General features: G+C 43.9%; 1 protein-coding gene across 15 annotated transcripts; it reads left to right on the forward strand.

Annotated features, from left to right (window-relative positions):
- The first annotated feature begins 5,851 nt into the window (after window positions 1-5,851).
- Window positions 5,852-482,580, forward strand: SLC8A3 (solute carrier family 8 member A3). 15 transcript variants are annotated; one of them, XM_029598768.1, is made up of 8 exons: window positions 5,852-6,022; window positions 85,148-86,975; window positions 345,509-345,615; window positions 419,219-419,236; window positions 441,387-441,511; window positions 446,376-446,475; window positions 468,481-468,756; window positions 480,795-482,580. In XM_029598768.1, the coding sequence occupies exons 2-8, from the start codon at window positions 85,210-85,212 to the stop codon at window positions 481,169-481,171; spliced, it is 2,769 nt and encodes a 922-aa protein (XP_029454628.1). In that variant the 5' UTR covers window positions 5,852-6,022; window positions 85,148-85,209; the 3' UTR covers window positions 481,172-482,580. The 15 variants fall into 15 exon arrangements, with proteins under 15 accessions (XP_029454628.1, XP_029454630.1, XP_029454629.1 ...); XM_029598770.1 differs by having other exon boundaries at window positions 468,484-468,756; XM_029598769.1 differs by lacking the exon at window positions 345,509-345,615 and adding an exon at window positions 379,523-379,626.
- The last annotated feature ends 5,007 nt before the right edge of the window (window positions 482,581-487,587 follow it).

A 487,587-nucleotide genomic window follows, 5' to 3' on the forward strand; every position in this document is an offset into this window, starting at 1 on the left:
TGCTGCACATTCACCTAGCAGACATTTCCCATACCTCTGCCAGTATTTTAGCAGCAATTCAAGAAATGCTGGAGGGCTGGCAGCTGGATGAGAGAGCCAGAAGTCTTAATGCAGGAATCACTGACAATGGCTCTAATATGGAAAAAGGAAGTATCTGACGTTGGATATCAGGGTGTACGATACTTCGCTCACACCCTGCACCTAGCAGTGAAGGAGGCCCTGGGGCTGGGGCCCAGGGATCTAGAACATGCGTACCTGCATGTTCTAGAGAAGTTCTAGAGAAGCTTACTAGAGAAGTATAGAAAAATAGCTGGACACTTCCACCGAAGCGTGAAGGCAGGTGTCCTTCTCCATGAGAAGCAGGAGGCATTAGAGATGCCTCACAAACGTCTCATTATAAATGTGGGTACCCGCTGGAATTAATCTACACGGTACTGCAGAGGCTACTGGAGCAGCAGACGCCCCTGCATGATCTGTCTCAGGAAATGGAGATAAGCATGCAGGCTCCCCTAGGACATCATGACTGTCAGTCATGAGACAGTTTGTGAAAATCCTGAAGCCCTTTAAGGATGCCACAGAGGAGCTGAGTGCTACAAGAGCCACCTTGGGAAATGTCATCCCAATAGTAAACATCCTGTTAGAAAAGCTGGAGGGCTTTCAACAGGAAGAGGGAATGAGAGGTGAGGTGTTGCGCTGTTTGGTGTCCTTGGAAAAGCAGGTGACAAAGAGACTAGGATCTCTGACCAAAACCCCCACATACATGCTCGCTACATTATGTGATCCATGTGTGAAAGGGAGATTTGCACTGGAGATGAACAATCTGACACATATGAAGAGCATGCTGACAGAGGAGGTCTGTCAGCTAGAGCACCACAGGTTGAGGCAGAGGAGGGATTGTAGCACAGGAGTAAACACCCTCACTGGCCAGGTCAGACAGCAGTGCAAGTCAGAGCAGCACCCCGTCATCACCACCTAGCACACCCTCCACAGGAAAGCAGAAACAATCCTCATTTCTGTCTAGGAGATCGCTAAAGCAGCTGGGAAGAAAAATTCACATCCAATACCACCAAAGGAGACGGCAGCTCAAACCTCAGTAACTCTCTCTCTCACTGAGACCATCGAGGGCATGGCGACGGATGTGCTGGCATATTGGTTTCACAAGTCTAACATCTGGCCAGACCTAGCGAGAGCGGCTCAGTGCTATCTCTCTTGTCCACCGAGTGTCCCTAGTGAAAGAGTGTTTTCCATGACAGGAGAATCACAAACCCTCATTTCTCCAGGCTGTCACCACACTTGATGGAGAAGCTAGTGTTCCTTAAAATTAATCTGCCTTTGCTTGGCTATCCAGATTTGCCATGCAAGTGGCAAGATGAATGAATGGAACGTGAAGGTCCTCTATCTGCTCTGCCTTTCTGCATGCCATGCCTCAATTACAGCAATGGGGTCTATATGCAGCATCCAGTAATATCCAGTGACTGTGATTGGCTAACTGTAACTGCCTGCTCTGTCCACAACACCATTATTTGGACCACACTTTACCAACCACATTGATGCTGCTGTCCAGGCCCAAGAAACCAGATTGAGGACTGGAAAGGTTTGCAATGCTGAGTCCTGTTGTGTCCCCAACACTGCCAGATGAGTCACACTACATCTACACTGATGCTCCTGGCCAGGCCTGAGTTTAAAGATTGAGGGCTGGAAGAGATGCTATGCTGTGTCCCCAACACTGCTAGATGAGTCACACTACAACCATCACACTGCTGCTGCCTCCATGGTCTGAAAAGCCAATCCAAGGGCCACAACACCAAAAGGATGAGTCCTGTTGTATCCCCAACACCGCCAGATGAGTCACACTACAACATCTACATTGATGCTCCTGGCCAGGCCTGAGTTTAAAGATTGAGGGCTGGAAGAGATGCTAGGCTGTGTCCCCCACACTGCCAGTGGGGCCTAACTTCCACAGCCACCCTGCTACCAGTTTATGTGTATGATAGTATTCTAAATACCTAAAAAAATATACATTCATATTCCTCCTTGTCATAGAGTAACTATCAGAAATGCTCTACAACCAAGGATCAGTACATTCAACAGAAGAAATAAAGGAAACAAACATCAAAACTGTTAAAGTGCCAACGAAGGACTGCTTTCCAGAAGACCTGCTAGCAACCAGCATCAGAGGTCTCAACCCAAAGAGAAGGTGGCTGGTCAGGCAGAAGAGCGCATGTCTAACCTACTTGCTCCCCCCTGCTTGGGGGCATCTCCAAATCAGCCAGCTCGGCCATGATAGACGGAATATTTTAAAACGTGCACGCATAATTGAAATTAATCAGTTTACCAATTAGTCCGCAAATCCTTCTACAGTTCATTGAGACCCTTCTAGTTCTTTAGCCTGAACTCCCTCCAGTTCACCCAGACCTTCCTCCTAGCCAAACTACACAATAAATCTAATATCAATTGTGCAAGATAATTGGCAAGTGTAAAATTATCTGAGCAAGTTGCCAAATGTTATGTGTGTGTCTTTTAAAATAGCAACTTATATCCATAACTGTTGGATCCTGCCCCAGAATGCCCTTAGACTGCCTCTTTTTTATGCACACACATATGTGCACATGAACATAAAGTATGCACGTAATTACGGTTTTTATAAAATAGCGATTAGATGAGCGCAGGCTCCTTAAGCATGCATATGCTAATTGATATGCATGTAACTCTTAGAAAATTACCTCCTTACTCTCTTACTGTCAGGCTTATCTTACCTTGCATTGAGATGGCCAGAAGTCTTATCTGAGCCAGTGTTGGTGGCAGTGGCATGCAAGAAGGGGAAGAGCCTAATGGGAGGATACATTTTAAATCTAGACCTTGTCCCCATCTTTCATCTGAATTATTATCACCTTTTCTCTTTTCTGACCTTCCCCAAAACCTCTGGCATTTTACACGTAGCATCCTTCTAAAGCTGGTCTTAGATCTAGCTACAGATATTAGGAAGAAAGACATTGAGAGGTACATGTTGAGAGTTAGACTGCTAAATTGGCAGTTTTGAAACCTTACTAGCATACCTGGGAACTTTTGACTTCCAATCACCCTGAGATTACCATGGATTAGCGGGGGGGGAGGACGGCAACTACACAGTGGACCGGATGCTCACAAATTTGTTCTCATAAACACTCTTACATGTTCACACTTACTTTCACTGCTCATTCTCACATGTCCATTTACACCTTTACTTCTGCCATTCTCCCACCAACACACCACACTCACTCACTCACGTCTCTCCCTCTTCCATACACACATGCCCACTCACTTTCTCATCCATGCTCACCTGCACTCAGCTCTCTCCTACTCACCTACATACACTCTCAGATCTCTTCTTCCTACACAAATACTCACTCCCTCTCACACTCATGCTCATTCATTCTCTCTCCCCCCACCCCCTTTCAAAACATACTAGCAACAGCAGACTCTAACTTGGGCTCCTGGAGCAGCAGCAGCCTCTTCCTTCTCCTCCTGTGCTGTGGAAATGGATGCTGCCTGTTTCTTACTCCTCGTTTGATGCACGGGCAGGAAATCACAATGTCGATTGGCCAAGGCAAACAGGATGGGGCGGGCAAGTGGCTGGATACAGGAAACAGGCTGTGCAGGAGCAGGTGGTGTCACGAGGAAGCAAAGTTAAGAGTTAAAAAGGTCCGAAGATGGTAGAAATCACTGTCGAGTTCCTCCTTTTTCAGCCATGCAAGACCAATGATGTTCCTTTCTTCGTTCCGGGTCCAAGCAGATTGGTTTTGCTGCAGCACCCGGAGATTTCCGGTATTGGCCCGGAGACCCGGTAATTCTTTTAGAATTCCGAAGTCTCCGGGCCAAATCTGGAGAGTTCCCATTTATGCTTACTAGGGCTGAATGCCTAGATTTAGAGGCCTAAAAATTGGCTGGCTACTCGGGAGGAGTTAGGGTAGGGAAAAAAAAGGTCAGGAGTTTAGCAGTGATTTTCAGCACTAGGCACCTAACCAAAGCATCACATTATAAGCAGTGAATAGCAGGCCTAAGTTTTAGGACCCTAAATTTAAGTGAATTTTCAGCCGAAGGTTTAACTGAAAATGAGCACCTATCTTATGGCACCTAATTTAGATGGCTAAATTTAGAAGCTTTTTTTTTTTTAATATCGGCCTCATGGAGTTCTGACATGGAATCCCGCAGAAAGGACATTAGGTAAATGGAAGCAGGTAGGTATCCAATGGGATGACTTACCGTAAGGATTTCAGCATGCTGAAATACCAAGCCACTTAACTGTAAGGATCTGAGTAGTTATGCAGAGGATGCCCTAGTGTGAGCAGAGATTATTCATTCTGCTGGACTACATTCATTCCTGAGAAGGGACTTTCTCTGCATTTATATACCATGTGCCTGATAATGCCTGAGAGGGTCTGACTGCTCTCTCAGAAACTGCCCCAAGATAGGTGAACTATGAGTATGTATGTTACTGGGAGTGTTCTGCTACAAGGAAGCAGACCATTTGCTGCCTAAGGTCCATCCAGTTATGATTGACAGAGAGATTGCTGGAAGGCTGCAAAAGAAAACACATTGTTTTAGTGTACTGATAGAAGGGGGTCAGTAGATGGCGATAAAGGACTAATGCTTGAAAAGGGGAAAAAATGTTTTGGGTTGGGGGTTCTTGTTAAGAGAGTGCTGCAGGGGTCCTAGATGTCTTTATTTTCCTCTTTGGCAGTGCTGGAAATTTAGTGGTCATACAGAGGAATGGTGATTCCTCTTTCTCTCTCTCCTCTAAAAGTTGTCCAGTAAGGCAGTCTCTGGGATGTATTGCAGCTGTTTGTCTGGTGGATGGGTGGTTGAGTCAAACTGTTAATTTGCTTAGTTATGTTATGACTTTGTATGATTTTTGTCAGTTGTGTATTGCTTGCTTTTGTTATATTTACCTTGATTTGAATATCACTTTGGGCACTCCACTGGGTGGCATATAAATATTTTAAAATAAATAAATACCACTGCTAATGATTATTATTGGGATTTATTGTCTGCCTTTATGAATAGGAAGTTCACCCAAAGCGAAATACAACGGCTTAAAAAGAATTTAAACAGGCAGACATTCCTCAGATAATAAATAATAAATACATTTTGAGAGAAGCTATAGATTTGGGAAGCAAGGCAGAAGACTTGGGGGACCTACTCTGTGATGATAGATCCATGTCTGCCTGCAGAGGGAAAAGAAATGAGGTAATAGCAGATGCACAGGGAGTGGAGGAAATCATCCCGATTTCCAAGAGGCTGGAGTGGAATTGGTTTATTTTCTGTAGAGTTTCCACAGCAAGGCTGCCCAGTTTAGGAAGAAACAGAGTCACCTAGATCCTGCCTTGCAAGAAATCTGCTACTTTTCATCCTAGCATTGTAGTGGCCATTACTGGAGGGACTCTTTCCTCCCCAGGAAAAGAACAAGAGTCCTCCAGATCCTGGACCTTTCAGAGATGATTTTACAGCTCCACTATTTTATTTTGCTCTGTAATGTAATTTTAAAGAAACTGTCCTACTGGTACACGCTGTGCAGTCTGACCATTTAATAACTAAAATCCCGTTGATGTATTAGACGGGGGTTGAAGGTTGTTTACTAATTTAATATATAATTTTGGCATGTTACCCATCACCTCTGAAGACCATTTCAAAACCAGACCGTCCATCTTCTCCAGTCGTATTACCCAGTCAGCCGCTGGTGAGGAGGCGGGGGCTGCACACACACACGAGACAATTAAGGTTGGGTAAGTTATCATCACTGCCTCCCCACCCTCTGGTGTCCAAATGTACTTCCCCACTCGCCCTGACAGCTGCGAAACGGAGCGGAGGAGAATTTTGAGCAAGCAAGGCAAGCCGGAGTGACATGCAAAGGACTCCTCCCCCACCTTTCAAGGCAGAGATTAACCGGGAGATGCAATGAGCTGTCTGTAAGAGCCAGGAGGATCTGGGGGGAACAGCACCGGCAAGGAAAAAAAAAAAAAGTCGAGAGAGACATCAGAAAAGGGTAAGTGAAGGGTCAGGGCAAATAAGAGAATGTAGAGCTTCTGCTTCAATGTGCATTATTATTATTATTATTTTTAAACAATAATCCTAATGTATTGCATTTTGCTTGGGGATTGGGGGAGTGCTGGGGACTGCAGCAGGTTGCAGAAGGCGATCAGGAAGCCGGTGCTGTGTAAGCGTGGAGATAAGAGGGCACCGAAGGAAGCTGGGGAGCGTGTGCTTGGCTTGCCAATTGCAATGGACGAGGTGCGCTGGATAAAGAGAGGGGGGGATTTCCTTCCTACATCGCGGCTGCGGTTTGCACCCGGCTTCTTCGTCTGTGGGGGGGGGGGTTTCACCATAATGTCAGGGCGATCCCTTGCGCCCCCGGGCAAAGACGCACGGCGTTTTCCATTAGCTGCAGAAGCAGGCGACGGAAAAAAGGTAGCGTTTGACATAAACCCAGAAACGGTCCCCTGAGTCATGGTGAAAGTGCCGAGCGGTTTCCCAACGTAAGGCGAGAAGAGAAACCGGGGCTCTGCTTTTAGGGAAATATTTTTAAGACCCGCCTCGCTTCCCCCCCCCCCTCCCCCCTCCCCCCGAAAAAAAAAATCTTAGTACTACAGAGCTGGAGGGGGTTGTGCACATAAAACGGAATATATTGGTTCTATGCAGTGCTATAAATTTCTTTAAAAAAAAAAAACCAAAACCCAGATCCTATAATAATGAAAAAAAGGGGAAAAAACAAGTTGTCTTTTTTTTTGGGAAACTGGCAGGATGTGGAATTTACAATCCCTTGGGATGGTCCAGCTCCGAGCCCTTCTCCCAGCAGATGCAAAAAAAAACAAAAAACCGCGAGGGCAGTTCTTTCTGCTCCTAATGAAGGAAGCCCGGGAAGCCTTTGGTTTCTAGGTCGGTGCCTGATTAATCTCTGACAGCTGCTGTGCTCCATCCACTTGTGCTAGCTGAGATCTTGTTTACCTCGCTTTTCAAATATAGCTTTCTGCGCCCTGCTCTTCCCTAAATAGGGCAGGGACGGCTCCTCTGGAACAGGTGGAGTAAGGTGTAGGGGGATCCTGCCCTGTCCCCCGCGTTTGCTTTTCCCAGTGGCAAAGGGAACCCCCAGAAGTTCCCCCTTGCCCAGCCTTCCTCGTAGCTGCAGTGCCGGGGACGTTAGGAGGGACGCAGCGTCTCCGGAAATCCCTTCCTGCTGTAAACCTTTGTGGAAGTCCCGTAGGCGCAGGTAGCCTGAAAAACTGAGAAGCCCTGCCCCCCACCACCAGCTTTACCTTTGCAAAACACTTTTCTGGACAATCAGATGATGTCCAGACAGCAGCACAAATACGTCTTCTTCTCCTTTCCCAGCCAGGGTGGAAGATGGTCGGGCAGCTCACATGTAAACATCGGTGGATTCCCGCCGGTACAAACCAAATCTGCCCAGGCTCTGGTTATCAAAAGAAAATGTATTCTAACGATTCCGTTTCACAACAGCAATTTGGGGTTTAGGATTGTGCTCGGAAATTACGGTATTGCTGCCCAGCCACTTCAGTTTTATGATCCTGCAACATCTCTCTCTGCGACTCTTTATTTCTGCTTTGGGAAAGGGAATTTCTGCACTAGCGGCTGAAGAAGTGATGCTCCTTAAAAGCTGCTAAACCAGTCTGGGTCCAGGAGTCAGAACAGTAGCCCAGCACTATTCCCCTTTCCCACCCATCTTTCAGTCTTCTGGACCAACGGTTAGAGTGACTGTGGGCTGTGGACTGTGTGCAGTTCATGTACTAGGGATGGTGGTCATCTTTAGGGACTACAGAAGCAGATCCCACATGCTGGGGTTAGTTTTGTTAATGTTTTTCTATTTTAGTGATCATTTTTGAAAACAATGAGTTGCCTTATGCATATAGGTGTTTAGCTAGAGAGGGTGCCCTCCCTGGATAAAATCTGTCCCCCTCAGAGCTGCTGAAAGAACATGTGGGATTTCACAATGCACATACCATTAGCCAGCTTAAAAAGAGATGTTCCTGAGGAGAGGGACGCTGTTTATATTGGGGGAGTAAATAGTGCACATACATTTGAATTTCAAATGTCCATGTGCTGTTTTACACCTGACTGGCCATCTGCAGAAATAGCAGGCACTTTGTGTGCATAGTAGAGCACTATTTATCCAAAGATCCATTCACCAGAAGGTGTGTGCCTTCATTAAATCCAAAAGTAGAGCTATTCTTGATCGCTTTCAACCAGAAACAACATAAAGAAGTTTATAAAAGTGATGGGGACATTTTTAGATGAAAGAATACATTGTTATAAACAGTTCCCTTGGGTTTATATTCTTTCTTTGGGCTAAAAAGAGTCACAGTGCTGCCTCGTTCGACAGTGAAATATATACTGGCATGCTCTGGGGTCAAATAGTTGTAGTTACTGGGCCCTGGAAAAAAACTTCAATTATCTGAAAATGGTTTTGCTTCAGAAAAAATCCATACACTGGAATGGCCTTGGTCCTGACCATTCTGGATAAGTGCTGCTCTATTTTGTACCAGATATTAAAAGATATAACTAACTCTAGCCTTACAGAGATTTCAACAGAGTTCAAAGATGTTTCTAGAAAGATTGCATCTGATGAAGTGGGTTCTTGTATTCCAAAGCTTATACCTCAATATATCCTTTAGTCTGTCTATAAGGTGCCACCTGCTCCTGTGTCATTGTTTCAACTACAAGTGAACATAGCTACCCTCTCTGGAAGTTTTATAAAAAGACTGCAAGGTAACATTTGTTAGTTGGAAAGCAGAAGTGTATGATGTCTGGCCCCATGACGCTTTATAAGTACAGGAATATAACTCCAGGATATGCCAGCAAGAATTTCCGCACACGTCCCCAGTGCTGAAATTGCTCGGCCTGTGGCCTTGCGCCTGGCAGTGCAGCTGGGGCGTGTGCTGAAACCCTGTAATGCAAGCTCCGCCAAGAGTTCTTACTTACTTATTCAGCAGGAGTGCTCAGCCCTTCCAGACATCCACATTATGACCAAATATTATCTCAGTAACAGCCTCTGATCATTTTGCAGAAAACGACAGCTTGCTGTTGAGAAGGTTTAAGGTGTGTGTTTTACTGGCGTGTGCCTTCATTAAATCTGAAAGTGCGGCTATTCTTGATCGCTTTCAACCAGAAACAACATAAAGAAGTTTATGAAAGTGATGGGAAGCATGTTTAGATGAAAGAATACATTGTTATAAACAGTTCCCTTGGGTTTATATTCTTTCTTTGGGCTACAAAGAGTCACGGTGCTACCTCGTTCGACAATGAAGTATACTGGCATGCTCTGGGGGTCAAATTGTATATCTTATTACAGATTTCTGACTGTGATGACTGAACAAGTTATCAAGAAGGTAGGTGGATCTAAGTGGGGTGATAAAAAAATGAAGGAGCTAAGACTAATAATAATTTGAATTTATATTTATTATGTTTAATCCAACCAAAGACCCAATGTCCTTTGCAGTAGAATATATTAAAAAAAAAAAAATCAAACAAAAAAAAAACCCAGATGTGCAGCTTACTTATAGGTTGAATGCTTTGATAGCACTTTCTGGTCTGTCTGAAAGTTTTTAAAAAATGAGAGGGAAAAGGGGGCAGTGTAATTATTGTTATTACTCAGTTGGAACTGGGTAAACTGAAATGCTGAGAAAGAAAAAGATTTGGCTAAGGCTGTAGCAGAGAATACTAGTATAGGCCGGAAATGTGAGCTTGCATCCTAGGACATCCACTGACGTGCCTTTCGGCTCTCTGGAGCATGCACCTTTGCGCTGAATAAAGGTTTTGGGTGGGTCGGGTTTACATCTATGACAGCATGTGGAGACTGAGCAGCTTCCAATTAGAGAAAGCCAGGGAGGATGGATGAAGTTTGCTAAGCGATGGAGATAAAAATTGCCCAGCAATAAATATCACACTTATTACAAACATTAATTTTAAAAAAACCAATTAGACTAAAGATGGAGATTTGTAAATATTATTCTGTAGCTAGCAATCTGAAAGAATGCCACAGGCATGCTGTGGATAGTTTATTGTTTATTCTGCTCCTGCTACAGCATCTTAATTCCAGTTCGTATGATGTTTACATTTGATTTCTGGTTATTAAAAAGAATAAGCATTGCTATCCTTTGGATGCTGTCGTGTGCAGCCAGGGATAGTGACTGTATCTGTGCTACATTCTCTTGCCATTTATTTGGGCATGTAACTGAGCTGCAGTAACTCTCCGATTAGTACCTATGCAAAATACTGGGTTTTATCGTTTAAAAAGCCAGCATAGATGATATTTCTGGCAGCTAATGATCAGCAATTCATTACAAAACAAGCAACAGCAATTTCAGAGGTCAATATTGCTGTCAGGTACAATTCAAAATATTTTCCATGAATGTGAAATATCTATTGTAAAGGAAATCAGAGCTCTGCGAGGACTTGTGGGCCACATGGGATGTGGCAGGCTTACAATCGCACATATCCATGCTTCTCATACTGGCAACAAAGTAGAAAAGAATCAAATCATCTTTTCATAAATCTTAGGCAAAGCCACTGTTTGTAAAGAGATATTATATATATATATATATATATCTCCAAGCGGATTATGGCACAGGTTGCACCTGTAAATACGGCAGTTCGCAGATTTCCACGGTGATCACCCACTGCAGTTCTCACAGGTCCAGATCTGTGGTCCCTCAGCAAATGACAGCATCCACAAGACTGTCTCAGCGACCCAGTGCTTGGCATTAGGCCAATGAGGCTTGGGAGCATAGAGGAGCTGGCACTATCATCCCACACGGGAATGATTGCTCCAGACATTGATTTCCATGATGAACAGCTATTGCCAGGTAGAAGAACATATTTATACCAGCTCCTAGATTGCCTATAATCAGTGGCCCATCTTCTTTGGCTCAGTCATGACTGGACTGAGGTCAGAATGAAAGGAGGGAAATACCAGATGCCATTAGTGAAGCCTGGTAATGCCGCTCGCGGGTTCTCTTGTCTGAAAAGTGGTACGTGCAGCTGTATTGGATTCCAATGGCATTCATTTCTCTAAAACAAGAGGATGCTACTGGAGAATGAAAATAATGATTTTAAAATTGGCATCCTTAACTTAAGTACACAGAAAAACAAAGATTTTTCTGCTTCTTATTGCTATTTTAATAATAAATTGACATAGGAATTGCAGAATCATTAAAGTAAGGAGGCTTCTTCTGGTTAATTCAGTGATAATGAGATCTTGAGCTGCCTGGCCTTTCCTCAGCATTTATTATTAGCCCAGGACACTGTTATTTGGAAACCATAAACACCCAGGAGTAACATATGTCCTTGAGTATGTTGTGGTTAAGAAATGCTGGATCTTGGAAGGCTTGTGTTAATGTAGTTAATTAGTTTACAAGGGGAGTTAGCCAGAAAAACGCATTATTACTTTAATTGACAGGGAAAACAGTTGATATCTTGTAACTTTTGATGGCATTTAGTTGGTATCACTGATGATCTTTTCACTGACAAACATACTGAACTATAACAAGATGGAAGAATATAACACATATTAAGAAGCATAATGTAAAATACATTGAACCATACTATATTTTTTTCCTGCTTTGCATGCAACTGCAGCAGTGCACCATGTGGTTTTACAAGCCATTGCTTTTCATACCTTTAAACAAGAAGAACAGAATTTAGTTCAGTAGTTTTGCAAGGCACATGTTCTTAAACCTTATTAACATGATCCCTTATTCAGATGAGTTGTTATTAAAATTGAAACAGAAGTGTAGAAAAGGACCTAAAATTGACAATCAATACAGAGGTCAGTGTGCATAAATGTAAGATAAAGGATGGTAGGATTACGGATTTGTGACAGAGTGGAAGAAAGGAGACGTGAGGCATTTTTTTTCTTATATTTTCCTGTCATGGCACTTAAATTATTTCAGTACAGGATACAATCTCCTGTCAGTCTCACAGCCTGCTTCATGAGTGTACTTCTGCTCCCAGTTCTCCAACCTCTTTCATCATTATTCTCCTGGGGGTAATGTCTCCAAATGGGTGAGGTTTGCACATACCATGACACGAATGAGCGTCACTTCTAAGCCAGGACAAGCTGGATATGATCTCAATCTCTCAAGTTTACTGTTTGTGCTCAATACTTGCAGTTTGTCAAAGAGAGCCTCCTTCTGGAGTTAATAGGATGTAATATCCAGGGCCGGCGCTAGCATTTTTGCTGCCCTGAGTGAACAATTACTGTGCTGCCCCCTCATCTTTTTTTTTTTTTTAACACAGAATACCCACCTCAATTAAACATGCAGAACACAGACTCACTCTCACCAAATTCAGAATAAAGAGACTATAAACTATAAACAGAAACTGAACCAGAAACCGCAAACAACAAGCCAGACTCTGTATGCAATGCAACAATGAAGAAACAGAAACATCACCAATCCTCATAAATCATTAGAGATGATTTTGTTTTCCTGCGGTTCGGGCCAATTTTATTTCGTCTGCCCCCGAAATGAAGCCCAAAATCTGCCCCAACCCTTCACATTTAATGAATTCCAACGGGGGGTTGTTAAAAAAACAAACAAACCCCAAACCCACCCCAACTTCAAATTTAATTAATTGCAAACCACCACCCTCCCAACCCCCTAAGACTTGCCCACCCCTCCAAGACATACCGAAAGTCCCTGGTGGTCCAGCGGGGTCCCGGGAGCGATCTCCCCCTCTCAGGCTGCCACTAACCAAAATGGCGCCGATGGCCCTTTGCCCTTACCATGTGACAGGGGCTATCGGTGCCATTGGTCGGCCCCTGTCACATGGTAGGAGTAATGGATGGCCTGCGCCATTTTTTAAGATAGTGCCAGCCGTCCATTGCTCCTACCATGTGACAGAGGCCGGCCAATGGCATCGATAGCCTCTATCAGGTGTGCACCACCAGGTGTGCCACGGTTTGCACACCCAATGGCTTCGGGCCTGGTAATATCTATAGGCAAATTAACAATGTGCACCTGGAAGTTCTTTTTAATCAGGCCAGTGGCTCCTAATATAGTTGGTATTATTTCTGTATCTTTCTGCCACAATTTCTGTTTGCATCTTTTCATACTTAAGAATCTTCTCTCTTTCCATACATTATACAGAATAGTTGCTTGGCACTGACAGTTCTATCCGCAACGCTGTTTTTGTGTTTTTCTCCTTTACCACTATGACTTGTTTTCTTGCAGTGGTGATCACAACTTCTTCATTTTCTGCAATTCTGTCAGGATCATGATCCCAGTGCTCTTCTGGTACAGGGATGTCATTACACAATTTCCAGTATATGTATCATGCCATCTCATTGTGGCATAGACTGACCTGACTGATAGTTAATTTCATTGTTTTCAATTGTGTAGTTCAAGGAGGTTTTTTGGTCCGTATTTTATCTTTATTGTTATGTAATGTGTGTTCTATTATAATTGTAAATATTTTGCTTAGTTATTGTTTTAATTTTCTTTCTAAATTATTATATATCACCTAGAGCTCCAGAGAAGTGATTAACAAATTAAAATAAATAAATATATGTATATAGGCTTGCCAACATCAGCATATAAGATATGTAACTGATTTCAGTTCTGTTTTGCAGCAATTGCTTTTATCTGTTTTCCCATTTTTTTCTATCTTGGCTGTGAACCATCTTGTCCACAGCCACTGTCCTATGCTGCAATTATCAATCTCTCATCTTTAGGTTTGAGTTTACATCTCCTTATCCGTTCCTATATCAGGTTTTGATCCACACAATTACCGAAGTAACTCCTTGTATTTCTTGCTGCATTTGTGCTTTTGCCAATTGCTTTTTTTCCTTGTTTGCTGGCCCAGCTATTTAGAGAGTTTTTCTCTTGCATATTCTGTACCTTCTTTCTCTACGTGTGCTGATGGATTCTCGTTCATTCCTTCTGTTCATGGAACACTTTTCCAAGTTTAATGATGGAGACCGATTTCATACTTCAGAACTTTTTGAGTATTTGGGTCTGTTGATGCTATTAAGTGTGCCTGGGGGCCTATGATGGCATCTCTCTCTATATAATCTATTTCTGTAAGACCCATCCTGCCTTCAGCTCTGAGGTTATACAATCTTGGCGTACACTGGTTCTTATAGATTACCAGGTGGGCATGAAGACTTTTTCTTGTTCTTACATCCAATTTTGCAAGATCTTTATGAGACCAGTCTGCAATCAGAAATCTGTATGAGAGTGTGGGATTGCAAGCTAATTAGTGGCTTGTATTTTATTCTATTCTGTGAAAGCACTTTTCAATATCAGTTTCACAACTTCCTGTAGTCCTAGATATTTATATACACCTTCCTGCTCAAGTTCCTTTATATGCAATCTTCAGTCAGAGAAATGTTTTCAGTTTTGCTTCTTTTTCCTCTAAGGAAGGTCACCTTAGCACATTTGTCCAGGTCAAATGTCATCCTGATGTCGTCTGAGAAGCTCTTCACTACTTGGAATGATTATGCTAAATGACCATCACAGGAGCTGTAAAGCTTTATGCCATCTACAGTGAGTAGGTGAGATGTTCTTTGTGGATCATTAGTATTGCTAGGATTAAGACTAAATCCATAGCCCAAGGAATTAATAAGATTATTCAGTGGATTTATTGTGAGACAAAACAATAGTGGTGATGGAGAATCTCCCCAAAATATTCCCCATTGGATTTTGATATTAGGAACAGGGCTGGCTTTTAGGGTGTAAGAATACAAGAACATAAGAAATTGCCATGCTGGGTCAGACCAAGGGTCCATCAAGCCCAGCATCCTGTTTCCAACAGAGGCCAAACCAGGCCACAAGAACCTGGCAATTACCCAAACACCAAGAAGATCCCATGCTACTGATGCAATTAATAGCAGTGTCTATTCCCTAAGTAAACTTGATTAATAGCAGTTAATGGATTTCTCCTCCAAGAACTTATCCAAACCTTTTTTGAACCCAGCTACACTAACTGCACTAACCATATTGTCTGGCAACAAATTCCAGAGCTTAATTGTTCGACCTGTGTGGCTTCATGGGTTGCCATGCTCAAGGGGGGGCCGCTGTCCTCTCCCTTCTGCATCCTTCCATATGTTGTCTACAAGCAGGAGACTCAGGAACATTATCCAGGAGGAAGGAGGCTTCTGTCTGTGGTAGTAGGTGAAGGATCATCCTGCAGGGAGGAGGAGGAGCAGGAAGGGAGGCAAGAAAAAGAAGGGGAACACTGCTGGGCAGGAAAGGGGAGGGGAGAGAGAAGTGGATGCTGGGCACAAGGGACTGGGGGAAAGAGAGCAGGGCAGAGGGGATACTGGTGCTGGGCAGAGAGTGATGGAACTGTGTGTGTGTGTGTGTGTGTGTGTGTGATACTGTGCAAGAGCCACTGCCACTGCTGAAGAAGGGAGTGCTGTGCCACAGCTGCCACCAAAAGAGTTGGGGGGGAAGTGTGCCAATGTCTATTTTCACACAGGGCTCCAGTTTGCCTAGAGTCAATCCTGGTTAGGAACGTCAAATTGTCTTTCAGAATTCAGATGCTGTGTACTCCGCCACATTTTCATGGGCAAAGCCCAAGAAGCTCAGATTTATTTATGACTACACATCAAACAAGGTCCTAGAAAATATCACAGCACATGGTTCCATTGTGCAGGGGCTACATATTGAACATATGACAATAAACATTCAAACCCATTTGTATGTCTTCTATAGGAAGAAATTTGTCAAATTTATTTTATTTCCTCTCAAGGAAATTCATGAGAACCAGGCCATTTTGTCTTCTCTTCTTTCATTCTAATATTCTAATTTTCTTTCATTCCAATATGAAGAAAGTGTCAGCATAGAGATTCCAAATGGTACCATTTGGGCAACCTTTCTCGTTGCTTTTAAAGAGACAGCACTGTTTTCTCTGCAGCCTGCATTCCAACATTGGTTTGGGATGTCCATCTGAATAAAAGGGGATACTGCTGTGATGTTGGTCTTGTTCCTGCCTTTCGTCATGGTACTTTTTCAATCAGGTAATGAACAGCAGCATCTGGTGCCAGCAGTTTGTTAGCGTGCAGGGCCAAAGCATTAGAGCTAATTAAATGAAGCAAGTATGTTTTCCCCCTCATTTGAAACAGCTGAAATACCTCATATGCTCATTTCTCACAATTAATAACAGTCTTTATAAAAGCGAAGGGAAGTTGTGCTTTCCTTTTCGCTTAGCTAAGATAGGTACACCTCAGTGGCTAGAAGAGTGCATCTACTCTTATGCACATTACTGAAGATTTGGAGGAGCTGATTTAGAGAGAATGCCTGGGTAGATAGATTCAGGCTGACTATATCTCATATCTTCCAGCTATGTGGTAAGTTACATGGCCGCCTGCTTCCTAACTTGTCTGTAGAGGTGAAAGTGATGATAGCTCTGCATTATCTGGCTACTAGTTTTTTCCTAAAGGTGACAAGGGACATGGCTGGCATCAGTCAGTCCTGTATTAAACAGCAGAGGAAGGAATTGCAAATGGGATTCTACAAGATAACATCTGGGATGCGGTAATCCAAACGAGTTCTATTTCATGGGGGGTGAAAGACTAATGTGCACGGACAAGGATCGGGATCTTGGGGTGATATTATCTGGAGATCTGAATATAGCAAAGCAGTTTGACAAGGCGATAGCTAAAGCCAGAAGAATTCTGGGTACATAAAGAGAGGAATAACCAGTAAGGAAAAGGAGGTTACGATGCCCTTGTACAGGTCCTTGGTGAGGCCTCACCTTGAGTACTGTGTTCAGTTCTGGAGCTCTTATCTCAAAAGGGATAGAGGCAGGACAGAGGCAGTCCACAGAAGGATGACCAAAATGGTCTAGGGTCTGTATCAGAAGACTTATGAGGAGAGGCTGCAGGATCTGAATATATATATTCTGGAAGAGAGGAAGTGCAGGATGAGATATGATACAGACCTTCAGATATCTGAAAGGTTTTAATGGTGCACAAAGGTCAAACCTTTTCCATTGAAAAGAAATTAGTAGAACTAGGGGTCACGTAATGAAACACCAGGGAGGATGACTCAGAACTAACGTCAGGAAATATTTCTTCACAGAGAGGGTGGTGGATGCCTGGAATGGCCTTCCAGAGGAGATGGTGAAGTTGAAACAGTGAAAGAATTCAAAGGGGCATGGGATAAACATTGTGGATCCCTAAAGGTTAGAGGATGGAAATGAAGAAAAGAGCTCATGAGGGTAACTGCTGGTGTGGCAATTACTGCACTTAACCAGTAAGCCTTCATACTGTTGATGCAATTCCAACATTGCTCTCTGCTTCAACAACAAGAGGGAAAAGGGGAAAAGGGAATTGAATTTAGACTGCAACCAATGAGGGCCTTAACTTTTTACGGTCTAGTTAACAGATGTGCAGACCTAAGGGAAAAACACAGGCCTGCTTCCACGGCCAGGTCCATAAGCAAAGCATAAGAACATAAGAAATTGCCATGCTGGGTCAGACTAAGGGTCCATTAAGCCCAGCATCCTGTTTCCAACAGAGGCCAAACCAGGCCACAAAAACCTGGCAATTACCCAAACACCGATCCCATGCTACTGATGCAATTAATAGCAGTGGCTATTCCCTAAGTAAACTTGATTAATAGCAGTTAATGGACTTCTCCTCCAAGAACTTATCCAAACCTTTTTTGAACCCAGCTATACTAACTGCACTAACCACATCCTCTGGCAACAAATTCCAGAGCTTAATTGTGCATTGAGTAAAAAAGAATTTTCTACGATTAGTCTTAAATGTGCTACTTGCTAACTTCATGGAATGCCCCCTAGTCCTTCTATTATTCAAAAGTGTAAATAACTGAGTCACATTTACTCGTTAAAGACCTCTCATGATTCTATAGACCTCTATCATATCCCCCCTCAGTCGTCTCTTCTCCAAGTTGAACAGCCCTAACCTCTTCAGCCTTTCCTCATAGGGGAGCTGTTCCATCCCCTTTATCATTTTGGTTGCCTTTCTCTGTACCTTCTCCCTCACAACTATATCTTTTTTTGAGATGCGGCAACCAGAATTGTACACAATATTGTGATGGCTCACCGTCCGTGAGGCCTCAAGCGCCGCTCTTCTGTCTCCAGTCCTGAGTCGCCACCAGTTGCCCCGGTCCCTGGAGTTCGCTGTGTTCAAGTAACTCCCTGAGTCCGTGCCTCTGCTGGCCCTGGTTTTGCTGGGCTTCTGAGTTCACTTCAGGCAGGGTTGGGGGTAAGCAGTTACCCCAATCCCCAAAGACAACACAGAGAGAGGAATAGTTCCTTCAAAGCAGTTTAATAAGTAACAACTGGCTGCATTACATGGGGTTTGTCCCCTCCCCCTCCAGCCCTCTGGTTCCCTCACAAGCAGTGCTAGTTCAGAGCCATCATTTACCTCCTCTGCTCAGCACTATTACCAGCCCCCAACACCACAGGCCCTTTTAGAGTAAAGATTATACTTCCCCCTCCACCTGAATTACTCCGTATCCATGCATGAACTGGAGGACTCCTCTATCCCTGAACCTACCTCCATCTCCTCCTCCTCTGACTCCGAAGAGCTGGCTTTTTGTGGCCAGTTCCACCAAGGGGGCACGCCCTCTTCCTCCACCTCCATGGACTCATCGGTGTCTGCCTCATTAACCTCTATGCCTGCCACCTGTTCGCCTTCAGGCTTTCCTTCCCTGTCTGGTGGTGTTTCAGGGAAGCTGGGATTCGTAGTTCTTCTCTTCCCCTGCGCCCCCTGCTGTCTGGCCCCTCCTCCCCCTCGTCTTTCTCCCTAGCCTCTGCGCAGGGAGTGTACCTCTTTGGTCAGCTGCGTCACATCTTTGTGATTTTGTTCAGGCCTTTCTTCTGTGTTCCCTGCGGGATGCAGGGCACAGTTATTTGACTATTTCGGTGGGAGAGTGGGCTGGTGCCCCTCTCCCGGGCATTTTTCTGTACGGTCTGAAATAGGCCCCTGCTGTCTGGCCCCTCCTCCCCCTCGTCTTTCTCCCTAGCCTCTGCGCAGGGAGTGTACCTCTTTGGTCAGCTGCGTCACATCTTTGTGATTTTGTTCAGGCCTTTCTTCTGTGTTCCCTGCGGGATGCAGGGCACAGTTATTTGACTATTTCGGTGGGAGAGTGGGCTGGTGCCCCTCTCCCGGGCATTTTTCTGTACGGTCTGAAATAGGCCCCTGCTGTCTGGCTCTGGTACTCTTGTTGCACTTATGGTAGCTTGTCAGCTCCTGCCTGCGGCCGGACTGCGCTACATCACACTATTCAAGGTGCTGTCTCATCATGAAGCAATATAGAGGCATTATGACATTTTCCGTTTTATTAACCATTCCCTTCCTAATAATTCCTAACACACATCAAGCGGCACTGTCTGAATTTTAAAGAAGGCTCATCACCCAATAAAAATGTTGCTAGTAGTAAATTTTTATGGGTTATCATAAGGCTTGGGGATAATTGCACAGAGCAGCAGTCGCTACCCCTAACAGAAACATGGGTTAACCTTCATGGCACAGCAGATACTACCATAAGAAGCTTGCTGGGCAGGCTAGATGGATCATTTGGTCCTTTTCTGCCATCATTTCTATGTTACTATGTTACATGACTGTGGTTATCAATTACACTCAATTATCCCAATTATCATATGGGTTTGATTCCTCCAAGGGTTCAGGAAGTTACATACTAAAACTTAAGCATTCTCACAGTCTGAAAACTCAGAGGTCCTGTGACAGTCGCTTGCTGGTGTCAAATGTGGGAACCAAGTTTCCTAAGCCTTACCATGATGTCCATATATTAAGGCAGAGACCCCTCTATTATGTACTCAGGATCCTGGAGATGGAGTTCTACTGATTAACTGCTAGAACCGCTGAACATTTCAATGGTGCTAGAAATGTCTTTATAGCATCTAGAATTTTCTGAGGTGCCATTTTCTTTCTCTATTTGTAGGTCATAATGGTTACCTCATGCTGACCTGGCTGATAACTCCCTTCTTAGACACGCGCCTGAAACATATTTATATTATGTTTGTGTATTCATATTAGATTGCATTAAATAAAAAATCCCAATGCGATTAACATATATACTTTGGGGTAGATTTTAGAAAAGTACGCCCGTGCATACTTTTGTTCACCCACCAGACGCAAACAAAAGTACGCCGGATTTTATAAGATACGCGCGGTTACGCACGTATCTTATAAAATCCGGGGTCGGTGCGCGCAAGAGGGCGCACATTTGTGCACCTTGCGCGCGCCGAGCCCTGCGCGCGCTGCCCGTTACCTCTGAGGCCGCTCCGAAATCGGAGCGGCCTCGGAGGTAACTTTCCTTTGGCCTCCCCCCACCTTCCCCTCCCTTCCCCTATCTAATCCACCCTCCCAGCCCTATATACACCCCCCTACCTTTATCGCGAAAGTTACGCCTGCCCCAGGCAGACGTAACTTGCACGTGCTGGTTGGTCACCGCCGTGTGATTTCCTGGCCCGGGAGCGATTTCGGAGGCCTCAGCCATGCCCCTGAAACGCCCCCGGGCTGGAACCATGCCCCCCAGAACGCCCCGAATGTCGCGCCGCCCCCCAACAGCCCCCAATACGCCCCCCCCTAGCAAAGCCCTGGGACTTACGCGCGTCCCAGGACTTGCGTGCGCCGCCGAGCCTATGCAAAATAGGCTCGGCATGCGCAGGGGGGGTTTTAAAGGGTTACGCGCATAACTTATGCGCGTAACCCTTTTAAAATCTACCCCTTAAGATATATATATATATATATATATATATATATATATATATATACACACACACACACACACAAAACAAACTTTAATATTTAAAAGTATGAGTTCCAATTATGTGTTTTTACAAGATTATTCTGGGAGACATAATAGTTGGGTGATCCTGATTGTTGAATTTAATTATCAAAATTTTGGGGAAGGGGAGCTTGAGGCCCTGAAAATTAATTGAGGAGGGTGCAGAGGGCTGAAGATTCACCCAGGGCACCTACAACCATGGCACCGGACCTGTCCCTTCCTGCATGAATTCAACAACAGCTTCCACTCCACCAAAGCCTTCGCAGTGCACTCCTCTGTGTTGCTGAAATGTTGCTTGCTGGACCCTTCTGGAGGCTTCCTACCACTTGCTCCTGCCAAAGTCACCAGACTCATCACTGTGTGCTGCACACTGCACAACATTTGTGTCTGTCTTCTTTTACTAGAGGAGGTAACCATGGAGGCAGAAAGATGGTAATGGGGAAGACAAAGCTGATGATCATGAAGGGTCTGATCCAAGAGCAGCATCTCAGGGAGCTGAATAAATGTTTCAGAGGATATTTAACTAAGGCAGAGTTGTGACTGGAGTGTGGGCAAGCATTTATGGCTTGTTGCTCTTAATTTGTATTTATTTCACTCCTTCAGCATCCTCAGTGTGTTTCCTCAATTCCAGATATTTGCTTGCATTATTGGAGCAGTCTTGTGAATAGTGAGCCTCATGTATATCATAATGAAAGAGATAATGCTTTCCACACCTCGGAGAGTACTTTGCATAAAACCCCTCATCATATATACCGGAGCATCCTGTTCACTACTATTTAGGCTCCCAAGGATCCTTTTTCCAGATTCAGAATAGCACATAATATATTGTCCAACATTCCTGCGTAGCTGTTCACCACAACCTCATTTTCAACATTTTAGTAGGTGAATTGAAAGTGGGGCGAGAGACTAATGTGCACGGACCGGCAAGAGAGCTTGGGGTGGTGATAGTTTTGGAATTTCTGAAAGCAGAAAAGCAATTTGACAAGGTGGCAGCTAAGGCCAGAAGGATGCTGGGCTGCATCAAAAGAGGCATAATCAGCAGGAAAAAAAAGGAGGTGATATTGCCCCTGTACATTGGTGAGGCCTCATCTGGAGTACTGTGTTCAGTTCCGGAGACTGTATCCTAAAAAGCTAGAGACGGGATCGAAGCAGTCAAAAGAAAGGCAACCGAAATGGTGTGCGGCCTGCATCAAAAGCCATATGAGATGAGACTGAAGGAACTAAATATACATACCCTCATACCCGGGAGGAGAGAAGGGATGAGGGGCTGATATGATACAGACATTTAAATACTTGAAGTGTATAAATGATGCATGGGAATTGAGCCTTTTTCAATGGAAGGAAAGCTATAGAACTGTGGGTCATAATATGAAGCTCCAAGAGGGTAGACTCAGGAATAACGCCAGGAAACATTTATTCACGGAAAGGGTGATGGATGCATGGAATGCCCTCCCGGTAGAGGTGGTTAAGACAAGAACTGCAATGGAATTCAAAACGGCTTGGGATAAACACAAAGGACCCCTGGTAGCTAAAGGATGGAAATGAAGATAAGGGGGTAACCTTCATTGGTGTAACCTGCACTGAGAGGCAGTTACTACATTAACAGAATAAAAATAAATAAAAGAATACATAAATAAAACTTGCTGGGCAGACTGGATGGAGCACGTGGATCTATATCTGCCATCATTTACTATGTTACTAGGACCCCAGTGCTCTGAGCAAGCCTTATTCCTGGGGAGTCAAGGGAATTGCACAGAAAAATGAAAAGTAATAACATACCAGTACAATTTGTAATTGACAAGGGATAAACCTCTCTGCTTGTTAGGTATGCGTTTTAGGGGGTGGTTAGGGATGCAGGATGATTGAAGCGTATGGGAAGGATCATTGGAGGTTACATTTTATGATGGTCTTATGCTGTATATTGGTTGTACGTTTTGTCCATGCAAATCACTTTGGTTCGGCTATTTGACATACAAAGGTGGTTTTAAATGATTAAATTTAAATTTTACGGGAGGTACAGCTGAGTTCTGAAGCGGAATGGTTCAGACACCCCTAAAGCTGCAAGAGGAATCTTGTCATTTAACTATAACTGTCTCTTCCACAACCTTAGAGATCACGGTGAAAAGAGCGTCTATTTATTTTGGCATTTCAGTTCTGGAAACTCTGTAGCACTTGTGCCTCACTCACAACTTCACAGCTGCATAAGAATGATGGATGAATCTGTTATGATTAGGGTTGTAATTTTGTCTTGGCAGATTTTGAGGGAAATTAGGGATTGGTCATGGCAGAAGTGTTAAAATCTCTGGAGAGCCTGGTAAAGGCCTGAAAAGTTCTGGATTTTTGTCTTTATGGCAAAACTACTTTTATTTCACATTATTGCATTTGTAATGGAGGAACCTTAAAATCATATGAATAAGGAAAGATTTGAAAAAGAGCAAGACCAGGTAAAATAATACGGTTGGCATGACTGGAAGGAGGATCCCAGAAAGTGATACTTGTTCTTCAAATCAAACAACTGGTGAGTCCTACCAGTATAAATATTTTAATTTAAAAATGTTAAAAGTTCAGAAAAAAAATCTGCTGATTTTGTACAGAATATTAAAGAAAATGTCATAGAATTGATATTTTTTTTGTTTCCTTGACAGCTGTTCACATATAGACCTATTTATTACTTACAAAATAAATAAGAAATCAGAGCTGATTAGGATCTTGGATCGTTTAGTAAATAAACAATTTATAAGCTTTTAACCTCCAGAAATAGATTTCAAAGCCAGCATATGATATGATAAAAAAATGAGTTTCATATTAGTCCTGAGAGGCCAAGTTCATTGCAGAAACATAAATCACTCCTCACTGAGAAAATCATCAGTTTTGCTTAACATTCCCAGGATGAGAGTGAAACCGAATGAACTCTCCATCTGTCAGTGGCATCCTTTCAGATCATTGATAGAAAATGCTACTATTGGTGTCTAATTATACCAGACCTCCAGATAAAGGAGAGGGCAGATTCAGTTCCCATTGCTAGTGATCCTTTGTCTCCATGAGGTTTAGCATTCATTTAAAAGTCAGATTAATCATAGTTGGATTGTTTGCATTTTCTTGTGGGAAAAAAATGGAATTGAGATTTTTCAATTCGGCCCTTTGATTGGCAGCATGCCAAACTATGCCTTAGTGCTTAAAGGTATTGCTGTTAAAGGCACATCTTCAGTGCTGAACCCCAAATCTAGGGCAGCAGAATTAGGAATGCAAGGGCATAGTTATTAAAGGTTATGAGAGAAACTGGTTGGATCATCAGACTTCTTCATTAGAAGGCCACATGGTCACCAAGTATGAGAGGAATTTCTATCACTAATCCCTTGGCCTATATTTAACTGGCAAGCCTTTTTAGTGATAATTCCTATGTTCCTTTTTTCTATATGTCATTAAGGCTTACAGTAGTTACAATGCAGGCAGTTAAAATGAGTGCCTAATTCTTACATGTTTGCAGATTTCCATTAAAAGCTGCATATTTTTAGCCTTTTCTCCTGTATATTGTAGAGGAAGTGAGCTACTTGAATATAGCTCCTGTTTCTAGTATGGAGGAGTAGTCTCATGGTTACAGCAGTAGGCTAAGAACCAGGGAAGACCAGGCTGACATCCCGTTTTACCCACTGATGCGTCTTGTGACATTGGGCAAGTCACTTCATCCTCCATTGTCTCAGAAAACAAAGTTATATTGTGAGCCCTCTGGGGCAGGGAAATACCTACTGTACTGAAATATAACTCCCCATGAAGGGGTAGGAAAGGTAAGTAATCAAATTCAGTTAGAGATGGGCATAATTAAAAACTAAATTCCAAACTTCTCTTTAATCTAGGGTTTTTTGGAGACTCACAATCTAGAAGAGTCAATTCACTGGAATTTCGATCTATGATTTCAAGCTTGAACTGGATCCTTGTTCTAGGAATGACTTTTCTAATATATTAATTTTTTTCATTGGGTATATCCTCAGATTTCTGTAAGGCTTTTGCCATTCTTCCTCACAGGAGGTTCATTAAGAAGCTGGATAGACTAGGAGTAGATCCTTATATGGTAAACATGGTTAAGAACTGGTTGAGTGAGAGGCAATAAATGTTAGTTGTAAACAAAGTTCATTACTGGGAAAAGGAGGGGGTAGGGGGTGGTGATCAGTGAAGTGGCACAGGCACCAGTACTGAGGCTAGGTCTGGTCAATATTATCATAAGTGATATGCAAAAGAGCAGAAAGGAAAGCATATCATTTTGCAGCTGATCTAGATCTATCTTCTTCAATAGATCTAGATCTATCTATCTTCAATAGATCTAGATCAGGGGTCTGTAACCCTTCAAAACAGATTTTTTTCTTTGTCTAAAACATTAAACATCATAACACTGTCATTATTCGGGACATTCATGTAAATTGCCTCTCTTCTTTCTCTCTCTCTCCCCCATCTCCAGCAGTCATTCTTTCTCACTCAATTCGTCTCCCATCCCCAGCAGTCATTCTTTCTCTCTCAATCCCTTTCCCATCCCCAGCAGTCACTCTCTTTTTCTCTCTCTTCCATCCCAAGCAGTCACTCTACATCTTTCTCCCCTCATCAAAAGCAAACCTCTCTCTCTCTCTCTCTTTCTCCCTCCTCCTTATCCCCACCAATCTTACTCTCCCTCTATTTCCCCCACCCTACCCTGCCCTCATCACTCATTCATAGTTATCTAAAAGACTCGAGACAAGGGCCCATGGTGCCCAGACCCATATGGTCTCCCACCAAGATTTTGATAGTTAAATTCAATCATCTCTATCAGCTACCTTGAGAATAAGCCTGTAAAAATACAGCACACTAGTAGTACTGAGATCCTGCTGGTCTTACAGGGACAATTTAAAAAATTGCACCAACCGCACAGAAAGAGCCAAGGGGATATGCTGCATTGGTTGATTCTTACACTGTCAGCGATGTGCTGCCAGTTTCTTATTAAGGGGCTCTCACCAGCTCTGTTCCACTTAGTGAAACACTTCCTGCTTTCACAAAATTATTTAACCTCCACCACCTCTCTCCATATAACAGAAAATAAATTGTATATCAAACATACAATAATCTGACACAGAAAATCACATTCCAACCATGAGATTCTTGGCAGATTCTGAGAATTGTTTTGTTGGATCAACATACAAATTATCTAAAAATATTGTATATGAGCTTTTGAAACCACAAAAGCCCCTTCTTCAGATATCACATCAGAGACATTCACATCTGAAGAAAGGACCTATGTGGTCTGATAGATCATATATAACATTTTTGGATAATACTTACATTGATCCAATAAAATTCATCACAGCATTCAGAGAATTCAGTTTACTCCATGGGCCATACATCTACTAGATCACTATGTTACATGCTCCAATCATTACATTTTGTTATTTGGGTGGGGTTACTTTTGCATTGGTCTTGGTCTCTTAATCCTGATTTCTTCATGCCTCTCTTGTCCTAAGGCACTTCTTACCATTTTACTTTTTTTTTCTTTTTCTTATCTTCATCACTTCCTCCCTTCCCTTGCCATCTACCTTTCACTTTCATCTAATTTTGCTTTATTTCTCCCTTCTCTGCCTCTAAATCTCTCCCTTACATCACAGTCATTTCACTCTCTTTATCCTCTTACACCTGGACTTTATCCCTCCTCCCTCACTTGTCTTCATCCTTCATTTCTCACCCTCCAGTTCTCCCTGTCTCAACACTTCACTTACCCAGTTCTACCCTCCATTGCTCCTCTCTCCTCCTTGGGTTGTTCCCCCATCAATTTCCTGTTATCTGGCTCCCTTCTTCCCCAACAGTCAGCCCTACCTCTCTCTCATCACTCTACATCATCCTACATAGATTTTCTCAACTGTAGAATATGGAGGCAATGAATACGCATCAGGCAGCTTTCATGGCAGGCAGAAGAAGGGCTGAGCACACCTCAGAGCCCTCTTATTGTACATTCATACAAAAGCAGATGATGTGTCATTACATGATTGGCTACTTTCCCCATAGCAACAGACGAGTCATTACACCATTGGCTTGGTTCAGGGGGTGTATACGGATCATTTCATTGGCTGCTGAAATCTATACCTCCTGACTTTGTCCTGCCTCTGACTAGGGAACACCCAGCCCCTCCCCCAGGAATTCAGGGCCAAGCACAAGCCAGAGAAATACATGATAGTCAGGTATCCTTTCCTAGGCAGAGAGGCTTAAGCACAAGTGATGCTTTTATTCAGGCAAAGGTCAGGGAGAAGGGAAGTTAGTGTTTAAACCCTGATGAAATGGCTTGCTGGCAAAGCTTATAATTCCCACACTCAACCCTGTGAACCATTTCTTTCTACTTACCTCCTCTCACATTCTCCATCCCCTCTGTTTGTCTCCCTCATTCCATCATGTCCACTCCAAATTATTTATTTATAAAATTTATAACCTGCTGGTATACAAATCTCAGCGGGGTACAAAACACATACATAATTATAATAACAAACTACAAATAAAACAACAGCAATTCAATCATTAAAATAACATTTAAAATAGAATAACAACCTACCATAAACACTATCAGACAGTACCCCCCCCCCCCCAAACCTGGTACCAAACACAATCTTGATTCTCCTCTGGAGCCTCCATCTAAAAAAAAGTGCTAAAATGCTAACATTTTGCCTAGGCCGCACATTCCATAGGGTTAATCCAGCCACTGCAAAAATATGCTCTCGCAATTCCCTAAAGTTGATCTGCTTAATTCAAAGTATTTCTAAAAGAGGTTTAGCAACTGAGGTACTAGATCATGTAAATATCTAAACACTAAAACCAATATTTTAAATCTAATCCTAGGAAACCAATGTAAATTGGCAAGCTCAGGTGATATGTGATCCCAATGAGAACAGCCTGAAAATGACGGGCTGCTGAAGTTTGGATATATTGCAATGATTTTAATGCTGACTTAGGCAAGCCGAAGAATACAGCATTCCAATAATCTAATGTGGGCAATATCAATTGCCTGTGTCGCCAATCAAAAATCCAAAAAGTTGAAATAAGGTTTTAAAGCTCGTAACTGTCATAGTTTGAAGAAAATCATACTTTGTATATGGGGTCACAGTGATAGAGAAGAATAAAAAAATCACTCCCCGATCTCTCACTTGGTGCTTAATGGGAATAGTGACATCACCGCAGGTCCAGCAAAACAAAACATCCCTTACCCCCTGAAGTGAGAGCAAAAATTCCTCTATTTTATCAATATTTAATTGTAGATTATTTGCTGATAATCACTGATTTTCAGTATTGATGAGAAACATCAGTCGACAGTTTGTTCAACACAGTGTCAAATGACGAGTCAATAGGAAAACATATTTGAATGTCATCTGCAAATAGCTTGAATGAAGTATCTAGCTGAACCATGATCTCACAAAGGTGTCTCAAATAGATATTAAAAAGCAAAGGTGATAATGCAGACCCCTGTGGAATGCCCATTGAGAGTTTGTTTATATATGACCCGATATCTCCAATCATCACCTTATATGTTTGATTCGATAAAAATGACCGAAACCAAGAGAGCACTGCAGCTGAAATTTCCTCAACCTTCTATTATGTGCTCTCATTTTTCTCCCCATCACCCTCTCTCTCTTATTCACTCACATCACCCATGGTCCCCTTGCATAGACTCCTCTCCACACTAGCATCTTCTCTGGTTTTCTATCATCCAAAAGGGGTGATGCTGTAAGGCTCTCATATACCAATCTTACATCACCCATCTTCCCCTTTCTTTCAGACCCTTTCCCCTCCCAATCACTATCTCACTCTCTCTCACCAAACCTTGCCCGCCCTTTGCACTTATCAATTCTCTGGCTTTCTTCCCCCACCATCACCACATCTAGCTTTCTGTCACCATCTCCCATTTCACCGCCTGTGGTTCTGTCACCCTCCCTCTGCTTTAATTAACTTAGACTCTCTTCGCACACACTCTCCATTATTACCTCTGCCCCATCCCATCAATACCTCTGACTTTCTTTCACACAGACCTTCTCTCTCCGACTCTTGCATTTCCTCCCCCAAGTATTAGTTCTCCCACACACATCCCCTCCTCCCACCTGGTTTTCATGGACCCCCGCCATAGCCTGACTCTCCCTAATCACCTACATCATCCCACATTTACACTGCTGATTTCAGGGAGATGTGGGGAGGAAATTACATTCACCTCACCTTCTCCTGCTTCCCCCTGCATTTAGCCCTCCTCATATTCCCCAATAGTCAACCTCCTCTTCACCTCACCTCCCCAACATTCATGCCTTTTGGGCCATCGCTCCTCACCTTCTCCATCATTAAACCTCTCTCACACCACCACCACCCTAAGTATTCAACCCTTTCCCCCAGATTTCATCTCCTGTCATCCCCCTTTTGTATCACAAGCATTTACCCTCTCTTCACTTCACCCCCTTTCAGCATTTTCCTCCTCTTCTTTGGAATCAATCACTTCAGCTACCTGATTGCGCTCTAGGATTCCTCCTTTCTCCTCGCCCAACTAAGTCCAGAGCTCTGTGATCAAAGACGGTGGCTTTGTGCGCGTCTGGCCTAGCCCCTCCCTTTCTGTTGAGACAAGGGGGCAGAGTAGGAAAAGGTGAGACTAGAAGGGATACAGGAAAACAAAAACAATTGCTCTGCTCCCTTGTCTAGCCCCTCCCTTCCTGTTTCTCCCCATGTGCTGACTGCAGTGGGTGCTGCAGCCTCATCCCTCCCCTCCTGTGGGGACAGCAGGGAAAAGGGTTGAGTATGGAGCAGAGAAGAAAACAATTGCTCTGCTCTCCTTTCCAGCCCCTCCTTTCCTGTTCCCTGCAGGCTTCGGGGGAGAGGCTGGAGCAGTAAAACAATTGAAATTTAGGGTATGAGCCTTGTGTACCTATGGCTAGCGATGCCCCTGATCCTGATCCCCAGTAGTCACTGTCTCCCTCTCTACCCCCATCCTTCACTTTCTCTTTCTCAGAGACCAGCATGGGTTGCAGCCTCCTTCTCTCCTTTCCAAATCTAGATGCATCGCCTCCTCAGAACCACAGTTGCTGAAGAGGAAAGAATGATAATGTGGACCAAAGACACTTTCTCTTTCCATTTCTTCCACACAGGTGACGCTGTAGGGGAAAAAAATAGTATCAGTGTCATCCACTAGCCCATGACACCCTCACACCACCTCCTTTTATGGAAGGCAGGGGCTGATGACACCACCTACTTCTGCATGGGCTGATGGCACTGATGCTACTTTTTTCCTTTTCAGTGCCACCAGCACTGAGAAGGAGGCATTATCTTCAGCCCAGATTGCCTTTTATTTCTCTTCACTGCTGGCAACTATGGCAGAGGCACACTGAGGTGTGAAAAAAATTGCATGAAGCACAGAAGTCTCAGATTACAGACCCCTGGGCTAGATACTCCAGGGAGACTGGACAAAGTGAATAATGATCTAAAGATAAGAATTTTAATTAAAAGAAAATACTAAGTCAACCAGATGAGGTATAAAAAAAAAAAGGGGGCATGGTGCACAATGAGAGATGAAATTCAGATAAACATTCAGTAGGAGAAGGATCTGTGGTAATAATGATTTCAAGAGGACTAAACAGTGTAGCAAGGTAGTAGGGAGAGCGAGCAACATGCTAGGGTTCATAGTGAGAGGTGTAACTAGCAGAGAAAATAAGATTGTAATATCTCTGCACAAATAATTGTACTTTGTCTAATGCTGAAGGCCAAACCTAAAAAAGGATAAAACAGAGGAATGTCAATCCACAGGAGGTCTACCAAAATGATGCAGTCTGTGTCACAACCCCTAAATAAGAACACCACAGGGGAGAGGATGGTGAAGGGGTGGGCTATGAAAGGCATTCAGATTCATAGAAGATATAAATAATGTAAAAATGTTAAACATTTCTCAGTGGGAAGGAAGTTCTAGATCGAGGGAGTCATCATATGAAATGGGGGGAGGAATAGACTGAGGAGCAATATAAAAAAAAAAAATTTCTTCACAGAAATGGGGACATGGAGGGGTGGGAAGGCGATGTTGTTTTACTCATCCTAGTGAAAACGACAGAGGCAGAAACAGTACCAGAATTCAAGAAAGCATAGGATGAGACCAGAGGATCATTAGTTGTGTGGAAGAGAGGTTATGTAGTTCTGCAGTACTGCAGTAGGAATGGAGAATGGGCCTATGAGATAGGCCTTACACTTATCTATCATCATATTTTATGTTTCCGTGCTATAACTGGAAAACACTTTTATTTGTGGACTCATATTGAAATTCATATTAAATTGCTGCCATCTACAGGAAGGTGAAGATGGATTTAATTTATATATTTCATTTTGCTTTTGAAATGAAAGAAAAACAATCAAAATGTTCATTTTTTTGTTTTGTGCCACATTTTTTAACACAGCACCTGACCACGGTGGCCCTCCCTTTCCTTCAGATTCTCCCTCAAGTTGCCTCTAGCCCCAAGGGCAAGAATGAACCCCAGTTGCTCCTGCCTCGCTAGTGCAGATTCTCATAATGGAATCGACGGACCTTGCAATTTTGGCATACAACAAAATGGTACCAGCTGACAAGAAGGCAGTGCCATTTTTGTGGCATGCCAAAATTTGGGTTGGCTAATGCCATTATGAAAAACTGCACTGGCGGGGCAGGAACAATTAAGCATTGCTCTTACTCTCAATGGTGGGAGGGGGGGGGGGGGGGGGGGAACACTCCAGAATTGCAGTAAGTTCAGATGGAGTCCTAGAGAGCCCACAGAGGTAGAAGTAAGCCAAGAGTGGTATTTTTAAACCATGCAGATGGGTTTTACAAAAGCATGTACCAAAACTAAAACAAAATGAAAAAAACCTCATCCACCAATGAAATTTAAGGAAACAAAATGAAAAAAATACTCATGCACACACCCCTATTATATGTATTATATTTATTGTATGAGTTTATCTTCTTTGTTGAGTGTTCTGGTTTTTTTAAATTATTGTTTAGTGTTCTTGTCAGTTTGTCTTGTTTTGCTCTGCATGTTATTTTGTATTGTTTATTTTTAATTATTGTACAATGCTTATTAAGTGCTGATGAAAAAGTCTGTCACATTTTCTCCCAGAGATCGCAGGTAAAGCCAAAGTGGAGTTCAGAAAATCAAAAGCAGATATGCTGATCCAAAGAAATTGATGATTTCTTTGAAATCTGCTTCAGATTTTCTGGAGCTCTGCTATAGATTTTGTTATAAATATATTTCTTGCCTTAAAAGAGGTTTGTCAAATCAGTCTGAGAAACTTGTAGATTTTTCACCAGTTTGTTGAATCAGGTAGTGACCCTCTTCTAAAAAGATTATCTATACCCCTAGGCACTATACATGCCTGAGTTACAGTGTGTCCTTGGAATGGATTTTGGATGTATTTGATGCAGGTACCCAGGTAAAATGCTACAGGGGCCTTGCAAGTTTTTTTTCAACAGCCATGAAGCATTTCAGAGCTTATAAGAATAAAAAGTACCGGGAGGAAAATTACAGAAGGTAGTTAAAAGGCAGAAATCTATTAACATAAAGGTACTTATTAGGCTCAGGCTGTTCTAAGTGATTCAGCTTAACCTCCTCTTTACATGTCACTCTTTTATAAGAGATAAATATGATACTGTTTCATCATGATTAACACAAAAAGTTGTTTTTTTTTTGTTTCTTGTGAACTACAATAAATGTGAATATAGCACAAGTCATATCATAATGACTCTGTATGGATCCATGATGCAACCACATCTTGAGTACTGTATGCAGTTCTAGTCACCTCATCTCAAAAAATATATAGCAGAATTAGAAAAGGTACAGGGAAGGCAACAAAAATGCTAAAGAGGATTGAACGACTCCCATATGAACTACTCTATTATTTATCACTTCTATAAGAACATAAGAACATAAGAAATTGCCATGCTGGGTCAGACCAAGGGTCCATCAAGCCCAGCATCCTGTTTCCAACAGTGGCCAATCCAGGCTGCAAGTACCTGGCAAGTACCCAAATATAGTGCTTCTTGATGTATGCAATGCTGTATAAATAATTGAAAGAAACAGTCCCTTCTCAGGACAGTTCACTATCTGATCAAGGCAAACATAATTGGCAAAAACAACTTTGAGAAGTCCTTTTATTAAGAAAATAGTTATAATTAATGAGGCTGTAAGCAGGATAATCAGATTTAAAAGCATCCTCAAAAAGATGAGTTTTTAGACTGGATTTAAATAAGGCAAGAGTGGGAGTATGCCACACACCCAGCTCAGAAAGTCCATTCTAAGCATATGGTGCAAAGCATACAGATGGAAAGCACTAGGTCGGGAATTAGCGGTAGGGGAGTCAGGGATAGATAGGAGTGGCTTGCCTGATGAGTAGAGTGCACGAGGAGGGGTGTATGGAGGGATAAGAGAGGAGAGGAAGTGAGAAGCTGCAGAGTAAAGGCTCTTGGCGAGTAGGAGGAACTTGAACTAGGGAGCCAATGTAGTGACGAGAAAAAAAGTTGTATGGGTGTTGCAACTTTCGCAAAAGGTAAGTCAGGCAGCTGAATTTTAAATAGATTGTAGTGGAGAGAGTTGGTTCGCTGGGAGACCTGTGAGGTGCAGGTTGCAGTAGTCTAAGTGGGAGGTTAAGAGAGAATAGATAAGGGTTCTGGTAGTGTGTTCAGAAAGGAAGAGACGGATTTTAGTGACAAAATGACACATCCTATCAGTGCTTTGCATATATGTAGAGAGGGAGAGAAAGGCATCGAAGATTACCCCAAGGTTATGGGATTTGGGGACTGGGAGGTTTACAATGTTATCCATAGAAACAGAGAAAGGAGGAAGAGGGAAAGTGGGCTTGGGGGAAAAAATAAGGAGTTTTGTCTTGGTCATGCTGAGTGGATTACCTTTATTTCAAACTCTTGTACACTCACTATAGTTCACCTACCTTCTTATTTAGCACTGATGGAGAAAATATTGTTGGCCTATAATTATTGTGAGGTGCAGCACAAATGATATTTGGGAACTTGCCAGGTTCTTATGGCCTGGATTGGCTACTGTTGGAGACAGGATGCTGGGCTTGATGGATCCTTGGTCTGACCCAGTATGGCATGTTCTTATGTTCTTAAAGTGTAGATGAGATAATCAGGCAACCATGTCAGACAAGCAGGCTGAGATTTGGGATTGGATTCCTGAAGAAAATGCTGGAGTAGATAAATCTGGGAATCATCAGCATAAAGATGGTATTGAAAACCATGAGAGGAGATCAAAGCACCAAGGGAATTAGTATGGAGAAAAGAGGGCCCAGCACAGAAACCGGAAGCACACCAATTGATAGTGTACCCAGCCTTGCCTTTACCACTACTAATATCCTAGTTTCCAGCTGTTGGGGTTTTTGCATTTTTGGGATCCACCCCCTATTTTTGATCATCCCTTTTTTGGGATGGGTCGCAGGGCTATAAATTGTCCCTTGAGCATGTGTTCAGGGTCTTTCTTCTGCTACAGAGGATTGATCAAGAGTTCTTTCTGCTCCCTGGTGGATTGATCAAGAGGCGTTGGAGAGGAGTGAGTTTTTAAAAGGAGTTTGAAGGAGTTTTTGGTTTTTAGGAAGATTTTTTTTTTAAATTTTATTTATATTGAAGTTTCAAAGCAAAATTACATTGAAAACAATGTTTACAGAAAAATATAGAAATAACATCACCCTTCTTAATCACATTTCTAGGAAATATTTAGGAAGATTTTTGGTTTGAAAGAATTTGTTGCTATTGGAACCCTGTGGTCCAGCTCATGACAGACAGGCAAACCCTTGTTCCTGAAAGGGCTGGCTTACTGGTTTTCAGCTTTGCTCTCAGTTAACAGCAAAGGGTGAGGATCTCTGAGGATATGTTTTGTGAAAAGGTTTTGGAAATATCTATTTTTGAACAAAGGGATTTTCCATGCTATCTTTATGTGGATACTGGCTATTGAAGAGAGCTACCATACCCTTCAGGGGGAAGGGATTTTGGAAGAGGACACTGATTTAGTTAAAACAAGGAAAATAGCAAGGGTCGCACCATGGACAAAGAAACCACAGCTGTTGTTGTTATCATGATTTTCATTTTATTGTTCATGATTGTTGCCATATTATCCTGGATCATTCCCTTTAAGATAAAGTAAACATTTTTTTTAGTTGAGCACCACAATTGAACTCTGCTTTATTTACTGGTGTGTTTGTTCTTTGAGAAGACCAGCATTGTGAGTATACACTGACCTGTACAAGAAAATGGGGTGTGAGTTTAATGTCAGAGACTGAGTTTTGAACTGCGAAACCAGGAACCCAGGAGGATGAACCTCCCTCCCGCCAGATGAAGGCCAGCATTCCCAGAGGCTTGTGTGAACAATGTTTGAGAGAAGAAGCCCGGGAAGTTGAAGTACAACCCTGTGAACCTTGTGACCCCTTTGTTCGATACATCCAGTGAAAGAAAGGTTACAGTAGTGGGAAGGCAAAAGAAAAGGATCTGTCAGGGGACACACTAAAAATGCAATGGAAGAGATAAGAAGAGAGCCATTACAGGACAGAGTATCAAGGAGTAGGTGGTGATCAACAGTGTCAAAAGTGAGCCTATATACACCTAAATGAAAAGTAAAGGATAACAGAAGTTAAACAGACTATGGTTTCCCTCCTGAGAATCCACTGGTACCAGGGATAATTCTGTGGAAGAGTGGACAGCTTTGGCGGAAATAAATGATCCACATGGTTTGCCAGGTGAGGCTGTGACTGCTCCATTCTCAGACTTTCTTCATGGATCACTAGCTCCTTGCTGCATTTTCAAGGCCAGCAGAAGTGTAGCTAATAGAGTAGTTAGCTGTGATTATTTTAGGCATGCCCCTGGGGAAATTGGCCCTTTAAGTTATTTTCCATCTCTGCTAATTTAGCACATTAGGTCAAAAATGATTATGGATTATTTCAAATTTGGTGAAATAAATATCTACCTTTTAGTTGAGGTAGAATTCTAAAATAAATGCTTAGAACTTTAGCAAAAGACTTGGAGCAGTGAAGAGACACATATAGTAACAACATGGATTAATTGCAGATGTGTCATTGACAAGACAGCTTTAGGATAGCTCAGATTATCATGACCAGAAACTTATGCATCATGGGAACGATAACTTCCTGTTAGCTTAATTTAATGAATTATGTTACACAATACTGTGCAACAGTAAAATGCCAATTAATCTGTGTTGCTACTGTGTGTCACTGAAACAACATAGTAAATGACCGCAGATAAAGACCAATCCTGCGGGAGTATTGAGAGTAAAAGGTGGTTTTGCTGGTGGCTGAAGAAGTATTACGTTGCTGGGAAACTTTGTGACTTAAAGCTTGAGGTATATAGATTGTGGGATAAATTGATATTCTGTGATTTGAAAGAGTAAACTAGATGAATTCTTAGTATATGTTAGATTAAATAGAGAAAGCTAGGTAAATTCTTAAAGGTGAGTTTTAAAACCCGACGCATGCCAAAACTGGGAGATAACGAATATGTTGGGTTGACACACGCCTAGCGGATTTTAAATGCTGTCCAGATATGCCCATATCTCCCGCTGCGCGCACAAACATTTTTTTCCAAAAAAGAGGCAGTATGTGGGTGTGATCTGGGCAGGTCTTCGGCAATCCTGGATTTCACATTGAAATCAGTGCCTAAATACTTATTGAGCACAAGCACACGCCGAGGTCCCCTGCCGTGTAACATTACTTCTGCTATGGATGGCGTGTAAGCAATAAAATTAAAAAATCTAGGCATGTCAGTAGGGTTTTAAGTGTTGGAGGCTAACAGGAGGGAAGAGAGGCTATTAAACCTCAGGGTTTGGAAGTCCTATCCCTTAACTGGGTGAACTGGGAACGAACTGGAAAATGGCCAATGGTGTTGGTGTGGGTGGCTTTTAAAATTCCACACTTACAAGGTAGAAGCATCATTTGAACCCATGCATGTGCATCCATGTAAAATTACGTGCACATGTGCATGTACTCAGCCTATTTTATAACATGCACACATATACGCGCATATGTTATAAAATAACTGCATCCCTGGGCACAAGCTGGCAAAAGCGTGTACATGTGAGCCAGTGCGCCTGTTTAAAAGTTACTGTCATAGTGTCTTCCTTTCACTCCCATCCACCTCACCTCCCACTGACTCCAAGAACATTCTTTCATTTATAGACCGTTAACCCAATTAAGAGGACAGGAGGAATATTTTTCAAAAAAATTAATCAGGGAGTTAGATAAAAAGGAGAGTAACCCAGCCCATAATAATAGATTAACTGTTGTCCCCTTGAAGGTCATTACCAAACTAACATTAAATACACCAAATAAATTTCTAGGACTTACATTAGATTAGGCATCCCTACTCCCTTAGCAACCTTACAGGCTGAGTCAGTAAAGTCCACGGGAGAGCGGACGAACGCCCGCTCTCCCGGCGCACGCACCGGACCTTCGCAGGTGCGCGGGATTCTGTATTTAAATTAGGTGATGTGGTAAAAACGGGGAAAAGGAGGCGCTAGGGACACTAGCGCGTCCCCAGCGCCTCCTTTTTGACAGGAGCAGCGGCTGTCAGCGGGTTTGACAGCTGACGCTTAATTTTGCCGGTGTCGGTTCTCGAGCCTGCTGACAGCCACAGGCTCGGAAACCGGACGCCGGCAAAATTGAGCGTCCGGTTTTCAGCCCGACAGCCGCAGGCCAAATTCAAATTTTTATTTTTTTTTTACTTTTTTTACTCTTCGGGACCTCTGACTTAATAGAAATGGTGCCGGCGCTACCTTTGCCCTGTCATATGACAGGGCAAAGGTAGCGCCGGCGCCATTTCTATTAACGCAGCCGTGGCCCGAGAGTGGAAGATCACACTGGGACCCCCCCCACTGGACCCCAGGTAATTTAAAACATTTGGGGGGGGGGGGTTCGTGAGGGTGGGGCATTTATTTTAAAGGGTCGGGGTGGGTTTTAGGGTTGTTTTAGTGTGCCGGTTTTCCCGCCCTCTCCCGATTTACGATTTAAACGATTTTAAAAAAAACAAAACCGCGACAATCAGATTCCCTCCCCCCCCTAGCCAAAATCGATCGTTAAGACGATCGATCACACGATTCACATCCCTAGTAGCTAGGACCTGCTCTCCAAATGCTGCATTATCCTCTTGCAACAAGGGCCAGATTTTCAAAGGGTTACACGCGTAAATCCTCATAGGCCCGGCGACACTCGCAAGCCCCAGGACGCGCGTATCTCCCGGGACTTTGTGAAAGGGGCGGGGCGAGGGCAGGGCGGGACCGAGGCCTCCGGCACAGCGGCCCTGCTGAGGGATCGTGCGCCAGCACTCGGCCGGCGTGTGCAACCTACACCTGCCCAGAGGCAGGAGCAACTTATTAAACAAAGGTGAGGGGGGGTTTTAGATAGGGCTGGGGGGTGGGTTAGGTAGGGGAAGGGAGGGGAAGGTCGGGGGGCGGAGGGAACGGGGAAAGCCATAGGGGTTCCCCTAGGGCTCGGCTCGTACCTCTTAAAATCTGGCCCCAAGTGTCCTTGATGATTGTTTTTATGAATGTTTTAACTGTAATTGCTGTTAGACCACAATCAATCTGATGTACTTAATATCACCTTCAGTGAGGAAAACTTTTCTCCATACTAGCCTCGCATGAAGAACATGGCGTTTCTTCACCGTGCAAATAAGCTAAGTTCATATTATTGAAAGTTGGAAATTGCGCTTGAAAGTTGGAAATTTCTAAAATATGTGTTTCAATAATTTGTGAAATTTGCATAATATCCTCACTAACACTATTTGGTGCATTGGACTCACTAAGCAAACTAAAATACTCATTAATGACCTATGATTATAACATCTGGCACATCAATCATATGCTATTTAGCATTATAATTCATGCCTGTATATGAGGTCTGGTATATGAGAGCAAAAAAATGTTTTCCTCAATGAAGGTGATATTAATTACATCAGATTGATTGTGGTTTAACAGCAATCTCGGCTTTGATTAATCTGGCTGCTACCACATACTTAATTCTTTGAGAGTCTTCACGGAGTGTGTTTTAACTGTAATCCATGATTAATATATTTTCTGGAATTGCGTAATATAAGAAGCAGAAATAAATAAATAATTTCCAAGGGTTTGTGCCCAAGAGGGAAGGGTTAGGATGGTCATCATTGCTGATGATTCAATCATTAGAAATGCAGATAGCTGGGTGACTGGTGGATGTGAGCAGAACCAGATTTAAGATTTTGCTACCCATAAAGGTGAATTTTAAGGCCTGAGCACGTGTACGCAAATTTGCCGGCTCACGCACATGGACGCAGTGATTTTATAACATATGCGCGTATGTGCGTGCATGTTATAAAATTGACTATGTGCAAGTAGCAAGTACATGTGCACACAATTTTACATTGATGCGTGCATCTATGTGCAAATGCCACCTCGAATGCATAAGTGGGGGGGGGGAGGGGATTTTATGCATGCTGCCGCAATTACCTGTTTCCCCAGTTTGTTCCCAGTTCACCCTAGTAAAGAAGAGGACTTCTTAAACCCCCTAGCTAACTTGCCTCCCTTTTACCCTATTAGCCTCGACCCTTAAAACCCCTTTGATTAGCCTAGGTTTTTTTGTTTCATGACATATGCTGTCCATAGCAGTTACTGACGTGCTGGTTTTATTCATATTTCCTGAAACACCCCGTTCCACCCATACCCCACCCTTGGCCATCCCAGACCACTGGGCTGATACACACATGGATCTCCTGGCTTTGGCGCATGTAGGGCTTTTAAAATTCACCTGATAGGTAGGGTACCATGGCCTAAAGCAAAGACAGGCTCTTCTTTGGTCTGCATATTTGGCACCTTAAAAAACTGGTGTCCTAGGCAGTTGCCTATGTTGCCTATGCCTGGATGCGAGGATCACTTGGGAACTTGCATGCTTGGTGCAAAGGTGGCAGGCCTCACCTATCACCTAGATTGGATTTTAGATAGTGCTTGGGAGAAAGCGGCTTTCATGGTACATGTGATTACCAAAAATAGAGGAAAGTGCGGGAGGGAGGTTCAGGAACCCAAATTTAGGCTTTTTGGTAGAAAGTTGATATCCAGAACTTTCAGGGTAGCATCCTCAAAAATGTTCCCTGTTTCACTTACTGGATCCCAGAGGCAGTCAGAGCTCTAATATGTGAAACAATAGTGCGGGGAAGAGGGCTTTAGATTTGTTAAGAATTTATTTTGTAAACTGCAATGATCTATTTTTGGAATCTGGCGATATATAAGAAACCAAATACTGAATCTAAAAACTGAATCAGAACTGAATCTAAAAAAACACGTATCAGCAAAGGTCAAAGAAGGCTTTAACAAATTAATGATACTGAAATGCCTAAAACCACTGCTAAATCATTCTGACTTCCGAACCATTCTACAATGCTTGATCTTCTCAAGCTTCGACTATTGTAACTCTGATGTTAGGTCTACTCAAATCTACCATGCAACCTCTCCAAATCCTTCAAAATGCAGCAGCTAGAGTTCTATCTGGAAAAAAGAAAACAGACCACACCATACCTGTCTTAAAATCACTTCATTGGCTTCCCATAAACAAACGGATAGAATTCAAAACACTATCCATACTCTACAAAACCATACACGGGAATGAAGTCAAATGAATCAACGATGATATACACACACAAATATCATGGCGCAACAGAATATCTACAAATAAGGCATTATTAGAAAGTCCCACAAATGCAGAAGCCAAACGTACTACAGTATGCGAAAGAGCATTCTCAATAGCAGGGCCGACCCTCTGGAATACACTCCCTGAAAATCTAAGACTACAAAGTAACATCAAAATGTTCAAAAAACTCCTCAACAAACCTACAAAGAAGGCATCGGATAAGCTAAACAAACTGATACCACACATCACAACTTAATCACTATCCTGTTAAATAAGCCTATCCAACATTACATATAGTTAACCAATGTTCGTTAAATCTCATGTAAACTGCTTCTAATTCTTAATACTTCTCTAAATAGTTTATAATTCTCTATTACTTCTTCCAAACTTTATAATCCCACAATGCATCTGACATGTATACTATTGTTTTTACTCACAATTTATATCCTATTTACATTCAATCACAAATTGTATCTTATTTACGTTCGTTTCATTGTACCTGTTTACTGTTCCATGTACTGTTGTTTTCTCTTGTAAACCGTTGTGAAGGCCAGCTCCAAACAACGGTATATAAAAACACTAAAATAAAAATAAAACAAATAAATAAACTGGGAAACATTCTGGGGAAACGGGAACCTGTTCCGAAAGGATGGGATCCACCTTAACCAGAGTGGAACCAGGCTGCTGGCACTAATGTTTAAAAAGGATATAAAGGAGCTTTTTAACATTTTATTTTATTTATAAATTTCAATGATTTACAAGTATCACAGCTTGCAAACAGAAACATAAGAGCCACATACATCCAAAAGAAGAAGAAACAATATGAATCAAAACGTAAATAAACTTAAAGGCTCTCATATAACATTATCAATAATAAACTATGGGGGCAGAAAAAGGAGAAGAGAAGGAAAAATGGAATACGGTGAAATAGGCTTAACCTGATAAATCTGCATACTATTTAAAACCTTTGCAAAACCCATGGACATCAAGCTGGCTGCAGCTGAATTCTAGCATCTATAAAGGCTCTCAACTGTTCAGGTGAGAAGAAGATATAAACAACATTATCTTTCTTTATAATACATTTGCAGGAATATTTTAATAAAAAGGAAACACCCAAAGATAAAGCCACTTGTCGCATAGAAAGATACCCTCTTCTCTCCTGAGTAACTTTTGAAACATCTGGAAACATGGGTGATTCCCAATAGTCGCTCAGCAGCACATGGCTTGGAGGGTGGTATTTTTGACAGATACTAACAAAACAGCAAAGTTAGTGCACCCTGTCAGAGAGGTTCCAAAAGTAGCCCAGGTGTCTCAAAATAAAGAGTAGATTGATTTAAACAATTCCAAATTATCCCTGTCAACTGCAATGAAGGTTTCTGTATACAAATCTAAAACATATCTTGAAATGTCTGTATGTAAATGTCAAAAGTCTAAAAAATAAAATGGGAGAGTTAGAATGCATTAGGGATGTGAATCGTTTTTCAACGATTAAAATTATTGTCCGATAATTTTAAAATCGTCTTAAATCGTTAAAGAACACGATACAATAGGAATTCTAACGATTTATCGTTAAAAAATCGTTAATCGGGTTAGTGCACACTAATGGGATTTAGTGCGCACTAACCGAAAATGATACAAATTGACACTTTTCAGGTCAGTTAGGAATGAATATGTATTCCTATTGGCTGGCTGCCCTCTTATTTATTGATGTTACCAAGGTTCCCACTGAGGTGATGGTTAAGGGGATGGGAAATGGAAACGGTTGGTAGCTTGACAAAAAAGTAATGTGATCAGTCAATGTGACTAGAACTTGTGCCTATCCCTGATACCGGGAGTGTTGTGATCTTCCTGCACGCAGTTCCCTAACCCTGATACCGGGAGTGTTGTGATCTTCCTGCACGCAGTGCCCTAACCCTGATACCAGGGGTGTTGTGATCTTCCCGCACGCAGTGCCCTAACCCTGATACCGGGAGTGTTGTGATCTTCCTGCACACAGTGCCCTAATCCTGATACCGGGGGTGTTGTGATCTTCCTGCACTGAGCACTGCATGCGGGAAGATCACAACACTCCCGGTATCAGGGTTAGGGCACTGCATGCAGGAAGATCACAACACTCCCGGTATCAGGGTTAGGGCACTGCGTGCAGGAAGATCACAACACTCCCAGTATCAGGGTTAGGGCACTGCGTGCGGGAAGATCACAACACTCCCGGTATCAGGGATAGAGCACTGCGTGCAGGAAGATCACAACACTCTCGGTATCAGGGATAGGGCACTGCGTGCAGGAAGATCACAACACTCCCGGTATCAGGGATAGGGCACTGTGTACAGGAAGATCACAACACCCCTGGTATCAGGGTTAGGGCACTGCATGCAGGAAGAACACAACACTCCCAGTATCAGGGATATGGCACTGATTGCAGGAAGATCACAACACCCCTGGTATCAGGGATAGGGCACTGTTTGCAGGAAGATCACAACACCCCTGGTATCAGGGTTAGGGCACTGTGTGCAGGAAGATCACAACACTCCCAGTATCAGGGATATGGCACTGAGTGCAGAAAGATCATAACACTCCCGGTATCAGGGTTAGAGCACTGTGTGCAGGAAGATCACAACACTCCTGGTATTAGGGATAGGGCACTACATGCAGGAAGATCACAACACCCCTGGTATCAGGGATAGGGCACTGTGTGCAGGAAGATCACAACACTCCTGGTATCAGGGATAGGGCACAAGTTCTAGTCACATTGACTGATCATATTACTTTTTTTGTCAAGCTACCAACTGTTTCCATTTCCCATCCCCCATATATTGTCAGTGGGAACCTTGGTAACATGAATAAATAAGAGGGCAGCCAATAGGAATACATATTCATTCCTAAACTGACCTTAACTGACCTGAAAAGTGTCAAATTGTATCATTTTCTGTTAGTGCGCGCTAACTTCCTGTTAGAGAGCACTAACTCCCGTTAGTGCGCACTAATCGGAAAAACCGTTTTTTTAACTAAAAAATCGTGCCAAACACGATTTTCTTATCCTGCCAGACGATTTTGATCGTTAAGACGATCGGGCACACGATTCACATCCCTAGAATGCATAGAACTGAATGAAGAGGTAGACATAATTGGCATCTCAGAGACCTGGTGAAGGAGTATGTCCAATGGGACAGTGTGATACTAAGGTACAAATTACTGTATATTGCAATAATAAGATGGATCAATTTAGTGGGAGGTTGCTATACGTTAGGGATGGCATAGAATCAAACGGGATAAAGATCCTGCAGGAGACTAAATACACTCTGGAATCTGTATGGATAGCAATTCCATGTGTCATGGGGAAGAGTAAAGAGGTGGGCATATATTACCATCTGCCTGGCCAGAATGAACAGATGGACAATGAAATGCTAACAGAAATTAGGGAAGCTAACACATTTGACAGCACAGTAATAACGGGAGATTTAAATTACCCCAATATTGACTGGGCAAATGTCAAATCAGGATATGCTAGGGAGGTAAAGTTTCTGGATGAAATAAATGACTGCTTCATGGAGCAGCTAGTCCAGGAACCGATGAGAGAGGGAGTTATTTTATACTTAATTCGTAGTGGAATGCAGGATTTGGTGCAAGAGGTAATGGTAGTGGCAACAGTGACCATAACACAATCAAATTTGACTTAATAACTAGAGGGAGGACATTAAGAAATAACGACTGCTCTAATATTTAACTTTTCATAGGGAGATTTTGATAAAATGAGGAAAATAGAAAAATATTATCAGCTGCAGCTGCAAAGGTTAAGAGTTTACATCAGACATAGACATTGTTTAGAAATACCATCTTGGAAACCCAGACCAGATATATTCCAAGCATTAAAAAAGGCGGAAGGAAGGTCAAATGATTGCCAGCATGGTTAAAAGGTAAGATGAAACAGGATATTATAGCTAAAATAACTTCTTTCAAAAAATGGAAAAAGGATGCAAATGAACAAAATAGAAAAATGCATAAGCACTGGTAAGTTAAATACATACCATTGGTACAGCAAGCAAAAAGAGAATTTGAAAAGAAATTTGCAACATAGGCAAAGACTCATAATAAAAACGTTGTCAAATATCCGAAGCAAGAAGCCTTTCGGGAGTCACTCCTACCATTAGATGATCAAGGGGTAAAAAGGGCATTTAAGGAAGAAAAGGCCATAGTGGAAAGACTAAATGAATTCTTTGTTTCATTGTTTATGGAGGAAGATGCTGAAGAGATACCCATGCCAGAAATGCATTTAATGGTGTTTCAGAGGAACTGGAAAAAAACCATGGTGAACTGGGAAGATGTAATAGAGCAAACTGACAAATGAAAGAGTAACAAATCACTTGGGCCAGATGGTATACACCCCAGAGTCTGAAAGAACTAAAAAATGAAATTGCAGACCTACTACTAGTAATTTGTAATCTATCATTAAAATTGTCTTTTGTACCTGAAGATTGGAATGTGGCCAATGTAACAGCAATCTTTAAAAAAGTCTCCAGGATGATCTGGAAAATTATAGACTAGTGAACCTTACACCAGTGCCAGGAAAAATCAAAGAAACTATTCTAAAGTACAAAATTACAGGACATATAAATAGACATGATTTAATGGAACGCTGCAAACATGGATTTGCCCAAGGAAAGTCCTGCCTCTCTAATCTGCTACATTTTTTGAAGGGATTAATAAACATGCAGTGAGCTGGTGGATACAGTATATTTGGATTTTCAGAAGACGTTTGGAAAAGTCCCTCATGAGAGACTCCTGAGAAAATTAAAAAGTCATGGAATAGGAGGCAATGTCCTATTGTGAATTGTGAACTGGTTAAAAGTCATAAAATATGACTATATGATCAGTTTCCTTAGAGAATGAAGATAAATAGTGGAATGCCCCAGGCATCAATACTGGAACTTGTGCTTTCTAATATGTTTATAAATGATCTGTAAAAGGGAACAAGTGAGGTGATCAGATCTGCAGACTACAAGAAATTATTCCAAGATGTTAAATCACAAACGAGAAATTGCAGGAGGACTTTATGACACTGAACATCCAAATGGCAAATTAAATTTAATGTGGACAAATGCAGTGATGCACATAGGGAAAAGTAATCCAAACTGTAGTTACACAATGTTAGAGGTTTCAAACCAGGAATTGCATCCTCCCCCCCCCAAGGAAAAAAATCTAGTTGAAATTATCGGTTTAGGGGTAGATTTTAAAAGAAGCGCGATCAGCCTACTTTTGCTTGCGCATCAGACTCAAGCAAAAGTACGCTGGATTTTAGTAGATACGCGCGGAGCCGCGCGTATCCACTAAAATCCTGGATCGGCGCGCGCAAGGCTATCGATTTTGTATAGCCTGCGCGCGCCGAGCCGCGCTGCCTCCCCCCGTTCCCTCCAAGGCCGCTCCGAAATCGGAGCGGCCTCGGAGGGACGGGTACGGAGGGTACGGCGGGTACGGAGGGCGCGGCCACGCCCCCGGGCCGTAGCCACGCCCCGTACCCGCCCCCAAAACGCTGCCGACACGCCCCCGGAACGCCGCGACGACCGGGCCCGCCCCCCCGACACGCCCCCCTCCGAGAACCCCGGGACTTACGCGAGTCCCGGGGCTCTGCGCGCGCCGGGAGGCCTATGTAAAATAGGCTTCCCGGCGCGCAGGGCCCTGCTCGCGTAAATCCGCCCGGTTTTGGGCGGATTTACGCGAGCAGGGCTCTGAAAATCCGCCCCTTAGTGTGTGGTGGCAGTCGAAATAGCAAAAAGAATATTAGCAAAGAATGGAGAATAAAATGGAGAATATCATAATACTTCTGTATCACTCCATGGTGTGACCAAATCTAGAATACTGTGTGCAATTCTGATTGCCATAACTCAAAAAAGATATAGAAGAATTGGGAAAGGTTCAGAGAAGGGTGACCAAAATGATAAAGGGAATGGAATGGTTCACCTATGAGAAAAGGCTAAAGAAGTTAAAGCTTTTCAGCCTTAACCTCTTTAGCCCATCCATCCATCTCCACCCCATCCATCCACCTCCTCACAGACCTAGAATGACATCCTAGAAACATGTGACAGAACAAGAAAGGCGTTATATGGATTTCTCGATCAGTGTAGACTCTGGTTTCAACTACACCAGGGGTGGGAAATCTATGGCCCATAAGCCAAACCCAGCCTGATGACAGATTTTTTTTCTGGCCCTCCTCCTCTTCAACTTGCCCCATTATCTCCGCCTTGCAACAATGTCATCAACAATCGCCTGGCATCGTGGGCCTTTGTTGATGATATTGATCTGCATGTTGGCGGCCAGCGGAGATGTCTGGAGCAGAGTGACCAGCGGGGCAGGAAGAGGAGCAGCATTGCAGCCCTGCCGGAATCAGCTGTGTGCGCTGCCGGTGGATCCCATCTCACAGGCAGCCAAAAAACAAAGAGGCCTGTATGACCAGTGGTGGACTCCATCCAGGGAGCTAAAGAAATGAAGTCGGAATTCAGCCCCTCTTGTTGCCTGGGCAGGTCTCGTGGTATTAAAAACTCATGAGGGTAGCACTTTCTCCATGCTGATCTCATGATGAATGAGATCAGCATGGAGGAAGCGCCACACTCACACATTTTTAGTACCGCAGGGCCTGCAGAGAAGGAGGAGCAGCAGACCAGGCTTCTGCAAGGACAGATCATCTCCTCCCCGACAGGCATGTGGTAGTGGTTGAAAGTGACAGCAGATGTGTGTGAGGGAGCCAGTGAGATTGAGTGCCTGAGTGTGTGCATGTCATGTAGCCACTGAGAGTGGTGCATGTGTGTGTGTGTATGTGAGTGGTTGAGAGTACATTGTGTATATGGGTGAGAGAGAGCATGTGTATTTGTATGTGGGTGAGAGAAAAAGAGCACATGTGTGTGCAACAATCCCCCCCCTCCCCCCCACATACACACACCTTTACTCTCTACCTGCTAATCCATGACAATCTCAGGGCTTCTGGAAATCAAAAGTTCCCAGATATGGACAGCGGGGAATTTTTAAAAATCCTTACTAGTTTTAATTATTGGATATTATTTGATGTTTCTGTTTTGAAATATTTTATGGATGTTTAGAACATTTTTATATGAATTTTTGATCATTTGATATTATTCTATTTGTTAATTGTGATGAATTACTCTTTTTATTGGCATGGTTACTCTGACTATAGGGTATACTTGCCACTGTAACCCCCCCCCCCCCCCCCCCCCAATGCTCACAGAGTTCTAGGGGGGGTTCCCTCCACCAGCCTTCATCTACAATAAGCACCGGTAATGTGGCCCTATTTAAAAAACATTTGCCCACCCCTAAACTACACCCATATGCTAATCATATAATCTCTCTTAAAGTGGCATTAATTATTAGCCTACTTTCAAAAGAGGCTTGGCCTGGGCTGCTCCACTGCTAGAGCAAGCGAGTTTGATTTTTGACCATGTGTACCAATTTATTGCTGCCTTTTCTCAGGCCTTTGGGGAACCAGACTGGGTCCATTTATCAGAGAATAGTCTTGCATTTCTGCCAAGGTCAATAGGCAGTGACAGAGTACACTGTGAAGTTTCATGGCTGGTCTAGTGATCTGAACTTGGAACAAGCCAGCACTTTAGGCTCAGTACAGAGGGAGTCGTGTAAGCCACATAAAGGATGAGCTGGCACCATTGGATCCTCCAGAAAGCCTAGAGCTCTGATCACTCTTTTTGTCTAAATTGACAAAAGCTTGACAGAATGGAACCAGGAGAAAAAGCAATAAAGCTTAGGTCCAGAGAGAACTGCATCCCCTCCAGTAAACAATGACACTTGGAAGAGCCCATGATTATTGATAGCATGTGGTGTTGGCTGTCAGTAGAAGAAAAGGAGAGATGCCATTGAATCTCTGCCTCTATTGTGGGCTCACAAGGCACTAACAAGTCAGCTGCTTCAATAGGCCAGAAACTAGTTAGAGCTCTCATGGAGAAAATAGGCAGTCCCTACTCCAGTAGAAGAGTTCAAGTACTATTAAGCCCTCTCAGATCAAACATGTTACTTGGAACTCAAAACTTCCAAATAGCAATTCCAATCTGGTTATCCTAAAAGGGGAAGGAACTACAGGCTCTTGCCATGATCAATTCAGGAGCCTCAGTATCTTTCATGGGTCTCAAATTTTGCTCAACAACACAAGGTTCCATTACATGAGAAGGGGATGAGCAGGACAGTGGAGACTATTAATTGCTCACCCTTTTCCTGAGGTCCAGTGACTAAAGATACTGAACTATTGCTAATGACCAACAATTCGCAAACATCAGGAGGTGCAACGTTTTGATCAGAGACAGGATACTGGGATTAATGGACCTTCAGTTTCACCCAGTATGTCATTTCTTATTTTCATATATTCTATTCTCAGAGAATCCAGCAGAATATGATCAACAGATATTTCAGATTCTAGATTGCCTGTGAAGACACAAGGCATTCAAAGCTACATATAAATGCGAGTTTTATAAAAAGTCCCTGGGCTAATATTCCATCTTAGGATCCCATGGACCATACGTCAAACAATGGTTAAAATGGTAAAATCCTCTCCTGATGTTCATACACTTTGAAAATCCAGAATTCCGAGATTATTTCCTACGCCCTGTGAGTTGTTTAATAGTCACATCCAGTGTTAAATTATCTGGCATACAGAACTAATAATCACACTGGAAACCATTGGTGGTTTACAACTTAACTTTTACTGATTAAAGATGGAAATTTGATGAAATTATTAAGTTACAGGGTCTTGGTATTTACAATCCATTTTACGGCTTCAGATCATGTAATAAATCTGTGACTTTATACTTCCAATTATTACATGTTGTTACTGATGTCATTTTATGTTTATTATTCTTGATACATTCCAATGAAGGGGTAGTTTGGGGGCTTTCTCCCAGGATTTGGTGAATACATAATCCTTTCCCGATTTAAGAATACTTAAGTAACGTCTCATTTTGTCATACCTTAGTCCAGTCATTCTCCTTACTTCTTTTATGGTGCCGGGATGGCAGAGCCGTAGCCAGCCTATGGCCGATGACCTCTCCCCCTATGGCCATCCACCAGGGGCGCCGTCGCATGAGAAACATCGGCCTCCTCCTTCTCCCTGCACCGGCAATGCTTCCACCTCCTCCTCCCTTTCTCCACCTCGGCAGTCAAGATCAGCATTGCTCGTGGGGCTGCCGAAAGTCCTGGTCTCCTCCTCCCTGCCCCACACCAGCAATGAGGAGCAGAGCGGCCCACGGGACCATGGAAAGTATTGGCCTCCCTCTCGTTCTCCCAGCTCTAGGAGTGAAGAACCGCGTGGGCCATACATCCTCAAGAAACATCAGCCCAGCAATGAAGAACGGTGCAGCCTATGAGATTGTAAGACGCATTGTCCTCTCCCTGCCCCATGGGTGAGGAGCAGTGCAGGCCACAGGGTAAAAGAAGCATCGACTTCCTTCTCTACGTGCTCCAGCCTCCCTTCCCATAATCAGAAGTAGGAACAGCAAACCTGGAAGCTAGAAAAAGAGGAAGTCTGTTGGGCCCTAAGGGATAAAGGAGGAGGCTACAGCTGTTATTCCAGAAGGGATGCATGTGTGTGTGTGTGTGTGTGTGTGTGTGTATGATTGCACACGTGAGAGAGTACATATGAGCATGTGTGATTGTGCATGTGAAAGAGAGCATTGTGTATGATTAAGCATATGAAAGAGAGTGTGTGTATGTGTGTGTGAGCATGTGAGAGTGTATGAGCATCTGTGTATGATTGAGCATGTGAAAGTGTATGAGGGTGTGTGTGTGAGCATGTGAGAGTGAGCATATGAACATATGTGTATGACTGAGCATGTGATAGAGTGCAAATGAGCATGTGTGTGTATGATCATGTGAGAGTAAGCATGAGTATGCATGTGTATGAACATGTGAGAGAGAGCATGTGAGCATGTGTGTGTATGAACATGTGAGGGAGAGCATATGAGCATGTGTATGATTGAGCATGTGAGTGAAGGCGAATGAGCGCATGTGTGTGTGGATGGGGGGGGGGAGGGGTTTGATCACATACACAACCCTGCCTCCCTTCTCCCTACTAATCCACAACCATCTCAGGGCATCTGGAAATCAACATTTCCCAGGTATGGACAGCAGGAGATTTTTAAAAATCTTTGTTAGTTTTAATTATTGGGTGTTTGATGTATCAGCTGATTTGAAATATTTACTTGTCATTTGGAAAGGTTTCATATGAGCTTTTTTGGATTTTTTTTAGTTTTATGTTTATTAGTTTCATCAATTCAAACAAGACAATACCTTACTTCAGAAAACCAAATGACTTACCAAAAAAAAAAGCAAATATGAAACATTTTACCGAGCAATTAATCATTTTCACAAAATAAAATCAAAAGGCAGGGGGGGCGTAATTATGAGAGAAGTACAGTAATCAAATATACAAAGAAAGAGGTTTAACGTGAAAACGGTTAACTAATATCTTCAATTGGAGTAGACCTGGTTTCACCAGGAGAAGAGAGCAATATACTCCAGGAATTAATAAAGGATTTAAGCCTGGGAAGAGGAAAGAGGTGAGGAGTGACTGGGTAAGAAGGCAGGAAAAGGAAGAAAGTGGGGAGTGCATAGGAAAGAGTGACAAGAGAGGAGGAAAGAACAGGGGAAGGAGAGGGCGAGAAGAGCCTCTAGAGGAAGGGAGAGGGGGTAAGCTAAAGTTAGGAGGAAAGAGGGTGAGAAGGGGAAAAAGCTGAGCTAATAACTCACTGAGGGGTGAGAAGAGGGCGAAAAATCTCTATAGAGCAAGGGATGGGGAAGAACTGAAGTAGTGTGAGAAGACGGGGGAATATCTAGAGGAAGGGAGGGAAGACCCTCTGCAGGGAGAGAAGGGAGGGAAAGTGGGGGAAATGGGAGAAAGAGCCAAGATAGTGAGGGAAAAGAGAGGAAGAGCTGAGGAAGTGAAGCTGGCCCAGTGGCCTCCATCCCATCAGCAGCCAAAGTGGAGTAGAAGCCACCTTGCAATCCTGACTTGATGGAGGGAAGTGAAGAGGCAGGACCAGGGCTAATGGGGGAGCAAGTGGAAGAAAAGAAGGTGAGGCCCATGTATATTAGAGCGCATGTATGTGTGTATGAGACAGAAGGAGCATGTGAGAGAGGTAGTTTGTGTGTGGGAGTGAGTGTGAGCGAGAGAGAGCATGTGTCAGTGTGTGTGAGCATATGTGAGAGGGAGCACATATGTATGTGTGTGCATATGCATGTGTGGGAGAGAGGGACTGTGTACATTTGAGAGAGAAAGCATGAGTGTGTGAGCATGAATATATATGAGAGAAAGTAAGAATGTTTGAATATATGAAAGAGAGGAGAAAGTTTGTATATCCTCCCTCACCCACTAATCCACAACAATCTCAGGATGACTGGAAATTGAAATTTCCCAGTTATGGAGAATCCTCATTAGTTTTAATTATTTGGTATTATTTGCTGTGACTGCTGTTTTAAAAAATTTACTGGTGTTTGGGCAATTAAAAAATCAATTTATATGAGTTTTTAATTATTGGATTTTTATTCTTCTGCTGTCTTGAAATATCTATTTTCATTGTTAATTTGATTTTACTGTTATGATTGATGTTTTCTAGTTCTTGATTTTATTGTTTGTTTTATGATGAATGGTGATGTTTCTGTTTTTCAATTGTTGCACTGTATTCAGAGTCTGGCTTGTTGAAATTTCCAGTGCAGTTTTTGTCTGCACATTTATATTTATTTTTTATGGTCTCATTTTTTTAAATTCTGTATTTGGTGATGGTCTGTCTGTGTTCTGCATATGTGATCAAGCTGAGGTATTCTGCTAGCATGTAGTTTCTGTATAGGGATCTATAGCAGTCTGGCTTGTTCGGTTTCCCTAATAGGAAGTATATTGATATTTTAGTACTTGGTGTAATATTTGCAGAATTACTTTTTCATAAGTAAGATTGTTATTGTTTGAGTGCTGGCAGTTAGTGCTGATTCAGTAGGGGAGGTTTACTATATTATATTTGTTCACTCATGGCTTTCTGAGGGTCAACCACAATATATTAAAGTGTAGCGCCAAGATACATGTGGATCCTTAAACTTCAAAATATAAATCAATCAATATGACAGGTGCCAAGTGACATCAGTCTTTAATGAGTAGATGTATGTAGATGAAACACATTAGGTTTCCCATGTGGATGAGTAGAGAGAAGCTGAGACAATTTTCACTAGCCCATGCACCCTCACAGCCCTCTCTTCTTCTCATGGCTGGTCCCAAGCTTGACTATGATCTGCACTAGTCCAGACCATGGGAATGGATATCCCTGGATTTCATCATGGAGCTACCCTATCTCAAGGAAACTTCATGATTCTGTTTGCAGTGGACTCATTTTCAAAGATGTCTCACTTCATTTCAGCAGAGGGCCTCCCATCAGTACAGGAAATTGTAAAGATGTTAATAAGAGAGGTACTTAAATTCCATGGTTTACCATCACACATTATCTCTGATTGAAGTATCCAACTTTACAGCACAAGTTTGGGGAGAGATAATCAGCCTACTAGACATCCAAGTCCACTTCTCAGTGTCTCATCCACAATCTGATGGACAAACCAAACAAATAAATCAAACCCTGGAGCAGTATTTAGCTGTTTTGTAACTATCACCAGAATGACTGGGTCCAGTTGCTCCCAACTGTGGAATTCATATATAATAATGCCGAACACTCATCAAAAACTTCACCCTTCTTTGCCAAAGGTGGATTTCATCCTTCATTCCACTCAGGAAGGACAGTTTAAGGTTCCAGCTGCGGCAGAATGGACCAAGAATTTGCAAGAGGTGTATGCTCAAATCCAACAAACCTTGGAAATGGTCAGCCAAAGAATGTCAAAGAGATATGCAGATAGACAGCAATGAAAAATCCCCTTGCTCAAATTCACTGTGGGCGATAAAGTATGAGTCTCAACAAGTCACATATGGAGAAGAAGGTCCGCTACCAAGCTTGAAAAGAGAGATTCATGGGGTCTTTCATTATCCAGAAGCAGATAAATCCAATGACTTTTAGCGTACAAATGTCAGCAAGCCTCTGGATTCACCCAGTTTTTCACATGGCTCTGTTAAAGCCTTACAGGGAGAGCCCATTTCCAGGACAATGGATACTTCCCCCGCAGCCAGTAATGGTGAAGGGCAACAAGATTTTCTTGTCAGGTAAATTCTAGATTCAAGGTACATCCAAGGACAACTACATTATCTAGTAGATTGGAAAGGCTATGTATCACCCCTATGGGGTGGCCACTAGATGTCACTAGGTCGCTGTAGAAAACTTTAATATCATGAGCCATCCATCCTCTCCTCAGTCCCTCCCACCTGGAGGGCTGTGGTTGGATGCCTCATTCCTATTTAGCCCAGCCATTTTAGAACTCTCTGGGATCAGTTTGTGAAAGCATTGGAAGGGTAAAGCTGTCTACGTTTTACACTCTGGTGAGGCCTCACAGCTTCACCCAGATGGCGTTCCAATTAGAAGTGACAACTCGTTGTGCACTTCCTGCCAGAGCGTCCTTCAACTACTAATTTACAGAAGAGAGAGATTTTTGCACCTGATACCCTTTTGGGGCAAAAGGGCTCTCACCAGAGGACTAAAGACCTGTGAGCCCACTCTAAACCAGTTGGGCAAGCACCATGGGAGCTCTATCCAGTGGTCTGAATAAAAGAAACCTACCTACAAAGGAAAATCACTCATGTCGCATAGTCAGATGTAATTTCAACATTTTGGACAGATGGACTTTAATTTATATATTATCAAATCAGCAACACACCATCATCTGAGCCATAAGTGACAGCTTCCCCCCATAAAAAGAATCCCTTCAGGATTAAGAGTTGAGCATGGGATGGAAATTGCTAGCTGGAGCAGCCCCAAAGGGAATAAATCATTTTGTGTGTCCTTGTGACTTAAACCAACCCCACAAGGGTTACAGCTATAATCCAGAAGACCATAGTTGGCAGCCAATTTGGAACACGCATGCCAATAGCTTATTTAGATGCTTCCACCAAGAACAGCCAGATAAACCAGGCCTTGAGGCCACAGGAGAGACCAGTAGGAGAGGAGGGTATACTGTCAGGATTGATGGATCTATAACTAGCAGCCTTAGAGGGAAGGGGCCAGGAAGCTGCAAAAGAACCACAAAGTCAGAGAAAAGTCAGGGGAATATTTATCCTTCAATTGCTAGGTAGTTAGATATGTCCCCGGAAGGTTCCATAGTTCAGCACAGGGTGTGCCTTGATTTGTGATATTATATAAGAAGAGCAACAGACGCACACCTTTGCTGGTACAATAGACTTATGGGATATGTCCATTGGAACCTCCTCCCATCTGGTCTTGTTCTTGTGCTGTGTCCTTCTCTACATCCTGCTCTGCAATCCTGCTCTAGTGTTCCTACTCCATGCCTCTTTCCTGGGATCCTAATCCTGAGCTTGCTCCACCGTTACAGCTAATTGCAAACATACTTTCTAAGCTAGGTCCAGTTTTACCAGTTTTGGCTCAACATTATGAGTAAACTACATAAGAACACAAGAAATGCCATACTGTGTCAGACCAAAGATCCATCAAATCCAGTAGTCTGTCTCCAACAGTGGCCAATCCAAGTCACAAGTACCCTGTAGGATCCCAAAGAATAGGTCCAATCCTTTTTGCTCATAATTGGGGAAAAGCAGTGGTTTTCCCAACTCTACATGAATAATAGTGGTTTATGTGCCTTCCCTTCAGGATCTAGTCAAAAAGCCTTTTTAAACAAAGCTACATTAACTGCTTTCTCTACATCTTATGACAACAAACTCCACAGTTTAATTGTACGCTAAATGAAAAAAGTACTTTCTCCAATTTGTTTTAAAAACACTATCTGTTATCTTCATTGAGTGTCCCCTAGTGCTAGTACTATTGGAAAGGATAAATAAATGTTCCCTATTTATCTATTCCCCTTACTCGTTATTTTATAGACCTCTATCATATCTCTTCTCAGCCATCTCTTCTCCAAACTGGAAAGCCCTAACCTCTTCAGCCTTTTCTCATATGGAACTGTTCCTTCCTCTTTATCATTTTGGTCACCCTTCCCTGTACTTTTTCCAGTTCTGCTATATCTTTTTTGACATGAGGTGACCAGAGCCACACACAGTACTTAAGGTACAGTCACATCATAGATCGATACAGAGGTATTATGATATCTTCAGTTTTATTTTCCATTCCTTTCCTAATAATGCTTAACATTCTATTTGCTTTTTTGACCACCATAGCACACTGAGTCAAGAATTTCAAAGTCTAGTGTACAACATCTCCAAGATACTTTTTCTAGTTGTGACACCTATTACGGAACCCAGCATCGCATACTAGGGATGTGTGTTCATTTGAAATAGGAAATATCAAGGACATTTCCTCTTTTGTTTCATTTTGTTTTCAAAATGCAGCAAAAGGAAAACCATTATAAAAATATGCACCTACTTTTGGTCAGCTGAAAATCCACTTAGGCGATTCAACTATTCTATCTGCAAAAACCCTGTTTTTACCCATGTAACTCCCAACTAAGACTTTGAAAATATACCTCTTTATATTGGGGTTTTGAATCAAGCACTGTTTCCTAATCTGTGATAAATAATGTTCTAGGTTTTTAAGTAGAATGATGAAGAAGAGGGGATTACAGGAAGAAATACTGTCAGCAGGTGTTGAGAAGCCAGGAGGGGCAGCTGTGATTTTCATACCTGAGAATTCTCCAGATTTGACCTGGAGACTCTAGAATTCTAACGTAATTGCCTGGTCACTAACAGGGGCGGCTTAAGGCAATCTGCTGCCTAAGGCGAGGGATGAAATGGTGCCACCCCCACCCCCATGGCATGGTACAGGTGAAATCACAGAGGGCCAGGGCAGGGGGAAGGCAATGAAGGGTGAAGTGACTTGCCCAAGGTCATAAGGAATGGCAATCCCTGGCTTCCCTTGTTTGCAGCCCGCTGCTCTAACCACTCAGTTTTTGGGCCTGTTATTCTTTTGTTCTCAGACTTTGGCATGTGCACTAGGGGGTGCGGGGAAATGTTTAATGGGACGGGCAGCCTTTGGCCGCCCCACCTCCTGGGTCTATAAATAAGTCTCCTCCATTCCCTATTGCCTGCCTCCCACCCTTCTCCAGGATCTGCCCCCTGGGAGTGTGAGAAGTGGTGAATGGTAGAAGTTTGTATGTGTGTGACACACTCTCTCTTAGGACTGATACAAGGGCATTAGATGTCCTAGACAAACCTTACAGCCTTTCATTCCCCTTCCCTCCATTCCCCACACAATTAAAAAAAACCATATGTATTCTTTTCCATTTTAAAATTTATTAACTTCCCCAACCTAAAAAGGTAGATTGCATATGGAAAATAGCCATTCAAAGTACAATCTTCTGAAGTAAAAATATCACTTACAACAACATATATATTATATAGGCATACACTGCAAAAAAAACACACTTTCAATAATAATAGTTTAATAGACTTAATAAACTACCTTTCTCATAGTAATCAAGGTGGTTTACTGGATCCCATATGATATTAGGCCTATGGTAAAGTGCATTGGGTGTGAACTTCGCCTACAGAAAGCCAGGAATAAACTGAATTCCAATTCCAATATAGTAAGCCTTCCATATCATAACTGCCAGCACTCAACCTATGAAAAAAAAAATACTGCAAATATTACACCAGGCCCTAAACACCAATACACCTCCTATTAGGAAAACAGATTACAGCCAGGTTGTTGTAAATCCCTACACAGAAACTACATGCTAGCAGAATACCTAACCTCAGTCACACAGTCTTCCTGAGATTGTAGTACATTGGAGGAGGGTGCACAAACTTTAACCTCTCTCACACATGTATATTCAAGTTCTCTTACACATGCACACACATGTGTGCAGGCACTCTCTCTCATAGACACATACATACACATATACACACACAAAAACCCTCTCATATAAACACATATACACATATATACATACACACACACACACAAACACCCTTCTCATATATACACATACATACACACACTCTCTCATATGCACATACATACGCACACACATCCCACCACCTCTCGTACACACACCATCCCACCACCTTCTCATACACACACACATACCACCCACTCATACACATACACACCGCACATTTTACGCTCAGAAATTAACTGAGAGTTTATTAATTTCTGCCAGCACCGGGAAAGTGTACAGAAAAGCAGAAAAAACTGCTTTTCTGTACACCCTCCGACTTAATATCATAGCAATATTAAGTCGGAGGCCCCAAAAATAAAAAAAACATTAAAAATCGTAAAACAAAAAAAAATCAGCCCGCGGCTCGCGGGTTGGAAGATGGACGCTCAATTTTGCCAGCATCCGTTTTCCGAACCCACTGTCAGCGGGTTCGACAACCAACGCCAGTAAAATTAAGTGTTGACTGTCAAACTTACTGACAGCCGCCGCTTCTGCCAATAAGGAGGCGTTAGGGACGCGCCAGTGTCCCTAGTGCCTCCTTATTACTGCAGGCCCTCATTTGAATTATAAATCGCGCGCCTAGGAGAGTGGCCTGGGCGCGCGTCGGGAGAGCGGGCGCTCGCCTCGGAGAGCTGGCTCTCCCGCGCATTTTATTGTATCGGCCCGATTAGGCCTAAATTTGAACCTGAAGCAACGGAGGGTAAAGTGACTTGCCCAAAGTCACAAAGAAGGACAGTGGGATATGGAAGCGCCTGCATTTTCACTAGGACTTCTGTTTATTACCCTACTTGCAGTCTGCCCGACAGACCCAGCTGCTATTTTAATTCCATCATCACAGCCTAATCTAAATAGCTACCATTATTGGTATGACTATTGCCTGAATATCTAGCTTTCTATGTCCCCTGTTCAGCCTGCCAGATAGAGCCAGCTAAGTGAACTCCCATGTTTCTGCTAGGACTTCTAGTTATTACTATACTTGCAGCCTGCAAGACTAATCCAGTTGCTAGTTAATTCTTTCCTCGTAGGCTACTAGACAGATATAGGCCATCACTACAGTATAGCTTTTAATTTTTCTGTATATAGCCCCAGGACCTAATATATCTAAAACAGTGATATGACATAACATTTCCTCTCACTTATCTTGAACAGTTAAAACCTCTGAAAAGTCTATGGTCTTTTGCTTGGTACCTAAGGCCTTTCCATAAATTCTTGAACTCCCTTTGTACTACACTGATTCTGTTTCTAGCCAGGACTATGACATCAGAATTCCTTCTTTCTTCTCCTATAATGCTAAGAATCTGGTGTTTACTTCTCCTAGCTGAGGATCCCAGCAGGCATTTGAACTTTTAGTTTCCCTCCAAATGTGTCCCCAAGTTAATGTCTTTGATAACAGAATCCCCCGGCAGAAGGAATTTTCTGTCTCGGATCCTTTGCCAGTGCCTCTCTTCTACTCTCTTTCCACTACAGATGCTTTTTCTGGAGTATCATCTGTTTCTAAGGTCGTGAAGGCAATTTGTATGGGTATAATTTTTTTTTTATTTGGGGGGGAGGAGGGACAGACAACCTGTTTAATTCTTTACAGCTAGAAATGAGATTTAAAAAATGCATCAACATTTCAGTGAAATAACTAATTGCAATACATTCTGATACATTCTCATTGCCTACAGATACAGTCATATAATCTGTGACAATCTGTATTTTTTGGAGCATCTTGAAACTCATTGATAACAAAGTTGTGAAACCATTGAAATTCATCATCCTTAGAAGTTGTGTAATTAATCAGTTCTACAGCTAAGTGCTCCTGAGTGCTCTGTGGAGGGTGAAGAAGAGCCCAAGATCTTGGCAAACCATGATTAATACTATACAGAATTAATGGTGTCCAGTCAATAATTAAGGCTGTAATTGTTGTCATGTTCACGTTCTGGGGATAGATTGAGCCATGCAACCTTTTGCCTTCTGGTTAATATGACTAGCACCCTTAATGACAATTACAATCCTTTTGATGTGAGACTGTCAGTTATTAAAGGGGGAAATAATCAAGCTGCCTGAATCGCTGCAAGGCTTGCTGGTGCTTTTTACTCATGAGCTATGAGTCAATTGTCCAAGTGAAACCAGGACTGGTGCAAGGGTACACTACGCCCCATAAGCAACCTTCAGCCTTGGGCCCCTCCCCCATTCACTTTCAAGTCAATAAGCCATTTCCCCTCCAAAGGTTTTGATAATTAAACTCATCAAGGTGACTCCACCACCACTTCTCCAAGAACAAGATTGACTGAAACGCTGCCTGACTAACTCTAGCCATGCTGTAGGGCTGGTCTAACATTAGCCAGATACACCTATCCGGCTAATTTAAAGATATCTAGGTATATTCAGTGGCACTGCTGTGCCGCTGAATATCCCATCTAACTGACCTCTAGATTCTCTCTCTCTCTCTCCCAAGCCCAGAAACAATTTATTGCAAGAAATGCATTATGGGCATATCTCACAGCCTAACGCCAGGAAAAAAGGTGTAGTTATTTCTGGCATTAAAACCATGCGATAGTGGCCCTCATTTAACTAGGCGCCGTACATTACAATTCTTTTCGCATGCGTTGTGTTAATGTGTTATCGCATGTGTTAACACCATAATGCATTTTGATGAATGATCCAGTGAATTAGCTGTTCAGCGGCTGAATATGGTCCTGTGACAGGACCTTAGAATATGGTCTAAGACAGGAGAAGGTTGGATAACAGACCAGGCTGGAGTCTGTTCTGCTTTTCAACAGTTTAATTACAAACAGTTCAGCAAGACAGAATCAAAATGGCTGCTTACCTCAGCAGACTGACAATGCAAGAACAGTTTTCCCAAAAGAGCACAGCACTCCATTACAGCTTCCTTCTTCTCCCTGGGGCCTCTCTAACTCTCTCAGGGCCTCACCTTTGTATCCCTTACCTCATGGAAACGTCCCCACCCGAGGATCCCTTTCCTGTCTGTCTTAAGGTGGACCGGGCCAGATAGGTGGAGCCGGTCCGTTAAGGCAGTCTGAGGCTCTCTGTCATATACTCTATCACAGGTCCCTAAAGTAATTAAAGTGCTAATGTTTCTTTCGTTTTGTGTGGCTTTCAAGACCTGTTGTATTATTTGTTCTGCAACTGTGCTTTGCTGCTGCTGCCATTCCCCACCAGAAGTTTGCATCCTAGGCAATGGTTTAGTCTGCCTAATGTTTGCATCTGTCCTGAATGAAAGTATACTTTCATTTTGAAAATTGTGAAAGGGACAAAGGGACAAAGCATTTTTGGCCTGCTTTTTCTATGTAAACCACATATGTACCTTTAGCTGCACAAAAAGAGTGGATGATTTTCCCACCTCCCTTTTTCCCTAGTAAATCAGTGTTTACCAGGGTAATTGGCTTATGAAAATTACCCTTCTCATTTATATATAATACCCAGCAGATGTTTATCCCTTGATGTTACTGGATTTTGTACTCTCAGAATTGTAGCACTGGTGCTGTAGAAATAGGCCAAAAAGAAAATTAGTTAAAAGAAAACCAGTAACAGATTACAGAAGGGAGAGCACAGTGGACTGCACACCACAAGAAATAAAATAAGTCTTTATATGTTTCACATCAGCTTATTGAGCAAGACAGAGTTAGTCGGAATATAACGATGACCTGTTCCAAATGCAGATGAATAATCTGTAGTTAAGGGACTTAGGTTCACTGCAGGAGCTACTCAGTGATTTCTCTTTTAAGAACAAGAGCAGTCAATAATTTATTACAGAGGCAAAGCGACAAAAAAACTCAACAATAGTTCAACCGAAAAACCTGGAAGAGATTTTCCAGCCAAAATGTTTGTTCCTTTCTTAGATTTCCTTGTGGATGAAAATGTTGAATTAATCAGGGCTGACTCAAGGCCTATACAAAGTCGTTATTTTGTTAAGGTGGTACTTGGGAGGTGTCGCTTTGCTGGTAGTGATGATATTACCGTCTGCTATGACAGGCTTGGGACATACGTGATGGTTTGGGAGAGGTGTCTGTGCTGGCAGCAGTATCACTCACTGTTTCAAACCTGGCACAGACATAAGTTTGACAGATTAACATTTAAATTATTAAGTCATCTTGAGCACAACATGGACTTAATTATACCTGGATGTGAACTTGATTGCGTAGTTATTTTTGGCATTTGCAAAGTCTCTTCCTGCACAAAAAAAAAGAGACAGTCTCCACACGGGAAGGGATTTCCAACATGTCTTGGCTTCTTGCCTGGGAGTGCTGTTAGTGCCTGGGAGGCACATCTTTTCTGTGATTAGCATGAGAAGAACTAAAGTCGGCACTCACAGCATCCAAAACTGAATGAAAATAAGAGTTCCATTTGAATGTGGTGTGTCTCAGGGTCTGGTTCTTTCAAGGATATGATGGGGTAAATTTTCAGTAAGGCGCCTGAATACAAAGGTATTCCTATACTTGAAAGTTAAGAACATAAGAACATAAGAAAATGCCATACTGGGTCAGACCAAGGGTCCATCAAGCCCAGCATCCTGTTTCCAACAGTGGCCAATCCAGGCCATAAAAACCTGGCAATTACCCAAACACTAAGAAGATCCCATGCTACTGATGCAATTAATAGAGGTGGCTATTTTCTAAGTCAACTTAATTAATAGCAGGTAATGGACTTCTCCTCCAAGAACTTATCCAATCCTTTTTTAAACTCAGCTACACTAACTGCACTAACCACATCCTCTGGCAACAAATTCCAGAATTTAATTGTGAGTTGAGTAAAAAAGAACTTTCTCCGATTAGTTTTAAATGTGCCCCATGCTAACTTCATGGAGTGCCCCCTAGTCTTTCTACTATCCGAAAGAGTAAATAACCGATTCACATCTACCCGTTCTAGACCTCTCATAATTTTAAACACCTCTATCATATCCCCCTTCAGCTGTCTCTTCTCCAAGCTGAAAAGTCCTAACCTCTTTAGTCTTTCCTCATAGGGGAGCTGTTCCATTCCCCTTATCATTTTGGTAGCCCTTCTTTGTACCTTCTCCATCGCAATTATATCTTTTTTGAGATGAGGCGACCAGAATTGTACACAGTATTCAAGGTGCGGTCTCACCATGGAGCGATACAGAGGCATTATGACATTTTCCTTTTTATTCACCATTCCCTTTCTAATAATTCCCAACATTCTGTTTGCTTTTTTGACTGCCACAGCACACTGAACCGACTATTTCAATGTGTTATCCACTATGACGCCTAGATCTCTTTCTTGGGTTGTAGCACCTAATATGGAACCCAACATTGTGTAATTATAGCATGGGTTATTTTTCCCTATATGCATCACCTTGCACTTATCCACATTAAATTTCATCTGCCATTTGGATGCCCAATTTTCCAGTTTCACATGGTCTTCCTGCAATTTATCACAATCTGCTTGTGATTTAACTCACTCATCGTATTTCTTTCCAGATCATTTATAAATATATTGAAAAGTAAGGGTCCCAATACAGATTCCTGAGGCACTCCACTGTCCACTCCCTTCCACTGAGAAAATTGTCCATTTAATCCTACTCTCTGTTTCCTGTCTTTTAGCCAGTTTGTAATCCACGAAAGGACATCGCCACCTATCCCATGACTTTTTACTTTTCACACAGAACAAGGCGATTTTACCGAGGCGAAGTATCCACACATAGCCAGGGGTTACTAAAGTGGTATGTTCTGGTCACCCTGCTCTCAGTTTTTATTTGGTAGGGCCTGGGTGATCAGAGCGTACTATTTTGTTGAGGCAGTAGATGGTGTGTCTGAGCTAATGGCAGAGGAAGTGAAAGCAGCTGAAGAGAAACCAGGATTTGGCTATATAAGTGTTGCCTCAGAAGTTATTGAAAGAAATTCTTCAGTTTAATGTCCTCAAAATGTTGCCGATTATGCTACCTGCAGCAGCTCCTTAGGTGAGCTTCTGCCAGCTCCTAGGGAGGAATATGTTGATATTGGCAGATTTCTTGCTCCATTGGGAGTACCAGCAACCAGGAGTGAGTATTATGGAATTTATCATGGCTAATATGGTAAATGAGACTGTCTGAATTGCTGCATGGGAAGATTGGATGGTAAAGGACTTTCCCTTTCCTGCAGATTACCCCCTTCACTTGCAGAATACAGGCCACACCGCTGCTCTGAGTGCTATCACAGGCAGGATCATAGCAATAATTAATATTAGCTCCGCAAGCCTTGCCGGAAGAAGAAGAGCATGATCCCCAGAAGCACGTGGAAGACAGCGCAGCCCGGGTCAGCAGCTGTGCTTACAGCCTAGCTCTGCGAGCCTGCCTGCAGGGAGGACCTCTGAAGGTGGTATGAGAGCTGACAGGGGTGGGGGATTAGAGAGAGAGAGAGGTAGAGGGGGAGGGAGAGAGAGAGAGAAAAAGAACTCTACAAAGGCGAGCACTGTAAGAGGGGCATTTTCAATTCAGGGTGGGTTGGGAGGTAGTTGGTGTTACATTGGTCTGCCTAGAGCGCTATAGACCCTTGCTAAGTGAGAAAAATGTGAAGGCTCTTTTGTTTTCTGTATTTTTATTTAAATGAAAATACTGGATTGCACTGCTTGTACTGGGAGACTAAATCATCAGAGGAACCATTTTCGGACCACGTTTTGATAGTGACAAAACAGTTAAATGCCTTCCAGGATTCTCAGCTAGTAAAAATGCAAACCAGATAGTCCAAGTCATTGAAGAAGAAAGTAGGAACTTTGATATCAGTGTTATCATCCATCTGGGATCCAATGACCTCAATAGAAATAGTATCTAATCCATGAAGTACAAAAAGATTTCTAAAATCTAGGAAAGATAAGACACACAGCAAAGACTATTGCCTTTTTGGAAGTATTACCTGTTCATGGAAAGGGAAATGAAAAGCTATGCCATATAGATAATTTAAATTCCTGGCTCAAAACTTGATGTATAGAAAGTGGTTTTGGATACATTGAAGGCTGGGGTAATGTATGGAGCAGTAAAAGGCTATATGGTAAGGATGGTGTACATTTGTTTGTAGCAAAAAGGAGGATGCTAAGTGAGAAATTCAGATCATATATTAGCAAACATTTAAACTAAAGAATAGGGATGGCAGGAGTTGGCCAATTAAATTGACATATCACCCCCAAGCAATACAGGAAGTGGGAGGAGAAAATAACAAAATCAATCAGCTCAAAAAAAGCAGAAAAAGTGTGTAGGAAGAGCAACAAATCAAGGGAGAAAAACTGGAAAGCTATGACTACAAATGCTTGTAGTTTGGGCAGTAAAATCCCAGTCCTGCAGGCCCTAAAAGTGAATGCTGACTTGGACATTGTTGCTGTTACAGAGACATGGTTCATACATTCTTATGATTGGGATACGGCCATACCGGGCTATAACTTGTTAAGGAAGGACAGAGAGGACAGAAAAGGGAGAGGAGTAGCTCTTTATGTCAAAAACAGCATCCAGTCAACTGAACTGCAAAGAATGAGAGGTAGAGAAGAAGCCTTATGGGCTGTCCTAAAAAAAAGAGGATGGTGCATCCATTTTTACTGGAGTGGTTTACAGGCCTCTGACTCAAACGGAAGAACAAGACAGAGACCTGGTCGACGTCATCCAAAAGGTGGGAAAGAAGGGAGAAGTGTTGATTGTTGGAGATTTTAATCTGCTGGATATAGACTGGAGAATCCCTTCTGTGGAATCTACTAGAAGTAGAGAAATAGTGGATGCTCTGCAAGGGGCTCTGTTCAAACAAATAGTAATGGAATCCACGAGAGAGGGAGCTATACTCGATCTAGTGCTCACTAACGGGGATAATGTCTCTATTGTCCAGGTGGGTGCCCACCTCAGCACCAGTGATCATCAAATGGTATGGTTTGATATAATAAATAGGATACAGAGAAGTCACACGAAGACCTGAGTTTTGAATTTAAAAAATATGGTCTTTGTCGAAATGGGGATGTACGTGGAGGTAGAACTAGAAGACTAGGAGAAAATGAGTGAGGTGGAACAATAGTGGGCCAAACTAAAAGGAGCAATTACAAAGGCAACAAATCTATATGTTAGAAGAGTAAACAAAAGTAAGAGAAATAAGTAACTGATCTGGTTCTCAAAGGAGGTGGCTGATGAAATAAAAGCAAAAAGAACAGTGTTCAAGAAATATAAAGGATCCAAAAAAGAGAAACACAGGGAAGAATATCTGGTGAAACTGAGGGAGAGGAAGAAAGAATTCAAGAAAGCAAAAAAATCAAGTGGAAGAAAGGATTGCCAAAGAGTTAAAGCGAGGTGACAAAACATTTTTCAGATATATCAGAGAAAGGAGAAAGTTCCAAAGTGGTATAGTGAAATTGAAAGGTGACAAAGATCAATGTGTGGAGAGAGACGAAGAAATGGTTGAAATATTAAACAAATACTTTAGTTCAGTGTTCACTTAGGAAAACCCTAGAGAAGGATTGTCGCTATTTAACAAGACTGTGGATGGGGGTGGAGTAGACGAAACTCCGTTAATAAAAAATAATTTACGGGAAGACCTAGGAAAACTGAAAGAGGACAAGGCCATGGGGCCGGATGAGGTACATCCCAGGATACTGAGGGAGCTCAGAGGTATGCTGGCAGGTCCGCTAAAGGACCTATTCAATAGATCCCTGGAAATGGGAGTGGTGCTGCAAGATTAGAGACAAATCTGATTGATTATTTTGATTGGGTGACTAGAGAATTGGATCAGGGAAGAGCTCTCAATGTGATTTACTTGTATTTTAGTAAAGCTTTTGATACGGTCTCATGAACAAAATGAGAAGCTTGGGCATGGGTGCCAAGGTAGTAGCATGGATTGCAAACTGGTTGACTGACAGGAGACAGCGTGTAATGGTAAATGGAACCTACTCTGAAGAAAGAACAGTGTTAAGTGAAGTGTGACATGGATCGGTTTTGGGACCAATTCTGTTCAATATCGTTGTGAACAACCTGGCGGAAGGGATAGAAGGTAGAGTTTGTCTATTTGCGGATGATACTAGGATCTGCACAGAGTGGACACATCTGAAGGAGTAGAGAGAATGAAAAGTGATTTAAGAAAACTTGAAGAGTGACCAAAGATTTGGCATCTGGGATTCAATGCCAAGAAGTGCAGATTCATTCATCTGGCGTGCGGCAGTCCAAAAGAGCATTAAGTGATCGGCAGTGAAAGACTAATGTGCACAGACTGGGAGAGGGATCGTGATGTGATAGTGTCTGATGATCTGAAGATGGCAAAGCAATGTGACAAGGTGATAGCTAAAGCCAGAAGAATGCTGGACTGCATAGAGAGAGGAATAACCAGTAAGAAAAAAGAGATGATAATGCCCTTGTAAAGGTCCTTGGTGAGGCCTTACCTGGAGTACTGCGTTCAATACTGGTGCCCATATCTCAAAAAGGATAAAGTCAGGATAGAAGCGGGCCAAAGAAGAGCGACCAAAATGTCAGTATTGGAAGACTTATGAGGAGAGGCTGAAGGATCTGAATATGTACACCCTGGAAGAAAGGAGGTGCAGGGGAGATATGATATAGACCTTCAAATACCTGAAAGGTTTAAATGATGCACAATCATCAAACCTTTTCAATTAGAAAGAAATCAATAGAACTAGAGATCATGAAATGAAACTCCAGGGAGGAAAACTCAGACCCAATGTCAGGAAATATTTCTTCATGCAGAGGGTGGTGAATGCCTGGCATGCCCTTCCAGAAGAGATGGTGAAGATGAAAATAGTCAAGGAATTCAAAGGGGCATGGTATAAACACCATGGATCCCTAAAGTCTAGATGTTGGAAATAAAGGAAAGAGTGCATGGGGGTAACTGGAGGTAACTTGCTGGTGTGGCAGTTGCTACCCTTAACAATTAAGACTTGACATTGTTAATGCAACTCCATCATTGCTGTCTGCCTCAATAGCAGTGAGAAAAAGGGAATTGGAATCAGACAGCAAACAACAAGGGCCCCAACTTTTATGGTTTGGGGAACAAATAAAAATAAACATGGGGGTAACTAGCTGATGTGGTGCTTACTACCCTTAGGGGTAGATTTTCAAAGCAGCGTGCGGGCGTACATGTGCGCTACCCGGCATGCACACATGTATGCCTGATTTTATAACTTGCATGTGCCGACGCGCGCAAGTTATAAAATCAGGGGTCAGCGTGCACAAGGGGGTGCACAATTGTGCACCATGCATACGCCGAGCCACGCTACTTTCCCCCGTTCCCCTTAATCTAACCTTCCTACCCCTTCCCCACTCCTTACTCTAACCCCCCCTCCCAAACCTTTGTCAAACCTTTTGTGCCTGCCTGGAGGCAGGCTCAGGTTGCACATGCCGGCAGTCTGCCGGCACGTGATCCTCCAACACAGCAGCAATGGCCGCTGTGTCGGAGGCCTCTGGCCATGCCACACCCCGCCCATGCCCTGCGCCTTTAGTAAAGCCCTAAGAATTAGACGCGACCCGGGGCTTTACGCGCGTTGCCAGGCCTTTATAAAATAGGCCCGGCATGTGTAACCCCCCTACTTGCATAAATCCTCTGAAAATCCGGCCCTTAATCACTAAGGGGGTCATTTATCAAAATGCTATACGGTGTTTTTGCATGCGTTAAGGGCTTATTGCATGCGAAAATGCCTTTAACGAGTGCGAGTATGGTGTGATGCAAATCTGAAAAACAGGAGGAATTAGAGAGTGTCAACCATTTTGAGAGAGAAAGAGAGAGCGAGAGCGAGAGAGAGAGCGCAAGCCTAGCTGTAATACCCGCACCCTTAGATAGATATTTATGTCTCTATGGGAGGCCCACCTAGTAACTCGAGGTGAGGTTTAGGTATTAGTGTAGGGGTTAGGGGCCACTTTGAAATTCAAAGTGAGACATACGAATAGAACAGTGCTCTCTTGTGAAGATTTGATGACCCTCGGAGTGAGGAAACTCACTCAAAGATGATATTTGTGCAATGTTCTCTCAACCTAGCTTGATGGCCTCATCAAGCTAGGTTGAGAGAACATTGCACAAATATCATCTTTGAGTGAGTTTCCTCACTCCGAGGGTCATCAAATCTTCACAAGAGAGCACTGTTCTGTTCATACGTCTCACTTTGACTGTCAAAGTGGTCCCTAACCCCTACACTAATACCTAAACCTCACCTCGAGTTTCTAGGTCGGCCTCCCATAGATTTATAAATACCTATCTAGGGGGCACACATTATGGCTAGGCTCTTGTTCTCTCTTTCTGTAAACATGGTCCCCCCAGCGGTTGTATGTAGGAAATACCACATTCTGGCACTTATCTCAAAGTGCAAAAAAGTTTTGTGGTAACTGAGGTATTAGCAAAAATTGCAATAAACTGCCTATTACCATAAAACATTTCTATCACAGGTGATATTTATTGCACTTTGATAAATCCAGGCCTAAGTCTGATACTTTTGATACAACTCCAACATTGCTCTCTGCTTTCATGGCATTGGTTAAGGGAAATTGGATTCAAACAGCATCCGAGGGCCCCTGAATTTTATGGTCTGGTAAACTGATAAGCATGGGTGTAGCCTGCACGGTGGAGCAGATAATGGCATAAGCTTGCTGGGTAGACTGGGTGGATCATTTGGTCCTTTTCTGCTGTCATTTCTATGTTTCCATGTTTAAATGCAGAATGATATTTTGCAAAAAATATTGTGTTATTTTGACAAATAAATATGCAGAATTTAGCAGATTTTAAGAAAATGTGTGTGCAGAATTTTTAATTTTTTGGTGAAGAATTTTCATTTTTTTTGCACAGAATTCCCCTAGGAGTAATAACTGTATAAACTCATGCTGTTTGGTTCGGATAACTTTTCAGTTATCTGTCTAAATGGCTTTTCAATATCTACCCCAAATAGTTTAGGGTCCGATTATTAAATCCTCCTATTCTGTGTCTATGGGAAAAATGCTTAGTACATAGGGCCCTTAATATGGTATATACAATATATTACAAACCTTAGGTTTTTAAGTTTAGGATGCATTACATTCTTTAAGTAATTTTGTAGTGCCTGGATGGTTTTCTTATTAGCAAACAGTAAAGGACATACTGCTAGCATTCAGAAATTCTATGTGGCCCTACTATTCTGCTATTCCAGAAGAATAAGCAATAGCTACTGCTCCTCCTGCCAAATGAAGTGGCTTTTGAAAGCTCATTCAATTAGTTTGAAGAATAATCAATATAATTATCCATTACCAAATATAATTGACTGACAAAGCCCCAGAGTGCTGTAAGGAAAGCACAACACTCTTAGTGGCTACAAGGTTACATAGCTGTAGATAGATATATGAGGTAAGCCACTGCAGGGAGATGAAGTATGTTTCTAATAATGAGAGAGATATGTGAGAGTTTGATTGCTAACTTAAGAGCCCGATGGAGTATATTTTCAAATCTGCTTAACAATGGAGATTAGTGACTAGATTGGCGCTGAACAACTAAGTTGCTCAAATTTTGGGCTGTCCTGGGAATGGGATTGTCAAGGGGAAAAAATGAGGCTACTAGTGCTGATTTTGGTTGACTAACCCTAGGTAGAGGGATAGTTGACTTGAATCTAATTGACTAACTCTGCTCCCAGAGCCGGTGATCCTGTCACCCGATTTCATAACAAAGAACCTCTTTTTTTCTTGCTCCCTCCCCCCATGCACACATACATTTCGCCCTGATCCCTTTTCCCACTCACGCAACCAAAAAAAATCCAAGTTGTTCCCAGAAATTGCCCTCATCCCCAGTTCTACCCAACTGATCTCTTATAGAAAGTTGTCCCCAAAACATCACCCTGATTCACTCCTACTTCCCTGATCTACAAAACAAAAATTATCCCTGGACACTTCAAACTCCCTTCCCCATTGCCTGATCTCATAAATAAAGTTGCCCCAGACATTGCCTTGTTTTCTCCTTCCCATTCTCCTCTTCTAAAAGAAAGTAGTCCCCTGACAGCTCCCATCCTTCATTTAACCCCCTAGAACAGTGTTTCCCAACCCATTTCTGGAGGCACACCTAACCAATCTGGTTTTCAGGGTAGCCACAATGCATACATATGAAATACATTTGTATACACTGGGTCTTTAATGTATGCAAATCTATCTCAAAATTAGATCGGTGTCAAGAAGTACTTTAATTATAAACGGTAAAAACCAATGCCCGACTGGTGCCGAGTTTCGCCCATACAACATGGGCTGCTTCAGGGGCTATGTATGTAAAATTACAACGCATGGGGCCATCATCATCTTAAAAGGCCACCTGTGGCCCAAAATATGCCCCACCCACCACCACTGTGTAAAATACAACCATTGCCTGTCAAGGCAACCCAACAGGAAAAAAAAATATAAACAAATAGAATAAAAAGTCACGTAGCTATGTCCCAACCCCCTTCTCAAAATCCACCCTTGTCGAGAAAAGTAATCCCCCCTGGTCCAAACCCCCCATCTATCCAAACCCTCCCTCCCCCATGGTAGAAGACATTCCCACCCCATCACCCCATCCTAAACCAATCTCCAGACTCTCACCCCCTGGTAGTCTAGTGGGGCCTGGAGCACCCCCTAGGCTCCATGTCAGTTCCCACCATCTTTTAAAATGATACCAACTGGTCTTTGCCCTTATCATGGGGGGGGGTTTAGATACTTTCCAGGGCTAGGGGTTTTGAACTGGGGGGAGTTGGAATGGGGTGTGTGTGTGATTTTCTTTTAAAAGGAAGGGGTTTGGAAAAAGGATGGGGTGACTCCAAGTGACTTTTTATTTCTTTTTTTTTTAGTTTTGCCCCTGCTGGGCTGTCTCTGGACCCACAGGAAAAATCTTTTCCGCATGGGAGTGAGTTACTTTAGGACTGCTGGCCCTTTAAATTTCATGCATGGAGCACTGGAATGTGCAGGGCCAGATTTAAGATTCTGACACTCACAGGCAGGACTGGGGTGAGGTCGGTGTCCCCCCAGGAGCTCGGGCAGCAGGGATTTCACCACCAAAGACTGCAAAGCAGGGGAGGGCTGTTTGGCCAGAGTGCCTCGGTGGCGCATCTTTGAAGTGGCAGTAGCACATGGCTCTAAAGTAAGTGGGAGAAGGATCCACTTGGCCTGGGTGTTTGGTGCCTTCAAAATTTGGCACCCTAGGCAGTTGCCTATGTTATCTATTCCTAAATACAGGTCTGGGGATAAGTGTTAACTTCCCAATGCTCCTGCTGAAAAGTTAGCAACAGTTCCCGAAATTCAATTAACTTTTTCGCAAAAAAGGAGGTTTGTGTTATTTTTGCCAAGCCACGTTATTTGATTTGCATGAAATTTTGTATGGATGAGGTGCTTTGCGTGTATTTTAAAATTTTATGCATGCAAAACAACTCATTTCAATATAGGGTGGGGTTTTGGCCAAAATATCGTCTGAAAAATAGTGTTTTTCACACAAAAAAAATGCTATTTTCTGCATGTTAAAACCTTATCCATGGCTTAGTAAATATAACCCCAAATCTGGAAATAATATGTTAACAAGACTTTAAACTATCAAGTAGGAAAGTATGTCTTTGGGAACACTTGCCAACAGAAATATATAGAAGGGCATGCTGAGAGCTAGTGCTCTATGCTGGTGATCACTCCATTCCAGAAATGCCCCTTCCTTCCCCATATCTTACAGGATATGGCAGAAGGGGGAGAGGGGAAATGTATAACCCACTCCAGCTTTCCTAAGCCCAGCATCTGCTGAACGTAGAACATAGCTAGCCATCCTACAATCCCTCTCCTTCTCTTACAAAACTTATTTTTATACGAGGCATCATTTAACTTGCTAAACATTTCCAGTCAGTCCTTTGCACATTTTTTCCTGCTTTGTTCATTTATTTTCTAAGTTGATTCTAGGCCACTTTTTTCAAAAGAAACATTTGAATACTGCCAAGAGATGGCACCGAGAAGGGGGAATTCAATTTTACCATGTAATTTCAGTGCAATTGTTTATTGCTATCAGTGCCTCTGTATTAGGGATGTGCCTCTAATTTCTTTAAACAAGCATGATTTTAGAAATATAAAATAACTGTAATATGAACTTTATGTGCATTAGTAGGGGGGAGGAGGTGGAAGTATATGAAGTGGTGTTCGGGGGGGGGGGGGGGTATGTATGTATGATTGGGATGTGTGCATCTGGGTGTGGGTGGATGAGAAGGGAGTCAGTCTGTAACTGCTTCCCATAGAAAGCAATGGGGATTTTGTTGGAGGCATGGTTCTGCAAAAATACTGACCCGATCTTTCTTTTTTTTTTTTTTAATGTCATCCAAGATATTCACATTTCCTTACTTTAAGCCACATTTGGAGAATTTCTCTATCCATTTTTGGAGAATTGTAATGCTTACAGACAGACATGCATTGATCCCTTCTACATAATTCTTTTCAACATTCCACAGTTGGCAAGCACGTTGCACATTGTTCAGTGTGCATGTGTAAAATAAACAATCTTTGTGATGTTACACTGTTATTGTCCAGCATAATTTATGCCACACATTTTTTTGTTGTGATTTCTCTATATGTGTGTGTTGTTCACTCTGCCCTCCATAATTTAAAAAAAAAAAAAAAAAAAAAGAGTTTTTAAACATGAAATTTATTTCCAGTATCCAAAGTAACACTATAAAAATTTGCAAAAGTTGGGTATGGTGGCTCAGGACAGTGCTGTGTGCACTGCAGCAAAGAAGTCCTAGATTTGATTCCCAGACCTGGCTATTGCTCTCTGGGTCAGTTGGGGATGCTGTGGAGGTAGAAGCAATCTCAGCCATCACTTAATGGTGTCACCAATTGGCCAAACTCAGGTCGCATGAGCAATCAGGTTCCTATGGGAGCTGTAGTCTGTGGAACCAACCAAGTATTGTCATTGTAATAGCTGGACTGATCTGGGAGAGCGTTATAAAATAAAGAAAAAATTCCAGGTAGTTGTGCATGAACTGTTAAGGCATAGCCAACTGCTCTGGAAGACCAAGGGGTAGATTTTCAAAAAACGCGAATAGGCGTACTTTTGCTGGCGCATCAGGCGCCAGCAAAAGTACGCTGGATTTTAGTAGATACGCGCGGAGCCGCGCGTATCCACTAAAATCCTGGATCGGCGCGCGCAAGGCTATGAATTCTGTATAGCCGGCGCGCGCCGAGCCGCGCAGCCTACCCCCATTCCCTCCAAGGCCGCTCCGAAATCGGAGCGGCCTTGGAGGGAATCCTCTAACGCCCTCCCCTCACCTTCCCCTCCCTTCCTCTACCTAACCCACCCGCCCGGCCCTATCTACACCCCCCCCCCCTTACCTTTCTCCGGGGATTTACGCCTCCCGGAGGGAGAAGTAAATCCCCGCGCGCCAGCGGGCCGCTAGCGCGCCGGGACGCGATCTGGGGGCGGGTCCGGAGGGCGCGGCCACACCCCTGGGCCGCCCCGGGCCGTAGCCACGCCCCCGGGCCCGCCCCCGGAACGCTCCCGACACGCCCCGAAAACGCCGCGCGGTTCGGGCCCGCCCCCGACACGCCCCCCGACACGCCCCCGACACGCCCCCCGAAAACCCTGGGACTTACGCGAGTCTCGGGGCTCTGCGTGCGCCGGTAGGCCTATGTAAAATAGGCTTACCGGCGCGCAGGACCCTGCTCACCTAAATCCGCCCGGTTTTGGGCGGATTTAGGCGAGCAGGGCTCTTAAAATCCGCCCCCAAGGGAACAGGAGAAAAACTGCTGGGTCAACTCCCTCCCCCCAATAAATCTACAACAACCTTGCAAAAATAACCCTACAGAAAAATAATGTATTCTGATTGTGTTACCAATATCTTACTAGCCTTGTTTGATTTTAACCTTTATGCTGCTTAAAGTCAAATTGGTTACTGTGCCAGTTCATTTGTAAATGGAGAAATAAGGTCAACAAATAAATTGTAGGTGACACCTTTTTATTGCATGACCTTAATATATTTATGGCTAGCTTCCAGGTTACTGAGCGAGACTCCATAAGCCTAGCAAGGCCAGAATAAAGAGATTTGTACTTTTATTGTGTATTGTGGTGCATTCCATGTTTTTATGTTTTGATTTTGCTTGTGAAGTGGATGCACTGGGCTTGTTTCTTAGATTGAAGCAAGCTGGATATTTCAGTTAACTCTCCAAAGACTGTGCTACATTCTCATTTCTCATTGTTTAGAGAGATACATTTTTGTTAATTCTTTTTCATTTTCTCCAGTCCTTTTTTTTTTATCTTTGATTGCACAGATGGTCAACTCTGGTCCTCGAGAGCCACAAACAGGTCAGATTTCAGGATATCCACAATGAAAATACATGAGATATATTTGAATACAATGGAAGTAGTGCATGCAAATCTATCTCATGCATATTTCGACTCCCTGGTTGACCACTAGATGGCCCTAGATCCGTGTGATAGGAATTTTACAGCTAGAAGATGATGCCATCCTTTCAGCATCCCCCTCAGAGGCTGTCTGAGATGGGCGCAACTTTTTCCTATAAGTGGGGGCTAGGAGGAGGTAAGGTGTAGTTTTTTGGTTTGGTTCTTGAAGAGGAAATAACTCTATTAGTTTCTTTTGCCTAAGTGAGGCCCAAATCCATCACTAGGTAGAATTTTGATTAAGGGAAATCCTTGCTAGGCACTGCCTGCCAGTGTAGGGCTACCCTGAGGTTAAAGAGAGACATTGGTTGAGGGGTTTGACTAAGTTGAAGATTTTTGGCTGGAGGTGAGACCTCTAGCCTTTTGGAGATGGCTATCTCCTGGATCCAGAGGCTGGGCAACTGAAGATCTGTATGCAATTGTATAAGGAGAAAGGGGCTACAGTGATAGTTCTCACTCCAGAAGAGATTTTTAGCTGTTTGCGGATTTTGGCCATTTTTTGTTATTGAAGAGGTTTTTGCCACCCCTCCTCAGTAGGGGCTGGGGCATTGGCAGTTCAGTCCTGAAGTGGGATAACAGACCTTCCTTTCTGAGAGGTCATAGTCAGTGAGAAGAAGGAGGAAGATACTGAAGACTCACAGAGGGATCTCCACACCAATAGGGACCAGTACACAGGGTGGGGACAGGGCATCAGGTAAGATCTGTCTGTGATATACAGGGACCCCCTTGCAGAGTGGGGATATCCCAAAGACCGGGCCTTTCCCTCACTCAGAGAAGTAGCTAAGGAACCTGAGAGCTGGAACTTACACAGAAAAAAGAGGACAACTAGCTGTAACTGCAGTTTTGATGACTGGACATTTATTTAACATTTTAAATAAAATCAGTAAAATATTCTTTGCATGCCCAGTCCCGTGTCCATCTCATCTGTCCCAAGTCCACATCACCTAATCAGAAAACAGACACTCGGTTGAGAGACTCACACTAAGCATACCTTCTCCCCACAGAAAGGATTCACTCTTGGGGTTAAAACAAACAGGAAGGGACAAGCATGCCCCTCCTGTTTGCGTGCCCTTGAAAACAATGCCACTTCCAAGAAAAGGTTACATATTCATTGTGGACATTCTGAAAACCTGGCCTGTTGGTGGCTCTTGATGCAGAAGAGACATTCAATATTGACTACTGATCAAAATCATCTCTTTAAGATAAAATGTTATGCCCTCTAATAGTATCTTATGCAAATTTAAGTCTACTATGCACATCAAAAGAAAGTCTACTAGGACAAATAAAAGAGTACCTGTAAAGGGTATGTAAACAAATATATTAAGACTTTTAAACAGAAGCTTAGTCCTTTAGTTCCCCAGCCAAGCTATAAATCTGTCTGTATCAAATGTTCATAAATAATAAAATGATCACAGATCATCAACTTGTTAGGATCAGATATTTGAATTGGATTGCTCAGAAGATACTACTTTTATATGTATACATGTTTTGGAGCTCTAAAATCCTTCAGTTACTGCCATTTCCTGCAGACTATTTGACCCATATTTTACTGCAAGGACTTAACAGAGACTTGGGGGCAGATTTTTAAAAAGTACGCGAGCGCATACTTTTGTTCGCGCACCCGGCGCAAACAAGAATACGCCGGATTTTAATAGATACGGGCGTATCTTTTAAAATCCGGGGTCAGCGCACGCAAGGCTGCGCAAAATCCGCAGCCTGCGCACGCTGAGCCGTGCAGCCTGCCTCCGTTCCCTCCGAGGCCGCTCCGAAATCGGAGCGGCCTCGGAGGGAACTTTCCGGCGCCCCCCACCTTTCCTTTCCTTCCCCTAACTAACCCACCCCCCAGCCCTAACTAATTCCCCCCCACACCTTTATTGCTGCCGGCGCGCCATGTTCCGGTCCAGGGGCTGGTCCGGAGGCTGCGGCCATGCCCCCGGAACGCCCCTGGATCGGAACCACAGCCGCGGCCCCGCCCCTGGAACGCCCCCGATGACGTGCCGGCCGCGACATGCCCCGACACGCCCCGACACACCCCAACACGCCCCCCAGGAAAGCCCCGGGACTTTTGCGCATCCTGGGGCTTTGCGCGCGCCAGCAGCCTATACAACATAGGCTCGGCGCGCGCAGGAGGAGCTTGGGGCAGGTTTTTGGGGGGTACGCACGTATCTTATGTGCGTACCCTTTTGAAAATCTGCCCCTTGGTGTTAGGAATTATGGACTCTTGGACAGAGGTGGGATTGTTGTTACCTGAAGGGTTGGGCCCACAGGTCCCCACTGTCGGGAGGCGAGGCTGGCCAGGAACAGAGGCAAGCTGGGACTTCGCCGGAACCTCTTTATGGCTGGTCCCGGAGAGAGCAGGTGACTGGATGCAGAGAGAGTCAGAGAGGTTAGGTACAGTCCAAGACAGGAGCACTCTCAAAGGGGGAAGGAGAGGGAATCTCCAGGGAGGCAAGACCACTGTAGCTCCAAAGACTATAGTGCAGGGCCCTGTGGGAATGGCCTCGAGATGAGGAGGCGCAGGTGCGGAGGCTTGAACGGCGGTATGCTGAATAAGGGCTAGAGCGGGGAACCTGCTGTAGCAGGTGCCAGTAGGGTAGCAACGTAGGATTCCAAATGGAGTAGCGCTGAGCCTCCTCCCTGAGGAGCGGGAGGCTTCGAGAGAGAGTCCAGGTGAACTAGCGCTGAGCCTGGCCCCGAGGAGCGGGAAGCACCGAGAGAGAGTCCAGGTGAAGTAGCGCTGAGCCTGGCCCGGAGGAGCGGGAAGCACTGAGAGAGAGTCCAGGTGAAGTAGCGCTGAGCCTGGCCCCGAGGAGCGGGAAGCGCTGAGAGAGAGTCTAGGTGAAGTAGCGCTGAGCCTGGCCCCGAGGAGCGGGAAGCGCTGAGAGAAATTCCAGGTGAAGTAGCGCTGAGCCTGGTCCCAAGGAGCGGAATGCGCTGAGACAGAGTCCACAGAGAACTGAAGCGCAGGAACAACAGGTCCGGTGAGAAGGAACAGGTCCGGTGAGAAGGAACCAGGAACCAGGGAGCTTGTTGCCAAGTCGGTTAGTGGTGGCTGGAGGTGTAGCTTAAATATCTCGGGCCTGTGATGTCATCAGCCGGGGACCGGCCTGAAGTTCCTGCCATTGGCCCTTTAAAGGGAGGACAGCTGGCGCGCGCGTGCACCTAGGGAGGGCCAGGGTCGAAACGCTGGGCGGCGGCATGTCAGCCGCCACATGGAGCAGGGGGAGCCAGGAGGAACTCGGCAGCAGTGGCTGGCAAACACCACGAGAGTACCGGGGGTAGTGAACCATGCATGACAAGAGGTGAGTTGAGGCAGCCGCGTCCAGCAGCCATAACACTTGGGTTTCTTAACTCATGACCAGACATAATTCTGCTGTCACCTTCTTATATCTCTTCAAACACATCAGCCCCCACTCTCACGTTCCCTTCACATCAACATTGTAATGTAATCTATGATTCACTTGCTTGTTTAAGCAACATCTTTTGCTTTGACCTGCTCATTTTGTTTTGACCTGATGAAGGCACTGTTAGCTCCTGAAAGCTACTCAAGAAATGCATTGTTCGTCCAATACTGCAAAAATATATTACTTTATATGTTTTGTTTATTGACCTTTATTTCTTTGCATTAATGTGGACTAATACAGCAACCACCCCATGCATGTAAGATAAAGCTTTTGCATTTCATTGGGCATGACTAAAAATATATATTTCTAGTGTAATTATTCTGATTCTGAAAGAGAACAAAGTGACAGCAATGGAGACCAAAGTTTTCCATCTACTATTCACTGAACAGGTACAGCAGGAAATGTAACACTACCCTGCCAATGTGCTCCAATCCTGCTCTGGAAGGACCATGTCTATGTGTCAGAGTAAAATTCAGTCTCCATGTCTGTTCAGTTCATGGCCAACAGTTGGGCCATTTGGTGTCAAACTTTAGTGGTCCACTAGAAACTGAACATGGCAGCCGCCCACTTAGATCACTAAATCATTTCCAGAGACCATTGACTTTGCTCACTATTGGCCTAAGTCATGTAAAGATTAATAGACTCTATAACCACATGCCAGTTCCATGAGCCTTCCAGTTAAGAATATAAGAACATAAGATTTTCCATACTGGCTCAGATCAAAGGTCCATCAAGCCCAGTATCCTGTTTCCAACAGTGGCCAATCAAAGTCACAAGTACCTAGCAGGATCCCAGAAGATTGATAGATTCCATGCTCATTATCCCAGGGATAAGCAGTGGATTTTCCCAGGTCCACCTTAATAATGATTTATGGACATTTCTTCCAAGAACTTGCCTGAACATTTTTTAAACCCAGCTAAGTTAACTGCCTTAACCCCATTCTCCAGCAATGAATTCCAAAGTTTAATTAGATATTGAGTATTAAAAAAAAATGTTTTTCTATTTGTCTTAAATTTATTACCTAGAAACTTCATTGTATGTCCCCTAATCTTTGAGGTTTTTGAAAGTGTAAACAACTGATTTGTGTTTACCCATTATTCTATAGACCTGAAGGAGTATTGAGAGGAAAAGAAGATTTTAGTGATAGCTGAAGAGGATCTGTAAGTGTTGCTTGCTGGGTAATATTGGGACTTAAAAGTTTGGAGAGAGGTGAAATTGTAGGGTAAATTAATTTTTAGTGTGTGTGCCTTGATTAAAAAGTAGGAAAGATAAGTAATTTAGGGGCAGATTTTAAAACATATGCGCGGGTGTATATTTGTGCGCGCAACCCAGTGCGCACAAATGTACGCACAATTTTATAACATGCGCGCGTAGCTGCACGCATGTTATAAAATCCGTGGTTGGCGCGCACAAGGGGGTACACATTAGTGCAAATTGTGCGCGCTGAGCCCTCAGGGAGCTCCGCTGGCTTTCCCCATTCCCTCCAAGGCCGCTCTGAAATCCGAGCAGCCTCAGAGAGAACTTTCCTCCCCCCCACTTTCCCCTCCCTGTCCCGCCCCCCAGCCCTAAAGAACCCCCCCATACCTTTATTTTGGAAATTAAGCCTGCCGGCCAACTGCTGGCATGCAATCCCCCTGTGCCGGAGTCCTCAGCTACGCCCCTGGACCGCCCCCAGACCTCCACGCCATGCCCCCGGACCATCTGCCCCGCCCCCGTCCCACCCCCTGTCCGCCCATTCAGAAAAGCCCCGGGACATACGTGCGTCCCAGGGCTTTATGCACACCGCCGGGCTTTTTGAAAATAGGCCTGGCGCGATTAACCCCCCCTATGCGTGTAAATCTTTGAAAATCTGCCCCTTAGTTTGTGTGTGAGCACCTTGATTTAAAAAAGGCTAGGAAAGGCAAGTAATTTCTTTTAGTTTGTGTGTGTGTCTTGATTGTTCTAAAGGTTAAGAATGCCAGGTAATTTATTTTAGTTTGGTTGTGTTCCTTGATTTTAAAAAAAGGCCAGAAAAGGCAGGTAATTGCTTTACCTATCTTTCTTTCCTTCCTACCCACCCCAAGCTCATTGGGGTGTACATGTTCCTTGTTTAAAAAAAAAAAAAAAAAGGATAGGAAAGGCAGGTTATTGCTTTTAGTATCTTTCTTTCCCTCTCATTGACCCCAAGCATATTCTTTGATTTATAGACTCTTATCCCATATAAGAGGACAAGAGATATTTTCACTTCAAAAATCAACAGGGGATATATTTAAAACAAGGGAGTGACCTAGCCCTTATCAATTAGATTAATTGTTCCTTTGCAGGTCATTGCCAAATTAATATTAAATACACCACATAAATTTAAAGAACTCTGACTTACAAACCCCTACTCCCATAATAACCTAAATTAACTAAGAACTTAACAATATTAAGATGTAGACAGCAGTCCAACAGTGAAATAGAGTCTTTCCAGTGTTTTGCACTGAGTGCCACATATATGATTATCTACCAGATGTTGAGACGTTGTATGTGTGCGCCCGATGCAAAGAGCTCCTGTTTGTCAGAGAACAAGTCTGATCTCTGGAGGCTAGCATGGTAGACCTGGAGAGGCTGAAACATTCAGAGAAGTATATAGAGGAGACCTTCAGAGAAACAGTAGCCAAGTCTCAACTCCAGTCCGGCAGCCCCTGTGCTGCTTTGGAGGAACAAGGTCACCTGGTCAGAGAGCATCAGCCTGGTGCATCAGGAAATGATCCTATAGCAAGGACCAGCTGTCCAGGTGATGCATTGTCCTCTTGCACCGAGAATGAGTTTCCAAGGGCTAGTGCCTAGGAGGGAAGGTTTAGGGTGGCTGTCACAGTTGGTGATTCAGTTATTAGGAAAGTAGATAGTTGGATGGCTGATGGACATGAAGGTTGCTTGGTAAATTGCCTGCCTGGTGCAAAAGGCAGTGAACCTCATGCGTCATCTCGATGTGATTTTAGACAGTGCTGAGGTGGAGCCGGCTGTCGTAGTACATGTGGGTACCAATGACACAGGAAGGTGTGGGAAGTCGGTTCTGGAAACCAAATTTAAGTTCTTGAGTAGAAAGTTGAAATCCAGAACCTCCAGGATAGCATTCTCTGAAATTCTCCCTATTCCATGCACAGGACCTCAGAGGCAGGCAGATCAAAGTCTCAATGCATGGATGAGATGATGGTGCAAGGAAGAGGGCTTTAGTTTTGTTAGGAACTGGGCAACATTTTGGGGAAGGGGGAGCCTATTCCGAAAAGATGGGCTACAAATTAACGAGGGTGGAACCAGGCTGCTGGCGCTAAACTTTAAAAAGGAGATAGAGCAGCTTTTAAACTAGAACATGGGGGAAAGCCGACAGTCGCTCAGCAGTGCATGTTTCAGAGGGAGGTATCTTTATAGATACTATAATAAAAAAGGAGTTAGGGCATCTTGATAGAGAAGTTCCAATAAAAGCAAAAGGCCTAATTTTAAATCACCGGTGTGCGTAAAAATTGCGAGGTATGCGCATGGCCCAGCCATGCGTGTGTCACAGGGATTTCAGAACACCCGTGGCCATGCACGTATCTTGCAATATGCGCAGAAGAGCCAGCTTTGAAAAAAGAGGCGGGCTGGGGGCGGGGTCTGGATGGGGTGGGGGCCATTAGGCGTTGTCCTGGTGAAGCGTGCTCTGGCAGCTGGCAGTCCGGCCGGCGCACACAACTTACTGTTGCTCAGGAGAGCAGGTAAGTTGAAAAATTTTAAAAATTAGGTTAGTTGGGGGGAGTTTAGGGCTTAGGGCAGAGAGGGAAAAAGGGAGGAAGGTTTGCTAGGGGGATTAGGAAGTTTCCTCCCAGTCTGCTCCTTTAATGGAGAGGACTGGGAAGGAACTGGGGAAAGGCCTAGTCATATCAGCGCATGTTTCTTAAAATATTTCCCTCCTTGAGCGTGCGAGTCAGCACCTGCCCGCCCATGCACACGCCAAAAAAAAATAGGGGGCGCATGTGCACGCGGGTATCAGATTTTATATCATGTGCACAGCGATGCATGCATGTTATAAAATCTGCGTGTCCATGTGCATGCACTGGGAACCGCATGCACATGGGCGCCCATGCGCAGCTTTTAAAATTTATCTGAAAAGTAGCCCATATGTCTATAAGTAAAAACCACCTGAGTTAAGAGTCCAAATTACCCTTGTCAACTCATAAACAGATTGTTAATTCAAATAAAAAAATGTACCTTGAAATGTCTATATGCACGAAGTCTAAAAAGTATGATGGAAGAATTAGAATGTATGGCACTGAATGAATCTATAGACTTAATTGGCATCTCAGAGACTTGGTGGAAGGAGGACAACCAATGGGACAGTACTATAGCAAGGTACAAATTACATTGCAATGATGGGAATGGATAAACCTGATGGGAGGGTGGCACTTTATGTTAGGGATGGCTTAGATGGTAGATGTAGAGACCAATAGAATAAAGATCTTGCAGGAGACTTAGGGGTAGATTTTAATAAAGTATGCCCGTGCGAACAAGAGTACACTGGATTTTAATAGATACAAGCGTAGCCGCGTGTATCCTTTAAAATCTGGGGTCGGTGCGCACAAGGCTGTGCAAAATCAGCAGCCTGCACGCACCGAGCCGCGCAGCCTGCCTCCGTTCCCTCCGAAGCCGCTCCGAAATCAGAGCAGCCACGAAGGGAACTTTCCTTCCACCCCCCCGCACCTTCACCTCCCTTCCCCAACTAACCCACCCCCCCAGCCCTATCTAACCCCGCCTACCTTTGTTTCAAGAGTTACGCTTGCCCAAGGTAGGCATAACTCGCATGTGCTGGCTGCGAGATTCCCCGGCCCGGGAGCAGTTTCGGATGCCTCGGCCACGCCCCCGGAATGCCCCCGGGGTGGAACCATGCTCGTGGCACCGCCCCCAGATGATGCACTGTCACGACACCCCCCCCCCCAGGAAAGCCCCAGGACTTACGCGCATCCCGGGGCTTGTGCGTGCCGCTGAGCCTATTCAACATAGGTTCGGCGCGCAGGGGGAACTTGGAGCAGGTTTTCAGGGGGTATGCGCATATCTTATGCGCGTACCCCTTTGAAAATCTGCCCCTTAATGCACAGTAGAATCTTTATGAGTGAAATTCCATGTGTAATGGGAAGAGTGTAGTAGTAGGGGTACAATGACATCCATCTGGCTAAAATGAACAGACGGATAATGAAATGCTAACAGAAATTAGGGAAGCTAGCATATTTGGTAGCACAGTAATAATGGGAAATAAATTACCCCAATATTGACTGGATAAATGTAATACCAGTACATGCTAGGGAGGTACATTTTTCTAGATGAAATAAATGACTGCTTCATGGAGCAGTTGGTCCAGAAACTATTGAGAGGGGGAGCCATTTTTAGAGATGTGAATCGGAACCAGAATTGGATCCGATTTCAGTTCCGATTCACATCTCTATAGATGTGAATCGGAACCAGAATCGGATCCGATTTCAGTTCCGATTCACATCTCTATAGATGTGAATCGGAACCAGAATCGGATCCGATTTCAGTTCCGATTCACATCTCTAGCCATTTTAGACTTAATTCTTAGAGTAATGACGGATTTGGTACAAGAGGTAATGATGGTGGGACTGCTCAGCAATAGTGATCATAACAAGATCACATTTGACTTACTGACTGGAGGCAGGGCATTAATTAAATGTATAGCTCTAGCATTAAGCTTTCAAAAGAGAGACTTTGATAAAATGAAGAAAATAGAAAAAAACAGAAAGATGCAGCTACAAAGGTTAATACTGGACATCAGGCATGGTCATTGTTTAAAAATACTATCTTAGAAGCCCAGTACAGATGTATTTCATGCATTAAAAAAATAGAAGGAAGGCCAAATGACTGCTAGCATGATTAAAAGGTGAAGCAAAAGTTCTGATCTGAGAGAGAGGGGTGAAAGATTTATTTATTTATTTATTTTTTAAATTTATTGTTTTTATATACCGACATTCGATCTCAATTGAGATATCACACCGGTTTACATTCAGGTACTGTAGGTATTTCTCTATCCCCAGAGGGCTTACAATCTAAGTTTTTGTACCTGATGGATAGCAGGATTAGAAATTGGTGGGGTAGCACTTTGTCACCCCCAAAATTTGTCAGTCTAGACACAAACCTAATGGACCTGTGTATAAATCCAGAACAAATGTCAGTTACAGGTATTCTGGAATGTGATTTTAACTGGTTTTCTTGTTGCAATTTTAGGCCCGTGGCCAAAAAAGGAGCAAGGGTGCAAAAGTGTTCAGCGTGGTCAAATCTGTGGCGTGCGATACCGCACTGCCATAGCGTCAGTAGAAAAGATGTAGGTATTCCAGTGCTACTGCCGGCGATAATGTGCGAAACATTATCACCTACAGCGCTACCGGGCCCTCATTTTACTAAATCCCGCCCAAACTCCTCCCCTTTCCCTCATTTACATTTTAACATTACGATGCGGTAGTTATCGTGTGGGTTAGGGTGTAATCGCGTGCAATAATGCCCTAACGCCCGCAATAATGGCCCATCACGATTTGAAAAATGACCCCCTTAGAGAATTCAGGTGGCAGTACTAGCTGGAGCACCTGGCATAACTGTTGGCTCAACTTCTTTCTTTTGTGGTCTTATGCCACCTTTTCTTTTTGTCTTGATATTTTTAACTTTTTATGTTTTAATACTTTCTGAGAATTAACTGTGTGGTCCTTTTCTGTAGCCATGCTTCCATCTTCATATGCCAAGTATCAAGCTTGTAGGTTGAATATGTCTCTGTTTGTTAAGTATTTGCCTCTCCCCATTTGTAGCATTCACAGCTTGAATATAATGTTACAAGTATGGTGCTAAATATCTTTAACAGACCTTTTTGTGATGAGTAAATTTATAGGAGTCAGACTGACTAATTTACGTTAATATTGTATACTAGAAATGGGACCATGCTACACCTTGAAACCTTTTATATCTTATTTTCCTCGTATAATGATTTCTTTTCATCTCTGTTCTATTTTAGATTCCTGCCTTTGCTAAGAAGACCATTACCATTACAGTGGGAGTTTACAGTAAATATTGTGTATGGCGTGGTTAAGGTTGCAGCCTCTGACTTCGGCCTTCCTCCACTTTGGACTGGTTACATTTTTTTTGTTTCTGCAAGGTTTGCATGTAAATGCTGGGGTAACTGGAGACCCTCCCAGTACAGTACAAAATAATTCATGCTCAGGATCTTCTGACTGCAAAGAGGGGGTTATTTTGCCAATATGGTATCCAGAGAATCCATCTCTGGGGGACAAAATTGCCAGAGTTATTGTCTACTTTGTGGCAATGATTTATATGTTCCTTGGAGTGTCCATCATAGCGGATCGTTTTATGGCATCCATAGAAGTCATCACTTCACAGGAGAAAGAGATCACAATAAAAAAAACCAATGGAGAGACCACCACAACTACTATTCGGGTCTGGAACGAAACTGTCTCCAATCTGACTCTCATGGCACTTGGTTCTTCTGCTCCTGAAATTCTTTTGTCATTAATTGAAGTGTGTGGCCATGGATTCACAGCTGGAGAGTTAGGACCTTCAACCATTGTTGGTAGTGCAGCTTTCAATATGTTTATTATTATAGCAATTTGTGTCTATGTGATTCCAGATGGGGAAACCAGGAGGATCAAACATCTAAGAGTGTTCTTTGTCACAGCTGCATGGAGCATCTTTGCTTATATCTGGTTGTACATGATTCTGGCCGTCTTCTCTCCAGGAATAGTTCAGGTTTGGGAAGGTTTACTCACTCTCTTTTTCTTCCCTATCTGCGTTTTCCTGGCATGGGTGGCAGACAGACGACTGCTTTTCTATAGGTACATGCACAAGAAGTACCGCACTGACAAGCATAGAGGAATTATGATTGAGACAGAGGGAGAGCATCCTAAGGGGATTGAAATGGATGGCAAAATGATGAATTCTCATTTTCTGGATGGCAGTTTGATAAATATGGAAGGAAAAGAGGTAGATGAGTCTCGCAGAGAAATGATCAGAATCCTCAAAGATCTGAAACAGAAACATCCAGAAAAGGACTTGGACCAGCTAGTAGAGATGGCAAACTACTATGCTTTGTCTCACCAACAAAAAAGTAGAGCCTTTTACCGCATCCAGGCAACCAGAATGATGACTGGTGCAGGCAACATTCTAAAGAAGCATGCAGCAGAGCAAGCTAAGAAGAGCTCCAGCATGAATGAGGTACGAACAGATGAACCTGAGGAGTTTATGTCTAAAATTTATTTTGACCCATGCTCCTACCAGTGTCTTGAGAATTGTGGAGCTGTTATGCTGACTGTAGTGCGGAAAGGTGGTGACATATCTAAGACACTTTATGTGGACTACAAAACAGAAGATGGCTCAGCCAATGCCGGAGCTGATTATGAGTTTACAGAGGGAACAGTGGTCTTCAAATCAGGGGAAACACAAAAGGAGCTCTCAGTTGGGATTATTGATGATGATATCTTTGAGGAGGATGAGCATTTCTTTGTACGACTTAATAATGTACGAATAGCTGAGTCCCATGAGCCCTTAGATCTTAACAATCTACATTACCCTAAAGCTGTTTTGGCCTCTCCTTCCATTGCTACAGTGACCATATTGGATGACGACCATGCAGGCATCTTTACATTTGAATGTGATGTTATTCATGCCAGTGAAAGCATTGGTGTGATGGAGGTGAAGGTTCTAAGGACATCAGGGGCTCGAGGTACAGTCATAATCCCCTTTAGGACAGTTGAAGGGACAGCAAAGGGAGGTGGAGAAGATTTTGAAGATGCTTATGGGGAGCTGGAGTTCAAGAATGATGAAACTGTGTAAGTAAAAATTATTTTTTTTAAATTGTATGATATAGTATTCACCAAGTCTAGCTCCATCTCAGGTGAAAAGTAATATTAAGAAAATAACTATTTTTTCTAAATCTCCTTCATCTTCTATACTTTACCTTTTTTTCATTCCAAATCCCTAAAGCAGCACTCACACATCTAAAATGCTTAATCCATTATCCCTTTATAAAACTCAATGAATATAGGTTCTGGAAGAAGTACAGCACATAGGATCATGTTTTGAAAATGTATTAGGAACCATGTGTTTTTTTGCTTTTATATACTTTGTTTACAGTTTTTGATGATGGAAGTAATTGGATTTTTATTAACTAAATAATACTGTTATCTATGCATTGAGTCCTAAGTGCATGGCTGCTTACAGGTAATCCAAGATGTACCACTTTGGTAGCTCTTTGTCCCATTGTGAACATTTATCTCAAAATATGGATTCTGTGTAATAAAACGATAGTGCAACATCATACAATCACCTTGAATAAGAAAGTCATCATTTTACATATTGAATCAGTAAGAATTCCTGTAACTGCCCATTAGCTGTAATATACTTACAAAGGCCTAGCAATGATTCTTAGTTACAGCATTTCTTTGGGGGGAGCTGGAGATATGCAGTGACATTTGTTCTGTGATCTGAACCTTAATGTTGCCTTCTCTGAGCTCACTACTCCTTAACAAATTGTCTTTCTATAACCTCCTGCCCCCAGCTTCCCACTGCCCAAAGTTCCTGTTCATGATTTAATCCATGACAGGAAATTAAAATGTTCTCCAAAGCAAAAATAAAGCTCTGGAGCACAGTGTTTTCATATAAAATGACACATTTATGCCACCATCAAACCTGATGGCTATCTGTTATTTTATCAATCCAAAAATGCTTTATAAAATTATTTACTAGAAATCTGTGGGTGTAGGGTAGGTTATAAAGAGCAAAAACATGTCTAATTGATTTAAGTAGTTGACTTTAACACACAGCAGAAATGAAAAATAATTCTTAGCAAAGTAAGAATCAAGGTGTAAGCTCAAAACTCTGTGAATCTGTAAAATAAGTCAAATCTCAACCGGCAAGAGGAAGAAGTATACAAAAAAAAAAGTATGTATAAATAAGAACATAAAACATGCCTTACTAGGTCAGACTACTAGGTCAGACTATCGAGCCCAGCTTCCTGTCTCGATGGTGGCCAATCTGGATCATGTGGAAGAAGTAACCAACAGATCCAAATGGGGAGATCTACTTTCCGTACTTCACTCCCATCTCCAGGCAGTAATATTCGGTGGTGATCCCCAAGCCTAGATGATGAATAGTTGTTAATGGACCTATTCTCCAAAAACATGTCCAAACCATTTTTAATCCTAAACAACTGGGATTTGGACTACATCTTCCAACAACACATTCCATATCATGATTGTGCATTGACTGGAAAAAAAACCCACTTTCTTAAATTTCTTTTAAATCTGCTGCCAGTTAGCTCTATAGAATGTCCCCTAGTCCAAATATTATTTGAAAGGGTAAATAACTGTTACTTATTTACTTGTCCCCATAGCTAATGATTTTATAAACTTCTCTCATATCTCCTCTCAGTCACTGCTTCTCTTGGCTCAAGAACCCTAACCTTCGAAGAGGGACATTCCTTAACTTGCCCTTTTTTGTATTTTTCTTGTTCTGCTATATCTCTTTTGAGAGGGGTTGATCAGAACAATACTGAAGATGTGGATCTCCACCATGGCATTATGAAAGTCTCGGTTTACTTCTCTAATCCTTTCTAATTCCTAATGTTCTATTTGCTACTGCCCACTGCTCCAGCTCAGAGGACTCCAAGGTTCTTTTCATGACTAGTGACTCCTAATGTGGAATCCAACATTGTGGTTATGTAATTAGGATTATTTTTCTCTATGTACATCATTTTGCATTTATCCATATTAAATTTCATCTGCCATTTAGACATCCAGTTCCCCAGCCTCATTTGCAGTTCTGCAATGTACTCCTCTTTTGATTACTTTGTGACATCTGCAAATCTGATCACCTCACTCTTCTTTATTCCCTTTTCCAAACATTAATACATATATTAAACACTGACCTCAGTATAGATCCCTGGGACTCTCCACTATTTACCTCTCCATTGCAAAAACTGACCATTTATTCCTATTCCTTTAACTAGTTAACAGTCTACAACAGGTTACTATCTCCTATCCTACGACTTTTTAATTTTCTAATGAGATACTTTATCAAATACTTTTAAAAATCCACATACACAATGTAAACAAGCTCACCCTTATCTACATACATATTTACATCTGCAAAGAATTCCAATAGATTTGTAAGACCCAGTTTCCCTTTATTAACTGAATTTTGGCTTTTGCACATTAAGCCATGTTAATCCATATTTCTGTTCTTAATCATTTCCACTATTTTACCCAGTACCAGCATCAGACTTAATGGATAAGTAGTTTCAAGGATTACCTCTGTAGCATTTTTTGAAAGTTGGTGTTACGTTAGCTTCCTTCCAGGCCTCAGTTATAGAATGATAGGTTACAGATTGCCAGTAGAAGCTTTGTAATTTCATATTTGAGTTCCTTTAGAACCCAGGGGTGAATACCATTTGATCCCAGCGATTTCTTACTGTTTAGTTTGTCAATTTACTTTAGCACTTCTTCCAGATTTACATTGATTTGTGTCAGTTCCTGTGAGTCTTCACATATGAAGAATGGTTCCAGTGTGGGTATATCTCTAATATCATTGTCATGAAGATTTAAGCAAAGAATTCATTTCATTTTTCTGTGAAGACCTAGGGGTAGATTTTTAAAGTTATGCGCGGGCATAGATTTGTTCGCGCAACCTGGAGCGGCCTTGGAGGGAACTTTTTTTCCGGCCCCTCCCCCACCTTCCCCTCACTTTCCCTACCTAACCCACCCCCCAGCCCTAACTAAATCCCCCCACCTTTATTCAGAAAGTTATGCTTGCCCGAGGCAGGCGTAACTTGCGCATGCTGGCAGGCTGCTGGTGTGCCATTCCCCGGCCCGGGGGCTGGTTTGGAGGCCTTGGCCATGCCCCCTGAATGCCCCTGGCCCGGCATCACGCCCCTGGCCCTGCCCCCGGAATGCCACGAATGACTGGGGTAAGGCAAGGAAGGAAATGTAAGCATTTTTTAGCAGGGAGGGAGGGGAGAGGCCTGGGCTGGCAGCAATCATCTTGGGAAAGTATTAAAGTTGCCAAGTAGAGGAACAGCTGAGGGGGTGGGGGGCAGATACATATGGTGGTTGGGGGGTGGCCTTGGGTGGGGAGGCCCGCAACTTAGTTTTTTTTTCCTAAGATGCACTACGTACCCAAATATCTCTGAAGATATCTGGGTAAGTAGCGAGTTATCCGGCCACATGAGGCCGGATCAGTTTAGACTTGTTTTGAAGCAGGTCTAAAATTATCCGCTTAATCTATCTGGATATACCTCATATTTGTCTAGGTTAGCTGAATAACTCAAACCCCCCCCCCCCCAAAACACCCTCAAAACTCCCATTTTTTAACTGTCTAATTATAGCCGGATAACTACTTATCTGGCTATAATTTAGATGGACAATTGGCTGAATATGCCACATTTGCCATTTAGACGGATAACTTTTGAGTTATCCATCTAAATGGCTTTTAAGTATGGACCTCTAAATGCATTCCTTTTATTCATATTCACAGCTTGTTCATTTTTAGCAGTTGATTCAAATAATTTGGAATCATTCATATTTATCTGCTTTGTATTTATATCTACCTGATCTCCTTCAGCTACTTCCACATCCTCTCTATCAGGTACTCTATTTTTCATGCTTTAGCAATATCTTTTGGAGATACCTCGTTCCAAACCATGGGCTCCTCAGTGACTGTTAGCTTTCCTCCAGAGTCTAGCTTAAAAACTGCTCTATCTTCTTTTTAATTATTAGCACCGCAGCTGGGTTCCATTTTTGTTAAGGTGAGCTCACTCCACTGGTACGGCCTGCCTTTCCCCTTTCTAAGAAAGTTCCCTAACTTCTAATAAATCGAAAGTTGTCCTCCCCGTACCAGCCTCTCAAGTTGTTGGCTTGATAACTCACCTTGACTTTGATGTGTTTGGGATTTTAAATGAAGACTCCAGTAAGGTTGCTCATTTCCTGTGAAACAGTGAACGAGATACATTGATGGGGCAGTGAAGGTGCCAACATGGAGACCAGGATAGCACCTGGAGTGACAGACTTCTAAAATGCAATCTCTACAATATATGCTAAGTAAAATGTGTGTTGCAATGGTACTTGCCTACACTAATAGACTACCCAAGCAAATCTACTCAATATTTGCTACATCAAATTTTTAAATGGTTCAGTATGGAGAGAATTTTCAAAAGGATTTGTATGCGTAAAAGTATCATTATATCATAGCAATTTCCAAAACCCATTTATGTGCGTAAAACCTTTTGAAAATTCATTGAAATTGCAAAGGTTTTATGCACATAAATCCTTTTGAAAATTATCACCTATATTTTGTGGAAGAACAAAGAAAATAGTAATACTGTAATACTGTAATACTGTAAACCGGCACGATGTGAAAACGGTTGCCGGTATATAAAACAAAATAAATAAATAAATAAATATATGGACACTTGGTTTGGAGATGGGCAAATGTCTCACGTAAGGGATTGTATCTTCAGCTCTTTCTTTCAAGGAAAATTGGAAGGGCAGAAAAGGTCCCATTCCTTAAGTCAAGTAGAACATGCTGAAATCTTACTGTTTGCACTTTGCAAAGTTTTGGACAGTATTACTATTTTCTTTGTTCTTCCAGTACATCTTGTTCAAATTTTAATGGGCTAAAGGAAATCTATAACTATAGGTATTAGAACACAAAGACAGCAAAAAAGAACAATTCTGACTAGGTCAAAACTGTCCCAGTTTTGAGGTACCTGATGCTGAATGGTCACTGTAGCATGCCCTTTCAGTTTTATACCTTGAAACGCATTATCTCCTTGGATAAAATGCTCCCCTCGTCCCCAGATATAACATTGACTCCTTGCCATTTCTAAACAAACTAGTGGAAAATTTTGTATTCCATGCTTTTGCAATATTTCACCAGTTATAGTTTATACTGTGTATTATGCATGTGTGAAAGACTTGGAGTGTGTGTGCTGCACATCTTACAAGCTTATGTGTCTATTTGGGGGACATATGATGGCAACTATTTTTCTTGATTCTGTGGTCAGTGTCACTGAAACTGAAAGACCAAGTCCCCTCTCTCTTGCATCTTTTAAATGTTGCATCACTCAGAGAAGGAAAAGGTAGATATTGCTCTTTCAGTATGTTTCAGAACTCATTAGATACAATTTGTCATATTGAAACCTGGGAAACAAGATACAGGATGAGATGGGTATACAACATATCACTCAATATAGCCCATCTCCCACTGTATGCACAAGATATTTTTATTATATTCTTGCACTTGAATTTGCGTTCTAGATTTTAAGTATTATTGACATTTTTTGATGTTAGCACAATGGAGCTATAAATGAATGGGGAAAGAAAAAACTATTAAAAGGCCTGTGGGGATGAAGAATTAATAAGGTTATGATTGTTTTTTTAAATGACTTTTTTTTCAGATCATGTTGCTTGGATAAAGCAGTGCTTTATTTCTGGTGTGGCAACAGTAGTATTGGGATAACAAACAGCTTGCTATAGTAGAGTCTAAGCATGCTGTGCTCTTAGCAGTATGACATTTAGGATGCAGATCTTTTTCTATAGTATGTGACTGTGTTCTTTGTTGCTCAGCTTTCAACATACTGCATGGTTTTGGAGACACAGTTTCAGTCTTCCTTTGGAAGGTAGGGACACACAGTATGGGATCAAATCATGGAGATTTCATTAGAATTCTTTTTAGTTTTTCAATCATACAGTTTCTTCTTACTCCTGCAAGACTGAAGTACCTGATGTGAGCATTTACTGGGAAACTGTACTGTGTTTCTCCCATTATTTTTGTCTGTGGAATAATGCTTAGTACCTTTGTCTCACTGTTTTGTTATGTTTTAGGTTATCTGTGGGTTCTGAGTTTTGATTAATTAGAACCTGGCTGTTATTCCTTTGTGTCAGCATTCAAGCCTTTCGAGATGAGTAATATACAGAGTCCATAGTCCAGTAGTCAGAGAGATAGAGCAAGATCAAGATTCATAAAACTTTTGAGACCTGATTACAACACTTCCACCTGAAACGGAGAAACAACAGAGCAGGAACCAAACTGAAAACTGTTGGTTTCCTAAATTACTTTCCCTTTGGTCACTTTGAACTGCTGAAAGCAGTAAAAGTATAAATTGTAGATCTTTTATTTAAGATTACCACTTAACCATATTCTGTGCAGTTGAATGAAAATTGAGATAGTATTGTATAGGCTGTTGCTCACCAGTCTGATCAAATGTAGATTACACACTATAAGAAAGGTTACGGTCTGACAGCCTTCGAGGCTAACTGGTTCTAGTTTTGTCCCATTGCATCTTATCATCTTGCCTTTCATAGAAAAATTGGAACTATGCATCCATCTTTGTTTTGAAACACTGCCCCAGCCAACAAAGTTCTTTTGACATTCTTCTACAGATGTTATGACCCTCGTGTTAATTCTGTAAGATGGAAAAATATGTTGGTGATAATGACTGTCTTTACAGTTTCTACAGTTGCCAGAATTGTGTTAGATGTGGTACTAATGAAACTGAGAAGCTTTCGGAGGATTAATAGATTTTTAAATCAATCAGTGTAAAGGAGTAGGAGGCCTTAGATTTTCGGCTTTATGCACACCCACATAACAAGAACCTCTTATGGGCTGAGTTGAAGATCCTGTGTTCAAGAAGGGGCTTATGGAGGTGATGCTAACCTTCACATTTAGGAATGGTTGCAGCTGCAGTTTATTCATTCAGCAGATTTAGGGAAAGAGTGAAGCTGAAAAACCTCATGTATAAAATGTGCTGAACGTCAGAGTGTATGAGGTTGTTTTAAAATGCCAGGCTTTGGGAAAGATTCCAGAGAAGTAGCGTTTTATAGATGAGGGATCCAGGGTACAGCAATTGTGGACTCGCACACTCTATAATATTATTCTGACAACAGTGTTGGAGCACAAATAATGATACTAATTAAGAAGAGATTTTCTTTTAAAGGTCAATATTGTCAGCTCATAAGTTTAGAGTTACCTTGATTTAATTTTAAACCCATTCAGTTTCATTTTAAAGTAAATACCAACTGCTTTCCACAGTTAGTCAGTGCCAACTGTTGTTTTTGGAACAGTAAGGTCAGTCCTATAAATTCCAAACAGCTTCAGCATTCCGGATATAACTGAACTTATGTAAAAGTCTTTCAGCTGCTTTTATTGGGTCTCTGGCAATGATCCTTGGAAGGAAACATTGCTGATGACCTTCACAACATTGCTTCCACTCTTGAGATTCTCTGTTGTCCATACTAACATGCACGACAGAAGACTTAAATCTCTTAGCGTACTAAAGATGAACTGTTCTAGTAAGCATCTGTAAACATAAAGCAACATGAGTACATACATTCATCATTATTTACAGCATGTAAGGTTAGCTAGAGAGGCCTAAAAAGACAAAGTAGATTAGGCCGAATGCCTTAGTCCTCCTCTAGATTTAGAGCAGGCAGGGGAGTGTCCCTTTCCAATAAATGCTTGTGAGGAACTGCAGAGTCTCCTAAGGAGGTGTGCAAGGAGCAAATGTGTGCAGTAAAATCAGGATGGATATGAAGGGTAGGAAAGCATGCAGAGAATACAAGGGACTGGAGGGCTGCCAAAGGGAATGTGATGGTGTATGCCCCTCTATCGTTGGTTTGTAATTTCTGATCAGGCATCTAATTCTTGTTTCCATAACCCCTCTTCCACCCTTGGCATAAAGGGGCACATTTGGGTGCTGCAGGGTCTCAACTAACTTGATGCAGGCTCTGGGATTCTTCCGTGGGGAAAAGCAAAATCTGTGAGACCCCCCAGGGTTAGGGCACAGACACAACTCAGTAAAAATAAACAAATGAATAAATAAATGATCACTGTCTACACTGAGCTGTGTTCCAGAAATAAAGTAATTTACAATTGTAAAAGATGCAAATGAATTAATTAGTAAATGGTACATCTATATCTAGTGTAATCCATAAAGAAAAGAAAAAGGCAGTTATCCATCTAAATGGCATAACTGACTATATTTGGCCTTTATTCAGCTAAATTCCAGCCAGGTAACTAGTGTTACTCATGGGAGCGCTGGAAGCGTAAACTGAGTGCAGTTTACACTTCTAGCGCTGTTTATCAGATGCAGCGCTGGAGCTGCCTGGAGCAGGTACGTGTGACCCTCCCTCCTGGCAGGGAAGGATTTGTAGAGAAGAAAAGTAAAAAGAACCCAAACAATTACAGTCCTATAGGCAATAATCGCAAAAAACAGCAAAAGGACACTGTATTTTCACTTCCAATGCTGTGACTCTGTATATTATCCAAAGAAATGTTCTTATATATGATGAAACCGCATCAGCAAGCCTGACAACGGCAATGCGTGTTTGCAAAGCCGTCCGGTCTGATCGCCATTTGCGGTGTGTTTTTTATGATGGCGTAATGCTTTGCAAATGAATTCATAAAGCAATTCAAATTATAAATCGTCCGTCTCTTCCCGTGGTAAATCAATATTAGACCCGAATCAATATTAGACCCGACAGCGGCCGGTGCTTCGCGACCCGTCAGTCGCTTCTTCAGGAGTCTAAATTGTTATAACATATACTCAATATCTAAATTGTTATAACATATACTCAATATCTCACCAAAAAATATAAAAACCAGTACTTAACTTTGATGTCATCAGTGTAACCAAGAATTTGTGTCATGGGGGGAGAGGGTAGGATGGGATGGGGGTCCAGGGGGGTGAGATGGGCATTTGGGGAGGAAGCAAATAAATACTTTGAGACTGGGAGGCCTCAAAATCGGGCACAATAGACATTTAAAAACAGCTGAACAGGAAAAGGGTGCAAGGAGTGGGGGGGGGGGGGGGGGGGGTGTCACAGACAAACCATAAATGTATTTCAGGAACGCAAGGCCAGCAATTCTAATTTATGAGAGGATGGGTGCTGCGAGCCCTTTGATTTTTTTTTGTGTGTTTTTCTGTTTTTGGAGCTGATACATCGCTACTTACCGGGATATCTTTTAAAGATATCTGGATAAGTATTAAGTTATCTGGCTACATGTATCCGGCTAACTTTAAAATCTAACTGGCTTTCTTCAAACATAGCCGGTTAGGTTTTAAAGTTAGCCGGATACATGTAAACCAGAAATTCAACCAAAAGGGTAAGCAGTGAATACTGAATTAGACGAAAGGTGTCAGCAAGCCAGTCAGCATGTCCACAAAAATGCTGACACCTTTCGTCTAATTCAGTATTCACTGCGGATCATTTTGGAGAATATTTTTAAATCATACTTCTCGGATCTTGGACAGAATCCTAATGTAACATAGGGATGGAATACCTGCTCTCGACTTGTAGTCCACATCCCCCCCCCCCCCCCCAAATAAATACTAGAGATATGAATCGGAACCGGAATTGGTTCGGATTCCGGTTCCGATTCACATGCAGGTGTTTTTTCATCGGGCCTGATCGCGGTTTTGTTTATTGGCTGCACACGAGCCGATAAACAAAAAACCCACCCCGACCCTTGAAAACTAATCCCTTTGCTTCCCCCACCCTCCCGACCCCCCCCAAAACATTTTACAGGTACCTGGTGGTCCAGTGGGGGTCCCGGGAGCGATCCGGGACCCCCACTGGACCACCAGGACCCCCACTGGACCACCAGGTACCTGTAAAATGTTTTTGGGGGGGGGTCGGGAGGGTGGGGGAAGCAAAGGGATTAGTTTTTAAGGGTCGGGGGGGAGGGTTAGGGGTTATTTTTATGTGCCGTTTTTCCTGCCCTCCCCCAAAACGATAAGAGAACCCCCACGAACGATATCGTGGGGTTTTCCTATCGTTTTGGGGGAGCCCCCGATTTCTGATGATTTTGAAAATATCGACGATATTTTCAAAATCGTCCGAAGCCCGATTCACATCCCTAATAAATACTCAACACATTCACCAAAGCATACCAACTCACCCAGTGAACAAAAAACGCCAACCCCCTCCTGCCTAACCTTAAGAAAACTGAAACTCAACACAAGTATATACTAGAACAAAGATCTGAAATCTAAAAAAACTGATCAACAAATAACTTGTATATGATGTCTCTATGTTAACAATTCATTTGAACATTTTTGAAAACCTTGTTAACCTCCTTAACCTTGTAAACCATCGTATTTTTGTAAACCGTTATGATGGCGAAACTGAATGACAGTATATAAAACTCGATAAACAAATAAATAAATAAATAGATAAATAAATTAAACTGGGATTTAAATTGGTCGCAGGCAATTAACTCACAAACTAACCCGAGCCCTTACAATTTGAAATTATTAAACAGCCCCAACTTGCCCCTCCTCCTTTTCCTCCCTCCTTTTCTCCACCACCTTACCCCCCCAGTGGTGAAGGAAAAAAACCTTCCCCTCTCCCCTCCCCCTTCCCCGCCAACTCCGCCTTGAACCAGCGAGAGTAAGCGCAAACCGGGAACTTCAGCCCAGAGGTTCTCCGGTCCTCCCATGTAGCAGCCGCACCCCCCCCCCCCCAACTACACAAGGCTCACACCTCCACCACCATCTCCCCACCGCATTCCAAAGACCCCCTGGGCTCGGGTTTTCCGCCTCAACTGCGACAGTTAACAGCACATACAAACGAAGCCCCCTGACCCCAACATCATGAAACAAAGGGTGGGCGGGCGGGACAACAAGTTAGGCTCCTTCCCTCTCCGCGTCTAAAGATTCTGGCCGTTTGTGACGTTCACGTCGTGTATGAACTCCAATCAGGTTCACAGGTTTTGAATGCTGCTAAGTGCAGCCGAAGGTCTTCCCTATTGGTGCGCCTGTTCCCGCCAGACCTCGCAATCCCCCTCCCCCTCGGGCAACTATGTCTGACTGGCTCGCGCCGATTCCCCCCATGTTACAGTCTTACATTTTGGACAGTCACGCAAAAACTGACTTTTTACTGAACATGCCAGATTTTGGTGCACCAGTGCGTGTGGACAGGCCTCCAAGCCTCCATTGCTTGAATGTGCAGGAATCCTGCAGCGTCCTTTCGAAAGCAGAGCTGCATGTGCTGAGTGCTCCTTACTCCTCCTGAGCTCAGCATGCACTTTTTTTTCTGCTCAGCAGATCTTGGAAACTGCTCACAGAAAAAGAAACTGCTGTCTCATCCCCAATACAAGTGATTTGTCTTCTCATTTCAAGGTCTTTCCCTAGTCTTTTCTGTCTGAGAAACCTCGGGCCTCCTTCAGTGAGGGGAATGTTTACAAAATATTTTTTTCAGAGTAAGGAGAGAATGTTGGCATTAACCACACACACAGGCACTCATCCCTCCTTCCATGTACAGTAGTGAAAGAAGATATTTCTTTGGTTACATTTTTACTGTGTGGCTGTAGCACCTTTTTTATATCAGCTGTAACCTAATGCCTGTTCAGGAACTGCAGCAGAGCCAGAGAATTTTAATCCCCAAAGCTGTATGACAGGATGAAGCTGGAAGGCAGGGAACATGCTGTGAGCTTAAAGTGCCCTGAAATAAACAGAATCCTAGACCAGGAATCAGTGTTGTACTATCTAGGACAGTAACTGTTGCAAACCAAAACTCAACTATATTCTTTAAGTTGAGTTTATTTGAATTTATAAAACTACCTTATCTTGCAAGCCCAAGGTGGTATACAATGTAAACATCAGAAATAATAAACAAAAATGACAAAACAAGAACTAGCATCCAACTACAAAATTGTCAAAATGGAAAGATGACAACCCAGCAAAATTACAATTACAGGGCAGGGAGGGAGGAGGTTTTTTGGACCTATCTATGATTAAATCTGAAGGACTCTTAGGGTGGATGCCCAGCTGAGTTTAAATAACTGCACCGAGGTCCTTTCCTCCTTTATATGACATATTGCACACACCTGTGGGACAAATTTTTTTTATGTAATTGTGGTTTCACATTAGCTCCTGTCTCATTTTATTTTTTGGTTAACCCAGCAAAATTAAACATTCACAACATTGTATACAGTACAAAATAAATCCACAGGTAATTAATTAGCAAAAAGTGCCCAGCTTTGCTTGGGTAGACTGGTCTATAAGAGCCTGTATGTGTGTGTGTGTGCCTGTGGGCATGTGTGTGTGTGTCTGTGTGTGTGTGTGTGTGGGGGGGGGGTGCCCCTGCCTGTCTGTGTGGGAAGAGTGTGTCTGTGTGTGTTTGGGGGCCCCTGTGTTTATGTGTGTGTGTGTATGCGTGTAGCTGCATGTGCCTGTATGTGTGTGTGTCTCTGCCTGTATGTAACTGTGTGTGTGTGTGCCTGTGTGTGTGTGTGGGTATATCTGCCTGTGTGTTTGTGTGGCTCTGCCTGCCTATGTGTGTGCCTGCCAGTATCTGCCTGTGTGTATGTGCCAGTGTGTGCATGGGAGCCTGTGTAGACCCTCTAGGGTAGATTTTATAATCCGGGCGTGTATGTGCGGGTGGGGCACACAAGGGGGGGGGGGGGGAGGACTTCTGCAATCTCCACAAGGCGACACATTCCAGCCTTCCCCAGTTCCCTCCCAGTCTGCTGCAATTAAGGAGTGGACTGGGAGGGAACTGTGCTACCCCCCTACCTAACCTCCTTTCCCCTTCCCCCTAAACTCTACCTTTTTCTTTTTTTTCTTTGTTCTTTGTTCTTTGTTGCATAACTTACTTCGGCTCCCAAGGCCCAGCCACGCACGTAAAGCCCAGATTTTACGTGCTCAGGACGTTTAAAATCCGGGCTTATGTGTATAGGAGCTTGCCTGTATGTATATGTATGTGTGTGTGCCTGCGATCCTGTGTGTGTATGTGCCTCTGTGTATGTGTGTGTTTGTTTGTGTAACAGGGCTGTGCAGACAGAGCATATTGTCCTTGCACATTGCACCTTTCACTGTTCAGGGAGCTGCCAGATAGACACGGCAGTGTGACTAATTGACCAACTAACACAAGCCTTATAGATATATATATATAGATAACATATTTGAAAGATCCTTAAAAAAAGGAATCAAATATAATGGCACGGTATTTGAGTCTAGGGCTGGAAGGATGAAAAGAAAAATATAGATTTTTGCTCTTTCCTAAATTTTAATTATCTGGAAACAAAATGCATTCTAGTAGCAAGTTATTCCACCGATAAGGCGCAATGTGAAAAAAATGCCTTTTTATTTCCTTAATACCACTTGTAAACAGATATTGGATCATGCGAGTAAGTGTTTCTACTTCTTCCTCCTCCCCAGAAGGCTAGTCCTACTGGGTGAGTTTCATTTTATGCGGCAAACCAGGAAGATAACTGATTATTAAGTTGTATGTGACCTTCCGTTCTTTGCAGTAAATATGTATGATTTCCAAGGTATTGTAGCATAGTCGTAGTTGGACAATGACTTGAGCTGTCATGCTAATGGAACTGGATAAAGAAACATAACACAATGAAGCACTTACAGTTCAGTTAATTAATTTGTTATACTGTTTTTTTTTTCAGACACAGTCAAAACAGTTTACAGCATACTGATGCCTGCTAGAAAAAAATAAGCTTTTTAAAAGACCTTCTTACCCTCTACATACACTATGCCTCTTTTTCCCTAACACACTGAACAACAAGGTTAAGGAAGATTATGCTTGGGACACATATGGAGGGGAGTGCTAAGAAAAGTGTTGATGGGTTGCATAAAAGTCATGGGGGTGGGGAGAAGGGAGTTAATATTGTTTTGAATGTGGGAGTTTATATACATATTTACTCAAAGTAGTAGAAAACCAGAGAGGATGAATTTAAATAGGGCAAACTGGATAAGCCAATTGGCTTTTACGGGGGCAAATTTAATACAGCTGTGCACCTTGTATCTAATTTTCAAAGGGAGACCTACATAGGTGTTTCCCTTTAAAAATTGCCTGTGATTACCAAGTATCTTGGATCTTACACTAGCTTTTGCTGCAGGCAAATATTTGTTGGATTCAAATCTATGCACACTGTTTCCCTACCCCTTCCTCTCCCCGCCCCCAGGAATGCCCCCCATGATTCAGCTAAACTCTGTATGCTGTGGAAACCAGCGTATACTTTTGGCTGGGCAGAAGAGAGCTATGTACAGACAGGCTGAAAATTGCACTTGATCTGCCTTCATTTACCAAGCTACTATGTTAGCACGGGGGGGGTGTGTCACCATGCAGTTTGTTTTTAATTAATTTGTTACTTTTGTTTATAAGTTATTAGAGTGCAACACATGAAGACATGGCCCCTTTAGAGCTTTCATCCATCTCAGCGAACTCCTGTGATTGTTTGGTTTTCTGTTCATTGTTCCAATATCTTCTCTTTTTAATTTGAACTAATGAAATTATAAAGAACCTGCACAACAGTGAGCAGAACGCTATCTTCACTCTCTGTAGTTATTATCACTGACAATGGCAGCCCTAGGCAGTTGTTGAATATATGCAGATTGTGCTTCCATTGCCAGATGGAATAGTATCCCTTTAATGATAGACGTAACCATGCAATTAAATTAGGTGCTCACCTTACTGTAGTTGACTGGCAGCCTAAGACTGTATATTGTCATTGTTCCAAATTTTTAATCAGAAATGTTCCTTGCCTTCTCTCAAACTTCAATTGTACTTTGTTAAAGTTTGGCATGAATCTAAAAAAACAAATTATCTATCTATCTATTTATTTATTTATTTAAAATGGATTTGTTGCCCGCACCCACCAAAGTTTGGGGTGGGTTACAATTAAAACATTCAAAATAAAATAATCACAATAAGACAAACAGAACAAAACAAAGAAAAACAAGCTGTCATTCAGGGATGGATGTAAAGAGCCTAGATGTTTTAAGGAGGCTAGACTAAGGGACTAGGAAGAGAAAAAATTATGGCTTGTTAAGATCTTTATATGCTTGATTAAATAAATTATGTTTCAAGGCTTTTTAAAAATCTCTTGAACCAGATATGGATCTTATGTAGAATGGTATAACGTTCCATATTATGGAGCCAGCAATGGAAAAGGCATGCTCGCAGGTCATTGAGAGGCTGGTTTGTTTAGGCAAGGTTACTTTGAGCAGGAATTTATTTTGTGTTCTAAGTTTTTGTGAGGGAACACAGAAATGAAGGATTGCATGCACCCAGGGGCTGTTAACATGGTGTATTAGGTTGTGATTTGTGAATAGTATTTTATATATTATCCTCCATTGTACAGGCAACCAGTGGAGGGAGTGCAAAGCACCGGTGATATGATCATGTAATCTAATATTTGTAAATAGTCAGGCAGCTGAGTTTTGTACAAGTTGGAGGGATCTGATTGTAGACTGTGGGAGACCGACATACAGAGAATTGCAATAATCGATGCTGGTAAGAATCGGGGATTGAAAGACGGTTCTAAAGTCATCATGTTCAAGTAGTAAAGGCTTAATGTGCTTGAGGAGACTGAGCTTATAGTATGATGTCTGTAGTGTTGTATAAATTGACCAGCATTTTGCTGACAAGACTTCATCAGGGCATCATTATACCAAAAATTCCAGCAGTATCTCTTTTGGAATAATGATGCTCTGATAAAGCCTTGTCATCAAAACGCTGGCCAACATCGGCAATTTATATAAATCCTGTAGATCAGCATGGGCATTGTCATGAGTTGGCAAGTTTTATATATAGAAAAATTATCAAAAACATTTTTTGAATTTTTGAATAAAAGGTGGATGGAGGTTTTTTGACCAATGATTGTACCAAGTTCCTAAGTTTTTTTTTTTACTAGGCTTGCTTTCACTCTGAGGTTTTTTCCTCCCTTTTTTTCAATAATTGCTAGATCCAGCAAAGATAATCACAGTGGTTAATCTTTTTAATGTTAGAGTGAAAGTACTTTGTGGGCTTGTGATTTTTGATCACTTTCACTGGCTTGTTGTGTTTGGAGTTTATTTGCATAAAGCTGCCATGAAAGACCGAGAGTAGCAAGAAGTTTGCAAAGAGGTGCAAGATTAATGTTGAACAGAAAGGCTGAGAGTGCTGAACCTTGAGGAATGCCCGTAGTGATTAAGAACCATGTAGAGGTTGTAGTGTGGAGACAGATTTGTTGTGAACAGTTCTGTAAGTAAGATTTCCTTAACATGTTACAGGGACTATCCAATGGCAATGATAGGGACAAAGGGTTACCATTGCCATTGGGTAGTCCCTGTCCCTGGTGCCATTTTGTAAAATGGCAGCTCCCAGATCTGGGAGTAGTGGGGTTGCTCCTGGCCTCCCACTAGACCACCAGAGTGATTTTAGGTAAGTCTGGGGGGTCATGAGGATGGGGTAGGGTGGGTGATGGGGAGGTCTGGTAGTTGGGGGGGGGGGGCTATTGTGTCAATAAAAGGGAGGGATTGGAGGCTGGACATTTGAGCAGGTTTTTTCCCCCAAATATCATGTTTTAGGAGGAACTTCGGCCACCTCACAGGGTTGGTGAGAAGTAGGACTGGAGGTTCCCAGAGATCCCTGACGTCTTTCACTGTTGTTTTCCTTTTTTTCCCTTCTTTTAGGTATCAGGAAATAGTACATGCTATTTTCAGATAGTGCACTCTATCTAGTCTAAATGCTGCACAGACTCTAAATAATGCACACGCACTATTTTCCAAAACTGAAAACAATATTTTCCCAAATGTTATGTCTCTGGGTGAACTTCGGCCACCTCTAGGGGTGATGGGAGGGCAGGACAGGAAGTCTTAAGAGACCCCCAGGTTATGAGGTTTGTTGGGGGAACCTGTGTGCACTATTTGGAAATAGTATGCACAAAAAAGATAGAAAGTAAAACACAACATTTTGAGGTTTTTTTCCAAGATATGAAACAATGTAGACAAAGCTGTTGACAATATCTATGTCATTTCAATCAAAATCACATATAGGTCAAATATTCAAAGCTGGCAATTTAAGTAACTTAGCCGGATATGCGGTAACTTATCTGACTAAGTTACGATGTATATCAGCGGGACAGCAAAGCCGCTGAATATACGTGTAATGTGCGCACTTCGCCGGATAAGTCTACCTGGCTAAGCTTAGACCTGCTGTATGGCACGTCTAAAGTTAGATGTACACTTATACGCCTAACTCCAAATATTCATAGTTGTACGCCTAACTTGCGCCGTCCCGATCTTCCCAATGTCCGCCCACTTTTTTGTGCATACATTTAGCCGTATAAGAGACTCGTATGGCTTAGGACGCTAAGTAAGGGTGCATATTCAGCAGCCCTTACTTAGCCGGCTAAGCGCGGCTAAATAGCACTGAACGCGTTTTGAATATTGACCTCGTACTGTAAGTTTATGTTTATTCATTTTCTTCATTTATTGTATCTTATTACATTTGTAAAACAATAGCGATGTACGATAAAAAATAAACATGATGAGACTGAGTTTTCAAAAGAGATGGGCCCTTCAGCTATCAGGGAAGGGGCAATAGATGAAGGCCTGAAGTGAATAAATGAATATATAAGTGCTGCAGCTGTCACAGCTCCCTACACTTATGTATTACAGAGCGGGAGGAGGTTGGAGGCTGCACTTCTCCTCTCCTGAATTTCATAGCCTTTTGAGGGTCCTTCCTGGGGGTTGGGGTTCTGCGGTGTGGATTTGGGGGGGGGGGGGGGTAGAAGGAGAATTACTGGGCCACTATCACTCATTTTAATTGGGATTGGGGGGGGGGGGAGGAGCGTTGTGGGCCCACTATAATTTTTGGGAGGGGGGTGGGGGAGCGCCTACTACTACCATTTTTTTATTGATTGGGGAGGTAGGAGGGTGGATTCAGCTGCAGCTTTCTTGCTTGGTTTTGTCGCACATTCAGTAAAGCCGGTGTGTGGCAAAGTTACCTGGATGACTTTAGCCAAGTATATTCAGCGGAAGGCTTGTTGGGATGAATATTTGCATAAAGTTAGCTGGCTAACTGTGCCTGAGTTACTTTGCCACTCCCCAGCTTACTGACTACGGACCTGCAAAATCATGCGGCCTCTTCCAGTCCCCTGACCTAAACAGCCTCCAGGAATTGACTCTTTTTATTGCAGCCAAAAATACAAGCGATATGAAAAACTTAGCATAGCTTTAGCCACTCTGAGGGGGGGGTCAATCTTCAGCCAGGCCAATCTACCCAGGTGAATATCTGCATGAAAGCTCTCCTCTAGGGGGTCATTTTGTAACATCTCTCATTAGTTAGTTGGCAAATATTGCACATAAGTTATCCCAACAAAACTGCATGCTTACATTACAATCACACCCGCTATTTGGTGCGCAAATTTGTGCTGAGAAAATGTATGCACTTTCTAACATCAAAAAGTATGCACGGAAGTGCCAACCGCACCTTGACTCCATCTCCTGGTCTTCCTCTCCCCCTGTGTGCACGTGCATATAGTGTGCATGTGCATACTTTTACGTGCTTCTCTGTTATGCAGATTTCTAAAGGGTCATTTCCGTAGGTAAAGCACTGCCTTACTCGTAGAAGTCCCTTTGAAAATTACCCTCCTTATGCCTTTGGCAACATCAGTTGTCAGGCAAACATTAAACAGGGTTACCAGATAGCGCCACGTCATCCACAGTGCACTCACAGTCCTTGTTTTGCTCTGTTGCATCTATGGACTTGGGGTCCTGTTTTTATCAGGGCCATTTGTCTCTATCTGCTATGTTAGAAAAATTGTAACTCCAAGGCCATAGATAGATAGTGGGTTTAGGTTGTGCCTCATGAACTGGTTATTTGTTCCATGAATTCTATTTCTTTTGTTCAGGGTCTATCCGGTCTCTTCTGTCATTGTGTGATTGTGCTCTGCTGAAAGTTTTCCTCCATCTCCTCCCTTAGATTAGGCCATAGCTCCTGGTCTCTGCATTTTTAAGAATCTGGTAATTCTTGAGTATGAAAGCATTTTGGGGGAAAATAGAGGGGAGGTCACATTTCCAAATCCAACAGAAAGGGGAAGTATGTTTCATTTGATTGGTTGATGGTGTCAGATTTGACATGAGAAGGAAATGTTACTCGTGACTTTGTATTTAAGCCACACAATGCCATTATCTGTTAAAGTATAATATTAGGACAAATTATTGACTAATAACCATATACTTTTGAAATCCATTTGTCTAAAAGTTCCATGAGCAACAGCCTTCCTATCAATGTGACGATCTGCCCACTGCGTACCCTGCTGGTGACTCTCTTTACCTTCCTCTGTTCCAACATGGCATCTGGCAGCATGCTCCATTCTGTGAACCTGACTTATGTCAAGTCAGTTGCTTCTACCCTTATAGGCCCAGCAGCCGGGACTTCCTGTGGCACCCACTGATGACATCAGCACCTCCCAAGTGTACAAGGAAGCTCTGGATAATAGACCAATGACTCAGTAAGAGGTCCTATCGTGGATTCCTCTGCTAAAATGTTTTCATTGCATCGGATCCTCCCTCCTATTCCTGCTTATCTGCCTGCCTGTTTTCCGTGATCCTGTTTCTCTGCCTGTCTATCTGCTGTCTTCCTGCCTTTATTCCAGTCCTTGCCTCCTGTCTGCCTTGCTCTGTTTTTCCATTCCCTTTCGACTGATGTCTGGTCACTGGCATGGCCTGGCCCTTTGACTTTGCTTCACTCCCTGCCTGCCCTGACTTCAGCCTGTTTCCTTGTCTCAGCCTGAACTCTGCCTGCCCTAACCTCAGTGTGTCGATTAATCTCTGCCTAGTTTCTGCCCATCCTGGCCATAGCCTGTATCACATCAGCCGCCGCCTGTCGGGGCCTAGACCGTGCTTACATAAACCAGGCAGCATCAATCCGACAGCGTCCAAGGGCTCATATTCCTGAAGCGTGACAATCTATTTATTCAACAAATAGAGGTCCCCTTGATTTCCAAGAATTTGAGGTATGCAGGGATTTTTCAGGAAATGGTTATTTTGAATACCTATATGGGATGGTAGATTGAACAACATATGATTGGCAATTCAGTTCTAGGCTATAATTGTCAATTATCCCAAGCTGGGAGTATAGAGCAAGCTATGAACACAAACATCAATAAACTCGACAAGATCTGTGACTCATTCTGAGCTTCAAGTAATTGTATTGTTATGTTTAGTGAAATGAAAGTATTATTCACTTTCTAAAGTAAGTTGTGAGAGCTTAAATTTTTGATTGAATAACTGTTTGTGGCCAACTTTCCTTGCACCTCGTCCTTTGCCCTCTCTTAGTAGCCTGCAGGCCTGGAAAGCCAAGCATATGCTTTGTATTTTCTTTATATGTAGTATCTCATTCACTGCAAACTGAGCCAAGGCCACCATACTTTTTTTTCCTGAGGTTCTTATGAGGAACTTTGCATTAAATAGTGCCTAGTAGCTCAGTTGTATAATCACTACCTCAAAATCCTAGGTTTGCTGGTTGGAATCCCTAGGAAGACATTGCTTTAAGACCACCTAAACACTAAATCATTGTAAACAGTTTCTTTTCCAGTGAGTTAATTCAACCCACACTGCCCTTATGTAGACAGGATTCTGCAGAAGGACAGAAAATGCTATTTTTTTTTTTTTACTTCTAGCAAAGTATTTCTGGGACTGAGTCTACAGATAACCACAGCTAGAAGCATTGACTATGCCTATTTAAATCAGACTGCAATGTTTTCTTTTCCGTACACCAAAATGGCACTTCTTTGGTTTGGAAAGGAGACTGGCTTCTTCATTATAACAGAATTAAAGCTGAAAAGTAACTGTGTAATCTCCTTGAACCACTGTGACATAGGCCAAACCAACCAAGTCTGATTCAAATACTTTATCTTTAAGCAACAAGAGAAGAGATGCCAAGAAATTGGAGGAAAAAAAAAACAACAACCCAGAGGTGGCACATAGATTTCTTTCATGGTTTCAGAAACCTTTTAGATATATTTGCTATTCACGTTACATAGGATGTGATTTGAGGTTTTCTGACGTGGAAGACTGGTATTAACAAAACAGTCTTCCATGTCAGAAGTTCCAGTTGCAAGAGAGGACAGTTGTGACTAAAAGGAAGGAAAGCAGCCAGTCTAATGGCCCTGTGGCCCTGTACTGTGTACTCTGCATGGACAAGCAGGAAAGGTGGGCTATCCTCACGCTCCTGCTATCTTGCAGGCCGATACAGTACAGTGCGCTCCGGCGGAGCGCACTGTTAACCCGCGATTGGACGCGCATTTTCGACACGCTAGCGTTACCCCTTATTCAGTAAGGGGTCGAAAATGAGCGTCCAACCCCCCTGAACCTAATAGTGCCCAAAATATGCAAATGCATGTTGATGGCCCTATTAGGTATTCCCGCACGATTCAGAAAGGAAAATGTGCAGCCAAGCCGCACATTTTACTTTCAGAAATTAGCGCCTACCCAAAGGTAGGCGCTAATTTCTCCGGGCACCGGGAAAGTGCACAGAAAAGCAGTAAAAACTGCTTTTCTGTGCACCCTCCGACTTAATATCATGGCGATATTAAGTCAGAGGTCCTGAAAGTTACAAAAAGTTAAAAAAAAATTTTGAAGTCGGCCGCAGCTCGTGGGTTGAAAACCAGACGCTCAATTTTGCCGGCGTCCGGTTTCCAAACCCGTGGCTGTCAGTGGGTTTGAGAATCGACGCTGGCAAAATTGAGCGTTGGCTGTCAAACCCGCTGACAGCCGCCACTCCTGTCCAAAAAGAGGCGCTAGGGACACACTAGTGTCCCTAGCGCCTCTTTTTACCTCTTTTTACTGCCGACCCTAATTTGAATACTGAATCACACGCACAGGAGAGTGGCCTGTGCACGCGCCAGGAGAGCAGGCGTTCGCCCACTCTCCCGTGGACTTTACTGTATCGGCCCGTTGGATAGCTAATGCTGTGCTGTGCCACTGAAAGTGCACTCAATCTTGGGGGCTAACCAAGCTCAAATACTCCTCTAATTGCAGCATCTAAAGGTCACAGCAGTTGTTTTTAATAATGAGGGAGATGTGAAAGACAAATGCAAATTATCAGAGACAATTTATAGTAAGCTGCTAATGAGAGCAAGTCAAGGCCAGGTGAATGACGTCCCGGAATGAAGGGGTAGGGAGGGATTAGGTAGGATGCATGTGGATTTCAAAGTAAGCCCAACACTTGGCACCTGATTTTGGATTTTGCCCCTAGGAACGGAAGGTTGCTATTTATAGAGCTGGTGAGTGATTATCTGGGTAAAGATATGCATGAACCTTTACCTGGATACTCAGAGGGACTTACCTGGATAAGTCTGCTGCTGAATATTCCTGGTTAAAGTTATGCCTATAACTTAACCTGGATAACTTTAGGAAAGGTTATTTTCTGCCCAGAAAGTGCTCAGTTTCTGTGCTTACTAAATATAGTCTAGCCCTTCCTCTGGAACATGTTCAGCAGCAACTCTTTTTGCTTGGATGTTTTGTGAACACAAGCTCAATGAACTATGCAGACAAAATGTATCCACTCGGCAGGGGGGAGGTGTTCAAATCTCATTTTTAGCATGGCTAACTCCAAAAGTTAGTTGGACAAAGCCTGTGAGAATCAACTTCTCAATGGAAGAAAACCCTTAATATATTGGGCCCAACATAATTCCAGCTGGAAAATTACATTATGAGGATCTCTTCCTCGCCCTGATTTATCCCCTCTTCAGATCGATGTAGTTTCAGAAGCTTATGTACTAAAAGATCTCTGGATTAACAAGATTTTATATAAAAGCCATTAACTCAACTGGGAGGATACTATATCAATATGGTAGAGCATATTTTTCTAAACAGCAAACAATATATACCAAATATTTTGTGATTTCAGCTGTTAAATCATTTCAGAACACACTGAGGCCTATATTCAAAGCTAGTTTAGTGCTAGATCGCTGGATAACTAGTGGCCACTGATTATCTGGTAATGTTCAATGGCCGCTTGATAGCTGGATAAGTCACTTAACTGGCAATCTGAATAGTCAGATAAGTTATGTGCGGGCAGTGGATGGATCAGGGTAATGTTACTTAGCCAGACAATTTATCTGGCTAAGTGACAATATTCAGCTTTAGACGGATAATTTATCTGGAAAGCTAGACCTGCTCAACAGCAGGTCTAAACTTAGGCAGATAAGACTTATCCACCTAAATAGCATTTATTACAGCATAGCCATGCTGCTGAATATCCCAACTGAGGGGGTCATTTTCTATAGCTTTCGCACGCGATAGCTAGATTGGGGCGGAGTCGGGACGGAGTCAGCACCGGAAGGGGAGAAGTCGGGGTGGCACCGGGGCGGACGCGGCGAAGACATCGCTGACAGCGAAAAGGTAAAGCCCCTTTTCGCCGCCAGTAACACGCCCAATAGCACCATCTTTCACGGTGCCGGCTTTCGCAGGCCCGCCCCCCTGCCCCGGTACCGCGCGATTCACTAAGGCCTGCGATTTTAGAAAATCCAGGCCTAAGTTAGCCAGATATGTCAATCCTGCTAACTTAGAAATCTATCTAAATTTGGAATTACTACCTCACTATAAACTGTAAAATGACCTTAAAACAAATAGAGTACCAGGGCTGAGATGAGGGCAGCCTCCCCCCATGGATTGGAATCACTGGGACTCACAAGCTTATTTTATCCACTATAACTTATAAGAAACAGAGGAAAAATAATTACCAAGATGGGCACAGGTCAGGAAACATAGTCCAAGAACTCACAGCAGACAGAAACTGGTGCAGAGTGCCTGAAACTTTGGAGGCAGATAGCACCACAGAGCAAACCACAGATAATGAACCAGCAGGGAGCACCACCAGAGGCATGGAAGAAACACCCTGGCCCATCTGGCTTGGCTCCTGCTACTCAGGATAGGGATGCATCTGCACATGTAGTACCTGACACACAGGCCGATACAGTACAGTGTGCTCCAGAGCGCACTGTTAACCTGCCCTTGGATGCGTGTTTTCCCTTACCCCTTATTCAGTAAGGGGAGGAAAACGCACATCCTACCCACGGCACCTAATAGCGCCCTCAACATGCAAATGCATGTTGATGGCCCTATTAGGTATTCCCGCGCGATACAGAAAGTAAAATGTGCAGCCAAGCTACACATTTTACTTTAAGAAATTAGTGCCTACCCAAAGGGAGGTGCTAGTTTCTGCCGGCACCGGGAAAGTGCACAGAAAAGCAGTAAAAACTGCTTTTCGGTGCACCCTCTGACTTAATATCATGGCAATATTAAGTCGGAGGTCCCAAAGAGTAAAAAAAGTTAAAAAAAAAAAAAAGCAAAAAAAATTTTTAAATGGGCCAGCGGCTGTCGTACCGAAAACTGGACGCTCAATTTTGCCGGCGTCCGGTTTCCGAGCCCATGGCTTTCAGCGGGCTCAAGAACCGACGCCAGCAAAATTGAGCGTCGGCTGTCAAACCCGCTGACAGCCGCCGCTCCAGGCTAAAAGGAGGTGCTATGGTCGCGCTAGTGTCCCTAGCGCCTCCTTTTGCCTGTTTCTACCGCAACACCTAATTTAAATACTGAATCGCGTGCACACGCTCGGAGAGCGGGCATTCGTCCGCTCTCCCGCGGACTTTACTGAATTGGCCTGACAGCTAGTAGTGAGCTGGCTGAAATGCAGACCCCAGCAGAGGAATAGTCCCTCCTTGTTATTATTTTGGATATTTCATTGTGAACCTCTGTGATTCTCATAGATTAAATTTGCATCAGCTGACACCTCCCTGCCCCCATGAAGTCTTGCCTTATATCAACTTGTAAGATCCATGTGAACATTTTTACAACCAATATGCAATCCCTCCTACATTATGGGACGAATCTTCAAAGCACTTACACGTGCAAAATTAGCATATACGCACGTAAGTAGCTTGTATTTATTTCATTTATTTAAAATTTCTTACATACCACATTCTCTGATTAATTGAAGTGGTTTACAAGAAAGCATATATAAGATTTGTTGTCACATAATTGCTATTTTCTAAACATTGAAAGTACATGTGGACTTTACTTTTTGTGTGCACATATACACGTGAAAAAAAGGCGTGGTTTAGGGAGCATCTGGGGTGGGGTGAACAGTTATGTGCATAAGTTGCTATTTTATAAGACATACACATAAGATTTATGCAAGTACTCAGGAAATGTTACTCCTGCTAATTATCTTTCATAATTGACATTAGACTTGCTTATTGTGCACTATTGATTAGGTGGGAGGTCTGGCTGAACAGGGGGGAATTCAGGCTGAAGAACCAGGAGGGTCTCAATGACCTGGAGAAGCACTGGACAAACTGGTGAAGGAATCAGAAAACTAGTAATTTCAATTATGCACGCATATTATAAAATATACTGACTTTCACGCATAAATTGGGTTGTATGCGAGCAAGTCCTACTTTTTTTGCTTGTAAAATATACATGCATATATTTTAAAAATTGGAAGGAAAAGTGCATATATTGAATGCACTGAAATATTTGCTTACAATGCATTGCATGTATTAGCGTGTAAGCACATGTATGCGCATATTTTGTAGATACACATATGCGTATTTTATAATACGCGAGCATATGATGCAAATGGGTTACAAAATACTTTCAAAGATCTCCATGTGGCCATATACATGTGTATATGGGGCTGCGTGCAGTTCTTTGAAACTTATTCTCCCTGCCTTTTTAAGCCTTCTCCTCAAATTTTAAAACCAATCCATAGCCTTTAATAAAACTAAAAGCATCACATTTAGGGAGTCATTTTCACACACATATATCTGTGCATACCACACTGTTTTGTTTACAGAAATGGGTATTATGAAATTGCTCAACTGAGGAGCGGGTAAACCTGTGCACACAAGTCATATTTGCACGGAAGTGTACCTGAATTGTGCAGAGGCGTTCCCAGGGGCAGGGTTGGGGCAGATTTTTCACTTACACACATAGGGATACATTTTAAAAGCTACGCATGGGCGTCCATGTGCGTGCACTACTCGGCGTGCGCACATGGACGCCCAATTTTATAACATGCGTGCGCAGGTACGTGCATGATACACCATGTGAATCCCCTGAGTCTCTGTTTTGTTTTCTGAAAGAGAATCGATATAACCTTGAAGGTCTTCAGAATTCTCAAATGTTTTGGCCTCATCATTCACAGTGACTGTAAGCCTTGCCAGACAGAACAATCCAAACCTTGCTTTCTTCTTTCTTAGATGCTCTGGCATTGCAGAAAATGGCTTTCTTTTCTGTTTTTGACTTTATGTAGATCTGCAGCAATCAACATATTTTTCCTTCCCCGGTCCCAATACAAATGCCCAAACTTTGGCTTTTAATCAGGATTTCCAATTGAGGCTATCTCAAGACACAAATTACCATTGGTCTTGGGTATCGTTTGAGGCTAATGTTATGGGAAGGTACCCTATGCACTCTTTCAGTCTCAAAGTCCTTCATGAATTGAATTTCTAGTAACTTTGGCTGAAATGTCTCTGTAAATTTCACTAGATCAACACCTTCAGTTCCCTCTGGAATCCCCCAAACTCTCGAATTGTTCCTGTATCACCTATTATTTGCATCCCTTTTTGGTTCATGATTTTAACTTTGTCCTGTAGCAACATCTCAGGATTTTAAAGTAAGAAGGTCCTTTCCTCCAATTCATCCACTATTTTTTTTTTTAAAGAGAATTGTGTCTTAGAAGAAGATACTTTTGAGTCTCTTTTATGAGGGTATATTATGCAAACAGCAAACTTCTTTGATTCCAAGCGCAGCAGTTTGGGGCCTATTTACTAAAGTGCATTAATAATATGCGAAGTCCATATAAAAAAGCATTTAACTGGATAACTCAGATGTTTCCCGGCTAAATGAAGATTTAGGAATTTATCTGCCTGTATTTTAGCCAGTTAATAAGTTAGCCAACTAGAATTTAGCCATCTATTATGACAGGGGCTCCCGTATCACATTTAACATTTTCCCAGGAGATGTTCTTATTTTATCACAGCGGACTACTTTCTCGGTCGCCCACAATAAAATATTAACATCAGATTTCCTATTAATGACCTTCTTTGCATTCATTTGCATTATTCCTGCTTGCAAATTGCGTTCAAAGCAGGTCATTGTAATACAGGAAGGAACCTGGGTGGGGCTATGCATAATATACACTATACATTGCATGATTTATGGTGTTTAATGTGCGCTAGAGCACTAGTGCAGCTTGATGCATCATCCTCAGGGTCATTCATCAAAATGCATTATGGCATTAACGCACATGATAATGTGTTAATGCATGCGTACGAACTGCACAGTACACCTCAGTGAAGATTTGACATCATTTGGAGTGAGGAAAGTCTCACAAAGATAAGATTTCTACTATGTTATCTCGGCCTAGCTTGATGGAGCCCTGTTATAGAGTCCATCAAACTAGGCCAAGAGAACACTGTACAAATATCATCTTTGTGAGACTTTCCTCACTCCAAATGACATCAAATCTTCACCAAGGTGTACTGTGCAGTTCGTAAGTCTCACTCTGCATGTCAAACTGGCCCCTAAACCCTAAACCACCACCTCACCTCAAGCTATTAGCTGGCCCTCCTATAGAGATATAAATCATTGACTATTATGAGGCTCTTATAAATAGTCTCTCTTTCTCTCTCGTATAGTTGTGGTGTGGTAATTCTAAAAATTGCCCTAAATACACACCTTTCTCTTACCATATCCAATATTATAGCATTTTGATGAATCTAGGGGCCAGTTAGCTGGCTAAGTGTTACGTATGACGAATCATGATGAGGACAACAGTTCTGGTTTAATATATGTGAGAAACCTATTGAAGAGATGGGTGTTGTGAAAATCTATGGATTGATATGGTAAAACAGTTTTCAAGTCAATGGTTTGACGTATCGAATCGGAGGTTGTAAAATTACGATGCGGTGTTCTAGCAAAAGAAATTGAAGAATTAACATTGAAGAAATGCAATTGAGATAAGAGTTTTGGGTTAGTCCCTGAGGAAGCTCTTGTGTAAGGTTGAAACGAAGATATCTTTGTCGGACTAGATATATATCTTGAAACCCAAATGAAAGAAGTATATATTAAAAGATCCGTGAAGAAGGAACATTAAGTCAGCAAGTGGATATAAGAAATTTTTTAATATATATAAAAAATTGTTTAAAGCCACTACATATATAAAAAATTGTTAGAAGTCACTACGTTTACATGTATTTGTTATATGTGATTTTAAATATATGAATGAGGAATGTGTGAGTAGTGTATGGGTTAGTTAGATTTTAAATTGTCTAGATAGATGTTTGTATACATTTGCTTGAATAAAAACATTGTATTTATATCAGCGATAATGTCTCTGAGTGTGTTGTAGTTTAATAGACGGAGAACAGCTTTTCTGATTAATTCCCTTTGTATATAATACTAAGTCTGGTTGGGTCAAGGAGCTGTTCTTAAGTTAACCGGATAAAGTTAGCTGTCTAAGTTTATGCCAGCTTGCTATATTTAATAGTATGGCTGCATTATTGAATATACCTCCAAAGTTAGCTGGATAAGCTTGACTGAATATGGACCTACTGCATTACCATGCCAACGTTAACGTAGTATTTACTAAAGGGCATTAAGCCCTTAGTAAAAACCTTATTAAGCGATTATCAAGGCCAGTGATGTGCAGATAGCCATCAGCGGGAACATACCTGCAATCCTACCAGTAACACATCAGCATTACCCAGCATGGTAATGCTAGCCACTTCCTCCACCTTCCTTAAAGGTCCAATGGCAGTCCAAAGTAACCCCCCACCTCCATATGAGCCCCAAACCTCCTCCATAGCAGACACCCCCATATGACCATCCAAATTTCTGCTCTCTGGAGCATCCCACTCCTCTGCATGACTATCAGACTCACCCCCCAGAGCAGCCTCTACCACATGACTGTAAAAGTCTTCCTCACCTGGACCAACCCTATGTGCTGAAGCGCTGACAGGTGGCACCATTTGGCTGTCTACAGCCAGGCCAGAAGGAGGGCTTATTTATTTATTTATTTATTTATTCGTTCATCCATTCATTCAAGAGCTTATATTCCACTACCTCTAGTCAATCGAATGTTCAGTGCAGAATTCTGACAGCATATAAAAAATAAAGCAAAACAATCAACATGACCTTCAATCAAATACTGCCCTGAACAAGACCTTTTTTTTAGCTTTTTTCCTAAAATCCTTCACATCAATTTCAGTTCTAAGTTGATCAGGAAAGAAATTCCACATTGTAGTTGAGTCATACGAGAAAGCTCTGGCCCTAGTTTTCTGCAAATGGTAAGAACTGTTCGCTGGAACTCTTAAAAGGGCCATATGAGCTGATTGCATGGCACGACCTGGTCTGTACCACTCCAACTTTTTTTGTATTGCACACTTCTCACCTGATTACAAAGGTTTGTGCACTATGGTGAAAGCCTTAAACTTAGATTTAAATGTCACTGGCGACCAGTGCAGCTCCCTCATGCAGGCTGCATATGATCACTCCTACCTAACCCCAAAAGGATACATGCCGCGGCACATTGAACAAGCGGTAATACATATGTAACTCCTCCTTAAAGTGCCAATCGGGTACGGAGGGGGACATATTTGTAAGTTCTTTGGGACAGGAACCCTGCCTAGCTTTTACTTCTCTTCCCATCCCAAGGTGTAGATCCTTCAGACTAGGGGTAGAAAGAAGTCCTCTCTGGTCCCGGTATGGGGTGACTAGTGAGCTGCATTGGAACTCCCTCATTCTGCTGCGTGCTGGTTGTTTTGTGCCAAACAAATCACACTTAGACCACATAGGCAGTGTCCAAAATAATGCTTTACTGATACAACTTCGTTGAATGGCACAATTAAATATGGTAAATCACACACCACAGTCTCTGTCGTTCCTCTCTTAATTACAGATCTTTTCTCCTCTATCGGTACATTAGTTTTTATTAGGCCAGGAATCCATCCACACTTCTAGACTTCATGGTATGGAGGTTCCCCACGGGTTAAGGGCCCCTTTGGAAGCGGGGAAAAAACCCTCCCAGATGACACAAAAAATTGTGTTGGCGCAGAGAGTAATATTCTCTATCCCTCAGGGCTCTTTTTGGATTCTGTGTGGGTGTCTTCTCCTGTACTTGGATTTTTTTTTTTAATTTTTTACTTATGCATTTATATAAATTAACAAGAATCAACTTGTGATAGAATATCCCACAATACAGATTTGGTAATATTCAGTTATACAAACAAATATTCATAACACTCCTCTGCTTATAGAGAAAATATAAGAAAAACGGAGAGCTTCAAAATAGAGCGCGTTTAACAAAGTAAAATATCAGAAATATCAGGTACACCTGAAAGTTACCATCTGCTATTTTTCAACTTACACCATTAACAGCACGCCTATGTGGGGCTAGCATGGGAACCTAAGAACACTATCAACTGACTAGGTTCAAAAAAGACATATCTTTCCCCCTGATATGTTAGACAACATTTGCATGGAAATTGCAACTTAAAAGATATTCCTTTCTGTACTGCCTCTCCTCTTAATTCCAAAAAGGATTTTCTTCTTAATTGAGTCTGTTTTATTAAATCTTGGTAGCACCACACCTTTTGACCAAAAATAGGTATTTGGCTATTTCTAACGTAGTGCTTGAAAATATTATTTTTGTCCATAAGAAATGTGAACATAACAAGCAAAGGTCTACGATAAGATACCACCAAGTCCTGGGATGAGTTCAAAAGAGTGGTTAAATCAGGGGGGATATCTTGATCTTCAACATTTTCTTCTCTGTCTTCAGTAGAATATAGATAATATGCCTTTGAAAACATCGGCTTAATCTCTTCTGGAATTTTTAATATCTGAGAGACATACAACCTAAATAGATCAATTGGAGAAGTATTTTTCAGAACGGGAAAATTTATAAATCTTAGGTTGTGAGCTCTCAGTGCATTTTCAATTTTTTCAACCCTGTTGACTTCCATATCTTTCTGCATAATTACAGTGTTAGATTTCTCCACTTCAGTCACTCTTTCTTCCATTCTTTCAATTTTATTTTTCTGTGTCGTTAGTTCCATTGCATTATCCTTGACTTGTTGTTTAACTTCTTTAATTTCATTAGTTAATCCCACAATCGCTTTTTCTAGGGATTGGAGAGCTTTCCATATTATGTTTAACGATATTTCAGGTTCAACAAGTGTTTTAACTGATATGCAGGAACCTGACTCCCTTCTTTGCCCCGGTCTGCTGCTTCTCCGGCGCCATTTCCAGGACCAAGAGATTTAACCCCTGCAACAAAGTCTAGCCCCAAAACCTTCCTCCGCTCCTCCGGGCATTGCCTTGTCTTTGTGCTCTTGTATGTCAAGTCCTTCCGCCACTCGAGCTTGCTCCAAAGCTCCTGCCTTTCCCCAGCTTTCCACCGGCAAACTTTCCTCGCTCTGCAGCTCCCCTCCTCATCATGTCCTGGAGGCATCAGCCTTTCCGGTGATCCGGGGGTTAACGATAGTTCGGTCGGGGATACCTGCTCCCGCTCCAGAGTATGTTCCCCAGCAACCTTCTCACCCAGTGAAAGCGGAGATACGGCAGCAAAGAAGCTTCCAATTGTTGGTTGCGATAATTCCAGGGGGGTAGAGGTAATCTCTCCAGCCCTTACCTGGGCTTTACACTTTGTAAGAGGCATTTGAGGAAAATTTAAGAAGAAATGTTTGGGAGCTCCTTATGTTGCGACCAGTCAGGCGGCCATCCCTGTACTTGGATTATAATTACAGTTAGTAGATTTTTTTTCTTCTGGCAGGATCCCCTGTAGGAGGGATCCTAGATGGATTTGAAGATCCACCAGTGGGTAGGAAGAGGAGCAGAGAATACTTCCTTCTAGATGTTGGAAAAGCAAAATCTTTTTTCCCTATCTCAGATAATCAGGAATTCTTGTGTAGCGGATCACCACCTCAGTAGGACAGGTCTTCCCTAAACTCTGGCAAGTAAATTTTCAAAGGCCCGTGTGCACAAAAACCGGGGTTTACACGCGTGACCGGGCCTTGCGCATTTTTTAACAGGCCCGGACATGTGCATAAACCCTGGTAAGCACACAAGTGCCGGGCTTCTCCAAAAGGGCTGGCCGGGGGGTGGGGTCTGGGCAGGGGCGGACAGGGACAGCGCCATTTGACGTTGGCAGCCGGCCAGTGCGCACAGATTACTTCTGTTCCAGAGGAGCAATAAGTACTGAAATAGAGAATTTAGGGTTAGTTAGGTTAGGTTTAGGGGTCGGGAGGAGAGGGGAAGAGGGAGGAAGGTTAGGTAGGGGGATAGGGAAGTCCATGTGCATGTGCCGGAAACCACATGCACATGGACAGCCATGCGCTGCTTTTAAAATCAACCCCTGGGTGTCTTCAGCACAGGGTTCCCCATTCCCTGGCTTTGGAAGAGCCCAGGCCTCCAGCAGGGCTCCTCTCAAATAAGGCTCAACATCCCCAAAATAGTCCCAAGGCAACCCTTCTGAACCTCGTGTGACGAGGTTCAGAAGGGTTGCCCTATGACCTATCCTAGAGTGGTCTCAGGGTGTGACTGAGGCTCCAGGAAGGCCTATAATTCAGAGGAAAAATAATACCTCTCTCTATAACTTCCAAATAACACTCTCCCCAGAGCCTATTGCAGAGCTCCGCTATAAAACCTCAGGACCAAGGGTATCCATTACAGTTCCACCAGTGGGAGGGCTGTCTATGAATGGGTACTCCCCTAATTATTTCCCTAACTGTTGCTAGACCTATTAGTAACCCAAAAAGTGGTCTGGGTTACACTTACAGTAATTTATTGGATAAGCTCACGTAGAGGGAGCTACAGTAGTCCAGCTGACCCAACACCAACGCCTGAAGGGCAGTTCTCAACATGTCTAGTGGCAGAATATATTTGAGAGGTTTTAATAATTATAACTTGTAAAATGACATTTGAGCCACACAACACACAAGCGCATGTAGTATTAACTCTGAGTCCAAAAGGACTCCCAGACTCCTTATCTCTGTCAAAATGGGCAACACTAAATGCTCCACCATTATTGGAGGAACATCTGAAATCAAAGCTGGAGAGCCCATCCACAACAATTTAGTTTTGAAAGGTTTAATGCCAGCCCATTCTTTGCTAACCAATGTTTAATCCTTGAAATATATGACTGGAAAAACGAAGATAGGAAATTGGCCATTACCATCACCAGGGAATATAGATCTGCATATCGTCTGCAAAAATAAAATAAAACAACCTCATTTCCCTTAAAAAATCACTCAACAGAAAAAGATAAAGATATAAAAGAGCAAAAGACAATGCAGATCCCTGTGGCACACCTGAGGTAATATCATATCACTTGGAACAAGACTCCCCAATTTGAACACATTGTTGTCGTCCAAGTAAAAAAAAGCCAAACCGTTGTATTACTTTCCCTGAAAGTCCAGCACCCTTCAAATGGGACAATAAGATGACATGATTTACATCAAAGGCACTGGAGACATCAAGCTGTATCAGAATACCAGCCCTGCCCCGATCCAAATGACAAAACAGGGTGTCCAGTAATGACACCAGAAGTAACTCAGTGTTACATCCCTTATGAAAACCAAACTGATTTTCGTCAAGGATATCACAGTCATTCATATGTTCATCCAACTGCAAGCAAACACCCTTCTCAATGATTTTCACCAATGTGGGCAAATTAGAAACCGGATGATAATTGCAAAGGTCACTGGTAGGTTTGCTTTCATCTTTTTTATTGGTCTGTTGCTTTTTCCAGTATCTTGGACATGCAACCCTCAGATAGAGACAGATTTACAATAGATCTAATGATCTCATAGTTAGAATTTTTTAAACTGATGATCCCAAATGGACAAGGGACCAAGGATAAAGTGGTTGTTTTCAAATTTGATATAATGCATGTGATTGCCTCAAAGATAAAGATCTAAACTCACTCCATTTGTCCACAAGATCTAAATCAGACTGATTCATTTCAACTGAAACTATCCCAGCCACCTGCCTCTGGATAGATTCAACTTTACTTTCAAACAATTTTGCCAGAGTCTCACATTCCAGAAAATTATCATTCATGACTGGTGGTTTAGTCAACTTCTAAATTAGGGAAAATAGCTACAAAGGTTGATTTATTGCTTTCACTAATGTGTTTGAATAGTAATTTCTTTTAGCAATGCAGCACGCATCTTGATATTCCCTTAATAAACTTCTATAGGACTGTCTTAATGATTCACCCCTCTGTTTTTGCCATCTCCTTTCTACGGTACCCAAGGCTCTTCTCTGCATGAACAAGGCAATAGTGAACCGAGGCATTGATTTAATCTGCTGTTGAATTCTCTTTTCAGAAACTAGAGCAACATTATTGTAGATAGCTGTTAGACTATTGTGTAATAATTGTACCAAATTCTCAACAGTGGTCACCTTCTACTCTTGATTTTGAACCTTTACTAACCAACTTTCAGCAAAATCATCTATATTAACCAGTGGCCACACTAACCTCATTACACAAAATCCAAATTTCTGTTTCTTTTGAGAGTGTAGGTAATTAGAAAGTAATCTGACTACAATACATCATCTATTTGCAGGTTAGAAATCTCCTGTGAATCTCTCTGTGAACACATCAACAGATTCAAAATATGGCCTGCTTTATGTGTTGGAACAGGGATTAACTGTACATAATCCATAACAGACATGGCAGTGTCAATAACCAACTACATGAAACCTCATCCATATTGTTAGCTACGTGGACCCTTGGGCCGACCGGAACCGATGGATGGAATGCTGTGAGGGTTTTACAGCAGTGGTCCCGACCGGGAGGCGGCAGAGGCAGGCTTGAGGATGGCCGGAGAAAGAACCACAGAAGACCCTATGCGACCAAGGGCTCAGAGGGAAGATGAAGAGAGACGAGACTGGCCTGGTGGTAGAAGGTCTTCGCCCTGGAAGCCGGTACTCCCCGGAGAGGAGCTCGTAAGAGTCCGGCCGCTGGGACTTAGGAGATTCACCCTGGAAGCCGGTGTCCCCCCAGGAGGAGCCCGTAGGGACCCGGCCGCTGGGACTTAGGCGGGTCTTCGGAGACGGGGTCTTGACGGAGTCCTAGGTGGAGAACCAGAGGGTCGTCGCTCACCAGGCCAATGTTGTGCAGCAGGGAATCTCCGCTAGCCGATCCAGGGTCAGGAACCAGAGAATCACCGAAAGCCAAATCTGAGTCAGAAGCCAGAGAATCACCGAAAGCCAGTCCGAGTCAGGAGCCAGAGAATCACCGAAAGCCAATCCGAGTCAGGAGCAAGGGAGGTCAGGAAACGAAGCAGGAACACCGCAACTGGAAGCAGGGACACCCTGGGAACCTCGTTGCAAGGCAGGGAAACCTGGGACTGCAGGGCTTACATAGCCCTGCAGCGTCTGACGTCATCCGAGGGAGGAGCAGGGCTTTCCCGCGCTGGCCTCTTTAAATTTAGTGCTGAGACGCACGCGCGTGCGTCTAAGGGGGCGGGGCCAGCCACGGCAGGACGCCGAGTGCTCCGTCGGAGCAGGAGCGCGGCGTTAGAGGCCCCAGCAGGCCTAGGCGAGGCGGGCATGGGCCGGAACCGCGTCGGTGATAAGTGGCGATCCCGGGGCCGACCCGGGATCGCAACACATATGGGCATTAAACTCACCCAACACCATACACTTCTCATATTTAATGGATATAGTTGTTATTGCTTCTCCTAAAACTTGAAATTCTTGCATTTGGAAGTCTGACAGGCAGTAGTCATTACTAATGTACCAATTATTAACTCTAATCAACCAAGCTTTTACCATTGGGGGAAAAGCAAAGTCTATTTTTTTAATGCAAAAAACGTGTTTATAAATAAGAACCACATAGCCCTTCTCTTATGACCACATTCTTGCTGAAAATATGCAAAACCAACTGGGCAAAGTACCTTTAAAAGTACAGTCATGTGCATAATGCCACGATTCTGTAATAAAAAATATGCTAGGTCAAGCTATCACATTTTAAATATAATCCTCTTTTTGCCTTATAGACCTGGAGTTAATATATTCCACCCAAATAAAACTTTCCTCAAACTTAGCTGAAACAAAGGAGGTCCTACTTTCTACAGAGAGAGAGATCAAAATCCTCTGTCTATTAGGACATTGGCTTCCAACCGGATGACCTACAAAGCGACCCCTCTCAAAAATAACAGGTATTGCCTCGCCTATGATACTCAAGCTCATATAAAAAAACTAAAATATACACCCTTTTTCCTGCCAGTGAAAAGGATGGGCTCTCTAGAATCATAAGCATTGATCCTGGCGAGAGAGGGATCCAGGGGAGGACCAGGTAATAATTTTGCAGATTGTGTGTCGGGGGGGGGGGGGGGGGGGGGGGGGAGGTCTGGGCAAGGAGGGAGGAAGGATGTTGAGGATTCTTTTTTGCAGATCGGGTGGGGGCTATGAGTGGGGGGCAGGGACAGATTTGATCTTCCTTCACTTATAGGCACTGATTCTGTGTTGGCACCATGCCACCCCTACCTCCAGCTCAAGTGACAATCCTCACAATGAAGTAAGTGCAGTAACTAAGCCTATACTCACAGACCCTGCTCCTGCACAGAAGCCCAGAGGGGGCAGGGACCCATGAACACAGTCCCCACATTGACTTTACTGTGAGGATCATTGCTGGAGCTGGGATCTGAGGTGAAGGGGAAGAGGCAGTGGCAGCAGTGGGTGGGGCAGCATTGTGGGATGGCGGGATGGTGAGGGACAGGAAATTTGCCATGCCCCCAAATCTTGCCTCCTTAGGCACAGACCTAACAGGTCCATGTATATGGCCTATGGGGAGTAGTGTTTGAGAAGGCCAAGGGTCATTTGTATGAAACAAATCAATTGGATGGAAGAGGAAGCAAGGGGACCAACGTGGATGCACACATGTATATGCAAATATTTTGAAAATGTAATCTATTTTCATAGTTGCCTCCCCTGACCTCTTGTGGTAATCCAAAAGCACTGTATGTGATGGGGGGTGAAGAGCTGTGGTGCATGGAGCAAGAGAGGGACTTTGGGTGATAGTGTCTAGCAATATGAAGACGGCAAAGCAATGTGACAAGGTGATAGCTAAATCCAGAAGAATGCTGGGCTGCATAGAGAGAGAGGAATAACCAATAAGAAAAAGGAGGTGATAATCCCCTTGTACGGGTCCTTAGTGAGGCCTCAACTGGAGTATTGAGTTCAGTTCTGGAGACTGTATCTCAAAAAGGATAGAGACAAGATAGAGGTGGTCCAGAGAAGGGTGACAAAAATGGTGGGGGTCTCCATCAAATGACATCTGAGGAGAGGTTGAAGAACCTAAATATGTATACCCTGGAGGAGAGGAGGTTCAGGGGAGAAATGATACAGACCTTTAGAAACCTGAAAGGTTTTAATGATGCACATTCGACAAACCTTCTCCGTTGGAAAGAAATTAGTAGAACTAGGGGTCGTGAAATGAAACTCCAGAGAGGAAGACTCGGAACCATTGTCAGGAAATACTTCTTCACAGAGAGGGTGGTGGATGCCTGGAATGTCCTTCTAGAGGAGGTGGTGAAGACAAAAACGGTGAAAGATTTCAAAGGGGCATAGGATAAAGACTGTGGATCCTTAAAGACTAGAGGATGGAAATGAGGAAAAGAGTCATGGGGGTAACTTGCTGGTGTGGCGGTTACTACCCTTAACCAACAAGCCTTCATAGTGTTGATGCAACTCATTATTGCTCTCTGCTTTAACATAAATTTTATGATCTTGGAAAATAAATATGCATGGGGTAACTTGCTGCTATGACTGTTACTACCCTTAACCAATGAGCCTTATACTTGTGAGGTAACTCCAACACTGCTCTCTGCTTCAACGGCAAGAGATAACAGGGAGTTGGACTCAGACAGCAACCAACAAGGGCCCTGACTTTAATGGTTTGGGAAACTAAGTATGGGAGTAATGTGTATGGCACGGCAGTTGCCACCCCCTGATGATACCTTTATGGGGGAGACCTGTATGGCATGGCTGGTGCTACCATAAGCTTTCTGGGCAGCCTGGATGGACCACTTGGTCCTTTTCTGCCGTCATTTCTGTTTTTTGTTGCCCCTGGAATGCCTTCCTTTTTAACGTGGCTAAATATAGAACTAGATTAAAATATTTTCATGAGTTGCAGGAACCATGAACATGCTGGAGGAATACTGAGGCTCTGAATATAGTCTCTGCAGATTCTGTCTAATTGATGACTAAAATGCTTTAAAGATTAAGTTGTGCAGTAGAGTGTAAAAAGAAGGAAAATGTAGAGTGTCGGCTTCTGAAAACTTTCAGGTATCTGGGAGAATCCGTGAATTGCTATGACTAGCCAAGAAAGACTCATGACAGCTCAGCCTTTCAGGATTTATGAGCTTGGACCTCATTGCATGCCAGCACATTGTATTATCTACATGGCCTTCTTGTAGCACTAACCCGTGGGATCTTGTTGAGCTTCACATTGTGTTTATATCTCTGAAACCAGGTTTTTCTGTATCATTGTTGACATCTGGACTCATACTGTTGAAATTTATTCTGAATGAGAAAACAACTCTCTCAAATTTTGTTGTCCCTATTGTCCTACATCCTAATACAATATTGTTAATTGTAGTTAATTTTCATTTTTTTCTTGCCTAACTGAGCACATGCTTTCTAAAAGACCTGTCCCCTTTCTTGTCAAGCCATGGTAACATCCTAAAAAAATAAAATACCTAGCACAGTACTTTAATGTATGAATTTTTTGAGCCCTGCAAGCTTCCTCGTAGAACTTGGGCCTTCCCTTCCCACACAGAACATTATGTTACTTTTGCCTCCTGTTATGTGAACTCGCGGTGCACCTGGCTGGGCTTTTCTCATTGCTGCTAAGAGTTCAGTATGAGAGTTCTGTTACCAGCAAGTGGCTTGGAATAGACAAGCTTGCAGTGGCTGATACTTCCACTGGAAGGCAGGTTAATCTTCCAAACTCGGTTTTACGGCAGACTTTGAATAATAGTCAACTACTTTCCATTCTGTGTAATTCAGAGAATATTTTAGAGGGAACCTTTGTGTTGAGATGTCCTTTATAGATAAAGGGGCCCATGCACTAAAACAGGGGTAGGCAACTCAGGTCCTGGAGTGCCACAGACAGGTCTACTTTCCACAATGAATATGCATGCATGAGCTTTATTTGCTCGCACTGCCCTTATTTTATGCAAATATATGTCATGCATATTCATTGTGGATGCCCTGAAAACCAGACCTGTTTGTGGCACTCCAAGACTAGAGTTGCTTACCCCTGCCCATGGACTAGCAAGCTATGCAACAAGAGGATAACTTTCAGAACTGCTCGTGTACGCCCATTTCTGCATGTATATGGACGCACGCAAAGTTGCTACTGTATTTTATATCCTGCGTGGAAATTATATGCGCAGGTTATAAAATATGAGTACATATATATGCACAAATGCTCGTGCATGTATAAACCATGAGCTATGCAAGTTTGGATTTATGGATATGTAGCACTCTTCAGATTTTTCCGGCTAAGAGCATCTGCTGCTACTTAGCCCTGTAAATTTAGAATATAGCTGGATAAGTGCCGCTATTTATCTGGTTAAGTTCAAATTTGCCCATCTGAGTCACGGCAAAAGCACTACTTAGCCAGATAAGTTGAAATTTAACCGGATAAGCGTATGCAATTGATATACCTGTGCAATTTTAAAAAGAAATTGTGAGTAGATTCTACTTGTGTTATTTAGATACATTTAAGCCCCATAAGTCGGCTTTTACACACGTAAATCAGGGGATTTTATAATATGGGCATGGCAATTAAATTACCAGTTTTACCAATTTGTCTACCAGTTCACCCACTCGATCTGCAGCTCTTGAAGATCTGCCTGGCTCTTCAGCCTGAAGTCCCCCCATGTCACCCAGACATCCCACCCAGTCATTTTTTCACTTTTAAGATGTTTATGATCACATGCACCAGATACTGAGCAGGAATAAATATCCACAAGTAAAAGCCTTACATGCGTCACCTTGGCAAGCTGTAAAATAGCAACTTATTTGCATACATTTTGGCGCCCCCCCCTCCTAGAACGCCACTGCTTGCAGCCCTTGATTTACGCGTGTATATTGTGGATTTTAAAACAGCATGCATTTGCATATATGCTAATTTATGTGTACAAGTGCTAATTTTTACATGTGCAAAGTTTCAAAATTCACCTTTAAGTCTCTAGCATGCATGCTACAGGTGTCCCCAAGGACATTACATTAGTGTGTAAATAAAGGAACATCATATGCAAATTAGACTGTAACATGTGCATCCTAAGGCTTAAAATTTACCATGTGCCTCAAACCAGGTGAGCACTGGGGCCACTCTCCCAAAGTAGACTGGGGGCAGGATAACCTACAGGGCCAGAATTGGGCCAAGGACATCCCCATACAATAACTGACTGTCCACTCCAGAAGTGTGCTCCATCATAAAAATAGTTTACTGAAGTTTGTTCCAAACAGAATATTATGAAACAGCATGAGAAAAAACAGATACAAAAGCAATCACCGGTATTTTCTAGTATTTTCTTCCTCACAGCAAAAACTTCCATTTATACAATCTCTTCTAGTATTAGTAAAAATGTTGACAGCTCAAGGGCAGATTCTCCATTCTGCAGGCTAAAAACATCGCAAGCCCTACACTGAGTTCCTTACAGGTCCAGCTCCTCTCCTGGTTGTCCCCAGGCAGTCACATTATTCCACTTCCTGTACTCAGAGGTCCAGAACATCTCTAGGAAGGCTCTCACTCCCTTGGTCAGGGAATTGAAGTAATCCGAGTCTGTGATAAGTCTTGGCCAGGCACATTTGGTTTCTTGCTCCCACTATTTATTTATTTTTATTCTGCTTTTCACAGTGGATTACATTCAGGTACAGTATGTATTTCCCTATCCCCAGAGGGCTTACAATCTAAGGGGGTCATTTATCAAAATGCGATAGACCCTTACCGCATGCGAAAACGTGTTTAACGCATGCGATCGCACCATATTGTATGGTGCGATGCAAATTCAGAAAATAGGAGGAGGTAGCCTGTCTGTGAAGAGCTATCACACAGCTGTTTAAATTGTGTTAGCTGCTGTGATGTCTCCTGTAAGGCCTATTTCAATAGCCCTGGAGAGAGAGAGAGAGAGAGAGAGAGAGAGAGAGAGAGAGAGAGAGAGAGAGAGAGAGAGAGAGAGAGAGAGAGAGAGAGAGAGAGAGAGGCCATAATGTCATGGCCCATAGGTAGGTATTTGAATCCCTATGGTAGGCCCACCTAGTAACTCGAGGTGGGGATTAGGTAAGCGTGTAGGGGGTTAGGGGCCACTTTGACATTGTATATGACACCTACAAGCAGAACCGTGGTCTCATGAAGATTTGATGGCCTTCGGAGTGAGGAAACTCACTCCAAGATGAGATTTGGGCAATGTTCTCTCAACCTAGTTTGATGTAGTCCATCAAGCTAGGTTGAGAGAACCCATGGCCCATAGGTAGGTATTTGTATCCCTATGGTAGGCCCACCTAGTAACTCGAGGTGGGGATTAGGTAAGCGTGTAGGGGGTTAGGGGTCACTTTGACATTGTACATGACACCTATGAACAGAACCGTGGTCTCATGAAGATTTGATGGCCTTCGGAGTGAGGAAACTCACTCCAAGATGAGATTTGGGCAAGGTTCTCTCAACCTAGCTTGATGGACTACATCAAGCTAGGTTGAGTTTCCTCACTCCGAAGGCCATCAAATCTTCATGAGACCACGGTTCTGTTCGTAGGTGTCATGTACAATGTCAAAGTGACCCCTAACCCCCTACACGCTTACCTAATCCCCACCTCGAGTTACTAGGTGGGCCTACCATAGGGATACAAATACCTACCTATGGGCCATGACATTATGGCCAGTCTCTCTCTCTCTCTCTCTCTCTCTCATATGTGTCTGGGACCATTAACAATGGTCCCCCAGTGGTTGAATGCAGGAAATACAACAGGTCAGCACTTATCGCAGAATCTGAAAAGGGTATCACAATTTGCACTAACTTAGCTCTTCACACAGGTAATTAGCACAAATTGTGATAAATGCTATATTAGCATAAAACACACACCCCTTTTGCTATCGCATGCGGTACTTACCACATTTTGATAAATCCAGGCCTAAGTTTGTACCTGAGGCAATGGAGGGTAAAGGGACTTGCCCAAGGTGACAAGGAGCAATAGCAAGGCTTGAATGCTGGTCTCCTGGTTCATAGCCCACTGCTCTAACCACTAGGCTACTCCTCCACCCCACACTCCTATCACACTTAAAAGATCTTTTCTTCTGTGCCAATTGTCCAATTACCGACTGCTCAGTCCCTCTCAGGCCTCCTGAGACACTCTGAGAGTATCTCTGCCTGAGCTCCTGCTTCTCCCAGCCTGTAACTCCTGAAAAGGGTCACCGCTACAGCCTCCTTCTTTCCCTGTGACTCTGGAGAAGCCTCAGCCCAAGTCTGAACCAGGGTTATTGAACCATCCCCGTAAAGCAGACCCATAGAGGCTGTACCAAACTGTCAGTCAAAGAGTTGTTTGTAACACCCTCTGCCCTGCTGTTGAACCTCGCTCACTAGAACCTTCTCAATATCATAGCAGCACATCACTCTCAGGATTTCCTTTAGGAGGAAACCACCACTTTTTTTTACCAGGCATCCTTTGAAAATTACATTTTAAACACTCTCTTTGGCACAGCTTACATTGGGGGGGTTACTGATGAGGAGATGAGGCTGTTAGAGCAGGAGATGTTGTAGGAGGTTTGGAGGACGGGGGGGAAGACAGAGGAGTGAAAGGGCACGATCAGATCGACGCCAGTATTCGAAATGGCATCGATGAGCCCAGAGCTAGGCAGGTGCACCGGACCCCCACTGCACAATAATGCTTTCAATTAGAGGTATGGGGGGGGGGGGGGGGGGGGGGTTGAGAAGCTGCAGAGGCACTTTTTTTCGATTAAGGGGAGAAGTTGGGAAATGGAGCAAGTCACCATGACATGGTTTGCCTTTTTTTTTTTTTTTTTTTAACTTTTAGAGGGACCAGAGCTGTCCTGGAAGGTTACGTGGGTTGCCTTTGACCGCAGGAGCAATTTGGCTAATTTGGGGGGGGGGGGGGGAGTGATTTTGAGGACTTGGGCCCTTTAAGCAATGGCAGCGGTCCTGCTGCAACAGTTTGTCAGGGAGGGGCTCAATATTGTGGCGTGTCCCCCTGCGATATTTGGCCCCTCATGCAATAAATTTGTGCAGCTTAGTAAATCTCCCGCTTAGCTTGTAAGTGTGATATTCAGCGCTAACTGGCAACATTTACCTGCACAAGGCTAACAGCACAAATAGCTGGCCTACGTCTGCCTGCTCACATTTAGAGTGGGTAGATTGAGCTGGATATACAGCTGCAAATTAGCCTTGTACATGTAGCTGAATATCCAGCTTAAAATAATTGGGAGAACTCTGGGCACTGCTGGACCACCAGAGATTTTAAGTAAGTGGTTGGAGGAGAGACAGGAAATGGAGGTCCAAGTGATTTGTTTTTTTGGACACAAAAGATTGGGCTTTGTGTCCGGGTGGGACCCGCACTGGCCAGGACCCACACTGGGACACATTTATTTTTATGTTAGGATACTTTTGCCTCTTCAGGGTGCAGTAGGTGGGGTGTAAAATAGGGTCGCACTAGATCCCAAGGGGTTTGAGCACTCCGGCCAGGGGCAGGGTCTGGGGGCTGCTAGGCCCCTTTAAAACATGGCAGCCGCAGCTGCCTCGGTATTTTTCCCGGTGGTATTTTATCACCGGGAAAAATACTGTGGGATTCACTAACCTGTGGGACTGAGCACTGCAGGATAGTAAATCCTGTGGTATTTTTCCAGGCAGGTAGAATATCAGGGCTTAGTAAATTTCCCCCAAAGGCTGCAGCACTATGCCTCATTGCAGCATGAGTTTAAACTTTGATAAGTAAGGAGCGTTCTTGCTAAACTCTATTGCCTTTGCTTATATTTAGTCTGTTATGTATTTATAGTGAACCTCTCTGTCTTGTTAAAATTCTGTCTCTCCTGGTACTCACACTTATTATGAATGAACAGTTCATTAATTAGATTTAAAAAAAAATATTAACTATCACTTGTAGCCCTAATAAGAATATTTAAAAAATAAGCTGCATAGATCTTTGTATGTTCATTGATAGTAAAAACAACTGTATAATGCCACGCACAATACAAAGTACTAAATCAAAGAGTAAGACCTTAACACCAAGGTATAACAAAGAACCAAGTGACTATCTGAAAAGTACTGCAGTTTTCTGACAGCTTTCATTTTTATTTGACACTCCACTTTTTCTCATTTTGTGAGAAAGTAAAATCTAATAATACCTCTTGCTTTAGGGCATCAATGGCTTCCTTTGGAATCCTGCTATTAGCAGCATGCGTAAAAGCACTGACATTGAAAACGGGTCTCGCATGGACAACGCTGATTTCCATCTCTTGATGCACTGTACAACACAAAAGAGGTCTGAGTCTAGAGGAACTGTCGGGAGGATGCTGCTTCAGCCTACTGTTAGCTGACAGGGAATGCCCTGATCTGAGCAACCAGTAGACAGTGGGTAGGAGCTAATAATGCTCCAGCCCTTATTCGGTAGCATCATCAAGCATTTCAGAAAAGGCCTGAGCCAGGCACAAGTCAAGCAATCAAAGAGTTTCCTTGTTTCTTCACAAACACATTTTTCTTTCCTGCTCAGAATCATGATGGTCAGATCATCCAGTCTAAGGCTGGAGAGGAGGTTCTGGTGGATAGCTATTTGGGAGACTCAGCCAAATGTTTTAAGCTCCATCCCCTGCTCTGAGCTGTGGAATGCATTATCAGCCTTATAAGAATATAAGAAATATCATGCTGGGTCAGACCAAGGTCCATCGAGCCCAGCAACCTGTCTCCAACAGGCTCACAAGTACCCGGAAGATCCTGAAAAGTAAATCTATTTCTTGTTACTCATTCTCAGGAATAGCTATGACTTTTCCAAGTCTACCTGGCTATTAATTGTTTATGGACTTTTCCTCCAGGAATTTGTCCAAAATCTCTTTTAAACCCCGCTATGCTGGCTGCCTTGACCACATCTTCCAGCATCAAATTCCATAGCTTTCTACAATTTGTTTTAAATCTGCTGGCTGTGAGTTGAAGTGCCACTTAAGAACATAAGATATGCCATACTGAGTCAGACCAAGGGTCCATCAAGCCCAGTATCCTGTTTCCAACAGTGGCCAATCCAAGTGACAAGAACCTGGCAAGTATCCAAACATTAATAGCAGTTTATGGAATTTTCCTCTAGGAACTTATCCAAACCTTTTTTAAACCCAGTTACACTAACTGCCATAACCACTTCCTCTGGCAATGAATTCCAGAGCTTAACTATGCGCTGAGTAAAAAAGAATTGTCTTCAGTTTGTTTTAAATGAGCTACTTGCTAACTTTATGGAGTGCCCCCGGTCTTTCTATTATCTGAGAGAGTAAATAACGGATTTATATTAGCTTGTTCAAGTCTTTTCATGATTTTGTAGACCTCTATCACTTGTTTTAGTATTATTTGAAAGGGTAAATTTCAATCACTTGTTCCACCACAGTCATGATTTTATAAATCTCTATCATATTGTTTTATTGTAAACCGCCTAGAAATGATGATGGGTGGTTAAGAAATGTTTAAAATAAATAAATAAATATTCCCTCTTAATTCTCTCTTTTCCAAGCTGAAAATCCCTATCCAGTTTAGCCTCTTATTATAGGGGAACGATTCCATTCCCTTTATCATTTTTGTTGCCCATCTCTGTACTTTTTCTAGGAACTACATGCAATACTCAAAGTACGATTGCAGCATAGATCGATAAGGAGGCATTATGATATTCGCTGTTTCATTCTCCATAGCTCAAACAAATCATTCCTTACATTCTATTTGCTTTTTTGGCTGCTGTCACACCCTGAGCTGAGGATTTCAAAGGATAGTCAACTCTGAAGTCCTTTTCCTGAGTGTTGATTTTTAGTACGAAATCCAATATTATGTACCTGTAGTTTGGATTATTTTTAACTCTGTACATCACTTTGCACGTATCCACAGTAAATTTCATTTGCCATTTAGATATCTCGTCTCCTAGTCTTGCAAGACCCATCAGCAGGTCCTCACAATCTGCAGTTGTTTTAACAACTTTGAATAATTTTGTTCATCTGAAGATTTGAGACTGGTAAGGCAAAACTGGTAAGGCAAAACTGGTAAGGCAAAACTGAAGATTTGAGACTGGTAAGGCAAAACTTTTCTTTGCTAAAACCATAGGGGTAGATTTTCAGACGAGCGCGAATAGCCTACTTTTGTTTGCGCTCCAGGCGCAAACAAAAGTACGCTGGATTTTAGCCAATAGGCGCGTAGTCGCGCCTATTGGCTAAAATCCTGGATCGGCGCGCGCAAGGCTATCGATTTCGTATAGCCTGCGCGCGCCGAGCCGCGCAGCCTACCCCCGTTCCCTCCTAGGCCGCTCCGAAATCGGAGCGGCCTAGAAGGGAACTTTCCTTTGCCCTCCCCTCACCTTCCCCTCCCTTCCCCTACCTAACCCACCCGCCCGGCCCTGTCTAAACCCCCATCCTACCTTTGTCGGGGGATTTACGCCTCCCAGAGGGAGGCGTAAATCCCCGCGCGCGAGCGGGACTCCTGCGCGCAGGGCCGCGACCTGGGGGCGGGTACGGAGGGCGCAGCCACGCCCCGGACCGCCCCGTGCCGTAGCCACGCCCCCGTACCCGCCCCCAAAACGCTGCCGACACGCCCCCGCAACGCCGCGCGCTCCGGCCCCGCCCCCCGACACGCCTCCCGACACGCCCACTCCGAAAACCCCGGGACTTACGCGAGTCCCGGGGTTCTGCGCGCGCCGGTGAGCCTATGTAAAATAGGCTCACCGGCGCGCAGGGCCCTGCTTGCGTAAATCCGCCCGGTTTTGGGCGGATTTACGCGAGCAGGGCTCTGAAAATCCGCCCCATATTGACTTCCTCATTAAACCATGTCAATCTAAGTGGCCAGAAATTTTGTTTTTAAGAATAACTTCTACTATTTGGCCCAGCACCGGTGACAGACTTATTGGTCTATAGTTTCCTGGATCACCCCTGGAGACCTTTTTAAAAATTGGTGTTACATTGGCCACCCTTCAGTATTAGCAGATTACTAGTAACAGGTTTACAGTTTCATGTTTGAGTTCTTCCAGAAGCCTAGGATGATTACTATTCAGTCCTGGTAATTTTTTACTTTTAGTGTGTCAGTTTGATCTATCACATCCTTCAGTCTCACAGTCATTTGCTTTAGTTTCTGAGAATCATTACCATCAAAGAATATTTCTGGTTTGGGCATGTTCTCATCACTCTGCTCAGTAAAGACTGAGGCAAAGAATTCATGTAGGGGCAGATTTTAAAAGCCCTGCGCGCGCCAAGCCTATTTTGCATAGACCCGGTGATGCACGCAAGCCCCGGGACACGCGTATGTACCGTGGCTTTGTGAAAGGGGCGGGGGCTGGGTGGGGCAGGGGCGGGACTGAGGCCTCCGGCACAGTGGCCGTGCTGGGGGATTGCGCACCACCACTTGGCCGGCGCGTGCAACCTACGCCTGCCCAGAGGCAGGCGCAACTTCCAAAATAAAGGTTAGGGGGGGTTTAGGTAGGGCTGGGGGGCGGGTTAGGGAGGGGAAGGGAGGGGACGGTGGGGGAGCAGAAGGAACGTTCCCTCCGAGGCCGCTCCGATTTCGGAGCGGCCTCGGAGGGAACAGGGAAAGCCATCGGGACTCCCCTAGGGCTCGGCACGCGCAAGGTGCACAAGTGTGCACCCCCTTGCGCGTGCCCACCCCGGATTTTATAACATGCGCGTGGCTGCGCATGTTATAAAATCAGGCGTAGATTTGTGCGTGCCAGGTTGCACGCACAAATCTACACCCGCGCGTAGGTACTAAAATCTGGCCCATAGTTTTTCTGCTATATCCTTATCCTCCATGAACACTAGTTTTACCCTTTGGTCATTTAGAGGTCCTATTGACTACCTCTCATGAAAATTTTTTTACCTCTTTAGCAAGCTTCTTTTCAAATTCTTTTTGGCCTGTTTTATTACTGTTTTACATCAAACTTCCCAGTGCTTATGCTTTTTCCTCTTTTCCTCGCACGTGAAAAGTCCCTCTTTGCGTGCGATAGCATGCTGGGGGCGGACTCAGCAATGTCTTCGCTGACGGCGATAAGGTTAGTAACCTTATCATTGCTAGTAGCACGCCGAATAGCCCCACCTTTCACGGTGGCACTATTCGGTGCGAAAACACAGCAGTGGTGTGAAGGCTGCCGGCTTTCACAGGCCCGCCCTCCCCCCCCCCCGTTTTCGCAGGATTCACCATTCTGTGATAGAATGGTGAATCCAGGCCTTAGATTGTAAGCCCTCTGGGGACAGAGAAATACCTACAGTACCTGAATGTAATCCACTTTGAAGCGCTGAAAAAAGTGTGAAAAGTGGAATATAAAACTAAATTAAAAAAAAAAAAAGAGTAACGACTGCCAGTTTCTCTGGAGAGACGAAAGCCATGCTGGATTGAAGGTCTGGAGGAGAAATACAGATTTCCTGCTGGGAAACGATGGAAGGCGCACCTTGTCCAGCAGCTCCGGAAAAGCTTCCCGCTGACCAGGGAAGCAATGGCACCGAGGCAGAGACTGCCACTGCTCCCTCCTGTCCAGCGACGAGTTGAGCCGTACCAAAGCCTTCCGCCGATGCCACAGCGGTGGCACCTTGGACCGCCGGAGGCAGTCGATCATCCAAGGGACTGAGCGATGTATCGTCCACGGCTGAGATGAGTTCTCCAACGCCGACCTCAGCCACTGGAGCCAAAGCCCCTTCAAGAACCGGGTGCAAGCAATTGTTGGATGGTAAGTTGCTCTGGAGAAAGGGTAAGCTCTGTGGGAAAGAGATGAACCCTTCTTCACGTTTAGAAGGCATAACAGAGGCAAAATTGTAGAGGCAACAACAGGGAAACGAGCAAGCTTGCAGTCAGGCCACCATCTTGACTCTTCCCTGTCCCCAAGTAGAATTTTAAAATAAAAATGCCATAGATCCTCTTGGTGGTTTCCCCACCATCCCCCACCCCTTCTCCAGTTAGCCAAACTCTAAAATCAATGCCCCCTCCACCTCCTACCCCAACTCTCACTCTCCCATCCACCCAATACCTTGTTAAATCTTTTTTTCTGGCTCTGGGATCACTGTACATGATCCTAGTGGCTTCCAGTGTTGCTCTGATGCTTCCACCGTTGCTGTCAAAGCAACACTGGAAGCTGCTGGAATCGTGGTACCAGTGTAGGATGATCACAGTGACAGAAAGAGGTTTGGCAGGGTACCAAGTGGGTGGGAGGGGGGGGGTGAGAAGGAGGGAGGGAGAGGAGGAGGCATTGATTTCAGAGTCTGGCTAACCAAGGTGGGGAGGGGGGAGGGGGAGGAAGCTGGTGAGCATATCCATGGCTTTTTTATTTTAAAATTGTACTTGTGGAGTTTTGGGAGTTAGGAGTGTGTTGCCCAGCAGGACCAATGTTTTAGTCATTTGGGTCGCCATAATTTTTTTAATATTATTGTCACTTAGGGGGTCATTTATCAAACTGCGGTAAGGCGTTTTCGCATGCGTTAAGGGCTTATCGCATGCGAAAAAGCCCCGTTTTCGCATGCGATAGGCCTTTAACACATGCGAAACCGTGTTTACCGCATGCGATCGCACCATATCATATGGTGCGATGCAAATCCAAAAAGTGGGAGGAGTAGGGGCGGAGAGGGGATGCAAATCCAAAACCTGGGCGGAGAGTGGGCTGGGTTAGCCTGCCTGCGAAGAGGTATCGCAGAGCCATAATGCCAATTTTAACAACACCTCTTTCAGATGCGTTAGGCTCTGCAATACCAGCCAGGACCATGCGGTGACGTTCCTTTCGCCATTTGCGATGCATTCCGTGGGGAGAGAGAGAGAGAGAGCATGTCCCGTAGATAGGTATTTCTATCCCTTGGATAGGCCCACCTAGTAACTCGAGGTGGGGATTAGATAAGAGTGTAGGGGGTTAGGGGCCACTTTCACATTCTACATGAGACGTACGAACAGAACAGTGGTCTCTTGTGAAGATTAGCTGGCCTTCGGAGTGAGGAAACTCACTCCAAGATGAGATTTGGGCAAGGGTCTCTCCACCTAGCTTGATGTTCCAAGCTTGTTCCATCAAGCTAGGTGGAGAGACCCTTGCCCAAATCTCATCTTGGAGTGAGTTTCCTCACTCCGAAGGCCAGCTAATCTTCACAAGAGACCACTGTTCTGTTCGTACGTCTCATGTAGAATGTGAAAGTGGCCCCTAACCCCCTACACTCTTATCTAATCCCCACCTCGAGTTACTAGGTGGGCCTATCCTAGGGATACAAATACCTATCTACAGGACATGCTATTATGGCCACTCTCTCTCTCTCTCTCTCTCTCTCTCTCTCTCTCTCTCTCTCTCTCTCTCTCTCTCTCTCTCTCTCTCTCTCTTCCCCCCCCCCCCCCCCCCCCCCCCCCCCCCCCCCCCCAGTGGTTGCATGCAGGACATACATCAGGGTTGGCACTTATTGCAGAATATGAAGTGGTATCACAATGTGCACTAACGTAGCTCTTCACACAGGAATGTATCACTAAATGCAATAACACTACATTAGCATAGACCACACCCCTTTTGCTATCACATGCGGTACTTACTGCATTTTGATAAATCTAGGCCTTAACCAGCTATATTATTTTGAATATATTCAATTAACCTTAAAGTTATCCAGTTACCTTTAGCCAGATAATTTTAAACCTAACTGGTGATATTGAAGATAGCCCATTAGGTTTAAAATTATCTGGCTAAAAGATGCAAATAACTTTATTCCAGTTATCCATTTTAGGTTTTTTTTAATATTGACATCAGTGAGAGAATTTTGTCTGATCGCAGTGAATAAACAGGAGTGGATTTTCAGATTTATTGAATCATAAGGGTAACATTTCATACCCCAAGTTATGCAAGACAATGTGTATATAAAGCAAAACAGTAAACACATAGGGGCAAATTTTCAAAGCCCTACGAGCGTAAATCCTGGAGGCAGCCGCAAGAGGTAAGTTAAAGAAATGGGGGGAGGGGGTGTTAGAATAGGGCTACGGGGTGGGAAGGTTAGGGGAAGGGATAGGAAGGATAGAGTAGGGGGAAGAGAAGTTCCTTCACAGGCCGCTTCTAAATTGAAGTGACCTGGGAGGGAACGGGTGAAGGCTGCGGGCGTCGGCACGCACAAGATGCACTAGTATGCACCCCCTTGCGCGCGCCGACCCCCGATTTTAAAACATGAGCGCACCAGCACACACATGTTATAAAATCGGGCGTCTATGTGTGCGCACTGGGCAGTGTGCGCACATGGACGCCTGCGCATATCTTTTAAAATTTACCCCATAATTTCATATTAAGAAGATGCACAGTATACACTTAAGATGAAGCAGTAGAAGAACTATATTCTGTTAAAGAAATTGTATTTATACCCTAATGTACTCAAGATTGACCTGCAAGTCTAGCATAAGAACTTTTTTTAGGATGATATATAATCTTACTTGGGTCAAGGTGGCTATTTTATCTATTTAAAAACTAAACAAGTTTCAGTAAGCTTTCATCTCCAGCACTTATTAACTTCCTTTTCATTTTGAGGTGTATCATTTCAGTTGTACTGGGAAAGTCAGCGTGGTTAAACGCTGTGATCTAAATAAAGCACATTATAATTAAGTTATTGGCTAGGCTTGGGTAATCCCACTTCAGTGGCTGTCAGTGTTCATGCTACACAGATTTATGATATTCCTTGGGAATCCATGATTCCTCTCAGATACATATTTTTAGTTCAGGGAGAAAAGATCCCTGTCTGCATTTTCACTAGTATGCATTAGCTACAAAAAAAAAAAAAAAAGCTTTTTTAAATGAGCAGGGTAGGGCCTTGAGAGGGTTCATTAGATACTGGTGTAAACCTCAACAATTGTATGCTAACAAAAATGTTTTTAAATATAACATGAATAAGATGCTTGACATTACATTTCATCTCTTGCCTACTAAAATCTTTTGAGTGGAAATGCAGAAACACATTTTACAAAGCAATGTAGTTTGGTTGAACAAATTTATCAGTCCATTGAGTTCAAACCTCTTCAAGTTACCTTTAATGGGACAATTATTTGTTTATGATGAATCTGAAAGTTTTGGAAGGCCTAGAGTAGAAAGCGATGCATTGAAATTGGAAGTAGATATTTGGGACCACAGTTAAAATAATGTTTGTCCCTCCTTCCCCATGAAATCCCTTCAAGCAATCAGGAAATACTAAAAGCAGCAGGGATACCCTCCCCCACCCACAATTGCTATTTAAAAAAATATTATTGTTAAACAAGAGATATCCTTATTAAATCTATTATGAGAATTCCAAAGACAGGTAGAACGATATCAGTGTTAAAAAGGAATCGGAGTTCCTTCTGAGAAATGAGTGAAAACTGCAGGAAAGAAATTTTGAATAGATGATATGATTTTCTGGGGCTAATTTTTAAAGCCCACGGCTAACTAACAAATGAAATCCCCGTGCAGTGTCTGCTGGCTGTGCTGTCCCCCAACTCCCAACCTCGTCCCTCTGCAGAGGGGTGAAACAGCATCCGTAATTTCCCCCATATATGGGGATGGCAGTTTTCAACCAAGTAAAATCATTTGAAAACTGCCCTCTCTATTTCCTCCTTTTTGTCACAGTTAATGTTACTGGTGTGATATCTCTTTTCCCATTTGTAGTCTTGGAGACTGACCTAATCTCCTGCTTCTTTTTTTTTTTTATCACTAAATACCTCTCTAATATTTCCTGCAGTGCTGCTTTCACCTCTAATTAAACTGTGCAACCTGAGTTTTTCAAAATGACCATTAAGAAACCAGAGCGTTAAAGATCATACACAATGCAGACTCTGGGAACCAGAAACAAAATGAAATGGGCCAAAGAAAAAGGCATTCGGGCATTTAGATCTGCCGTGAGCTCTTTCATTTGGAATCAAAAGAGGACAAGAATCAAATATGACACGTTTCAGCGGGAAAAACAGAACGGTGGGCTGGCGTTGCCGGATCTGCATGTAGATAATGTTTCCTGGCTTCTTTGTTAGGTGCAGAATTGGATTTGCAAACATAAAAAAATTTGATGTGGATAATTTCATGGGAGACTGGACTTTTCCTTATGAACTTGTTGCAGCTTCCCACTAGTAAAGTTGGTACACTTCTTCCTCCAATATTCTGCCTGATGGCCATGTGCAAGGCGTGGACTTGTTGGAGGAAGTGCATTAAGAGAAGTCCCAGTATATCCCCCTTTTTGACTTTCATGGCAATAGTGATTTTTTTTCCCCAGGCTTGGATGGTGGCATTTTTAAAACATGGCGGGATAAGGGACTGTATAATGTGGGACAACGGGCGGATTCAGAAATGGATCCCCTGGTGCTTAAATTCTTTCCAACAGATGCAGGAATCATGGGACTTGCCGAATGTGCAATTTTTTTTGCCTATCTGCAAGGATGAGATTGTTGCTTGTAGCTCAATTTATTTATGTATTTATTTATTTTTAACTTTTATATACCGATGTTCCTGTATAGGATACATATCGCACCGGTTTACATAAGAACTGAACTGTCGCCTTGGGGCGAGTACAAGGAACATGGAACATGTAATACAGATAAATTATAATATAATAGTAAAGTCTAACAAAAACATAGAGTTAAACATGAAAATCACTTCAAAGACGTCTATGGGGATATGACGCTAATATCTTTGGTGGATGATGAGGATAGGTTTTTTTGACACAACCTCTAGATTTAATAAAATTGCTGTTTGATCTATGTACCTAAATTCCAGACTGCCCAGTATGCACTTATTTCAACTGGCAAGGCAATGGAGTGAGGACATGGGGATGGAGTTGGAGGAGGAGACCCTGCAGGATGGCTTTCTCATCTCTATACAAACATTTTGCCGCTGCTAATATGCATGAAATCCAATTTAAAATTTTACATAGAGCGTATCTTACGCGGGATCTAGGTGCCGTAATGCATTTGTGGGATTCAGATCTCTAAATGCAATTCACAACACGGCACATTATGTCATACGTTCACTGAATGCAGTAAGTGTTGTGTTCTGCGCCCGTGGACGTCCACGGGTGTGGCCCCCTACCTCACCCGCGGTGGCAACCCACCGCGGCAGCTCCTAGTTATGCCCTGGGCTGGTGCACGTCGCCCCGGCGCAGGTTCCTGGTCTGGCCGCCGGGTGGGGAGCTGTCCCCACTTCTCTCTCGCGGCGTTCTGCAGGCTTTCCTCCGCGGAGGAAATCCAAGATGGTCACCACCATCTTTAGGCGCGAGGCTGCGCCTCCTCCACAGATTTAAAGGGGCCAGGCCCCTTAACTACTCACATCTGTCTCTAATGGGCCAGAGTAGAGGAAGTATAAAGGGAAGCTTCCTCTGCCCATTCTTCAACTTGGCAACGTCCCACTTAGTCAGGTCTGCTTGCTCTGATGAGTTCTTGTACTTCGGATCCTTGTTCCTGTCTTGTCTTGGTGTTCCTGGTTCCTGACTTCGGATCGGCTAGCGGTGATTCCTGGTATTGACTTCGGATGGGCAAGTGATGATTCCTGGTTTGTGACTTCTGACTGGCAAGTAGCGATCCCTTGGGTTACGACCTCGGACTGGTAAGCGGCGACCCTCTGGCACATGACCTCGGACTTCTTCTGGACCATCATCTCCAAGGGCCCACCTAAGTCCCAGCGGCCCGGGTCCCTACGGGCTCCTCCTGGGGGGACCGCGGGCTTCCAGAGGTGAAGCTCCAGTTAGCCCTTGCACCGAACTCTCGACTCCTTGACCTCTCTAAGGCCCACCTAAGTCCCAGCGGTCTGGGTCCCTACAGGCTCCTCCTGGGGGGACCGCGGACTTCCAGTGGTGAAGAGTCCGTTCTTCTCCTTGTCGTCACGACTCTCCGTCTGCTTCCTCAAGTCGCCTCAGTCTCCAGTACCGAGGGTCAGCTGGTCGCATCTTCTGTTCTGCCTCGCCACCTGACGGGAGAACCTACGGATCTTCCTCCTAAGGTACACCATCCTCCCGTTGACCCAAGGGTCCACAAGCCTGAGCATAACAGTAAGTTTCAAAGTTACTGCTTCAAATTTGCACACTGTTGGAACGAATCTTGGGATGTCAGATTCCATGGACTGGACAGCTGATCTGTTTACATCTCTTGGGAAAAGATGTTTGACTGCCTCAGGGGGGAAAAAGATTTCTTGTCATGTCCATTCTGATAGCGAAAACAATTGTGCTGTCTCATTGGAATAGTGATGAAATGCCATCAGTTCACGCCTGGAAGGAAATAATGAGCCATACGGCACAGAGGAAAGTTCTAAGGAAAAAACTCTCCGACATCCCAAACAATTGTTTATGGAAGTGGGATATTTAAATTATGGAATTTTGTTCTATGCCATTTGAAATAACTTGTTGTGTTTATCTATAAGGAGGGATTATACTTATTCTGGAGGCTAAGGTCTTCTTTTGTGAAACTGGGGATATTGGCTGATTGTTGTATTGGAGTGTGTGAGTAGGGATGCATGTGGTGTTTGGTTAGGGATGGTGGGTGGGGTATGTGCTGTTTTGTTTATGTGGTTTTTTTATTTGTTTTATAAAACATGGTAAACAATAAGCCAGAAGATCAGATACTGTTAAAGTGTTTTGTTTATTTGTATTCGATACAATTGGACTTTTTCTTTTAATTTTGTATATTTTGTACCCCAAAGTGTGAGATTGCTCTACTGTCATTTGTAGTTTAATAACAGATTAAAAAAAAAAAAAGAAACAAAATGAAATGTTATTCCTTTTAATTTTTGGAGTGAGTATTTTTACATTGATGGGTTAAAGGTCTATAATACTACTGAAGACAAAATCCTGTTTCTATGTTGCTTGGCTGTGAATGGCCTTAATATCAAGCAAGCTTTTCCACAATACTCATTAATGACCTGAAATCTAGAGGAAAGGTATAATTCAGAGCTTAAACTATCATACATGCTGAATTGGCCAATAATTTATAGATCTTTTTATTATTGTTACTGATTGGTTTTCTTTGGTTTGGATTTCAATATACTGCAGACTAAATTTAGTACTACACAAACTGTGGTCATCTATATGTGCTTAGAAGGAAGTGGTGTTTGTCTGTCTGTAATAGAGAACTGGAAGATTCATCTACATACTTTTCCCAGCAGCGCCAGGAAAGGACTCCAGAGAACACCGCAAATTGTCTAGGCTTCAGTTTTCATACTCCCTACATTGTACCCAGGGGCAGAGGACTGGAAGGCTAATTTGTGTACTTTTCAGTAGCCCTAGCAGAGGACTCAGAAGATACTGTGAGTCATCTAGGTCTCAACTTCTATAGCCCCCTGCCCTCTAACAATAGAGGACCTGAAGGCTCATTATACATTTCTTCTGGCGTTATCTTCCATAGCCCTGCACTGTTTCTTGCAGCAAAGAACTATAAGGCTCATTTGTGTATTTTTTAGTAGCCCCAGTAGAGGACTCCAGAGGACACTGTGAGCCATCTAGGTTTTGGCTTTTGCAGCCCCTAAACTGTTTCAAGGATCAGAAAACTAGAAGGGTCATTTGCATACTTTTCTCAGCAGGCCCAGCAGAGGATGCCAGAGGACACCGTGACCTGTCTAGGCTTTAGCTTCCACTGTTTCCAGCAGCAGAGAACTGGAAGGCTTTTTTTTTGCATACTTTTCCCAGTCACCCCAGCAGAAGACTCCAGAGGCCACTGTAAGCCCTCTAGGTTTGAGCTCCCACAGCCCAGTTTCCATATTCCCCCTTCTTTTGAACAGCAAAGGATTAGAAGGCATGTACTAAAACACCACTTCCCATAAATTCTCAGCAGATTTATTTATTTGCTACAATAATAGGGAAGTAGTTTAAAACAAGATGTGTAAGTGGGTAGTTATAACAAGATTAAATATAGTCTCTGGAGGACCACTGACAGACAAATATAAAATAAACCAATAAATTAAAAGTGCTTTAGATTAATTTGAACATCCCTGCTCCCTTAAAAATGTTAAATTGCTAACAACTGAACAAAATTAAAATGCAGACAGAAGTCCAAAAGTGAGAGGGGCTAGCCAGTCTTTTGCACTGAGTGCCAGATGTATGATTACTTATCAGTTGATGAGAGATTCTATGTATGCACTCAGTGCATAGAGCTCCTAGTCCTCAGAGAATGAGGCTAGAGTGGCTGGGGCTTGGCCGGTGGGAGACAGGCTACCCTGTGACTGGAAGGAAAGATTTCAGCCTGAGAAGGGCAGGTTGGGCTGGAGCTTAAGGGAAGGAGCTGTCGGTGCTAGGACTGGGGGAGTGCAGGCTGTGCTGAGCTTTGCTGGGGACTGAGTGAGCTGTGCTGGGGCTGGAGGAGGGCAATAAATAGGAGCCTGTGGGGAATTTCCATGGATGGCTGAGCTGCAGCTGGGGGTGGAGAATTAGCCTGGGCTGGGCCTGCAGAGGTGGGAAGCAAGCTATGCTGCTCCTTGGGCTGCAGATGGGGAGGAGAGAAGACAGGTTGTGATGAGGCTGAATAGGCTGTACTTGGCTCAGAATGAGAGGGCAGGGTATGCTGGGGCTGGGGGAGGGGGAGGGAAATTCATATGGGTCTCTGGGGAATTTCCACAGTGTCAGCTGAGCAGGCGCCCCTAAGCATGGGGGAACACTCTACAATGCTCCTCCCACTGATGTCATCAGGGTTTCCTTTTTAAGCCAGCCTGAACCTGATTCTGATGCTTCAGCAACAGGTCTCTAATCCTGTGAGTAGCTGGTTGTGTTCTGCGTTCCTGATTCCCACGTTTCTCTTCTGGTCCTCTCCTGGTGTTCCTGCTCCCTCGTCTTCGGCTCCCTTTCCCCAGGACTGATGCTCTGGTTTGGACCTTGGCTTGCCTTGACTCTTCTTCCTGAACTGACTTCTGGCTGACCTCGGTTCTCCTCTCGACTTCGCTTTTGCTGCTGCCTGCCCTGACCACGATTTGTCTTCAATTTGCTGTTCTGTTGCTTGCCCCAACTTCGGCCTGTTTGGATCTCCTCTTGACCTGCTCCTTTCTTTGATAGCCACGCGTTTCAGAGGCTTGCACTTAAGTCCAGCCAGCCCCTGCACCAAGGTGCTCTACCTGTGGGGAACAAGGGCTGTTAGTGGTGAAGTTCCTGTTAGACCTCTGCAACTGCCAACTTCCGCTTGCCGACAGCGGGGACCTACAGGGCCCTGCCCTATAGGTGGCGCCAACTTTGCTTCGGTTCAAGGGTCCACTGACGTAATACCCTACCTTGTCTCGGGCTGAATTTGATTTCAATACTAAATTGTTGCACAAAAGAGTAATCTACTGGCTAGTGTCTATTCAGCTGTAAATAGGTGATAAATAATAATACAGTCTTTAAATATTTATTGCATTTCTTCCCTTTAATACTTGCCATGTAATATACACTGGCCATTTAGTGGTGATGAGAACATACATATTGCAGAGAATTATCTCTCCCAACTTTCCACCTCCCCTGTTAGTAAAGTCTGAATTCATTGTGTGTCGTGCTGAACATTTCTTTTAAAGGGTTCATTTTTTTTTCTCTGTGATACGAGCTGTTTCACTCTTCCCTCACATTGCCCTGGGTGCTTGAAGCAGAAAATTCACCTTCTCCCTCCTCCACCAAGCTGGAAGACACTGAGGTGATAATAAACATGATGTCAAGTTGAATGAAGTGGAGGTGTCTGTCATGGCTGCTGAAGTGCTACTAATGGCCTCTTTTCTATTTTTAACTCACTGAAGATGCTGGGAGATCCAGTCATCAAACATTTTTATTTTTGTTCTGGGTAGCACAGTTTAATTCTGCACAGTATTACAAGGGAATATGTGCTTTTAATTTTAGATACTGAGACTGTCTCAGTTTTCAAAGCTGTAAAGAAAATAATCTGTGTAATTTTTTTTTTCATGCTTAGACCTAAAGATGGAAGCACTTGTTGTCTACATCTCTTTCAGTTGCGTGACTGAACAGGACTTTCAGTGTGTCAACAACACTTTTGTTATGGTCACCTTTGATCAATACTCTGATGTCTATAATAAAGCCCCAATCAGATCTGACCGATACCATTCACTGCACTGAGTAATGACAAGGTAGAAGGCACTAGAAAATATTGTAAATTTACCTTTTGTGCCTATAAATACTGTAGGACACACAGTCATATGGACATTTTTTGTATTTCTCTCAAATAATGTAAAATAGCTAGTTTTAAAATTAATACTAGATTCAAATTAATTTTATACAACCTATAACCCTAAAAAAACAAGCATCCTAAAAGGAGGTATGGTGAAACCTGAAAAATACATATCGTGAAACTTTAGAAATGCAGTGTCATAGAACGTGGAAGCCTTAACTTTGATGCCTGTTAGGAAATTGCGCAGTAGCATGTCCATGCTTCTCATGTTTTAATATTTTTGTGAGGAAATATGGAGGAAGGAGGTGGAAGAAGTAGGAGAGTTTTTAACACGAGCCTCGGATTTCTCTATGAATCTGTTAGAATGAACAGACTGAGAGGATCCTGCACATCTTTCTGACAGTGATGGATATTTCCTTTCCTGGCCTCTTTCATCTGAGATTGCCCCACAAAAACTAAAAGCTAGGTATTTCATTCTCTTAACACCAAGTAGACTTTTCTTGCATTGCCTTCAGCACTGTTTAATGCTCTAGCACAGGGGTTCTCAGCCCAGTTCCTGGGATTCACCTACAGGCTGATACAATATTGGGCACTGAGGTCAGCATGCCGCTGAATGCATGGTTGGATGCGCGTTTTGGACCTAGACTTACGCCCAGTGCATTACCGGGATTAACGCATCCAAAACGTGTGTCCAAACCAGCTCATAGCCAGTAGCACTCATCACATGTAAATGTATTTTGATGAGGCTATTTGCTAGTACGCCCATTGTGAAAAGTTTCCGTGTGCTGGAGGCGCATGTTTTTACGTTCAAAAATTAACACCAGGCCTTGAGCTGGTTCTATGAGGCACCCCAAGCCATGCACAGAAAAGGTTTTCTATGCTTGTCTATGGTTCCTCCAACTTAATATTGTTGTGATATTAAGCAGGGGGAACCACTGAAGCAGCAAAAAAAAAAAAAGGTGTATAAAGTAATCAGGTTAGGAAAAGAGACACTCAATTTATGAGCCTCTGTTTCCCTAACCTGCGCAGAACCACATCTCCCTAGCGCGTCCAGTTTTTAGCGTGTCGATACTACTTCAGCCTGCTAGATAGTCAGGTTTTCAGGATATCCACAATGAATGGTGCATGAGACAGATTTGTATGCACAGTCTCCACTCTATACAAATATATCTTGTGCATATTCACTGTGGATATCCTGAAAACCTGACTGGCTAGGTAGGTGTGTCCCTAGATCTAGATTGAGAATCTATGCTAATTAACTACTGCTTGATTCTTTCTGAAATAACTTTGCTGCCAGAATTGCTGAAAGTTATAGAAGGTAGAGCATTTCACCTAAATTATTCAATTATTGTTTGTTCTCCCAGATCACTGCATCTACTCCTATTAACCACCCTAGGAAGGGAGATAACAAAGAGATTCAGCCAGTTGATAGCTTATGCTTTTATTTCTTTGTTTTCATGTTTATGTAACATGTATGTTAGGTGCATGGCACCAGTTTGAGCTAGGTTTAGTGGCCCCAGAAGGAGCCTTGGTTTATTTTTTAGTCTTTGGTGCCTCAATTAGGGGTCTTCAGACAAAAGTTGCAATATCTAAAGAGGGGTCGAGTCCACTAACCAGCTTGAAAAAAAAGCAGCCCAGCTGAACCCAGGAACTATGACTTGCTTAACTTTTTCTTTTTGTTGCTGTTCTGTAATAAATGGCGCTGTGAGCATCTATCAAATAATCTGCAATTGATTCCACAATGGTTTCTAACCACACCCCATATATGTCCTAACTTAACTGGCTTAAGTATTGATTGATTGATTTGCATACCATTTTGAACTATCAACCTGCTTCATAATGCACTCAATGCAATGTTAGCCTTATAGAACAATATATGAGAATTGTTACATACAGTCTTCTTACTTTTATTTTGTATGAAAGGAACATGAGATATGTAAGCATTTTATGCTGGTAGACATGAGATATAGGTACATGTTCTGGCACGTTTCTGAGGCTGAAATGCAGCATTTGTATTAATTCTGTTAAAAAAATCTCCCATGAAGCCTATGCTGAGGCCCAAAGCCAGGGCCTCACTTAGGGCATAGGATGAGGCCCAAAAGAGGGCCTCACCAAGGCATAGGTCACAGCTGTATCAGGTTGCACCCTGTGCCTGAGTACAATGCCAGGGGCTTGGCCTAGATCCAGGACTGATGCAGGGGCCTCAGCTGAGACCCAAGCAATGGCCCAGGACCCCCTGAAAAGTTTTGCTGGGGTTGTGAAATTTCCTGATCCCCACTTACCTAATCTGTTAGAGATCCAACTCCACTACCAGATTGGATCCTGATGTCTGAGACTCAGCCTAGGCCAGGACCCAGGCCCATAGGCCTAACATTGTGGCCCTGTCCTGAGAATGGATCCCGACACCAGGGCTTTGACCCAAGCCCAGTCCTGATGCTGGGGCCTGGACTAGAGACCAGGTCCGGACACCTGGGCCATGGCCCAGGCTTGATGCCAGGGCCTCAACCCAGGGTCAGATACAAGCCCTGAAATCGGAGCCCAGGCCTCCTTGGAGTTTCTTCAGATGTATTCCACGCATTAAGAATGGTGGGAGGAAGGCAAAATGATTACCAGCATGGTTAAAAGGTGAGGTGAAAGAGACTATTTTAGCCAAAATAACATCCTTCAAAAATTGTAAGAAGGTTCCATCTGAAGAAAATAGGAAAACGCATAAGCATGGTCAAGTTAAGTATAAAACATTGATAAGGAAGGCTAAAAGAGAATTTGAAATGAAATTGGCCAAAGAGGCAAAAGCTCATATAAAAACTTTTTAAGATATAACCAAAGCAAGAAACCTGTGAGGGAGTCGATTGGACTGTTAGGGGACCAAGGGGTTAAAGGGGCTCTTAGGGAAGATAAGGCCATTACAGAAAGACTAAATAAATTATTTGCTTCTGTGATTACTAATGAGGATATTGGGGAGATACCAGTTCCGGAGATGGTTTTCAAGGGTGATAAGTCAGATGAATGGAATCAAATCACTGTGAACCTGGAAGATGTAGTAGGCCAGATTGACAAACTAAAGAGTAGCAAATCATCTGGACCAGATGGTATGCACCCCAGGGTTCTGAAGGAACTAAAAAATGAAATTTCAGATCTATTAGTTAAAATGTGTAACCTATCATTAAAATCATTCATTGTACCTGAAGACTGGAGGGTGGTCGATGTAACCCCAATATTTAAAAAGGGCTCCAGGGGCGATCCACTACACTATAGACCAATGAGCCTGACTTCAGTACCTGGAAAAATAGTAGAAACTATTCTAAAGATCAAAATCACAAACATATAGAAAGACATGGTTTAATGGAACATAGTCAACATGGATTTACCCAAGGCAAGTCTTGCCTCAGAAATCTGCTTCTGCCTCTGAAGAGGTTAATAAACATTTGGATAAAGGTGAACAAGAAGATGTAGTGTATTTGGATTTTCAGAAGGCATCTGACAAAGTCCCTCATGAGAGACTTCTAAGAAAACTAAAAAGTCATGGGATAGGAGGCAGTGTCCTTTCATGGATTACAAATTGGTTAAAAGACAGTAAACAGATATAATTGCGATGGAGAAGGTACAGAGAAGGGCTACCAAAATGATAAGGGGAATGGAACAACTCCCCTATGAGGAAAGACTAAGGAGGTTAGGACTTTTCAGCTTGGAGAAGAGACGACTGAGGGGGGATATGATAGAGGTGTTTAAAATCATGAGAGGTCTAGAACAGGTAGATGTGAATCGGTTATTTACTCTTTCGGATGGTAGAAAGACTAGGGGGCACTCCATGAAGTTGGCATGGGGCACATTTAAAACTAATCGGAGAAAGTTCTTTTTTACTCAACGCACAATTAAACTCTGGAATTTGTTGCCAGAGGATGTGGTTAGTGCAGTTAATATAGCTTTGTTTAAAAAAGGATTGGATAAGTTCTTGGAGGAGAGGTCCATTACCAGCTATTAAGTTCACTTGGAGAATAGCCACTGCCATTAGCGATGGTTACATGGAATAGACTTAGGTTTTGGGTACTTGCCAGGTTCTTATGGCCTGGATTGGCCACTGTTGGAAGCAGGATGCTGGGCTTGATGGACCCTTGGTCTGACCCAGTATGGCATTTTCTTATGTTCTTATGTTCTTAGAGAGTAGGATTAAATGGTCAATTTTCTCAGTGGAAAAGGGTAAACAGTGGAATGCCTCAGGGATCTGTACTTGGACTTGTGCTTTTCAATATATTGAAAAAAAGATCTGGAAAGGAATACGACAAGTGAAGTAATCAGATTTGTAGATGATACAAAATTATTCAGAGTAGTTAAATCACAAGTAGATTGTGATAAATTGCAGAATGACCTTGCGAGACTGGAAGATTGGGCATCCAAATGGCAAATGAAATTTAATGTGGACAAGTGCAAGATGATGCATATAGGGAAAAATAATTCAATCTGTAGTTACACGATATTAGGTTCCACATTAGGAGCTACCAGCCAGGAAAAAGATTTAGGCATCATAGTGGATAATACATTGAAATAATCGGCTCAGTGTTCTGCGGCAGTCAAAAAAGCAAACAGAATGTTAGGAATTATTAGAAAGGGAATGGTGAATAAAATGGAAAATGTCATAATGCCTCTGTATTGCTTCATGGTGAGACCGCACCTTGAGTACTGTGTACAAATCTGGTCACTGCATCTCAAAAAAAGTTTAGTTGCAATGGAGAAGGTACAGAGAAGGGCAACCAAAATGATAAAGGGGATGGAACAGCTCCCCTATGAGGAAAGGCTAAAGAGGTTAGGGCTATTCAGCTTGGAGAAGAGACAGCTGAAGGGGGATATGATAGAGATCTTTAAAATCATGAGAGGTAAAAAATGGGTAAATGTGAATTGGTTATTTACATTTTCGGATAATAGAAGTACTAGGGAGCATTCTATGAAGTTAGCAATTAGCACATTTAAAACTAATTGGAGACAATTCTTTTTCACTCAGCGCATTATTAAACTCTGGAATTTGTTGCCAGAGGATGTAGTTAGTGCAGTTAGAATAGCTGGATTTAGTTCTTGGAGGAGAAGTCCATCAACTACTATTAATGAAGTTGACTTAGAGAATAGCCACTGCTATTACTGGCATCAATAGCATGGGATCTACTTAGTGTTTGGGAACTTGCCAGGTTTTTATGGCCTGGATTGGCCACTGTTGGAGACAGGATGCTGGGCTTGATGGACCCTTGGTCTGACCCAGTATGGCAATTTCTTATGTTCTTATGTTCTTAGTCTTCTTTCATCAAATGACACATCCGCTGGAGATGCACTGGAATAAATTAACTTGGGCACATTCTTCTCAGCGGAGGAAGCGACGCTTTTCCTTTTTTTATGTTTGATTCATTTTTTTTTAAATGAAAGAAACAAATTAAATATTATATGAATCAAAATTAGTGGAGGAAATTCCTCAAAAACAGAATGAAAAAAGAAACTAATTGTTTATCCCAGCACAAATGGCTATACATCAAATAGTGCCAGCCATACCAGTGGCACTACCCTCTAGGCAGATGCCATCATTTTTCAAGAACTGGGAACCAGATAGGAGCAACTGGAGGCCCCAAACAGGTACTGAGCCTAGGCCTTGACACTGGACCCAGAGCAAGCCTAGACCTCTGTGCTGGGCCCAGGTTTCGGTACTAGGACAGGCTCAAGCCCAATTTTCAACACTAGGCCCATCCCGGGCCCAGGCCTCAATAATGGGCCTGTTCTGGGCTCAGGTCCCAGCACCAGGGTCAAGCAGTTTTTTTGCTCAGGAAGACCCAGTCAGGGCCTCTGGCAGAAGAAATATCCAGTTCAAGTTTTAAAGTATTTTTTTTTGTTCTTTAGCAGAGTGGGGAGCTTTTTGGTTCCCTCCTCCCCACTGGGATTTCAGTGCAGGAGTAATAGCCCGATCCCACGGACTTTTCCGTAAAAGATGTCCCCCAGAAAAATCAGAAATTAAAGGATGAAAGAACAACTAAACTAAAGGAAGGACAAACAAGAATCAGGAGATCCCATCTTGATTTTCCCCCAAGGGACAAGGACAGGTTGAGTGCAGAGGCATACTGGGGGTGGGGGCGAGGGGGCTGGTCCTCCCCGGGTGGCAACAGGAGGAAGGGTGCCATTGCCGCCGGCAGGAAGGTCCTGCAGCGGCGCAGAACAGTGACGTGGCAGGGGAAACCCCACCTCTAAAAGCAAGGACCCGCAGTAGCAGAGACCAGCAGCGCCACCAGCATTTCCTGGAGCTGGCGCGGTGGCAAAGAACAGGCCCAGTGTTGCCACCAGCACTCTGGGAACCAGCAGCAAAAGAACAAACCTAGCATTGCCATGTGCACTCCCAGAGCCGGAGGCAGAGGAAGAGGCCCTGCGATGCCACCGCCGGCTAAAGATGGGAGAGACTGGCCCTGTGAGAGTAAGTGCCAGTGTATGTGGGTGTGTGTAAGAGGGTGTGAGTGTGTGTGTATACGAGGGTGTGTGTATGTCTGTGTGTGTATTAGAGGGGGTGTGTGTGTGTGTGAGAAGATTTATTTATTTATTTATTTAACAGTTTTATATACCGACCTTCATAGTAAATAACCATATCGGATCGGTTTACAATTAACAAGAATAAAACTGGGGTAACTATTCAAGTAAACGAAAGATAAACAGTAGGTAGGAATCAACAGGGAAGAGAACTTGGAAGCTTGCAACAAGCTGGAAAGAAGATAAGGCAGGAAATAAATATGAAGTGATACCATAGGGGCGTACGGGTTAAAGCTTAATGGTACTTTAACCTGGGAGAGTCAGAGTCCATTCGTGAGTATAATCACCATAACGGGTAAGCGTACAGGACAACTAGTGATTGTCTGGTGGGTCGGCGAAGGCTTGGTGAAAGAGCCAGGTTTTAAGTCTTTTTCTAAAAGTTAACAGGCAAGGCTCCACTCTGAGACTTGAAGGGATGCCTGTGTGTGTATGAAAAGGTGAGTTTATAGAAGAGCGAGTGTGTGTGTGTGTGCCTGTGGGTGCATATGTCTGAGAAGGTGCCTGTGTGTGTGTATGAGAGGGTGCCTGTGTGCACGGGTGGGGGTGGGGCTGAGAGAGAGGAAGCATGTGAGTATGTGCATGGGTGAGACAGGAATCGTATGTGAGAGATATAGAGGAAGCATGTATATGTGAGAGAGAGACAGAGGAAACATGTGTGTGATCTTTCTCACACACACACACACACTCAAGCTCCTTCTGTCTCTCACCAAGCATGTATGTGTGTGAGAGACAGAGGGAGCATATTTTGTTTGTGTGTGTGTGTGTGTGTGTGTGTGTGTACCCCCCAGTTCACGACAATCTCTGGGTAACAGGTATGGAGAGTGGGGGATTTTAAAATCCTTATTAGTTTAATTACTGGGTGTTATTTGATGTCTGCTGTTTTGATATCTTATCAACGTTTAGGACATTTTTAAAAATTTGTAAAGGAGCTTCTAATTATTGAATATTATTCTTTTCATCAGCTCTTTTGAAATGTATATTTTTAGTATGGTTTTATTATTCTGATTGATTTATATTTCTTGATTGTATTATTTTGAGGAATAGTGATTTTCTGTTTTTCCATTGTTGTACTGGATACAGAATCTGGCTTGTGGTTTCCAGTTCAGTTTTTGTCTTCATGTGTGAGTGTGAGAGAGAGAGAGAAATAGAGGAAGTGTGTGTGTGTGTTAACTTGTGAGAGAGACACAAAGGAAGCATGTCTGTGTGTGAGAGAGACACAGAGGAAGTGTGTTTGTGTGAGAAGTATAGAGAAAGTATGTGTGTGTGTGTGTGTGTGTGTGCGTGTGTCTCACACACACATACTCCCTCTGTCTCTCACCAAGCATGTATGCATGTGTATGAGAGAGAGGGAGCATATTGTGTATATGTGTGTGTGTGTGTGTGTGTGTGTGTGTGTGTTTGTGCATGCATGCCTCCAGTCTACAACAATCTTGGGATGACAGATAAGGAGAGCGCGAGACAGATAAGGAGAGCGCGAGATATGTAAAATCCTTAGTTTTGGGTGATATTTGATGTGTCTGCTGTTTTGAAATATTTTATCAATGTTTAGGAAATTTTAAAATTGTATATTGGGGAGGGTGGTGCCAAAGCAGTATCTGCCCCAGGTGCCACATACTCCAAGTACGCCTTTGGTTGGGTGTCCAAGGAGAAGAAGATGTCTAAAGGTAGAATTTTTGCAGTAAATCTGGGGATACCTCCACTAGGATTCCCATACAGCCGCTGGAAGTGTATACGCATTTATAATCACCAGAGGTCTGAATTAAGACACCTACCTACATAGGAAAAAGCCCAATGTACCATCAATCAGATGTAAAATTCACACTTCTGGATAATGGGCTTTAATTTATTATTACCAATCAGTAAACCCAGACCTGCCTGCTTATTACAGCCTCTCACCTCATGAGAAGCACCGCTACAGTACACACACACTGGCCACCATGTTCATTCTCTGGGCTATAAGCGAGAGCTTCCCCCCACAAAAAGAATCCCCCCAGGGATTTAGAGTCAGTGTGGGATGCAACATGTTAGCTGGAGCAGCCCCAGAAGATATAAATTAGTTATGTTCCCTGAAGGGAGTTACTACTCCTAAAAAAGGAGTTACACTAATTTTTTACCCTACACACCCCTAATGGCCATATATCAAAATGGTGCCAGCCACACCAATGATGCCACCCTCTATGCAGATGCCATCATTTTTCAAGCACTGGGAACCAGACATGAGCATCTGGAGGCCCCAGAATGGGCCTGGGCCTAGGCCTCAGCACTGGACCCAGCCCAGGCCTAGGCTTCTGTGCTGGGCCCAGGTTTCAGCAGTGGGACAGGCTCAAGACCAATTTTTGACACTAGGCCTACCCTGGACCCAGGCCTCAGCATTGGGCCTGTTCTGGGCTCAAGTCTCAACAATGGGGCCAAGCAGTTCCTTTACTCAGGAAGGCCCAGCCAGGGCCTCAGGAATCTTGTTTTATTTATAAATCATTATATTTTGTTTTATTTTTTGTTTTGTTTTGGTTTTTTTCTTGTTCAATGGGATTTTTTTGGTTTGGTAAACAAACTGAACTGGAAAAAAACATTAAACGAACCAATAGAAATTTAAAAAAATCCTGAAATGAGAAAACAAACCAAAACAAAAATTTTGGGACTGCACATCCCTAAAGGCCTGATTTACAATTGTAAACCACTTTTTTTTTTCCATTGGAAAGGCAGTATATAAATGTTAACAATAAACTAAATAAAATAAATGTTTTATTAGCTACTGTTAGCCAGGTAAAATTAGGGATTGCCACTTCTGAGAATGACCAACAGGAAATGGGTCTTCCCCATTAAGATCTAATGGGTACTTCCAGGTGACCTGGATTAGCCACTGTCAGAAACAAGTTGCTGGGCTTTGATAGACATTTGGCCTGACCAAGCATGACCCTTCTCAAGTTCTTAACGAAGAAGTGTTTCGAACAGGGTATGCTTCCTTTGTGTACAACTGCTTGCGACAAAACCTTGAGATTTTTGGCCTAAGTGAAAGCAGTGAATGATTGCATCATCTCGCATTGATAATAAGTCTTTTGACTTATTGTTCCTGGTGAGCTTTTTTGTGTTACAAGTATCTTGGCACCTTCAGTACTTCCTCAGTACCCTTCCACAAAAGCATCACAGTGCTGAAAGGAAAATTAAGAAGTTCCTGACTTATTTTTTTTTTCTTTTGTAAGGAACCATTACATGTGCAGGAACAGGCACTGGAGGCAGTTTCATTAAAGGTAATAGAATTAAATTACCATCACAGTAATTTTCAATTGGTTGGGTGTGTGCACGATGCCCGCGGGAATTTAATCTTTCTTAGAAGCTTGCACTTTCTTTATTAAAGTAGAGCCCAGTGGGGAAAGGTGATACTTATTCAGCATCTCACACATTCTGAGTCTTTTTTAAACTACTGTGATAAATCTTACGTCTTCTCCAAAACTCAAGGGGGGGGGGGGAAGATGTTTCCTGTCTATCACATTCCTTTTCTTTCCACTCTCACTGCCAAAACTGACAGCAAACATGAGATGCTATAGGAAGGTAAGTACACCCGCAATAAGTAAAAAAAAAAAAAAAAATCAAGCAAGACAGTTTTGCAGTAAGAATGAAGACATTTCTGACATTTTGAAATGAGTTTTTTTTTTCTGTATTTGTTCCTTTCTTCCTCACTGCTTCCTTTATGACTTACATGAACCCATGTCCCTTTGCATGTTCTGACTGAGCTTCATGCTTTTCAGCTTTGTATCTTATCCAAGATGCTCCTATATATTCAACTGTTTCTAGCACCACTTGACAAGGACCTTGTCCAAGGTTTTCAAATATTGTATCTTGTTTATAAGGTTGAGAGCCAAAGACAAAACAAATCCCCAAACATGGAACTACAAGTTTTGAGTCCAACTATCCGGTGAAGTGGAACAGAAAATATGCAATACAATATTAATGTTGTAGGCCAGACGTTCCCAAACCTGTCCTAGAGGACGCCCAGCAAGTCAGATTTTCAGGATATCCATAATGAATATGCATGAGATAAATCTGCATGCACTGCCTCCACAGCATGCAGATTTTATCTCACATATTCATTGTGGATATCCTGAAAACCTAACTGACTGCGGGTCCTCCAAGGCAGGTTTGGGAACCTCTGTCATAGGCTAAAGGTAGGAAACCATGAACACCATCAATGACAACATAAAATAGCCACCAAAAAAGCAATTTGATTAAAAAAGAACCAAATTGGCTGTCTGTGATTAGCATGCTATTTCATCTAGGGATCTAATCATTAAAACATAGTAATAATGTCATATACCATGCATAAATAATGACTATTCATGAAGCCGTGATGATGAGGGAAATTTCATTGACATGATCCACATTATGTTATTGCAGCCTACTTTATGTGTAACATTTGGCCGGTCGTGGGGCAGTCCCACAACCGGCAGCACTCACCCTTCAAAGCCATGGGCTTCACAGCAGGCAAAGACGTCGCCATGCTGTTTCTTCTAAGGTTCCTGTTAGGTGTGTGCACATGGCACGTGCCAACTCTTGATAGCCCCACAGTGGGAAACCTGCAGCGTCGCTCACTGATGACGTTGGCAGCAGCTGGATATTTAAACCCAGACCAGGTTCCCAGCCAGTGCCTCAGCAACAGGACCTTCTGCCTTGTAGTGCATGTTGCTATCTCTCCGTGTCTCTTTTGTGCTTTTCTTGCCTTCTCCTTGCCCTGTCTTGCTGTTCCCCAGCCCTGCCTTGTTCTTACCATGCTTTGCCTTGCCCTGCTGGTCCCTCTGTGTCCTGGTCCCTCAGCATCCTTATTGTCTTGCCTGGCCCTGGCCTTGGATACTGACTTCTCTTCTGGATTGCCACTTGCCCTGAGCGTAGTCTGGACCTCGACACTGCCTGTTTGCCACCTGCCCAGAGCTTAGCCTGGAACTTGACTCCCAATTGCTCGCTAGCTGCCCCGACCACTGCCTGCTACATGACTTTCTCTGACTGCTTCTTATGGAACACTCACCTAAGCCCTGCCAGCCGCTGTAAACCCAAAAGCTCAACCTGCAGGGAATCGGGCTAGTGTAGGTGAAGCTCTAGTAGCAGTCCCTGTAAGAACAAATCCACCTGCTGTTGGTGTGGGTCTAGGAGTTTCTTCTGCTAGGCTGTGCTGCCAACCATGCCACAGCCCAAGGGCTGACATCCATGACATCATGTTTACACATGCTTAAAAGCGCACATTCTGCCCTATACATAAAGCCTGTGACTACTGACAATCTGTCAGTTCTGTAAGGCGAGAGGTGACTTCTGGTGGAGGAAAGAGGAGAAAAAAGAGAAAGGATAGTGGTAATAGTGAGTTCTGATTGTTGGGTCTTATCTTTACTCTTTCCCTTGACTGTTCTTCCGTTCCCTTTTGTCTGTAGTCTTTCTCTTTGTGTGAAAGCTTGGATGCTAGTGTTTGTAGTTTGCTCCTTTCAATCTTTATTTGATCTTTTTGTTGGATTGCAGTGTGCAAGAGAGGAGCCATCTGCATTGCGGTGTCTCAAAAATTACCCTAACATTACCCTTTTTCCTATCGCGGGAGTTATTCTTCTTTATTTATTGCAATTTGATAAATCTAGGTCTATGTGCATAAATCGAGAGGGATTTAAGAACTGTATGGGAAGTTTGAATATCTTATGCCCATGGACTTGAGGGTAGCCCATGGACTCCTCGGTGATGACCTCTGAGCAGGGATTACATGTTATCACCAATCAGGGCGCACCCTGTGCTGAACTAATCTGACCTTTCAAAAGTATCTACCTGGTAACTGAAGGGCAAATATGCCTTGGCTTTTCCCTGACTCTGCATTTCCTGTTGCTCCTCTGAATTTTCCTGGCACCTGCCATCTAGGGTCACCTGTTTAAGCTCCATCAATCCTGACACACTGATTTCCAGTGCAAGCTGCCTATCTTGGTTGGTGAATCTAGGTGCTATTATGGTAGGCCAAGTCTGGCTGGCCAATGCATTTCAACTAGGGATGTGCATTCATTTAAAACAAAAGTACAAAATGCAATGAGTAATGTTAATTTGTTTCTTTTATAGAACCCAGACCGAATCGGGGACCCCCTCCTTGAAACAAACCTTATTCGTTAGTTTCGTTTTAAATAAATGCATCGGGCCTAGGTCTAGGCCCAAAGCTGGGGCTTCATCTAGGACATAGACCGAGGCCCAAAGCAGGGATTGTGGCCTAGGCCCAAGCACAATGCCAAGGTCTCAGTGGATAATTATTAATAATCTCTACTCAAAGGGGTGGTCCCAACTAGGGACATTGTAGTGTAAATAAGGTCTCAGTGGAGGCACGGACCGATGCCGGTGCTTGGCTAATACCCCCTGAAAATTAAACGAAAAAAAAAACGTATCTGATCCGTTGGGTATCTGTCGAAGGCCGGGTCCCAATGCTGGGGGCTTGGCCCAGGCCAGGGCCTGGATCAGGCACAACACCATGACCTGACCCAAAGGCTGGGTCCTGACGCCAGGGCCCTCAGCCTAAACCAAGGCCCAATGCCATGACCTGACCCAGATGCTGGGTCCCAATGCCAAGGCCTCGGCCTAGGCCAGAGCCCAGGCCCGACGCCCCGACCTGACTTGAAAGCCTCAGCCCAGGGTCAGGCCCAGGCCTGACAGCTCCTCTTCTGTCCTTTTTGGCTCTTCAAAGCTAAATGATGCTCTTCAACATCAAATGACGGCCTCCGGATAAGGTCGCTGTGTCAGACTTAGGCTCAGGTTTCAGCCTAAATCAAGGCCCCGGTGCCAGGACCCAGTCTCTGGATTGGATTGTGGTGTCAGGCCTGGGTCCGAGCTGAGGCCCCGGCACTGGGACCTGGCCTCCAAGTCAGGTCACAGCGTCAGTCCTGAGTTTGGGCTCTGACCTAGGCCAAAGCTTCAGCCTACACAAGTCTGAGGCGTCAGCCTAGGCCTTGCACAGATCCTCAGTGGACCAAGTAAGTGGGGGCCGGGGGAAATCCTGGCCCTGGCATTTTTCCAGGAGGGAGGGAAGCCTAGTTTTTGTTTTTTGGCTGTTTTTGAGGGGTATCTTTTTATTGCTTGATTCATTTTTTTCACACAAATCAAACGAATCAAACAATCCATGAACTGAAATTCGTGGGAAAAAACCTCCCGAAAATCAAAAAACGAAAATGAATTTTTTTTTCCCCTGCACATCTCTAATATCAGTTGTCTTCCTTCTATCTGCCTAAATTCAAGGACAGACAGCCCTTTTATTTTCCCCACTACTTGCTCTTCAAAATAGAAATATAGCAGGCCAACAGTCTCTTCATCTCCCCACACAATAGCCCTCCTGATATAGAAAATATAGCATATCTCCCCTCATACCCACACACCTGAATAAATAAATGAGTAGGGCTGAGGTGACTCCTGTTCTTCCTCTCCCCCAACAGAGGCCAAAAGACAGGATATCCTGATGCTTGGGGCAGAAAAGATTCCAAAGGTGTCAGGCCATGTGGCTTAGTCCAACATTGTGCTACTGTATGGCCACCATGCCAAAACCTGGGAATTGTCATTCCCCTCCCACTGGAACATGATTAAAGGTTGATCAGGGATGTCAAATCCCAGACAGTGTCTACTGACAGACCCCAGGGAAGTCTAGGTTAAGCTACTGTTAAAACTGGTTCACTAGATTCCAGGCAATGTCTCCCTGTGCCAACTCTATCGGTTACAACTTCAGATGGCAGAAAAATATTGTGGGGAAGCCACGGTGATATTTTTCTGGGGAGAGGTCAAATATTATGGGAACACCCTTCACAATATTTTTCTCCTTCTGTGATAAAATATCTCAACATAGTAAATGACCCTTAAATTTGTACCTGAGGCAATGGAAAATAAAATGACTTGCCCAAAGTCATAAGGAGCTTCAGCAGGTTTTGAACCCTGGTTCTCAGTCTGCTGCTCTATTCATTACGCTTCCACTCATTGATCACCAAGCATATAGACTACTGTAACTCATTTTCATGGTATCTCATTTAACACCTCCATACCCAATTACCTTGCGAGGTCATTTCTGGGTCCTTGACCAACTTGGCAGTAACCCCTCCTTAGGCAGACTCCATCAGTCCTTGTAAGCCTGGTGCCTAGTGCCTCCACCTGAGAAAGAAAGTGTTAGTAGGTAGGATATCCCTCTTTTCACCCCAGGAAAAACCTATAAAACAGATGGGACTATAATCAGGGCTGGCAGTATTTACAAGTATGTATAAGTTTTCTTAGACGAAAACCAGGTATGAAATACACCAGTTTTAAATGAATGATAGCTAGTGATCCCAAATATTAATGTGTAGAGATAGGACTTCATATAAACATGGTGCATAATATGCACTTTAATTGCTACCTATTTCTTCATCAGTCACACAATCTCTAATTTATTTTTAAGAATTTTCAGTACTATAAAGTGTCCAGTGCTACTTGTGAAGAATTGAGGAATTTAAAATATTTTCTTAAATTATTTTCAACTTCAAATTTTAATGAGGTCACAATCAATTTATTTTAATGAGTGCTGAAAATCTATATTTTCTTCAATTTCAAATTTTTAATGAGAAGTCGCAATCAAACTTATCTTAACAGCAACTGAGAATCTATGAGCCCAACATCTTACCACTGAATTACGATCACACAAATAAACACTTGAAGTGACACGTAGTCTGCTGAATTTGAAAATCAAAATGGCATTTCAGAGCAACAGATCACTCATATAGCTTTTGTTGGTAACAGGATGTGTAAACTCTTTACATGACTTAGATACTTTACAAGTTAAAGAATGTCTGCACAACTTTTGTCCCCATAACTGTAAATCAGGATTTTTTTCATACAAAAATGAACAAAGATTTTCCTTTAAATTTTTTGTATGAGAAAAAGTTATCCTTAAATACATTGCCTTAAAATAATCATGTCTTTGTGCTGTATGCCAATTTTATATAAAATCTTCCTAATCCTAGGTTCCTGTGGAGAATATTGGAGTACGCATGTGATCATCATATCCACTAAAATGTTCTTCTACATATGCTTCTAAATTTGTAGTTTACATAATGCAATGCCCGTGAAAAAGCTCTACATAGGAAAGATTACACAACCAATACGAATTTGCATTGCAGAACATCATAGCTGTTTAAAATAGAAGAGAACAGTAGTTCCTATAGTCTTACATTGTTTGACATTTGGGCATTCCTTTGATCAATTAATTTTCACAGTTTTGGATTTTATACTTAAAGATCCCAGAGGGGGTGATATAAATAAAGAATTGTGTCGAACAGAGCAGCAATGGATTTTTAAGCTAGACACACTCAAGCTGAAGGGTCTTAATTCAGAAATTGAATGCCATCATTTTTGGTGAATGTATGACATCACGCACACGTTTAGACATACCATCTCTTTGGCCCATTTGAATATTTTTTCTTAGCCTACTGAAGAGAAGTAATGGATTTATATGAGTGATCAGTTGCTCTAAAATGCTATTTTGATTTTCAAATTCAGCAGACTATCAGCTGAATTTTAAATGCCCGGCGCACATAAAAATCGGTACTTATGTGTGTGGCTGGGCCTTGTCGCACCGTGCGCATTTTCAAAAGGGCCCAGCCATGCGTGTAAGTGCTGATACACGCACAAGTGCCCTGAAAAAAGGGGCGGGCAGGGGGCGAGGTCGGGGCAGGGAGGCATGGGGCAGGGTGGCCGGAGGCCGGCTGGGAACCATTAGCCGCTGTCCCAGGGAAGCACGCGCTGGCACTTGGCCAGCACACGTAACTTACTTCTGCTTCAAAGGAGCAGGTAAGTTAGGAAGCAAAAAAAAAAAAGCTACTTCTAGTTAGTATAGGCGTCAGGGAGGAAAGGGGAAGGGGAAGAAAGGTTAGGCAGGGGGTTAGGGAAATTTCCTCCCAGTCCTCTTCTTAATTGGAGAGGACTGGGAGGGAACTGGGAAAGACCCAATTGCATCATCGCGCGTCATTTGCAAAAATTTACACCCCCCCCCCCCTTTGCGCGCCGCTCACACATGCACGCGCGGATTATAAAATCTGGTGCACATGTGTGCATGCCCCCCAATTTTATAACATGCGCACGCCGGCGCGCGCATGTTATAAAATCAACACATCCATGTGCTCGCATATTTTAGAATCTACCCCCTTCAAGTGTTTGTGTGATCCGTAATTCAGTGGTAAGATGTTGGTCTCATAGATTCTCAGTTCCCATTAAGATAAGATCAATTGCGACTTGATAAATTTGCGACTCATGATAAATTTGAAGTTGAAGAAAAGATTTTGGGCTTATAGATTTTCAGCTTCCATTAAGATACTTTTGATTGTGACTTCTCATTAAAATTTGAAATTAACGATAATTGAAAATTCTTTCAAAAAATTAGAGATTGTGTGTCTGATGAAGAAATAGGTTGCACTTAAGTTGCATATTATGCACCATGCTATATGAAGTCACGCTCTACACATTAATATTTTGGATCACTAGCTAAGATATTCATTTAAATCTGGTGTACATTGTACCTGGTTTTTTAATTTACCATATTTCCTACTATTGTTTTAAATTTTATTAGACTACATGGCTAGGTACAGTTTTACATGATACCATAGAGCACATTTAGATTTTTGGAGATATTAATCCTCACAAGGTGTTACCACCTAGAAAGAAAAGAACTTCTTGTATTCTCTTTGGTCCATTAGTTATCCTCCACTTTTTTCTTCCCACTGAACCACACTTTTCACCCATGTGTAAGAATATAACTGGGCCGGTGAGTACTGTTAGTCATTAAAGGGGGGGGGGGGGGGAGGATCTGTCACATCCAGATTGCTGCAGCTATCTCCTCTGCTCAATTTGTGCTCTGCTATTAGATCTATGCCCTCCTGAGGAACCAAATCTACAACCCAATCTGCTACCGAATCTGTGCCCTCCTGAGGGACTGAACTCCACCTCTCGATGTGCCACTGGTTCCGCATCCTCCTGGGAGGGCTGAGCTCGGCCTCTCAATCAGCTACTGGGTCACACCCCCATGGGGGATCCGCACACTCATGGGGGACCAAATGCCACCTCCTGATTAGCTGCTGGGTCTACTTCATCATCATTATCATCATCATCATCATCATCATCATCAACATTTATTTGTGACATATTTTTCCAATAAATAAATAGAGTTCAGCGTGAGTTACATCACATTTTCCATAATCATTCACTGCATTTCAACAATTAGAGATTAAAGCCAGTTAGAACAAATTTTCAATAATCAGTTATTTAATGAGTAATCAAGATTGGTTACAGTGAGCTAGGATAGTAGTGATACTGCTTAGGAAGTCAAGAATGGCATACAGGTCAGGTGTTCCAGCTAGTCAGTGCTGACATGGATAGAGGAGAGAATTGAGGTAGGATTCAGTTGGAGGAATAGGAGACTTGATGGGAGAGATTGATGGGTATCCAGGTGAGACATGAGTGAGGCCTTTGAGGTCGTAGTGGGTCCTGGTGTTCACTTGCGCTAAACACTGTCTCAAAGAGCCAGGTTTTATGGCTTTCCTGAAATTTAGGGGTCTGAGGTAGCTCCGATGTACTTGGGTAAGGCATTCAGAGGGTGGGGGCAGAGCCTGCAAATGCTCTTCTGGTATTTGTGAGGCGCTTAGTTCTTGGGGAAGGTATCACCAGGCAGGTCTGGAATGCTGAGTGTAGTGAGTGAGGTGATATGTAGGGAATGAGTGAGCTGCTAAGGTAAGTTGGGGTCAGATCTTTCAGGGATTAGTAGACTAAGGTCAGGATCTTGAAATTAGAGCAGCATAGAGTTAGCAGCCAGTGGAGACTTTTCAAGGTTGTCATATTTATGTGCAGTCATGATAAAATGAGTGGCAGTACTTTATATTAGTTGTAAACGGCAATTTAGAATGTTCAGGATCCCCACATCCCCACTGCAGTAATCCAGATATGATAGCACAGTAGCCTGGTCTGCAGTTGAAAAGGCTGTGTTATCTAGCAATGGGTGGAAGTAGTGAAGCTGGCATAGAAGAAAGAAAGCTGCTTTCATCTCAACTTGGATCTGTGCTTTAGTAGTCCGTTTGGAATTGAGAATGAAATCTAAACTCTAAAATGAGAGTTGAGAGTGAGAGTTGCCCCCACAAAGGTCATGTTTGGGAGAGGGTGTTGAGAGTACTTTTTCCCAATCCATAACATCTCTGTCTTTTGAGGGTTTAGTTTGAGTTAGTTGTATTGTAACAAGTTTGTAATTTTTTCTAGAGATTGGTTTAGATGAGTGATGGTTTGTTCTTGATTTGAGCCTATTGGGATTAGCTGGATGTCATCTACATAGAAGTAAAATCTAATGTGGCAATCTCGGTTGAGTTTACTGAAGGGGCTAGGTAAATGTTGAAAAGAATGGGTGAGAGGATGGAGCCCTGGGGTACTCCACAGGGGAGTGATTGATGTGTGAACAAAGCTGCTCCTATGGAGATTATTTGGATGTAGTCATGGAAGTAAGAAGAAAACCAGGCGAGGGCTGAGCTAGCCAACTCAATATCATGCAGTTGGGCAAGGAGGAGGTTATGATCTACTGTGTCAAATGCTGCAGAGAGGTCAAAGAGTATGAGTAATGCTGAATCACTCTGGTCCAGGCCACGATTGACTTCGTTGACCAAACTTAGTGGCATGGTTTCAGTGCTGTAGTGTGGCGTGAAACCTGATTGCAGCAAATCCAGAATATTTGAGGTACACAGATGGAGTAGAATTGCTTTTTCAATGACTTTACTGAGGTAGGGAATGTTTGAGACTGGGCAGTAGTTATTTAGGTTATTTGGGTTGAGGTTTGGCTTCTTCAACGTGGGTCTATATTGACTCATTTTAGGGTAGTTGGGAGGTGCAGCTCCACCACTGTATTGCTAATGTCCTGAAGTTTTCTTCCTCGGTGGTAGGGATTTCCTTTGCTAGGGTTTATAGCAGAGATAGGCTTATGCTTGCCCATTGCTCAGTGATTTTTAGTACTCAGTGATTCTAGCTTAGCTAAGTCTATGGCCTGCTAAAGAGCATTTACCCAGCTTGGGGGAAGATTGTTAGGGCACCAGCCACGAAGGCCCGCGGCCAGCCTCCTCCTCTTTCCAGCGATACACCAGTATTCTGCTCGCTCCCGGCATCGTGGTCTCAGCAGGGAGCCGCGGCAGACGCGCTGCCCCCTCCTCCGACGCGGCCTCCTAGTGTGGCCCGTACAACTTCCTCCTTCTGGGAGCCTAGGCACGCGCACTTCCTCCCTCCTTTTAAAGGGACAGAAGCAGGCGCTGTCCTATTGCCTATTTCCGGCCCAGGCCTATATCTGTGCTAGTCCTGCCCTCAGACCTTGCCTTGGCTTCCTCTGGCTCTTCTTCTGCTTGGAATTCCTGAACCCTTGTCTTTGCCTCGGATTTTCTGGATTCGGACCCTTGCCTGCCCTTTGGACTACGAGTTTTGCCACCTGCCCTGACCTTTGCCTGATTACTGGTCTACGAGTTTCGCCGCCTGCCCTGACCCTTGCCTGACTACCAGACCTCGAGTATCGCTGCCTGTCCTGACCTCTGCCTGGCTTCTGGACCACGACACTTCCTGACCTGAGACCCCACATAAGTCCAGCCAGCCCCAGTACCCAAGGGCTCAACCTGCGGGGAATGAGGGCTGGTAGTGGTGAAGGCTCCTCGGGGTCTCAGTCACTCTCAGGCTTCGCCAGCCAACTGCCCCTCAGCCCAAGGATCCACTACCATAACAAAGCCCTCCTGACCCCGGCAAGACATAGGAAAGAGAGAGTGCAAGCTTTCTTATCCTACCTGGTCCTTCCCTCTGCTCTGAAAAACCAGATGCCCCAGGTTTTTGATCACTCCTTGTTGTTCAGAGTAAAGTTCTTTCTGCTTGGAAAAATTGTCTTTTGATACAATCCCAACATAAATTCCTCTTTCTGTCAAAATTTTGCAATGTAGGACTTTGCTACTATTTGTTTGCGAAGTGAAATTTTATTGTAATTCAGCAGCAAAGCTCAGATGGTTGGACCTATGCACATCTCCATGCTGAAACTCTGACCCATACCTCTACAACAGGGGTCTAATCACCTTCACAGTAAGGATCTGGACAGCCCACGTTACACTGCTTCTTCCTATTGAAATTCCTTTCAATGGCAGCATACTCTACCTCCCCCCCCCCCGTCAACCCAGAAGGAGGGGGGTTCACTCAGCGGCGGATTCACGATGTTGGACCGGCCCGGGTATTCGCCGCCTAGGCCGGCCCAGGACACGTCACGTGGTCTGCCGAGCGCGGCTCTGTCACAGCCGCGCACAGCAGACCACGTGACTGGAGCGATCGGCCCACCAGGGCATGCCCGATCCCCCGATAGGCCAATCCGCCCCTGGATTCACTCATAACACAGCCTCAAGCACTTCCAGCTTCTGCAGAACATGTCAGCAAGACTCTGACAATATAAAACCAATTCTGCCAAATCTGCACTGGCTCTCAGTTGAGAGAGTGGTTAAATTCAAGACACTGTGCTTTGACTTCAAATGCTTTAATCATTTGCCTCCCAACTATTGCTCACCTACATCCCGTGAGACATGGCCAACCCGCTGAATATCGCGGCCAAGTTAGGTGGGTAAATTAATTTATCTGGCTCGTGGATGAAAATTTAGTGGCTGAATATTGCCCTCACTCTACTTTATGTATGCTTCAGTCTTGTGCTTCATGTATCTCACATATTTATTTATTTGTTTGTTTGTTTGTTTTAGTATACTGACATTCGATCGAGATATCACATCAGTTCACATAACAACTGAACAGTAAATAAGACATGGGCTGCTTATTTTTACAGTATAACTTAGAACAGTTAACAAGAAACTAACTATAATACATGTGCCAAGGTAAAATTGGTGGTTTGCATATTAGAAACATGGCTTAGGAATGGATTACATTCATAGCTTAGGAACGGTTTACAAAGAATTGTTTTAACAGGGTGCAAGGGCAACTAGGAGGAAGGAGGATTTAGGCATGACAACTTGAAAGCTGATAAATTAGGACCGAGAAATATGGGATTGGCTAGGGGTAGCTGTGTGCTTCCCCAGGAAAAGGTGGAATTTCAATTGATGTAAATAAATAAATAAATAAATAAATACAATTCTCCCCTATTGGACAATCCTATCATAGGTCCTCTTTCATAGGCGTGCATTTATTTAGCCATAAGGCAGTGGCCTTACATTAACATATATGTTCCTGGCAGGTTTTCTGTTCTGCTCAGAGCCATTGCTGTGGCACATGAAGACTTCAGAAATGAAGGGTCCATGGAAAATTGCTTCACTGCATTGATCTGCTGGTCAGTCCCCAGCTGCCTTTAATTTGATGTCATCAACTGTTTCATCTTGCAACCTGATCAATGCAAAATTAGTTTATTTTCTGTGTTAGAAGGAAGAACCATAGTATGCGACACAGTTCAAAGTCTGTTTGTGCATGTATCCTCTCAGGAGTCAGGAAAGATGCAGTATCTTTTTTTGAATGTTTATGGTATGTGACTTTGGTGTTATAAAGATGCATTTTATGTATTTTGTGTGTGACTGTGTGTAGGGACCCATGGGGATACTTACTAAGCTGTGGCCATGTGGAAGGGCTATGCATTTAGAGAAGGAGAAAGGAGCATGCAGCTAAGCTATACCACAGCAACCCCATATGAGGCTGCTACAGTGGTTGTTTCTTGTGTCTGCATGAGGCAGGGGCCCCAAGAGGTTTTGTGTAGGCATGTACATTCGGTTTTTTTTTTTTTTATTCGGGCTTCATTTTCGGGCCCTACATTTCAGGAAGGGACCAGTAATGGAAAGGAGGTACCATACAGTTGCTGATTCAAGTATTTATTTCTTGACTGTGGATTTACCAAGGGAAAAGTGTATTCCATGTCAGGTTGCTTTTATTGCACAAGTACTTCAGTAACGACTTTATGCTGGAACACCAGTCAAGTGCCCCTCTGTGTTTTTAATGCACTTGGTGATTAATGCACTTAATGTCTTAGGCTCTGAAGGGCCATCCCCCCCCCTCCCCCCAGCGAAGAATCCATTGAGCAGGGCTTGAAGAGAGTGGATTCTGACTGTGTATGTGATTTATCTCCAATTTCTTTTGTGTCTACGTCTCTAAATCTTAAAGTATTCCCTGAGTTCAGGGTTACATATGCATGTAGGAACTGTGGAATGCGTACATTGTACTGCCTATAAGGATTCATTATCTGGTTGTGTGTATACTGCTTTCACAAGCATTCCTCTTATCAATACCTCTTTATTATAGCCTCTTTTTTCAATTTACATGCAAATGAAAGTGGAAATAGCTTTAGATCCATCATCCAATGAACAGGGATTTGAGAAGTCAGTGGCAGGATAGCGAATTAGCTCTTCATTGCCTGTACTCCAACTTATTAGAAAATTCAGGTTGTCTCTGATCTCTGGAGAGTATTTCATGATAGGCATTGAACAGGCTGGGCACTAGTGAGAAAAGGACTCCTGCCAGTGATATGATTAGAAAGAGGAAGATGTTTGTCTGGTAAATGAGATAGGACAGCAGCTCAGCATACTTACTACATGGTTGGTGATGACCTTCATCCTGCAAGACATCTCTACCCTGTCAATCTTCTTTGACACCTCTGTTTAGAAAAATGAAAATCCCTTTCTTGGGACATTATGGCAATTCTAAATCATTTTATCACATAGAAAAACCTATTGAAAAAAAACCCCCAGAATAAAATATTTCCCTAATGATCCTGTGCAAGTGAGCTTTTCTTTTGCTTAAAGGGCAATTTTTGGGCTGGCTCAAGCTGAAGCAATGAACATCGTAGAGCAGAGGATCAAGATTTGAATTCCCCATCCAGTGGGCTAGGCATGCCATAGAGGTGGTGCACTCTGGCCTTGGAAGGGAAAGGTGACCCTCCAGCCCTCAGGTTGGAGGAAGTTCTTTGAGGCACCCAGGCATGCCATCTTGCAGGAGACCGGGGGAGAGGGAGGGAGTAGCAAGGACTACCAAGGGAGAATATGGGACAAGAAGACAGAAAATAAATAAAAAAGGAACTTTTGTTTCTGTTTCAGAAACATAAAAAGCAAGTTCAAACCTGTTTTGCTTTCTGCATTAATCTTGAATAATATGAATATAGAAGCAGGTATTGAGTTCCCTTTTAGGGAGGAAACTGCTTTTAGTTTACTTCTAATACTCTGCTGCACCCCTTTTAAAGATAATTGAATCCTGACAGTTATTCGGTTAAATGTAACATTTTGTGATACAGTTTAGAAAATGCACTTCCATAGTAGCATGAAACTGCATACAGTGCCTTCTGCACCAGTGATAGTCTCCTTGATTGTAAAGCAACTGTTCACTATTGCTTCTGCCATGGTGGCCTTGCATCTTTCTACTATGTCAAAGTAGACAGTATTGTATATGTTAAGCTTACATGTGTTACGCTCCTGCCCACAAGAAGCATGGGCAGACTCTTACCTTTCTCACAGACAGTCAGTCGGGCTGCTTCTTTCTCCCTGAATCAGCTGGGGCCGTTTCCACAGCTGCTGCCATGTGGTCTGCTTCTCTGCTACTGTTCCTGCCTTCCCCGACGTGCTGCTGCGATCCCGGGACCTCCAGCCAGCAGCGAGACCGTCTCTCCCAGTGCCTGCTTTAGCCCGGGTCCTTGCCTGGCTGGGAAGCCGTCCCTGCCAGTGCCTGCACTCTTACCTCTGCTTCTGGGGCTGTCTTCACGGCATGGCGCCGTTCCTGCAGTCAGCCCTTCCCCCGCTTCCTCTGCAGCCTGCTACAGCTCCCTGCTCGTCATGCAGCCAGCACTTCTCTCTCTCTACTTCAGTCCTGGTGGCTGGGAGCCGCTCCAGCGACCTGCATTCACCCAGCTCCAGTCCAGGGCTGCTCCGCGGCTTCCTTGGGCCCTCCACGTGGCTGAGGACGCCACCAGCTTCCAGCTCTTCTCTCCAGCCTCCTAGGGCGCGAGCGCGCTCCTCTCTGCTTCTCTTCAAGGGCCAGCCAGGTGTGGCCCCCTGCTGACCCCTCCCTGGGCGTTGTCCACCTCAGCTCTACTAAAGGGCTCAGCTTTCACTGTGTCTTTGCCTTCGCAAGGAGTTGGTCACTCCTGAGATCCTTCGCTCCAGGAAGTCGTCCGTGTTCCAGCACTTCTGCAAGGTCCTCTGTTTCATGTTCCCTGTTGGAGCTCCTTGTCCAGTCCTGATGTCTGCCTGTCGTTCCAGTCCCAAGGTCTGTCTCTTGATCCAGTCCTGATGTTCCTGATGTCCATGTTCCAGCCCTGAGTATCTATGTTCCAGTTCTGATGTTCCTCTCCTGATGTTTCCAGCCTGATGATGCAAACCTTGTTCCTGTATTCGCCTGAAAGCTAAGTACCTCGTTCTTGAATCTCCTGTAAGCTAGCACCTTGTTCCTGCTTTGGTTAATGTCCTGGTGCCTCGCGGCAAGCCATGTTGTGGTCCGTGACCAGCCCCACGGGGCGGGGCTGTGTAGGGCGCTTCGTGATGCAAGCCATGCACCTCGTTTCCAAGTCCGTGAGAATGCCTTACCTTGTTCCTGAATCTTCTGAAAGCCTGGTATCCTGCGGCAACCCCTGTCGTGGTCCGTGACCAGCCCCATGGGAGGGCTGTGTAGGGCGCTTCATGTTGCCAGTCTCATACCTCGTTCCTGTCTCCACGTCTATGTATCCAGCACCTCGTCCTGAGTCCATGCCTTTGCATCCTGCACCTCATTCCTGAGTCCACGTCTACGCCTGAGTCTACGTCGTTCCTGAGTCTCGTCTGAATCCATGTTCCAGTCTTCGCTGCCCTGGCCTCCATCTGGCCTGCCGCTTCGTGCCGTACCCTGCGGCAGGTCCAAAAGGGCTGGGAACGGTCGGAGGACTGTTCACAAGACCAACATTGCGTTGTTGGGTCTTCCGAAGCGCGCAGATCCAGAGGAGGGCCTGTCAGCCAGTCTTCACGCCAGCCCTGCTCCCGTCCAGCCCATGCTCGGGCATGCCACGCCTCCCGCGGCACCTCTCCAGACCCCTCTGGCGTCGAGCCGCGGCCCAAGGGCACATACATCTCCCAGGAGTGGGATCGCTCTCCTTGCGCTCCACAACAACATGTGTGACAGGGCTATGCCAATCACTAACATTTTGCTCCCAAATATTTTTACACTAGTAGATAGGGATGTGCAGAGGGACGCCATACGTTGCATTCGGGATTCGTATTCGTCGGGGGTCAGATAAGTTGCATTCGGCAAGGGGGGCCTCCGATACGTTCATGCATTAATTCTTATTCGTTTCCCGGCTAAAATTGAATTAACTACAACCAAGCTACGTCGGCCCCTGTGACATAGTGAGGGCAAAGGCTATCGGTGCCATTTTGAATACTGGCAGCTGATGGCCCGAGTGCAGGAGGTCGCTCCCAGAACCCCGCTGGACCACCAGGGACTTTTGGCAAGTCTGGTGGTCCAGCGGGACTCCGGGAGCCATCTCCTGCACTCGGGCCATCGGCTGCCAGTAATCCAAATGGCACCGATAGCCTTTGCCCTTATTATGTCACAGGGGCTACCGGTGCCATTGGTCAGCCCCTGTCACATGGTAGGAGCACAAGATGGCGCCGGCCATCCATTACTCCTACCATGTGACAGGGGCCGACCAATGGCACTGGTAGTCCCTGTGACATAGTAAGGTCAAAGGCTATCGGCGCCATTTTGAATACCGGCAGCCGAGGGTGTGAGTGCAGGAGATGGCTCCTGGACCCCCCGCTGGACCACCAGGGAGTTTTGGTAAGTCTTGGGGGGGTCAGGAGGGTGGGAGGTTTGTTTAAATTTGCTCCTTTAGACAGTCGAATAATTCGGCGAAAATTTGTTGTATTCGTGGGGAATCGCGATACGTTTCGCTTCCCCACGTATAAAACGAATATGGCCCTATACGTTGCAGATTACCAATACGTAGGAAACGAGTGCACACCCCTACTAGTAGATGTCAGGGAGTTTTTGATATATAGGATTCCTCCCCTTACTATAGCTCCACCTTTTTGGGGAAGGCTTGTGTGGGATATAAATATCCACATGAGCATGCTCAGTCAGGGGCAGTAGAACGCTTTGTGATTGGGGGGGACGGGGCAACCAAGCTCCACCCCTAGCTCCACCCCAGCTCCGCCCCACAACCAATTTCTTACTTTATGTTTACAGTTAGTCATTCTTTATTATGTACATTCTTTGCATAAATCATACATAAGAATTATTCATTCCCTACTAATAAAATACTTGATGCTAGAAAACTGCTAGGGTCTTCTTTCTGCTTGCGGGCAGAAATGGCCTGTGGCTGAGGAAAACAGCATTACTAACAGAAATGTCAGTCTTAAGCGACTATTCTACACTATGTATGAGAGGGAGAAGATCATTGAATTCCAAAAGATGTAATCAGAAACCAAGAAAAGAAACCTACAGATATCAAAGCAGTCCTAATTGTTTAGGCACCAGTCACCTGCTTAAAAACAGTGAAGCTCACCTTGATATGTTGCCCCAGCATTTGCCCCTTGGGGAAGTGGGAGATGGTGAATGGTAAAGGCTTGTGTGTGCTGAACTCTCTCAGGGTCGATGCAAGGGAATTAGGCACTCTAGATGAATCTTACAGCTTTATGCCGCCCCCCCCCCCAGCACACAATAATTATTCATTTATAATAGATTTTACATAAAAAGGGACATTCAAAGTACAGTCTTCTGAGGTAAAATGTATCACTTACAACAACATATATATTATATTTACATACAGTGCTGTGGTGCCAAGGAAGAAACCCTGCAAAAGACACTTGGAACTCATAAGGTATCAAGTCTATTGTAAAATGTGTTGGGTTTGGTGCTTGGCCCCCAGAAAGCCATAAGTAAACTGAACTACAATTACAATATAGTAAACCTCCCATACCAAAACACTAGCTGCCAGCATTCCAACAGTAAGAACTCTACCCATGGAAATGCAACATTGCAAATATCACTCCAGGCCTTAAAACACCAAAACACATCCTATTAGGAAACCAGAACAAGCCAGGTTCTATAAATCATTACACAGAATTACACAGTAGCAGAATACCTCACCTCGATCTCTCATGCAGAGCACAGACAGACCTTTACTAAGTACAGAATAAAGAGAGCATAAAGTACAAATAGAAATGTTCAGACAAAATCTGAATTGGAAACTATAACAAACCAGACTCTGTTTGCAATGCAACAATGGAAAAATAGAAACATCAACATTCCTCATAAAGCATCAAACAATACAAGCTCGGTAAGAGCCCGATGGAAATTAAGAAGGGCAAGAGGAAGCAGCTGCTGCCTGCAGTGGCCTGAATTTTTTGGTGGGGAGGGGTGGCACCCTCTTTCTGCTGCCTATGTGTTCAGTGGGAAGGCGACTGAAGAGAGAGCAGGTAGAACGAGATTGGAGATGGAGCTCTGCAGAGTCTTGGCTTCATCCCCAGGGATCCATTGATTTGAAGGAGTACTGTTCTATTTTGAGAAGATTTTGAATATAGATCGATCAGTCCAGGTGATCAGTGAACAGCATGGATGAAGAGAAATTGAGGCTTTTGAGAGAAGAACTCAAGACTTGAATATTTTTGAAGTTGGATAAGAGTTTAGTAGGTTTGACTCAGTTTGGGATTTTCTTAAAGTTCTGTGCTTGGGAAAACTTTTTCCATTTTGACCAGTATTTACTATTTTTCTATGGATGAAGGTGCAAGAGAAAGGAGAGTGTGGAGAAGACCTAAAATGGATAAAGAAACCATTGTTTTCATCATAATTGTGACCGGTTCCCCATTTCAGTGCTTTATCCTTGGTTAGGGGTGCTATGGGTCCAAATTCAAGTCCGGACGGGGAGGAAGATTTCTCTTCCGGGGCCCCCGGTGCTGTCAGTCGCAATCTCTGTGATCACTTCGCACTCTAGATCAAATAGTTCCAGGAGGTGCCAAATAATGAAGAGTAAGAAGGGAAGCCAGAATCAACGTAACAGGGAGAAACTAGGAATCACAAGAGTCCATCCATCCCCATAATAAGTGCATTCTAGGGTTCACTTAAAGAAAAACAATACAGCGCACATACACACACACACAGGCGCAAAGGGCCAGAGAAGCAAGCAGCAGGCATATAGCACATAAAAGCTTGCGGTGTGGTACACACAAATAAAAGCCTCTACACCAGCATGCCAGACAGATGTGTGTGTGTGTATGAGACAGAGGAGAAGGAGAGAACCGAAGACTCTAGTAAGTACTGTGAAGTGGAATAAAGAGAAAGAAAAGTATAGAGGAGAGAGGAAGAAGTCCAGCAGTCAAGAAATACCTGGGATGACACAGTAGGTAGGCACAAATGGGCAGACTGGATGGACAAAGTGATCCTGATCTCCGCTGATATCCTCTACGGTTCTCTGATTCTATTTGCCCAAGCCAATGAAGACGTTTTTGCCAGAAATTTTTCCAAATCCTGACTGGGGGGGGGGGGGGGGGGGGAGGTGAATCAACCCCAAAGACTTGAAGGCAGAAGATTAGCATATTCAGAAAACTCGCAGTATATAACATTTTACAGCTATTATACTTTCTGAGATGAATTATTAACCTGTGTGTGTGGTACTTTTGTACCGCCTTTCCATTTTAAAAAGTAATATTGTTCAAACATTATGCTCAGCTGTTCTTCATTTACCGTTTAGCCAGGTCCAGGAGGATAAAACCTTTATAAGCCAAAAAAAACAAAAAAACTTGTATTTTTAAAAACATTAAAGTAAAAATTGAGTGTACATACTGCTTACCATGAACAAAATGGGTGGCTGTCCTGTTATGTAGCAGGGTGCAAGCACTTGTTCATCTCTTAGATTTCCATTGGGATTACTGCATGATGGAGGCATGTATTTCCCCCTGCAAATCCAATCCAGTTTTTGCACTCCCTCAGGGCATTCATAATTTAGCAGCAAGTGCTGTCTTTTGCTTCCTGTCTAAATTTCACAGAGCAGGTTTAATTGTGGAGGGCATCCCTCAGAAGTAGTGTAACAACAAACTTTCTCGTTCCCTTGATAGTTTCTGGGCTCCAGCTGAAAGATTTTCTGAAAGGGGACATCTGGCTGACAGTGGGATCTTAAGTGAAAAAAATAGTGTACTCAGAATTTCCAAAGGCATTCCTTGCGATGCAGCCTTTACTCACCAGGGATGGACCCTGGCCCCTCCCTTCCATAATTATTTTGGTGGTGGCAGTTGTGGGTTGGGGAAGGAGGGAAGGAAGGAGAAGCTGGCAGGAGTACATGGTGATGCAATCCTTCTTTGGCGAGTGCATAATCCGTGACCCCCTCCCCCTACCCCCATGCGGATCTTTCTATTCTCGTCTCTCCTCTCCATCTAGTGCAATCCTGTCTCCCCCACTCTCTCTCTCCTTTCCTCCACCCTCTCTCCCACAGTCCTCTGTCTCTCTTTCTGTCTGTCTCTGAGTCCAGCCTTCTAACTACTGTCCTTCTTTACTAACGCCCTCATGATGAAGTGCGCTCTTTTTCTGGCTCTGGTGTTTGCTGCAGACATGGCCTCCTCCTGCCAGGCGGTGATACTCTTCACCACTGACTTGTGGCCCTTATCAGATGGAGGAAGAAAGGGGTGGGAGAGGGGTGACGAGAGGAGAGGGATAGTGGAAGAGAACAAGAGGAGGTAGGAGGAGGATGAGGAGAAGGGAACAGGGAGGCCTGGAGACCCCTGCAAGCCCTGCTATCGTGTAGGGATGTGAATCGTTTTTTGACGATTTAAAATATCGTCCGATATATTTTAAATCGTCAAAAATCGTTAGGGCCACAATACAATACCAATTCCCCCGATTTATCGTCAAAAAATCGTAAATCGGGGGAAGGGGGAGGGCAGGAAAACCGGCACACTAAAACCCCCTAAAACCCACCCCCGACCCTTTAAATTAAATCCCCCACCCTCCCGAACCCCCCCCCCCCAAAATGCCTTAAATTACCTGGGGGTCCAGCGGCGGTCCGGAACGGCAGCGGTCCGGAACGGCCTCCTGCAATTGAATCGTGTTGTCTTCAGCCGGTGCCATTTTTCAAAATGGCGGCGGCCATAGACCAACACGATTCGACTGCAGGAGGTCGTTCCAGACCCCCGCTGGACTTTTGGCAAGTCTTGTTGGGGTCAGGAGGCCCCCCCAAGCTGGCCAAAAGTCCCTGGGGGTCCAGCGGGGGTCCGGAAAACGATCTCCTGCCGCGAATCGTTTTCCGTACGGAAAATGGCGCCGGCAGGAGATCGACTGCAGGAGGTCGTTCAGCAGGGGTTCCGGACCCCGGCTGAACGACCTCCTGCAGTCGATCTCCTGCCGGCGCCATTTTCCGTACGGAAAACGATTCGCGGCAGGAGATCGTTTTCCGGACCCCCGCTGGACCCCCAGGGACTTTTGGCCAGCTTGGGGGGGCCTCCTGACCCCCACAAGACTTGCCAAAAGTCCAGCGGGGGTCCGGAACAACCTCCTGCAGTCGAATCGTGTTGGTCTATGGCCGCCACCATTTTGCGCCGCCATTTTGAAAAATGGCGCCGGCTGAAGACAACACGATTCAATTGCAGGAGGCCGTTCCGGACCGCTGCCGTTCCGGACCGCCGCTGGACCCCCAGGTAATTTAAGGCATTTGGGGGTGGGGGTTTGGGAGGGTGGGGGATTTAATTTAAAGGGGTGGGTTTTAGGGGGTTTTAGTGTGCCGGCTCACGATTTTCACGATACTTTAAACACCCAAACGGCAACAATACGATTCCCTCCCCCTCCCAGCCGAAATCGATCGTTAAGACGATCGAGGACACGATTCACATCTCTACTATCGTGTTGCTGGCTCCTCCTCTATACCCCGTCAGCCCTGTTGTTGTTCCTGCTCCTGGCTTCTCCTACCTTACCTTTTATTCATCCGTTTTTAAACTTGTGGAGGTAATTTTTCTGTTAGCCATGTAACTGTCTGTAGAAGGGAAAGTTATCTGCATAAACTCCTGCGCAAGTGCAAATAAAAAATTACAAGACAGTCAATAGATCAAGCAATAAGGCATTCCTACAGTACTTACTGTAAAGAATAAGCTAAAATGTAACAGTATTAGAATACTGACTTCCAAAAGACTTTTCCCACACCTCATGTCAGAAGACAATAGAAAGACATTCTGATAATTCCACCTCTCGAAAGAGTTGTTCTAAGACCCTTTTTTCCTATTCAGTATCAGAATGGATAAAAGGGTAATTCTCTTCTCACCCTGCTGCAGGCCTTGCCTTCCAGTCCTTGGCTCACTGGCCAACGACGGCAAGGAAAGTCTTTTCCAGGGCTAAACCTATTATTAGCACTGTTCTAGTGGGGTAAATGCTTAATAAGTTGTCTAACTGGCAATGTAGGCACATAGGGCCGGATTTTAATACCTACGCGCGGGCGTACATTTGTGCGCGCAACCTGGCGTGCACAAGTGTATGCCTGAGGCCGCTCCGAAATCGGAGCGGCCTCAGAGGGAATTTTCCTTCCCCCCCCCAGCCCTATCTAAACCTCCCCCCTAACCTTTATTTTATAAGTCGTACCTGCCTCTGGGCAGGCGTAGGTTGCGCGCGCTGGCTAACTGCCGGCGCACAATCCCCCGGCATAGCAGCAAAGGCCGCTGTGCCGGAGGCCTCAACTCCACCCGCGACTCGTCCCCCCCACCCTGCCCCCTGCCCGCCCATTCAGTAAAGCCTCAGGACTTACACGCATCTCGGGGCTTTGTGCACGTCGCCGGTCCTTTATAAAATAGGCCCGGCGCACGCAGGACCGGTTACATTTAGGTGATTGACAATTCACTTACGTGGATTCAGCCAATCTACCCATATAGCTCTGTTTTGTACTCATGTAGATTCAACTAAGCCTGTGAAAATGTACGTGGTTATAGCTCTGCCAGTCTGTAGCATGTAAGCACACAGCACCACCTGCTGACTCTACCCACCAATCAATACTAGTCTTCTTAAAAAAAGGTTCCTGAGCTTCCTCCTTCCTCCCAGCAGCCCTTCTGCTGCTGCTTCTTCTCCTTCCGTTCCAGCTCTTCCCCAAAAATACTGTAGGCATAAGAATACTAAAATAGGAAAAATATGGTGACTTTAGAATATGACAAAACAAATGCAAGACAGACCAATCGCCTTAGGCTAAGAAAATTTATTCGCACATGTATCTTGATAAAAGAGCCCATCTTTGGCCGAGTTTTGCACAAGGCTGCGTCAGGGGCTTTCTCAAAGTTTATATTTTGATTTGATTCTACGAGAAGTAAATAAATGGTTTATCGATGAGATTGTATCCTCTCGGCAGTTATAGATTTCAACGGTGTGCTATAGTCAAGAATTATTATGCAAAACAGCAGTTATCTCCACCATAATTCTCTGACTTTAGAATATGGGCATAAAAGCACAATACATCCATAAAAAATTCACGCAGTCTCATATGCATATCCTTATCAGGGCAAGTTTGATCCAGTCTGGCAAAAGACTAGCAGCAAGAGACAAACTCAGTTCTTCAGTGTACTCTGTCCAGGTCACTACATCAATGCAGCCCCAAGAGATAACATTCAGAGCATTTCCACGTAAAGGGAAACATGAACTCAGTAAAAAAAAAATATATATATGTATAAATAATCTGATCAAAATAATTATTTTAAACATTTTTCTGATTTGTAATTGTTTTCAAAGACTTTCTTATTAAAAATATTTTTATTAGATGATTTGAATATGCATTTTTTAATTTATATTTTTAATGTAAGTTATTGCTACTGCATCTTGGGAGAATAATTTTCAAACAGCCCGTATAAGTCCACTTTGAAAATTCACAGATTGTCCCAGCACATAAGTGAAAATGTTTGCATGTCTATGCATGCATTTCTATGCATGCATGTCTATGCATGCAATGTTTGCATGTCTATGCATGCATTTGCATGCATAGACTTTCAAAAATTGAAAGCATGCATGCAAATACAAGCCTGCCCACTGGAATTCCTACCAGAAGTGAAGGGAAAAGTATGCATGTAATTGAGTTATGGATTTACTTTTCCCCACACAATTGCCCAGGTAATTTTCAAAAGCCGATTTACACACATAAACATTACCCTCTAAATATAACTTCTTTAAGCGAATTCACGTTCACCTATTTAGAATTTCCATACTTCTGGGAAAGAAAAGAATATAACTGACTAATAGTAAAGCCCATTCAAAGACGGGGCAAAATGGGCTATGTCACCTTCCCTTTTCCTTTTCTCTCTACCTTCTCTCACCTCTATTGTTTCCTGTCACCTTTCCCCTCTTCCCTCTCCTACCTGGTGGTTCTCTCTTTGGCAGCCACAGATCTCTGTTCCTTCTGTCAGCACTCTGGTCTCTTCAGTGCCATTGTGTTGCTCTCTCTCCTTCACTACCGATGGAGGCTCCACTGGTACTCCAGCCTTTCTATTGCTGCTGCATTTGTCTGTCTGTCCTCCGCTGGCAGGGGTCGTATCCCTGCCGGCATTCCGGCTTCTCCAGCATCACTGTGGGTGTCTGTTCTCTGCTGGTAAGGGCTGGAGTCCCTACTGGAACTCTGGCTTCACCAGCTCCACTGCGGGTGTCTGTCTGTCCTCTGCCAATGGAGAGTGGGATCTCCACTGGCACTCTGGCCTCTCCAGTGTCACTCAACTGACAGAGGGTGGGGGCCTGACAGCAGGGATGTACATTCGTTTCATCCATTTCATACGTTTCCTATACAAGCATGTAATGGGAAACGTATGAAACGAATGCACATCTAATTGGCATGTAATGGGAAACGTATGAAACGAATGAAACAAATGCTCATACCTACCTGACAGTACTGTGGCCTCTTCTGAACTGCAGCTCCTAGGATTCTTCTCCTCCTTCCTGCTGTCAATCACGGCAGCGCAGGGACGAGGCACATTTCAGGGAGCAAAAAACAGAGGAGCTTAATTTGCCAGTCATGGTGACATAGGGGTGTACAACTTTTCAGGGGGCAAAAAGCAGAGGTACTCATTTGCATTCCAGCAATATGGGTGAAGGGCAACTTTCCTCTTTATTATTAGATTAATGAGCGTTTGTCAAATACTGTTAATCAAGTTATAGCTGAACAAAAATGTTGACTCATGTGCTTTCTCCCTAGAGGTAAGGAAATTTTCTGTAAAAGTAACTCCTCACCAAGTCTACAACTTGGTCAAGCATCTGATGTGTCCTCTCTGGCCTGGTGTAGGTGGTGGAACATCCTCTTCTGAGACGAGGATAGGCTTCTGCATGAGAATGGGCAGACTGTAAGCAGCACTATAGAGATCACTCGTTCTACAGTTTCCAGGTGAATCCTTGCACCACTAGTCTGGTTATTGGCTGTGGCAGGAGCAACCTAACTCCTTCTTTCACAGATCTTGGATAGGTTATGTACAGATTTGTTGACAAAGCAGCCTGATAAATCAAAGTCTGTGATGGATGCATCAGTTGCTTCGATGGGGTAGAATGTTTGAAAATTGTGGATGCTTTGATATATTTCGACAGGGCCTTTGAGACATGCATGAAGGAATTCAGTGCAGGTTGATGATATTGCTTCGATTGCATCGAGTCCTTGCACTGTGCATCATATGATCATGTGATATAGGATCCTGAGTACCCTGTGCATTGGTATGCATTGAGGCTGCATGCTTCCATGGTGTCGGAACATCAAGCATCGGGTTCACCAGTGCATTGGTGCATTATACATCAAGTGCATTGGTGCATCTGGTACATTGGTGCATAATGGGCCAACCGCATTGGGCATCAAGTGCATCAATGTGTTGTGCATTGGTGCGCTGTGTAGCAAGTGCATTGGTGTAACATACACTGAGTGCATTGGAGTGCTGTGTATCAAGTGCATTGAAATGCTGTGCACTTGAGTGCATTGGACTGCTGTGTATCGAGTGCTCAACACAGCCTCCTGTGTTGAGCACCTCAATATGCCGTGCTTCAGTTGCATCAGTGGAAAATGCACTGGGTGAGTCTGTGCACCATGCATCACCAATACTGCTGGAATTGTAAATAGCCACTTCTAGCCAGGCTTTAGCAAAGAGATTGTCATCAGCAGAAAACTACACAACAGGCCCAACGCAAACTGGGGCCTAGTTTTTGATCCCATTGACCAGTCCATTTCCAACTTTCCCATTAGGGGGAAGAATCCAACATTTTGTGGAGAAGTGACATCAGATCACCAAGGATCCCTAGGTCCTTCAAATTGTGCAGTCTGGGTACTGGTTGCATTTCTCCCAGCCTCCATCCCTCCCACACTGTCCATCGCTTCATCTGGATCCATCTCATGTACCACAGCTTTGACTGGAAGTCCAATTGCTTCTCCAAAATGAGCGATAGAATAAATCATGGCATCTCAACATGCTATGTGTTTCTATTCCTGATATTTCTTTATCCCCAAAAATACAGGAGGACTACGGCCCATTCTTGATTTGATGCCTGAACAAACACATACTTTGAGAGAAATTCAAAATGAATTCCCTCAACATGATCCTGCCTTATATATATAGAAGGATTATTGTATGTGTGCCTAGGATTCAAAGGATGCATATGCTCACATACCCATCCACCCTTCCCTTTGCCCTCACTATGTCACACATAGTGAGGGCAAAGGCGATAGGTGCCATTTTGAGTATTGGCATCTGACGGCCGGCGTGCAGGAGGTCGCTCCCGGACCCCCGCTGGACTTTTGGCAAGTCTTGTGGGGGTCAGGAGGCCCCCCAAGCTGGCCAAAAGTCCCTGTGGGTCCAACAGGGGTCCCGGAGCGACCTGCCGTCCGATGCCAGGACTCAAAATGGCGCCGATAGCCTTTGCCCATACTATGTCACAGGGGCTACCGGTGCCATTGGTCAGCCCCTGTCACATGGTAGGAGCACAAGATGGCGCCGGTGACCATGTGACAGGGACTGACCAATGGCACCGGTAGCCTCTGTGACACAGGCTATCGGCGTCATGATGAAACCGGCAAACGTGGGTGTGAGAATGCAGGGATGGCTTCTGGACTCACCGCTGGACCACCAGGGAGTTTTGGTAAGTCTTGGGGGGGTCAGGAGGGTGGGGGGTTGTAGTTAATTTTAGCTGGGACAGGAATTTAACTCGCCGTAGTAACATATTGACAGATCGACAACTTATGGAATTCTCCATACTTCCGCATGAAACGGAATTGACCCCCCACGAAAACGTATCACGAATACAATGAAAACTTTTTGGCTGCACATCCCTACTGAATTCTTCCTACTACCAGCACAAAGAACTCATTTGGCCTTTTGTGAGCCCTAAGGATCTTTATGAAATGCCTCGTGGTAGTGGCAGCTCATCTCCATTGCCAGGAAATATAGCTTATCACTGCAAACTCAAGGGACAAAGTGCTCCACTCTCTGATTGTAGCTCTTCTACATCACTTAGGTTTTCTGATCAACTTTGAAAAATTGACCATGGAGCCCACTCATTCACTGAGTTTCATTGGGGCTTGGATAAACTCAATACAGGAAAGATCATTCCTGCCTCCTGACTGAGCAAGCACCATGATGTCACTCATCGCAACCTCTTCTCCTCTCCATGTTCATCCGCCAGACAGCGCCTCATAAGTACTTGGTCACATGGCAGTGGCCATCTATGTCATTCTTTTGACCTGTCTTCATATCCACTACCTCCAATGGGCTCTACATACCCAATGGGATGAACTAAGTCAACCACCTTTGTCTCAAGTGCAAATCAGAGAGACCATGAAATGGGTAATATGTTGGTGGCTACATCCATCAGTTCTCAAGGAAGGAGCCCCTCTTCTCTCACTGCTCTATCAAGTGGTTCTGGCAATGTATGCCTCCACCAAAGGGTGGGGAATACACACCGGAACCCTTCCAAAAGAAGGCATATGGACTCTTCAAGACAGCCACTAGCAAATCAGTCTTCTATAGTTGAGAGCAATCAGATACGCTGTATCAACTTTTAAGCATCTTCTTCAAGGGAAGAGTGACCTGATTCAAAAAGACAGCCAGGTTGCAATGTTTTATGTCAGTAAGCAAGGAGGAATGGGATCATGGCCTCTCTGTTAGGAGGCCTTAAAGATCTGGAATTGGGCAGAAAGATAGCGAGCTGTTTTACAGGTCATCTATCTCAAGCATCTCCAACATGCTTGCAGATCGACTCAGTAGAGTGTTTTAACCACATGAGAGGTCTCTACAGTATTAGTGGCCAACAAACTCTCAGCTAATGGGGTCTTCCATCAGTGGACCTAATCAAGTCACAGCAAAATACAAAACAAAATCAGTTTTGCTCAGTTCTGCCAAGTGATCTGAGAATAGCTCAAGATGCTTGTCTCCTCAGTTGGGAACAAAGCTTCATGTAGCTTTTCCACCATTATCACTTATCACCAGGACAATGCAGAAGATTCTTCAGGCCCATCCTCATCTGACCTTATAGCTTCAATGTAGCCCACACAGAACTGGTGTGCAAATCTTGTACAATTTTCCAGCATTCCTCCCATATATCTGGGAACAGACCCTGTGTTAACTCAGGAAGATGGGATATTATTCAATTACAACCATTCAACCCTTAACCTTACAGCTTGCATTTTGAGCACTCGGTGATTGCTGTTCTCCACTTAACTACAGAGAAGAAACTTTGGGCCTCATTTTCTAAAGTATCGCAGGCCTGCGATACTTTAGAAAACGGCGCTAATGGGGTGCGAAGTGGGGGGGGGGGGGGGCGGTTCTGTGCTAGCCAGCAGCGATCGCACTGCCGTGGTGCGATCGCTGCCAGTTTCGCACCCAATAGCGCCACCATAGAAGGTGTAGCTATTGGGCACGAACTAGGACGCAAAAAGGCCCTTACCTTTTCGTCGTTCGTGGCGTCTTCGCGGATTCGGCCCTGGTGACGCCCCAACTCCTCCTCTTCTGGGGCCAACTCTGCCCCGATTTAGGTAGCGCAGGCGAGCACTACCTTCACAGGCTATCGCAGGCTTGCACTAACAGCGCAAGCCTGCAATAGCCTTGGTAAATAAGGCCCTATGTTTGCAATTGAAATAGGTACTCCACATGGTGTCAATAATATGCTTTGGAACTATTTTCTTGTGATCCTAAGCATCTGCTGAAATACTTGCGCCACCTGTCTGACTCTGATCTTGCCACCTGTTCAGTACAAGTGCACCTCAGTGGTATAGCAACTTACCATACTCAAGTAGATAGAAAACCATTCTCTATTCATCTGCTGATATCTCATTTTTTGAAAGGCCTATGCTATAACATGCCCACTGTACAAAAGCCACCTGTTCCATGGGACCTGAATGTGGTCCTTTCTCAACTGAAAAAGCCTCTCTTTGAACCATTGGATTCAGCTTCTTTAAAGTACTTGATATGGAAGGTGGTGTTTCTATCCACAGTGACTTCAGCTAGGAGAGTCAGCAAACTCCAAGCTGTCATCCAGCATTCTCCATACATGCAATTTTACTACAATAGGGTAGCTCTCCGTACTCACCCGAAGTTTCTGCCAAAGATTTTCTCAGATTTCCATATCAATCATTCCATTTATTGTCTACCTTCTTTCCTAGGCTCCATGCACATGAAGGCAAAAATCTCTACATACTCTGGACTGCAAAAGAGCCTTAGCGTATTCCAAAAAATAAACCCAGTCACTTTGTAAAACTTTGCAACTCTTCATCTCATACGATCCTAACAGACTAGGAGTAGTGGTCACCAAGAGTACCTTATCTAACCTGCTTGCTGAGTGCTTTCACCATTGTTACACCTTAGCAGCATTGCAAGTCACAAACTCTGTGAAGGCTCATCAAGTGAGCGCTATGGATGCTTCCATTGTTCATCTTTAAGAAGTACCTATTGACGGTATCTGCAAAGCTTCAACTTGGTCTTCTTTTCATACCTTTACATCTCACTACTGTCTTGATAACCTCTCAAAGACTGAAAGTAATTTTAGACAAGCAATTTTCTAAATTAGTCTTGCTGTAGTATATTCTCTGTGGTATGGGCCAGGTTGCTTACTCAGTAAACACTCCACTTTAAACCTCAGCTTGGGGCTCCCCACATGTAAAGACTAATTCAGCCTAAATCAACAGAAAAATCAAATTTGCTTACTGTAAACAATGTTTTCCATAGATAGCAGGATGGTATACCCACCCACTTCCTTGGAGGTCGACTACATATCTAGATTAGCTCTGGTATTGACTGAGGAAATTTATGAGGCAATGCCCTTGAGGGAGATCCTGCACATGCTCAATAAGGCTCAAAGCTCTACTAGCTTGGAAAAATGAGTCCATTCGGTGCCGGTGAATGACAGCATTGACATGTATACATATAATGGCTAATTCATCCTGCCATCTATTGAAAACATCATTTACAGTAAGAACTTGCTTTACAGGAGCAGAGGATCAGATGTTGTTACCATTACTGTCAGTTATTTTTACAAATTGTCTGTAGGAAGAAAATTGGGTGTTTACAACTAATAACATGGAACTGCTAGTACTGGTTTCTGGGAGGCAGAAGAAGTGTACCGAAGAAGCTTACACTTAGGTGCAATTTTGTTATCAAAGACAATTTGAAATCTGGTTCTAATTTCAAAGAGAAGTTCCTTGACATTTTCAGGATGAATTGGAGGGACTGTTTAAAGATTGGGCATTATTAATATGGGTTTCTGGAAAGAAAGGTCTAGGTAGAAATCAAGAAATGTCATGCTTTAAAGAAACAACCCAAAAAACTGAGTTTTGTAACACTCATTGGGAATAGAAAATGGTAAAAGCCACCACTGATTGAAAAACTGATTGAGGAGAAATGTCACAAGTTTACAAACTATCTTACCATATCAAGCTGTGGTCACTCTTTAAGAGACAATTTTCTTTCCTGAAAAGTTGATGGCGGCAAATATTTTAGCAACATCTCAATAGAGTAAAGTGCCAGTAAATCTAATAGATGCCAGACTAAACCTTGTCATATAAGAGTAGAGGAATTCATCAAACCTGAGGAAATATAGATTCCTGATCATATGAAGTTTCATGATGGGAATAGTCTGAGAATCCATCAGCTTAAGCATCGGGCAGAAGCATGTGATGCTTTCCATGAATGGCACAAGAAATTCCAATATCTGCTGGTTGGGATAGTTTAAATGCAGTTGTTGAGAAAACATCAGTCTGTGTTTTCATCTTGTAAAACATATAATGAGATAATTACACATGCAATACTTATGGGTGATAGAAAGCCCGTTAAACAGCATTATAAAAGAGTTTCTCCACACATCTTAAATTAATTCAAAAAAACATGTTTATGAACTGGTAACTCGGGTCATTCTAAGAAAAGTAATTGTCCCTGAACCTGAGTATCTCCTGCTGTGCTTATTAGGGGCATGCACACAAACAGGTTTTGTTTCATTAATTTATTTAGACTTTTTATTTTTGGTATGTTTTTTCAGTTCGTTTCATTTATTTCAGTAGTTTATGCACATAGATTCTGTTTTGCGTGCATAAAATTGAATTTTATATATGTAAGTGGTACTTGTGTGCATAAAAAAATTTACATGCATAAACTACCTAAATGAATGAAAACAAATTAACATCTGTAGTAAAAGAAAAAAAGATGTTATGACTTTCATATGTTTAAGCATGTAACTATTAAAGATGCTTATCCTCTTCCATTTATCAATAAATCTTTAGATATTTTAGGACATGCATCATTATTTTCTTTGTTAGATCTGCTGTCAGGCTATTTTCAGATGGCTATGAAGGAGGAAGACCTGGAAAAAACTGCTATAACCACTTCTTTCATTCTTTTTGAGTGGACTCACACACCTTTTGGATTTTGTAATGCTTCTGCCACTTTCCAGCATCATATGTAGTCAATTTTAGGTGAGTATGTCTTTGAAATTCTTCTATAGTATCTGGATGACATCTTGGTATTCTGAAAAGACTTTGACAGACACCAGAAATGTTTGGATAAAGTGTTCTAGAAAGTATCAATGTAAATTGAAGCTAAAGCCATTCAAAAGCAAGTTGTTATTTAAAGAGGTTAATGTCTTTGAGTATGTAGTCTCTGGAAGAGGATTAGCAGTAGATTCCAACAAAGCAGCTGTGCTCAAAAAATGAGAAATTCCAAAAAGTTTGGAATTTTTTTAGAGTTTGCTAGCTTTTACTGGTTATATGTTCACCCAAATATGTGTATGTATATATGTATTTATTCCAATTTCTTACTTGCCACTCCCCAGAGGTCCAAGGTGATTAGAGAACATATAATATAAAATATATCATAAATAAACATTTTCTAAAAACATAAAACCATAAATATAAAATAAAAATATATAAATATCATTAAAAATTTACACATCATAATCATCTACTTAACTTCTGCAAAAAAAATCCAACTTAATCTTATAGAATTCAACCTCTTATTGACATCATTATTAATATTTAAGTACCAAGGAAAGCAATCTCAAAAAGCCAAGTCTACATATTTCCTAAAGGTTAAATATTCAGATATTCCTCAAAGGAATTCCCTTCAAAGTAGCCAGCACAAGAAAAAAAAAACTTTTAAGCATGTTCACATATTTGACTTCCTTATTAGAGGGGGTTAGTAACACATTATCCTCTGCTGATTTTGTCTGTAGTTAACAATCTGTGTAGGTCTAATAACTATAGTTTTTAACCTTTTTGAAAAATTGCCATTGCAGTATATCAAGGGATTCATTGATTGAATGATTAGGTCTGTACAGTATTTAATAATCTAGACAGGACAAGGGTCAAACATATTTCCAGATGGCTTAGACTGATTGAGAATACATTCTATCTCATAGAGAGTGAATCAAAAGATATAACCAGCTGAGAATCCTTTCAATCTTTCATATCCTCTTCAGCTATTGGAAATTGCTCTAAAGAATCCGTAATCTTGAGAATTTTGCTCACAAAATAAATCACAATGTCTACACAGCTAATACCTTGCTTATCAGTTTTATCAGAGACTGTTGAAGGAAACCTAAGAAGTTCATCAACCAATCCAAAAAGAGCATCTCCACGATTTTTTGCTTGTTCTAATTTTAAAAAGAGGAAACTTTTTTTTCACCTGATTATATTGCCTAACTAACTCTATATAGATTTCTGTGTTCATTTTGTAGGGATTTTCTTTTAAGAATTCTCTCATCTTTTAATATTTCTTATCTCATTAAACCGTAGAGGGGTGGGGGGGGGGATTTCATTGAAATTAACCATGTTAGCTACTGCTGGAGCTGTTTTATCTAGAATTTCTCTCAAATTATCATACCAGGATTCTACAAGATCCTTAATAGAGAGAACCTCATTCGATGGAGGTAAGGAGTATAAAGCTTCTTAAAATTTTGGAATACAAAATATTCTTTCATATTCTAACTTGTCATTTAAATTGAATAGCTGATCACCCATCATGGAGACCTTCCATTTGAAAGTGATCTGACCATCCCAGAGGATCAGTCTTAATATTAGAAACAAGAGCATGTGGCATAGTTGAATCAAAGCTGAAAATTAAATCTAAAGAGTAGTCTCCTGTGTGAGTGGTAGAATTGACCTATTGGATAAATGCATAAAAATCCATAATTAATAAAAATTCTTCAACAGATCCTATAACAATTGATTTACCATTTATATTTAAATCTTCCAATATCAATAGTTGTGTGTATTCCATATTAATATTAGAAATCAATTGGGATAGTTCTAATAAAGAGCAATTTTTTCTCAAGGTGCTGTGTAATCCAATAAAACAGTAAAAATAATTATATTCTATAATCATTTATTTATTTTTTATTTAACAGTTTTTCTATACCGACATTAAAGTACACATCATATCGGTTTACATTATAACAAAAGGTGGAAAGTACAAATAACAGGGGGAGGGGAAGGGGAGAACTATGAGAAACTGCGGGTCAGAGGGGGACCCCAACAAATTAGAGAAGGAGTGAAACGATAGGAACGGTAACACATGGTTAAATATGGTTCAAGTGTACAAGTTATATATGGTTAAATAAGGTGCAAGAGTACAAAATATACAAGAGGTGCACGGGTACAGAAAATAAATGTACAAAATGTATATGGTTAAATAAGGTGCAAGAGTACAAAATATACAGGAGGTACATGAGTACAGAGTATAAAAATATTCCGGGGTCCGGTGGGTAGAGAAAACAATTATAGAATATGCATGGGTTATGAAGATTACAGGGGGTAAAGAGAATAGCCAAAGTGTCGAGGATGTTAATCAGGGAAGGCTTGATGAAAGAGCCACATTTTTAGCTGTTTTCTAAATTTGAAAGGGCAGGGTTCCATGCGTAGATTGGGCGGTAGGTCATTCCAGAGCTTGGGGCCGGCAATAGAGAAGGTGCGATTTCTTGTGGCTGAGAGGCGGGCTTTCTTAAGAGGGGGAACTAGCAGGGTACATTTATGAATTGTTCTGGCAGGGCGAGAGGATTGTGTGGGTTGGAGGGGTTCATTAAGCCAAGAGGAGTTGTGGTTGTAGACAGCTTTGTGTAAAATGGTGAAGGTTTTGAACAAAATGCGGTAGGAGATGGGGAGCCAGTGTAGACTTTTAAGGATAGGGGTAATATGGTCAGATTTGCGTGTGTTACTAATGATCCTTGCTGTGGCATTTTGCAGTATCTGGAGAGGTCTGATGGTGGAGGAAGGAAGGCCAAGATACAGGGAATTACAGTAATCTAGCTTAGATGTTAATGTGGCATGAATAACAGTTTTGAGGTCGTGGGTGTGGAGAAGTGGCTTGAGCTTTTTTAGGACCATGAGCTTGTAAAAACCTCCCTTAATTACAGAGGTGATGTGGTTTATGAGGTTCAGATGTGGATCGATTAGGACCCCTAGATTCCGTACTGAGGGTTGCGAGAGGAGGGACGTGCTCAGGGGGTCAGTGAGTGTGGCCAGCTTAAAGGTTTGGTGGTTGTGTATGAGGAGTAGCTCAGTTTTGGCAGAGTTGAGGGCAAGTTGCATTGAAGTGAGTAGGGTGTTGATAGTGGAAAGGCATGTTTCCCAAAAATTTAGAGTGGTAGCAAGAGAGTCGCAGAAGGGAATGACTATTTGGACGTCATTTGCGTAGATATAGAATTTGAGTCCAAGATCTGTTAGATGATGACAGAGGGGAAGGAGGTATATGTTAAATAGTGTAGAGGAAAGGGAGGAGCCCTGGGGTACACCATGTGAGAGGGTGAAGCGCAAGGATTCAGAGGAGCGAAGTTTAACAGAGAAGCATCTGTTAGTAAGATAGGAGTGCAGTGCCAGAAATGCCAATGTCAGTTAGGCGGGCAATGAGGAGGTCGTGGCTTATAGTGTCGAAAGCGGCGGATATGTCGAGGAAGGCAATAAGGAAGTTATGACCTTGGTTGAGGCCGGTGAGGAGAAAGTCTGTAAGGGATAGGAGGAGGGTTTCGGTACTCAGATTTTTGCGAAAACCAAACTGTGTGTGGAGTATGTTGTAGTCCTCAAGGAATGTCATGAGCTGTGTATTGACTACCTTCTCCATGATTTTTGAGATGAAAGGGAGATTGGAGATGGGACGGTAGTTGGTTGGGTCTTTGGGGTCTAGGGAGGGCTTCTTGAGCAAGGGTTTGACTATCGCATGTTTAAGAGGGTCAGGGATGGAACCTGTGGAAAGGGAGCAGTTGATTAGGTCAGCTAGGGGTGACGCAATGGTATTGGGCATGGAAATGAGATTTTTAGTGGGTATAGTATCAGAAGGATGAGATGCAGGCTTGGATTTTTTAATGATAGCCTCAATTTCCTTAGGTGTAGTGAGTTCTATGGAGTCGAGTGGGGAGGGATTATGGTGGATTGTGGGGGGGTGGGGAGTATGGAGGGTTGTGGGGGGAAATCGGAGGAGTATGTTGGCAATTTTATTGTGGAAGAAAAGAGCAAGTTCTTCGCATTTCGTGCTGGTGTCTTCTTCAATGGCATTAGGGGAAAGGGGGTTGGTGAGGGTTGCTACATAGGAGAAAAGGGCTTTGGGGTTGAAGGTGTATTGGTGGATTTTGGAGGAGTAGTAATCACGTTTGGTGTTTTGTATGGCTTGGCTGTATGTGTGTAGATGAGATTTATAGGAAGTGGAGTGCTGGGGGGTGGGGTCTTTGCGCCATGCTCTTTCTTTGAGTCTAAGGTCGTGTTTCTTTAAAAGTAAGCAACAGAAAACAGACTTTTATATTGGTATTTTCCAGGTATTTCCAGGCAATCTGGACTGGCCACTATCAGATACATTTCTGGGCTCAATGGACCATTGTTCTAAACCAGCATGGCATTTCTTATATTTTTATGTTCTTAAGCATTCTGAACCTAAAGGTTGTTATATTCCTTGCTTTCCTGTCTTGTGTAAATCATGAATGATAGAAACATAGAAATGACGGCAGAAGAAGATCAAACGGCCCATCCAGTCTGCCCAGCAAGTTTGCACCTTTTTTTTTTCTCATTCTTATCTGTTACTCTTGGCTCTTAGTAACCTTTTGATTCTATTTCCCTTCCACCCCCACCATTAATGTAGAGAGCAGTGTTGGAACTGCCTCTAAGTGAAATATCTAGCTTAATAAGTTAGGAGTAGTAACCGCCGCAATAAGCAAGCTATACCCATGCTTATTTGTTTACCCAGACTAAATAATTCAGAACTTGTTGGTTGTTGTCTGTATATAGATCTACTTTTCTTCATTTCCCCTGCCGTTGAAGCAGAGAGTTATGCTGGATATGCATTGAAAGTGAAGTATCTGACTTTCTCCCCTGCCGTTGAAGCAGAGAGTTATGCTGGATATGCATTGAAAGTGAAGTATCTGACTTTCTCCCCTGCCGTAGAAGCAGAGAGTTAGGCTGGATAGGCATTGAAAGTGAACTATGAGACTTTCTCCCCTGCCGTTGAAGCAGAGAGCTATGCTGGATATGCGTGATGTGTCAGTCTTTCTCCCCTGCCGTCGAAGCAGAGAGCTATGTTGGATATGCATTAAAAGTGAAGTACCAGGCTTATTTGGTTTGGAGTAGTAACCGCCGTAACAAGCCAGCTACTCCCCGCTTTTTTGTGAATGCAAATCTTTTTCCACGTTTCCTCTTGCCATTGAAGCTTAGAGCAATGTTGGAGTCGGATTAACCGTGTGTATGTTTATTAAATAAGGGTATTATCTCCAGGCAGTAGCCGTCATTCCCGTGAGCCACCCACTCACGGGAATGACGGCTAATGTGTGCATACATTTTGTTTTTCATCCCCGAAAACGAAACTGGGATGAAAAACAAATGTATGCACACCACTAATAATTATATCACAAATTAGGTCCACCTGGATACCAGATCTTTACTCAGTATCCCAATGCTGGCAGAGCTGGCGGAGAGGCTAATAAAAATGGCGCCGATGGCCCTTTGCCCTTACCATTTTTAAAGATGGCGCCGGCCGTCCATTACTCCTACCATGTGACAGGGGCCGGCCAATGGCACGGATTCCCTGTCACATGGTAAGGGCAAAGGGCCATCGGCGCCATTTTTATTAGTGGCAGCCGACGGCCCGAGAGCAGGAGATCGCTCCCGGGACCACCACTGGACCACCAGGTGATTTAAAACATTTTGGGGGGGTCGGGAGGGTGGGGGAAGCTAAGGGAGCTGTTTTGAAGTGTCAGGGTGGGTTTAGGGATTGTTTTTTGTATGTCGTTTTTCCCGCCCTCCCCCAAAACGATAAGAGAACCCCATGAACAATTTCGTGGGGTTTTCCTATCGGTTTCGGGGAGCCCCCGATTTCTGACGACTTTGAAAATATCGTACAATATTTTCAATCATCAGAAATACGATTTACATCCCTACTTGTAACTGAAACTTTCCTTACATGGGGTCTTTGTACTCCCTCTCCTGGCTGGAACCACTATCTTCACACCCAGTGTGATGCACAGGATTGTACCATTCTTTGTATTAAATAATGTATTTACCGTGTTGGGCAGACTAGATGGGACGTATGTTCTTTATTTGTCATGTTCTATGAGCTGAGGTCCTCATGGAGGAGTCCATGAGCATACCTCAATTTCAAGGGCTTAAGAGGTTTGGACTTCCTATATCTTCCATAAGCCTACTACTTTCCAGGATTTCTTGTTGGGGTGGGGTGGAGAATTTCTCTCCAAGGCGCTGAGCATTAACAATCTTTAAAATATACAGTAATCATCACGCTGAATGATGAATGTAGTTCCAATATAACTTTACTGATGGTTGATTTTAAATTGTGATAAATGACAATGTACAAGCCCTGGTATCATACAATCCAGTTTAAGAACTGGTGGCAAAGTATGAAGACGATGTCATAAGGCAGAATTTAATAATGAAGTGAGAATGATGAGTTATAGTCTTACCACAGTCAGATATACAGTGGAAAACCCCCGATGCAGAATTATCATACACTCCATTATATAACATAGATCTGATCTATTTATTTCCACATCCCATCCCAATTTCACGGCAGTTTTGGAGCTTCCTCCCACATTGGTGGATATGATTCTTGAATTGGTCTAGATGCCATAATTCAAAGTCCCATTTCTCATACCTTGATTCAGATGTCATGAATAGGCTTCTTACGTCTTATCCAGACTCCTCCCAGAATATCCTGATTTCATTGTAGTGGTTAACACCAGATGGGTACCATTATTCTCTCCTCCTTCCAGTAATGCATGAAGATCCATTCTTTGTACTATTTCTGAAGGGTCATTGGACCTCTCTTAGTAAGAGACTTCTTTGGAAAACTCCTTTTCTGATGATGGTAACTAAATTCCCTTGGCCATGGGAAATGTAGTTAGTCAAACAAAAATAAAAAGCCCAGTTTTCAACATTCAAACAAAAGGAAGAAAGAGTAGATAAAAACTTCCTTCAACATAAATTCAAAAGAGAAGAAATAAGATTCCCAAAAAGGGGAAAGAAGACACCCTCTCTAGCTTTCCAGTTAAAGCCTTAATCCGTTAGAGCCAAGGGTCTTCTCCCAAAAACAAAAGGAGCAAAAGCAAGAGCAGAAACAGCAATATCCTGCCTTTTAGAAATACACACCCTTTCTAGATGTTTCCCTATTTTATCTTAGTGAGAAGCAACCAACACAGCAATCCACATGGGGGAGCTATAATCCACTTGGAATGCTTTACGTCTACCTACCCTACAAGGTAGGAAGAGAGTGCAAAAAGCAAATAGAGAGTGCAAGAGCCTAAGTAGACAGTGCATTGTACAAATCCACTCCTCTTGTACCTTTCATCAATTCAAACAGCAGATATTCTTCAATGATGTCAACTTTTCTGTTTGTACCTCCTACTGTGTATGTAAAACTGCCCCCCCCAAACCCCACTCCGAGTTAAAAGTGCCCCCCCTCTTACAGTGTTATAAATAGTAGAGTGATATGATAGTCTCTATCTCTGTCTGTTTCTCTCGAACCTGCATTACTCTATTGATGTTGCATTTGCATACTAGTGCATGTTATGGTATTATTGTGTGCATTAAGGCCCTAATGTAAAATGATAAATGATCCAGTAAATTAGCAGAGCTGGACTTTGAAATTAATTAGAAACCTAGGAGACTAAATACAATGCTGATATTTTGTCATGGTTACCAATAGAGGCCTGGATTTATCAAAATGCGATAAGTATCGCATGCGATAGCAAAAGGGGCGTGTTTTATGCAAACAGACAGTTTATCGCAATTTGCGCTAATACCTTTGCAAAGAGCTAAGTTAGCACAAATTGCGATACGTGCCAGACCTGTTGTATTTCCTGCATACAACCACTGAGGGTCCATAGGGATACAAATACCTATCTAGGGAGAGGACATTATGGCTAGTCTCTGTCTCTCTCTCTCTCTCCTCCAGGCCTTTCAGGGGACATCACACAGCTTAATGCTACTGAAAAGGTGTAGCTAAAGTCTGTGTGATAGGACTTCACAAACTGGTAAGCCCACCCTTAACTCCTCCTCTTTTTCAGATTTGCATCGCACCATACGATATGGGGCTGTTAAAGGGCTTTTCGCATGCGAAAAAGCCTTAGCGCATTTTGATAAATGACCCCCAGAGTTTGAACTGGAAAGGGGGGGATTCAGGAAAAGATATCCTTAAATTAGAATCTGAGCAAATTCTAGGGATGTGCAGACAAAAAGTTTATGTTGATAAGTCCATAAGTTGAAGGTGAGGGTCAATTTCGGTCAATATGGACATATGGAGAATTCCATAAGTTGAGGCTATGTCCATATGTCCACCGGTTCCCTAAATAAAAATTTAAACCCCTCACCCTCCTTAATCCCCCCCCCCCAAGACTTACCAAAACTCCCTGGTGGTCCAGCGGGGAGTCAGGAAGCCATTCCTGTATTCCTTTGCCCCCCCAAGTTGGCCAAAAGTTGGCCTCCTGACCCCCCCAAGCTGGCCAAAAGTTCCGGTTGGGTCCAACGGGGTCCCGGAGCGGAGGCGCGGTGAATCACGTGACGTCTGCGTCACTCCGACGTGACGCCGACGTCACGTGCTCCTCGCAAAGGAATACAGGAATGGCTTCCTGACTCCCCACTGGACCACCAGGGAGTTTTGGTAAGTCTGGGGGGGTCAGGAGGGTGGGGGGTTTAAGTGTTTATTTAGGTTCGACGTATTCAACATAGCTATGTTGAATAAGTTGGAAATCGCGATCGTTGCGCCTCATCACTTTTTTAAGTTAAAAAAAAAAAAAGTTGCGTTTTACATATGCGTTCAAAACGAATGCACACCCCTAGCAAATTCTAGCCTACATAGGTCTTAAGAAAGAGAATGAAGAGGATATGCCCATACAGACAGGACACCATTACAATGGAAGTTGGAAATAACAAAGTTATTTCTCCATGCTTAAATTATTCACCTGTCACTGAATGCTGAATGTTTGGGAAAGTTACAGCAGGAAGATGAGGAAATAGATATAATTATATCTGCATTGAGAGGTTGATTTCCAGCTTTGAGCAAGCCATTGAAGCAGAGAAAACTGTGGAGGAAGCAAGGTAGACTGATGTTTAAAAATAAATCTGCTTGGGCTGGCCCGGTAGCTTGGAGGCAGTTGTGTGGCAGTGTTTAGGAAGGAGCTCCGATGCATGGCCCCAGTGCAAGGTCTGTTGATGCGTTACAGTGACTGGGCTGGGTCAGTTAAGAAGGGATATAAAACAGGGGGAAAATCCCATATAGTTGAGAATGAAGGCTCACAGTGTTGGATCCTTGCCTTGGTATTTGCTGTAGCGATTTGGAATTACCCTGTAGTTATGGCTTGCATTTACAAGTGTAACTGGATGGTGACACAAAATGTTAAGAGGGTTCTTGCACCTGTGTAGGCTAAGTGCCAGTCTCACGGTTGTAGGTTTCAGCAATGTGGATGAAGCAGATGGTGTAGTGGAACCAGTCCTAGAGGCAGAGAGGGTAGTACTCTTTTCTTGGGCTGGAACAGGGAAAACCATCCACTTGGGTCTCCCTCAGAGAATCCTCTCCTTCTCTATCCTTAAGGTGGATTCTGGTAGTCAGTCTGTACCCCAAATAAGATTCACACCAAGTTATTTTCCAAAACGATAAAACTTTTATTTCTGGGGTGACCTGCATAAATTGATATTTATAAGATAATAGAGGATAATAAAGGTACTGACCCAATCAGAGTTCACAGGCATTCACAGCCAAGAGACAGCTCTGATAATGTCAAACAAGATGTACTAAACTCCCAGAGAATTATTTCAAGATTTCTCCATACTCTTCATTACTGCTCTTTCTTCTTCCATTAAAATTTTGAGTCACATTGCTGCATTATTTCACTGAAAACCCCAATGGAGAAACATCTCACCCTCAATGCCGAGGGTACCCTGACCTCCTCTTTCTCCCTGACATTAGCTTCCAATCGAATCAGGCACTCACACCATGGCATCAGGGTACTCCTTCTCTTTAGGTCCCATACTCTGAAACTCTGGCAGTCTTCCGGGATAGCCCTGGTATCCTTAGCATACTCCGTTTTCTATGTGCCTTATCCTTCCTTGGTCCTCCACCAACTGTGTGGCCAAATTCTTCTTCCACTCCTTCTCTGAGACCCAGATTGGGTCCCCTTGTGAAAGGAAGCTCCCTTTAGCCTCAGGCCTTTCCCTTTGAGGGGGGGGGGGGAAGTCCTTGCAAGGCTCTCTCCTAGAGGAGGGGGGTCCCTAGGCTCCACAGCCTTGCTGGCAGCTCCCGTCAACAAAACTCCTTCCCGTCAAGCATTGAAAACAGATTTATAGTCCTACAACCGTTCCCCAAAGAAGATCATCTTCCCAACCCTCTTAAACAAATACCCATTGATAACGCCATCTAAAACATTCCCTATTAACTAACGCACAGGTGGATCACTAAGCATTTATTATACCATCTATTGGCAGTTCACTGGATTTACACACTTATTTCCAATTTTCTAAAAAGAAACCCAGGAGCTCTCCCATCCAAAATCTTTCCCGGGCTGCACTCCAAGACATGAACCCAATTTAGGGGGGGGGGGGGCGCCACATCTTACAAGAAGTACCCTTCCAGCTGATACTGCTGTTCCCTTGTTTATAATCAGAGTCTGTGCTCTCCCACAATTCCATGGCCACAGAAAGGGCTGCAAAATCCAACTCTTACTGTGAAATTGTCTGTCTGGTTCCCACGGAATTGTCACAGGAGATGTGGCCCAAACCAAGTAGTGGGGAGGAAGGAAGAGGCAGCAGCTGTTTGGCAGTTTGTTTGCAATTCCCTTCCCCCTCAGCTGGCCAATTCTAGCTCCTGCATGTTAGAATTCACAGCACTCGCCCACTCTCACGCAGCAGGAACGCCGGCGAACCCAGTCGCCATGCTGCCGCACCCGGCCTCCCTGTAGGCGTGCACACACAATATGCATGCAATGGCAGGATGAACCTGAACATGTCACCTTCCTGCCCTACGTAAGCCCAGGTCCCGCAGTAATTCCTCACCTCAGCAACAGATCTCCTGATGTGCCTTGCTCGGCAGTGATTGTTGCCTTGTTCCTGGGTTCCAGTCAGTTCTGTGTTTCAATGTTCCTGAGTTCAAGTCCTGCCTTTGTCGCCTACCTTTGTCTCTTGCCTTGTTCCTGAGTTCTTGCCTTGCCTTACCCGGTCCTGTTCCTGTCTGTGCCTCTCCCCGGTCTTGTATTGTTCTGTCTCATCTTATCTCATCCTCCCTCAACTTCCTGGATTCTGATCGCAGCTCTAGACTCTCACCATCCTTGTCTGCTGCCTGCCCTGACTTCTGCCCTGCTTTTGGACTCTTGTTCTTGCCACCGCCCAAGGGATACACCTAAGACCTCCTGGCTACCAGAGACCAAGGGTTTAACCTGCAGGGAAGGCGGCTGGCTTAAGCAAAGCTCCAGTCTGTCCACCTCAGGGTGCATCTACCAGCTCCTGGGGTGGGCCTAATGGATTCGCCCACTAGGAGGTGCCAGTCACCCCTCGGCACCAAGTGTTCACCAACACCTATTTTTCTGCCCTGCAATGATCAGTTTAGCAATAAGAGGAGAGTAGCAGCACCTCAAGTTGCATCCTCCTCCTCTGCTGCCTGGGTCCCACTAGCATTTTGAACCATGTGGCAGTATGGCACACTGCCCAGTAGAAGAGAAGGAAGATGCGACCCAAGGCACCATTGCCCTTCTCCTCTCTTCCTCCCACTGGCCTGGATCAGAGCAGGTGAGAGAAGGTAGGTTTGTGTGAAAGAGAGGCTGGTGGATGAGGATGTGTGAATGAAGGATGTTGTATGAAAGAGGGGCTGGGAGGTGAGTGGAGTTATAAGAAGGAAAGGCTGAGGAGAACTGGTGCATGCATTGGCACTTAGGATAGGGGGTTTGAGAGAGGGCACATGGAAATGGAGAGGATGGGAGATAAAAAGGACAGGGGTAGAGAAGATGAGGAAAAGGGAAGAAACAGAGGGGGTAAGAACTTGGGATGGAGAGGCTGAGGGGTAGAAGAGCAAGGTTGGAGCCAGGGGATGGACACCTCCCTCTCCTCCTGGATTCCCCCTAAAATCCCAGAACCTCCTCCCCCAATCCATGATCTTCCTTTTTTATTCTCCCTAGCCCCAACCCTCAAGCTTCCTTCCCCTTCCTTGATGATACCTCTCCTCTCCCCAGCTTTAGCCACTTAAGAACATAAGAACTTGCCATGCTGGGTCAGACCAAGGGTCCATCAAGCCCAGCATCCTGTTTCCAACAGAGGCCAAACCAGGCCACAAGAACCTGGCAAGTACCCAAACACTAAGAACATCCCATGCTACTGATGCCAGTAATAGCAGAGGCCATTCCCTAAGTCAACTTGATTAATAGCAGTTAATGGTCTTCTCCTCCAAGAACTTATCCAAATCTTTTTTAAACCCAGCTACACTAACTGCTCTAACCACATCTTTTGGCATCAAATTCCAGAGCTTTATTTGTGCGTTGAGTGAAAAAGAATTTTCTCCGATTAGTCTTAAATGTGCTACTTGCTAACTTCATGGAGTACCCACTAGTCCAGTGATGGCGAACCCCAGTCCTCGAGTGCCACAAACGGGCCAGGCCTTCTCTTCTTGCTATTCTCTTCTCTTCTTGCTATTCCTGAACTTGCTTCATTCCTTCTTCTCTCCCCACCCTGATCCTTCCTCCTGGTCTTCTCCCCATCCTTGAAATCTCCTTTTCTCTTCTCTTCCAAATTGATACCTGAGATCCCCCACAACAGACACAAAGCAAGTCTGGAGAACTCCTTTATTTTTATTATTCAAAATCAATTTACTTTAACTTCCAAATGTATGCAAATTGCTGAAGAATTGCGAACAGTTTTTTAACTCTTGCCTCAGAATCTACCTCTGAGTTGCCACAAGAAACTAGAGACCATGTGTATAGTCTCCATCTGGACTCACATCTCTTCTTTCCAGTGCTGAAGGCACCTTACTGGTACCCTCACTTAAAACAGCTCACCTCTCCTCCACTCATGACTGTGCCCTCTCAATTGCTGGCCCTTCACTCTGGAACTCCTTGCCTCCAAACCTACGCCTTGAACCATGCTCCATCAAATTTTTAAAAAAGTTTAAAACATGGTTATTTAAGCAAGCTTATCCGGATTAGTCCTCCCCACCCCACTCCGCCCCCTTCTACCTAATCTGCCACATTCCCACTCAGTGGTCTAACACTCAAAATGTTTTCCCTTGTACATTTCTTGCTACGATGCTATATTGTCTCCCATATCAACAATCCTATTTTCCTTATGTTAAGGATTTATGTTTCGCCAATTGTTAAGTTATATTTCTTCTCTGCGCTTATGTGATGCCCCTCCCAGTTTCTAACTCCCTGTTAATATGAACTCTCAAACCTGCTGTTCAAATGTGAACCGGTATGATGTCCCCACTAATACCGGTATAAAAAAAGTCTTTAAATAAATAAATAAATAAATAAATAAATATTAAACACTCCATGCTGAAGTAATGTCTTTCAGCCTTTTGCCTTGAGAAGACTTATGCGAGCATAATATATTTATCTGTGTTAAGACTGAAAATTGAGCAGAAAAGGCTAGCTGGCTGGCAATGAAAGATAAAAACCTCAGCCAAATAGAAGCATCCCAGCTCAGTGGCAGCCTTTATAATACTGCATGAAGTGACCAAGTATTAAAGGAAAGAATGGAAACTGGAAAATGTACAGACTGTGACTCATAGCCAGCAATTGATTCTTGATCGCATGCTGCTCTGCAGCTTTTCTCCACATTTTTGCATGGGTCTTGAATACCCGAGAGAGTAGCAAGAGGCCGAGGATCAGCCAGACCTGCTTTAATTAAACAAGCATGAGAATGTCCTCTGTATGCTGAAGCATTTTGCTGTCACATCATCACTCCAAAGGTTTTTTCTGCAACAGGGGGACAAGGGCTGAATGGCTGTACTTGGGGGACATTTTCTTTCATCTATATAGAACAGGTAGCAATGATTAAAATCCAGAAATTATTTGGGTTTTCAAAAACTATTGAAATGAACTGGACCTGTGTGTTATCATGATGGTGGCAGCAGCAGTAGTGATAGTTTCATTGTGTGCATGTGTGTATGAATTTGGGGAGAAGAAATGAGTATTTGCAATAAATGCTGATTGCTCCTCATTCGATTGGTAATAAGAAGGAGAATAACATTGTGTGTGAAGGGAACAGATCCTACTCATTTTTTGTTTTAATTTAGAAATGCTGAAACAGGATTTCTTTATGTTTCATTATCAGATTTTCCTAGTTTTATGAACAAAGCAGTATATTAAAAAGAAATACAAAAGTTCGATTCAATCACAACAAGAATATAATCAAATTCTGTTACCAAAGAGATAAGGAAAAACAATCTTCAGTCTTACTCGTAAAACTAATGTCTATTAGCCCGCAAAAGAAGAAGAATCCAAGATAAGAAAGAAAAAATGTTCAATGAAAAGAACGCTTGTACAATTGAACAAAACAGAGTGTGATAGATTGCAGAGGCACCTAAACAATATTATGAGAGCAATTTTATAATTTCCCTCACAGGGCTAAAGTCTGCAGGTGATTTTTACCCGCAGTCATTAGCCTGAATATTCAAAGTGGACTTAGGCTCACAAGTCAGCTTTGAAAATTTGCAGGTTCAGCAGATAAGTTTGTTACGTGGATGTACACACAAAGTTATGCCTGCACCAAGCAGATGTAACTTTGTACTTATAGATTTTACATGCATACTTTGGAAGCGAAATATAAATGAAATAGTCACCAAAAGTATATGTGTGATTCCTTTCCCAGGCCCAATTCTGCCCCCCCCCCCCCCCCGCTCCTGAAGCATGCCTACTTCAACTGCAGATAAAAGCACATGCGAATTGGGTTTTGCATGTACTTTTACACTCAAAACTGTTACATTTGCCGGTTCGCAGGCTGTCCCCATGAGCTGACTCACTCACCCATCGCCACCTCCCCATCGACATCAGCGCTCCCACGCGCTCAGGATACCACCAACATCACTATTGGTGTCTTCCTCTAGGCAGATGCTCATGGCATAAGCTGGCCTATAAAGGCCCTGCGGCAGGAACAGCGCTCCCAGATGCCATTGATGACATCACACGGTCAGTTATTTAAACCCTGACCATGCAACACTGCTTCGCCTCAGCAATAGGTCGACTACCTAACCACGCAGTATGAATTGCTGCATTCCTCGCCCAGCCTTGTCTTTGTCTCTTTAGCCTTGCTCAGCCTTGCCTTTGTGACTTCAGCCTTGCCTTTGTCTCTCCAGCTTTGCCTTCATGTCTTCAGTCTTGCCTTTGTTTCTCCAGTCTTGCCTTCATGTCTACAGCCTTGCCTTCACGTCTTCAGCCTTCCCAAGCCTTACCTTTGTCTTTCCAACCTTGCCTAGCCTGTCTTCATCTCTCTAGCCTAGCCCAGCCTACCTTCTTCTCTCCTCCTTGACCAGCCTACTGCTTTCTCCCCCTCAGACAGACCCCTAGTATTTGACTTTAGACTGGACTCTCAATATCCTTACCTGCCGCCTACACTGACTTCAGCCTGGACACCCAGTATCCTTGCATGCCACCTGCCACTGGCCTTAGCCCAGACTCTCATTGTTCCTGCCTGCCACCCACCTCCAACTTCGGTCTGACCCCAGATCTACTGCCTACACCCCAGAGACTTCCATCTAAGTCCTGACAGCCCCCAGAACCCAAAACTCAACCTGAGGGGAATGGGGCTGGTATAGGCAAAGTTCCAGTTCAGTCTCTGCATCTATCTGCTCCACCAATTGGCAGTGAGTACTTATAGGGCCTCCCTTGTAGGTTGCGTCAACTTCACCCCAAAACAGGGGTCCACAATCCTAACATGTTGCTGAGGCTATTGACCCTGCAGCTCTGCCCTCACTCCAAGTGATACCTGGCCTGGCTCAAAAGCTGCAGGAACAACAGCAGGTATTTGAACCAGGTTACTGCTGCCGTGGAAAGATTGGCCATCAGGATGGATTCCATCAAGCCAGTCCCAGCACCACTCCCCATGGTTCCCTTGTTACTGGTGCCACCAGCATCCACCAGACCAGTGCTTCAGCTCCCAGTGTCCTCGCGATATATGGGCGACCCCAAGTAGTGCAGAGTTTTCATTAATTTGTGCCAAATGCACTTCCAACTGCAGGCCGGCCTGTTCCTGGATGATCGCTCTAAGCTCATGTACATCTTCTCCCTCTTGAGTGGTACCACACTGGCTTGGGCATCTCCTCTTTGGGAGCATGATGATCCCATGCTCCAGATCCTCTCCAACTTTTTAAACAAATTCCATTTTGTATTCAACAAACAGAGATGCTATACATCTGCCTGGGGTCCCAAACTCTCACCGAATATGCCAGAATTCCAAACACCCACCTGTGAGTTGAACTGGGGTGAGGATAAGCCTCACAGTCATCTTTCTTCATGGTCTTGCAGTCCTCTTTAAGGAGGAGCTCGCAACATGAGAGTTTCCCATATCCTTGGATAACCTTATCACCTTAGCAGGGCGTATTGATTGATTGAAGGTCCCAAGAGAATTCTAGAGAGAATAAAGCTTTGCGGTCCATCCTTCTAACACCTCGCTTCCAGCATTTATCTTCACCACCTACATCCCGGGCTCCTGAGGTAAGCCCCCAGAGGAATGCATGCAGTTGGGTCACAGCCAACTGCTCTAATGCAGGTCTAAAGTTATTAGGCTAACTTAGCTGGTTTAGTTGAAAATTGATTGTTAGCTGGATAACTTTGTCATGCCCTGGAATGCCGCAGAATAGCCCTTTTTTATCTGGCTAAATTATAGCCAGATAATGACTTATCCAGCTATAACATATCTGGATAACTAGCTGAATATCCCAAAATGTTCCATTTAGATGGATAACTTTTAGTTATCCATCTAAATGGCTTTTGAATATTGACCTCAGTATTAACAATTTGAATCTCAAATAGTTGAAATTTAAGTACATCTAGTTTAGCAGTAAAATCCATAAGTGTGGTATCCTGAGATAGGACTTTTGCCTTGACTTCTTTAACAGATCAAAAGGCTTCATCAAATTGAGTTGAAAAAAGTATTTCGAGAGACTCAAAAGCACTCTATATTGAATCCAAGGCCTTACTTGGACACTTGCCCACTCCCTTCTTGCTGGTTTCAACTGAGGAGGGCTCTATAGCCTGATGATCTCCAACAGTAGAATTTGCCTCAGTTCTCAGAGGTTTTATTGTTGACTGTCTTTCCCCACCATGGTTCTGACACTAGCCTGCTCAGCCAGGGCAGTCACCAAGTCAAGAAAATTTTACTCAAGAAAAGAAGTCAGCTCCATCTTCCTTTCTTGAGTTGCCATTGGCATTTTTGCTGGCAGTGTCTTCCCTCCAGAAGCTGGATCTCGTCACACAAGCAGCAGCTTGGACATGGACAGACTGCTGGGTTTTTTTCAGTGCTGCATGCTGCAGGGGATGGAAACCACTCTTCAGAGCTCAATGAAACTTCAAACTTCAGATGGGATCATAACGTTCCTGTGAAGGATCCATCTGGAGTTTGACCACTTTGCAGCACATGCAGATCCATGGCATCCGAAGGCACTTGTGAGTATTCAGAAGAAAAGCCTCTCAGTTTCTCCTTTCTTTTGACCATGCATGTTTGTCACAGAGTGTGAGCCTTTGGCTATGGCATGGTTGATGCAGGCGAACTCACTAGGCCTATGCCGATAGTAGGTGGATATGCTTTCTCTGGAACAAGGTCTAGGCTTCACCTATACCAATCCCATTCCCCGCAGGTTGAACCCTTGGGTTCCAGGGGCCAGCAGCGCTTAGGCAAGGGTCCCGTAGATTGGACAAGCAGAGTCAGGTAGCAGGCCAAGATCAGGACAGGTGGTGGACAAGCAGTGTCGAGGTCCAGGCAGAGATCAAGAAGCATAGTCAGAGTCCAAGGCTGCGATCAGAACCAGAGGGCAGTCAGAGACAGACAAAACACTGATGGATGAGGACAGAACCAGGAAGAGGCAGGACATGGGAAGTAACACACGAGGAAACAAAGTAGGGGCAGGACTGAAACAGGACATGGCAAGAATGGAAAGACTGGGCAGGGTTAGGAACAAAGGAGAACAAAACTGGAAACAAGGCAGGAGCATGGCAAGGCTGAAGATACGGAACAGGAGACATGGCAGGAACAAGGCAAGCAGGAACACAGAGCAATATGCACTGTAATCAGGCAGGAGGACCTGTTGCTGAGGCAGAGTCTGGGAGCACGGCTGGGGTTTAAATTCCCAGCCCGTGCTGACGTCATCGCCCAAAGTTGCTTCAGTTTTCCTCCCACAGGGCCTACGAACGCAGGGAAGTTGTGTGTGTGCATGCCCTAGGAAGTGGTGCGGCCGGGCAGGAAGGAGCCAAATGGTGGTGTTCCTGCCACAAAGATGTCCAGGCAATGTCAAGGTGAGTACAGGCCAGAACCTCGGTCATCCCAACATTATAATGTTCCAGAGAACAGGGCACAATTACAATTACAGCTTAGAAACACAGGTCACCCTCTGCAATTGCTAACTTGGAACTTCCCTGAATTTGGATTTTGTTTAACCATTTTAATTAGATCAGAAGTATAAAGCAATTAAATTAGTGATTACAGCAACATGCCAGTAATACATCATCTTGACATGGTAATCTACCTAGGCATGTTTTCATAAACAGTTGATAATATAGCCCTGAACTGTATAATATTACACCATCTTTGGGACTATGTAGCAGAAAGGAAGAATTAAAGCAAAAAGAAAGAAATGAAGCTAAGAAAGAGGACAGAAGAATAGACATCTGAACAAAAATCAATAAACAGCAGTCAGTTCATTCTCTCTGTGTGATATTTAAGTGGTTAACTGATTCACACACTGACATCAAGGCAATAATTTGTTTACTTGTCTCTGTGCCCCAAATTAAGATGTAAAACTTTCAGACACATCACCAATAACCACAAGTTTGACATTGCTATTTTACAGCATTCAAACCAGTATCCCCAAGTAACCTTGTGTATTTATTATATTTATTACATTATTAAATTATTTGTGCCAGTCACAGCATGGCAACCATGAGGTCCATATTCAAAAGCCATTTAGACGGATAACTCCAACGTTATCTGTCTAAATAGTAAATGTGGTATATTCAGCCACTTATCTGGCTAAATTATAGACAGATAAGAAATTATCTACTATAATTTAGCCAGATAAAAAAGGGGTATTTCAGGGGCATTCCGGGGAAAGGGTTGAGTTACCTGGCTAACTTAGCCAAATATAATTTCCAAACAGGTCTAAAGGTATCTGGGCATGTGTGGCTGGATAACTTGCTACTTAATCGGATATCTTTAAATTATATCCGGCTAAGTAGCACTGTCATGAGAATCCAAAAGCTATCAAATATAGAGGCCTCCAGGACATTAGCCTCCCTCCCCCCCCCCCCCCCCCAAATATCTTGTAAAGGCCCTGTCGGGCCATACTGATCTCACTCCCCAAAATGTTTTTATGGAGCAGAAGCTCCCTGCCCTGGTTTTTTTTAACCAGTTTCATGAGCAGCCTGCCTCCCTTCTTCCCTTCCTTCTAAGACAGGCAACGCTTCCAGTGCTGCCTCTAGCTCCCCTTCTCTTACAGGTAACTTAAAACCTATCAGGTAGATTTTAAAAGCGCTGCTCGCTCAAAAATGGCTCCATACACGCATATGTGGGCCGCGCGTGAGCGAATTTTAAGAAGTGGGAAGTAACGTGCATACATGGCTGTACGCGTGTCAAGAACAAGGAGACAGAAAAGGGGCACGGGCGGGGCACGGGTGTTTCAGGATGGGGCCAAGACTTACGCGCATAACCCCCGAATTGTGCAAGGCTGAACATGACAATGAGTGCCATATTACATGCAGAACTTTACTACTGGTCCCGATGAGGCACAAATCTGGAGATTTTGAACCAGAGGGATCCTAAACACTGTGGAAGTGGGAGAGAGAGAGAGAAAGAAAAATAGAGAGAGAGAATCTCACACTCTATCTCCCATTGTAAGAGGGGCACTTTCAACTCAGGGTGCGTTTTTTTTTTGGGGGGGGGGGGGCACGGTGTTATGTTGGTCTGCCTAGGGCGCAAAGGTCTGTAGACCCCTAAACCCTCCCTGAGTTGAAAGTGCCTGACTTACAGTGGGAGACATATAGAGTGTCAGATTCTCTCGTACGCATGGCAGGGATATTTTAAATGATACTCGTGTACTTGCATGCACGATATAAAATTAAGTGCATCATTGCTTGCGTGCCCTATGGGCACTCGTGCACTTTTAAAATTTACCTGTAAATGACTATATTCAAACATAGCTGTTTATGTTTTTAAGTTATCCGGCCACACGTAGACGAATGACTTTAAGCAAGTATATTCAGTGGGCTGTTTATCCCGCTGAATATATGCAACAAGTTATCTGGCTAACTTTTGCCAGATAACTTGTCCACTAACTGCCCTTTTGAATGTGAACCTCCGTATTGTTATAAGGGAAGCTCTTTAATTATGACCTTTCTCGATATTTCAGTAGTGTTTAATTGCGTGAACCATCCCATTCTCTTAAATAGGTTGCTGTCTCTTGGGGCTGGGGATGAAATTGCTGGTTTAAGCCTTATCTGTCACACCAACAGTTTTGGGTCAAAATAGGACCGTCAAGCTCCTCTTGGAAGTCAGAGGTTCGGTGTTTTCCTCCATTCTGTTTAATCTGTACTATACAGTTCTATTTTATCATTTCCTGCTGCGGAATTTAATAATATACGCGGATGACACACAACTGCTCTCTTCTGTGGATTCTTGTCTGGATACTGCTACTGTTAAGTTGCCTGTGGCTAATTAATAGTCGGTTAAGTCAAAACAATGCATTTGAATTTGGCTAAAACAGAAGCTCTTTGGATAAGTAGGATGCCTATTCCAGCCCAGCTGCTTGGTCTTTCTTTTGAAGGAGTTCTGCTCACTTTTATCAATATCATAAGGGACCTAAGATTTTGAATTGATTCATCGATATCCTGAAAGCCACAACTTGGTGCAGTCATTAAGACACACATTTTAAAGCTTAGCATGGTACGTTTGCTGAAATATTTATTGCCAGTTGAGGATTTTAGGTCAATTGTGCAAGGAGTATGCTTGAAAGCTGGGGCTCTCAGAGAGGTAAGAAGGTTGAACTCACCTGAGAATGGTGCGTATGGTGTCTGCAAGCACATGTGTGTTCAGAATTTGAAAATAGGATAGGAAGACAAATTTGGAAGTATCATTTATTGTAAACTTTATTTTCAGAAGTGTAAAATTAGAAGAGGGGATGTCTTCTTAGCCCTTGGCTTTCCGTTCCCTCATCCTCCTTCTGTTCTTGTTCCTCTCAGCAGCAGAGCAGTGTCACTGTGCTGTGGGCGGAATCGGAAGGATCATGATTATCATCTTTGATCTAAACGCGCCCCCCCCCCCTGCCTCCCCACTCCTTGCCTCTCCTCCTCCTCCCATATGTATACTTACTTACACATACGCATCTGGCACAACCCGACTCCAGATCCCTGGCCACATGCTGCATGCGGTTGTCCTGTTGATCTGAAACACAGTTGTGTCCCTTCTGGCAGATGTGAAAGCCTGTGCTTCATGATCTCGCATGAATCAGAGCAAGGAGAGAGAGAGGTCATATTGTGGAACAGCACTCCAGAGCTGAGAGACGCTCACTCTTGCTGTGTAGTTGAAAACAGCCTCAAGGGGAAGACTGCAGGGGGGGCTAATAGGGGAGAGGGAGAGAGCACAGATGTGTGTTTGTAGTAGGTTTGAGTGGGTTGATGTGACAGTGCACGTGCCATACTTGCAGTCTTTCTGTACGGACGACAAATTACCTGAACTGTGCCTGTCCCTAAGTACAAAAAGCAAGAGAGAAAATCAGAACCCCCCCAGAAAGCTTTTAGGCTTGCTAGATCAAATGTTTCTTTCTGGGTTAGTTCCTCGTTTGTTTTTCTTTTCTTTTCAAAGGCATTGCAGTCTGTTCAAAATTCTGCAGATAGCATGCTCTCCGCAGCCTCGATATGTGAACGTTACCCCTATCTTGTTTAAATATCAAGAGGCTGCTTCTTAAATGGAGGATTAAGTTTAAAATTTTAATGTTAGTTTTTAAGGGCCCTAATCATTTGGTACCTGCTAGTTTTAATGCTTTATTGAAGATATATCGGCCTTCAAGACCACTCAGATCTGCTGCCTTAAACTTACTTGACGTGCTATCATTTAAAACTGTAAGATTAGATGAATCACAAGAAAGGCTATTTTATGTGCAAAGCCGCAAGTTTTGGAACCTGTTACCTCGTCCGCTAAAAGAAGAGTCCTCCTTTTTAAAGGTTAGAAAATTAGTGAAGACCTTGTTTGAACAGGCTTTAGAATCATCTATCCAGATGGTGGCTGGCAGTTTTAAGAGATATTGGATATTTTTATCTATTATGATTAATAGCCTATGATTAAATGGTAATACAGGAATCCAAAATAAAGGAGGAAAGTGCAGAGCTCATTGTTGTGATTTTAGTTTGTATATATTTTAATTTGAATTTAATGTTTCAGTTTTATGATGTTTTGGTCTTATTATTTTAATTGAATGTTTTATATTATGCTACCATTTTATGTATGTAATTTATGGCAACCACTTAGAAATTTTGATTTGCGGTATACAAATATTGTAAATAAATAAATAAATACCCTGATAGTAATTGGACAAAAAAATGGGTAGTCTCAGTAATGCATTTTGGTGTGTTGGCTTTGTTGATTGTATCATATCTAGTTCTTACTCTGCTCTCTGGCATCCAAATGTAGAGTGTTCACTGCCCTAATCATTCAATGTGGTCAGTCCTTTACTATGGGATTTGGCCATGTCAGGTTACCACATCTGGTAAATGAAACAGTAGACCAATGAGGTGAAGGTGTAAGGATTGTGGACCCTTGTTGCTTTAGGGAGGTTGACTTAACCCTGTAAGTCCTCCCCGACATCTGGCGGGACTAGGCTGATACGAGACAAGCCTAGGGCTTCACCTATACCAGCCCCTTTCCCCTTAGGTTGAGCCATCGAGTTCAGGGGGGTGGGGGTAGGGGGCGCAGAACTTAGGCACGAGTCTCGTGACGTGTAGTACTGTGGGAAGTTGCAGTTGTGGCTAGGGTCAGAGGCAGGCAGCAGGAAAGGATGGTTGTGGTTCAGATTGAGGTTTATTCCGAGAGGCAGGTAGGGCTAGAGAGACAAAGCTGGATCAGACAGGAACTGGAGAGAGGAGGCAGGCAGGCAGACAGGAACACAGCAACTCACACTACCGGAAGCTGCAGTTGACCCGTTGCTGAGATAGTGAACTGTTACACACCCAGGGTTTAAATAAGTGGCCATGTGATGTCATCAACCTACGATGGCAGGAGCGGTTCCCGCTGTGGGGTGTAGAAAGGCAAGCGTGTGCCATGCATATGCGCCTAAGGTGAAGCCCCTGAAGGAAGATGGCGGCGCTGGCCCTGCCTCAAGGCAGACTATGGTGTCAGCAGTGTCGGGTGAGTGTCGGGTGAGTGTGCTGACTCGCAGAACCAGCCCATGAGCCAGCAAACATAACGGAAGGAAGTCATACTGGGCTTGAACTCCCATTTCTAAAGGAAAATGCTTTATCTCACCACATGCTTAATCTTCTGATTCAATGAGTAATCACCTGATTATAATTACTCCTGTGTCCACATTTTAGTTGGTTGGTTGTCAACAAAGACACCTTTTCTTGCTTAGTCCTACTGTATGGACATTTTTTTGGTTTTGTTTTTCATTTTGTTTTTTATTTTTCATTCTTTTGTTTCTTTGTTTTCATTTCTTTAAAATGAAAAAAAAAACAACAATTGAAATTAAAACAACCAAAACTATGTTGAATATGCAGCAAACCCCTCCCCCCCACTACTGGGCCTTCCCCTATTCTTCCCTCCCACTCCCAGACTCTCTTACCCTGTACTTGAAAATTTCTTCACAGGGCAAGGCCCTTGGTTGCTCCTTCCTGCAGCTGCTACTATTGGAAATGGCACCAGTAGACCAAGGCTGACACCTTTGTTAATTTTTTGCTACACAAAATGATGCCAGCTGCAACTAAAAGGGGAAGGAAGGAGTGTATGGGGACAGTGACAGTGACAACATTAATTTTTAAAAAATGAAAACTAACAACATTTTGATCATTTTTGCTTCATTTTTGCTTCATTTTAAAAGAAATTGAAATCAAATGGGAAATTGTGTTAAATTCCTGTTTCATTTCGGATGAATGCACATCCCTAATGGGTAATGTTGGTCCAGACTCATTCACCATCTACTGTCTACAGTGATCCTCAGCTTTAAGATCTGTCATCTTCCAGCCAATACCATCTATATTAGCCGTAGCCAATAGTAATATAGTAACATAATAAAGGATTGCAGATAAAGACCCAAAAGGTCCATCCAGTCTGCCAGCAAGGTGTTTAGGGTTGTAACTGCTTTACAAGAGTTTGGTTCACTTATTCACACTATTATGAAAAGTAGTCAATAAATAAGGTGAGTTTAAGCAATTTTGATGCAATGCTTAAATTCACCTTATTCATTGACTCTCCTCATACATTCAGTTTTAAAAGCTATAGTATTTTAATGAACTTTAAGCTTACTTAAAATCTATAAGAGGAATTTTTAAAAAGTTGTGCGCATAAAAATTAGCATATACGTGCATAAGTAAGAACATAAATACATAAGGTATGCCACACTGGCTCAGACCAAGGGTCCATCAAGCCCAGCATCCTGTCTCCAACAGGGGCCAAACCAAGTCACAAGTACCTGGCAAGTACCTAAACATTAAATATATCTCAAGCTACTATTGCTTATTAATTAATAGCAGTATATGGATTTTTCCTCTAGGAACTTATCCAAACCTTTTTTAAACCCAGTTACACTAACTGCTGTAACCACATCTGAGAGAATAAATAACCGATTTATATTAACCTGTTCAAGTCCTTTCATGATTTTATAGACCTCTATCATATTACCCCTCAGTGCCCTGCTCTGGAGAAAGTGCCCTTCTCTGCACTTTCTCCAGAGCAGCTATATCCATTTTAAGATGTGGCGACCAGAATTGTACACAGTATTCAAGGTACGGTCTCACCATGGAGTGATACAGAGGCATTATGAAATCCCCCATTTTATTTTCCATTCCCTTCCTAATAATTCCTAACATTCTGTTTGCTTTTTTGACTGCTGCAGCACACTGAGCCGACGATTTCAATTATTATCCACTATGACGCCTAGATCTCTTTCTTGGGTGGTAACTCCTAAGATTGTGTAACTACAGCAAGGGTTATTTTTCCCTATATGTATCACTTTGCACTTGTCCACGTTAAATTTCATCTGCCATTTGGAAGCCCAGTCTTCCAATCTCGCAAGATCCTCCTGCAATTCATCACAGTCCGCTTGAGATTTAACTACTCTGTGTAATTTTGTGCCATCCACAAATTTGATCACCTCATTTGTCGTATCCCTTTCCAGATCATTTATAAATATATATACTCGCATATATGATATTTTATAAACCTCAAACACACATCAATAAATAAGGGTTTGTGAGTAAATTTAAGCATGTAAAACAGGGGTGGGCCAGGGGCGTTCAAGGTGGGGCCAACATTTAGACTTGTAAGATTCTATTTTATGTAGATTTAGCAGCTTATTCCCATATATTTATATCTGTTTTTTATCTAGCGTAGAGATAGTAAATGTATACAGTGGGAAATGAGTGAGTGGTGTGAGTGAAATGGAGGAGTTCAGGCTGAAGAGCCAGGAGGGTCTTGATGACCTACAGATGGACTCGGCAAACTGGTAGATGAATTGGTAAAACTGGTAATTTCACGGACATGAGCATGTTGGAAAATCTGCCAATTTACATGCGTAAAAGTGACTTACATGAGGGGGGTAAATGCATATATATTACGCATGTTTAATCTCCTGCGCTACTTATCTGACACACAGGCCGATACAGTACAGTGCGCTCCAGAGGAGCGCCCTGTTATCCCGTGTTTGGATGCGCATTTTCGACGCACTAGCTTTACCCCTTATTCAGTAAGGGGTAATAGCATGTTGAAAACATGCGTCCAACCCCCCCGAAACTAATAGCACCCGCAATATGCAAATGCATATTGATGGCCCTATTAGTTATTCCCACGCGATACAGAAAGTAAAATGTGCAGCCAAGCCGCACATTTTGCTTTCAGAAATTAGCGCCTACCCAATGGTAGGCGTTAATTTCTCTCGGCACTGGGAAAGTGTACAGAAAAGCAGTAAAATCTGCTTTTCTGTACACCCTCCAACTTAATATCATGGCAATATTAAGTCAGAGGTCCCAAAAGTTAAAAATAATCAAAAAAAAAAAATAAATTTTAAATCGGCCCGTGGCTGTCAGCGGGTTTGAGAACCGATGCCAGCAAAATTGAGCGTCAGCTGTCAAACCTGCAGGCCCTAATTTGAATAATTTTTTTTTCTGAATCACGCGCACAGGAGAGTGGCCTGTGCGCTCACCCGCTTTCCCTCGAACTTTATTGTATCGGCCTGTAAATAAGCTAGCCGGATAAGTCTTAAAAGTGCTATGTATCTGGCTAAGTAAGATAGCTGGATAAGTCTCAAATAGTGTTACTTATCCAGCTAAGTACCTGAATGTAATCTGCTTTGAAGTGGCCGAAAGGCAGAAAATAATTAAGTAAATAAATAAATACTTATCTGCCTAGGACCTAGATTCACAAAGCCTTGATATTTATCATGGGAGGGGCCCAATATCATCGGGGGATGGTCCCATGATATTTTTCCCCTCCTAGCAAAATATTGCGGCAGTAGTGGCACATTCTTTTGTCTCGTGGAAAAAGTAGGCAAGACAAAAGAATACAGTAGGGGGCCTAAAACGTGCACAACTGTGGGCACCCAATGCATGGGGCCACAATTGCTTTAAGGGGTCATGTGGCCCATAACGACCCCCCAAACTAGACCAAAAACTACTGGGGGTCTAGCTAGACACCCTGCCCACCCCAGGGTCATGTGATGGGGCAAAGGCTAATCAGCGCCATTTTGGAAAATATTGCCAACTGGACCTGGGGCTAAGGAGAGCCCCAGACCTGCCACTATGCACCAATGATTATTTTAAAGGTATGGGGGGAATCCAGGTGGGAGGAATCTGGATGGGTGGGCCCCCTATCAGCCTTAAAACTTTATTGGAAAAGGTGGTCCAGGGTGTGGGAGGCCAGCTCTTTGGGATGGGGGTATGCCTAAGTGAGAGGTGTAATCTATTCAGCTGGGAGGATTTGCTTGAATGGGAAGGGGTTTGGTCAGGGGCAAGTAGTCTCTGCATGGCGGATTTCGTCTATTCTTAAACTTTTGTTTGTGGGACCATCTCGAATGGCAGCCCCATATGGCTTTTGGTCTACTTTGGAGGGGGATCGTCTTGGGCCACTTAGCCCTTTAATTCTGCCATGATACTATTAGGACTCGCCTTAGGATCTTGGTGCTCCCAAGCTAGAATAATATTTTAGGCAACGGTGTAGATAAAATAATGTGGCTGAAAAATTTCTAAGTCATAGGATTAGGTATTTATGAGCTACTTTGCATGGTTTTGCAAAATTCTTGCAAGCAAATATCATGCAAAGCAGCTCATTCTAATATGGGTGGGTTTCAGGCCCAAACATCGCACAATATCATGAATATTGCACGATATTGCCACATTAGTTCTATATCACGCGATATATGCTGTTTAACTTGTGTTATAGCCCTATTGCAGCTTGATAAATCTTCCTAGAAGTAAGATAGCTGGATAAGTCTCAAATACTGCTATTTATCCAGCTAAGTAAGATAGTGCTTTTATGACTCAAATAATGCTATTTATCTGGATAAGTAGCAGTATTTGAGACTTATCCAGCTATCTTACTTAACCGGATAATTAGAGCCTTTGAAGATTTACCTGGCTAGCTTGAATATTTATTCACATGTATGTTTTACATATGTTGAATGTTGCAGTGAAGCATTATATATATTTTATAATCGCAAGTATATGATACATGTGGGTTATAAAATACCAGGGTAGATCTGCACACAGTCACGTATACATGTATATGGGTGCATGCAGATCTTTTAAAGTTATTCTCCCTCTTTGCAGGAATTATGCAGACTAAAAATTCTCACATGGAAACAAAAGTTCAATATGTTAGAACAGCCCTTAGACACCTAGAGGTTCTCGGATACATTTTTGATAGGAGAAAATCGTAATGCCAGACATCGAACAGTCAGGAATCATGAGGAAAATAATTGTCAAAGCAATTTGCACAGATAAAAAATATTTTATCCACATTAATAGTCTATTTAAAAATAGCCCTCCTTCAATGCGGCTAAGAGTACATGCATTATTCCATAATGCGGGTACTTTGAACCTCACTGGAAAGGAAATGATTCCAGGGGCATATGCACACGTCACATTTTTCAAATCTTCACACATACTTTTCCATCAAAATTCTACCTGCAGAAAAAGCAGGTGCAAGTGACCAGCATCAAGTTTCAAAGTGTAAGAATACCCTACAGTTCTGAAAGAACTCAAAAATAAAATTGTAGACCTATTACTAGTAATTTATAACCTATCATTAAAATTGTCTATTATACCTGAAGATTGGAGGGTGACCAATGTGATGCCAGTCTTTAAAAAGGACTCCAGGGTTGATTTGGAAAGTGAGCCTGCCAGGAAAAATGGCAGAAACTATACAAAAAGACAATATTATTGAACATTTAGACAGACATGGTTTAATAGGACAAAGCCACCATAGGAACTCGGCTCACTGATCTGATATATTTTTTGAAGGGGGTAATAAACATGTGGATAAATGTAAGCCAGTGGATGTAATGTATCTGGATTATCAGAAAGTGTTTGACAAAGTCCTTCATGAGAGATTCCTGATGAAATAAAAAGTCATAGGATAGGAGTCCTCTGGTGGAACTGTTTAACTGCATTGCAAAATCTTCATTCTGGCTAAGTATTTTCTGCTTATTTTTACTTCTTGTTGCTTATTGATCTGAAGTTGTGTAGGAGCTTGTGTAGAAAGCTTCTGTGATTATTTACTGCCTGTGTTTTAACTTCTTTCTAGTCTGTTTCATTTTGTGTAGAAGCTTGTGTAGAAAGCTTCTGTTGATTATTTCCTGTCTGCAAAGCTATCAGCTTTTAAACTAGGAAAATCTCTCTAGTTTGGGGTTAGCTGGCACAACTAAAAAACTGGGGCATAAAGACTGTTTTTTTTTTAAAAAAAAGAATTGACCAAAAGGCAAAGACAACTGTCCAGTAGTGCCCTGCTTTACCCAGCTTGTCCCAGGCTAAACTGTTTGACTCCCACCCACCCCTGGGGCTTGTTTCTAATAAAGACTGCCTAGATTACCATTGGCAGCAAGATATATTAGTACATTGGTTACAGTCAAGGAAATAAAGCCACAAATTACCAAGATGAGGACTATCCAATGTAACTGCTGTGGAGCCTTTATTCTGAGGGAAAGCATCTGGAAACTTAGAGCTTGCCCAATTTGTGCACAACTCTCATCCTTGAAAATGGAGCTGACTGTGACTAAAGATCAATTAGCTTCAATTAAAAGAATTACACCCACATTGCATTACTCAGAAAATAATTCCCCAATACCACAAACAAACCAGGAGTCAAGAAAAGGAGATCCATTAGGCTCAGGTAGGACCCACAGTCACCCATTCTTGACAGAAGAGCAGCCAACAGGTATACCGCCCCACTCAAACAGGTCATCAGGAAATTCTTTAAAAACCAGGAATACAGTTGGCTCTGGTAGAATTAGACCTGTGATGAGGAGACACACAATGTACCAAATGCAAAAAGAACAACAAGCCTTCTCTAAAATAAAAACTGAAGAAGTTCTTGAGAAAAGCATTGCAGTATTACCAGAAAAGAGAGAGAAAACACAATGCATGCAGTATTTAAAGATCCATAAGCAAAAAAAAAATCTAATTGAGATGGAAAACTCGGTCAACAGTGGCACTACCGCAAAAAGAAATAGTGAAGTGAATAACAAATCTCAACAAATATCTCACAAGGAGTCCAGGAAATGCAATAACCGTAAAGAGAGTACCTGGAAGGCTATGACCACAAATGCTCATAGCTTGGGAAATAAAATCCCAGATCTGCAGGCCCTAATGGCTGAGGCAGAATTGGACATTGTTGCTATCACAGAAACATGGTTCACAGAATCTCATGAATGGGATACAACAATACCAGGCTACAACTTGTTAAGGAAGGACAGAGAGGATAGAAAAGGGGGAGGTGTGGCTCTTTATGTCAGAAACAACATCCAAGCAACTGAGCTACAAGGAAGTTGGGGTATTGAAGAAGCTCTATGGGTCGACCTAAAAAACGATGACGGAGCATCCATTTATATTGGAGTGGTTTACAGGCCTCCAAACCAAAAGGAAGAGCTGGACAGAGATCTGGTTAAAGACATCCATAAGATAGGTAAGAAGGGAGAAGTGGTGATCGTGGGTGACTTTAATATGCCAGATGTAGACTGGAAAATCCCATCTGCAGAAACTAAAATAGTAGAGCGATAGTGGATGCCATGCAAGTATCTTTGTTCAAACAAATGGTGTTGAAACCCACGAGAGAAGGAGCTATACTCGACTTAGTGCTCACTAATGCAGATAATGTCTCAGATGTCCAGGTGGGCGCCCACCTCAGCAGCAGTGATCATCAAACGGTATGGTTTAATATCACTAAAAGAATAGGGAAAAGAACCACAAAGACCCGAGTTTTACAGTTCAAAAACACAGACTTTGAGGAAATGGGGAACTACCTGGAGGAAGAACTTAAAGGATGGGAGAACGAGAGAGATGTGGATCAGCAGTGGACCAATCTAAAAGGAGCAATCACCAAGGCAACTGCTCTATATGTTAGAAATGTAAAGAAAAGCAAAAGAAAACTGAAACCTATCTGGTTCTCAATGGAGGTGGCTGACAAAATTAAAGCTAAAAGAACAGCATTCAAGAAATATAAAGGATCCCAAGGGAGGAGCACAAAGAAGAATATTTGTATCAACTGAGGGAGACAAAGAAATTAATCAAGTTGGCAAAGAGTCAAGCGGAAGAGAGGATTGCCAAGGAGATAAAAAATGGTGACAAAACATTTTTCAGATACATCAGCGAAAAGAGAAAGGTCCAAAGTGGTATAGTGAAATTGAAAGGTGGTAATGATCAATGTGTAGAGAGAGACGAAGAAATGGCAGAAATATTAAACGAATACTTCAGCTCTGTGTTCACTAAAGAAGACCCTGGAGAAGGACCATCTCTAAACAACAAGAAACTGGAGGGAAGGGGAATAGATGAAAATCCTTTTACAGTAGAAAATGTGTGGGAAGAACTAAAGAACCTTAAAGTGGACAAAGCCATGGGGCCTGATGGGATTCATCCAAGGATATTGAGGGAGCTCAGAGATGTTCTGGCGGGTCCGCTGTGTGACCTGTTCAATAGATCCCTAGAAACGGGAGTGGTGCCGAGTGATTGGAGAAGAGCGGTGGTGGTCCCGCTTCACAAGAGTGGGAACAGGGAAGAGGCAGGCAACTACAGACCGGTTAGCCTCACTTCGGTGGTGGGAAAAGTAATGGAGTCACTGCTGAAAGAGAGAATAGTCAACTATCTACAGTCTGGAGAATTGATGGACCAGAGGCAGCATGGATTCACCAGGGGAAGATCCTGTCAGACAAATTTGATTGACTTTTTTGACTGGGTAACCAAGGAATTGGATCAAGGAAGAGCACTAGATGTCATTTACTTGGATTTCAGCAAAGCTTTTGATACGGTTCCGCACAGGAGACTGGTGAATAAAACGAGAAGCTTGGGAGTGAGTGCCGATGTGGTGACCTGGATTGCAAATTGGTTGACGGACAGAAAACAATGTGTGATGGTAAATGGAGCCTTCTCTGAAGAGAGAGCGGTTTTAAGTGGTGTGCCGCAAGGATCGGTGTTGGGACCTGTCCTGTTCAATATCTTTGTGAGCGACATTGCAGACGGGATAGAAGGTAAGGTTTGTCTTTTTGCGGATGACACTAAGATCTGCAACAGAGTGGACACGCCGGAAGGAGTGGAGAGAATGAGACGGGATCTAAGGAAACTGGAAGAGTGGTCGAAGATATGGCAGCTGAGATTCAATGCCAAGAAGTGCAAAGTCATGCATATGGGGAGTGGAAATCCGAATGAACTGTACTCGATGGGGGGGGAAAGGCTGATGAGCACGGAGCAGGAGAGGGACCTTGGGGTGATAGTGTCTAATGATGTGAAGACAGCGAAACAATGCGACAAGGCGATAGCAAAAGCCAGAAGAATGCTGGGCTGCATAGAGAGAGGAATATCAAGTAAGAAAAGGGAAGTGATTATTCCCTTGTACAGGTCCTTGGTGAGGCCTCACCTGGAGTACTGTGTTCAGTTCTGGAGACCGTATCTACAAAAAGACAAAGACAAGATGGAAGCGGTACAGAGAAGGGCGACCAGGAAGGTGGAGGATCTTCATAGGATGACGTACGAGGAGAGATTGAAGAATCTAAATATGTACACCCTGGAGGAGAGGAGGAGCAGAGGTGATATGATACAGACTTTCAGATACTTGAAAGGTTTTAATGATCCAAAAACAACGACAAACCTCTTCCGTAGGAAAATAATCAGCAGAACCAGGGGTCACGATTTGAGGCTCCAGGGAGGAAGATTCAGAACCAATGTCAGGAAGTATTTCTTCACAGAGAGGGTGGTGGATGCCTGGAATGCCCTTCCGGAGGAAGTGGTGAAGACCAGAACTGTGAAAGACTTCAAAGGGGCGTGGGATAAACACTGCGGATCCATAAAGTCAAGAGGCCACCAATGAAGAGTGGGTGACTCGCCAGAATGATGGCTATTGACACAATACCCTTACTAAATAAACATACACATGCTTACTGTGACTCCTACATCGCTCTAAGCTTCAACAGCAAGAGGTAATGGAAAAAAGGATTTGCACTCATAAAGAGGGGAGTAGCTGGCTTGTTACAGCGGTTACTACCCCAAACCAAATATGCCTGATACTTCACTTTCAATGCATATACAGCATAGCTCTCTGCTTCAATGACAGGGGAGAAGAATAACTGATACTTCACACATCCAGCAGAGCTCTCTGCTACAACGGCAAAGGAGAAGAAAAAGGGTTCGCACTCAAAACGCGGGGAGTAGCTGGCTTGTTACGGCGGTTACTACCCCAAACCAAATGTGCCTGATACTTCACTTTCCATGCATATCCAGCATGGTTCTCTCCTGCATCGGCATGGAAGAAAGACTGATACATCACGCATTTCCAGCATAGCTCTCTGCTTCAAGGGCAGGGGGAAAAAAAAAAAACAAAAAAAAAACCTGATGCTTCACATCCTGCAAAGCTTCAACAACAGGGGTGAAGAAAAAAAAGGATTCGCAATCACAAAGCGAGGAGTAGCTGGCTTGTTACGGCGGTTACTACCCCAACCAAATGTGCCTGATACTTCACTTTCAATGCATATCCAGCATGGCTCTCTGCTTCTACAGCAGGGGAGAAGAAAAAAAAAAAAAAAAAAAAAACCAACAAGAGCTGTACAACATAGTCTAGGTAAAACAAATAAGCATGGGTGTAGCTTGCTTATCGCAGCGGTTACTGCCCCTACTACCCCTAACTAATCAAGCTAGATATTTCACTTGCATGCAGCTCCATCACTGCTCTCTACATTAATGGTGGGGGTGGAAGGGGAATAGAACAAGGAGCTAAGAGTAACAGATAAGAATGAGAGAAAAAATGTGTGAGGCTTGCTGGGCAGACTGGATGGGCCATTCGGTCTTCTTCTGCCGTCATTTCTATGTTTCTATGTTTCTATGAGTCTATGTCCTATTGTGGATTGTGAACTGGTTCAAGAATAAGAAACAGAGTGCAGGACTAAATAGTCAGCTTTCCTAATAGAAGAAAGTAAATAGTGAAGTGCCCCAGGGATCTGTACTGGGACCAGTGCTTTTTAATATATTTATAAATGATCTGGAAAAGGGAACAATGAGTGAGGTGATCAAACTTGCAGATGACACAAAACTATTCCAAGCTGTGAAATCACAAGTGAATTGTGAGAAATTGCAAGAAGACCTTGCAAGAATGGAGACTGGAGATCCATGGCAGATGAAATTTAATGTGAACAAGAACAAAATAGCTTACATAGGGAAAAATAATCTAAATTGTAGTTGCACGATGTTAGGTTCCATATTGGGAGTCACCACCCAGAAAAAAAGATCTTCTTGTTATCATGGACAATATGTTGAAATCCTCAGCTCAGTATGCTACAGCCATAAAAAAGATCAGAGGTTCCATGACAATCTGTTTTCTAAATGGAAACAATACGTTAACATAATAGAGAACACACTTCTTGTCCCATGTTGTTTTGGGAAACTGCCAACGCAGTGCTTAGGGGGATATCATCTCTTACATATTGTACTAAAAGAAGGAGTTAGACAAACAGATTCTGAAACTGTAGAAGCAGGTACATAAAGTTAGGCTTCAGTTAACTAGATATCTGATTACTTGGCTGCACAAGCTGCCTTGAATTCTCTATTACACCAGCGGGAGGTAAAGATTTTACTATATTATAAGCATAGATTCTATAATTAAAGGAATTGCCCAAGGTAGATATTGGCCAACCTGATAAAAAAAAAATGGTCATGGCAGCAGTTTATAATGGTGGTCCGTGATGTTAAGGGTTATTTAGTGAATGAGAGTGAGCAAATCAATAACGTTTTTTTTAGTTTTATCAAAAACTTTATTCGACAGAGGAGAATAGTACGGAACTGAGAGAAAAATGTATACAGGAATTTAACTTACTTAAAATCTCAGATGACTCCTTGTTTAAGCTTAATAATCCTGTCTTTTTCTGAGATTATTTCAGGAATCCAGTCAGCAAAGCCCTACAAGGTGCCAGGGCCAGATTATTTTGGAGGGGAATATATAAGATTCTGCAAGATCAGATAGCTAGTCCCCCTTCAGGCAGCATTCTCTGCATGTATTGCATGGGGATCCTTTTCTTTTTCTATAAATATTGCTGTGATTACAATTATACTGAAGCTGGATAAGGATCCTTTTCAACCAGAGTCTTATTAGCCAATCTCACTACTTAATTTTGACATAAAACTTTTAGCCAAATTAATGGCCAATAGGCTGGTGGGCCTGTTGCCTACATTGATATCTAGTATGCAGGTTGGTTTTGTGGAGAGAAGACATCCGGTACTGAATCTTCAGAGAATTGTCTCTGCTATGGAATGCTGTAAACACTATGGGCCAGATTTTTAAACTTATGTGCAGGCGTAGATCTGTTCACGCAACCCGGCACAAACAAATCTACGCCTGATTTTATAACATGCACGCGCAGCTGCACGCATGTTATAAAATCCGGGGTCGGCGTGCGCAAGGGGGTGCACACTTGAGCACCTTGCACGCGCCGAGCCCAAGGGGAGCCCCGATGGCTTTCCCCGTTCCCTCCAAGGCCACTCCGATTTCGGGAACTTTTTTTTGGATCCCCTTCACCTTTCCCTCCCTTCCCCTATCTAACCCACCCCCCGCCCCTACCTAAATCCCCCCCCCCTCACCTTATTCAATGGAGTTACGTCTGCCTCTGGTATGCGCTGGCGAACGCCCCGGCCCCACCCCCGGACCGCCTCCACATACCGGCCACGCCCCCAGACCGCTCCTGGACCGCCGCCGCGCCCCCTGCCCCGCCCCGATCCACCCATTTTCGAAAGCACGTGCCCCGGGGCTTGCGCGCGCAGCCGAGCCTATGCAAAATAGGCTCGGCGTGCGCAGGGGGTAGGTTTTCGGGGGTTACACGCATAACCCTTTGAAAATCTACCCCTATGATATTCCCTCCCTGTTGATCAGTTTTGATACAGAAAAAGCATTTTACAGCGTAGTGTGGTTTCTGGTTCTTGAGAGTATTAGGATTTCTGGTCTCTTTCTTGACATGGTACATCTTCTTTATTCTCATCCCAAGGCTATAGTAGTGTTTAATGGGTTACATTCTCCTGAGTTTGAACTGCTTCACACTCTACCCTTAACCAATACGCCTTTATACTGTTGATGCAGCTCTATCATTGCTTTCAGCTTCAACGGCAGGGGTAAAAGAAGAAAAGTGGAATTGGATTCAGACAGCAACCAACAAGGACCCTGACTTTTATGGTCTGGGGAAACAAATAATTATGGAGTTAACTTGCTCATGCGGCTGATACTATCCTTAACCAATGAGCCTGATACTTTTGATGCAACTCCAACAGTGCTCTCTGCTTTAATGGCAAGAGATAAGGGGGAATTGGACTCAAACAGCAAGAAACATGGTCCCTGAATTTTACGGTCTGGGAAACTGATAAGTATTTGGGTGACCTGTACAATGCGGCAGATATTACCATAAGCTTGCTGGGTAGACTGTATGAACTGTTTGGTCCTTTTCTGCAGTCGTTTCTATGTTTCTATGTAAAATTACTTAAAATGGATGCATGTTGTTGACAAGGTTTATTTGGAAAGCTAAAAGGCCCAGAGTAGCATTCACTTTGTTAGTAGGCAAATGGAAGGAAAGTGGTTTAGGTGTGTTAGATCTAGGTAATTTAATTTGGCTTGCCTCTTGTGACATCTGCAGGATTGGATATTTGACAAGGGGAAATATTCCCCCTTAGCGATGGAAAAAGGTCTGATTTGATCTCTGCATATTCATTCTGTACTTCACATTAAGGTTAATAAACTTCCTCAGCAGCTCCAAGGCAATGTTCTTATTGTTTCCTTAAGATTTGTCTGGAGGCATATCTGCAGTGCGTTCCATCAAAACTTTGGGACTTCTTATCTGCCTAATCAAAGAAATCCTGACTTTAGCCTGGGCATTCAATCTATCGTCTTTTTGAGATGTACAGATAAAGAATTAAGGAAGATTATTCAGATTTGGGATGCAGAAGATAATGTTCAACAGTTCCAAAAGCTGAGGCAGAATTATGGTTTATCTGTCATGGACTTTTTTTGCTTATCTTCAGTTGAGGCTTTATGGCAGACTTTGGGGACATCCAATTTACTTTCCTCCTTTACAGATGAATTGGAACAATTTTTTAAGTATGAAGAAGTGGAAAGGTTATCCATTTAAATCCTCCACAAATCATTTAGGAGTTTCCAAGTTGGGGGAGCGTAGGGGATTTGTTAGCCAAATGGCAGAGTGACCTGGACATTCATCTCACTTCCCAGCAATTCCTACAGTGCTTTGGCAGAATTCCCAAAGTAACTGAAAGTGCTGATTTATGTGAATTTCAGTATAAATTCCTTAGATGAGCATGTGTTTCCCCTGCTCAAGCTTTCAGGGCTAAATTGGTGCAGACAAATTTATGTTTAAAATGCGGGGTAACTAAGGGTACATGGGGCCATTCGTTTTGAACCTGTCCGAAGGTACAAGCTTTCAGGGACTGACTTAAGTGTTATTTGGAGGCAGTAACTAGCAACTCTCTTGAAATGTGGGCAGAAGGCTTCTTATTTGATGCCCCAGGATTCTTGGGCATGCTTGCTGCTGGAACTTGTACTTTTATACGGAAATACTGCCTGATGGGGAGGAAAGTGGCCTTGTATATCTGGTTGGAGGAGAATCTCCCTTTATGGCAATGAAGTAATACACGGTTTGTATGCAGTGGGAGGCCTTCGCAGCCAAGGAATCTCCAGCACACAGGTGTAAATTTTTACTAGTGTGGGAGGCCTTTATCCAAACTCTATCACCTAAGGCCCAGAGTGGAATTCTGAACTATTTGTAGCATGATGTTAGATATATTCGTTTTATTTTATCTTTTAGCTATGTAGGCCTTTTTGGTATTTAAATTTGTATCATCTTCTTCATCCTCTAGGATTAGGAAAGGTAATAGGAAGAGTAGAGGGAGGTTTGGGATTTCAAAGATATCACTTCCTTTTCCATAATGTAGTTTATGGTACCTTGGGAATTTATATAATAAATGTTCTTATACAGTATATTAAGTTCTGATGTATATAAGAAACAAATGTAAGCCAGAATGTTGGATGACCTTGTTCATGTTATTTACTGCAATAAAAATTTGAAATATAAATTGTACAAACCAGATCAAAGTATGATAGGTAGGTTCTTGCAAATCGTCCCAACTCTTAATAGGCTGACCCCAAGAGCATTTTCTGAATTTTTTAGAAAACTAATACCAAAAGCAATGTGCAAAAAATGCCTATTTAGATTATTTGCTTTTGTTGTGTGTTGGGAATTTCTCCAGAGAACTACAATAAAATGAAATGTTTTCCTTCTAGAATACTTACACTGTCTAGCTGTGATTCTGTTTCTTGCGATGCATGCACTCAAAAATAGTGAAAGACAAGAAGGCGGAGGGATGATGGGTGGGAGACGGGGGGGGGGGGGGGCGGGGAACTTTACTGTATACTGCTGGGTTCTTGCAAATGCGATTTCCGCAAAGTAGCATCACTCCCCATCCTACCGCCACCATCTCTGCATACATAGACAGGCACACATTCACTCTACCCTTGGCTTGCAGAGGCAGGTTTGCTGCCATGGAAACTGCATTAAATTTGCATCTTGCTCAGCTTGGGCTTTATTGCTGCTGCAGATTTTATTTTTAGCCCATAGCAGTTATATAATGAGTGAGACAAGACAGTGAGAAAGCAATCCAAGAAGAGACAGTGAGAGGGAAGAGGTTCTCTCCTAACAGAATTCCCTCCCTCCTCCCTTCCCCATCCCTTTACACACAAACACACACACACACACACACACACAAAACTATGGCTGCTCTGCTTTGTAATTCTGGAAGCCTAAGCTCTGGAAATCCTGTGACTGGGCGAAGCACAGCTGCCCCTCTGTCACGTCACCAGCTGTGTCAGCGTGAGTCATCATCAGCACTATATCTCCCTTTCTATGGGCTCAGCTGGTCAACGGTATGTAAGTGTATGTAAAATTATATCTGGGGCAAGTGGATTGACAGCAAGCCTCTGTTCTGTGCTGAAGCCCTGAATGCCTTGGGTAAAACTGAAACAGGCTGGGATACCTGCACCAGCGTAAGAGGATTTAAAGTAGCATTCTGTCCAGATTCTTAAAATATCACCCTGCCCCTTCCCTGACCCCAGTGCTTCCTCTTTCGTTCTTCATTTTAGGTCTCCTTTTTGGGATTAAAAGCTCCTGATTTGTCTGCTCTACAGTTGTTCCTACACGCTAGGATTTATTTTTTCACCCTCTCTCATTCCACAGAGAATTTCTCAGAAACAAATCTTGCCTGTTCCAATATTTCACGATGCAGTGAAATAAAATCATACATACAAGATTAGGATTTTATTTGTAAATCTAGAGGGGTTTTTTTCTCTTCTTACTCTTCTCTCTCATTAATATATATTGATGCACCCACTCACTGATTCTCTTTTACACATATATACACACTCATTGATACTTTATCACACATAAATACACTGTGTCTTTTGCTGTCTCATACTTCTATCTATCTTGAGTTAAGCTGGGTTGATATGGTTGTAAGTCATTCCCCTTTCGCTAGCTTTGAATCTTTTCCCTTTCAGTTCACACATACCCTGAAGTCTCTTCTTTAGGAAGAGATTATACTGATACTGGAATGATTTTCTTTAATAGAGTTCCTTGCTATCTCCTCCCATCTCTTCCATGAACTGTTTACCGGTTTTTCAGTGGCCTTGTATATCTGTCTCCGTTTGTCCTCTTGCTTTCTCTGCTCATCTGCTGTACCTTCTCTCTCTCCATTTGTCTTTCTCTGAATGTGGCACCTTGGTCAGTTTATGTGCATGTGTTAATCCATTTGTAGAAGAATGATTTTGCAAATGCATCACCAATTCCAGCAAACCAAAGAAAAGCGACTAATCGCAGTTCTCATGCACCCTGTAGTACCTGGCAGCTCCCCAGGCTAGTCATCAGCATCCGAAGAAACTGAAGAAGCGCCAAACACCAGGTCACACGCACGCATAAGAGAAAAATAATATATTCTGACTATAGTGGCTCTAAAGGCCTGATTTGCCAAGGCTTTTCTCCCATTCTGTTTCTATGGGGAAAGAAAGCTTGAGGCTGATATATTCAGTGCAAGCTAAGCACCTAACCTAGGGTACCTCAGTTTTAGGCACCTAAAATTAGGAACATTTTCAGCCAAACTTAAGTACCTACATTTTGGGTTAATTCACTTAGTTTAGGCTCCTAAATCTGAAATCCCTAAATTTCAGCCTTCTATTTATTTCACCTACATTGAAGCAGCTAGCACTGAAAATCATAAGAACATAAGAATTGCCATACTGGGTCAGACCAAGGGTTCATCAAGCCCAGTATCCTGTTTCCAACAATGGCCAGTCCAATCACATGTACCTGGCAAGTACCCAAACATAGACAGATCTCAAGCTACTATTGCTTATTAATTAATTACTGCCATAGCAGTTTATGGATTTATCCTCTAGGAACTTATCCAAACCTTTTTTAAACCCAATTACACTAACTGCTGTAACCACATCCTCTGGCAATGAATTCCAGAGCTTAACTATGCGCTGAGTTATAAAGAAGTTATTCGATTTGTTTTAAATGAGCTACTTGCTAACTTCATGAAGTGCCCCCGGTCCTTCTATTATCTGATGAGAGAGTAAATAACCGATTTACATTAACTTGTTCAAGCACTAGCTTACTTCCCTCAACCTGACCCCACCTCTTGCTCTGCCCACTTTTTAGGCACCAGAATTGAGGGTCTTAAATTTAGGGAATCGGCAGTAGTCAGTAGTAACCAATTTAGGAGCCTCTCCGCTAATGTTATGTGCCTAAACCCTTTGAAAATGGACCTGTTAGTAAATCAGGCTCTAAGGGGCGGATTTTCAGAGCCCTGCTCGCGTAAATCCGCCCAAAACTGGGCGGATTTACGCGAGCAGGGCCCTGTGTGCCGGTAAGCCTATTTTACATAGGCCTACCGGCGCGCGCAGAGCCCCGGGACTCGCGTAAGTCCCGGGGTTTTCGGAGGGGGGCATGTCGGGGGCGTGTCGGGGGGTGGGCCCGGTCATCGCGGCGTTTCGGGGGCGTGTCGGCAGCATTTTGGGGGCGGGTATGGGGGCGTGGCTATGGCCCGGGGTGGTCCGGGGGCGTGGCCGCGCCCTCCGTACCCGCCCCCAGGTTGCGGCCCGGCGCGCAGGAGGCCCGCTGGCGCGCGGGGATTTACGTCTCCCTCCGGGAGGCGTAAATCCCCCGACAAAGGTAAGGGGGGGGTTTAGACAGGGCCGGGCGGGTGGGTTAGGTAGGGGAAGGGAGGGGAAGGTGAGGGGAGGGCAAAGGAAAGTTCCCTCCGAGGCCGCTCCGATTTCGGAGCGGCCTTGGAGGGAACGGGGTAGGCAGCGCGGCTCGGCGCGCGCCGGCTATACAAAATCAATAGCCTTGCGCGCGCCGATCCAGGGATTTTAGTGGATACGCGCGGCTCCGCGCGTATCTACTAAAATCAGGCGTACTTTTGCTTGAGTCTGATGCGCAAGCAAAAGTAGGCCTATTCGCGCTTTTTGAAAATCTACCCCTAAATGTTCCTTTCCCTTAGATTATGGGTCACATGTGGTAATCCGTTTAACACAATGGGGCGGATTTTCAGAGCCCTGCTCGCGTAAATCCGCCCGGATTTACGCGAGCAGGGCCCTGCGCGCCGGTGCGCCTATTTTACATAGGCGCACCGGCGCGCGCAGAGCCCCGGGACTCGCGTAAGTCCCGGGGTTCTCCGAGGGGGGCGTGTCGGGGGCGTGTCGGGGGGCGGTCCCTGTCGGCGCGCCGTTTTGGGGGCGTGTCGGCAGCGTTTTGGGGGCAGGTACGGGGGGCGTGGCTACGGCCCTGGGCGGTCCGGGGTCGCGGCCCGGCGCGGAGGAGGCCCGCTGGCGCGCGGGGATTTACGCCTCCCAGAGGGAGGCGTAAATCCCCCAACAAAGGTAAGGGGGGGGTTAGACAGGGCCGGGCGGGGGGGGTTAGGTAGAGGAAGGGAGGGGAAGGTTAGGGGAGGGTGTTAGAGGATTCCCTCCGAGGCCGCTCCGATTTCGGAGCGGCCTCGGAGGGAACGGGGGTAGGCCGCGCGGCTCGGCGCGCGCCGGCTATACAAAATTGATAGCCTTGCGCGCGCCGACCCAGGTTTTTTAGTAGATACGCGCGGCTCCGCGCGTATCTACTAAAATCCAGCTTACTTTTGTTTGCGCCTGGAACGATGGTAGCACCTGTGCTTGTAAACATGACAATTGTAAGATAGCATCAGGGTACTGAAGCCAGATTCAGCATGACGAAGCATGAAGTGCTTCATCCTATTTAGAAATTATAAACACTGAAAAATACTTATGCCAGACCAATGCACGGTGTACAGTTGAGGGCAGTTTTCAAAGGCATTGATATGGGTAAAGCAATGCTTATCTGTAGAACTGGTGACTATTTATATACTTATTTATTTAATTGGAATTTTTAATTGCCTATTGAAAAAAGAACACTAGGTGGCATTTGAAAATTTATATAAATTCTGCAGTTACAAAGTACCAGCAGATCTTTCCCTTCCCCGCAGTCTTAAAATTGCCCCTTTTATTTGTGACTTTATTAAACTGTGAATTATCTTTTCTTTATTACTGTATTTTTCCTTAGAGATGTTTGACAAGCTTAATTCTCTTCATGCAGTTGGTCAAATGACAGTGTAACAGTTCAGCAATATCAGATACAATATACAGTGCTGAGAAAAAGTTTGAGAACCCATTAGGATAGTCTGTATTGTTTCACACTTTATATTCAAAGCATGATTAGATCCTAATCAGAATCCTGATAAAAAAAAAGAAAGTTAATCCCATTGAATAAATAACTCAAACAAAAAGGATATATTTTGATTATTAAAACACAAAGAATCACCAAAAATATCTTTGTGTGAAAATGTATATGAACTCTTCACCACTGAGCAGCAATAAGTTTTAAACATCTCATACAAAAACCCGTGAGGTAATTTGGCCCCTTCTTCCATACAGAACCTTTTCAACTCTGTGATATTTGAGGGCTTTCTTGCATGAACAGCTCACACAGGGCCGGATTTTAATATCTGCGCGCAGGCGTACATTTGTGCGCGCAAACCGGCGCGCACAAATGTATGCCTGATTTTATAACATGCGCACGCAGCCGCGCGCATGTTATAAAATCCAGGGTTGGCGCGCGCAAGGGGGTGCACAATAGTGCACTTTGCATGCGCCGAGCCCTTGGGGAGCCCTTCTGGCTTTCCCCGTTCCCTCCAAGGCCGCTCCGAAATCAGAGCGGCCTCAGAAGGAACTTTCCTTCCGCCCCCACCCACCTTCCCCTTCCTTCCTCTACCTAACCCACCCCCCAGCCCTACCTAAAACCCCCCTAACCTTTATTTTATAAGTTGCACCTGCCTCTGGGCAGACGTAGGTTGCGCGCGCCGGCCGACGGCCAGCTCGCGATCCCCTGGCACAGCGCCAAATGGCCACTGTGCCTGGAGGCTCCGCCTTGCCCCGCCCATTCCCCGCCCCTTTTTTCAAGTCTCGGGACTTACACGCATCCCGGGGCTTTACTCACGCCACCGGGCCTTTTGAAAATAGGCCCAGCGCGCGTAACTAGGGCTTTGAAAATCTGCCCCTTCATGTCTTGCCACAACATTTCAATAGGGTTTAGGTTGGGACTTTGACTTGGCCAATACAAAACACAAAGAGGTCCATATTCAATCACTGTCTGGATAGTAAAGTTAGCTGGATAAACTTATCTAGCTAACTTTGTAAGTGTATTCGATAGTGCAGCCTTACTATTGAATATAGCCGGCTATTTTAAGTTAGCTGGCTAGAATATAGCTGGCTAACTTTAGGACAGAGGTCTATGGGTAAACAGACTTAGCTGGTTAAGTTATCCAGCTAACTCTGAATACTGCAGTCAGCCAGATAAATTATCTGGCTAACTCAACTCCTCCCAGTAATGCCCCCAGAATGCTCCTAACTTAGGGGGTCATTTTCTAAGCCTATCGCACGCGGGCGTACATTTTTCCACAGATGTTTAGGCTTTAAAAGTTTAAAAAGTCATTCAAAGTTGAAACATCTCATCATGATTTAAGCATAATTTGAAGAATATTTTTCAGCGATCGAACAGTTTTGTTCCCACTTTGTGATTGACGCATAAAGTATATATCGCTGTTAGGTGATTTTGATATTTCTAGGTTTGTCACATTAATACTGCTACACAATGGAATCATGGAAACATATTTTTAGTTTCTCCAAGGCACATGTAGCGGATGTACTCAGAGAACAGTCACTTTTTTCTGAATCCAGTACAATAAGTCAGGACTCGTCATGGGATGAATATATACGTCTTAACAAAAAACCTATTTGGGCAGAGATACAAGGAGCAACTTTGATAGAATACATAAAACTTCAGATAATACCATGAGGTATATGTGTGTTGAAGGATCCAATGTTATTTAATGACGATCCAGAATTTGTGAAAACATGGTACGCCATTTTAAACAAGAGCTCGCTGGATCTCATGCTCCACATTATAGGAAGAGTTAAAACAAGCTTTAAAGAACTTATGGAGCATACATGTAACATGTTAGAACAAATTAAACAGGATCCTGTGTCCATGTCTTAGACGAGAAATTAAGTGAGCTGCAAACCAGCTTGGATCAATTCCGTACATCAATCAAGAATGGGAAAATAGCTAAATTGAAAAGAGACCAGGCCAATTATAAGTTGGATCGAGAGATTTACATTTTCATCTGATGATAATTCGACTGGCTCTGATGAGAGAGAAGATTCATCTAATATGGGTACCAACGAGGGTATTATGCAAGGAAATGGGATGGCTAATCCTACACAGAAACGGGGGACACGTTGATCATATGGAGGGAGAGGCAGGAAGTTTGACCCAGGAGAGGGTCAAGAACCCCGGCAAACTAGACAACAACATAAGAAGTGACTATTCCCCTCAACGGATACTTGTATAGGACAATCAGCAATAGTAAATTTGTCATCCATGTCTCTCACATCATCTCAAATTGAAGTTCTCAATCAAGGACTTTCTTTTGTACCCACTACTAGGCATTCAAAGTTTGATAGTAGAGTTTCTATTCATAGATTTATACATAAATTAAATCTTAGGTTGCTCTTTTCAAGTGAAAGAGAGGGAGGCACAGACATGTCTATAGTTAAACCCCAGTCCAACTGGCAATCCCCCAGAGCAGTAGACCCACACATACAAACTCTTTCACAAGTTGGTTTTACAGGACTTGTCACATTACGAAGCTGTTTCAGTTAGATGTCGCCACAATTTGCCACAGATACAACGTGAAGCTTTGGAGAATTTATCCCAGTCATCACAAATAGTCATTAAACCCGCTGACATGGGGGGTACTGTGGTGGTTTAAGATAAAGCAGTGTACACCAGTAGCATGATGGCCCATTTACAAGATCTAAAATACTACGTACCAGTATTTGAAGATCCCACACAGAAACTGGTAGAGGAAGTGATTCAGAAGGCTATCAGCTTGACACAAAAAGAGAAATCATTTTTGACAGTGTCACATCTGAGGAAACCAGTGATATACTCAGTTCCTAAGATTCATAAGGATCTTAATTGTCCTCCCATTAGACCCATAGTATCACAAAATGGGCCAGCACTGGAACCAGTAGGTGCGTTCATCGATATATTTTTGCAACCATATGTACAGAAAGTTAGATCATATATAAAAGATACAGCACATTTTTTGAGGCTGCTCCAGTCATTGGAAGTCAGTCAAGTCAATTACACTATGGTTACGATGGTCATCAGTTCCTTGTATACTAACATCCCCCAACACAGCGCTCTCCAGATTGTCACTCAGGTTTTGGCACAATGGGCAACACCTCATAGAATTACAACAGAGATGTTAATAGAATTAACAGAAATAGTATTATTTAACAACTATTTCTGGTTTGGTAGGATCGTTTCCAACAAATCCATGGGATACCCATGGATTCACCTTTAGCGCCAGCCGTGGTAAACTCATATATTGCCCATTTTGAGGAGTACCACATAGTTCCATACAACTGGTGGGCAGACATCAAATGTTGACTTCGTTTCATAGATGACATTTTCTTCATTTGGCTAAGTTCAGACCAACAACTGCAGAGTTTTCTCTCATGGATTAACACCGTAGATAACCATCTTGAATTTACAGTGCATTCATCAAGGGAACATACTACATTTTTGGATGTAGCAGTCACTAAAATTAGCTGTCCACTAAAAATGGACAGCTTCACACTACAGTATATCTAAAACCAACGGATAGGAATAATTTATTGAAATGTCCTAGCCATCATACCCACAACTTTAAAACTGGCTTCCCAGGAAACCAATTTTTTAGAATAAGATGTATTTGTTCTACAGATACAGAATTCAAAATTCAAGCAAACACTCTAATGGATAGGTTTTGAGCCAGAGGATATCCCCAAAAGGCAATCCAGAGGGCATAAAAAGAGTAAAATTTAGTGACCGTCAACAGTTGCTTTCCTATAAACCTAAAAAGGAAGCATCACGATTGGTTTGTGTATTACAGCAGTCTGTTGCAACAGGAGTTATTATCTCAGCCATTAAAAAGCAATGGCACATTTTAACACTTCATGAGGAGTTTAAAGAACTCCCACTGTTTGGTACAATAAGAGGTCGTAACATCAGGGACATGGTGATACATGCCCAACTGAATCACAGTGCCCTTTCTGGTGATATTTCAGGTCACCAGACTTATGGCCATTGCAGCTGGTGCCCACAGGCTATAGTGGGAAAAGAATGGGTAGACCCCATCACAAATTATAAGATCTGGAGAAAATCCAACACTGACTGTAACTCCAAAAACATTGTGTATACGGTCATATGCCCTTGCCCAAACTTTATGTGGGCCGGACCACCCGCCCACTATGTGTTAGATTGGGAGAATACAAGTCGCGGTTTTTCTGCCACTAAAATGATGGCACCAATGGTTCAGCATTTGAAGGAGGCAGGACACGTTATAGCGGACCTGAAATGGACTATATTGGAACAAGATTTAAATGTAAAATTGAATTACCGTGAACTATTCTGGATTTACATATTGAAGTCGTCGCATCCAATCAGGATGAATGAAGAATTAAATCTGACGACGGTGTTATAATGATTTTACTTTCAGTTTCTCTTTTAATCCAGCTTCATGATATCCTTAATACTCCTAGTTGTTGTGATCAACCTATCTAATTAATTTAAGTGGGATAATAGGAATGGTGACTCACATACAGCGAAGGGTTCCACTTTTAAGTCCGGCAGGGCATACATCACAGTGATCCATGTTGGGCCGTTTGTGCCTTTTACGTCCGATTACATAAACAAGAGGAATGATCGTGGTGTCAACCAGGTCCACCCCCACTGACAGTGGGACTTTAATAGCATTGAGGTCAGTGGGAGATATTAGTTTAAAGCGCTCAGTTTTGAAATCAAACCAAGGCGTGAATAACACACGAATGAACATTGCAGTCACATATGATTGGCTCTTAAAGTTCCCAAAGTTATTGGACTGGGCAATTTTCACACTGGGTTGGTGTTTATAAGGCATTCTTTTTCAGTACTGGGTCAGTTGACATCTGGCATTGACGAGATGGAGCGTTGAAGAGACCAACTTCCAGACACGCCAGGAATGGTGAATTCGGTGAAACGGAAGAAAAACAATGGAGATATTCGTATAAAGATACTACTTTCTACAAGGGACGGTTTGGTAATGACCATCTGGTCTTTATTGAGTTGACTCCCCTGAGGAAAGACGATCATATCTGAAACATGTACATGTCGGGACTTTAATAATAGTTTGATTTTTCACAGAAGGGTCTATACACTCATTGGGGTAGATTTTCAGACGAGCGCGAACAGCCTACTTTTGTTTGCGCTCCAGGCGCAAACAAAAGTACGCTGGATTTTAGTAGATACGCGCGTATCGGCTAAAATCCTGGATCGGCGCGCGCAAGGCTATTGATTTCGTATAGCCTGCGCGCGCCGAGCCGCGCAGCCTACCCCTGTTCCCTCCTAGGCCGCTCCGAAATCGGAGCGGCCTAGAAGGGAACTTTCCTTTGCCCTCCCCTCACCTTCCCCTCCCTTCCCCTACCTAACCCACCCGCCCGGCCCTGTCTAAACCCCCATCCTACCTTTGTCGGGGGATTTACGCCTCCCAGAGGGAGGCGTAAATCCCCGCGCGCCAGCGGGCCTCCTGCGCGCCGGGCCGCGACCTGGGGGCGGGTACGGAGGGCGCGGCCACGCCCCCGGGCCGTAACCTCGCCCCCGTACCCGCCCCCAAAACGCTGCCGACACGCCCCCGCAACGCCGCGCGCTCCGGCCCCGCCCCCGACACGCCTCCCGACACGCCCACTCCGAAAACCCCGGGACTTACGCGAGTCCCGGGGTTCTGCGCGCGCCGGTGAGCCTATGTAAAATAGGCTCACCGGCGCGCAGGGCCCTGCTCGCGTAAATCCGCCCGGTTTTGGGCGGATTTACGCGAGCAGGGCTCTGAAAATCCGCCCCAATAGGAATAAATGTATTAATCTAACTGGATGTCACATAATACAATTAAGAAAAAAAGACATAAAAATAAAAAAAACCCAAAAACTTCACACGAGGAGAAGGTTGGGAGGTAATGATTATAAATATGCAATTGTGGTGCAGGGACGCCTACACGATTAATGAAACTTTCAACCAATTCCTTAAAAGTTTTTTAAATATAACAAAAAATATTTGTCTTGCCTTATATGAAGCATTTTTTCCACAGATGTGTAAGCTTTAAAAGTTTATAAATTCATACAAAGTTGAAACATCTCATCATAGTAGCAACAAATTGATTTAAGCTTAATTTGAAGAATATTTTTCAGCGATCAAACAGTTTTGTTCCCACTTTCTGATTGATGCATAAATTATATATCGCTGTTAGGTGGTGGTGATATTTCTAGGTTTGTCAACTTATAAGGTATCCAGCTAAATGCTTTTGAATATGGACTTCCAAATCTCTTCTTCTTTAGTCATTCTGTAATAGATTTACTTGAATGTTTAGGGTCATTGGCTAGCTGCATGATCCACTTTTCGCTCAGCTTCAGCTCACAGATGGATGGCCTGAAATATTCCTCTAGAATTTTCTGATGTAAAGCAGAATTTATGTTTTCACCAGTGATGGCAATCTGTCCAGGTCCTCATGCAACAAAGCAGCCCCATGCCATGATACCTCCACCACTATGCATGATAGTCATAATGAGGTTTTTACTTTGGCTTGTAGTATTTGGCTTTTGCCAAACAAAATGTTTATTATTGTAACCAAAATTTTAAATTGTTGTGTCCTCTGTCCAGAGAATATTATTCCAGAAGTCTTGTATGTTATCCAGATATGTTCTTTGGCAAGCCTGAGGTGGGCAGCATCTTTTTAGAGTAGTGGTTTCTTCCTATTCAGTTTTTTCCTGAGGGTTGACACATGAACCCTCACACAAGCTCCAGCAAGAGTGGCCTGCAGATCTTTAGATCTCAGACTAGGATTTTTTTGTGACTTTATGGTTAATTTTCCGGTCTGTTCTTGGAGTGATCTTGGCAGGATGACTACTGCTGGGTAGATTTACTGTAATCTTCAACTTTTTCCATTTGTAGACTAGCTGTCTGACAGTGGATGAATTGAGCCCCAAATGATTAGAAATGGTCTTGCAGCTGTCCAGAGAGATAAGCATCAGCTACTCTTTTGCTGAGGTCTTCTGCAATTTCTTTTGCTCGTGGCATGATGATTTCCTGCTAACTTTTATAATGAAGAGCAAGCTGAAAACCTTTTGGACTTTTATATAGGAGAGGATGCCCAAACTCAGTTGTGCAGATGTTCTCTGCAGGATAGTTTACTTGTTACCCAATTATTTAAGTACCTGATTTTAATTAGCCAATTTTTTGTGCTAATGAAACTAGGTGTACAATTATTATTTCACACACACTGATTCTGAATGAATCTTATTGTTCCTGCTTTGTATATGTAACCCCATCCTGGGGAGCTGATTGCATTCTGATGGGGCCATAAAAGGATTTACTGTCTCTTCAGGCTGGGTCACTCTGGCTAGGTTTTACACAGTCTCTCTTTTCCCCAGGGTCAGGATTCTTTGTTACAGGTCAATACAGTAAGGACGCGGTAGAAAGAGTGAGGTAGGGCCGGGCGCACTCTCGTTTGCCGCGCGCACAGTTCGGATCACATACCGCTCGATACAGTATTTAAATGGCATGCAAATGCAAGCCGCGTCCAAGAAGAATCCATGAAGCGCAATCCATTTTACTATATAGAGCGCTATACAGCGCCTATACAGTAAAATGGGTGCGCTGGTACCTGTTATTTCAAATGTCATTTCAAATGACATTTGAAATAACAGGTACCAGGAAGTGGATGGTTCTCCTACGCTCTGGCATCGGGGTTTGCCAGTCCTCTTTCCCCCCCTCCCCAAGCAAGGCGCAAGGCGAAAATCGACTCGACATGTTATTAAGAAAATAGAAATTGTAACTAAAGTAAACTTACTGCATGCTTCCAGCAGCCCCAGTTCTCTCTCCCCTCCTCCCGAGGCACCCACCGCGGCTCCCCTGCCTCCCGGGGGCAGCCGACGGCGAAAGCGGCTTCCAGCAGACCCGCCGGCGAAGGTGCATGAACGCACATCCAATTTGGGTGCACAAGCAGCGAAGGCGCATGAGCGCACACCGTGACCTGAGTGCCCGGATGGACCTCCAAGGTCATGGCATTCGCTCATGCGCCTTCACTGCTTGAGCGCCCAAATTGGACGTGCATTCATGCACCTTCGCCGGCATTTGGGTGCTCAAGGGTCAGGGGTGATGTCACAAGCTGCAAGATGGCGCTGGGGAGGCAGTGATCAGCGGAACGGAGGGAGGCAGGCAGGCAGGCGAGCCGGAGCTGCCCCGCATGCAGGAAAGGTAGGGGAGCCGCCACCCTTCCCCCTCCCGCGCACCCCCCCCCCCTCGGCCCTGGCTCCGCCGCTCTGGCAATCTTCCAGTTGCCTGCCGGTGCAATTTTTTTGGCATGATGAGCTTGCACCGCCTGTACGTCCCATTTGGGCGCTCAAGCCAGCGAAGGTGCCTTGAGCGCCCAAATTGGAAGTACAGGCGTGCGTTCATGCATCTTCGCCGGCGGGGGCTACTGGAAGCCGCCTCGCGGAGAGCGCCCGATCCGCCCCGGGCTGCTGAAGCAGGAGAAGGAATGCTGAAAGAGAAAATGAAGGGACAACATGAGCCAAAGCGGAAGAAGGCATGCTGAAAGAGAAAGTGAAGGGACATTTGTGAGTCAATGTCCCTGTCCCTGTCAGCGCGGGCCCGTACGGGAGACCGGCACCCATGGACGCGGCCAGGGCAGGTGAGCGGGGGCTGGGGGAAAGTTTGCCAGTTAAATTACCGCCTACCCTCTAACGCAGGGGAAAGGGTAGGCGGTAATTTAGCAGGTTAAAGACGCGGCTAAACTGCAGGTTAAAAAGGCGATAGTCGGGGCGCATGTTACTGTATGGGAGGGAATAGCTAATCGGAGTGTTTACATATCATATACATGCCGCGGGCGGAAAGGGTTACCCGTTGATTTAAAGAAGCGGTAAGGATGGGTTAAAAGGGATAGTGAATCGTGGGTTGGACTTACGCAGCCAAATTGCGGGTACAAAGCGGGTTAGAAACGGGGTAATCGCGGCCGCGCTTTACTGTATAGGCCTGTTGGTAGGGTGAAAGACTTACTTTCAGGGCCCAGAGTGACATGGGTGACGTCTTGTAAATTCCTTTCCCTGGGAGTGGGAAGCATTACCATCCCTGTGTGTACTGAGTGCCACAAGGAATACACTAGATCCACTGATTTAGTGTCCAAAAACCAATTTCTTTACTGAAGGGTAATCAGGTGAAACATGGTACAATAAACTCAGTCCTCACCACAGATTTACTGTTTGCTTATCGCTTTATATCTCTATCTGTGCATGGGTCTCACTCATCAGGGCTAGGCAACATCCACTCTCCAGGGCTCAGCTAAGTGGAGTCCCGGGTGGGCAGGATATCCTTTAGTTGGGCAAGAAAATCCTTTCCCAAAAGTTGTGAAAAATGGTTATCACAGTCTCTGCACAGAGAGTCATAATCCTCTCTCTCCCCCAGGGTGAAGACTCTGGATGGGTGTCCTCAAAGATCTCAGTTCTTACTCACAGTTAGCTGGTCTTTCTTTACTTCTTTCTCTCTCAGTCGAATCCCTGTTGGGAAGGATCCTCTCAGCTGTCAGTGTTCCTGGCTCCAGGCAGGAAAGGGGACAAAGCTCTTCCTCCTGGGCAGCCAACAAAGTCTTTCTTTCCTCATATTAGATACACCAGAAGGTGCTATAGTGGGACACCACCATTCCTCTGCTTCCTGAGAAGGTCACAGTGGGGAAGGTCTTCCCTACCCTGCAACGAGAGGTTTCCCCAAGACCTCTCTCTGATCAAACACCCTGGGATCTCACAGTCTTCTTACAACTAAAACCTTCAAAAAGTCCTGAAAAACAACCCAAGATAAACCACCCTGCATCTAAGGAGTAGGTTGCAGGAGTGGAGTACCCGACCCGGCTCAAAGACCACAGGCAGGATGGAGCTTAAGCCTTCGGGTAGGCCGAAAAACAACAGAAGAAAAACTCTCCAGACTTCCTCCAAATCTCCAAACCAAACTATACTGCCCCCAGAGCTTTCAGTAGAGACCTGCTTATAAATCCTTACCAGGGGGACTGCCATTCCAGCACTGTGCAGAATGGTGCTTCCCCTCACGTACTAATCTATACTGCACTAGCTGAAACAAGGATTACTCAGGGCCATATTGTGTCTCAAGAAACATAGAATTGTTTGTGTTTTTTATTGCATAAGAAAAGACTGGTTTAAGTTAAACAAGGGTATCATGGTAAAACTTGTAATTCTCATTATTATACTTGGGGATCGTATGCTTTTCTCAGCACTGTAGTCTACACAATGATGGTTCCCAATCTTTCTGCAGCCAAGACTCATCTCATGAAGTTGGCAATGTTTTACGCCTCATCTGTTACAATCAGGTAGGCCACAAACAGCATGGGAATGGTAGTGGCGAAGGAAGTGGCAGGGGTGAAGAGTATAAAACATTGAGGGCCTTCTCTTTTTTTTTTTTATGGCCCCTTTAGTCTTTTGCCCTCTCTGCTATCGCTCTTCCAGTTCCTCAACCATCTTTCATTCTTTCCCTTCATCTCTATGCCTCTGTTTTCCCCTCATCACCTATTCAGTTCACTCCCTCTTCTCAATCTTGTCCACTAATCTCCAACTCCATGTTCCTCTCTTCTTCCATCTTCCACCCCCATGTTTCTCTCTCTAGGGCAGCTGCTTGACAAAACAGCACCACAGATGAGGGTTACTTTCATCGTCTTCCTTCCCTTTTGGGCTTGCATGAACACAGACTTGCAGACTGATTCAAAAGTGCAGTATGGAACGCCACCGTCCCCCCTCCAGCTCAATGCCCACCACATATGTAGCAAAAATATACACTTCACAAACTGGGGAAAACTTGATTACATAGTAATCTACAAGTAAGGGAGTAAAATAGCATTTCACTGCCTAAAAAAAAAAATATTTGTAAGAGAACCCAAATTCCCCTGTTCATGGAGGGCAATGACTGCATATGCTGGCTTTTCGAACAAGCCTATCAACAATAACATCCCTACCCACCGCCATGCAAACTCACCTGAGCCTAGCAAACACTCCTGAACCCTCCATGCAAACCCCCCCGAACCCTGTACAAAGTTCACAAATATTATCCTAAACGTTAAATTATTGGCTCTCACTTGTTTCAGAGTAGCCTGATTCCTATGTACTTTCAATCTACTTTCTCTCAGTTCCTATTTCGCCATCCCCATTCCCTGTTTTATGTAATTTTCCATTTCCATTATGTTTTTGTTTGATGTAAACCGATAAGATGTCCCCACTAATATCGGTATAGAAAATTTAAAAAATAAATAAATAAATAAATATGCTATTTACCATCAAGCTTTGCACCAATTCTCAAAGCAAAAATATACATACTTTCATTTTGAAGCTTGCCACAGGTACAAAGCATGTGCAATTACTTACACCTGTTTTGTCTGCGAGTAAATTTTAGCTGGAAAAGTACTCATGAGCAGGTGAAAATGCAATCCACACATGTACTTTTCCTCCCACAACTTAAGCACCCCCACAGGAATGCATCCTCTCAGTGCAGCTAAAAGTGGGTGATTCGTACAGAACCTATGCTAACTTTACCCGCAGTGAGCGATTAACACAGATAAAATGCTTTTTACAACAGAATCGGGCATATTACCAGCATGAGGGAAAATACTCAACAAGAAAATGCTAATAAAAAGTTACGCAATAATAACACCCTCTAGCTGGCCTCTGCTCATCAAGTCTTCAATCCAGTTCTTTCCCTTTAATTAAAAATTTGTTCCCTCTAGTGCTAGGTTGCTTCTTCTTTATTTATTTTGACATTTATTTGGTGCCCTAGACCAGTGTGTTGCACATCAGTTCAAACAACACCAAGAGCTTTGGAAAAGAATTAGGATACATATGAGGAATTTATGAGGAGCTAGTATCTATATACAGAGTCCTGATGTCCCAGTTTAAATTTGCATAGTTCTCCTCTTGTCACAAGTATAGGGAGAATCATCTTCCAACAGGCTTTTACCTTAACCAGATCACACCAGTATACAGCTTATGGCCAGATTCATTAAGGCTTTTTTCCCATTTTGTGTCTATGGGAAAAACCCTTGGTGAATCAGGTCCTAGACTGCCAAGCTCATTTGTCTGAATTTGCTATCCCTGATTAGGGAGCCTGCAGTAACTGTAAAGTGCTGGGTGGCATATTAAACTCTCCGGGGACCCACTAGTATATTGGGCTGGCTTTGCCAGTAAGAATACATGCAAACTCATCTTTGTGGCTGCACCTGAATCAAATTACTAATAGTTTTTTCCTCCCCAAAGCTGTCTTCTATTGCAGTCTAATCTACTAGGTTCCTGCTTATGCTACGCAAGGATCCTGCACCCTGTCACATATTTGCATGCATTTGGTCTTAGAATTGGGTTAATTTACATGTTTTGGTTACCCTGGTGAAAACCAGGCCTGGCTGTTGTCCTGAAAGGACCACAATGAATGCTACTGTTTTAAATGTAAATAGAAGTAATTATAGATAACCCGGAAGTTAAGGAAGTCATGACAATCCATCATTGTACTAAGTGAATCACATAGTTTCAAGGTTTGCTCCCTCTAAAACACTTAAAGATGAATTTTAAAAGTCCAACGGGTGCCCAAACCAGGAGATACGCAAATACGTTGGGCCGGTGCGTGCCGAGTGGATTTTAAAAGCTGCTTGGATAGGCGCGTATCTCCCACCACGCGCACAAAAATGTTTTTCCCCAAAAGAGGTGGGGTGTGGCCTTAGTCTGGATGGGGCATGGGTATTCCTGGATTTCACATTGAAACCGCGCACTTGTGTGCCTAAGTATTTACCCCTGCTGTGTAACTTTACTTCTGCTATGGAACTGGGAATGAACTGGAAAAATGGCCAATGGTGGCGGAGCTCGTAGCTTTTAAAATCCCCTCACACAATAGAAGCAGCTTACCCACTTAAAATTGTGCGCATATGTGCATGCGCGCAGCTTATTTTATAACATGTCCGCATATACACGCGTGCATTATAAAATAGCCGCGTCCCTACATGTGAGCAAACGCGCACCCATGCACCTGTTTAAAAGTTACCATCCCTGAAATCCATATTCAATAGGACGTTTAGTGGACAGTTTAGATAACAAGATAACTTGTTCTGGATTTTCAGTAGGATAAAGGTCCCACTGAATATCCCTGTTTAAACATATCCAGCTAACGGTAGCCAGATAACTTTAACATAACCAGATATTCTTTTGAAGACTATATTTGTTGCTAGGCAATGCTGCCTACCAATGCAGAAGCAGACACGCTGGGCCCAGATCGCAATAGGATGCTGCTGAGATCCAGGCCGCAAAAAAACTTCTATTTCAGTTATAAAGGGGGTGGAAGGCCGAGCCTGGAAAGAAACATATTAAAAAAAAAAAAAAGGGAACCGTGAGCGGGGAAAGGAGGAAAGGATGATGACCCCGGTCTCTATTGTTTTTGGTAATTGAGATGCCGCAGGTATGAGAGGTGGGGTGGCAGGCTTGGCCTAGCTGGGCCGAGCCTTTGAAGTTGAAGTAAAAGGGAGGAGGGAGGTCTAGTTAGGGCCTGTAGGCCCATAATCTTTTTTTTTTATTTATTTTATTTACAGCACTACTTAACCAGTTATATTCTTTTGAATATAGCTGGTTATTTGTAAAGATATCTAGCTGTACAAGACCGGATAACTTTAGACCTACTCAGAAGCAGGTCTAAAATTATTCAGCTATCCTAGCTGGATATACCCGATATTTGGCTAGGTGAGCCAAATATCTCGGCCCTTCCCTGGGATGCCCCCAGAGCACCCCTTTTTTTATTGAGCTAAATTTTAGCCGGATAATTACTTATCAGACTATAATTTAGCCGAATAAGTGGCTAAATATGCCACATTTGCCACTTAAACTGATAACTATTGAGTTATTCGTCTAAATGGCTTTTGAATATCTACCCCTTACATTCCTAGGGCCTGATTTACTAGACTTTTTTTTGCATAGACTTAGAATGGGAAAAAAAGCGAGGGCTGAAAATGAAGAGGTTAGCGTTGGGAGGAGGCTGCTGCTGCTGCCGCGAATTCCCGGGGTGGGGGGGGGGGAGAGAGAGAGTGAATGAGCGAGCAAGCATGTGTGTTTGCTCGCTCATTCACTCTCTCTCTCTCCCACCCCGGGAACTCGCGGCAGCAGCAGCAGCCTCCTCCCAACGCTAACCTCTTCATTTTCAGCCCTCATGGAGGCGGAGTCCCATCGGCCGCGGTTGAAGCTCTTCATTTTCCTCCGAGCCGCGCTGCAGTCTTCTTTTCTTCAGGCCGATGCCGAGCGCACCAGCGTGGCCTCTTCTTGCCGCGAGGCACCCGATACTCTCCACTTCCTCTTCCGGGCCGCGGGGGTGGGGGGGGGGGGGTGGGAAGAAGCACGCCGATGCCACTGACTCCAGCTGTCCTGCCGCGTTTCGCCCGGGCTGACGGCATTTTAAGCCCGGGCGGAGGAGGACCGGGGAGCAGCTGGGTCAGCGGGAAAGTGTGGCGACTGTCTGCGAGCCAGATGCAGCCCTCAAAAGAGCCATATCTGGCTCGCGAGCCATGGGTTCCCGACCCCTGCTCTAGGGTACAAGAGCAGACCGGGACCAAGGCTACACAAACGAATCTCATATATATTTATTGTGGATATTGCAATCCTTTCTATGACCTGCAGGCTTCAAGTACCACTTGGGGTGCGCATATGGTTTTCAGAATGTGTTTTCCAAAATTAAAATCAACAAACCAATAAACTTAGGCAGTATAATTAAAAATATGCGCATGTCAGTATCAATTTTGTATGCCCGATGCAATAAAGACACCTGATGCTTTCAATTCCTGAACACCAGAAATGCACATTTCTCCCTTTTTTTACACCCCTCTGGTTGCAGTCTCACATGAATACTGCTTCGGGCACACAGGGGATGTGCCCGAAGCAGTATTCATGTGAAAACGGGTGATCTATATCAACGCACATTTTGTGCGCACATCTTATTGCATCGGTCTGGTTACGTTTGTTCGCGCAGCACATAAGTCACTTGCAGAAGATCAAGCAACTCAGTATCTGTAGGATTTGAAGCTGGGTCTCCGGATCTCAGAACTCCAATTATTTGGTCGAATCTAAACCCATCCAACTAACAGATCACTGACCTTGTAGCTAAATTCTTTCATAGAGATGTTTTATACTGTACATACTGTTCCTATAGGCACATGATAGCATAGTACTTCAGCAACATCAGATGCCATATGCTAGATTGGATATACCCTTGTGTTGCTCTTCATAAAATAATGAATTACAATAGCATCACAATGTATTCCAAAATATTTGTTAGGGAAGCCAGAACTCACACTGTGGTCATCAGCCATAATTACTGTCTGCCAGAGAGCGGCTCCCCTTTGATTTATGTTTTCAGACTTGAACTTTGCATCTCTGAAAGGGTAAATTTATAACACGCCGTGTAACTTATGCATTGCCAAATAGCATAAATTACGCCAGTTTTCAAAGTGAATTTATGCACATAAGTTCACTTTGAAAATTATTTTAAATAATTTGCATAAAGTTACACCTGCTGTCTGCAGTGCGTAACTTGTGTGGACTATTAACGCATGCACGTTTTAAAATCAAAAATATGTACATACAGCTCAACTCCACCCTCTAAAATGCCTATCTTTTGTTGACATAAACGTTTGTGCAAATTCAGATTTTATGCATACTTTGGGGCAAATTTAAAAAGAGTTGTTCGTGCTAAAAGGCCTATATACATAGGTATCTGGGCCATGTGCGAGCAACGCATATTTAAAAAGCCGCAAATTGTGCGTGTATTTGCGTATCCTCAAGAAATAAAAAACGGGACAGGAAAAGGGGTGTGACCTGCAGTGACATGCGTAAATTCGTATTTAAAAAAAAATCCACTGCAGCGCGCAGTGGGCTGTTAGCTGCACATGTTTAGTTCTGCTCCCGATGAGATATAAATCTTCATAATTCTCAATTTAGGCCTGAATCAACTGGCTGGGGGGTACGGGTTAACTGGGGGCAGGGCAAGTTGAAGAACCAGAGGGGTCTGAATGATCTCAAGATGGACTGGGCAAACTGGTGGACTAACAGGTAAAACTGGGAATGTCCTGTTATAATTAGTGAGGTTTGGGTGGACCCTTGGACACTGTGGCAGCTGACCATGCCCACGGGGGGAAGTCCCGTGAGGGGCCACAGGTCAGGCTCAGCTTAGGACACACAAACACAGATATTGATCTTTTATTAGACAATGTGATGAAGCCACCAGAGGTGGCAGTAGTGAGCAGCAGAAGTAGCCCGAATGGGCTAGTATCCCTCAGGTGCTGGAACAGCGACTCCTCTGGTAGCAGGGCTGTAGTGGAAAGAACTGAGAATAATATGCATAAAGCCCCAGTATTGAGAACCCCAGGATAGGGAAAGCAGGCCCTTGAGGAGCGAGTACCTGATCCCTGAGAGCTGAGAGGTTTGAAGGTAATGTACTCACACAGTGATTCCACGTAGGAGATGGCGCTAGGGCTGGAACAGAGGCAGGCCCTTGAGGAGCGAGTACCTGGTTCCAGGGAACAGCTCTGAGGTGAAGATGGTAGTACTCACTGATGTTGAAGATAGCGAATCCTTCCAGGCAGAAGAGAAGGTAGGAGCAGGCAGCGAGTCAGGGAACATGGACCCTCGAGGAGCGAGTACCGGTTTCCTGATAGTGACCTGAAAAGCAAGTGAGGCCCCCGTGGAGCGGGTACCCCGTTAGCATTAAGAGTCCAATGGAAGATTGGAGGCAGAATAGCTGGGAGAGCGAATCCCATCCGTAAGAATCACCCCTTGCTAACTTAAAGGCTAGCAAACATCGTAGGCTTTAAATATCCGGGCATGACGTCATCACAGGGGGACGCCCCTGAGGTTCGTGCCAAGTAGGAAATAAGAGTGAGGGCCGCACGGCGCGCGCGCCCTAAGGTACCAGCGGAGCATAGCGAGAGGCAGCGCCCAAGCCGGTCCGGGGACGCCGGAGAGGACGGCAGGCAGACGCCGTGGCAGCCAGGCGTCCATCCATAGCGAGAGGAGGTGCAAAGAAAGAAAGGTAGGCGGAGTGAAGCCGTCGGGAAGGGACGGTTGCAACATGTCCCTCACGCGAGCATGTTTTAAAATCTACTTACCTGCGCGCGTTAAAGCTAACAAAGTCCTAAGAAAGACATGAGAAATATGTTTGCTCGAGGAACCACTTAAAATCAGGATTTACAGTTCCAGTGTATGCTCGCTCGCGTGCTCATATGTTTGTGTATGGGCACCCGCCAATGCCCCTCTAAGGATTAGGTTGCTGTGTGCAAAATTTGTGTTCCTGACCAAAAATGTTTGTTTCATTACCCTGTGAGCACTACTTTTCTTTGATGCAAAAAGCCCATCAATTTTATGCTTACAGCAACCCAATCCTTAAAGAGAGCATTGGCTAAGTCCAGCTCTTAAAATAATCGGCTAATCTACTAACAGCAGTTACAACAATAAAATATATGAATGAAAAAATATTTTCTACAAGAACATTCAAAACCATTTTCTATATGCATGTATAAAATAAAAATGAGGAAGAGATGACCACAAAGCTGTAGGCTAGTGATAAGTACCATCATTTTCTCAGCAAGAATTAAAGTTACACAAGAACTTGACCTTTAATAAATAGACCCTAATCAAATACAGAATAGAAAGGCCATAAAGTATAAATAGAAACATGCTGACAAAAACTGTGCTTGAAACCGCAAGCCTGACTGTATTATGTAGTGCAATAATAGAAAAACATCATTATTCCTCACAAAACATCAAGCAATAAAATCAAGAGATATAAAACATCATTCATAATATTAAAACCATATTGATAAAAAGAATGTCAAAATAGTTGATGAATTTCCAATAATTTAAAGAACTTGCATAAATTTGTTCAAATATTTCTCAAACACCAATTAAATATTTCAAAACATCTGATGACTAAAACATCCAATAATTTAAAAATGTTCTAATGCCCAAAAAAAACAATAAAATATTTCATAAGAACATAAGATATGCCATACTGGGTCAGACCAAGGGTCCATTGAGCCTAGTATCCTATTTCCAACAGTGGCCAATCCAAGTCAAAAGTACCTGGCAAGTACCCAAACATTAAATAGATCCCATGCTACTAATGCCGGCAACAAGCAGTGGCTATTCTTTATTGATTAACATCAGTTTATGGAATTTTCCTCCAGGAACTTATCCGAACCTTTTATAAATCCAGCTACATTAATTGCCTTAACCACATCCTCTGGCAATGATTTCAAGAGCTCAATTGTGCATTGAGTGAAAAATAATTTTCTCTGATTTGTTTTAAAAGTGCTACTTGCTAACATCATGGAGTGCCCCCTAGTCCTTGTATTATCTGAAAGAGTAAATAACCAATTCACATTTATCCATTCAAGTCCTTTCATGATTTTGTACACCTTTATCATATCCTCCTCAGTCATCACTTCTCCAAGCTGAACAGCCCTAACCACTTTAACCTTTCCTCATAGGAGAGCCGTTTCATGCTGTTTATCATTTTGGTTGCCCTTCTCTGTTCTTTCTTCAATGCAATTATATTTTTTTGAAATTCGGCAACCAGAATTGCTCACAGTATTTAAGGTGAAATCTCCCCATGGAGCGATACAGAGGTATTCTGTTGGCACCACAGCATAGAATGTGGACCCTTGGCTTGAGTTGTGTTGAAGCTACCCAAGAGGGGTCACCAACGTCAGGAGGCGAGGCCGGAGAAAGACAGGGGCCAGCTGGAGCTTTGCCACTACCGGCCCTCATTCCCCGCAGGTTGAGCCCTTGGGTACCGGGGCCGGCTGGTCTTAGGTGGGCCCCTGTGGAAGTGCTCTGGAGTGCTGTCAGTGTGTCTGAGGGTCAGAGGCCAGTGGCTAGCAGGTGGAGTGAAGCCCAGGTCGAGGTTCGGTGACAGGCGGCTAGCAGGCAAGGTGAAGTCCAATCCAAGGTCCAATGGCAGGCGGCTAGCAGGCAAGGTGAAGTCCAGTCCGAGGGTCAGAAGCCAGAGAGATCTGTCCGAGGGGAGAGGGCATGAGGAGCAAAGAACTGGAACAGGAGACAGGAAGTGGAGCAGGAGTCAGGAACTGGAACAGGAGTCAGGAACTGGAACAGAAGTACTTCGAGGTTGCAGCGCAGAATCCTGAGAGGAAGCAGCACAGGAGACTCGATGCCAAGCCATCTGGGTACAGCCCGGAAGAGCCTTAAATAGGCCTGAGTTGATGTCATCCTCCAGGGCAGGCGTAGGTTTCCCACCGTTGGCCCTTTAAATCATGGCCAGAGCCGTGCACGCGCGCGTAGGAGAACCCCGGGCAGGACCAGAAACTGGCGGCATTCTATGCCCTAGCGTCAGAGAGTGTGAGCGGAGCCGAACAGGGGAGAAAGGCCACTGCAGCCAAGGGCCCAGGGACCAGTGGCACGGCAGGGAGGCATTGAAGAGCAGGAGGAGCCGGGGTTCCGTGGTCGGTGAGTGCAACACATTATAACATCCTCCGTTTTATTTGCCATTCCCTTCCTAAAATTCCTAACATTCTGTTAGCTTTTTTGATCACTACAGCCGACAATTTCAATGTAATATCAACTATGACACCCAGATCCTGTTCCTGGGTGGTAACTCCTAATATGGAACCTAACATCATGTAACTACAGCATGGGTTATTTTTCCCTATATGCATCACCTTGCACTTGGCCACATTATACTTCATCTGCCATATGGACGTCCAATCTTCCAGTCTTGCAAGGTTTTCCTGCAATTTATCACAATCCACTTGTGATTTAACTATTCTGAATAATTTTGTCATCTGCAAATTTGACAATGTACTCTTGGCCTAGCTTGATGCACTCTCCCTGGGTGGTATCAAGCTAGGGTGGGAATACATTGTAGAAATCTCATCTTTGTGTACCTTTCCTCATTCCAAATCACATCAAATCTACACTGATGTGTACTGTACTGTTTGCACCTCTGACGGTGCATGAAAAACTGGTTCCAAAACCCTAGACTACAACCAAAGCCTCACCTCGCGTTACTAGATGACATTCCTATAGTGGTATAAATAGATTGCTAATATGTGTGCTATCCTAGAGGCTCTTTCTCCCTCTCCCTCTCCCTTCTCCCCCTTTCTCTTCCCCTTCCTCTCCCTCTCCTGAGATGTAGCTAGTTCTGTCAATAACATGCATTATACTATTACACACAACATTAAACTTCACTCATTTTCATAAACTCCTCCCCTATGACTAAAATTAACAAATTTGCAATTGCATCTCACGATGCGATAAATAATGCATGTATTATGGCGTTATCATGGGCATTAGGGCCCTAATGCCCGTGAAAACGCCCTAATGCATTTTGATGAATGACCCTGTTAATTTGGTAGGATAGAGTAAGGCTAATTTTATCTCCAGATAAAACAGTTCCAAGCAGACTGGTGCCACCTCTTTGCGCTGGGACACTATGTGGTGGATTAGTAGTTAAACAACAACATTTTACTGCTCTAATATTCCAAATTATTAATCTTGTGATATGGTCTTAAAATATTTGTCTTACATGACCAGTTTAAAATCCTTGCAATGACTGGCCGCAGTTTGCTTTCCTTCTCCCATTGTGATTGACTCTGGGCACTCTCACACTGCGTCTGGTCCACCTGCTTGTGAAGGCCCAGCTCAGCAGGCAGCCATTTTTCAATGAACGCACAAAGATCCTGTTTCTGCACATTTTATGGGAAGCCAAAGATTCGAAGATTATTTCTGTAATTACAATTATCCTGGTCATCGATCCGGTCAAGTAAGTTTGCAGAAAGTGTTTTGAAAGGCAGTAATCTGCTGATTCACCTGCATAGCTCTATCTTCCTAAGCAAAAATGCACTGCTCATCTGCTTCAAATCTTGTAGCATGCTTTTCAAGCCCGCTTTTTATATTGTCCAAAACGGTCTGCAATTTTTGAAAATGCTCATCCAACACAGGCATTACACTCTAGGAATATTTACCGGACGTTATGTTCAGTTGTAAATGCCCCCAGTCTTACTTTCTCTTCTGGGGATTCCATCTTCACCATGCTGGTCTTAGTCTTGTTCGGGATAGTTTGTGGGGTCTTAGTAGTCATATCCCCTTTCTGTCACCCTGGATAAAAAGAGGAGTCACTGCAAAATTTAGCAAGATGTTATATCCGAGGTTAAAACAAAGATGGTATCTGATCTTCCAATTTACATAGACAATAATGGAGCATTATGCAGGAGTTCCAATCAGGTGGAGGCCATAACTGGAAATCCTGAAACAAAACCTCGAAAACAGACCTGCCTGATGGTGCTCTGATGATGTCATCCGGCTGCTGCGAGCAGCGATCAAATTATGTCATCAGAGCAGGCCGGCAGGAGCAAAAGCCCCGTAACAGGCGAGCAGTGGGCAGTGAGAGGCGCCGTAAGAGCAGAAGGCTAGCAGAGAGACCAAGCCCTGCTGATTCAAGAAGAGGATCCCAGGAGCAGAAGGCCAGAAGGGAGCACAAGTCCTGCCTGCCCAAGAAGAGAATCCTGGCAACAGGGGGACAGCAGGAAGCCCAAGAAGAATATTGTTAGAGGTATGAGAAGGAAAGAATGGGGGAAATAAACGGGGGAAGGCAGTACCTGTCACCAGCCCTTCAGCCATATACACGCAGCCTGCCACCCCCCCCCCCAGCCAATATACATACACACACACACCCTTCCACTCCTTACATCCTCCTCTCTACTCACACATACACTCTGCCACCCCTTCAAGCCACACACAGATACACCCTGACTCTCCCTTCAACCACATACACACACACACACACTCACCCTGCCACCACCTTCACCCCCCCCACACACACATATATACATTCTGCCACCCCATCAAGCCACACACACAGATATATCCTGCCACCCCCTACCCTTGCTTCAGTTCCCCTCCAGACACATACACACACCCTACCACTCTCAATAGTCACATACACACTGTGCAACACAGCATATAAAATTGATTTATGCCTTATTAAATTTAATTCACATAAAAAGTACCAAAAATTTCAATTTGCGCAGTGACAGCACTGATAAACGCCTATATTTGGGGCCTCACAAATCCCCTAATTGCATGAAAAATAACCCCATACATTTGCATTTTATAAAACCCTAGAATCAGGAGCACTGCATATAATACATTTTTAACTTGAATGTCTTGTCATCTTTCCATTATTGTACACCATATTTTATGTGAAATACTTTCTATTAAAGTTTAAAGCATAAGACATACAGGAAAACCAGTCTGGGAGAGCGGGAACACTTAGCCCTCACCAGACAGAGACCAAAGATAGCGCTGAGAGCACTGTACAATCACTACCCAAACCCCTCCCCCATTTCCCCTTATGTCCTCCAGAACAAAGTTTCAAAAAATCCATCATGCTGTGCAAGGTGGACATGCTTCAGAGCCTCTCGTGGTCACGAGGTCCAATATGGTATCCAGAACCAGTTCAGTCATTGAGGATTAAGGTGCGGGCTCGATGCGGTAAGGCTTGTAAGTAAGGGTCCCAGATCAGCAAAACCTTTCCGTCATAGTGAAGGGGACGTGCGCGAACTCAGATCATCCATGCTCAGCATATGACGATGATAATTACGCCAAGCCCAAAAAAGATGGGCCCTCCGAGGCCTGCCATTGTAACAATATCACCTTTTCTCCAACTATGCATGCTTTTAAAATAAAAAGACGCGTACCCCTCCTCGCCGGCAGGCGTGGCCAAGGATCAAAGAGGAAAAGCAAAGGAGTGATGGGGAGGGGAATTCATTGTACTCCATATTTTAAATGAGATGGTAATTATTTGTCCAAGAATAATGATATCATATTTAGGGATAAGGTTGCCAACTGGCTTCAGATTTTCAGGACAGATTCATCCAGTCCTGGTTTTACCTCACTGCATACAGAAAAATGTAGTTTTGCTTTTCTTAAGGAATGCATAGGTGTAGGCATAAAAAAAAAGTATAAAAACTATGACCTGATGGATAAAGGCCGGTTGACACCATTTTGAAAGATGGTGTCGACTGCCCCAGAGCCTAGGGGACGCTTTGGGCCCCACTAGACACCATGGATTTCTTCGAAAGGTACGGGGAGGGGAGGGGGAAGTGGGCCCACTAGACTAGGAGTTCTCAACCCAGTTCCTGGGGCATATCTGACCAGTCAGGTTTTCAGGATATGTACAATGAATATGTATGAGATAGACTTGCATGCACTGCCTCCGTTGTGTGAAGGTGTGTCCCACGGACTGGGTCGAGAACTCCTGCACTAGACTACCAGGGACTTCTTTCATAGGTGGGGGTGGGGGTGAGGGGCCACTAGACTACCAGGTTACTTCTGTTGCTGGGTTGGGTCCAGGGGGGTGACCAGTGGGGCAGAGGAGTAAGATACCTTTAGGTATGAGGTGGGGTGTCTGCACAATTATTTTTCTATTTTTTACACTTTTTTAAAATAATTAATTCTTTATTAGTTTAATTCATATTTACAAAGAAACATGAAGGAATAAGTAATGAAAATCAATACCAATACATATATATATATATATATTTATTGGTATAAACTTAAAGGAAACAATTAAATCACATTAAACAATTGTAGTCCACATAATTGGAGCTGCCTGTAATTACAATCTCTCTACCAATCCAACAGCCGTTATTTATCCAATAGATTTATCCAATAAAAAAATTACACTTTTTTACGACTATGCTGCCTCTACAGGTGGCGGCAGGGATGGGCAGTTGTCTAACTAGACCCCTGGTAGGGGTGCTGCCACATTGGGAAGGGGTGGTTTTTCTGATCTGCATGGCCTTTTAAGAAGCATCCTGGGGATATCAGGTTGCGCGTTACAGTCCCAATACCTCCAGGATCAGTTAGCTACAACCCCTGAGATTGCATTAGAATCATGCAACTTGCTTTTTTTTTTTTTAGGCAAGCCGCGTAATTTACATAGGATTACCTATGCATTAGCTGCTTTGCAATAGGAGGTAGATTTTTTTATCTTGTTTTTTTGTGCGCTTATCGCGACTTGGTAAATGTACCCCTTAATTTTCTGTGGAAGACCTTTCTTGTGGTCACACTAAAGCAGTGGTTCCCAACCCTGTCCTGGGGACCCCTCCCCCAGCCAGTCGGATTTTCAGGATATCCACAATGAATATGCATGAGAGAACATTTGCATGCACTGCCTCCATAACATGCACATTTTCTCTCATGCATATTCATTGTGGAATCCTGAAAACCCAACTGGCTAGAGGGTCCCCAGGACAGGGTTGGGAACCACTGCACTAAAGACTCCTTGAGGCTCATCTGTAAGATAGCATAAGATTACATTTCATATAAAGTTCATTTCTTTAGCTTCTTTCCCCGCTGTCAGCCTTTCTCAGAGCAGACTTTAGTCTGGTTCTTTATTTAACAGTATAATGGTAATGGTGTCAACAATATACAGAAAGCTTAAGAGACAGACCAAGAATCCGTTCTGAAGAAATTCACTGCATTATATCCTTCTTCTTAACAGACTGAGGAAGTTCTTGATATGCCTGACACTAGTGCAGGCTTAATTAATACCTTACGTCTGGCACAGGTATAGCAGAATCAAATAGCATAAAAAGCTGAAAAGAAGAAAAAAATGTAAATAAGGAACATTCTTTCTTCACCTCTTCCTTGAAGAATATGTAATGCCAAATATGCATATGCTTGTAGGTAGAAGGGGTCATAATCATTTCCTTTATTAACAGGTCTGCTTTTGATGCTTCAGCTTGGCAAACCCAGATTCCAAGAGTATCTGGAAGTTCTGGTCAAATTATAACAGAGGATTAGTGAGTATCTTGAAAGATACCATGTGGAAGTGCTATAGTACCCAGGTAATTCTCACATGGGAGGGGCATATAACTCACTCATATACGGATAAACAGCATATTAGCTATGAGCATTAATATTTATAAATACCTCACATGCAAGGAAAGATATCACAATTAATGCTTTCCTGTTTCAGGTCACAAATGACAAAGAAACAGTAATAATTGTGTTTGGCTTATTTTACTTTTATATTATTCTTTTACATCTTTAATATCTTAATCCAGTGGGTTGCAGGACCTGAGGCAGCATGTTTCTTTTTCAATCATAGGGAAATCATACCAAACACATCTGATCAATTTCTTTGATTGGGTAGCCAGAAAATTAGATCAGGGGCATGTGCTAGATATGGTATATTTGAATTTCAGTAAAGCTTTTGATACTATCTTACATAGGAGACTTATAAATAAACTGAACAGCCTAAGGGTGTGCCCCAAGGCGGTGGACTGGATTAGAAACTGGTTGCCTGATAGATGTCAGAGGGTAGTAGTAAATGAAATTTACTCTGAGGAAAGTAGGATGATTAGTGGAGTGCCTCAGGAATCTATCTATCCTGGGGCTAGTTCTGTTCAGTATCTTTGTGAATGATGTTGCGGAGAGATTAGTAGAAATAGTCTATCTTTTTGAAGATATCACTAAGATCTGCAATAGGGTGGACACTTCTGAGAAAGTAGACAGAATAAGGAGGGATATAAGAATGCCAGAGAACTGGTTGAGTGCTTTGCTGATGAGTTTCAAAGCAAAAAAGTGCAGAGTTGTGTTTTACAGGTACAGAAAACCAAGAGCACTTTACACAATGGGGATGAGATACTGATTTATGCCAACCAGGAGAAAACCCTCGGGGTAGTCATATCTAATGATCTCAAAGTAGTAAAAGAGTGTGACAGGGCACTAGCTGGAGCGAGAGGAATGTTAGGGTATATAAGGAGCAGTATAACCAATAGAAAAAAGAGGAGATATAATTCCTCTGTACAAGTCATTGATTAGACCTCACCTGGAGTACTGTGTCCAATTCTGAAAGGTGAACCACAGATAGAATATAGACAGAAGGAGAAATCAAGATGGCTGCCATACAATAATGCCTCAGCAGAGCTCCACCAAGAACAAGCTTATACTGTCACTAATTCCCTCAAGAATATAACATTGGAAAGAGAAAGTCTAAATCAAAAACTTACCCTGCTGAGCCTAATGCTGTGACTGTTGATCCCATCGATAAGTTTGCCTCCGGGGTTGGAGGCTTCTGGTCGTATGGAGTTGTTAGGAGAGGTAGAGGAGAGGTAGAGGAGGTTCTTTCCTCAGTCCGGAGGCCTCCTTGAGCATGGGGGAAACATCTCTTCCCTCCATAGCTAGGGAATGTTGGAAAACCCTCAAGCACTGTGTTGACACCACAGACGCTGTCTCTCATCAGCACTGACAGTAACTTTTAAACAGCCATGCAGGCACACATGTACACGCTTATGCAGGCTCGCGCTTATGGATGCAGCCATTTTATAACATACACATGTATATGTTCACATGGTATAAATAAGGCTGTATGCTCGTATATGTGCGCACAATTTTATAGTGGCACGTGCATGTGCACGCAAATGCCGCCTTTACATGTAACTGGGGGATTATAAGAGATGCGTGCCAACACAATTACCACTTTACCCAGTTCATTCCCAGTTTGTCCAGGTAAAGGATAGGACTTCCTATCCACTAGTTAAATCGCCTCCACTAGTTAACTTGCCTCCCTTTTACCCTGTTACCCCCAACCCTTAAAACCCCACTAACTAGCCTCAATTTTTTATTTTATCTCTTACACTCCATCCATAGCAGAAGTAAAGGTATGCGGTAGGGGACCCCGGTGCAAACTTGTGCGTGTAAATACTTACGTGCAGATTACATTGAGAAATCTAGGAATGCTCCTGCCCCATCCAGAAATCTCCCCATCCCACCCCTTTTTTGAAAAAAAAATGTTTGTGCACGTACTGGGAAATACATGCATACTCGTGCGCTTTTTAAAAATCCATGCGGCATGCACCGGCCCAACTTCTGTGTGTATCTCCTGGCATTGGCGTGCGAAGAGCTTTCAATATTCACCTTTATGGTAGCACATATGGAAACATCTTTAATGGGATCTGTTTACCAACTGTGCATCTTTTCTGCAGAAACTACCTCCAAGTTGAGCATTCATTACAAAAGTATTAAAGATTTAAATCTAAAACTGCAGGGCTGTGGTAGTTATCCTGTTACCATTCAGGCAACAGATACTGCTTCGGTGAAAGATCATCTTTTGCTGCTCGGGAAAATGAAGACGTTAGAGAAGATCATCAGAAGAAGGAATTTTTGCCGTCTCAGTTTCCCTGTCTTCTCAGGTCATGTTCAAAAAAATATGCCCTTGAAATATTGAAATTTCCTTTTGAAGTGATGCCACCATTTCTGAAAGCTTATTACCTGCCGCTATCTAGATGAAGGACAGGTGAGGAGGGTGGCTTCAAGGATAGCTTCATTTCTATTGATAGTTTAAATATTAAGGTTCTTCTAAAAAAACAAAAACTCAACGAGGAGAATTTGCCTCGAGCTACGTTTGTTATCTTTGTATTAGAAACCAGAAACTGGATGTTGACGATGCCTTTTCATACTGGAGATCTTTTGCATTTTGGGCAAATGATCTGGACGTTTCCAGATCTTTGTAAAGCCACAGAAAAAGTGTAAAGCCTTCTCAGCATGGCAGCAAAGGACTGTCTTATTAGATGTGGACTTTTTCTTAAATTTACATTGAAAGGTTTAGTCAACTATCAGGTTGTACAATTTATGTTCCTTGATCCATTTCAAAAGACTTGCTAAGAGTTAGAAAGGAACATTCAGCAGGAATGGTCTTGAATTGGCTGGGAAAGGGATGAATTATTTTCCTTTGGATAAAAGGATGTTTTGTCCAGAGTTTTGATTTCTTTATTTTTCATATTCTGTTTCGACTTGTCTCCTTTCTAAATTATGGACTGGTGTTTTGAAAGGTGTAATTAATCTTAACTTCCTTAATTTGACCTTTTTATTATTTAAAATGTTTTATGCTGTACACAAGTTCAATAATTTTCCATGTTAAGTTATGTTGCTTAGCATTTAGGTGAAAATATTTGTAATTTTAAAAAATGTAAAACAGAAAAGATATAGACGTAGTAAAGGTGATTCAGAGACTAGCTTACAGCAGTTATTCTCAACCAGTGTGTTGCCAAAAACTGGCAGGTGTGTCATGCGCTTCCTGGTCTCTCGCTGCTCTTCCCTACCTCTCCTTCACCCCAGCGAGACACAGACAGTTCTTCGATGAACACTGTTGCTGTTCCTGCCCAGGATAAAGGCACATTCAAGTCCAGCGGGGAACGTCAGTAGTGTTCAAGGAAGCCGGCAACAGCAACATGGTCTTTTCTTCTTCCTGCCTCTGCAGCCTGAAAGAGGATGTGATGTTCAGTGGGGTGTGTGGGTAGAAGAAAAGGCCATATTGCTGCTGCTGCACAGATCAAGTGCTCCAAGGCTCCCACCACATTCCATGATTGCGGGACTGCTTCCTTCTCCTTGCTGAGGCAGGCTTTCATTGCCACAGACCCAGGGCAGCTGATCACCGGATGCCGCGAGGCAGGAAATCTACAGGGCCACATTCACAGCCGACTGCCCCTCTGCTCTGTACTGCAATCATTGAGGCACAGGAAAACAGCTGAGTGTTGCCTTCTTAGTGTTGCAAGGCCAGGGGAGTCACTCCTGCTGCACTTCCCAGACTGTCATGTCTCTGCTTTAATAGCAGCACATCGGTTGCCCTTTTCAGTCACCCAATGCAGATCCAGGATACCTCATGCTGCAGCTGCCATATGTGCTCGTGGGGGGGGGGGGGGGGGAGTGAGTGAGACAGAGAAAATGAGCCAGCATGTGTGTAAGTGTGTGAGAGAATGGGTATGATTGAGACCATGTATATAAGTAAGAGAGAAGGCATGTGTGTGAGAGAGAGACTGATTAGGGAGGAGACTGTTGTGTGTGACAGAGTGAGGAACTGGTCAAGGAGGTGATTGGTGTGTGTGAGAGATTGGTCAGAGAAATAACTCATGTTTGTGAGAGAGAGTTTAGTCAGGGAGTTGATTGGTGTGTGTGAAAAAAGAGAAATCAGTCAGGGAGGTGACATGTATGAGAGAAAGAGAGATTGATCAGGAATGTGACTGGTATGTGTATGTGAAAGATAAATTGGTAGGGAGGTGACTTTGTGTGAGTGAAAGAGAGATTGGTCAGGTAGGTGACTGGTGTGAGTGAGAGAAAGAAAGATTGGTCAGGGAGGTGACTGGTGTGAGTGAGAGAGAGAAAAATTGATCAGGGAGGTGACTGGTATGTGTGTGAAAAAGAGAAATTGGTCAGGGAGATGACTGGTGTGTGTGAGAGAAAGAAAGATTGGTCAGGGAGGTGACTGGTGTGTGTATGTGTAAGAAAAGGAAATTGGTCAGGGAGATGATGATATATGTATGTGTGTATGGGGGTGAGTGGGTAGGTGGGGGTGTGACTGTTCGGGGAAATGACTGATGTGTGAGAGACAGAAACAGTAGTCATGGGCCCTAAGGATGAGGAAAGAGCTTCAGCAGCCATTGCTGCTTCTGGTGTGTGCCATTGGCCTGCAATAAAAAGGAATAGGAGAATTGCTGGAAAAGATAAGTAAGGTGGCTTTTTAAGTTTATTTTTCTTGATTTTCTGTCATTTTAATTATTGGGTATTATGTGATGTGTCTGCTGTTTGAAATATTTTATTGGTGTTTGGAACATTTTTAATTTTTATGTTTTTAATGATTGGATGTTATTATGTTCATCAGTTGTTTTGAAACATTTATTTTCTTTATTAGTATAGTTTTAGAAGTATTATTTTATGTTTCTTGAGGAATGTATAAATAGAAATGTGCAGACAAAAACTGAACTGGAAAAAGCAAGAAGCCATATAATTAAAAAAACAAAAACATTAACTTCATGGTCACTTTATTCTGTATTTGGTGAGGGTCTGTTTGTGTTCTGCATGTGTGACCCCCCTTAAGGGTATTCTGCAAGATTGTAGTTTCTGTGTAGCTTGGCTTTTTCTGTTTTCCTAATAGAAGGTATATTGGTGTTTAGGGCCTGGTTAAATATTTGTAGTGTTGCCTTTTCATAGATAGGGTTGTTACTGTTTGACTGCGTTCCATAATACAGGTGTAACTTTTACGGATTAGTTTGTGTGCATTATTGCAGATCCTGGGAGTCTGTTAGGTGTTATATTTCTTTTTCCATTTCTCCAGTTTTGTACTGCATGCAGAGTGGGATTTTAGGGTTTCCATTTCAGTTTCTGTCTCTATATCTGTAATTTGTGGTCTTTCTATATTTGGTGAAGGTCCCTTCTGCGAGTGTGACTGAAGTGAAGTATTTTACTAGCATGTAGGCATTTGTATCAGTTTTATTTATTGTTTTCTCGTTAGGACATGCATTGGTGGTAAATTGCTGACTTTTCATAAATAGGGATATTGTGCCTGGTAGTAGGGAGAGTTTATGTTGTTACTGAGATGACAACAGAAACATCTTTTTTAATAGTGAATTATATGAGAAATGTCCAGCGGAATATATAAAATCCCTTAAATAAATAAATAAAATAAATAGTTCTACTCTGCACCCATTGTTGGGAGGTTGGGGGGATTCTTGTGGATGCAGAGTATATGTTTACATTTAACCCTGTGACCTGTGTCAGTCATGTGTTCAGTGTGTCACACATGTGAGAGCCATTTCTCAGGTGTGTCGCCACAGAAAAAAGGTTGAGAACCATTGGCTTACAGAATGGTAGAATGTCTGTACCAAAAGCCCTATTATATGGACCGAAATATGTATACACTAGAGAGGAAGATACCACAAAGGGTCCTTTCCCCAAAGAAGTTGCTGGGGCCTTGGACCTTCTCTGACCCCTCCCTCCCAATAAGGTTGTTGGGGACAGGACTGCCCTCGCCCCTACTAATTAGTTAAAAGTGAAAGAGGGATTCCCACTCGCCTTCTGCCCTCCAGCATCCCTTTAAATATTGTGCCGGCTGGCCCTGAGATCAGTGCCACAGCGAAGTCAGAATGGCACTAGTCTCAGGGCTAGATGGCACCATTTTGATGTCACTTTGGCATCAGCATAAGGGCTGACCAGCATCATTTCCAAGCAACACAGAGGGGCAGGAGGAGAATGAGCATCCCTCCTGCTCTTTCACTAACTAGGAACTCCATGGATGGAATGAGTGGAGGCTGGGGCAGTCCATGGCAACGTTTTCACGGGTGGGGAGGTAGAGGTAGGGGTAGGTATTTCACTCTCTCATACACACACACACACACACACACACACACAGAGTACTCTCTCACAGACAGGCTCCTCTTCCTTCACTCTATCTCTCTCACACACACACATAAACACACACAGGCTCCCTCTCTCTCTTTCGCTCCTTTCTTCATCCACCGGGCTCTGCTGTTAGTCCCACTGTGTTATGAATGTGAACCCTTGGGCTGTGTGTGTGTGTGTGTGTGTGTGTGTGTGTGTGTGTGTGTGTGTGTGTGTGAATGTGTGCGTGTAAGAGGAGAAGGTTTGTGCATCCACCACTCCACTAACCAACAACAATCTTGGGATATCTAAAATTAAGATATGGAAAGTGGTGGGAATTTTAAATCTTTATTAGTTAATTATTGGGTGCTAGTGATGTGTCTGCAGTTTGGAAACACTTTATTAGTGTTTGGAAACTTTTTAAACATTTTATGGATTTTTATTTATTGATTGTTATTCTATTTATCAGCTGTTTTGAAATGTTTATTCTTTTTGTTAGCATGTTTTATTATTGATGATTTCTTGATTTTATTGTTTGTTTTATGAAGAATGGTGATGTTTCTGGTTTTCCACTGTTGCACTCTTTATAGAGTCTGGCTTGTAGTGGTTTCTGGTTCAGTTTTTGTCTGCACGTTTCCATTTATACTTTATGGTCTCTTTATTCTATATTTGGTATGAACATAAGAAATTTTTATGCTGGGTTAGACCAAGGATCCATCAAGCCCAGCATCCTGTTTCCAACAGAAGCCAAACCAGGCCACAAGAACCTGGCAAGTACCCAAACACCAAGAAGATCCCTTGCTACAGATGCCAGTAATAGCAGAGGCCATTCCCTAAGTCAACTTGATTAATAGCAGTTAATGGACTTCTCCTCCAAGAACTTTTCCAAACCTTTTTTAAACCCAGCTACACTAACTACACTACCCACATCCTCTGGCAACAAATTCCAGAACTTAATTGTGTGTTGAGTGAAAAAGAATTTTCTCCGATTAGTCTTAAATGTGCTACTTGCTAACTTCATGGAATACCTCCTAATCCTTCTATTATCCGAAAGTGTAAATAACCGATTCACATCTACCCATTCAAGACCTCTCATGATCTTAAAGACCTCTATCATATCTTCCCACAGCGGTCTCTTCTCCAAGCTGAACAGCCCTAACCTCTTCTGCCTTTCCTCATAGGAGAGTTGTTCCATCCCCTTTATCATTTTGGTTGCCCTTCTCTGTACCTTCTCCATCACAACTATATCTTTTTTGAGATGCAGTGACTAGAATTGTACACATTATTCAAGGTGCGGTCTCACCATGGAGCGATACAGAGGCATTATGACATTTTCCATTTTATTAACCATTCCCTTCTGAATAATTCCTAACATTCTGTTTGCTTTTTTGACTGCTGCAGCACACTGAGCCGACAATTTCAAAGTATTATCCACTATGATGCTTAAATCTTTTTTCTGGGTGGTAGCTCCTAATATGGAACCTAACATCGCGTAACTACAGCAAGGATTATTTTTCGCTATATGCAACACCATGCACTTGTCCACATTAAATTTAATCTGACATTTGAATGCCCAATCTTCCAGTCTGCAAGGTCCTTCTGTAATGTATCACAATCCGCTTGTGATTTAACTACTCAGAATCATTTTGTATCATCCACAAATTTGATAACCTTTCCACATCATTTTTAAATACAGATCCCTGAGGCACTCCACTGTTTACCCTTTTCTACTGAGAAAATTGACCATTTAATCCTACTCTCTGTTTCCTGTCTTTTAACGAGTTTGTAATCCATGAAAAGACATCACTTCCTATCCCATAACTTTTTAGTTTTCTTAGAAGCCTCTCATGAGGGACTTTGTCAAACGCATTCTAAAGGTGTGTTCTGCATATGTAACTGAGGTGGGGTATTCTGTTAGCATATAATTTATGTATAGAGATCTAAAGCAGCCTTCAGCAGCGCACTGACAGCGTGCGCCAAAGGCCTTCAGATTTTATTGAGGCCAGGGGCCCTCAAAGATGACACCGGCAATGATGTGTTCCGAAAGGCGGAGCATTGCCATGGTACACAGGCAGGAAGCACTCACAGTGACCTCGATCTTTGAAATAGGTACCTTCTCAGGTAATCTCCTCAGAATTTTTTTTTCTAGCTAGTTTTAATTGTTGGGTGTTATCTGATGTGTCTATTGTTTTGAAATATTTTATTTTATTTATTTATTTATTTTAAATTCTTATATACCTCCTATACGATTTGTGGTGTATCTAAGTGTTTTACAAACAAATTAAAACATACATAATAATTTAAAACATCATAGTAGACAGAATAGCAATAATTTAAACATCACATAGGACAACTTAGCAATACATTTTATTGATTTTTGAGAACTTTTTAAAAATTTTCTTGAGTTTAATTATTGAATTATGTTCTATTCATTGGCTGTTTTGAAAAATGTATTCTTTCTGTTAATATAGTTTTACAGTTATGATTGATGTGCTATATTTCTTGATTTTATTGTTTTATGAGGAATGATGATGTTTCTGTTTTTCCATTGTTGCATACAGAGTCTGCGTTCTTGCAGTTTCCAGTTCAGTTTTTGTCTGCATGTTTTAATTTTCATATGGATGTCAAAATGTCAGCTTTTGTTGGAAAATTCCTGGATGGAAGATGTGCCCTGTACATAGGGATGGATGCACTCTTGATTTAGTTTTTTTTTTTATTGTTTTGATTTTTATTCTAAGTTTAAAATTGATGGTTTGGTGGTTTCTCCTTTATCCTGGACAGGCCAAATTTTAATTTAGTGGAATATTGTTGTGTTTCCATCTATTTTGAATAGATAGGCCCCCTCCAAGGAAATTTCATAATTTTCGAAATGTGTCTCCAGAAGCCTTTCTGGATCAGTTTGTTTTGACTGAGGAGAGTATGAACTGTCTGCAGAATCAACAGTGGATCTCTGGAATGTCATATTGCTGATATTATGAATTCTTTAGCACCTGAAAGGCTTTTGGGTCACTATGGAGGACAGGTAACCCATGGTTTACTAGGGAGTTGGGAAAATGAAACATGTCATTTGGAAAGGCATTGTTTAACTACATGATGTCCTTCAGTTTACTAGCGGGCCGATACAGAAAACTTCGCAGGAGAGCGGGCAAGTGCCCGCTCTCCTGGGCGTGTGATCCAGTAAATAAATTTATGTAAATGAGGGCTCGCGGTAAAAGGAGGCATTAGGGACACTAGCGTCCCTAGTGCCTCCTTTTTGACAGAAGCGGTGGCTGTTAGCAGGTTTGACAGCCGACACTTAATTTCACGCGCGCGCATTCGAAAAACAGACACCGGCAAAATTGAGTGTCCGTCTTCCAACCCCTGCGGGCAGATTTAAAATCTTTTTTTTTTTTAATTTTAATTTTTTTTTACTTTTGGGGCCTCCGACTTAATGTCGCTATGATATTAAGTCGGAGGGTGTACAGTTTTTTTCTGCTTTTCTCTACACTTTCCCGATGCTGGCTGAAATTAAAATGTGTGGCTTTGCTGCACATTTTGCTTTCTGTATCGCGCGGGAATGGCTAATAGGCCCATCAACATGTATTTGCATGTTGCGGGCGCTATTAGTTTTGCGGTGGAAGGTTGGCCACATGTGTTCGACGCGCTATTACCCCTTATGGGCACATTTTTAAAAAGAGCGTGCGCACGTACTTTTGTTCGCGCACCAGGCGCAAACAAAAGTACGCCGGATTTTATAAGATACGCGCGTAGCCGCGCGTATCTTATAAAATCCAGGGTCGGCACACGCAAGGGGGTGCACATTTGTGCAACTTGCGCGCACCGAGCCCTGCGCGCACTGCTCGTTCCTTCCCCCCCCCCGCACCTGCCACTCACTTCCCCTACCTAACCCACCCCCCCCGCCCCTATCTAGACCCCCCCACACCTTTATTCTAAAAGTTACTACTGCCGCTGTGTCGGGGCACTCGGCCACGCCCCCTGGCCACGCCCCCGACTGCCCCTTTTTGCAAGCCCCAGGACTTACGCGCATCCCGGGGCTTGCGCGCGCCGCCAAGCCTATGCAAAATAGGCTCAGCGCACGCAGGGCTGTTTTAGAAGGGTTACGCACGTACCTTATGCGCGTAATCCTTTTAAAATCTGGCCCTTACTGTATAAGGGGTAAAAATAGCACATCGAAAACGCGCAGTCAAATGCAGGCTAACAGTGCGCTTCACCGGAGCGCACTTTACTGTATCGGCCCGTAAGATTGCAAGGATTTTAGAGGGATATATAATTTGCGGTGGTGGAGGTGAAAAATCTCATTCTTCAAGAATTGTGAATGCCTAATCCAGATAAGGAAGCTTTTATATTTTGAATGAACTGTTTGACAAGCCATCTCCAAGACAGGGCCTTCAGGACTCTTTTGGGAGAAGTTTTCTCTTAATTTTACTACAAAAATTGCACATATTCTTGCTGGTTTTTTATGGAAGTTGGTAGGGTTGCCATCTCCTACTGAGGTTTTGTTGGAGTTCCAGCCAATCTCTAGGAAAGAAGTAGAAGGTATTGTGTAGATGTTGGGTTCCATATTAGGTGCTACAACCCAAGAAAGAGATCTAGGTGTAATAGTGGATAACACATTGAAATCGTCGGTTCAGTGTGCTGCGGCAGTCAAAAAAGCAAACAGAATGTTGGGAATTATTAGAAAAGGAATGATGAATAAAACGGAAAATGTCATAATGCCTCTGTATTGCTCCATGGTGAGACCGCACCTTGAATACTGTGTACAATTCTGGTCGCCGCATCTCAGAAAAGATATAATTGCGATGGAGAAGGTACAGAGAAGGGCTACCAAAATGATAAGGGGAATGGAACAACTCCCCTATGAGGAAAGACTAAAGAGGTTAGGACTTTTCAGCTTGGAGAAGAGACGACTGAGGGGGGATATGATAGAGGTGTTTAAAATCATGAGAGGTCTAGAACGGGTAGATGTGAATCGGTTATTTACTCTTTCGGATAGTAGAAAGACTAGGGGACACTCCATGAAGTTAGCATGGGACACATTTAAAACTAATCGGAGAAAGTTCTTTTTTACTCAACGCACAATTAAACTTTGGAATTTGTTGCCAGAGAATGTGGTTCGTGCAGTTAGTATAGCTGTGTTTAAAAAAGGATTGGATAAGTTCTTGGAGGAGAAGTCCATTACCTGCTATTAAGTTCACTTAGAGAATAGCCACTGCCATTAGCAATGGTTACATGGAATAGACTTAGTTTTTGGGTACTTGCCAGGTTCTTATGGCCTGGATTGGCCACTGTTGGAAACAGGATGCTGGGCTTGATGGACCCTTGGTCTGACCCAGTATGGCATTTTCTTATGTTCTTATGAAGAAGAAGTAGAAGGTATTGTGTCCTCTTTGAACTCTTCTTTTAGTAGGTTTGAACCTGCACTACTTTGGACATTCAGGGCTGCCCCTTCTGGTATATTGGCACTTTTACAGAGCCACACTAGAGCCTAAAAAATGTGGTCACAAATCAACAGCCAAACCAAAGAAACACACTCCAAAACAAAAGTTGAAATGGTGAAAAAGCTAGAAAAGTATTTCAGGTGTCAACAAGCCGGATTAGTGCTAATCCTTTTATGTAAAACATAGTGATTACCTGGACCTCTCAATCATCCACCCGAAGAAACTATAGCATTTCAAACCATAGTCCTTTTTTTGTCTTTTAATATTGCTCAAGCCAGGTTATAAAGTATAGCATTCCCGTAACCAATGCACACAGTGACCATACATAGCTTTGTGCTATGGCATCCTTCAAGGGGCCATGCCAAGCTTTGTCCTATGACATTAATCAAGGGACCATTTGTCACCTTTGTTGTTTAATTTATAACCGAAGTCCCTGGGAGATGTTGCTTGGGGTTGTGCTGAAATTTTCAACTTTTTGCATGATATACAACTCTTGCTTTCAGTGGAGACACTGAATCAGGCTACTACAAATATTATCAATGCTGGGTTGTGGGTAATTTAGAAATGGATTGTGGCCTATAAAAATTGGTTAAATCTAGATAAGATTGAGCTTCTTTATGGAGGTAACTTTGCACCCAGGTTAGCTTATCTTTAAATAGGTTGTCTCTGGTCCCTATAGAAAAGGTTCATGATCTTAGAGTTCTACTGATTTGGGTTTTGATGTCCAGATTTCTAAAGTTGTTCAGAGCACCTTTTACCATGTTCAGTTAATTTCTCAGTTTAAAACTTTGTAGCCTCCTCCATCAGGGGTCACCTTCAGCAGTTGCAGGGGTGGTGAGTAACCCTTCTGCAGCCCCAGAACATACAAAAAACAGAGTTCACATCAGATGGGGACCAGCAAAACCTGGGAGGCCCAAGAGGAGACTTGCATGTGCTCAGGGAAAAATTATAGGTCCACACCAGAAATTTTGTTCCAAAACAGATATAAAGTGTATTTTAAAGTCAAAAAGAATCAAAGTTCAGACAAGGCAGAATAACAGTAGGGGGAAAAAACAACTTCAGGAACACAAGTCCAAACAAATGTAGTTTCTCACGTCCAAATCTCCACCTCCATCACAGAGGTTACTCACAGTTTCTTTTTACTTTAAGAATTATTCCAAGCTGTGGGCTTCTCAAGGCCAAATAGAGAAATTTCCCACACCTAAAAGGATTTCTCTTCTTCCTAGAAACCCTTGCTTGGCTTCCTCCACATGCTCAGGCTTCAAATCCTCAGAAATCTTCAGAACCACTTTAATGACTTCACCAGACTGCAAGCCATAGCCCACTTCACGTTCCATTCCATGCCCCCTGACTTGTGGGGTCACAGCCCCAACTTCACTGCTCCTCAGTAAACCAAAATAAGCACCTTCCTCCCAACTCACCCCTTTTGGGGGAAGAAAATCCTGTTGCGCCAGAGGTGGACCCTTGGGCCGAGGTAGGGTTGACTCAACCCATAGGAAGGATCCTACGGGTCCCCACCGTCGGCAGGTGGAGAGGGCTGATGAGCGTAGGCCGGCTGGCACTTCACCAATACCAGCCCTTGTTCCCCGCAGGTTGAGCCTTTGGGTGCCGGCTGGACTTAGGTAGGCCTCTGTATGTCATCATTGATGAAAGGATCGAGGTCAGCCCAGAGGCGGCAGCAGCCGAGAGTAAAAGTCTATAGTGGATGAGGCGGAGTCCTGGAGACCCGGGCGCCAATAGAACCAAAGTCAGACAGGCCGAAGCCTGAATAGGCCAAGTCCAGGACGTAGACTGAAGAGTCGTCGTTGAGCAAGCTGGAGTCAGGGCTGGCGGCAATCTGGAAGTAGTGGCAAGCAAAGCTGAGGTCTGGACGAGGAGTCAAAAGCGTAGTCGGACAAAGCAGAGGTCTGGTCTGGAGAGAGGCAATGGAGTAGTCTGGTGATAGAGGTCTGGGTCTGGAGAGAGGCAACTAGTAGTCAGGCAATGCAGAGGTCCGGGCTTGGAGAGAGTCAATGGCATGGTCAGGCAAAGCAGAGGTCCGGTCTTGGAGAGAGTCAATGGCATGGTCAGGCGAAGCAGAGGTCCGGGCTCGGAGAGAGTCAATGGCGTGGTCAGGCGAAGCAGAGGTCCAGGCTCGGAGAGAGTCAATGGCGTGGTCAGGCAAAGCAGAGGTCCAGGCTTGGAGAGAGTCAACGGTGTGGTCAGGCAAAGCAGAGGTCCGGCTTGGAGAGAGTCAACGGTGTGGTCAGGCAAAGCAGAGGTCCGGTCTTGGAGAGAGTCAATGGCATGGTCAGGCGAAGCAGAGGTCCGGGCTCGGAGAGAGTCAATGGCGTGGTCAGGCGAAGCAGAGGTCCAGGCTCGGAGAGAGTCAACGGTGTGGTCAGGCAAAGCAGAGGTCCGGCTTGGAGAGAGTCAACGGTGTGGTCAGGCAAAGCAGAGGTCAAAGTCTGAGAAGGCAATCCGAGGATAGATTGAAGATCAGGAACACAGAAACGAGGAAATCAGGAACAGGAGTCAGCAAGGATCAGGAACCAGGAACGAGGAGAATCACAAGGAGGCAACGAGTACACGACCAGTGAGGAGACCTGTTGCAAAGGCAATGCTAGGGAGCGGAGCCCAGGCTTAAGTACCGGAGCTCCGCTGACATCATCATCCGGGGCTGTGGCTCGGTTCCCGCCATGGGCCCTTCTTAAGATACAGTGATGCGCGCATGCCTAGGGAGGGGCACGGCGCTGAGTGGCGGCATCTCTCCACGGGCCATGCAGAGAGGCCCGACGCGGAGTCCCAGAATCTGTAGCTGAGCCGGAGGCACCAGGGGTGGCCCAAGGATGGAGCCGACAGCCTACCATCACCAGAGACGAGGGATCAGGCACTGGATTCACTTGTGAGAGGTAAGAGGGCCAGGCTGTGGGTCTGCCGCAGCCAGCACACATAACAACTCCTTGTCACTCTGCTCCTTGTGCACACCTGTAGAACTTTCCCACTCTGGAAAGTTCCTCATTTTAGCCAATACACCATTACACTTTATAGTAAGGCCTGAGCTGCCATATACTCTCATCTCACTTCATAAAAAAATGTTGAAATATTTTCTCTAAGACACTTCATATTAGATCACAACCACAATATCCAGGAAACAAGCAGCAGAACCATCAAATGGAAAATCCAGGTGATGCTAAGTGGCCACTTTAGCTGTTGCTGCTTCCAACACAAGAACAATACCTGGAAAAAAAAATAATACCTGGAAATAAACAGAATTGCTGCTATCTGCCAACAAAACAGAGTTAGAAAACAACATTTCACAAGCTTTTCCCTTTAGCCAAGGAAAAAAATTACAGTAATCATATCACAAGGTTAACCTTTGAGATATCATATACACCTTCAAGCCTCTGAGAGTGCCCATACTTTATCATATCACATCACCGCATGGTATGTTCTTAAATCTTGAAGTCTGATTCTGATATCCCTATGGAGCAGAAGGAATGCCAAAACATCCGCAGGACCTTGGCTGTACCATATACACAAAAATCAGCAAGAAACCTTTACTCTCTAGTCAATCTAGTGACTAAGAGAAAAACCACATCATTTCTCTTTGCAACCATCTCCAGTGGTGAAGAAGATGCACACCAATCTCCAGTAAAATCTCTGTGTGAGAAAGGACCACACCTGGGTATTATCTCCGTAGGGAGAAACACCTTGGCTTACTGTTTTCCTTATAGGAGATTTAAAAGAGCACCATGGCATGCCCATTTATTTTCCCCCTTTTTTCCATCATCTTTCGCCCCAATGTTTCCATAGCAACACAGTAGACCCAGGGAAAGGAGAGGCACTCTAAATATAGCATTCAAAATTTAAGACCTTCAGTTAAATGCTTAAACTTGCTGCAGACAGCTTGAAGAATTAAGCTGCTAATACAGAAGGTAGTGTGCAGAGTGGATTGAAGGGGAGAATGATTTGCTAGATTCAAAGACAGGACCCTTGGGTCATTTCCAATTGAATGCAACACGTAGCACCCCACTTCTCAGGCACTGGCTGTGGTTCATTCCTGTTTCTCTATTTCACAAGCATTTCTATTTTCCATCATGGTGCGAACATATATCTGTATTTCCAAATGCTTGCATTATAACATCTGAATGCTCTATATAACTTGCTTCATGGGTGCTCAATGTATTTAAATAAGACAACTATTGCTTTTCTCCTAAAAATCAGAATTTGGTAAAGATAGTTTAAGTAACTTTTTGACATACATGAAACTCTTATGAGAAACAGAAATATTGTGCTTAAAATAAGTAAAGGGCAAATGAAGCATTTGTGTAGCTTATGCATGCTCTCTGCTGTCTGTCTCGCTGATTTATGTGTCCTCTACAAGCAGTCAGATAAAAAGATATTGCTCACGTACCTTATGCTGCTGTGGCTCGGAATTATTTGGTAACCTTCTAATATCGTGAGAGAGGGTCTCAGTGGAAATCTCAATGGATGCTGCAAAGGTGACTGCTCCCTTGATAAGTTCAGCATGGCTTTCCTTGCCTAGTGTACAGCAGCCTGTGAATTCTTTCACCTGTCCTTGGAGTCCCCAGTGACACTGGATTTGAACTCATTAGAGTTCAGAAGCTAAGCAACCTCAGGCCTTGCTAATATCTGGATTGGGGAGGCCTGGGGAGACTGGGTTTGGGCTGCTGGGTGCTGTGCACTGTAAAAAGCAATGGCAAATGCCTATAGCATTCTACCAAGAAAACATTACAGTCACTGTGGTAGAGTCATGATTGTCTAACCTTCAAAACAAACACAAAAAAAAAACCAAGTAGAAAGAGAATAGAAAACATGAGCTTTCATTGGAGGAGGGACTGCAGAAAAATGTTGGTTTATCCTAGAACATCACTGAGCAAACTGCCCTGTGTTTCAATCTATTATGTTATAATATATTTCCACTGTTAAAAAAATATAAAATAACTAATATACAATATCTCTGCCATATGCCTGGGGTTTTTATCATAGACATAGGGGCAACAAAAAAAAAAAAAAAGAGAAGACTGCAGCTATTGTGGGGGAAAGGAAAGCAACTTCTCATTTAAGAGTGGAGGAGAAGCCTAGTGGTTAGAGCAGTGGGCTATGAACCAGGAGACCAGGGTTCAAATCCTTCTGTCACTCCTTGTGACCTTGGGTATGTCACTTAACATAGAAATGACAGCAGAAGACCAAACAGTCCATCTAGGCTGCCCAGCAAGTTTTGCACTTTTTTTTTTCTCATTCTTATGTTACTCCTGGCTCTTAGTAACCTTTTGGTTCTATTTCCCTTCCACCCCCACCATTAATGAGAGAGCAGTGTTGGAACTGCATCTAAGTGAAATATTTAGCCCAATTAGTTAGGGGTAGCAACCGCCACAATAAGCAAGCCACACCCAAGCCCACCTGCCCACCCAGACTAAATAATTCAGTCCTTGTTGGTAGCTGTCTGTATATAGATCCGCATTTCTTCATTCCCCCTGCCGTTGCAGCAGAGAGTTATTCTGGATATGCATTGAAAGTGAAGTATCAGACTTTCTCCCCTGCCGTTGAAGCAGAGAGCTATGCTGGATATGCTTGAAGTATCAGACTTTCTCCCCTGCCGTTGATCAGAGAGCTATGCTGGATATGCTTGAAGTATCAGTCTTTCTTCCCTGCCGTTGAAGCAGAGAGCTATGCTGGATATGCTTGAAGTAGCAGTCTTTCTTCCCTGCCATTGAAGCAGAGAGCTATGCTTGAAGTATCAGTCTTTCTCCCCTGCCGTTGAAGCAGAGAGCTATGCTGGATATGCATTGAAAGTGAAGTATCAGGCTTATTTGGTTTGGGGTAGTAGCCACCGTAACAAGCAAGCTACTCCCCGCTTTTTTCTGAATGCAAATCCTTTTTTCCACATTTCCTCTTGCCGTTGAAGCTTAGAGCAATGTTGGAGTCACATTAACCTTGTGTATGTTTATTGAATAAGAGTATTACTCCAGGTAGTAGCCGTCATTCCCGCGAGCCACCCACTCTTCATTCACGTCCTCTAGACTTTATGGATCCAGAGTGTTTATCCCACGCCCCTTTGAAGTCCTTCACAGTTCTGGTCTTCACCACTTCCTCCGGAAGGGCATTCCAGGTATCCACCACCCTCTCCATGAAGAAATACTTCCTGACATTGGTTCTGAGTCTTCCTCCCTGGAGCTTCAAATTGTGACCCCTGGTTCTGCTGATTTTTTTCAGACGGAAAAGGTTTGTCGTTGTCTTTGGATCATTAAAACCTTTCAAGTATCTGAAAGTCTGTATCATATCACCTCTGCTCCTCCTTTCCTCCAGGGTGTACATATTTAGATTCTTCAATCTCTCTTCATAAGTCATTCGATGAAGACCCTCCAACTTTTTGGTCGCCCTTCTCTGGACAGCCTCCATCTTGTCTCTGTCTCTTTGGAGATACGGTCTCCAGAACTGAACACAGTACTCCAGGTGAGGCCTCACCAAGGACCTGTACAAGGGGATAATCACTTCCCTTTTCTTACTCGATATTCCTCTCTCTATGCAGCCCAGCATTCTTCTGGCTTTAGCTATCGCCTTGTCACATTGTTTCGCCAACTTCAGATCATTAGACACTTTCACCCCAAGGTCTCTCTCCTGCTTCGTGCACATCAGCCTTTCTCCCCCCATCAAATACAGTTCATTCGGATTTCCATTCCCCATATGCATGACTCTGCACTTCTTCGCATTGAATCTCAGCTGCCATATCTTCGACCACTCTTCCAGCTTCCTTAAATCCCGTCTCATTCTCTCCACTCCTTCCAGTGTGTCCATTCTGTTGCAGATCTTAGTGTCATCTGCAAAAAGACAAACCTTACCTTCTATCCCGTCCGCAATGTCGCTCACAAAGATATTGAACAGGACCGGTCCCAACACCGATCCTTGTGGTACACCGCTTAAAACCGCTCTCTCTTCAGAGAGAGTTCCATTTACCATCACACATTGTCTTCTGTCCGTCAACCAGTTTGCAATCCAGGCCACCACCTCGGCACTCACTCCTAAGCTTCTCATTTTATTCACCAGTCTCCTCTGCGGGACTGTATCAAAAGCTTTGCTGAAATCCAAGTAGATGACATTGAGTGCTCTTCCTTGATCCAATTCCTTGGTTACCCAGTCAAAATATTTTATCAGATTTATCTGACAGGATCTTCCCCTGGTGAATCCATGCTGCCTCTGATCCAGCAATTCTCCCGACTGTAGATAGTTCACTATTCTCTCTTTCAACAGCGACTCCATTAATTTTCCCATCACCGAGGTGAGGCTAACCGGTCTGTAATTACCAGCCTCTTCTCTGTTTCCACTCTTGTGAAGCGGGATCACCACCGCTCTTCGCCAGTCACTCGGCACCACTCCCGTTTCTAGGGATCTATTGAACAGGTCACACAGTGGACCCGCCAGCACATCTCTGAGCTCCCTCAGTATCCTGGGATGAACCTTATCAAGCCCCATGGCTTTGTCCACTTTCAGTTTCCTCATCTCTTCCCATACATTCTGTACTGTAAATGGAGTTACATCTACTCCATTCCATTCTAGTTTGTTAACTAGCAATGGTCCTTCTCCAGGGTCTTCTTTAGTGAACACAGAACTGATGTATTTGTTTAATATTTCTGCCATTTCTTCGTCTCTCTCCACACATTGATCCTTTTCACCTTTCAATTTCACTATACCACTTTGAACTTTTCTCTTTTCACTGATGTATCTGAAAAATGTTTTGTCACCTCTCTTAATCTCTTTGGCAATCCTTTCTTCCGCTTGACTTTACCCTCCATTACCTCAGGTACAAACTTAGATTGTACATCCTCTGGGGATAGGGAAATACCTACAGTACCTGAATGTAATCCACTTTGAAGTGCTGAAAAAAGTGGAATATAAATCTAAAAAAATAAAATTTAGCACAGTTTTAGGTTGGATATATTTTCTGTGGGCCAGTGGTTCTGTTCCCATGGGTGGGTCATGCAGATTTTCAGTTCTGTCTTATCTCATTCTATTTCCTGTCACTAAGGATATGACTGTATTGCATTTGATGGATAAAATATTGTGGTTGCCGTATTAGTCCATTTGAATATGTAGAAGTAAGCTTGGTCAAGAAGCAAGATGTAAGTGATACCTCTTTTGTTACTCCAACTTAGGTTATCTTTAGGGGCTGGGTTTGTGAAGAACAAAAAATGCCCTTTCATTTGGTTTTGTTTCACTGGGTGAAGGATCACATCCAAATTCCATTTTGTTTTTTTATTTGTTTGCTTTTTTTAAATTTTTGTTTTGGCAAAAACAGTGTCCAGTCCACTATTTCTGAACAGCATGCACTATTTGCAAATAACACACAGTAAAAATGAAAGAACATAAACCGAATTTCATGATTTTTACTGTTGTTTCATTTAAAAATGACATGAAATGATATAGATTATTTCGTTGACATTGTGTTGTTTCAAATGAAAGCATATTCCCTATTCAAGGAGTCATGAGGCTAACCCTCAATACCAGGTCTCTCTCAGCCCAAATGGAAGGATTCTCAGTAGGATAAACCACCAAGGCCTCAGGCATTAACTGTAGTCTCATCTTCTGAGTGCCAGTAAAGAAGATGGACACTGTTAGTGGTGTTCCATCATAAAAAATACTGAAGAATTAATTCAAACATGAAAGATATGGCACATATACAATTCTCTTAGATATGTGGTCCACGGAACCTTAGGGGTTCATGGGACCTGCACAGGGGGGTTCACAGGAAATGAAGCTGTGAAAAAAAAACCTCCACTGGGAGGAGTGAAACAAATTACCACCGTGGAAAGCTCTGTCCCGCACTGCTGAAAGGAGGAGAGGTGACAATGATGGGAACATCCCTGTGCTCGCCCGCTTTCTCTTTCATCCCTTAGTCTTGCTCAGCTAGCGGTGACAATGACAACTTCAACTTCCGAGTTCACAGGCTCAGGAACCCGCTGGACTTTAGCACAGCAGCAGAAGCCTTCCTTCTGCTTCCTGCCTCTTTTCTGCTTCCCCCAGCTCCTCGCTTCTGGTCCTGTGAGTGCATCGCCGTCGGCATCCTGTCTCCTGCCCTGCACTGCTGGTTATCTCCTCTGCAGCTCCTGCTACTCTTCCATCACTAGCCTGACTTCCGCTGTCTTCACTGCAGTCATCAGCTCTCCTCCAGCAGCCTCTACTGCCATGGAGCCTCAGCCCCAGCTGCAAATCAGGCACTGCAGCCACTCCAAGACATCAGAGCCATATCACCCTGGAGCCATCATCATCATCTAGCATAGGTACCATTGCAAGGCCACCTATTCACACTGACACTAGGGAAGGGGCCATGGGGAGAGGGAGAGGGCAGAGAAGGGGGCACAGAGGGCAGGAGGGAAAGGACATGGGAAGAGGCCAGGTGGGGGAGGGCAGCATTTGGGAAGAGGCCAGGTGGGGGAGGGCAGCACTTGGGAAGGGGCCATAGGCAAGGGAAAACAGGGTATGAAGGAAGGAGCAATGGTTCTGTGTGTGAGAGGGGTTGGGAGGGGGGGGGGGGCGGAGCAGGGCAGGAGGCTTGGCTGATTTTCTAAAATAAAATAAAAAGATACCAAGCCAGAGCTGTGTGCCAAGCTAATCTCCACCTCTCTCCTTTAGTGGTGAGACTTTCTCAGACTCCTTTCCTACTTCTTTTCCAAGAAGTCTCTCTCTCACCCAGTCCACTCCCATCTGTCCATCTCTCTCTTTCCCCTAGCTCATCCTCACCAGTCTTTATCGCTTTCCCCAGACTATTCTCATCGGTCTCTCACCCCCATTTCATCCTCACTAGTCTCTACCTCAGGCCATCCTCACAGTCTTTCGCTATCCATCTCCCCAATCCATCCTTGCCAATATCTCTCTCTCTCCTTCTTCCCATCCCTTCCCCAGTTCATCCCCAACAATATATCTTGTTCTCTTCCTCCCAGTCCATTTCCAGCAGTCTCTCTTTCTTCCCCCAGTCCAACCCCACCAGTTTCTCTCTCTCTTCCTCATGTTCATCCATACCAGTTTAACTCTTTCCCCATTCCATCCTCATCATCTTTCTCTCTATCTCTCTCCCCAGTGCATTCTTACCAGTCTATCTCTCTTTCCCCATTCCATCCTCACCAGTTTCTCTGGCCCTCCCCTAGTTCACCCCTCCCAATCACCCCTCCCTATTCATCCCCATCAGTTTATTTCTCTCTTTCCCCAATCCATCTCCACAGGCTCTCCTCCTCTCCCTCCCCCTCATAATCCATCTTCATCAGGCCCTCTCTCTCTACCTATTCCATCATCCCCAGTCTCTCTCTATCCCTCCCTCAATCCACCACTTCAAGTCTCTCTATGCCCATCCATCCCCATTAGTCTCGCTCTCTCTCTTCCACCAGTCCATTTCTATCTACCTCAGTCCAAACCCATCAGTCTCCCCCAGAGTCCAACTCCCCAATCTCTCTAACCTAGTTCATCTGAACCAGTCTCTTTCTCCCCAGTCCATCCCCACCAGGGCTCTCTCTCTCTCCTTCCTACAGTTCACCCCTCCAAGTCCTTCCCTTCCTTGTCCATCCCCATCTTTCTCTCCCCCATTCCATTCCCACCACTTTTTCTTCATCCACAGTGGATGTGGCCATCTCCACCAGTTTCTCCCTCTCCCCATGACGATCCCCACCAGTCTCTCTCTCCCTCCCTTAGTCCGTCTTCACTAGTCTCTCTCTTCCCCAGTCAATCCCCACCATTCTGTCTCTCTCTCCCAGTCCATTCCCACCTCTCTTTCTTTTTTTAGCCAACTCCTCCATTCTTTCTCCCTGTCTATCCCACAAGTCTGTAATTCCCTCTCTCCCCAATTTTATTTCCACTTTTCTCTCTCTCCCTCCCCCTGCCCATCCCCACAATATTTCTCTTTATCCTTTCAGTCCATCTGCATCAGTATTTCACTCTCTCTCTATCCCTCAATTTATACCATCAGTCTCTCTGTCTTCTCCCCATGCCATCATTACCTGTCTCTCTCTCCTTTAGTCCATGCCCAATCCATTTCCATCATTTTTTCTTTCTGTATCCCCCCATTAATCCATTCCCACCAGTTTATATAAATATTGCTTAATATTATGTTTTATACATTATGACAGATTCTACAGTGTATACAATTTATTTATTTACTTAAAAACTTGTATACTGCAAATCAAAATTCCTAAGCTGTTTACAAAAATGATTATTTCTTTATTATATTAATATGTTTTCCATATTTGGCATGTAACTGCATGTCAAAATTAAAGAGCAGCATGTAGGGGTCTGAAAAATCTTTGGAGGTTCTAATCTATAAAGCAACTGAAAATAGTAAATATGTGATTCCAGGGTCTCTTTTTTTTTTACCTTTGGATAGAATATGAAGCCCCCCCAAGTAAACTGGGATAAGTCCATCTCTTCTTTAAGGACTCCCCTGCAAATACCTGGGATCCACTGGTCGCACTCTCCACCTTTCCTCTCTCCTTTCTCATGTACCTTGTAGGCATCGCCTTAACTGTGTGCTGTTTCTAAGCACCAATGTGGTGGCTCACTTTCTCCTGTCTTCCTTCCTGGTTCTGGCACCCACTGGTATCTGCTCCTTTTTCACCAATTGTCAGATAGGCAAAAGAGTCCCTCAGACTAAGCAGTACCAAGATAACTTGTGTAACTATGACCCAGGTGGTTCACTATGATTAGGGCACTCACACTGGCCAATTGTAATGTTTAGAATCTGTGATCTGATAAAAACTACTAAGATAATTTTGAATACAGCAGAAAATAAATTTTATATTTGGGGAAGGGAGAGTTAGATACTTCTTTGAGATTGATGAGTGTGAATATATCTCTGAAAAAAAGAGGGTGATCTTTGGAAATCCTGCTGGATTCATCTTTGAGTATGAAAAGGCATATGCTTAGATTACTGTAACGGGCTTTCCTTAGCGTTCGGGTAGGTCAATCCCAATAAGTAGGTTATGCACCTCTGCCAGCAGATGGAGATGGAGCAAAAGCTGATGTCATGGCTATATAGTCCTGCCCCGACATCAGCCTGCCAGTATTCTTCATCTCCAGCAGATGGTAGACATGCATTTCCCTTTGGAGGATTGCCTGTGAGTAAAAGAGAGAAAAGAAGAAAGAAGTTGGAAAGGAGATATTGGAAAGATGAGCTGGCTATGTAGCACTGCTTGTCTCCTGAGCTGATACCGTGTGGTCTCTCCCTCAGTAAAGTGACTTCAGTCCGGTAGACTTGAGTGCCATGTACCTAAATTCCAATTAGCAGTTGCAGGCCGAGAGAGGCTTGGTGGTGAAGACTTTAGCCCTCTCCTTCCCATAGCTGGGATCCATTCCTGCTCTCAGCCAGGGAGGGCTGAGCTCAGGTAAAAGTTTTCTTACTTAAAAAAAAAGGAAAGGAAAGGAAGACAGCAGGAGAAGGATCTAGTTCCTGCTCACATCTCTAGGGAATTCTGTGAGGTGAAGACAGAGCGCAGGCTTGGTGGGTTGAGCAGCCGTTTGGCTAGGCCCTGCTCCCAGGCTTCTCCCATTTTGGCCTTATAGGGGAAGATCTTCCCAGAGATCCCATGCCTTCCACAGGTCTCGGTCCTTTTGCCCCTCCCAGGTCCTCGATAGGATGCGGGGTCCAGAGGTGGAGCTCTACGGTCTTCCCAATGAAGGTTTGTGGGCTCATCTGGTGCTGCAGGAGATAGGTGGTTGCCTATCCCAGTTTTATCACAGGTGGGTCCAGATTATGTTGGATCAATGGGTTCTCAAAGTGATTTGGAACGGATATGCTCTAGAATTTCATCGCATTCCTCCAGATGCCTTCATGGTCTCTCCATGCAATTCCCCTCAGAAGAGGGTAGAAGTGGAAGCGACATTACAATGGCTGTTGAATCTAAAAGCGATGATTCCCATTCCCAAATTGCAGTGAAATATGGGCCAATATTCCATTTATTTTGTTGTACTCAAGAAGGAAGGGTTGTTTCGGCCCATACTAGATCTCAAGAGTGTCAACCATCATCTACAAATCACACATTTCAGGATGGAAATGGGCATGCTCTATAATGGCTGTTCAAGAAGGGGAGTACCTTACATCTCTGCATCTGATGGAGGCGTACCTGCTTATTCCCATCTAGGAGGAATATCAGTGGTTCCTCTGATTTGCTTTCTTGGATCATCATTACCAGTTTCAGGCCTTGCTTTTTGGTCAAGCCTTGGTGCCCAGGACCTTTTCCAAGGTCATGGTGATTAGTAGCGGTAGCGCTTTGCAAGGAGGGCATTCTAGTTCACCCCTATCTGGACCACTGGTTGATTCAAGCAAAATCTTTGGAGGAGAGTCTTTCTACTTCCTGCAGAGTGGTTTCCTTGCTACAGGAACTAGGCTGGGTGAATCTGGCCAAGAGCAATTTGCAGCCCTCTCAGATCCTGGAGTATCTCAGGGTTTGCTTTGATACAAGGCAGAGCAAAGTGTTTCTGCCGAAGTCTCAGATCCATATATTGATGCTGCGAGTTCAATCCCTGAGGAACTCTGTTTGTCAAACCATCGGTCTTATCTACAGATCCTGGGGTTGATGGCTGCCGCATTAGAAGTAGTTCCCTTGGCAAGGGCACATATGCACCCTCTTCAGTGTGCCTTGATCTCCTGAAAGAGTCCACAGTCTCAGAACTATATGGTCAGTTCGTAAGTCAAGGGTCCACTGTACTGCCTTTTGCATTCCTTGGATGTCAAGCATCATTTGCTGCAGTTCTTCGACATGACTAAGACTGTTCGGAATTCTGATTGCCTGTTTGTGCTCCATGGTAGAGTTAAGCAGGGAGCACTAGCAATGCAGGCAATGATTGCCCACTGGGTTAAGGAAGTCATTACATCTGCCTATTTCGCTGCCAAGGTCGCCTTACCAAAACAGATTATACCACATTCCACGAGGGCTAAGGCAGTATCATGGGTTGGAATTTTGTTTGTTGTCACCTCTGAAATTTGTCAAGTGGCAACATGGTCATCTTTACACACCTTCTCTAAGCATTACCACTTGGATGTAAGGGCTAGGGAGGATGCCGCATTTGGCAGGTGGTATTGACTGGACAGCTGATAGCCTCTTGCCCTTTTCTAGATTAGCTTTGGTACATCAACCTCATTAGGACTGACCTACCCAAACGCTAAGGAAGAAGAAATAATTACTTATCTGGTAATTGCCTTTCCTTTAGTGAAGAGTAGGTCAATCCCAGACTCTCCCTCAGCTGCCGGTGTTTGAATTTGTGGTTAGCCATTCTTAGGGCGAGCTATGTAGAGTATGAGTCCTACTCTTTGTTGACAACTGGAAGTGCCTTCTCTAGGACTTACCCCTAGATTTTTGAAAATGCTAAATTTATAGTGGAAAAAGCGCCCGTGATAAATAAAAAAAGGGGGGGGGGGCATAGTTAGGCTAATTTTCAAGCTACCACATCATCATACCTTGCAATATTTTCCACAACACACACTACCTTCAATGAGAGAGAGAGAGAATCTCTATGTAGAAATCCATATATCACTCTCTATGTATACCACTGTAAGAGGGGGCACTTTTAACTTGGTGGGGTTTGGAGGGGGGTGGGGTAGGTTTGGGGGGGATTACATACACAGTCAGAGGGATGAACAGCAAAGTTGACATCACTGAAGATTTTCTGTTTGAATCTATGAAAGGTACAAGAGGAGTTGATTTGTGCACTGCACTCTCTACCTAGTTTGTTGTGCTCTCTACCTAGCTTGTTTGAAGCTAGGTAGAGAGTGCAGTGTACAAATCAACTCCTCTTGTATCTACATTGATTCAAACAACAGAAAATCTTCAGTGATGTCTTTGCTGTTCATACCTCTGAATGTGTATGTAAAACCAGGCCTCCCAAACCCCACATGGAGTTAAAAGTGCCCCCTCTTACAGTGGTATAAATAGAATGACATATTGATTTCTATATAGAGTCTCTCTCTCTCTCTCTCTGTCTCCCTCCCCTTATATGCGGGCACAACACACAGATAAAAAGTATAGTTATTTCTGGTATTAAAACCAGCATTACTCTATCGCATTTCATGTTAGGAGTTGCTGATTACCATTGGCTCCACCCAAACTCTTCCCACTTGCATAGCAAATGTGACATTTGCATACTAGCATGTGTTAGGGTGTTATCACTAGCGTTAATGCCCTAAGGCAAAATGATAAATGACATATTGTTAGTTTGCTAAATGTGTTCCTTCTTTTGGCTGAGCTCAGTGTTCCTGTTGGTTGAGAAACATGAATGGTTACCTGTTGCTAATAATGTTCAAGTACAATCAGTTTTGCCCACTGGCTTTTCCTGAGAATACTGACAGGCTGATGGCGGGGCGGGATTATATAGCCATGACGTCAGCTTTTGCTCCATCCCCATCTGCTGGCAGAAGTGCAAAACCCACTTGTTGGGATTAACCTACCCTTCCTTAAAGGAAAGGAAATTATCAGGTAAGTAGTAATTTCTCCTTATATGGATCTTCCAATGTGTTACTTACAGCACTATAGTTGTTGAAGAATGTGACAGCTCGGGTTGTTTTGGGTTGTGCCTTATCAGGGCATATTACTCCAATATTGAGGGATTTGCATTGGCTTCCAGTTCAATACAGAATCCATTTCAAGATCTTGACATTAGTACATCAGATACTATATGGGAAGTGTCCTCATTTGCTGGGATTAGTATAAGTACAATGTTCGACCCATAATCTTCAGTCACGTGAGCAGCAGTTATTGAAGATTCCAACTGCTAAAGAAACACTCCTAAAGGTTACATCTAAGAATGCTTTTTCAGAAATTGCCCCTATTTTATGAAATAAGCTTCCACAGGAAATTCTTTAAGGAAATGTCTGAAAACAGGTTTTTTTTAAAGAATATTTTTATGTAGTCAGTATGGAATTGTATATTTAATTTTATTGTATTATTTTTCTTTATAATATTATATAATTCAGTGTTGTACACTGCTGCGAACACTAGTGTGTTAACACTGTGGTCTAAATATGTTTGTAAATAAATAAATAAATAAATGTCATGCAGCTGAGACATTTGTTGAGACAAATTAGATCTTTTTTAGACCTTCCTGTCTTAAAATCTATGCATTGATGCTTTCTTATATTGATTATAGCAATGATTTATTTTTGGGCCTTCCAGAAAAATTAATTTGTAAAGTGCAACTGATTCAAAACACAGTGGCTCGAATTTTCACTGATAGCTCTAGATGGACACCTGCAGGTCCATTTTTATTGGGACTGCACTGGATCCCTATGAGTGTGAGATGTAAATTTAAAAACCTGTCAACGGCATTTAAGAACTTACAAGGGTCAGAGTCAAGGCAATTGAGAAATCATTTGAGGTGATATAAGACCAGCAGGAATTTAAGGTCTGCTAAAAAGCATTTTCTACAAATCTCTGCAGCAAAAGTCTTCCATTTCTCCTCCTCTGTTCCACAGTTGTGGAATATTCTTCCATCAAATTTGATGGAGGAGAAGGAACTTTTTAGATTCCAGGAAGCTTTAAAAACCTCGTTGATGAATATTGTTGTTCAACAATGATTATGTGTAAGTTGAGTTTTGGAGGTGGTCAAAATTGTAACTGTTTATTTTGCTTTAAACTATATTATCTTTATGAGCCATGTTGTACATCACTTAGGAAGATTATTCCAGTTAAGCGATTAAGAAGTATTTTTAAATAAGTAAATAAATGTAACAAGTTACACTAGTAGGAAGATATGAGCTACAACTTGTTTATTGCTTATTGTGGCGGTTACTACCCCTAACAAATTAAACCTGATACTTCACTTTGAATGTATATCCATCGCTGCTCACTGCTTCAACGGCAGGGGGGGAATGAAGAAATAGGATTTACATCCAGACAACATCTAATAAGGTATTGATCTGAGCAGTAAGGGGCAGATTTTAAAGGCCCGGCGGTGCGCATAAAGCCCTGGGACGCGTGTAAGTCCCGGGGCTAGAAAAAATGGGCGGTTCGGGAGCGGGGTGGGGCGGTCTGGGGGCGTGGCCAGAGGCAGGTATAACTTCTGAGACAAAGGTACAGGGGGGTTTCAGGCTGGGGGACAGGATAGGTAGGGGAAGGGAGGGGAAGGTGGGAGGGGAAGGTGGGGGGGAAAGGAATGTTCCCTCCGAGGCCGCTCTGATTTCGGAGCGGCCTCGGAGGGAACGGGGAAAGCCAGCTGATCTCTCCAAGGGCTCAGCGCATGCAATGTGCACTAGTGTGCACCCCCTTGCGTGCGCCAACCCCTGATTTTATAACATGCGCGCAGCTGCGCGCGCATGTTATAAAATCGGGCGTACATTTGTGCGCGCCGGGTTGTGCACAGAAATGTACACCGCGCGTGTAGGTTTTAAAATCTACCCCTAAAAGTATACAAACATTGGGGTAACTTGCTCGATACGATGGTTACTACCCTCAAACATTAAGCCTTATACTTCACTTTGATGCAGCTCCAACACTGCTCTCTGCATCAATGGCAGGGGTGGAAGGAAATTAGAATCAAAAAAGTTACCAATAAGGGCCCTGAACCCAGCAGTCGGAGTAACAGATAAGTATGAGAAAATAAGTGTGACAGCTTGCTGGGCAGACTGGATGGGCCTATTGGTCTTCTTCTGCTGTCATTTCTATGTTTCTATGACTCTTAGTTTTACTCAGGTAAAATAAAAACTGCACACTTAAGTGTAATGGTTATAGAAACATAGAAATAACGGCAGAAAAAGACCAATCGACCCATCCAGTCTGCCCAGCAAGCTTCCACACTTATTTTCCCATACTTATCTGTTTCATGTTGGTAACTGTTTGATTCAAATTCCTGCCATCCCCTTTCATTGATGCAGAGAGTAATGTTGGAGTTGCATTAAAGGTGAGCATAAGGCTTATGGTTCAGGGTAGTAATCGCCGCATCCAGCAAGTTACCCAATGCTTGTTTGCACAGATTGATGCTTTGTTGGAGGTTTTCTAAATGTAAATCCTTTTTTCCTCATTTCCCCCTAATGTTGAAGCAGAGAGCAACACTGTATATGCTTTCAAACAGGCCGATACAGTACAGTGCGCTCCAGTAAGGGGTAATAGTGCGTCCAAAATGCGCGTCCAACCCCCCCGAAACTAATAGCGCCCGCAACATGCAAATGCATGTTGATGGTCCTATTAGTTATTCCTGCGTGATACAGAAAGTAAAATGTGCAGCCAAGCCGCACATTTTACTTTCAGAAATTAACGTCTGCCCAAAGGCTGGCGTTAATTTCTGCCGGCGCTAGGGAAGTGTACAGAAAAGCAGAAAAAACTGCTTTTCTGTACACCCTCCGACTTAATATCAAAGTGATATTAAGCAGGAGACCCCAAAAGTTAAAAAAAAATTAAAATTAAAAAAAATAAAATAAAAATCAGCCCACGGTCCAGAAGATGGATGCTCAATTATGCCAGCTTCCGTTGTCCGAACCCGTGGCTGTCAGTGGGTTTGAGAACCGACGCCGGCAAAATTGAGCGTCAGCTGTCAAATCTGCTGACAACCGCCACTCCTGTCAAAAAGGAGGCACTAGGGATGTGCTAGTGTCCCTAGCGCCTCCTTTAACTGCGGGCCCTAATTTGCATAGGCCACCCTCCTGAATCACGCGCCCAGGAGAGTGACCTGTACGCGCGCTGGGAGAGCCGGCGCTCGCCAGCTCTCCCGCACGTTTTTCTGTATCGGCCTGAAAGTGATGTATTAGGCTTAATTGGTTTAGGGTAGTAACCGCCGTAATAAGCAAGCTACCCCCACGCTTATTTGTTTATCCAGATTGCGAAGTTCAGTCCTTGTTGGTTGTTGTCTGAATGCAAATCCTGTTTTCCACATTTCCCCCTGCTGTAGAAGCAAAGAGCAATGCTATATATGTATTCAAAGAGATGTATCAGGCTTAATTGGTTTAGGGTAGTAACTGCCGTGATAAGCAAGCTACTCCCATGCTTATTTGTTTACCCAGATTATGAAGTTCAGTCCTTGTTGGTTGTTGTCTGAAGGCAAATCCTGTTTTCCATATTGTCGTTTTGAGTGGACGGAACCTTACTTTTTGTAAAGAATATCAGTATTTTTAGAAATTATTTTGAAGAAAGATTCTGCACCCTGTTTGCAACATCCTGTTGTGTGTTCCACTTCATTTTTTTGCACCTTGGCTAGATAACAATTGATGAGTTTTCATGGCACCCATGGAACATATTTTCCATGAGGTACTGTAGTTTTGTTGACTTCTTCTTAATGTCATGGATGGCATGATAACAATAAGTATGAAAGAATTTAAATATAGGCAATTCACAGATGTATTTGGGAGTCCACTTTATCAATCAAGAGTTATAATTCCACCAATAAATTATACAAATAAAGAATAAATATACCCAGATTGAATAGAAACAATGAAATTTAATATGTAACGTATGATATTTTAATTTCACTTTATTTATTTTGATGTATCTGCAATTTGTCTTTTTATGGATAGCAACATACTATGCTTTTCTAGGAAAGTGGCATCATTATCTATCACATCCTCTTAAGTGTTAAGAGGTCAATTCGAGACAAAACTTGAGATTTTAAATATTTCCATCAAATTCCCTGGCTAAATGTTGTCCTGGTAACTCAATTCCTGCACAGAAATTAGCCGGGTAAGTCTGGTTGAAAAAATACCTGTTCTAAAATGATTACCTGGATAACTTTAGCTGGGTATATTTAATGGAAAACTTATCTGGCTATGTTCCTCTGAATATCTGGGTAGAGTTACCCAAATAATTTTCCTGCTAATCAGCCCACTGAATAGTGACCTCTAAGTTTCTAATGAGAATTTTAAGCAAGTGGAATGTACAATACTGTACTGAATGCACAGCTGTAGCTTTGTGTCACCTAGGTGTAGAGATCCTGTTGGAACCCTACTAGGAATAATATAGAATAGTCCATTTGTGTGTGGATGAAACAAGGTAATAGTGTGGGCGTATAGCCTCCCTATATGGGAGAAAGCACATGGAAGGTTTCTCTGGTACTTAACGCTAGACTACAATTTTCGATTGGCCGCGGTGTAAAATTGGGGGGCTATGCGCATGGCTGGGCCCTGCACGCACGTACCGCGTGCATTTTTTTAAAGGGCCCAGCCACGCACATAACTCCCGATACGTGCAGAAGTGCCAGACCTCAAGAAATGTGCAGGCCAGGACAGCACCTTAGATGCTGTCCTGGGGAAGCATGCGCCGGCAGCTGGCCAGCGCGCAGTTTACTTCTTCTCCGGAGGAGCAGTAAGTTTTGAAATAAAAAACTTAAGGAACAGCTAGGATAGGTTTAGGGGTTGGGGAGGAGAAGAGAGGGGAAGAGGAAGGAAGGATAGGGGTAGGGGTAGGGAACTGGATTAGGCCCGATTGTGTTGCTACACATATTTTTCTAAAATTCCACCCCCCCCCCCCCCCACTATGCACAGGAGGCCACCTGCCCACCTTCATGCACATGTCATAAAATAGCTGTGTCCATGCGCGCATGCCAGTGCTCCTACCATGTGACAGGGGCTGGCCAATGGCACGGTTACCCTGTCACATGGTAAGGGCAAAGGGCCATCGGCGCCATTTTTATTAGTGGCAGCCGACGGCCCGAGAGCGGGAGATCACTCCCGGGGTCCACTGGACCACCAGGTAATTTTAAAATGTTTTTGGGGGGGTCGGGAGGGTGGTGGAGGCTAAGGGAGCGGTTTTAAAGGGTCGGGTGGGTTTTTTGTTTATCGGCTGACAGTCCAAACGAGAGAGAACGTTCCCGGGACCCCCGCTGGACCACCAGGTAATTTTAAAATGTTTTTGGGGGGGTCGGGAGGGTGGTGGAGGCTAAGGGAGGGGATTTAAAGGGTTGGGGTGGGTTTTTTGTTTATCGGATCGAGCGCAGCCGATAAAAAAAACCAGACGATCGGGCCGGACAAAAAAAAATGCACGATTTGAATTGGAACTGGAACCGAACCGATTCCGGTTCTGATTCAAATCTCTAATGGCTATCCCCTGATTTTTCTGTTGTTTAAGCCTTAATGCCTCCATGGAGCCTTTTATTTTGATGGGAGTTTCTTCCCACCCTCCCTATACTCTTTTTCTATTTTTTTAATTGACTAAGTTCAGAGTAATCATTAACTTGGGACTTGGTTTAGCTATTTTCTTTGCTGCTCTAACATCAAAGGAAGAGGTTCCCTGAGAAGGAACCTGTGTATCATCAGTATCAATAGGAGGGATGACTTACAACCATTAAAAGGAGAGAACGGAGAAAGGAGTTGGTATGGGCCACACTAGGGCTTATGAACATCTACTGCAGATATGGAGAGGAAGAGTAACAGGAGTATTGTTTTGATACTAGAAGGGAAAAGAGGAGAATAACTGGTGCCATTCAGGTACTGTGGGGAAACTTAAGAGTTCAGAGGAGAGAACATCATGGAGGAGGAAGGAGATAACTGAATATGTAAAAATGGATTTCATCTTTAATATTTCACCAACATTGGGAGGGAAGCACTCAATCCTACGCCAATGGGATGGGAGAGACATCAGATTAAAGACTGAATTAATTGACTTAACCATCTTGAATTTTAATAAGAATATAAGAAGTCTCAAAATAATTTAAAAACATGTGTAACATTGATAAGTGAATCATACAACTGTAAAGACTCTATTCATCATTTTGCAACATATCGGTAAAGGTATTGTTGGAAACCACCAAAGCTTCCAATATGTTATATGTTGCTACCTCCGTCGCCGCCACCCCGTGGCCCGGCAAGGCCACAGCCTGACTTCCTTCCCGGCAGGAGGCCACTATCTTCAGTGCTCCTGCGGCCAGCCTAGAGCCGCCGATGCCACAGATCCCCGCAGCCCAGCCGCCATCTTGCCGGCATGGCAGGAGCCATGCCGGGCCTACCCTAACACAGCAGGAAGCCGCTGGTGAATCTGTGTGCTTGGCAGTCCGGAGGCCGCCGAAGCAGGGACCTCTCCTGTGGCGGGAGCCGCTCTTGGCTCCTCTTCAGCAGCTTGGACACTGCTGCTTACCTCGGGGCCTGTCCACGGCCCTCCTCCAGCTCCTTCTGCTCAGCTGCAGCAGGGACGTTGCTGTCCAGGGTCCTGCTCCCTGCTACAGCTCCTCCTAAGGGGCAGGCCTGCGGCTCTCTTCCCTATTTAAAGGGACAGTGAGGGTGTGGTCCCTGGGGCCCCACCTGCAAGCTCCTCCCAGGGAGTTACCTCTCTAGCCCTATAAAAGGGCTCAGTTGCCATTCAGTCTTTGCCTTGGAATTGGGTCGTTCTACTACTCCTGGTTCAGTGTTTGCTCCGGATCCCGTGTCCTGGTTGACCACTCCCTGGGACTTCCGTTCCGTCCGGCGTCCGCTTCCGTGGTGGCTGGGACCCAGGTTCGGAAGAACACTCGCTCTGGTTGATCCCTCGCCAGGTTGCCACTCTGCTGGCTACTGATCTGAGTGCCTTCTGTTTCAGCGTTCTTCTGTTCCAGCATCCTCCTGTTCCAGCGTCCTTGTGCCTTCAATGACTCCTATGTCTCTGGTTCCCACATCTCCATGTCTTCCACGTCTTGCCTTCCAAGGTAGTACCCCTGGACTGTATTCCTGGTACTGACCTTTTGCCTGTTCCTTCACCATCCTTGCCTGCTGCCTGCCCGGACCTATGCCTGTAACCTGTCTACGCTGATTGCCTTCTGGAACCTGACCTTGCCTTGGCTAACTATTCTGGACTGATCTTTTGGTACCGACTCCTGCTTGCCATATGAACACCTCTTACTGGCCTCCCGTGACCTCCGGCCTTTTTCCTAGGACAACGACCGCTCATCCTTGTGGTGGTTGGTCTACTCCAAACTGTCTCTGTTGAGATCCTGCGAGGCCCACCTGAGACCATCTCCTCCTGTACTCTGCCACCTGGTGGCAGGCGCCCTCCAGGTCTGACCGGAGGGCCGGACCAACCCTGCCCCAAGCTAAGGGTCCACTTCATGCACAACATTATACTGCTTAGTGACTTTAGCATTTATCTGTGCTATCATCATTGCTTCATACAAGAACTTGCAGTCGGGAATTAAATATTTGCAATAAAAGGGCCTTGAAAGTAATATTTCTCTCAGCCCAGGGAACCCTGAAGTTTACATCAATTTAATGTTATGGGAAGTTTACCATCTAACCTGTATTTGAGATATGGCCTCTTGTACCATTTTTCGAGTATAACCAGCCCAGGATTTAAATAGGAAGATATGGTTTTGCTATTTTACAGACCAATGTCAGCTATTACGCTACATAGTATTGAATGTATATCCCCAGGGGGTCATTGCCCCACCTTCCGAGGGAAACTGAGGTGTCTCCCCAAGACAATGCAATTTTTAATAGTTATTTAGTCTTGTTTTACTTTAACAACCTATATGAGTTGTTACTTTGATGGCCACCTTCCCCTACCATCGTTATTCTGATTTTCCTCACCCCAGTGGAACAAAGTTTCTGAAATAAAAATTCTCTGCTGCTGGCGTTCTCATTGGAGGCAGTATATTGAATGTAAGTTAGAAAAATAATAGATATCTATCAAATGAAAATTAACTTTTGTTTTGGGTTACCAGTTTAGCATTTCAGTAACCTTCCCTACTTTCATAACTAGCTTTCTCTGGTCATATGTACTGTCCAGCTGTAATCTGTTATGCTCTTATAAGGCACCATATAGATAACTAAGGGGTAGTTTTTAAGGAGCCACTGAACAGTAAAATTAACGGGTTAATTTTAACCAGTCAATTTTGTCCAGATACTCAGCTGCAGATAACTGGCATAAGAAGAGTTAGCCAATTATTTTGTTGACAAAGTTGATAAAATTTGTGCTCAGGTTTCCTTAAGAAATACGAGTGATGAGGTCGCTCAACTGAGTTCAAATGTAGGCGAAAAGTAGTTTGATTTTAGAACAATTTCTTTAAAAGGAAATAACTAGTCTAATTGATCATTTAAAATCAATTATGTCCTATCTGGATCCCTGCCCTTTTTATATAATTGGAAATATAAAACAGAATTCGTATAAATTAATAAGAATGATAGTTAATATGTCATTAAGGGAGAGAAATTTACCATCGCAACTAAAAGCAGCAACTATTAGACCAATTAAAAAAGACAGCAAAGCATCCTCTGAGGATTTGTGAAATTTTAGACCTGTTTCTAATCTTCCTACATTGTCAAAAATTATAGAGAAAGTGTTCTTATGCAGTTAGAGGATTTTATGGAGGAGGTTTCTGTGTTGAATGATGGTCAATTTGTGTTTTGGAAAAACTATTTCATTGAGTTACTATTGTTATCCTTGACAGATAAGTTGTATCAAACTTTGGCTCACAACCACTCAGGTGTTCTGTTACACCTTGATATTGCCTCAACATTTGATACTATATCTCATAATTTTACTACATTTGATACTATATCTCATAACTATGAGATACCATGAGTATGATATAGGTGGAATAGTTTTAAGATGGTTTATTTCGTTTCTCCAAGATAGAACACAGTGAGTGCAGATTGGTTCTTCTAAATCAACTTGGAGAAATTTTCTGGTAGGTGTGCCAAACGGTTCCTGCTTGTCTGCAATCCTTTTTTAATATACTTTTGGCCCCAATTGGGACCTTGATTAAAATATTGGGAGTGGCATGCTTAGTGATTAGAGCAATGGGCTATGAACCAGTAGACCAGGGTTCAAGTCCCACTGTCGTTCCTTGTAACCATGGGCAAGTCACTTTACCCTCCATTGCCTCAGGTACAAACTTGGGCCTAGATTAATAATTCTTCATAGAATGATGAATCCTGCAAAAATGGGGGGCGGGGGGGGGGCGAAGGGGGATGGGCCTGCGAAAGCCCGCAGCCTTCATACCATGGCGGTGCGCTGGCTGCCGGTTTTCGCACCGAATAGCACCACCATGAAAGGTGGTGCTATTCAGCACGCTACTGCCAACGATAACGTTACTAACATTATCGCCGGCAGCGAAGACACCGCTGACTCCGCCCCCTCTCCACCCTGACTCCTCCCCTCCCCCTAATTTGCATTATATCACATGCAAAAAGGCCCTTTTCACATGCGATATGGCCTTATCGCGTGCGTTAGGGCCCTAACGCATGCGATAAAGCTTTAGAAAATAACCCCCTTAGATTGTAAGTCCTCTGGGGATAGGGAAATAACTACAGTACCTGAATGTAGTCCACTTTGAAATGCTGAATAAAGTGTGAAAAGTGGAATATAAAAAAAAAAATTATATATATATATATATATCTATAAGCTGATGATTTACAGATTTTTGTCCCTAGTTTAGAGGACGGGGAGATACCGGTAGGTAGGGTGCAGGAGATTTTGAATGTAATTCGAGGGTGGCTTTTAAGAAATGGTCTGTTTTTAAATGTGGGATAAACTAAGATTTTGTGGTCATTGCTATTTCAGATGAATATTCTAGGGATTTATGTAGACTCACAATTATCGTTTAGAGCTCTCGTATAGCATTTAGTACAAGTGGCTTTTCTTTTTTTTAATTTAAAAATGTTATATCCATTACGTCCTATTTTACGAGTTGATTTATTTAGGACTGTGGCTCAAGCCTTGCTATTAAGCCATTTAGATTACTGCAGCACATTATTGAATGGCTTACCGGGTACACTATTACAGGCCTTAAAGCTGATACAACAGGCAACTTCAAGATTGGTTACTGGAGCCAAATATTGTGAACATGTCTCACCAATCATGAAATCTTTACATTGGCTGCCAGTTAAATGGAGATCTCAATTTAGAATGTTAGTGGTAATCCTTAAGCTTTTATATTCAAATATCAATCGAATGATGTCAAAGACATTTACTTGGTATATTCCCCCACGTACATTGCGATCCTCGATTGTAAAGTTGTTGGCTTTACCTACTATTAGTAATTTTAGATTGCAGAAAACACGTGATGGGTCACTATCTTATGTAGGCCCTAAACTATGGAATACACTTCCTTTGAAGCTTAGGGAGGAGAGAGAGATATTAAACTCTTTAGGAAAGGATTAAAGGCCTGTTTTTTGAATAAGCTTATATGTAATTTTAAGATGCTGATATTTTAATGTTTTAATGATTTTAATAGTTTCAGTATATTGGTGATGTGTTTAATTTATGAATGTTTGCTTGATAGTAATCCACACTGAACACATGGTGTGGAAGTAACGGAATAAAAGAATATGGAAATGAATAAATAGGATGCAGCTGAATATCTGGCTAAATGTATCCACACAAACCTTGTGCAGTTCAGCTTAAGACAGCTGCACTTAAGACGACAGATTTATCTAGTTAGTTCTGAATATTACATTAACTAATCTCATTTGAAAATCCCGCACCAGGCATGCCCCACACCGGCCCCTTTTTCATCCAGCTAAATCTGTGCACACAGCAATTTTGTGCAGACATTTTTAACTGGTTAGATGTATGCAATTCAAAGCCAACTTTAACTGTGTAAGTTTTTAGTATATCAGGCCCTAAATGCATGTACAGTATATTCACATGCATATAGGAAGTGGATTTTGACATCCCCTTACACAGGAAAGGCCCGGAGGAGTGACAGTCCAGATCAGGGAAGGTGCTGGGGCCAAAGAGAGAGAGATGCACAGAGAAGAGTGAGACAAGAGATTAGGAAGAATACCTCAGTTGTCCCAAAAGAGAGTTGAGGAAATTGTAACCTGAGAAATATGTTTTGCACAGAAGTATGGTCCCGCATAGGAGGCTTGTGAATAAAATAAGCTCGGGAGTGAGCACCAAGGTGGTGGCACGGATTACAAACTGTGGCCTGCTTGATTTTTTTTTTTTTTTTGTGAAGTGACTGGATGGAGAACAGAAGTGCTGCAGAGTAAGTAAAACTTTTTGGTCCTTGAAATAGAAGTCTTTTTCAACCTGTGCAGGAACTCTAGGAAGTCATGGAGTCTTGGGTGGCCTGTGGCCCTCCCCATGAGCCCTCATGTCCAAGAGCTGACCGGGACAAGGGCTACATATATATGTGTGTGTGTGTGTGTGTGTGCGTGTAGAGAGAGAATTCTGATTTCTCTATATAATGTACAACTACAGATCCATGAAGGCGGCAGACTGTATGGGTGGCAGTGATAACCCTTCTTTTGTATTATTTTAGTACCTTATGACTGTTCCATAAACATATTTTACCAACATAATATAATGTGTTTTCAACTGTAAACAATGCGATTTGATTGATTTGCACCTGTATTTTAGTAGTGAAACAGAAAGCAGATGCTTTATGTTCACAATATGTACTTTAAGGACTACAATTTCCAAGGCTTTCATGGAAGTTATACATTTAAAATCTGTACTTAGACAGGTTTCCAAAGAAGTTAGAGCTTTAAACAAAATGTCAGGCCTCCCTGGTTCTGCATTCAGATGCCTCAAATGTCTAATGTTAGACAGCTGTCTGTGTTGCAGGCAGTCTGGATGCATGGCTGTTCTTTAGAAGGCCAGATGTCTTGATTTTGGTGCAGCCGTTTTCTCTCTCTACTTTAGGTTTCCAGCTCTAGTGGACCATGCTGCCTTGAGCCTTCATTCATCCAAGGTTTTTTCCCTGTCGAGTCATAGTCCTGGGCCAGAAGCCACATATTGCAGCTCCTTGTAGAACCTTGTGCGCATACAGCCTAAGACAGTAACTCTGAAACAGCCATGTGGGCACACATGTATGTGCAAATGCCGGCTTGCGCCAAAGGATGCAGCCATACTATAACATATGTGCATATATGCATGCATGGTATAAAATAGGCTGTACACGTGTACCTGTGCGCACAATTTTATATGGACACGCGTATGCAAATGCTGTTTGTACCATGTAAGTTGGGGGGGGGGGGGCGGTTAGTAGACATGCACACTGACACAATTACCAATTTCCCCAGTTCATTCCCAGTTTGCCCAGGTAAAGCATAGGACTTCTTAAACTCTTCCCAGTTAACTAGCCTACCTTTTACCCTGTTAGCTCCAACCCTTAAATCCCCACTAACCTCTTTAGTTTTTTTTTTTTGTTTCAGCATTTACACGCCATCCTTAGCAGAAGTAAAGTTACGCGGTGGGGGACCTCGACATGCACTTGTGTACGTAAATACTTACGCGCAGAGTTCATTGAGAAAGCCAGGAATGCCCGTGCTCCACCCAGACCACGCCCACACCCTGCCCCTTTTTTTGGAAAAAACTTTCTAGGCGTGTACCCGTGCACTTTTTAAAATCCATGCGGCGTGCGCCAGCTTGACTTCTGCATGTATCTCCCGGGTTTGGCACACCTAGGGCTTTTAAATTTTGCCTTTTAAGTGTGGTCTCTGGGTGTCATCATTGTGTAAAGAGGAGACCGCTTTTCCCCTAGGTCTGTGAATGCAGCCTGAGCAACAACCCCAGCCCCCATTAACCCAAGAAGTCTGGCTCAGGAATCAAATCTAGCTCTCCCACGCTGCCACTTGAAAGGCCTTTCCAGATGTAATTTTTAAAATGTTACGCCTTAATGTAATTCCCAAAGTCAGTATAATCCACGTATTACAATATTAAGTAGGAAGATGTTTTGACTAGCAGTGTTTTTAAAGCTTTTTCTATTTTCTAGCAACAGTTTACGCCCACCTTAGATAAAATGTTTGTATTATTTGACTACATACATTTTAAAAGATGTATTTGAATTCTTCAGGTAAATTAATTCCCACACAATTTCTCCTGTGGCCATTTGATATTATGCATCTTTCACATATTGTATTTTCTTCTTTTGCAAAGCATAACTTATTGATTGATTTAGACATTTTATATACCGTCGTTCCTTGTAAAGATCACCAACGGTTTCCAATAATAACATTCATAGGTATAAATCAGCAAATAATTAGCTATTAAATAGTTTGCAGTAATTTTGGTTTATCACTTAAATCAGACTGACAGTAAGGATATAAAAATATGTATGTAAAATCTTTCTGCTCCAAGTTAGAACTCTCCATTTCAATGGGCTCGTCATTATCATGACTTTTTGATTATTATCTCTGATATTTCTATAATGTTTGTGTTTTTCTATTCTGGCTCATTACTTTACCACAACTATTTTTCATTTAATTTAGCTCCAAATGTTTTCTCTTCTAATCACTTGGAACTCTTCTGAAGACGCGTATTTTAAAGTTTCCGTAAGAAAGTTCTCATTGTATAGGCAGGGAATAATCTTACTACTCCAGAGCTTTTGGGGAGTGAAAACAATGTTTATTTTCCTTTCTCCAAATGTGCTAGTAGGGGATGATATCTGAATTCTTTGACTGTGCTTTCAAAAGTAAATTTCCTATTTTGTGCATATATGGCGAAATGAGTTAAAAACTCCTCTCATCATGAGAGATTGGTGAGTTCTAAAATCCCATATAGCTGGTTGCTAAAAGTGCATCTGATGTATAGAAATCATATTGCTTCAAAGAGTTCATAAACCTAGTCCAAAATAAGAATTTTTAGGATATTTTTTACTTGAGTATAACTATAGAGAAAAAAAATCTATGATAGGAAATTGACTGGTAAAGACCCTCTGGCAGTTTCTGAATACCTGAATCATCAGGGCTTCATTGACTGAGGTTCACACATGGGTAAATGAGTGTTAGTGGAACTAAGTGAACAGAAGAATATAGACTATAGAAATTTACTATCCTTTTCTTTTTTTGGGGTAGAATCTTGTGTTTGATGTCATGTGAAGTGATATACAACACATGAATCATGTCGTGTGACATACACCAGGGTAAGAGAGTTGGATCCTTGGCAGAAAGTTGCATCTGTGGCTTTTGGTGAATTAAATGAGAAACAGAAGATCTACATTCCAGAACAAGAGGAATACGCATTTCCTTCTAAACAGAGAGCAAGACTATACAATATAAAGGTATATGTAACCCTCCTTTTACAAGGGGCCACATGGGTCTGTGCACTCCTCAGTGAAGTTCTAGAAATCCAGATTCTGTTGAGGGGGAGAAGCTAATCTGTAAGGTCCAGGGGAATCACGTTCAGTCATTCCAAAAAGAAAGTCCATACACCTAGTCTGTTCCAAAGCAAAAATAAAGCTTACTGAATTCAAAAATAGGCAGTCCAGTATTACAAAGGCAGAATATAGTTCAGAAAGGTAAAACATCTTAAGGGAATTATGATGTTATAATGCAAACTTTGAGTAGAAGATTAAAGGCTGAGACCATCTACTTCTTTTCAACAATGCTCCAACTTCTCTAGAAACCACAGTAGGGAACAAGAAAGTCCTCTTCTTTCAGAAATGGTAACACACTACCTGGTTGGTGATCTAATCTCCTGAATGAACTCCTCTATCCCTTAGACCTTGGGATAAGAAACTCACCTGAGTTAGATGTATATGGCCAACCTGCAAAATCCACTCTAACCTTCAAATGGAAAATGTACATTTGAAATAAAAAGCCTGTGAGGGAGTCAATTGGATCATTAGATGATTAAGGGCTAAAAGGGACACTTAGGGATGACAGAGTCATAGCAGAGAGGCTAAATTGTAACACCAATGGAGAAGTAAACCCTTGTGGCTGCAGTGTGGTTGACGCAGCCTAATGAGTGAACCCGCTAGGCCCACACTTGCAGTTGTCGGAGAAGCCCATAGGCAGGACCAACTGAATCTTCACCTATACCAGCCACCTCCCTCGCAAGCTGAGCCCTTGAATTCTGGCAGTCAGCAGGACTTAGGCAGGTCCCTGGGGCTATCCAGATCAAGTGTCCAATCCAAGCAAGGATCGTGGCAGGCAGCGAATAGCAGAACGGATACCAAGCCAGAGGTTGAGGCAGGCAGTAGACAGCAGAATGGATACCAAGCCAAGGCAGGCAGCAGACAGAAAGATCAGGATCCAGGTTGAGGTCAGAATCCAGAGAATCAATCCAAGACAAATAGGACAGACAAGACTAACAAGATAACCAGGATTAAAGAGACAAGCAAGGCAGAGCATGGGCAGGGACATGAAAAGGAACAAGGTAACAAGGACACAACTGAGGATACAAGGAAACAAGGCAGGAACAGACAAGGCACAAGTAAGGCACAAAACACAATTAGTACCACACACCAGGACACCAGGGACCTGTTGCTGAGATGCTGGCTGGCTGCAATGGGCTTTCTTATATACTGTTGGGAGATGTGATGTCATCAGCCAGCGCCACAGGAACTGCCAACTAGGGGAAATATAAGAGGTAGTCCATAGTCACAGGAAGTTCTATTCTGGGTCCTTGGAATATCATGCTGCCGGAAGCTATGCCAGGTTCACTTTGGATCAGAGGTGAGGGGTGTAACATAAATGAATTCTTTGCCTCAGTTTTCATTGAGGAAGATGTAAGAGATACACATGCCTGAAATGATATTCAAAGGTGGTGATTCTGCAGAACTGAAACAAATCTCAGTGAACCTGGAAGATATATTAGGGCAAAACAACAAGCTAAAGAGTAGCAAACCACCTGAACTAGATGTTATACATCCCAGAGTGCTGAAAGAACTGAAAAATGACATTGCGGACCTGAATTAGTAATTTGTAAATTATCATTAAAATCATCTATGGTACCTGAAGACTAGAGGATTGCTAATGTAATGACGATTTTTAAAAAGGGCTCAAGGGGTGAACCAGGAAACTAGAGATCAGTGAATCTAACACCTGTGCCAGGCAAAATGGTAGAAACTATCATAAAGGTCAAAACTGCTGAACATATAGGGGTAGATTTTAAGACTTGCGCGCAGGCGTACATGTGCGCGCGCTACCCGGCCTGCACGCATGTTATAAAATTGGGTGTCAGCGCGTGCAAGAGGGGTGCACAATTGTGCACCTTGCGCACGCTGAGCCCGACCGAGCCGCGCTGCCATCCCCAGTTCCCTTCCCTTTAACTAACTTTCCCACCCCTTCCCCTAGGCTTTCCCCCTCCAGCCCTACTCTAACCCCCCCCCCCCAATTTCTTATCTAACCTTTTGTGCCTGCCTGGAGGCAGGCGCAGGTTGCGTGTGCTGGCAGCCTGCTGGCATGCGATCCTCTGACACAGCGACAAATGGCCACTGTGTCGGAGGCCTCTGGCCCCGCCCCTTTAGTAAAGCCCCAAGACTTAGACACATCCCAGGGCTTTACACGCGTCGCCAGGCCTGTATAAAATAGGCCCGGCGCGTGTAAGGCAATTTACGCACGTAGAGCTTTTAAAATCCGGCCCATACTGTAGATAGGCATAGTTTAATGGTACAAAGTCAACATGGCTTTAGCCAAGGGAGGTCTTGCCTCACCAACCTGCTACATTTTTTTGAGGGCGTAATTAAACATGTGGATAAAGGTGAGCCAGTTGATATAGTGTATGTGGATTTCCAGAAAGCATTTGACAAAATCCCTCATGAGAGACTTGTTATAAAATTAAAAAGTCATGGGATAGGAGGCAGTGTCCTATTGTGGATTGGGAAATGGTTAAAAAAAAAAAAAAGAGTAGGATTAAATGATACATTTTCCCAATGGAGAAAGGTGAATAGTGGAGTACCCCAGGCATCTGTTCTGGGACCACTGCTTTTTAATATATTTATAAATGATCTGGAAATGGGAACAAGTGAGGTGATCAGATTTGCTAATGATACAAAATTATTCAGAGTAGTTACAGTGAATCACAAGAGGATTCTGAGAAATTGCATGGGGACCTTGCAAAACTGGGAGACTAGGCATGCAAATTGAAAATGAAATTTAATGTGGACAAGTACAAAGTGCTGCATTTAGAGAAGAATAACCCAAAATATAGTACACAATGCAAGGTTCCACTTCAGCAGTCACCATTCAGGAAAAGGTTCTAGGCATCATCGTTGATAATATATTGAAATCTTCTGTTCAGTGTGCAGCAGCTGCCAAGAAAGCAAATAGAATGCTAGGAATTATTAGGAAAGGAATGGAGAATAAAACAGAGTATATCATATTGCCTCTGTATTGCTCCATGGTACCACCTCATCTTGAATATTGTGTGCAGTTTTGGTCACCACATCTCAAGAAAGATATAACAGTTATATTCTTAAATAAAGAGAGGGCAACTACTTTGTCATCTCTTGGAGCCATGACAGCCACAGTCCAAAGCTGCCTCTCACTGCTCCTTGAAAGATGTCCTTTCCAACTCCAACCACAACTTCCACACAACTCACTCACTGATTCACCTAAATAACCTCTGACTACTGATTTGCCCTTTTGGGGATGGACCCTTACTATCACTCCAAATAGCAATATATCTCTTGAAACCTCCCATTGTTGGAAGTTTCCTTTTGTAAACCAGTGGTGAAGACTAGTGGACTTTATATATGGAAATATAGATCCAAAGAGAATAGTTCACCAACTGTGTTTTGGGGCTATGGAGGGTGTATATATTGGGATATTTGGGTTTGGTCAAATAGCAACAGTCATGAAAAGGAATATTCATGAGATCTATATTGTTCAAAAAGAATCACCCTCTGCCTAGATGGAGCTAAGGACCAAGTCAAAACCTGGCTTTTTTGAGAGCTCTGTTCTAAGGAATTGCCTGACTGTTGACTGTTCAGCTTCAGTCAGACAGAGAGCCAGAAAGCCTAGTGCTGATGACTTCGCAAGTTTAACCAGAATGAGTGAACTACTAGCTACATTTTTCACTGATATTTTGTAAAAATGAGCCAAAACTGTAACAGGTAAATTTTAAAAGGAATGCGTGTCTATCCATAAACGTGTGTATTGCAGCGCGGGCAAAAATATGCTTCATTTTACAAAGTACACATGTAGCATTTAAGATACAGCCTTACACGGAGAGAGAGAGCGCGAGCAAGAGAATGCCTCTGGATAGAGTCAGTCTGACACTCTCTTTCTATATATATGTACCTCTGTAGAGGGGTATTTTGAATCGGGGTGGGTTTTCGGAAGGTGGGTTGAGGTTAAAGGGCTGTTGCAGACACATTCAGAGGTATTCATAGTAAAATATTAAATGAATACTTCAGTTCTGTGTTCACTAAAGAGGACCCTGGAGAAGGACCGTCATTAGTTAACAAGAAACTGGAGGGGAGTGGAATAGATGTAACTCCATTTACAGTAGAAAATGTATGGGAAGAGCTGGAGAAACTGAAAGTGGACAAAGCCATGGGGCCTGATGAAGTTCATCCCAGGATACTGAGAGAGCTCAGAGATGTGCTTGCGAGTCCACTGTGTGACCTGTTCAATAGATCCCTAGAAACAGGAGAGGTGCCGAGTGATTGGAGAAGAGCAATGGTGGTCCCGCTTCACAAGAGTGGGAACAGAGAAGAGGCTGGTAACTACAGACCGGTTAGCCTCACTTCGGTGGTGGGAAAAGTAATGGAGTCACTGTTGAAAGAGAGAATAGTGAACTATCTACAGTTGGGAGAATTGCTGGACCAGAGGCAGCATGGATTCACCAGAGGAAGATCCTGTCAGACAAATCTGATTGACTTTTTTGACTGGGTAACCAAGGAATTGGATCAAGGAAGAGCACTAGATGTCATCTACTTGGATTTCAGCAAAGCTTTTGATTCGGTCCCGCACAGGAGACTGGTGAATAAAATGAGAAGCTTAGGAGTGAGTGCCGAGCTGGTGGCCTGGATTGCAAACTGTTTGACGGACAGAAGACAATGTGTGATGGTAAATGGAACTCTCTCTGAAGAGAGAGCGGTGTTAAGTGGTGTACCGCAAGGATCGGTGTTGGGACCGGTTCTGTTCAATATCTTTGTGAGCGACATTGCGGACGGGATAGAAGGTAAGGTTTGTCTTTTTGCGAACGACACTAAGATCTGCAACAGAGTGGACATGCCGGAAGGAGTGGAGAGAATGCGACGGGATTTAAGGAAGCTGGAAGAGTGGTCGAAGATATGGCAGCTGAGATTCAATGCCAAGAAGTGCAGAGTCATGCATATGGGGAGTGGAAATCCGAATGAACTATATTCGATGGGGGGAGAAAGGCTGATGTGCACGGAGCAGGAGAGAGACCTTGGGGTGATTGTGTCTAATGATCTGAAGTCGGCAAAACAATGTGACAAGGCGATAGCTAAAGCCAGAAGAATGCTGGGCTGCATAGAGAGAGGAATATCGAGTAAGAAAAGGGAAGTGATTATCCCCTTGTACAGGTCTTTGGTGAGGCCTCACCTGGAGTACTGTGTTCAGTTCTGGAGACCGTATCTCCGAAGAGACAGAGACAAGATGGAGGCGGTCCAGAGAAGGGCGACCAAAAAGGTGGTAGGTCTTCATCGAATGACTTATGAGGAGAGATTGAAGAATCTAGATATGTACACCCTGGAGGAAAGGAGGAGCAGAGGTGATATGATACAGACTTTCAGATACTTGAAAGGTTTTAATGATCCAAAGACAATGACAAACCTTTTCCGTCCGAAAAAAATCAGCAGAACCAGGGGTCATGATTTGAAGCTCCAGGGAGGAAGACTCAGAACCAATGTCAGGAAATATTTCTTCACGGAGAGGGTGGTGGATGCCTGGAATGCCCTTCCGGAGGAAGTGGTGAAGACCAGAACTGTGAAGGACTTCAAAGGGGCGTGGGATAAACACTGTGGATCCATAGTCTAGAGGACATGAATGAATGTGGAAAAAAGGATTTGCATTCACAAAAAAGCGGGGAGTAGTTTGCTTTTTACGGCGGTTACTACCCCAAACCAAATAAGCCTCATACTTCACTTTCAATGCATATCCAGCATAATTCTCTGCTTCAACAGCATGGGAGAAAAACTGATACTTAACGCATATCCAGCATAGCTCTCTGCTTCAACGGCAGGGGAGAAAGACTGATACTTCACGCATATCCAGCATAGCTCTCTGCTTCAACGGCAGGGGAGAAAGACTGATACTTCACGCATATCCAGCATAGCTCTCTGCTTCAATGGCAGGGGAGAAAGTCTGGTACTTCACGCATATCCAGCATAGCTCTCTGCTTCAATGGCAGGGGAGAAAGTCTGGTACTTCACTTTCAATGCATATCCAGCATAACTCTCTGCTTCAACAACAGGGGGAATGAAGAGGGGTGGATCTGTATGCAGACAACAACCAACAAGGACTGAATTGCATAGTCTGGGTAAGCAGGTGGGCATGGGTGTGGCTTGCTTATTGTGGCAGTTACTGACCCTGACTAATTAAGCTAGATGTTTTACTTAGATGCAGCTCCAACACTGCTCTCTACATTAATGGTAGGGGTGGAAGGGAAATAGAACCAAAAGGTTACTAAGAGCCAAGAGTAACAGATAAGTATAAGAAAAAAACAGTGCGAAGCTTGCTGGGCAGACTGGATGGGCCGTTTGACCTTCTTCTGCCGTCATTTCTATGTTTCTATGTTTCTATATGTAAAATTGACATCAGTAAAGAATTATAGTCCTTATAAGTGATGAAAAGTCTAACAAGAGGAGCTGAATTGTACATTGCAGTGCTAGGTGCAGTGTACAAATCCTTTTACTGATGTCAATTTTTCTATGAATACCTCTGAATGTGTCTGTAACACCCCTCCCCCTCCCCCAATCCACCTCCCGAAAACCCACCCTGATTCAAAGTGCCCCCTAGAGTGGTACCTATATATAGAGTGCCATGTCAGACTGAGTTAATGCAGAGGCTCTCTCTCTGCTCCCTCGGCTCCTGCACCTCATAAAAAGCAATACACACATTGCCTGTTTAAAATCTGTGGTTACACGCGTCAGTCTTGGACCACCTACAGAACACCCATGCCCCTTTTCTGCCTCCTTATTCTGAACACACATACGTGCATGTACGTGCACTCTTCCCAGCTTCTTCAAATTATTTACATTGCTCACGTACAACCCACATACCTGCATATGTGGCCATTTTTGTACGAGCAACGCTTTTAAAATCTACCTCTAATTGTTGATTCCCATCTGCTGATGTCAAGCTGCTTTATTTTCCACTGTAAATGAATGTTTAAAATAAACTTGCTTTGTGGATTATTCCCAGTGTGAGCTGAGCTGTCCTGCATATTCATAAACCCCAGTCTCCCACAGGTACCTTTTAAAGAACCAACAAAAATATGTTGCAGTGCACTAAACTAAACAAGCTTCTTCTTCAGATCACAACCTAAAGACTCACATTTTCTCCAGGAGTAGCAGGGCTATTAGAAGTCTGTACCGATCTTCATTTTCAGTTTTTATTCTAATTTTTTCCTGGGAATCTCAATGTTATAGACGGTCTAGAAAACCTATTAAATAAATAAATAAATAGAATCAATGGGAAATTGACTGTCCCTGATTTTTCTCCTTTTATAACAGGAATATAACGGAAGGCCACATTTGATAGTCACATGTGAGAAATGTCTTTCTGGTGCTGTTTCTGCTGATGCAGTTGCAAGGCGAAACATGGGCCATGTTGGGGAGCCTGCTTTGCTTTCATGGTCGTATGGAATTAATAAGTTTGAAGACATAATGGTTTTTTTTTTTTGTCTAGAAAATTGAACTTCAGTAATTCTTTCTGGGGCTTTTTCTACTTTTCCCTCTCACAATTGTTTTTGGGTACTTGCCAAGTTCTTATGGCCTGGATTGGCCACTGTTGGAAACAGGATGCTGGGCTTGATGGACCCTTGGTCTGACCCAGTATGGCATTTTCTTATGTTCTTATGTTCTTATATTTTTGAAGTGTGATTTTGATTATATCCATTTTGTTCAATTGGTGGAACGGTGATAGCACCAATAGTGCTTAGGGATGGCAAAACCCTAAATCCACCCGTGATCTGTGGAAAGATGGAAGAGCTGCTCTCTGTAGTATTGACAGTTTTGCTTGTGCTCTCATTATGAGGATTTTTCTGAGGTGCCTTGCTGAGGGCATGAGATAAACATAAGCAAATGCAGAGAAATCCCCAAATAAATAAAGGCTTCAGGTGTCAAAGTGTTTTGGTTCAGATGCGTCATCTCCCTATCCTGTTCTTTATATTTCAGGCAAGCGACAACCAAGCAAGGGTATTATGCATGAAAAGGGCAATCTTAAAAGCCATTTCCAAAGGGACAACAGTAAACCGCAGAAAACAGGCTTTTAGAAAATTGCCCTCCTATGTGGGCCTAAACGTACACACGTAGTGGCATTGCAGGCGTATGTTAACCTGCCCTAGAGGGAGGGGTTCCCAGAGACAGGGTTGGGAAAGGGTTTGCACTTGCAGGCATATTTTTGAATTTCCAAAAGTGGGTGCCTAAGTCTTCTCAGAAAAACTACCCACACAAATGAAATGAGCAGGCGTAAATCTATGTGGGGAATTTCATTGGAATCATTTTTAAAGGGAACGTATATGTATAACTTTCCCTTCAAAAACTGGTGCAAAATCTGCAGAGAAAAAAAATACCTGCAGACTTTACACCAGTGTGGGAGGTTACCTCCATTTTGGGCCAGGGTCTTGGCAGTTCGAAACCAGAGAACTGGATCCAAATATCAATTAAAGGCCTCTGATAGATTTCCCACTGCCTCCTTTTTTCCTGCTAGCTCCACTGAAATGCAGTTGGTCCTATTTCTATGACTAAAAGCATTTCCTTCTCTGCTGAGGGCAGGAAGTTTGGAGCTAGTCATTGTAATCCATTAATTAAAGGCATTGCCAGAGAGATTTAGTGACAGGCAAGGCATGCGTTGGCCTTTCTTTGTTTAAATATCTGGCTGCCAGTGAGGTATTTTGTAATTTATACAGTTGATCTGTCAGGGAAGGGAAAGATCTGACAGACGCAAAGGTTTCAGAGCTGGTGCACTTAGCTTACTGAAGCATCTATTCTGCTTTCAGTATGTTTGCCTTTTAGTCTTTATTTCACTGTTCTGTTAGCATACATGCTATTATTATCAGCCCTCTTATAAAGAAAAGAATCTTGTTACGGTAAAAATTTCCCACATGGCCTCTTCGTTCTTTATTAATTTCAGAGGATTGTACCGTTCCTACAGCAGTCGATCCCACAAGTCCTCATTTCTCTTTCACTGTAAGGTCTTTCTGTCACACCTCCTATATAAATGAGATCCTTTATGAGTATATAGTGCCTTGGCCCCTCTTGCTCCCTCTTGTCTGTTTCACCTGGTCTTTTTTTTTGTTTAATTACAGTGATTAATCATGCCTTTTATACGTTTCCATAGACCTTATATTGCAGTAGTTAAAAAAGCAGTAATGATATCTGAGTTGTTAAGAAATGAGGGCATGCATGCCTCTTGACATTCCTTTAGTTAGAGTCATTTTTAATCCATTAAAAATATAGCGGAGGATATGCAAGGCATTTGTCTGGCTAACTTTGGCTGGATTTATTAAAATGCACTAAATATTGCATGTCATAGGAAAAGGGGTGTGTTTTATGGTAATAGGCTGTTTATCACAAAGTGTGCTATCTTAGCACTTCACATAGTTATTAGCACAAACTGTGATAACTTTTTCACACTTTTTAATAAGTTCCAGAATTGTTGTATTTTGAGAGAGAAAGAGAGACTAGCTATAAGGCCCTCATACTAGGTAGGTATTTATACCTTAATATGAGGCCCACCTAGTTACTCGAGGTGAGGTTTAGGTAGGAGTGTAGGGGTTAGGGGCCACTTTGACATTCAAAGTGAGAAGTACGAACAGAACAGTGCTCTCTTGAGAAGATTTGATGACCTTCGGAATGAGGAAACTCACCTAAAGATGAGATTTGTGCAATGTTCTCTCAACCTAACTTGATGGACTCTCTACCTGAGTAACATCAAGCTAGGTTGAAAGAACATTGCACAAATCACATCTTTGGTTGAGTTTCTCACTCTGAAGGTCATCAAATCTTCACAAGAGAGCACTGTTCTGTTCGTACGTCACACTTTGAATGTCAAAGTGGCCCCTAACCCCTACCTAAACCTCACCTCGAGTAACTAAGTGGACATCATATAGAAATATAAGAACCTACCTAGTATGAGGGCCTTATAGCTAGGTTTCTCTCTCTCTCTCTCTCTCTCTCTCTCTCTCTCTCTCTCTCTCTCTCTCTCTCTCACAGCTAAGCTATTAAAGCTATGTGATATGGCTTCACAAATTATGAAGCCAGTCCACTTGGCCACAAATCCCACCCCAAACACCTCCATTTTTCCTAATTTGCATCGTACCATGCGTTATGGTGTTTTCGCATGCGTTAAAGGCATTTTTCGCATGTGAAAACGCCATATAGCACTTTGATAAATGCCCCCCCCCCCCCCGCCAATTTGGTCATTTATCAAATCTGTGGGGTTAGGATTCCTAGATTCCATATGTTAGAACACATAAAAATGGTTGAGTTGCAACCATTGGGAGGTTTCTAGATTGTCACTATCAAACCGTAAATCACCATAGTTTTGCAAAATCAACCCCCATCTAGCAGGCAATGTGCCAAAAGGTAATCCATTTTCAAAAGCTCTTAGGGCTCTATTTGCTAAGCTGCGGTATTTTCCCAGTAGTACCACAGGTTTCAGAATATCATATGAGAAAACTATCCCATTTTAGCTGATCCAATCCAGCATTGTAATGACTGCCCCACAACCTGGGGACACCATCTTTTCAAAGGGTCTATGTGGTCACAGAGTTCCTGCTCCCTCCCCCCTCCCCTGCTGGAGTATTAAAATTGGTAGGGCTGTATTGACACCCTCTCTCCCACCCACCCCCAGCAGTTGAAAGTATTGCATGAAAAGATATCCCTTATACGTTTTCATTTATTTAAATGGTGTCCAAATGCATAAAGGACAAACAAATAAACTTTTGAAAATGATAAGGCTTCAATCCATCCCACTCCCTTTCTTTCAAGTTTTTGTGATATTAATTCTCTTGTTTTGAAATGAGACTGAAACTTCAGGGGTGACTAGCATTCCTGCACTCAACATTGAATTGAAAATATTCAGTCTCATATCCCAGCTTAACAGTTGTCCATTTGGCTCACTTGCGTCCTTCTTGAGCTGACACCAGTGACATACACTAGTATCCAGCAGCACAGCTGTTCTAGCTGCATGGATTTTCAAAATCTACCCAAGTCATCATTTTTATGCTAGGTGTAGTTTTGCCTTCTGACCAAAACAACTGATCTGTGCAGTATTATCTATACCACACAATGAGGCTTATTTACTGATCTGTATTAAAAATGGGCAGTAATACCCAGTTCTAGCACAAGTTAGTTCCTGTGGTAGTCAATAAACTGTAAAAATTGAGTATCATTTAGTAAATACCATGGAAGACTTCTCTTGCAGCTGGGAATGTGTGGATGTTACCAGCTTCCATAATGCCCAAGCAACCCCAAGCCCCTCTCTGTAATGCTTAAAAGGACATGAAGCCCCAAATTTAAAATCCCATCTCTGGAACAGAATCAAACCCCATTCCCTGCATCAAATTCCCTGCCCCCACCCAAAATGCAAAAAATTTGTCCCCCCCTGTCCCACATTGCCGTCCCCCAAGACCCTTTAATTTGAACCTTCCCCCACCCAGAGGAGCCCCCAGGTGGTAATGTTTATTTATTTAAAATATTTGTTACTCGCCCTTCCATGGTTCAGAGCGGGGTACAAGATACATTCACAGTAAATAAAATATATATAACAAATAAAATCAACAAAAACAGCAAGGCTCAGATGAAGTCATTATAAGCAAGATGGGTCTTAAGAGCCTTCTTGAACAGTTCTGACTCCTTTACAGTTCTTAGCTCAGTTGGTAAAGAGTTCCAGAGGGTAAGGCCAGCAGACAAAAAAGCACGCTCACAAGTCTCATGAAGATGGGCATATTTATGAGATAGGATGTCCAGGAGACCCTGATTTGAGGCTTAAAGTGTCCTTGTAGGCATATAAATTTTCAAGGTAGTAGTAGTAATCCAGGGAGAGGAGATGATATTCAGTAGGTTGTGTATGATGGCTGCAAGCTTATCTTTTACTCAGTAGGTGATAGGAAGCCAGTGCAGAAAGAACAAAACAGCGGTGGTGTGATCTTGAATGGAGGTGCCAGTAAGGAGGCAAGCAGCGGAGTGCTGAAACATCTGTAACAGACATATGGCATAAGCAGGAAGTCCAATATAGAGTGAATTACAGTAGTCCATACCTGAGAAAAGCAGTAGGAGAACTGTTCGAAAATCTTATAGAACTAATAGCAGTTTCACATGACGTAGTAAGCAAAATGTATGGAAAGATGATTGGGTTACAGCTTTAATGTGAGGATGCATGGAAAGAGAGGAATCAATAAGTACTCCCAGATTGCAGATTGTGTTTGTAATGGGAATGTAGTGTTTATTAAATGAAAATTTATCGGGAAGTTTAACAGGAGGAAAACGAGATAAAATCATAAGTTCAGTTTTACTGATATTAAGAGAGAATTTATTACTTATTTATTTATTTGTTTGTTTGTTTTTATATACCGACATTCGATCGAGATATCACATCGGTTTACATGTAACAGAACAGAACTAAGACAGAAGCTGCTTATTTTACATTGTAACATATAATAATTTAGAAAGATTAATTTACATAGTAACTTTGAAGGGTTAATTTATATACGGGCTGATACAGTAAAGTCCGCGGGAGAGCTCTCCCGGCGCGCACACAGGCCACTCTCCTGTGCTCGCGATTCTGTATTTAAATGAGGCCCGTCGGTAAAAACAGGCAAAAGAAGGTGCTAGGGACACTAGTGTGTCCCTAGCGCCTCCTTTTGGACCGGAGCGGCAGCTGTCAGCGGGTTTGACAGCAGACGCTCAATTTTGCCAGCGTCGGTTCTCGAGCCCGCTGACAGCCATGGGCTCAGAAACCGGACACCGGCAAAATTGAGTGTCCGGTTTTCGACCCGACAGCCGCGGGCCAACTTCACATTTTTTATTTTATTTTTTTACTTTTTTTACTCTTCGGGACCTCCGACTTAATATCACCTTTGGGTAGGCGCTAATTTCTGAAAGCAAAAAGTGCGGCTTGGCTGCATATTTTGTTTTCTGAATCACACGGGAATACCTAATAGGGCCATCAACATGCATTTGCATGTTGAGGGCGCTATTAGGTTCGGGGGATTGGACGCGCATTTTCGGCCCCTTACTGAATAAGGGGTAACGCTAGCGCGTCGAAAACGAGCGTCCAATGGCGGGTTAACAGTGTGTACTGTATCGGCCCGATAGTAACTTTGAAAAATAGCATTTAACATGTGAATTGGAGAAGATAGAAAGAGAGATAAGGTGGCATAGAGGATTAACTATATACAGTTACTTTACAAGGGGAACCACAGGGGTGGTTGACGGAGGACTGGGGAAGATACATTTCTAAGCAGGGGTGGGAGCCTGGGCAATGGGGCTAAGTTTCTGGCAGGAAGGCTTTTAGGAAGAGCCAGGTTTTGAGATTTTTTTGAAGATTTGAGTAGAAGGTTCATTTCTGAGGAGGGGCGGGAGGGAGTTCCATTAAGATGGAGCTATTGGTGAATTGAAGAAAGACAAAGGGAAATAAATTTCTCAGTGCGTGCCCAGGAAGATTTAAGGGGAAAGAAAAATAGTATGTCATTAACATACAACTTATAGACCTCTCAAGGCTAGTGAGAGGTCAGCTTAACGGAGTCAGGTGGATGTTAAATAATGCTGCCACTGGGGTACACCAGATGAAAGAGTGAACCAAGTGGGCAGTTATGATCTCCAGTCGCTCCAGTCCTTCCAGTACCATAGCTAGGGATGTGAATCGTTTTTTGACGGTTTAAAATATCGTCCGATATATTTTAAATCGTCAAAAATCGTTAGAGCCGCGATACAATAACAATTCCCCCGATTTATCGTCAAAAAATCGTAAATCGGGGAAAGGGGGAGGGGAAGGGGGAGGGCGGGAAAATCGGCACACTAAAACAACCCTAAAACCCACCCCGACCCTTTAAAATAAATCCCCCACCCTCCCGAACCCCCCCAAAATGCCTTAAATTACCTGGGGTCCAGAGGAAGGGTCCCGGTGTGATCTTTTACTCTCGGACCTCCGTGCATTGTAGAAATGGCGCCGGCGCTACCTTTGACCTGTCATATGACAGGTCAAAGGTAGCGCCGGTGCCATTTTGTTTTTTTGTCCCCCAACATCAGGAGCGTAGGAGATCGCTCCCGGACCCCCGCTGGACCCCCAGGGACTTTTGGCCAGCTTGGGGGGGCCTCCTGACCCCCACAACACTTGCCAAAAGTCCAGCGGGGGTCCGGGAGCGATCTCCTACCGCGAATCGTTTTTCCGTACGGAAAAACGATTCGACTGCAGGAGGTCGTTCCGGACCCCCGCTGGACCCCCAGGGACTTTTGGCCAGCTTGGGGGGGCCTCCTGACCCCCACAAGACTTGCCAAAAATCCAGCGTGTGCGATTCGACTGCAGGAGGTCGTTCCGGACCCCCGCTGGACTTTTGGCAAGTCTTGTGGGGGTCAGGAGGCCCCCCAAGCTGGCCAAAAGTCCCTGGGGGTCCAGCGGGGGTCCGGGAGTGATCTCCTACGCTCCTGACGTCGGGGGACAAAAAAACAAAATGGCGCCGGCGCTACCTTTGACCTGTCATATGACAGGTCAAAGGTAGCGCCGGCGCCATTTCTACAACGCACGGAGGTCCGACAGTAAAAGATCACACCGGGACCCTTCCTCTGGACCCCAGGTAATTTAAGACATTTTGGGGGGGTTCGGGAGGGTGGGGGATTTATTTTAAAGGGTCGGGGTGGGTTTTAGGGTTGTTTTAGTGTGCCGGTTTTCCCGCCCTCCCCCCCCACTGGACCCCAGGTAATTTAAGGCATTTTGGGGGGTTTCGGGAGGGTGGGGGATTTATTTTAAAGGGTCGGGGTGGGTTTTAGGGATGTTTTAGTGTGCCGGTTTTCGATTTACACGATTTACACGATATTTAAAAAACCCAAACTGCGACGATCCGATTCCCTCCCCCTCCCAGCCGAAATCGATTGTTAAGACGATCGATCACACGATTCACATCTCTAGCCATAGCCCAAAATGGAGTTGACTGAGCCAAAGCTCCCTTTACCCCACATGCGAAGAGCAATGGCAAGCCTTGAGTTAGCCAGTGCCATTTTGGATTATGGCAGTGATGGGACAAGAGCAAAAGAGGATCCGTCCTGCCCCATTATTACCTGTGGTCTCTTCCAGATTCCAGATGGGGGGAGGTTCTGGAGTAGGGATGTTGGGAGGCCAGCAATGTGAGGAGGCAGGTAGTTATGTTTTGGATTTTGGATGAGGAGGGGGGCATGACTATCAATCAGGTGGCCAAACTTAGAATTTTACACTTGGGGGAGGAGATTCCAGGGCCTGCGAGGGGTAATTTTGGGGCCAGGGATTTGATGTGGGGGCAGGTTGTTTCTGTGCTTTGAAAGTTGGGGCTTCTTGCCCCTTTAGAAATTAATTGGGGGAGGAACTTTAGAGCATTGGCTAACACATTACCCTAACTGTTGCGACCCCAGTCGCTTACGCAGCGACCAGGGCTCTTACCTTCCCCGCGGGTCTCCTCCCTGCGCCGCGAGCCGCGCGATTCCGGGCCGGCCTGGCCGCATGGCAGCGGCGTCCTCCTCGTGGGGATGCCGGCAAGCCCGAGGATAGCTCCGCCCCCTGCGGGGGAATGCGCGCGCGCGAGGGCTGTCCTTTTGAGCTCCCAGTACCCGGATGTGCCGATCCGCCCTCCTTCTGACGTCAGCCCCGGAGGGGGATTTAAACCCGCAGCTTTCTTCTTTGCTTTGCCTTGCAACGTGGTCACTCCTTGGAGAGAGTTAGTTGCTGCTATCCTGCGTGTCTTGATCCTGGTTTGTCTCACGATTCTGCCTGCCTGCTGCCTGTCTTGATCCTGGTTTGTCTCACGATTCTGCCTGCCTGCTGCCTGCCTTGATCCTGGTTTGTTTCACGTCTCTGCCTGTTCTCTGCCTGCCTCGACTCTGGCTCGCTTCTTGGAGCCACTACTTGCTGCATACCCAGACTCCGGCACACCTCCTCGTTCCTGTCTTCAGCTACCAGTCCAGACTTCTGTCCGTCCTCGGTTTACCCTCACGCCAGTGACTCTCCTAAGTCCCAGCGGTCCGGGTCCCTACGGGCTCCTCCTGGGGGGACCTCGGACTTCCAGGGCGAAGCCACCTAAGTCCTAGCGACCCGGGCCCTAACAGCTCCTCTGGTGGGGTCACGGGTTTCCAGGTGAAGATTCATCCCGCACTGTGTGTGTCTGCCTTCCGACCGTCCCATATTGCCGGTCGGCCCAAGGATCCACACCCGGAGCACAACAGTTTGCAAGGCCATGGATCCGGCAGACCTAGCTGGTCTACAGGCCATTCCCGGACTGGCTCAACGTTTGGTTCAACAACAACAGGTACTGGACACCCTGGCGGCCACCGTGGAACGGTTGGCTACCCGTATGGACGTTGAGCCCGCGGCACCGGTTCCGGTAGCCATACCTGCCCCAGTGGTGACGCTTCATACTCCCACGCAGCTTCCAGCTCCCACACGTTTTGCTGGGGACTCTAAGGCTTGTGCGGGCTTCCTGAATCAGTGTTTTGTACGGTTCGCCCTGCTACCCAATCAGTTTCCCTCAGATGGAATCAAGGTGGCTTACATCTTTTCATTACTTGATGGTCGAGCCTTAAACTGGGCGTCTCCCATGTGGGATAAGAATGATCCCGCCCTGAGTGATCTGAGTTTGTTCGTGGAGGAATTTCGAGCAGCATTCGATGAACCAGCACGTCAGGCCTCCGCAACTTCTGAACTACTCCAGCTTCGGCAGGGGACACGAACCCTAGCCGACTACGCTCTGGAATTCCGCACCCTTGCCCAAGAAGTGGGTTGGGCCGATAACGCCCTTCGCGGGGTTTTTCTTGAAGGCCTGGCGGCTAGAATAAAGGACGAGCTTGCAGCTCGGGACCTTCCTGAGGACCTGAACTCACTTATTAACGTGGCTGGGCGCATCGACCGACGCCTGCAGCAAAGAGCGAAGGAAGGGCGCTTCCCTCGCCGTCTGGTCCCCGTACCGTCAGCTACCGCTAGATCTTCGAACTCCGGATCTCGGACCACCGGCTCCTCAGCAGAGTCTTCTCAGGAAGAGCCTATGCACCTAGGAAGATCCGCTCTGACCCCCGAGGAGAGGCAACGCCGCCGAGACTTGCGTTTATGTTTATACTGCGGAGGTAAAGGCCATTTCCTGGCCCAATGCAAGGAGCGTCCGGGAAACTCCCGCACCTAGGGGTAAGTGAGGAGGTTCCCCTAGGTTGTCTGAATGCAACTCCTCATTGTACCGTACCCGTAACCCTCAAATATCCGGGGGGTTCTTTCAACACAAAGGCCCTCATAGATTCCGGCGCAGGAGGGAACTTTATCACTCAGGATTTGGTACGACACCTTCAGCTCTCCACGCAGCGTCAGGAACCTCCCTTACGGGTCACCTCCATTCAGGGTACACCGCTCGCCGGCAGTATAACTACTAGTACCAAGCCCATCATCCTTCAGACTGGTCTGCTTCACACAGAGAGGATTTCGTTCCTGGTTTTGGAGAAATCGGTATATCCCGTGGTCCTGGGGTTACCCTGGCTCCAACTACATTCCCCGGAGATTCGATGGGACGATTTCCAGATTGTCCGTTGGGGTGCACACTGCTCCCATTCTTGCATCCAGCCCTGGAGGGGTCCGCAAACGCCTCTGGCGCAGACTGATGTCAGGCTTCAGCTTCCGTTTCCCTACCAGGATTTTGCTGACGTGTTCTCTAAGGAAAAAGCGGAGTTGCTTCCACAGCATCGTCCATTTGATTGCGCGATTGACTTGCTTCCTGGCTCCACTCCCCCCCGTGGGAGAGTATACCCACTTTCTCAGCCTGAAACCCGAGCCATGTCTGAGTACATTTCGGAGAATCTCGCCAAGGGGTTTATTCGCCCCTCTAAGTCGCCCGCAGGAGCGGGTTTCTTTTTTGTGGCTAAGAAAGATGGGTCTTTGCGGCCCTGTATAGACTATCGTGGACTTAATGCCATAACCAAGAAAAATCGCTACCCACTGCCGTTAATCCCGGAGCTGTTGGACAAACTCCAGGGGGCACAAGTATTCACGAAGCTGGACTTGCGAGGGGCCTACAATTTGGTTCGTATCCGTCCCGGGGATGAATGGAAGACCGCTTTCAACACCCGGGATGGACATTACGAATACTTAGTGATGCCATTTGGCCTATGCAATGATCCTGCAGTGTTCCAGCACTTAATGAATGAGATCCTCCGGGACTTCCTACAATCATGCGTTATAGTATATTTAGATGACGTTCTTATCTACTCCTCGGATCTAGCCTCTCACCGAAGACATGTTCGACAGGTACTCCAGATTCTGCGGGATCATCGGTTATATGCGAAATTAGAAAAATGTCTCTTTGAGCAGAATTCCTTGCCCTTTTTAGGGTATATCGTTTCTGCAACTGGTTTTCGCATGGATCCCAGCAAAGTATCTGCCATCCGAAATTGGCCCCGGCCGGTGGGCCTGAAGGCTTTGCAACGTTTTTTGGGCTTTGCAAATTTCTACCGCCACTTTATTCCACGGTATTCCCAGCTGGTGGCACCTCTCACCACCCTAACCAAGAAGGGTGCGGACACTCGAATCTGGCCTTCCGAGGCTTGCAAAGCTTTTGAGGACTTAAAGGAGGCTTTCCTCCATGACACCTGTTTGCGACATCCGGATCCCACTCAGCCATTCTTCGTGGAGGTAGATGCCTCTAGTGTTGCGGTAGGGGCGGTCCTCTCACAAAAGTCCTCTTCTGGCCATTTGTTCCCTTGCTCCTATTTTTCTAAGAAATTCACTTCCGCCGAAAACAACTATGGGATTGGCGACAAAGAGCTATTGGCAATCAAGTTGGCACTAGAAGAGTGGAGGCAATGGTTGGAGGGGGCGACTCATCCTGTGACGGTCTACACCAATCACAAGAATTTGGAATTCCTGAACCAAGCCCAGCGGCTGAACCCCAGACAAGCACGTTGGTCGCTGTTTTTCAGTCGGTTTGACTTTCTCCTCAAGTATCGACCTGCCGCGAAGAACGTCCGGGCGGACGCCCTCTCGAGGAATGATATTCCGGAGGAGAAGGAGGAGATCCCTCAGTATATTATCGATCCAGCCAAGGTCCAGTTAGCCAATACTATCGTATCCTCTGTTGAACGTGTTGTAGTCTCTCGCAGGGACCGCAAAAGAGTTCTTGCCTGGGCTCATGATTCCCTCTCTGGTGGTCACGCCGGTAGGGAGAGGACCCTCAACCTTCTCAACCGCCATTACTGGTGGCCTAAGGTGCGCCAGGATGTACGCCTGTACGTGGATTCTTGCCCAGTTTGCGCCCGGCAGAAACCTCTGAACGGTCGCCCATGGGGGCTTCTGCAGCCTCTTCCCATTCCCACGGAACCCTGGACCCATATCGCCACTGATTTTGTGGTGGATTTACCCCCTTCCAAGGGCAATACGGTGATATGGGTAACAGTAGACCGCTTCTCCAAAATGGTTCATCTCGTACCATTACCCAAGTTGCCATCAGCACCAGAGTTAGCCCACCTGTTCACACAGCATATCTTCAGGGCTCATGGACTTCCGCAAAGTATCGTGTCTGATCGGGGCCCACAGTTCACGGCTCGATTTTGGCGGGCCATCTGCCGGAAATTTGGGATACAGTTGAACCTATCTACAGCCTTCCACCCACAAAGCAATGGGCAGACCGAACGCATGAATAGGTCCTTGAAGACGTTCCTTCGAAGTTTTGTCTCCGAAAGAGGAGACAATTGGGTGTCCCTCCTTCCCTGGGCCGAGTTTGCCTACAACAACCACACCCACTCGATAACAGGACAATCACCTTTCCAGACCGTTTTTGGTCGCCACCTGAAACCTCCGGTGCCCATTCCTGTTACCGTGCCTTCACCGGCAGCACTAACGGTGGCCCAACACATTCATCATCTATGGAGGTCGGTCCAACGCCGACTCACTTCCTCAGCCGAAAAGATGCAGAAATATGCCAATCGCCACCGTCGACCAGCACCCATATTCTTACCCGGTACTAAGGTATGGCTAAGCACCAGAAACCTCCATTTGCCAGGTCGCTCCAAGAAATTGGCATCTAGATACTGTGGCCCTTTCACTATCGCTGAACGCATAGGGTCGGTCTCTTATAGACTCCGTCTACCCTCCTCTTTACGTGTCCACAACGTGTTCCATGTCTCTCTACTGAAGCCAGTGGTACTCTCCCGTTTCCATCAACCCTCGACTGATGCTGTATCATCCCCCTCTAATGAAGAACCTACCTATCAGGTACGCGAAGTACTAGATGTTCGTTTCCGGGCTCGTCGCTGGGAATACCTGTTGGCATGGGAGGGTTGCGGTCCTGAAGAGGATTCCTGGGAGCCAGCTCGGAATATTCTGGACAAATCGCTGTTAGCCCGCTTCCATCAGGACAATCCCGGTAAGCCGGGTCCCCTGAGGAGGGGCCGTAAGAAAGGGGGTACTGTTGCGACCCCAGTCGCTTACGCAGCGACCAGGGCTCTTACCTTCCCCGCGGGTCTCCTCCCTGCGCCGCAAGCCGCGCGATTCCGGGCCGGCCTGGCCGCATGGCAGCGGCGTCCTCCTCGTGGGGATGCCGGCAAGCCCGAGGATAGCTCCGCCCCCTGCGGGGGAATGCGCGCGCGCGAGGGCTGTCCTTTTGAGCTCCCAGTACCCGGATGTGCCGATCCGCCCTCCTTCTGACGTCAGCCCCGGAGGGGGATTTAAACCCGCAGCTTTCTTCTTTGCTTTGCCTTGCAACGTGGTCACTCCTTGGAGAGAGTTAGTTGCTGCTATCCTGCGTGTCTTGATCCTGGTTTGTCTCACGATTCTGCCTGCCTGCTGCCTGTCTTGATCCTGGTTTGTCTCACGATTCTGCCTGCCTGCTGCCTGCCTTGATCCTGGTTTGTTTCACGTCTCTGCCTGTTCTCTGCCTGCCTCGACTCTGGCTCGCTTCTTGGAGCCACTACTTGCTGCATACCCAGACTCCGGCACACCTCCTCGTTCCTGTCTTCAGCTACCAGTCCAGACTTCTGTCCGTCCTCGGTTTACCCTCACGCCAGTGACTCTCCTAAGTCCCAGCGGTCCGGGTCCCTACGGGCTCCTCCTGGGGGGACCTCGGACTTCCAGGGCGAAGCCACCTAAGTCCTAGCGACCCGGGCCCTAACAGCTCCTCTGGTGGGGTCACGGGTTTCCAGGTGAAGATTCATCCCGCACTGTGTGTGTCTGCCTTCCGACCGTCCCATATTGCCGGTCGGCCCAAGGATCCACACCCGGAGCACAACACTAACAGTGCTCTTGGAGCTAGATAACTACACATCTTGAGGTATAGTTAACTACGAGACTTAACATGGTTCACAATAAATATAGCAATCTGTGTTAAACTATTTGCATTTTAATGAGCTGCTTTGCATGTAGTTGCATGTGACACAGCTCATTAATTTTGCTGTATATTGGGTCTGATGTTTTTTTCACTTCATTGGTAGCACAAAAATGTGCGATAATGCATTTTTAGCATATATTGAGCCCCAGTTTTGGTATTTAGCCCATGTTAACATGTAATCACAGCTTGGTAAATAGATCCCAGTGTAAATCTTGGGACAAAGTGTAAAAACTTAGATGTTAGCTTTCAGTAGACGTGAACATTTTCATTATAAAAAAGGGTAATCTTTTTGAATATATGTGGAAAATTCCATATTATTTATACCATCATTTTCATCCAAAACTCAGATCTTATATATGCCCCTTTAATTTTGCATTATTTTACCTAAATATTTGCAATTGATGTATAATTTTTGCATGACTTCATTCTTAAATGTCTCCTACACTTTATGCAAGCTGACTTTCAATGTTTCCATGGTAAATGTTTTACAGCAATTCAGCTGGCAAATGAGTGCATGAAAATGCAAGAAACACTCAATTTTTGCTAAATTATTCATGAAATAAGACATTTTCCTTTTTGCACCTTTAAACTTCAGATGGCTTTGTCTGACCTTGACTAAACTTATCTCTGTGAATCATGTCTTAAAGAATTTCAGGCTTGAATGAGTGTTTCATGAATCTTTATTGAGAGGGGGTGTCGTCAAACTGCAGTGAGTACTTATTATGCAATTAGACATAGCCTCCAAAATGTATTTTTGTAAGATAGTATAATCATGAACATCAACATAATATTATTCAGTTTTATAAATAAACAAACATGATAGAGATCAAAGTTTTCACTCCTTCCCAAGGGCTGGCATGAAGATAAAGTAAACGTGTTCTAGTTTGCTACCTCTACATTAAATAAACAGTGCCCCCCAAGGGTTTCCACTGGTATCAACCTGGTGACATCAATGTGCTAATATCACCAACCATCAGAGCATCCAAAAATAAAAGTAACAAAAATCTTATTCAAGATTGCTAGATTACTCATATGCACATATATAAAATATAGCAATTTACCCATGCTATATTATTGATGTCTCAGTTTACTTAATTAGTGCACATGAATATTTATTTATGTAAACACACTCCTTGGGGATTATACACTAAAACTCACACTAAATATTGTTTTTGCATGTGGGCTAAAAAGTTTTATGTGTATATTAAAACATCACTTAGCATATGATTCACTAACTTGTTAGCACATACATTAAAAACTATTCTTAATAGGGCAAGAACGCTATTAGCAGGGGAGAGTCAAGGCAATCTATTGCCTAAGACGTAGGATGAGATGGCACCCCCCCTCCCTCCCACAAGGTCAAATCATCGAGAGGGTTAAGGGGAAGGTCCCCTTGGAGTCTGGCCCTTTTGGTGATTTGAAATGCTGCAAACGTGGGGAAAGGAGGGGGCCAGAGTCCCCAGAGAAGCAGCAGAAATGAGTGCAACCCTGCTCTCTCCAGCAACCCTACCACCTGCCTCCCGCAATTCCCCAGCATTTGCCCCCTGGAGAAATGGGAAATGGATGAATGGTGGGGGGTGTCTCTATGGCAGACTCTCGTCAGGTCTGCGCAAGGTTATTAGGCACCCTAGGCAAACTTTACAGCTTTGTGCCCCCTCCTTCCCACTCCCAGCCCTCACTTCGCACAATTAAAAATTGTGCGTTTATAAGAACAGGTTTCACATGAAAAAGGGAATTCATAGTCTTCTGAGGTAAAAATTATCACAGCAACATGTATATTATTTTAACATGCATTGCTGTGGTGCCAACCAGAAAACCCTGCAAAAAAGACACTTGGGACTCATATGGTGTTAGACCTACTGTTGTGACCCGCTGCCTGCGGGCCCCCTACCGCGAGTAGACTCACTTACCCACGCCTTGCTTCTTCACCCGACGCGGCATGGACGCCGACGTCGGGCCTGCCTCTGCGGCCGGAGCCGCGTTCTAGCCTTATCCGCACGGCCCGGAGGCCGCCCTTGCTCCTTGTCTTTGCCGCAGCCGGAGCCGCAGTCTTTCCTGCCTTCTTTCGCGGCATGGAGCCATCCCGGGTCAGCCCTCGCGGCAGGGAGCCGCGACGCCATCATGTGGGTCCTCGTGGGACAGCCTGGAGGCTGCCCCGAAGCCTGCCTGCCCGTTTCCTGCTTCTCAGCGTCTGACGTCAGTGCAGGCCGCTGTCCGCAGTCTTGCACTGGACTCCTGCTGCCTCTTAGGCACCGGCCCACGCCATTCTGCCTGATTTAAGGGGCCAGCCACAGGAAGTGTGGCTAACTCCACCTCTAAGTGGACTTCCTGCCTCTACCCTATAAAGGGCTGCTTCGATAGTCTGTTCTTCACCTTGCATCGGAGTGTCACCCTTCTGGAGGCTGCTGCCTGCCAGAGCTCCATCAGGCCTTCTTGTCTTCTCCATGGAGTTCCTGTTCAGTTCTTGTTGTCTCGTCTTGTCTTCGTGCCTGATGTTCCGTTCAGATGTCCCGGTCCAGATGTCCCATCCAGGTATCCTGATGTACCTGTCCTGATCGTTGTCCTGATGTTCCTGCCTTCTCGGATGTTCTTCCTGCGTCTTCGTATGTGCTCCCGGCCTTCTGACCTGTTGGGCCTAGTAGTGGCCAACAGGTGGGATCTGTCCCTGCGCCTTAGAGCTTCTGTTCCTGCCAGCCGTCGGAGCTTCGGATGTCACTGTTCCTGTCATCGGCGTTCCTCTTCGCCTGGATCTTCCCTGCGCATTTCCCGCTCTCCTCGTGGTCCGAGACCAGCCTTCGGGCTGTGTAGGGCACGCAGTGGGACAGGGTGGTCCACGACTCAGTCCCGCGGGTGGGCTGAGTAGGGCGCCCTGAGAGACTGTGCAACTGTCCTTCTGCCCAAGTGTCTTCCGTGATGTCTTGTAGCTGAGTCTTTCTGCAGCTCTTGCCTGGTTCCAGTACTCAAGTCTTGCTACAGTTCCTGCCTGGTTCCAGAACCTGTACCCTGTTACAGCACTGATCTATTGTTGTCCTGTCTTTGTGTCAAGGTCCTCGACTGCCCTCCACCTCAGGCCAGGCCTGCTGCTCCATGCTGTTCGCAGCAGGTCCAAAAGGGCTCGGAATGGTTGGAGGACCATTCAACTTCCAACATCCTGGGATGTTGGCCTTGGGAGCTTGCAGGCCTGGCAGAGGGTCAGCCACCTGCCATGCTGGAATACGCCGTCAACCCTCGGGTCGGTCCTGGGTTCACCTGGGGTCGGGCTGAGGCCCAAGGGCACACTAAACAATGCAAGGCTTTGAGACCGACCATGACACTACACAAGGTCTTTGAGGCCGACCGTGACACCTATTGTAAAAAACAAAAATGGAGTGAAGTGGCAGACATCCACCGTTGAGTTGCAAAATCCAAAATGTGTGCTTAAATATATTAGTGCTGGCCACAGATTCCACCAAACAATAGTCTCAGTTGTTCAATAGCTCCATGTTTATTTGAGGTTAGAATAGGATGTTACATTTACACACATAGGGCCGGATTTTAAGAGTTACGCACGGGCGTAGATTTGTGCTCGCAACCCGGTGTGCACAAATCTATGCCCAATTTTATAACATTCGCGCGCAGCCATGCACATGTTATAAAATCCAGGGTCGGCGCGTGCAAAGGGGTGCACACTTGGGCATCTTGTGCGCGCTGAGCCCTAGGGGAGCCCTGATGGCTTTCCCAGTTCCCTCCGCCCCCTCCACCTTCCCCTCCCTTCCCCTAACTAACCCACCCCCCAGCCCTACCTAAACCCCCCCCCCTCACCTTTGTTAAAGAAGTTGCTTCTGCTTCTGGGCAGGTGTAGGTTGTGCGTGCCAGCCAAGTGCCGGTGCGCAATCCCCCGGCCTAGAGGCTCTACAGAGGCCTCTGGCCACGCCCCCACCCCGCCTCAGACTGCCCTCACCACGCCCCTTTTTTCAAGCTCCGGGACATATGCGCATCCCGGGGCTTGCGCTCGTTGCTGGGCCTATGCAAAATCGGCTCGGTACATGCAAACCCCCTGCATGCGTAAATCCAGCTGGATTTACGTGCACAGAGCTTTTAAAATCTGGCCCATAACTCCTTTGAAAATTACCTTCTATGTAAGTGGACTTTTGAAAATTGCTACAGTATAAACCATTGAATTGTCCATAGGATATAGATGCGTAACCTATGGACAATTCGATGACATATTGTAGTGATTTTCAAAAGCCCACTTACACGTGTAAAGTCCACTTACATGTGTAAACCTAGTTTTATGCATATACATTCTTTTGAAAACGACCACCTTTAAGGTGAATTTTAAGAGAGATGCGCGCACATAAAACAGCACTGGAGCTATTTTATAAATCTCGCACACACGCTTGCAAGTACAGATGCACGAATATCTTTGATGATGTAAAAAAGGGGTGGATTTTGGGCGAGTTGGGGGTGTTCCGGGCCATGGTCAACATATACGCGCGTAAGTAGTGATTTTATTTCTTGCAAACACAGCGCGCGTACAGTTTGTTCCTGCACATATTTACTTCTATTTATCAGGTGTAATTTGAATAAAACTATTTGTAACCGAATATGGACTGTGTGAGGGATCTGGGTAAACTGAGGGGAGTGCAGGCTAAAGAACCAAGGGGGGGTCTTGGTGACCTTGAGATAAACTGGACAAACGGATGGACTAACTGGTAAAACTGGTTCATTTCCTTCACCCGTGCATGTTAGAAAATAAGCCCACATGAGCGTGTAAAAACCGATAAGTCCTAAGGAAAATGCACAAATAGCAGTAGCTCGTTTAAATGCTTAAAATTAGGATCACACATACGCTCACTAGGCATATTTTATATAATATTCACGCACTTGCGCAGACAATATAAGCTTCATGCGTATGTGGGCATGCGTGCGCTGGTTTAAAAGTTACCATCATTGCAGACAAGTCCAAACCCCACCCCAACTCCACCCCCATGGAAAGCCTCTACTTAATCGGATAGACTTACACAAGTACACAAGTACATGACGTGTGCATGCAAGTTTCCCCACATAACAGATGGTCAGTTTTATAAAAGGCAACTTCAGGGCCTAAAATAGTGATTTATATGCAGAATTTGTTATGATAATTACTCTTGACTGCATACATTTTAAATCAAATACACATGAAAGTTACATGCTTAAAAAATGTGTACTAAAATCCAAGCAAATCCTATTTAAATGAAGGGATTAGCTATTATTCCCTGTTACGCGTGCTGCTCCCAGCACGGCCCTCTCACCTTTTCAGAATGATTCCAGATCCTGGCTCCTTTTTACTGGCGGCAGTAGGCTGCCAGCTCCGACCTCGGGTTCCCTCCAGGCCTCCGGCCCTGCCACGCTACCTAGTATTGCCAGCCAAGATGTCCCTGCTCATCAGGCCTCTCTGCATGGCCTGCAGAGAGATGGCGTCATCAGCACCACTCCCCTTCCTAGGCGCGCGCACGTGCATCATTGGTTCTTTTAAAGGGCCCGCTGTGGGAACCTGGCCGTGGACACGGATGCTGACATCAGGCTCTTCAGTGTATAAAAGCTCAGGCCTCACTCCATAGCGTTGCCTTTGCAACAGGTCTCCTCATATTCCGAGGACTCGCCCATATGACATAGTGAGGGCAAAGGTAGCGCCGGTGCCATTTTGAAGACTGGCAATACGGCCCGCGTGCAGGAGGTCGCTCCCGGACCCCCGCTGGACTTTTGGCAAGTCTTGTGGGGTCAGGAGGCCCCCCCAAGCTGGCCAAAAGTCCCTGGGGGTCCAGCTGGAGTCCGGGGGCGATCGCCTGCACTCGTGACGTCAGGAGCCAGGATCCAAAATGGCACCGGCGCTACCTTTGCCCTGTCACATGATAAGGGCAAAGGGCCACCAGCGCCATTTCTCTTAACGCAGTCGTGGCCAGAGAGAGGGAGATCGCGCCGGGACCCCCCCACTGGACCCCAGGTAATTTAAAACATTTGGGGGGGGGTTCGGGAGGGTGGGGGATTTGTTTTAAAGGTTCGGGGTGGGTTTTAGGGTTTTTTTGGTGTGCTGGTTTTCCTGCCCTCCCCCGATTTATGATTTTTAACGATTTAAAAAAAAAAACCCAAAACACGACGATCAGATTTCCCTCCCCCCCAGCCAAAATCGATCGTTAAGACGATCGATCACACGATTCACACCCCTACTAACCACATCCTCTGGCAACAAATTCCAGAGTTTAATTGTGCATTGAGTAAAAAAGAACTTTCTCCGATTAGTTTTACATGTGCTACATGCTAACTTCATGGAGTGCCCCTAGTCCTTCTATTATCCGAAGAGTAAATAACTGATTCACATCTACCCGTTCTAGACCTCTCATGATTTTAAACACCTCTATCATATTCCCCCTCAGCCGTCTCTTCTCCAAGCTGAAAAGTCCTAACCTCTTTAGTCTTTCCTCATAGGGGAGCTGTTCCATTCCCCTTATCATTTTGGTAGCCCTTCTCTGTACCTTCTCCATCGCAATTATATCTTTTTTGAGATGCGGCGACCAGAATTGCACACAGTATTCAAGGTGCGATCTCACCATGGAGCGATACAGAGGCATTATGACATTTTCCGTTTTATTCACCATTCCCTTTCTAATAATTCCCAACATTCTGTTTGTTTTTTTGACTGCTGCAGCACACTGACCCGATGTCAATGTGTTATTCACTATGACACCTAGATCTCTTTCTTGGGTTGTAGCACCTAATATGGAACCTAACATTGTGTAACTATAGCATGGGTTATTTTTCCCTATATGCATCACCTTGCACTTATCCACATTAAATTTCATCTGCCAATTTGATGCCCAATTTTCCAGTCTTACAAGGACTTCCTGCAATTTATCACAATCTGCTTGTGATTTAACTACTCTGAACAATTGTGGATCATCTGCAAATTTGATTCTCACTCGTATTTCTTTCCAGATCATTTATAAATATATTGAAAAGTAAGGGTCCCAATACAGATCCCTGAGGCACTCCACTGCCCACTCCCTTCCACTGAGAAAACTGTCCATTTAATCCTACTCTCTGTTTCCTGTCTTTTAGTCAGTTTGCAATCCACAAAAGGACATCACCACCGATCCCTTGACTTTTTACTTTACCTAGAAGCCTCTCATGAGGAACTTTGTCAAACGCCTTCTGAAAATCCAAGTATACTACATCAGCTGGTTCACCTTTATCCACATGTTTATTAACTCCTTCAAAAAACTGAAGCAGATTTGTGAGGCAAGACTTGCCTTGGGTAAAGCCATGCTGACTTTGTTCCATTAAACCATGTCTTTCTATATGTTCTGTGATTTTGATGTTTAGAACACTTTCCACTATTTTTCCTGGCACTGAAGTCAGCCTTTGAACGACTACACTACAGACTTTCCTGTTTCCAGAGTTCTACGTTACTTGCCACAACTTCCACTTGCCACCGGCTCTGATCCTTGCCTGTCAGTGACGCCTCCCCTCGCCTATCCTCTGGACGTGGACTTACAAGGCTTAGGCCTTCTTTTGCATGAGCGCCACCAGTTTCTTATTGTTTCTTTGGCGCCTGAGTTCCAGTACCAAATCCTGTCCAGAATAGGACTACGTCATCTACCGGCTGCATTACCTTCCATCTCTAGCTAACCTCAAGGCCCACCTAAGTCCTGCCGGCTCCGGCACCCAAAGGCTCAACCCGAGGGGAACGAGGGCTGGTATAGGTGAAGCTCCAGTGGCCTCTAGCTTCAGCCCACTCCACCTGCTGATGGTGGGGACCCGTAGGTCCTTGCCTATGGGTTGCATCAACTCCACCTCCACCTCTGACGCAACATTCCCCAATGAAGGGAGGTGCATTAAAGCCCTGATTGCTTAGCTCATATTTTCTTAATGATGAAAATTTAAGATTTGGGTTAGAAATAGAGTAAAGTTAACTCACATTTTTGGTGCTAATGTGGTTTAGATCTGGTGTTCCTGGTCCAGAGTGGTTCACTGCAGCTGGGAACTTCAAATCCAAGGCTATGGTGCCACAACACCATAGACTAACACTAGCCCCAGAAATGTGAATTAACTTTATGCCTTCTCCAAGACTGAAAAAAAATGGCTAAGCACTGTTATACTCAAGTCTGGAACCACACAGCCAGAGACTCTCTGCCACGGGAACCCTGAGTCAGAGACCCTCTTCCCTATCAGCGCTGAGCCAGAAACCCTGGGACCCCTAAGGATTAGTGAGTGGGTAATTTAGGTGGCGGGTAGGTAGGTGGGGGGGAGGGGGGGCGGGGGTCTCTGTTCCAGGGGCAGAGTCTTTCTGACTCTGGGATCCCACTAGGGGCAGAGACCCTTTGGCTCTGGGATGCTAAGCTAGATCAGAGAGCCTCCAGTTTTATGAAGATAAAAATAGTATTAACAGGGTCATTTATCAAATCGCGTTAAGGCGTTTTCACATGCAAAAAATGCCTTAATGCATGCGATAAGCACATAACGCATGGTGCGATGCAAATTTTTAAAAGGAGAGGGATTGAGCAGGAGTCGGGGTGGGATTTCCATAAAAGTAGGCTGGCTTTGCATTGTGTGAAGCCTTAATGCACAGCCGAAAATAACAATGAGATTTGTATAATGTTCTCTCAACCTAGCTTGATGGACTCTCTCTACCTGTGTAACATCAAGCTAGATTGAGAGATCATCGTACAAATCTAATCTTTGTGTGAGTTTCCTCACACCGAAGGACATCAAATCTTCACAAGAGTGTACAAGTTCTATTCATACATTTATTTATATACCAACATTTGATCTGAGATATCACATTTATTTTATTTATTTATTTATTTATTTATTTATTTATTTAAGGTTTTTATATACCGGCATTCATGCTACAATCACAGTTTACAGTTAAACAGGGGTGCAAATACATTAAAACTAAAAACAAGTGCAAGGAAATTGCAGTTACAAATAACAAGGGAGATCAAACTGGGAGAGAAAGGGAAATACAGAGATTAACATCGAACTAGTGGTGTAGAGAAATACTGAATTAGATTAACATCTTGTGGTGTTATTTACAAAGGGCAGCTGTGACTGAGTTGTGGAAGTTGATGAGGCAGCAATTAGGAGGGGTCTGGAAAAGCTTGTTTGAATAACCAGGTCTTAAGTCTTTTTTGGAATGTTGGGAGGCAGGGCTCCTGTCAGAGATTCAGAATGCTGGTCCAGCTGTTGAGAAAGCCCGTTCTCTTAAAGTTATGTGTTGAGTGGATTTGATATGAGGTACTTGGAGGGATCCTCTGTATGCTTCCCTGGTGGGTCTTGTGGAGTGATGATGGCTGAACGGGAATTGTAAGTTAAGTGGTGTAAGGTGGTGGATGGATTTATATATGATGGTGATGGATTTGAAGATGATTCTGAAGTGTATAGGGAGCCAGTGTCAGTGTTTTAGGATAGGTGATATGTGGTCTCTTCTCCTGATCTCACATCAGTTTACATTCAGGTACTGTAAGTATTTTCCTATCCCCAGAGGGCTTACAATCTAAGTTTTGTACCTGAGGCAATGGAGAGTAAAGTGACTTATCCAAGGTCACAAGGAGTGACTGCGGGACTTAAACCCTGGTCTCTTGGTTCATAGCCCACTGCTCTAACCACTAGGCTATTCCTTCTCCCTTATGCTGCATGTAAAAGTGGCCCCTAACCCCTACGCTACTACTATCTAAACATCACTTCAAGTTACTAGGTGGGCCTCCTATTGTAGTATAAATAGCTAACTACTAGAAGGGCCTCATAGATAGAGAGAGAGACTCTTTCTCTCATGAAATTTGCAGGTAGGAACATGCAATGTAGGTATTAGTGTAAAAAGTTAAACACTTTGCAGTAAAACCTATGTGAAGCACTACAATAACACACATTGCAATAAATATGCTATTACCATAAAACACGCCCCTTTTCTAATCACCTGCAATATTTACTGCAGATTGATAAATCTAGGCCTAAGTTAGCGCACCTGGCCAATGTAAAAAGGTACGCTAAGCTTAGCACTCTAGTTTTAGTGCACGTTTTGTTTTAGTTTGACTCCTGAAGCATTTGCATACCATTTGCTTACTGCAATGGGAATTAACATGTGTTTTAATTTGCAAGTAAAGTAAAGAAAATTTTAGCACATATTTTTTTACTCATGTTTTATTACATTGGCCTCACTTGATGAGAGTTGTGGTGACTTCATAGGTACAGAGAATGGATGCATCTGTGATAGAAATTTATAAAGCTGTCACATGGAAGTTGGTATATACATTTACAAAAATGTATCATATTAACAGATGGGTGTAGCATTTGGCAGAAGAGTCTTGAAAGCCATAATTAGCCCATCCAAATACAGCACTGCTGTGATAACTCCCTATGTGGTATAAACTGGCAGAAATGTAATAGAAGAGGAATTTCTCTTACTTGCTTGTTCTGTTCATCCTTAGCTAGTCCTGAAAGGGTATGGATTTGTAATGTGTGTAATGTGGTCTTATGCCCACCCTGGGTCAGTTTTCTCTCAGGTTTCTTATGCTTCCGCCACAAAAAAAGGGATAGAATTAGCACAAGTTTAAAACTTCAGACCAGCAGTGCCAGTCATGAAGATTTTAGCCATAGCTAGCTATTGTCCATTTGTGCATTAAAAAAAACCAAAAAACAGGAAAATGGATAAAGTTAGCTGGATAAGTTATGTGATATTCAGTGGGATAAATGTCCTACTGAATATCCCCAATTAAAGTTATCTGACTAACCACAGCCAGATAAAAAAAAGAATAACTGGTTATGTTTAAAGTTAATATTTTAACTCTCCAGGGCCCCACTTCTCCTCCGCCACCCCAACCCTTACACTCCCATCACCTTAATTTTAGGTTAGTCTTCGGCATGCATCACAGAGGGAGCCTACTCCCTTCCAGGCCCAGCGCTTCTGCCATTGTTAGGCAGATGCACTGCAAACGCAAGCTTCCAGCAAAATGCATCTAAGCTACGCTGGAAGCCAGTGCTTCTAGCAAATCTACCTAGCAACGGCAAAAGCATCAGGCCTGGATCACGGTAGGCTGCTACTGCGATCTGGGCTGAAGACTAGCCAACAATTAAGGTACCAGGAGAGTGGGAGGGAAAGGGATGGGGTGGTGGAGAGAGAAGAGGAGAGTAAAATTTTTAAAAATTATACCAGACCTTGAAGTGAGAGTGGAAGTTGTTAAGGCCAGTAGGCTTGTAATCATTTTCTTTTTTAGATTTTGCATGTTGACCCTTAACCAACTGTATTTTTTTTTTAATATAGTTAGTCAGATATTCTATGGCAAGTTATCTGGAAAATTCTGCTGCAAATTTTCTGAAGTTATATGGCAATTCTGTAGTATATTTGCATACATTTGAATTATTTTACATATTGATACACATTTATATTGCATAGCAAAAATAAAGTAATTTTTCAGCTTTGAATATTTGATTTTGTTCTTTTGGGATTTTGCATGGGGAATTTCAGGTATCAATGTGGAGGAGGAGAAGCAAAGAAGATCCCAGGGATGAGGAGAGGGGAGGGAAGGGAAGGAGAATCAGGAATGGGCTATAGCCTCTATGTCAGGGTTTCTGGCTGAAATGTGCAGAGGTCACACTCAGTTCTGAGGCTAAGTCTTAACCAGTCACAAGTCCATTCAGCACAGGGGCATGGATTCTCCAATAGGAGTGGAGACAAAACCTCCAGGCCAATATTCTACCTTCTCCCCTCCAGGTGTACTCAGTTTGTTTAATTTTCTGCAGTGTCATGGCTTGGATACCAATAACAACACTTGACACTCTAGTGGAGTGTTCCAGAAAATAAAGTTTACTGCCACAAACTCTTCAAAGTATCTCATCTGGCAACCACTCAAAACAAGTCAAGATTTAAGCACAGTTTCAGTCCTACTCTTCTGAGTGAATGCCCTCATGGTACTGGCACTTGGAGAAACCTTTTCTTCCAGGGCATGGAAGCCAGGCTCCTAGTAGGCTACCAGAGTCTCCTGCCTGTTCTCTGATACTTAAAGTGGAGCTCTCAGGTGGAAAGTCCAAAATACAGCAGCAAGTGAAATCCTAACTCCCTTCTTCCAGGCAAGAATGGTGGCAAAACTTCCCCCCAACAAAAAAGAAACAGAACCTTTCCTTAAAACTGAGAAAATCTTCTCTTTACATGTTGTAGGATGGAATTAACCAATCCATTTTTTCTCTGACCTCCTCCAGCTAAGGACATTTAATGGAAACCTAGGGAGTCTCTACAGGAGGAAGGACAGAGGACTGGAGATGGGAAGATGAGAAAGAGGGAGCTTTGGAGATGGAAACGGTACAGACTAGAAAGAAGGAAGATCAAGATGAGGGAAGATAAGGAGGAAAGGGAGGAAGTTTGGTGATGAGGTGGAAGAATAGGAAATGAGATTGGGATGAGGAAGAGAAGGAAGAAATAAAGGGAGGATTGGAGGTGGAGAAGAAAAGGAAGAAAATCAGGGATGGGGAAAGAGAAGAGAGGAAGATTGTGATGAGGGGAGGAAATTGTAGGATCTTGGGGGAGAAGGTGGTTCTGGATTCATGGGGGATATAGAGGAGGAAGAAGGAGGTTGTTGGATCTTGGTAGGTGAGGATCCAGAGAGAGAAGAGCAAATAGGAGAAAAACATGTCAAATAGCAATCATTCTTAAAAGCAAAAATATATTTAGAGCAGTGGCTCCCAACCCTGTCCTGGGGACAGCCAGGTTTTCAGGATATCCACAATGAATATGCATGAAAGAAAATGTGCATGCATTGCCTCCATAACATGCAAATGTTCTCTCATGCATATTCATTGTGGATATCCTGAAAACCTGACTGGCTGGGGGGTATCCAGGACAGGGTTGGGAACCACTGATTTAGAGTATCCCAAAAAAAGGACACATAGAAGGATGAGTCACCATAGAACTCCACTAACACTCTAAAACAGCGGTTCTCAACCTGTGGGTCGCGACCCCGGCGGGGGTCGAATGACCAAAACGCAGGGGTCGCCTAAACAGGGCCGGCGGAAGCACTAGGCGAACTAGGCGGTCGCCTAGGGCGCCAGCTTCCCGGGGGCGGCACTGCCCCGGTAAAATTAAGAGAGCCGCGCTTTCAAGCATGTGAGTCCTTTGCTGTCAGCCCGGGCGGAACGCGGCAGGACAGCTGCAGTCAGCGGCACCGGGCGTGCTCTCTTCTTCCCCCCCCGCGGTCCGGAAGAGGAAGTGGAGAGCATCGGGTGCCTGCGCGGGAAGAAGAGACCACGCTAGTGTGGTCTCTTCTTCCGCGCAGGCACCCAATGCTCTCCACTTCCTCTTCCGGGCCGCGGGGGGGGGGGGGGGGAGGAGAAGAGAGCACGCCGGGCACGACTGGAGTCAGCCGGGTGCCTGCGTGGGAGTCTTCCCGCGCAGGCACCCGATGCTCTCCACTTCCTCTTCCGGGCCGCGGGAAGAAGAGAGCACGCCGGTGCCGCTGAGCGGCACCGGCACCGCTGAGCGGCACAGGCGTGCTCTCTTCTTCCCGCGGCCCGGAAGAGGAAGTGGAGAGCATCGGGTGCCTGCGCGGGAAGACGAGGCCACGCTAGTGTCCGACGGGAAGAAGACTGCAGCGCGGCTCGGATGAAAATGGAGTTTCAACCGCGGCCGATGGGACTCCGCCTCCGCGAGGGCTGAAAATGAAGAGGTTAGCGTTGGGAGGAGGCTGCTGCTGCCGCGAGGTCCCGGGGTGGGGGAGAGAGATAGTGAATGAACGAGCAAGCATGTGTGTTTGAGATCCTGTGTGTGTGAGTGAGAGATTGCATGTATGTGAATGATTGAGAGCCTGTGTATGTGAAAGAGAGTATGTCTGTGATTGAGAGCCTGCCTGTGAGAGAGAGAGCATGAATGTAAGTTTACCATTGGGAACCTATATGTGTAAGTTTGTGTGAAAGAGTATGTGTGTATGATTGAGATCCTTTGTGTGTGAGAGAAATCATGTGTATGTATGATTAAGAGCCTGTGTGTATAAGTAAGAGAGAGATCATGTGTGTCTGTGTCTGATTGACAGCTGGTTTAGGTGATGGAGCATGTGAGTATGTGATTGAGAGCCTGTGTTTAAATGAGAGAGAGAGATCATGTGTGTCTGTGTGTGATTGAGAGCTGATTTAGGTGACGGAGCATGTGAGTATGTGATTGAGAGCCTGTGTGTAAATGAGAGAAAGAGAGGACATGTTTGTAAGCATGTGAATGAGAGTCTGTATGTGAGAGAAAAAGACAGCATGTATTTATGTGATTGAAAGCCTGTGTGTGTGTGTAAGCGTGAAAAGATAGACAGCATGTGTGTAAATGTGTAATTAAGAGCCTATATGAGAGAGAAAAAACATGTGTATATGTGAGTACTGAGAGCATGTGTGTATAGGTGTGTCATTGAGAGCCAGTGTGAGAGAGAGCGCTGGTATGTGACTGAGAGAGGAGAAAGTTCCAAGCAAACCACCCCACCTCCTGCTAATTCAGAACAATCTCAGGACACCTGGATATCAAATGTTCCCAGGTATGCAGAGCAAAAAAAAGTTTGTATCCTTATTATTTTTCATTACTGGGTCTTTGTGTCTGCTATTTTTAAATATTTTGTTGGTATCTGGAAATGTTTTATATGAGTTTTTAATTATTGGATATTCCACTCATCAGCTGTTTCGAAATATGTTCTTTTTGTTAGTACAGTTTTACTGTTGATGATTTTATATTTCTTGATTTGTTTTGTAAGGATGGGTGATGTATCTTTTTTCCTTTGTTACACTGCATACAGAGACTCTGGCTTGTTGCAGTTTCCAATTCAGTTTTTTCTGCATGCTTCTTGTTATGCGTTTTGGTCTCTTTATTCTATGTTAGGTGAGGGACAGCACGTGATTCAGGGGAGGTTTTCTGCTGGCGTGTTGTTTCTGTGTAGGACTCTATAGCAGCCTGACTTGGTCCGTTTTCCTAATAGGAGATGTATTGGTGTCTTAAGGCCTGGTGTAATATTTTCAGAGACTTATTGTACTTTAAAAGTGTGATCTTACATAAAATGCACACATTTACTTGTATTTAGTTTTAAACATATTGTATGGCTCTCATGGAATTACATTTTAAAATATGTGGCGTTTATGGCTCTCTCAGCCAAAAAGGTTCCTGACCCCTGGTATAGAGCTTAGCCACTACTGCTGCTTCTGGTGTGTACTACAGCCTGCATGGAAGAAGAGTAAGAGAGCTGCTGGAGGGGGTAAGTAAAGATGGCTTTTTAAGTTCATTTTTCTTGATTGACTGCCATTTTAATTATTTAATATTATGTGATGTGTCTGCTTTTTTTGTTTGAGCAACAAGTATAGCTTTGGTTTATGTTTATTTTATATATTTTTATTTATTTATTTATAAAAGAGTTTCTATACCGTCGATAAGACAAATCATCTCAATGGTTTACATGGCATAAAAATGTCAAATAAGTGTTCTGTTATAAATACAGACTTCGTTATTTTCATTAATGCACAATGTAAGTTAATTGTGTGTGGAGGCGGGGGGGGGGGGGGGGCGGCATAGCTGACGTTTCGCCTAGGGCGCCTAATACCCTTGCACCGGCCCTGCGCCTAAAGCAGGTCCCCAACCACCGGTCCGCGGACCAGTACCGGGCCGTTGGGGTTTTTTGCCGGTCCGTGGCGCCACGGCTGCTGCGGGGAGGCGGGGCGAAGCTGGCGACCTGCCTCCTCCAACCCCAAAAGAGAAGAGACATGGCCCAAAAAGGTAGCGCGTCACAGTGACGTATGTTGCTGGAGCCGCGCAGGCAGGAAGGAGGTGTATCAGCCACTGCAGGTGCTCCTCCTACTTCCTTCCTGCCTGCCCTGCCCCGGAAGACAAATGTTGCCGGAGCCGCATGGGGAGGAAGGAGGAGGCGCGTCAGCCGCGTGGGTAGAAGAGGCGCTTCAGCCGCGTGCAGAAGAGGAGCAGTGGGGCCGGGAAGACTAGGGCCACTGCAGAGCCCATCCTGTGGCAACCCGTAAAGAAGAGGCCCAGAGGTGAGAGAGAGGTGTGTGCGAGTATGAGATGAGTTGAGAGACTGTGTGTGTTTGCAGAGACAGCATGTGAGAGCCTCTGTGTGTGTGAAAGAGACAGCATGTAAGAGTGAGAGCCTGTGCTTGAGCAAGGCAGCATGTGGGGGTGTGAGAGAGCCTGTGTGTAAGACTCAGACAGCCTGTGCCAGTGAGAGCCTGTGTATGTGTGTGTGAGAGAGAAATGCATGTGAGAATGAGAACCTGACTGTGTGTTTGAGGGAAGAAGACAGGTGGAGAGAAAAGAAATAGAAAAAAAGGCAATATAAAAGGAAATGGCTAAAAATTAGAAAGGGAAGCAGATGTAAAAAAAAATTAATTACTTTTTACTGATTGGCACATGTAATCTTTGGGAATGTGCAAGAGTAGCACTTTCTCTATGGCGGATCTCACAATGTACGAGATCAACATGGAGGAAGTGGAAACCCACGGGGCCTGCACAGAGGAGGCAGCAGAATGGGCTTCAGTGCCAATAGCAGCAATCAGTGCCTCCCCAATAGCCACGTGGCAGCAGTGGCAGTAATTAGATTGTTTGACTCAGCTGAAGGTGACAAAGTATGAAGTGGGATGTGAAATCAGCTTGATCTGGTGGAGAATTAGGATTGCTGTTACACATGAACTGTATTTGGCAAACATAAAGGGAGCCAGGATAATCAATTGATGCCTGCAGCTGAGGACTGATTCATTATGACTCATGTAGAAATTAGTGCATTTTCCAGATTAGTCTGCATAACACAATTCTCAACATTCAGCATTATTTCTGCTGCATAGAGTTTATCTGAGAGGCTCTGAGGTTGTGAGGGAGCCAGTAAGAGTGAGAGCATGTGTGTATGAGAAAATCCAGGGAGTAAGAGTGTGTGTGAGTGGGGGGGGGGGGGGGAGAGTGTCTTACACACTGAGGGTGTATCAGTGTCTGTGAGAGCGAGAGGTTATGGTGGGTATAAGAGCATGAATGTGTATGTATGTGACAGTGTATGTATGAGAGAGAATGGACATGTGAGAGTATGTGTGAGAGAGAGAGGATAACCTCCTAATCCTCGACAATATCAGGGTGACTGGAAATCAAGAGCTCCCATGTATGGACAGCAGGGGCTTTTTAAAATCCTTATTAGTTTTAATTATTGTGTGTTATTGATATATGTGCTGTTTTGAAATATTATTGGTGTTTGGGAAATTATAAAAAATGTATATGATTTTAATTAATAGAAATTCTATTTATCAGTAATTTTAAAATATTCTTTTATTAGTATGGTTTTACTATTATAACTGATGCTTTATGTTTCTTAATTTTATTGTTTTATGAGGAATGGTGGTTCTGTTTATAAATGTCATAATAAATAAGTATGCACTAAAATCCAACCCCATCCATAACCCCGCCCCCCATATGACCAAAGCCCCACCCTCACCCCGCCCTCGCCCTGCGAGGGCGGGGCAAGGGCGGGGCAAGGGGTCACCGCAACATGAGGAACTGTATTTCGGGGTCACGGCATTAGAAAGGTTGAGAACCACTGCTCTAAAACCTACAGAAAATTATTCATCATGCCTTTCATTCACCTCTGGGAATCTTCAGACCCAAATAATCTTGTATTTACCCAAGATAGATATAACTCTGGGTTATAGTTATATAGCTTCCATTCTAGCAAAAAAACAGGAATTCTTCCTCTAACAAATGTACATTTTTTAATTTTATCCAAAAAATCCCCCCACCCAAAAAAATGTATTTAACTTTTCATTTTTTTTTTTATAAAAGACTTGTTCAATTTTTCAGTCACTTCCTAAAATTTTCCATGCAAATGAAAATTTTAAAGGAGCCAGTGACACTTTTTTCAGGTCAGCAGAACTTACCTTTTAAAAACAACTTGTGATTTCTAAAATAGTGACAGGATGCTATACAACATTCATATTATCTCTTTTATCCTAATCTATGCCTTCTTTTGCTTTTATTGACAGCTTTATTCCCTCTGGGGAATATTTAACAACGTATGCACGCGGCATACATTTGTGTGCGCTACCCGGCGCGCACAAATGTATGCCCAATTTTATAACATGCTCGCACAGCCGCACGAATGTTATAAAATCAGGGGTCGATGCACACAAGGGGGTGCACACTAGTGCAACTTGCGCGCGTCGAGCCCTCGGGGAGACCAGCTGGCTTTCCCTGTTCCCTCCGAGGCCGCTCCAAAATCGGAGCAGCCTCGGAGGGAACTTTCCTTCCCCCCCCCACCTTCCCCTCCCTTCCCCTTCCTGTCCCACCCCCCCCCAGCCCGAAACCCCCTTCTTACCTTAGTTGTGGAAGTTACACCTGCCTAACTTGCGCACGCCGGCCAAGTGCCAGCGCGTGATCCCCCGGCCCAGCTGCCATACAGAGGCCTCTGGCCATGCCCCCGGACCGCCCATTTCTTTCAAGCCCCGGGACTTACATGCATCCCGGGGCTTTACGCTCGCCGCTGGGCCCTTTGAAAATAGTCCCGGCACATGTAAATCCACCTGGATTTACGAGCGTAGGGCTTTTAAAATCTGTCCCTCTGTGTCATACCTCAAACAGACGCTTGTACTGTGCACATGTTTAGTATAGATGTAAACTAATTATAATAGCTCCACCTCTCATTGTGTAAAGACAATCCATTTTGAAACACTTCTTCTACTCCTGGATTCCTTCCTAAATGCAAATTGACTAGGAAGTCACACCAAGACTTTATTACAAACCTTATATCTTCAATGCTACCTCATGAAGCTGGTTAACTTTCCCACAACAGAAATATCTAACTCTCCCATCTAAGATCTACTGTATATCACCTGAAGTTCAACTGCTTCAGAATTCATTGACCAATTAAGTTTTAAGTGGGGCATGTCTTGGCATTGTCAGGACCCTCTCTGCAATGTCTTCTCTCTCAGCACTTCCTGTTGCCTGATAACATCCCCCTAATTTGAGCACCGATGTTTGTAGTTTTGTATGTGGTCATCATGGACAGAGCTTAGTCTATCATTATTGGTATTTGGGTCATGAATGGCTGCTGTTTAATGTTGAACAGAAATGTACTTTCATATGAAACAGCATAAATAATGGCAATGACATTGTCTATATTTGTTCATCTCTTTTTTAAAACAAAATGATAGGAAAAATCATGAAATGTTGTGTTTTATTTTCTGTTGATTTTAGTGCGCATAGTTTCTGAAAAGCACACGTTATTCAGAAATAGTGTGTGCTATATTTACACCTAAAAAAATGAAAAAACTCTCAAGACACCTTCTGAATGACATGGAATTAGACCCCCAAATTAAATGAAATGGAATGACTTTTTTTGCCTACACAGTTCTAGTGCTGGATGTCTCATTAGTTAACAGGTTCTTAGACACCTGTTTGATTGGCATTCCTGTGGCCAGGCCTTTCAAATTCCTGAGTGAGTTGCTGTCATTCCGTGATTAGGTTCTACTGACCACAAGGATGCCCTGCTATATCAGATTTCATTGTTAGACTTTAATTGGCTAGAGTTCATTTCAAGCCTGACTGGAAGGCATTATGACCTATTTTTAGAAAAGGTCAATGGTACTTTCCATAGTTCTGAATCCGTTAGTTGTTTAGTTGTCTTCCTTTAATGGGCTGAGTTCTGTCTACCACTGGCTCCCAGTAAAAAGAAGGATACAATTTAAAATTCTATGCTTTGTCTTCAAATGCATCAATAAACAAGCTCTTGAATACTCCTCCCAACTTCTCTCAACAGGGACACAAATGAGTCTTGAAACTATTAACAAATGTTTTCCTTTGCTGGATCCCAATGCTAAGCTAATAGCAAATTCTAATCTGATTGTAAACTCTTCTAATGCCTTTGTTCATTTAATTTATTATAATCCACCTTGAGACCAACTTTGGGAAAAGACATAATATCAAATGTTCATAAACAGACAAATAAAACTGGATAAAATATCTAAGAGAGACTGCTACTGACCATTAACAGTCTGTCCAAATAGCATAAATCCACATGACAATCTATCACCAGATCCATTTAGATACCAAAGTGCATTTACTGTGATACTGCATACCTATGTTAATGTTGAAAAGCATGATATATCCACATTAAATATTTAGAGTTCTTGGCAGTACCCTACATACATTCATATTTCTATCACATATGCCACTGTACACAGATTTTGAACATGCCCCTTCTTCAACTGCACACCTAAGATACTAGGGATAATTCACCATTCATATCTGATGGCACAATGGGCGAAAGAAGAATTCATATTTACTTCTGCAACTCAGATAATTGCATCATGATTTTTCTTCATAAAAGACCATACAGCCTATCTAGACTGCCCATCTATACCAGTGCTCATGTCTACAATTCCTACCACTTCTTCAGAGATCCTCTGTGCTTGTCCTTTGCTTTCTTGAATTCAGATACTGCCCTTGCCTCTACTACCTCCACTGGGGGGCTGTGCCATACATCCACCACCCTTTCTGTAAAGAAATATTTCCTTAAATTACTCCTGAGTCTACCACCTTTCATCTTTATCCCATGACCCAGAACCTCCTGTGCACTGATACTGTGGAAGTATTTAAATGTCTCCATCATGCCTCCCATATGCTACCTTTCCTTTAGGGTATGCATGCTTAGATCTTTAAGTCTCTCACCATTCATTTTACAGTGAGGACTGTTGACCAGTTTTTGAAGCCACCATCTGCGCTGACTCCATTTGGTTTATATCCTTTTGAAGATAAGGTATCCAGAATTGTACATAGTATCACTTCCTTTTTTTGTTGACCATTCTTCACTGACTCAAGCATCTTTCTGGCTTTTATTGTGATCAACCTGTTTGGCCACCTTGAGATCATCAGATATGATCATCTCCGGCTCCCACTCTTGTTTTCTGATTAGAAAAATCTAATCCATATACATTACTGCACCCTTGGGATTCTGCAGCCCAAATGCAAGAATGCATTTTTTACCATTAAATCTTTGCTGCCAGACTTTAGGCCATTCCTCAAGCTTTGCTAGATCCCTCCTCAAATTGTCTGCAACTTCCTGTGTATCATCCGCAAAAAGACAAGATTTCCTAATAGTCCTTATGCAATATCACTTACAAAAATGTTGAAAAGAACCAGTTCTAGAATGGATCCTTGCAGCACACCCTTAGTAACACCTCTCTCCTAGGAGTGGACCTCATTTACCACTATCCTTTGTCATCTCCCAGTCAACCAGTTTCTAACTCAATCAGTCTCTTTAGGGCCCATATCTGGGGCACTCGGTTTATTTATAAGTTGCTTATATTGAATCATATTTGTATTAATTAAAATGTATTAATCACTTGTACCAAGGCCCTAAGCGATATCTATTACTGATACACATACCATGTCAAAGGTCCTACTGAAATCCAAGTACATTACATCTGATCCAATTCTTTCGTCACCTAGACAAATACATTGATAAGATTCACCTGACAAGATCTACTTCTGGTAAAACCATGCTTTTTTTTACCACCCTTTTGTGAGTCTTGTGTGGATGCTGAGGTTGGTGTAGACTTCCCTCTAGGGCATCAGGATTAGTTGTACATGATGCAGGTGGTACAAGTCATGAAGTACTTCAAGGATACCATGGAAGATCTGAGTTCAACAACAGCCATTCTGGATGAGATCATCCCCAGAATCAATATCCTGGAGGAGAAAGAGGGTTTCCAGCAGGAACAAGCACTGGCACCAGAGGTGTTGTTACTAAAGTTCTCCTTGTTGCAGCAAATCAAAAATCAAATCCCTCACCCAGTTAGGATGCAAAGCATTTAAAATCTGTAATACATGATTTTGTAATTTAAAAAATAGACTATTGTAATTCTCTTTTCCTTGGTGTTTCTAATATTCAGTTGAAGTGCCTTCGATTTGTAAATATCACAATATATTCTTAGCCTTAAAACAGTTACATTAGTTACCAGTTTTTAGAATTTGATTCAAAGTGTTAAGCATTATTTATCATACTCTTTGAACTGGTTTACCATCTTATTTATCTAAATTGTTAATTACATATATTCTGTTACGTATGTTGTGCTCTTCTCAAGCTGGTTTCCCATTATCTGTTGGAATCCATCAGAGAATCATTTGACTTGCAAACTCCTTCACTTTGGAATGCTCTACCTTTTGATATTTGCTCCATTTCTGATTGCTTAAAGTTTAGAAAATCAGTGAAGTCCTGGTTGTTTAATAAGGCATTTGATAACATTTAATTTGATGTTTGATTTTTCAGTCTATTTTGATGTATTGACTTTTGACAGCCCAATAATGGCATGTAATAATGATCTTAGTTTGATGATTGGGCTGTGGTTTGTGTTATTTTGAAGGGATTTTTTATATTGCTTTAATTTATGATGAGTTTGGTATTGTCACAATTGCTGTTTTATGTTGTATTTATTTTTCTTGGAAATTATGATTGTTTTTATTGTACCACTGCTTGGGTAGCATGTTTTATTAAGCGGGATACATTTTATCAAGCAGGATATTAAGTTTAAATAAATGAAATGAAATGCTGGCCGCCCTGTGTGACCCATGGGTGAAAAGGAATATCGCCTTCCAGTTTCACACTCTAGTATACTGAAAGGAGAAGCTGGTGGCTAGAATGCAAGAATGACAGTGCCAGAGGCAGTAGGAATGTAGCATAGGAAACAGCAGACTCCCCACGCATTACTGTCAGCATCAGCAGCATCCTGAAAGCTACCACTTCCTCTCCTATTTTTATTTACCACCCCTCCCTGTGGTGACCATACACCAAGCTCTCCTGGCACAGGCTTCAGTGGTTGGAAACAATATTCCCCCGCCTCTAGCAAAAGAGCCATGCACAAATTTCAATCATGTTCATGGACACGGTCCCATTGTCAATCGAGTTCATGGACACGGTCCCATTGTCATATTGGGCATAGAAGGCTACAGTCTGGCCAGATATCATGAAAGTCACCCAGCATTTCCTTTCCTGCTCACCAGCCAGCATGCTTGGTGAACATGTATTCTCAATGACAAGGGACACTGTGAGTCCACATCATTCATGATTGGACCAGAGTTGGTGGAAAAGTTGATCTCCTTTAACTTTCCTCTGCTGGATAACTTTGAATTTCCATGCAAGCAGCAGGTCTGAGTGCAAAGCTATACCAAACCAATGCCCACAGATTTTGCCCTCAGCACTTGTTATCAATCTAGCTGCCACTGCTCGGCCTGCTCCTTACGCCCTGCCTCTCTTCTGGTTCAGTACCTTGATGTGTTGTTTGGCAGAGTTGCTGCTTGACCTGCCCCTCCTGCACTGCCTCTACCTTGGTTCCACATCAAGCTGTATTGGCATCACTCCTTTTGCTGCCTCAGTCTGCACTCTGTATCTGGGTGTATTGATGCCATCCCCTCTCAGTTCTATACCCTCACTCTTAGCCTCAGGGTTTTTATGTCATTGTGGTTGTTGCCATTTCCCTCACTCTATACCTTGGGGGTGTTCATGCCTCAATTTGTGCTGCTTTCCCCTCTTTGGGTACTTTGAGATCTTCATACCACTTTGTATGCTACTTTGCCCCTCTCATAGTAACTTGGGCTGTTCATGCCACTTTTGGTGTCCTTAACCCTCTTTTGGGACTTTAAGGTCTTCATGCTGTTAGTGCCCTTTTCCCCTCTTATGGTTCCTTGGGGCTGTTATTGCCACTGTTGTCAGTGCCCTTTGCCTCTTTTGGTGCCTCCAGATGTTCATGACACTGTACTACCTTGACCATCTCTCATACCACTACTGGTACCACTTTGTCCCTCTCACTGTGCCATTGGGTATTCTCGCCACTGTTTATATGCTTTGCCCCTCTGACTGTGCCTTGAGCTGTTCAATTTGCTTTTCCTCACTCACATTTCCTTGGACTGTCCATGCCACTTTCTCCCACGCTTAGTGCTTTGGAGGGCTATTCCCTTTGCTGCTGATGCCTGCTGCAAGTTCATTAGTCTTGGATAGAAATACCCAGTGTGAGAGTCCAAAATAGAATGTATTGCTTCCCACATTGACTTTAATAGAAACAAATGGCATGACAAGGAAATAAATGGATTAACTTGGGAACTAAAACAAACAAAACAAAAATGACAACTGAACTGAAATAATGAACAGAACCACATTTATTTTCTGTACATATCCCTACTGTCAGTGGTTCTAGGATACTTGCCATAGAGCAATGAGTATTAGTAATGTGAACCAACTTCATAGTTGTAGACTTCCACTTCCTTGGGATGAACTTTGACTATGCAAGGGCTCCTGTGGTTTCTGTGCTTGGTCTGCCACTTGATAATAGCTAGTGGAGCCTTCAATACTTTAAGTTTCTCATCCACAAATACTTTCGTGATATAGAAATGTGTGGTTTATTAATTATGAAGCAGTACAGTAACAATTCAATGCAGTTGAAAATGTAGCTATGGTAAGTGATGATGTATATCACAAGACCATCACTTAGTAACTATTTAATGCAATGAAATTCCACAGCAATGTACCACAGCAGCCATTCACCAGGGTAAGTGGCAATTTACCCGTTTAAAAGGGCTGTCTGAAAACTGCTCGCCCTTAACTCAGCTAAGAGGACACTCTTCAAGGGAAATGTCCAAATGTCCTGCATTGCTACACAGTCTGCAGGTACTTTTTATGCAAAACCTTTGCATCATTTTTCAAAGGGAAAGAATGCAAATGCTTGCACTTTGAAAATTGCACTTTTGAAATTTGCAACCTCTTTTTCTGGGGGTAGATTTTCCAGGGAGAAATAACGTGCATAGATTTGAAAGTGCAATCTGCGGGCATTATTTTCCATTCCTGATCTAAACACGCCTCTGAAAGAGCCCCCTGCTAATGCGGGTAAAAGTGTGAGTGTTATAGAGCCCCATACATAATTTTAGCTGGACCAAGGATGGGCAATTTTCAGACTGCCCTTTCTGCCCATGTAATATCGGCACTTACCCATTTAGAAGGCTTTTAAAAATTGCCTTCTAAATGTACAGCTGTCACTGAAGGGATATCGTTAACTCCCTTTAGGCCCCAAAAGGCATTTAATTAGAAAAGGAATTTTAAAATCAGTTTAACATAAAGAAGGAATGCCTTTTCAAAGGCTTCGGTGCCTTTTACTTGGATAGGTCAGCCATGTGTGTGAGAGAGAGGGTTTTTAGCCACTTGGGAGTGCACATATAATTTCATGATTTACGCTCTTAAGTGGCTAAAAATCCTTTGACCTGAAATAAAAGAAGCATTCCGGGGATGTTTCAAAGGCATGTTTGGAAACTTTGTACGTACAGAATATTTAACTTCCCAAAATATATACACGTTGTAGGCATGCCACTAATGGGGGCTGAAACTGACTCCATTATTCTGAGACATGTAAGACTATTTGCATGCTTCTGACTACCTGATATTCAAGCTTGTGCTTGAAACTGACTTGTTTCATGGAAGCCCAGAAGTTCACATGTACCTCTGCAGTTACCTGCTCTATTGAAAAGTAACCCCCAAAAATATACTTGATTTGCTGTGATTCAGAAAGATATTACATTTCATGACTTTTCTAAGTAGTGAAGATTTGCCATATTTAATATACAGTATTGTAGGTCATTTTAGGTAATCATATATATATATACATAGATAGATAGATAGATAGAACTGACTGTTTTTGGAAAAAAATTAAGCACAGCCAAAACACTCTGAGACCAAATATTCTAAAACCTTGTTTTCCCGGATAACTTTAGCTTAACCAGCTATATTCAAAAGAATATAGCTGGTTGAGTGGCAATGGCCTGATAATAAAAAAAAAAAAAAAAAAAAGTTGGCAGCCTAAATTCATGCACCCCACTCAATGGTGAAAAGAAGGCGCCTGCCAGACTGAGATTCCACCCCTGAAACTCTCCAGGAATAAAAAAAAAAAATAGTTTGAGCTGAGACGCCACCTTCTCCCCCTCCCTTCACCCCTTTCCCAGTTCCTTTTTTTTTTTTTTTTTTTTTTAAGTGACCCCATCCTCTCACCTTCACCTTCACCCCAACCCTACCCCCCTACATCCTGCCAGTACCTTAACATGGTACAATCCTCAGCCCAGACTGTAGCTTTGCTACCAGCATAGCTCCCCTAAGCTAGAAATGCCAGGCCTGGGTTGCAGTAAGCTGCTACAGCGATTTGGGCTGAAAACTGTCCAATTTTAAAGGTACCAGCAAGATGCAGGTGGGAGGGAGGGATAGGATAGAGCCGCTTTGTAAGAGAGATGGGGAGGGAGAATGTGGCATGGGAGCTCTGGAGAGGATTGGAGGATGGAGTCTCGGGCTGACAGACACCTTCTTTTCACCATTGAGTGAGGAGATGGTGAGCATGGATTTGGACAACTAGACCCACACACCAACCTTTTTTTTTTTTTTTTATTAGGCCACTGCTTTGTAACCGGCTATATTCTTTTGAATATAGATGGTCAAGCTCAAGTTATCTGGAAAACACATTCCCAGATAACATTAGACCTGCTCTCGCGTATATCTACAGACAGCCGATTAACTTGTTTAACTAACTCGTCCCTGCAGTGGAACACACCCCTTTCTTGTTAGGGCTAAATATTAGCCAGATAATGACTTATTCGGCTAACGTGTAGCCGGATAAGAAAGGGGAATATTCAAAATTCACTATTTAGCTAGATAACTTGTGAGTTATCTAGTTAAATAGCTTTGAATATGGACCCTTCTGCGCAGGGATCTTTAAATGCTTATTTTGGTTGCCAATGCCCTTTTGAGTTCAGGAAGAATGAGAATTTCCCTCATTTTAAAGACTCCCTTGTTTGAAATCTTGCATATTCCAGTGCGAATTCCCTTTGCAAAACAGAGAACATCAATCTATTTGAGAGCCTTTTAAGCTCCCAAGTTCTACTGGAGAGTGAACTATGACCTCATTTTTTTTTCTTTTCCTCCTGCTTTTTCCTCTTCCTGCTCCCTTCTTTCCCTCTCCTTGTGACATTTATTGTTTTTCCATTCACAGCAAAACAATTCAGATCAAAATAATTGATGACGAGGAGTATGAGAAAAACAAGGATTTCTTCATTGAGCTGATGGACCCACACATGGTGGATATGAGTTTGCAGAAAGGTGTAGTACTTGGTCCCCTCAACTAACACTATCATTCTTCTTTCCATTCTCCTCCTCCTTCCTGTTTCCGTCTTCCTCCTCCTCCATCCCTTTTTGCCTCTGCGCATTCGTTTGTTCTTTGGCTGCTCTGTGTTTCTAACACTGCTGTCTGTGCTCATGCCTGTCACATGGTATCTATTGTGTTTCAGCAGGGGGCATGGGCGCAACTGGTGTTACAGTAAGAGTTTGGCATAGACATAGGGATGGGAGTGGCAGCTTGGCTTTCCTGAAATAGCACATGGAGGTCTTTGTGCTACCATTACTGGCTGGTAGGTAAGAGAATAGTGTTCCTGGTCATTACTTAACTGGGACCAAAACTCCAGTGACGGCAAATTCTGCCTTCTTTCCCTGCAATTTAGAAAAAAAAATTATTCTGCTGATACTGAATGACCGGAATCATCAGAAATGGTTTCAGACTAGGAACAAAAAAAGTCTGGTAAAAAAACTGAAAAGGACCTGCCATCTTGGTGACCTCACCAATAAGGGAACAAATGCATATATCTGAAACATGATCCACACTTCTTACTGCCTTGCAGGCAATTCAGTCTCTCAACTCCTCCATTTTTAGCAGAGAATATCTATAATTTAGGAAGAAGGAATGGAAAGCTGATTAGGGGACAGCATTTTGGCACAGAAAATACTGTGCTGGCGTTGAACTCTGTCCTCTCACCTAACCAGCTGGGATGGTAAGATACAGTGGACACCATAGATTTCCCTACTTGATAGGATCAATGGACAGAACCGGCATTAGTAGCATATATAGTGCTGTATCTTGATAACTGGTGCACAAATTAAGGTCCCTGTATAACAGGTAAAGGGTACTAATTCTAAGAAAAGCATATATATGAACAAATATCATATATGAAAGCAGGCAAAGAAAAGTGCACATTTTAAATTTTTTAGGATGAACCATATGTGGTCAGAATCCTCCTAAAAACAAAAATGTCAAGAGATGAAGAAACTTTAGCTTCATTTTTACTGTCACATTCTTTCTTGTTGAATACATACATTGATGAGGCAAGTTACACTCCCTGTGACTATGATTTCTCTCACAAATGCACCTCCTATCACTTCAATCTCATTCAGTTGAATTAACAAGACATATCATGACACATCTGAATGTGTCATTGTCTTTTTAAATGTATCTTTGCATTACTGTATAATTGACTATATTCTTTTAGTAATGTCAGGTTGATACTACAGGTTAAATAAAATCACTACTGGTCCAGATGTTTTTTGTCTGGATTCTTAAAGAAGACAGAGGTTTAGCAAAATATGCCTTTCCATCTGTAAATCATAGCCCTTTTGTAAATTAAGTTGCCACACTGGGGCAACAGGGACGCCATTTGCCACATTCCTTAGGGACCCCCAAACCCCAATAACCAAATACATGGAAGATCCGGCAGCTGTAGCAAACGGAGCTGATGGGATCCCCAGGCCCCACCAGCAGAGGTCACAGAGGAGGTAGCAGCCATGCATGTACAATTCTTCCTTTGGTTCTGGTTTGTTTTGCTACCCTAACCCTCCTTCTCAAGCACCCAATTGCTGTCTGTCCTGCCAGGTGCCAGCAGCCACACGGTGACAGACAGGGGAGAAAACATGGAGGAAGTGGGGAAGTGCAGAGGTTGAAGCTGAGCTTGGGGAGTGAAGGAGGAGTGAGATATTGTTGGAGAAGAGAGCATGGGGGTAACAGACACACAGTCTACCACCAGAGCAACTGTAACATATGTAGCCCCTCTTCTGGAATTATCTGGAAAGACAAGGGTCACACTCAGTCCCAGGGATAAATCCCTGTTCACAGTCAATCAATGATCAGTCAGGCCCATGGGCTAATGCCATCATGAAATTGTACCAACCTTCAAGAACTTCGCACTCCTCTTAGCGGGGCTTACTAGATGTTCCATCTCCTCAAGTTGCATGATTACACATCACTCGAGAGTGCTCCTTTTCAATTGCTGGCCCAGTTTTTTGGAATATTCTCCCTATAGAGATTCGTCAATGTGACTCAGTCAAGAACTTTAGAGGGCTACTTAAGACTTTTTTGTTTAAGCTTTGTTATTTTTAATTTCACATTTTATTTTTAAACTTTTATGATATTTTATTGTATTTTATTCAGAATTTTATTATTATGATGTATTATACTGTGTCACGATCAGGTCCCTCCGCTCAGCGTGCTGTGGGGCTTTGCTGGGCTTCAGGCCTCTGGCTTCGCTCCTATGACACGTCTTGTCCCCTTGCACAGCTCAAGCATAGCGCTGCTATGGACTCCTCACAGCCTCTAGTCAGAGTGCCAGGCCCAGTCCTGGCACTCCCAAGCAGTACACAGAAAAAGGATCTTAATCAATAAGGAGTTTAATGTGGTGCTGTAGCTCAGCAGCTGCAGCCTTATATTAATGCGGGGTTGTCCTTACAAGCCCCAGGGTACACAGCATTTAAAACACAATTCCCTTCCCGCCTGTCTCATACATCCATACAGCAATACAGGATTTACCATCCCCCAACCTCCTGGTTATTCCACCTCCATAGAGGAACAGCTGGAGCTTTCCTCTCCCCAGCTTACCTCCATCTCCTCCTCCAGAGACTCCGAGGAGCCGGGCTTTTGTGGCCAGGTCCACCACGGGGCACGCCCTCTTCTTCAGCCTCCATAGAGCATGCTGAGTCATAGGGATCAGTCCCAATTTCCTCCACCTGTTCCTGCTCAGGCTCCAGCCAGGGGTCAGGTGTTGGTTCGGGGAACCTGGGAAGTGTAGTCTTTGCTACCTTCCTCAGCGCCCTCCGGTGGCTAAGTTTGGTACCACTAGCTTCTGCTCGGCTGTGTCTCAGCTGTTTCTGCCCCGGGCCAGGTCGTACTGCATCACACACCCCCCCCCTTTTAAAAACCCTGGAACTCCTCACCCGAGTTCCAGTCTTCTCCCCCAACCGGGAAAGGAAATCAGCATTAACATGATCCCTACCAGCTCTGTGTCTAACCTCAAAGCGATAGGTTTGGAGGGTAAGATACCACCTGGTTAATCGGGCATTGGACTCTTTCATGACGTGCAACCATTTTAAGGGTGCATGGTCCGTCACTAACACAAAGGGGCGTCCCGCCAGGTAATATTTTAGTGTTTCAATAGCCCACTTAACGGCTAGACATTCTTTCTCAATAGTGGCATATTTTTCCTCATGGGGGTGAAGTCTCCTGCTAAGGTACAAGACCGGGTGTTCCTCCCCTTTGTCCACTTGGGAGAGAACTGCCCCCAACCCACACCCTGAGGCATCCGTCTGTAACAGAAATGGTAACGTGAAGTCAACCGCCTTCAACACGGGATCTCGGCACAAGGCCCGTTTAAGTCTCTCCACCCTCTCTACCTCCAGTGGGCCCCACCGCAACTTGTTTGGGGTCCCCTTCCTTAACATGTCATTTAAAGGGGTGGCCAGATCGGCAAAGTGTGGTATGAACCGTCTGTAATATCCAATGAGCCCTAAAAAGGCTCGGAGCTGCTTCTGGGTCTCGGGCAGCGGGTAATCCCGAATGCACTCCACCTTATCCAGCAAGGGTTTCACCAACCCTCGCCCCACCAGATGTCCTAGGTATTTAACCTCTCGTTGGGCAATCCTACATTTAGCCGGGTTGGCCGTCAACCCCGCATCCCTAAGCGACTGCAGTACTGCTCTAACCCTTTTTAGATGTGATTCCCACTCAGTGGAGTATATAATGACGTCGTCCATATAGGCCGCTGTATATGCTATATGGGGGCGTAACACCAGGTTTAGGAGGCGCTGACAAGAAGCCGCAGCTCCTTGCAGTCCAAACGGCATACGCACGAACTGAAACAGCCCTGCTGGGGTAGCAAACGCTGTTTTCTCTCGCGAGGACTTGGCCAAGGGAATCTGCCAATATCCCTTGGTCAGGTCCAGGGTGGTTAAATACTGAGCCCGTCCCAGCCTCTCTACTAGTTCGTCAACTCGTGGCATGGGGTAGGCATCAAAAGTGGATATCGCGTTAACCAACCGGAAATCTATACAGAAACGTAAAGTTCCATCTGGCTTAGGCACCAGGACAATGGGGCTACACCAGGCGCTACTGGACTCTTCGATGACCCCCAGTTGCAACATCTCCTCAACCTGCCTTCTAACCTCATCCTGCATGGCTTCAGGGAGGCGATAGGGCCTCCTCCTAACCACCTGTCCTGGCGGTGTTGTTATCTCATGCGTGATTAGCGTGGTTCGTCCTGGCAACGGGGAGAACACGTCCTTGGCCTGTTCAACTATCTCCTGTATTTGGGCTCTTTGCCTGGGAGTTAGCTCCTCTCCTATCGGGACCTCGACTTTTTTACTAAGTTCCCTTACTTGTGGACCTAAATCCACCTCTTCCTCGGATATCGTATCCGCGGACATACTTTGCCTCTCTACCCAAGGTTTCAGCAAATTGACGTGATACACCTGGGGTCGCTTAAGTCCTACCTTGACTTGATAATTTAGGGGCCCCAGGCGCCTTAAAATTGTCCCTGGGCCCTTCCACTTGGCCAAAAGTTTGTTAGGGGACGTAGGCACCAATATTAAGACCTGATCTCCCTCTTGAAATTCCCGGTCCCTAGCCCCGCGGTCGTAGTAGGTCTTTTGCCTTTCTTGAGCCTGCTCGAGATTTTCCTTGGCCAAACCCAGGGCAGTCTCAGCATGCTGGCTAATACCCCCAATGTAACTTATGATGTCCTGAGGTTCCGCCTCAGCCCCTGTCCACTGCTCGTGTATGACATCGAGCAGACCCCGGGGTTGTCTCCCAAAAATAAGTTCAAAAGGTGAGAACCCTGTGGAAGCTTGGGGCACCTCCCTGGAGGCAAACAACAAGAATGGGATGAGGCGATCCCAATTACTAGCATCTTTTTCTAGACAACTGCGCATCATGGACTTCAGGGTTTGATTATAGCGCTCCACTAACCCATCAGTCTGGGGGTGGTACGCTGAAGTTCGTATATGTTTAATACCGAACTGGGCCCATAGGCCTGCTAATTCCCGGGACATAAAATTGGTACCCCTGTCTGTCAGTAGTTCACGTGGAAAGCCGAACTGGCAAAATATCCTTATCAACTCCGGGGCTACCACCCTTGCCCCAGTAGACCTCAAAGGGACGGCCCACGGAAATCTGGTCGCGTAGTCTAATACCACGAGAATATACTGATGACCGCGTTTACTTTTTTCTATCGGTCCAATGATGTCTACCGCTACCCGATCCATTGGTTCATGTACTACCGGCACGGGTACCAGGGGTGCCTTAGGGGGGGCCCTTGGGGCGACCAACTGACAGTTGGGGCACGAGCTGCAAAACTTCTTAACTGTGCTGTAAATACCTGGCCAGAAGAATCGCCGCTTGACACGGGCTAAGGTGCTATGCAGGCCCAAATGTCCGGCCAGGGGATGGTCATGCGCCAGTGACATAACTTCGGGTTGAAACCGTAGGGGCACTAACAGTTGTTTATGCGGTCCCTGTCCCTGCAGTCCTTCCTCTACCCTGTACAGTAATCCCTTCTGGACCATAAAGTAGGGGTATATCATAGCCTCTTTATTAGCAAGCTGTTGTATAGATACTTTAGCCTTTTCCCAGGCCACCTTCAAGGCTGGGTCCTTAACCTGCTCCTCTTTAAACTCTGGGAACTGTGCTAGCAGGGAGCCTATCATTTCTTTAGTGGACCCCTCGTCCTCACCTTCCTCTGGGCCAGTCTGTCTCCTCTTCTCCCTCTTTCTCTCCGCTCGGGGCTTACGACTAACCCCGGGAGTTTCCACCACCTCCCCCTCCTCAAAGGGAAAAATCTCTCCTAGAGGGGGTTCATGCTCACGTACCTCTTGTGTCTGGGCTTGGGCTCTTGTGGTTATCAAAGTTTGCCTGCCCGCCAACACCTCCGCGAGGTGCCTCCACTCTCTCCCCAAAATGAGGGGCACCGGCAATCCTTCCACTATGGCTATCTCTACAATGTCCTCATGGGTTCTCCAACGTACCAGTACCTCATGTACCGGGTACCTAACGGCCGTACCATGTACACATCGTATCACCACCTCCCCTTTTTGGGCTTGGGGCATCTTGAGTCCCAAAGCCACAGCCAGTTTCTTAGAGAGCAGTGCCTGATTAGTGCCAGTGTCTATTAAGGCCTGCACTGGCTGACCATTAACCCGAACCTGCTGAAAGTAGGGATTCGGGTCTCTGGATACTGCTTCCTCCCTTCGCTCCGGTGGGTGGGCATATGCGGTAGCTAAGCGTGGACACTCCCTTTTGAAGTGCCCAGCTCCCCCACAATGGAAACATCGCCCTGGGGCCGGCCTTACCCCCGCCTCCCGTCCTGGGCCTGTCTCTTCCTGCGGTCCACCCCTTCCACCGAGCACCTGTAAGGGACCTCTCTGATTCCTTGCAACCCCTTGACTACCTGCCTTGCTCAGACCTGGTCCTTTAGACCCTTTCTCTTTGTTGGAGGATGCGCCACCTCCCATAGCTGCTTCTGCCTCCAAGTATCTCTCTGTATTCACTATCGCCCTCTCGAGCCCACTTGCTCCTTGGCGAATCACCCAGCTCCTCATTGGAGGTGGTAGTGCTCCTATATACTGTTCTAGCACTATCAGCTCCATGAGCTTAGTCACCGTTTTCCCTTCGGGTTCTAGCCATCTATATGCGAGGTCCTTCAAATGCTGGGCCAGGGCCCGAGGTCTGTCTTTCGGCTGTAACCAGGTTTCCCTGAATTGGCGCCGATACCAATCCTGGGTTATACCCAGTCGGTCCAAGATGGCTGTCTTCAGCAAGGCATAGTTCATGGCCTGCTCCGGGGCCAAAGCCCTATAGGCGGCTTGGGCCTCGCCTGTTAAACAAGGGGCCAACCGGGCAGACCATTGTTCTCTGGGCCAACCAGCCACACTAGCCACCCGTTCAAACGTGACCAGGAAGGCCTCAGGGTCATCCCCTGGACCCATCTTCTCTAGGTGGATACCGTGCATGAGGTCCATCCGGCCTACTCCGCCAGTCCCAGTCATCGGGTGTGGGGTACCTGCTGTTCCAGTAGCCTGCTGGGCGGCCCAGAGCTGGGTGACCTTGCGCTGCTCCTCCAACATCTGGATCAACGGGAGCTGTTGCTGCTGCTGGTGATCCATCATGCGCTGAATCATGTGCTGCATGGCCTCTTGCTGCTGCTGCATCTGGGTTGCCATCCATTTTAGCACTTCCTCGGACGCCATGCCTGGAAACAACACAAAAAAAACACCAAGTGTGGCCGTACAACACCAGCCCCCTTCGGCTCTTGCAGAGTCGTACTTCTCCTCAGGTCCCACCCCTTAGCTCTGGACGCTTACCAGAAACTAAAGTGGCAAGACTTTTTTTTTTTCTTTTTTTTTTTTTCTGTTTTCTCCCCTGCTTCAGTGAGCAATCCTGCCCCGACGCCCTCCTTCGCCTTTACCTTCACTAGGTCAGTAGAAGCACAGGTAGTTGACCGCTGGGTCTGCCCTCCAGTCAGCGAGTTTCAAGGATCCCACTGCTGCCACCATTTGTCACGATCAGGTCCCTCCGCTCAGCGTGCTGTGGGGCTTTGCTGGGCTTCAGGCCTCTGGCTTCGCTCCTATGACACATCTTGTCCCCTTGCACAGCTCAAGCATAGCGCTGCTATGGACTCCTCACAGCCTCTAGTCAGAGTGCCAGGCCCAGTCCTGGCACTCCCAAGCAGTACACAGAAAAAGGATCTTAATCAATAAGGAGTTTAATGTGGTGCTGTAGCTCAGCAGCTGCAGCCTTATATTAATGCGGGGTTGTCCTTACAAGCCCCAGGGTACACAGCATTTAAAACACAATTCCCTTCCCGCCTGTCTCATACATCCATACAGCAATACAGGATTTACCATCCCCCAACCTCCTGGTTATTCCACCTCCATAGAGGAACAGCTGGAGCTTTCCTCTCCCCAGCTTACCTCCATCTCCTCCTCCAGAGACTCCGAGGAGCCGGGCTTTTGTGGCCAGGTCCACCACGGGGCACGCCCTCTTCTTCAGCCTCCATAGAGCATGCTGAGTCATAGGGATCAGTCCCAATTTCCTCCACCTGTTCCTGCTCAGGCTCCAGCCAGGGGTCAGGTGTTGGTTCGGGGAACCTGGGAAGTGTAGTCTTTGCTACCTTCCTCAGCGCCCTCCGGTGGCTAAGTTTGGTACCACTAGCTTCTGCTCGGCTGTGTCTCAGCTGTTTCTGCCCCGGGCCAGGTCGTACTGCATCACAACTGTCATTTTATTGTTTTCTTTTATATTAGTTTGTTGTTTTGTAAATTCTATGTTTTGATGTTCATCGCCAAGACCAATTATTGAGTTAGGCAATTCATAAATTTAATAAATGTAAATGTAAATCTGTGCAGGCCCATGGCATGGATTGTCCAGTTGTGGAGGGTGAAAGGAAATAAACCTCCAGAGCCCAAGGGACAGGCGGATAACTCTTTCTATGGGTGTAAACTGGATAGGTGTAGGTAACCGAAATAAAAAGGTTGGACACTTGGGCTGGGTGTTCCAAACAAACTTCACTGCAAATCTTTCAAGTTAATTAACTGACACCAGAAACACTTGATTATAGTTACATCCCTGTCCAAAAATTATTCTAATACTGGTCCTTTATCCATGTTGTGTCCTGAGGTGTTCATACCCTCCAGAGCTTGGAATGATAAGAATCCCCAGGTAGGCGAGATTCTCTTAGATGTGGTGGAATCCCTTCCCAGACAATACCCGAGTTCCCAAAGTTCTGAAAACTTCCTACTCTCCTTCTCCTGAGGCAGAGACTCTAGTTGGGGGTCTCCAGTTGAACAAACCATTCTTACAGATTGTAAATTTAGATCTTTCTAGACAACGGTCCAAGCAGCAAGGAAAAGACCATTGCTTTTCCTTTCCCCAGCTACTGGGCTGCAAGGGTAGCAGCAAAAACGTCCTCCAAAGCCAAAAGGAAAAGATCTTCATAAAAAAAAAAAAAAAAAAAAAGCAAAAATGGGGCTCCCCTGTGGTGAGACACCCCTGTCCATTCACTGGGGGGTGAGTTGGTGTCAGCAGATCTTTTCTACTCCTATCCTTCCTAAGGCAGGGATTCTCAGGAAAAAAAAAGCTCCAAAAATGAATTCCCGAAATCTCCTAACTTGAGAACCCTACTGGACACGTTTTGTCCTGGAAAGGTATCTGCCTCCTTCCTATTCTGTGTTGTCAGGATCGTGAGAGGTCTAGCACCTGGGAATAGGGAAAACACAGAAAACAAAATAGTTCCTACTCCTCCAAACTCCAACTCAAAATGCCACATCTCTCACTCTCTTTGCCTGCCTTTGTACAAGCAGGAGCTTACCATTCCAGCCATCTCGCAGGAGGTGCTGTTAGGAAATGGTGCTCTCCTCTTGTAACCCATGGCCTATGCTAGAGCCATCTAGTGGTGATCCCAGTGGGTGCCTACATTTTCTAAATATTTTTTCATCGCTGTTAGAATGGAAAAAGCCTGGGCAGGAGGCCCCGTCTCATATTCAAAATCCCTCTGGTTTTCTTTTCCTATCTAAGTTTGACTAAGGGCTGTAAAGGTGTGTGTGTGTTTAGCAGCAGAAATACCAGCTGGAAAAATGTGATACTTCTGTTGTACCTTCTATTAATGCCCCTCTCCATTTTTCTCACCATAGTAAAAGACAATGCATTCTCCGTATGTTATTTTTAGCCATTTTTTGCTAGTGGAGCTGCTCATCCTTGTCATTGTGTGTAATCTTTTGCATATTTATTTTCTTTTGGGAATCAGGTGGGGTTTATATAAATAGATGGGTGCTGCTGTTCTTGATTCTGTAGAACTAGTACTGCTTACTCAGCCAAACAGTCCCAACCTTACTACGGGAGGGGGGCAAAGTCTGCGAGTACTTTTCTACCCGTGTAGCCAATTTTCAAAGAGATACTACCTAAGCAGTTTCTATTTGAAAATTGGCTAAAGGTACATGGATGCAAAAGTGCCTAGAGCCACCTTTGGAGGCTGTAGAGGTGGTGAGCTACCCTGCTTCAGCCCCGGGAACAGCCGCGGCCCTCCAGGGACCAGAGAATTCTCTGGGAGGCCCAGGGGAAGACTTCACCAGATTCCAGCAAAGTCCAAGGTCCACACCCAAGCTTGGTTCCAAAATAGAATTTTATGGTAAATCATCTGAAGACAGTCTGAAATCTTTAGGCAAAGCTCTTAAAATGAAAAACTGGCAACAACTTCACTCTTCAAATTAGCTTCTTTGAGAATGAGAGGTCCAACAAGTTAGCTTCAGCCTCTTCCCCCTTCTCCCCTAGCCTGTGAGGCCATGCAGGTCAGAGGGGGGTGTGAGTGAGAGAAAAGGGAGTGAGAGAAAAGGGAAGGAAGAGTCAATGGATTGTGAGTAAGAGGGGAGGGAGGAAGGGAAGGAGAGAGGAAGGGGGAAGTGAGGGAAGGAAAGGAGATGAAATGAGAGAAGATGGAAAGAAAGGTGAAGGTCAGGGGGGTGTGTGAGGAGAGGGAAAGGGAAGGGCAGAATATCTGAGTGAGAAGGAAGGGAAGGAAAGGGGACAGGTAGGGAGGTGAGAGTGAGAGAGAAAAGAACAGAAGAACGGGGTGGGAGAGGAGTGAGAGGGAAAGGAGTAGGGGGAAAGGGGAGGGAAGTAGAAAGGGAGATTGTGTGGGGGTGACTTGAATGGGAGAAAGTGCGCCTCACACGCACACCACCATTACCATTCACTCGTGTCCCACCCTCCCAGGGGGCAGAGTTCCCAGCTCCCTAGAACTAATATTATTGACAGTCTATCTGCAACACCTCTAGGAACCCTGACCCCTGCCTCCCCGCTTTCCCAATATTTCAAATCAAAATTCCAAAAAAGACCCCTCCCCCCCCCCCAACGCCCCGTGTTCAGCAAAACTCCCAGGGGAACTCTTGGGGGAGTAGGGGGGCCATCTCAGCCCTCCCCTCAGGCAGCAGATTACCTTGAGCTGCCCTGCAAAAAAGCACCACTAGTACAGATTTTCTCCTCTCTCCTGGAGTCATTTCCCAAGATATCAAGCGGGGAGGGGAAAGTCATTCACTTTAAAATTTCGCAGTCAGTTATCTTATCAATATCTACAGAGGCAGAGGAGCCCACATATCCTGTTCTTGTATGCGCAATAGGTGAAGCTATGGAAAGTCTGTCCTATTTAGGGGAAGAAGGGGAAAAGAGAGAAAAGGAAAGTTACAAATTGGCTTATACTTTAGCCATTGTGCTTTTTTTTGTTAGAGAGGGTGACATAGATGGTGATGATGCTCTGTTTCAGTTGCTAATGATGATGACACATCTAACCTGTCAAGGAAACCAGGTCTATTAATGAAGCAGAGGAGAGAGAGTTAGAAGAAAACACACCAGAACCATCAAGACAAAATAAAGTCAAACTAAATAATTTAAGTTATTTTCAAACGTATTTCATCAGATTACAGAATCTAAACAAAATATATTTTGGCAGCTACAAAGTAACCAGGGTCTTTGCACATAGGCTGTTTCCAAATTTTCCCCCTTAAATTGTAAAAGTGTGATCTATTTTTCTCTGTTGAAAAGATGGGTTACCTCTTGTATATGTGGCCAAAAAGGTCTTATTTCACCAATCTATAATCACAAGCCCTGATCTTCAGTATAAACTGCAAAGAGAAGGCCAGACTACACAAATTAAAAATAACCATAAGTTATCAGGCTCTGAAATTGCAAATTCCAGATTGTGACTCACAGATTTTGGATCAGTCAAGCTCTGATTCCGACTACCCATTAATAAAGAAAGGTATGTAACTGAAAAAAAAAATTGCTATTAAATATAGGGACCAAAGGCGAAAGTTTGAGAGGTATCTCCAGCTACCTCCTCTTCTGACCCTTCTCGCTCAAGGTTGTGGGGTTCCTAACCCCCACTGGGCCTATATCGTCGGTTGCTGGTTCCTTGGTTGGAGGTGCCGAGGAGCATGCGGCCCTCCTTCCGCACGCTGAAGTTACTCTGAGCCTTGGCGCACCGATTACTCCTTCCTCCCCCCCCCCCCCCCCCCAGCTTGTATCAGCAGGACCAGTCTCGCTGCCGTGTGGGCAGTTTCAGAGCCCTGGATCGGTGGCGTCTGGGGAGACTCTTCTCACCGAAGTGAGCCCTGTGGTTAGGAGCATGTCTGCGGGACCTGCAGAGCTTCCGGAAACACCCAGGGATGCCGGGTTTGCTGCAGAGACTGCAGGGATTGTGCAAATTCAAGCTTCAATGCCTGCTGCGAAGAAACAGAAGAATTTGGAGGCCTTCCCTCGCCTCCCGCCAGATATGGTTTGAGGAATCCTATCACCCTCCTGTACTAGATAAGCCTTCCGTGGTGACTTTAGATTCTGTTTGGTCTGCTTCGATGACCTTAGAGAAATCTATGTCTTCCTTGGTGACCGTTTCTTCAGATATTCACAAATCGATTTCAAGGAAATGAAGTCTTGCTTGCTCAATATGGAGAGAAGATAGCTTATACGGGTAATCAGGTTTCTGTTTGCGAACGTAATTCAATCTGAACTAATACATTCTAGGAAATTAGAAAACACTTCGTTATCTAAATCTTAGAGTTCTGAATGACCCATTGAGTGATTTACTTTCTCCATTGGATACCTTTAAGAAATATGTTTCCAATGTCCTTGAGATCCCACCCGATCTTATCCCCACTATTGCTAAGCTTTATTTCTTGAGGAACTCAAAAGTGGACTCTAATGTTTGTTCTCACCAGCAGAGTTTGAACTCAGCACAGTTCTTAGAATCTTCTGTTGATCCAGTGATTTCCAAACTTGTGACGCTGATTGTTTTCCTTTGTTTTTTTCTAAAGAATGTGATTATGTTCTGAAAATGTTTTTCACCACAGAACATCTCTATTTTTTGGTCAGCGTGTACTGATGTATCCAGATATTATACGTGCCACGCAGGAAAGAAGGAAAAACATTCCTTACAATGAGTCAAAGGATTATATCCCTTGACACTAACTTTATTTTACGTTACCCTTGCAAATGTATTTTTACTCATCAAAACTCCATTCATATGTTTTGATCCTGCGCAGCTGAGATCATATCTGAATGCTTACCTTGTTTTTAATTGATATCTTTTGATTGGCTTTTTTTTTTTTTGATTGTCCCAGTGTAATCTCTGCATCTCTCTTTTTTTTCTTTGATTTCCTTATTAACTGCTCCTTTGATCTTATGTCTCCCCCTTTTTTTTTCTTTAAATTTATTGAGACTTAGGATTTTGTATAATGATATATAATGATTATATATTTCCTTTTTTGTGTATTCAGAGTCTCAATGCTTTTTCTGTCATAAGTGTATTCTGGTGTTGTTTTTTTAAATGAATAAATAAAAAGTAAGTATAGGGACCCATTAGATTTCCCACTAATAAATATATCCTGTTTCCAAGGACATGTTTTTTTGAAGCAAGGAGTAACTGGGATGTTCCAAATGTAAGAACACCGCTTTCATTGTGTGCCCTAATGCAGTGGTTCTCAACCCAATCCTTGGGACACATCAAGCCAGCTGGTTTTTCAAGATATCCACAATGAATATGCAAGAAATAGTTTTGCATGTGCTGGAGGCAGTGCGTGCAGATCTCTCTCATGCATATTCATTGTGGATATTCTGAAACCCCCATCTGGCTGGATGTGTCCTGAGTACTGGGTTGAGAACCACTGCCCTACTGGAATGTGCCTACCAAGAGTATGTAGAGACCCCCCCCCGGTGGTTCCAGAAGTGTCAGTATAGCTGAGGGAGCCACACAGCAAGGGAGCTGCTATGCAAAGAGCAAGGGAAGAGAAAATAAAGCAGAAACGTTTTTATTTCCACTGTACTTTTAATGTTGTACGGTCAAAGACAAGAAAGAGTGAGAGCTTCTCAAGAACTGGAAGATCTCTGTTACTCTAGGTGTTTCTCAGGAAGAAAGTAATCCTATCCTTGGAGTAGGAGAGCTCTAGTTTCTATCGTCCAGAAGAAATCTGAGATCCACAGCAGTCCACTGTGATTCTTCAGAGAGAGTATAGCCATTATAATAAGCTGCATCACAGTACTTCACATTTGAGAAGAGTTGTGCAAGCATGGTAGATAAGAGAGGAGAGAAGTCTGTTCTGCAGAGGAGCAGGGGAACAGGGTTTTCAGGTAGAAAGGGCTTCCTAAAAGGGCCACTTGTTCCTTTCAAATAGTAAGTGGAGGAACTTGCCTATGGCTCAACACGAGAGCGGTCAAGGCTTTCTCAGTGCTCTTTATTTATAGTGCCACAATAGTCAGCATACACAAGCATTGTTAGTCACAAAACATTTAAGCATTTCAATCTCAAGGCTGCTTCCCATCTTTACTCCCTGTTCTGGGAAGGATCTGGCTTCTCCTCTGGGTCTCCGGGCCTCTCTCTGCTCCCCTCTGAGGCTACGTTATATCCTGCTCCGAGAGCCACCTGATATCGATAATGCTCTGCCTTAAGGTGGGTTGGGACCAGAGATAGCTGGAACCGGTCCTTTACACTGATCTAGGGGGTTTAACAGGCTTGCTCCATCACATACCCTCCCCCTCAGCTCAATCATGTCAGATTAAGCAGCTACTCCTACCAGGGCTAAGGCCTGCGCTAGGAACGCACTACGCCTTTGCTTCACTGTTGCGCTAACCGGGGGCTTTTTCTTTCCTTCTCTTCTCAGAGCCTTGTCAGTATTGGTTTAAAAAGTCCTAAATCAGGGGCTGCCTCACTCTTTAACTCAAGGGAATCCACTTCAACTGGGGTCCTTTCCCTTTCCCCCCCCTCCCCCCCAAGGTACCCTTCCCCCACACCTCTAGGGTCTCAGCTGAGGGTTCCCTGAATAATCCCACTTTTCCTTATAGCAAAAGTTCTCTCTTGTTTCTCTGGACCAACTCCCTTGGTTAGTCTCAGAGTCCCACTCTTTATAATGTCCAGTATGTCAGTCCCATCTTGCAGCTTGGCCTCTCCAAGCTGGATCATGGGGATCTCCATTTTCTCAGAATACATAGGTGCAGTCAAGAATTTAAGTCCTGACAAAGTACTCACAATCGAGTGTATAAGTACTTGTTTTTATTCTTCAATATGGCAACTCCTCTGATTCATACAGGCAGTGAGTTAATGGCGTCCCCCGACACGGTTCCCGTGTTTCGCCGCGGGCTGCATCGGGAGGGCTCGCCAATAGGGGTTCAAACAATAGCTGTAAGACATAAGTGTACATCAGGACGGCAAAATAGGACTTATAGCCGAACATTTCATGTGGACAAAAGGTAATAAACATTATAACATACCTGACAGCAAGATGCCTTAGAAGTGACAGGGAGCGCACTACCCTTAAACACTGACAGGTATTTAAAGCTGATTTTAGGCGCCAAATCAGGAGGACAACCCACGTGGGAGCTCACGGCCCCATTCATTGGTTGCCATTCCTGTACTGCAGCGCTGCAGGACTATGGGAACCATCCGATCAAATAGAGAACTCTGCACAGAAAGACCACTTTAAGTAAAAAGAAACCACTCAATATCTCGGTTCAAACCCTTGGGAGATACTGAGTCTAGAGTAAAAATCCAACGTTGTTCAACCCGGCCCAGCTGTTCGGCATAGTTACCTCCTCGAGGGGGCCGTGGAAATACCTCAAGAACACTATAAAATAAATCTGAAAGAGTGTGTGATTTTTTTACCCAGTGATCCACGAGGGGTTCTTTTTCTCGCGAATGGCGGATGTTCGAGCAATGCTCTATAATTCGAGTTTTTACCATGCGAGAAGTTTTCCCTACGTAAATCAGCGGGCAAGGACAGGTGATAACGTAAATGACTCCAGATGTGGTACAATCAGAGTACGACTGTAACTCAAAAATTCTCTTAGAAACAGGGTGGCTAAAACTGGTGGATGGAGAAGTGTGAGAGCATGCAATGCATCGGCCACATGGATAATGGCCAATTACATTATCCAGATTTCTAGACACAGGGATGTCAGTATGGATCAATTTATCACGTAAATTTTTGCCTCTACGGAAGGTGAATCTAAGGGGGCCTGGAAACAAAGTGTGTAGAGATAAAGCCTCCCAGTGTCTACGGATCATTGTAGTGATCTGCCGGCTGAGAGTCGAAAAAGGCAAAATGCAATTTGTAACTGACTGATCATCCCGGGATGATGGTAAAAATAATAAATCACGATTCGTATGTAAAGCGCGCTTCATTGCTCTTTTAACAACATACCTCGGGTACCCACGTGATATAAATCGAGAGGACATGATTTGGGCTTGTTTAATAAACTCGCTCCTGGTAGTACACAGTCTGCGAAGCCTAAAAAATTGCCCTGTGGGGATGTTCCTTCGTAGTGTGCTAGGATGACAGCTGTTAAAGGCCAAAAGGGTATTCCTGTCAGTTTCCTTACGGTGGATGGTGGTCGAGAAGTGGCCACCGTCCACCGAAACAAGGACATCCAAGAAAGCTATCTGGGTCCGGTGTGTGCAAAAATTAAACTGTAAATTGGGATCACACGTGTTGAGCCAATCAATAAACATAAAGAATTGGACTTCCGTGCCTTGCCAGAGTAAAAAAATGTCGTCAATATAACGAAGCCACACTGGTACATATTGAAAACCTTCACCTTGGTACACAAATAAGTCCTCAAATTCGGCCACAAACAAGCAGGCCAGACTCGGGGCCATTGTAGAGCCCATTGCGGTCCCTTTAATCTGGAGATAGAATGTGTTACCAAACCGAAAGAAATTTTTGGTAAGCGCCAATGTGGCTAACGTGACTAGCAGGGAGGTGGGGACACGTTGTGGGCCAGCACGAGAATTCAGAATTTTTTCTATAACTTGTAAAGCGGCGGTTTGAGGGATACTTGTGTACAAAGACACAATATCTAGCGTGACAAAAAATAACGGCTCGCTAGGGACTGGTGTGTTATCCAAAATAGTGATGAAGTGTGCAGAGTCCCTTATATATGATCGGATGCGGGGCACAAAAGGTTTAAGGAACAGGTCCACAAATTGGGACAAGGGTTCTAAAAGCGAACCAATACCTGCCACAATGGGACGACCAGGAGGGTCCTGTAAGCTTTTATGTACTTTAGGCAACGTGTAAAAGAGTGGTGTAATGGAATGCTCTTGTGTGAGAAATTTAGCCTCACGAGGGGTCAGAATATGGCGGTCTAATGCTGCTTCAACCACCTGTTTGATTTGTTCAAGCAACCGAGGAGTGGGATCCTCGGGTAATGGAAGGTAAAAGGAGGTATCGTTAAGTTGTCTCAAGGCCTCAGACATATACTGGTTTTTATCCTGAATAACAATGCCTCCACCCTTGTCAGCGGGTTTGATAATAATAGACAGATCTTTACATAGTGAAGAAACGGCCTGATGTTCAAATCTAGAAAGATTAAACTGAGTATAATGCCGGCTTGAAACAAGATCCGTCATATCCTGATCTACCAACCGCTCAAAAGCCGCAATGAGTGGATCACCAGGGCCTGGAGGCACCCATCTAGATCTCATACGGACTAAGGACATATCAGGGCTGGGTGGAGCATCCGCAAAAAACAATTTAATCTTTAGTAACCGGCAAAAACGGTATAGATGTATTTTTAAGTCAAATAAATTACATTTCATAGTAGGCACAAAAGAAAGTCCCTTAGACAATACTCCCAATTCGGAGGCAGATAAGAGTCGTGAAGATAAGTTAAACACAGCAGGTGCGTCTATAGCCATGGATCGCATGGGATGCTCTGGTGGTCCATGGAGGTTGCTGAGGTTGTTGATTGCGTCCGCGAGTGCGGGTCGTGCGAGCTGTTTTGATGGAGGGCCCGGGATCGGGAGGATGTTGGCCCGAATCTAAAAAAGCCGCCGCTATAGACGCATAGCGTGAGGATGGTGTACTTTGTCAGGACTTAAATTCTTGACTGCACCTATGTATTCTGCGATTTTGCTATAGTGCAGTTTCTGCTCACCATGTACTTTTGATCTCCATTTTCTCCCCATCCTTCATGGCTTGGTGGGTTCCAAGAACTCTTGTCCCTTTCTTGCTCTCAACTTTGGCCTTCTCTGCCACCTCCACCTCCTGCTGGTTAGGGGGCCAAAGCTCCTTAACACACTCCGACTCCTCTTCAGCCAGCTGGTCATCCTGGCTCGAGGCAGCCACCGCTGCGCCAGCGTGCTCCTTGCCTTCTTTCTCTGGCCTCGGTGCCTCAGCGCCCCCTTTTTGCAGAGTCCGTGGGGAGTGATTCAGCCACGATAAGGCCCTGCCGCTGCTCATTAAAGTATTGCCGCTGCGCTCCAGCTGGTAGCAATGCTTTTGCCTCCTGTATACCCACAAACTTTTCCCCTGGCGCAGGCTCCTTCCCAGCCCACTGGTTAACTCGAAGCCAGGAGACCCCCGTTGTATCAGCATTTCATCTGTCTTCTTTCTCCAGCGAGACTCCGTTGCCTCCTTCAGGCCTGTCCGCGCTGGCTCCTTCATGCCAGTGCATGCTGCCTTCCCTCAGTCCACTCTGCAAGGCTCCACCTTGGCTTGGATCTCCCTGGCCCTGTACTGGACATTCCTTGCCTCTGTCATTGACTGCGTGCGCTGCAGTCTCTTCTCTCTCAGCCGCCAGCTGTAGCCACTCACCTCTGTGTGGCCTGAATTCCTTGAAATGGACCCTCCACGTCTTGTACCATGGCTGGCTTTCCTGGCTGCATTAATTCCTCAGTCCTTTTCACATTCTCGGGGTTTTCAGCTGCTTCTGTAGTTCTGGTGACTGCTGCCATTCTCTCGGGGCCTGGATCAGCTTCTGATTCTGCCACTCACAGGCTCGCTGCAGCGCCTTAAGAGATCTGTGCCAGCTGCTTCTGCTGCTGCCCCCACTTTTGCTTTTTCTGCAAAGGCTGAACACCAAGCTTCCATATCCTTCTTGGATCCCGGTAGAGACTTCTTGGTTGCCCTGCTTTTTATTCACAGTCACAAATTTTCCCCTTTCCCTCGGGGAAGCACTCAGTCAGTGTGGAGATTTTCTTTCAAGAGTCACATCCTGTTGTAGTCCCACTGGCAGCAGAACGTTTTCTTTGACAGGGACCAAACAAAATCAAGACCTGGCTTATCCAGCACTAATTGACTTAATTTTTCCCTTCCTACACAGGCAGCACTATTCGCTGGTCTGTTACACCTTTAAACTTAAAGCTGCCTTTGCAGCCAGACCTGGGAAAATTTTCTTTTACTCTTCGTGCTTTTCTTACACAACTCAGCTGTGTCCTCTTTATTAACACAAGAATTCAAACAATGGAGACATTTTTGACTTTTTTTCTTCTCTCTCTCTCTCTCCCCTGGAGGATTGAGCTCTGTAGAACGTTTTAAAGCACTCAGGCTTTCAAATAAACTTATTTTCCTTTTCTTTTTTTTCTCTGGAGGCATGGGGTGTTCTGACTGTACCTTGTCTAGCACAGAAAATCCCCAAGCTGATACCATATGTGGCACAACATGAGATCGGTCAAGGCTTTTCTCAGTGCTCTTTATTTACAGAGCTTCAATATTCACTCAGTATTCTTAGTCCTAAAACATTTAAGCATTTCAATCTCGGGGCTGCTTCCCGTCTTTACTCCCTGCTCTGGGAAGGATCTGGCTTTCTCCTCTGTTTCCTTAGGCCTCTCTGTGCTCCCCGCTGAGGCTACGTTATATCCTGCTCCGGGAGCCACCTGGTAACCATAATGCTCTGTCTTAAGGTGGATGGGGACCGGTCCTTTACACTGTTCTAGGGGGGGTTCTCAGGCTTGCTTCATCACATTGCCATAGTAAAGAAAGGGGATCCTCATTGGTTGCTGTATTTGAATGTGTGAATGGAGTTTGAAAATTATTCATCCAGTAAATGCACAGTCTATCAGCTCATTTCTGTGAAAGAGGTCTTATTACAATAAAGACTTTTATTTGGAACTCTATTTGGAGTGTGGAGATTGGGTTGTTTGGTTTTTTTTCCTGAGTTCAAAAGTAGCATGTATTGTAGCAATTTTCAAACGTCCATTTACATGCATAAAAACCTTTTTTGTGGGTAAAACCTTTTGAAAATTCAGCCCTATGGAGTGAATTTTTAAAGGAGTTATGCACATAAAAGTAGCAATTTTAAAGGCCCATTTATGCACGTATAGGTGCATAAAAACCAACTTTACACACAAATCTTTTTGAAAATTACCTCCATGGAAAGTACCTGAGCGGTCCAGAGCTCAGGAAATGGAGTTTGATCAGCAGAAAGAACGGTGATGATTGGAATGCTTTCAGCCAATTCAGTTCAATATCTTTGTGAGTGGTAATGGGAGAGGTTAGGAGGGAAAGGGTTTTTTGCAGTTAACACTTAGATCTACAACAGAGTGTATGCGTCTAAGGGAGAAATACAATCTGAAGCAATCTAAGTGTAGCCTCTGCTTGTGGTTGGCGTAAGCACAGGGACTCATAGGGTTCTTGAGGTTATAATCCAAACTCCGCACACTCTTACAACGTTCTGTTGGACTCCAGGGCAGGGTTCTTTTCCGGCAGCAGGGAGGAATCTCTCCTCCAGGGTTACTCGGTGTCACAGATCTGGGAGAGCTATCAGTTTTCTTTCACTGTTAGGGAAAACGCCAACAAAAACTCTGGAGGCTCAAACTGAGTGTCCAAAAGTAATCTTTACTGTAAAAGCTCTTGCATGGAATAGTTGGCACTATCCACATCAGTTCTTGGCAAATAAATGGAATTTCCAGGTCTCATGCTGTTCAATATCTGTGCAAGGGTCTCTCAGTGCCAGGGCAAAAGAAACTCTCACCCCTTGGGTCTCGGAAAAGCAAGGTTCCCAAATAGACAGGGCTAGCCTTGTTTGGGCAGAAAAAAAATCCCCTTGTAAACTCCGGAAGAAAAAATATATTAAAAAAAACCTCAGGCTTCACCTAATCTCTCTCCCAGGGTGAAGACTCCAGATGGGGGTTCCTCAGAATGCTTCACATGGTCTTATTCATAGTTCTCTTCAAATGTCCAGCACGGAACACCCCAGCTCTGCAGATGCCCCACCTTCAGGGCAGGAAGGGTGGCAGCAAAAACCTTCCTCCCAGATCTTCTCAAAACCAAGCCCTGGTTTATCTGAATCAGAACTCAAGAATTTATTGCAGCGGGTCAGCAGGCTACCACCACCCTCAGGTTTGAGGAATGGAGGGGAAGAGTCTTCCCTATCCTACTCCTCCCCCCCCCCCCGTCCCCCCCACCAAAAAAAAGACTTCCCCATAATCTTCTCCCAGGACCAAAACCGGGGGGGGGGGGGGTAGTCTCACAAAAACCTCCAAAACCTAACAGAAGTCCCAAAAAAATACTTTGGAGGACACCTGGCCAGGCAGGGAGTGACTGGAAGGATGAAATTCCAGCCACTCCTTCAGGAACTCCAGACTGAGATGCCCTGGTCTCCAAACAGGCTCAAAAACATCCAAGGTAAAATCTCCTGCTTCCTCTAACTTCAAAACCCAAACTGCGCTGCCCACTCTTACATTGCTACAAGCTGCTTTTATAATCCCAGGGGCCGGCCATTCAGAATGGCCCTCCCCCTTTCCCTACTGCTACTTCTCCTATCCTAGCTGAAAAAGGGTAAGAACGAGGGCCAAATGGTGACAGTCCCAAAGGATCATCACATAAAGCTGGTGCTAAGTTTCAGTACATAGCAATGTGCATGTGGGGAGCAGAAATCAGAGGGCACGGTACACGATGGAAGGCAAGCAGGAAAGATACCTCAGCAGGGGCAGATTGCAGGAAAATATCAGCCTGGGGGATTTGTTTTTTTCAAAACTGGCCCATGGGTTATGTGTCTGACACTCTTGTGTGTTTTCTGTGCAGCACAAGCTTCAACTGCTCCCAAAAGCGAGCCAGACTGACCCTGGAGAGGTCCATCCTGTGACCTGGAGCCAAAATAGCTCAAACGTAAATTTCACCTTTTTCCTAAATATCTAAGAAGAGCACACCCTAGACCAGGGATGAGCAGACTGAACTGCAGTTCCCATTGCATCCTGGTTACTGGTTGGCACCCTGACCCCCCTCCCCCAAGTTTGCTTAACATAGCAAATGACAGAAGAAAAAGACCCAACTGGTTCCTCTAGTCTGCCCACTAAAGGTCTACTTTTTTTTTGTTTTCAATTTCTTTTAGGTATCTCTTTTTTCTTCATTTCCATCCTTTAGCAAATAGGGGTCCTCTGTGTTTATCCCATGCCCTTTTGTACTTCATTACCATTCTGGTCTTCATTACTGCTTTCAGGAGAACATTCCAGGCATCAGGGCCGGTGCAAGGGGATTGGGCGCCCTAGACACCTTCAGCCTTGCACCCCCCCCCCTGTCGTGCCACCCCCAGCCCCTCCCCCGGTCGCAGCCCCAACTTCAGAGGCAGGGACCACATGCCGCCACTCCCCCCATCCTCCCAACTTCCCCCTCCACACCCAAAAAAAAAACCTCACAAAACACCTGGTCCAGCGGGGAGCCCGGGAGCGATCTGCCGCTCCCGGGGCCTCGGCTGCCACTTACCAAAATGGCGCCGGTGGCCTTTAGCCCCTACCATGTGACGGGGCCAACCAATGGCCCTCTGCTGGACCACCAGGGGGGTGTCGGGAGGGTGGCACGACAGGGAGGGGGGGAAGCAGGGTGAGGCGGGGGCTGGGCAGAATTTTGAAGGGGCACTTTTTGCCCTTTCAAAATTCTGCCGCCTGAAGTGGCCGCGAGTGGCGGCGGTGCCCCCTAAATCTTAGCGCCCTAGGCACAGGCCTAGCTTGCCTAGTGGTTCCTCCGGCCCTGCCAGGCATCCACCACTCTATCCATGAAAAAATATTTCCTGACATTGTTCTTGAGTCTATCCTCTCAGAGTTTCATATTGTGACCCCTAGTTCTAAATTTTCTTTCCATCGGAAAAGGTTTGATTCTTGTGCGTCATTAATACTTTTCAGGAATTTAAAGGTCTGTATCATATTTCCCCTATCTCTCCTCTCCCAAGCCGCTGGAGGTCAAAAAAAGGGAAAGGAGGCCACAGGCCCCCGCCAGCGGCCAAAGAATGGGAAAAAGCACAATTTGTGTGTGTGAGGCAATCTGCTTGTGTGTATATGTGTATGCGTGTGGCACTCAGTGTGTGTGCTGTGTGTGTGGCAGCTTGCTTGTGTGTGTTTGTGTGTGTGTATGAGTGGCAGCTTGCTTGTGTGTGTGTGTGTGTGTGTGTGTGTGAGAAAGGGAGGAGGAAAGGCTGAAGAGGTTAGGGCTGTTCAGCTTGGAGAAGAGACGGCTGAGGGGGGATATGATAGAGGTCTTTAAGATCATGAGAAGTCTTGAACGAGTAGATGTGAATCGGTTATTTACACTTTCGGATAACAGAAGGACTAGGGGGCACTCTATGAAGTTAGCAAGTAGCACATTTAAAACTAATTGGAGAAAATTCTTTTTCACTCAACACACAAACTCTGGAATTTGTTGCCAGAGGATGTGGTTAGTGCAGTTAGTGTAGCTGGGTTTAAAAAAGGATTGGATAAGTTCTTGGAGGAGAAGTCCATTAACTGCTATTAAACAAGTTTACTTAGGGAATAGCCACTGCTATTAATTGCATCAGTAGCACGGGATCTTATAAATGTTTGAGTAATTGCCAGGTTCTTGTGGCCTGGTTTGGCCTCTGTTGGAAACAGGATGCTGGACTTGAAGAACCCTTGGTCTGACCCAGCATGGCAATGTCTTATGTTCTTATGTGCACTCCCCTCTCCCCAGTTAATCCACAGCGATTGTAGGATGACTGGAAATCAAACATTCCCAGGGATGGAAAGCAGGAGACTTTTTAAAATCATTTCTAGGTGTCATTATTGGATATATTTTTATGTCTCCCAAACACCCAAACACATTTTCAGAACAGTAAATTTAAAAAAAAAAAAAAAAAAGAATTTGTACTTATTGGACATTCTAGCCATCTATTTTTAAGTATTTGTTCTTTTGTTTAGAATGCTTTACTGTTATGTTTTATATTTCTTGGTTGTATTTGTTTTGTTTTCTACATACAGTATCTGGCTTGTGATTTCCCATTCAGTTTTGTGTATATATTTCTATTTACACTTTTATGGTTCATTTATTCTGTATTTGTCTATGTTCTGTCTGTGAAATACTCAGGTAAGGTACTCTGTTAGGGTATAGTTTCTGTGTAGGGATATTTAGAAAGCAGCTTGGCTTGTTGTCTTTTCCTAATAAGAATGTATTGATGTTTTAGGGATTTGTGTAATATTTGCAGCGTGGCCTTATCATGAGTAGGGTTGTTACCTGGTGCATATTACAATAGTCATAATTCCATATGAGTTACAATTTTTTTTACTTTTTCAGGGTTTTCCGGTTGGCACTATAGCAGTGCAAGTAAATATAGTATACATGTTGTGATGTATTTACTTCATAAGCCTGTACTTTGTTACTTTTTTCATGCAAAATCTTAATACAAATGCATCATTTTTAGTTGGGGGGGACTGGGAAGTGCAAGGCTGTACGGTTTGCCCAGGATGCCTAATACCCTTGCAGCAGCCCTGGCTGTGCTGGCTCCAGGTGGGAAAGCAGAATTCCCTCTGCAGCTGTGCTGTCATGGATAGGCTGTCCCCAGCCTCAGCTACAGCAGCGATGCATATAGGCCTGGCCTTGGCTTGATTTTCTGCTTTCTTAAACCCTGGAGGAAGCAGGCAGTAGGGATCACTTCTGGCCCCCTCCCTAGGAGGAGGTAGGCAGAGCAGAGCCTAGGGAACTTCAAAAGCAGCAGACTGTGTAGGAGGTGAGGGAAGCCCTGAGAAGTGGAGGCAAGATACTGTAATAGAAGGGGGAGGAGGGGGAGCCAGAAGGAGGTGCCTGTGCAGTGTTAGTGAGGCTTCCTTCTGAGGTGAATGGGCTGAGCTTTGGTTGTGGGTCTAGTGAGTCTTCTGGAGAGTGAGGGTGCTAAGAAAGGGTGAAAATGAGAAAGGGAGTGGGCTGCTGCAGGCTGAGGAAGGGCTTGGCCTTGTAATAAGCATCAGCTTTTACAGAACGATGCAGCAGTGCTGGGGACAGGGGGACACTCACTGAATGAGCTCAAGAGAAGCAGCACAACAGTAAATGTCTGTATGTGCTTGAACCACTGGCTGGCGGCGTGGTGGTCTCACTACTTGGCAAATGATTCAAGAGCAGCATGGTTGGCAAATGACTAACACTAGACCAGGAATCCAGGATATATGAGAGATGTAACCAGAATTGTGTGTGTGTGGGGGGGGGGAGAGTGTTTATGTGTGTGTGTGTGGGGGGGGGGGCAACCAATTGCCTGGATAGGAGGGGGGACTGCTGCTCAGTTTGCTTATCTCCGGTCTAGGATGTGCTCTACTTAGTTTGTCAGAAATAAAATGTGGAATTTATGTTGGAGATTTTTTCTAAATTCTGCCAGGCTGAGGTCACATGATGTACGTTTCAATGATTAGCGCAGAGTGGTTTTGGGAACTTTTAAAGTACGTGCCACACAGAAAGCGCACACATAAGTCAGATACCCCGTGGGTCAGTTTTGGAAAAAAAATCCCCCAAGCTGATATTTGCCTGCAATCCACCCCTATTAGTCCCACATGCTCACTGACTTACACAAACGCTCAGTCTCTCTCACACACACACAAACTGTCTCACACGCTCACTGACACACACACTCAAATGTTCAGTTGCTCCCTGACTCATACACAAATGCTCAGTCACGCACATACTCACTGATTCACACACACAAAATGAGCACATAGTCACACACACACTGACACACACACAGTCGCACGTGTTGACATTCAAACACTCAGTTACACATGCTCACTGTCATGCACTCACATACAATCACATACAGCCTAACATCCTCAGACACATACATACTTAAACACTCAGTTACACAGTGCCATGCACACACACTTTCTCACACACTGACAGACACACACATGGTCACACACCTTCATGTTTGCTGACATGCACACACAAATGTTCAGTCACACCCTCTCTCCCCACCCCAGTTTTTGCAATGTATAAAGTTTTTATCACAAAGTCACAGCGCTTCAATAGTGCTAGAGAGAGAGAGGCACACACACACATACATCAGAGAAAGTGAACAGTGGAAACCAGAGGTAGAGGCACACATGGTTTTTATTGCATGTCCTGTCTCACCATTATTACAACGGTAATGCTCTTGGAGGTCGGACTGAGGCAAAACAATTTGATTCGAATTCTAACCAACCCAGATTTCAGCCTGGATTGAGGGGCAGCAGCTGCCTGTGGTTCACTTTTTTTTTTTTTTTAAGTTTTTACTCACATTGGTGGTTAGAAGAATGCTGCAAAGACCGGGATAACGGTCCTGGTGGGCTTGCTGGCTGCTGTTGCAGCAGGAGGAAGTGTCCCTTGCCGTAGGAGGAGGCAGGCTGCAATGCCTCGATGCTCTTCAGTTTTGTATGTTTCCTGCAGCCTGAGGACATGCTGGGGGGGGGAGGGGTGTTTCATGGCAGAGGAGCAGAAGGCATGGAGCGGATGGTGAGATAGCTGCAGGAGGCAGAACCCATGGAGAGACAGAACCCAAGCCGAGGAGGGGAAGCGCTGCACGTCCCCCATCCCCACGGCTGAAGATGGGGGAGGATCCTAGAGAGTAGCGGGAGAAAGCTTAGGAAGCTACCGCTGTGGGAAAAGTAAGTGAGCAAGAGCCTCAGAAGAGGCTACCAGTATGGGAGAAGCACGACTGGGGCCCGGCGTTGGTCGCAATGGCCCTGCAGGTGATCGATTACACCGGCTCACTGGGGTATCCCCGAAGCCCAATCCGTCCCTGCATCTCAGGGTGATCAATTCCCATGATTTGAAGGCACAAAAATAGTCTGAAACAGTGTGACAAGGCAGTGGCCAGAGCCAGAGGGATGCGAGGCATAGCCTAGTAGGAAAAAAAGGAAATGACTGTATTGTTGTATAGGTCATTGATGAAACCTCAACTGGAGTATTGTGTCCAATTCCGGAGGCCGTACCACCGGAATGACATAGACAGAGTGGAGGCAGTCCAGGGAAGGGTTACTAACATGGTGCAGGGGCTGCACCAAAAGCCCTATGAGAGGAGACTTAATCATCTAAATGGGTGTTACTCTGGAGGAGACAAGAGACAGGAGAAATGATAGGCATTCAGATATCTGAAAGATATTCATGATGCATGGAAACAAGCTTTTCTTGAATGGAAGGGAAGTTCTAGAACAAGGGGTCTTGACATGAGGCTCCGGTAGAGTAGACTCAGTTGTCATATAAGGAAATACTTTTTTCACAGAAAGGGCCGTGTGTGTATGTATGGAATGTCCTCACAAAGTGGTGGAGATTAAAACAGGATCCAGAGTTGTAAAAAGTAAAGGGAGGGCAAAAGCATGATCTAGCAGACGCTTTTAATAGAGCTCTGCTTGAACAATTCAACAATGAATGTTGGGGTTGCTAGAAAGACTGGCGAAGTGGGTAACATGAAATGTTAGAAGTCTTAATGGAAATGCAAGTAACCACACAGCAGGCTGTGATGGCAGAATTAACTTGCAGCTGGATCTGGCTGGCATGCTGCAAGCAAAGTAATAACTAGAAATGCTCCTGGAACGCAGGCACCAAGATGGAGCTTTCTGGTAGGTTGCACGGGGAAGACCTAGGAAGCCTGACTTTCAGGCAACAACCACACTAGAATTGGTAGCTATTTAGCTTATTACAAAGTTTTAAGGTTAATATGGGAAGGAAGAGGGAGCTGAATATGAACTAAGTAGGGGATCTTGTATTTTCAGTTCGTTTCAGTTTTAACTTGATTACATGTCTTTTTAGAATGATGTATACTCAAAGCATGTTAAAAGAATTATAAAACAGAAGAAATACAAATGCTCTTTTGCCCTAGATCAGGGGTGGGCAAGTCCAGTCCTCGAGGGCTGCAAACCAGTAGGGATGTGAATCGTTTTTTGACGATTTAAAATATCGTCTGATATATTTTAAATCGTCAAAAATCGTTAGGGCCACGATACAATACCAATTCCCCCGATTTATCGTCAAAAAATCGTAAATCGGGGGAAGGGGGAGGGCAGGAAAACCGGCACACTAAAACCCCCTAAAACCCACCCCCGACCCTTTAAATTAAATCCCCCCCCCTCCCGAACCCCCCCCCCCCCCAAATGCCTTAAATTACCTGGGGGTCCAGCGGCACACTAAAACCCCCTAAAACCCACCCCGACCCTTTAAATTAAATCCCCCACCCCAAATGCCTTAAATTACCTGGGGGTCCGTAGCGGCGGTCCGTAACTTAAATTACCCCCGGGTCCGTAGCTAAATCGGGGGAAGGGGGAGAGCAGGACATCCGGCACACTAAATCGTGGTGTCTTCAGCCGGCGCCATTTTGCAAAATGGCTGCCGCAAAATGGCGGCGGCCATAGACCAATACGATTCGACGCAGGAGGTCGTTCCGGACCCCCGCTGGACTTTTGGCAAGTCTTGTGGGGGTCAGGAGGCCCCCCCAAGCTGGCCAAAAGTTCCTGGGGGTCCAGCGGGGGCCCTGGAGCGATCTCCTGCCGCGAATCGTTTCCGTACGGAAAATGGCGCCGGCAGGAGATCGACTGCAGGAGGTCGTTCAGCGAGGGTTCCGGACCCCCGCTGAACGACCTCCTGCAGTCGATCTCCTGCCGGCGCCATTTTCCGTACGGAAACGATTCGCGGCAGGAGATCGCTCCAGGGCCCCCGCTGGACCCCCAGGAACTTTTGGCCAGCTTGGGGGGGCCTCCTGACCCCCACAAGACTTGCCAAAAGTCCAGCGGGGGTCCGGAACGACCTCCTGCGTCGAATCGTATTGGTCTATGGCCGCTGCCATATTGCGGCGGCCATTTTGCAAAATGGCGCCGGCTGAAGACACCACGATTTAGTGTGCCGGATTTCCTGCTCTCCCCCTTCCCCCGATTTAGCTACGGACCCGGGGGTAATTTAAGCTACGGACCGCCGCTACGGACCCCCAGGTAATTTAAGGCATTTGGGGTGGGGGATTTAATTTAAAGGGTCGGGGTGGGTTTTAGTGTGCCGGGGGTGGGTTTTAGGGGGTTTTAGTGTGCCGCTGGACCCCCAGGTAATTTAAGGCATTTGGGGAGGGTGGGGGATTTAATTTAAAGGGTCGGGGGTGGGTTTTAGGGGGTTTTAGTGTGCCGGTTCACGATTTTAACGATTTTAACGATACTATTCCCTCCCCCTCCCAGCCGAAATCGATCGTTAAGACGATCGAGGACACGATTCACATCTCTACAAACCAGTCGGGTTTTCAGGATACCCCTAATGAATATGCATGAAATAGATTTGCATACAACTGAGGCAGTGTGTATGCAGGTCTCTCTCATGCATATTCATTAAGGATATCCTGAAAACCCAACTGGTTTGCAGCCCTCGAGGACCGGAATTGCCCACCCCTGCCCTAGATGGTAGAGTACAAATGAGGAAGATGAGAAGCACTGTCCTGTATAAGAAGCGATATCCTACACACTAATAAGTCACACTCTGTGGCTGTCAGTTTGGTATATCCTGGCAGGGTGAACAGAAATATCTGGTCAAATTGAATGGGCCATGGTTGTTTTCTGCCGCCACCTACTATGTTAAACCCATTTTAACATAAGTGTGAGTATTAATTACAATTAGTACATCAATTTCTTAGTCCTTGTCATTGTTCTAGGCCTTGATTGGGCCTTCAACCTGTTGTCGGATCCAGTTGAACTCATCATTCTAGCCATGCTGGTATTGATTGGACTTGACCAATAGAGCCTGTTAAACTAGAGGAGGCTCCAATCTATCCTTCACCTTACCTATAATCACATATTGTAAGAACCCTCATCATATATCTTTGGGTTTGAGTCTCGGAGGGAAATACTGGAAAGCTCCAGACAGAGAGTCTTACTGTTTACTGCTCTAGTCCTTCCCTTTTAGGCAGCATGAGGAAAACAGGAGGAGCTGGAGAAAAAAGCAAAGTAATTGTTTTCTGCCCTGATGTGTCCACTCCAGCCTCCCCTCCTCCGTCATCAGGCTGCACATGGGGAATAACAGGAGAGGAAGGGTTGGAGCATATAGAGCTCAACCTACAGCTCACCATGATCCCTGGTTAAGGAAGGAAACAACCAGGAGCACAGGTCAGGTAACTGTGAGTGATTTATATAAGGGTGAAGGGGATCAAGGAAAGGACTTGAGTCAAGGAATGGAAAAAGGGAAGATTGCTGGGAGGTGGGAGAGTGCTGGGGTCAACCCTGGAAGAGAGAGAGTGTGTGTATATGTGAGAGGGAGACTGGATTAAAGAGGGGGTTAGAAGAAAGAAAATTGATATGCATCCCCGCCTTCTCCCCTGGAGCCCCCAATAATCAACAGCAGTCTCAGGATGAACACATTTCAAAAGTTCCCAGGTATGCTTATTCAGTCACACAACTAAAGTTGTCACTGAGCTCTGTTTCATTCAGATCAGGCTAATCCAGTCCTGGTTTTAACCTGGTACGTGCATGGCCTTGTAGTCGGACTCTACATAGCCTGTTCCATAGAATATGGATCCAGATTACAACCTTGCACACAACACCTGCTATGCTCCTAATAAACTTCAGAATGGTCCTAAACCCACTTCCCTTTTTTTGATCTCTCACTTCCTTTTCTCTAATCCCCAACCCAGGAAGAAGGGTGGCCTTCTTCACTAATTAACTGGCTTTTGCTATTGGATTGCTATCTTAAATCCTGTCTGCTGTTCCTTCCCCTGCTTATCATTCTCTTCACGTTCTTTTATCCACAGGCCATACGGGAACCTGAGCAAGGTGGGGAAAGGGGGGGAGGATAGAATTTTCTTGCATTTGCTCACCCCACTATGGTTAAGGTCCGATGCAATAAAGTGCGCTCAACCTAGAGCACAGCTTGATGAACATGGATTACTCGCCAGTTCCTTTTGATCCAAGTTTATCTCCCTTGTTCAATGTAATCGCATTCTTACATGCTTGTCAATGTTATAATGTAAACAGAAGTGATATGTAACTTTGCTACATGAATTTCGGTATATAAAAATGTTAGATAAATAAATAAATGTGTTTTGGACGTGCTGAGCTAACACCCAATGCAATAAGGGGATTAGCGCATCCAAAACGCACATCCAAACTCATGCGTAGCTAATAGCGCTCACCACATGTAAATGCTATATAGATGAGGCTATTAGCTATTACCCCTGATACAGAAAATTGCCGCTCGGCTAACACAGCAAATTTAATGCCAGTCCTGGAGCCGGCGATAAGTCATATCGCAAGTCAAGGGCCTGTTAGCTGAGCGGCGATTTTCTGCTTCCTCCTCCTTGCGAACCTAAGATCTGGATTTGGATCTTAAAAGACTTCAGATTGCAGACTCCCGATGGTTTCCGGAGCAAGCAAAAAAAAAATACTTTGAGGCAGATCTGGAAAACGGAAGACTGTTTGTGAATGAAAGGAGAAACAGGGAGGAAATCTGTGGTCCTTTATCCTCCTGCTTGACCAATGACAATGCGCCAGCTTTTCTTTTGCGGGGCGAGAAAACGGACGCTCATATTGAGCGTCCATTTAGCTAAGTAGCACACAGCCACAGCTCCCCTGGGCATCCGATGCTTTTGAGCGCTGGGGACGCAAAATTTTCTCTGGCACGTCCTTTTCAACGCGGCAGCTCATTAAAATACACCATCATGCGCCCAGGGGAAGTGGATGTGCACGCGTTAGGAAAACAGGTGCTCAGTACGAGCGCCCGGTTTACCACGGGTTTTTATTGCAAGGGCCCATGTGGTTGGGAGCTTTTCTTTGTAGGTTAGCTGCATTCTTATTTACCTGGGTCTTACTGTATGCAGATGTCACAGTCTTTCTGAATATCATGAAAGTCCGTGGGGAGGAAGGGTGTGGAGACCTGGGGCAGGAGTGATGGTCCCTGGAAGAGTTTGCCATGCTAGACACAGGCCTAGGAAGCCTGTGAGCAAATCTAGGCCTGCATTCCAATCCCCACTGCACTGAAATGAGTTCTTGGAAATTTAGGCTGTTGAAGAAAACAGATTGCTTGAATGTTCTTCGGTGCTTTGCCTTGCTTGTATTGTCCGATAAAGGGCCTTCCATAGACTGAATTAGACTGAATGGCTTGTATTTTAAAGCACTCCTTGTGCTTGTAAAGGAATCACTTTTACTCAACTATGGTGTTTGCCAAAAAGGCAATTTGTTTTTTTTTTTATTAGAAAACCAGTCTAAAATGAATTCATGAGTATGCTTCCAACAAAACACATCATCACTTTATACATCACTAAAAAGGTTGCTAGATATTTAACATTAAGCTCTATGTATGCAAAGTTATTTCTTGTTTGTTAATTTTCTTTTTTTTTAATATTCTTGCTTCACAGACAAGAACAATTTGCAATTAAATTATAATATATGCAACATAATCTGACTGAAATTTTGCTAATGCTGCTGAATGTTATGGTGAGATTTCATGAGTCCTTCATTTGTTACTCAGTTGCTAACCTGGGGAGCAAAATCAGGGGAGTTTTAAATTAAGCACAATGAAATTACTTGGTGGTTTTTTTTTTTTTCTTCCTCAGGGAAGTCAAAATGATGATTTATAGAAGCGTCATACATGCAGTACACTCAGATTAGCTTAGCCTATCCCCCCTGTGTCTCACGTATTTCTAATAAGACTCCTCATCGCCATGGAGCATGTAAGACCATCTGACTTACCAGGCTGCAGCAATGTGTTGGAGGGGGCTCTCTGGGGCTCTAGGTTGCTCCTGTTGAATTATTATATGAAAAGAAAGAGTCTGGTCACCAAGTGGAGTGGAGCGGAGAGCCATTTTATAAGCAACTGATAGCATATCCTTGTGAGTTACCAAAAATATGTGCTGCCTCCAGCCCGAATGATTTAGTAAGTGAAGATGACTTGGTAATGATGAAGGGTCTTGAAAACATCTAGCAACGTGTTTATCAGGAAAACCTCACAGCAATTCTTTCAAAAACATTTGGAAAATTATAGATTGGAAAATGTGGCCTTCAAGGGCTATAATTCAGCTGGTTATGAACAACAAAAAATGACACCCAATTTGAACAAGGTTGATTCCCTCGCTGTACCATGTTGCCTTATCTTGGGATGTTTTAAAAATGAGTTGTTTATCTGCTAATGAAAAGGAAATAGCCTTGTGACACAAACTAAAGGGCCTGATTTACTAACGTTTTTCTCCTACTCCATAATCAATGGGAAAAATGCTTAGTAATCAGAGCCCTGAATGTGCAGTGGAAATCACCTCCAGGTAACCATCCGCCAAGCCTGGGACCAGCCCAGTGGCACCGCTATGCATGGCCACGTAGCAGGACCCGGGCTCCGTTCCCGGCTCCGGCCTTCTGAGTCGGTCAGGACCGGGGATGCCATAGAGGCAGCACACACAGCCCCTGGGATGCGGTAGAACTGAATAAATATAAGAAATACATTCTAATAGTTCCCGCACAGTGGCGACAGCCGGTGACCGGATTAAGGCCGGTTGCAGGCCCTGGTGCACGGCCCCCTGGCTGAAGAGTTGCTGCCCATGATTAGAACTAAAGTTGAAGGGAAGGTGGTGGAGGGGAGGGTGGGAATATTAAAACAGAGGGTAAACAAATTGCCAGGTGGCTGCGAAGGAAGGTTCATGGTTCCAGATGATTCCGACTGAGCTGGACATACGAAGGAGCAGGGGAAAACTGCTGGGTCACAAAAAAAAAAACCAAAACATTTGCCAAGTGCAAAAAAAAGTCGGTTCATTTCTCATGGTCTCCCCTTCTTTTTCCTTCGCCCAGCCCAAAAGTTACAGTGCAACTGATACAGAAGTCAAACAGGCGTGGGGATGCTTGTTAGCAAGTGCTGATTCCATAATCAATCCAACCTGCTGTACACCATTGTCTCTCTTATGTTCCTACAGGAAAACCATAAGGGTTAAAATAATAGATGAGGAGGAATACGAAAGGCAAGAGAATTTCTTCATTGCCCTTGGTGAACCGAAATGGATGAAACGCGGAATATCAGGTGTGAGATGCTTAAATCACAAAAAAAAAAAAAAAGTAGTTGCTTTTTTGATTCTTTTTTTTTTTTTCCTTCCTTCTGCTCCATTTTATGACAAATGAATTTTGTTTTCCCTCCTGTGTATTCCCGCTCTCACCCTGTTTCGGTCATCTCTGCCTTTAGCTTACTCTGATCCTCCTCACATGTTGTGCGGTACTTGGGCCAAGCTTTGTTTTAATGAATTAAATCATCTTATTTTGTTTTGAGAGCATCATGGCTGTTACCCTTCTAATGCAAAGAAAAACCAAATAAAAAACTGTGAGACTGCATGGCTGCTCTGCTCATATCCTAAGTATATTTACTCCTCCTTCCTTCCTTCCTTCCTTCACTTGTGTTCTGACTGCACTCTTATCATGTTGCTTGAGAGCTGGACTTTACAAATTCACAGCTGTCGAATCACCTTCAGAATCGGCATTGCCTCAGCTTCCCACAGTTCATTTTCTGTTTTATATCCCACCCCCTTAAAATACACGCATCCAACACTTCATTCTGACAATCCTATGGGGACCTCAACATTCCCGGCTGGCAGAGGGGTGGAGGGCACTCAGCTTTAAAGGCAGGATGTTGTGATAGCACTAGGAAGGTAAGCCGGCCGGAGGTGCACGTGCAGGTCCGCAGTCCTCTCAGAGCACAAAGGGATTGCTAGCCCCATTAGCTCTTATTTTAAATTCTGTTTATCCTCCCCTGCAAGGCCTCGCCCCTGATCTGTTTTCTTCTAGTTCTCATCAGACAGCTACAGTACTTGGTATTTGGTAATTTACACGTGATACTCTGACTGTTCCCTCTCACATCTCTTCCATCCTGCTGCTGAGTTAGTGCAATGATTTGTAGCTGGACAGCAGGATTGAGTTCCCTCTGTGTCTTCACCCTTTACAGCTGTGTCACAGACCACAAAAGGCATCACCGTGGAAGTAATACCTGCCCGTCCCTTTCACTTACACAACTGGTCATTGGGTTCCCAATACCATTTTTGCCCAGTCTGGCCCCCACTCTCCACTAATGCTCCACTAACAGGCTTAACATCCTTGGGATATCAATGAACATGAAGAATGGGATTCACTTTTTTGCCAACTAAATGGTTATGCTTTTAGGGGTGATTTTTCAAAGCTATTTACTCACATAAAATGCAGGTTTATGCACATAAAATTGCCCCAGGTTTGTGGGCGCAAAAGTATGCCCACAACTTTTCCACGCAAAAAACCAGAGGCATTCTAGGGGGCAGAGCTGGAGTGGCATTTGGATTTACGCGCATACTTTTGATTTTAAAATCATCTGCTTGTGGATTCACAGGCACAAGTTCTGCGTAGCAAAGAGTGGGTGTAACTTTGGGCAGATGAGATTCTGTGTATACTGTCGTTTAATTTTAAAAGCAAACTTGTGTGCAAAGTTTGCTTTGAAAATTGGTGTAACTTATGCATGTAGTTACTGGATAAAAATATCCCCAATGTTACAAAATTGCCCTCTTAAAAGCTTTTATTCCCATTGTCATTGGTGACCAATAGCATTATCTTTGATGATACAAATTAGTAGTAGCAGTTGGAGTTTGTATTGATACGAGTGCACAGATAATAATGGAAGGTTCAGAGCTGGAAGTGTACTTCACATTTTAATCAACTCAGTTTTGGTTGTTTTCTCCACACAATATATACTATTTTAATTGCGGGTACTTGAGCGTAAGCTTTTACGCAGAAACTGATCTTAGTTATGCTTATTGGATGACAGAACTGCTTAGCATTAGGCTTGCAGGCCCTGTGGATTGATACTAGGGCAGAGAGCCTTTCCTCTGCAGGCTCATGTTGATAATGGGAAAAGTCTGGACCAGCTAAGAGGCATTTGGTGGTCTGTGTGAAATGACTCAGTGGCCTCAGTTCAGATTCTAGTTGTCAGGTATCCACAGCACTAAAATAATAAAAAAAAAAAACCCCAATAACTCCAGTTGTGATGCAGGTTAACATCCATTCTTCATTTCATGATATATTTATTGTATTTTACATTCTCTTTGTACTACTGTAATTTATGTACAGCATCCAGGTGCAAATATCAAAATTAGCTAGAACTATAAAGAATGAGCATCTTCATAAACACCATGTACTATTTGGTGCTTAAAGTCAAGACTTTCAGAAAGGACAGGATATATTCAAACTAATAATAGATCTGAAGAACTTACATGCCATAAATAAGTGATCACTTCTTAGTAGCCCCAGGTCACTCTGAAACACCCCTATCTCGTGCTTTTTTCCACTTTTCTATGCTGTCCCAAGGAGTTATATTCCAGATTCCTGTGTCTTCATATGGCCTAACTGTTAGTGACAGGATAAGAGGATCGTATTTACAATTTTGGAATTTTATTCTGTTGGGTATTTTGGGATTGTGCCTGTTATAAATTATGTGCTTCTATGTATGATCTTTAATTGTACATTTATTTGCTGTGTGTTGTTTTGGTGTTCACTGTATTAATTATGATGTTTACTGCCTTAGGTAAAGTTTACTTTAAAAAAGTGAGTAAGAAATAGTATTAAATAAATGAATAAATCATCATCTACCTAATGTAGCAAGACCTGTAAGTCTCCGTACGCTCTAACGAAGCCAACTTTGCAGTCCCTTTCAGTGACTTTTATGTATCCCTGTGCTTACTTTGGCAAGTTGCCATTTTTGGTGGCCCGTTCCTCATACTGGGATTTCAGTGTCACATTAGCTTAGCTTACTGTTCAGCACTGGCCTTTGTTCCCTAAGCCTTGCAGGATCTGTGGTTAGGAAAAACAGCTTTCTTTTTGCTGCTGGCTGCTTATTCTTGAAAAACAATAACATGCAATTAGCATAATGCAGTCAAAGAATGTAATTTGCATGGTATGGTAGCTACCCGTGCACCTTTCTTTTTTTTGCCCCACTGTAGATGAAAGGCTTTAGCATACGATTTTTGTTACATTTATTTTTAAATTTGAAATGCCCTCACAATTTCAGTCTGTCCATCACACATTGTTTTGTTTTGCTTTATTTTTTAAATGGCTTGAAGTGTTTATCCAAATGATGGTACTGCACAAAAAGTGAAATATGCTTTAATGCAGTGTGTCCCAACCCTCTCCTGGAGGCACACCTAGCCAGTCAGGTTTTCAGGTCTGCCACGATGAATATGCATGCGATAGATTTGCATATTCTGAGTCTCCAATGTGTGCGCATCTGTCGCATGCATATTCATTATGAATATGCTGAAAATCCATCTGGATAGGTGTGCCTCCAGAAGAAGGTTCGGAAGCACTGCTTTAATGAACCCCTAGGTTTAATAGCATACTTCTAGGCTTATGCTAAGGAAACAACTAGCATAAACAAAGAATGATATATATACAAAATACTTATCCAAAAATGTTTATTCTATTTTATACTAATATCAAAAAATATATAAAAATATCCAAATGTTTTATAATACATACTTACAAAAATGTTTCCACCATCAAAATACCCAAAAATCATAAAATTAAATCATACCTACCATAGACAACCATACAGACTCCCAACCACACCCACAGAAAAAAATTATAAAGAATCTATTCCTCCCAACATGTTTCACACACCAGCCCTTCTTCAGGGGAAAGTTCCATCAATTCAGTATTTAATATAAAATATGGTGGATGCAATTCAAAAATTCCAGAGACTCCAAAGCATGTATGAATGTCCTTTATAGGGCTGCAGCTTCAAATGACATCATAGAAGAATATTCATGCAGAGAATCGCTTCATAAAATCTCTTTACTCTCCGGTATTCCAATCGCCTTGAAGTCATAGCAGCATACCCCAGGGAATCACAATACACAAACGCATCCCAACTGGCTTATTACTTCAAGCGCAGACCAACGTCATCAGAAAACGCTCGCCATCTTGATTTCACAACTAGGGCAAAAGGAAAGCTGGGACCAAGCGAGACAGATCCTGAGAGAGAAAGGAAGGCGTAGGTCAGCAGAGAAAGAAGCAGGGTCAGGCAGAAGGGCAGCACTAGATATGGGCAGTCAGTTCAGCCCAGTGCAGAGTAAGGATGGGCAAAAGGCTGAGCCAGGAGATATCAAGGTGGGATCACTTCCTTCCTAGCAGCTGAGGCTCCCACTGCCTTCCCCAGGACTGAATGTGTAGCTGTAACCTGAGGTAAGTGAGCGCTTGGGAGAGAGGCTGGCTTTTCCTACATCTGTCTGTCACATGGTGTGGGGTATTTTTTGAAGAAGCAGCAAGAAAGAAGGAAGAGTAAATTTTGTTCCCATTTCAAACCATTCCTAGAAGTGCCCAAGAAACATATTTTAATAAACACCTAGGTTTATTGGTTACTCGTGTCTGATTAATCTTTTAGTGAATTTAGTGCTTGTGAAAGGCCATACACAGTAGTGAGGTCACGTGCATGGAAAAAAATATGTGGTTTTGTTTTTTTCATTTAGTTTGTGTTTTGTTTTGGGTTTTTTTTTTCATTTTGTTAGATGATTATTTGGTGTTCAATATGTTTACTTGAATCGACATAAACACCAAAAGAAAAAAACATGGAAACAAAAGGACTGGGTGTTGTCGTCCCCCCCCCCCCCCTCACTGCCAAAGTCTGCAGTGCTCCAGTGCCACCAAAATAAAAATATGACCACCCCCAGGACTTCCTCTATCACCCCCCCCCCCCACACACACACACACACACCCTCCCTGAACCCATCTTACTCCGACCATGAGTCATAAGAAGTGAAAATGGGGCAGGAGTGATCCCAGTCATTCCTACCTTGCTGATCCTGCAGAATATATCATATTTGAATTTATCATCAGTTATAAGCTGCTTCTTCGTAAAAGTTTGAGATGGATCACAAAACAGAACCATGTAAAATGAACGTGCTTAAACACACATAGGTAATAAAATATAATGGCAGAGGCCTTCTTCAAATTGGAGCCACAATTGCATTCGTCTTTGATTGTCAATACATTTCTCCAACTGATATCTCCTGCTTAAACGCTTGCCTGAACAAATATTTGGCCAGGCAATAACATACGGTCGGAGCAGTGTAGTATTTTCAAACTATCCGGACAATAACTTACGGCCATTCAACAAATGAGGCTGGCTTCAGGGCTGGCCAGTGCCATTTTGAAAGCAGGACCCAGCAGGGCAGGAGGGACTGGGGATTGCTTCTGCCTCATTTTGACTTCCTGCAATCCACAGACCTGGGGTAGGATGGATCTCGGGCACTGCCCCCTCCAAGGTGCGTGCGGGTGTGACTGCACAAGTTTTCTTCCCGTGGCCGCGCACGCCAGTCCTGAGTACAGCTCCCGGGAATCTGTGCCCTGGCGGGATCAACTTCAAACCTCGTGGGGGTGGGGAGGCATTTCCTGCTGCTGATCTCACAGAAAAGTGCCGCCTGCGAACTTTGAAATTATTCCCCCCCGCCCTGTCGACAAAGGTTCACCAGAGCAATTCAGTTGACTGCTGGGAGAGTTAAATGCTGGGAGGGGTGAGGCAGAAAATAGGAAGGAGACAGGCAAACAGTTTAAAGTTAAAACACATGGCTGGAAGAAAACAGCGGCAAAGAGACAGAGCAAGCTGATAAAAAAAAAAAATGACCAGCATTTTCTGCAAATAGTCGAAGGGAAAAGAGAATGCATTTTCACTTCCCAGGTATTGGCTTCAGGGCCCTGCAGCATTTTCCACTTTATCAAAGCAATACAATGGGAGATCTTCACTGCCCCTGTCCTCATCCAAAACTAGGGATGCGAATAGTTTTTTGACGATTTAAAAAAATCGTCCTATATCTTTTAAATCGTCAAAAATCGTTAGAGTGAGCAATACAATATAAATGTTCCCAATTTATCGTGAAAAATCGTTACTCCCGTTAGTGTCCACTAACGGGAGTTATTTGGGGGGAGGGCGGGAAAACCGGCACACCAAAACAACCCCTAAACCCACTCCGACCCTATAAAACTAATCCCTTACCTTCCCCCACCCTTCCGAACTCCCCCAAAACTTTTTACGAGTACCTGGTGGTCCAGTGGGGGCACGGCGACCGATCTCCCGCTCTCGGGCCATCGGCACCATTTTGGCTGCCACTCAAAAATGGCGCCGATGGCCCGATAAAAAAAAAAACCCACCTGACCCTTTAAAAATGATGGCGCCGGCCATCCAGTGCTCCTACCATGTGACAGGGGCTGGCCAATGGCACGGATACCCTGTCACATGGTAAGGGCAAAGGGCCATCGGCGCCATCTTTGAGTGGCAGCCGACGGCCTGAGAACGGGAGATCGCTCCCGGGACCACCACTAGACCACCAGGTAATTTTTAAATGTTTTGGGGGGATCGGGAGGGTGGGGGAAGCTAAGGGGTCATTTTTAAAGGGTCAGGTGGGTTTGGTTTTTTTTATCAGGCCATCGGCGCCATTTTTGAGTGGCAGCCAAAATGGCGCCGATGGCCTGAGAGCGGGAGATCGGTCCCCATGCCCCCACTGGTCTACCAGGTACTCGTAAAAAGTTTTGGAGGGGTTCGGGAGGGTGGGGGAAGGTAAGGGGTCAATTTTAAAGGGTCGGGCCTCACTAAAAAAAATGAACGATGTGAATCGGAACCGATTCCAATTTACATCTCCACCGATCTGATTTTTTTTCTCCCTCCAGCCGAACCTGATCGTTAAGACGATCGGGCACATGATTCACATCCCTATCCAAAACCACTCAGCCCCCTCCCCTCTTCACACAAACCCAACTATTCTTCAACTACAGGTGCCTGCACAAAGGCCTGCCAGCCCCAATGCACTGTTAAATAGAAACAAGAAAAAAGACAACAAAGAAATAAGTGAAGCCCCTGTGTATGGAGAACCATTAAAGGCAGATAGATAAATTTTTGAGAGAAGACGTTTCAGCTTTACTTTTCCGCCTTCTCTGCGGCACTAGAATTCTGTGAGCAGCTTGTTTTTTCATCCAACTTTCTTCATCCCATGCTCCCAACCCCCTTTCCCCACATCCCAGTTGGGTTTCCAATGCATGTCAGCCTCCCCCATTCCCTTCTTGTCCCTTTGATTTGGGTCCACTCCATCTCCTCATACACCCTCTTGGAGGGGGCCAGCTTCTGCCGGGTTGAAGTTAGTTGGATCAGGTTTTTCCTGATGTAAACGTATTCCATTTGTATTTTGTGAAATCCAGAAGTGGAGATCTGGGCCAGGTGCTGCTTCTAGAGATCTTGAAAACAGATTTCCTAACTAAGCACTTGGATAGCTCTCAATAGTAGAAATTGTTGCAGAATGGGCTCTGTGACAAAATCTTCAATGTTCCTGGCATCACACAGATGATCTTTTTCCCTTAATTCTGCAAGAAAGTTAGGGCTGTTCAGCTTGGAGAAGAGATGGCTGAGGGAGGATATGATAGAGGTCTTTAAAATCATGAGAGAACAGGTAGATGTGAATCGGTTATTTACACTTTCGGATAATAGAAGGACTAGGGGGCATTCCATGAAGTTAGCAAGTAGCACATTTAAAACTAATCCGAGAAAATTAGTTTTTACTCAATACACAATTAAGCTCTGAATTTGTTGCCAGAAGATGTGGTTAGTGCAGTTAGTGTAGCTGGGTTTAAAAAAGGTTTGGATAAATTCTTGGAGGAGAAGTCCATTAACTGCTATTAATCAAGCCACTGCTATTACTGGCATTAGTAGCATGCGATCTACTTAATGTTTTGGGTACTTGCCAGGTACTTGTAACCTGGATTGGCCACTGTTGGAAACAGGATGCTGGGCTTGATGGACCTTGGTCTGACCCAGTATGGCAATTTATGTTCTTAATTGATGATCTAGGACAGTGAGGAAGGTTGTGTTGTGTGCTGCCTACAGAGATATCTACAGGCAGGCACAACTCAGCCTCAGCACTCTGGATGAGACATTCATCTAGGTATGCAACCTAAGGGGCCATTGATCAATCTGTTTTTCAAATAATAATAATAGAAAAGTTGACTAGAACCAATGGATTTGTTTTATTTTTACTTTTTGGCAAAAAAATGTCTTATAATCAGATTACAAGGAGGTAGCTTTATTATGTATTACTTTATTACTCATATTAAGTTATCTGATGAGCAGAAACTACGAGTTATAGGAGCGAATTGACTGAACTGCTCATCATCCCCCCGGGAAGTGTGTGTTTTGAGAAGGAATTATTTCTTCCTATTTGCTGATTTCCAGGTGATTTGCAGTGTGGTATAGCTTGTTTTGAATAGCTGACATTCTGAAGCTGTTTGGCTTGAGTGACACTGCCTGTGATGGCTGTGAGGTTTAAGGATGATCTCTGAGGGAAACAGACACAAAGGCACAGGATGTTGGAAAGCCCCTCTAAAAGATCACATCACTAGCTGGGTTTTTGTGCAGAGGGAGAGCTACAGTATGTGTGTTTGTTAAGAGGCTGATGTGAAAGTTAATAGAAGGGGAGATTCTGTTGCTGTTCTTGAGTTGACCCCAAAATGTGAATTATATATATATATATATATTTTTTTTTTTTTGATGAGGGATAGTGTCTCCATATGGGTTTCTTTTGTACACATCAAGACTTGAATGAACCTCACTCATAAACCAGGATATATTGGATACACGCTCAGTCTGTCAAATTCATTGTTAGCGCTCAGCTCAGTACTTGCGTTCTGCCAAAAAGACGTTTCCTCTGGAGTTCATAAGATGTAATATGTAAAGGCAACATGTCAACATGCACCCAGAAATTGCTTTTTGATCAGGATGGCGGCACCCAATACAATTGGGAGGTGTAAGAGGAAACCAGGCACTGATTTTGATACTCATGGATCAGTATGAAATGAGAAAGTGGGGGCAGTTGTTAGTGGGAGGGAGGAAGGAAGGCAGACGCCGGGGTCGAGCGGCAGGGGGTAGATGCTGGGGAATGGGGGAACCTCCTTGCTGAGTGGCAAGGAGTAAGTATGATAAAGGAGGCGTGTATAGATGAAAGATAATGTGAAGATGGAGGAATTGGGGAAGAAGGTACAAAAGGATGGGAAACGGAGCAAAGGAACAGAAGTGCAGAGGAGAGGAAAATGGAGTGGAAAGTAGAAACGTTCGGGAAACATCCAGGCAGGAGTTCGAGGAGATGGTAAGGAAAAGAGATGGAAGCAGAAGGGGAAGGTGGGGAGAATGAGGGAGAAGAACAGAACTCGGGTCGCTGGTGGTGGGTCGATGGCAGCGGTAAGTGGTGGCACTTCAATAGAAGCACATTGTGGGGGCAGGGCACGGCCCCTCCCCCTTCAAACATTCTGTGCCCACTGGTAGGGTAAGGCCCGCACCCCCCCCAGAGAATATGAGAATGTAAGCGGGGACATTAGCCAGGGGAGGGTGGCGGGGGAAGCGGAAAGCCCGGGGGGGGGGGCACTTTTTTTTTATTTCCTCAGTGCTGGGGGGGAGAGAGTTTGGCAGTGGCAGCAATGGAAGGCGGGGCTAGGGCTGCATTCCAAAGCAAAAAAGAAATATTCCAACAAAGTTTGCTGGTGTTTTGCATTTTATATTGAAATGGCACATAATGCGTTTTTTTTTTTCAAATGGTTTCAATGCCTTTATTTCAAATGGTTTCAAAACAAATATTCATCCCTCATTGACAGCACTAGAAATGTAAGTCTTTCATTCATGCGTAGAACTGGTTTAGCCTGGACAGAGATAGATAGCAGCTTTTTAATTTCAAATATTCTAACTGTTGATCAGTATTGGTGATAACCAAATGAAGGCAAAAAATTGGGGAAACCCAGATGCCAAAAAATAAGGACAAAATGCTCCTACACCACCTGCTTCCTTTCCCTGCTCCTGAGCTTATAGAGCAATGTTCAGTAAACCACCTACTTCCAGGAAATTTTCAAAGAGAAACTACCCAGGCAACCTCTCTTTGAGATTTCTCTAAAAGGTAAGAAAGTATCGTGCACCTGCCTTATCTGCAGACAAACTACATGCTGGAATGTGCGAGCGCCACAGCCCAATTACTGTCAGGTAAAAAGAGGTCTGATTGTATCTCATCAGTTCTGGGAGAGCTGCGCTGGATTTCTGGTGGAAGGGAGATCTGAATCTGAGAGATTGTCTTGGGTGTCTAGGGAATTATGATTCGGAACTCCCAGGTACCTTTCAAATTGCTCGATGGCTTACAAGTAGGGTCAGCTCCTGAGATTTTCTCAGCAGGCCCTTCTGGCTGGGTCCCCCCCTCTTATCAGTAGTTGATCTGCCTTCTGCTTGCCAGAAAGCCTTCAGCTATGTTGTGCCCATCCTTTGGAACAGCTTGTCGCTCAAGGTTTATATTGAAACTAATTACGCCAAGTTCAGGCAGATGGTCAAATCTTGGCTGCTTCACGCAGCTTTTGACTGATCAGCTTGCTTCAGCTTGTTGGTTGTGGTTTATTAGTTCTTCATAGTTCTGGGAGGAATATTTTATGATCTGATTTGGGTGGATGAATATTTACAGTGATTGGCGTCTGTGGGTGATTTGTATACTAGTTGGAGTATATTTTGATGTCACTTAGAGGAGGGTTTGACTTAGTTGCTTTTATTATTGGTTTGGGGGGGTTGTTCATTGCTTTAATGTTATGACTCGTTTCAATTTTTATGTTATATATTGCTGGATTGTATCAGTGTTTATTATAATGAACAAAAATGGGAGAACTTCCATAGAAAAAAATGAGTCTTTTTTCAATTGATTTGATTTTTATCTTTCACTGATATATTCCACGGAAAAATAAAATAAAAATTGAAAACTAAGGCCCCTATGCATATTTTACTGTCTGTTTTATTACGTATATTGATTTAAGGCACTTTGCTGTGCCAGGAAAAAGGGAACTATTAAGACAAATACATTTAAAAATTATTATCTCCCTCCCCCCCATGCCTTCTGAAATGACCATCTTTTTCAGCAGTGTGACATGTTCAAAACTGCAAATCTATCCAGCTATCTTCATAGTTAGGTTTGTTCGCTCGCCTTGAAAATTGACCTCTTAGGGGATAGCCGAGGTAGTGACAAATTCTGCGGGTACTCATGTAGCTTGTCTACAAGGTCAGTAGATACCATTTCAGTTGATGACTGAAGAGGATACCAGGCAGAAAATGCTAAGTATCCTCCAGTACATAGAGCCTCCCAAGGAGATCGTGACAATCCCAGTGCATGAGATCCTTGTGGAGTTACTGATGAGGATGTAGGAACATCCCCTCACAGTGCCTCCCATGAACAGGAAAGGAGATGAAATGTATTTCATCCAAAAGGCTCTTGAATTTGACAAGCGTCAGCTGCCCCACCAATCGGCGGTTATCGAATCCACTCTCAAGAAGGCCAGATGCTCTTGGACCCATTCTTCAGCATCCCCGGGGAAGGATCAGAGAGAAATAGATGCTCTTGGGAGGGAGGTGTTCCAGGGCACTATGCTAATTGCCAGCATAGTGGCCTACTATCTCTACATGAGCTAGTACATGCACGACATCCTGAAGCAGGTGCAGGAGGTTGCCGAGCAACTGCCTCAGCAGCAGCAAGACACCCTCCAGTCGCTGGTGCATAAGGGTTTGGAATGCAGAAAACAAGGAATCTGTTTGATCTATGTTGTATTCAAAACAGCATTGAGGGTCTCTGCAGTGGGAATTGGCGCCTGCGGGCTCGCATGGCTACGGGCCTCAGATCTCAGAGCTGAGGTGCTGGAGCAACTCGCTGACATGCCTTGTACAGGCAAGAATCTCTTTGGGGATAAAATGAAGGATGCAGTGGCCAAGATCTGGGACCACCATGCGACAATCCAACAGCTCTCCACTTATATTCAGGACCCGTCCTCTTCAACCAGGATGCCGTTGAGGTTTGGGCCCAGGAAGTCCTTCCTCTCAGAGAGCTGCTACCCTCTGCTACCTCACTCCCATCAAGAACACCAGGGCCCTCATGGCCATCCCAAGCAACAGAGACCCAAAGCCCCAGCTGGCACCACAGTCAACTCCAGGGACAGGGTTTTTACTGGATTGCAGGGAACATAGCCAAGTCGCCCATACCCGGAGTGATGGACCTGCCAGTTGGAGGAAAGCTTTGGTTCTTTGCAAACTGGTGGCCCAATGTAACCTCGGGCCAGTGGTTCTTTCCATCATTCATGAGGGATACAAATTAAACCTAATCAGTAGTTCATCAGGCCCAATAGTGGAGCTTTCCTTCCTCTTAATTGCCAGAACACTCACATCTGTTTTACCAGGGCAAAGAGGTTGGGGATTTTACTCCCAGTCTTCCTGATACTAAAGAAAACAGGGGGACTCCATTCCATCTGGGACTTGAGGACTTTGTACAAATTCATCAAAAAAGAAACGTTTTAGATGGTTTCCCTGGGCACCCTGATCCCCTTCTTGCAAAAAGGGGACTGGCTGTGCTCCCTGGATCTAAAGGATGCTTACACTCACATCGAGATCTTCCCAGGTCACTGTAAGTATCTCAGATATGTGGTGGGAAAGCAATTCTAGTATCACATTCTGCCATTTGGGCTCATATCAGCCTCCTGTGTCTTTATGAAATGCCTAGGCGTGATGGCAACACACCTTGACAGACTGGGCATTTACATTTTCCCATATCTGGACGATTGGCTGGTCAAGAGCACTTCTTGGGTGGGGGCCAATGAGTCCATGTGCTCAACTATCCCAATGCTGGGTACACTAGGGTTTGTTGTCAACTACCACAAGTCCCATCTCAGCCCATCACCACAATTGGATTTCATTGGAGCCCTGCTAGACATGGCTCAGGCCAAGGCCTTCCTGCCCTGGCAACGGACCATCAACAAAGCCAGCAAGTGTCAGTGTAGCACTTGTTGAGGTTTTGGGCCATATGCCTGCGATAGTACATGTCACACCCTTGGCATGATTGCATATGCAAAAGGCCTAATGGACCTTGAGGTCACAGTGGCAACAAGCCACTTAGGACCAACAGGTTTGCATCCGAGTCACGCCATCTTTCTAGGACCCTTTAACCTGGTGGCAGGAAATTTCAAATCTGGAAAGGAGGGTGTTCTTTCAAAGTCCTCCCACCCAAATTGTCCTAATTATGGATGTGTCTACTCTGGGTAGGGGAGCTCATGTAGATGGACTCAGCACCCAGGGTCTATGGTCTGCCCAGGGCTACCTCTATCAAATCAATTTCGTGGAACTCTGGATGATCAGGTAAGAGCTGTGGGTTTTCAGAGATTGGCTGTCCAATAAAATTGTTCTGATAGAGACAGACAACCAAGTGGCAATGTGTTATGTCAATAAGCAGGGAGGTACAGGATCATACCTCCTGTGTCCGAAATGGTCCAGATCTGGTCGTAGGCTCATGGGATGATGCTCAGGGCCATGTATCTGGCCAGAATGGAGAAGTTAATAGTGGACAGACTGAGTCGCACATTCAGACCTCACATTTTGTCTTCTGGACGAAGAGATCACAAATCAGATCTTCTACCTCTAGGGAAGCCCAGATCTGCAGCACCTTGGAACAGGAAGTTTCCTCAGTTCTGCTTCCTATACAGAACATACTGCAAACCAGCCTCAGATGCCTTCACTTGCCATTGGGGCGAGGGTCTCCTGTATGCATATCCTACAGCTCCACTGGTAGCAAAGGCTCTCTTGAAGCTTTGCAAGGACAAAGGGATTATGTTCCTCATAGCCCCTCATTTGCCGAGACAGGTTTGGTTTCCATTCCTCAGAGAAATGTCCATCCAGAAACCAATCAGGCTGGGGACTTCCCCAGATCTCATCACCTAGTATCGAGGCAGGTTGCACCATTGTTCGGCCCCTGTCACATGAAAGGAGCAATGTATGGCCCGCGCCATTTTCTAAGATGGCGCCGGCCGTCCATTGCTCCTACCATGTGACAGGGGCCAACCAATGGCACTGGTAGCTCCTGTCACATCGTAAGGGCAAAGGGCACCTGCGCCATTTTGATTCATGGTAGGCCCGATGGCCCAAGAGGGAGACATCGCTTGCGGGACCCCGCTGGACCACCAGGGCTTTTAGTAAGTCTTGGGGAGAGATCGGGATGGTGGGGGGTTGTAATAAAGTAAAATTGAAGGGTTGGGGTGGATTTTTTCCAATTCGTTTGTTTTTTCAATTTGTTTTTCAGGTTCATTTTTCCCGATCCGTACCGCCGAAAAACAACCCGCGGGAAAACAAAATTTTCCTACGAAGTGCCCGAACCAAAACCCGACCCGACACGGAAAAATGAAGCTCATCTCTAGTTTATATTACAACCACTCGATCTCTTGGAAGATGTGTCTCGGGTCCTATTGACTTCCAGAAAGCCTTACACTAAAGTTCTATAGACTTAAATGGAGGATGTTTTTCATGTGGTGTGAGTAGAAGGTCCTAGATCCTTTCACCTGCTCCCCACAAAAACTGCTTGACTACCTTCTACACCTATCGGAAGCTGGTTTGAAGACCAACTCCATTAGAGTTCATCTAAGTGCAATTGGCGCAAATCATCCTGGTGTAGACAGTATGCCCATCTCTGTACAGCCTATAGTTGTACATTTCATGCAGGGCCGTCTTCAGTTGAAGCCTCCCCTAAGGCTTCCCACTGGGTCTTGAGAACTCAATGTGGTGTTAGCTCAGCTGATGAAAGTTCCCTTTGAGCCACTACGCTCCAGTGACCTGAAGTACCTGATGTGGAGGGTCATATTTTTGGTGGCAGTCACTTCAGCATGCAGGGTCAGTGAGCTTTAGGCCTTAGTGATGTATCCACCCTACACTAATATTTTTCATGACAGGGTAGTGCCTAAAGTGGTGTCGGACTTCCATCTTAACCAGTCTATCATCCTGCCAACATTCTTTCCCGGGCCCCATTCACACCAAGACGAACAATACCCTGCACAATTTGGACTGCAAAAGAGCCTTAGCCTTTTATCTGCAGCGGACATAACCCCATAGACAGTCCACCCAACGTTTTGGGTTTTTTTTATAGGAATAAATTGGCTATTGCTGTTACCAAGCAGACATTATTGTTTGGATAGGGGATGGCCAACATGATAGCAGGTTTGGCCAATCTGTCCTTCGGACCTTGTTTGTGATATAGATCCCAGCTCTGTTCCTGCCTAGGGCCCAAATGGTTTATGGTTGTGCCTGTTGACACTTGTTTGTGTTTTATTGGTCCCCCTTTTATGTTGGGGTGTTGGGGGGCAGCCTGAAGCTGAAGATTCACACTTGTATGAGGATAGCAGGATGTCAGTCCTCACGAAACCCACCCGCCATCCCGCACAGTTTCCAACGTGGATTTTTACATTAATAAAATAATCTTCTGCATTCTATGATATAAGACTGAGGAGACCCCCTGGAGACGCGTGGTATAGTGCATGCATGAACTGGGCAATATCAAAGCAAAGACCTCTCGATGTTGATCCTTTCTACACAAAAAAGAGGTCCAAAACCTCTCGCTCACTCCTAATTCAATCACATTCACACTGCTATTTACCATGAACATGGCATCAGACAAAAGATGCTGACCAGGTTATACGTCCACCGCCTCTCGCCGTGCAGTGGGCCCAAAGCAGTATCAACGATGGACAAACACGTTCAATGGGAAAACCCCCTCTGAATTCTATATTAATTTTTTTCTCCCTCTTATATTACCAAAAACCATTTAAAGCACATTGTTTACTTATCTTGGAAAAAACTTCATAAGGTCCCCCAAAAAGTAATACTGCCCTGTTGTCTAAATGTTTACCTGGTTTAAGCCGTCCCTCCTTAGCAAAGCACATTCCCCTGTCGGAGGACAGAGTTGTGTTTATAACCAGTATTTGAAATTGATTTTACTTTGTAACATGAATAACCAGCGTGTGTATACAATATCTTGCTGATAAAATATCCTGCTGATACAATAAGGCCATCCGGTCTTCTTCTGAACTCATAACTGATTTTATAAAACAGGTCGCTGCTACATTTTGCAACACAAGCTTACCCACAAAAATGCCTTCGTAAATTACCCTCCCTGTGTCTGCAGATGCTTGACAGTTTCTAAAATGATGATCTGCTTGAGTTGTGGTTCTTGAATCTGGTTACTGGTGTATTGTTTCCTCTGCTTGGCTGTGCTGTGATATAGGATGTGAATGCAAAATGGAAAATGTGGTTTGGATTATGTTGGGCGATACAAGAGAATAACTGCTTTTGGTTTCTAGTTGTCCGTATCTGTATTGCATATAGTTAAGGACAGAGCGTTATGAGGCCTCCATCCTAAATGTGAGTTCCATGCTGCTTTACAGCCTCCCCGGCAGTTCAGGATGCGGAGGGATCCGTGTCTGTTGGTGGCACACCTAGACTTTGGTCTTGGAGATCTCCTATTTGATAAAACCAAATTTAAAAAATGGATTTTCAAAACTATGCATATAGGTTTTGGTCAGAAAAAGTAGGTGCAAATCTCTTTGGGCACTTTTTCCTGGGTCAGTTTCCAAAGTGAAAGTATATGCGTATTTTTCCTATAAAAATTGGTGCAAAGACCACAGGTTAAAAAATATTTACAGACTTTCCAGCAAAGTGGGCAGCTTGAAAATTGCCCCCAAAATGATCTCTCTTGTTTTAGAAAGATAATTTGTTTATCATGCTCATTTATTTATGGTTTGCCAACACAAGTAGCATATTGGGAAAAACACCCCCTGGATTCTGCGTAATTAATCAGGCTCTTTCATACAGTACACAAATACAGGAGAATTTATAAAAAGGCAAAGGCCTTTTTTGACTCAGCATTTTTATTTTTTCCTACTTCTTTGTACTTCCAGCTTAATCGGATTGAAGTCCTGGATCTGGTGTCATGAACCTTTATTCGCAACTACCTAATCTGGTCATTGCAGTGATAGTCCTGGGCCAGGCGCCATTCACCAGGCTCCTTCCAGAGCCCTGAAATTATGGGCCCTAAATCTGGCCACTAGGTGTCAGCCTTAAGCAAGGAGTCACGACTCCCTCCCCAAGAGGGGCTGTGAATGGCTGCCTCCGCAACATCCCCAGCCTCAACCAACTCAGATATTGAAACAGAGACATTCTGCATGGCAATGTTGAGCCACCAAGCTGGCCTGAGTCTTGTTCATTTTGAACGAACTAGGACTGGTCAATTTTTACATCCTACTTCTTGGCTCCAAAAATGAAAAGTCCAAGAAAAAAGTCAGCTCATTGTAAACACTGAGCTGCAATCTCCCTTGTGGCCACCAGATGGGACTATTTCTCCAAAAAAAGGCAAACTTGCTTTGAGAGACGTTTTCTAGTAAAGGGATAGGGCATTTTAAAGACTGCCTTGTAAGTTCTGGTCTTAACGCTTTTCCTTTCCCTAGTGACTCTCTGCCCTGTCCTTACAGCAATAGTGTTTACTTCCAGTCCTAGGGGGCTGCAAATGGGCAAGATTTTCAGGATATGCCTGATGAATATGCACGAGAGAGATTTGCTTACAGTGGAGGTAGTGTGTGCGCACAAATCTCTCTCGTGCATATTCTTTAAGGATATCCTGAAAACCCAACCTGTTTGCAGCCCTCAAGGAATGAAAGTGATTGCCACTGCCTTAAAGTATTCATTTGTGCAGCCTGTGAAAGGAAATAGAATGCAATTAGGAGTAAAGATTTTACAGGAGAATTGAGAATTGTTCATGATGTTTTCAATGATCTTTTTTTCTCCCAAAGAGAATCACATTCATAGCAGTCACCCTCTACAGAAAATTCCAAATGCTTATATGTGTTGAACTTCAAAGTCTACTGACTGCTTAATGTAATATGGTGCTCGTCATTTACCGGTTGAAGCATATTTGTCATTTTATGCACTAGATATGTCTGCACTACCCAGGTATGCAGTAGAACAGGGGTAGGCAACTCCAGTCCTCAAGTGCAGCCACCCAGCCAGGTTTTCAGGATCTCGGCAATGAATATGCATTTAGGGGTACATTTTATAAATGTACGCGCGGGCATACTTTTGTTCGTGCACCAGGCGTCAACAAAAGTACGCTGGATTTTATAAGATACATGCGTAGCTGCATGTATCTTATAAAATCTGGGGTCGGCGCGCGCAAGGGGGTGCACATTTGTGCAACCTGGGGTAAATTTTCAAAAAGGGCGCCCTCGCGTACTTTTGTAGGCGCATCAGGCGCAAACAAAAGTACGCTGGATTTTAGTAGACACGCGCGTAGCCGCGCGTATCTGCTAAAATCCTGGATCGGCGCGCGCAAGGCTACCGATTTCGTGTAGCCGGCGCGCGCCGAGCCGCGCAGCCTACCTTCGGAGCGGCCTCGGAAGGAATTCGCTAACGCCCTCCCCTCACTTTCCCCTCCCTTCCTCTACCTAACCCACCCCCCCCGGCCCTGTCTAACCCCCCCCCCTACCTTTGTTGGGGGATTTACGCCTCCCAGAGGGAGAAGTAAATCCCCGCGCGCCAGCGGGCTGCTGGTGCGCCGGGACGCAACCCGGGGCGGTTCCGGAGGGCGCGGCCACGCCCCCGGACCACCCCGGGCCAAAACCACACCCCCGGGCCCACCCCCTAAACGCAGCGTCCTGCCCCGAAAACGGCGCGCCGCTCGGCCCCGCCCCCCGACATGCCCCCGACACGCCCCCCTCGGAAAACCCCGGGACTTACGCGAGTCCCGGGGCTCTGCACATGCCGGCAGGCCTATGTAAAATAGGTGCACCGGCGCGCAAGCCCTGCTCACGTAAATCCGGGCGGATTTACGTGAGCAGGGCTCTTAAAATCCGCCCCCCTGCGCGCACCGAGCCCAGCGCGCGCTGCCTGTTCCCTCCGAGGCCGCTCCAAAATTGGAGCGGCCTCGGAGGGAACTTTCCTTCTGCCTCCCCTCACCTTCCCCTCCCTTCCCCTACCTAACCCACCCCCCCGGCCCTATCTAACCCCCCCTACCTTTGTTGGCAGATTTACGCCTGTGGAAAGCAAGCTGCTGGCGCGCCATCACCCGACCCGGGGGCTGGTCCGGAGGCCTCGACCACCCCCCGGGCCGGTGCCACGCCCCCAGTCCCGCCCCAAACCGCCCCTGACCCCCCCGGACATGCCCCCTCCCCGCCCCTTTTACGAAGCCCCGGAACTTACGCGCATCTCGGGGCTGTGCGTACGCCGGCGGCCTATGCAAAATAGGCACGCGGGCGCGCAAATCCGGCCGGATTTACGCGCGCAGGGCCTTTAAAATCCGGCCCATGATGAATATTCAGTGCAGAGATCTTGAAAGCCTGACTGGCTTGTGGCACTCGAGGACCAGAGTTGCCTATCCCTGCGGTGGAACCTGAAGCCCACGGCTTTATTTTTTAGAATGAGTAAAGCTCTTCCTTTTCCCATCTTTGGGATTTGGTTTGGAGTGAAGCTTTCGGTTTCTGTTATGCAACACAATTTTATAACATAGCGCTTAGGGCTGAAGTCCTTCAGCCATATTTTTCAAAGTGAGCTTGCATGCATAAGTCTGCTTTGAAACTTAAGAGTATATGCAAGAACCCTTGTGTGACTTATATAGGCACATTTAAACCTGCATAAGAGCAGATGGAAATGTTCACTTGTACATTTACACACATACTTTTGATTTTAGAAAGTATGCATGTAGATGGTTTTCCCACCCTAACTCTGCCTCTGGGAGTGCCTCTTTCAAGTATACATAATAGTGTGCATGAAGTTAATTCTGTGCTTATGTTTTTGCGTACAACCCATGGGGTCATTTTCAAAAGGCCTACCTAAGCATGTAAAATGGCGTTTTATGTGCATATATGATTTTGAAAATTCACTCCAAATTGTATATGTACCTCACTGAAAGTGATCAGCTCCCCATTTATTGTACATGTGAAGTCTAAAGACAATCTTCATTAAATAGATTCATACATTCTATGATTTTTAAAGATACTCTTCCTTGATATGGTTTGTGTACATGATCTTTCTGCTGTAAGTGCCAAGTGGCAAACTTGAATGTCATCCAACATAAACATATTCTCTCTTTTAAAGATTAGCTACACAAAAGGCAACAATAATACAAAAAAATGTTGGCAGATAGAAAACCGGCAGGAATATGATTTAAAGCTAAGACTCATTTTAAGAAATTACATAATAGTAGTGTGGTTGTTCCATCAATGGTATGGGCCAGAAGTTAAAGATGGAAGTGCTGCTGCTAGGAAAAGCCACATAAACCCCTTTTGTGTGGGTTGTAGGCCTGCCCCCACTCTCTGGCATGGAATAGATTCTTGGCTTCGTTACAATATGTACAAAAGCTCCTTATTCAGCAGAGCAAACTTGCTGTGCTGAGATCAGCAGCATCTGGCGTAGGGTGCACAAAGTGCACAGAGCATGGACACAGCATAACATCAGGACAATCTACGGGCAAAAAGCCCAAAACACTTGCCCATGCTTTGGTCATCATGCAGCCTCAATTATACATCCTCTGAAATGCTTAAAGGTGAATTTTAAAAGCCTGATGCGCAAATTAATTAGGGGATGCGTGAATTATGTTGGGCTCGTGCACGCCTATCAGATTTTAAAAGTCACCCAGATACAGGCGTAAATGCCGCAGCAGGCACATCTTGGACGTTTTCAGGAAGGGGCGGGGCATGGGCATTTGGGGGCGTGAAGCTGAGATGTGCGCTTAAATACTTCTGTGCTCTGGCACGCGCCGATGCCCCCGACCACGCAACTTTACTTCTGCTCTGGATGCCGTGCAAGTTATAACATAAAGATAAATCGGCAGATCAGCAGGGTTATGAGGGTCGGAGGTAACTGGAGGGAGTGAAGGCTTTTAAACCAGGGGTGTCTGGAAGACCTCTCTCTTAACTGAGTGAACTGGGAGCAAACTGGTAAGACTGGAAATGGCATTGGTGCGCCCCCGCTTTTAAAATCCCTCGATTTACGTGGTAGAATCAGCATTTGGTGCACACGTGTGCGCGGCCAGGCCAGGCTATTTGATAACTTGCACACATATACACATGCAAGTTATAAAATAGCCACATCCCTCAGCAAGGGCCGACGAATGTGCGCCCGTACGCGCCTGCGCGCTTGGTTTGAAAGTTACCGTCCTTCACAGCCCTACTCCGTAGGAAAGAGTGGGAGAAGAAGAAGCAACAACACACCCAGAAAATCTCTCATTTGTCTTAAAAATAATGACAATGCTTAGGAAGCACGATGGACTGTAGTCATAGCTGGTGAGCATATATCCTTATCCAAAGGTTAAAAACAAAAAACCCACTTTGTCCAGGTTACATTGCCTCCTGAAATACTAAAGAACAGCTTTCACTATTTTTCCGGTGCTAGACTGGTTTCACAGCTTGGATCAGCTTAAACCAGGCCAAAGTAGGGATGTGAATCGTTTTCCATATCGTCTTAACGATAGAAATCATGTGGCAGGGCAAGAAAATCGTCTTAGGCACGATTTTTTAGTTAAAAAATCGTTAAAAATCGTTTTTTCCGATTAGTGCGTACTAACTCGAGTTAGTGCGCACTAACGGGGAGTTAGTGCGCACTAACTGAAAATGATACAATTTGACACTTTTCAGGTCAGTTAAGGTCAGTTTAGGAATGAATATGTATTCCTATTGGCTGCCCTCTTATTTATTCATGTTACCAAGTTTCCTACTGACAGTATATGGGGGATGGGAAATGGAAACAGTTGGTAGCTTGACAAAACAAGTAATGTGATCAGTCAATGTGACTAGAACTTGTGCCCTAACCCTGATACCAGGGGTATTGTGATCTTCCTGCACACAGTGCCCTATCCCTATTAATACCAGGAGTGTTGTGATCTTCCTGCACACAGTGCCCTATCCCTAATACCAGGGGTGTTGTGATCTTCCTGCACACAGTGCCCTATTCCTGATACTGGGGGTGTTGTGATCTTCCTGCACACAGTGCCCTATCCCTAATACCAGGGGTGTTGTGATCTTCCTGCACACAGTGCCCTATTCCTGATACTGGGGGTGTTGTGATCTTCCTGCACAAAGTGCCCTATTCCTGATACTGGGGGTGTTGTGATCTTCCTGCACACAGTGCCCTATCCCTAATACCAGGGGTGTTGTGATCTTCCTGCACACAGTGCCCTATTCCTGATACTGGGGGTGTTGTGATCTTCCTGCACACAGTGCCCTATTCCTGATACCGGGGGTGTTGTGATCTTCTTGCACACATCCCAGTATCAGGGATAGGGCACTGCATGCAGGAAGATCACAACACTCCTGGTATTAATAGGGATAGGGCACTGCATGCAGGAAGATCACAACACTCCTGGTATTAATAGGGATAGGGCACTGCGTGCAGGAAGATCACAACACCCCTGGTATCAGGGATAGGGCACTGTGTGCAGGAAGATCACAATACCCCGGAGGAGTGAGGGTCAGGCAGCTCCTCCCTGTCTGTGAAGCCAGCCTCTCACTAGTAATGCAGGGAGGGAGCTGTCTCAGACTTCACCATCCTCCCCCCCCCCCCCTCACCCACACACCATTCACTAGCTGGGACATGGGGGAAGTCAGGAGTGAGGGTCAGGCAGCTCCCCCCTGTCTGTGAAGCCAGCCTCTCACTAGTAATGCAGGGAGGGAGCTGTCTCAGACTTCACCATCCTCCCCCCCCCCCCCCCCCCCTCACCCACACACCATTCACTAGCTGGGACATGGGGGAAGTCAGGAGTGAGGGTCAGGCAGTTCCCCCCTGTCTGTGAAGCCAGCCTCTCACTAGTAATGCAGGGAGGGAGCTGTCTCAGACTTCACCATCCTCCTCCCCCCCCCCCCCTCACCCACACACCATTCACTAGCTGGGACATGGGGGAAGTCAGGAGTGAGGGTCAGGCAGCTCTCCCCTGTCTGTGAAGCCAGCCTCTCACTAGTAATGCAGGGAGGGAGCTGTCTCAGACTTCACCATCCTCCCCCCCCCCTCACCCACACACCATTCACTAGCTGGGACATGGGGGAAGTCAGGAGTGAGGGTCAGGCAGCTCCCCCCTGTCTGTGAAGCCAGCCTCTCACTAGTAATGCAGGGAGGGAGCTGTCTCAGACTGGTATCAGGGTTAGGGCACTGTGTGCAGGAAGATCACAACACTCCTGGTATGAATAGGGATAGGGCACTGTAAGAGATGACTGTAGTAGATTGAATAAAGATCTGATGTTTCTGCTCTCCTCACACCAAACAAAAACAACACACAAGCAGAGAAGCCCTTCTTACAAAGCTGAGCTAGTGAGTTAAGTAGGAGGAAAAGTAAACATACTTGTGCCAGTGTGGCTACTTAAAAAATACACTTACCAACAATCAATTACATATATTTGAACTGTGTACAGTTCCAGCCAGGACCACCTTTCTAAAATGCACAGTGATTGGCAAATTCAACATGCACTAGCATTTCAGGTGCCTGCTAACAAAAATAATAAACAAACAAGTTCTAGTCACGTGAGTGCTGATCATTACATTACTTTTTTTGTCAAGCTTCCAACTGTTTCCATTTCACATCCCCCCCAACCATTACCTCAGTATTAGCCTTGGTAACATCAATAGATAAGAGCACAGCCAGCCAATAGGAATACATACATACATATTCATTCCTAAGTGACCTTTACTGACCTGGGAAGTGTGAACACTTTGTTTCATTTTCTGTTGGTGTTCGTTAGTTTCCAGTTCCATTTCCCATCCCCCCAACCATCACCTCAGTGGTAACCTTGGTAACATCAATAGATAAGAGGGCAGCCAGCCAATAGGAACACATATTCATTCCTAACTGACCTTCAGTGACCTGGAAAGTGTTTATTTGTATCATTTTCAGTTAGTGCGCACTAAATCGAGTTAGTGCGCACTAACGGGGAGTTAGTGCGCACTAACTCGAGTTAGTGCGCACTAACACGATTTAACGATTTTTAACGATAAATCGTTAGAATTTCTATTGTATCGTGTTCTATAACGATTTAAGACGATATAAACATTATCGGACGATAATTTTAATCGTTGAAAAACGATTCACATCCCTAGGCCAAAGTAACAGTAGTAGGGCAATTTGGGGCAATGTGAAAAGATATAAAGCAAATATAGCCTCCAGATAGGATTAAGCACATCTGGAGACTAAACTTAATGTAAATGCGATGTATTTTAATGTTTGTTCGTTGTGGTACTATGAATGTTTTACTGTAAACCGTCTAGACAGTCAGATTCCTGCCTCATTGTGCGGTATATAAAAAACTTTTAAATAAATAAATACTTAAGAGGACTAACAGATATCAGTTGTGTTCTGCCACCCTCCGAAAGGAACCAGGCACTAGATAGCACAGCAGACAAACTGTGAGGGTGGTGTATATGGAAGGCCATGCTTCCGTGAAACTTGTTACACAGCTGTGAAATAAGAGCTTTAATCAGCTTGAATCTACGCAGGCGCTCTCATTTATCTCCTCCTAAATGTGTCCTGGTTTGAAAGATTCTGACAACGGAGGACCTACATCTCCTACAATGCGTGCTTACAACCACTAAGGTAACCCTCAAAGATATACGCAATTTGACTAGGCGAAGTGGAAAGGAAATCCTGCCCTGTTTATAAAGACTGCAGGTAACTGAGAGAAATGAAGACAGGATATTGTGCAAAATGAGCAAAAATACATATGGCCCCTTTAAATAGCTCTGCTGCAGTAGCACTACACACTATAAAGTTACAGGGATCATGTTTTGCTTCTCTTTGCATGACAGAAAGCAAGCATAGCAAAAGCAAAAGGTAGTGCCTGCCTGTGCAGCCATCGCACTGCCCCTTTTCTTCCAGGTAATCCTCCTGTGGACCAATGTTTGAATACATCAGAATACCCCTGGAGCATCCTTCTGTCAGTGCCAGTAAATATCCATGTGTTTCTCATATTATTGTATGTGTGAAGTTTAGGGTTCTCACACATTGTTGATGGGTCTAATGTGTTCTGTGAGTGTGAGCTGTAATAATGGTTTGTTAGTTTTCTATGACCTTGTCAAAGCTGTGGGATTTAATGATGTTGTCTGTTCTGTATATTTTATTTTCTAGACTGATATGGACCTCATTAAAACCCTTGTGCTGGTCTGGAGGATCTTCCTTCCTTTGTTATTAGGGAGTGGAGTTTGCAGATTTCTGAGTTCTCCACTAGCTGCTGGAGGGTCTGAAAGGATATGAGAGTTTAAGAGGCCAACTCTGGCAAATCTTGTGTAACTATTTACCTCCGTGCCCCACATGGCAATTTGTGTGTGTGTGTGTGTGATTGCAAGTTTGCTTTTACCTAAGGTAACTGTCTTACTCCTGGAGGGGCAGATATTGTGTTATGGTTCTCTTTTTGTGTGCACCAACATTTGAACCTTACTGCTTCCATTTTTGTTCTTTGCCTAAGTGTACTTTCTATTCTGTGTTTTAGATGAAGTTCACTGTTGCACACAAAAGTAAAGCATGTGCGGTTTTCTGTGCAGAGTAAATTTTATTTTATAATATGGTACAACCTGTCTATCTTTTGTTACATTGTCTTTGTTTTCTCTTCTGTGAATTCTAGCTTTCCTTTACTCTATATCAGTGGTACGCGTGCCAGAGGGGGCACTCAGAGCCCTCTCTGTGGGCACACACGCCGTCGCTAGGGTTGCCAACCGTCCGGATTTTCTCCAGACAGTACAGAATTTAAAGGCATTGTATGGAAGCCAGCTAGAGGGCTGAAATATCTGGAAATTGTCCGGATTTTCAGAGCCGACCAAAGGCGCCTAGCTGCGACAAGAGACCTTCTACAAATACTCATGCTCTGGGATATATTCAGAAAGCTACTGCAGTGTACGGTGATGGTAATAATATGGGCAACCAACACACAATAATCCTAAATACAAAATAAGGAGACCCTCAACTCAGTTACTAATCTTCAAAATATTTGTCCCTATTTTTCAAAATATATGAAAAATAGATGTGTTCAATGCTGCTGAAATCACAGCTGCTAGTCACGATTTATCTTGACTAAAGAAATGTAATCATTGTGCACCCTCAAAAAACACTCTAAAATCTCCATATATGTTTTTTTTCTAAATATATATCTATGTGAATTCTATATCACTTCTAATAATATACATCAGCTGGAGATTCACACTTGGGCCAGTGGTGTAACTTATTTTTAATGTTTGTAAACTCCTTGACATTTTCGAGATGCCTATAGTATATATTGCTTAGATATTCAACTTGTCCCATCAATAATTAATATAGTTTGCTCAAAGATCTCAACAAGGGACCTAGTTTTACCCCTCCAGGGCTTCCTCAGGGGCATAAAATACAACTCTTCAGGAGATAAGGTGCAGTATTATCTCCATAAACACTTGATTGCAAGTATTTGGCCACATCGCTTATATATTTGAGACCTGATGGTAGAATTTCCACTTTTAATCTGCACCATAATTCCAGCATTAGCTTCACTTGTACTTTACCTCCATGTTCTCAATGCTGAGAATTTGTAGCTGAAAACTTGTTTAAGCACTTAAGTGAAATGCTGGGCATTTTTAAAAAATTGACCACCTAACCTTGTTTAATTTTGTGCCTATGGAAAATAATCGGAAGGTTCCTTGTACAGCCGAACCTTTTCAGCGTAAGCCTTTTTTAACCTCCTTCGAAATAAATAAATTCACTTTTTATGATTTAGAACAGTATTAGATTAATTGTGAACACTGAAACCACAGTAGTCATAATAATAATAATAATAACAGCAATTGTCATAGTATAAACAAATAGCCTGAGATTTCCATTAGAGCTTTAGTATCTCGAGTCAAATAATTGGAAAAGCAACATAATGATTTAAGAGCATTTATATAATAAAGTTGCTTTGTGGTTCCCTTCATGCTCTTATTCTAGCATCTGTGGAAAACTTTTAGTTGCTATGACGACCTCATAGAGGCTTTTCCTTCCAGAATTCTCTGCAGCTTTTCACAATCTGTGTACTGGCCAAGGCTTTTCCTTCCCCCCCCCCCCCCCCCCCCCCCCCCCCCCCCCCGTCTCTGCAAGGACTGTATGTATTGTCCAGGCCACCCAATTCTGAGAAGCCACCAGAGCACCACAGATATATATATATATATATATATATATATATATATATATATATATATATATATATATATATATATATATATATATATATATATATATATATATATATATATATATCCCCATCCCGGGAGGCAGGCTGCAATCCTCTGGGGTCATTAAAGAATTTGTTGTCTCATTAGGGATGGAACCTCACCAGGCTAGCTCGTACACAGTCTTTTACCCCCAGGGCCTGGATCCTTTGTTGGTGAGGAGGGAGAAGATTTACTCTTTCAGGGCCCAGAGTACCAGGGATGACCCTTTGTACCTTTGTTCTTGTACCTGGGAGAGGGGTAGTTTTCTTTCACTATGATTGCTCTGTGTGCCAAATAAAATACTAGAGGCACTTAGTGTCCAAAACTAAAGTCTTTACTGTTGAAAACTCTGATGAAGTATGGCACAATAAACTTAATCCTCAATACCACAAATTTCTCTTTGTTCACAGACTCCCTCTATCTCTGCAAGGGTTTCCTTTACCAGGGCAAGGGAACCATCTACCCACCAGGTCTTGGATAAGTGGCATCCCCAGTTGGGTAAAATATCCTTTGGATGGGCAAGAAAATGCCTCCAAACTGATTACACAAAACGTTTTCTGTCTCTGCACAGAGAGTTCAAACTCTCTCTCTCCCCAGGGTGTGAAGACTCCAGATGGGTGTCCTCAATGCTCTTAATTGTCTCTTTTCTTATAGTTAGCCAATCTTCTAGTTTTCTTTATCTTGGGATCCCTGATGGGAAGGATCCAAGCACCTCCAGACATCCTTAGAATGGGTAGGAAGAGGGGAAGCCAAGCCTTCCTCCCAGATCTTTTAACAAAATTCTTCTTTCCCAAAACCAAAATAAACACTGGAAGGTCCTGGCACTGGGTCACCACCTTCCTCTGTTCTCAATGAGGATGTAGAGGTGTAGAGATATCAGAAATGTTTACCACTGTATGCAACCACATATGAATACTGATCCCACAAGAGGGACACCAACTTCGTAAGATGGATGCTGACATGTATGTTTCAACAGGAAAACAAGATGAGGAACTTTTGACCAGAATGACAATACATGCTCAGGTTATCTGATCTGCCTGTTTAACTAAGGGCTATAGCTTTTTTCCACAAAATGAGCTAAGACTGCCCAGGGCAAGAGTATGTTACAGAAGCCAAAACAACCCAAATCTACCTGGAGATGAAAAATAGCCTATTCAAAGAGCAATTTATCAGACAGGTCAGCTCAAAACAAAGCACTAACACCGCAAGATAGCTCGCAGGTCAAGAGGTTGCAGGACCGATATCATATCTTAGTATGGGCTTGCCATGCAGCTGGAGCAGTGAAACTTCCCTGATAAGAAAGAGAGGCCAGCTGTCTGAAATGAATAAACCACCCTGTTTTTCCTGCTGCTTGAGTATGCATGAGCTTCTTTCATATTCATGCTTTGCCTGTTAAAAGTAGCCAGGAGAGGGCTCAAGGAGGCCAGCAAAAGAAGAACAATTAACACCTAAAAATGATGCCTGAGCCCACGCCCCCCGCTCCTCCCTGCGATAAAGCAGATGGGCTCTGATGTCCTTCACATGTAAAAGGCCCTGCTGTTAACTGGCTGTTCGTCTTGAACACGTCTTTTTCTTCTCCAAAGGCTCAGACCAGCCTTAGTCCAGCAAGTGACTGGGGCCAAGAAAGCTTGCTCCCTTCGGCAGAGACTGCTTCCTCAGAGACTGCTTCAGAGTGAAACAGAAGGTAATCTATTAAAGGTATGGAGTTAGTTAGCTAGTTACATTTATTAATGTACCCTAAGCAAGTCAAGGTCTCTGATATAAGTTTACCAAGGATGAAGAGCTTAACTCAGTATAAACTGATGCTGAGCAGCAAGGACTTTAGAGATATGTATTGTCTATATATTGCTTACAGAGGGGCAGATCTTGCTTAACCTATGCAGCCCCAGAAACCAGGTTCCCTATTCCCTGAGTCTAGATGGTGCGCACAGTCTTACTAGGCTTCCTACCACTTAAAATCTTCAAAAAGCCCAAATTATCACAAGATCCAGACCTTATCCACCAGGGAGTGGATAGGCAGTGCTTATCCCTGACCTAACTCATGGACTTCCAGCAGGGTTTGTGGAGTCCTAAGAAGGCCCAAAAAATCAAAACTTAGGCAAAGGCTCCAAAACACCTCCACTAACTTGAAAATCAATTCACACTGCCCCCAGAGCTGTCAGGAGAGAGCTACTATAAAACCTCTCAAAGGGACTGGCTATTCCAGCACCCTGAAAGGGGAGGAACTGGACAGAATGATGCCTCCCATTATTCACTAACCTGTACTGCACTAGCTTACCTATGAATTACCGAGGGCTTACTGGTAATGTAGTGTCCGTGACATATAAATCACTAAACAATTTTGGTCTGTGGTTCCCTGAGGTCTTCAATTAGGCATTGGGTCTTCTTGTGTACATAGATACCAAATCAATGGGTGCTTGATCATCCCCAGTATCAGATATGCCTCCAATGTCACTTCTTCAGCGGCCACATAGGTCTAGGAGTTGGAAGAGATGAAATTCAGATCTGAGACTGAGAGTGCTCAAGCACATATGGTACCTGTGGAACTGGCACCAATGTTTGTATACGTGCAGAGTTCACATAAATAGGAAAAAATCCAAGTTCCTCACTGCTTGCAGTAGCTATAATAGAACCTAACCATATGTACAGCTTAAAGGGAATGATGGGGCTAACCACATTCTAGATCTGCCAACTCTGCAAGCAGGGAAGGTAACTTTCAAACAACTCCATGCTACCCTATATACGTGCATATATGGCTATGTGGAGATCTACTACAGTATTTTATTATCTGCATGTATCAAGTACATGCATATTATAAAATTTGCATATATCTACCCCCTAACGTACGCGCCTATGTTTCCTTACGCATGAATATCTGTATTACATTGAAAGTATGTACTTTTCCTATCTATTTTAAAAACATATGTGTGCATATTTTACACAAAAAAAATTTGACTTGTTCACTTAAAACCCTATTTATGCTTGGAAGTTGGGATATTTTAAAACATGAGCATGTAATTGAAATTGCCAGTTTGCCAGAACCTCAGCCGGTGCACTCAGTCCTCACCCAGGTCATCGAGAACCTTCTAGTTCTTCACTCTGAACTCACCCCAGTTCACCAAGACCTCCCATCCAACCAATAGTAAACAACAGATGAATCAGATATCAATTGTACAAGATAATTAGCAGGTGTAACGTTCCACAAATAAGTTGGACAAATGTGTACATTGTAAGTCTCTTATAAAATACCAACTTACATGCACATCTGTTGGACCTGCCTTGGAGCACCCCAAACCGCCCCAGTTTTGTGAACATGAAACAAAAAATAGGTGTATTTTTGATGTTTATAAAATAGCGGGTTCACGAGTACAAGCTACTTAACGCATGTATATGCTAATTTTCCATACGTAAATGTTTTGAAAATTTACCCAAAGAGATTGGCAACTTCAAATATGGCTGACAAAAGAAGCATAAATAGAGCTTAAGAGGCAGTATCAGCAGCTCCATCCCACCAAACAACTATAATGCTATTTCTAAGTATTAAAAAATTACAAAATGTGATCCAATAAAGCTCATCTGCATTACTCGGAATGATCCTGGATTAACTGCACCTCAAGATTCTCATAGCAAGGCTTCTGTTAATCTCTAAGTCCTCTCCTGTCCGAAAATGTGTATAAACCTCTAAAATGAAGGCAATGGAGGGCAAGGACTTACAGACATAAATGTTTATATACCATAGTGTTGTGATTCTCCTGGGATCTGATTTGCGGAAAGGATAAACTGCTTCCAAATGTAGAATCATCAAATTTTGTTTTGATTTCCCAGTAGTAACAACTAACTAGTCCCATCCACACAGGGACAGATATATGAGGGAAGTTCTTCTGTTGTTGAGCAAGTTTCAAAACCAGGCCAAGAGACATGTTGAGCAAAGTTTTGCTCCAGGGCAAAATTTGTTCCAGTTTTGCACTATTTTTTCCCATCGAATGCTTTGGTATATTTTCACAGATAAATATAAAGCAATTTTGGCACTGCAGCAAACTCATATATCTACCCCTTGGCAAAGTACATGGGCAGACAATAAATTAAGAAATATATACTGCTTCTAATTCATGAATATCTTCTTTATATGAGAAGATATGTTGAAATCACTGTTCCTGATCTTGACAATTGCTATAACATTTTGCCTTATATTGCAAGCAGTCTCTAGTCATTCTTTCCTACAAATAAAATATTAATGAATTAGGAAGCAAACTATTAGTTCATTTATTCTGCCTTTCTTCCTTACATGAACATATGACATCCAAGATAGAGCGCTAAATCAGGATCATTCAGGAAGAAGGGGAACAAAAACGCTGTACTTTGCTCACTAAGACCATTCAATTTTACAAGCAATATAGGCAAACGATGTGTTATGACAGTCAGCAACAGAGAAAAATGTGTTTTAGTAAGATATCTTAGGAGAACTGCAGAACACCATAGCAAGATGCCAGAACTCAGAGTTTTTGAAATTTTACAGTGGGTTATATAAGTAACTTCCTCTAAACTCCCACACTTAGTACTAGCCAGTTAAAATGTTATGTTAACTATGTTTTATCTCCAATATGCTAAATACAACGTTCTTGTAGGTTGATCCCTGAATCAAGGAAAGGATGCAGGCCCTGACATTTGATACATTTTCAACCTAGCATGGTACTTACAGGTCTGATCATTTTCAGCTTTTATTATGCTGCCCTTATCCTTCTGCCCTACACAGAAACTAGGAATGAGCATTCAGGAGAAACAAAATAGGATATGAGACAGAATTTCCTATTTTTTTTCATTTCGTTCTCAGTGAAAAGATTAAAAATCCGACAAAATTTTGTTTTCACGTTTCATTTTGAAAACAAAAAAAGTGATCCGTTGGCCCTACCACTAGGAAGGAAGCCGGCGTCTTACCTAGGGAGCAAGCTGAGGCTCAAAGCAGGAGTCTCGTCCTATGCTTGAGTGCAACGCCACGGATTAGGCGTAGGCTGTTGCCTGACGTAGGACCCTTGGCCTAGGCCTGAGCACAACGCCAGGGTCTCGGCTGACACTGGGGCCTTGGCCAAGACCCCCAAGATTGTCCAAACTTATCTGCTTCATTGGGGATCCAGTGTCATGGCCCAGGCCTGATACTGGAGCCTGGTCTGGAGACAGAGTCCCGATGCCTGGACTTTGACATAGACTAGTGACCGGGCCCAGGCCCAACACTGGGGTCCAGATGGGAGATCAGATCCCGATGAGGGTCTTGGTCTAGGCCAGGGCCCGGCCCAACACTGGGGCTCAGTCCAGAGACTTGGGTTTGTGCTAAGGCCCAGGCATCAGTACACAGTCTCTGGACTGGGCCCTGGCATCAGGATCAGGCCTCAAAGCCTGGGCTTTGCTTAGGGCCTAGACCAAAGTCACAGCAACCTACCACAGCATAGGCCTATATAAGGCTAAGGCTTCAGCCTGGATCCAGGTCTCTTAGTCTGATTTCCCCCCCCCCCCCCCCCCTCACCTGGTAAGTGGGGGCTGGGGAGAATCCTGTTCCTGGTATTTTTTTTTTTTTTTGGTTGGGAGGGATGGGTGATGGGGACGGGTGGCCTCAGAAGGCCCTTTTGATTTTTTTCCCAATTTTTTTTTTATTTTAATATTTATTTCATTCTTTTTTTAAACAAAATAAATGAAATAAACATTAAACACAACAAAATTCATGGGGGACCCCCTCCCAAAAATGAAATGAAAAACTAAACAACATGTTTACTTCTTCCCACCCCTCAAGGCTCTCTCAGGAATGGATTCCTTTAAGTTTTCTGAAAGATTTTACTTAGACCATGAGCAGCTACATTGCTAGGCAGGGAGGAATGTTTGATGCTACATATTGTTCTGAAAGGATGACTGTATACAGGATGGCTTAACACATGGTTTTGACAGTCCATTTTAAAGTGCCATGAAGGAATGAAAGAGTCTGCCCTACTTGTGAGGCTGTCCTAGTCATTAAATTAGAATGCACTTCAGCAATAAAAAAAAAGTGCCACCATTCTTACTTAGGTAGATGATGTTTACCCTGTTCTAACTCCATGTTTCAGATGCACTGCCTCTATGACATATTTGTCTTCCAATTCTAGTTTATGGTATCCATTAAGTTTAGTGCTGAGTGATTATAGTCCTTGAAGATGGCACAGCCTACTCCAGATTTATTTTACACTTGTATTCTGTGTCAGTGCTCTTCAAAGGACATCATTACTATAGAACATTGAATAGTGCTTTAATTTACTAAAATTTTAGCTTTTCACTTCTGGAAATCTGCTTCAAACTTGTCTCAAATGAAACACAAAAAGGGGTAGATTTTAAAAAGCCTATGCGCATAAATCGGAGCAGCCTGAGAGGGAACTGGGGAAAGCCGTGGGCGTCGGCACACACAAGTTGCACAGTTGTGCACCCCGTTGCGCGTGTGGACCCCCGATCTTATACCATGTGCCCACCTGCGCACGCATGTTATAAAGTTGGGCGTCCAAGTTCGCACGCTGGGTAGCGTGCGCACATAGACGCTCGCTCGCAACCTTTTAAAATCTACCCCAAAATGTTTCATAGCTTCAAATGATGCCGACATCCAATCCTTGGAAAATAAACTGTGGGGGTTCCCAGCATCCTACCATACTTCTCATATACCATTAAACAAGTCTCTAACTTGCTAAAGACCACCCACTCCTAATCTAAAGCTAGCTTCCTGTCTATATCTGTGCTGTCACCTGCTGCTCTCTGTTCTCAGCCACAGGCTGTGCTTGTCAGGGCTCATCCCTTTCCCGTAACTCTGTGCCCCAGGTGCATATGTTGGCTAATTTGTTTAGCCACAATAATGTAGCTAGAAGGAGAGAGAGTCTGCTGTATTTCCAAGAACAGTGTCACTAGGCTGTTTGAGGACGAGCGGGTAATGGATCCAGCTGGGGATTAACAATAAGACATTGGCAATAACTTACCTCTGGCTAATAAAAGTTCTAGTGCATGTTTACTTACCTGTATACATATGGTGTGTGCAATTTACTTCACATTCTATGGGTGCAGAACCAACTCACCTCTGGCTTGTTGTTTGTTTTTGTTTGACTAAAAATAATAAAAACCGTTACACCTTACTTCACATTCTAAACATACGGCCGGCCGTTTCGGCCATACTGTGCTGCCTGCATTTTGTCTTCAATGCAGTGCATCTTGAACATTTTCAATCCCGTATTAATTTAGATGTCAATATTCAAAAGCCATTTAGACAGATAATTCACAGGTTATTTGTCTAAATGGCAAATACGGCATATTAAGCCACTTATCTGACTAAATTATAGCCGGATAAGTAGTTATCTGACTATAATTTAACTGGATAAAAAGGATGTTCTGGGGATGGGTTGAGTTATCTTGCTAATATCGGGTATATTTGGTATATTTGCTTCTGAGCAGGTCTAAAGTTATCCAGACCAGGGGCGGCTGTATAATCAGGCAGGGTGAGGTGGCCCCTCTCAGACCGCCACTGTAACGTCTGCCTCACCCTTTCTACCACTGCTGTGGCTGCCGACCTAGGCCGGCGGCGGCAGAAAAGAGGAGGGATGCTGCTGCGGGACGCCGCTGGAGGCCAGGCTGGCGGCGTGGAGGCCAGGCTGGTGGTGGCTAAAGGGAAGAGGGATGGGGAGCGGGGCAGGGAGAGGGAGAGGGGGCAGAGCGAGAGGGATCGGGGCAAGGGGGGTGCCATCTCGTCCCTCGCCTCAGGCAGCAGATTGCCTTGAGCCACACCAATGCAGACTGTTATGGCTGGGTAACGTGCTACTTAACTGGATATCTTTAAAGATATCTAGCTAGGTAGCACTGTCAAAAATGAAAACCCAATAAATACAACGGGCCATCCTCTCCCTCCCCCTACAATATCTTGTAAAGGTCCTGTCGGGCCGTGCCCTCCTCACCCCCCAACTCCCTAAAATATTACCAAGACCCTCCCCATCCTGGTGTATCGTAAATTATAAAATCAGGCTGCCCCCTCCCACCCACCTACCCACCTGCAAGAGTTTTCCGTTTTCCATATCGCGGAGCCCCATCCTCTTCCTCCTGATCTCTCCCGATACCTTAAATCAGCTGTTCTCAGCTGGTGTGTCGTAACACATCAGTTTGTCGCCAGTCACACGCAGTTTTGTTGCCACACTTTCTGGTTCCCCCGCTGGCCCAGCTGTTCCCTCTGCCCCAGCGAAATGGGAACAATTCCTCTGCCCGGGCTTAAAATGTTGATAGCCCGGGCAGAACGTGGCAGCAGAGCTGGATTCAGCGGCACTCACAGCATGGTCTCTTCTTCCCGCCTCTGCAGCCCGGAAGAGGAAGTGGTGTGCCATGGCCACACGCGTGGGAAGAAACTATCGGCTTAATTTTAAAAAGCTGGCACGTGTTAAAACTGGGAGATACGCGTGTGGTCAGGCCGAATGTATTTTCAAAGGGCCGTGGCCATGCACGCATCTCGCAGTAAACGCTGAAGACCGGCTGGATTATAGAGGGGCAGAGCTGGGTTTGGGTGGCCTGTGTATGTATAATTAAGAGCCTGTATGTATAAGAGAAAGAGAGAGAGAGGATGTGTATATGTGTGTGATTGAGAATCTGTGTGAGAGAGAGAGAGAGGATGTGTATATGTGTGTGATTGAGAATCTCTGTGTGAGAGACAGAGAGAGGATGTGTATATGTGTGTGATTGAGAATCTGTGTGAGAGAGACAGAGAGAGGATGTGTATATGTGTGTGATTGAGAATCTGTGTGAGAGAGACAGAGAGAGGATGTGTATATGTGTGTGATTGAGAATCTGTGTGTGAGAGACAGAGAGAGGATGTGTATATGTGTGTGATTGAGAATCTGTGTGTGAGAGACAGAGAGGATGTGTATATGTGTGTGATTGAGAATCTGTGTGAGAGAGACAGAGAGAGGATGTGTATATGTGTGTGATGGAGAATCTGTGTGAGAGAGAGAGGGGATGTGTGTGTGTGATTGAGAATCTGTGTGAGAGAGAGAGAGAGGATGTGTATATGTGTGTGATTGAGAATCTGTGTGAGAGAGACAGAGAGAGGATGTGTATATGTGTGTGATTGAGAATCTGTGTGAGAGAACTTGTGTGTGACTGAGAGGAGAAAGTTGCAAGCAACCCCCCCCCCCCCCCCCCCAATTCACAACAATCTCAGGGCACCTGGAAATCGAATGTTCCCAGGTATGGAGAGCAAAGCATTTTGTTTCCTTATTATTTTTAATTATTGGATCTTTGTGTCTGCTATTTTGAAATATTTTATTGGTGTCTAGAAATTTTTTATGAGTTTTTAATTATTGGATATTCCATTCATCAGCTGTTTTGAAAGAATCTGTTCTTTTTATTAGTATGGTTTTACTGCTATTGATTTTATATTTCTTGATTTGTTTTGAGGACTGGTGATGTTTTCCTTTTTCCTTTGTTGCACTGCATACAGAGTCTCTGGCTTGTGGTTTCCAGTTCAATTTCTGACTGCATGTTTCTAGTTATGCTTTATGGTCTCTTTAATCTTTGTTAGGTGAGGGTCTGCACATGTGACTGAGGTGAGATAATTCTGCTGGCGTGTAGTTTCTCTGTAGGGCTCTATAGCGGCCTGGCTTGGTCTGTTTTCCTAATAGGAGAAGTATTGGAGTTTTAAGTTCTGGTGTAATATTTTCATTGTTGCCTTTTCTTAGGTAAGGTGGTTACTGTTTGAGTGCTGGAAGTTGGTGCTGTTTTGGTATGGGAGGTTTACTATTTACATATTTCTGTTCAGAGAGAATACTCTTTATCTATCCTTTGTGTCATTCTTAACAATAAAAGTAACACGGGGCCTTTTTTTAAAATTATTTCTGCCATAGATTGTAATGAGCAGTGTGTCACGCATGTGTTCATTGTCTGCCATGTGTGTCCCGATGGGGAAAAAGGTTGAGAACCACTGCCTTAAATTAGATATCCGGGAGCAGAGGACCCTTCACCTGTTGCATCCGTCGGTCTGACTGCTTTGCCCGACATGCCTCACCTCTATTTCAGCCTTCTCCACCAGCCTCGGGAGAATGGCGTCTGTAGCGTCTCCTTGCCGCACCCGCCGGCTTCCCCGGAGCGGCTCTGGCACAGCGTCCCGCCATGTTGACCTGAGGCCTCCTAGGGTGCGCGCGCGCCTCACATCTTATAGCAGTGTTGGCGCGAACCTCGGGGGCGTCCCCCTTGAGTGACGTCACTGCTTCCGTATTCAAAAGGTTGCCCATTTGCTGACTCTCGCTGAGTTAGCAACAGATTGGATTCGCTCCGGTCTGAAGCTGCTGTGCCGCTTCTACTCTGCTGGAAGCCACCTTCACCCTCTGGGATTCTACTAACCTGGGTACCCGCTCCTTGGGGGCGCTTTGCTTATTTCCAGGTGCCTATCCTATATACAGGTACTCGCTCCTCGAGGGCCTGTGTGTCTATCCTGGTGCCTGCTACCAATTCTTCAACCTGCTGGAACACTACCTATCAGCTACAGAGAGTGAGTACAACGTCTCCCAGTCTGTCCATCTACAGCTCCTCGCTGCCCATCTGCATCGGGCCCTACACCAACATTGTGGAACGGGTCTCCTCTGCCGAGGATCACAGACTGTTAAAACCTATCCTCTCTCTACTGCTCATTGGGAAATCTATCTACGCAGCTACCAGAGAGTGTGTTATAACATCTGCCAGTCTGTCTCTCCTACAGTGCCTTACTGGACATCTGCATCGGGGCCTTATACCACCATTGTGGGACGGGTCTCCTATGCCAAGGATCACAGACTGTTGCTATCTAATCTATTCTCTACTGCCACCTCTGGTGGACCACAATAGCTGTATAATAAAAGATATATTCTCTGTGTTTGTGCATCTGAGTCTAGCCCGGTGCTTCAGTTCCCTACGGGGCTCCTCCCCGTAGGAGATGCCATCACTGTTGCCCCTGAGCATCCACCAAACTCCTCGATATCATAACATCACCCTGCTCCCGGTGCCTCCATTTTGCTCTCAGAGAGACGGCACTTGGAAATGTGAGCTTACATTAAGCTTCCGCTTCCAGTGCAGCCTCTAGCTCCCTGGCTAGAGGAAGGGGTGAAGGGGTAGGGGCACCTCGATATGATAACAACTTGCAGGTGAGAGGGAAGGGAGGGGGCAGCCTGATTTTATAATTATGACATATGGGGATGGGGGGGGGGGGTCTTGTTAATATTTTAAGGAGTTGGGAGGGTGAGGAGATCACAGTCCGAGAGGGCCTTTGCAAGATAATGGGGGAGGGGGGCGCCGAAGGAACCCGCTGAATTTATTTAATTGGTTTTCATTTTTGACAGCACTACTTAGCCAGATATCCTTAAAGATGTCTGGTTAAGTAACAAGTTATCTGGCCACACGAGGCCAGACAACTTTAGAACCTAACCGGCTAGAATTCAAACATAGCCGGTTAGGTTTTCAGTTATCTCTGACACAGTCCTTAGGAATTGGGTTAGGTTTCATTTCTACTTAGAAGAGGTTTCATAGAACAAGAGAGGTCATTAAGTGGAATATTAAGAAATAGCCCCTGAATTGCTTCGAGGGTGGGAGCTTGGGCATTGCCTGACCTGCACACCATCTAACTATTATCAGTGGTAACAATCTCAAACGTTTTGTTTTTCTTTTCCCCAAGCAGTCAGTTCAGACAATCTGCACAGCCAATATCGCACATCTCTGCTTCAGTTTCTAGACCAAAAAAAATTAAAACTGGGCAATATAGTTGGCCAAAGTATACTTTCTCTTTAAATAAATTCAGATATGCATGCAGATATTGCCATGTAAATAGTTCAAATAGACTCCCAGAAGTATAAATAGCTTATTCTTGACATCTCCTGTGTTTCCACCACCACAAAAACAATTGCTTCGAATCTGTGCAGGGCCTTTTTGCCCCAGAAATATTGTTGCAGTCTGCAGATGAAAATCTGGCAAAGATCTACTGTCAAAAAGCTGACATGGTTAACAGATAACTGCTGTCTTACAAAAATGCTTGATTGAATCTGGTCTAAAATGAACTCGACAAAGGCAAATTAAAACTACAACAGAGTGAGAACCTTAGGATCATGGGCATGGTGATTCACATACGTTTCTCTACAGCCTTTGTTATGGGATTTTAGCATTTCTTATACCAAAAATTTACAATAATGAAAAATAGATCAGACACAGCTTTGCTTACAGTAGAGGTAAATTAGGGTTTGAAATGAGCTAAATCACTTCTTATGATGAAGAGCTCTGAGGCTGCCAGGATTCAGCCCCCATTTGCTTCTGCTGTAAGACATTGGCGTAGGCAGGATGGAACAAGGATTGAATGGAAAGTCATGTCGGTCACAGCCCTTTCTGCACCAGTTCTCTCAAGCTTCCTATTCAGGCTTTCTGTGGTACATGCAACTCACACCAGCTGCCGAGCTAACATTTCATTCATCTAGGTTCATTGCTCGCTGATTGTATAATATGCATTGCTTTAAAGCTTTCCTGCACAAGTTTAACTTTTCCCCTTTCCTTTTTCTTTTTTTTATTTGTGGCCTGACAGCTCTCCTGTTGACACAAGGTAAGACAGTCTTCCTTATTTCCCTGTGGACTTATTTGCATTGTTCACTCAATTGAAGGCTGCTGTGATGCTACAATTACAAATCTTACAGCCAATCGCTATTAACTGGATATGTCATACCTTGAATTGTTTGTGACTAAAACAGATATCTGTTGAATTCTTTTCAAATTTTGTGTACTGTTTTCTCTTTTTCTTATTTCCTCTATGGGGCCATCGTACCTAAAGGCAACTGAGCTTAGATTTTTTTCTGCCAATCTGCCTTATTTCTGTATAATCGCCTATCCTAAATTGTTTTCTTATTTTGCATAAAAAATGTCGATAATATGTAACTGCTGCATGCACTGGTGAACTCACATAGCTGATTTTTGCTGGCAAACATTTTTTTTCAAAATGTATATACTTATATTTTTCTTTAGAATTTCCCGCAAAATAACTGACTTGATACCAAGATTCAACTGCCATCATCCCGTCTCTGGCCAAGTGTTTCAAACCAAAATTCTTCATCAGGGTAAAGATGCTATAGACTTACATTCAACTTTGCGATCAAAATTTTTAAAACAAAAAAAGAGGTAATCAGAATATCCACATATATAATCTTATCACTATGCTGCAAAAACTGTGTGCAAAATATCCATAACATCTATTTCACCATTTTCTCCAGGCTGCCTACTTCTTAGCTGTGTATTTGGCGTTAAGCATCAGTTATCCCGCTTAATATTTAGTTTGAAAGATTCCCGCTTAATATTTAGTTTGAAAGATTCAGTCAGAATCAGGATGATAGCAGTTGACTGTTGGGATTAAGTGCACAGAAACTTTTGAAGAAAAAGGCAAAATAAGTACATACATTTTGAAAAAAAACAACGTACTAGCAAAAATCATCTATGTGAGTTCACCAGTGCATACGGCGGTTAAATATTATCAACATTTTTAATGCAAAATAAGAAAACAATTTAGGACAGGAGATTATGCAAAGTAAGGCAAAGTGGCTGAAAAAAGCATAAGCTCAGTTTCCTTTAGGTATGATGGCCCTATAGAAGAAAGACAAAATAGAGAAAAAAGAAGAAAATAAAAGAAATTGGAAATTAATTTAGCAGATATTTATTTTTTGTTCTATATTTATTTATCGGATATCCAAAAAAAGGGAGCAGATGATGTAAACAATAAAAAATACAAACAAAAAATAAGGGTGTGTGAATAATAGCAAAAATAAAATAAATTGCAATACAAACAATGAGTATTAAACCAATATTTATTAACAAAATACATTTCACAACTGCCAATTTCAATAGTCTCTAGAAAACTGCTGGTTAATGCAAATTTTTATAGGACCCATCACGCTGCGGTGACCTGAGCACCTGGGTCGCTGACATGTTGACGGAACCTGGGACATTCGAAAATGGACCAGGCCCTAGCAGGCGGCAGCTAACATGCCACAAGGCAAGGTCTTCTACTTGGCGAACCGCCCTCCCTCTCGGGTTGAACCCGCAGGTTCTGACATCTGGATGGACTTCTCTTTTGGGCTGCAAGGAATGAGGAGACAGATAGGCCCAAGGCAGGCTGGAGTGTGTGCTGGCAGAATTCAGGCATTGTCAAGGTTAAGGCTGGCAGAGAACCTGCAAGGTCAATGTCCTGGCAGATAAAGATCAAGCAAGGTCAGAATGCAGTCCAAGTCAGCAACGGAAGAACAGTCTAAGGAAAGGCTGACTGAAAAGCAAGGAAGGAGAATAAGACAGGGCAGAGCAGGAGCATGGCTAGGCGAGGCTGCACAAGGCAGGAACAGTAACAAGGTAGCATTGATGACTAGTGCAGGAGGACCTGTTGCTGAGGCACTGGCTGGTTGCAGGGGAGTCCTTGCATACCTAGACAGGATTTGATGTCCTCAGTCAGCACACCAGGAAGTCCCAGCTATAGGGCTTATAAAAGGAGCTCAAGGGTATAGGGAGTACTATACATGGACCTTGGATGCAGCATGGAGAAGGACACTATGCCCGAACATTTGGAGATAAGGGGTGTTACAGGACCCTTTAAGAATCTGTATTAACCAGCAGATTTCTGGACTATTAGAATTGGCAGCTGTTCTGAAATTTCTCCTATATATGTAAAGACTTCTCCTATATGTACCTCTCTCATGCATTTTTTATATATGTATCTATTTATTTATTTAGCTGACTTTTATATTACACTTTTTGGCACTTTAAAGCGGATTATTATCAGGTACTGTAATCTTTGTTAATAAACATTAGTTTAATACTCTGTTTTTATTGTGATTATTTTATTATTATTATTTGTATTACTGTTTATTATTTATTACATATTTATCATTCATATAATCTTATTTACTGTTTATATTTATTATTATTTACACCACCCGTTCCCTTTACCTGGTTATATCTTTGTTGCGGTGGGTTTGTATCTCTGCCATTTATTTATTTATTATCTGGCTTTGGTGGTTTGCTTGCTAGTACACCTTATAAATAAAATGCTTTGCTCTGTTGAAAGATCAAGCTAGTTGTTAAATGGCATACCCAAGTTCACTTTTTTGATGTAGGTCATGTTGCGATTTAGAGCGCCCTGGATGCAGCAGTGGCAGCACCTAGAGAGAACAGGGAGTGGGAGCGAGCCATAATACTCCTCATACAGAGAGGCTTCTTTACTAATCAAAGAGCAACTTCATTGGCGGCTCTGAGCAAAACTCATCGAATGCTAACAAACATGTCCAATTTATCGCCATCCTCTACCACCAGCACTCTTACCCTCGTTCATGGAGTGCTGACTTCTGAGAAGCTTCCTGTGGGACCAGGACTTCTGCAAAAATTCATAGCAAGCTCTGGAATTATTCTGAGCACTCGTCCTGGGAGTTCCTCAGGGATCTCAAGGCAGCTGACTTGTCAGTTGTGACTTCGTATGGCCTTATTTTTTATTTTTAATCAGGTCACTCATGTGTGTCCTCTAAGGATACGCAAGGAATGATGCAAAGAAAGATTTTGATGGTTTGAGGTGAAATTTATCAGAGTCTCACAAACCTTGATTCAGCTGAGACAAGTATAACTGATTGCATTCTGCCGTACTGTTGCATCTGCAGCTCACTGCTACCTTAGCTCATTAATATTGTAATAATAATCAACAGATTCTCATACTGGTGCAATCCTTTGATAAACTTTAGTATACCATCATTTACATAGGGGAAGCCATTAGAGGACCAATGAAATTAATCAGATGAAACACTTGACATGTCTTATTAAAATACTAATGGTTCAATGCCACACAAATATGTGGAACAGAGCAAAATTAGAGATTTTTCTTATTGCTAAATTCCATTAGAAATATAAATTTTATCTGTATTCAAAATTATGTTAATCTGCAATACTACATATTACATTATGCTTATAGGTACATTTTTAGCTGCGAAGTTGGTTAGGTTGAAAGAAGACCAGAGTCCATCAAGACCAACCTCTTCCTATAATTGTTTACATAGTGTTTCCCAAACTGTAGCTTTTTAACCCAAATTGGGTCACAAAACAAGCAGATGGGATTGCAAGAAACAGAACTGCTTCCTCCCTGTCTTGGTATCCATTGACCACCCCCACCCCCCGGCAGACCTCTGATCTGTCCTACAACTTGCAGTCAGCACATGTCTGTGAGCTAGTGCACGCTTATAAGCTTTGCCCCCTCCTCTTGCATGGCATTCCTGTTAGTTAGACTTGAAACCCACGCAAAGGCCCGTGGCCTGGGAGTGCATGCTGACTCACACACCTTGTGAGGACTGCTACCACTGCCTTTGCCATTACTGCTTCTGCACTTCAGATAAGTTGGCAGAGCGAGCGAGAGAGAGAGAGCATTTGTGAAAGGTCTATAGGAAGGGAGGGGAGAGTGGAGGTCTGCTGGCAGAGGAAAAGGAGAGGGTGAATGGAGGTTAGCTTCTGGGAAAGGGAGGGAAGGTGAAGTGAAGGTCTGCTGGGAGAGAAAGGATGAACGGAGGTCAGCTGCTGGAAGGGGAGTGGAGGTCAGATGGAGACAGGGAGGGAAGGATGAGTGAAGATCTGCTAGGGGAGAGGGAGAGGAGGTAGAAAGGAGGTCTGCTATTTTGTTTCAATCAGCATCTGGAACCATGTGAATTTAAGTGTTAAATGGGGTCATGCTTGCCGAATAAAACTTTGGGAAGCCTTTGTCTAACAGCGCTCAACATATTAATACTGAGGAGAAAGCAGCCAATGGATCTGGAGCTAGTTCTGCAACATTGGAAACAATTCCTTCTTGCCAATGTGGCAATCGGCTTAAAATCCCTGGAGCAGAGCTTTCCCCCAGAATCTTATTCTTATACCCACTGAGATCTTTTTCCCTAAAATGTTATCCAGTTTATACTGGAACTGATTCAGGGTTATAGCCATAATTGGCTGTGTCAGCCTACGCACCAAAGTTTGTACTAAACATTTTTTAGTGCGTGTGTGTCTGTGTGTGCGCCAAAACAATTAACTTTTGTGCAAAAGGACACACCTAACAGATGACCCACTAAACTTCTTTAGTGCACACATAGGCAGTGCGTGGCTACTGCTGAGAAAGTACAGACTGATCTAAAATGTCCGCAACCAGGCCTGCATGGTCTGGTGAACTCAGGTGTAAGGGTGCTGTCAGCGTGTCCCTTACTAGAGCTATCAGAGTCTTCACAGCCCTGAATGAATGATGTCAGAGAGAGTAGGAGTGTGTAGTATTCCCTGACACTCCGCAGTGGGAGACGTCTTATAAAGAGTTGAGTATAACAAAATGTATAAGCTCACTTTGGTATATGTTCTTATGTCCAGTCTTCCATCCTGGGAAGGTGGCCAGTGATCAAGGTTGGAGCCCTCAGGCTTTCCAGTAGAAAGGAAATTTCTTAGGATCCAAAAAGGATCCTGAGATTGCGAGACACAAAAGAAGTGAAGCATAGTGAAAGAGGCGTTAGGCTTTTAAAGGTCCATATTCAGAGGCATTTAGCTGGATACCTCACTAGTTATCTGGCTAAATTAATATTTGGGCACTTATCCAGCTAAACTTTAGGCAGATAAATTAGGAGCTTTCCAAGATCATTTTGGGGAGGAGTTACCTTAGCTGGATAACTTATTTCACAAAGTCTGCTTGTGCCAAAGAGCTGTCCTAAAGTTAGATGGATAAAGTTATCCAGCTAACTTTAAGACAGCCAAACTATATATAATAGTGTAGCTGCACTACTGACTATAGCATTCTGGATTGGGCCCCCAACATCTGGATCTTGGCCTGGACCCAGGCCCAATGCCAGGGCCTGGTTCAGAGGCCAAGTCCCAACACCTGGGCCGTGGCCTAGGCCTGGACAAAGGCCCAATGCCAGGACCTGACCCAGAGACCAGGTCCCAATGCCAGAGCCTCAGCCCAGGTCAGGCCCAGAGGCCGGAGCCCAGGCTTCGTAGGTTGTCTTCTTTATTCAGTTGCTTTCTTCAAGTGATGGCACCTGCTGGGGACACACCAGAGTAAATGAACTCCGCCACATCCTCCTCAGCAGAGGGCACGTGCCCTCTGCTGAGGAGGATGTGGCGGAGTTCGTTTACTCCGGTGCATCACCAGCAGACACTGTCATTTGAAGAAAGAAGACAAAGAGTACCTATGAGGCCTGGGCTCTAGCCAGATATGGGCATGATGCTGGGGCCTCGGACCAGGCATTAGGACCCAGCTGCTAGACCTTGCCCTTGCGTAGGCCCTGAGCCCAGGTGTTGGGACCTGGCCTCGACCCAAGATTCAGGCATTGGGCCTGGCCTCTGGACCAGACCCTGATGTCTGGCTGGGCCCTGGCTTTGGCCTAGACTAAGGCCCTGGCAAAGAAACCTAGGTGTGGTCACAGCATCTGATCCCTGATGTATAAAATAAGTGGGGGTCAGGAAATTTCCCGGGCTTGGGCCTTTGCTCGCATCTTGTCCATGTAAGAATACATAAGTTGGAGAAAGTATGCGGGTAATGTCTTTTAAAATAGCAACTTTTGCGCAGACCTGTTGGCTCCGCCCAGGAATGTCCCTTGACTTGCCCCATTTTATCACATGTATATATGTGCACAAAAGTGAAATTACGCATGTACTTTGGACTTTTATAAAATACAGAATGCGTGAGTAGCAGCTATTTATCCGCATATCTGCAAATTTTTACACTTATAACATTTTGAAAATTCACCTTTAAGATTCTACCTTTCGCCCCTGTCAGGAAAGAACCTGAGAGCATGGGTCACAACTTGACTCCTGCATCAGATTACCTGGGGCAGCATGGGATAGATCTGGAGAACAGAGGTATCAGTGGCACCACTGCAGCGTGACAGCAAATCAGTGAGCAAGCAGCAACTTCTTCTGCTTAGTCTTTGGTTCCTAGGGATGTGAATCGTGTGATCGATCGTCTTAACAATCGATTTTGGCTGGGGAAGAGGGAAATCTGATCGTCATGGTTTTTTTTGTTAAAAAATCGTCAAATCGGAAAAACCGGCACACCAAAACAACCCTAAAACCCACCCGACCCTTTAAAACAAATCCCCCACCCTCCCGAACCCCCCCAAAATGTTTTAAATTACCTGGGGTCCAGTGGGGGGGTCCCGGCGCGATCTCCCACTCTTGGGCCACGGCTGCGTTAATAGAAATGGCGCCGGTGGCCCTTTGCCCTTACCATATGACAGGGCAAAGGTAGCGCCGGTGCCATTTTGGTTCCTGTCACCCGACGTCATGAGTGCAGGAGATCGCTCCCGGACCCCCGCTGGACCCCCAGGGACTTTTGGCCAGCTTGGGGGGGCCTCCTGACCCCCACAAGACTTGCCAAAAGTCCAGCGGGGGTCTGGGAGCAACCTCATGCACTCGGGCCGTATTGCCAATATTCAAAATGGCGCCGGCGCTACTTTTGCCCTCATTATCCGGAACCAAAATGGCACCGGCGCTACCTTTGCCCTGTCATATGGTAAGGGCAAAGGGCCACGGCGCCATTTCTATTATCGCAGCCGTGGCCCGAGAGCGGGAGATCGCGCCGGGTCCCCCCTCACTGGACCCCAGGTAATTTAAAACATTTTGGGGGGTTCGGGAGGGTGGGGGATTTGTTTTAAAGGGTCGGGGTGGGTTTTAGGGTTGTTTTGGTATGCCGGTTTTCCCGCCCTCCCCCGATTTACGATTTTTTGACGATAAATCGGGGGAATTGCTATTGTATCGCGGCTCTAACGATTTTTGACGATTTAAAATATATCTGACGATTGTTTTAAATCGTCAAAAAACGATTCACATCACTATTGCTTCCCATTACCTGCACGCAGCTCCCTGGATTCTGGCCACAGCCTCAGAGCACATCTCCAGCCCCCATCCATGCTCCAGTTCCCATCCATTATCCTTCCAGTCTTTTTCACAAAAAAAAGAAAACTTTTTTCTTCCCAGACCCAGTTCTCATGTCACCTGGTGGGAGAACAAGAAGACTACTTAGCAAATCCCACCCAAAGCTGTTTTCAGCCAGTCAGGGCCCTCCACATGGGGCCAAAGGACAACTTTGCATATTTACTGGGTTAGCATTGCTACAGTTGGCTGAAAGACCACTGAGTGCAGTCACAGTCATTAGAGCAAATGGCATAAGAACATAAGAAATTGTCAAACTGGGTCAGACCAAGGGTCCATCAAGCCCAGCATCCTGTTTCCAACAGAGGCCAAACCAGGCCACAAGTACCAGGCAAGTACCCAAACACTAAGCAGATCCCATGCTACTGATGCAAGTAATAGCGGTGGCTATTCTCTAAGATTAATAGCAGTTAATGGACTTCTCCTCCAAGTACGTATCCAAACCTTTCTTTAACCCAGTTAAACCCTCTGACAACAAATTCCAGAGTTTAATTGTGCATTGAGTGAAAAAGAGTTGTCTCCAATTAGTTTTAAATGTGCTACTTGCTAACTTCATGGAGTGCCCCCTAGTCCTTCTATTAACTGAAAGAGTAAATAACTGATTCACATTTACCTGTTCTAGACCTCTCATTATTTTAAAGACCTCTTTCACATCCCCCTCAGCCGTCTCTTCTCCAAAGTAAACAGCGCTAACCTCTTTAGCCTTCCCTCATAGGGGGGCTGTTCCATCCCCTTTATCATTTTGGTCGCCCTTCTCTGTACCTTCTCCATCACAACTATATCTTTTTTGAGATGCGGCAACCAGAATTGTACACAGTACTCAAGGTGTGGTCTCACCATGGAGCGATACAGAGGCATTATGACATTTTTTGTTTTATTCACCATTCCCTTTCTAATAATTCCTAACATTCTGTTTGCTTTTTGACTGCCACAGCACACTGAACCGACGATTTCAATGTATTATCCATTATGATGCCTATACCATTTTCCTGGGTGGCAACTCCTAATATGGAACCTAACCATGTAACTACAGCATGGATTATTTTTCCCTACATGCAACACCTTGCTCTTGTCCACATTAAATTTCATCTGCCATTTGCATAAGAACATAAGAGCATAAGAAAATGCCATACTGGGTCAGACCAAGGCTCCATCAAGCCCAGCATCCTGTTTCCAACAGTGGCCAATCCAGGCCATAAGAACCTGGCAAGTACCCAAAAACTAAGTCTATTCCATGTTACCATTGCTAATGGCAGTGGCTATTCTCTAAGGGGCGGATTTTCAGCGCCCTGCTCGCCTAAATCCGCCCAAAACCGGGCGGATTTAGGCGAGCAGGGCCCTGCGCGCCGGGAAGCCTATTTTACATAGGCCTCCCGGCGCGCGCAGAGCCCCGGGACTCGCGTAAGTCCCGGGGTTCTCGGAGGGGGGCGTGTCGGGGGGCGGGCCCGGTCGTCGCGGCGTTCCGGGGGCGTGTCGGCAGCGTTTTGGGGGCGGGTACGAGGCGTGGCTACGGCCCGGGGGCGTGGCCGTGCCCTCCGTACCCGCCCCCAGGTCGCGGCCCGGCGCGCAGCAGGCCCGCTGGCGCGCGGGGATTTACGTCTCCCTCCGGGAGGCGTAAATCCCCCGACAAAGGTAAGGGGGGGGTCTAGACAGGGCCGGGCGGGTGGGTTAGGGAGGGGAAGGGAGGGGAAGGTGAGGGGAGGGCAAAGGAAAGTTCCCTCCAAGGCCGCTCCGATTTCGGAGCGGCCTTGGAGGGAACGGGGGGAGGCAGCGCGGCTCGGCGCGCGCAAGCTATACAAAATCGATAGCCTTGCGCGCGCCGATCCAGGATTTTAGTGGATACGCGCGGCTCCGCGCGTATCTACTAAAATCCAGCGTACTTTTGCTTGAGTCTGATGCGCAAGCAAAAGTAGGCTGATCGCGCTTCTTTTAAAATCTACCCCTAAGTGAACTTAAAAGCAGGTAATGGACTTCTCCTCCAAGAACTTATCCAATCCTTTTTTAAACACAGCTATGCTAACTGCACTAACCACATCCTCTGGCAACAAATTCCAGAGTTTAATTGTGCGTTGAGTAAAAAAGAACTTTCTCCGATTAGTTTTAAATGTGCCCCATGCCCAATCTTCCAGTCTCTAAAGGTACTCCTGCAATTTATCGCAATCCGCTTGTGATTTAACTACTTACCTCAATCTTTGTATTCCTTTCCAGATCATTTATAAATATTTTGAAAAGCACCGGTCCAAGTATAGATCCCTGAGGCGCTCCACTGTTTACCCTTTTCCACTGAGAAAATTGACCATCTAATCATACTCCCTGTTTCTTGTCTTTTAACCAGTTTGTAACCCATATAAGGACATCACCTTCTATCCCATGACTTTTTAGTTTTCTTAGAAGCCTCTCATGAGGGACTTTGTCAAATGCCTTCTGAAAATCCACAATATATATTACATCTACCGGTTCACCTTTATCTACATGTTTATTAACCCCTTCAAAAAATGAAGCAGATTTGTGAGGCAAGACTTTGCTTGGGTAAATCCATGCTGACTGTGTTCCATTAAACCATATCTTTCTATATGCTCTGTGATTTTGATCTTTAGAATAGTTTCCACTATTTTTCCCAGTGCTGAAGGCAGGCTCACTGGTCTATAGTTTCCTGGATCACCCTGGAGCCCTTTTTAAATATTGGGGTTTATTGGCCACCCTCCAGTCTCCAGGTACAATGGATGATTTTAATGATAGGTTACAAATTTTAACTAATAGATCTGAAATTTCATTTTTTAGTTCTTCAGAACCCTGGGACGCACTAACAAAAACCATTAGATTTTGTTACGTTTTTGTTAGTTTTTGTTAGCACACGCTAACGGGAGTTAGCGCGCACTAACCCGAAAAACGATTTTTCACAAAAAAACAGGGAAATCCCGATCATTTTTCTGGCTCCCCGAAACATTCCGAATTGGACAATTTCATTGAAATTTTCCAATTCCACAAAAACAAATGCACATCTCTACTGTTTAATTTCTCAATCTGGCCTACTACATCTTCCAGTTCACAGTGATTTGGTTCAGTTCATCTGACTCATCGCCCTTGAAAACCATCTCCAGAACCGGTATCTCCCCAACATCCTCATTAGTAAACACGGAAGCAAAGAATTCATTTAGGGGCGGATTTTAAAAGCCCTGCACGCGTAAATCCAGCTGGATTTACGCACGCAGGGCACTCGCGTGCAGCCGCACCTATTTTGCATAGGCCGCCGGTGCACGCATAGCCCCAAGACGCGCGTAAGTCCCGGGGCTTCGTAAAAGGGGCGGGAGGGGGCATGTCTGGGGGGCATGTGCGGGGTCAGGGGGCGGTTCAGGGCGGGTCCGGGGGCATGGCGCTGGCCCGGTGGCGTGGTCGAGGCCTCCGGACCAGCCCACGGGTCGGGTGATGGCGCGCCAGCAGCCTGCTGGTGCGCGCAGATTTACACCTGCTTTTGGCAGGCGTAAATCTACCAACAAAGGTAGGGGGGGTTTAGATAGGGCCGGGGGGGTGGGTTAGGGAGGGGAAGGTGAGGGAAGTCGGAAGGAAAGTTCCCTCCGAGGCCGCTCTGATTTCGGAGCGGCCTCGGAGGGAACAGGCAGCGCACGCTGGGCTCGGTGCACCCCCTTGCGCGTGCCGACCCCGGATTTTATAAGATACGCGCGGCTATGTGCATATTTTATAAAATCCAGTGTACTTTTGTTCGCGCCTGATGCACGAACAAAAGTACACGTGCGTGTAAATTTATAAAATCTACCCCCTAGTCTTTCTGCAATGGCCTTATCTTCCCTAAGAGCCCCTTTAACCCCTCAGTCATCTAAAGGTCCAACTGACTTCCTCACAGGCTTCTTGCTACAGACATATTTTAAAAAGTTTTTATTATGAGTTTTTGCTTCCACGGCCAACTTAATTTAATTTAATTTTTTTAATTATATATTTATTCAATTTTTCAAAAAACAAATTTACAGAACAATAGTTCAGATAATTACAATATAAATGTCAGTATTAATCAATTCTTACACACTCGAGGAAATGAAAACAATAAATCAAAAGATATGCAAAATACTGCCCCATTTATACGTCATGTCTTTATAAGAAACTGGGAGACAAGATGTATTATAAGCAGATGAAAATAAGAAATTATTATCAAATAACATTGCTTAGGAATTAACCAGTGAATTTCCCAATAACTACCAACCGCCTTCAGAGGTTAATTGGAGTGCGAATCAAGATACAGACGAAGTTGCTCAGGTTCTCTAAATATATATCGAGAATTTGGTTTATGATAATACAATAACAAGGAAATCTAAGTATAACTTCATTTTAAATTCTCTCTTAGCCTGCCTTATCCATGTTTTACACTTAACTTGACAATGCTTATGCTTTTTCCTATTTTCTTCAGATGGATCCTTCTTCAAATTTTTTAAGGATGTTTTTTTGGCTAAAATAGCCTCTTTCACCTCACCTTTTAACCATGCCGGTAATCATTTTGCCTTCCTTCCACCTTTTTTAATGCGTGGAATACATCTGGACTGCACTTCAAAGATTGTATTTTTAAACAATGTCCATGCCTGTTGAACACTTTTAACCTTTGCAGCTGCACCTTTCAGTTTTTTTATAACTATTTTCCTAATTTTATCAAAGTTTCCCTTTTGAAAATGTAGTGTTAGAGCTGTAGATTTACTTATTGTCTCCCTTCCAGTCATTAGTTCAAATCTGATCATGTTGTGATCACTATTGCCAAGCGGCCCCACCACCTTTACCTCTCTCACCAAATCCTGCGTTCCACTAAGAATTAAATCTAAAATTGCTCCCTCTCTTGTTGGTTTTTAACCAATTGCTCCACGAAGCAGTCGTTTATTCCATCCAGGAACTTTGTTTCTTGCATGTCCTGATGTTACATTTACCCAACGGAGCAGTAGCAACTTGCGCACGCCTTCCATCCCTTCCCCGGTAAAGCAGCAAATGGCCGCTGTACCGGCTGCCTCCAGCCTCGCCCCTCCCTACCCCCCAGACCGCCCCTTTAACTGGGCCCGGCACTTCGGCACAAAACAGAGGTTACTTGCGTAGCTAGGCCCCTTTGAAGATGCGCGCAGCACGTGCAAGGCCCAGCCACACGCATCACCCCGTCTTTTGCGCACGTGAGGGATTTAAAATTTGGCCATAAATGAAAAATCCTTACCTTTTGAAGATAATAAAATCTATTTTCTCTGAACCTTAGAGGGTGTCCCCCTTGTTTTGTTTGTTGCTTCTGGGGGTTAAACCATCACCTGCAGGATCCCTGTAATTTTCTAATGGATATAGCCCCAGTTTGGATAATCTGTCGGCATAGGTAAGACCCTGTCTTGCCTGTATTAACTTAAGAGCTGATTTGCTGCAGTAAACAGGTTCCTAAGAATGGAGTTAGGTGCTTAGAACTTGCTGTGCAAAACTTCCCCATTCTCTGTACCTACATTTAGGTTCCTAGATTAAATGTATGCATCTCAAAAATTGGCAGGCTGGTAGGCAAAATTAGGTTGGGAAGAAAATGTAGGCATCTACTGCTGATTTTCAACAGTAAGCACCTAATCTATGCAGACAAGCGTGCCGTGGGGGAGATTTTTTTTTTTTTTAATATCAGACAAGTGGGAAGGGAATTGCATGGCTGGGGGAGGTTCATTTTTTATATCACGGCAGGTGAGAGAATCATGGGGTGGGCGTTTCTAAAAAAGAGAGCACTTAGCTGGTTAATTCTAATTTTCAGCACTAGCCAGCTAAGTTTAGGTGACAATTTTCAATAAAGGCCTAAAATGAGGTGGCCAAACATTTAGGTGAATATTCAAGTGCTCAGGTTTTCTTAACAACTGACTTGTCAGTGGCACTTTTCTAATATTTGATGATCATTTTTGTGAATGGGTACCTGGAAATGAAACCCATACTCCGATTGTGGCTGGACAAATACCTCACGCAGTGGAAAGATGATATTGTTATTCCTTTCTGCCTGGACCAAAGAACTTACAAATGCATTTAAGGTGCTTACATTTGCTTTTCTTGTAATTACATTGTAAATTGTGCTCTCTTCCTACAAGTAAATGAAGGGTAGAGCAGATGTTGCTGGATTGGTTAAAAACTGTGTGTCCATTACAATATAATTATGCTTCCCTGTGACTTATTGCTTCTTTTAAATAAAACAAAACCAAACAGGACTTCAGGAAATATTCTCTATATTGGGGGCTGTTCTCTGTCATGATAATGCTCTGATTATAAACCTAAAAAACAAAACAATCCTCAGCTTTTTGGCCCCTGAGGCTCCTGTATACTTTTCAAAATAAAAGGAATCCATATGCAGCATGGCATTAATTTAATTACAATGAAAATATGAATCACTTTTTTTTTTTTTTTTACTTCTGTATTAAAATTAAAAAACTTAGGAGGAAGCAGATTGCCTAAAGCATCTATGCAATCAAAAGGAATTCTTTGTCTTGTTATTTTAAAGGCAAAGAACATTACAGTCCATTAAAGGTTTTATTATTAGGGCTCACTGTTAAGCAGGAGCTGCCATTGTAGGGAACTGTATTATCATTGATTCTAGAGGCCTGCCCAATGGAGGACTGGCAGAGCAGTGTTTAATATGTGAAAAATTAGTTTTATTCTTGAGCCAGGCTTCTGTTCCCGGGGTCAGTCGAGGCTAGGTTTGCAGAGGCGGCAGCCAGCACTCGACAATGACACCTGCTGGCCAGGCTTAAGGTGCATGTGTACTGGATTCTGAATGATGCCGCAATCTCTGATTCCTGGCTATGAATTGCTGCTGCAGTGGCTGTTCTTATTGAGAGAAGGTTTAAAAATGGAAGCAAAATGCCAGGGGCTGCAAATAAAGGCCTTAGAACCAAAAGAGGTGATGAAGATTGTGCTGGAAATTCGGAGGGGCATGTAGAAACTACCAGGCCAAGAAAATATATTTATGTTACATGGATTTTCTTGTCAAGCTCTGTCAGGCTCTAATCTGGATGATCACAGTTCAGGTAGTCACATGATAATTTTGTTATCTGCTCTGTTGTTTCTTTGGTTATCAGTAGTATATTCCATATATTTGTTTTACAGCTATATCGTAACCGAAACTGTAAAGTTTCTGGTAGGATGAGTTGCCCTGTTTTGCACATAGGTGCCCATTGTGCACAAAACAATTTTGAATGAACAATAAATATTTTTTTACATAATTGATTCTCATGATCTGCAAATCAGTGTGTCATTTTATACTTCTCTACAATATACAACATTTACTTGCATTAGAAGACTTCTACAAATGCTAGAAGTCTAAAAAATAAGATGGGAGAGCTCAACTGTATAGCACTGAATGAAGAGGTAGATATTGGCATCTCAGAGACTTGGTGGAAAGTAGAAAAACAAAGGATATTGTGATACCAGGGTACAAATTATATCACAGTGATAAGATGGATCAAATTGGTGGAAGGGTGGCGCTATATGTTAAAGAGGGCCATAGAGTCAAACAGGATAAAAGGTCTGCAGGAAAAATAACGCACTGTACAATTTTTATGGATAGAAATTTCATGTGAAAAAGGGACTAGAACAGGGGTGTACTACCATCCACCTGGCCAGAATGAACAGGCAGATGATGAAATGCTAACAGAAATTAAGAAGCTAACAAAATTAGCAACACAGTAGTAATGGATGATTTCAATTACCCAAGTATTCACTGAGTAAATGTCACATCAGGACATGCTAGGGAGATAAAGTTTATAGATGCAATAAATGACTGCTTCATGTAGCAACTGGTACAAGAACCGACAAGAGGAGAAGCTATTTTATAGCTAATCCTGAGTGGCATATATGATTTGGTGTGAGTGATAACTGTGTTGGGGCCACTTGGCAATAGTGATCATAATATGATCAAATCTGACCTGATAACTGGATAGAGAACATTAAGGGAATCTACTGCAACAGCATTTATCTTTCAAAAGGGAGACTATGGTAAAATGGTGAAAAAATATAGGAAAAAACTGAAAGGTTAAGAGTTTACATCAGGCATGGACATTGCTTAAAAACCATCTTGGAAGCCAAAACCAAAATATATTTCACACCTTAAAAAGCTGGAAAGCAGGCCAAATGACTGCTGGCATGGTTAAAAGTTGAGGTGAGAGAGGCTATTCTAGCCAAAAGAACATCTTTAAAAAAAATGGAAAAGGGATCCAAATGAAGAAAACAGGAAACAGCATAAGCACTGGCAAGTTAGATGCACAGCATTGATAAGTGAGAATTTGAAAAGAAGCTTGCTGTGGAAGCAAAAACTCATAAAGGTACATCTGAAGATAAAATCCTGCAAGGGAGATGGTTGGATCATTAGATGACTGAGAGGTAAAAGGGGCGCTAAGGGAGGACAAGGCCATAGCAGAGAGACTAAATTAATTCTTTGCTTTGTTCTTTACGGAGGAAGATATAAGGGAGATACACATGCCAGAAATGATATTTTAAAAGTGATCATTTGGAAGAACTGAAACAAATCTCAATTAACCTGGAAGATGTAATAGGACAAATTGACAAACTAAATAGTAGCAAATTACCTGGCCCAGAGTGCTGAAAGAACTGAAAAATGAAATTGCATATCATTAAAATCAGCTTTGGTAACTGACAATTGGAGGGTGGCCAACCTAACACCAATTTCTAAACCCATTGTACCTGAAGACTGGAGGGTGGCCAATGTAACCCCAATATTTAAAAAAGGCTCCAGGGGCGATCCTGGTAACTATAGACCAGTGAGCCTGACTTCAGTGCAAGGAAAAATAGTGGAAACTATTCTCAAGATCAAAATCGTAGAGCATATAGAAAGATATGGTTTAATGGAACACAGTCAACATGGATTTACCCAAGGGAAGTCTTGCCTAACAAAACTTCTTCATATTCTTGAAGGGGTTAATAAACATGTGGATAAAGGTGAACCGGTAGATGTAGTGTATTTGGATTTTCAGAAGGTGTTTGACAAAGTCGCTCATGAGAGGCTTCAAAGAAAACTAAAAAGTCATGGGATAGGAGGCGATGTCCTTTTGTGGAATACAAACTGGTTAAAAGACAGGAAACAGAGAGTAGGATTAAATGGTCAATTTTCTCAGTGGAAAAGGGTAAACAGTGGAGTGCCTCAGGGATCTGTACTAGGATCGGTGATTTTCAAAATATATATAAATGATCTGGAAAGGAATACGATGAGTGAGTTTATCAAATTTGCAGTTGATACAAAATTATTCAGAGTAGTTAAATCACAAGTGGATGTGATACAAGACTGGAAGATTGGGCATCCAAATGGCAGATGAAATTTAATGTGGACAAGTGCAAGGTGTTGCATATAGGGAAAAATAACCCTTGCTGTAGTTACACGATGTTAGGTTCCATATTAGGAGCTACCACCTAGAAAAAGATCTAGGCATCATAGTGGATAATACTTTAAAATTATCGGCTCAGTGTGTTGCAGCAGTCAAAAAAGCAAACAGAATGTTAGGAATTATTAGGAAGGGAATGGTTAATAAAATGGAAAATGTCATAATGCCTCTGTATCGCTCCATAGTGAGACCGCACCTTGAATACTGTGTACAATTCTGGTCACCGCATCTCAAAAAAGATATAGTTGCAATGGAGAAGGTACAGAGAAGGGCAACCAAAATGATAAAACGGGATGGAACAGCTCCCCTATGAGGAAAGGCTGACGAGGTTAGGGCTGTTCAGCTTGGAGAAGAGATGGCTGAGGGGGGATATGATAGAGGTCTTTAAGATCATGAGATGTCTTGAACGAGTAGATGTGAATCGGTTATTTACACTTTCGAATAATAGAATGACTAGGGAGCATTCCATGAAGTTAGAAAGTAGCACATTTACGACTAATCGGAGAAAATTCTTTTTCACTCAATGCACAATAAAGCTCTGGAATTTGTTGCCAGAGGATGTGGTTAGTGCAGTTAGTGTAGCTGGGTTCAAAAAAGGTTTGGATAAGTTCTTGGAGGAGAAGTCCATTAACGGCTATTAATCAAGTTTATTTAGGGAATAGCCACTGCTATTAATTGCATCAGTAGCATGGGATCTTCTTAGTGTTTGGGTAATTGCCAGGTTCTTGTGGCCTGGTTTGGCCACTGTTGGAAACAGGATGCTGGGCTTGATGGACCTTGGTCTGACCCAGCATGGCAATTTCTTATGTTCTTATGTTCTGGTTCTTGGAATACAAATTTGGCGTTCCTATAATTCACAAGGCATCTACACGGGTATCATAGGAAGAATTGTCCTCCTTTCGCCAATACATCAGATCTTAGTGCCAAAAACGTCTTCCTCCGTCTCTGTGTAGCCCTTGTGAGGTCTGGGAACACCCAGATCTTCTGCCCAAAGAATATCAATGTTCTTGCTCTAAAGAAGAATTTTAATACATTGTCTCTGTACAATTGAAATGTAAAAGTAACCAATAAAGTTCCTCTTTGGGTTATCTCCATATCTTGTGAATTTTGCAAAAATTCAGACACATTTAAGTTCAAGTCAATTTCCTTTGCTGTTGTTCCTTCTTTCATGTCGACCTGCTGAGCTAGATTATTTATTTATTTATTTATTGATTGATTGATTTTTATATACCGACATTTGTCGGAACATCATGCCGGTTTACATTGTAACAAAATAACAAGAGAGAGAAATTTTGAGTCCTTCTATTTCCCAAAGGCAAATAGCTTTGCTCACTATAGGCATACATGTATCTGGCATTTTAAGTGACTGTTGAACATATTCCTTAAACAAATCAATCGGTGCCATCTGTGTTATAACAGGAAAATTTAGAATATGCAAGTTCAGTAACCGCATGTTATTCTCCAGGTATTCCAGTTTTTTAGTGTACATTAATTCAGACTGAATTAAATTGTTTTGGTTTTCTCTACTTTGTTCAATCTTGTTTCAACTTCTGATATTCTCTGTTCTTGGCATTCTATCAGTTCAGAATTCTTCTTAAGAGTTTTATTTGTTTCCATTACTACACCCATCAGCATAGTTACCGCTGCCTCAAGCCTCACTATCGCACTCCATAGTGTATCCAAGGTAACATTCACAGGTTTTGTAATTTTAATCTTATCGCTCTGGGTTTTTGATGTGTCCCCATCGGATCGTAAACTAACTGCTTCGAAGGCTTCAGAAGATAAATCTCCCAGACCTTCTGGGGTAGAAGTGAACAAATTTGCCATCTGTTTGAAAGATGGTGTCCTTGCAGCAGCCTGCAGCTCCTCTGTGATTCCAGGAATCTTACCAATTCTCCCGGCTCTCTCTTCTTCAGTTAGTTGCATTTCCGTGCTCTCTTGGAGCCTCTCCGTTTCTGGAGCGTCTTCATCCAAGACCGCTCCCAGAGACGTAGGTGTCGCCGGCGCTCCCGGGGTTAAAGAGATCTCCTCTGCCAAAGGAGGAGTGCCTCGTTCTAGGTGCTCCTCCACCGTGGCAGTCGCTCCGAGCATCTGAATGGGGGTCATCAGAAAACAGTCCTCAATTTTCTTCTGAACCATCTCTAATTGTTTAGATTGCATAGGCTCTACACCTCTGAGTTTAGCCTTATGCTTTGTATGAGGCATCGAGGCAGTATGTGAAAATTCTTTTCCAAGGCAAGAGGAATGTTTTTGATGTGTTGTTCAAAGAGCGGTTATTTTGCTTCTCCCAGGAGGCAATGTTCTATTGTGGATTGAGAACTGGTTAAACATAGAAAACACAGAGTAGGGCTAAATGGTCAATTTTCTCAAAGGAGAAAGGTAAATAGTGGAGTGTCCCACTAAATGACCTAGAGGTGGGAATAATGACTTACATGATCAAATTTGCTGATGATACAAACTATTCAAAGTTGATAAATCACAAGAGGATTGTGAGAAATTGCAAGAGGACCTTGCAAGACTGGGAAACTGGGCATTCAAATGGCAGATAACATTTAATGTAGCAAGTGCAAAATGATGCACATAGGGAAAAGCAACCCAAATCATAGCTACACAAGGCCATTGGGAATCACTACCCAGGAAAAGGATCTAGGCATCATGGATATTCTCTGCTCAATGTGCAACAGTGGTCAAGAAAGAAAAAATAATTCTAAGAATTATTAGGAAAGGAATAGAAAATAGACTAGAGAATATCATAATATCTCTGTATTGCTCCATGGTGTGACTGCACCTTCAGGATTGTGTGCAATTCTGGTCAACGCATCTCAAAAAATATACAGCAAAATTAGAAAAGGTACAGAGAAAGACAATCAAAATGATAAAGGAGATGGAATGACTCCCCTATAAGGAAAGGCTAAAGAGGTTAGGGTTCTTCAGCTTGGGAAAGAGATGAATGAGGCGAGATATGATAGAAATCTGTAGAATGAGTGGAGTGGAACAGGTACATGCAAATTGATTGTTTACGCTTTCAAAAACGTACAAAGACTAGGTGATGCACAATAAAGTTACTAGGTAATACATTTAAAACAAATAGGAGAAAACATTTTTTAATCAAACATAATTAGGCTCTGGAATTTGTTGCCAGAGGATGTGGTAATAGTTATTAGTATAGCTCGGTTTAAAAAAGGTTTGGACAGGTTCCTGGAAGCAAAGTCCATAAACCATTATTAAGGTGAATTTGGGGAAAGCCACTGTGGTATCTATTGACCTTTTATGATTCTGCCCTGGATTGGCCATGGTTGGAAACAGGATACTGGGCTTGATGGACCTCTGTTCTGACCCAGTATGGAAAATCTTATGCTCTTATCTACAAAACATGGAGGTCACATGATCACCATGACAAAGCTGAATCCCAATGATGACTTTTATGTTAATGAGATAATCAGGAAGTCATTTCCGTCTTTGTGGTATACAGCAGTAGTTTTCTAGTGAGCTTTCACCTTACTGCCTTCCCTCTGAAGTACATTCTGTTTGAAAATCGAATGGATTTAGTAAATGGTTTTGAGACTAATGGAATATCCTTAAACTCATTTTCTCTTCCTTCTATCTCCCTCTTAGCACTTTCCCCTTTTGTTATTCTTTTAACCCTTTCCCTACCCATTTTCATATAAATTCCTTGTGTGTCCTGGTTTCTTTCTGAAAACCCCCTCCCTGCCCCTTCACAGTGAGTCACCTTTGGGTGCTGCTGGGTTGGGAAAAATAGGACACAGACTCGGACCAGGATTCAGGACACTGGGGGACAGCTACTGTTATAAAGCCCAGGGAGTCTCACAGTTAAAAAGAGAAAAAAAACTCCAGTCCATGACAAGGATTGTGTTCCAAACAAGAAAAAAGTTTATTCTCAAAAATAAAAGATAGTCCAAGTAGAAGTTCAGGAAAAAGTTCAGCAATACAATTCAAAGATCTCCAAATACTTTCACAGTTCTTCTGCCGGATTCTTAAAAATCTCCAGTTGTTACTCACAGTTCTTCTCAAATCTCTTCAACTCAATCCACTTTCCATCTCCCTCACAATCTCTTACTGAGGATTTTGTCTCTCTTCAGACTTTCCAAGGAAAGAAAATTGTAACCAGAGTCCAGACTTCTTCTCCTTAATTGCCTCTCAAACTGGGGCATCCCTAGGCAGAAGAGGTGGGCTGTTGGATCCTTATCCTTCTAGTTGGCCATAGCTGGACTAAAGTAGACTTCCATAGTCCTCTCCATCAGAACTCCACAGACTTTCTCTCTCTCTGGACAGAGATCTCCATTTGTGCTGCTCCTTCGCTTCTGCCTTGTGCCTAGTGGCAAGCACTTTTATATCACACTCTCAGCCCATCTCCTTTAGGGGAAAGGAGCCTCCTGTCACTTATTTTCTTAACACCCGCCCCATCGACATCCCACCACTGGAAAGTTCCACATTTTACTGAATAGTGAACCCTGGAAGGGTTTTACATTTCACTTCTTTCTCACTCTTTTTGTTTGTCTCTGGCCAGCCTTACACTAAACCTCAGCACCTCTGTCACTGAAGAACAGCCCTTACAGTGGTTCTTCACTTTCTCATAGAGGAGGGGTGCATACTGTGCCATAGATATCAACAAACTCATCATCGTGGATTTTAAAGATCAATAAGAACATTGTTGATAATTCTTAAAACTGATACAAAATGAGGTTCAGAAATATTAGTGTGTCTTGAATTTTGTAAAGTGTTATCTTGTGATTGATGACCTTACAACTGACTTGTGTATGTGAGGGAGCCATCATGACCAGGTGATTTGAAAGTTGGGCAGCAGGTGCACAGGGAGTTAGTGCGAATGCCATTAAATACAGATCACTTTTTTCATGGGTTCCTGCAAATTACTGAAGTTAAATCCATAGTCTGTCCCATCAAGGATTATCTCATGAGCTTCTGCTCACTTTCAGCAGTACCTTAATGAAACTTAAGCAAATGATATAGGTCTGGTACAGCTGTGTTATAATATCCCCTTGGTGTTATGGTTTTGCCTCCACCAGAGGCCTTCAGCTCCAGCTCCAGCTCCAGAAGCTCCTGCTCTGGCACCAGTGCAACTCAGAAGCAGGGGGGTTCCTAGAGCAGTCAAGAGCTGGAGCTGAGGATCTCTCTTGCTCAGTAGCCAGCCTGGAGCGAAAGCTAGACTACTAGAGCTGCTCCGCAGCCAGAGCTGGCAAACCCATTGTGCAAAGGGTTTTAGCTAACAAGAGCCACAAGTGCTACAGTACAATTGTTGCTGTGTGAGTCCTGGGTATTAGGGCAAAAGTAGCTGCATACATTAAAACAATACCAGAGTAGTCTACAAGGTCAGTCACAAAACATCTTATTTCTATAGGATACATGTAATGTTTCTCTTTTTTCTTCCAGAAATGGCAGAAAGGAAACTGTCTATTGAAGAAGAGGAAGCCAAGCGGATTGCGGAGTTGGGAAAGCCAATATTGGGCGAACATCCAAAACTAGAAGTAATTATAGAAGAGTCTTATGAATTCAAAGTAAGTACTTCTAGCTAGTGTGCTTTACATAAGTAACCATGGAAGGAGATGAAGTTGGGCAACAGAGGTGCATTTGAGTGGAAGAGAGATGAAGTGAATACATGGGAAGCAGTAAGAAGAACTAAGGAATTAAAGACAAGGAACATTAGATAGAAAGGAAGCTTGTGTAGAGTAATGGGGCCAATAATGGGGCCAGATTGTATTGTTGGATTTATTGTGTGCCATGTTTTTTCTCATATTAGTAGGTGTCAGGAACAGAAGTAGAACCATGTGTTGGCTGGCCGTTCTGGTGGCAGATGATAGGGACTGTAGTATAAAAATGACTAGGGATGTGAATCGGGCTTTGGACGAGTGAAAATATCGTCGATATTTTCAAAATCAACAGAAATCGGGGGCTCCCCCAAAACGATAGGAAAACCCACGATATTGATCGTGGGGGTTCTCTTATCGTTTTGGGGGAGGGCGGGAAAAACGGCACACAAAAATTAACCCTAAACCCACCTCGACCCTTTAAAACTAATCCCTTTGCTTCCCCCACCCTCCCGACCCCCCCCCAAAAAACATTTTACAGGTACCTGGTGGTCCAGTGGGGGTCCCGGGAGCGATCTCCCGCTTCCGGGCCGTCGGCTGCCACTAATCAAAATGGCGCCGATGGCCCTTTGCCCTTACCATGTGACAGGGTATCCGTGCCATTGGCTGGCCCCTGTCACATGGTAGGAGCACTGGATGACCCGCGCCATTTTTAAAGATGGTGCCGGCCATCCAGTGCTCCCTCCATGTGACAGGGGCTGGCCAATGGCATGGATACCCTGTCACATGGTAAGGGCAAAGGCCATCGGCCGTACCCCATGGTTCACTCTTGTTTACATTCTTCATTTTTGTTTTGACTAGACAGCTTCCTCCTGCTCCTTTATACTTCCAGCTCAGTCAGAACTAGGGCTGAGATCTTGTACCATGAGCCTTCATTTGCAACTACTCTGGGATCTTCCCGCTATTCTATAACCCCCTCAACATATCTGGAAGATCCCGAGTTGTGGAGCTAACAAATAAAAAGCAGCTACTCAGTTATGAACATTTTGAACTGAATGCTTAATCGTTGTCAAGCTGCTATGCTTCTGTACCCTGTGGAAGTATAGCTATCATAGAAGGTTGTACAGTATTCTGTATACTGGGAATGGCAATATTTTGGACTTTATTGGCAAATCTCTGTTGCGTTTGGTGGTCTGCGGGCCTCCCCCGCAAACTGCCACACTTCCCTCCAGCCCTGAGTCACTGTCGTCAGTCCCGACACCTCTGAAGATCACCTGGACAGACGCATGGCAGGCCACCATGTTCAGGCAGGTCTGATGCGATGCATGTCAGGACACCGTGGCTCTTCACATGACCGCCCCTAAGCTCACGTGCACCCATCATGACCAAACTTAAAAGGTCTGCAGCAGGAAATCCCTTGTGGTGCCTCGGATGACATCACAAGCATTGGCCTATAAAAGGCCATTTCTCCCTGCACCATCCATAGTGCAAGTTGCCTCAGCATTCACTGTCTTCATTCTCAAGTTCTTGTGTTCCAGTTCCTGTGGTTCATGTTTCCATCTTCATGTTCAGTTCCAGAGGTCTTTGTCTTTGTCTTCAGTGTCTGTGGTCCTTCTTCGGCTCTTCTGTGTGTTCCTCGCCTGCCGTTCTGCTCCTTGCCTTCCTGCCCTGCCTATCCATCCCTTCTTCCCTATGGAAAGATACCCAGTATTGACCTTGGCTTGACTCTCGGACCTTCCTGCTTTCCGCCTGCCACTGACCTCTCCCTGACTCTCGAACCTTCCTGCTTGCTGCCTGCCACCGACCATAATCTGCCTCCGGATTTGCCTCATCCTTTCCTGCTGCAACCCAGCAACCTCGACGGATCTCTCCACTTGCAAAGCCCCCCACCTAAAACCTGCCGGCCTCTGTACCCAAAGGCTCAACCCGAAGGGAACATGGGCTGGTATGGGCAAAGCTCCAGTTGAGCCTCTGCCTCATCCAGGTCTGCCTGCTGATGGTGGGGACCTGCAGGGATCCTCCCTGCAGGTTTCATCAACCCCACCTCAGTCTAAGGATCCACACCCATAACAAGCTCTACTATATATGAGAGGGCATTATAACAGAGAGTATGAGACATAGCAGAGGATGCAAGTCTTATACTTTCTAGGGAGAGGCTAGTCCTTTAGGTATGATTATTTCAGGACTGAGCTGTACACTTCATAACTGGAATTAGAATCACCAAGGTAAATAGAGGGGACAATTTATAACTACCTGACACCAGCAGAATCAGAAGAAGGCATACAGTTTATACATATCCCCTATCTCTCAATATTCAAAAATTTCCTATGCAGTCATGTGTGGGAATCTGCATGCTGGATGCTACGTGTTTTGAATGTTACACACAGGAGTGGTCAAACTACAGTCCTTGTGGAAACTGGTTCACTTAGGTTTTCAGGATAACTATATGTATAATACACTTAGAGGTAGATCTTTAAACAATACGCGATCGCGTACTTTTGTTGGCGCACCAGGCGCCAACAAAAGTACGCTGGATTTTATAAGATACGCGCATAGCCGCACGTATCTTATAAAATCCTGGATCGGCGCGCACAAGGCTGCCGATTTTGGGCAGCCTGTGCGCGCCGAGCTGCGCAGCCTGCCTTGTTCCCTCCGAGGCCGCTCCGAAATCGGAGCGGCCTCGGAGGGAACTTTCTTTTACCCTCCCCTCACCTTCCCCTCCCTTCCCCTACCTAACCCATCCCCCCGGCCCTATTTAAAACCCCCCCCTTACCTTTGTCCCTAGATTTACGCCTGCTAGAAGCAGACGTAAATCTACGTGCGCCAGCGGACTGCTGGCGCGCCGTCATCCAACCCGGGGGCTGGTCTGGAGGCCTCGACCACGCCCTCGGGCCGGCGCCACGCCCCTGGTCCCGCCCCCGAAAGGCCACGTCCCGCCCCCGAAACGCCGCATCGTTCGGCCCCGCCCCCGACATGCCCCCTTAAAAAAACCCCGGAACTTACGCACGTCCCGGGGCTCTGTGCGCGCCGGCGGCCTATGCAAAATAGGCGCGCCGGCACGCGAGGGCCCTGCTCGCGTAAATCCGGGCGGATTTACGCGAGCAGGGCTTTTAAAATCCGCCCGTTAGGGGTCATGTGGTGGCATTTGCCTGTTGGTGACCACATGTATCTACATGAGTGTGTGTATGCACATGCCTGCTAGTATGCACAGCTTTGTGGCTCCAGCAACTGCACAGACTGGACAGAGGAAAAGGCATTGGCCTGCAGCCTGTGTGGCTGGGAAATCAAGGGGAATCAATAGTGTAGCCAAAGGATGGTCCTGTGCAGATCACTAGATGAAACAAATGTCTGGCTAGTCAGGATAGATCAACCCACATGAATAGGAGGAGGGACACGGCACACCAATTGTGGGGAGAGACAAACGCAATGGGGCTAGGGAGGTGAATGCTGGAGTCAGACAGGGTTGGAGGGGGCAGACAAATACTCATAACTTTGCAGGTATCAGCTAATCCCTAATGAAATATATTTGCATACAATTGAAGTAGTATGTATGGAAATCTATCAAATGCATTCTCATTGGGGCAGAAGTTCCTGACTGATGTGCCACTGGGGAACCTCAGTTGTGCCACAAAATTTTGCCTGCCTGTAGAGGGAAGAAGGTCATAGCCGTCTCTCCTCCATACCCTGCCCCTGAGTCCCTTGTGCCATGGCCTCCCACCAGCAGGGAGCGTCAATGATCTGCGCTCCTTGCCTCCTGCTGCCTCTTCCTCTGCCACCCTCCTTCTGAAGTCAGAACCGTGTGGAACCCTATAGTTTCATAAGACTTGCTGGCTAGGGCCAGTGCTTCCATTAGGCAAACTAGACAGTTGCCTAGAGTGCCAGAATTTTGGGGGCAGCAAAATCCTGCCAGCACAAGGTCCAGGAGGTGCCGGCCCAGAGCCAATACCACTAAAGAATGGAGCACTGTGCTGGAGCTACTGCCACTGATAGGAGGGAGCGCTGTGCTGGAGCTGCCGCCAATAGGTAAGCTGGGAGAGGGAGTGCTTGACCAAAGCTTTCTTAGTTCACCTGAGCTGCTGCTGGCCCTACGCAGTTTGCACTTTAGACAGAAGATGGCAGAGGAAACAGCAGAAGCACTTGGAAAAAAGCTGCTCAATGGATTCCTCTTGCTGGTTGGAGGGCAGGGAGGGAAAGTGATACCAGGGGGAGTGGGAGGGATGGGAAGATGTGATGATGTTTGAGTCCTGGGAGGGAAAGGAAGTGTTGTTGCTAGTTGATGTCATAGGGAAGATGGTGATGTCAAAGGGTGGGAAGGAGAGAAGGGGAAAGTGATGAGACTAGGGGTTGCGGTAGGGAGGAGGGAAGGGAAAGTGATGATGCAAGGATGGAGCAATAGGGAAGAGAAAGTGATGATGTTGAATGGAGGGGTGGGGGTGGAGAGGGAAGGTGGTGATATTAGATGGAGAGGAGAGGGAAGGTGATGGTGATGGTGTTGAATGGAGGGATGGGGGAGGAGAGGGAAGGTGATGTGCCATAACAAAGTGACCCCAGTGTCAAGTCCTCCAAAACATAAACAAATTGGAAATCACAGCATTAGGGATATTCTGAAAACCCAAGTGGATTGGCGTCCATGAGGACTGGAGGTTTCCTATGCCTGGATCAGTTTGTGTATCAGGTAGAAGCTATCCTATGATACCTTCTTTGTTTAACATAGCACTGTTGCAGGTTTAGCAATAATTAACTTTTGACATTATTTGATTGATTTTGTACTCTATATATGCTGCATTCTGTTTTAACCTTTCGTATTTGTTTTCCATTTGCATTGGAATGATAGAACACAGTGGATAAACTGATCAAGAAGACAAACCTCGCTTTGGTTGTAGGAACACATTCATGGCGGGATCAGTTCATGGAAGCCATTACTGTCAGTGCAGGTAAGAACATGGAGCTGAAACTGGATAAGCAGACATGAAACCAGTGTGTGTTTATAGGAGGGCAAACAGATTCAGCTTTGACTGTAGCCCAGGGCAAGCTAATCAATCAGTATTAGGTATCTTGTCTTCCATGAACCCCAGTCAATATAGTTGCAAAATTGGGTGAACTCAAAGTTATCACATGGAAGAAAAATTGCCTGAACTGTATCTTTATAAATTATAATTTTAAAATTAAAGACAATGCTATAGGAATATATAGAATATGTCTTTACTCTAGAAGTAGCCAGGTAGCATCATTTTACAGTATATCTGCCCTTCCCTGTGACCTTCTTCTCTACCGCCAACTCCCAAATGTGCTTTCTACTTTGCTGCGCAAAACAGCCTTCCTGAGTTGGTGATTCATGTTCCATCTCTGGCCATATTCAAATCCTTCCTAAAATCCCACCTTTCTGATGGAGGGAGCTTTTAAGTCTTACTCTGATTTTCATTAACAGCTTTATTGATCTTAATCAATTCTACTGAAATATATTTCCTTAAGTCACTTATTTGTCTTGTGTCTGTGTTGTGACTGGATTGTAAGCTCCACATAGCAGAACCTGTTTCTTATGCGGGCCTGTACAATACTATGTATGTCAGGTAGTGCATTACAAGTGATAAATTATAGTGGTAGCATTAATATGGAAGAGTTGAGTTAGTCATGTATATGTATCCTTGCATATTCTCAGTTTGCAATCCTGTTTATCTAGTTAGATGTTTAACTTTAATCTTAAACTATACCTGTACAAGTCTTTCCTTTTGGAAAGCTTTTAAAAGCTGGATTACAATTGACTGAGATTAGAAAATGAGATTGACTTGAACTATCTGGTAATAGGTCACCATATATCCTCACCATCCTATCATATATTAGAATTATTAGATGGCTGCTTGACTTGAGGGATAGGCTAGACCACATCTGTGTTTGCTTCAGTCAGTTCATGGTTTTGCAGTCTTTCTGTTTTAAGGAAAGAAGGACTAAAAAAATATTAAAAAGCAATAAGAATTTTAAAAGCATGGATGTCTTTGCCATTTACAATATTGCTAGATTCTAGTTTGGAATTCCAGCACAGAAGTTATTAGGGTTTGCCGAAGAGCTGGTGTCAGATCCAAAGAGTACTTCCTCTGTCTCTTTGCACTCCATTTATTTATTTATTTACTTTTATATACCATGTTCGATTTTACATATCACATCGGTTTACATTTAAACAAAATTTGCAGGAACTTATGCGTTACCTTTGTCAAATACATTAAACATTTAAAAATGGGGATTGTTAACAAGGGATATAAAAGAACATGGGGAATGGCTATGGGATGCACGAAGGGATGCACAAAGGGGAGTGCCCCTTTTTCGCGCCCCTTCAGCGCGCGACGCCTGGTGTTCTGGCGCCATTTAACGTCCGTCACAGTCCTCAGTGACATCAGAGGGGGCGGGTCTCCCAATCAAGGATCACACACCGCCCCTCCCCTCTCAGTTCCAGATGGATTCTTTCACCTTATTTTCTTTCTTTCTGTCTTTCTCATCACAGTTAGTTCAGGGAGCCCACTGGTGATGGTGTGTGGCATCCCTATGCGCAGGCACCCGGTGTTCTGGCGCCGTTTAATGTCCGTCACAGTCCTCAGTGACACCATATAAGAATGGACACAGAATGAGAGAGCCTTAAGGCTACAGGATTTCATTTTAGACCTAGAACATAAGAAATTGCCATACTGGGTCAGATCAAGGGTCCATGAAGCCCAGCATGTTCCATTAAACCATGCCTTTCTATATATGACCCAGCCTTCAACACTATATCTTCCCAACCCTATGTAAGAGACCTTGGTGTAGCATTAGTCCAATAATTGAATCTAAAAAAATATATCAGCCTCATCCTCAAAGAGGGCTTTTTCAAACTTAATGTCCTAAAGAAACTTAGACCCTTCCTCCACCATCACGATTTCCGGACTGTTATCCAAGCTACCCTATCCTCAAAGCTCGACTACTGTAACACCCTCTTCCTTGGACTACCCTCCTTCACCATTAAACCCCTACAAATGTTCCAAAATGCTGTTGCCAGGGTCATCACAAACACAAGGAAATCCGATCACATCACCCCAATACTCAAAAACCTCCAATGGCTTCCCATAGCATCCCGCATTCTCTTTAAAACCCTATCCATAATACACAAATCCATCCACTCCCACAACTCCAACTGGCTTGACGAACCATTCTGCCTCACACGCTCGGATCGACCCACCAGATCAAACAACAAAGGAACTCTAACAATACCGCCCCTTAAAAGAGCCCACCTCTCCGCCACTAGGGACCGCGCCATCTCCATTGCAGGCCCCAAACAATGGAACTCCCTCCCGACTACACTCAGACTCGAACCGTGTTACTCTAAATTCAGAAAGAAACTAAAGACCTGGCTATTCCGACAAGCTTACCCTGAATAGTCTGCTCTCTTATCCTCCCACCCTTTACACTTGCATATATATGCATCTAATAAGGTCTTCTCCATCAAGTTTAGAAACCGCCCTGCAATTTCTCAAGACCCGTGTACTCAATTCCCCCATTATCCCCTGTATATAAGTTCATCTTTGCATATAGCTTTATTGTTTAACGTTTACTGCTACTGTGTTTTGCACTTTCTGTACTTCTGTATTTATTCTCAGTTATTATCTCCCCTCCCCCTACCCCTGTTCATTGTACTTTCAATCTTTCAGTTGTAATGTAAACCGGTATGATGTTTGCACACTAATGCCGGTATATAAAAATCTTAAATAAATAAATGTTCTGTGATTTTGTTCTATAGATCACTTTCCACTACTTTTCCTGGCACTGAAGTCAGGCTAACTGGTCTGTAGTTTCCCAGATCGCCCCTGGAGCCCTTTTTAAATATTGGGGTTACATTAGCCACCCTCCAGTCTTCAGGTGGTACAATGGATGATTTTAATGAAGGTGACACATTGTTACTAATAGATCTGACATTTCTTTAGCTAAATACTGAAATGCCTTAAAGAAGGCTCAAGTTATTTTCCTAACCAATAAATTCTAACTAAATAGTTTAGCCCTATCTAGATAGCTAGGCTTCATGTTTGTTAGAGCATTTTTAACTGGCACTGATGTGCTAACTCCCATGATGCTGTGGGATTCATAGTCGCAGTTTTCTTTCAGAGGAACAAAACTTCAGTTCCAGAATGTTTTAAGGGATAGGAATTAAGAATCACAGAGTGAGACAAAAATATTTTGCCAATGAACATCTGTTCCACTAGAGAAAATTTGATAAGCCATCTGTGAGCAGTGGAAATGTTATAAGCAACACACCCAGTGGTAATTTTTCTTTAAAAAAAAAAAATGTACCTGTGCTTGGCCAGTACCAGCCTCTACTTTTCACTCCAGCTGCAGTGGAGAAAGAGAAACAAGTTCAAAGAGGCTCCAGGATAGCGACAAAAGGTTACAGGTCTGTGAGCTGAGGTGACCCGGCAGAAAAATCATCTCTGAACCTACCCTTCTCTCTCTCAAGAGCATCAGCAAGAAGAGAAGTGATAGGGACAAAAGAAAAGGTGGAGAAATAAAGCTCAACCTCGGGATACTGCAGGCCTTGGGGTAGCCAGGTTAGTAGTGGCAGGCCTCAACCTCCCAGAAACCAACGGGGTCAATGCTGGCAGGTCGGCGATGGAACAAGGCCACAGAGACTTATGAGGCCATATATTTGAGCAAGAATCTCACTTATTTTGGCAGCTGTTTTAAATTGTTCCAGAGCTTTGTGTTAAGTCATTGGGGGGGGGGGGCGCAGGGAATTGAATTTGATTGTCAAAACTTTATCCGGCTAACTTTAGGACAGCTCTTTGGCCTGACCAGACTTAGTCGGCTAAGTCTGAATATTGGAGTTAACCAGATAACTTAGCTGGCTAACTCAGCTCCTCCCAGTTACACCCCTAGAACACCCCTAACGTTTTTGAGTTATCCGGCTAAATGCTTTTGAATATGGACCTCAATGTTTTCAATAATCTTCAAAAATCTAATAAATCCTTCATTTCTATCAGTTCTGGAGGAAATAAATTCCAAATTTATGGAGCCACAACTGAGAATATCCAGGAGCGGTGCTTCTCTAATTTAACTTTTTTTATATGAAGGTACCACCAATAGCCCCAACCAAGAAGAATGAGTGACTGATTCAGAACACATTTCTCAATTTTCCTCAACAAATATTGAGGTGTCTGATTGTGAAAATTCTTGAAAAGCAAGACTAACAACTTAAGCTGAAAATGGTGATGCACTGGGAGCCAGTGTAGCTCTCGAAGCTTCGGATTCACATGACCATTCATTTTAAGGTCTCCAATTAACCTAGTCGCTGTGTTCTGGAAGAGCTGCAGCTGAGTTGACTATTTTTGGAACAATAATAAAGTCCTTCACAGAGGATTAATAATATTTAATTGTCTTCCTGTATTGAACCACTCTTCAAGCAAGCAAATAAGATTGTCCAGAAATTGCAATTTTTGTAAGGTTTTTAACTGCTGATAGATTTTATGTATTATAAATTTTAATAATTATGTTCTAGCAGTGTAGGAACACTTATTTATGCTGTTATTTATTTGATGCTTTATATTGTTGTATGATTAATTGTCCGACAGGTAATAGCAATTGAAGGAACATTTGCAGTTTAGAAAGCATGTTAAAGCATGACTTTTCTAAGACATGTACTCCGATAATGGTTTAAGGGATGTGCTGATGTAAAGATGTAATTAAGAATCTCCAGATCATATAGTTGTGGCATTATTTATTTATTTATTTATTTATTTTTAACTTTTATATACCGACATTCTTGCATTAAATGCAAATCATGCCGGTTTACAGTGAAACAGAAAAAGCAGGAAAAAATTCCTTAGTCGAATACAATGAAACAGCTTAGTTAACAAAGGAAACATAAAAATAAATTTTTACATATACACAAAGGTTTGCACGAAGGGGTGCATAAAGGGGAGAGCACTTTTGTCGCGCGCCTTTGGCGCGCGACGCCTGGTGTTAAGGCTGTCTTAACTGTCCGATGTTAGTGACAAATGGTCCATGCATAAGCTCTATGGAAACCTTACTAAACCTCTACCTATATAAAATGATTGGCTTTATTTCTTTGCGTAGTAGAATAGGTCTCTTGGGTTTCTGCCTCTAAGCCAGGGGTAGGCAACTCCAGTCCTTGAATCCTGCAAACAGGTCTGGATGTCCACATCCACAATGAAAATGCGTGACATGTATTTGCATACAGTAAAGGCAATGCATGAAAACCTATCTCATGCATATTCATTGTGGATATCCTGAAAACCCAAACCTGTTTGAAGCACTCAAGAGCTGAAGTTGCTCTAAGCCTTGATGATGTCAACAGTGACATCCAAAGGTATAAAGGCTGAGATTTGGAGTGAGCACATGCCCCTTTTTTCAGTTTTGTTCTGTCTGCTTTCTATCTGTTTGTGCTCCCTGGTGCAGAAACCAGTGAAGGCAACATTTTTCCATAGAGAGAGTAATAATAAAATTCTATTCCTAGTTTTAAGGCCTAACATCTTTTTAGAAGAGCCCCAGGGAAGAATCATGGGGTCAACAGAGAGAACAGTCTGCCTATTGAAGGCTCATCATTTTTCTCAGCCTCTGATCTTCCTTCAGATGAACTGGCAGGATTTTGTCTGAAATTAATTATATTTTTGTTGAAGGATCTATTGTGCTGGTAATGTTATTTTGGTTTTGCTACTCACTGCCTATTTAGTGTGGAAGCCTGTGGAAACTGAACTTGTTATGAAACCCCATTGTGTTTAATATATTTTGGCATTATTGGAACCATCAATCCAAAGTGTGGACTGAGCTCTTTGTTCCAGGGAATGGGTTCGCCTGAGGTAGAAGTGTCCATAAACTAGGGTCAGCCTGAAGAAGCCATTTCACTTAAGGGTGGGGAGGGGAGTTCAACCACAGAGGGAAAGTTTCTCTTTCTAGTAAAGACCAAGCTCTGATCTTGATCCACTACATCATTTGCTAGACCAGTGGTTCTCAACAGATGTGTCAGGACACACTAGTGCAGGGTTGGCCAGCTCCAGTCCTCGAGAGCCACAAACAAGCCAGGTTTTCAGGATATCCACAGTGAATATATATGAGATAGATTTGCATGCATATTCATTATGGATATCCTGAAAAACTGCCCAGTTTGTAGCTCTCAAGAACCTGAGCTGGCCACCTCTGCATTAGTGTGTCAAAAGGTCCCGGTAGGTGTGTTGCAGGGCCAGCAGAGATTGTTTTCTCTCCTCATCAGTCTGGGCAGGAATTGACTGACTTCTCCTTTATTGGACATGACAGGAGGCTGCTCTTCCTGGTCCAGTAGGAGGCTGTTCTCTTCTCCTTCACCCAACTCCTGCTTGTTTAGGATCAGCAGGATACCAACTCTATCTCCCCCGCCAGGCCTGGGCATGAGGCTGCTGATGCTGTATTCACACCATGGGACCCAGAAGTGACAGACAGCAAGAGCAGGAGGAAGAGAGATGCATGCTTTACACCCACAGATCCACTGTTACCACTGCATCCTCCTCTTCCTCCTCTCCTCAAAGCTTTTTGCTATCATCTGCTGTTGGTAAGGAGAAAGAGACTCTGGACCGTACTGAAGATTTTTTGCTGGCTGCAAAGCAGAAGGAGGGGAGAAATGTGGATACTACTAGGAAGGGAGCAGTGGGGGAGAAAGGGGATCATGAGTTTGCTGAGTGGGGTAAGTGGAAAGTGGGTCTGAGCAGATTGCTGGGCATGAAGGAGAGGGGTGTGGATGCTGTAAGGCAAGGGGAGGGATAGGGAAGAGAGAAGGGGTGTACTGCTGTTGGGGAGGGGGAGGAGTGGGGAAGAGAGAGGGGTCTGGGTGCTGTCAGGTGGAGGGAAGGAGGTGGGAGGAGTTCAAGAGTATGTTGGGTAGGATGGTGTGGGGAGATAGGGAATCAGGTGTCTACTGGGTAGGAAGGGATGAGATAAAGGAGACTGGAATTGCTGGGCAGGAGTGATGGAAGTGTAGTGCTGCTGTACAGGGGGGAGAAATAGAGATGGGGAGAGGGGAGGTCAGGGATGCTGAGCAGGATAGGGTAAGCGAGATGTGGTCAGGGGTTTGCTGGGCAGGGAGGGGGAGAGGGAAATGGCAGTGAGAGTTGAGCGAGGAGGGAGGGAGCATGGGAAACAGGATGCTGGAGGGTGTGGGGAAAGCTGGACAGGGGCATGTGAGGGGATGATTGAAAGGGAGTAACTGGAAGAAGTAAGGGGGCATGGAGGGGGAGTGACAGGGGCACAAAAGCCATAATATGTCAGTTTTGGGAATGTGCATTTCTTCTGTCTTTGTACTTTGCTTAGTGTAAGAGGAAATGTATTTCCGTTTCTAATTCAGTTTTGTACTGAAGGCAGAGTGGCTTTTAGTCTCTGCATTTGTAATTTGTGGTCTTTTAATCTGTATTTGGTGAAGGTCAGTCTGTCTGTGTTCTGTGTGTGTAACTGAGGTGACATCCTTTATTAGCAAGTAGGGATTATTTGGTTTGTTTTCTCAATATGATATTGTTGCCAGTTCATAGATAGGGCTATTACTGTTTAAGTACTTGAAGGTTTGCTACACATGTGCTAAGTGTTTTCTTTTTTAGGTTTTGTATTATTTTGTAAAGAGCCTGGTAGTAGAGGGAATTTGTGTTGCTGTTACTGAGATGAAAGCAGAATCAGATATCTTTTTTTAATATGGTTGAGCTATACAGGGAAATATCTTGATTCTGCTCTGCACCCATTGTTGGCAGTTGGGGGTTTCCTGTGGATGCAGAGTATGACGGTAACTTTCAAACTGGTACATGTACATTGGCGCGCGCCAAGATACACAGCCATTGTATAACTTACACGCGTATATGCACGCATGTTATAAAGTAGCTTGACTACGCACATATGTTCGCACCTATGCATGTAAATCCCGCTTCTACCTTGTAAGTCAGAGAATTTTAAAAGGGGCACATGTCCACGCCATTGCCAGTTTCATCAGTTCATTCACCAGTTCGGCCAGTTAACAGCTAGGTCCTCCAAGAGTAGCAAATCACCTGGACCAGATTGTATACATCCCAAAGTGCCAAAAGAACTGAGAAATGAAATTGCGGATCTGCTATTGGAAATTTGTAAACTATCAATAACATCATCTATGGTACCTGAAAACTGGAGGGTTACCAGTGTAACGCCGATTTTTAAAAAGGGATCAAGGGGCGATCCAGGAAATTACAGACCAGTGAGTCTGACGTTTGTGCTAGGCAAAATGGTAGAAACTATCATAAAGAACAACATTACTGAACATATAGATAAGCATAGTTTAATAGGTCAAAGCCAACATGGATTTAGCCAAGGGAAGTCTTGCCTCACAAATTTGCTACTTTTTTTGAGGGTGTAAATAAACATGTGGATAAAGGTCAGCCAACTGATATGGTGTATCTGGATTTCCAGAAAGCATTTGACAAAGTCCCTTATGAGAGACTTGTTAGGAAATTAAAAAGTCATGGGATAGGTGGCAGTGTCCTATTGTGGATTGCCAACTGGTTAAAAGATAGGAAACAGTGAGTAGGGCTAAGTGGTGAATTGTCCCAATGGTGAAAGATGAATAGTGGAGTGCCCCAGAGATCTGTTCTGGGACCACTACTTTTTAATTTATTTATAAATGACCTGGAAATGGGAACAACAAGGTAATCAAATTTGCAGATGACACAAAATTATTCAAAATTGTTAAATTGCAAGAGGATTGTGAGAAATTGCAAAACTGGGAGACTGGAATGCAAATGGCAAATGAAATTTAATGTGGACAAGTGCAAAGTGATGCACTTAGGGAAAAGTAACCCAAATTATAGCTACATAATGCAAGGTTCCACATTAGGAGTCACTACTCAGGAAAAGGATCTAGGTGTCATCAATGAAAAAATGCTAGGGATTATTAGGAAAGGAATGGAGATCAAAACAGAGAATATCATAATGCCTCTGTGTCTCTTCATAGTGCGACCTCATCGTGAGTATTGTAATCAGTTCAGGTCACCACATCTCAAGAAAAAGATTAGCAGAATTAGAAAAGGTACAGAGAAGTGCGACCAAGATGATAAAGGGGATCAAACAATTCCTCTATGAAGAAAGGCTAAAGAGGTTAGCACTCTTTAGCTTGGAGAAGAGATGGCTAAGGGGAGATATGATAGAGGTCTATAAAATAATGAGAGAACTGGAAGAAATAAACATTAATCAGTTGATACATTTAAAACTAATAAGAGAAAATGTTTTTTTCTGAACACACAATTAAACTTTGGAATTCGTTGCCAGAGGTTGTGGTGAAAGCTATTTTAAAAAGGCTTGAACGTTCCAGGAAGAAAAATCCATTAACCATTATTAAGGTGGAGTTGCAGAAACCCATTGCTTATTCTTGGGATAAGCAGCTTAGAATCTATCTACCTCTACTTGGGATCCTGCCAAGTACTTGTGACTTGGATTGGTCACTGTTGGAAACCGGATACTGAGCTTGATGGACCCTTGGTCTGACCCAGTATGGCAAGTCTTAAGCTCTCCTGGTTTGATATTTTTTATTTATTTATTTTATTTAAACAGTTTTTATATACCGTTGATTAGACAAAAGTCCATCTCTATGGTTCACATTCTATGCATCAATTAACATAAAGAGAAAGGAAAAAAATTACAATTTCTCATAAATATAAAAATCACTAAAAACAATAATTATTTATAATAGAAATAAAAGTTCTAAAATTGCCATCTAAATATGAATTATAAAATCCCAAGAGTATATAAAAATTATAAATTACAGATAAAGCTAAAAACAAATTAAAAAGTAAAGATAGATAAGATAAAAGGAGAAGCCCTCAAAGAGATTCCAATTGCTTACATGGGACCGCTACCATTTATTCTGCATCAAATGCTCGATGGAATAACCATGTTTTCAGATCTTTCCTAAATTTCTTCTTGTCTTGCTGTAATCTCAGGTCAGTGGGCATTTCATTCCAGTATTTAGGGCCCGCAATTGATAGCGCTCGCTCCCTAACTTCACATAAATGGGCAGATTTAATATTCGCGATCACGAGGAGACCTTTGTTTGATCTCAAATTACGTTGTGGTACGTGTAATCTTATTGCTGCGTTCAGCCAGTCTGTCCTTTCTCCATACAGAATCTTGTGAATGAATCATAAAACTTTAAAAATTATCCTCTGTTCAATCGGAGCCAATGTAGTTCTCTCAAAATCGGAGTAATATGGTCCCTCTTTCTTGTATTTGTTAATATACGTGCAGCAGTATTTTGTAAAATCTGCAAAGGCCGTAAAGTACTTTTTGGCAAACCCAGCAACATTGCGTTACAGTAATCTAGTCCCGTAAATGTCAGTGCCTGATAGCCTACACTCCTCCCAGTTACCCCAGACCCTTTAAACCCATGGCTCTTTCTGTATATTTTTTAACTTACACCCTAGCAGAAGTAGACTTACATGCCACTAGACCTGGGCGTATATCTAGTCGCATAAGTATTTATTAGGGATGTGAATTGTTTTTCAACGATTAAAATTATCGTCCGATAATGTTAATATCGTCTTAAATCGTTATAGAACACGATACAATAGAAATTCTAACGATTTATCGTTAAAAATCGTTAAATCGTGTTAGTGCGCACTAACGGGAGTTAGTGCGCACTAACTCCCCGTTAGTGCGCACTAACTCGATTTAGTGCGCACTAACTGAAAATGATACAAATAAACACTTTCCAGGTCACTGAAGGTCAGTTAGGAATGAATATGTGTTCCTATTGGCTGGCTGCCCTCTTATCTATTGATGTTACCAAGGTTACCACTGAGGTGATGGTTGGGGGGGATGGGAAATGGAACTGGAAACTAACGAACACCAACAGAAAATGAAACAAAGTGTTCACACTTCCCAGGTCAGTAAAGGTCACTTAGGAATGAATATGTATGTATGTATTCCTATTGGCTGGCTGTGCTCTTATCTATTGATGTTACCAAGGCTAACACTGAGGTAATGGTTGGGGGGATGTGAAATGGAAACAGTTGGAAGCTTGACAAAAAAAGTAATGTAATGATCAGCACTCACGTGACTAGAACTTGTTTGTTTATTATTTTTGTTAGCAGGCACCTGAAATGCTAGTGCATGTTGAATTTGCCAATCACTGTGCATTTTAGAAAGGTGGTCCTGGCTGGAACTGTACACAGTTCAAATATATGTAATTGATTGTTGGTAAGTGTATTTTTTAAGTAGCCACACTGGCACAAGTATGTTTACTTTTCCTCCTACTTAACTCACTAGCTCAGCTTTGTAAGAAGGGCTTCTCTGCTTGTGTGTTGTTTTTGTTTGGTGTGAGGAGAGCAGAAACATCAGATCTTTATTCAATCTACTACAGTCATCTCTTACAGTGCCCTATCCCTATTAATACCAGGAGTGTTGTGATCTTCCTGCACACAGTGCCCTAACCCTGATACCAGTCTGAGACAGCTCCCTCCCTGCATTACTAGTGAGAGGCTGGCTTCACAGACAGGGGGGAGCTGCCTGACCCTCACTCCTGACTTCCCCCATGTCCCAGCTAGTGAATGGGGTGTGGGGGAGGGGGGGGGGGGGAGGATGGTGAAGTCTGAGACAGCTCCCTCCCTGCATTACTAGTGAGAGGCTGGCTTCACAGACAGGGGGGAGCTGCCTGACCCTCACTCCTGACTTCCCCCATGTCCCAGCTAGTGAATGGTGTGTGGGTGAGGGGGGGGGGGGGGGAGGATGGTGAAGTCTGAGACAGCTCCCTCCCTGCATTACTAGTGAGAGGCTGGCTTCACAGACAGGGGGGAGCTGCCTGACCCTCACTCCTGACTTCCCCCATGTCCCAGCTAGTGAATGGTGTGTGGGTGAGGGGGGGGGGAGGAGGATGGTGAAGTCTGAGACAGCTCCCTCCCTGCATTACTAGTGAGAGGCTGGCTTCACAGACAGGGGGGAGCTGCCTGACCCTCACTCCTGACTTCCCCCATGTCCCAGCTAGTGAATGGTGTGTGGGTGAGTGGGGGGGGGAGGATGGTGAAGTCTGAGACAGCTCCCTCCCTGCATTACTAGTGAGAGGCTGGCTTCACAGACAGGGGGGAGCTGCCTGACCCTCACTCCTGACTTCCCCCATGTCCCAGCTAGTGAATGGTGTGTGGGTGAGGGGGGGGGGAGGATGGTGAAGTCTGAGACAGCTCCCTCCCTGCATTACTAGTGAGAGGCTGGCTTCACAGACAGGGGGGAGCTGCCTGACCCTCACTCCTGACTTCCCCCATGTCCCAGCTAGTGAATGGTGTGTGGGTGAGGGGGGGGGGGGGGGGGGGGAGGAGGATGGTGAAGTCTGAGACAGCTCCCTCCCTGCATTACTAGTGAGAGGCTGGCGTCACAGACAGGGGGGAGCTGCCTGACCCTCACTCAAGCAGAGAAGCCCTTCTTACAAAGCTGAGCTAGTGAGTTAAGTAGGAGGAAAAGTAAACATACTTGTGCCAGTGTGGCTACTTAAAAAATACACTTACCAACAATCAATTACATATATTTGAACTGTGTACAGTTCCAGCCAGGACCACCTTTCTAAAATGCACAGTGATTGGCAAATTCAACATGCACGTGTCTGCTAACAAAAATAATAAACAAAGAAGTTCTAGTCACATGAGTGCTGATCATCACATGTCAAGCTTCCAACTGTTTCCATTTCACATCCCCCCAACCATTACCTCAGTGGTAACCTTGGTAACATCAATAGATAAGAGCACAGCCAGCCAATAGGAATACATATTCATTCCTAAGTGACCTTTACTGACCTGGGAAGTGTGAACACTTTGTTTCATTTTCTGTTGGTGTTCATGAGTTTCCAGTTCCATTTCCCATCCCCCCAACCATCACCTCAGTGGTAACCTTGGTAACATCAATAGATAAGAGGGCTGCCAGCCAATAGGAACACACATTCATTCCTAACTGACCTTCAGTGACCTGGAAAGTGTCTATTTGTATCATTTTGAGTTAGTGCGCACTAACTCGAGTTAGTGCGCACTAACGGGGAGTTAGTGCGCACTAACGGGGAGTTAGTGCGCACTAACGGGGAGTTAGTGCGCACTAATCGGAAAAAACGATTTTTCAACGAAATAATCGTGCCAAACACGATTTTCTTCTCCTGCCACACGATTTCTATCGTTAAGACGATATGGAAAATGATTCACATCTCTAGTATTTATACTTCCATCTCTTGGCCATGTCCCCGAACTGTCCATGCCCCTGCCTGTACCACACCCATGCTCTGCCCCTTTTTGAAAACATTTGAGATGTGCACACAGCGGGAGATACACGCTTATCTGGTCAGCTTTTAAAATTCAGTCAACATGCGCCACCCCAAGTTGTGCACACATCCCCCAATTGATGTGTGCACCGGGCTTTTAAAATTCACCTTTATATGCTTACATTTAGCCACTTGTGTTCAGGGTGTCATGCATGTGAGCATCATCTGTCAGGTGTGTCCTAATAGAAAAAAGGTTGAGAGCCACTGTCCTAGACACTTTCAAAGAACCCCAGTGAACAGTGAAATGTTTGACCACCCAGCAACTGGTTATATTTTATGTACCACTTGGCTTTTTCACCAAGCCTTCCCAGACAAAGCTTCTCACCGCCTCCTGCCCATTCCTGCCTACCCGCACTCTACAGATGTAACCTTCATTGATCCAAAGAATTTTTTGCTGAATACTGTAATTATGTAATTTTATGCCTTCACTACTTTTTGTAAATATTCTTGTTCCATTAGTTTTATCACTCATTTATACTACACTGTTAAACTCGCCTCTGCCTTACTTACTCTTTCTATTTATTGGTTGTCCTGTTACCCCTTCCCCTGTTCATTGTAACTTTCCATTTCCATTACTTTCATTGTTATAATGTAAACCGATATGATGTGCATTTTAATGTCGGTATAGAAAAACTGTTAAATAAATAAATAAATACCATAGTAGGGATTACACAGTGGTCTGTTGTAGGTCTACACAGTTTTTTTGTTTTGTTTTAAAAACTGGCTTATGAAAAGATGAGGCCTTTAGAAGTTTTGTGAAATAGGCCTAGGGGACAATATTTGTTGAATATTAGGTTGTTTGTTATATGGATGTTGGGTTTTTAAATGGGTATGATTTTAGTTATATATTTTGAAGTGATTTATGTGTAGGTTATTTTGATCTATTATACTTTTATAAATCACCTTGGGTTGATCGTAGAAAAGGCAATATATAAATTGATGTTACAAATAAATGCATACATTTAGGGGCAGCTTTTAAAAGGGTTACGCGCATAAGTTACGCGCGTAACCCTTAAAAAAAAAAAAACCCTGCGCACGCCTAGCCTATTTTGCATAGGCTCGGCGGCACGCACAAGCCCCGGGACGAGCGTAAGTCCCGGGGCTTTGCTAGGGGGGGGCGTGTTGGGGGGCGGCGTGACTTTCGGGGCATTCCGGGGGGGTGTTCCATGGGGCTTGGTGCCGGCCCGGGGGTGTTCCGGGAGGCGTGGCCAAGGCCTCTGGACCAGCCCCCGGGTCGGGTGATGGTGCGCCAGTAGGCCATCGGCGCGCACGAGTTATGCCTGCCTCGAGCAGGCATAACTTTTGCGATAAAGGTGGGGAGGGGTTTAGATAGGGCTGGGGGGGTGGGTTAGGTAGGGGAAGGGAGGGGAAGGTGGGGGGAGGTGGAAGGAAAGTTCCCTCCGAGGCCGCTCCGATTTTGGAGCGACCTCGGAGGGAACGGACAGCGCGCACAGGACTCGGCGCAGGGCTCGGCGCGCGCAAGGTGCACAAATGTGCACCCCCTTGTGCGTGCTGACCCTGGATATCTATTGAAATCCGGCGAAATTTGGTTTGCACCTGGTGCGCGAACAAAAGTACGCGCTCGCGCTTTTTTTTAAAATGTACCCCTTAGTGTTATTATATTTAGGTTTTGTTATTTATTTAGGGGGCAATTTTTAAATTGTGCACAGAGGCTGAGTCAGAAAAATTATAGCACACAGACCTGCATGTGCTATTTTTTGCTGCTCCTTTTTCCAGGAAACTATACAGGCATACTTTTGAAACTTCAATAATACATGTGAACTATTAAAAGCCCTGCACCTGGGAATGCCTCTCCTATTGGTACATAAAGTAACGCACATACTTATGGAATGCAACAACAGGGTAGACAATTTTCAAAGACCCCATTTTGGCATGTAAAACACTCTGTTATGTGTGGAAATGGCTTTGAAAATTGCCCTCTTACTGATTTTATTTCTTGATGTATTAGTTTTGATTGTAATGTTTTATGTGCAGTTGATTCATAATGTTTTCATTAAGGTTGTTTATTGTACTTGTTACTGGAAAGGTATGTAAGAAATAAAAATGATCTGCTTATATTATGAAAGAAAGATTTTCTAGTTTTCTTTATTTTCTATTACTGATGGAGTTCCTAGGTCTCTGTCTTCTACCTCATTGTTAGACTGGTGTCCCTGACTGAATTAGCAATGACAGTGTCATCATCAGTATCCATAGCAGCGGCAGCAATAGACTGATCTTTCACTTTTTACCATCTGTTCCCCTAAACGTGGCTGTTTACCTGTCTGCACCTGCTGTGCCTACAACAAAACCTCACAGGTTTTGACAACATAGCGCTAGGACTGTCAGATTTATGACAAGTAGTTCCAGATTAGTAGGCAGAACAATTAATTGAGGGCAAGATCTGCTTTCTACTGTCTAGGTTGCAATGCTAGTGGTGACTCTTTTTGTCCCCTGCAGGGCCAGATAGTAAGATCCTGTTTCAATTTCCTAAGAGTGAAGTCATTATTAGCATAATAACCTTCTTTCTCCTATTCATTTTTTTACTTTTAATTGGCAAGAGGGACACATCTGCTGCCTGCAACAGTATAAGACTGTTACTCATAATGATCATGATGATGGTGGCTTGGAGAGCAGCACAGTCGGTAGAAAAGCACCTGCTGCCATATTAGTAGCTGTGGATATTCCAGATCCAGTTTTTATTTGCTGGACTCCAGAGCCATTTTTGGGGTTTTTTTTCATCTGTGATGCTGCAATTCATTTTGCCACTAGTAGTACTTATACAGCAGTAATGTTACTATCATCATGACAGTGTCTGACTGTTTCTGTGTTCGTTAGTACTCACTTTTCACCCACAACAACTTATAGAAAAACAGATTGTTTGGAATGATTTCTGACACTTATGTGGTACCACTTGTCTGGTATTGTGGAAGGCATTTGTCCAAAGGGATTCAGCCACCTAATCATGGCAATAAATGGCTAGACCTTTTATGTAAAAACTGCCCTGCCCTGCACAGAACACTCAAATCTAGCTTCCTAGTTCATTAAATGGCTAGATTTAGCCACTGTAAGGATATGATTCACTAAACATCTTTCTCATAAACTCAGAATGGGAGAAAAGTCTTAGAAAATCAGGCCCTAATTGTAGGTATTACCAGGGTCAGAACTTAGTCAAGAAGAAAACTAGATATCTACTGAATATTTCAGTAGACACGCATAGATTCCCCTGCATAAGCCCATATGCAGAAATAGCAAGGATTTTTCTAAGTGTTAGTAAATTTGCAAAGAGAAACTACCTGGCTAATTTCTCTTTCAAAAATTCACAATACCTTACACAGATACAAAAGTACCCACACTATTTTAATGCTAGGCAGCTTAATGAAAACTGTCCCCATAATATATATAAAATTTCTGCCCTCATATTATGTATGGTGTATGCACTAATATTAAATTTATGAATTAATCAGTGCATGCATAACATTAAATCACATTTTTCCTTCATTTATTATTTCAGGCTCTTAAATATATTAATCTTCTTAGTCTAGTTAATTCATGAAATGCAAGTATTTTTGCACCTTGTTAGGTTGATTGTGGTTGATCTGCCTACTCAGTGTATCTATATTAAAGTCGCCTGAGGCTGTGCCTTAGAAAACTGAATTAATTTCTGCAGAAGACATCTTTCAATTATGAATAACTTTCAGTCAACTATTATTGACCAATTAGTGCTTAATAAGTAAGAACATTTAAAATGGAGGGAATCTTTATGTGCAATTTTTGCAGCAAGTTGAGGGGTCTTGCTCATTGTTTTTTAATTATATCTTCCTTCACTGTTTTGTACCATCATAAATAAGTGAAAATTTAAAAGCAAAAAGAACAGAACAATACAGTATCGTACGTAATTGACATAAATGTGGGGATATTACTAATAAAGTTATATATAATTGGGGAGAAGGAGAGATACAATGCTTTACTCTCCTTCATATTGTTACGCTTGGGCTCCGGTCAGGAGTCATGAACACCACCCAGCAGGGTGGCTCCAGGTGGAGAGAGACAGGAAAGGCTATAAACAGTGTCTGGGTCCAGGCTGGGTCAGGGCAGGCAGCAAGTAGCAGTGTCTCGGTTCAGGCTGGGTCAGGGCAGGCGGCAAGTAGCAGTGTCTGGGTTCAGGCTGGGTCAGGGCAGGCGGCAAGTAGCAGTGTCTGGGTTCAGGCTGGGTCAGGGCAAGGCAGGTCAGAAGGCCCGTAGGCCACACACACACAGAAGGCCCGTAGGCCACACACAGTAAGCAAGGCAAGGCAGAGAAGGCCCGTAGGCCACACACACACAGAAGACCCGTAGGCCACACACCGTAAGAAGGGCAAGGCAGGTCAGAAGGCCCGTAGGCCACACACACACACACAGAAGGCCCGTAGGCCACACACCGAAAGCAGAGCAGGCAGGTCAGAAGGCCCGTAGGCCACACATACACACGGAAGGCCCGTAGGCCACACACCGTAGTCAGGGCAAGGCAGGTCAGCACCCACACACACACAGAAGGCCCGTAGGCCACACACCGTAAGCAGAGCAGGCAGGTCAGAAGGCCCGTAGGCCACACACACACACACAGAAGGCCCGTAGGCCACACACCATAAGCAGAGCAGGCAGGTCAGAAGGCCCGTAGGCCAGGTAAGAAAAAGCGAGGAAGAAGGCCCGAAGGCCGCGCAAGGCAAGGAAAGGCCCGAAGGCCGCGCAGGGCAAGGAAAGGCCCGAAGGCCACGCAGGGCAAGGAAAGGAAAGGCCCGAAGGCCGCGCAAGGCTAGAGCAGGGAGCCCAGGTGAGCTCGATGCCGAAGCACCAAGGGAATTGTCAGGCAGGGTTATAAGGGCCAACCCAGAACATAGAGTGGACAGGGGAGATGGCCTGGGCCTGTCAGGAGAGCCAGCACTAGAGGGACCCCTGGTGGTGAGGCGGTTGCACTGCAGCCAAAACTGTAACAGTACCCCCTCCGCAAGGCCTCCCCCTCCTCCTGGGTCCCATCTTAGCAGGGGGTACTCAAAAATGAAATCAGACCCCTCCGAGGGCAGCAACAGCTGGAGCAATTCAACAGGCTCAGATGGCTGAGTCAGAAAGTCTGTTAGTGGTACCGGTTTGAGCCCCTCCGGGGGTGGCAGCAGGACCGGTTTAGCAGGCTCGTCTCGGGGTAGTGCAGCAGGCTCGGGCCCCTCTCGGGATGAAACAGCAGGCTGGAACACCTCTCCGGGCATTGTAGCAGGTTCGGACCCCTCTCGGGGCGATGAAGCAGGCTCGAACACCTCTCCGGGCGTTGTAGCAGGTTCGGACCCCTCTCGGGGTGATGCAGCAGGCTTGGATCCCTCTCGGGGCGATGCAGCAGGCTTGGCCCCCTCTTGGGGTGATGCAGCAGGCTCGGCCCCCTCTTGGGGTGATGCAGCAGGCTCGGATCCCTCTTGGGGCGATGCAGCAGGCTCGGATCCCTCTTGGGGCGATGCAGCAGGCTTGGATCCTCCTCGGGGCGATGCAGCAGGCTTGGCCCCCTCTTGGGGCGATGCATCAGGCTTGGCCCCCTCTTGGGGTGATGCAGCAGGCTTGGCCCCCTCTTGGGGTGATGTAGCAGGCTCGGCCCCCTCTTGGGGTGATGCAGCAGGCTTGGATCCCTCTTGGGGCGATGTAGCAGGCTCGGACCCCTTTTGGGGCGATGCAGCAGGCTTGGACCCCTCTTGGGGCGATGCAGCAGGCTCGGCCCCCTCTTGGGGTGATGTAGCAGGCTCGGCCCCCTCTTGGGGCGATGCAGCAGGCTTGGATCCCTCTTGGGGCGATGCAGCAGGCTTGGCCCCCTCTTGGGGCGATGCAGCAGGCTTGGATCCCTCTTGGGGCGATGCAGCAGGCTTGGCCCCCTCTTGGGGCAATGCAGCAGGCTTGGATCCCTCTTGGGGCGATGCAGCAGGCTCGGCCCCCTCTTGGGGCGATGCAGCAGGCTTGGATCCTCCTCGGGGCGATGCAGCAGGCTTGGCCCCCTCTTGGGGTGATGCAGCAGGCTTGGCCCCCTCTTGGGGTGATGCAGCAGGCTTGGCCCCCTCTTGGGGCGATGCAGCAGGCTCGGCCCCCTCTTGGGGCGACGCAGCAGGCTCGGCCCCCTCTTGGGGTGATGAAACAGGCTCAGATGGCAGAGCAGCAAGGTTAGAAGCAGTGCACATAGAAGACACAGGTTGCACTGCTGTGGGCTTGATACCTCGAGCCAAACTCTGAGGCTCCTTATTTTGTTTCTGGAGGAGCAGTTTAGAGAAGGCACAGGCAGTTCTAGGACGTCTAGGGAATGTGCTCGTTAGTGTCTCAACAGCAGCTGTGGGAAGCAGAGCCCTGCTAGAGTTAATCAACTCTCTCCGTTTGAGAGAAACCTGTTCCTGAGGCTCTAGCACTGGTGTCACAGAAGCCTTCTTGGCCAGGTAAGTCCTGGGTTTTTCTATCCACAAACTGCCAGCTAAAATGTCTGTTTTAGTGGAGCCAGAAGCAGAATACCGGTTAGGAGAGCTGATTGTTTTTTCTAATTGAACAGCTGATCCTAAAGCAGAACAACGGGGGCAGGGTTTGCCTGGTGGTAACAGACACGGAAGACAGGAGCATTTCCACCATACTGGTTTAGGATTTAAACAATTTAAACATTCCTGATAGACTGAGACGTTCCTCTTATGACAACCACTGCATACCCAGTGTTCTTGGTCTGAGAGTTGACAGGCAAGACAGTTCTTGTAACTGGGATAATTCAAAGTCTGGCAACAAGCACAGACATAAAAACTTGGAGGCTGAGGCATAATGTGAGTAGAAGGAAAAAGAAAAAATTGGCTCACCGGTAGTACCAAGACCTATCTCTTCACCTGGAAATTTGGTGGCTTCGGCATACAGTTACGCTTGGGCTCCGGTCAGGAGTCGTGAACACCACCCAGCAGGGTGGCTCCAGGTGGAGAGAGACAGGAAAGGCTATAAACAGTGTCTGGGTCCAGGCTGTGTCAGGGCAGGCAGCAAGTAGCAGTGTCTCTGTTCAGGCTGGGTCAGGGCAGGCGGCAAGTAGCAGTGTCTGGGTTCAGGCTGGGTCAGGGCAGGCGGCAAGTAGCAGTGTCTGGGTTCAGGCTGGGTCAGGGCAAGGCAGGTCAGAAGGCCCGTAGGCCACACACATACAGAAGGCCCGTAGGCCACACACAGTAAGCAAGGCAAGGCAGAGAAGGCCCGTAGGCCACACACACACAGAAGACCCGTAGGCCACACACCGTAAGCAGGGCAAGGCAGGTCAGAAGGCCCGTAGGCCACACACACACACACAGAAGGCCCGTAGGCCACACACCGTAGTCAGGGCAAGGCAGGTCAGAAGGCCCGTAGGCCACCCACACACACACAGAAGGCCCGTAGGCCACACACCGTAAGCAGAGCAGGCAGGTCAGAAGGCCCGTAGGCCACACATACACACGGAAGGCCCGTAGGCCACACACCGTAGACAGAGCAAGGCAGGTCAGAAGGCCCGTAGGCCACACACACACACACAGAAGGCCCGTAGGCCACACACCGTAAGCAGAGCAGGCAGGTCAGAAGGCCCGTAGGCCAGGTAAGAAAAGCGAGGAAGAAGGCCCGAAGGCCGCGCAGGGCAAGGAAAGGCCCAAAGGCCGCGCAGGGCAAGGAAAGGCCCGAAGGCCGCGCAGGGCAAGGCAAGGCAAGGAAAGGCCCGAAGGCCGCGCAGGGCAAGGCAAGGAAAGGCCCGAAGGCCGCGCAAGGCTAGAGCAGGGAGCCCAGGTGAGCTCGATACCGAAGCACCGAGGGAACTGTCAGGCAGGGTTATAAGGGCCAACCCAGAACATAGAGTGGACAGGGGAGATGGCCTGGGCCTGTCAGGAGAGCCAGCACTAGAGGGACCCCTGGTGGTGAGGCGGTTGCACTGCAGCCAAAACTGTAACACATATATCCTTATTAGTGCGCTGAATCTTTTTTTTGTTATTGTATTTTTAATGCATAGAAAAATGCTGGATTGGGGATACTGGATATTGACTTTCTATACTCCACAGAACAGGCACAGCATGCATAGTGGCAGAGTTAGCTTTCCCCATGCTGTTTACTTCAGTCCTGTTCTGTACATGTAGCGGAGATCTGGGAGTTCATCCTCTCATCCATTTCAGTCTTTGGCCTTTCTGCTGAGTATGCTAACAATGGTGCCAGTGTGCTCAAAGTTTGATTGTAATGTTAGTGGTATTGACTCTAGTCAATTAAAAACTGGTTTGAGAAAATGAATCAGTTTCACATGGACTGCTGAACAACACATATTACCATCTGCAACAACTTGCAGATGGTAATATGTGTCAATCATTTTCAACCTATTCAACATTTAAAAAAAAGACCTATTTGTGAAAAACTGGTAAGTATGATCTCACAGTAATATAAAGCCTCTCATATCTAGTTACTTAATTTTGAAGCCACAGAAGGTTTACCTCAAAGGTTGATGTATAGGGTGAAATTATACTGTAGTGTTTTAAACAAACATTTGGAAAGCTAGATTTATTAATATCATAAAACATGGACTCCAAGTATAATACAGTACTGTCGGTTTGCTGGGTGGGTATATAGTTACTTTCTGACTTGTCTATACTTTCTTGTTTGTGTATAGCAGGGGATGAAGAGGAAGAGGAGCCTGGGGAGGAGCGCCTACCATCTTGCTTTGACTATGTCATGCATTTCCTGACCGTCTTCTGGAAAGTTCTGTTTGCGTGTGTACCCCCTACGGAATACTGGAATGGCTGGGCCTGTTTTGTCGTGTCCATCATAATCATAGGCATCCTTACAGCTATCATCGGAGATCTGGCCTCCCACTTTGGCTGCACGATAGGGCTTAAGGACTCAGTGACAGCCGTAGTGTTTGTAGCATTTGGCACCTCAGTACCAGGTAAGGGTAAATCCAGCTGTTGGACATAGCAGTGGCCTGGCACCATGAGTGCATCATTCCATAGCTTACCATACGGCAACAAGCACACAGTCTCCAGAAGGGAAGTGGGATTGAAAAAAAAAAAAACCAGTTTCTCTTCACTCCCCCAATCATGCAGTGTTCCTGACTATAGATTCCCGGCCTGTAAAATGTGTATATTCTCCAGCTGGTTTTCCACTCACATACAAACCCTGCCGTGGAAGGCGCACTCATCGGGCTAGAGGCTGTATGGAGTTAGGGATATAGCTAGGTAATACTAGTAATATTAAATGAATTTATTCAAGGTGTTTATAACCTACCTATAATAATTCCTAAGGAAAATAATCAATGTACACACATAAATACGCAATATTACCATTTTAACACTTTCAAGTAGATTTAGCAGGATATTCGGCAGCATTTTTAATTGGATAAGGGGCATTGAATATCCAGATAAAGGTAACCAGGTAAATGTACCCACTTACCTTTAGCCACACTGCAGTTTTTAAGTATTGATCCCCAGTATTTATACTGATTTTTGTTGGAGGGGGGAGGGTTGGACTAGCTTTGGTCATCCAGTTCAGTCAGAACCAGCCTCTGCTGTGGATACAGTGCCATGAGGTTTCATACACAGCTACCTGGAGTTTTTCTCCATTTCAATTCCTCTCCTCCTTCCCGTCTAGCCCAGCCATCAAGGTGAGGGTCCTCAGCCAGGATCCACAGATCCTGGCTCCCTTCAGAACTTGGTACATGTGCACCCTGAATCTGGGCACAAGGAAGGCAGTTATGAAAGGATTTTACCCCGGTATTTAAGCAGTCACCCTGATGAAATTGGAGTTTGAACATTGCCCTTCCCCTCTATGGGTAGAAATCCCTGCACTGTTTCGCAGTACTTACCCATGCTGGGAGAGGGATGCACCTGGGAGCAGAAGGAGGGTGGAGCTGGCAGAAAACTCGCAGGGATTTCATGGTGAAATCCTCACACATTGATTTAGGGTGCAGACTTTTCACCTGCTGGAAACCTTCAGTGCCAGCGGTACAAAGTCTGCTTGCACTGAAGCACCTGTGGCACTGGCTAGCCCCATATTTTCAAAAGGAAACTCTATAGGGCGTAAACTACACGCAGACCTACAGCCTTCTGGGCCAATTGATTATCACCCCTATAGTGGGCAATTTTCCAAGGTCTTCTGTGCAGGTAAGAAAACCGATTATCTTTAAGTGTATTTTCAGTTGAACCTAACCAGCTCTATTTTTATTTGAAAATTATCCTAAATCCAGTTCAAGGTAATTTAGGATTGATAAAGTCACTTTGCCCTCCATTGTCTCAGGTACAAACTTAGGGCCAAATTCATTAAGGCTTTTCTCCCATTTTGTGTCTATGGGAAAAACCCTTAGGGGTAGATTTTAAAAGCAGCGTGCACTACCCAGCGCACCCACATGTATGCCGCGCACATGTTATAAAATCCGGGGTCGGCGCACGCAAGAGGGTGCACAATTGTGTACCTTGTGCTCACCGAGCCCGCTCCAAGCCGCACTGCCTTCTCCCGTTCCCTCCCAGGCCGCTCCGAAATCGGAGCGGCCTCGGAGGGATCTTCCCTACCCCCCCCCCCACCCCACCTTTCCTTTCCCTACCTCCCCCGCCCTTTCCCCCTACCTTTTTTTTCTTCTTTCTTTTATCTAGAAACTTACTTCAGCCCTGGGGTTGAAATAAGTTGCGCGCGCTGGCCAACTGCCTGCGCGTGATCCCTGGCATAGCAGCAAATATGGCCGCTGTGCCGGGAGCCTGACCCCGCCCCCGGACCGCCATGCCCCACCCCTCCCCGCCCCTTTTTTCAAGCCCCGGGACTTACACGCGTCGCCGGGCCTTTTTAAAATAGGCCCCGGCACGCGTAACCCTTTTAAAATCCGGCCCTAAGTAAATCAGGCCCTTAGATTGTAGGTCCTCTGGGGATAGGGATAGGGAAATTACTAGAGTACCTGAATGTAATCTGCTTCGAAGTACCAAAAAGCAGAAAATAAATAAATAAGGAGGTCCCTCAGAGGGAGGCTCTGTGATAGCAGATTCTTTATGGGGGAAATAGAGAGAGGAAATTCCTGTTACCAGTTTTGTGAGGGGAATTAACTGTAAGGGTGGTAACAATGCTAAATTATACAATCAGATCTGCAAATGAAAGCAAATAATTCTTGGAGACCAGAAAGTCACCAAATATTTTATTATAAGGGCTACAAATGCTATAAATGAAAGCACTAATCAGATTATAGCATTTTAGAAATGTAGATATTTTGCATTCACTAGGCATTGTTAGAGAGGGAATATATAAACAGAAAGCTAGTCTGCTACGTATCATTCTTGTAAGCAATAGTTTAGGGCAGAGGTTCCCAAACCTGTTCCGGAGGAACCCCAACCAGTCGGGTTTTCAGGATATGCATAGTGAATATTCATGAAATAAAATTTTCATGCTACAGAGATTGTGCAGTCAAATTTACCTCATGCATATCCTGAAAACCCGACTGGCTAAGGGTCCTCCAGAATAGGCTTGGGAAGCACTGCTTTAGGGCTTATTAGTAGTCAGCCAAGATGCTGCTTGTAGATCCGGCGGACGGGGAGGTCAGGTGATCAGTCTGCAGCCATATTTGCAGGGGCGGATTGGCCTATCAGGAGATCGAGCATCCCCCGGAGGGCCGGTCGCGCTAGTCACTTGGTCTGCCGAGCGCGACCGTGACAGAGCCGCGCTCGGCAGACCACGAGGTATCTCCTGGGCGGTGAATCCCCGGGCCGGTCTTCATTGGGAATCCGCCACTGCATATTTGCTTCATGATAGTGATGAAGGCTCCTCCGAGGTTCCTCTGTCTTTTTTCATTGTCATATATTTTCTCAGCAGTGTCTTTCTAACAGTCACGGGTGATGTCATTCCTGTCAATCATGGGTCACCCTGCATGCACTCTGGGTAGAGTCACTGCAATTTTCAACCCAGGACGTGTATTGGCTGTGCGAAGAGATGTTTCCCATTGTTTTGGTAAAACAGGAGTGCGCCCTAGCAATGTCTGCATGCACATAGGAGCTATAGACAGTTCTCAGCAGTTTCAGCAAATATGTTGATTATGGATTTTTTTCACCAACATCACCACTTTGTAGTATTCCATCTTGGTTCACAGAAGTTAGCATAAGTTGTTTTTAGCCTATAGACCTGAACTTGGAGTCTTATCCCTTGTATTACATACAAAATGTAAAACGTAACTGTTGCAAAGCCAAGATACCTGCAACACCCCCTGCTATCCAGCCCTTTCACTTTGCATTGATTAGCAAGGGTATTTCATGAAGTATTGTGCACATACAAAATGTAATATCTGGTCTGAAACAGGTGTTAGATTTAGTGCATAAATGTTAATGAATTGGGGGACTATCTTAACATGCACATTATTTATTTATTTATTTATTTATTTATTTAAAAACTTTTCTATACCGTTGCTAAGTTAAATACCATCGCAACGGTTTACATGTAGGCACATATTTAATGTAGGTAAAAGTGTACTATAGTACATTCTAACAGGTGCCGTCAAAGGTTCGGTTACAATATATCATTAAACATAGACATTAGTGAAGTAGTTCCTGACCAATTGTACCAACGTACTTACACCGGTAGTTTGTCACATCTAGTATTATCGTTATGCTTAATTGTGGTGTGGAGTTCGTAGACTAATCTACTGTATAGTCCTCGGACTGTGTGTCGGTGCCTTTCTGTCTTTTCCTGAATAATTTCTCTCTATTTTCCTGTCTCTTTATAAAATGCTTGTTTAAAAAGCCATGTTTTTAAACTTTTCTTAAATGTCTTGAGATCACTTTGTAGTCTGATCTCTGGAGGTATTGTGTTCCAGATTATGGGTCCTGCAAGTGATAGGGCTCTTTCTCTCACTTGTGTCAGCCTTGCTGTTTTAACTGATGGGATGGTTAGGAGTGCTTTATTTGCTGATCGGAGGGTTCTGTGTGGAATGTGTACCCGTAATGCTGTGTTTAGCCAATCTGCTTTCTCATCATAAATTAGTTTGTGAATGATACATAGGGTTTTGGATTTAATTCTATGTTCATTGGTAGCCAATGTAACTCTGCTAGGGTTTCGGTTATATGGTCCCTCCTTCTTTTTCCGGTTAGTATTCTAGCTGCTGTGTTTTGAAGTATTTGCAGTGGTCTTAATGTTGTATTAGGTAGTCCTAACATAAGGGCATTGCAGTAATCTGTGCTGGAGAAAATTAGTGCCTGTAGTATTGTTCGGAAGTCATTTTGAGTTAGTAGCGGTTTAAGTTTTCTGAGGACCATGAGTTTTGCATAACCTTCCTTTACTTTTAGTGATATGTGTTGTTTCAGATTGATTTCAGGGTCCATTATTATTCCCAGGTTACGTACTTTTCCCGCTAGTTCTATTTTCTGTTTGTCTTTGAGTATTATTGAGCTTTGACTGATTTCAGAATTTTTTCGTTCTAAGTGTAGAAATTCTGTCTTATCAATATTAATTACAAGTTCCATTTGTGTCAATAGTTGTTTTATGATGCTTAGGTACATGTTGGCTAGGTTTAATGTTTTCTCTAGAGTGTCCTCTATGGGTAGAATTAGTTGAATATCGTCGGCGTAAATGTAGTGTATAATTCCTAGCCCTGCAAGTAAGTGGCATAATGGCAGCATGTATATGTTAAAAAGGGTCGCAGATAGGGCTGATCCCTGTGGAACTCCTGTTTTGAGATTAATTTTTTCTGACAATGTATTGTTGATCTGAACTTGGAAAAACCTGTTTTTTAGGTATGAATTGAATCATTTTAGTGTTAGGCCATGTAATCCGATTTCTTCCAGTCTATTTAGTAGTATTTTATGGTTTACTGTGTCAAAGGCTGCCGATAGGTCAAGCATTAGTAGAATATAGTGTTTACCACTATCAAAGCCTCTTAGAATGTTATCTGTTAGAGAGAGGAGTAAAGTCTCAGTGCTGTAGTGTTTTCGAAAGCCGTGTTGAGATGGATACAGTATGTTATTGTTATCCAGGTGTTCAGCTAGTTGTTTCTGTACCGTTTTTTCAATTAGTTTGGCTACTAAAGGAAGATTTGATACTGGTCTGTAGTTGTTTAGGATAAGTGGATCACTGTTTTTTTTTCTTAATTATAGGTTTTATTATTGCTCCTTTCAGAATATCTGGCATTGTTCCTTCTGTTAGAGATAGGTTTATGATTTTAGTCAGAGTTTGGGCTACTATGTTAGCTGATTTCTTCAGTTCAATTGTAGGTATTGTGTCAATTATGTGTGGGGCAGGGTTTACATTTTTTAGCATATTTTCCACTTCCATTTCAGATATCTCAGTGAAAGAGCTCCATGGGTTGACGTCCCTTTTTTGCATTTTATTTTCTTGGTTGGCAGTGTTTGGAAGTTTTTCTCTTAGTTTAGTAATTTTGTCACTGAAAAATTTGGCGATTTCATTACATTTTGTTTCTGGTAGGTTTTGTGGTGATTCTTGTTTGTCACTGGTTAGGTTTGAAACTATTGAAAATAGTGTTCTTGGATTATGTGCAAATTTTTCAATTTTATTGCTGAAATATTCTCTCTTAACATTAAGTGTTAGCTGTTTGTAGAAAGCTAGATGCTTTGGGTCTGATTTTAAAAAGCATTTACATGCGTAAAACTGGGTTTTACGCATGTAAATGCACTTTACTCGAGTAAGTGGGCTTTTGAAAATTGCTCCAATATATGCCATTGAATCGTCCATAGGATTTATTCGCATAAGTGCACTTTACGTGAGTAAATGGCTTTTGAAAATTGCTACAATAGTAGTTACATTTATGCACGTAACTCCTTTGAAAATTACCCCCTTTCTGTATTTAGTACATAATATACTATTTTTAGCATGCACAAAGTGACCCTTACTATGTGCATTGCAAGCTTTATTGTCCTAAGCCCCAAGGTGTCACCATTGTGATACCTTGGAGCTGGGGACCCTGCCCTCCTCACTTCCACAGGGTCCCCAGCTCCATCCCACGCAAGGATGGGAAGCTAAGATTGGGAATTCCAGGGTTTCCATATGACAGTCTGCAGCACTGCCACTGAACCATCTATTATTTCGAATTCAAGTTAGCAAGTCCAACTTTGTTCAGGACAAATTGCATTCCTTCGACTTAAATCTTTATTCTGAAGAACTTCTAGTCATAAGTGATGCACGGAGGTTCGTGAGGTGCTCAGTCAGGACTGCTCAGTAAATTACAGTGGTAGAATTTAATCCCAGGCTTGCAGGTTATACAACACTTTGCTCTATTAGGCTGAACTGTCCAACACTGTTGTTTTCTATAGTTCACAGCCACAGCTGAGGAAATAGTGTTGTCCAGGTCCAGCCAACTATGCCCAGGTTATGGAACTATATAAGGCAGCAAGAAAACCAAGTAGTGCCAGGTCAATAGTTATCATTCCAGCTAGTAAACACTTACATTCGCAATATTTTAAGTTCTGCATGGCTAAAGCAACTTGTCCTACCTTCAGTCCTTGCATCCCTTCAGGGCTGGTGCAAGAGTGTACAGCGCCCTAGGCAAACCTTCAGTCACGCATCCCTCTCTCCCAGCTTACCTACCGGGGACAGCTCAAGCGCCGCACTCCCTCCTGCCGGTGGCAGTGGCTCCAGCACAGCGCTCCCTCCTTGGGCAGCATTGGCTCTGGCACCGCACTCCTCTGGGGCTCGCACTGGTGGGATTTTCCCACGCCAAAACCTTTGGCGCTTTAGGCAACTGCCTGGTTTGCGTAACGGAAGCACCAGCCCTGCACGCCTTCTACCATCTCCACCCCAACCCCTCATGCATACACATACAGTTTTACTTCTAAGTTTAATTTTATAAAAGGTAGAACAAAGGTCAGACTGTATATCTAAGGGCGTGTTTTGCCAAGCTCTAATTCATCGCTGATGGCCCTGTAAATCTCATTTGTGGTTCCACCACTTGAAAGAAATGCCTGAGTCATGAAATAAAAGTTTTGAGGGCCTGTGCAATAAAACGCGTGGTAAAAAAAAATATTTACTGTGCAAGTCAGTAAAAAATGTAGTGTGCCTAATAAAATGCTCTGTAACGGGCTATGCAAAGAGTTTTATCTCATGCATAGTAAATTTCTGGCACACTAGTCTGGCCACGGCAGTAACATACACAGTAATCGAAAAACCCTCTGCTAGCTACATGCTGAAATCCCACATGCTAACCTGCCTTTTCACTTTGAGCCATTTAACTCCAGGGATTCTCTCTCCTTCCAAAGACCAGCAAAAGAAAATGCTCCCTTCCCCCAAGCCTTCCCTTCTTCCTGAGTGCCATCTAACCACCTCCACCCCCTGAGGACTCTCTCCATTATATAGAAGACGATCCTTCCTCCTCTCCCCAGAGTAATCCCCTGTAGCATAGGAGCCAATTCCTCTTCCCCACCCTACATACATAGAAACCAACCCCTTTAGGATGCATCCCTCCTATAAGCCCCCCACGCACCCCACCAAAGGCATGTCCTTTACCGTTTCAGAGGGGTGGGATCTCCATGGGCAGGACAGACGTCAGAGCCCACCTGCTCACACTGCTGCTGGCCGTCAAAATGATTCCACTTGGAGGGGCAACTCATATATGGTGAAGTTCCTCTTAACAGCATTATTCCATCTCCCTCCTGCCCTTCCAGAGGGATGGGATGCCTCCAAGTAGGGGAGGTTAGCTCCCATGCAGGGGATGTCTTCTTGGGGAGGAGAGGAATTGGTTCCTGTGTGCCAGAGGATTTCTCTCGGGGAGGAGAATTGCATGCTGTGAATAGGGGAGGGGAGAGATGGTCGCAGTACATGGAACGGTGACTTTGAGGCGTAGAGGGACGCACTTTCTTTTTCCCAGGATTCGGGGTGTGAGGAAATCCGCCAATCTAGTCCAAAGTGAAAGGGCTGGTTAGCTCAGAGGATCTGGTAAAAATGTAATGCCTGGTCCGAGGTAAGTGTTGCATTTTAGTCTTATCAAGCCCACAGAAAACAGCAGGTGTGGAGGGCATACCACACTATTGCCATAGACCAGGTAAAACCTTATTGCATATGGCAATTTTTGTTGTTTGCACAGTAATGTGATAAAGGGCTATCTGAACATGCATGCTAAGGCCTTGCTGCATAGATAGCACTCTATTTGTATCATGCACAAAAGACTCTCAGCATGCACATTAAATTTTATTGCATACGTCCCCCTAATCCACCTTCCTTTATTGTGTTTTCACAACATATTTCATGCAATCACTCATATTATTTATGGCATCAATCTGCAAAATTCCTGAACAGCACAAATGGCCAAATATTTGGAGATATTCAGCCTGTGGCATTCTTCTTGTAGTACAAAAAAAAAAAGAAAGAGATTCAGTCTGGATCAGGGAATGTTTCTATACAACTTGTGGAAATTTACTCCTGTGAATGTTTAGCAAAGCTTCCCTCCACCCTTGAATTTCACATAATAAAGGCCTAAATATTTCTAACTTAGCAATATTTCATACAATTCAAAAGTATCACTAGTCTCTGTTGCCAAGACTTGACTAGACTAAGCTTGATAAAGTTTGCAGTTACTTTTGTGACAGAGTCAAACCAGTTCTCCAGTGACACACTGTTCAATCCGTCAATCTTGTCATTACACCTTGCATTAATTTCTAGCAGCTTCTGTTTTTTTGTTTTGCTTTCACTTCAGCATTTTCTTTGTTTGTTTCTTTATTTGTTTCTTTGTTTGTGGCAGTACGAGAATGCAATACAATTAACAAGGAGTAACCTGCATAGATAACTCTTAAATTATCATCCCACTTTCCACTGCTGCCATATCCACCATGTTCAGAGGATCTACACCAAGGAGATTAAAGAATAACACACAAGAATCTAAGAAATGCATGGACATAAGAAGTGCCATGATGCGTCATCAGACAAGTTTCTATTCCAGACACGATAGATTCTGCCTATATATTTAAAGATTTACACAGCCCCCCCCCCCCCCCAAAAGAAAATGCTGCAGCCACCAGCAGAACTTGCAGAAGAATAGAAATCGTGGGGTATTGTTGGCTCAGTAAATTGGCACAGTAACAGAGCTTTTCAGCTAGTGATGTGCGGCCCGTCTCATAATAAATGGCTCTCACCAGCTCTGCTCCATTTAGTGTGACCCTCATTGTTATAAACTAATTCAGTGTTTCCCAACCCTGTCCTGGAGGAACACCTAACCAGTCAGGTTTTTAGGATATCCACAATGAATATGCATGAGATAAATGTGTACAGCTTAGGATATGCAAATCTATCTCATGCATATTCATTGTGGCAATTCTGAAAACCCGACTGGTTAGGTGTTCCTCCAAGAGAGGTTTGGGAAATACTGAACTAATTAAACAAAGGGTTCCTGAGAGCTCCAGGAGGACCCTCCAGCACAGCATTGCTTTAACTTCTAGGTCAGCGATTCAAATGCAGTCCAGGTTGGAAGTGACCATGCTCCACCGTCATCATGCAGTGATCTGTGCGAAATAATTAGGTGATTGCAGTGTAGTTCCAAATGTACAGGTTTTAACACCGCTAAAACTCCCGTCGCAATTAGCACTAATTGGCCCCCTACTTAGCAACTTTGAAAGAAAGGCCAGCGATTGAATTGGCAGGGGCAGTCCTACGGAATCATTGCAATTATACTTGCATGGCAGGTTTGTTACATTAACAGATTTGAGGCAGGGGAAAGGACTTTTTGTTGAAGTCTTCATTAACATTATCTTACATGCTACACCGTGCTGTAGAAATCTGTAGACTATCAGGCTGCTTTATGTGGCATAGATATGCTTAATCAGCAGGGCCCCATGCATCTCTGGCACCAACCATTGATATAACTAGTGAAATCACAAACACCCCTTCATGATGCTATCCATGAATTTATGTACTTGGATCTAATATGGTTTTCTTTTTGTTTTACTAATCCAAAAATATCCCAATAATATCCGATATACCAAATAGAAAATGAGGTGCAGGGGAAATTGTATCCACATATAGAAAAAAGCTATATTAATAATTATTCATTGTTATTTTACATTAGAAAATGTTTGTGTTTATTCAAAGGAGACATAGTATCAGATCAGTTAATGTGCTAAAGTTTAATCCACTGTCTCCTGCCCACAATAGGCTTCAAACAGTATCAGTGTTAGGCAATTCTCATATCACTTACCAAACCTCCCTTTATTGCCATGAAAAAAATGTCACCCACAATTAACCATATATCATTTTACAAAAAAAAAAAAAAAAATTTTCTAAAATATCTGCTGTAAAACACTTATTTTAGAGAGTGCTGACAGAACCTTAACACGACCCAACATGGCCCATGTTTCGGCATATTACAATGCCTTCATCGTGGGTTTAGAGAGACACATCTCTGAAAAACAAAAAATGAAAATTACACAAAATCACGATGCAGAAAATCAATTTAAAGCCAAAAATCATCTATATTCTTCCCATACACTCTGGTTCTTGATAACCCACAGGCTTCAAAGATGGTGAAACGCTTAATGAAACGCTTAACTTCTTATTTTGATTCCTAAACCTACCAATAAGAAAGTTGCTTGGACAAACATCAAAAGACCTGTCATCAGCTAGATTTCCTATCCAACTCATACCCAAGGATCCATATTCGCCTAACACACAAACTGTGAGAGAACCAATTACTGGGCTTCTAGAGTAAAAAGAAGACCAATCATTAACTGACTTTTCAATCACATACTTCTTCAAAATACTGACCACTCTATCTCTCTATTTAATCCATTAGGCTCAACAGTATCAAAATAATGAATCCATCTCTGTTCCTTTTGCACTAATACTCATTCAAAATTACCCCTGCGAGTCCGTTGTTCAGGTTGTTCAATAACTGCAAAAGTAAGCTCAGCAAAACAAAGCCCAAGAGATATGCACTGCTGAACTAAAGCGGCTTCAACCTGATGCCGAGTAACCACACTGCAATATTCAATCATATGGACCCATAAGGCTTGTTTTTTTGTTTTCCCTATATAAAACAAATGGCAGGGGCACTAAATACCAAAAATTACACCACATGAAAAACAGGTTGTTAATTTTCGCAAAGAAAAATGCCCTGTCTTTGAAAATGGTAATACAATGCCCGAAAACAATTGACCACATACATAGCAGAGATAGCAATTTGCGTGTTGCACGAGTTAGATAGGAAATCTAGCTAGTGATTGGTTTTCTGATGTTTGTCCAAGCAACTTTCTGATTGGTGGGTTTAGGATTCAAATTAAAGAGAAGTAAGCATTTTAGTGAGCATTTCACCATCTTTGAAGCCTGTGGGTTATCATGAACCAGAGTGTATGGTAAGAATATAGTTGATTTTTGGCTTTAAATTGATTTTCTGCATCGTGATTTTGTGTAATTTTCATTTTTTGTTTTTCAGAGATGTGTCTCTCTAAACCCCCGATGAAGGCATCGTAATATGCCGAAACATGGGCCATGTTGGGTCGTGTTAAGGTTCTGTCAGCATTCTCTAAGATAAGTGTTTTACAGCAGATATTTAAGAAAAGTGTTTTTTGGTAAAATGATATATGGTTAATTGTGGGTGACATTTTTTTCATGGCAATAATGGGAGGTTTGGTAAGTGATATGAGAATCAATGCCTAACACTGATACTGTTTGAAGCCTATTCTGGGCAGGAGACCGTGGATTAAACTTCAGCACCTTAATTGATCTGATACCGTTTCTCCTTTGAATAATAAAAAACAAAAATTATAATTATAAAATAACATTTAAGAAGTATTAAGCTTTTTTATATGTGGATATAATATCTCCTGCACCTCATATTCTGTTTGGTATATTAGATATTTCTTTTTGTTTAGACATTCTCACCCTTTGTCTCCAAGCTCCAATTGTCTCTCATATTTTCTTTGTTCTTCTTTATGTTTAAACATGCAGAGCATGAACTTATTCAAGCGCTGCCTTGCCCATGATTTCTAAACATATTTTCTATTTTTTTCTTTTTCTTTTTACCAGATACTTTTGCCAGCAAAGTGGCCGCGATTCAGGATGTCTACGCAGATGCTTCAATTGGCAACGTCACCGGTAGCAATGCTGTCAATGTGTTCTTGGGCATTGGACTGGCCTGGTCAGTGGCCGCAATCTATTGGGCCTCCCAAGGACAAGTGTTTCGCGTCACTGCGGGCACGCTGGCCTTTTCCGTTACTCTTTTCACAATCTTTGCTTTCGTCTGCATCAGCGTCTTGCTGTACAGGAGGCGGCCGCACGTGGGAGGAGAACTGGGCGGCCGCAGAGGCTGCAGACTTGCCACGGCGGTGCTCTTGGTCAGCCTATGGTTACTCTACATCTTGTTTTCCACGCTGGAGGCGTATTGTCACATCAGAGGGTTTTGAGCAATGGTCAAGTGAAAGGCGGAGGAACTTGCTCCTCTGTTACCTCATCAGACTCTTAACCGTATGAAAGTCTCTTCAAGCCAGAAGTGACAGCTGCCAGTCAGATCTCACACACTTCATCAGCAGCAGCAGAGCTACTGAACGTCAAGGCTGGCAAAAAAAAACAATGTGAAAGACTTTTAAAAAGGAGGACAATAAAGAAAATGTATTATGCAACATGCACCAAACTGTCCACCAAAATTCAGAAGCAGTAGAGCTTGGAAAGTATCATCTTTTCTTATTGTTGTTCTCCCTGTCTTGAAACTCAGCTTTTTTTTTTTTTTTCCTCTAAATGACATGGGAAACACAATATCAAGCTAGATCAACTTTCATTTAAAAATTTTTTTTCTGAAGACTCAGTGGAGCTTTTCTCTTTTTGTTTTCTAGCAGCAGACAAAAGCCTTCATCCGCTAATAGTGCTGGAACGGAATACGTACTTCAACAGACAAAAAAACTCATGTCCATCAAAACAGCCACGGAAGCCAAATTAGTATTTAATTGCAGTGTGAGACTGACAGATTTGAAACAAAAACCACACACATAAAAAATGTATGTTATAAAGGCCAGAGCATGAAGCAACTCATACAATAAGAAGAACTTGCCTGGGCAAAAAAGAACTGATATCTTACATATTCTGTATATTTTGACTATGGCATTTATATGCCATTGACATATAGCTTGTGATACTGCAAGGGGAGATACTTTATATGTTGCACCAGGCACAAATTGAAGCCTGCAGTGTTAAAAACTAGAAGATCGGGGCAAAATCCAGCATTTTTTCATTTCCTTCCTGTCATTTTTTTTCCCAGTGGAAATAAGTTTGTGTAAATAATTTTTCAGATTATGGTGCTTTTGAGTATCACTGAGCAAATGGGAGATTGGAGTCTTATTTAAAAAAAAAAAAGAAAAGAAAACACATGTAAGCTTACTTTGTTTTGAAAAGAAATGGTAAAATCCAGATCAGATTGACTTGAGGAGCATTTTTGAAGCACGGTCCTCAATGCCTCGCTCATGGTTTGAGCCCATCGTTGCACTTCATAGACTCATGTTGTGTCATGCAGTAGGGGCAATGCTCCCTACATTTTTGTTCCTGTAATTCACTACCATACGATGCCTTGAATGGTGTCACTACTGTGCTGAGTCCCTTGCCGTGATGATAATGTTGGGTCTGTTATCTGGCGTATATGGCATTTCTTGCTTGAATGGTTCTAATGTGGTATTGGATATATTGCTGGTTAGTGACACATTCCCTCATGAGTCAGCTCAGATGTTTGATCTTTACCAAGTGCAGGAGTGTGGTCCTAAAACCATTTTCACATGCCACAATATCCTTTTGAGTAAGTTCAGAACACACCCATTTCAATTTTAAATTAATTTGAAAAAAAATAATAAATCACAAAAAACAAGAAGTTTTATCTTGATTTGTCATGGCTGTCAAAGTGAAAAGATGGTGAAAAACTAAACTATGTATTTATGTATTTTAAGATGAAAGGATGCTCATCAGCTAGTACCTAGGCATTGCATAAGAAAAACTATCTATTAATAAAAATTCAATATGAGAACCCATGCAAATAAATACAGTCTGAGAGCCAACAATTCAGTACAAGAAATTGAGAGAGACTGTGTTTCACCCTCATGCTGTAGCTGTTAAATCTCTCTGGGGATGCACAGTTTCTCACACACATTACTATTTCTCAATTGAAATTCAATTCACCATAAATGTCACTGCCGCTGCTTTGAAGTGCAGCCAGCGTTTTGCACTCGTGGCTGTATTTCACACTTGATGCACAGTTGACCACGTATGCCTGTACCTTTCTTGAAATGTGGTTTTATCATCTGTGTAACTGCCTCACGCTCTTGAATTATAGCACATCACACAGGTGGCTCTATTTCTCGCTAGCTGTACGGTTGATCACGGATGACTTTATCACACTTGGGTTACATTACTCCCTTGATACACAGTTGATCATGTGGTGACTTTTTTGTCTCTCTGTGAGTGTGCTCTATATCATACGTAGCTTTATCTGATGAGATGATGTACAGTGTATCACAGGTACAGCTGTTTTCCTCTCCCTGGATGTACAGTGTATCACACATCCAGCTATTTATCTCTATAGGTATACAGTGTATATGTGGCAGGAAATATCTTTGTATGTATAATATAGCGCATATAACTGTATCTCCCCCTTAATGCAGTATATCACACAGCCACAATTATAGCTATGTGTATGTGTGTGTATATACATATACACAGACATTATTCCATTTTAATGAGTGTCCAAAATAGATATTATTTTTACTGCTGATGAGATTCTAGCTACAGACATAATAAAGAGCGGAAAGTGGAAGGGGTTGAACACCTCCAGAGGGCAAGGCTTTCGTAAATGATATCCCATGGCGCCATATGGATGGAGAACTATGAACCCACATTAAAAGAAAAAGAACAAACCACAAAAGAATTCTCTTTCCAAATGTCTCTCAGACGGTGAGGGGGGGCGGGGGGGGAGTGAGGGCATTTCTCTTTGTGAGGGTGAGTGGTGGGGCTTGCCCCCCCGAAGCCTGCCTCGGATACTCGAAGTGAATCTCGTTGGAAAGCATGCAGCTAATGCTCCGCCAGACTCAGCTGCTTTATTTGCTTCCTTATTGAAGTGAAAGAGGGGGAGGAAGGGAAGGTGTAAGTATGAAGGGGGGAAGGTTCCAGGGTTGCCAACCCGCTCCGGTCCCGGGTTTTTTTACTGCCTGGGCTTGCAGCCCTGCTTTTCGTAAAGGCTGGGAGCGCGAGCTTAGGAGCCGCATTTACTGGGGATTCCTCGTTCATGGGAAATAACTGCAGTCGCCTTCACGGACGGGGTTCAGTGGCTCCCCCGCCCCTGTCGGCGCAGGACAGGTACGCGCTGAGCCCTTCAGTGTAGGGCGCGTGCAGCCTCAGACGTTAAAGGGCATCACAGAGCTGCTATTGCACCATCTCACGTGGCTATAAATGCCACTTCCTCCTCTAAGAAGTTAAGAGATTAGATGATGATTATGCTTTTCTTAAGGAAATCAATAGGGACTCCAGAACTACAAGTCCATGCAGGCAGTGGGGTTAAAACCAGGACTGGAGCAAGCTGTTCTGTGAATCTGGAGCCAGTTGGCTACCCTAGGGAGGACGTGAAGCTGGAATGGGGAGAACTGCATACATACGTTATTTCAAAACTATTTTCCCATCTGCACATCAGAAGCTGGGACTAAGAGTTCTTTGGCTTAGGGCATTGTCAGGAAAGGAATTATTTTCACGTCAGTAAAGAAATGACAGCAATCATAGGACAGCAGCATTGGCATTTGTTTGTCAGGGAATTTGCATTTCATAATTTTCCCTCTTTTTTTTTTGTGTTTTTATTCCTTGTTAATGCAGTCCAGTTGCAAGGTCCTGAATCACTGCGGTCTCCCTCGCTGCACAGCTGGTCCTTCATCCTTAGCACTGTTTCCTTTCCTTTTCGTTTCCATTGTTTCTCATCCTTTTGTGTTCCCTGATTAGTCTGTTAACTTTGGGACCTGGTTGGAGATGTCCTGCTGGTGCTGAATAAAGAGCCTGCTCTGCTTTCTGCTTCTCTTGCACACAAGGCTGTAAGGTGACAGTGGTTGATGTCACTATCTCACGTGTAGCTGACTATTGTCTTTCCTCTCGGTCCCACAGTTGCCTATTTGGCTTGGAAGATGCCACCAAGTCACTGATTTTAACCTTCTTTAAACTAACCTGCCTTTCAACAGTTTCTGGTATTTGCTTATGAAAATTGTGATCAACTGGAGGAAGGTGGAGCTTAAACCTATTGTGTCCCATGGACAAAAATGTATTCCTGGCAGTGAGGGAGTGAAATGCAAAATCCTGGTCCAGCACTCATCAAGTGGAATCTTACCAGATCTGAATATACAAATATGATAGTACCATTCATTTCTAGGAACTTATCTAACTTTCAACAATTTAACAAAACTGTATCCTAGACCCTCACCATTCTCAGTGCCAAGGCTCCATTCCTCCAAATGAGCTGAAATCACCTTCTTTCTAAGCCTGAATACATGATCCCTCCCCGATTCCATCTGATAATGCAAGGCCCTGTGAGCACACCAGAATATTTTATTATGCTTTTCACTTTCAAATGTAGCTATGAGATTCATAAAGCCAAATATGCTGCACTGTTCATTTTCACACTTGCTGGAGTGACCTGATTGTAATTGGAAATATTCAGCCAGAAGTGATGGAAATTAGACACATCACCTAGTGGTTAGTGAACAAGACAGAATTTTCTAATATGCTATAATCGCTTATATTGTGTAGTCTCACACAAAGGAATATTGATCCACCCTGAACTATGCTCAGGAAGTGGTAACACATAAACCAGAACAAATAGCTAATGGACTCCTTTCTCTAAATCCTGCAGCATGCTCCAAGAATTGGTTGGACCCAACCCCCAACCGACTACAATAAAGCCCAGGGGTCCCAATGAGAGATACTGCACCTAGCTCTGACAAATTCATGGGAGAACCATGCATTATGAACACTTGGGTAAAGGACTGCCCCTGTACTTGAAGGCATGCAAGCTTTGGATTTTTGGGGTGGTTTTATTATCAACCTAGACGCTTTTAAAAAGAAACAAAACTGAAGCACCAAAACCCCCCTGAATTTATAAGTGGTTTACAACAACAATAGTTACAACAACAAGCTCCTCAATAACAATAGTTATAACAACAGCGTCCTCAAGGAACACAAATGGATTTGAACTTCAGGATATCCATCATAAATATTCATGAGATGCATTTTCTTGCAGTAGGTCCATCTCGGACAAGTGACTTTTTCCATAAATCTAAAACCTAAACTCTTAGCAGTTATGACACAATGACTGATTAATTTATTTATTTTATTTTGAATTTCTTATATACCGGCATTCGCGATGGGAGTCCCATCATGCCAGTTTACAAATAACAGGGTGTGATAAAAGGATAAATACTTTAAAAAACTTAGAACATTAACATGTGATAGAAGAATAAAGTAGCAGTTACAATAAAACAGGGATAAATGTAAACTTGGAATGTAGAGAAGGCGAGAGAAAGATTAACAATGAGATAAAAGATAATAACCAAGGTAAATAAAAACCTGCCAATTTAAATGAGAAGAACATTACGGAGTTGTCAAAGGTTGTTGATTACCCTGACGGGATAAAAAGCAAGGTCAAAGGTTGTTGATTACCCTGACGGGATAAAAAGCAAGGTCAATTGCCTTTCTTGCCTCTCCTGGGAGCCAGAGCAGTCTGTGGTGCTCAAATGCTCTCACTGGCCAACCCTACTTTATACTTACATTTCTTATATACTGCTAATTTTCAGTAATAGCTCAACATGGTTTACAGTAAAACAATCACAATAACATTAAGCTCATAAAACACACAAAATAAAATCAGACAATAACAAATGAGTGAAATTTATAATGAGCGAAATGGAGGGGGGAGGGGGAATCTGCACAGAGTGGCAGTTATAGCCTAAAATAAAGCTTTCTGGGTAGACTGGATGGACTATTGGGTCCTTTTCTGCCATTGTTTACTTGACTATGTTACAAGGTGATGCCTCTTAAACCATACTGAGTTAAGATACAACATCTTAATCTGGCTGGGGCAGACAATGACATCCCATAGCATAAGACTCAATGGAGCTTGGGTCTTCTTTCAGCCTTACCATCTGTGTCACAATGTATCACATTCAGCACCTACCCTGTCACCCTTTGCTCCAAAACCATTCAGTTGATGTTTGGACCATTTCAGTTAAATCATCTGTGTCAATACACTAATGAAAAGGTATTTTTGTGAGCATTTTAGGACAATTTTATTGGGGGAAGGGAAGCTCAAAATTATTGTTTCCTTTTCCAAACAACTAACAGCAATGTAAAATGTCTTTTGGTATCACCCATCATGTGTTTTAATAAGCATTTTTAAATAAAAATAAATGTTTAATTCTAGCCCTCGGTTGTAGTTTTCACTATTCCTCTACCAAATGCCTGAGATGTTGAGGAGCTCGATGAACTGCGGGAGGTAACATTGGAAAGGGTTTGTCAGGTAATTTTTAAGTTATCCAGGCAAACCCCGAGATTTAAAATTCCCACCCTCACCAACTGGCAACATTTTACCTGAGTCATTCTTTGCTCAGGCAAATCTTAGCCAGATACAGAGAGGAAGGGTGGGAGCATGGCCTACATTTATCCAGAGAGCGCCAACACTAGCCACATAAATGTATCCAGCTAAGTTTAGTTGAGGAAATATTGTCCTAGAGAGTAACCCAGGTCATTTTACCTGGATGGCTCAAGGTGGGCATATTCAGCAGCAGGCTTAACCAGGTCCCACTGACAATCCTGG

This window comes from Rhinatrema bivittatum, chromosome 4, assembly GCF_901001135.1.
Source record: "Rhinatrema bivittatum chromosome 4, aRhiBiv1.1, whole genome shotgun sequence".
Taxonomy (NCBI): domain Eukaryota; kingdom Metazoa; phylum Chordata; class Amphibia; order Gymnophiona; family Rhinatrematidae; genus Rhinatrema; species Rhinatrema bivittatum.

Excerpts from the sequence above, each read along its gene's own strand:
- SLC8A3 (XM_029598768.1), top strand. The coding sequence starts at position 85,210 with ATGGCGTGGTTAAGGTTGCAGCCTCTGACTTCGGCCTTCCTCCACTTT. Across the intron at positions 86,976-345,508 it reads TTCAAGAATGATGAAACTGT|CAAAACAATTCAGATCAAAA; the intron begins GTAAGTAAAAAT and ends TTCCATTCACAG. Across the intron at positions 446,476-468,480 it reads AGCCATTACTGTCAGTGCAG|CAGGGGATGAAGAGGAAGAG; the intron begins GTAAGAACATGG and ends GTTTGTGTATAG.